The sequence below is a fragment of the Caloenas nicobarica genome, chromosome 5 (assembly GCF_036013445.1).
Source record: "Caloenas nicobarica isolate bCalNic1 chromosome 5, bCalNic1.hap1, whole genome shotgun sequence".
Taxonomy (NCBI): Eukaryota; Metazoa; Chordata; class Aves; order Columbiformes; family Columbidae; genus Caloenas; species Caloenas nicobarica.
The window spans coordinates 25,740,065-26,315,269 of NC_088249.1; the positions used below are offsets into that span (position 1 = coordinate 25,740,065).

General features: G+C 38.9%; 4 protein-coding genes across 9 annotated transcripts; 2 read left to right on the forward strand and 2 right to left on the reverse strand.

Annotated features, from left to right (window-relative positions):
• Nucleotides 1-20,450: 20,450 nt before the first annotated feature.
• On the reverse strand, nucleotides 20,451-216,400 carry MIPOL1 (mirror-image polydactyly 1). 6 transcript variants are annotated; one of them, XM_065635723.1, is made up of 16 exons: nucleotides 216,248-216,400; nucleotides 214,549-214,707; nucleotides 199,331-199,471; nucleotides 191,615-191,762; nucleotides 181,732-181,866; nucleotides 180,408-180,487; nucleotides 163,385-163,571; nucleotides 160,591-160,726; nucleotides 159,502-159,607; nucleotides 147,239-147,368; nucleotides 141,609-141,642; nucleotides 141,179-141,349; nucleotides 116,285-116,392; nucleotides 70,934-71,028; nucleotides 39,794-40,024; nucleotides 20,451-20,641 (listed from the first exon to the last, which is right to left on the reverse strand). In XM_065635723.1, exons 5-16 carry the CDS (start codon nucleotides 181,734-181,736, stop codon nucleotides 20,575-20,577), a joined length of 1,350 nt encoding a protein of 449 aa, XP_065491795.1. In that variant the 5' UTR covers nucleotides 181,737-181,866; nucleotides 191,615-191,762; nucleotides 199,331-199,471; nucleotides 214,549-214,707; nucleotides 216,248-216,400; the 3' UTR covers nucleotides 20,451-20,574. The 6 variants fall into 6 exon arrangements, with proteins under 6 accessions (XP_065491795.1, XP_065491796.1, XP_065491797.1 ...); XM_065635724.1 differs by lacking the exon at nucleotides 199,331-199,471; XM_065635725.1 differs by lacking the exon at nucleotides 191,615-191,762.
• SLC25A21 (solute carrier family 25 member 21) lies at nucleotides 216,176-475,112 on the forward strand. The gene is made up of 10 exons (XM_065635730.1): nucleotides 216,176-216,272; nucleotides 366,307-366,355; nucleotides 410,088-410,171; nucleotides 448,730-448,796; nucleotides 455,127-455,186; nucleotides 458,243-458,350; nucleotides 463,239-463,403; nucleotides 471,370-471,551; nucleotides 472,348-472,400; nucleotides 474,996-475,112. The coding sequence occupies exons 1-10, from the start codon at nucleotides 216,206-216,208 to the stop codon at nucleotides 475,073-475,075; spliced, it is 915 nt and encodes a 304-aa protein (XP_065491802.1). The 5' UTR covers nucleotides 216,176-216,205; the 3' UTR covers nucleotides 475,076-475,112.
• A 5,192-nt stretch (nucleotides 475,113-480,304) lies between these two features.
• On the reverse strand, nucleotides 480,305-499,262 carry PAX9 (paired box 9). Its single transcript, XM_065636868.1, has 5 exons — nucleotides 499,259-499,262; nucleotides 497,735-498,361; nucleotides 495,334-495,476; nucleotides 490,048-490,200; nucleotides 480,305-480,559 (listed from the first exon to the last, which is right to left on the reverse strand). The coding sequence occupies exons 1-5, from the start codon at nucleotides 499,260-499,262 to the stop codon at nucleotides 480,305-480,307; spliced, it is 1,182 nt and encodes a 393-aa protein (XP_065492940.1).
• A 49,716-nt stretch (nucleotides 499,263-548,978) lies between these two features.
• Nucleotides 548,979-550,776, forward strand: NKX2-8 (NK2 homeobox 8). The gene is made up of 2 exons (XM_065636860.1): nucleotides 548,979-549,144; nucleotides 550,235-550,776. Exons 1-2 carry the CDS (start codon nucleotides 548,979-548,981, stop codon nucleotides 550,774-550,776), a joined length of 708 nt encoding a protein of 235 aa, XP_065492932.1.
• Nucleotides 550,777-575,205: the final 24,429 nt, after the last annotated feature.

Here is a 575,205-nt window from a genome sequence, read left to right on the forward strand (position 1 = left end):
CGGTACAAAGGCTATTGGATTTGAAAGTATCGCTTTCATTTGGACTGATGGCTGATTTATTTTTTTTCCTTCAATCACCGGCATACCCCTAATTTGGGTAGAAACTGTAAAAAACAACCAGGTTTAGGACGGAGAGCCCCTTTCCCTTCCAGCAGTTGGGCACTGGTAGAGCACCACGATCACCCGACTCGTCCCGCACCTCCGCGGGGGGGCAGGTGGTCGGGGCACTTCTTGTTTCTGAGTTTCCGTGGTCTTTCAGCGGAGGGGACAACCTGCCCACACGCGGTGGCTGAAGCTACTCCGATCATTCCCACTTCTGGAAACAAACGAATCGACAAACGGACCCCGAGCTCGACCCAACCGCTTCAGCCTGTCCCGAAACCAGCTTGGCCTCGTCTGTGACTAGCGGCCTCGAGGCGGGGTTGGGGCGGGGGGAGTCCTGCGGGCTCCCACAGCTGCCTTCGGGGCAGGTTGCTCAGTGCGGGAGGCTGTGAGAAGCCTCAGCCCTGTTCCTTCACTTTCCCATGTCCCGGCTTTTCCCCTCGCCGTTCCCAGCTATCGGCACCCTTTGACAGCATTGAAGGTGAGAATGGCTCACTCAGACCATGGTCTCCCAAAAAATTAAACGTACAAGTTGATGCAATAGAACCACTTTTGCATAGTTGCATGAATACAAGCCACCAGGTCAAACCCACTTGAGAGCCAAGATGGATAGGAGTGACAGCCAAGAAAGAGATCCATGCCCTGCTGAATTAAAACCATCTCTGAACACTTCCTCTTGCCTTGGCACTGTCTTTTCTAGACTCTAAGAATGAAGCCAGCTGAGATCACCCTCCGAACACCACTAGGCAAGGCAAAGAGGTGTCTAAGGATGCCAAAGGATGTCTGGGAGGACTCTGGGCTGAGGACAGTTTCTACTCATCCATTATCAGCAGCGTAGATTAGCTGGCCAGTTTGCTTCTGCCGCATCTAGGAACTTGGGAGAGACCAGCTTACACACACACACACACACATCTGGACCAAAAGCACCCCAAGGGGGGAGCTGGACTGAGAGGTCAGCTGCTCAATGCAGGCCCACTGGGAGACAACTGTATGGGCTTTTGTCATGCTCGAGCCAAATGAGTGCTGGCACTGCCATCACGGCAGAAGCAGAAGGCCTTTGGAGTTACTTCTAGCCTTTGGTTATCAGCTCTTTAAAACAGAGACTATTGTTTCACTGTTACTGAGAATGTTACAATCCATGTGTTACTGGAATGCAATAAGTAAATAAGACCTAATTAAATAATAGCAATTCTAAGTGTCTCTAAGAGATGCAGAGCACTTCACAAGGTGGAAATGCAAAAACCACTAAATATTTTCTAGCAGTAGTTTGGATATTCAAAGCTTGGGAAAACTGTGTGCATTCCTAGTCTCTTCTTGATGCTATGAAAATTCATTTTGTTCACTATAAATAAAGAAGGGATATGGTGTTTTTCACACGTTGTCTCATAACAGGGATTCTTTGCACAGCAGTTCTGAACTTTTTGGCAAATACATATTCACATGAGAAACCAGGACATTTTGGTCTACTGTACCAGTGGATTTGACAGTACCTTTAAGTCTTGGGTAATGTGCAAGACTTTAATATGAATTAGTACGTTTTCCAAGGCATAAATGTGTTCCCATGAATTTGTATTTCTGTGTATTTGTACATACTGTCTCCATTCTAGAAATGCTGGAATAGAATAAAAACTACTGTGTATATTAATCAGAAAATATTTTTATGGAAAGAGGTCGTTCCTTTTCAAATCTGTAATTTCAGAAGGAAGGTCACTGTACTTAACCAGATGGATTGTTTGTGACAGGGCAATATAAGAACAAGCGATCGATGTATATATTTTGGATTGAATACTTCTAAACAGTCAGATACTCCAGACTGTGGTACATACACAGCACGTGTTGATGAGGTTGTGAAGTACAACAGTCCTGTTCCCATGCCAGTAACCTTAGTAAGGAAGAAAACAGAAAGGGGAAAACCACACAGAAGACATCAGCTGCCATTATACTTTAGGAAAAAGGAAAAAAAATTCTCAATTTTCCCTGGAAGTAATCAATAACGCCTTTCAATATTGAGCTGCAGACCACAGCTAAACCACTACGAAAATAGTCAACATACAGACACACGAAGACATAGAGCTCTTTACCGAGGGCACAGGCTGGAGCTCTCTTCATCTGCAAGGACCTGTGCTCCTAGGCTTTGCGGTTTGGCACACGCAGCACGCCTGAGCCAGCATGAGCGGAGCAGGATACTTAGAAAATTACAGACCTAGGTGAAAAAAAAAAAAAGTTTTCCAGAATAACACTAGTTTAATCACAAAATTATTGTTCGGGTTACTAAACACGGGGGCTTCTCAAAATGATCACAGGAGTAATTAAAGCTCGGGCCGCCGAAAGGTGTATGCAATTACAGCGGGTAACAGGCTGGTTCGTCCGGCGCCCTCCTTGTCTCGCCGGTTCCGGAGCCGTTAATGGGGCTTCGCCTCCGTTTAGGGGGCGGCGGGGCTCCCGGCCGGCTACTGCCGGCGTTGCCGCCGGCTCCGGCACCCCAGACGGTCACTAGCGCCGCTGCGGAGCGCCGGGCGGGGGGACCCGGAACGCAGCCCACGCCCTCAGCAACGAGCGGGGATTTCCCCCCTGTCCCGTTCCTCTGGCACACACCAGTCCCGGGTGTGTGGGCTGCCAGCGGCGGCAGAGGATTATCGGTCCCGCAGTGGTGGGGGCTGGGAGGGCGAGCTGGCCGGGGAGACGCCCCTTGCACAGCGTGGGACCCGGTCGTACCTCTCTCCTGACAGCCCGGCCGCTGCAGAGCACTGAGGAGCGAGGGAAGGGTCTGGCACTTTGTCAGCCTGTAACTGTGCTGAAATCCGCTCCCCCCCACCGCCTCGAGCTCCTTCAGGCAAGGGCGTAGTGCCCCCCGCCCCGCCAGACCCGGCTGCTGCGCCAGCCCTGGCCCATCGCTACGGGCAGCGGCCGGCCCGGTGAGTCCCTGCTGGGCGGGCAGCGGCCGGAGCGCTCCCCCACGCCGGGCGATTTCCTTCTCTTCCTCCTTCTCCTCCTCCTCCTCCTCTTCCTGCTGCCGGCCAAGCCCCGGAGCGACCCGGGGCAGGGGCGCCCGGCAGCAGTTCGTGGGGCAGAGAGACCCGCGCCCGTGCTCCCCGGGTTGCAGCTCCCCGGCGGGTGGGTATCTACTAAAACCTGCCTACCTGCCTATAAAGTAATTTATTTATTTTTTAAGCACGAGTAGCTGTTCTTCTGGTCAGTGGCTTTCTGAAAATGGAGGCCCCCTGCCCCAAGCTCCCTCATCTAAATTGGGCTTAAATATAGGCCAATGGTCTCTGTATTATAATAACCATGAAATCAAGCCACCTCCGTGCCAGCGGATTTGCAGTGTGTGTGTGAAAATGCCAGCCTCATCAAGGGTGGATGTGAAATCTGATCTTGCTTCGGGTTCGACCAAAATGATTCATGCTTGACCGTGTCTCCTTGATATTTCTTATTTTGATTTTTCCTGCTTCCTCCCTCCTGTCTCCTGGTGCAAACTCATTCCAAGGGATACTTCAAACACTGGAGGAGTATAAGAACAATGCTATAAGCAGTATTTTCTTGAAGGTTTTTATTACTAGGCTATCTAGAATGAAAAAAAAAAAAGGCATTTTTCAAAACATCTCTTAAAAAGAAAAGCAACCAGTGGTTAAAAAAGGTGTGGATACATGGTAAGCCACTTGTGCATTTAATAGCATTCTCTCTTTCCTTCTGAGCTGCACCATATTTAGTCTTTATTTGAAGCAGTTGTGAATGCCAGATTCCTACCTTCAGTTTTAAGAAGTTTGCTCCCCAGATGATGGACACCTTTTTTGCCATCAGTGGTGGCACCACCCTCTGCCAGGTGTCTGCCACATGTGCCTGCAGGTGAAGAGAGACATCAAAAAGGGCCACGGGCTTGGGGAAGCCAGGCTCATGCAAAACCAGGGAGAGGGCCTGTGATTGTGGAGCATAACAGAAGCAGGGATGGGAATTAAGAGCAATGATGGCTTGGTGATAAGATTGAGGATGTGGAAGGAAGGCGTATAAACCAGACAGTAAGTGAGGGAAGGTCGACCAAGTGGTCACAAGTCAGGAGAAACAGGGATGCTGGGAAAGGGAGATGGCTGCAGGGAGCAGATGGCTGATGTGGGATAGAGGACAGCAGGAAGGTGGACCACACCTGGAGCAGCTGTCTGTCTTTTCTAGGAAGTTAAAAGTAATAGGAAAGCAATCTACTGGCTATTCTCCCCCCACCCGGTGTAGATGATAGGAGACATACTGTGGAAGTCCGCCTCTGAACAGCAAACAAGGAAGCTTGCTTTTTTATGTGTGTGTTTAAGGCTGAATTTTGACCCTGAGCTGACATCATGCAAATCAAGCTTTGGCTGCTTCTCACTAAAGGCAAAACAAATCCAAGGAATCAGGTTAAAACAAAGAGTTACTAATGCTTAAATATCTCCTGGTTTGGGGTGTAGGGGGAGGTTTCCAAGCTGCTCTCATCTTTGCCAGTGGTCAGGAATAACCACGGCGGTTTATTTGCAGTACACACCAGGCCCTTTGTAAACCCATGGAAAGACAGTCCCTGCTGCTGTGCTGTGCAGTCTAAGGACTTGCAAGATAGGATCATTAGGTGTTTCTTGGTATTATAATGCCACAATGTCTCAAGATTGGTTTTAAAGCATGTAAGAGCATGTGGAGCATACTACTGCAAAAGTTACAAAGCTATAGGCAATAGAGACTCAGGTTAGATAAGGGGCTGGCTGGGTGGAGCCGGTGAACAATGCACGAAAGTGCTTTTCTTTCACTGATCTTGGTTCAAATTAAGGTTAAATTCCAAGGGGAGTGTATTTTTGTTTCTCTATCTTTCAACCTCTCTCTCTCCAGGAAGAGATTTTAAAGGGCATCATTTTAAGTTAAAAAAAAATCACAAAGAAAAATACATGTTAATACACATGTAGCATTCCACAGAGGGGAGCTAAGAGCTGCTGGTGTCGCACCCACAGCTTTTATCCAGCTAAAGCGCGTTCAACAGTTTCAGCACCTGGCAGGAGTAACACTGATCCTGCTGTCAAGAAACGGCTATAGCGAAAGCAAGACTACATACAAGCCACAGTCTATACAGAAAAAATGCTGATATACAGGAGTGGAAAAGGGGATTATGAAAATAATACAGAGTTCAAGGTTCAAGTGATTTTTACTTAAATGTCAGAGTTCTTATTTTGTATGGTTTGGAAATCCATACCCTTACCCTTGGAAAAAAAGAAAATTAAAATCTCATCTATGCAAGTATATAACAGAAGGAAATATAATATATAATAATATCTAATATATCGTTTTGCTATTAAATCTACAAAATTAAGTGCTGCATCTGAAAAAGTCAGCAAGGCTTCCAGCTAGCTACTTGACACCTGCTTTTTCTAGGGGAAAAAAAAAAAAAAAGAAAAAAAAGGAAAAAAAGTTGGATCAGCAAACTCCATAGAATTTGTTTTGCAATGTGTTCATCATTAGTTTTCTGCTTTAGAGCCAGTGTTCCAGGGCACTGTAGTAAAGTGCAACAGATTCTGTGTCCTTCCAAAATCTGAAAGCAGAAATGCAGACTCTCCTGTGATAAGAGCTCCCCAAAGTGCAGGGGCAAAGGTGGCACACGTTTAATGCTGGCTTTTCTTCGGTATGACAAGAGCTCTTGAAAATCAAAGGGGATATCTGTGGTTTTGATCCCATGAGATAGTACGAGTTTGCTATAGGGGAGTTCTTGGCTTCCAAAGGAGTCCACAGGACCTTCGCACACACCCTGCTCTCTAACTAGAGGGGTGTAGGCAGCTCTGCCATGCTCAGGGCCATTTTTCATCCCTGTGACTGCTTTTGTCTTTTAAGAAACATGAGACATCAAAATATGTTATATGCCAACACAAACTACCATTTCTTCCCCTCTAAGATTTATTTGCCACATACACAGTATATACTACAGAAATACAAAAACCAGCCTGTCTTTTCTGAGCTGTGCCTCTTTTTCCACGTCTAAACAAAATATTTTTCCCCATCAGTGAAATGAGTGTTCTTAATATTGACCTTCAGTAGCTCCTCATTACCATAAGAAGGCTGCAGCATGGATTCAAGAAGTGATTGCTTCATGTGTCTTACAGGGCTTTCCAGTCAAGGTAGCCATGCTAGGTGTACTTCAACATAAGTGTTAACATTCCTAGGAATACTTCGGTCAAAAACTATTGCCACTCCACACCAGTCCACCTAAACAGCATTTATTTCAAGTGCTGCAGAGCACACAGCTCTGACAGCATTGCTTAATCAAACAGGAGTCATTTAGGGTCCATCAGTGCCATAGCTGACGATTGAACGCACTCGAAAGCTGAGTTACCAGCTGGGTACTCCTTTATCTGTGAGAGGAAGGCACTGCTGTCAGGTAATGCAAAACTCAAGGGAATTCAAGGTACAGCCTCAGAGATTTTTGTGAACTGTTAGGGAGGGGGGATGCTCAGTGCTGGCATTCATCTCTGCAGTTCTGTGCTTGTGATATCCTTCCTCACATCTTTGAGTCCTGCTTTTGACCTCCTTCTCTTTAACTAGCATCAGTGCAGTGTTTTTCACCCCCTTTTCACGGTCAGTGCAGTATCAGTCTTCCTATTCAGCAGCTGTCATCCCTCACCGCCAGCCCTGCCCACCTCCTGGCATCGCTCCCTGTCATGCTCATGCCAAGACCAGCCTCGTCCCCTCCCTGGAGCAGAGCAATATTCCTGCCCATCAGATCTGCCCCCAGAATCACTTACTTCCATTTACATTCCACTAACCTGTACCCAGCCACTATTCTTACCATCCTTTGACTTAGCTCAAATTACAGTGTAATTAAAATCACCATGGAACACAACTAGACCAACAAGATTAACTACACAATCTTTTCCTTTTTTTTTCTTTTTTTTTTCTTTTTTTTTTTTTTTTTGTAGCAGCCTTACTAGACATTTACCTGGCTTCAGCAATTTCGACTTTCAGATGATTATGTTAGGATGTATTTCTTTCTGTACTGGGCAAGATTCATAGTCCAGCAATAAGAATAGAGGAGACAGGCATCAGCTTTAATGAAGCAGAGTTCACTGATGTGAGCTTCCTAACTCTATTTTACCATCTTTCTTTCAATTTACACTTCCATTATAATTTTCTGCCTCAGACCATTTTCTGTCTTGTCTCTTCCTTACCCAGAAAAGTTTAGGGAGGAGTGGACCACAAATACACATACTCTGACTCTAGAACTGACCCTGAGCACAAGGCCCTGGGGTCATGCTGTGCCTTAGAGAATGAGCATGATCCTTGGAATCAGGAAAGAACATAATAAAGGGAAAGAGAGAGATCGGCTCCATATAGACCATGTCTGAGAGCAGGGAAGTAGTGTTGTGTCCAATTCAAGCATCTGCATGCCCAAGAATTAGAAATGCCTCACTGTCTGAGCAATACCTGATAAATGATATCAGAAACTCAACCCTGTTCAGTTTATCCAAGAGGTGATTAATGGTAACCTGTTCACGGTCTCCAGTTATCAAAATGGGGAAGGATTTGGGATAGTTAATTGCTCTTTACATTCTCAGGAAAAAGCAGTGTAATGAAACCTTCTGGTCTGAAGTCGAAAGAAGACAAAGACAGACTAGAAAACAAGCTCAGTAACAGCGGTGGATTATCTGTGGAGTCCTTATCAGGGATCTGTAATTACCCACACATGTGTAGTTCCACCTGAAGGTCTGGGACCTGTTTTAGGTGTAACAGACCAAGGGGTGCTGGAGTTAATGCAGTTCTGGTTGGTATCCAGCTTTCCTAGGGTGAGTACACCAGAAAAGCAAGAGTAAATCAGGGACGAGGAGCCTGCCATGTAGTTTTATATGTTGAACTGCTCTGTAGGGGTTTTCCCCTTTACAATGCACAAAAGCTTTTCGAGCCAAAGAAATCTTTTTCTTTGGGTTGAACTATGTTATATGCACATATTATAACCACCATAAATCAACATGGTAGCGAACTAGATCCGTGTGTTGTATATGAATCACTTAGGTAAAAGAGTAACTGGATAGGAACTAAAGACATAATTTACAGGTTTTGCAAGCAGGGGGTGGGGTGGAAGGAAGGAATGGGCCATGCCTATGACAGGTGGTGGTATATCTCCTACACAACCTGGGTCAAGAGAGTACTACGTGGTTCAGCCTGCCAGACCTAGGCTCGCTTTACTGCTAGCGGAAAGCAATAGTCACAGCACCTAGTTAGACATCTGCAGCATGTAGTTTTTAGAAAAGCCCCCAGAAGATAAAATGTCAATAGCACTGAAAAAAAAAAAAAATACTTTTAATGAGATAGTAGGTAGCAGGTCATCCGATAACAAATGGTTGGCTCTACAGGAAATGAGGCTGTGAGAGAGTGAAGTTCTGGATGAAACACCTCATAACATGTAACGTTAGTCATTTGCAGACCAGATTTCAATGACTGGAAAATTACAAGGATAACACCATTACTGAAAATCAGGGTGGATAGTTACAACAGGCAGTTGTGGATTTGCTACATAAGACTGTCGAGAACAGTCCTGTGGGATTTCACAATAACACACACTGATGAAAGTGTATTTTCTTTAGGCACAGGCAGTTCAGATTTATAAGAGTTTTACTCTAGTGGCTGTTTGAGCTCTGGGGAAATAAAGTTATCATGACCAGACAAGCAAAATGTGGAGGAAGCAGGGCATTTAGCTGCCTGAAAATTGAAAAGAAATTGAGCTGACTTTCTCCATTATGTGATCAAAGAAGAGCGAAACTGTGAGGCTTTCTGGCCTTCATTCCAGTGCACGCTGTGGTGGTTGTTGCTGTATTCACGTTTGGTGCTGTAGTTGTGCAGATACGAGCAGTCCCTCTCGCTCTCCACAGACATCCCTGCACACCAGCAGCACAACCTTTTCTGTGCTTTGGTTCATGTCCCAGAGCTATCTCGATGCACTCAGGATCCCACAGAAATGACAAAAACGAGACATGTGCTTCTACCGCCCGCTACCAGCCAGCCCAGCCCAGGGACCAGCATGGAGGTAGCCCCAAATGCACCGAAGTTGTCATGAGGGGCTCCACGCCATCTTTTTGCTCTAGGGATTTGCTTCTCCTGCACTGCCTGACCTGGTAATCTAGACTTGGTCTCAGCTCTTCCAGCAGAGGTGCAGCCATCATTTAGGTACAGCCCTGGTTCATGCACGTGTGAGGCATTACTCTAGCAAGGCTGAGCAGAAACACGGAGTGTACTCAAACAACCGGATTCTGTAAATGGCTTAGGCTGAGATTTGGTTGCCTCAATAAAACAGAGGTGACTTCAGGCATGGACAGGCGCTAGTTGTTGTCAAGAGTAGGAATGGTATTAAAGACTTGCTTCTAGTCTTCTGTGGATACAGAGGCCAGTGGTTCTCTGTCCGCTGAGACCCCACAGCCAGGTAGTGTATCAAGACCCTACAAGGATCTGCAAAGCATGGTGTTATGGTTTAACCCCAGACAGCAGCTCAGCCTCACACAGCCACTCGCTCACTCCTCCCTGGTGGGATGGGGGGAAGAATTAGAAGAGTACAAGTGAGAAAACGTGGGTTGAGATAAAGACAGTTTAATAGTTAGAGCAAAAGCCATGCATGCAAGCAAAGCAAGACAAGGAATTCATCCACACCGTCGCATTGTCAGGCAGGTGTTCAGCCATCTCCAGGACAACAGGGCTCCGTCATGTGTAATGATTACTTAGGAAGACAAACACCATAACTCTGAATGCCCCCCTTCCTTCTTCTTCTCCCAGCTTTATATACTGAGCATGACGTCATACGGCGTGGAATATCCCTTTGGTCAGTTGGGGTCAGCTGTCCTGCCTGTGCCCCCTCCAAACTTCTTGTGCACCCCCAGTCCACTCACTGGTGGGATGGTGTGAGGAACAGAAGACTCTTGTATAAGCCTGCACAACAATAACAAAAACATCCCTGTATTATCAACACTGTTTCCAGCACAAATCCAAAACCTGGCCCTGTACTAGTTACTATGAATTAACTCTAGCCCAGCCAAAACCAGCACACATGATCACCCTCCACTGTTCCTCCCTCCTGTTCCGTCTTCTCCTTCCCCACTTGCCTCACCAGCATGTGCAGCACCACCCCTCTTGGCCACAGCTGGTCTGATCAATATTTATTTGACTGGCTTTTATGGGGACCTGTTGAATTAAGAAAGAACATACCTCAGTATTGGAGATGTTTGGGCCCAAGTGGTTGTATGATCTGAAGGGTCAAGCGAGCATCTCTACCTTGGCAGTGCACATGTGTGCACCAGGTAAGGAATCCTGTACCCCTAGGGAAGGGGGAAGATGGGTCATCTACTCAGCAGAAGGCATGACTGACTGCATTGTGCTGCTGCTGAATCTCAATTACTGCACACAACACAGCTGCCTCCACAGGATAATATCCCTTGGGTGAACAGTTGGTCCCCAAGATTGTACTAACCTTTCTGAGCCCCATTTCCAATGACAGATTCCCTAGAAATCCACTCACTTTCACAGTATCACCCCTATATCTTTGGATGCCCTGAAACTCCACAGCTTGCCTTTTGCCTTGGAGGGAGGCCCTCTCCCTTCTGCAAAGCTGAACATCACTGTTACTGGCAAGAAGAAAAAATAAAGTACATTAGGAAGGTAAAATTCAGTTTCGTTGACTGTTCTCGGAAGCTGTAACCAGATCCAGAGGTTTTTCCATGGCCCAGTAGCCAAACATTAGTCTATAAAGTAGTCCTACATGGGTATTATTTTTCTTAAAGACTAGAAACTTTGTTGCTCAAATGATTGTACAGCTTGACTTAAAGCAACTACTGAGCAAATAAAGGCACATTAAAATTTAAGCCACAAAATGACAACTTTGCTTTAGACATGGCCCTTCTATTCACACAGTGGCAACTCATCATCTTGGACTAATAATGGAGACAACCCAGAATGAATCCCTGAGAGCTGTAAATTAGTGAGGACAAGATTTTCTAGATGTTCCCACCAGTCTGGCCCACTGAAAAGGCTGCAGCTCCTCTTAGCCCCCTTTTGGTGAAGCCAAAATCAGCCAGGTTAACCAAGCCCTGCTCATCCTCTACTCACTTGGACAGAAGAAGCCATGACTTTCTAAGCCAGAGAGTGGGAACCATTAGAAATGCGATAAAGAGCTGTGGATGCCTAGAGGTGGCATTTCATGCGTACACCTGAGCCAGAATAGTGTTTTGACATCTGTGAACACTGTTGGCACCAACAGAGGTGGTAAGATCTGCCTGAAAAATCCTCAGTATAGTTTAGCCAATTCTAACCAGGTCCAGCATGAAGAAATATAACAAACAGTCAAATGCTCATTTAGGCATTTCTTTTACCAGTTTGGGGATAAAGTACTATTATTATTCATTTTTTCTTTTTAATGTGTGCTGAGATTCATTTATGAAAATTGTAGAAGGGATCAGTTTCTATTAAATATAATTCAATATTTACTATTTTGATATCATAACTCTTTGTGTCATGTTTATCCCAAGAAAGCCTTAGTGATAGGACAACTGCCATTTCTATTGCGAAACCTGTGAGAAGTAGAGGGGACACTGCCAGTTTTCATATTGATTATACAGTGACCAAAACAGCTACATGTTAATTAGAAATGTTGTTTTATTTTAAATTTAGAACCAAAGTAGATTGCCCTATCAAACAAGAGTTCAGTGAAAAAACTGAACAGAACCAAATGTCAAAAAATTTCCTAGCCTTTGCTCACAGATCAGCTTTAATCTTAGTGAGACGCTTCCTTTCAAACATTACAACAGTAGTATCTTGGACTTCCATGAAGTTTTCAAGACTTCTATGTGTAAGCAAAGCAAAGTATTTCTGTCACACATTGTAACAACTTTTCCTCTTTTTCTACATCTGAAGCAGGAAAAGCTTCCACACTCATGCATTTTTGGATTTTATCCAATTCCTGTCTGCTGTTTTGTTCAAAATTTAATTTCTATCTTGCACTTTTTCTGTTACACTGCTTTAGCAACAACAGGGCAATCTGGGTTTCCTGATTTGTGCCTTCCTTGTTTAATGGGAAGAATAGTCCCATTCAAACTTATGATTTATCTACATCTTTCTCAGTTTGCTGATTTGACCTCATAACCCTAGGCCCAAGGTGTTTGATATGGTGTTTTGGGGCCCCATAGCTCCACATCCATAATCTAAACCACAGATATGGAGGTCCACATTTTTGGACTGTGGGTGAGAGTTGTGTTCCCACTGGCGAAGATACGGTTGAGTGGTAGAGCTGGTCTGCCATACCACAGTCATAGCTCGAAGCATTTTCTGCACTGCCATTTTAAAACAAACTGATACAACAAATGCCATAGCTGATCACATTCATAATCTTTATTTGTGTGTCTCCCTGTCTTGCTTAACTCTACTGCTAATGTTTAGTAGCCATCATCTGTAATGTTGATGCTCTCCATGTATTGATAGAATGCTAGGGATAAGAGAGAAAATGTTCCCTATATAAAGTGGAAGAAATAGGGCTGCTAATTTTATATAGCATGTTAAGGCACCAAACAGGGTGATACTAGTGCTATGAGCATGTGTTGATGGAGATTTCCTACTGTTTGTTATTCTATTTCTAGTCTAGTGTACTTTCACAGAGGCTGCATCTGAGTTGAGTATGTTCTCTGAATAAACTAAATATCCAAGTGAAGAAATCAATCAACTTTTTGAAAAGCTGATTCTCACTTACAGACATTTGAAATCTTGCTTCTAAGTAAGATTTCAACTTCTAAATTGATATCTATATCAACTTAGACACCAGTAGCCTAATTTCTTATAGACTAGTTTTTGAAAACAGTTTACCTCTTTGATCATAAAGCTTGTGAAATAGTGGCACTACATCAGTGGAAGTCAAATACTAATCAACAAAGTCCTGAAGCTTCAGACAATGAATTAGAGTAGTACCAAAGTAGTTTTTAATTTTAATTTTTGCATCTTAATATTTTGATTTTTTTTCTTTTATAAGTTTGGTTCTGGAATTAGTTCTGCTAATACTTAGTTAATGAACAAATATACCATAGCTTCCATTCTTTGAATTCCCTGGGAAACCATTCCATTTTTCAATTTTACATGAAATACAGTGTGCACATTCATTATTTTCATCAATAATTGTAAACTCATGCAATGTATTCTGCAAGCTTTATCACAATCTTGCTTTAGCATGGACACTGGGAAGCAGTTGTGACCAGTTCTACCAGGCATATTCCTATTTTACCATATGGCAATGGATCTGCTTCTATCATGTTCAGAAGCCATTCAAATAACAATGAACTTCTGCGAATGTGACACTGTTTGGCCCTTTGGCCCAAGGTAACCATGGAGGGAACATGCCAAACTCGTCTTGGTGACAGCGTCTCGGAAAGAAGTGTGACCCTTTGCAGCTGATGGCTGGCTGGGCAACAGACTAACATACATGCACAATTGTAACGTTACACTCCAGGACTTCTTGAACTGGGGTTCTCGCAGGATTTAAACAAAATACAATGGCTTCGATTGATACATTCTCAACTTTTAAAGTTTCAGTACAAATTTCAGGTTAAAACTCATGAGAAAATAAAAGCTGATATATATATATTTTTAAATAAAAAATTAGACTAAACATTGCCCCTGCCCTCCACTTCTGCCAAAGAAAAGAACAGAAAAGCAACTCCAGGTCAAAGACAGCTTTTTTTCCCCTAAACTACTCTATTTTATCAGTTCAGTACACCTTTTCAACCTGTCTTATTTATTACCTGGCCCTGCACTCACCATCGGGGTTAGTATTTACTCATCACAGTGCATAGCATGACTAAGAGTAAAGCACTGCAGGATTTGGCCTCTATTCCTCTATTTGATTAATTTTACAACCATGACTGAGGCTACCAACATGAAGTCCTAAATTCTGAAAACACTTCTGGCTTTGCATTTCTGATGTTTAGTTGCATAGAGTTATCAGGTAAATGTAACCTTAAAATTGATTAAGTCAATGGCAATATTTTCCAATTAACAGTAAAAAAAACCAAACTCAAACCCCAACTCCTTTTGCAAAGACTACTTTAATAAAGGGATTATAGAATACAAAAGAGAGAGAGAGGTAACCCGAGATGCAATTTTGGAATGCAAACTTTTAGTTCAAACGTGCAAGCTCAAACTTAACAAATGTTTAAAATATTTGAGTTTTTAAAATGGTGCCAAAATAAACCATGTCTTTTCTAAAGACTACATCTTTAGCTAGGCACTGGCAATGTAAATCTTTCAACCATTTCAAGTATTTGTTTAAAAGCCTCCCAGAACACGTGTGCTCCCAGTAAAACTGAAGAATGAAATGTTTAGACCACTGAAGCTCAACAGCTGACTTATAATCAACCTAATATGAGAACATCAATCCATTCTTTTGGACTTGTGAATATATTTTATTTACCAATGCATGAGAAGAAAAAACAGAGAAAGTCTAGTTCTGCAGACCTGATGTGAAATGGTACAGCAGTGAGTCAGTACATCTTTGTTGGCAACATGGACAGTGGGGTTGAGTGCATCCTCAGCAAGCTCGCCAATGTCACCAAGCTGTGTGGTGCAGTTGACATGCTGGAGAGAAAGGATGCCATCCAAATGGATCTTGACAGGCTTGAGAGGTGGGCCCATGCAAGCCTCACGGAATTCAACAAGGCCAAGTGCAAGGTCCTGCACGTAGGTCAAGGGAATCCCAAGCACAAATACAGGGTGGGTGGAGAATGGATTGAGAGTAGCCCTGCGGAGAGGGACTTGGGGGTATTGGTTGATGAGAAGCTCAACATGAGCTGGAAATGTGCACTTGCAGCCCAGAAAGCCAATCGTGTCCTGGGCTGCATAAAAAAAGGGCATGACCAGCAGGTTGAGGGAGGTGATTCTCTTCCTCTGCTCCACTCTGGTGACACTACACCTGGAGTACTTTGTTCAGCTCTGGGGCTCCCCAAGATAAGAAGGCTCCAGGGACACCTTCCAGCAGCCTTCCAGTACCTAAAAGGGGCCTACAAGAAAGCTGGAGAAGGCTTTTTTACAAGGGCATGAAGTGATAGGACAAAGGTGTAATGGCTTTAAACTAAAAGGGTTTTATTAGGATTAGATTAGATACAAGGAAGACATTATTCACCACGAGGCTGGTGAGGCACTGGGACAGGCTGCCCAGAGAAGCTGTGGATGCCCCATCTCTGGAAGTGTTAAAGTGTTAAAGCTGGATGGGGCTTTGGGCAACCTCATCTAGTGGAAGGTATCCCCGACCATGACAGGGGGGATGGAACTAGATGATCTGTAAGGTCCCTTCCAACCCAAACCATTCTAAGATGGTATATAATGCTGCCATCATAGCAAGCACAGTATCAGAGAAACTGCTGGTCTGTGATTTCATGTGCCTAATAGTTTATTCTTGCACAGGAGGAAAATCCTCTGGGGTACAAATTCAAAAGAAAAAACCCAACAATCCTAACAGCCTTCATCTGGAATTATTCTAAATGAAGAAAACACAGGCACAGATAAATCTTGACATTTAGATAGCAAGTTCATTTGTGTAGATGGATTAAAGATGTTACAACTCTTGATCACCTGATAAGAATACTTCTAAAGCCATTTAATTTGAAAATTAAGGTATCTTGTAAAATGTCCTGTGATTTGGAATAAATAAATAAATGTGTCTGTAACAACATATTGACATTACTAAACTATTTCAATATGAAGGCTTATTTGTAAAAGCAGTTTTAATATTCTCCTACATTAATGATTAACTAATGAATCTTACTTTCTTACGAATATATTTAAAGAGGAATGAAACTGACTTCACCTACAGGATTCCACTAACAAGACTGAGCTGGCTTTGAACTTTTCAAATATCAGCAGTTTTTCCAACATTGGTACAGAAAACCACGCCACCAGTTTTGGGCTTTGGGCTGAATCAAAAACAATACTAAATGACTAAAGGTCCACACTTCTTTTCTGTTAAAGTTGATTTGTCACAATATTGTTAATTAGTGAGGGCTTAGGGAAGGCTTACTATGAATATAATTACAGTACTGAAAAGCACTAATAACACTCTTATCCCGAGCCAACATGATGCTATTTACATATTTTACCCTGGCATACATCAGAAATGGCTCCCAATGCATACCGTGCTGCAGGATCATCAAGAGAAACACACAAAATCTCACAGGGGAAGGACGTTTCTGAGTATCTCAGTGCTCTTCAAGACAGCAGGGACACTAATTTGACCAGTAATTACAACTGTCAGTATAAGCATTGCCTATGGTGAGCCACCTTTCATCATGAACTGCTGTTCCATCGGGAGGTAAATGAATTGCTACTCCTGATACATAATCTGATGCAATCTCATCCTTCTCTCATAAATTAGGACAGAAGTGACAATTGCATTTGTCTGCTGTATAGGGCAGGCTTCTTTTCATCTTCAGAGCTCTATGCAGACGTCAATCAGTTCTCAATGAATAAACTATATGATAAAAGCCAATTAACCCGTGTTATCATTATCACCTATTTCTACATGCCAGACCAGAATTCCTGCCCTCATTACGCTGAAATGCAGACCGGGTTCAACAGGGCCAGAAATTCACCTGAGGGCACAAAAGGCTGGGCTTGCATTATTGGACCTGTGTGACTTTTGCTTTTCACTTCAGCGGGTGAAGAAGCAAAAGTGTTTTGACGTTAGCCACACAGATGCTTTTGCAGACTCCCCCAAGGAGCCTATGCACCTCTTCAGGGGCTGCATACCTTTTATGGCTGTCACTAAGGACTTTACCAAAGACCACACACCAGGTTGTTAGCAAGGAAGAGTGAGAACCCAACTGTTTCCAAATCTTCGCCTTTCAGCACAGGTAATTTCCCAAGGTCCTTTTCAAGGAAGACAAACATTTCTAGGTGAATTTAAAAATCAACACCCAATTTAATTATGATTCAAAGTCAATTATCTACTGGATCAGAAAATCCCTAACTAAAAAGCTCAATGAATTTCAGTCAACTTGGTACAAGACATAAGAGTCAGGGAATATTTTTTTCACCTTAGGTACAATGTGTCAAAAAGAAAATTATGAAAAAAAATTATCACTTAATTTTACTGCATCAAGTATTACTCACAAACAGATGTATCTGACATTAAGCCTGCAAGATGGCTTTTGCCTGGCTGATCCTACTTTCCTAAACAAAGCCAGCAAACACAAGAGGCTGGAGGTCAAACAGTCTTGCTGTATGAAGACTGCACTCACAAGATTAGTCCCTCAAAGGTGGAAAGACCTGGGGGAAGGTGAGGAGCTCTTGACGCTCCTAGGAGAAGAAGTAACTTAGCACATTCATGCATGGAAAACAAGCCCTGATTTAGTAAACTTGCATTTCCAAAGCAGTAAACAAGCTTCCTCATCAAAGCTGCCAAGGAATAAGAGGCAAGATCTTTACATGGAAAAATAAGTAGTTCAAGTTAGATTAAAACCATGGGTAAGAATAAATGTATCATTTTCACAGAGAAGGAAACTTACCTTACTGTCCTACAGGGACCTTTGCACCAGACCCCATGCTGCTCAACTTAACGAAGAAATCACCTTGAAAAGGGGGTTAATTTGGACATTGTGGCATTTCATATCACCATATTCAGCATGGAGATGCTGATGATACTATGCTACTGTGAGCAGTAAAGATGAGCTCCAGCAAGAGATAAGAATAGGAGCTCATGGTCACCAGGGAACGCATGGTAAAAGCAACAGATGACATTCAGTACCCATAAATGTAAAGTTATGCATTCAGAAAATAGTTCTGACTTCCTATACCCTACGATGAACTCTGAGCTGAATATTGCAATGGAGGAATAAGATCTATAGTTGTTGTTATTATGACATCAGCTGTCATAAAGCAAATCCAATGCTAAAAATGATTACAAATAGCACAGAGAATAAAACAGACAACATAATTATGAAAACTGATAAAGTCACAGTTTGTCTCTATCTTTAATACTAGGCACATATCTGGTTGTATCTCAGTAAAAGCACTGCAGAACTGGAAAAGAAATAGATAGCATGACAAGGCCAATTAAACACATGAGACAGCTCTTTACAAAAGATCAGGGGTTCTCTCTGGAAAAGAGATGGTGAGAGAAGGATGCCAAATACATAAAATCACAAGGGACATGGGAAAAAAATATGAACAGGGAATGGTTGTTCACTGTTTCTCTAATACAAAAACTAGGTGATAGCAAATGAGTAGAGCTGGTTCATAACAAAGAAAAGGAAATATTTCTTCACTCAATGCATCACAAGCTGCAGAAGTTCTCATGACAGGAATAGGTATATACTAAAAGCTTAAATGGATTCAAATACAAGTAATGAAAAAAGTGCTGCTAAATACAAAGTGATCACCTCTGGCTCAGAAAGCCCCTAAATAAATTGCTAGGAGACCATTTAGGAGAAAGATCATTAGTGCTGTCCTGATTTTGTACCCTTTCCTAGTCACCTATTACTGGTCATTGCCCAAGGCAGTCTTTGAGCTAGTTGGACCTTTGGTCTAGCACAGTATGGTAGTCCTTACATTTTTATCTTCATCCTTTCCTCATAATTTCCTTAGAGCAGAATTGGTTCAACAGCACTGACAGCTCAGGAGACCTTCTCTTTCACTTAGTGCACTAATGCTCGAAGAAGACAGTAGGAAAAAGAGCAGTTGAGTTGCCCAAGCACATGGGAGATGGTGAAGGGGCTGGGAGCTGGGGGGGTGACAGTCCTCTGGTCTGGAAGCATTAAACTTTCTTCCCACTGAGAAAGTCCTGGGGACAGACTCCCAACTCACACTCTATCCTAGGATTCACCAAAGGTCCAAAAGGAGCACTTCAGACGCTTATAAAAGTGACTTAGGTAAATTTGGCTTGGAGGAATGCTGCTCATCTCCCTGCAAGAGGTTAGGTTGGGTCAACTGAAACTAGGAGGAGCTTAGGTCTACAGATGATGAAGGTTTAACATGGAAGTGCTTGAAAGGAAAAACAGGCACTGAAATGTCTCCCCCTACCCAAAATTAGAATTTAATTTTCTTCTGCTAGACTGCCCTATAATTACATTGTTACAAGCAAACATTAAGAGAGAAGACAGCATAACAACATTAAAGACAAAGCAGAGTCAGCAAGTGGAAGCCTTAGGAGCTACATCTACCCTGCGTAAGGTGGCTGGTCCTGGGGGTAGCTTAAAGCCCACTTTGCTCCTGAGATTCATTACCGAATTTGGGCTGCTTAGAGATTACAGCTACCTTCAAGAACAGGTTTCTATGAGCACTGAGCTGACCCTTCTGCTCCCCTTTGGCCATGTGACAAAGACATACCCAATATAGGGAAATGTTTAGGTCACAAATATAACTCTAGGACCAACTCTCCTGCATCTGTAAAGTCTGTAATGTCTGTATACCCCAACTTTTCTTCCTTATCCCTCAGTTCCTCCCCTCTCTGTAGAATTCTGTCCTTCAGCCTTTGAGTTCAGTCCCAAAGCACTTCAGGAGCACACAAAGCAGAGGGCTGGCAGTCTGGCCCAAACCCAGCCCGGATGGTACGCCTGCATTGCAGAGCAATCAGAGGTCTAGAAGAAGCAGGCAAAAAGTCTCGTAGAAAAGAGGTGAGGGACTCACACTGAAATGGCAGGTTTTGACTCTATAAGGTGGTTTCTGATTATCTGAGAGATTTCCCATCATAGGAAAGGACAGAGAAGTGACTAAAAACAACCCAGTAAACCTTCCCCACTGTCTGGGATACTGTATGTCACAAGGCTTTCACGCAGCAATTTATAAAGCTGTTCCTCCAGTGAAACCTAACAGTACATTTCTTTTTATTGTATGCTGAAAATGCCATGTACTAGCAGAAGCTATTCAACTGTTGTACAAAACTATACGTCTCCTTCTCTTAGATGTAGCCATAGTTACTAGCTGCAGTTCAATGGCCTATGAGTAAGGAGGAAAAAATCTCCAATATACTAGCCAGAGATATCTATTGAATGTGAATCTACTTTATCAATTAATATATCTAAGATACAAATACTGGGCTATTTGCAGTCTCACAAATAACATAAGGCATTTAAATTTGAAACTGCTTTGCAGGATTTTGCACCTGAAGCCTACAGTACTCGAAAACATGATCAAGTTGTGCCTTGCAGCAGACTATAGTCTAGTAACACCTGAGAGGACAGACTGTTAAAATAAGCATCTACATCATTTTTCACAGTACACAGTGCCACAATGCATCTGCTTAAAAACAAATATATGTTTGCAGTGAAACATTTAAACAAATCACATAACTCAGCAGCAAAGTAGTTAAACATTTATGATTTGATTTTATCTCGGCTTGGAATGTTGCTGGAGTGTCCCACTTCTAACAACTGTTTGCTAAGTTAAGGCTTTAGTGTTTACACAGTGCTGAATGAAGCAGCCTGGTCACCAGATGTGAATGCTTCCTTAGACTGGAGCTTTCAATCAGATCACGGTCCTAATGGTCCCTGCTCCAACCTTCTTCCTCAGGACGTCCACCAGCCTTTCCAACCTGAGAGGGGGCAGGGAAGAGGGAGAGGAGAGAAAAAAAAAAGGGAAGCTAACGTTAGGAATGTTCTGGCTGAAAGAGACAGTGTTTGCACTGAACCAAGCTGTCCTGGTGGTGGTCACGCTCAGAAACAAAGCACTACTGTAAGAGACAGACATTAAGGGAAAATGCAGACAACTTACGGAAAACTTTTTAACCTACAACCCAACCAATTTGCAGTCAGTGGTATATATCAACTCACTTTTCTTTTGTAGCATATGTAGTATCTGAGGTCATGGTAAGGCATTAACACAAAACCCTCTGCAGCAGTCCTGTGTCATATACAGGCTTTGGTGTAAGCAGGACATTCAATTCTTGCACTTTTTAAAATATGAGTGGTCCATGGCTCTTGTTAAATGTAACGCTTAGCTGTTTTTTCCCCTTAAAAAATACCCTGCCCATTATCCAACAGAACTTTTATTGTCCAGTTTATAAATTTATGCCTAAAACCCCATGTATTTTATGCCAAATTAAAAAAAAAAATACTCAATAAGCCAGGTTTCTGAGGATGAGGACGTTGCTATTTTGAAGGTAGCCTATATGATTATTATATGAACACAACTACAGAAAACTTAACAGTCTAAATAAGTAGGACAAAGAGCTGTCTAGTCCTCTCTTAGTTTTAAGGCACAGGCTATAAGCATGTCCAGCGTCTCACTGGCTTAATTTGTTTCTTCCTTTTGTTAAAGTATGTAGGCAAATGCAAAGGGCTAAATTCGTTTAGGGTTTTCCATTTACACACGTTTATCTTGAGCACTCCAGTAATAATGCATTCAAGTTATTTCTTCAATTTATCTGAATTTTACGGAATTCTTCAGTGAAAGCTCTCGCATAAATAAACTAACTATATAAAAGCAGAAGCTATGTGTAGAACACTTTCAGAGTCATGTCCAGCATATTATACATACAACTTCCATAACAGATAAAGACAGTTGCAGGTTCAAATAACTGTATTCACTGTTGCAAAGCTGACCTTTTCTCTTACCTGAAAAGACAGTATTTTTTTTCAATATATTACACAACATGAGGAATGCAGATAGGAAATAAAAATAAAACTGCTTTATCGAAACTGTAAAATTAATTTTATCTCATGGATGCATTAGTAACTTCAGTGCAGGAAAACTAGTTAACACATCTTGGCTTTATTGCCACAAGTCATGACTAACACGCATGGTACGTATTGAAACACTCTTGTTTTCCAGGAACCACCAAGCACCATGAAGCTACACCTTTCATTGTACTCACCAGGTGACTTAATTCCTGAAACAAGATTAAGAATTCACCACCCTAAGGTAGTTATCAGACACCAGGAAATGTATGTGGAAAGTTCAGCAGGTTCTAGCTGTTCCACAGGCACTCGAGGAGTGAAAGTACGGATGAAAAACTACTGCTTAGCCACTTCTCTCTCTTCAGCTTTCCATGCATTGCTTTTCCTTTTTAACGAAATGTTGCATTTTTCCAGTATTTGTAACATACATCTACTGTCTTTATGGAGGCAGCATCCAGACAGGCATAACTCAGTGCACTCAGTGCATGCAAGCATAAAGTCAGGGCTTTCACAAGTTATTTGATCCTGAAAGTTTTCTCACAGTGGATAAATCAATGTTTTTTGAGTTTCAATAGTTTTAACTCACTTACTGATAGGTCATAGCTTCCTCAGCCTTTCTTACTGTTCAACCAGTTGTTAGTCCATGTGCCACTTCAGAAAGCAATGGCAGATCAGTCCTCACTTTTAACAGCAGGTATGTTCAGAAGCATTTCAGCTTTCTCAGCCACTTTAACTATCACTGGAGGTCTCTCTCTCTCCCACACTAGCACCCTCTCTATTGTGCCTCAGAGACATAAAGCACAGGAGAAACATTTCAAACTGTCTGGACAAACAGAAGGTTTGGGCTACAAATTGTTTTCTGGGAGACAGCAGAAAAATCTGAGATCATGGCTTATTTAAATCACTGTTCACTTAAAAAGAAATACTGCATGGCTTATACAAGTGGGAGAAAAACGACTTCAATAGTTGAGGTTTCATTTGGGGAGGCTTAGATTGGAGGTCACTGCCTACCCACTCTCCTGCAATTGGGCTTAGATGTGCACCACTGTGTGACCAAGCAATGACACTGCACACCGCATCAGACAAGTTAGCGAAGAGCTGCTTCTGTTTGAAGATAAATACCACTGGGATGAAAGTAGCTGTCTTCTGTTTAACCTTGAAACTGTCAAGCTTCATTGAAAATAATGAGGCTTAACAATCATAGCTTCTGCTTTTCAAATGAATGATGACTGAAATCATCAAAATGAGGTATCCTGCACCAAATACAAACCATGCAGGGCCTTTTTGCCTTTTGTTTCAGTCATGTGTGGATTTTCAAATTTGTTTATTCTTTATTAGAAGAAAGAGGAAAAAAAAAGCCGCAGGGGATTAAGAAATCATACCTTTGAAAGAGATTTAAACAATAAAGTAAAAGAGAAATTGTAACAGCTATTTATAAGATAAAATAACAGAGGGCAAAATTCACCCCTACACAGACACAAGACCCAATATACCACTGAAATCCTACTTAAGCCTACAAAATAATGCTATGGGCTGAATCAGTGGTTAATAACTCTTGATACAGGCCTCAGGGGGCTTTTCGAAACGATAATCCTGGACTCTTTGTTCACCACAAGGGCCCAACTCTGCCATCCCGACTCACACTAAGCAACATTTATCTTTGTGAGTAATAAAAGGCAGCCAACAAGGCTGTTTGTGTCAGTGGGGTACTACCTGCAAGGGGTGAGGGTGGCAGAATTGCCCCTTATCGATAAGGCTCTGTATCCAGTCCGGTGGGATGCTCCAGGCAGCTCCTTGTGGAGGCTGAGCATTTTAATCTGCTGTGAACTGAAGGAATGGTCTTACACCACAAAGTCAAAGACAACTAAAATATCCAAACAAACAAATGGGAGGTGCTAGGAACTACCCTATAAGTCTCAGTGTTCGCAGAGTTTTATTCAAAATATGAAAGACACTGACCTGAAGAAAGCAACTTTTATTACTTTGTACCATCATGACGTATCTGCCAGTATAATCTCACCATATTTTACCTAATTGAAAGCAATACTGACTATATGTGAATGTATACTAAGACACAGATTTAACAAATGACATTTGTCTTTCTGCTTGTGAAGGAAACACTCTTCACAGTATAAATAAAATGCACAGTATGACACTATCTTGTCCTGAGATATGAGTATGTATTCTCACTGAATTTGCATCTCATGAAGCAAGCAAACGAGTAATTCAAGAAGAAAGTATTTCAGCTGGTGTTTTAGGTCAGACAGAAGAATGATATGGGGGGCAACTCTGCTGCAGCACTGAAGGTCCAAATGTGCAAGGAAAGACAGACAGACACCTTTAGGAATGTTCAATAAATACTCTTCAGGTCACGCTCCTCATTTTCACAGATTTCAATTTTTTGCTTAGAGATTTTGGAAGTCCAGTAGGTGACTGCTGCTATTTCTCGATACTTAAGTAACTGTAGAAAATCTGTCCCTAAACAAATAAACTCTCTCAGCAAATGCCACTTCAGCATTCTCTACACAATTACTCTAAGTGTGCATGCAAAATGAGTACAAAATGGCATATAAAAGACTGGAAAAATCTATGTGTTCAGATGGATAGGTACAACTTTTGTTTTACTTATATTGATTTGCACATAGCCGAAGTCAGAAGGTCCTGTGTTTTTTGACATAGATGGAATTTGCATCCATGAAGAGCACAAAGATAAGACCAAGTAATATTATTTATCTATATTACCTATTTCTGCAATGCTCATCTCAGTGATTCCGTGAAATGGAAAAATAAAAAACCTCGCGAATTAGGAAAGGGGCATCTGGTCCATCATTATTTGTAAGTTAGCAAAAGACACATCACTGTGAAGAGTCTTGAATTGCAGTGGCTTAATGCTTCCTCAATACAAGTTTGGAATTAATCAGGTGAATCTGTGTTTTATTACAAAAATAAAAAAAATATTTCCTTGAGAGACTTGCTGCTATGATATAACCAGTTCAAATATGTACTTTTAAAAGTGTTGCTAAGCTTTAAGCAGGTCATCATCTTCAGAGGAAGGCTACCTAAACAAGAGTGCTGCTACGTATGTCTTCCCGAAGACAAATTCTCAACCATTCTCAACTTCTCTTCCAGTTATTTCAAATTGTGTTCTCTTATCACCTTATGCATACATCTGACAAAATGCCTGTATGGAGTGTGTGTTTTTATATGGAGAGTCCTTACATAGCTCCTGAACTGTTTGACAATCTGCTTTGATTTTTAGCAAAGCCTTAGAGAGCTTTACTCCCTTGAGTATAAATCATTTTGGATTTAGAATCAGTCTCCACAAAGCAAACTCAAAATCTTTAGTGACAGAAGTATTTTTCCAGGTGTCCAGAAGATGGACATATAGTTACAAAAATGTTATATACTTGTCTCTACTGCTGACTTCTATGCACATTTTTGGCTTGCTCTCCTCTTTCACATGTTCTGCTGAAGAAATCTCTCTCTAACCTGTAGCTTGGGATTAGTAAAAACTCTGCAACTGTGTAAATCCACATAGATCAGTACATCCTCCCACACTGCTCCATCTCTGGCCAAAGGAACTCACCCCAAAGGAGAGCAGTGGCCTTTATTCACGAGTTCTGAATATGACAGTTGCACCATCACAGAGTGATCTTCCAGGGCACTGTGCCCCAGATATAGCCAAAATGGATACCCAACTGAAAGAAAAGGGCATCCTTCAAGTAGCCTATGTCCTAATCTGCAAAGCAATATATAGACTAGCTGAAAACAATAGCTCCTACCTGCAGATGGAGGAGTTAAGCGATAAAAACAAAACCCTCCTGGATTTTGAAATGCTATATAAAGGCTTATAAACCTAAACTATAACCCTTGGTTATCTTTCCAGTAGATAAGATTAGGCTCAGGCTATGAAGATGGCCTTATTTGTGTGATTTCTGGCTTCTTGTGGAATGTGTTTTGCTAACACTAATTCCCTTTAGAAACCAAGCATTTGAAAATATATTAGGTAAATAAAATGCATTGGACAAAAGCCTTACAAGCAGTTTAGCAGCAGAGCTCAGTGAATGACTGTTGGGTGAGTGGTCATACAAACAAATTCACTTTATTTCATTTCAGGATAAAAAAACCTCCTTTCCTGTCCTTTTTGTCTCCTTTCCTTCGGTCTTCCTCTTGGATATATTTCATCAAATCCTAAATGGAATACTAATTTTCAGGCTTTTTCTGTAAAAGTCAAGGAAACAAATGACACAGAGGAGGCCACTATGATACTAGTCTCACCCAGAAACTAGTCACTTGGATAGGATCATTTACTCAAGAGGCTGGAGGAAACTGGTTCAGCTCTATTATCTGCACGAGGGAACTGGACTCCAGCTGACTGCCTCTCACGGGAGCAGCACTGTCCTAACACCGAGTGCTGGGGTGGCTTGTTCCCAGTTTCAAATGTTGAGGCTGCTCTGACTGAATAAAATGCTTAAGTATTCACTGGATCGAAGCCTGGAATGTAAGGGTATGACCTTGCAGTGAGTGGCCCATCTACCATGCTACAGAGGCATCACCCTCTTACCTCTGAGTGCTTCAGTGAATCTTTTATTATTCTAATTCCTCAAGTCAGGTATTATTTTTGCCACCTCAAAGGCTTACCTTTTGAACAAAACCAATTTTTGATCGACTGACTGGAAAACATCACTGGTTGCATTTAATAGGAACACACCAGTCTGTAACTATTCCTTCATAAATCACCATGGTGGTAAAGACTACTTGTGGTTCAGATAAATCAGGCTGCCCCTCTCTAACACAGTTCCCTCTGCATCTTTTGGATTGGAGACCGGGCATCTTTCTAAATGACATGTTGGAGTTCAGCAGTGGTTTTGAACATGATGCAGGAATTGCTGAGTAAAATTCAGTGCCCTGTGTTAGACAGGTGGCTGGACTGACTGGTATTAATGGCCCTTTCTAGTCTTAAAACACAAGTCTTAGAGACTGATTTAGCAGCATCAGCGAGCTCTAAACCGTGGTATACCACAGTGTTGAATCTAATCACTGCAGGCACTGCCGCCAATTCCTGCCTGCCCAACACTGTTTGTAATGTCACCCCAAAAAGTATGTTCCATTAAACTCACAGGCCTTAAATTTGGCAGGGCAAACCATTCTGTCTCTGAAAAGCACTGTCACAAAACAAGCATTCCTATTAAATCCCTTTCAGCGTCTTCTCAACCCAAAAAAGTAATTCTGTATATGATTAAACTTAGAAGTAAATACAGCCAGTTGGGCTCCTGACAGCAGACATATTTCAAAATAAACCTGGCTTACACAGGCCTTGGCTAAAATATTAAGCCTTTATCTGTGGTCCACAATAACTAATCTTGTCAAATTGTTTGCTCTCTGCCTTCTGTTTGGAAGATTATGAGCTAGCTCACCACTGCTATTCACCTTGTGCCATCACTAGCAGAAGGAAAGGTGAGTGGTAAACATAGTTGGTCTATTTTGACAGTGTTTCACCCTACTTTGCATTGATGTAGATTGACACACAGTACAGGATAATACAGAAACAGGACTTTACACCTATGCTGGTTTTAATGCCGTCTTGTGAAAGTTATTGCTCCTTTGCTTTCAAATGCTTTCTCAGGACAGCATACACTGATAGCCTAAAAGACATCAGCTCATGAGAAAGAAAAAAAAAAACACCTGAGACAATTATCCTATAACCTCATTGTGTTTCAATAAGCTGAGATCTACAGCACACTTATCATTTAGACCAGGCAGGGACTCTTACTATTGGTGGGACCATCCACATCTGAGCATTTGGCTAACACTAAAGAGTTAAAAAAGTAACAATAATTGCAATAGCGGATATATGGGCATATTTAAGGACAAATGATACTCATCAGATTATTTAATGAGATCACAGAATTTCACCTAATTACTCCAGCTTGAGTCCAACAGTTTATGTGCCAACTTTATGGTCTCCTTTTTTAGGAGAAATCTTGACATCAAAGCCTACTCCTTACAGTGACAGCGTTTCCACAAAGTTTGTGCTGACATGAATAGGCAAAGGTGTCCTGCATTTTCTTGCCAAATACTTCCTGGAAGTCTCTGTCATCTGCTTAGGAAAAGCTAGCAGTTTTACCTTATGCTATTACAGCTTCGCTATAGAAAGCATTCTGTCACAGTATTTATTTCTTTGAAGAGGGAAAAAATATTACTTCCTATTTACTCCCAACGAATGCTAACCCTGCCCATTGCTAATGACGTTGGGTATCATTAGAGTGCCATAAATCACAGGCAGGCTTATTCTGTCTCTGAACTGTTTCCCACCTTCTCCGGGAGAGCAACACTACCTCTGAAAAGAAAATATTATTTGTTTTGAATGCTCATGACATGGAGGAATTGGCAGAACTTTTATGTAAAGTGTTCAAAAGGCAGACAGCAGCTCTACTTTGCATTATGTGTATTTTGCATGTGGCAAAACAGTGTGCAGAGAAGTGAAATGACTTACTGAAGCTCAATCAATCAAGAAAATTGAAAAGACCTACAAACTTTTTTTCATGTTTAATTTTATGAATAAGTGGTCTTGAGATGAACTGGGTTCTTCATGTGCATAAAGAAAAAATATATAGGCATAAATACCTGCAGAATCAGGGCCTAAAATTGTTGGATACAGAGCCCATCTCTTTCAGCTTCTCAATCCATGCTCTGGACCATGTCAACTGGTAACAACTAGCCAGTTCTCTTATTCTATATCCATCTGTGAGGTATTTCAGGAGATGGAAAAAGGACCTACTTTTTAGAGGATTTTGTTTTGTTCTAAATCCTTCTTCAGGAATATTTAAAAGCAATGTTAAAAAATTATTATCTAAACCAAATATTATTTCAAACCTACCCAAAACAAACAGACAGGATTCCCCCTGAAATGCAGCACCAGCAGATTGATACACATTTAAGGATCTGTAGAGAATGAGGTTACTAAGAGACTCTGAAAGTATCAGTCTGAAACCACCACACTGCACCTTTCTATATGTTTCGAACAAACCTTCCTGTAAGGCCAGGTCTGAACCTCTCAGCTGCCTATTTGGAGCCAGTCTCACCTCTTTTGGGCATGTTCTGGTCGAGTCCTGTTCACAGTGAGCCTGTAAAATCGCAAATGCTGAGGTACTACTCAGGCTGTTTCTCAAGTACATCCCATCAAAGCATAACTTTGGCAGACTCCTCTTGATACCATAAACAATAAAGACAACGTAAGTTTTTTTTCTTGATTCCACAAATACTATACAAAATCTGATGCAGACTTGCTGGCTCTGGGCAGCTCTCAATTACGTTCCTCCATACGTTTCCACGCTTATGAGCAAGAGTAATCTGAAGCTCGTAGAGAGAAAAGTCTTTCCTATAAACCATCATCAAATCCCTCCACTTTACATTAAAAATAATTGTTTCTGCATAGGTTTGATGTATTTCAATAGATTTGCCTTCCTGTAGTAACTGATGTGATATCACCCAAGCTGGAACAACTTTTATTATTTCACTGGAAGATTAAGTAACAGTAGAAGTGGGTTTGGATGTAAGAGGAAATAATTTAAGCTCCCTCTTGTGATTAGTCCTTCATAATGGGCTCAGACTGGTAGATGAACCCTCCACCCTTCCAGTGCAATCCAGTGATGCCCACAGGCTTCTCCTGGTTTCAGGGAGACTCACACTTAGTCATACTTCTGAAAAGTATTTCTAGGGAAAATAAGAGCAGTCTTCCCTCAGCAGTGGACTAACAAAAAAATCCGCGGATAAAGCCTCCTCTCTTCCTCTTAATGTCTGCAAGATATTATAGATGGATGTTATCAGCATGAAGCTTGTCTACTATGGTGATGTTGTGATGGGGTCCCCTATGCATGGATAAAAACAGAAATGATGCCTCACTGCTTATCTGCACACAAAAAGGGGTTTTAAAATACAAGTTGAGACATAGCATCACAGACCAAAGTGTCTTTTACACATATGTAGTGCTCCTTAAAATACTTCATAGGCTTTTTACAAAGTTATCAGCCATTTAAGGCCATTAAGGTAAAAACAAGCCTTCCCACTTCTAAGCTTCAGTAACCTTTCTCCAGCAGCCGGCAGACAGACTGTCTCCAACTGTCTTCTGCACCATTCTAGCAAGACAATTCACATGAGATTTTTTTTCACTGGCCGCCCGGGCCTATTTTACACCATGTTCCTGATGTCCAACTGGGAATGAGCTTCTCCTCCTGCTCCTGGGAGGTGAGTGAATTCCTGAGCAAGGCTGACTCAGGAGAGAAGTCAAGGACCCTCAGCCCATTTTGAGGACAGCTTTAATTCTTTTGAACTGGTGATCTTGCACACCCAGGTCTTGGTGGCAATTCTGCGTGGTGGTGACATGAATGGTACTGATTATAGGAGTAAAACTTTTTAATTTCTGCTGCTGAAATTAAAAAGTTTTACTCCTATAATCAGTTTGGATTTACATCAAGAGTCATGGAATTATTCAAAAGCATAGAGTAAAATATTTTCTTAATGTTTAAAATTGGACAACTGTGAAATGTCTTTTGTGTTGAGTTCACAACTTAAAATATCCTTTTTATGATATGTAGATGTGCATCTCTTAAATCCTCCAAATAATTTATATGATTATCTTATCAAATAAAAGATTGAGGTGATAGAAGTGGATATATGATGAGGCATAAAGTGCTAAAACCAGTAATTTTATTATACACATCTCCAAAGGATGAATTCTGATACTTTCTGTGGGCAAAAAATCCATAATGTGAAGCTGAAATGATAAAATTTCATCCTAAACATTTATATGCCTTTCAACAACTCAGTGTTTAGATCTGTATCTTTACACTCACATCACATATAGTAAAAACATAGAACAGGCAGGCTGAGGAACTTGCCAATAAAAAAGTGACAATGATGAGGTTAATGCTGTTCTTTGGTCTCACAAATACAATTGATGCTGCATTTCTACAAAATCTCCTTAAAAAATTAGAAACCCTATGGAAAACTCTAGCTATTAATTAATGACTATTAGATTAGAAACATGAACTGTAATTTTTTTCCTCAGAGAACTAGCCCCTGCTTCAGTAAAGGTACACTTAATTTTAAGCAGTGGAAAAATTTAAACAATTTTAAGTTTGCTTAAAATTAAATACTTTGCTGGCCTAGGCAGTTATTTCTATTTGTTGCTGTAAAGAACTGTTCCAGCAATTCTCTAAAAGATTATGCGTAATTCAGAAGCTTCAGAAAGTCTGGGGTTTCTTGTTGAGCTTCTGCACATACATTTACAGCATTCAATCTTTTGCATATGTTAAGAAACAGTATGAGTATTAACAGAAAGAACCGCAAATTTATTTTTATTCCTTCAGCCAAGCCACAAATAAATGACTCTTGCAAACAAACCAAATACTATTTAGTAACGGCAATGTAAATGCTATAGACTTATTTTATTTGGATATAAAATATTAAAGTAAATGATTATTTGCTGTGACACTCATTTTATCATCTTGGAAAAGAAAGCAAGGCAGAAAAAGTTTTCTTCCTTTTCTTCAAGGAGCACTCAATCTGCTTTTCAAAGTTATTTAATAATTTGTCAAAGAATAGCTAACTATAAGCTTACAAATACTGTGTCAGCATGCTTTTTCCTATTGGGCAAACAACTTCAAAATCTAGTTTGTTTGTGCTATTGGTCTTACTAAATATTAGTCTTTGCAAGTCTGGTTTACACCACTGATGTTAACTATGCCAACATCTGATTTTGTTCTGAAGTATTCCACAACAAGCTGATATTATACAATACAAGCCCAAGAGCTAGCTGATCCAGTTTACTGAGTATACTTAGTGTATTTTGCTACTGATAAATCAATAAAACCATGTTGTAATCTACAAACTTCCATCTCTGTGAAGCAGCTATAAGCAAACTGTAAATGAACACACAGGTCAAAAACTGGGATGCTATGATTATGTTGACTCTGAAAACATTTGACTTTCATAGAATACATTTTAGTGTTTGAGAGAATGAAGTTTCAGCACTGCTTATATTTTCGTGAAAGGCTGAGATGATAAATATTCAAATGATGATAAATATTTGTGTTTATATTGTAACTACCCATACTTTAAGAAAACAATATCTACACTGCAATCCACAATTTACAGAGGTTAAGTAAATGTAAACCACAGCTACACAAAGAAAATAAATACTTGACTTAGACTGTATGCTCAGTTTTGCGTTCTTCACCCATGTGAAACTCCCTGCAGTCAATGGGTATCTCAGGTGTGCAAGGAATGCAGGAAAAGCTTATCTGTCATCCCCTTTGGTTGGGAGTTTTTGTCTTCATTCTGTTAAGTACACCACTGAGAACAATCCTGGCATTGACCATAAACCATCAGACGCTAAAGGCCTCACTATATTTATGACACCCAAAATATCCATGAGAATGACATCCCATAATCTGCTCTGGCAACATCAGACGTTATAACTGTATGATACTTTTGGTACTCATACTACAAACTGCTCTATTAAGGGCTGTCTTCAAATGAAAACGAGATGTCAAGGTATATTATGAATCATTGGTACTACAGTGGGTCTCAGCTGCAGTAATTCTGAACATCACCAAACCTGTCTTTCAGGACTCTGGTACTGAGGATGGGATCTGCAGATCCATGTCTGTTCTGCACTGGTGCATTCCTCCTCCAGATTGCACAGAGAGTATGGCAGCATCTTGGGATGGGATTTGCAACAACTAGTTTAAGAAGAAGGGTGCTCCTAAAATAGGCCTTTTTTTTTTGTTTTTAAATCTCAGGCCCTCAGTTTAACTGTCTTGCTCCATTTAGAAAACTGGGGCAGTAGGACATGGATGCCAAGGAAGCTTTTGAAGGAAAATGTCTGAGGTCATGCTGTTTTGCGTGGGTCTCAGTGCAACCAGCGTGCATCACTCTGGTTCAGCACCTGCTTCTCCATTTGGATCTCCAAGGAATACAGGCAGAAAAGACAAAAAGTCAATTGTTTTGTATTTTTTCAGTCAGAAGTTTCCTGCTTATGCTAACTCAAGTCGTCCGTTCCTTGGGCTGGGAAGTTATCAGTTTACTGGTACTAATCAGGCGCTTCCTCCATCACGGCCTGAAAATTTTACTTGGGCTGTAACATGGAGTAAACGATTCAAAAATTGGCAAGTGAATTGTCATCCAACAGAGATCATATAATCCAATGCAGAAAATACCTTACATGACCGCGTTGCAGAAGTGATATATTCCCTTTTGTACAGCATGAATAATGTGTTAGCCTCACCAAGGCTAGTGGTGCCTACTGATACAGAAATGCAGTATACATATGACAGTCCAGAGAACATGCCACCAGTGACTGAATTTATTCACCTCACCTTGGCTTTGAATACTAGTTCAATATTTTATTTCCTCCAGACCCAGAAAACTGATTTCACTCTATATGTTGAATTTCTTGGAGGCTGCACATAACCTCACTGGCCTACTCAGTTCTTTTATTACAACAAACAGGTAACTTTACAAGACTTTTTAATTAATCATTTCACCATGCATATTAGTACATTCTGAGGGGAATTCTTCTGAGAGGAGTCACTGGCCTTAGCACAGAATTCCAAGTATTTAAATAAATTCTGACCCTACTATGTACTGCTTTCAGTTAGATCACACGTCTTTATTCACACATTTCAATTAGTGTTAATTCCTCACTAAATTCCTAAAGTGGGCTACTTCCAAGCCTATTGCCCCTAAATCAAAAAAATCCACACTGCCTGTTATTGCTACCCTAATTAATGGCAATATTTTCACATGATACGATGTGATTGTTACTACGTTTTGTGTTTTAGACTTTCTTATGTTCTTATTTGTGTCTTGCATGCCAAAGAAATTTTGCATCAGCTCTGCTGCACTCTGCAGAATTCTTTGGGGTATGTGGTAGTTTTGCGTGTCTGGGAATCTTCCATCTGGCTAGTTTGGGTTTCCTAAACACCATAAAACCCTGCCTGTGGAGATTGTGTATCTCTTATGGGCCCCATGGAGCTTATAATCTGCTTTTAATCATTGCATGAGGCAGCCAACACATCAGTCCTCATCAAGCAGTTTTTTCCATGTTGAATCTCCTTTAATAATTTTTATGCAGTTCTGAAAGTCCAGAACTATTGCTAATTTCCATTGTTATCTTAGACTGCTATAAGAGTTGTCTTTCTTGGTTCTCCATTTCTTTCTGTACAAACTCTCATAACCACTGACTTTTGTGGCTTGCTATAGTGAGTAAAAGATTCTTAGCACTTTGCCCTCACTTGCTCGTCCTTTTAACGTACCCACCAGCATCTGTTTCTTAGTAAACTACAGGTCACATCCTTAACTGGGACAAATTAATGCAACTCAGCGCGACATAGTGAAGCCAATTTGCTGTAACTAAGAAACTAGCTCTACATCTGCATTCTTCAACAAGTCACCAGAACTTACTTTACATTTCAAAATGCCAGCACCAATTAAATTACTCTCTATATGATATTAAAAGATTACCAACTATTCAATCCCAGCAGAACTTCACAGCAGCAGGCAGCACAGTGGTTCTCATTAAAGCAAAATCACTTTTGACATCTGCTAAATTATTAACTGACACAAATCATTGAAACTACTAGTATCTCTGAAGCTGTACTCTTGGCCTCCAGTAGCTAATGTGTTGATCTGACATTCACCAGAATACAGTTTTGTAAGTAAAAAAAAGCGCAGCCCAGTTTTAGCAGGGAAGTCTGAACATTTAAATGCAACACCTCAATAAAGTATGACATTAAGTTGTATTTATTGTTCTGAAATATGAAAACTAAAGAAACGTATCTCTAAAATTTTAAATAAAGCCAGGCGAGTTATCTGACATTTGGTGGTTCCTCCAAAACAAATAGCTTTAAGTCTCAGTGAATGCAAAACTTGTTTCTTTTGTGTAGTGCTTCTGCCTGCAAATTCTAATTAACTAGCTCCATTCTTATCTACAAGGAGTGACTGAAAGCATACAAGCTACAATGTATACTTCAACTAAATATATGTAGGTATGATTTTAAAAGGGAGATAAGTAGTTAACAACATTTGCATGTTGCAAAGAGGCTCAGTTTGTATAATAATTCAGAAATCTCGCTTTTAGCCTGTTCCCTGCATAGCTGTGCTGTACTGAATACAATCTGCACACTAAAGATATCATGTTTGCAGTTTAAAATCTCCAGGGACTTTAGACCCATACATAAAGATACTTATTTCACTCTTTTCTGAGACACTGACCTGTATCCTCATTTAAAAATGAACACCACATCTTTATGTTATTAAATCTTTGTTTTGATCTATTAGTATTCACCAAAGTGCCATTTTATACAGCCCCGCACTGAATAGGCAAGGCTGGAGGTAACCATCTGCAGCTTTAGAGTCTGCGTTTGAATTGATGAAAAGAGCTTTGTGTTTTCATTGCCAAGTTTGATTCTTCCAGTCATTAGACATTCCCCTCAGATCGCATCAATGAAGCGGACTCTCTTACACCCATGTGTTAAATTCTCCTCTCCTCATGGTTTCCTTTGCCAGTTATACTCCAGAAAGACTACTGGGTCTTAGCCACATTCTTCTCACAGCTGTGTTAAAAAAGAGCATCACAGCATCATCCCAAAATCCATATGTGTATCTGGTCAGTCCCCTGTCGGAGGGGTCACCTCACATTGTGGTGCGATTATTCAAATATTCATTCTTGTTCTTGAACTGCACTGCTCGGATGATTCCGGGAAAGATTAGGTCCTCCAGCCAGCGCTGGAGAACGTCTTGGACGTTGATGTGAAACACACACAGCCTCCGTACTCAGAAGGCAGATTAGTTTTACTTACAGAAAAGGGGGACTCTAACCACTTAATAAATGCTTGCTTCTTATTTTTTTCCATTCTTGTATTCTTTTCAACTGTGTCAAATGCTGGTAAGAACTGTTTGTTTTTTGTTGTGTCATCGACTGACTTATTTATCAGCGTCAGTTAAAGATCAAACCTAAGTGAGCAACTACGAAAGCGGAGAAAGCACATTCAGAAATGCTGGATGGAAATCCAGGACTACTCAAAAAAGGGTGTGTTCCAGTAACAATGAAAGTTAGGTGGCCGAAAAATCACACCTTAAGAGGTAAATCAAATGTTATTAAGGATAGTATTTCTTTTATGAGAGATGGTAATTTCCTTTGATAAAACTATGTGCTTATTAAGAAGATTGCTTAGTTTTCTTTTGTATTCAATCCACTGAAGTATTTTATGCAAATCTGTAACTCTCCTGACTTCCTTCTTAAAAGAAAAAGAAATCCAGTCAAAAGAAAAGGCGTCTTTAATACACAGTTCAGGACAAATGAAGTAAGAATTTCTGTTTTACATCACCTACATATTTGCTTTGTTCATAGTAAGAACTACCTCGATGCAGTGCACAAGCAGCACATTTCTCACCATTTATGCTTATTTCCATACCTGTATATTTTAGCATCTCACCATTACTTTGTGGATTTGTGTTTACTTTTAGAGGATTACACAGAAATTCTACACGTGCACCCTCCGCTGCCACCTTACACAGTTGCGTGAGTGTGCAAGTGTGACTGTGCTCCCACCCAGAAAACTACACTTTACTGAGCTAGAATCATTTGATTGTGAGAAAAAATAGAAGCCCTCAATAGACAAATTGCATTAAAATTCACTCCAGCTGCAAAGCTCTTGCAGAAAACCAGAACATTACCTGGAGAAAACACATCAAAAGTGGCCTCAGCCTTTACTGATAATTGGCTAATATTGATTTGGTATTACATTAGAACCTCCTCTGATCTCACTGACATCACTCAATCCCAGAGGTTCCAGCAGGAAGGACAGTTTTAAAATGTTTTGCTTCCTCTGCTGGCAGAGGCATTAATTAATTCACAGGCTTTTCCAGCCACCTTCTCCAGGTCAGCCCCATTTCCCTGCTGGGGCTGCACCAGCTGGCTCCTGGCTTCTCAGGCAGGACAAACTTGCAGGGGGCCTGTGGCGTTGAGCCAACGCTCCCAGGGAATTCTGCACTGCTGTCATAGTTCTTTGTTTGTAACCATGAATTAGAAACATTAATTAAATACTGAAAATTATAGTCATAGCCATTCTACATAGTATAGGTTAAAATATTAAATATCATGCAGATCTTCATAATTTCCTGTTGACTAAATATGTCCTGTGTTATGTGTGTGCATACATGTATTTATTTACATACACCACACAGTTAAAATGTGTATTCGCTTTATAAACTAGAATAGAGCTCTCTTAAAAGTCTAATGTGCATTTTGTTAATGTTTCAAAATCAAAATAGATTCAAACAAATGTTTTTAAATCTGTGTGGTTACTCCCTGAACGACATCATTTTCTGTTTCACACAGGATGGCGAATCATCTTCACAGTCACAATTTATACCTCACAGTGCAGTGAGCCCTTGTGAGATTTCACCCTACCTCCACATAAACAGAATTTTACTATATCCAAGTTCTCTATAAGCAGATTCCAATATATCCCCCTTCTGGTTCACAGCTGCTGTTTCATGTGGGAGAGAATCCAGAAATTTTTTAGATGCTTTGTGTCCTGACGGAAAACACAGGACCGCTATTCAGACTTGGATCTCTCATTTAGAAAGCAACAACTGCAGGTGGGTACACAAATGGCTGACATGATGGCAATGCTGCGGAGAAATTACAGCTATTTCAAGCTCTGTATATGATGCTGAATGCAAACCCTGAAGTTTTTAAGAATATTAAAAAATTCTTTAGTGTTGCCAGAGAACAGATTAGCAAAGGCATAGTGAACACCAGTAAATTATGTGGTATGAAGATACAAAATACATCCTTTTTCAACATTATTTGAATTATTATAATTATGTTCTTTCTTAATGAAGCTCATAATTATTTTCCTCTTCTGATTTTTAACTGTTGCTATATTATTCAGGTGTTTTACTAAATAATACTGAGGAAATACTTTATATAGCTGTTAAAAATACTTTGCTTGTATGTCAGAATTCAGTTTTACTTGAACATTTAAAACAAGTCGAGAAAACAGAAGTTTTAGAACCCTATTTAGGCTATGAATTGTAGTGTCACATTTTAAATCGCAATCAACATCCTCTTAAGACAGTGCTAATAATTAATACTATTGTAATTAATACCAAGAAGCTTTTCCATTGATAAGTTTGTAAATTGTCAGCTCCTTTTTTGAAACGTAGAACATCCTACATCTTTGAAATAAAAAGCTAAGCTAACAAATGAGTTCCTGCCTAATTGCCAAACACTGATTTGTATGAAGCGGTTGAGGTTACAAAGAAATTGGGAATTCTCAGCCTGGTTTCCCTGCTGATGAGTACGAACTGTCTGTGTAGCTCTCCCAGAGGTGTCAGAGGAATCTCTATAGTGTCACACAAGGGTTCTTAGCTCAAAGTAAACACACTTTCCACAAACTCAGCTGCTTAATCTGTTTGCAGGTTGAATTATAAGATGGGGGTGGATGACTCTGGGTGCTGGGAAGACGCACAGAGCATTTCCAGTTTCTTGGTAGAAAGGGCATGCTATTGTCATCAAAAGACTTCACCCAATTGTTTAATTTTGCTATAGGCTCAATGGTCTGATCTTAGCAATAATGAAAACTAACCTGACCAAAATTTTCCCAAGTAGCCTAGCACGTTAAATTGTGTAAATTCTTTTCACTAGAGTAGTGCATGACCAACACTTTAATTCAGGTTGTGGCTGCACTTCTACTCTAGCCACTCTGCTTACATGGGATTAAATAAGACTGTTTCACTAAAAAACCAAAAAACCAAAACCCCAAAACCCCAATATCTTCACTTAAATATCTGTGGTTAGGAGATGTTTATAGATTAAAGAAATGAAATAAAATAACAACTTTAAACAATGCACAAAAAGGTTTAGCCAATATTCTCTTTAATGTGCTGTAATTATTTTTCATAGGGTTTTTTTAATCAAATATGCACCTGCTGAAGTTTCATATACATCTAAGTGTTCAGAATAAAGATTTGAATGATTCTCAGACAACCACTGGAGGTTTTAAAGAGATGACTGGAAATATGTATTTTCATATATATATAGCTATCTTAAGTATATTTTATGTAGTTACAAATAAATTAAAAATAGAAAAATATAATTTATGTTTTAATAGGAGAACTCAGAATGCATTTTTTTTTTAAACAGGAAGAACTGTTGTTAGGTTCTTGCAATATATTATAAACCAATTCCTGGCTACTCCTGCAGACATTTAAGTTAAAGACGAATATGGACTTACAGGAAAATTCGCATTAGTTCAGCATTGACCACCTTGGAAGGGTCCGAGAGGAGTATTTGGCAGCTGACGAATGTAATGCAGAGATGAGAAGTGCCAGACTGTGAAGAGGCTCTGCCTACATGTTTGCCTATGTCCCAGCAACCAGACTTTCAAAGGCTTAGGTAATAGTAATAACAATCATGACAATAAAGACTTCAGGAGAGATGAACTTCAGGTTTTGGAGTTCAGTAATCTTTTAACAGGAATCTTATGATGGGAAAGAGAATACAATCCCCATTCACCAACTCAGAGTTTCCAGTTGGTTTCAGTGAGATTTTTGAAGCCACCCCTAAACAACCCCATCAGCATTTACCTTGGCATGAAACTTGCCAGCTGTGTAACAGACCAAAAATGAGAACCTTAATATTCTACTATGCAATTATAAAGGCAAATATTCTGTTGCCACAGGATTGCCACGGGGTAAAAAGACACTGGAAACCATTCACAGGAGATGGAAACTTTCTCTGTGCCTTGCACATGTAGAAAGAAGTTTCCATAACAGTAATGACAGGCACACTGAATTGCATAATACTTTAAAACTTAAAATTATCAGCTTCACACTGAGTAAATAATGAGCTGAATGGCCGACAAAGAAGGAATCATTTTAAAGAAACTTTCCTGAGTACTGCCACACTTTCAGTCATAGACAAAATACCAGAAGAAACAACATTAATTTGGTTTTCAACTGCAGTTTTTCTTAAGAGAAGGCAAGTGACTTACTTCTGAACTTTTTCATTGGCCTCCTGTGAAGCCTCCAGAGCTTTCTGGAGCTTCAGCTCTGTGTCCCTTTGCTCTGACCGAGCCTGCTGCAGCTGAGCTGCCAGATCTTCAATCTGGCCATAGGTAAGGGTCACAACGTCCTCCCTGCCTTGCAGTCCACCCTCAGAGGTACCAAACATACAGCTATGCTGGTTCTTCAGAGTCATTCCTTCAGACACAGATTTGTATAAGCTGGGAAAAAAAAAAAGTTATTAAGTTTCAGTCTAAGGCTGAGCTGTAAGAACACTACACTCAGTTCAATTAATATTTTTAATATGATCATATATGGATCCACATGCACTACTACCAAAACACGTTTTATTTCAAAAGCAACAGAGAACAAAACGATCATCCTGTTTCCACATGGGTCTTCTAGAAGTATATAACAGCTATCAGAACTTTAAAAAGTCAAAACCTATTCAACAAAAACGTAAAAGGTAGTATTTTTCAGTTGTAGCATCTTCCTGATCACCTTTGAGCTGCAGCAAAAAGTTGTCAGTGTGATTTACATGAAGCTGAATTAACCACTGTAAGTTACTGATGTGTTACTAACTCGTGTTACACAGGACCCTCTTTTAGCAAGCAGACTCACCAACTAGAGGGGGTTTATTTGCAAAATTGCAGTTTTTTTCAATATAATGAAAGGCATAAAAATGTTATAATGCAAAAATGAAAATCATTAAATCAGCAAGATTACTTAGAAATATGAATGTTTTACACATGCTAATCAATTCTAAAGGTCCTTGGTCAATATTTTTGTGAGAGAAAACTTAAAATATTTTTTGATGCTGGTATAAATAAGGTAGTAACACTCGTACTAGAATACACCATGTCTTCAATAGCCTCTCTGTAGTAGACAGAATTAGGTTACCTGCCAGCATCCTGGTTTTATCTCAGGACATTTCAATATCTAGAGTGTTGTCCACCATAATGTCTTGCAAAGTCCTTTCTGACCCAGTGTTTTGGCTTCACTCAGGCCGAAAGTAGACATGTTTATCATCTGTTTCACACTGAAGTGCCATGGATTGATATTCAACCCATTCAGTTTCATACATGATATTGAGAAATAGTCATAGAGATACTAAATCATAGAGCACAAAAATAATACTCTTTCATTGTACAAACCAGAATACAGTACTACATGCTTTGTACTGGTGTGCCAGAAAATTCTGGACAAATCAAAGGAAGACCAGAAATTAAAACCAAAATTGAATAGGGTCTTAAGGCAATAGATTCATGAAGCAAAAAGCAACAAATATGCCTGGATCAGCTAACAGTAGGTGTGGAAAATAAGCAAAACCAAAGATATTAGACAGACTACCTATAAATAATGAGAAGTTGAAAAAAAGCAGAATAAAGAAGAAGATGGTGCATCAGGTAAAAAATTCTCAATTAAGCCAGTTGACTGTGGAATTATTTCCCAAGGAAATCAGTAGGTAGCCAGTTGCTCAAGTTATTAAAGTGTGGTGGTACAAATCACGTTAATAGCTAATTACTAGGGGAGGAGCCTGCACCAGCAAGCTCTTTGTGGAATTAGCAATCATTGCTTCCCATCTCTTCGCAGCCATAATTCATTGGTGAATCTTACACAAGTGGAAAAGGACACTGGTAGTAGAGGAAATTCATGGAAGACATTAAGAACAAAAGTGATGGCAACAGGATATCATAATGAGCAGTCTTTTTAGAAAAACAGTTGAAGTAATTTCAAAACAACCTAATGAATATCAGAAGCTGTTGCTGTATTGATGAATATGACTGGAGACCATTCCTCTGCCTGATGACCATGCAAATATCAAACATTACTTCAGTGTGGATTTCCAGTAGCAATGCAGACTGATTGCAAGACTCAAGACACAGTCTGCATGACAGCTGCTAGTATGCAATAGTGTATTTTCTTCCTTTCCAGTTTACTAAGGTGTCTGTATGGAAAACACCCTTCATTCTGACAGCCCATAGAGGAAAATCATATACAAGCTAAAATATAATATACATAGACAAGCAAAATATGGATGAACTAATAGAAATCCGGAAGCTAAAAGGTCAGAGTGTTGATATATCATTACGCCTACTACCTGCAGTTGTCTGAAAACAATGTGAAGAACCTTTTCAATTAAATGAAGACATATTGAAAATATAAATATTTATAAAGGGACATTAAAATCCCTAGAACAGACTCATTAAAAATAAAATTACTTCAACAGTTGATAAAATTTACTGACTGAAGTTCCACTATGGTCAAGCATTGATCACCATGGAAAAATACAAAGGTATGCAAATAATGCTGAAAGCAGGTGACCGAAATACCACTGCTGCCCACTTCTTAAACACCTGGCACAAGATTAAAAGAAAAAGAAAGATAGATGAGAATCTAAACTGTTCAGTGAATATATGTATCCCTGATAAATAAAAGATACTTTTTTTTAGTCCCTTTTGATACTTATTTTTAAATTCCTTCACTAATGTCCTGAAGATTATTTCTTCAAAGAATATTGATGTTATAAGTCAAAAATAAATGGGAGTTCTAGGCCTGAAGAGTGGGTCACAGAAGCATTCAAACAATTCCTTGACTTAAGTAATTCATCTTCATAGTAAGCCTTCAGCTTTTCTGAGGCAGCATGGCCCCTTTCCTGCTTCAGCTTGGGTCTGAGAGCTTCAAGGACCCACCTTAACTGTGTCCAGACAAAAGAAAAAGTGACATGTGACAATGTCATGTATGCTGTTCCTGCAGATAGCAAGACGTTTCCTCAGCCCCCAAAGTCAGAGCAGCTTCAAGCCTGCTAAAAAATTTCACCAGTTGTAACTGCACCCAGAGGGACTTGACTTTGGCTGAAAATCAACTGCATGAAGTGCTGTTCTCATAACACTTTTCTCCTTGCCAGGCATACTTTTGCTGCAAGGTGGGAAATGATTTTCCACCTGAGGCAATTACTGAACAACACAGAGAAACCTTCCACCTAAAGGAAGAAAAAAAACCCAGCAAAAAACCAAACATTCCCTATCCGTTCCCTCCCTCCTCCCTCAACCCAGTGATAAACATATCCAATGTTCCCAAAGGCATGTAGGTCTGACCTTGGTTTGCACCACAAATGTTTCTGACACTCAAGTTCTGGAGACCTCTCAGACCTCAGCCTGCACTCAGGATGGCTTTGAAGAGGGTCCCTTCACACCGCTGAGTGCACTCAAGGGCCAGGCAGCATTGATACCCTGAAAACACTACCCCAAAGTTGCTCTTAGGAAACACTGCAATGAGCCGATATTAAAAAAAAGCCCATAAGACCTAGAAGGACTTTGACATTTTGCTGTAAAGCAGAGGATATAAAGTGGTCAAGTTTGCATTACATGTGAGTCAGGAGCCTGACAGCTGGTAGACTGGTAACTAGATGGCATTGCCCTACCATAGACAAATATTTTACTAGCTTTCCTTCCTCTGCAATTACACGAGTTAAGAGGACTGTGTTTTCTCTTCAGTACAACCACCCAAACACCTCTCACTAATTTAACTGAAAACAGCAGCTGTGTTAGACTCTGTGACACACAGGCCACGTTACAACAGTAGTGCATGTTGCACATAATGCAGAGTATGTTCTTTGCACTGTCACAGTCCTTCCCAGAGTGTCACTCTCTCTTGTGTGATGTACCCACGTGTTCTTAGTCTAGGATGAGCTCAGGCATCCTCCTTCTTTTATATTCTCTCACCAAACCCCATGATAAGCACTTACTGAGCAGAGCCCGCCACTGATATTCTTCTCTGTAGCAGTTGGTGGTATAATCTCAGGATCTTACAGGATAATATGTAGACAGATTAGTGCTGAACATGCATGTCCATACCGTCCAAACCCAATTACATGTGAACATGGATCCGCAGTGAGCAGTAGGTTGAGTTTCAGTCTTTTTTCCTGAAATGTTCTAGAGAAACCTGTGACCCATACAAGCGTCCAAACTGCCTGGACACGAGATGATTCAAGCACAGGTCCACTATTTATAGTGAAAGTTTGAAATGATTACCACCCATCTTAGAACTTGCATTTTTCAACAAATACAAATTAAAGACCACCAGCAAATACATTTTCCCTCCTTGGGCCTCAGTGTCTTCCTCTTCAAGAAAGAGCAATCACAATACTACCTTTGCAAGGTGTTCTCAGCTTCACTACAAAGAGACCCATCACTGTTGAAAGAGCTGAGTTATACGCAGCACAGTCTGAATTTAAGACAAAACTAAACCCAGATGTTCTTCTCATGACACCAAGCAGCAAACATGTTCTTTTGGGCCAATTTTCACTCTCCAGGACCACGGCAGTACCCACACCGTTCCCCTGTGACTAATTTGGGAGAGGTAGTAAGGACATGGGGCAAGTGATTTAATCATCTGAGCCTTTCTTGAAGCTGAAGTACTGCTGAGACATGGTCTCAACAAGAAATAATCAGAAACCATACCTCCATTACAAACCCTTCATTTACAGAGTGGCACATTAATCAAATGTCTCCAGACCAGTTTGCGCAGCAAATTGCTGAAATCGCACAGTCTCACATGACAGTGACACACGCATGACACCACCTGTCATTCCCCACATTGACTGTACCATCAAATGGTCCAGCCCCGCCCCCTCCCCAATAGTTTCTGGATTAATAACATCTGATTGAAGCAGAGCAAAACATGCATGATACTGATGAGTAGAAAGAAGCATTTTTGAGTTTTCGGCAGCTGTGGTACTATCCTCTTCAGCTGGATCCACAGACCTCTATTTAATAGCTTGTAGCTAAGAAATGCACCTGAACTTCCTGAGCACATGATGCACCTAGAGCTGGGGCCTCTGTTATCTCTAATTGATTAATTAGAGTCTGGAAGGTGATAACTTCATACTAGCTTTTTTCACACTTACATCAACTCTCAGATATAGTGCATCTGAGTTGACAGAAGAGACTATTGTAGATTTTACGCTTGAATTCTGAATAATACTTGATATATGTTAACATTAATTACCTATCTTTAGGGTTCAACGATGTACCTTGTGTTAATTGCAAGGCACAGACACAGAGGTTCTCAGATTTCTTCCACGAATTAGGGGACCGTGTTTTCAATACAACTGCAAGTATTGTGTATACTCTTCACAGTTTTACTAGACTACAATTTATTCCTAGAACCAAGCTTGCCGTAAAATGTTCCTGTCATGTTTTGACGGGGAATTGGCTGTATTAGCATAGCCTAGCCTAAGCATTCACAGACTTCAACTATCCAGCCCTGAAGAGTTGCTTCTAAGTAAAATTAATCTGCAATTTCAAAAATAATTTTATTTTGCATGGTGTTTACTTTATTATAGTAGAAGTTACAATAAGGAATTTTGCTATCTTGTTTCTTTTCTTTATTGCCAATTCATATGCTTTGGCCATTCTTAAATATTTGCCAATGGCTTTAGTTAACAAAATAACTTTAACTTACTATTTGTAATCCTGTAGTTATTCCCTACAGTAATAGATTGTTTAGGTAACACTGCAAATACAGAGGGAATCTTATCTATTAATCGAAGATAGAACTGGCATCAAGTCATTGAGAGTGACCTCAGTATTTGAATATAAAGGATGTTTAAGATGGTGCCAGCAACTCGACGTTTTACTGTGTATCACCCAGCCCCGTCTGCTTTCCCCAGGCAGTGTAAGCATCGTGGTTGGGGCAGAGCAGACCCAGCTCAGCCACAGGCTGGGAACGGGGTGCACAGCCGGCTCCAATACAAGAGGTATTTTCACCTTTTCAGTCCCTGGGGTTGAACTGGCAGCCCCTGTGCCTCTTTGCTGGCTGCCGGAGGCCACTCAGTTGACATGGATCACTGAAGGTGTGTGTACGTGGGTGGTGCAGAGCCAGCGACTCTGGCTTTGGGCCAGCGGGGAAATTGCCTATGTCAGGGATTTGCAGAAACACAAAGTTGGTGGAAAAGAGATGGAGGATCCTGTCCTAAAGGTCACAGCCACATATTTTTTTTATACTTTGAGTATGTTTTTGACAACATCAGTTTTAAGAACAGTGCACATTTTTCCTCAAAGCTAAAGTAAATTAGGAAAGCAATCACTCTGGTTGTGCACTAAAATAATAGAGCTGCTGGTATACCAACTAAAACAGGTAGAAAATAGATGCAGTATTTATGACTTCTTTTCTCTTTTTGATGATGGTCCTCGCCAAGAGCTTCATTCTGAACACCGTCCCTTACACAGAATTCAGGGTATTATGACATAGATGAACATCAGGTCTTCTGAGCAGGTGTTTCAGGATCAGCTACTACAGCTCCATACAGCCACCAACCAACCTGGCTCAGGTGGCAACCCCTTCAGCTCCAACGGACCTGACTGTGTGCAGCAAATTGCTGGCTTGAACCTTTACTCTCCAAAATGCCCACCATGGAAATCTTTCCTGAAGACAAAGAATGTGCATATTCACGGGTCAGGCATTTCTGCTAGGAGCCTTAAATGACATCTCCTGTCACCGTAGTTTGAATTTAGATTTGCCTGCATAACTAACAAAAACTAATACGGACTTCTGTGTTGGAAATTATGCACGAATTTAAGGCTAATTTGGTTTGTGCCTTTGCAGTTTCTCACTGGTGAGGATAATGGCTTCTGACTTCCATTTTACACAAGTGACCTACACACAGACCATTTTATTTGAAATGAACAAAATCCTTCTGCAAAAAGTAGTAATACTAGTGAATCACCTCTTGTATTAGATAAACTACAACAATTCAGATGAAACAAACAAGAATTCTGATCCTGAAAACTGAAACAGACAGTGAAGCATCCACTCAGTGCAGAGGGATACTTCATATATACATCCACATATATATCTATACAGACTAAATCTGATAGCACTGATATATATCATAATGCAGGCATCAGAATCACCTGAAAACAAGCTCAATATAATGACTATGTGCTGTTGACTTTTATTTTTGTCTCCAGGGAATAGTGTTTACTTTGCTTTGAAATTTATATGAGTGATTTTGTTATGTGCCTTTTTTAATTAGTCTGAAGGAAAGAGTCATTTGAGAAAGAGAGCGGAAATCAATTCTGATTCGATAGTGATTGCTACTGTGCGATGTAAACTGTGTGTTCTTTCTAATTAAATGTAAACATGTGCAGTTCTAAAGTCCAGCAGTGATGACAACAACTACTAGAAAGGATTGCTTAAGCCCTGGTCAACTGATTCTTGTGAACCTTTTGTTCGTACCGTAGGTGAGCTTGTGCAATCTGTCGCAGGGTGAACGCCAGTTGTAACTGACTTTATTTTAGGTCATCTTCAGAGAAAAGACTTGACAAGAATGTGGAGCACTCTGTAATACCTCCAGTTACCCATTAACTATGTCCTTCTGATAGCTAATCAATAGCATTGCATGGAGCCAAACACACTGCACTGAACTGCCCCTCTTCCAAAAGCCAAATCTTGGTAAATATTTAATGGCAGTAAAGGTGTTTTGACTCTTATCAATCTGATATGTTAAAGAACTCTTGAAAGAAACTTTATCTTGCTTCTCTCTGCATAAATAATTTGTTCAGTTACAATTTTAGTCCTATGCAAAAGCACTTAATTTAATGATCTAATGCATTTAAATCAAGGCTTTGGACAGAGAAAACGTAGTTTCAATCCACATGTCACACAATAAAGAAAAATCGAAGTTTATTTCCTTGACAAAATGCCAACTAGAAATATACATCAAGGAACCAAGCCCTTTATACTGTAGTAGTAAATACTGTGCCAGACTCGCTCAAAACCTGTTATACAAGTGCACATTTGAGATTTTCTTACAAGGCTTCAGTTTCTGTAAAATTCTTAACTCTCATTCACATCAAGATGGCGGGGGATTTTTAGCTTCTTTTCACTACAGAAAAAACATCTCTAAAATAGTTATACTAAAATCCAGAGACTTTTTGCTCCCGTACAGTGACCATTCTCATCTTCAAGCGGGTATATTCTCAGCTAATTAATTTTATTAAGTGTTTTTCCATTTTCTATTTTTCTGTGCAAAGCCGTTTGTCGAGATCACTAAGCAAATACTTTTATCCTGATCCTTTAACACCTAGTGCGTGTGCTCCCTGCTACAGCCAGGTAGGATCCAAATGTCTCCTTAGAGACTTAGATAGGCTTATTCCATGCCTCTGTGCTAATGTCTCAGAGGATGGAGGAGTCTCCTGACCTCCTCCCCCAGCACAGTATTCCAGCCTTCTCTGCATGATCCAACTCCAGTATGAGCCTAAGTGTTCTGAAGAAATGATTCAGCAGTGGATCCAAGTTTTTTCCTGGAAAATAATCTGGGAATAAAACATTGATAGTGTTTCAGTTTCCAAAATGTGAATCACCATAAATGTTTTCCCAGAAGTATAAGCATTATTTTTTTCCCCAGTGTTTAAAAGGCCTCTTTAGTGCTCTTGATGCCATTCAATAGATTTCAAAACTAAAGATCGGGGCAATAATTCCCAAACACTGGCATAGATAAACTGAACAGCCTGGAGTTTTCAAATCACTAGTAATTGGCTCCGATGAAAACAGTATTAATTAAAATCATAAAGGCATGTAAATCAATCAAGCAGTAAAGCGCATGGCACCATTCAGGCATGACTGGCTGAAGAAAGCCTGTTACTAACAACCTCAGAAAATATCTTGTACTTAATACAATGTTATCTTTATAAATCAGACATGATCATGAATTTTATGGCTGTCCTGATTTGCTATTGTGATCACTTGGCTTAACTCCCCCACTGAACCAGAAAAGCAGGAGATGAAGCTGTCTTGGACCCAGGGCTGGAAGCCAGCCCTGCCTTCCAGCATGGCCAGGAACATCCAGCTGAGTAGATGGAAGAGTCTCTCCAGGAGAAGGCAATTAAAAGAAATACAAAGAATGGAAACGTGTTTCAAAGACAGAATAACCAAATACATATGGAATTTGAGAGAGGGATGATCTCATGGATGAGCTGGTTAACACTAAAGCTAGAAACCCTCAGTGTGACTGACCTGGGAAGGGAATTCACATGAGGCTCGGCTCTCTTATCATTCATTTCTTGCTGAATGATTCAGCTGGTTAAAAATCTTCAAATGACTTTTAGAAAGAGTTCAAAATATACCATGTTTTTAAATTTGAGGATACTTCATTCTTGCCCTAGGAAAATAAAGCAGAGACTATTTGAAGAGTTTTGTCTGATTTTTCTCAAGGTGTTACTCAAAAAATATTAAGCAACTCTGACCAAAGACAAACAACGTGTCCTGTGCTCCAGTATATGCCCAGCTGTGGCCACCAATGTGCCAAGAAGCAAGGTGCACCCATGAACTCTAGGTGAATGCGCCTAATGCATGTTTTTTCCGCTTTCTTGGTACCGTGCACAGCAACACGTGCCACTCTGAAATGGCAGGTGAGTCACTAGGAGGACTAGGAGGACTGCATGTGCTGCAGCCTGAAAACCTCCCTCCAGACTGGTGCAGATGCCTGTAATGTCTACTTCAAAGCTATCATGGCTTCTGCCATACAAAAATGCAGTTGATTTGGGGATTACTATGCAGATATACGCTTTGCGAGTCACCTCCTGAAAGCCATGTAAGTAGACACAACGGCAACGTATTGCTACTCAGTAAGCCATGTCCTACCCAGCTGCTGCTGCCAAACCCTTATTCTTATAAATCATACAGCTCCTTGGACAGTTAAGCACTATGAAACAAGGCAGTTAAAATGATGGCTTAAATGATAAAGGGAATGCCTGGGAAATTTAATATAGGGGAAGTCTGCTTCCCTATTGTACCAACGCTTACTGAAGCAACTGGGCAGACTTGTCTGGGCCATTCTCCCTAATGTGAAACAAGGACGCATGCTGGGGGAATGATTTAGTAGATTTGGGATCAGAGCTCTGTCTTGAATTCCCTCTTCTATTTCACGTCGTCTGTGTGGTACTGAGCAAGTTGTAACATGCCAACCTTAGCCTGCCACGCTGAAACTCTGAGTAAAGCGCCTTTCCCTTGCTTTTAATCTTTCTTAAAGTCTAAGCTTTGTGGGCCCAGGATTGCTTCTTTGCTGCATCTGGAAACCTGAGGCCCTGATCTTGGTTCAGGTCTCAGTGCAAATTGTTATTCATGGGAAGATACAAAAAAGGTAATTAACAGTATGCATGTGTTGGCAATACACATCAGCCTGGTTAACCTCAGCAGGCAGATTAAGGTTCAGGACCTCTATGGAAAAAAACCAACTGTTTCTCACAAGGAGGCAGTTCCTGCCTCCCCATTGCAGGTTCAGCCACCATTGGCACCGTGGGGTGCAGGCAGTGACAGCAGCCTCCTGTGCTTTGTTGAGCTGCTGTGAGCCCAAGATCCTCGTTACCTGAGAAGATGCTCTTGGCTTCCTCCCAGGCAGAAAGGGCCATCAGCTGGATACAGCCCACCGACTGGAAGCCGAATCACACAACTGACATACCTCTTGAGAAGTGAGAGGTTAGACTGGCAGCTGCTGGAGGAAAATCAGTGAAGAGAGAGCTCCAAAGCACAGGGGTCGGAAAGTGGCTGAAAACGGATGCTGAATTGATTGCTGTATCCTAAAGCTTTAAAACCAGCTTCCCTCACCTCTCTCTTCTTTTACACTCAGAAGTTTTGACCACTGGGCTACTGAAATCAAATCTGTAAAAGAATAATACTGTTGTGCACTTTAATTTAGCCCGAGTGTAGATGAAAACAACAGTTTTAACTTCATGAAGCAGGAGTTCACATGAAAAACTGCAGCTTTTTCTTTTTACCAGCATATCATTTCTCCATAGCCAGCAGGTGAAAGTGAAATACTGTAGCAGGAAATGTATTGGTTGCACTGAACCAAAGAATTAATTATTTTCTCAGGACCTGACAAGGAAACTGAATGAGTATGAAAGCTGTTGTGAAATCCAGCCAGCACTGAATTCAACAGTGTTCAATTCCTTATTTATTTTTTGAACAGGACAAGATAATTATTAGTATGAATACTGTCTACTGTGCTTATACCCATTGAACTGATATTATAGTCTCCTCTGATAGGAGTGGTAACATTGCTTAAGAGGGAGAACTAAATTCCTGCATCATGATAGTCATCATTCTACTGTCACAACTGCAGAAGTATAAAAATGTATGATTTGTTTGGTAAAGACAATAGAGAAGAAGAGCTAAATGGAAGAATAAGTATTTCTGTATCTCCACCAAAGACCTTAGGATGGAAGTCTAGGTCTGCACTCTTCCCTTTTACAGAATATGATTGAAACAAACAGAATATGATGTTGTACAAGCCTGGATGACATTAAGATCCTGCATAGCTCAGAAGCAAGAGAAAAATAAATAATATAATATGAACCTTGTTCCTCATCCTTCTCCCCACTCCTTTGGGTAAAGGACAAATTCACAGCACTTCTCCTTCTTCTTTGGTGAGAGCTCCTCCCAGTTCAATCTTCTTTAATCACAGTGGAAGTCATTAGCACATTTCCTGCTGAAGATCAGGAGAAAGCCTAGTGAAAAACGCCTTGAATTTATTTGTATCAAGAAGCTAACAGCTGTGGCCATCAGGAGGTGCTTACACTGTTCTGGGTGCCTAGTACAACTACATACTTCCTGGAAATCTTACTGCTTCTGGAACACCAGAAGAGAAAGAATGCAAGAAAATATTGCTTCATACACCCAAAAAGAAGAAAAAGTTCCTTAAAGACTAAAAGGAAACAATAAATAATCTATATATTTGAAATTTTGACCTTAACCTTGCTTACTTCAATGACCATGGGATAGGTGTGACACAAATCCTTCAGGGTAAATTTTGAATGTGATGTACAGAGTTTTTATCTTAATGAGAAATGTAAGATCAGAACCTATGAATCAAGCCTATGATACGCCCCTAAGTTATTTTTTCATGGACAGCGGGTGAGAGGATGTCATTCCTCTGTTTAATCAGGAGTTAAAGCATGTACAGCAATTCCTTATTTTCACAATATTCCTTCTGACAAAGATAACAACCATAAGAATGGTTCCTAGCTGGCTAAACCTGACATACAGGTTTTGTTAATAAAAAAATGCATGACTTAATTAATGAAACGGATCTATTAAGGCTGTCCCCCCCAATCTACCACAGTGGCCCCACCTACAGCTGAACTTCACATGACCTATCTTATGCAAAAAGAATTGTAATAACTTGCACTGGAAGCTGTTATAGAGGAAAAGTTTCTATGAAGAAAAAACTGACTCAGAAATGCATACAATGCCCCTAGAGGAGAAAGCTTAGTATTTTCACTTTTATTCAATGTTTTCTTTTACAGTGAATAATTGAAACAATTTTGCTAAACTGTGTAAAATTATTTCATCAGGAGTAATTACGTTTGATCTATTAGCACCTGATACTATCTATTGTCTAAATTGCTTGCATTCAATCCATGAGTAATGTCAACAGTATTAACGTCCATTATGGAAGCATTAGTTGAGTAAAAATCATTTAAAAATGTTAAACATTCTTGTAATCTTCCTACAGCATAATGTTCAAAAGATATATCATTATACCGACATCTTCTAGGGTTTTTTAAAGGCATGTCTTTACTTAAGTCTGCAAATTCAGGGTTTTTAAACTCACAAACGATTTACCTGTTTTGTTCTGGCAAGCATAAATCTGTAGCAATCCATTTTACATTCTTCTCTGCTCCTGTCTTGCTGTCCCACACTAAATGGCTATCCAAATTCACCTCCATCAACTTTGGCAGGCTCAACACCTCCTTTGCTAAACCAGTTTTTTCCTCTCAATCATAAAGAGCTGCACTGTTACAAACAGAAAGAAGGAACCCTGTAACATTTCTACAACAAAGTTACATATATACATTAATTTATTTGACAAAACAGCTCTCCAAACCTGAAGTAATGCAACCACTGGACTCACCTACCTGGAAAGCAGATACTTTTTTCCTCCCTGCAGCCTCATCCTTATTTCAAAGCTTTCCAAATTCTTGCTGCTTTTTAGCAGAGGAAATATTATGAACTGTTTGAGATTACATCCTCACTCAAAGCGATGAATGCCACAGTCTTCTCCAGAATAAAAAGCTACTTTCTCTCCTTGGAATAGTAACTTTACAGTAATTTAGAGGAAGCGGGAGAAACAGTTGGTCATTAAACATTAAATGTATTAATGGGGCACTCACAGTGTATGGTTTGTCTGGAAAAGGCAGTTCTGTACTTGCATTTCAGAAAGACTGCTACAATACAATAGCTACTGTGATAAATTTAGGTTTACCCCACTTAACATTTAGCAGAATCTAATAACGAAAACTTAAATCTATGTATTTTCCAAAAAATGCATGAGTAGCACCATTCACATCTTACAGCTAGGGGAATCGAGAGGCAAAGAAAAAACATTCCAAAAGAGGCCTTTTATTTCCACTCCTCAAATGGAGACCTTTAGGAATCAGTGTTTACAATTTTCAGGGACTTGCAACTCCAGATGAAAATAATGACAAATCAGGATATTCCAAGCAGGAGCCCCCTCATCAGCATGTAAAAATCATCCACTTCTCCAGACTCATGTCACCCTTGAATTCCCGCTCAGTTCTCTGGAAACTTCAGACCTCAGTATATGGATGGAGCATTCAGCAGCACTTTCCTGTTACATGGCATTGTTGGCACTGGAGCTTCTGCAGAAGTCAGAAAAATTATCCCAAAAAGAAGTGACACAGGCTATGTAGGATGCTGGCTTGTTTATTAAAAGGGTTTATGTGATTCCCTGGAGCAGAGGCAAAAGTGAGTAATATGAAGTTTGGTACCTTACGAGTAATTAAAGAGAGACATAATTCCCAAAGAGAGAAATTTTGTCTGCTCCCAAGACACTGTGAAACTGTTTTAGTTTCCTTTCCTAGTGCTAGTTCTTCATGATCTATTGAGACTTAGAATCATGACACTTCGGTGAAGGCTTTATGGATCTCCTTACTCTGAAGTTCTGACTCATTTAGGTGACAGGTCAGCTTCCTAAATTTTAGGAGGCAGAACAGCAATAAAGTAACAGGACCACTTCAGAACACACCTAAATCAGTAGAACTCGTGAGTCCAAGGTAAATATACCTGTTCATAAGGAACTCCAGAAATGGATACATGTTCACTATGTCCTGAGCTTTCAGTGTAGACCTTTGTCTTGTGTGGCCTACTCTGGGGAAAATGAGGTCTTTGTTTTTTTCCGAGGAAATAAATTAGTTCCCAGGAATTTGAAAAACAGAGGTTAAAACCCTATGTCTGGAGCTATACACCTAGAACTAGGAAGAATGTGACCCAGTTCAGAATTCATTTTTGAGAGTAAAGTAGATGATAGGATTGTTTAGACGGTGGACAAAAAGGTTTGGGACACACAAAGCAGATATTTTACAACAAATGAAAGCAAAAATCAGCTTGCAAAAATAATCAGAACCTAGAATTTGATGTACGTTTATTGAAAGACAGTAACATCTTGCCTATCTTTATGACAAGTAAAATTCACTGGCTGTTTAAGCCAGGCAAACCTTCAGAGGGAGACTATCACAGAATGACAGAATCACAGAATGTTAGGGATTGGAAGGGACCTCAAAAGATCATCTAGTCCAATCCTCCCATTGGAGCAGGAACACCTAAATGAGGTTACACAGGAAGGTGTCCAGGCAGGTTTTGAATGTCTCCAGAGAAGGAGACTCCACAACCTCCCTGGGCAGCCTGTTCCAGTGTTCTATTATCCTCACTGTGAAGAGGTTTCTTCTTATATTTAAGTGAAACCTCCTATGTTCCAGTTTGTACCCATTGCCCCTTGTTCTATCATTGGTTGTCACCGAGAAGAGCCTGGCTCCATCCTCGTGACACTCACCCTTTACATATTTATAAACATTAATGAGGTCACCCCTCAGTCTCCTCTTCTCCAAGCTAAAGAGACCCAGCTCCCTCAGCCTTTCCTCATAAGGGAGATGCTCCACTCCCTTAATCATCTTTGTTGCTCTACGCTGGACTCTCTCAAGCAGTTCCCTGTCCTTCTTGAACTGAGGGGCCCAGAACTGGACACAATATTCCAAATGACGTCTCACCAGGGCAGAGTAGAAGGGCAGGAGAACCTCTCTCGACCTACTAACCACCCCCCTTCTAATACCCCCAGGATGCCATTGGCCTTCTTGGCCACAAGGGCACAGTGCTGGCTCGTGGTCATCCTGCTGTCCATCAGGACCCCCAGGGCCCTTTCCCCTACACTGCTCTCTAACAGGTGGTTCCCCAACTTATACTGGAACCTGGGGTTGTTCCTGCCCAGATGCAAGACTCTACACTTGCCCTTGTTATATTTCATTAAATTTTTCCCTGCCCAACTCTCCAGCCAGTCTAGGTCTTGCTGGATGGCAGCACAGCCATCCTCAGGCACCTTTCCCATTTCCCGCGACTTAGTAAAGATGATGGAGAGTGGCCCAGCAATGACTTCAGCCAGCTCCCTCAGCACCCGCGGGTGCATCCCATCTGGACCCATGGATTTATGGATGTCCAGATTGCTTAACTGGTCCCTAACCCAGTCCTCATCAACTAAGGCAAACTCCTCCATTGCCCTGCCTTCCTCTGGGGCCTCAGGGGTACGGGGCTCCTCAGGACAGCCTCCGGCAGAGTAGACAGAGGCAAAGAAGGCATTCAGCAACTCTGCCTTCTCTGTATCTTCTGTCACCAGGGCACCCACCTCATTCATCAGTGGGCCTACATTGCCTCTGGTGTTAGTTTTATCTGCCATGTATTTGAAGAAGCTCTTTCCGTTGTCCTTGACCCCTCTCGCCAGGTTTAATTCTAAGGAGGCCTTAGCTTTCCTAGTTGCCTCCCTACATCCTCTGACAACAGCCTTATATTCTTCCCAAGTGGCCAGCCCCTCCTTCCATGATCTGTAAACTCTCCTCTTCCACTTGAGCTTGCCCAGCAGTTCCTTGTTTAACCAAGCAGGCCTCCTGGCTCCCTTCCTTGACTTCCTACATGTTGGGATGCTCTGATTTTCAGCTTGGTAGAAGCAGTCCCTGAATGCTAACCAACTATCTTGGGCCCCTTTACCCTCAAGTATCCTTTCCCATGGGATTTCCCCTAGCAATTGCTTGAAAAGGCCAAAGTTGGCCCTACTGAAGTCCAGGGTTGTGATTCTGCTTGGTATTCTGTTCCTGCCACATGAGATCCTGAACTCCACCATCTCATGGTCGCTGCAGCCAAGGCAGCCTTCAACCTTTACCGGTTCAACCAGATCCTCCTTGTAAGTGAGGATGACATCCAGCACTGCTCCTCTTCTAGTTGGCTCATCCACCATTTGCATCAGGAAGTTATCACCAATGCACTGGAGGAACCTCCTGGACTGTGGATGGCTGGCTGAGTAGTCCTTCCAGCAAACACCAGAGAAGTTAACATCCCCCATGACAACCAGGGCCTGTAATTGCGAGGCTGCTCTCAGCTGCCTGTAGAAGGCCTCATCAACTTTCTCACCCTGATCTGGTGGCCTGCAATAGACACCCATGACAGTATCACCCATGCCAGCCTGCCCCTTAATTCTCACCCACAGATGCTCAACTCGCTCCTCATCTGCCCCTGGACAGTACTCAAAACTGTAGTTGCTCTCTCACATAAAGAGCAACTCCACCACCTTGCCTTGCTGGCCTGTCTTTCCTGAGAAGGACACAGCCATCCATGACCACATTCCAGTCATGTGAGCTGTCCCACCATGTCTCTGTAATTGCCACCAGATCATAAACTCCTGACCGAACACAGGTTTCTGACTCCTGTTTATTCCCCATGCTGCGTGCATTGGTGTACATGCATTTCAGGGAGCGAGCTGAGCACACCGATTTCACCCTAGGGGGATGGGAGTCCTCCTAGTCTTCATCAATTCTAGAGTGCTGTCCCAATGGTGCAAGCCCAGCTACAACCTCATCCACCTTCGAATCTAGTTTATAGCTCTCCAAATGAGCCCTGCTAATTCCTGCCCCGGCATCCTTTTGCCCCTGTGAGATAATCCTTTCCCATGTACCACTGTCTGGACTGGTGTCTTATAAAATCAGCCGTTATCAAAGAATCCAAAGCCCTGCCTGTAGCACCAGTCTTTTAGCCAAACGTTTATGGACTGAATTCTTCTATTCCATCCCATGTCATCACCCGAAAATGGAAGGAGGGAAGAGAAGACAACTTGCGCCCCAGACTCTTTCACCAACTGTTCCAAGGCTTTGAAATCTTTCTTCATTCCCCTCAGGCTACGGGATGCAGCTTCCTCTCCACCTGTCTGGAAGATCAGTAGTGAGTAGTAGTTCATTGAGTGCACCAGGTTGGGGAGTGCCCTGGTGATATCCCTGATCTGGGCTCCAGGTAGACTATATACTTCCCTCCTCATCTTTTTGGTCCCCTACCTCTGCCTGACAGCGACAGGGCAGGGGCTGTTCCAGGTCTCCCCCCTCTGCCCAACAGGGTGGGGGGTCCATCACCTTTTGGGGGTATCCCCCTGGGGCCTTTCTGACTGGCATGCCAGGGAGTTACGCCATCAGTCAATCTCCTTCTCACACTCCCTGATGGTCCTCAGTCTCTCAACCTCCTCAAGTTTCACCACCATGCTGAGCGGATCTTCCACCTGCTCACACCTCACTATAGGAAAGAGAAATGGAGTATGGCATTCTCTGGGTAACTATGGTGTGGGAGGTGGAAGAAATTCAGTTGCCAGCCCCACCAAGTCCTGACAAAAGGAATGTGAGAGCTGTTCCCAAGGTGAAGGAAGACAGGCTGAACAATTTGGCTAATGGGATCACATTGAGCTAATGGGATCACTATGACTTGAGTTGCTTCTGTTGGTGTATGTCAAAACTCTGATGTGCTTTAAAATACATTCTCTTTTAGACAGCAGTGGGCTAAATCTTGAGACATTTTTGAGAGAATTTACATATCTTCAGATTTTGAGACTTGTGTGGAAAGAGCCTACAGGGAAAGAACACCTCAAGTTCAGAAAGTTTACAAATTGTGAGATCAGTTTCTCTGTCAGAGAAAGAAAAAAAAAAGAAACAGAAGGCTTGGATTTGTTAATATCTTCTTAAACAGACATTTATTACTGCTGCACTCACATACACATGCAGAGGTTACAGACGCCACATTTGCATAAGCCCCCAGTTGCTACCTCTCACAAGCCGGGTGTAGACAAGAGAACAAACCCAACTGCACAGCAGCACTGAACAATACTATGGTGTGTTCACATTTGGCAAGCACTAACACTTGGGAATGCTGTAAGTAATATAACCGATTTCTAGAAGCTCTGGAAAACTTGCTTAACGATCTTGGTTATGGTACCCTGAAAATATTCTAGAGATGTTCCTGGGTCAACACGTAAGCATCTAAAAATAAAATAGAACCCGTCAAAATCATCAAACTTTGGTTGCTCCAGCGAGTGACTGGCTTTCCAAAGGGGCACTTGCAGATCCCTTCCCAGCTCCCTAAGTGCAAACTCAGGTTCCTAAACTTACATATCCAAGACTGAAAATTTAGGCCACACTGTTTAACAGGCAGATCTGCCAGGAGGCCTCTTGTAACCAGATTCTTTTTCTTAAAGCCTCATATTATTGGACAGATACTGGCCCAAGTCCAATCCACAACTGCAAATCCAAAGAAACAGCTCAGAGCAAACCAGCAGCCTTATTAGCTTTTAAAGATTTCATTTTCAAGAACTCAAGACCCTTTATTGACTAATGAAAGGTTGGGTCCCCAAGCCCACAGACTGATGTTGCTTGGAACATATTTTAATCATTTTGGAGTGCTAGCAGCCATCTGTCTAAAGAGCTTTGATCACATAAATGCACTCTGAACTGCAGCTTCTTCTGACTCCAAACCCTTTCCAAAAGTCAAAGGGAACCTACAGGCATGGCAACTTCGAGACAATTCAAGGCCTTGCGATGTGATAAGGCTGCTTTTATTATTTGGCACATCATTAGGTTTAATGATACCGCAGATAACAGATACACTAAAAAGATACCATTGTCATCTCCTATCTTGTAACCGTAATATCCAACTGTGACTTCACTTCACCCAACACTTCTAATTTACTATGTTATTTTAAAAGAATAGAGAAACGAAATACAAGGAATTTTTTTCCTGCTGGAAACACCAGAAATACTAACAAAATAAATAAATAACAAATAATACAAAAGATAAATAAGCACTCTTTTTTCCCACTACTTTTTGTTTGTTTGTTTGGTTTGTTTTGTTTTAATACAGTAGACAAGGAAACAAATCCCAAATAAACTATTGTATTTATAGTTCAGGCTACTGGCTTTTGGGCAGATACTATTTGCATGTTTGAGTCTAGTTTGGCCAGCACCGAATTAAAATTTACATTGAAAGGAGAGAGATCCCTTGCAATTACAGCTTTTATAATGTTAACATTTATGAACAAATTTTACAGAATTGCCATCATTATTTCCTACTCTAGCTCTTGAAACAATTTGGGCATCTCAAAACTTATTTTGTGGTGACCACTGTTTTCATTCTGGTGTCTACTGAATGGTGCATACACATGCTATTAACCCTGAAAGCTTGGAAGCAACAACAACGTTGAGCATGAAAAAAACCTATCTATATTATCAGAGCCATTTCTCTCAAAAATGGAAGCAGCAGCCTTATGAAAGTGGCAAAAACTGCATAAAAATAGCTTTCTTGATGACAGGAGACACACAATGGTGGATTCTGTGTGGCAGACCATGACTTAATTTGCTCCAATTGTCACTACCCTCAGTGGGTTCAACTCTGAGATTGCAGGACTTGCAGGTTTCTCTTGCTTCTGAGATGTGATTATTGACCCTTTTACTCATTTAGGACACTAGTCACCAGTTGCCTGAAGAAAATTTTACTATTGCACAGTGCAACATTGTATTTTTCAATTCAGTAGTTTTCATACCAAGTGTGGCGAGTTAGCAGCGTGAAGAAGGTGGAAGACAGAGCTAAACACAACACTTCTGTGTTGCTCATGAAAACATCTGTGGGTCTCCAGTCTGTATCACTGATGCAGCACAGATTAAGAGAAAAGACGACATAACCAAAACATGAAGTGGCTCAGGTAGGGGAAGAGCTTCTTTAAACTCGCTTTGCTGTCAAAGAAAATACACCAGTGATGATTCACTCAGTCTAACTCCCCCCCTCTCCTGTGGCTTTTCCTTCCAAAGTCACAGCCAGAAAAGCTTCTCTGCTGGTGAGACAGCAGGTCTGTACAGCTGCTTACATGCTTTCTTGGTGGAGGTAGGAAAAAACCCAAGTAATCTGTGCTAGTTCATTCTGTCATGACCGTATGAACTGCAGCTTATAAAAGCAAACTATTACTAATATGCTACATTTCACTCAAATATTTGAGAGGCTCAGAATTGTGCAAATCCCAGCAGGCCCTCTTCTTCACTGGAAAACTGTGGCTGAAGCTTCCAAGTCAGTCCCTACCCTCTCTGACAATGACAGCCTTCACACCTATGCTGGAAGAATTACCCATACCAGATGAGCAACACACCATTATGCAATGCTGGACACAAAGTTAAAAACCTTCAGCTTCCAAAACACAAGCTCTCTATCACATTAGCTAGAAAAGCAGTTTGTGGATGGAAAGCAAAAAAAGGAACATTTTCCAGTAAAAGGCATCAGCATGATATGCATGTAGCAATTTAATAAAAGCTCTAACTTAAAAAGCAACTGAATAAAGAAAAATACCTTACTCTCAGCTTCTCTCTTTGTAAACACAACAGGTGGGGACTCTTCTGGCTTGTGTTCGGTGACAGGCATTTCTCCTGCTACCTGAATTCCTAGATACTTCCTAACACAAGTTTTCTGTTGACTCCACTGCGAGCAGGGTTAAGCTCAAAGTAAGAAAAGTAATGTTATGTCTAGCACTGGCTGAAAATTGCTCATGTGGAAAGTCTTCTCACCAAACAAATTATTTTTTTTTGTTGGCAGATATAAATTCCAACATTAAAAATATGTTGGCTTCCTGTGGCAAGTTTCTAAGTGACAATTTTCCTTTCACCTTGACATTTCAACTTGAAATGCTATTTTATTTCAGTTCTTCAGTTGAAGAGAACTGAAACACATAAAAATGAACATTTTTTATTATTGAATTGACATTTTAACATAAAAACATGTCCTGTGAAAAATCAACAAAAAATAAATGGCATTTAAAGTCCTCCTGACAATGTTATTACTTTATTTCTAAATATCATATTCATAACAAAAGAAATTCCCTTTCATACAATATTTATAGGGCAAGCTGAATGATTTTTTTTGCAGCTTTAGATTTTCTTTCAAACTTCTCATGGGAAAATTTGTCTTTCAAATAGCTCTTATTACACACGGTTTTCCTGTATTTCTTTAACTTGCTCTAGAGAGGGCTGCCGCTTCTCCTGTATCTGTTTTCCTCCCCTCATTTTAAAGTAGAAGCACCTGCATTTCCACAGTCATAGATCTTGAAAGGTGTTAAGGAAAATGGTAAAAATTCTTATTCAGTTTATACAAATAAAGCAGCTGGAGCAGAGTGATTTATCTATATTCATCCAGCATTCCAATGGCAGAATCAGCATATGCAGGCTCTGGTCACATACCCCTTCTACCAGATAACAGATTTCATAATCCTGCATATGCTCTTTATAGATTTTTACTGTTTCTTTTGACTATCCTTGCATTATACAGAACAGACATTAACTTTACTATCTCAACATCTGAATTTTTACAAGTATTTCTACAGGAGTGGAATACTTTGTACTACTAATCTACTCCAACCTATCAGTAGTAGTCAGTCAGTTATTCACAGGTAGTTCTTCCAGAGACTTTAAACCTTTCTTCCAATAACTCAGTTTTATTAGGCTTTAACAAATTTGAAAAACAGTTCCTAGAAACCTTTAGCTATGTACTTATTCCAAAAAGCACAGAACGAAATTACACTTCCTAGACTTTTCAGCTCACTGAGAAACCAAGGAAGTCATAACAGAAAACCACAGACAGTGGAGGTAAAAGAGAAGGAGAAAGAATCAGCCAGGCAAAGGAGAGCTGCTCATAGAAAGCAGGGTCATGTATGCAGAGTCGTGAGACCATATCAGCATCTGATGGCAAGGAATTCCTTTCTGTCAAGCAAATCCCTGCTCCTAGAGAAGAGCAGAAACTCATCTGAAAAGGTCCATCCAGCAAAATCAACAAGGTTATAGTTGCTTTAGTTCACTTTACTCCACGACAGCAAGTAGGTATGGAAGAAATCTGCACAAGTGTGATGAAATAGAGTATAGGGAGCTGTGGAGTGCTTCTAGTTTTAATGTGCTTGTCACAACAAGTGACTGGTTGGTCCTCAAACAATCTAAAAAACTCGAGAACGTTTGGCCGTGTAACACACCCAATAAAAGAAGCAGTAGCAGAATGAGCACTGTACACAGTACAAATTAAAACTGCATCACAGAGCGCATTAGGCACTTCAGTCCATATTTATGTTGTCCGTGTTCCTCCTCAGACCTGCTGCTTAGTTTCCTATTGGCAAGGCAGCTCTGAAGGCCAAGAGCCAGCCCCTGGAAACATCAGGCACAAAGATTTCATAAAATGTAGGTCAGACCAATCCATGCCTGAGTCAACAGCAGCACACGGCATTTTCAGTGTACTACATCCATTCACCTCTGTGCTGGTTGCAGGGATGGCGTGGGATGGCTTGTTATTCCATCAGGCGGCTGGGATCTCTGACAGTTCAGTGCTTCCTCTCCCTCAAAGTTTTTATAAATCACTAAAGCTGAGTAGGAAATTGTTTTTCCATGCTACATTTTTTTTTTCCCAGTGAGATGGGAAAATTTTCAAAATCATGTCAGGACAAAAAGAGAAATATTCAAAAGTATTTTTTGTATGTGTCTCTAAATGAAAGAGAGACAGAGGAAGCTCAGAGAGCACTCTGATGGCTAAGATACTCCATTGGGAGGCAAAAACAAGACACCCCCCACCCTCTTCAACAGGTTCAGATACTTCTTTGCCTTTTCATTGCCTGCCACACAGGCACTGTAAACACCAAGGCTACAGTATATACTGGAGTCTCTCTCTACCATCCCTCTTCTGTCAAATATTAATTGGAGTACAGATGCGAGTCTGCTCTGCCGCACTCCCAAGAAAGTTCCCTCTCTGTCGACTTATAAAGTCAGTCTCTCTGACTTTATTATTGCTAGAAAGTAGAGCAAATGCAGAAGGAGAAACAATAATCAATTCCAGGCTAGAGAACAAGAAGTCTGGGAATGAGGCATGGGGAAGAGGATAATAAATCCAATAAAGTATGAAATATATAAGGATAAGAAGGTAGGGCTCTGCCTCCATTGCTCACCTGCACCAAGACACTGAAATACAGCTGTCTGTAGCACCAGTAAAACTTCATGCAACTGCCTTGCCAAAGCAGAGCAGCTTACTGATCTGTTTTCCCTACTTCAGCTGTCTGATCCCAGTTCATGAAACAGCCCCCAAACCCTGGGCTTTTATCTCCTGTAACACTAACAAGAGCTGTGATCACACAAGCAGTTAAGGAGACAAAGGGAAAGAAGACAGGGGCTTATCAGTGTGAAAATGCTTACGGGACTAGAGAGTGAGAAAGACCCAACAACCTAAAATCCCAATTCTTTCCAGGTTGCAGCACCCCACAAGAAAGTGACACAGTAACAGAGGAGAGGCTTGAACCTGCAGACTTTAAATCCTAGGTCCAAATTACAAGGGTGTTGGCTCCCCTCGCCCCCACAAATTGACTAAAATTCACTGAAACCTCCATGAGTTGCTCAGAGAAGAGATGGTTTTAACCAATCTGATTTAAAAGACTTTTTTTTTCTTTTTTTACTAATTTAAGCACTCAGTTCAATAAACGAACAGGAAGAAAGCCCGCCCATTAAAAAAAAAAAACCCACAACAAACCAACAACAACCACCAAATCACAAACGAGGGCTAAATCTCCATTCCTTGTATGTCCAAACCTCCCATAGAAATCAGTGGGACTTTATATGTAGAGAACAAACGAAGAAATACAGTTTGGATAGTACCTGAAGTTTTTTTATAATAATGAAAGGCAAACAAAAACCTTAGTGTTCCCTCACAGAGCCATTGTTTTCCATATGTTGGCCTGTATTGAATAGCAGCGGGTTATGTTCCTTGACAAGAAGACATACCACACTGTCTCCCACTGTATAACAGATGCAAGCACCTCATCTCTTTGATATAAAAGAGAATTTTTCCTCTGCTTGGAAGCGGGAAATTTAATTAGCTCAAGATTTACATTTGATGTTAAGTGTCTGAAACTCTTGGCTAAAATAGCAGGCACTGCTGCAAGGACAGAGAATACTTAAAACACAACTGCCACCTTCTCCCTGATCTCCCTAAAATCGTTCTGCAAAAAGAACACAAGGTTTACAGTGATACGGTTATCTGGTAATTCTTCTTAATGACTGCAATTATACCATGTTATGTCTAAAGCAACTAATACTGAAAGTATGACAGCAACTGCCAGAATAGGAGTGAGCAGACAGGGTGAAAAGAACAGGAAAATGAGTCAACGGCCATAACTGAAAAAGTGAGATAAAAAACCAGCCATGAAAAGACCATTTTTCTGAGGTAAACTACCGGGGCAGGTGCTCAAGGTATCCTGCTATGGCTTTGGAGGAAGGACTGAGATCACCACTCTGCACTAGTGGTTGCAGCCTCACTAATTCCACTGTAAATGGGTTCCAGTTCCTTTGGACTGGAAAGCTGGGTGTTACTGCAGCCCAATCTTCTGCTACACATCATGTCCCCCTGAGAGTAACCTGGACTGGAGAAATCTCTGAAAACAACTGAGAGATGGCAACAAGCAGGCTGAAATATCTGAACAGGGGGCAGTCAGGGAACAGGAGACTGAATATTCAGGCAGTTGTATTCTGACTTGCTACTACAGTGGCTGTGAACCACAGAGAATACAAGAAGAGGAGTAATACTGACATGTTAGGTGGAATAATTTATAGCTTGTAATAACCATTAAAACTGGAACAAGAGGAATAGTCTAATGGCAAGAATTACACCACTATATATTGATGCATAGAATCCATGGAGCATGGTTGAAATGGTACCATCTGAATGTTACACACCATAACATCAGCCATGAAACTATAGAAGTAAACTAGACACGCGTCACTGTATTCAGAGCTTGAATAGAAAACAGCCTTTTTTTTCCAGAACTGCAAATGCCTTGCAAAGCATCTTTTTTCATCTATTTCTCCTTTTATAGGGTGATTTAATTCTGTAATTAAAATGAAAATTGAGTTTGTCCCTGTGCTTATAAGTGTTTCATTTGAGGAAATAATAAAAAAACCTCTTGATTATCTTCTCTTTCACGTCTAGCAATTTCAATCTTTAAAAGGATGAACTTCCACATCATTTCACAAGAGACTTTGTGGGGAAAATGTATGGACATCCATAAAAACAATTGTTATTTAGACCATCTGCCTGTGTCACTCAAACATGAATTCCAATTTAGTTAAAGCATTAGAAGCATCAGAAGCTTTTAGATTAAAATTGTATTAAACTTCTTCAACAGTTTATAACTTTTTAGAAACTATACAACTGGTTAGGAAGCAACAAAACTGCAGTTCTGATGGAGAAGCTACCCATACTGACTGAATGTCTGATTCTAAAAATATTTCAGGTCACAGTACTTACTATTACAAGGGGTTTCACTGAAGATACTCTTTCATTTCATTATTGAAAACTGTCACATAACTAAAATAAGCTGGTTTTCTCTCACATGCTGGTCCTAATTTATAGATGCCAATTACTCTGCAATGTGCAGCTCTTGGGACTATGACGTGCACCTGCCATTAAAACAGCATCTCTCCATGTTAGTATGATTTTTTTTTTCAGGTCTTTGCTTCTCCTCAACTTCAGGAGAGTGAAAAATAATTCTAAATTGAATTTCATTTTGACACTGCAAGTTTTTTCAAATGTCTGTTCATTAGGAAATTTGCTGCAATAAATGTTAAGTTTCTTTGCATTGTGACTTCCAGCCTGCAGCTATTTCTCCATCTCACACATTTCAACAGCAGATTGGAAGAACCTTTGGAGAAAGATTTTTTGCAAAATGTTTTCACCGTCTCTCCTCCCCTGTGAACACCAGACTTGGCAAATATGTGGCTTTTAGAGCACTCCATTAAATCACAAAGGAGCCTCTTAAATTGTCACTGAAACAACTACTCAAACTTACTAAAAGCACCCCTAGATTTTACCTTGGAGTCTGGACATACCAATTCATATCCTCAGCAGCTTCATTCAAAGGTGTGTGAACTAACACAGATGTACGTATCTTATACAGCTGAAGAGTAAACGATAATTTTATTGAACTGAGCACCACTGCACCTGACCCCAACATGAAACCTATCAAAAATATACTTTTAAGTAAGGTTAGGCCTGTATTTTTATTTTGCTCTCTTATCTTTCTTTACAATGGGGTTGATGTTAGAGGTGTACCTTTTGCTGTACTAGTTAGAATTTGTTCAAATTATTTGTGTGTGAAAACTCCTGGTCCCACAGCTTTTCAGTGAAAAATTTTAGACTAAAAAAAAAAAAATTGGAAAAAAAATATGTATATAGTATATTTATTTTAGACAGTTGTTTTAGCTAATATGTGAAAAACAACCAGTATGCAACAGCATGTCTTTGTCAACATTTTAACATGTAAGAGAACTATACTTCTGAAGCATTGTTGAAATAGAAGGTTATAAGAATGGACAGACCATGTAACTGAAAAGTATGCAAATAAAATACTTGTGATGATGTTCAAACAACAGAGCTATGTGAGAAAGAGGTAATGGGATTAACACTCCTACATACTTCAAAACTGATGATTTGGATATAGCCTTCTTTAGTTACTGAGGATCTATGATTTACATTAATCCCTAGCTTAAAGTGTACTGTGTTGAAACAATCGTATTACTAAGCTAGAAACTCTATACTGTTCCTAACTGTAATGCAAATTTTCATCTCTGATATGTATTTTAGGGTTACTATCCAGAAAATGCAATTTTCCTTTTGAGACATGACACGGAAACAACACAAGAACAAAGAGAAGCAGAGAACCTGCCCAACTTTATTCAGAGCCCAGTTCCTCTCCCTTCTGTATCTGAACTAGATTCTTCCTCCTTTTCTTTTTCCTCCTTTTCACTTCTTTTTCATTTTAAAGAAGGCTTGAATTGTTCTGGGATGGGCTTTATTTTCAGAAAGTAAAAATTCATATGGAAATCAATTTTCCATCATTTATTCCCCAAAAGCTCGTTTTAATTTTGGTTTGGGTCTTTCAGGCTTTACATGAAACTCCAGTTTGAGCTAGGATTCACTTTCCACTTCATCTGCAAAGAAGTATGGTTTACAGCACAGACTTCTTTCACAGTTGGAGAAAAAAATCTAATGGCTTCAAACAGCAGCACCTACCAGATCACATAACTGTAGAATAATTCAAGTTGGAAGTGACTGCTTGAGGACTCTAGTCCAACCAATCTCTCTCTCAAAGTGATATCAACTATGAGATCAGACCAGGCTACTCGTGGCTTTATCAAGTCAGGCACTGGAAATCCCCCAAGGTAGAGGTGGCAAAACCTCTCTGGGCAACCTGTTCCAATGATGGACAGCCCTCATGGTGAAAAAGTTTTCACTTGTAGCCAGTCTGAAACTCTCTTGTTTCAATTCAGGTCAGTTGTCTCTCACCCTCTTGTCATGCAGCACTGTGAAGAGCTTCTCCTCCTTGATAACCTCCTCATAGACACTGTTAGGCTGCTGTTAGGTCTCCCTGAAGCCACCAAAGAAATATTTTTTTTTTCAGGCTGAAGAAGAGCAGTACCCTCAGTCTCTCTTCACAGTGCAAATGCTACAGCTGCCTGACCATACTGGTGGTCTTCTGTTGAACTTGCTCCAAGTTATATATGTCTTATTTTTACTGGGGACCCAAAACTGGATGCAGTATTCTGGAAACCAGGAATCTTTCTTATGGAGAAAAAAGGGGAAAACTTTTTTTCTGGAAGGTCTCCACTTGTTTCCCTCTTTTGAGCATGCCTGTGTACCTACAGTGGCATGTTCACACATGGATATTCTGGACATAAATATCTCTTCCCTGATTTTGTATAATTAAATATTTGGCTTTTTCTGGATTATATGTTAGTGAAAGACACACCAGTATAAAAATACACATTTTGATGCTACTGTTTACACATGTATGCATTAAAGAATTGTTAATATATGCACATGGCATGGCTTTAGTTAGCCCTTGTATATTTTAACGTTAGCCTCTTTTTTTTCCCTTAAATTTGTTTCTCCTAAGTTAAAGGATTATGTAGAAATCTCAGTTAAAACAAGAAAACAAGGGAAAAAAGTATGAGAAAATGCTTTTCCTAAAGCCAAGGAAGACCTAAGAGCAGAAGGAGGAGAAGGCACCAAACAGAGCCAAAATTCCCAGGCTGCTGTCATGCTGGCACCACAGAGATGACAGAAGGTGGGAGAAGCTGGCAAAGGGATGAGAGAACAGTAGGTGAAGGAAATGTGCACCCTGCATAATAGCATGTCTCTTTACAGCCCTACAGTTCAGATGGGGAGCGGAGCACGTGGGGAAGCCTGCATTTCACTCACTAGGGAGCTCTGAAGTCCAAAAGAGAAGTAACTCCAGGAAAACATAGTCTTAAACAGCAAATTGTCTTGCTAACTCACTTGGATCAAAGAATCAAACTCCTACCTCAGTCCAAAACAGGCTGTCTGAAAAACAGCCTCAGTTCTTACTCTAGATCACCACAGCATGGCAAACAGTGAAAGGAAATAAAATGACCCAGTAGACATCTACACAGGCATTCCTTTAACTAGCCTCCACATACAAAACAAAGAGTAAATTTTCACTCATTTGGGATGGCCTGGGAAATGCACTCTCTACTTTGTCATTCATGATTATTGTGGCCAGCCCACCCTTGGCCTGATACAGTCCCCAAAGCTTTATGCACACAGGCCATATACTCTTTTCTTCATCTACCTGGTTTGGCATGTGTTCAAAATGCTGCCACATGTTTCATGAGAGAGGCCACGGATGTTCATGTAATGTATGGGAAACAGTAAAAAAAATGCTATGATGCTCATAAGAATCCTCATAATGGTGTGATTAATTTCTAACCAAGGCAAAAGACAGGCCTGAGACCTCAAACATTGCTACTCAAGCACTTATAGGAGCCCTTCTTGAATCCAGTGAGGGATGTAGAAAGCAACAATTCCAGGTGGCCTTTGGCTTTTCTAGCCATGTCTCCGCATGCTTGGACAGTGTCTCCATATGGACAGGTTGTGGAGTCTCCATCCATGGAGATAATAAAACCCTACCTGGATATGATCCTGGGCAACTGCTCTAGATGGCCCTGCTTGAGCAATGGGGTTGGACAAGATGACCTCCAGAGGTTCCTGCCAACCTCAGTCAATCTGTGCCTCTCTATGTCCACTTCAGAACGCATTGCAAAAAACCATTCTCTGAGAACAATAAAGTAGGATATAAAATCTTTCATTTCTGATGTTCTGAACCACTATATAACTTGTATAATTTAGTAGTGATAAAATAGTTCTTGCCCCAGGGGATATTCAGATGAGTATTTCTTACCTTATGACTAAATCCTGCAAAACACCATCATTAAACTTACAATGAAATTCTGCCTGTTCAAATTAAGTGCCATAAGTTAATAATATGGTACAGTCTAATGGTGATTTCTGCAAGTCATTGTTGTTAACATTTCTGAGATTAAAAGCATTTCCATCAATAAACTAAGGCTGCTGTCTAGTGCAGTTGTTAAATACTGTATGTTAGTGAAAACCTGACACACTATCTCAAAAATATAACTCAAGTCAGTGAAAAATCTCCAACACAAGTAAACTCTTAATTTATTAAATATCAATACAAAAATTGGTTTTCCATCTTTAAATTATGATACAAATCCCATTTAAGTGAGTAATAGGGGCTCTATAATAAATTCTTTCTAGTTTGGTAAATCATACCATAATTTGTGCACACACTAAATGCTGACCAAATTCATTAAAAGCAATAATCACAAATTGCTTGGGGTTTCTATTCACTATTAACAGGTTTTAAATAAATGCCTATGAGATTTAGGAACAAAAGTTGTTTTGAAACTTCCTTCCAAGGTTTTAATAAACTTAATGAGAAGAGGAAACTCTAAAAACCTCTAGAAACCTGAGTATTTTTCACTTGTAAATGCTGGAACACTGAAAACATACACAGTTCTGCTACTGCAAATGCTTTTTAGCCATAACTAACTAGTCCTCTTTATTTCCAATGAACATAATATTCACACTACATTTATTATTTACCTCTGCAGCCCACATCCCTCATCACAGACATTCAGCCTTCAGATTCACAATTTTCCGCTGTGTTGATGCCAATTCTCCTGCCTTTAACCTGCTGGCAGCTCTGTATCCCCTCTCATACAGGAGGTCAGGATGAAATGAGAACTGTAACCCAACATCACTCCATAAAACAACCTAACTCCTTCACTGGACCACACAGAGCTTCTCCTTAGGGACTAAAACCCACTGATCCATGCAAATGTTCAGTGCAGTCCACCTAAATTAATGAGAGAATGGCTATTTCTCTCATTCTACGTAGTGCTACAGAATGTCAGGAATTAGAACATACGCATTATGTTGAGGTTGAAAAGAAAATTGTCTTTTAGAATTAAAGGTTTTATCATTTTAAAATCTATGGTGATTGAGTTAGGTATGTGCAAGCAACCATGGAAGAAACAAACACTTATGTCAACTGGTTCTTTTGTCCTCGTGTTTTTATGTGGACGCATCACTATAATACAGCTTTTTCATTTATAGGAGAATCAGCTGCCAGCAACCCTCCCCTTCCCTTAGAAGAAACTAATAGAAAATTTAAGCTATAAGAAAAGGACTTCTATTTCAAAGAGACGGTTGGTGAGCAGTAAAGCAGAAATGCAGGTCTTGATTCATTGATGTATTCACATTTCCAACAAATACCTATTTGATAAGGCCATTTCCTCGCTCACAGTCAGACACAGTACAGAAAATTTCCCCTGTGAGTCACTGATTTATATTGGTATTAATTATTTTACCTGTAATAAACACTCAATGTCTGGATTTCTTCTTCTAATTTTTTGCACTGCTGAAGAGCGGCCTCTTTTTCTTGTTGCAAGGCTATCAAGTCTGCCTGCAAAACAATGAACAAATTATAAACAATTTATTCAGAATACCCATATTGCTTTGAAAACATAATGATCATTTGTGCATTCATTTCAGTCATGCTTTATTATAATTACATATATAAAGTTATACTGTTTTGTAATACCACCTGTTCAATGCTTATGAAAAACTCCTCTCTTGTTCTAGCATTGCAATTTCTTCTAGCTTTTTTTCCCAGCAGGATGATGTTTTGAACAGCTTCCCTCGTGTATATGGTAAACTTCTTGAATGGCTAAGGCTAGGCCTCTTCAGTTTAGCCAAGTGTTTCTCAGCAAACATATTTCATATTGATACAATATTCCTATAGTGCAAAACTGTTGACCAACATATAGAGAACGAAGCAAGGCACTCAGCCACAAACCACCGAGGTGTGACTCCTGGTCTGGGAGCCACCGGCTGGTGTTACTGGCAGGAAAGCTGCCGGATAACCCGCACCCTCAGCCTGCTGAGATGGGCACTACCAGTTCACTCTGGGATTGGGGCACATTCTCACCCAGGATCTGGTTTACAGTGCAGTGAAGGAATCCCTGAGAAACCGCTGTCATCTCCCTCCTGTGAACCCTCCCGGATATTCCCCCTCCCTTTGTTTATTCACACCGCATTGCAAAGGGCTGGTGACTCACAGCCATTCTGGAAATTGCAGCATGTGGCTTATAAGGTCAGGAAGGTAGCCAGCCCCAACACCGCCTTAAGGTTAAAAAGGAGGTAGGAGAAATAAGTACTCATGTATATTTAATATGGCTCCATAGCTTAATCACCATAATTTTAAAATGTCCAGTTTAATTAGCACTGCAGGACTCCCTTGAGGACCCAGGTACCATATACATGATCTTAAAATCAGTGGATGATTAATTGTTGTAACAACAAATAAGACCAGGCTTGCACAGCAATTCTTTGACACATGAGTCTGAGCACTGGGCTGCTTTCCAATGTTTTTAATTCATGGTGTACTTTATTAATTGTACAAATCGTAGAGCCCCAAACCAAGAGGCACATGTGTGAGAAATGCTGACTGTGGATTCTGCCAACTTTTCAGGACAGTGTTGCGGAAAAGCTTCTTGGTAAATTAAAGATCTGTTACATGAGCTACGAACATATGAAGGGAAATGCACAGAGCTCGGCCTCTAGCTCTGCCAGACTTGCTGTATAATCGTGAACAACTCTGTCTGTGTGCCTCAAAATCTCTCTCCTGAAACAGGGCTCCCACTTGCTTCTGTTTCCTGTTTGTCTGTTAAGACTGTAAGTCTTCAAGGCAGGTGTTTTACTGTTTACTGTCAACTCCCAGTCATCTATGGGCAATTTATTCTGCTGGTTGATTAATCATGTCCTGGATACACGGCTGACTCCTGGCAAATTTTATTAAACACCGCATGGCACAAATGCAGCTACACGACCAGTCTCTGCACCGTGCTGCTCAGTGTGTCACGTTGCACCCAGGGTTTCGCATTGCCGGGGTACAGGACCCACCGCAGTAATTGCTCCTGGAACAGACATTCATAAAATTTTAACAGGAAGTTCCCTGGAGAATAAAACCAAACCTTCTTACTATATGGAGGGTTCCTTCAGCTTTAAAAGCAGAAAGCGTTAAAGTTTAACCTCTGACTGACAGTGGTTTAGAGCTTCTGATACTGAAAACAATGTACTGGATGCTGGCAAGACCTAACTCCTGTCAGCAAGAGGTTAAACCCTTTGCAGGTGAGCCTCTTGCCCAGCGCTGCTTGCTGCCTTACAAGCAGAACTCACAGAACACAAGGATGTTAGCCAAACCAAGCTATTTTCTGTAATTATACTGTTCTGTAGGTGAAACAACATTCTTAAAAACTGGAAAACACGCTTGAGTCAAAGTAGGTGGTTTGTTCTAGAGGCCAATAATTAACATCCTTGCCAATTTTCAGTGTACTGTGAAGTGTGATTGAAATGGTAGACTGGAAGGAAATGTTTGCAGCTGACACACCTACTCACGGAGAGATTAACAGCTAGTCTCTTTGGAGAACTATCATAAAAAATACACCTTATGTTCCACTTGCTTTTCAGGACAAAAGTCAGAAGGCACTAGAGTCTGAAGACTCTTATTTATGTCAGTTTTTCAGCAGAAAAACTGCACTGATTTGACTGGGTTTGCATTTGGGTTTGCACCAGTAAAAATAACAGCAGAATTGGGTGCTTTGGATTTAGGAAGAGAAAATAAAACAAAACAAACCCCAAAACAACCAATCAACTAACAAAAACCAAAAAAACAAACAAAAAACAACTACAAAAACTGAAGGGAAGAGAAATACACATTTGATAACCTGCTCACTAGCATGTAGTGTTGTTCATACTAGGCAGCTGCACAAGACCAACAAAAATTCAAGCAGAGGAGTTTTTGTGTACAGCATGCAGCCATGTGACAAAATGACCCATCATTCACAGGCCTGAAGAGTGGTAAACACAGATAAATGACTCAAATATCCTCCCAAAAGAGAGATGCCTTTCTTCACTAGAAGGAAAGCAAAGCAGTGTGCATTGCAAAGTTAAATTGCTAACTAAAATGAGGGTGCCTGCACTACTATAAAACATTTGGAAGACTCCTATAATGTACACTAAAATCCATTCATAGTGCACATGGCAAAAATCATACATGAGCTCATCTCTAGTAATAGCAATAGTTACTTGGGAACTTTTAAAAAAATATTATTCCTTTGGAAAATGTCAAGCTGTGGAAATCAGAACTTTTCACAGAAATGTATCAGTTTGTATTAATTTTTTTTTTTTTTGTGAGGCTGGGTAAAGAAGGAGCAACAAGAAGAAAAAAAAATATATTCAGGTTCTTCTGGTGGAGGTTTTCCCTGAAAAGGTGAATTTAGAGATGAGGTCAGTCACCACTTTGGTATAGGGGCCCCCCTCAGTGAAGTTCCTGTTTAACCCTGAAAGGGTATTCTGATCAGTGGGATATGGTCTCTTTCTGACAATTTTGTTTTGCCAAGTTCCTATGCTTTCATACTTGGTTTAACATGGGTAGGTCCTTCCCCCTTCCCTGTCTCCCACCCTACTTTCCTGCAAAAGATAATTCTTGTTTCTACACTTCTTTCACTTTGCATTTTAGCAGTTACGTGTTGAAAATTTAAATTTTACATTTGAATCTAAAAGCTAATTGCTACATATCAGACTTGAAATCATCAGATCTTGACAAAGAAAATCTCATTATTGATCCTTTTGCTGTTGCTTTTGTTTCAAAATATCTAAATGAACATGCTATTTTAAAATTTATTTATTTTTTAATGTGAAGGCTGGAAAGATACAAGACTTAAGCAAGGGAAAACAGAGGGTAAAACTAGTTTTTATCTTTTCCTGATTCCTCTAGGGCAATCATGTACACCCTCTAATCTATATCAAAAGAGGTAAGAACATAGAGCATCCTATGCCGTCAGGTTCTCTGTGGGTGAGAGCTTGTATAATGCTTTTCAACATCCAACAGAAGGAAAAACATTCAATGAACTTGAGTAATGAAGCTTCATAGCTTTATCTTTTTACTGATTTTTTTTCTCATGCATTTGTAGAGAGCATATATATTTTCACCTGTATATATTTATGAAGAGCATATATTTTTCCTTCCTTACATATGCTAAACAAATAACCTTTTCTGTTACCTCTTAGTAAGTAGGTTCTCCATTCTCCTGATCAATTCGAATCCATCTCATCAGTACGCTGCTAGCAGTACCTTCTAACTCCAGTGGAAATATCTTACCTGATACGTTCTTGCATCCTTTTTGCCCACAGTAACCCACTGATATCTGTCTGTTCTCCTGCCATTGGTATTACTCAGCTAATATTGGAAATTCTTATTCATCCTGAAATGCTGACACCTTTCATTTGGTACCACTGAATTCCACCCCATTGCTTTTATTTTTCCAGTACTTGACGTTATTCCAATCTTTCTGCAAGACAGCTTGAACTTAAGTTGTATTAACATTTCCACTTAGTATTAGTAAGATCTCTCAGCTCTGCATCATCAAGCAGTTTTGTTGGTATGCTGTTGCTCTTCCTGCCAAAGGTTCTCATTAACGGCATTAAAGAAAACTGGTTTAGCACCAATTGGTGAGAAACTGGAGAGAAATTCCACTAGTGAAATCCTTGGACCTTAACGTTTCTCCTTTCAAAGCTGTTTGCTGTTGCCTTCCTGCTAACTAGTTCCTCATTGCCTTTGACTAATCCCTCATCTCCTTCATGGGTACATGACATTTTGCAGACAGACATGAGCTCAACGTGCCCATCCTTCCAAACAGAGGATGCTAGGTGGACCAGGCTAACAGCAAGCAGTATTTCCCTGCTGCTTTTACAAGCAAGCTTGTGCCTGCTTGTAAAACAACAATATACACATTTTCCACTGTAATTAATAATTTTCCATACAGCACCACATATAACCTTATGTGTCAGCTTATATTTAACAAGTTTCCTTGTCTAAATAATCAGTTATCATAACAAAAAGAATTCTTGCATGATCTTACTTGGGTGGAAGTTGTACTTCAATCCACTGTTGATGGATCCATGTTTTAAAAACATTTTCCCTCCAAATTTACTCTGAAGCCTCACAATAAAGACTAACTGGTCTACAATTGTTAGAATTGCACATTTTGCCCTTCTATATATAGCTGCTGCCTCTATTAAGTCCCTGCCGTATTACACTGTACACAGCCCCACAGGATTTATTCAAGAACTTTCCTATCATTTCTGCAATTTCACATACCAGCTCTCTTAGAACTGGGGATAAAACCCATCCTTTATCTCAATCTGAGCACAATACTCTATTGAACACCTACGAAGCACTCATTTACATGCACTCACTTTTCCTAACCCCATCCTCATAGTTGACATCAGCATTGACCAACGGTGAGAGAAAAAAACCCCCACACAATTTCTGACCTAATCTGGATTATCCTTGATCTCCATGCCATTCTCAGAGATGTGGCACATTTCCTCTTTCCTTGTTCTCATTTCAGTTGTTACACTACTGTTTGTTTTAATTTCCTTTCCAAGGGATGATTTAGCTTAATCTCTGGCAACTTTCATTTGTCTCTATATCTCTTGTATTCTAAGACGCTTTCTTGCTTAATAAGTATTCTTCTTGTAGAAAAGTTATTCTTATTTTATTCTTATTGAGACTATAATGAACCCAATTAGAACTGACACCGTTCCCACGCAAAGCATTTTCCCCTGGCTTGACTGAGATACCTGTTAATGCACAGGTATTTCTTAACTCGGTAATAGCTGCTACCAACAGCTTGCTTTCTGCTGATCCAGGATCTTCCTGTGGATTAGAAGCAGGCTGGATGAGAAGTCTGGAGAGACTATAAGGTCATTTCTGCAATTTATGGACTCAGTCATTTACACTCGGTAGAGCTGTATAATGGGGAAAGATGGCAGCAAAACATCGTTCTGCTCCTTTGGTCCGATGTTATCTGGAGTCTGAAATGGAATCTAGCCACAAACGGGCAACTGAGAATTGCCTCCATTTCTTGTGGGGCAGAAGTTTGTTTCTGCTGATATTAGCAGCCTAGCTGGACAGTAAGAGTTCAGGTGTCTTCTCAGGGCAGCAGGACACTGGGAGGGGGAACAAAGGTTTCTTTCTTTCTGAATTAGAATGAATAAGCAAGAAAAAAAAATCTGGAAAAGCATTTTAAAACCACTGAAGAAATATTTTTATTTCGCATTGTTTTTAATGCCTTTACATTTTACACATCATGTCAATAAGAGAAGTACATACTGCATGATAGAGCAGGTCATGTTGTGACACATAATGACATCCAACTTCTAACCATTCTGTTATTTTTACATTAGCAGCTGCTACTTAGTGCAGATTACAACAGCTCATCTTATTTTCTGTATCGAAGTGTCAACATATCAAACTGTTCCACCAACAACAGAAGCAGTTGATGCTTTGATCTAGAAAAGAATATAAGCATTTGTCTTATTAATTAGGGGATCAGAGGTTTTCAGGGTCAAGAAAAAGGTTCCAGCTAACATGAGGGGACTGAAAATGCCTAGCGCTCTAATAACACACTAAGTGATCACCTGGTTTTTTAAATCACAGTGCTAACGTGTCAAACTGTTTCATTATAATACAATCAGGGGACATGGTGACCTAGAAAATTAGATAAAATGTTTCAACTTGCATTTAAGTATCAGCTGCCCTTGATGATTTCAAAAATGAAAAGTGAAAATTAGAACTGTACGACAGTAGATGTTATAAATTATTGGCACATCATGAAATACATAATTAACAATAATAAATCCAGATTTAAAAGGTAAAATTAAAACTTCACATTGAATTTTTGAAGTTTGAAATGTAGTTTCAAATGTTCATCAAATAACACTTCTGGGAGATAAACTTGAGTTGGAAAAATTTGGAGTATTGACTAAAACCATTAGAAATAAATGAAAAGGTGTTACTCAACACATCATTTTCTAATGGAAATAGTTTTTACTAAACCTGTCTTAACTTTGAGTAAATCAAGCAACTGTATTACTGATCCCTGGTGGATCTGTGCTGCTGTGGAGGGTCAGTACAGCTGGAAAACTGCCCTGAAGAACCAGCTGAGGGTTTGTGTGTGTGAATTTCAGGGCAACAGTGGCAGTGGTGGGAACTCTAGCAGCCTTTAAGCTACATCTTCCCCCAGCGCACCACCACAGCCACACCCAGCTTGACATTCCCTCTGGGCACAAAGGAATGGGATCTCAACAGCAAACATGACCTTTATGAGTTTGCATCAGGATCAAACAATTAACCATAATAAGATTTTACTCTACAATCTAATACTATTGTTGGTCAGAATAAATATCAGTTAATGAAACTTTTTTTTTTTTTTTTAAATAAAAAGCATTGTTTCACTGGAACAATAATGCCCTGTCAAGATGCACTGGTTTAGACAGAAACATTTCTGAGGAATAACAGGCAGAATTTCTGTCAGAGGAGAGAACTCCTCCCCAGCCATGCGATTAGGTTGTTCGTTTTGGATACAGAAACCTAATGTTGAGTCCCACTCTCAGAGTGTTAACTCACTCTGGACATGGCTGACTCCCACCAGTGAGAATACTTCCCTACTCTAAATTAATGTGAATTACTCATGTTTCTGGTGACTTCCATTGGTCTATGTCTTCTCTCTGTGACTGGCACAAATATTTTTAAATTAAATTGCTATGTATGTGAAAAGCAGATCCAGATAGAAGATGAATCATGCGAAAGGAGACAAACTCCACAGCCCAGCCATCAAAATGTTTGAGGGTGCCCAGCTTGGATCAGGGAGCTGAAATCAGCGCTTTCACATACGGGATGCGAGTCCATCAACACTGTCTTTTTAGCATGTATAGACACATCTTTTTCAGTTACTTTACAAAGAATGTTTTCTCTTATGGGAATTAAAAATGGTAACTCCCAAATCTCCCTTTCATTCCAAAACAGAATTGTCATTTTCAAGAAGTGTTGCGCTGCAAGTCTACCTAATGCCACCTTCCCCAACTCAGTCTTTATGCTATCCCTAATTTACTATTTTTAGGGAGCTTTTCAGAAGACTTGTAGAAGATGTCACTATCTGAGGTCCAGACTCTTGTCTTCATCACAACAACAAATTCCCCAGTAATAATACATGATCATGCCATACGAATGTTGCTTTTATGGTCATTCATTTCTGAGAGGTCCTGTTGTGACTGGGATGACAGCAACAGGCCACAACAAATATTATGCAGATTGTGCGATCAGGAAAAAAAAAAATCACCAAAAAGTTTTTTCCTGCTCTGTTGAAGAAAATTAAAAGATCCAACAGCGTTTCTGCCCAGACTAGGTACATATCGGGTTCATTGTATTACAATAAGAGGAAACTTAATATCTACTAATCATTTTAAAGCAATATGAGTTGAACCATTATGCCTGAGAGGTAAATGTCTCATTCTTGTACTGCATGGTCACATCACACTGGGAAGCACACTGTACCAGCGGTATTTGACATGCAGTTTGCTCTTCCACCTAGTCACGTGCCCAGATGAGCACATATTACAGGCAGATTTAGTCCATTAACACATTATGCAAGAAAGAGTCTATATGAAGTGCTCATGATATTTTTCAATGAGAATTAAGAATTTGCTCATCTAACCTCAGATACGATGTTGATACAGAGTTTCTTCATTATCTGTAGTATTATTTTGTAATATCCTATACTTCTTTTGACCAATAGAAGAGATATTGAAATTGCAGGAAAAATTAGATACTCAAAGGACAATGCAAGGCATGTGATGAGTGTGTGAGACTAATACATGGAACCATTTTATTGTAAAGAATGGTTCATAGGACTGAGGAAGATTAATTTGAAATTCTGCCTCTGTAAGGTTGACTCAAAATTGTAATTGACTTCCACAGGTCAAGATTTCATTTACGGTTTCCACTTGTTTGAGTGCATAGCTAAAAAACCCAGAGGTACCACTATACATACCTACTATGTGCATAAAGATAACTAACGAAGGATACCACAAAGCTTATTTCCAGTAAGATATAACCTTAGTGACAACAAAAAGACTCCTGAAAACTTTCAAGGATGATGGCATTCATAGCCAGATTGGGTTTTATACATAAATAATGTCATATGCAGAGATGCTGACCTTTTAATAGGAGGGATTTATTACGAACACAAGCTGAAGGAGCTTTAAAATAGCAAGTAGTTAGGCCTTTGTATACAGGGAGGTAGATACTTGTCTCACTGTTAACTATGATGCACACTTTGAAAAGAAAATCTAAAGAAAACAAGAAGGCTTTGTTTTAATAGAGAAGCAAAAAGCCATTCACAACAGTTATTTTTGCATGGTAGCTATGGCTTTAGAATCTATATGAAAATAACAAAAGTAAGTTAATTCCTTTACATCTCAGATTAAAGACTGCTTACAGCTGTGGGCATGTGGAAAGGGCACATTTCTCCATGTTCTGTAATTCAGGTTTGGTCTTGGTGACATCACACACTTTGTTTCAAATAAATAATGGAAAGGCACCAGCAATACAGAGAAACTTGTCTTATTTGATGTGAAAATAAAGCATGTATGGTTTTTCGGGCATGGTGTTTACTGTTTATCTGAGGAAGCCTTCTTATGTCCCCCTGCATAGGTAACTGTACTAGAAAACAGACTCATCCCTACAAAGGCAGACCAGGTTATCAAATATTTACCTTAAAGCAAAAAAGAAAAAACCTCTCTGATCTACTTTAATAACAGACATGTTTCCCTCAACTCTGAGAGACCCGACTTGCTTCACACGCAACATGAAGACTATTACACTTTATAACAAACTTTCCTGGCAACCTCCTTAGGGGAAATCAAGAAGGAAATGACTGCGTAGGCTGCAGTGAGCTGAAGAAGCCTTCCAGGTGGAGTCTGAGACCTACTGGCAGATCATTCTGGGAAAGCTTCAAATGTCAGCACCCATGATAAACCCGTTGTCCACGCAAATGACTTTGGCCACTTACGTTATCAAGTCAGTATCTGCCACAAAGAGCAAGTCGTCAGCACAGGATCCAAAAGGTAGTGTTGTAATGTTGTCTCAGAAGCTTTGTGGTAACAAAGACCCTATTCAATAAAAACAACGTTCCCCTCAGCCTCAGAAGTGTCCTATCCAGTTTGGGGCGGAGCTGAACTGGCAGAAGAACAGAAGAAAGTTCATGTTACAGCCAGACATGTTTTATCTGCACTGCAGCCAGAAACTGTGTGTGTTTTCAGGGCTCTCTGTCTGGTTCATTTTCAGGCTTCGCTAACAGACCCCAAACTGACCACAGCAGTGACCTCTCTGTGTCTAAAAAGAACTGACCAGAAATGATGCTCCAGCCTTGAGATCTACTGGTATCACATGTCTTGTGTTACCATGTCGAAAACTCTCTTCCTTCACCCCTAAAAGGAAGGGCAGCTAACACCAGATTGCCTGAGGGGTACAGGCCCTGGCACACAGTATCGTTCAAATGCATTCTCACCGAGGGTGGGTTAAAACCGTGCCAGGTAGCTTTCTAACAAAAAGCAAAGAAGATTGCATGGCACTGTGCAAGCCCACGCCCTGATCCTGTTTTAGTTACTAGAGTAGGTACAGATAATTAGTTTTGCCAACTAATAAGGGCTTAATAAACTTGACCAAGATTGATAAACCTGATTTATATACATGACTATGACTGACAATTTGTTTCTTGCACTTGTAGTAGGTGGGTGGGTGTTCAAGAGGTGTCACCCACAGCTCCACTCCAAGGATGCAGGAGTAATTCTTGCTTGGGTAAATCTTTCTAGCCTTACTTCACTACTAGCCTGTATTGCAGATTCCTCCTTATAGTAACGTCCTTGGCTTTGACCTTTGACCGGCCATTGACCATGCCCTTCCATTGCCATTTGGACTTGGTTACCCTTTGGCTTCTCTGCTATGAGACATTGACTTATTTCAGTTCCTTATCTGTGATTTCGGCCCAACTGAGACACTTAGTCCAAATGAGACACTCCACAACATTTCACAAGTCTCTTGTCTGTAAGAAAATATGTACATTGAAATCATTCATGCTTCATAAAAGGGGCAGAAAAAAGAATGCAAGGCAGGAACTTGAGCAATAAAGGAGTTAACAATTTACGCTCCAAAGCTTGTAACTGATGTCAAGTGATAATATACTCCAAATTATAACCTTTCATGCAAAGAGACAGAATGACTGTTACCTCTTGACAGACAGTACTTCTGCAGAAAGCAGCAGTGTCTAATCCCACTACCAGAATTAAACTACAAATCTTTCATAAAAGCCATCAGTGTGTACAGAATTATAAAAATGAATTGTCCCAATGACTTCAGTGGGACTGCTTTGGTCCATGACTCTTGCAGGACTTGGAAGGAAAGGCATGGAAGAGCTTGAATTAATATTGAGTACTTCACCTTGTGGTCTTCACTTTATGGAAAATGAATTACTAGCAGGTATACAAACTCAAATTTATCTGACATTTTCATACACACAGAAACTCAGAATCAAAGTGCTGAGCTCAACAGCAACTGTTACATTTAAGAATAAATCATTATTGAATAAAAGTATCCGTTAGCAGGAAAATTAGGAATAAGAGAGAATCCATGAGTATATACCCCACACTGACATGTCCATACCTTAACTCCAACCAACTTTGAATCTTGCAAGCCTGTTAGTACTCTTCCTTTGATTGTTGCTCATCAATGTAGCGAGACAATCTGGGCTCTTTCTCCAGCTGGGTTAATGCTGTGCCTGGCACTTTTGGGAAAAAGACAAAGCTGCATGCCTGCTCCTGAGGCTGCTGCAGGCTTCACTACCTTGAGCCACTTGTGCAACTGGGATGACCATGAATTTCTGACACACTGTGAACAAACTACCATCACGTCTCCTGTGATGAGAGGATCCTCAACAGATAATTTAAAACAGTTTCATTCTCAGTCTGTGCAATTCTAGATATGTAAAAGGGATCAGTCATACTGAGTCTGAATAGCTGGTGCTGATTTTGACCAGAACAACCCCCTGAATCTTACTCCACAATCTTACTGCAACATTTGCCACCCAAGTAGAACGCAGACTGTGGATTTTAAATTAAAGTAAGAAAGCAAATGGACGTGTCTGTGAGAATATACATTTAAGTCTTCATAGGAACCATCTGTCTGGTGGAAAATGTACAGGAGAGGATTCAATAGGCAGCACCTTTGAATCAGCAGAGGATGGATGCCTCCATGGATTGTTGTGGATGCTATACTGTTGGATGAGATCTGTTGATATAGGTGAGTCACTTTCACTCAGGACTCAAAAGTATGTTCTCATACTAAAGATTTCTGGTCCTTTCTGCTAAAAATCCATTTATTAAATTTTATATGAGGTAATAATATTTCCCCCTACTGCATATCTATTCCGTTAGATTCTATTACACATTTGCCTTGGGCAAAAGCATTCTTTTCACTTTCTACCTGAGTTTTGGTTCTCATTGGAGAACATGTCTAAGTTTCTGTTGCGACTCACCCAGACTCAACTACGTTTCAACCGGAAAAAAAAGGGTAGTTGCTGCATCTCTGATAATTCTTGTAATCTTCAGAGGAAGAAAGAGGAAAAGAAGGGAATAGGAAGAGTGATATATTATCCACAGCTATTTTCTTTAAAATCATAACTTGCAATATGAAGCAAAATAACCCACTGAAAAGATAAGCACTTTTGTCAATATCAAATGCTCCAGTAATTTTCCACAGTATAATCTAATGCAGAAGATGTATTTCTTTTTTCTTGTTTGTGCAAGACAAAAGAAACCATTTCAGTCACTACAGATTCTTGTGTACAAAAATCATGTCCTGATAAACCCAGACAGTAAACACTTCTCTATGCTACTGTCCCACAGGTAGAATTTTAGCCAATGCTTTTGTTTTTATTTGTTCAAAGCATATCTTATAGTTTTTCACTGCACCTATTATACATTTCTTCACTTGAACAACTGTTGAACCAAACTTGTCTTGCCAGACTATTTTAAATTATGCAATCTGTATTCTGTCAATGGCAAGCACTTGGGTAGAATTTCTCATATACCTTTCAACATACCCAGCAGACAATTAAGAACTCAGTGTACCAAAATATTTGCCAAATGAAATGTTAGTGAGACAAGTGTAATCAAGCCATCTTGACTAACTTTTAGCAAAGAATCACAATTTTTTCATCAACAGTTTACTACTTTAAAATATCACTTTAAACGCTATTTCTTAGAATTTTTTATTGACTCGGTCATTCACACAATCTGCAATACATGCCTGACTTTGGTAATGCTTCAGGCAATAGTTCCATTAATACATGAACACTTTATTTTCATGGATAGCATAATGAATGCCAAATTTGTCTCCAGCTTTTAAGAAAATTTGGTTTTGCGGGGAAAATCCTGACCCACTGAAGTCAACAATTCACTATTGACTTCAATGGGATTAACATTTCCCAGTATTTGTATACATGCGTTCTATTTAATGATGAGTATCCCAATTATTTACGTGCTGTACATAAGGATAACACACAGAATAAGTCTAATTAAGAGAAATGTCTTTTACTTTGTGTTTGCTGACTGATACTATAAATGCAGATATTTAGATATGAATTGTGCAAAACCTTTTCCAATTCTGTATTGATAAAATGGGGAGATATTTGTGCAGCGCAAGGTGCCAACTGGCATTTACTGTTAAACAGACCAAAGTATGCAAGTTTCATCGGAGGAAAGAAAAGCACAGCCTGTGCAACAAATTTTGCGAAGGATCTGAATAGCAGTAAAAACATTCTTCAAATAACCACCACTTTCAGAAGGATGACACCTTTTTGGAGGAGGGGTGCACGGCTATTAAACTCATACACAAACAGGGAAACCCATTACTTTCTTTTGGAGGCTGCTGGATTGGCGGCCCCATTGCGTAGGTGTACTGCTGTGGATTGTAGCTGTTCTCTGAAACTCCACAAAATGCTTTTGATCCATTTTATCTTGCAACTTAGCAAAGAAATGTTGCAATAAGAAACACCAACAAAGATCTGAAAAACTTAAGCTCTGGATTACCATATTGTGTTCTCCTGCCATTCAATGTGTCAGACAAAGGCAGCGGTGTTCAAAGTAGAAAAAGAAAAAAGAAACTGGTCACAGAAAGTGCAGAGCACAGAGTAAATAATATTCCTCCACATCCCTACTCTTTCATAGATGTGTTGTTAAAAGAGTTGCAGCAATTAGGCTTTTGTTAATTACCAGCTGTTGAAACAGATGTGTTGACTGTCCTTATTAGCCAACAGCTGGGACAGGAGAACAATTGATGCTCTCTAAAACCAACAGCCAGCTGCTTTGCAGTAATTATCTCCTATCGATAATACAGGTGATAAAGGCAGCAAAAAGGTTATGAGCTTCAATAACCAAGGTACTGTTATTGAATGTCACTGCATTTATGGTTAATTTTAGGAAATGAGTAGAACAGTAAGTTGCTATGTCTGCTTCCTTCTGCATTGTGTGAAGGTCAAGCAATATGCAAATAATAAGGGAAATACAAGTCCTCCAAAAAACTTTTTTTTTTTTTTAACTCTTTTACTATGTTTCAAATGTCTTGCTGATCTTTAAGGAATGCTTTCTCTTTTAGATGACTATGACTAGATGGCATTTAACATTAACTCAGTTTCCCCTTATGCCTTTCCTTGTGTTCATTTTTACCACAAATGACTTTTTGGAATATGCAGATGGTTATTCCTACCTGTTGGGCAATTTTGTTATACAATATGTAATAAGACATGATAAATAAATAATTAAGAGGGGAGCCATCCCTCTAGAGATTTAGGTCCTAGTCTCAGGCATGCCATGAATTCTTAAGGAATTTCACTTCACTTCTTGGAATTCAGTTTCCCTAGCACTAAAACGGGAGAACTATGTTCATCTTGATCGATCACTTTGTGACTGATGACTGTAGCATACTATTGAAATGCAAAGTAATGCTTGCACAATACATTACTGTAACAAGAAAAAAAAAGCATGCTTTTCTACTATTGATACATGTCAAAGGCTATAAAATGAACAGTTCTTTTAGAAGCATGGGGCCAGACTTCCATGAATGGGAGCTCCAAGCATAACTGCTAATCTAAATGAAATATAACGACATAGGTAGTTGGATGGTTTGTATTTAATTTTGCTCCTGCTTTGATTTATATTTTCCAATCTCCATACCGTATTAAAGTGCACTAAAAGAAAAGCAAAGCAGAGATTTTAAACTATTTCTATTAGCTGCTCAGTTCATCTCAAGCCAACAAAAGACAAGTCTACAAGAATCTACAACCACGTCTATCCACTAATTAGTCTGCACTTAAAGACACTGCCTTTCTGAAAACAAGGATTAAGGCTGGTTGAATACTCTCCCTTTCATAGACCTCCCTTATGTCTCTGTTGGGTCATCATAAGCAGCTTGTTCTCTGAGCTTTAAGTAGGGGAGCTTGACAATCAGTTCTGGGCCTATCAGTACGCACAGGGACAATTAGCAGGAGCTACCAACATTTTAAGGGACATATAAAGAAATCAACTAGCCAAAAAGTTTCAACAACAGGGGTGGGTAAAAATGTATCATACTCCCATGGCAGCTAAGTTTTAAGAAAGATACGCTGCAGGATAATTTTTTGTTTTTATTTTGAAATAAAGCAAAACAATGTACTTCTCTGTTCCTACTTCGGATTCAAAAGAAAAAAACCCATGTCATTATAGAAAGAAAATTGACATGGGTCCTTGTACACACATCCTCACATCTATTAACAGGGATCCACAGCACACTATAAAAGAAACAGAGAACTTAAGCCTAGTTGTCAGTTTTCTACTTTTGGAAGAATGCTAAAAAGGATGAGAAAAGGGAAGAAGAAGGAATGGTTTTATGCAACGGCTTTTCATTCTTTCCTTATTTCTCCAGATGCTTCTTTCTATCCTTGCAGTGTTTTCAGGCCGTTACACTGGGTTTTCCCCTGGAAGGCAAAACTTGGCTCTTTGCCTTCTGTTTGTCATCCATGAATGAGCTGGCAGGGGGTAGGGAGCGGGGGGGCTTGGGGAGAGGGGGAATGTGGTTTAGTTTTGGTCTCACTCTGCTTTGGTGGAAAGTTAAAATTTAGACTGTGCCAACAAGCAACTGATTTGGACAACGGACAGTACAGGGCTCCTCTGCCTTAGGAAGAGATTTGAAGAAAGGTTTGTATCCAACGTGGAAAGATACTAACTAAATTCAGGATAGAAATCAGGAAATTCTTCAGAGCTGGTGTTCTGCGTGGGTTTCCATGGCAGAAACTACCACAAAGCAAGCAGGAACTTGAAGCCTTGAAGAAGAAAACGACAGTGAACATTGTTTCACCTCGGCGAAGACATATTTTAAGAGAATTTCAACCTGTATGAATGCAGCAAGGGCCTCTGCTGCCTAAAGCCTGCAGTTGGGATGACTAGTTCAAGCCTGTGAACTGGACACGACTGGCACTGGACCTCTGCAGAATTAACCCCCAGCCGCTGCTCTAAGAGCAGAGAAGCAGCCCAGGGTGGGTGTGTGCTGCCTGGCCACTGGCACGCTGTCAGAGCCGCGAGCACCTGGACTTTGGTCTCGTGTCTTGCAACAGTCACAGTCTGGTGACACGCAGCTTCACTGGACTCACCAATTTCAGCAACACTTCCCAGCCGAAAAACAGACCTAAGAAGATCTGAATTAACACGGGAATTGGGTGTATTCTGTCTGCTGAGCACCAGGGCCACAGCAAATCTGCCCCAATGAATTTAATTCAATGTGATTCAATGTCTTGGTATCTACCTTGCTAACAAAACCTACCGCACATAACCTGGTATCAACACACAGTGCACTTCCCTTTGTATTTTGTTTTCAAATAAAACATCTAGAGACAGCACAGGCCAGTTCCCCGAGAACATAAGGTTGAAGACTGCTGCCTGAAACAAAACTTTCCTGATATCTCATATAATCTTCGTAAATGTGACAATCAAGAGCTCAAGAAAATTCACCTGGCAACAGCTGCACTGAAACAAAGTTACTGCAGCAACAAGTAACATCACAGTGTTAATAATTGACACAGAAAGAATGAAAAGGTGAGCATGGGATAAAGAGGACAAAGGAAAGATTTCAGTATAAACTTCTACTGGTAAGTAATCAATCAAAATTAAGATTGAAAGAGTCAGTATGAACGTTATATTGAAAGCTGAAGTTAGTTTGATATCTTAGACTGCTGAATGGGGCTTGTAAACCTCCATTTTCTGCATCTTGATTTGCAAAATTTGACAAACAAATACCCTGCTGATTTGAATCTACTTTCATTCAATTCCCCCAAGAAACTAAAGTGAATGCAGGAACAGTAGCTTCTCATGTTTGCTGTATGCAGGAAAAGCGACATGTGGTTCCTGGTTCTGCAGGTTAAGGCAGGAATTAGCAATGCACTGGTAATGAATGAGTCTCTGGATTTACATAATCTAATAAAAGACCACTCCCCTTGGAGGGAGGAACTGCATCCTAGAGACACTGTTTAGAAGAAGTTGTTTCGGATGACTAAATTATCAACAGCCTCAGGTGAAATGGACTGCTATCTTAATATCCACCACTACTACTGCTTGAGGTCAAAGCAGCAGGAAAAACCTTGAGAATACAAGTTAAATATTAAGAAATCAAGATTTGTTTCCTCAGCTAATGTTTTTTTTCTGTATTCTGTAATATGACTAACTTTTGATTTTTATATTAAAAACTATAAATTATCACTGTTTCATTTGCACCAATATTGCTTTGCCGTTTGCCAAGAATCTTGGCAGCTTGTAAAATTCAACAGTTTTCTACAAAACAACTCATACACTAAAACCAAATACTCCAAAAGAACGTACTCACTAAATTAAGGAGTTTGCAAATTCAGCCCCAAAAGATATTGTTTTTCAGTGAAGTTGGTAGCCAGTCTTGGATCATGATTTATGAAGATACACTGAAGTCCCACCATTGCTCAAAGATGGAAATCCAGCTACACTGCACCTCTTGAGGGGAAAGAAAGTACTAATTCATCCCAGCCTTTAGGGATATATTAACAGCAGCTGAATGGAGATGCCATCAATAGGCCATGTTTTTTCAAAATGTTAAGTAAAAACTTCTAGCAAAGAGTTAGCGATAACTTATGAAATATAAATAAAGATGGACTGTAACTGTCAAAATTACATCATAGGAATATTTACAGCTCACTGGACTTAATTACACAGGGCCTGACACTGCTCCCACTGAAGTCAATAAAAGTTGTCACAGTAAATTCAGTAGGGGCAAGGGGTTTCTTTCTGGTCTAGTCACTAACAAGTTGTCAGGGTTGGCAAGAATTAATAAATTTCTTATTTCCTACAAAGATTAATTAATTTTTCAGGCTTCAAGGAAATGATACTTCTACAGTAAAAGAAGCATTATTTAATACTCAGACTGTCTGCTGAGGCTTCACAGTGTGACGCAAATTAGAAATACAACATATTATAAAACTTAGATTTCTTTTTAATTTACTGCCCTGTGGTTCTGAAAAATTCTGAGAACCTTCCACAAAAAGTCTTACTTTTACATCAACCAGACTGTAGTTGAATTGCCAGTTTCTCTGAAAATAAGCTCTTTTATATAAAACAAAATTTCTGTCTCTCCTAGATAAGTTGCTAACTCAGAGTCTGTAATCAGCAATCGTTTTTCAACTCTAGGAAACCACTCCTTTGACTGAGTTACTAGCAGACCCCTTCGCTTGTCCTACTTGCTTCAAAAAATTTCTTCATTTTACAGATATATTATTTTTAAGGATTTTTTTGTAACCCTCGTATTATATTTTGGAGAACTGTGGTCAGAAACAATTGCTTCCTAGTAGCTACAATTGTCATCATCACCATTATTGTAATTTAGCATTTAGGTTGAAATATTTGTTGCTACAAACACTGCAACTAACTGCTGGTATCTACAATAAACTTCACAGCTCAATAAAAAACCACCATAAGTAAATATTGATTGGCAAATTCAGAGTATGTTTGATAATTTCATTATTACTGCACTGAACGAAATTATTATTATTGAAAAACATAACTTTTCAAAAGTTTGTAAAAAAAATAATTTAAACCATTCATAATATTTCCTACAGCATAATGGTAACATACACATTTTGTAGCTATCATTCCACAGAAAGAAAATAAGTAACACTACTAAGAAACAAGGATTAAATCTCGCATATTGACTAGAAAAATCTCACATGCCAACTCGCATTTTAGGAATTTAATTTTATGAAGAACATTTTGTTAAGAAAGTAATGGTTTACACTTAATGTTTTTACACAGAAGAGAGGGAAAGACAATGCTAGGGAGCCTGTCTCAAGGTTAGCCTAATCTCCTAAACATGTATCTTAAAAAAGAGTAGATATCATTAGCAACTGATTAAGGAAAAAAATAAACATACCCTGGGATTTCCAGGGAACACATCTTTACCCTGTTCCATTAGAAACAATGAAGGACAAAAGTCGCACAACCTCTCACTGTTCAACGTGTTACCAAGCTTTTGACAGAAGTCGTTAAACACAACAAGCCTTGAGTTCTCGGTGCATTCGAAGTGTAAGGAGCTACTCTTTGCCAACCAGAGGCACCTCCGTATCATTGCTATAGCACATTTTAACTGAAATTATCTAGGGGACAAGACTACTAGCTCTCATCAGTGATTAACAAAGCAAATTAAGACTCGGTCCAAATTCAGTAGCTCAGTTCAGAAATGCAACTTTAACAAACCTGAGGCTTGATTTAAGATGTATTTTGAAGCACTATAGGTAGAGGGAAAACACATTATTATGTACAGCTACATGTTAACACTGTATATATATGGACGTATAGGGCCACACACACCTAAATCCATCTGTGGGTGTACCTTTCCACACAGACCTGTGTGTAGAATTATACACATAAGTACTATACAGAGAGAAATGATGACATTTTTCTCCCCTGCCTTCAGTCACCTAAAGTTTAAGTGAACCAGGCACTTCCAAAGCACATTTCACCTATCTTCTGCATTTACCTTTAGGAAAGAACAACTGCCTTGTGGTGATATGTCCCCCTCTTTGTATTGATTGTAAATGGAGCCCCAACAAGTGGCAGTTAAAGCTAAAGTTTAGCTAAAGCTAAAACCCTTCCTTGGCAGGACATTAATAAGGTCATGAAGTCAAGTAGAGAGATGTTAGGAAATGCCAGAGGTAAGGTTACCAGCACACATGCCTTATGATTCTACTTTTAAATGCATGGTCATTTTTTTTTTCCAGGCTTCTTTCTGATTGCTGTTGGTGGACCTATACCTGGGCATGAATCATCCCTGCTCAGTGAAAGAGCCTGTTACCTGTTTATTCCTGTTTCTTTTGTTGCAGCCATTGGAATGGGACTGCAAGAAGAGAGCAAATATGCTTCATATTTAATGGAGCTGAATGCAGCTCAGCAGTCATGGAAACTATCCATCCTTTGGTCAAGGCACCTTAGCATGGATTAACTTAGAGTTTCCAGACAGATTCATAGTATGTTACCTATTTTCTGATTGTGCAAGATAAACCCCTCATGTCTAATCTGCAGGAGTACCGTGCACTCACGGCTGCAACTGAAGTCAATGGAAGACTGAACATAAACGCTATATAATGCCTCCACATCAGACCTCAGATGAAATTAGTGAAGGCTTCAACTGCACTGAAAAAATTTAAGAGAAAAATTAAAATGTAAGGGGCTATCCACAGTTACCACAAGCGAGAAAGTTTATTTCCAGCATTTTCTGCGTGTCATCCATGACTGAAAAGAAGCAGATTTCAATCCGTGAAACAGCACATCAGTGAAAGAAGGGACTGTATGAACAGGACAGCCTACACCACACAAGTAGGAGGCTAATCTTCTCAGTTGGAAACTAGCTGGAGCAGCCAGGATATTAAATCAGCAACACAAGGGGAGGTTATTTGGAAGGCAAATGAGGTACATGCTCAAATTCAGCACCTAACGAGCAAGTTGAACCAACATAGCAAAGAATATAATGAAAAGAATCTCTTCAATTGTTTGTGTATTGATCCTAGGAATCTGGGTAAGCAGTCAGAGGAAACTCTCATTGATGTGAATAAAATTTATATAACCAGCACTAGTAAAACCTGGTGGACAACTAGCTTGTTAAAATCTCTGATTAACAGGAAGGATAAGAGAGGCAGTAAGGGAACAGGATACCTTAAAAAAAACCCCATGCCATTGTTCCTTTTAGAGTGATCAGTAACACAGGACCACAGCTCCTGAATACACAGAGGCCAATTGATAAGAGTAGCTAAAGGCATCAAGGAAAAATGCAGTTGTCAGGACTACAGATAATAAGGATTTTTTCCTTATGAGAGGAACAGTGAATGTGTAAGCCCATTCCAAGTTTGGAATACCTATACTATAAATTGTAATACAAAAAAACTCCAGCAGTGTCCAGTATATAAGATGGCCTATCTTTGGAAAAAACAGGATGATATGGTTACAGTTCTTGCAGAATTAATAAGCACTTTTCAGTTTATTAGAAATCAAGGAGGGATAAAAGTTTTATGGATTCAGATAATTTTCACTTTAGGTGTCACAGGGTGTTATAGAAGATCCCCATTAATCAATCTTAAAATAGCAGTACATTACCAAAGACTAGAAAAGCACTAATAATGTGTGAATATTTAAAAAAAAAAAAGAAAAAAAAAGACTAGTGGGATTAAAACTGGGCCAAATAAGTGAAAACACTGCATTCAACTAATACAGATGAAAGAACATAATTACTCCCAGTCAACATATTTTTGGTGTAAAATAGGTCTTGCCAAACAAATTTGATTTCCTTCTTTGATAAGATTAGAAGTGAATGTTGTACAGAGATTTGTTAGGCTTTGACTTGTCAGACATAACAGACTGATAAAAAAAAAATCCTGTGCACCACCAAGAAAAAGCTTAAGTTATTCAGAATGGCCTGACAGTTAAAAAACCACCAAAACCTTCCAAGGTTCCAAGAGGCAATTGTCACTGAATAATACTAGAATACTAGTAAGACTGCACAGGTGTCAGTACTAGGCGTACTCTTACTCAATTTATCCTTCAGTTACTCAGAACCAGGTAGACATGGCTAGGAATGTTCATGAACAACAAAGAAAGTAAGTAAGTAATGACGATGAAACAATGTTCTGGGCCACTTGGTAGCAAGGTGTATTCAAATCAAGTGTATTTTAATAAAACCAAATGCAAAACTTTCAGTCTAAGAACAGCGAGCACATGCTACACTTACAGAAAGGGTAACCGTATTCTGAAAAGCACCGACTCTGAAAAAGATCTGGGATTACAATACAAGGTCACAGTATAATTCTGTGGAAAAACTGTAAAAATGCAATATTTTGGTGTATACACAGTAAAATAGTAAGTATCTCCAGGAAGCAATTAAGGTGGTTTTACTTTACGTATGACACTAATAAACAATGATATAAAAATGCATATGCATCTGTGTCCACATTCTGAAACAAAACAATGTTAAAAAAACCAGAGAAGATGTGGAAGAGACCCATAATGGTAATGCAAGCACTAGAGAAAAAGCCATGTATTGAAAAAATTTATTCCGTTCAGATGATAAAAAAACCCCCAAGAATATGCCTACTCAGTAAACATCTACAGAGACATGCTAATTCTGAACACGGTAAATCAAGTACCAGGAATGAAATAGTTTTGTGTGTTGCTACTGATTCTCACTGTACCTTCATGAATGGATGGAAAAGACTGGATGTAAAAGAATTTTTAATCTAGTTGAGTAAGGGTAACTGGAGTCACTGGAATAAACTATCAAAGGGAAATGAGGGTCTCTCCACCTCTTGGAATTTTTACATCAGACCTAGATACCTTTCTGGAAAGCAGGTTTAAACAAACGTAAATTTCTCGGCTCAATATAGGGACAACTGGTGAAATCAATGATCTGTGATATTCAGAAGACCAATACATAAAAATATCTTTGGGGCTTGGCCTTAAATGCTAGGAATTTAAGAATGATGAACATTCTAAAAGGTAAAGTCTTGTACATCACAAATAGGCATGCAACATTTGTGGGTGCTTTTGACCTTAATTTCTTCATGCCTTGGCTTCCCCATGAAGCATGAAGAAAACACTCTTGCAGGAATACATTAAATCATTGTTTATTAAACCTTTGGTTCTTATAACATTGACTACTACAGAAAATCCCCATTATGGTTACTCAAAATTCTGTTTTCAGGGAAAGGTTTGAACAGTATCCTGTAAACAAGAGATTGGCACACATAATGAACAAAGAAGATAAAAAAATATATTGATTGGCTGTTCTCTGGATACTGTGTGGAGCAAGAATGCTGTGAAATAAAGCACACGTGATCCTATAATGAAAAATGTTAAAATACTGTTTCAGGGGAAAGGGGAGTAAATGAAGATGCTCACTTCAGAAATGCCAGAACTGATGTTAACTCTTGATTAACTGGCTATTTCAGTGTAGCTTTTCTGCATGTATAGCAAGTAACACTGTACAATTGTGCACATACACAATACTCATAATTATTGTCTAAATAACCTGCCTCTCTGAAAGGACAAATGTTCTGATGAATAACTTTGCTGAAAGCAAGACCATTTGCTTGCCCTATCATGCACTCCTTAAATCCCCTGCAATTTGTCAACTTTGAATGCAATACTTCTCCAAGGGCTACCAATGAGCTTTTCACATCTTGCTCATGTCATCCATTTTCCGCTTGATTAGTGGGGACCTGAAGTAATCTTTCTGCTTCACAGAACAACTAAAGCCAACATACACGAAAATACCAGTATCTTAGGTACAGCTCTTAGCATGGGACAAAGGTCTTTGGGGATGTTCAGGCTCTTGTTGGCCCAATGAAGTGGCTGAGACAGATGAGAAAGAAACAAACATCCAGGCTTAAAAAAAGGAAGGATAAGTTAGGAAAACAATGAGGAAAGAAAAAAGAAAAGATTTTTTTGGAATGGGGAAAACAAGAAAGCTGCATGATGTTATGAAGTTATGGCGTAAGATGCAGGAAGAGAGAAGTAATAACTTGTAAGGAAACATGAAAGAAAAGAATGTAAAGCTCAATTTACTTTTCAGAAGTCAAAAGATAGAAGGAACTAAACATAATATGAGAATAAAAATAAAGATAAATATTTTTTCACATCCCATTTTCTTTTATGTGACAAGATTTCTGTGATTGTTTTTATATTTAGGGGTTTTTTTAACCTTTGTTTGAAGTATTTGTGTAAACGACATGCATCTAAAAAGGCTTTAATATTGAAGTAATTAAACAGATTATTCTTCTAAAGAAAAATAAGTGAAGTTATTCTAAGCATCTGAAAATAAGACCAACTTGTCTTTGAGTTTGTTAAAAATAAAAAAAAAAAATTTAAATATCTTTTTCCAAGTCAGAAATGTCACTGAACAAATCTTGGACCACAAAAATCAATGAGTTTAAAACGATGAGAGATTTTGGTGCCAGTACCTTTTCAACATCAACTTAATTCAAGTACCATGTCTTTTAATCCTCACTACTTCCCCCAAAACTGCCAGAGGTCAGTTGATGTTCATGCTATTAAAAACTAATGAAAGGTGTAGACTTTAATTTGATAAGTTGAAACCTTTTCAAGGTTTAATGTCATCCCTTTAAATGTAGCATAAAAAAGCAACAGAGAGAAATGATTAAAGCTCATCACCAGGGCTATACTACTCTTGATAGATTTAAAATTTGCAGTTCTGCTACTAGACACAGTATTTTGATATACTTAAAAAAAAAAAAAAAAAAAAAAAGTAGTTTATATAGACATTAAAATGTGTTGTTTTGCTTGGGCAAAAAGATCTCTTTAAAAAACAGTATAAAAATCAAGTAAGTTCTACTGTACCAAAAATATTAATGAAGCTCTGTCTGATACTGATCCTCACCCTCTCTCTTTACTTCCCTCCTGCCATCTTTTTTTCATAATAACCACCTCATACTCCTTACAATGTCCACGTAAGGTTAATGGATTCTACCTATATCCTTTATAGCTTTCTACTACAATACCTCCAGTTCACTCTACATACCATTTTTGATCCATCATTTGGAAAGCAGCAATACTCTGTTGCACAGCTGTCTGCTGCTAAACAGTAATGGCTGCTGATAAAGTTCTCCTTGACTTTTCTTTGAGTGGGATGTGAGGAGTTTCATGAAAATTGGCAACTGAGTAGAAGAGAGAAACTCTATTAGGGATCAACTGTTATTCTTCTGTCAGATTTGGTTGAAAGTAGCTAAAAATCAGAAGGTGAAAACAAAGACTGCATAATCATATATCCCTTATTTTCTTAGGGAAACGAGGCTAAAAGATGTGCTTGCTAGATACTTCGTACAAAATCCTTTCTCTCTTTTTTTTTTTCATATTAAAATTAAAGCACATTCTCATGCAGTGTTCCCTTGAGAAATTTTTTCTATCCAGGAGAGACTGTGATCCAAAGACCACAGAGGGCTTCCAGTCACATTGGTACACAGGAAAAGAACAGAACAATGAAAGGTCATCAAGAAGATGAAGATGAGGCTCAGATTTGCAAACCAGGACATTTTGAAACGGCTGTTTCCCATGGACTGTACGTACGATTGCTACAAACACAGGCACAAATGTGGAGCACACGTGAACTTCACCACCTTTCATCCTTGTCGAGAGTCTCTGACTGAAAAGTGAAGAAGGCAGACGGATTTTTGAGTTTTTACAGCGAGTGTAAGACCCACAGTTTCTACAAATTAAGTATTATATACCAGTAAAGATTTTGCAAGTGGCAACTTCCCTGAGAGGATCAGAAGTAGCAGCTGATGTATTAGGTTGTTAGGAATTCAACTTTCCCAGATCAAGCACTGAATGGAGAAACCAAATCCACTGCATGATGTTTACAAATAAGAATTGCTTCACAAATCTTGGATATTGACATATTTTAGGAACAAGCCAAATAAATTGTTTGGCTTTCCTCTGACTGCACCTTGAATCAGACCAGGTGAGACAACAGCATGTGGTTCATGAAGAACCAGATGCACTAATGCCTGACACTTGTGCATTCTTCTGAGTTTGTGATATCGTCTGGAAACACAGTAAGAGATGGTGCTTAGGCTGATCAACATGTATCCTGCCTTTAAGATGTTTCCTTAACCCTGGATCAGAAAGGTGTAAAGTGACCAAAAGCAAGATGGTACAGCAATCTTGCTAGCACACAGGCCTTGACCAAACTGAGGGGGAGGAATCCATGACATTTCAGTTGTAGCAAGATTTGCAAGATCTGTGATGTCAAATACACTGTTGAATAGGACCGAAAAAAAAAGCTGTAGAGACTGTAACTTCTGTATTTGTCCCTTTTTAGCTGTATTTTCTTAAGACAGAAGAGTTCTGTCAATATTGATATGATTCCAGTACAGGATCACGAAAAAACCAAAGTCCAGTACATTTAGGAGGGATCCCAAAAACCTGCTTTGCAGACTCACTACAAATGGCCACACAAGCTCTTCTAGAGAGTCTGTGTGAAAGAGTTCCCAGGTGAGATTCTGGGTATCATGTTGGATTCAGTGCCACCTAACAAAGCCTAGATCAGAGACAGCCAACCTATAGCTGGTCTGAGCAACCACGCAAACAACTGTAGCCATTTGTGTACACATCCCTAACAGGACAATTGGTCTACAGCTCACATAATTACACCTTTTCTTAGACAGCTGGCTGATTTTGTCTTATATCTGTAATGAATGTCTAAAGATTCAGTGGTATTTCACAGATATTTTATTGCTAAAACCCCACAAGTGAACAGCTAGAGTGACCTATGAGATGGTCACAAAGACAAACTGAATACATACATTTCATAGAGGCAATGCCATTTTTAAGGTCACTCAAGTTTTAACTACTAGGAAACCACTATCTTTAATTTTGCTCTTATTTAATCATCAGATTTTACAGGGAGCAGGGAGTAATTTTAACAGAGGTTGAAAAATGAACAGATGATCAGATTTCTAGAGGTGCTGCGGCAGCTCAAAACAGGTACTCAGCGGGATTCAAAAAATTGTAAGTGGGTTAGATATACAACAACCATTAAAAGTCTTGAGAGGTAGGCATTCAAACCACTTAGACATGTTTTGAATATTAGCTCCTTATTTACCTCTGTCTTATCAAGATCTCCGTGTTGCCTTCAGTAAAACAGTTGCTTTCACAAAGCGTTTTCTTCCCCTTTCATAGGTTGACATTATCCAGCTTGCTTTTAAAACACATCTACACCTGGTAATTTAATGAATGTGATGACTTCCCTATCTTTTAGATGTATCATTTAATTACGTTTATGGCCCCCTGGAATAAATTCTGTGAGCTCTTTAGGTCTCTTGTGCCCCCCATTTCCTAGCTAAGGTACTGGCTTACCTCCTTTACTGATATGAAACAGTACTACTACATGGATTTCAGTGATACTACTGTGCAGATATTCAGGTGAGGATCTAGCTCACAAGCTCCCAGTTCAGATGAATATCCTCCAAATTTTCTAGCTGAATCACTCAAAACGGGCAATGTTAAAAATCCTCTATTTTCTGAGCATCTTTCCTTGCAGGTGGTTTATAGCACGCTATGTGTTCTGCAGAGGGCAGCTTCACTGGAGCACATCCCTGCGCTGTTTTTCCTGCCCCTTGGAAAAGCCACGGAAAGGTGGCTGCTCTGCTGTGTATCACAAAGGAAGATCATTCTGGTACAATTTCTCCATTTATCAGAGGTGCCTAGCCTGGAGTGGACTGGCATGTTCCCACTTTGCTCTGCTGAGTCATCATGTCAGACCAACAGTATTAAAGGAATTGTGCTCCAATTAGGCTAGATATCTCGGTTAAGGGGTTTCATGTTGTTCATCTCCATATACTGACCTTGAATGTGTCTATTAAGGTCATAATTCCAAAGAGAAATCAGTCTAAGGGAGAAATCACCTGTGCTCCTGTATAAGTGCTGTATTTTCTTTTGCCTCTTCTTCCTGCTTCCAGAAAGCAAAAACTGACCTGCAAGTGATCCATAAAGAAAAACGAACACAATTATGAAGCAGACATATTTTGATAAACAGGAATGCCAGGCACATCATCTGGTGTAGAAGGTGGAAGAGATGTTAACATCAATTAAAAAATACTAGAGGAAGCAGCTGAGGTTTTCTTAAAAAGCCAAAAAAGTTCGTAAGATGTGAACAAATTTTATAGGTAAAAATAAATGAATTTGGAGCAGTAGTAAAAATATGCCTCTCATCAGAGGAATATCTTAAATACTGTCCCACAAATGGTTTTAAAATTTCTAAGCAAGCACTGAAAACATGTGATATCTCAGCTTGTCTTTTTTTAAAAAAACTTTCAATCTCCATTACCCAGTTTTCAAGAGATGTCTATTTCACACCTGTCTTAATTCTAGAACCCATTGCAGGAAAAGGTATCTACGTGATAAAATGCAAGCTACCACATTACAGAAAGTTAATACACATCAAATACTAGGATTTTATGAAGCAAAACTGTGCTCAGAAAAAGAGTTGTAAGACGAGTTTAATTTTTTTTTTTTCAGGGAGAGTGACAGAGGGAGGGTTGTGCCTGTTGTTTTTGTTTTTTTTTTTTAATGCAAGCATTGGTACATCTATTTCCAAATGTTGGAACGAAATATAACTTTGCAACAAAAATACCAATTTTTGTTGTTATTATTATTTACCACTAAAACCCCCCCAAAACAACGCTAAGCTGATTTTATTTTTGCTAGAAAATAAAACAGCAAAGATAAAAATTGAGCTTAACAGGTCTGGAAAAAAAACACAGGCACTATCTGATAGACTATAAAAATTTAGAAAAGTTCCAAATGTTTTCAGTTAGGCACAAAAATGCTGTTAATGATTAGCTGCATAACAAGAGATTTATCTCTGTCTTTTTGTGTGTGTGTGTATGTGTTGCAAAGGCAACACAGCCATACTGCAGGTCTGTCTGGGCCATTCTTAGGCCACTTTCAGGCTGATTGAGAAAAGCTGGAAAGTAAACACAGGTGTTTTAAAACTGGAGCCGCTGTCATGGACAACCACAAACACCCTTAACGCTGATGTGGCAACGCCTCTTTCCCGCCCTCTCTTTTTTTACAGCATTGCCCCAGAAGAACATGTCAAATGTTTCACCTTTCACCACCTCAAAATAACTTGGAGCTTACAGCATTGTTTGGGAAACCCCAAGCAAAGATATCATTTTTTAATTCCTTTTCAGATGTAGCCAACTCAAAATTAGTCACATAAAATAAAGAGCCATTCTATTTCTAATTATTCTATTTTCAGTGTCCACTGATCTACCTGCAAACACCATGTTTCAAACTGGACATTTCCTTCCTCAGATGTAATTCAGACTCCTTGTTTTCCTGATTCAGGTTGAACTAAAAAGACAGTGAGGGGATTTTGCAATAATTAAACAAAAGATTTAATCCAGTGGATAAGAGGACAAATAAAAGAAAAAATAACAAAAAAAAGAAAGCTACAAATCTCCCAAACCAAAAGAATAAAACTTTTTTTTTTTAATTATTGTGCAAGAATACATACAAACTGAAAAAGTACCTGCTTGCGAATTAGCTGTTCCAGGAAACGGCACATCCTGTCTAACAGCCATGAAGTACTGACTAGCTAGAGAAAAAGCATGGAAAGCAAAAGCGGAACACATCACCAGAAATTATGTACTTAGTCTTCACTTATTCAGTTGATGTGCGGTGGGGGGAGGGGGGACGATGCAAAAAAAAAAAAAAAAAGTATTATATTACCAAAAATGAAACAGCTATTGACAGCTACAATTTGATTCTGAAAAACTGGTAAACTAAATAGAGATGGTTACACTTGGACTGAAACTAACAGCCCCAGCAACACTCCTCACCCCCCACAAAACGCAGAACTAGGTCATAATCTAAATATAACAATCTAGATCCAGCAAAAAATCCTGAAATTTTATATTCAAAGTGGCACGACCCTCACATCTATACCAACAGCGAATGTATTGCAAACACACAACACTGCTGAAAAGATAACACATGTCAAACTCAGGTCTTCCTTATCGTAAGGGATGATTTTTCCTGTCAGTCTCAGCCTTCAGATTCCAGAACAATTTTCTTTTTGACATAGACACTTACACAACCTGGTTTCAAAAACCAGACACCGGACTTGCTGTGTGCCCTGTGCTCCAACATAAACAAATATGAATGACTTCATAAGATAGACAGCGCTCATGCATACATTTATTTATGTTAGAGACACAAGCAGGGTTTTTCTTTCTTCCAGATTTTGTCCGGTGTGGTAAAGAGACAGTATTATTTATCAAAGGATCTGTCTGAAAAGCCTTGAGCCTCCTCATCCCCTATGAACTTCACTAGGCATTCAAAATCATTCACAATCTCAGAAAACAGGTCTCAGAAGACAATTTGCAATACTGAACTTTACAGTAAAAATAGTTGTTATTTCTTTTGGGCCATTTAATCTTGTTTTTGACAAAAATTATGAACTATTTTCTATACTTAATTAAAAGTCTAACTAATAATACCTTTAAAGCTTTACCGAACATAGACAAGAGAACACAACTGTAACGAATGTAAAGCATCAAATTTCTCCCATCAGACTGTGTCATTCATGGTGCTGTGCATTACCTAACGAACACTTCAAAGAAATCACACACACAAGCACACTTATTAACCTACACATGTTAAGTTTGCAACAAAAGCAATAAAGAGCAAGCGTATTCACAATTGCACCTCATTTGTTGCTATTTCTGGCCTCTGCATTAAGCACACATGACTTGAAAATCATATACTGGTGAGACTATTGCACATAATGGACAAATTAGATGCAACAATATTGTGTATAAACTAGCTTGTTCATTGGTTTGCATTAGAAATACTTTTCTGTTAAAATATGACAGATTTATGCTTGGCTATAACACAAAAGCAATAGAGTTCGATCCATTAAAAAACAAGTGCACACTAATGGAGAAAACCATTAAACATTCTGATAGCAGCAATTCAGACGCAGCTAAAAAAGGGAGAGAAAAACTTGCTGAAATAACCCTTTTAAAGTGCAAAAATTTTACCCCATACAAAGATGCAGCAATAATAGTGTTATTTACCTGCAGATCTGTGAAGTCTCAGAAAGTATGTTTTAAGCTAACAAACTGAGTTAGGGGAGCTTTATCAAACCCTTAACTACCATTAAACAGCAATGATCGATTTACCTCACAGCACTACAGTGACCTCCTGGCCAAAAGCTAATTTCTCATTCTTCTAGCCTTTTGTATTCAAAGTTATTACTCAGTCACAAAAGGAGCTGATTTTTGAAGGAAGAAACTTGCGTCTACATTTTAAGACATAAGGGGCACTTTCAGCTGCACCTAACTTCAAGAGAAGTTGTGGACACTTAGGTTTGGGCGTATTTTATTTGATGAAGCTCTGGAGAGCAACTTCTTTTTTTTCTACATGTCTTAAAGAACTGGCAGGGATATGCAGTAAAACTGTAAAAAATACTAATAAGCTTTAACTGTCAAAAAATGAGTTTCACTTAATGAAACAATTTGGGAAGCTGATTTTATTTTTTAATAAATGGGGAAAAATCCCATAAGAAACACTAAAAACTGATCCTTAAAGTTTTACTCAGATGAATAATAGGTACTCACAGAAGTAGTTTCCTGTGTGAGACTTACTGGCTTAGGCCTCAATTTCTGAAAATGTTGTTTCTGGCCTGAGACCTGCTAGTCTAAGTTTCGGGCTGGAACGAAGTTTTCAGAGTGGAGCTCTTAAGTCCTAAAGATAGGGGTCAGAGTGGAAACAACGCAAGGGTGTGAAATATGCTGTTGCTGCTACAACGTCAACTCTGCTCGGTAATTTTTCTCAAATTACCAAAGAAAGGAAATATGAATTCTGATGTCACTTTCTTCAAACATAAACACATCTCAGCAAGAGTGTGAGTCTTTTTCTCCTAAAGAATAACTAAAAAAAACCCCAAAATATAAGAAGCAGACATTCCTTTGTGAGGAACAAGGTAATAAAACATTTTATTTGGGAAGCAGACATGATACAATTGGAGTTTGAAGGTGTACTTAGCTCTGTTCTAATGTTTTAAATTTGACAACACTTGTCAAAAGATGTTAAAAATTGTTTTGTAGTCCAACAAGTCACTCAGCAAGAATAATTTTTAAGCAGCTTTTCTTTTTGTTTCAGTTAAAATTAAAATCCATGCTGTGTAATCCTTGGAGTCAATCTGTAATTAAGGGGATTTGAAGAGAGACCACGCACTGCATTAACGATAAAATTTAATATCTGTTTTAATACTCTAACATAAGAAAAAAACCCAAAGCAACATACAAAAAAGCAATCATCTCCCTGTTTTCTGTGAATGCAGCATATACACACCAAGTCTAGCAGCAATGCCGCATTTGATGTCAGCTTTTTGTTTATAAACCAAATGCTTCAGGATTTAGCATCTACAGAGCTTAAAACTGCATCTGCTTGAAAGCTGGCACCCAGAGTTAGTAAGTTAGATAAACAGAATTTATTTTATCTAGTTTGGAAAATGAGTATTTTTGTTGTTACTGTTGTATAGCGATTCCAAATGGAACGAGCTATTGGCAGCATTTCCAAGGTTTCAGTCACTCCCAGTCACTCAGCTACTCTTTCCTACAGCATTTAAGACAATTACAGCTCAACTGTAAGAAATAGGAGCAGATAACCAATTAAACCCAATTCATTTTATGTGATATTCTTAAATTCTTAAAAGTCTTAATACAATACAAAAAAAGATATAATATTCAGTATACTAAGCCTCTCCTCTAGACTATATGCAAGGAAAAAGCTTGAAATCTATGTCTCTTCAAAATGCAGCTAGTTGACACCAAGTGGTGTATTCAAATCATTTACTGAGTTGTTTAACAGTGGAGCAAAGACAGTTCCATTTTACAACTAGAAACCTGTACTAAATATTTTCATCCTTTCAGAAGTTGGCATGAAGGATTAAAGTACCAGGGCAATGAAATATTTTATAATTCATTCATTTTTTCCCAAAGAACTCAGTAAGAAGCAGAGTTAAAGTAGAGGTGCTCTTAATGTGATTTTGGGTGGAGAGGTTTTGAAGGGATATGATGTTTTTCACAGCAAAAGGATAATAGATTCTTTTAATGTGGACATCAAAGATTTTTTTCCTATAAATGTCTTCTTGCCTGAGCTCTTCTGAAAGAACTAGCAAAGTATCAATGTATTCTTACCAGATCTCGTTGTATCATATAAGATACCTAGTTGATGAAAACAAACTTGATCAGAATTTCCTTCTATCTCTGAACATCGTTGTAACAGCCTAAATGTGTGTTTAACAGCCTAAGGCTTCATAGATTTGGGACCCATTCACATTAAAATTTAAGTGCATGTGGAACTCACAAGCTTCGAGATCAAAGCAAGAAAGTGTTCACTTCTCAAAATTTAGATCCTATAATAGTATTAATGTCAGCAGGACTTCTCTCCAGCAGTCATATGTGCACAGAATCGGGCCTAATCTACAAAATTAGTTTCAGTGTTTGAAAGGCTGGTCCAAATGATGCTTCTAATGTAAAAAATACTTTAAATGGTACTGATTTTTTAAAAATAAGTTCTCTCCATTTTTCATAATGCGTGGCCTAGATATTTATAAAGTCACACCGCCACCATCTTAATAACCCCTCCAGCATAGCAGGTATTCCTTAATAAATGAATGAGCATTGAAATAACAATCTTGACTGTGATCCACAAGGAAATGGCCAATTTATGAAACTGCATATAATCTGAATATATCTAGTAAAACTGAAAGATGACATTTGTTCTTCAGTGGACAATCACTTCTGGAGATGGAAAATCCAGTATCAACCAACACAGTTCAGAAAATGAAGTCTCAGAAGGTTTCTTTATATATTGAATGTAACTACAAAACAACATTTGCGTCTTTGAGTTTAATTTTAAACTGCAAATTCGGCTGCTTAGCAGCTTAACACAATCACCAATACACATTAATACCATGTTCAGGCCACGTGACACACCTTATTTACCATTACACAACAGCACTTGTTACTTCAGCTTCCTATTCAAAGTTTAAAGACAGCTCTTGTCTAATCTCACCTTTTAATTGCTTTTTCTTTGTAAGATATATTTACCTTACCACCAAGGAAGGCTGAATTTTGGAAGTAACAACACAGCTAACTTAATTTTGGAGGCATAAGAAATTGAAGTTTTAATTGCAAATGTATTTTACAGGAGAAATCAGACCTTATTTGAGTGCTTTCAGTGAATAATTCATTTTTTGAGTGAGTGTAATGAGCAATTTTGATTCAGCTACATGAGAGAGCTATGCATGCAGTGTTTCTAAATATGAAGATAAACCTAATATATGTTGAGTTGAATTCCTAATGCATTGATATACTTCTGCTGATGTGAATCTTACTTTATACCTTTCAAGTCTTCAAATAATAAAAAACAAGGCTCTGTGCTTGTGTTAATCAGTAAAGATAATATTAATGTACTTTCTGAATAGGTGGTACACCAGTGTGCCTGCACAGGTTTTTTTACGGTTAAGGTCTGGAAACTCAGAATTACTGAATTAGCAAATTTACTACTTGACTCCTAACATATAGCTTACTACTCTAAAGCTTACTCCTAGAGGAAAGCCATAGTCCAGCTGCCAGTCCATAATCTCATGAGAAAAGCTGTGGAGATCTACTGGAAGACAAGTGAGGAATATTTTACCTCATAAAATCCACTTTCATAGAAGAAAAAGAAAAAAAAATCCAAATAAATCCAAGTCTATTTGTTCCTTCTGCTCTTTAAGTATTCTCCTAATGACCTGTATACTGCTAGGGTAGAAATACACACCTACTGCACACAACGAGTACATCTCTTCTCCTTAGCAACCTGAATATGTGAACAGCACTTTTCTTTTACACCTCTGCATGGTCACACGCATGGAAGACAAATCAGGATTTTGCTCTTATTTGTGGGGAAAAGTAAGCGATTTTCAAAAGCCTCTTGGTGTTCTGGGAGTACAACTGTCCTAACATCAAAAATGCACCTCTGCACCAGACCAAGTAAGTTGATGGGAATAGAGAGGAATTAAAAAGGACAGGCAAAATGAGTCCTGACTCTGAGTAAATGATGGCTAAGCACCAAACTGCAATTTCTGGACATGGGCTCTTTTGACTTAATCTCATTCTAAAACCTAAAGTTCCTCATCTGGGAACAGAACAAGAGAGATGTTCAGATTACAGTAAAAAGATAAATAACAGCAAACATGTAGCACCTTGAGGCTTCTGAATCAAGACTAGTCTGCAGCCTTATGACCACACTAAGGCCCAATGTTTCGGTGTCTTTCTTTACCATCTGTCTCCCTTCTACTCTGAACCATACTTCATATGATCACTTGCATGCAAAATGTTAGGAAAGGGTTCTCCAATTCTGAACAGAAATTTTGATAAACTTAAACACACAAAGACCAAAGATTCCTTTCTAGTAAATACCTAAAATTCTGAAATATTTATATTGATCCTTTATCCTATCCCCAGTTTCCTCTACCCAAGATCTAAAGTAGATTCTATCAATTCTAAGAGGCGTTTCAGATAAGGAGGTCATGGATGGGTCAGAGCAAGACCTTTGCTATTTAATGACCCCGTAGCTTGCCTTTTGCACAAGAGCTTAGGTTACTACCTTTTATACATTTTATTGTAGGACAAATAACTGACATGTCATCATGCACTCAGGCTCAAGATTTTGTTTACAGTTGCTGCTCAAACAAAAGAGAATCATTTTTCTGTGCAGCATAAAAAATGAGGGGTGTACAGTAAGACACTGAGAAAAAAAATTGAAAATTAGGATTTACCACACTATTTTTTTCCTGCATGTATGAGTAACAATTTTCATATGGAGAAATAAACAAGATTTATGAAATAAAAAATAATACATAACGTCACTCCTCTTCATTCATTAGATTTGATATCTTGTCTCCTGTAATATTTAATACTTGGTACCTCTGAGAAAGGAAAAACTTAACTTGGCTAAATATTTTTTGTACTTTCTTTGTTTTATTATGGTATCTATTATGCTGATAGATACTTCGAAAACTGCACCAGTGAAGATTCAGGATGACATTATTAATAGAAACTAATGCTAAAGGCTTCTTTATACATTGCAGAAAACAGTTACTATTTTATGTACAAAAAGGCTTCAGATTTAGAATCTCTTAACTAAGTTTGGAAACATGTTTTATAGTATCAGAAAGTGGCAAGTGAAGAGAGTCCTAGTTTTCTTATAGTAAGTCTGATATGATACATGAGGCTCCACGATTATTATACAATTAGATTAACATATGCCCTTCATTCCTGATCCATGTAATCCTGAAATGAAGCTCCATGCTAGTGGGAAAGCAAAATAACTTTTTTATAGCTGTTTGAAGTGCAGCAATATGACACCTCCTCACACGTTACAAAGGTTCATAGTAGTATGACTATTGACATGTTATTGGGCAGAAGGAAGGAAAAATGAACCCATGACTGGGGTGATTATGGGTTGCCATTGGAGATGGCAACGAAGCTTATCATTTTAGTTAAATAGGGTTTTTGTTTTTATAAGAACTCATCCTTCCGTATAAGTAGCTTTTCTAACATGATTGTGGTTTCTACAGTATGTTTTGCCTACATATCAGATTTTGCGATTGTAGTTTACAAGACGCTAATTAATTTCAGTATATTTTAGAACACCAATTTTTCATCATTGGTTTAAGGCATAGGTGTCACCTCTATGAAGATAAGGAGTGAAAAAGCAGGTAGCAGACATCTTTCTATCTGGCCACAGGATGCCTGCACAGTTTGTTCCATCTTCTACAACTTTAGCACGTTTCTTTATTTCAGAATATGTATTTCTAGAATACCCAGAGGGCTGTCAAATGAATCAACCATACAAAGTGGAATCTATCCTGTTAGAAGGAAAAACAGGTGTGTAAAAGTGCAAAGTATTTGTAAAATGCTAAGTTAATACAATATGTGCAGATGCATGATTACAGAACGGTTGAATGAAATACATAAATGTGAGGGCCTTGTCAACAGAAAGTTCATGGTCACAGAAGCCTATTAGCATGAAAGAGATGATTCTTTGCATACCAAAAGTGAGGACGTGGAAGCAGCCCAGATGACTGTGAGAATGATAATCCAGATTTAGAATAACCTGAGACCAAAATATTGCATTCCAAGAACCTGTTGCATTTATCAGAAATAATACTTCTGCTAATCAGAAGTAGAAACATTGACTGACCTTGTGGGAAAACAATTTCCACCTGTGAACTGGAAACCAAATATAAAAGACTCAGCCAAAAGGTTTGAATGACCACATCATCCCCAATGACAATGGGATGTTTATAGTATATACAGTTTGTTGATGTTTAAGACTTTCAAGAGTAATCTGGTGCCAAAAGAGATTTGAAGGCTCTCAAGTAAAAAGCAACAGACCTCCAAGGAAATTTTAGTGGAGCAGATGAAAGCTGACATCAAACACAAAGTGTGACTGAGCAATGAATTCTTTCATGCTCAGAACTGAATCAAAGTTCAATAAATACATCTGCTTTGGTTAAGAGACATTCAGGAGAGAAGGAAGACTTACACTTCTTGGACAAACTCTTTTGGACAAGACACTGTTCAGTCTATCAAGACACATTCAGTGCTTTTCTTGTGCAGCTGTTTACAGGCAGTATGAAGCATGCTAAAATTCCTTAAGACATACAGTGCTTCAGACAAGCATAATTAATCAGACAGATACAACTCTTCTAAGGATCATTTTCAGGACAAATGTTGTTCTGCCAATAAATGCTCACTCTCATCCATATATTACTTGGTTATGAATCAACTCTGAAAGTCTTGAGGTCACAGTAAGTAGGAAACACCACTGCTTGGTCTTCTTTCATTTTAACAGAGTCCAAGAAATCCCGAGGAGCTGCTGTGCAGGGAACACCGTACACACAGAGCTGCCAAGCCCGACAGTGCTGTCAGTGAAACAACAGCCTTACTGACCCAGGAAGGTGGCACAGCCAGTGCAACCAAGGAAGCAAAGATGAGAAATTGGGTACGTCTATTTGTTTCCTTCAATTTGAAAACAAGCCAAGGCTTGAATGCGTTTGAAATTCTCACCCACATTGATGCCTTAGTGAACCAAGAACAGCACAAACGGCCCTGCCGCCTGTCCAGCCACTTAATGACATCACAAGCTGACCACTGAAAATCATGCAAGTACTATTGTTACCAAACATCATTTCTCTTCAGCTCCCAGGTAGATGTTTCATATAAATCCAATTTATCAGACTGTGGAAGCCTGTGTTTCTAAAGGGACTCTGGACAACTTCACTCTCACTGAAGGGCAAGTGTTTAATCTCATAATTTATTTCCCATGTTTTCCATTGGGGAAAACATTGCATTATTTTCTCATGGCACATTTCAGCAATTATTTTAACTTTCAACTCCCTATACAAATTAAGATATTTTTGGTCAATGAATACAAATGTCTACCAGTGCTAAAACATTAATTACCAGATGGGAGGAGACCATCACTAAGAATGTAGTTGTCACTCATGAACAACTATTCTGCCAAGATCTGCATAACTAAATAAAGCATACAGGTCTGGATGGCTACAAAAAGCAATCAACAAAACTGGCTACTGAAAGTGATACTAGTAGATCAAATTTCTGAACTTAGCTTTTTGACTCATGGTCAAATACATGTGCTAAATTAATCACTTCATGCCTGGAGGGGATACATATAAGCAAACTGTTACACTCCTAAATATTTGACAGCAGATGAAGGAGAAATCCCTGGCTGGGGATCTCCAGACCTGAACTGATTAGAAGGCTGGGTTATGACATCTGGCTCAAAGGAGCAATTTGGTTCAAGGAAACTTCAAATGACTGCTTTAAGGACCACTCAACCAGTGCTCACATTTCCACTGGGATTGAGGGGTAATACTGGTCACTGTAGGAGTTATTTTCTCCCTCTCAATACACACAGAAAACTGGGTGGGTTGTCAGAAGTCTGTAGCAATAGCTTTCGGAGACACTGCAACTTAAGCAGAAAGGAATGCAGAAAATTAATATTGGAGTGGAACATGGACAGAATTATTTCTGCAGGAGTTGAACACAGCCTCGTTTTAGTGTTCATTTATGGCAGGATGCACCAGATTACACTGATGTCATCTGAGGTGTACAGTACTATTTAGTAACACCGGACACAAAGTGACTAATTATGTTTCTAGCATGGATAAGAGCTGAAAAGACTTGGGTCTAACCTTACTGACACTATTTAAGACTTTGTGATTAAGTGTTTCTGGGCGCAGCACCAGCATAGGCTCTGTTCAATGCAATTAAGATTGCAACTGTATCTGCTCTGTCTGATAAATTGTCTAGGAAGCAGCAACTAAAGAAAAGTGTTTCTGCATTTTTATCCACATCCAGGTCAACAGTAGCTTGTTCCAAGTTTTACAAGGTCTTGTATTTACACCTCTGCTATGTACTTAAAAGCAATTCAAGCATTCAAACTTCAGCACACTTTCACTCTAAAAATTAACAGTCATCTCATGTGCTTTGTAACAAGTTTTACTGACAGGGTAGCAAATCTGTCTCTCACACTGGTCTTGCACAAAGTTAGAGATTGCAGCTTACTTTGATAAATCCTCTAGTATTTTATTCTTGTGTAAGTTATTGGAAGAATACCATGAAGAACCTTTCAGGACTAGTTGTAACAACATATTATTTTCTGGAGATAACCTCCAAGAAGCCTGTTAACTATTCCTATTTGTCCTGAAATGCTCCTGTAGTTTCAGAAAAATAAATATAGATCATAAGTAAATGCAAGGGCACGGTGTATCTCCTCACACTGAGCAGCAGGATCTGCCATCGGGTTCTTCCTTTCTACTTCCAGTATGAAACTGGCATCCCAGTCTTCAAACATACCTATAAATTAATTTGCAAATGTGACAGCAGTCCCTTTTATAGGTAGCAGCACATGGCATCCAAAATGAAAAGCCTGATTGCTTTAGGGTTAACTCCACAAAGCGAGATCTCAAGCTGAGCTTTCACACATTGATATTCTATTAGATACAGAGGGAACAGGGCTTACTGGCCAGAGGAATTCATAGCAAAATGTGAGAGAAATGGGTGGATTGCCCAACATTATGAACATTGCTGAGTTGCTTCATTGAAAAAACCAACCACTCTGAGGTAAGCACAATATTATAAATCATCTTTTGCCAAACAATAACACCTTACCAACCTGTGGATCAACGGCAAGTTTTAAACTCTTTGCAGAGTAATGTCTAGTTGCTTTGTAGCTAGAAACTGGAGAAAGGTGTAACACTCTCTCCACCAGCGGATAACATTGCTATTCATCTGTTGGCTCTAAAATATTGGTAATCAGCAGCTGGCTTCTCAGCAGTCGGTTTCTGTCACTCAAGCAGCACTGCAGTTAACGAGAGCGTGGGAGTTGAAATGGCCGAACTCCGCAGCAGGGTGTTCTGCATGGGGCTGGGCCTTGCCACATTCAAAAATTATGTTGGAAGTTTCTAATTAAATCAGCTTGATCTCTGTTGCCTCATGTAAAATTATTGTGAAAGTACCGAAAGGCTTTTCTCTAAGAGTTTTGTATTACGCAATTAATAACTGTACCAAAATGTAAAAATTGCATGCCGAACTGGAATTTGAATAGAATTGGAATCTCTGAGTTTCCCACCACTGGTTCAGGCAAGTTTCCCTGGATTACAGAGCATCTCAAAAGTGTGTGGCTCAGTCAGAAACAAATAAGAGGCTTTATAGCTATAAACCAGCTCTCAATTCATTAATATGAAGCTCTGAAACTCCAGCTCTGAAGCTCTAAACATAAAAACACTGTTAGAATTACTTAGTTTTTGCAGGTAAGGGCCACAGTAACTCTCTTCTGAAAGAAGCACTTTATTACATACTCAATATTATACACCTAAATAGCATGAATACTCCATGCTTTTTAATAGAAGCAAACATTTTAAACATCATGTTAAAGCTTTTCTTATTTTTTTAAGCTCTTATGACTTCAGATTCTCCTGGGACTGTGCTCTTCATGGATGATATGTTGACTAGTCAGCTGGATTTGTTTTTGCAGTTGACATTGTCAAGCAGATATGGAAAAATGGTTTCTACTCTAAGAATCTCGGAAATTCTGGGAATCAAAACAGAGCTTAATGCAATTGATGACAGGCATTAGGGAGTATTTAAATTAAGTCTTCTAGAGTGGCTTTTTCATGGGCATCATCACTGGAACAACTACCAAACTGTCAGTCATTGCGGATTTCCTGCCCTTGACACAACTCCTATGTGTCTGCAGAAAACAGATGACATCAGCTACAAATGCTTTATGACACAACTGTAGATGAATTTTTGATGGCTCTTTCAGGTCACTTTCTTGCCTCTGACCCTAAATTTATGATATTCTTAATAAAACCATGGAAGCATGTAGGAGGAATTCTACAGAAAATCATAACTAAAAAGATCGATTACTCAGAAAAAACATAACAAGTCAATCATAACCAAAGATTAAAATCTTAACAGCTCTGAAGGAGATTAATAACCTTTCCAAGTTCTAATAACATCATACTCGGCTGGAGTAAACTCATTTAGTCACTAAAGGGCACCCAATTTGTGTATCATCATCATGAAACAGCCACTTCTCCATTTTGAGAGTTAGGCTTGGAAGTAAAACTAGTATGTCTCTTTGGTCTTCAAAGCGGATTGATAACTGCTTCAAGAACATACCACCTAATTAAAAATTACAAAATAAATCAGGTCTGTGAAAAAGTCACCTCTCCCTATGCCTCATTCAAATCCAGTTACACAATTTCTGTGAATTTTCACATTAACTTATTTGTTTCGTAAGATTTATTTCCTATTATTCAACTGAGCGAGGAGGACATTCACACTGCAAAAATCTTTATTTTTCCTTTAGGAAAATGTATTACTTAAAGCTCTGCATTTCAAAACTACATGCTACAAAGCCAACAACAATAAAATGATCCACAACAATACTTGAATACTCATGAAAAAATAGCAATTCTTCAACTTTTCTATGTTTAATTGAATCAGCTATTTCAGTGTATTGTGGGAATACATTTATCAGAATCAGCAGAGACCAAATGTTAATTATGAAGGCCAAGCAAAAATGAATAATCTTACGTATAGACCCTGACACATTAGAACTGCAAAGCACTCTGCAGATCTTATTTTATGAAAATGTACTAAGAGCGCAAATGTATAGGCCCTTAGGAAGTAATTATCCCTAAAAGATTTAGCTATAATTCAATCCGAAATATTATAAGAGATTTTTAAAAATGGTTTCACAAAGAAGAGGATTATTTTACTTTAACTATGGAAACAGGGGCCCACATGCTTCTCTGAATGACCTCTGTGCAGTTGTGGGCATTGTCTGGAGGAAAGATTTGAAATCGTCCTTTTCATTCAATTGGTACAATCCTCTATGACCCATAAAAAACCTATAAATATAGGAGTACCGGTTGGCATTGTGGGACTGAATGGATCACATCACTATAACGAATGCAATAAATACATTAAATATGGAAATTTAAAATCACATAGTACTGATATACATGACAGAGATTAGTTAAGAAGAGCTATCTTACCAAAGACATGCAGATGTTATAATGCACGGGAAGATGAAATGGCACAGCATAGGTCTATACAGCGTGCCTTATATGTCCTATGTTTTATTTGTCACATGATCCTCAGGTGTGACATGGGATCTAGAAGTGTGTGAAAACAAAAGTATGCAAGAATGTTTACAACTTCTTTGCAATTCCTAGATCTGGCCAACGTACCGCCAGCACACCTCTCCCACAGGTGCAAGTTCTCTCTCTGCTACTGTACCTCCCTCAGGAGTCTTTTTTCCTTCTGAGAAACTCACTATGGTGAATTGATTTTAAAAAGAAAGAAAAAATAACCCATTGGGTTTTGTTGTTAAGCCTATTTCAGGACCCCACAGAGGCAATGACCTCATCTTTTATCCCAAACTTTCGTGCCATCCTTAATCTAGCTCATTACCGTATTTTTATCTAGTTAAGATTGCAAGTATCCTTGCACCACATCTGATATTTACACTTCCGTTACTCCTCAAAGAAAATCTAAAGCAGATCAAATTCCTCATCTACCACCTATCACCAAAATAAATCTTTTGCTAAACTGAATTAGACAACACTAATTAAGTTTAAGAAAGTAGGGAAAATTATATTTTTTAAAAAGAAAACCTTTCTTAACAGACTTTGTCCTGGATAGACACAGAAAGAATACCTGGACCTCTTCTGCAGGACAGGTGTTTATGTCCGAATTAATAGTACATAGCGCAGGTCCCAGTTTGCATGTGGAAGTGGTTAAAATAAACGTAGTTCTCTGGATCATGGTGATAATAAAAATAGTTGCGTTGCTATTTAACCCTGCGTCACAAAGACAAATGGCCTGTCCTATTTCTCTGAAAATGGTTGGATGACCAGGGGGTGATCTCCAGCAGATACGAGACAGGAGGGGATTCTTTGGTCTGTACCCCCACTCTGTGTGTAGCTCTGACGACAGGCACTGAGCACGTGCAAGCGGCAGGAGGCGGCAGCTAAGAAAGAACAAGAGGGTTTCACAGGGGAGGTGTGTGAAGCCCCCACTGCACGTTGTGACCTGTTGGGGGCTCTGGTTGGATGTTTCTCCTGCAGGCAGCTCTGACACCGATGGCAGCAGGACAAACCCATTCTAAAGGAGTTCCTGGCACGATTTCCACCCTACCAGCCAGTCCATATCTTCTGGGCTGTAGCTACACTAAAAAGGGGTGACAAGCTTTTTATTTACATGCGTGCTTAGGTCAGGATGAGTGTTCGTAAGCTGTATATCAAAGCTAACTATTGCCAGTATTTCATATGGGCACTTAAAGTTTTCAAGGTCAATGACTCAACTCATCAGGCCTTTAAAAGGTACTCTGATGGACCTGTCCCCACTGTAGGCAACAGTAATATGAACTGAGACAAACTTTACAGAAGTACAATATTAAAAAAAGCTCAACTTTATCAAGAATTGAAAAGCATTCTTTTTTTCCTTCCCAGACTCTCATCTTTTAAAGACTACGACCAATTAACCTGTAACTTTGAAAAACCAAAAAATGCCTGTGACAGCCAGAAATTAAATTCTTTAAAGATTAGGTGCTGAGAGCAATATCAGGCTTAGAATGAAATCCTAGTAACACTCTGAACTCTTAAGTCACTTCTTGCTCTGAAAATATAATTATTCTGTAAGCATTATGTCAGGCACTATTAAATGTAAAAAGTGTAGTTTCAATAAAACATTGCTGTTTTCTACCAGAAAGACCCTCTGCATAGTATTTTCAATGACACAAAAAAACCAAGTCAGCATGCAATTAATGAAAAACAATACTACGTTCAATAAGTAGCTTGCTTGGCAAGCACTAACTTTTAGTGATACCAGATTCAAAACAATACTATTACTGTGGTCAGAAACAGTCTTGAATGTTTGCATTCTCTATTTCTAATCATCTGAGAATGGGTTGCTTTTGGTATTGCACACCTGATTTTGTAATATTCACCACAGGTTTTCATGGCAATTATAAACTCATTGAACATACAGCATTTGTGTGGCACGCAGACTCTCTCCATTTATTCATTACATTTTTTTTGACTGAGAAATGTCAAACTGCACAAGGATTACTTTAATTCCTATACTTTGCATCGGTCAAGCTGTTGCATGAATAATGATGTTTCCTGTATATGAAAAAAAAAATGAAAAAGGAGGCAGAGGAAAATCTGCCCATAAATATGTTTGGATCTTACTGCCTAAATCAAACACATTTTTAAAATGACAACACAGTAACAACAGAGTAATTTCTGTATTTATATTGCCTCTCCACTACCCATAAAAGAGATTTTTAAGAATCTAGTAGTTGAATAGGTGTGCACAATGCTTGCACGTCTTACCTGGCATAATCTCTTATTCTGGCTAGCGGTGAGATTGCTGGTTATGTAGCTATCAATTCCACTGACATTACAATTTCCCTTTCTCAAAGCAGCAATAACCTGTCACTTTATGCTGTCCTTTCTCTGACCCTCTCCCTCCTTTCTGCTCATTTTTATTCTTATTGACAAGACTTATTATTCCTCCTCCCAATTCCAACTAGCTACCCTTTTGCAAATAGTAGTATCAACTATGTGGTCACTAGTAGTATAGGTCAACAATGTTATTAATATAGCACACACTGCTGGGAGCAGATCAAACAGCCATGCTTTAAAATATTAGTTTTGCAAAGGTACCGTGAGGCAAACAGTTGCAGTTTTCTTCACATTTTAAAACGTAATATTGCAAAGACACATCCCAAGAATTTAGCGTTAATTACCAGCCCAATAATTTGGAGGATACGTTATTTTTTTCTTGTTGTTTTCATACACAAAATGAAATAAAAGCATAACAGAAGGGTGCTGTATCTGTGTTTAAAGAAGGGGTTGTTGGCAAACACCATAGCTCACTTCTGCCGAAATGTACACAACTGATATATGCAGCCCAGAAAGCTGGCACCAGGGGCTTACAACCTTAATTTGCCTGCAAGAAGAAATGGAGATTTACCTTCAGAGCACGTTCTTGATTGTTTTCAGCAGTCAGATGTCTCGTGTTGTTTGCTGAAGTCTGGTTCTGCTCTTTCAGATGATGAAGCTCCTGCTCCAGCCGTTTGCACTGCAACGAGGAAAGAATCCCATTAAGTAGAGGAGTGTGGGCATATTTTTTTCAACAAGCCAAATGAATTAACGTAAATAACTCCATCACCACTTCTGCAGCAGAGAAGGCATCAGACAAAAGCAAGTTACAATCCCAGACCAATACTAGGGCTATGTTTTTAAAATGTACATCGTTATTCAGTTTCTTCCTGGTCCAATTGTATGCCAAAAAAAGCCAAGTTTACCATCAGATGAAGACATTTCACAGAACGTTTTTAAAAGTCTTAAAAGTTAAAATTAAAAAAATGTCGGGTTGAAATTCTGCTCCTATTTATGCCAATATAATGATGTATTTTGGCTTTTATATATTAAGTGGATATAAAGGAAGCAATACATGCTTCTAGAAAAAAAGCAAGCAAATTAAAGACCCTCCTCCCAGATCCAGCTCCCAGCCTTTTATTAGAAAATATACATGTAATTTTTATTCTTGTATTTTTCAAGCTAAGAGATTACTCTAAATCCCAAACACACACCGCATCTTGAAAGAAAAGAAGTTTTAAAATTGTTTTGTTTAAATATTTAACTTAATGACAAAGAATTAAAAATTTAACAATTGCCACTGTGTGCATATACACATATACTTACTGCTGTCAGCTGAACGTCTATTTTAAAGATTAAAGATCTGCAAATCATGAACTAAATTACATTTCAGTGTTTTTTACAGTAAGACATCTTGCCCAGCTACCTTGGTTTGCAAGAGTAGGTAGTTGTCAGCAGATGGTTAATTGTCTTAGAAAAAAACGCCTGTTTTACAGAAAAAAGCAAAATAGAACAGACAAAGTATCAGGAAGACACAGGGGAACAACTGCTAGACCTAGGGAAAAACACGGTATTAACAGGAACATTTTAAACCAGTATATTACAAGCAAGTAGTTTAGGTATCATCACCAAACCCCAAAACTGATAGACTCTGTTGGAACAATTCACTGATTAAAAGTATTTTATTAAATACTTTCTGAAAACACTGGTAAGATGGGAATAAGAATTGTGACATAATGCCTGTGTAAGCATTACTGTCTCAAATGAAAGACCTGGAAACATCAGCCTCTTGTGCTGTCTTAGTGACTGTGGAAGACACAGGACTGAGCTTCTCATCAAGTGCAAACAGCCTATTCCTGAGCAATTCAGTACGTGGGACAATGAAGTGTGGCTCATGTCAACTCTAAGAAAAACTGAAAGAGAGAGCTGTAGGACTGCAAAAATTGTAACTGAAGTCTAACTAAAATATGGAGGACTAAAGGATCTTGAGACAGAAATTTGAAAGACATACCACTACATACAATTCTTAAACACAAAATAAGTCCTTAACAATGAACTGCATATCAGGTATCCAGCATAGTATATAAAACAGAATGATTCGATCCTATATTTGAATACATTTTAAATAATGTATACATTTTAAATAATTGTAGGTGTCCAACAATACTATTAAAAAAATTAAATTCACATATCTGTTGCTGTATTTTATTCTGTAAGAAATTTAGGCTAATAAAACTATTGAAAAACCAAACCCAGATTATGCAGCTTTTTTTCATCTAGCAGCTTTTTTTTTTTAGCTCTAGCAGTCATGATCTAAGCACCATTTTAAAAAATAAAATCAATCTACTACTTCAGGCATTATCATGACACTTTACACATTACATCATGTAACACCAGCAGGCCTCTCACTTTTCTGCTTTGGCAACAGTCTTCTACAAAACAGTGCTTTGGAATTCCCAACAGCACAGGTTTCTTACAATGAATATTATTAAAAAGGCCAAAATCTCAATCTACCTTTAAAACATGAATTTATATTGACGCTATTCTCTTGACTCCAAAAGAAAAGTGAAAATACACTAAGAGCAAATCTAGTTACAGGACCACACAGAAATAAATCTTGATGCATAAGGTGGGTTGCACAACTAAGGGCATGGGTGCAATCTTGTTCTGCTCTCCACTCCTGTGCAGACAGGACAGTGGGACTCCAGTATCATGCAGCATATAGAGCAACTATGATAAAGAAGCAAATAACATGAAACAGATCATAGATGGATGGACCTCCCTATCAAGTCAACCTTGCCGTGATTATTACATTTACATCAATCTCGGTAGTATTTTGTAATTCATCTTTAATTTCATTTCCACTAAGAGTCTTGATATTTTTTAAAAAGCTGGATGTATAGAATCAGCATACTGCTGGAATCCGTTTTGAGGGTATCTTTGAAAGAAATGGTGATCTAATTTGACCTTTGCATGTAAATGTCTTAATAAGCTGGAAACAATGTATTAACAGAAGATGTTCTGAATTATCAATCGAAATGTATTTATTCCTGGCTGTCTAAGAAGTAAAATCTTTAATTATCCTGTTTGTGAAAGTATTATAATAATAGACTTACATGGCAACATTGTGTATGTTTTTCTAAAATTTTATACTCTACAACTCTGATACCTGAATGACTTTTAAAATATTAAAATAGCATCATGAAAGCAAGCACTTTTTCACAAGAACAAGAGCATATGAAATTTCTGTGTAATCTTGCAGTAAAGCAAAGTTTTAAAAATAGAACTAAAAACAATGCAGCCCTTCTATCATTTGAGCCAAGATTTTTTGAATTCTGTGTCATTGGTTGTTAGCAAGGTCCAGTAAAAATAGACATTCTTTAAAAGAACATGTGTTTTTATTGGTTCACTCCAGGGCTCTAAAATGCCAACAGCTGCAAGTAAGAAACTGGATTTCCTTCTAAAAACATATATAAAATATCTTTTGGAGCACAGTGAAGAGAAAGCATTGGCCAATTCAGTATTGGCAAAAAGGAAATGTTGGATGTATCCTTTTAAGAAAGCTGAAAGCTAAAGGAAGTGTTTAATTTTAACTATTATAAATAAGAATGTCTAAATACTGTTATTCCAAACATGTCAATATTCATACTTAGAAAAAATTCAAACAGAATTCTCTTAAAGTCAGAAAGAAAACATTCTGTGCAACACAAGTTGCCTAAATGTCTGATCTGAGGTGTAATTGTGCACTTAACTGGAAGTTCCAGTGAATTTAACACTTTATGAAAGACAGGCTGTTAATTGAGAAAACTGCTTCTTTACCTCAGATACTTTGAGTACATCAAGGAATATGAGAGCAGTGTAGGTGGACGTCAAAGAGGATATGCCTTGTTCAGAACACTAAAGACTTTGCTAAGTAAAGAATATTAAAACCTTGCAAATGGTAACATGCCATTTTATAAAGGTTTCACATAAAAAATTCACCAAGAATTAGCGTCGTTGTGTGGCCTAGTGTGTGCATTCAGAGTTCGGCAGCCAGACAGGCAATACTGAAGATATATTAAAAAAAACCCCAAGCAACCCCAAAACAGAAAAAGCTTTCCTCTCTTCCTTCAAACCCTCATGTTTGTTCTCCTGTCTGGATATATTTCCCTCAAAAAGTCTCCTACCTTGGCTAGCCTCATTCAGCTGATAATGTACTTGTCAGGCAGTGAACCTCTTCAAACCTATTCCACATGTTCCTTGAGCAACCATCAGTGCCCACCTGTACGGTTTTCACTACAACATCACCCAATCCCAGCAACAGGCACTTGATCTTCTCTTTAACCAGGATTCCACAGGGCACTCCTCTAAATGCACCATGATTCCCAGCTGCATTCTTCTAAACGCACCCGTTCTTTCCAAACAAATACCCCTGTATCCAGCACAGGCTATATCACGAGCAGCTAAGACACAAAATGAAAAGCACAGCAGGTAACATACCAAAAGGATAAGAAGAGATTCAGACAGTAAAGAAAGGATAGACAGCAAGTACACCTGTTCTTCCCTCCCATCTTCTAATTTAAAACATCAGGCTACTGGTGAGCCTTTTCTAACGAGCATCAGCTAATGTGATTCAGCAGAATAAGGATGTTTGTTTGTGAGAGGTACCAGTTCAACATGCAGTGGATGCTGACCCCTTTCATTGACTATGCATGCTGGAGGATTGAGAACACCGCAGGGAAAATCCAGACAAATTGCAAAAAGGGACACTTGCTAAAGGGGGCATGCTGATGGAAAGGTCAAGAAGTGGACCAGGACAATATCACTGAGTAAAGTCCTTGATGTTCGTCCAGAAAGAGACTGTTAAAAGACGGTCCTAGTTCCAGGTACACAAAAGGAATAAGGATGGTTTAGAATGAATTGAGTATTTCAGAAGATAGAAAAATCAATGCAGATAACCACTTAATAGTGTTTGGCCTTTACCAGAAAATGAGGTTGCATTAACATATCAAACATAACTTCAGCACTTGTATAAACAAATCATCTTTAACATGCTGTCAGCTTTTCAGCATTTTCTTCTTCAACTTGTATCTACAACATGTTAACATGGTGTTATGGTGTCTGCCATGTCTACACAGATTGATGAGTTATTTTTCGATCATTACTTCGCATGATTTTTCAGTGAGGTGTTCTGAAACTAAAAGGTACAGGCATTACACAAGAGCAAGGAAAAATCTCCAAGCCATTGGAGAAATAACATTAGTAGGGACAAAGACAGAATACAGCAAAGTGTTAAAATTGAGCAGAACAAACCCCTGCCCCCAACCATTTGGTGCCCTTCCAGTTTGTTTATCTGAAGACAACACCTATCCCCAGAGGCCTTATGCAAGACCGTATTTAACTCTGCATTACTCAGGGCAATCAGACTGTTCACATGCTTTCAAACAGACATAAATGTTTTGCTACAGCGGGGTCCCTGGCTCTCATCTCACTGAACTAGATAGTAATGTCAGGTGCATTACTCATTTTGTATTTCAGCGCAGACGTGACCCAGAGAAAGGGTTCTGTGACACTCCTTGGCTGAGGAAGCAACAGCCAAAGCAGCAGCTAAAGCTGAATATAACAGAAAAACATAACACTTCCTTACTACTAATGCAGTCTTGGTGGCTATTTAATCCCGTTACATCTATATTTGCTTTTAATATTACTATATAGCATGCAATGTTTTCCATCATCTTTCATTAAAATGAATCCAAACTAACCCCTTCTGGCTTTATGGCAATATGCTAAGGAAAAAAAAGAGTCAACACATTATACCATTTATATGCTAGGAAAAAAAGGCAATTGATTTGTGTCTGTTAATACAGATATGAGGGTCAAAGTCTAATGAAACAAATGTACTAGACTAAGGTGAGGCCAAATTCTGCACAAAGTTCTTTCCTGAATTCTGAATTACACTGGATTAGTACATCATATTAGTACATATAAAAGATAGTATTTTATGAAAATACAATTGTTCATCTGGAGTCCTTGTCAAAACCTGCAACGCTTGTAATATTAAGAATCAGCACTGGCATAAACACACAAGACTCCACTGCTGAAAAAAGGGATAATATGTGGATGGAGGCACCGCAACGTGCTTGCCCTGCTCTTGTACTCTTCCTGAAGCCTGGACTATCACTGAGCTGGGTCAGAGTGGTGAGTTTGGCAGATCTCTGGTCTGATCTGACCCCACCCAGTCAGTCTTATGTGGTCTCTGTAGTTTAATAATAGATCTTGTACATAACCACACCATCCCACAAATGGCTTCATTCTGTTGTTACATTTAAGGTAACGTATTTTTATTCAAGTCGGACAAAAATCAAAGGTGAATGCGTAGTCACTTACCATGGGTCAGCTGGTACACTTGATTGCATATCAGGGCCTTCACTTTAAACAGTGAGTAGTCTGTCACATTCTGTGGATTTTTATGCATGAAGACCTTGCTGACCTGGGATATCAATTACTGAAGTAGTGAGAAATAAAAATAACCTAGTTCCTACCGAATAACTTAGGAAAATGGTTTATGTCCTCCAATATGGGAAAGTAAGAGTCAATTGGAATAGCAGATGAACTGTTTTCCAGCATACGTTTCTTCCTTTACGCATTTTCAATGAAATGCTCATCAGCAAAGTAAATGACATACTGTATCTTGATGGAAAAATGCACAAATACCATTAAAAGGTGAGCTCATGGGATACCAAGATCCTACTACTGCACAGCATACTACTTTCAGAAGCGATGAATTACAAATACATTTTGAAATTAGTTAACATATATTCACTGAAACAAACAATTGAAGTACAAATAATTATTCTAGACACCAAACATGAAAAAGAAGAAGAAACATGGCTACTTTTTCACCTGTTATATTTTTTAAGTCATTATCTGTAGAAACATGAATACAATAAACAACCATGTGAAGCAAACAAAAACAATTTAACTGATTCTTCTTTTAATTATTTTCTTTGCCTTTTCTTACTTCATTTATAATGATCTACTCTTCTTAGAAGCTCTCAGCTCAAAGATGCTAAATGGAATGCAAGTGTTCTCATATCAACAGCCCTTCTGTCCCCCTCCTCTCAATATTTTTTTTAACAGTCTACCCCTTGTCCCAAATTCATCACCATTTCTGGAGAGGCAAACATCTTGCGCCACTTGGATGCTACACAACTCTTTCCTTTGCAGACAAAAATAATACCAAAGTCATCCAGTCAAAACACAAACCAACCTTTGGTGTCACTGTGAATTATGTACTTTGAACTGCAGATGTTTGGAAGCACTTACATTTATATAAATAGATTTTATCCTTTTTCTTCTAAAATAATAATTTCAAAAGAAATAAATGAGTTTCTACATAATGATACTAGAAAGATTTTTCCATTAAATTATGATTTTGAATTAAGGCTTTCTAACCTCTGAAAGAAAAGACTTTTCTTCAAAGTTCTGGCAAATCATCAACAAATGTGTTTAAATGATTATTTATACAATGCCCAGCAGCTTAGAACTACTGGGACTTCAAGAAAGAGAAGTGCTTTTGTGGAGCTTAGGCCTCAGAAATATATGCATCTTTAAAAACGTATATTCTATTAGTAAGAGAAACACTTAAATGTAAACACCTTTTTAAATTTTTTTTAAAAATTTTTCTTTTAATTTTTCTTTTTTTTTTTTTTTTATTCCCAGCAGTGCAATGGTGTCCTGCTCCAACAGAAGCCACAAAAAGAAATGCATCAAAATACAAATGAAACATTTTTGTCTTCCTTGTCACTATGAGTGAGCTGGAACCTGCAGCATTGAAGCAGATAATATGCTGTATACATGACCTGGTTTCCTCCTACCATTCCTTTCCTTTTTCCTTTCTCTTTCTGAACACTTCTCAATGCAGCAAAACAAGCTTTCATTTATTTTCATTTGAACAGTTAAAGGAACTGTAAGTGCACAGACAGACATTCAGAAAATTCAGACAATAAAGTTTAACTGCTTCTACTCTTTCTGTTATCAGTCCTTGCCACAAAACAAAGTCAAGTCAAGGGACCTGCACAGGAGATCCAGTTTTTAGGGATAAAATGCCAAGATGGACATAATCAGATCCCAATGGATGTGATCAATAAAATAACAGCTATGTCTCCACCAGCTAGCAAAAAGGACTGGTGTGGTTTAATCTGGTAGGCAGCTAAATACCACACAGCCATTCACTCACAGTGGGATGGGCGAGAGAATTGGGTAAAAAATGTAAAACTCATGGATTGAGATAAAGATAGTTTAATAGGGCAGAAAAGGAAGGGAAAATAATAATAATGATAACAATAACAACAACAATAATAATAGTAGTAGTAATAATAACAATATTATACACAAAACAAGTGATGCACAATGCAATTGCTCACCATGCCCATCTCCAAGCTGCGCTCTCCCCTGACAGCTTTCCCCCTAGTTTATATACCAAGCATGACATCATATGGTGTGGAATATCCCTTTGGTCAGTTGGGCACAGCTGTCCTGGCCATGTCCCTTCCCAACTTCTTGTGCACCCCCAGCCCACTCGCTGCTGGGGTGATGTGAGTAGAAAAGGCCTTGGCTCCATGTAAGCACTGCTCAGCAATAACTAAAACAGCATGTTACCAACATTATTCTCATCCTAAACCCAAAACACAGGCCTAGCCCTATGATACTTCGCCACCCAACTCCATTCTTTATATATTCTTACACGTTCTTTCAGTGATGACATTTCAAAGATCAAGACAAGCTTGACCTACTTCTTAAAGAGTTCAGCACACACAGATTTCCCTAATGAATGACACCCATTATAAAAAACGTGCAAGGAGAAGAAGAGAAAGGAAAATGTGATGTTCTTGAGCTGTGACTCACAGGTCACTCAAGCAGGGTCCCTGTGCTGTGGGTGCCACTGGACGACCCTGCAAACAGGGGGTGCAGACAGACTCTTGACCTGCAGGAGGAAACATAACAGCAAAAACTGCTGAAGCCACACAGCTGGGTCACCTTTAGAGTCTCCTGTATCCATTGCATGTAAGTTACTAATCCTACCTCACCTCTGATCCATTCTTTATAGTTTTTTCTAATGAGACCATAAAACCAGTAACTTGGAATCAAACATTTATTAATGAAGCTGTACTGTGTCTGAAATTAAGCAAAAATGCATTCAACTAACCTAAGAGGTTTTTTTTCTTTTTTCTTTTTTCTAATTGCCTGTCATATATAAATAAGTGACTTCTGTTTTACATGGAAGTCACATTATTAATTCAATTTCTTAATTTCATGCCTATAAGTCTAATAAATAATGTATAAACTAAGCAAGTAAGCTGAGGAGTAGTATGCAAGGTTAATATGCTTGCTCACACACACGCCTCACTGCAGCATTGTAGAAACACTACAAACTGGCACATTACAATGAACTTCATATAGTTTGCATGTCAGTGTGTTATATTAAAAAGCAAAGGAAATTACCAATACTTGCAAATAACTCAGGAAATGGAAAATACTAATTAAAATTTTATCATAAGAGGGAAAAATCATTCAAGAGTCAAGACTCTCTTTAAAAAGCAATGACAAAAAATTTTAAAAAGTAAATATTTTAGCTAAATTCTAAACCACTGAATAAAGGTCTGTAAGTACCATAATACTTAGACTTAGCTATTCTAGCATACAGATTCAAGAGACTATTTCAGAGTAGAAGCTTCTGCACAGAAAAGAATTCAAACTACCCTCAACATCTTTAAAAACTTAAAAAAAATAAAATAACACCAAAGACATCTTGGAATGAATCTGCCATTAAAGCAGGGCATATATTAGTACACTACTCACAACAGAACCAGGACTGAAAAACCGTGACTACCTGAAATAACTTCTACCCTGGTTGAGTAGTAAGTAGTGCTGCCAAAAAGGTCTCAAAGAAGCCAGCCAGAGCAGCTGAATATTAAAATACTATACTGATGTTTTACTTACAGCCTTAGTATCTGTTTTCCAAGTCAATGCATCTCCCACATGCTCATTTGCACACAATTTTGCAAGACAGCTTTTGTCATTCTAATCTTTACTGCTAACTACTGTGTGATTTGTTAGCACATTGAACTGTAATACTATGAAATGGGCTACTGCAGTCACAATACTTAGTAAATGCAGATAACCTAATACACCACTGATTTTCTGTCTTCAGTTAGATAGGGACAGTTTCCTCAGTAGCTAGCCACATTTTCATCACATGGGTTCAAAAAACCATCACATTTTATTCCTGCAGATGCGTGAATCCTACACATGCTCTTTCTAACATGGAAATACAATCACAGAAGGGTTGAGGCTGGAAAGTATATCTGGAGGTTACCCTTCCTAATCATCCTGCTCAAGCAGGGCCACCTAAAGCGAGCTTCCCAGGACCATGTCTAGATGGTTTTTGAATATCTCTAATGAGGGAGACTACAAAAAGACTATAAAAGACTACATATTCTGAATAAAAGGAACATAAATTTCAGAAAGCCATTAACTTTATTTTTTACTAGCTATTTTACTTCTTTATTTCCTCTCTGTTGTTGAAAGAAGGAAACACAAGTCTTCCCTCTCCAGTTTCTTTAGTCTCTCCCTCCTCAAATGCTGCATCTGTCCTCCTTTCTTTTGCATGGCAGAATATACACATACTCTAATTCTCAATTCTTATCTTGGGCCATGTGAGGTCCATTCCACTGCACTGTCTCATTTTTGTCTACATTTTTGCTTCACCTTATTCCCATAAATATTCTCTTTATTATGCAATTCTTCTCAATAACTCTTATTATGCAAGTGTTTGCTGATAACTCTTGATGAACATTGACTAATCACTTTTTCTAACATTAAAGGAAGTTAGTAAATAGGACTTTCATGCTTAATGGCATGAGAAATTAGCACAGAAAGTTTAAGAAGCTTACACCTGACAAGATCATGTCAAAACTGGGATTACTATATCCCAAATCTTTGCTTTACTGACTCGACCAAATGATATGGAGCCATTGCTTCCCATGGCCATGTGTTTTGCTGGCTCCTCAGAAGTGTAGTCAGTTCCATTACAACCAGATGGCCCATGGCCAAGAAGACAGCTTGCCAAACATCTGACACAACACACCATGACAGATAGCTGATAATTGCTTTTGTTTAAAGCCTTTCCCCCGCCCCTAGTTAATAATCTGCAGTGTTGGTACTCAAAAAATATATACAGTAGAATGGTGGTAGTTTTGGCTGATACACCTGAGTTTTCAGCCACATAAAGTAGTGAAGGTATATGACAAGAAGAAATTTTAGAAAGAAACATCCACAGCTTTCCAACTAGATCTAGAAATTAGGAATCTGATTCTCAGATATATGCAAGGCATTCATCTGCTGACAGAGGTATGTTTTTAGAAAGTGTAACCTTGTTTAATTGAACATAACCAATATTAATTGACAAGAAAACAAAATTTGGTAAACAATCTGCCATTCTAATGAGCTGGTTTTCAATTATCTTCAATGGATTTTCTTAAAATCCATATGCAAACAAGACTATTTCCTAAACGTTATGTTGATATTTACTGCACAAAAGGACAAGAATACTTCTGGTACATTTTTAAATATCAAATTATTCAAGAAAACAGTATCATGGATCACTGTATAGATGACACAGCTTTTTATTCTTTTTTTTCAGATATTGTAATCATGGGATTCCAGGTGATCCTCATGATACACACTGTTTGTCCTGACAAATACCGTACTCTCAATTGAGTCATCAGTTGCTTCAGTGGCAGTTCTTCAATTTTTTGTGGTGCAATGTGTTCTCCCAGAAATTCTATATGTGTAATAAAAGCTACTTTACGGTAGAGATTTAACAAACTAAACCAGCTAACTAGGTAGATGAAAGCACAAAGCTCTGCAGATATGTCAGGGACAAGAAGTACTTTTTGAATAAATGACCTGAATCAGTAGTATTTGCTCATGGAAGCATTTGCCCATGAAGCAACATGCCTTTTTAGGAAACTTTGATATTAAAGATCACAAATATCTGAAAGCAATATCTGTGTTTTAAAAGTCTGAGAATAAGTGTGAAAATGGAATAACTAATTACAAATCTTCAAATGTTATTATGAAATCAGGTTTTTTTCTCACCAGTTCAGAGATCTAGGTAACAGCAAATATAGAAAATGTGTATTTCAGACATATTTTCAAATTTCTCAAATGTACTGAAAAGTGGAATAAATAGATTTTAAAAAATCAAGAAATTAATCAGCTTTGCATAAACTTAAAATGAATCACACATAGAAAACAAAGGCACTCTACAAATAAATGTTTAAGAAAGTAAACAAAAGCTCTGTAAAACTAAACCAAAACCACACATTTAGAAATTATGTATTGCTCAGCTTCAGTAATAGTGAGAAACATCTGTATGATTTTTGTACATGAACAAGACTTTGTGGTGATTGAATCTGAAGAATTCGCCCCGTAACAAAATTTAATTTTAGCTTCACTGAAGCGTTTTACAGGTATTGATATGACCAGCTACCCAAATAGATGCACACTAGAGGACTGACAATGCAGCTTTGAATTAACAGCCACCTAAAAGCTTTCAGATATATTATTGAAAACCAGAAATGCTTAAATCTAAAATCAGCTGCTTTTGATATGTGCAATTACCAACATTGCTCTCATCCAACTTAGAGCTTCCTGGCAATTCCATCCCTCATGTGTGGAGGGTAGGACACCCTAAGCAGAAAAAAAATTTAGAAAAACAGAAAGATAGAAGAATGTTATGACAACTTCTGAAAGCAAAGTGATGGGCCTGCCTGCCAAAACAAACAAAATGGGTAAATGTATGACTACTGCTGAGAAGTGTCTGGATACCACAGAAGACAACACACACGACATAAAGAGAACTTGTGACGAGACACACAGCTGCTGGCTAGCCCTACAGTAGAAAGCAGGCTGATATGACTATTTAGCACAAGGGATTAACAAGGATTTTGCTCTTTCTGCTGGGAGGCTGGCACTGGATGCTTTCATTTTCACTGTGAGATTTTCGAAACTAGTTTTGCATACTGAGATTCAGGTAAAGTCCTAACATTTTGATTGTGAACGGGACCTCAAGCAACAATGCTAAAAAAGCGCTTGCAGATTGAGAAAGACTTTGTCTCAAAAATACAGAAGATGAAGGAGGTAAACTCACAGAGAGGGCTGGTGTTCACTCCTGTCCTGAACAAAACCCAGCAGAGCTCTTTCAGGCAAAAACCAGTGAAATCTACTGTTTCCTAACATTGCTGGGATCTGTAATACAATCTCTGTCCGAGGCATGAAATTCCTCATCATGATTATAACATGACTTGGAAGGAAATGTTGCCTGTTTGTGACAAGTCATCTCATGAGACAACTAGGAGCAAAGTGTTCATAGTAATTCTCCTGATACAGACCTTTACTCTTGGTTTTTGTGTTCTATCTAAACTTTGGTAATACTCTGCAGATAGCAGAGAAAGGTGTTACAGCTAATTAAGAAATAAGCAACTCAGCATAACTGAAAGATGAACAGTTACTGCAGCAGAACTTTGGTTAATACACGTAGATTCACATATGTATAGCTGCTAATTCACTAACAAGAGGTAATGTTAAAACTCTCTCCTCTCTCAAAAGACAGTATAAATTCTACATTATCGATGATAGAAAGTATACATTCAGAAGCATTGCTGCATTGGCAGTACATAACATCCTGCATCAGTACATTAAACCAATGAAATATCCTGTAGTTAGCCACTTGTATTCTGTATTTCTGAGAACAAATCCAGAATTGCAAAAAGTTGGCATACTTTTGTGATTCAATACTCTTGTTCATCCAGTTAAATTTTCTTTGTTATAGCTAAAAGTCTGATACTTTTTACATGATCACAGCTTCTTAAGGGCCTTTAAGTATTTCTACAAATTTGAATTCTGTCATTTAAAAAAGTATTTTCAATACAAAAGTAAACTATAAATCAAAATATGATATTTTGTGCTGACTTTGTGCATACCCACTGCAGACTGAACAATAAACACTTTAAAAACATTACTGAAAAGAATGACAACAAAACGCTAACATCAGCACTAACAAATTCTCTGACAACAGCACCTTCCAGTCACAAGCAGACCACACACAACAGGAAAGCCTGTCCTTCATCTGCAATAGAGGGTAATGGAAGCTAATTTTTTCTTGTTCTCAAGTAACTCAGCTTGAAAAATAATTAACAGTGAATAAACAGAACACGGAAAAGAGGGTAAAGCCTAGATACTCACCATCTGAAGCACGCAACAGTAAAGCCATACAACAAACAAATGTAGGCATACTTGGTGAACGAGACATAGATAAGTTAATGCTACTGTGAAATCTTCCTTTCATAAAGAAAATATTGATAGATTTTCTTGTTTTTTTTTTTTTTTTTTTTTGTTTTGTTTTGTTTTTTTGCCAGGGCCACTACTTACTTTAGATCAGAATATGTAAAATAACTTCCTCAAGCCTGAGGACTTTTAGAAATTGATTAATGCCTTCACAACCAAAAAAAAGTCACAATGTCCAGACCAAAGCAAGAGGAAGAACTGCTGTTGTGGTAATTGTTACCCGTCCATTTAAAACAACTAAAACTCTAGAGAAAAACTGAAGTAACAAAAATGTTTATTAAGTCCCGCATTTCAGTCACAATCACCTGCCATTCTGTTAAAAATGAGTAATCTAGCTTATCGTCATTAGGCTGATATTTCCTTACATCCTCTGTTAGCGCCAGATCTTAACTTCCTTACCACCTCTCTTTACAGCTTCACACACATGTTGAATCATAAGGCTGACTGTGGAGGGTATCGCACTGCTAGAAGATAGGTCAATATTTCACTTTAGGGATTCCAGGGAAAAAAATGAACTCAACAAAATGCAGCTCCATTCATTCTTCTTAGCTCCATGTGCCACACTATTCTTAGTCAACTACTGATGTCCTGGTAGTGGCATGACCAGCAATACAGTTTGGCTGCTATTCTTTGAAGACATCTCCACTGCCCAATTAAATCAGAACTTTTAATTTGTGTGTCATTTTATTTGTGATCTGTGCTACTAGTTTGAGACCTATTTTTCCTTGAAGTTCATTTATGTCTTGTGGACAGGTCCAAAATCTTCACCAGAAAAGCCTGCATATAAAGTAGTCTAATTATTTTAAAAGTAAAAAGGTGGAATACAAACATACTGGAATGTCTTCTCCAAGAACACTGATAGTGTTTACTTCTCTTCAGCTATTTTTTAATATTTTTAGAAATCTCATTCTCCTTCTTGAAGTAATCTCTTTCATTTTTATCCTTAATTTCATGTAATACATTTGCAGAGCTTTAATGTAACTAATTTTTAAACTATTTTATTGGATTAAATGGATTTTTTTCCCTTTCTATACTTACAAATAATGAAGCTTTGAGCTTCTATCTAAAGCTCTGAATGACTCAGAAATTTCCACTGAAGAAACACAATTTGCATGCTACTTTTCACTGGGGGTGCAATTTGCAATTTATCTCACTTGTCTCTATTTCTTCTGCTTTGTTTTGCATCATGGAGTGCTATCTGAGAGCATGAACTGGATTCCTTTTTTGATAAAGCAAACTCAAAGTTACACTCCAGGAATGCACCTAGTGCACTCTGACACAAATGTATATTCAGCTCATAGGACTTGGCTACAGCTATTTCAACGTAAACAAACAAGCGAAACAAAAAACCCCAACATACACACACCCTGAAACACGTTAATGTGGATGTCAGACGCTGAGAACTATTTCATACTCCAGATCCATTCCTATTTGTTCACAGTACTTGCTAATACAGACATAATACGAAGTTGCAACTGTTAACGTTCCAGACGCGGCAACTGGGTAAAAGCAAGGAGGGAGATGAACACAAAGGTCAGATACATTAACCTTTTCAGACTCCACATTAAATATAAATATGAAAAAAAATCTTGCTTGTCACTTAGCAAAATAATTTTTAGGCAAACTCATCCAGGTATCCAAAATAATAATGTATTTTTACAGAAAGATTTCTTAGAAAGTTGCCTAAGAAAACCAGCTTTTAATATGAAACACACATATGGATTTTTTTTTAAGAAAATTGGAGACATTTTATCCAACAGATAAGGAAACTGAAATCTGATTCAACGCTCAGTACCTAACTTGTAACTGTGACATGTTAAATACTGTGGAAAAATCACTTTAGGTACCTCTACAATAGTTCTCATACCTACAGAACTTACTGCACGCACGATGATTCAGTCTCCTCTTCAGAGGGAATACTATTTGAATTCTTCTTGTATCACATTGGAAGTTCCCTCTATGAGTTGTTGCCACTGAAGCAGGCGACCAAAAAGCATACAAAACATTTTTCCTCTCTTTCATCCTCGGGTTTTGACATTAAATATTTAAATTAATTCTAGAAATTGGTTTGGAAGTCTAAGCTGTGTGAACCTAGAGCTTAGCACCATGACAGATGAGTCAAATAGCAATTAATCAAACAAGCCTGCATTTAAATTTACTGTCCTTTTCTAAGGGGTGAGGAGTTCCTAGGTACTGAAGAAAGGATGAATGTTCAACTGAAAATTGATTAAAGTTTACAATTAAAGACACAAAGCTTGATCGTGCCCTCAAATACTACGCAGACATGTATTTTCTGAATTCTGCACAACACACTGTTTGCAGAGGAACAACAGGTGATTTAACAATGCAAACAATGATGTGTCTCAGGGCATCATTCAGCCAAAACCTTATGGTAGTAAAAAGGAGACATGTATTATCAATTAAAATTTTGCTTCAGAAGTACAAAAAGACAAATCATAATCCCTTTCTTCAAGGAAACATTGCATTAACATTTACATATTTACTCATACTTCACATTCATGGACTAAATACAAAAAGTTCAGTATGAGAGCTCCTTAGGGTAATTTCCTTTGGATCCTCTTCTCCCTCCCAATAATGACCCACCAGCCGACCTGCACTCCCAGCTGTGAGAGGCATTAACTCAAACACTACAAGACTTCTCGCAACCAAAGCCTCACTGAAGTCAAACTAAAGAATAAGCTGCCAAATACTCACTTTCGCTAGTGAAATTCTGACTCCAGTGAAATCAAAGGGAGTTTCATGCCCTACTAACAGATACCTGCCTACAGGGAACCCCGTTACATCAAGGCAAGAGACCAACTGACAGTACAGACAGAGATATGTAATGTCCCCAGATCTTCTCCTATCATCTTGTCTGAACATCTCGCCTCTCCTCAGCTTTCTTAATGCCCTGAGAACCAAGAGTTACATAGAGCGATCAAATTAAACAGAGCACCATGACAAAAGATAAAATAGGTGTTACTCTTTTGGGGAATATTCTACACAAATCAGAAAACCCAATGCAAGACATAAAAAGGATCCTGTTTAGCCAGTTTCCTTTCTATTTTAGTCTCCAGAGGACTAAAATTCCTACTTCAGAGGAAAAAAATACTTCATACATCTTCTGAATGTAGCCAAATATTTAGCAGAGTATTCCCCTGGAAAATATTCATGCTACAGCTAGCATAAATATATCTGAGGTAAAGAGTCAGAGCATACCTAATCATCTCAGAAAGTAAAGAATTATAACTTTCCAATCTGGGTTTGTTTATAGAAGAAGTAAACAGCCAAATAGGGAAGAACTTGCCTTCTTGTGAGATGCAAAGGATTCTTGATGCTCTTCAGCATAATTCCCAACAGTTTTACTCCATCCCTGACAACTACCGCAGTACCTGGCTCTGTTTGGTGCTTTGAAAATTCTGCAGTCAGTCAGTTCACTTGGTTTATTATGAGAAGCAGTGAAGAAAACAAGGATTTAACTGTGTTCAGTATAACATGGACTTCCTAAAACATGTATTTAGTCAAACTTTCAAAGGATTATCTTTATTTAGGTACACAGGAAATGAAATGTGACATTATAAAGCACCATTCCAGTGCAACACAATCAAATGGAAAACTAACATTGCTCATCACAACAATTGCTCGCATAATTTGACTTTTTGTGATCTTTCTTCAGGATCCCCTTCACTCAGTTTTACCTCCAAAGAAGAGACGTCTGTGAAGTTTACCTGAGGACATTGATGTGAATACCAATAAAACTAACAAACATTTCTTCGACTCTTGTTTCTTCTCTCCCTGCAGTCACAGTGCAACTTTTATTGTTAAAACTATTTTTTTAAAAGCTATTCTATATTTTATTCAATATCCTTATTGCTTTCTCTCAGGACTTGGAATAAATTTGCAGGGCAAAAGAGGCATCTGGCAGACAGCTCATCTCTCTCTGTTTAACCATCCTGCTGGCAAGTAATTTCCCCTCACCCATTCATCTGCTACCTCTCAGAGAAAAGCACTGCAAACAGGGCAACAGGAACTTGCTGTTGCCTGCCCAAAGAAACTAGCTGTAAGAGTGAACTAGCACGGTCCTTGGATCCTCAAATTACAATAAACATCCCCTCTACCTTCACTTCCCTCCTCAAATAAGCCCATGACCAAAATCATCAGTATCCCACAGCAGCTGCCTGGTTCATAAACAACTGTGATCACAGTGTCCTACCTTTTCTCTTCATGTTCCCAAATATCAGCAGGAAAAGGGAAAAGGTAGCAGGGGAAGCACCCTGGTAGAGCAGCTAGTGAGGACACTGTCAAATGTGCTTCTGCCAACCAATAACTCGATTGCTGTCCTTAACCAGGAAGTATCAAAGGGTACCAAAACACAGGGTTTAAAACTGATCTGCTAATTCAAATTACTAAAAATAACATCCCAAACTGTGGTTTGGGTTGCAAAGGGATCATGTTTATTCTAAGACAGAGTCTAAGAGCCTCTTCTAAGAGAGGCATTGTAACCCATCATCTGAGTACTCCCCATTTAAGGGCTCAAGATCTGTAAGTAATTTTTTTCATTTACACATGCTTTTGTTGTTTTTACATTTAATACAGCCCTGGGGTTTATAGCTTCAATAAGACCTGTTCACTCATGTGTGCTGAGAAAGCCTTAATGCTCCGTGAATCACAGATAGCACAGAGCTCTACACCTTATTTGGTGTAAAAGGAGGGAAATTGCTTGAGCAGAATGTAAGAAAAAGAGGTAGCAAGAAGTCACCTTGCTTTAAATACAGACATTTATCAGTTATTAGTCATGAGTCGAAACTGATAATGACAGGCAGTCAAGCATAGTGCTTCTCATCTTTGTTTTCAATGATGATAAAGTGCTGCCTGCTGCCAAAGAGTGCTGCAAAATGGAGAAAGGTACTTAAACTTGCTTCAGATGAGCAACTGGGTGTATGCCAGTTTTTTTACATGAACAGTCATAAGCATGTTCCTGCACAGCAGGATGTGATCAAACTATTCAAAGCTGTAAAACCAGGTTTGCTTGTCAGTTATGTTATTGCTTCAAGATTAGTGTATTACAGACGATACTTCGCCAGCCATGAAACCACTGTTTTTCCTTAACAACAAATTCTACACCTTTAATATTTAGAACTCTGTATAAAACTGACTGTTCCCAATTTAAAAAAGGCATTTACAAAATGGAAGTTAGGACTGAAAAGATAATAAATACACTATCTTCTGAACTATAAACCGTCTCTTATTTATCTTTTAAAAAATCACTTCCTTCAAGTTGTACCAATTAAAAGGTCCCCTTCTTCTCTAAACCAGAAGAAAAGTAATTGTAATGACTTACTCAAGTCCTCAGCTTCAACTGCCAACCCTGTAATCACATTAACATTCCTGTCCATAAGGTGTGATGCGGTTAATAGGTTGCTAGTTTGAGACATTGCATTGTATTGCCTCCTGCTGGAAACCACTTCTTTCAATATTTTATGAAGATCACACAATGTGACTATGCCATATGTAATCTTTATTAAATGTCTGTCACTAATTGGATTACTTAATCAAGAAAGATTTTTGAAGAAAGGCAGAACTGTACCAGACCCAACTGCACAAATAATTTTTTTCCTTGAATGGGTTAAGACAAAACCACACATTACAGACAAGAAACTGATGTTTTATTTCTCATGACAGTCAGCATCTTTCTCCATTTTCCTTTCAGAGGATTACTCATAAAACAGACTCGAGCTCCCCAGTATAAAACAATATCTGTTCACTAACAAACATATCTTAGCAAATACAACCAAACAGTTGAGTTTGTTTTATTAAGGGGGTTGGTACAGGAGAAGATGGATGTCAATGTTTAGCCACGCTTTAGTTGTTTGTTTTTTATTCACTTGAAAATACATACGAAAAGTAGTATCAAATATTTGAGTTTATATCATTTTATTTGTTTTCACACATACAAAAAGTAGTTTGCATATTTGCTTAGCAATCTAGTGAATGATCTAAGATTACATACACAGGCACAGCTCAATACAGTGATACAAGTGCCTCTATCTGCTTCCTAGTAAGATGTAACATTCACGTTTGAAATCTCAAAAAAATATGCAGAGGTTATTGGGTGATACGACTCAAAAAACTCATTTTCATGACCTTTCCAAGACATGGACAGTGTTCCTCATTTTTTGAAGAATAAAAAAAATTATTCAAGTAAAATTCAAATAGAAGAAGCACAACTAGCTAACCATTGCCAAGTATGCTGCAATAGCGGTCCAGTTAAATGTAACTTAACGGTATGACTACCAGAAAAAAGTGTTGCAATACTGCATTTTAAAGACTAGTTGAAAGTAATCTGTATTTACTTGTCCATAGGAAACACATAGTATATAGAATGTCCATTCTGTAGGAACATAACCTATTCTTTACTTAAAATCAAAGCAACGTGTTTGAGCTGTGAAGGCTTTTGTGTTATTGTTTCTTATCAAGAAAAATCAGAAATCCTACAAGTAAACCCCCAAAAGCTAGATCCTGCTTGTATTCACTGTGCTCAATTGTCAAATATCAGGCCATTGTGAAAGAAACCATAAAAAAGAATAACAGCTGCAGCTTCATTAAACACAGGCGATCCAAACCCTTATTATCATATAGGCAGTTCTCTGCCATATGGAACTGGTTATGGTGGTCACTCAAATGACATTGCTGCCTCCAGCACCATGCAACAGCAAGAAGGAACAGAGCAACATGGTGTTCACACAATGTGTCATGAAGCATTTACCTTTCATTGCCCAGTGACCTCTGAACTTTAAAATGCCTTTTCCGGAGGACAGCTGCAGCACACTAATGGTTCACTCTATTCCTGCTTCTTCTCTGCTTGTTTTCATCAATTCCCCCCTTATATTTGATGTCACCTCCACCAAAAATAAAAACATTTTAACTTGCAGATGTTATGAATGCCTGAGGCAACCTCAGATCTAACTTCCAATAACTTGCATTTGATATGCTAAGGATATACATCCCCTGAATTATATCTAGTCCCTTTGTGGTCTAACGTAGGAATCCCTCTCCTATTGTTCTTGCTGTTAGCAATGTAATAACTACTGCTATTGCAATGTTAACAAAAGACTACTAATAATTCAAGTACAGTACAAATTCCCAAGGAATCATCAAGTGAGAAATGCAGGTTGAAATGGCAGCTTTGATTCCAAAGACCTGTTTTCTAGATTGAAGAGTTACAGCCATAAAAGCACCGCATATGTGAAAACACAGCACGTGATCAATAGAGTTCTATTAATAATAACTAATTTAAAACAATGGTATTATAAGTTGCAAATGGTATCACAGTAGTACAGCCTTATACTGAATACTTACATTTTCATTTGGTGAGGATTTTTTTCTCCATTTATTTTTTCAGCTGCACTATCTGCTTAACATTACCAGTGCTTCTTGCCGACAGGTCTAAAGGTGTCTTTGCTAGTTGTGGCAGTTGAGCCGTTACCATATAAAATAATTACCTTTATTAATATTACTTGGAAAAGATTACTCCTTAAACAGGCAGTTCAAAAATCAATTCAATTAAAATGTATCTTAAAATGCCCTACAACAACATTCTTCCGACATTCATAAAAGTTTTATGGTCCGAGTATGCCTGAAAGTCCACATCAACAAAGCAGCAAAAACTGACAGAATCACAGAATCACAGAATGTTAGGGATTGGAAGGGACCTCGAAAGATCATCTAGTCCAATCCCCCTGCCAGAGCAGGAACACCTAGGTGAGGTTACACAGGAAGGCGTCCAGGAGGGTTTTGAATGTCTCCAGAGAAGGAGAATCCACAACCTCCCTGGGCAGCCTGTTCCAGTGTTCTGTCACCCTCACTGAGAAGAAGTTTCTTCTCAAATTTAAGAGGAACCTCTTGTGTTCCAGCTTGAACCCATTACCCCTTGTCTTACTGTTGGTTGTCACCGAGAAGAGCCTGGCTCCATCCTTGTGACACCCACCCTTCATATATTTATAAACATTAATGAGGTCAACCCTCAGTCTCCTCTTCTCCAAGCTAAAGAGACCCAGCTCCCTTAGCCTTTCCTCATAAGGGAGATGCTCCACTCCCTTAATCATCTTCGTTGCCCTGCGCTGGACTCTCTCCAGCAGTTCCCTGTCCTTCTTGAACTAGAGGGGCCCAGAATTGGACACAATATTCCAGATGAGGTCTCACCAGGGCAGAGTAGAGGGGAAGGAGAACCTCTCTCGACCTACTAACCACCCCCCTTCTAATACACCCCAGGATGCCATTGGCCTTCTTGGCCACAAGGGCACAGTGCTGGCTCATGGTCATCCTGCTGTCCACCAGGACCCCCAGGTCCCTTTCCCCTACACTGCTCTCTAATAGGTCATTCCCCAACCTATACTGGAACCTGGGGTTGTTCCTACCCAGATGCAAGACTCTACATTTTCCCTTGTTATATTTCATTAAATTTTTCCCCGCCCAGCTCTCTAGCCTATCCAGATCTCGCTGGATGGCAGCACAGCCCTCTGGCGTGTCAGCCACTCCTCCCAGCTTGGTGTCATCAGCAAACTCGCTGATAGTACACTCAATTCCCTCATCCAAGTCGTTGATGAATATATTGAATAGTATTGGTCCCAGAACTGACCCTTGAGGCACTCCACTAGATACAGGCCTCCAACCAGACTCCGCCCCATTGACCACGACTCTCTGGCTTCTCTCCTTCAGCCAGTTTGCAGTCCACCTCACTACCCGATCATCCAGTCCACACTTCCTCAGTTTAGCCGTGAGGATGCTGTGGGAGACGGTGTCAAATGCTTTACTGAAGTCAAGGTAGACCACATCCACTGCTCTGCCATCGTCAATCCACCTTGTTACGTCTTCATAAAAGGCTATGAGGTTGGTCAAACACGACTTCCCCTTGGTGAAGCCATGTTGACTCCCCCTGATGACCCTCTTATCCTTGATATGTCTTAAGATGGCACCAAGGATAAGGTGTTCCATCACTTTCCCAGGGATGGAGGTGAGGCTGACCGGTCTATAGTTGCCCGGGTCCTCCTTCTTGCCCTTTTTGAAGACCTGAGTGACATTTGCTTTCCTCCAGTCCTCAGGCACCTCTCTCGTTTCCCAAGACTTGGCAAAGATGATGGAGAGTGGTCCAGCAACGACTTCAGCCAGCTCCCTCAGCACCCGTGGGTGCATCCCATCTGGACCCATGGATTTATGGATGTCCAGATTGCTTAACTGGTCCCTAACCCAGTCCTCATCAACTAAGACAAACTCCTCCATTGCCCTGCCTTCCTCTGGGGCCTCAGGGGTACGGGGCTCCTCAGGACAGCCTCCGGCAGAGTAGACAGAGACAAAGAAGGCATTCAGTAATTCTGCCTTCTCTGCATCTTCTGTCACCAGGGCACCCACCCCATTCATCAGTGGGCCTACATTGCCTCTGGTGTTAGTTTTATTTGCCATGTATTTGAAGAAGCTCTTTCTGTTGTCCTTGACCCCTCTTGCCAGGTTTAACTCTAAGGAGGCCTTAGCTTTCCTAGTTGCCTCCCTACATCCTTTAACAACAGCCTTATATTCTTCCCAAGTGGCCAGCCCCTCCTTCCATGATTTGTAAACTCTCCTCTTCCACTTGAGTTTGCCCAGCAGTTCCCTGTTTAACCACGCAGGTCTCCTGGCTCCCTTCCTTGACTTCCTGCGCGTTGGGATGCACTGATCTTGAGCTTTGACAAAACGAAAATAAAAATATCAAAAGATCCTTCTCTTTTGCTGAAGGCTTTTATCTTACAAGCTGCTCACTTTTCAAATGCACCGTGCAAGAAGAAGAACCTAAACTTTTGGCAGGACTTTTGGATGTTTCCCAGTAGCTATGCTGCCCATCTTTATTACAAAAGCAAAAGAAAGTAGCCTGAAAAAGTTCCACCATTAACATCTTCCAACATTAACATTCTTTGCAATGCATACTGGATAGACACACAAAAACATTAAGCACCAGGCAGATGGTGCTTTCAAGGTTAAAGCAGAGAATGCAAAAACAATGATTGAAAAAAAGAGTGAAAAATACAGGGTGTGTAGAGGGGAGTCTTTTACCAGGAGACTTCTCAATACAACATAAATTCAATCAACATTATCAATACCACTCAAGATCACAAACATGACTTTAAATCTAATAAAAGTTAGTTAGATGTAGGATAACTTTGGTAACTCACATAAAAAATCTAAATTTTCAATATTGGAAGAGTCAGATGAAATTTCTTGCCTGGGATGAATACATAAGGAGTTTCATCCAGTCTAAAATCTTGTGTTTTCCCGGGAGACATATCCCCTACTTGGGCTGCATCTCCCTACAGCCTGTTCCTATTGGGCTAAATTGAGGTTAAAAGCCAGGAAAGAAAACTGGGGGGGGGGGGAAAAAAGAAGAAAATCTCTTCCATGAGATGGGAAAAGCAAAGAGAGTCTCTTCATTGTAAAGAGAATTAAGCCAATATTGTTCTGTAAAAAACAGGAAATTGTAGCAAATGAGTGATCTGAGCAGAAAAAAGACCTCAGGTTCTTTCAAGTCATATAGCAGAAGCATAAGACTTTGAAAGTCAAGGACTACATGCTGATTTTCATCTCCTGAATGTAAAGCAACAAATGGAAGAATTACTTGCATTGTTGCATGTAGTACCATTATCTTCCTTTAACAGATATTTCTGCCACTTATAACCCTTTATAAACCCTTGAGTCCCAGTTAACTGTCATCCAATGCATCACACGAATACAGCACATGGCAAAACTAAGTCCTTAATAGCTTTTTATATTGGTCAATACACTGAAAACTATATTGTTTTTAAAAAGGAGACAGCTAGTGATCAGGTAAAAAAAATACAAAAATAACTTTTCTCATGAAATGCACTGATGCCATTTCAATGGGCAATACCATGAAGAAACAGTTGATCATTAATCAGCCATTTACTACAAGGGGTCTTTTTGAGATTTTTAACAGAGAAAAGTAAATGAAATAATTTCCTCTCCGAAAAGTAAAGAAAAAAAAAAAGAAGAAAGAAAAAAGAAAAAAAGAAATTTGGTATTGAGTGATTATATACTTGTAGAGACTTACTTGAGACAAAGCAGCATCACGTTGTTCTATTACTGCATTCATTTCCTCAGCTATTATTTTCTTTTTACGTTCTTTGGTCCTGTGTATTCGATTCAGAATTATAGCTCCATTCTTCAGTATATCTATCCCTGTGTCTGCATTGTTTATTCTGTTCAGTAATTCCTGTAATGTCTACCAACAGCATTATATGTTAGTCAGACATGAAGTTTTAATATATTTTATTTAATATAGGGTTTTAATTAATAGGCACATGTGAATTGTAAATTGACTGAGTGAAGTTATTGAATTTTCATATTGCAGCAAAGATGTACATTATTAGTGTGTCAATTCTTCTTTTTCCCACATCTTAGTTCTTGAAACCCACTCAATTGAACTTAAGCCTCTAAGATATAAGACTGACATCAAGAAATCTCCTCAGAGAATGGCTTACCATGTCATTTTCTTCAGGGTTAATATTTTCTAGCCTAGAAAAAAGGGACACAGAAAGCCTGATCAGTAGCATTTCCTTAGTGCAGCAAAATGAGTTCGCTTTTTAAATCTTTAGAACCTCAAGTAATTTCATTCTACTAGTCTTTAGAGTCAACCATGACACTGAACATATTAAAGTGCCACCTGCTCGACTCCATCTTTCAATAATGCTCCATATCTTCAGCACTGACTTCAGACTGTTAAGTTATTAATGTTTACTGCTATATATGACTACAAGGATCAATTGTTCATATGTGCTTAGATGAAGAAAGTTCCCCAGCGATAGAAATGACTGATGCTCTTATTTTATTTATTTCTGGGCTTACAACTTCTACCTGACGTTGTATTTTTGTTGTTTTTACTACACCCCAAACGAAACAGGACAGGAATTTTCCAGATAATTTTTTTGGTTTTCATTTTAAAGTCATTCTTTTCCACCTCTCTCTTCCAAAATGAGGAAAAAAAACTAGTTAAGTTTCCTTAAAAATATTTTGATTTTGTATCTTGCACAAAATAGCAAGCTAAGCCAATTCTCTGCAAGGCCCTTATTTAATTCTGTAACAACACTCCATGCACTTTCCTCCCTTTCTATTTCAACAGAACATATATTGACCTGTCAAATACAAAGATGATACGAGGAATTTAGTCATACAGCATTGAACAGGGGCTGTGCAAAAGCAGTGAGTGATAGCACAAAAATCTACTAAATGGCACAGTATGCATTTTATTTTACCTAAGGTTAGTTATATGGACAGCATATTATTTAAAACACTTATGTGTATTTTAAAACGGAAGAGACCTCTTTTCCAGATAAATGAGCATATTAAAGTTACCTTACCACTCCATTACTCAATGGTGTCTTCTGCTAAAAGTAGGTCTGTCACTAGATATTTTAAAAGGCATAGTACCATTAAACATCTACTAAAAAGCGACACACGCTTTTTCAACAGTGCTGTGACAGGTGCTGCTCTGAAGTCAAGATTTTAGCTCGCAAACATCACAGAGCACTTGACAGCACACTAGCACCTTCTACATTAAAGCATTAGTTTTACCAGGTAACAGTACATAAGGTATAGTAAATTAACCAGTACGGAAATTCTTTAAATAAAAAAGAAATAATTCAGAATGTACTACCAGTGTACAACAGCTGGTATATCTGGAATTCACAAGCAGTAAATACTCCAACATATACAGTCAGCACCAGAACTAAACAAAACAAAGTAACAGCTAACCTTTGCTGGGTTTGACTTATATTCATAAAGCAACACAAATCATAAAATAACAAACATAGTATAGGTCCAAATTCTCAGAACTGGCTCCTTGACTCCTTGTAGAGTTCCTGTTTTAGATTTTTACATTGCTCTAAGTGTCACTTCATGTGGGACTTAAAAATGGATCTCCAGCTAGTTTGTATTCACAATGAAAGGAACAGTATTTGTCAAAGTAAATTAGCAGGACTGACCCGGCTTCTCCAGAGGACTTCTACCCTGCTAAAAGTGTGGGTCAACAAAATCACCCAGCCGACCAACAGGCTGGGTAAGCAAGACACCTTAGGGAGAAATGGGGCTGGGAAAAAGAACAGGAACTTCCACCAGAAAGTGCAGCCCTCCAGCATACTCCTGCCACAAGGGATCTGTCTGTAGGTGTACACACACCTCCTTAGGTGACAATATTTTTTAAAAAGCAGCATCCAAAGCTGTGTATTTGCCCTGCTGCCTTTCCCTGTGCTGTGCACAGGCAATGAGCGACCTTAGATCTCTCATGATTTTAAACAGCAGTAAACAAGGATTCCTTGTCCCCCCATTTCTACACACATTCTGTTAACGTAACACCTAGGGCCAACAGGACTGAAAGTATTTCGGTTGTTACAGTTAAATAACGGCAACAGAATTTCTCCAGCTGCCAATTTAAAGAAAGCATTAAAGCGTTTGAAAAAGGTTGGCAGGATGTTCAGTATTGCTCTCTTGTAAAGATCTCTGATTGGAATAAGTCCAAAGCAGATGGAAGGAGTGACCCGTGCTCTAAAACTTAATGACTGTGGCACAAGTAGCCAATATTCTTTAAAAAAACAAAATAAAACAAAAAATCTTTACATGCTCCACATCTGAGACAGAGAACTTGACCTTTCGAACAACCAGCATCAGGAAGAAAATATTAAGGGTGGTAATTGGAAAGTTCCAAGATTCCAGAAGAAACTCAAAAATTAAATAAAATAAACCAAGTCCCTCATGGCTCATCCCATCATCTCTGCTACTTTCAAAGAATTAGTGGAGTGGTAAGGTGAACTCCAAAAAAATTTTCATTCACCCACAGTAATAAAGTACTTATAATAAAGAGGTTGAGAAAAGTAATTTCCTCATGGGGTTGACTCTGCTTCTGAGAAAACAGCACCTCAATTTGACTCTTCTCAGTCACAGTCCTGGCTTGTTCTTCCCATTGCAAAATGCCAGGCATCCAGGCAGATATAGAAATGCATGTTGTCACCTCAGCTGAGATGTTATCACAGTTAGTAAAGATGCCCCATGTTCTGAAAATCCTGAGTGCTGGAGCCAGGCTGGTGTTCCAGGTGTTTGCAAGGTGTGCAGTTGCATGAATAAGCATCCTGTAAGCTCAGAATAAGTGGACCAGAAGAAAAGCAGCTGCGCCTGATGGAGGCAACCTGCCTTCTTGGTTCTGTAATGCCCGAAGGTTTAAAAAACAGTAAAGAACTTTCTTGAAAAAAAAAAAGAACAAACAACCCCTCCCCCCAGCCAATAATCACAACACGAAATGTTTCCCTGTACCATACCATTACTCTTTTTGGAAAAAAATGTCACATTACCTAGAAGGTGCTGTCACATAGATGACTGCTATGGATCAGGGAAGAGCTGTGGTCAGCTTGACTCTGGTCAGGTTGTGCTAATGGATGCAAATCATTGTGGGCTGATGTAATACTGAATATAAATTGATGGAGTGGAGCAAGATATCTTTGAAGTTTCTTACATTGTCTGATATGGCTTAAGAAATTCCTATCAAACTTGCAGTTCGGCTGAATGAGTAGCAAGGTGTTAGGTAACAGTTGCACTTCATAATCTTAAAGGTCTTTTTGAACATAAACAATTCTATGATTCTATTCTATGACTCTAAGGTAAGGAAAGAGGCAGATATTAAGACATTTGATGTAGTGAACATGATGATTACTTCGACATAAAGAATCCCCTTTCAGAGGATTACATATGGCAATTAATGCCCAGTAATTCATTACCATAAAGTACTTGCTGCATGGATGATTAACAAACTTTAACAAACTTTACAGTGGAAACAAATGATGCTTTTGGGCTCTCTACATTTGTGGCTTTGTCAGTTAGGATTTTTCTTTTACTGCCCTGATGACTGACATTAAAACTATCAATGAAAATAAAAGCATGTAACATTTTTCAGAAGCTCTCAGCAACATCTTTGTAACCTATGGGAGGCAGAAGCCTGCTTGGGATCTGCCTAAGGATTTTGTTCATGTCTAGGATGCCCTCAGTGACAGGTCCCACAGCACTAAGGATGTGAAAGACCTGGGTGTGACTCTTCCAAACGAGCTGCCATTATCACAGTCAGTCTCTGTAATGCAGAACAGGAGACTCTGGAAAATACTGGACCTATGATCTTACAGTACACATACAGCCTTGGCAAGGACAATTCTTCTGAATTAAATTGGTTTTGCTCTCAGTCTTGTGTCCTGGTGTTGGCTGTCACGACAGCAACTATCACACAAAAGCCTGACCTGCACCCTTGCAGCACATACAGGAAGAGATACCAGCTAGAGACAATTGATCACTGGTTTAGGCAAAGAGGAATGTATATCAGGTATTGAACCAAGAGTAGCTAGCTAGCCCATGGCAATTTTTACTTGTGTTGGGTTGGTTTTCCCCACAGGGAAATCTCCTATAGAAATTCTGAGACTGTGAATGGCATCAAGGTATCGTGCCTCTCTATAAAGCATCAGAATGAGCTCCCAAGCGGATGACAGCAACAACAATTGCTACTCTCTAAATGATAGCAATAAGTTATAATAGCTTGGCCCCAAGCTATCAGCCAAGGGAGTTACTGACCCTCTACTTGGAGCAAGTACCATTTTTGTCATTACCAGTGTATCCAGCGCTTTCTGCAACGACATTCTTTTGGGGAAGGTAGTACGCATATTCTCCCAGAAATGGAATTTCTTCTCTTTTCTCATCCTTCTGCTTAGAACAGGGCTGGTCTTCCAGTACATGAGTGAAGCAGACAAAAGGGGTTGAAGGGAAAACAAGCGATGGCATTCTGAGGGATTCATGTTTAGCAAGACCTGCTACATGTGTGTCTACGGATTCCACTGCTTAAAAAGCAGTATGTCTCTCACACACTTAATAACCTGTTATTTCTTCCAGAAACCCAAAAGTCATTGACTAGGTCTGCAAACCAGAATAATTAATTTGCTGCAGGACTTGAGCACTTTAACTCCAAAGATCTTCAGTTTATGCTAACAGCTTATACACAGTGTCATTTGATGTTTGGGGCCATACACAGCTTTCTTGCTTTCTTAACTCTTGCAACATACAAAATTAGAAGAATGACAGAAGTAATTGGAAAGACTGGAGTAAGGCTCACAGTTACAATGTGCAGATTATTAAAATTTATTTAGATAGCACCCTCTGGCCTTACCTACAAAAATATCCAAAAGAAGAAGACTGGTTTTCTGTCATAAAGAGGAAAGAGCGTTCTTAGCAGAATCAATTATTTAAAACATAATTGCCTGCCATTTAGTTAACTAACGACTGCACCTACTCAGTTTCCTACCATGAAGAACTTCTGTTTGCTTTGTATTTCTCTTGGCAGAACAGTAGGAGAAATTTCTTAGCCACTCTAGACTTTGACAGACTACTCTTTGGGGGCCTATCACAGACGGTAACCAAGATGATCACAACTTGGAGAGAGAAGGATAGGTAAACTGTAGCTTCAAAGCTGCCTATATCCTGAAGTGAGAAAAGAAACTGTTCTCGATCTTCCTCTCCCGCCTTAACAGTTTTGTTTAAAATGAGACTGCCTATTTCTGTTTTGTTAACATGGCATACATAAAACTCTATGAAGTATTAATTATATCCTTATTGCCTTACAGACTGCTCTTATGCTAAAGATAAGAAAAAACCATATATTTTGACTACATCACCCAAATCATTAGTAAAATTTTTGCTGAAGGAAATGTCTAGTGGGCTTAAAGGCTTGATTGATTTCCTATACATTGCAACTTCTGACTGACACTCTGGTACTCCGTGTCAAAAGATCTCTGTAAAATGTCACATTCATCTTATTCATTCCTGAAAAAATCAATACCAAAGCTTTTGATTATATTTTTAATTGTTGTGATCAAAATTATTCACCTTGTTGTGAGTCTCCAGAGAAAAATATGGTCTTATAAGATGGCTAACAAATTAATCAATAGCACAGTTAGACTAACACTAGGCTAGTATTTCATCATAGAGAAGTTTGCGCTAAGTTTTCCTACATAACCACTGTTGAGCAGTTTATGACAGCCATAGAATGACACAACAACCTTTTTGTACAGGGCAGGAAATGTATACTTACTCTTTGAGAGACTCTTCTAAACGCTGGACTCGTAGAAATGCTTCATCTCTCTCTTCATTGGCTAACCTAAGCCTTGCCATGACAGCCTCATCACGTTCCCGTTGAGCAGAATAAACTTCTTCCACCAGAGCTGCAAAAGTAACCAGTGCATTTAACAAACAAGTTTGACAGGGAAAGGCATTATTAGATGCACTTACATGGGCCTTTGCCAGTATTTCCTAAAATCAACATTTCTCTACTGGCCTTGTTTTACTCCGGGTAAGGTCTATATTACTCTTCAGACACAACAGTAAATTGCTGTTGATTGCTAAAATTAATGCTTTAAGGAATGAAATAAAGCTACATGTTTTCAAATTCACTCCAGGTATAATCAAACAGGGCAAGGAAGTGAATTTGCTTTGCATTTTGAATACTTGCTTAATGGAAAAGTAATTCTTAAAGCTCAGAATCATATGAGATGCTTGTATATTTCTTCTAGAACATAGAGTTAAAAGTAATGATCCACTAAAATGACTTCTACCATCACACTGCTTCCTATCAGGGCAGCACCCTGATATTAAATATCAAAAATTCTAATATTTTCATAGTCTGTCTCTGCTATCACACGAGTGGCACAGTTGGCATCTCTCCTTCTCTGCCAAGCCTTTACTTTATTGTGTAATATAGTGTTATATTATCTGTTACGGCATACACGGACCTTGGAGCATTAGGTGCCAATAAACTAAGATTTACTGTCTATCCTTGGGAGCAAACTAACACCTTCAAGCCATTCCTCATCCTGAGCTTACGTTTTCTTCCTGCCTCTCCCTTGTCAATATGTCTAACACCATCTCTGGCACACCGCCAAAATCCTTGCCTTGCCCCTGCCTCCACTAAAATCTTTATTCATACTTTCGTCATTTCCCTCTGCAATAGTGCAAGTCTCTCCTTACAGTAGTCATAAAACCTTGCAGTTGAAATGTCTAGGGACTTTCAGGATGCCACAGTAAGACCACTGTCTCTCCAAGACAGAGGACTATATCCTCTCTGATTGTCACAGGCACCTGCAAAACACTCAACTGAACTCTGTAGGTTCCAGAATTCTCCATGCTCCCCTTCTAGCCTGCCAACCCGGTGTTTAGTCAGTCTCCAAACACCATACTACAGTCTCTTTCAAATTTTGGCATTTATTTCTCAAGAACCTTCTGTATTCAGCCATTGCTGCTGGGCTTCCTTACCCCATTCTGAACTCTGTGCTCCTCTCTGAACCACTGCTTAAGTCATTAAGTTAAGATCTCAAAGAATGGCTTCCTCCCTGTTCACTTTAGCCTAGAGCTTTTATCCCTCCATTCTTACATCAATTGACATCAACTTCGTTGCCTTTATAGGTTAGTTTACACTTACTTCACCTTTGCACATTATTGAACAAAAACTTCATAGTGTGATATAACACAAAACACTTTATGGAACAATAGAAACACAGTAGAACATTTTGGTAGTGGCTATATTGCTGGCATAAAATACATTTTATCAGTACTGAAAAAATCTCAAAACTTCCCAACCAACTGAAATACAAAAAGTGTTACATTTCTGTACAGTTCAGAAGCAGCTCAGATAACCAGGGATGTAAGACAAGTGACAAGATGAACAGAAAAAGAGCCTGCAGAGATGAATTAGGAAGATGTTCAAGGTAGGAAAGCTATTCTCTTGTCCCCAAGCTGGGGAGAAGAGTGTTACTGAGGAGTAGGGAAGCATTTTTTGCAGGTCTAGAAAAAGGTTGCAGGATAACAGCAGACTGGATAAAAAACGAAGACAGGGAAAGACTAAATGTTACTTCTGGAAGTGCAGTCCCTTCTCTCACAAAAATCTGCAGAGGAGCTACAAGCCTAGTTATCAGGCTGGATTTAATTCTCTTCTATTTGAGTATATACTTGTTCCATAAGTAGACTGTCTTTTTGTCTTGAAGATCTATTTCCTCTGTTCGCAACAAGAAAGCTTTGCTTGACGTGGAATGGAAAAACTAAGGCATGAGTAAAGCAGCTGCAAAACTGCATGCACACAGATTGGTAGTCAGGAATAAGTTTGCAGCACTTGCAGAGGATGAGTCCAATATTTGCAAAGGCAGGTGGCTCAGCAAGAACAAGTTGTATGAGGCGGGCTATGTGTTTCAGCTCACCAGACTTCCCCCTGGTTTGCTGAGATCTGTGATGGCACGGAAAGTAGTGCTTCAGCAGTGACTGCCTGGGTAAACTACAGTGCAACTGCTTTGTCCTGGTTGGATCTGGAACACACAAGCAATTTAATTCTGTATGGTAATTATTATCTATCTGTACCTTAACATATTTGTTTACTATAGCTTTTCCAGTAAATTACGTCAGGTTATCTGGCATCATGCCAGGGACACTGCACAGAGAACCCTTTCCATAAAGCTGCAAGTGGGAACTTTATGCAGTTTTCATAATGAAAACAAATGCTGTAATGAACAGAAAGCTGTCTAAAATAACTGAAGATCTGGCACTTATTACTATTCTGGGGTTAATTAATTTCCAGATTAGTTAACTTCTTTCTGGTGTCTTTGAGTGCATCCTTTCTTCTGTCAGACAATATCCCCACCTCAGCACAGAAAACCACAATTTGCTGACCGCTACAATAGATCTTGAGCATCCAAATATCCTGAGAGGCACTGTGTTTTGGCATATCTAATTCTCTTTCTGCCTAACTATAAGCAGTGGTAACAATAACTATATAGGGGGTTTTTTAAAGCAGATTATTGTTTATTTGTCCTTAAAGAAAGTAATGTACATATAACAGTATGAAAATATTCAGAAAAAGAGATCTTTTAAAGCTACTTAAATATCCTGCTTATCTCAAATCTTACCATCCCTGATCGCAGTCCAGAGGCTAATTGCCTTGAACAGTGAACCCTCCCCCCACACAAAGGTCCATTACAAAATGCTGCCTTGTCACTATTGGCTGTGGAAAAGTGACTTAAATTGAGCATTTCTTTCTTGTTATTTTCTTATTCTTCTATTAAATTAAGCCATTGGAGTAAATATCCCAATGACCGGATTCAACAACTACAATAAAAAAAAATAGCAGTTCCATATCTATTACAAGTGTTTGGCTTTTGCTTCTATTTCTTAAAAGCAATATTGCAAGTTATTTTTTTAATATTAAAACTGATTAGAGTGTATAAAATAATGCAAATTGCCTGTGTGATAATCTATGTTGAAAAAAGAAAAAAAAATGGAAAAGAAAGATACTTAGCTACCCAGTGTTTTAATACCATGTAGCAATACTGACACTGCCCACAAGAAATTACTCATTTAAAAAATACTTAAAGTCCTCATTTAACTCATTTTAACGGTCTACAGAAGGATAACTCACCTGATCCCTTTACCAGCCAAAGCTTCTACTGAATTTAGGTTAGACATTTCTGTTATCCAATGCCTATACATTTCTGACTCTATTTAATCTTTCACCAATTCCTTTTTTTAATACTATACGGAATATTATAATAGTTAAACAATTGCAGGTAGTCGGAAGTATGATGTTGTTAACAATAACATTGGCCATTCAGATTGAGCTATAGATGGATGAGTCACAAGTAAAAGTTCAGGACCATAAGGATCACAAGATTCTTCAAATAAGCCACTGAAATACAGACACCTTTGGGCTGCAATGCAGCAGCAAACCAAAACATTTGGTGTCATATTTAGGAAAGGATGTGAAGTATAAGCTGTCCAAAGTCTACAAGAGAGAGTGACACAAAAATCCTCCTTATTAAAAAGAATAAAGAGTATGGAGATTATCATCCCTATGCTTCTTAAAAATGCCAGGCAAAAGTTAACTGAGAGTACCAAGTCAGGCTGCTAAGTCCCATTCAAGACATGGCATACCCAGCAAAACGCCAGCCCTGTGCTGGCACACTGACTTGGTGCCTGATGCAGTGAAAAAAGTGATCCAGCTACTTAGTCACCAACTGCTCTGGTCAATACCATGAGGTTTTTCTTGGAGACCTTCCAATGGCACAGCAACCAACCCTATCCTGTTTATCTTGAGGCCTGACCAACAAGAAATACAAATTCTCATAGAACTCATGTTTCAAGCAAGAAAATGACCCACAAAAGTGAAGTATGAATAGTCGAGTATTAAGGTAAAATGAATCGTGTTATTTACTAATGCATATACATGTAATGACATTCAAGAGTTAAACTATTTAAATCCCCTACTGCTAAATTAAGAAAAAAGGATTATTTTCCAGTGTTTGCAAACATTGTAATATATACAAATATGACATTACTATTTAGTTGCATAAATTTTATTTGCTTTAGAAAAATTTAATAACATCTTTCTCCTCGCAACTAAAACCCCTGCATACTCTAAAAGACCTATTTTAAAAGAATCATTATACTAAACTCATCAATTCTAAAACATTTTTAGTTTTTAGTAAAGAAAACAATTGTAAACAGAAGAGCTTTTGTAAGATAGCTAGCTATTACAAAGTTCACTTAGAAAATCAATATAGCATTTTAGCTGGAATTTGCTCATTAAACACCCACAGCTCTAATGCAAATTATGATGGAATGAATAAAGCAAATACATATGCTTCTTTCTTTTTATTAAATGTAAAATCTACTGTTAATTGCATCTGGTATGTCATATAAACTTTTCTCCTTAACTATTAAATGGAAGCTTTTACAAAAGTCATTAGAGATTCTCTTTCTTTGACTTGTATAAATTTCAATATTTGTTCAGTAAAGGTTCACAGCAGTTAAATTACATTAACAAATATTATTAGCTACTATGTAAGCCAACTAAGTAAAATACTTATATTGCAGGTAAAACAAATCAATGGGTGTTTACAATAATATTTGGATATGTCCATTTTAAACAAGCTTATCAAATATCATGTAATTCTTAGTCAAATGAGAGAGACTCAAAGTAGATTTTTTCTTCCCAAATACTCAAATTTGTTTAGTAAGCTAATTGTTTTCTAATATGGGCAAAAGTAAATATGAAGAAGATGAACCATACAGAGTATGAGTTTACAGAGTCAAAGCAGTGTACATATTTTCTTAGTTGAACCTGATTCTTTCGGCAAACCTATCTTCCACACTTTTTAAACTACCTTTAAAATACAGCAGTACTGAGAAGGTGTGTTGGAAATCAGTCTAGTTTAAACAGTGGTTCATGATTTTCCAAACAACACTACTGTGGGGGAAGGGAAAGAAGCACGGTTCCCAGGAAAAAAGTCTGTTTGCTGATTTCCTAGCAGTCTTCTGTGTAAATAAAAAAACCCTGAACAGCAGAGGCAAGAAAGAAGAAATTGTTAGGACTTGAAACACCTATGGCAGCAGAAATCACTTCACATTACTCATTAAAAAATGTAAAATCCAGAATATAGGACAGACCTTATAAGTAAAAGAGATCACCACCCACAGCTCTACCACAGAAGATACAGTAAATATTGTAACACTTATAACACTGTAACAATGGGCTTTCAGGATGTCAGTTTTGCAGAAATGATAACAATATTTTGGACTTTTCGAGGTGTTTGAAAGTAACAGAAGTAATGAAATACTGCTTTTGGCTTTGGACTATATGAAAAAAGTGATCAAAAAAATAATATGATTAAAATTTTGCTAATAGTTTTTGTAACAAGCACAGAAAAAGACATCGTGAGAAAGTTTTTTTGTTAATAACAATGTATTGTTGCAGAAGGTCAGGGTTTTGCAGTTTAAGATTTAGTATTCTAGATCAGTGGTTGCTGAACAGTAAGTGACTTGGGATTTTCTTTGGCATTGATTCTGGTGCATCCAAAGTAATTTTACTAGTTACTTGCACCATTAGAGCAACAAGAAATACAAATGTGATTATCTGTTTTTACAAAAAAAGCCTCTTAGCATCTTAAATATTCAAGAATTGACTAAAAGAATACTAATTAATGACCAAAAAAAACCTTTGATGCATGATTCGACTTCTGTTTCACACAGTTATAGAGCTCTAACGTATGACTGAATGTTTAACTCAGGAGGAAAATGAGGCACAGAGTATTTTCTGCCTTTTGGAGATGTATATTATTCCAAAGGAAAGCAGGAACATGAAAGAACTTGCTTGGCTGAGTCCCACTTAGAATTCAAGATTCCTGTAATGAACTTCTTGTTTATCCTACTCGGTTACTTCCACAAAAAAACCCAGGTGAAATTTATCCTACAGTGAAGCTTAATCAAAGCTTTTTGGGGATTTTTGTTGTGTTTTCACTTTGGATTTCTGAGTAGCAGCTACACGACTGTGAGGCATTAGGGAAGTATACTGGAAAAAGAGGTTCAATGACTACCTGCCTTTTCTTTTTCATCAGTTCTCCCATTCCTGTCCATCCTTGCTGGGTCTCTGTCTGTCTAATCTCAGGAGGACTTGGAAACTATCCTTGCCATTTCCAGATAGGCTGATTATCATAGTCAAATAAACAAACAAAAAACCCCCCTGGATTTACTGCACTTCTATGAAATGCCTTAAAATGTGTCATTAATTAGTCTCTGCACATACACGTTACAAAATGCGGATAATCCCTAGAAATGTTCAAAGCCTAAGGCCCTTACACAGTTCTCATTCAGGTTAATGGCAAACTACCATGAGCTCCAGGGCTCACTGTCAACTTAAAAATAGTTCTGAAATGTTCCGTTACGAAACACACAACTTAAGTTCCTAGCTCTTTTTCTGAAAGCTACCATTCATTTATTTTCAGTTATGACTTATAACTGAAAAATAAAAGTAAGATAGTGATAAGAAGATCACAGGAAAACTAGATAAGAGTTTTCACCAGTCTATACCAGCAATTATAGACTACAAGTAATTTACACCTAAATGTGACTTTATAGATACAGCAATCTGAACAAATACTGATAGAACACAGTGACTTCTTTATTGCTTTGTGTTTGTCGTATGTATTTAGTGCATAGCATTCATCTGCTCCTAAATTTCCAATGCTATAAACAGAGTGTTCTTAATAAAAGGCTAAAGTTGCTTCATGGCAGCTCTGCATAGGGTTTTCTTTGTGTACTCAGATCCCAATGCAATTAAAAAAAAAATTAAAGTGGGAAAGAATAGGAGAGAGCATTATACACAGACCGCAAGGCAGTTCTTGTGAAAGCCAATCCCTGTACAATACTTAAGCCTCTGCTTCTAACACACTAAACACAGCTGACTTCAAAATTCAAACCATAATGCTGTTAAACTTTTTTTTTTTCAGTGAATAATTGCTGATACCTAAATATTTACTTTAGGAAAAAAACCCATAAATGCTGCATTAAAGTTTGCAAGTTATAATTTGTTGGGTTAAAGAAAAGTTTTTGTAGTACCCCAAGAAGTAGTTTATTTGCAGACCTTTTTATTCCTGAAAAAAAAACCAAGTTCTTTATGTTCATCTAGCACCATAGTGGGGAAGAGAGAAGGGCCAGACTAATCACAAAAATATGCAGAAGATACTGGCTTTCTTTTTACATACAAGCTCCACCCATAAATAGCTTAGCAATTTACTTTTTAACCTAGGCCAGCACATTGTATATTGTACTTCACTGAGCTGCATGCAACTTTTTTGCAATCAACAATTCTGACAATCTGAAGGTAAAATTGCATTCTTTCAAATTAAGCTGTTAAAAATTAAGCCAAGATTTTCTCAGTCACAACACCCTCTGCCTTGTTGTTTTGGGTTTGTTTTGTTTTGTTTTTTTCGTCCTTTAGATGGCCTGTCTACCTTTCTATACAGAGGATTCAAATCCTATAATTATTTTCAAAATTCTGTTATCTACCAGCAAATATTTTGAAAATATATTCAGGAACTAGTTTTGCATAGTGAAGCATTAATAGGACAAAACTCGTAAGAACTATGTAGACTGTATATACAAATGAATTATGCACAGAAAACTGAGTTAGAGAAGTATATGCATTACCTACTTAAACAGTAAAATATCTTTCATATTTAGGTTTATAAACACAAGGGTTGGGAACTATTGAATTCTTTTGGCTAAAGCCCAATATTGGCCTTATTTCAGTTTAATTGGAAGAGGATCTTGAATTCATCTTCTCCATGAGATATCAGGAACCCGGATTTCTGTTTGTACCAAAGGTTAATAAGAAATGTGTCTGCAAAAGTCAAACAGCATTAAATACCAAAAACTGATTATTATTCTGCAGGAGTTGTTCTGTCATTCATAATCTCTCCATGCTCCAACCTTCCACAGCTAATCTTTAATGGATGACATGCAAGAAAGAAAAATAACATCTAAAAAGGCACTCTAAATTGAGCTTTGAAGAAATGGAAAATACTTCTCTTCTGTGCTGAAAGTTATTGCCACCCAAAGTTTATTACTGGCAAGATTACTTATTTCCTCTTACTTTATGGGATATTAAATCAAACTAACTCTAAGCTAACAGCCACTTGGATATTTGTTTTCATTTTTGCTATTAAAACTATTGCATATGCATTCAGTAATTATTTTTCAAGTTAATTTAGGAAACTTCAAATAACGTTCATGAACATTTCCACACCATATTCAATAATTCCAAAATACCACAAATGTTAATTCTCAACACTTTTGTAAAAACAGCCGTGAAAAAAAGAGACTTCATTGTAGGTATATTGCCAAAGCTTCCAAAAGACTGAAAGCTGTGTAACAGATACAACAGATAGAACTGCTTTCCCTTTTTTTCCACGCTATTTTGCCTGTCACTACCCTGGTCTTTCAGAGAGCATCTGCAGAATGCTAATACAGTTTTCAGGCATTAAAGGTGGTGTACACCACCTAAGAAACCTCGAAGGGCTTGACTCAATCCACTTCTTCCTGTTGAGTTGACTTTATTTTAAAAAGTATTAAATTTTGGTAACATTGTTATTAGATATTGGCAAAACTCCCCCCACAGAATAGCCCTTGCTACAGAATAGATTTAAAAAGAAATATTTTTTATTCCACTTTCCTTCAGAATTATTCATAGTCCCAATACATAGCACTGTGATGGGAACAAAAATATTCCAAGAGCTGATGCCAGCTATGGTATAACTTTTTGCAGTAATGGTGGGAGTTACTGTGAGAAGACCAGGGCTTTGATATTTTTTCCAGTCTAGAGAGGCTACCACTATGCTCTGCAATCCTCACTTAATACACAATCATCTCTTTCCTCTAAAAGTTCCTATATAGCCCCTATACTATTCTTCTGTTAGGCAAAAATGAAGTCAGTTATTATGTCCATCAAAGGCGAAATCTGCTATCTCTGCTAGTTCTTTTGAAGACTTAGTTCTTTTGAAGACTTAATCCTTTGCAATGCCTCCATCCTCATCTTCCAGTCTCTCCTCAGAAGATGTGTGCTCCTTTTCCCTTTCCCTTCCCACAGAATGCACCCTTCCCTTTTCTGTTCAACACATGAACATTCTGCAGTCCCACGTTTCAAGATTTGTCTATTTATGCCCAGTTCACAAGTGGCGTTCACTTTTTTCCTTACATTATCCTAGTCTCAATTCTTTTATGATGTGCTCTTCCCTTGATTTTCCCAGTGTTATGTCCACGTCTGTTGTTCTCTTCATGATGAGGGGGTGCAACTAATGGTACTTTCTGGCATTGGCTTATAATGAAAGGAAATCCAGCAGAAGAATAATGAAGAAACAGCAGGACCCTGTGGCAGCTATGACTGCCAGAAACAAGAGTGCCTAATGCTTTAAAGTCTGCAACCAAAACTATGACTTCCCTAACTTTCCTCACTCATAACTACCTGACACAGAGATAGGGACCCAAGGAAGTTCTAAAATATATTTCCCAGGCTAGTAAAATTTTAAAATAAACACCTTCTGAAAAGAAGTTATTTACTGCACACGGTATAAAACATTCTCTTCAACCATGTATATCTTCTGCCTTAACTCTATTTTTTCTTATTCTTTCATGAAGCTTTTAACAAATTTACACTTTTCCCCTTCACTTCTTCCTCAGAACAAAGTAAAACTCATAAAGCAACAAGCTTTGGGTTATTTGTTTCTGAAGACTGTTGGAGCTTCATTTTAAAATGGCTTTTGTCTTCAGCTTTTCTGCTCTTTCCACAGGTCCTATTTAGGTAAAAGCCATCAATTACAAGGTTGCATTTTAAAATATAATTGGAATATTCCTCAAAGTAGACAACATTTTTATGGTGTACTTTTTTGATGTCTTACAATATAATTTGTGGAGTCATTTTCTTATCATAAATTCAGTACCAAGTAATAATAAAAATGCAAACACCCATATTTACAAGCTTCACTCTACCATGTGTTATACACTGCAGTAATTAAACATTAACTAGCAACACGAAATCACAGAAAGCATGTGTTTGTTCTCCTTTCCTCAAAGGACTTAACACAGGGGAAAAAGGTTTTTCCATAAACACACTGAGTCTTCTTTTTTAGGGTCTGCTTGTCCATCAGAACTCCCTCCAAGTCTTTTATGTGAGAGAGACACATACACTTCCACGAATTCAGATTGGTTCACATCATTCCAGATTTCAAAACATTTATCCTAACTTAAGAGTCTTAGAATTGTAAGACAGGAAGCAAAAAACCTGTGAAATATTAATGATGCTTCCTTTTTGCAAACAGCTTAAATAGTAAGGATCTTCTTGTCCTCCTTTTCAGTATTTAAAGGATTTTATACTTCCTGAACTTGTAAAAGGAAAAAAAGGGTACTTTTTAAAGGTCATCAGTATTACACATTGTAGCGCTCATTACAATTTGGCTTAATCTTCCTTTTAAAATGGAATAACTACATTATTTATTACATCCATATGCATGACATACTATCTTGAAGATAATATTATGATTAGGACATAATTAGAAAGTTGAAATAGTAACGCAGGAAAAAACAATTCGATAACAAATATTTCAACTGTATCCATAAAAATGAAACTAAACATGTTTTTGACACACCTTTTGATACACATTTCTTTTCAGATTTTAAAGAGCAATGAACAGCTATATCAAAGAGAATATTTATCTATTATAGGCATAGAACTAAACCACTGTGCAAATATTCAGGAACAAACATAAAACTTGGGATTCAACCCAAACAATTTACATTAGCTTTCGGCCACTGGATATAACTGCGATATGCAGTGCCGATTGTTTTTCTTATGAAAATAATGCAAGCAGCTTATGAAAATGAAATGAGAATAAAATTATGCCTGTATTTCAGTTTGTTTCCTAATACGTAGATTATATTTGCCTTTCCCTTCCTCCACCACAGAAAATGTAGCAACTGTCTTCCGTCTATAATATATACAGGATACTGTATTCTCAGGAGTTTGACATTAAGTGGAAAGTCAGCCTTCTGGTTTTTCAGCTGGAGAGTTTATTTCTACTCCATTTTCCTGAAGACAGTTACTCCTCCCTTCAGTATCAATATTTTGGCGACAGGTATTAGTACTATTAATACTATATGAAGTGTATGTGATCTATGAGGACACAATTTTACCTGGCTTACACTTTATTTATGAACAAATGATACGACAAATTTATAAAAGCAATTTGGAGAAAAACCTGAGTATTTTTCATCCACTGGGTACCTTGTATACACCATCACTTTTCAATAATAAAAATACCCAGCTTCATTACTTTGGAAATTTCTGAAATCATAAACACGAACTGTCTCCATTCTTGTATGTCGCTCCAAAGAAGAATTAAGAACAAATATCAGAATGCATTCACTTTCAATAATAACTTAAAAACCTTTCATTTTGGGTATTTGTATAAACTTCATTCACTAGAGACATACCATCGTCAGACAAAAAGTCATTAAGTACCAAAAGAACAGATTTTTCAAGAAAAGTGCAGGTCTCTAGTTGAGGTGAACGTGCGGCTATCTCCATACACGGGGAGGGGGGAATATTGCTCTGAACGAGCTAAAACAATAAGTGGTATTTGAACTGCTGGTTGAAAGGTAGAGGCACTGGTAATCATTATTTCCCCTTGTTTGTTCAGGACCTTCCAACAAAACAAACAACCTTTTTGTGATTGGATTGACATGGTGTTAACAATGCATTTAATGCCCAAATCAGTATGAATACAGGTAAAGCTCCTGCTAATACCAGTACCAGGATGTTAAAGCCACCTATTTTCTAAGCAACTCTAAACAGCCACACATAAAAAAAAGAAGTCAAATCTTCCCTCCTTTAGTAAATAAAGCTAACATTCACTAGGCCACGTCATATAGCAACCATGGGTACTATATGAGCCATACAGCCATCTGTTAAACGCTTGCCTACTGTACCTGCAATCTTTTCTGCAATCTTAGCTTCTGCAGCTCTCTCTTGTAGTTCTAAGTCCAGTTTTATTGTCTTCAGCTCCTTGTCCTTTTCAGACAGTTCATCTTGAAGCTGAATTGAACAAATGGATAGTAAGATTCTTATCTAGCTGAAACATTCAATCAGCTTTTTTAACCACCACAAAATTTTAAATAATAGTTTCTTACCTGCAAAATACAAACACTAAGCAATACAATAGAAGTTCAGTTAATTATAGTTATCTATTTGAAAGGCAAATGTTAAAAATCTCTTTTTTATGATCTGCCATATTTTGCTCTGTGAGACAAGCAGCAATGTGTGTGTCACTGTTTTCACTTGGGATTCTCTTCTTCAGGTATCACCAGCTGTGGCCCTTCTTGCTAAGGAAATTCAGAATTATACGGAATTATATGCAGGTGGTGTCTGCATGAACAGCCTATTTCCTACCATGAGTACTGATATCATACATCACTAGTGTAAATGCATAATTTTTCATGTGCATTCATGTGCATTGCCAGATAGAAACTGAGATTCTTTCATATGTTGAGGCCTTTCTTTTAACTGGGAATTCACTAAATCTGTTCTTGGACAGATATCTGAGCTTGCCACTGAACATTCAATGACACTTCATGGAAGGACTACAGACTTTTCTGTTTAGGCACATGCAACCACTACTAATGCTAGAAGCGACACAGTGTGCAAGTAGGATGGAATTTTCTTCCCTTCAACAAAGAGGAGGTATCATGGCACATTCATTATCTGGATGACACGTACAGAAGCATGAGCTCTAGATTCTATTAATGAAATCCTGCCCTTGGTTTTGGTCCTCCTTGGTTTTCATCCATGATGCAAGAGTCTATGTCACTGATTAAGAAGGTCAAAGGGCAGGATGAAAGATTTTTTTAATTCCAGAGAAGCAGTTGTTAAGCAGATACTAAGAATCCAAAATGACACGAAAGCTATTGATTGGTGCACTAAAATAAATAACAAAACTAAATTAGGAACAGTTTAAAACGTATATTTTGTAAGACAACCATAAAAAGGCAAATACTGTGATCTGAATATCTCAATTGTACCTTTTTATTTTTGGCCCTGAGAGTGTCCAGTTCCTTTAAAAGGAATGCAGTTTCTGTTTTTCCACCAAAATCCGCAGCATCCTTCCAGGAGGATATAAATTCAGGGAGCATCCTGTTAGCCTTTTTTTCTACAGTGCTGTGTTTAGGAGGGAAAAAAAAAAAGGCAAATAATGCAAAACTAGTTTCTCTCTCACTCCCCCAAAACCAAAATACACAGAAGTTACCAAAAATTGTTAAGCATTGCAAATGTATTAAATAGCCAGTAAAAGGGATGTCCTTCTATCACTTCTTAGATCTATAATTCTGAAAAAAAATCTGTAAATCTGGAATAGTAAATAAATATACTACATTTCTAAGGCATAAAACAGATGAATATAAATTACCTATGAAGCTTAGAAACAGAAAATGCTTAAGGGAAGCAAATACTAAATACCTGTGCTTAACACAGAGCAACAAAGTCATGAAGCATTTGGTGATCCAACTGATGCTCAGGATAAAAGAATGCAAATTCTCCTGTAGGATAGACAATTCCATATGAAGCAAAATGAAAATATCCAGAAGACAAGATCTAGGAGTTCACCTTGCAGAAATCTGTAAAATGATGGTGTTATTCTAAACGTTGTAGGTGGCAACTGGAATTCCACACTGTATAGCACTCACAGAATTTTAAGGTAACTTATTTGGCCACAGACAGAGAAAAACAAGCCAAGATTCAATGGTCACAAAATTCTGTCTCAAGGTAAGACACTTAAAAAACTCCTTGGCTGCCCATCAATACTCAGAGATAACTCGGATCTCACTTGTAAGACGGCAGCAAATTCAGTAGATGAATGGATTAGAAGATGTATTAGTAAATATTTTTAACATTCATTTCCCTTAAGCATTTTCTGTTTATAGGCTTCATAGCCAATGAGTCATAAGAAGTAGCCACAGAAAAGCTACACCTTCTGAACTCCTATTTCTACTGTATGCATTACTTTCATTATGTGTAATCCACATCCTGGAAAGAAAAGGAAAGCTATCTGTTGCTCCAAAGAGTCATTCTCTAAGGCAAACAAGTGTTTGTACTCAGTTACCCTTCTCTTCACCCGCTTCCTTTGGATTTATTTTCTCAATGGTGTCTTAAGAAGGAGGTTAAAATCTGTACTCTGCAGGCAAACTACGGTGCAACCTAAGGCACATCACATCAAAACAGCAGTTACTTAGTCTCATATAGTGTATACATGGGTTGGAACAGTGCTTAAACTGCTTGTCTTCACTTTCAAGATCCTTCAAAGCCTATTTAATCTTTGCTCTATCTAGCAAACTTAATTTAGCATTGTTTTGGACTGCAAGTGATAGATACCTCTGGATACTATTGCCTAGACACTACAAACCTTAGGCTTTTTGTGTATTTTCCATGTTCAGGAGACACTTCCCATGAACAAGTTTGAATATACCTCGTCATCATCTTTCAGTCCCTCAAATGTTCTGTTCCTGATGTCTCAAAAAAAACTTGCAAGTCACATTGGCATTACACAAAGACCATCATCTACAACGCAAACCAACACTGACTCTACATTTCCTGGGTCATTCTATATCAAAATAGGGAAGGAGAGATTTTGTGCAGTTCCTATAGTATCTATGACAATGCGGTTTTGGCCTATAGCTTTAGGATCCTGCACGCAATATATTTGCAGATGAGATGGCTCAACATGCTGACTATTGTGGGAGGTTAATCTCATCGTTCAAGACCAGCCTGATTGCCAGTGTGAGTGGCACTGGTGAAGGGAGGAGTAATAACCTTTGGTTGACTCTGTGCTGTGCTGTACTTAAGCACTCAGGATTATATTTGGCTTTTTGTGCAGGATGCATTGCCCTAACAGCATATCTCAGGCCCTAACACACACAAAAAAGGCAACAAGCCACATGGAAAAGTACTATGGACTGGTTTTGGCCCAATGAATCACCACTAGATCATGCTAAAGATAACAAAACCAGGTGTAGAATCTGCCAGACGGGTGAAGAATTAAAAGTATATATTTCAAAAGTACATCATAGGGCTCTGCAGCCTCGATCCCATTTTCAAAAGGAACTCTGTCACTCTTAGTTAAGACTTGGGCTTCAGAATGCTTAAGTCACTCAAAACTGGTAGCAAGTTCCCTAGCCAGCTGGGTATACCTTTATATATTATGTCACATATAGCAGGAGTGCATACATGTCTTAAGATTGCAGTAGAAGGACATAGCTCAGTACGGAAATTAATAACAATAAATGACCAAAATTAATGACAGAACAAAATCTTCAGCTTGTCTTACACTTTTCAACCATATTTGCCCTTCTCTGGATTCCTTTCACAGACTGCCTGCAAGGTATTACAGCTCACCTTTACTCTTCCAGCTTCACCTGGACTTCATGCTGCTTTATTCCTGCTTCCTACTCACTCATTATACTTGGGCTACACTGTGCTTGCTGTGTAAAGTCACAGATACTACTAGACTTTTAGATCATCTTTTCTAATTCTGTTCGGTATGCATTTCTAAAATTCTCTGGAGAGATCACAATCATTGAAATACCTGCATGTGTCATATAAGCCATTACCATGATGGTATTTTCTATCAGTGCTAGAGAATACAGTGCTGAAATGCTGCATTCCACAAGGAAAGAAGGGCAGATATGGTCAGTCAAAGTAAAAAAGCTGACTTACTGATTCTCAGTTGGCAAGGAAATTTCCCTATCTTTATCCAAAAATCCGTATGTATACCATCTATAATGTGAATCTAGAAAAACTATATATAGGGATATTTGGGTTTACCTTGATTCTTCAGGACTGGAATTACAATCATTTTGGGTTCCTCTTCTTTGACTGGTTACTGGCCAATCTGAAAGATTTTGTACTTCAGCTTCTGCCTGGATGAAAAACTCTGGGTTTTTTTGAGAATTCTGATGGAACTGAAACTCAACACAAAAATCTTCTTTTTTCTGTTGCAGGACATGTGTTTCTAATTGGAAATAGAAGCAAACACATTTTTTCATCTGAAGAAAGAAACACAAACTTGAGATTTCATATTCAAAAATGGCATGCTATATTCTTGTTTGTAGCAGAAAGGAGAAAGTACTCTAGTTTCAGATTCACAGCTTCCTCATCCCGCTAAGGAACAAAAGCTGTGTTACCTAGAACATGAATGTAGGAGTTATGACCTATTTACTGGATTTTTCTCATGGAAACCTGAAAAATTCATCACCATTTCTTAAAACCTCTTTCCTTAAATGACTGCTTAAAATAATGTTGACCCTAGGAAATTATCTACCTATCTTTCATAAAAATCAGCTCTACTCTAGTGAGAGACAACGAATTTCTGCTGTAGACAGGTAAATTTGCAGGTTATGAACTAGACTCTTACTTATAATGAGGTCTTTTTCAAATCCATTTTGGCTACAAAAGAGGTATCAGCAAGTTGTAATTAGCAACAACAAATCTAAGGCCCCATTATTCAGTCCTGGAGTGTGTAAGGCACAGACTCATACAACTAAAGAACTTAAAGAATGCAAAGCAAAAATTGTGCCAAAGGGAAAAATTACCTGATTAAAATGTTGAGTGTGATAGCTCTCTTAAGCTTGGCTACTAGATATTTTTAGGACATATTTCTGATATCAAGGTATTTAAATGAAAGAAAGATCTACATACCATGAATGTTCTTTCATAAAGTAAGAACAAGTATGTTTTAATTATAGAACTCTATTAAAAAATGATGAGGAAGAAGCCTAAAAAAGCTGCAAATGGAAAATGTCATATATTCTTCATTCTTTCATTTAGATTAGTAGAGAACAAACACTGGAGCTTTTGCTCATTTCATAAAGTTAGCATTTCCAAACATTTTTGATAAATTATACGGTATACATTTTTTGATCCAACTTATTACTTCCTTCTCAAAAATAATAAGAAACTGTCTATACAGTTGCATTCATTTACAAATAACCTGAAAACATATATCAGTCAGTATCAAGGTGTCACACTGAATGTAAGAAGCAAAAGTACAGATTCCATGTAAAAAATGCTGAAGACTGTCTCTAAAATCTGTTGCAACAGATTTCTCTTTTCTTGAAGAAGGAAAGGCACAGCCAATGGCACAGAGAGATGACCTGCAGATTGTCTGGAGTCTGTTTAACAAGTTCCCATACAAAGCCATGTGTTACTACCTTGAGAAGAAAGTTATTGTACCCGCTGCTCACCTTTATTCTCCTCATTTACCTCAGCACATATCCCTTTGAATCCACTCTCACCATTCCTCTGAAGCATAAGCATTGATTTTTGTACTAGAGGAACAACAGTCAATAGCATATCAGAATCTTTGTTTCTGAGCAGTAATAAACATTTGCTAACATGTATAACCTAACAATACTTTCAGTAGTGATTGACATACGTTCCTCAGATCGTTTCACAGCTAATGCAGAAACTGAATGCAGCCCATGGCTCCCTGGATTCTTCGAGCAAATGTATGCTGTCTTTCATTGGCTCAGAATCCTGCAGAGATTCTGTTTAAGTGCTGCTACATTTCAAAACAGGATTCAACCTCTTGCTCCTCCTTACAGTATATGTAAAGAAACAGGCATTAAAACACTCACCATGCATACTCTAAGAACCTGCCCCAACTTGGGAGTGGCAACATATAAGGGCAAAATTCTGAATCCTCTCCAGTTAGTACTATCTGAAAACTAACCTAGTCTGAACTTGAATACTTGCAAAGCTTTCTATCACGAGGCATACACTTGACTGAGCTGTGTTTCCCATTTGATTTATATTATAAAGAACTGCTCATCAAACATCATCCTGTTCACTTCTGCCACTTCAGATGCAGTGATGTCTCTCTCTCTCTATATATATAGTTACAAATTATGCTCTCACACACTGAAGAGGAAGTGCAATGCTCCGCTTGCCGTAACAACTTTTCTTCCTCTTCTTTTCCAGGGCATCAACATTTTCTATAAGCCACATATATTTGAAGTGCCTCAGGTTAAGTGTGTTGCATTCTATGGAAGAATTCAAGCACAACATACCTGTTGCAATAACCAGTGACTGTATTGCCATGGAACTTTGTTCCTTGTTTAGCATTATCACACTCTACTTTGGCCCACACTACATGAAAGTTAGAGAAAAAAAAACCACAAAACCTTCTAACCCCAGAATGCTAAGTAGATGACATTAGCTACCACAGTTAGACTGGGACAAATCAAAAAAAAGGGATTCTACCCCTTTAGCACAAGAGTAATCAACTGAATAAGTTTTTCTTCTTTTCACAGTTCCTGTTTTTTATTTTTCTGCTTTTAGTGCCAGGACTTTAAAAAGAGTTCATAGAATCATTGCAGTTGGAAGAGACTGCTGGAGATCATCTTGTCCAGCCCCCAAGCTCAAGCAGGGTCACCTAGAGCAGGTTGCCTAGGCCTATGTCCAAATGGCTTTTGAACATCTCAACAACCTCTCTGGGCAGCCTGTGCCAGTGTTTGATCACCTTCATAGTAAAAAAAAAAAAAAGTTTCCTTGTATTCAGATGAAATTTAATGTATTTTAATTTGTGCTTATTGACTCTTGTCCTGTCATTGAGTACTACTGAAAAGAGCTTGGCTTCTTCTTCGTCATTCTCTTCCATTAGGTATTATTAATATTGGTAAGATCTACTCCTCCAATCCTTCCCTTCTCGAGGCTCAGTCTCAGCCCCTCCTCATACATAAGATGCTCCAGTCTCTTTGTGGCTCTTTGTTAGACTTGCTCCAGTAAGACCATCCCTTTCTTGTACTAGGGAGCTCAGAACTGGACTTGACACTCTGGATGTGACCTCACCAGTGCTGACCAGAGAGGATGGACCACCTCCCTCCATCTGCTGGCAGTGCTCTTCCTAACGCAGCTCAGGATGCTGCTGACCATCCTTGCCATGAGGGTGCATCACTGACTTATGCTCAACTTGCTGTTCACTAGGATCCTGATGCCTTTCTGCAGAACTGCTTTCTAAACAGTTGGCGCCCCTTACTGAACTTACGAGGTTCCTCTCTGCCCAATTCTTCAGCCTGTCGAGGTCCCTCTGAATGGTAGCACAACCATCAGTTACTCACAGTTTTGTATCATCAGCAAACTTGCTGAGAATATACTCTGCTCCATTATCCATTTTTCACACTGGGAGTGCACCACTAGTGACTTGCCTCCTACTGAGCTTCGTGCAACTGATCACCACCATCCAGGAGCAGACATTTAGCCAGTTTTCAGTCAACCTCACTGTTTCCTTATTTAAAGAAATAAAATTATATTTCCTTTTATTTGCTTCTCTGTCAGGATGTTATGGTACACAGACTCCAAAGCCCTACCCAAGTCAAGGAAAACAACATCCTTCTTGATCCATGCTTAATTTCCTGCTTATCAGGATACACCATTTTTGAGCTTCGATGAGGTGATCCTTGAATACCAATCAGGTCTCTTGGATCCCTTTTCTCTCCAGAACTGTATTCTAGGGGATTCTTCCAAGCAGATCTCTGAAGAGGCCAAAGTCTATTCTCCTGAAGTCCACAGTTGAGGTCCTGCTTTTTTTTCCTGCTACCTCCTCTCAGAATCCTGAACTTCACTACTGTGTGATAACTGCAGCCAAGGCTGCCCCCGACTTCAACATCCACAACCAGTTTGTCCTTGTTTGTAAGTATCAGGTCCAGCAGAGCACCTCTCCTTGTTGGCACCTCAAGCTCTTGTGTCAGGATGTTGTCATCAATAGACTCCAGAAATCTCCTAGGTTGCTTGTGTCCTGCTGTTGTCCTTACAGCAGATTATCAGTGTTGTTGTAGTCCCCCATGAGGACCAGGACCTGTGAACATGAGGCTTCCTTCCAGTTGTCATAAGAGGGCCTCATCTACTTCACCCAGTTCTCCTCCATGACCTTCTCTCTTACTGGCAGGATCAAGGATAACACTACTTGGGTCCCCACACTCTTAACCATCCCACCCAGAGCCGTATAGTCACATGTAATACCTGTCAGGTCACCCCAACAGTATCACTGGTGCCTATGTGGAACAGCAGCATGGGGCTAACAGAGGGTCAGGCGAGCCTCAGCAGCCTCTCTGTAACATCCTGAATATGAGCTCCCAACAAGCAGCAAAGCTCCCTAGAAGACAGGTCAAGTCAACAGATAGATTTTTTTTTTTTTTAAATACAACAGAATGATGTAAATGTATCTGCATGATGAGGTAAACATCTGCATTAGCAGCTGAACTTCAGGCTAAATCCTTAGCCCATGTCAAGATATGGATTTTTATGCCTTCAACTGTAAGTTACAGCAGCTGGGAAAAAAAAAGAATTTAGAATGGAACTAGACCTGTGCTGGCATTTATTAATGCTAATGCTGCTTCTTTAAGCAACTTACGTTTGCAGTACACCTTTTCATCCAGATTCAATTCCCTCAAGCACATGGGTAAGACTAAGCAGCATCACAGCAAGTCTGTAAGTGGCATTCCTGGAAACCTCAGGCAAAACACAGATGATCTGGTTTGTTTTGTTTTGGTTTTTTTCCCTACTGGCTTTGTAAGAGAGAAGACAATGGCAGCTGCCTCCACTCTGAATTGGAAACAGACTGCCCAAGGGCATTAAGGTGAGAGGTTTTTACTCATTTAATAAAGCTGTAATGTACTTTTTTGGTCAACATGCTAAATCTGCCAGTAGAACACTTTGGTGAAGATATTTTGAATACTATCAGATCAATGGGCATTACAATTTTTTTTATTTTTAAAACCACTTTATTCTCCATATAGCCCACGACCATCACCCCAAGTAATTTAGGCCTTGGTACACGGTAGCTTCTTGTCTTGCTGTTAAAACTAAATAGCAATATTAATCAATGCACTTCAGTGCTTTTCCTCATGCCTCCTGCAAATTGTGTTGTGCACTAATTACCAATGCTGCAGAGACACACTGGGGACTAAGTAGCATTTGCAGTAATCAGGCTGCACAAGGAAGATCAGAGAAAGGGTAAAACAGCTTTGGAAAAAATGCTGTAGTTTTCAGTAAGTGGTATCACCACCATTGCTTCTGGTTCTTGAGTATACTAAACAACTTATTTTCCATATAAAATAGAACAAGTTCAGTAGCCCAGATTAATATTTCACTACATGGAGAAGCTGAACAGCTGATCTTCTGTATGTATTTATCTTGAATGAATAGCTCGTTCACATTGAGGGAAAGAAAGGCAAATGTTAGGAAGAAGGAATATAAAGACACTAGAATTAAAGCTGGGAATTTATTGTAAGGGACACAAGAGGAAGATAATGCTGTTGTGGCTTGAAACAGTAAAGCCAGAACAGAATTAAATGTTGTTAAGCTAGGAGTGTTTAAAAAGTAAAGTAAAAACATTGAACCTATCACATTTTGCAGGCAGTCACTATTTCTCATAGCTGCTTCTCAGAGTGGGGGATTGGCACCAAGAAATCACAGCATGAGAATCCTGTACCGACACTGATAATATGGAAAGAAGTGTTGAAGATGTACGTGCACAGAAGGTGCAGATTCACCTGGAAAGCTAAGGAGGCAGTAGCTTTCCCTTGTGCATTGCTCTGCATATTCAGCAGTCCTGTAATCCAGCAGGAGCTGGGTGGGCGCCTCCTTCCCCCTGTTTGCAGTCTTTCAGCCCCATACATGCTAAACCATGCTGATAAGCTCAGAGGTTTGCAGGGGACCTCTGAGGAATAACAACAAGGGAAAACAATCCAAAAGCAATGGAACATGCGCATAGCACTGTAAAACACATGGTGGGCTACAGATCTGCCTGTAGATGATTATGCGGACATTGGAAGCCCTTGTTGGTGCTCCAAACCAGCTTCAAGTGTAATAGTACCTACCACTTGCTACCTATAGCTTCCTAAGATTTGTTTTAAGCTGGACTGTGGCACAGACAAAGCATGTCTTCATCTGCCTGCAAAAGACTGTGTGAATGAACCCCTCGAGGAATGGCAGTAAGAGGCAGAATAGGAAAAAGAGCAAAACCAGGAAGGAAGAGAATGAGCCAAACGCACTCTGGGAACACGAGCAAAGCTGACTGCAAACTCAGTCGCCTACGCTTCCTACATGACACTATCAGATTAAAAGCATTTGAAAAAAATGCAAAACAAAACATTGTGCTACATTTGAGGAACTAACTGCAACCTCAATTACTGAAAGGCCCCAAAAATTCAGTGATTGGCAAACTCTAATTTACTATTAATCATGTAGTTTTTTTCTCAGTTGGAACAACCATACAGCTTCATTTAAAAAAAAAAAATTTATTCGTACAATACCAAAAAAAAAGAATTTCCTAACACCAAGAGGAAATATTCCCTATCCAACAAAACTATCAAAGCAAAAAGCCACTCCACCCCTATACAAAAGTAACCTGCTCCCACTGCAATAAAAGGACACACTTACTATAGTTTAAAAACACTTGCTCTTGCCCCTGCCTGCAAATCACACATCTACCTCAACTTGCCACAATAACTGTCCAGTGTGTAAGAGCATTATTCAAGAACTTCACTCTCTTTTCGTTTTCACTAGACTAATTGCTACACTTTATTATTGACTTTCAAATTATCTTGATATTTTTTGGACATTAATAATATTAAAACATTTCTGAAAAGAAAACTTTTGGGCATGTGTGTATGAGAATGCACAAACAATTGCATGTGTTCTAACAAGCTGTTAAGACAAGACAGTTGCTGCATTAATAAAAAGCAATTTCTAATAGATTCATGTGAAAAATAGAATATGGAATTGTCTTAAATTCATAACATCTAATACCAACAGTTGCATAAAAATGGTTAATTTGGCAGAAACTAAGCCCCTTTGCATTCCAGCTTGTCCTCAAGGTATCAGAGGGACTGGGGGCGGCTGAGTTTAGGTTCTGAGTGATGGCCAATTAAGTCAAAATAACCTTATGTCGCCACGATGAGTCTGATTGTGCTCAACAGCCAGTCTGCCTTTATGTTGAAGTCACACGATTATGGATTCACCAATAGTGCAAGGTCAGGTCATGGTCATTGAACTTAAGCACTTACACAGATTCACAAATATATATACTATTAGTCTGAGCACATCCAGTGAGAAATTCTCATGACTAGATTCACATATGAGATTTATTAAAGCAACACCAACCGACTGGAATTCTTAGATATATCTAATAAATGAAATTAAATATTTAAGTCTAATGGAAAACTTGAACCTGATAGCCACTAACTTTTCAAGATATGCAAATGAAATTAGTACTATGGCCAAATATTCCCTCATGAGCTGAAAATGATGAGTCAGCCTTTTTGGCAAAGACAAACATTCATTCACTCAGCTGTATAACTACTGGAACTTCTAACAAACAGAATGACTGTGAAAGACTCAGACTGCTCAACGGTTCACCCCTTACTGAATGATTAAAAGGCATAAATCCTGAAGTGGGTGGGAAACCAAAATTAAAGGATTTTATAGGCATAAATATGCAAAGAAAGAAAATGAGGCTGGTGGAAGAAATCTGATCCTATTGCCTGGCATAAGTGGCAAGAAAAGAGTTATTTTAGGTTTTATGCATTTTCAGAATGCCTATTATTTCCTTTTTCATTTGTATTTGAGCTGACACAGATGCAACATACATGATTTACATGCATATCTCAAGGGCTGTTCATTATTTTTGACTTTTTCCTCACTATTCTATCTTTCCCACAATCTGCAAACAAGTTTTCAGAGTTAATCCCAAGAAAAGATGCTGTACTTAACTTTCAAGAAGTAATTCCTTTTTCTAGAAAACAATTACAAAAGCTCAGTACAAAAAGTGCAAGGTCAATATACATTTTCTCCAAAACAAACAAACAAGAAAAACTGCAGCTTTACTCATCTTTGGATTTACTACAGATTTATTTACATTAGCAACTATTCCCATCAATGCAGTGTAGTATAATGTGAAACAATAACCTGCAACGAACAGTGAATGGTTGTCCCTTCATGATATGCTTTTTCTGACGTTTAAAGAAAACTGGGCAAACTTTAAGATGATTATTCAGTAGGACTCTAAGATCTCACTAAATCACTTCTGTAGCGTGGCAGAATGGCAACCACAGGAACCTGATAACTAGTGAAGATTGAGCTGAGAGTTGTTTTGTAATACAAAGGTAATTCCTTTCCTTTCTCAGTGCTCTGCTCAGCCATAATATTGCATATAACTAGCCAAGGCCTTGGCAGTAACGAAGAGGAAATCACCATGTAGATGCACTGTACACTTAGTGCCCCTATGATATGTAACTGTGGGCCCTGCTGAGACCACCATGGGTCAACACAGAAGAATGCAGGCTATTAACTTACTTTTAAGTAACTCTTACTCAGAACAGCCCCATAGTTTACACCGGGATAGGTTAGCTGTTCTTATTTTAAGAAACAACTGACAGAGGTTCACAAAAATAAGCCTTGAAAATAATGCTTTCTGGAAACTCTCAGGTATTTTATAAAGGATGTATAAGCACTGTGTTAGTCATTTTAAAGCCATCAAGACTGAGGCACACAGCTGAGGTTGCCAGCTCAAGGTTATTGAACAAGCCACGGTAGAAGACAAACTGGGAAGCCCAGAACTGCAGAAGCTGTATCCATGCTGTATCTTGGAGCTTGCGCTAACTCACTGGTGGCCCTTCCTGCTCCTGTCTCCTCTTCAGAGCCCTCAGATTCTTCTATCTTCTGTCAGAGAGGCTTTAGCAACTCATTTCAATTGGACTTCAAGAAAAAAAAACCAACACAAATATTTTTACTTATGAATGATAAAAAACTAACAGAAATTTCAAATAACTACATTGGTATCTTTCCACACTCCTTTATGTTAATTTTCATTCACACGACAGACTACAGCATTTCTATATTAGAAGACAGATATGCAGTGTACAGTATATACCAACTTCCTCTCATTTCAATAGTAGGCAGAAGAAATTAAATAACTTTTTTTTTTTTTAATACATTGACTATCATTCTAAAATAGAAGACTTCCAAACAATTGAAACTGTTTTAGAAGTCAGGCTAATAGAACAATACAGTTCAAATGCTCAATCTCTGGCCACGGCTAAGCATTAAAATTGTCCAAAATCATGATCAAAGAGAACAACATATTCTTATTGGAACTTTATTGAGAAAGTTCTCTGCAAACGAATAAGAACAACCTAAGTTATACTTTGCATGAATGTCTTAGCTTGCTCTATATTCCATGACACTTAGACACACACACAAAAGACTTGAAAATATTTTATCTGCTAAAATACAGAAAAAATTAAGAAGTTTAGTGGTTCATTTTTAATCCTTTAAGGAATCTAAAGAGAACAGTGAATTAATTTTGTGCTAACAATTTAAGTGGGGGGACATCTGTGTTACTTTGAATGCTTCTTTATTCACCTGTACTTGTGTGGAAGTCTGGCAACACCCTTCATAAAGAAATAAATTGAGAAGGAGATTAAGAACAGTTGGAGTTATTCTGGCAAAGGCAATTTTTTACAATTCTCTAAGGATTTTGATTATTTTAGTAATGATGTTTCCCTCGCCTGTCTCTCTCACAAAGTCTTTTGCCCTCCTATTTTGCATCTAAACAGCAATTGTGTACAAACTGGTGAATATGTAAAATAGAAAAATGCTTCTAAATCTTTAAAATACACAGACAATCATTATTTTGGTATTCACTGTAGTTAACTGTGATGCATTTATTAATGTGTAAATATCAGACATTTCCTTTGGCATTCCCCTCTCCGTTTGCAATCATTAACATTGTTATTTTAAAATACTAGTCTCTGAGAAGGCACCAGATTTTTGTTGGATTGGTCTCACACTTGAAAAAGCATTTTTATATTCCGAATGCATCAAAACAACAGAATCTCTAGGCAGATACTAAATGGGATTCACTGAAACACAATGTTAGTTCTAATGGATGGATGATTGTGTTTGGTCTTTCGAAACTTTGAAGTATAGGTAAGTCTTGATCACACAAATTAATAAATCCTAAAGCTGGAGTTAACAATAACCATTACACCCAAATTCTGCAGCTTAGCCCAGCCAATTTTTCAAAAGGTCAGGTTGTGAACTGGAGAAGATCAGGGAGGTCCACCGCATAGCTTTGTTGCCAGGCATCTCTCGTCTGGATTGTTGCAGGCATTTATTAGTATTCGTCAGCAGACTCAACAAAGCAAACAAGAAACTCAAGCACGAATAATAAAATGAAATGCTGCTATATAACCCTTTGTCATTCAGCAAATATGGGACTTTTTAGCTACATTGTTCCTAAACCTGGGTTACTACTTTAATTTTTCTCCACAGTGCTGACTGAATGAGTATGCATGTGTGTTAAATGCAGAGCTCCCTTAACAACTGCAGGACTGCCATTTAATCTGTTGGTAGATGGACCATTTCCTGTGGGAACTCCAGCTATGATTTCCAGATCCACCAAATAAATCTCAGATTAAGATTCCAAATGAAACCTGCCTTTGGCAGATAAAAAATGTCAAGATGGATATAAACAGTAAAATTATAAATTATCTAGGTGTTGCACGATGACTTGATGCGCGTTTTTTGTTTACACTTTCCCCGATATCACAACTATACAAGGCATTCATCAAATGTCACACTTTCATAATATTGGAGGCATCATTAAAACTGTTTGGCTAAGGACCTTGAAGTGTTTAAGCAGTAGCTCAAAAGTATATTTGTGCAAAGTAGAAGAATAAATTTACATATCAGCAGCAGCTCATAAGGGATGGGTAAATATTCTGTTTATCTCTCATTGTAATTCAGGTTAGTTTAAATACAGGGTTTCAGGATATCATTACAGCCTATATGGAGTTATTACATAATTTCCAAACATAGTGTCTGCTAGACTTTTACTAAGCATGCTGTGTTTATGTTTTCTAAACCAGCTGAAAACAAAGTAAACCCTCTCATTCCATTTTTCTTTTGCTATTGTCATACCAGACAATTGCTTTTCACATATAACCCCTTCCATTATCTAAATCTTAATGATCCAGAACTCTCTTTTATCTAGGCAGGGTCATGTTTCCTCATGCTCATTAATTATAGTGAAAATTTTCTTATCCAAATGTACTCAACCTCCCCTACTGCAAACAAACAACTAAGGCTTTGCTGAATTAGAGTTCTAAGCAAAATCCCAGCAAACAACAGCTTTAGAAGTCAAGAAAAATACTGCAATTTTAAGTATCTAACTTAAAAGAAAGGTCACTCTGCATATAGTACCGGTATGACACCTTGGCAACGCACCGTTTTCTCCAAGTAAACGGTCTACTAAAGATGCAGGTGAACTCTCAGATAAGAGTCTCCAATGCACTCACTGGAGAACCTTTTTTAAATAATTTGTTTGTTATGTCTTTGCTCTGAACTTAAGTTTCATTCTAGTCGTTACTAAAATAGAAGCGATGAAGGTTTCTAAAGAAGAAAATAACCTAATTCCTCTTGCATTTGTGGTAGGCCTTCTAAAGCTCCTTCCGAAACACTACATAAAATTACTGTGGTAATGTGGTAAATGTGCTCTCCTTGAAGCACATTTCAAGACATTCTGAAGTTAGCTGCACTCATACTTTAAACACTTAAGTGATTTAAAGAGCAATAGTTTAAGGTTTGCATTCTCCCCATCTTTAGTGCTTGCAGTACTCAGTGCAGATAAGGCACTAGAGATTTTCAGTGTACTTTAAAGGGTCTAACAAAATCACATTCACAACACTCCAATGAATCAGGAGGATACTGGATACTTAATTGTGCTTCCGATGAAGAGGCTTTCTGCATGCAGCCTGGCCAGAAATGCACTGTATTTAACCATTCAAAATGTACAAGGAAAGAAACCGATGAAGAGGCTTTCTGCATGCAGCCTGGCCAGAAATGCACTGTATTTAACCATTCAAAATGTACAAGGAAAGAAACTTGATGGAAAAAGGAGACATGAGAATTTATATACATGAAAGTGCGATTATATTTACAGGAAAGACCAGAAAGTATTTGACAATTTTTCAGCTGTCTTTAAATCCTTTCTATCTACTAAGTCACGACACACTATTCCCTCTTTTTCCATGCAAGATGTTTTCTTCATCTTCCATACTTAGTGCTGCTCAGCAGTTACTAGCCACGCTTCCTACATTTGACTCATGCATAATCATCTGCCTCTTATGCTATGCAGAGAAACCTGCAACTGCCCGTGCCGCCTTGCCGCCAGCCCGTGCTATCTCTGCCAGCTCGCACACAGTGAGTTCGATGCTGAAAGCACAGCACACATGGACGCTAATCAGTTGAGCCACACATGTGAAGAGGACTCTGCCTCTCCACATATCACGTAGATTCTTCTGCACACACACCCAGGTGATATCCAGCTCTTCTTTCTTTCCCAGGTAAACAGCATTCCTTATTGCTAAAAGAAGGAAAGAGAGGAAGAGCAGGCTCACAGTATCTCCTGTTGAGGCATGTAAAAGAAGCAGCATACTTCAATATGACAAGTATGGTTTACTCTGTCTCTACTACAGCCTTGGAAGAAGGGCTTCAGATTGACTTCAGAGTGTTTACAGCCATCATAGGTGCACTCTGGAGAAAGGGGAAACAGCACCTTTACAGTGAGTTCCTTTTTGACCCAATTAGAGTGTCAGATGAAAAAAATCTTTACACCACCACTACTCTCAAAGCTTTCTTTACCCCTTCATCTTTGCGTGTGTGTGTATGTGTGTTAAAGTCACACAATAGTAATTCCAGACAAAAAGTCTTTGTAATTACTATTACAAAACCAAACCCACAAAAAAGTACACTAATATTATTATGCAACTGGAAAAACGTACTACTTCTAATAAGAATACAAATACATAGGGAAGAACAGGAATTTCATTTCTAGGAAGTTACCAAGAAAAGTTATTCATTTTACTTAACATTAATTAAAACATTAACGTTAGCATTCCCATAAATTAACTTAAAAACATTAACTTTAATGACTGTACATTGCCTCAGTTACAAGGAATGCAAATGTGATGGTTGACAATTAACGGAATTTATAAATGGGACTAAATAAATGCAAAAATATCTTTAGGGAGGTTTTATTTCCCAAATATTATTCACTACACAGCAAAAGAATTAAAAATATTTTTGTAAGCAATACACTGGCATATATGTCATTACCATGACAATACAAGGAAAGCTATGGCCAGATTCCTAACACTAAGCACCATGCATTCATACAAGACCAATGCATGCACAAACACACCCTGCAATTAAGACAACTGTCTATGCATTAGCTTATCACAGGCACATGTGTCTGAGCAGCTGTATATACATAACTTGTTCATTGGTTTTGCATATCTGTTTCCCTCTTCTATTTTTCCTGAACAGAGCAAGACTGGCAAACAACAGCTCACCACCAGATAAAACACTAACTTTTCAAATTTCCCTGCACAAGCAGATTCTGCAGTTCTGTTCCAATTTACATTATCAAGTCTTTAAAGCTAGAGACTCCTCTGAACTAGTTTCCAGACATGCAATTTTAAAGTATTTTTACAAGCCACACAAACATTCTTTTGAAGGATAACAAGCTACAGTGAAAGTGTCTATATGGATCACAACTAAGAGTTGACATCAAATTCTTAGAGGTGAAATTAGTTAATTGACTTACATTTCAATATGTGCTTTAAGTAGTGGTTTAGAAATATTTATTTATTTCTCTGCTTGAAAAATATAATAACCACCTTTTAAGGAAGCAAACCACGTTGCCATTAAAAAGAATCAATCTATTACCTTGGTTTTGGAAATTCCAAATAGTAATTATACAATGCTTTTCACTTTGGAGTCAGCAAAATTATAATTTTGTTGTCAAAACAGACCAAACAGTACTTAATATTCTAAGATTTCACCTAATTTCTGCTCTGCCCTTAAAAATCGTAGTTGCTCAGAAATATGACACAAGAGAAATCATTACAATAGTGAAACACTATATAATACAGAACAAGTATAGAGCTGCATCCACTCAAACACAGTACATGACATGAGTCGAATGAGACATAAATTTAACTCCAGTATTTGCACACTCACCACTTTCTTATCCTCTTAACTCTTTTGGAAAATTGACATATCAAGTCCTGAAAGTACATGTAAGTAAGACAAGCATCCAATTTCAGGTTCCATCTTGTGTTTTCACAGTATTAACGTTTGCGCAGTTTTTGTCATGCATGTAAACCCTGCTAAAGTAACAACTCCACCCAGGCGCATTGTGCTTCTCCCCCGCCCCATCCATGGAATGCAAAGTTATGCACCTATTTGCCAATATATGTTTATTTTTATGATGGACTATGGTCCTAGGCTTTCTAGCTTGGATCCTGAATATTTTTCATTTGGAAATTACACAGTTTTTAGTGGCCTGTTGCCAATGCTCCTGATACATTCTCTCAAGTATTCATAGAGAGAAACGAAAAAAGTCACAATCCTCCTTTTAAAACAGTACATTTAAATTAGATACAACCGCAAAATAATAAGCCTTAAACAGAGACTGTTCTTTAACTCTTCCTAATATACCAGAACAGACACAAATGTCTTCAATCCACATAGACATAATATATTCCAAATAACTTGTAAAGCTAAAATATCAAACAGTTCAGATACACTCTTCTTAAACACTACCTTTCTTTCAAGTATTTTATTTTATAACATCTATTAACAGGTTACATATTATCCCACATAACTGCCATAAACCTACCACTTCTCTGTACCTAACATATTTGCTTGTTTTATTTTAAATTCTCATTGCTCGACTGAATTTTCATCTAGTCAGCAGAATTTAATCTCAGATGTACTTTACTGTCCCCATTTTTTGACAAATAATTTCATCTCCAACATTTCAGCATTATTAAAATATATATATTTGAATAAATCATTATAGGGTTATTCTAAAACCTGCTTTTAAACTTCCAAGTTACAAGCAAGGAACAACTAGAGACAGCAAAGTACCAGCTGCAAAAAGGAAAGATACCACAGACAACAAATCAGGCAGAACACAAAATCGTACATACTTCAACACAGACATTTAAACAGAAAATTAAAAGTTGCTTTGATTTAGTAGTTCAATGAGAAAATGCACCAAAATGTCTACCAAGAGTACATATTGAACATTATGCTGCTGTAATTTATCTATTATCTTCATGATAAGCAAATGTAATTTAATTGCTAATACCCAAATAAAATTATAGGAAAAAAAAATTCCTCATCCAAACCAGTGTGATGACATGAGATTTATCCAAAATCTGTTTTTTTAACTTCCCTAGAAGTAACGGTTCAAAGAATTATGTGACTTATTAATGACTGATCTAAAAAAAGTGCATCAATTTTTCTTTTGTCTATAAAACAACTTCTACGGGATACACAAATACGTAAGTGTTAGCTTGGACACAGCTAACAGCACAAAATATTAACTTAATGCATCAGAAAAATAACACACATGAAACTCAGTAACTATCTAGTTTTTAAAGTGTCTGTGAGCAGAATAACACCATTTCTTGCAAATTGACAGAAAATATTTTCGAGAGAATCAGTTTATGATATTCACTTGCTTACTTTGGAAAAGTTAACCTTTTGAACCATTCTTAGGGTATGCTGACCCCTAAAGGTCTAAAAATACTAAATCTGATTAAGCCATTATACATTTAAAGTATAAGCTGTCAGAACACAATTCTCCACTAAGTTATTCCACCATGACTATTTTTGTTTTCAGAGTATATGATTCAAAAACATTTTTAACTTCTCTCAGTAATAGCTCAAAATTCCATGAATTAAAAGGGGTCTACAACTACTTTATTTTTATACAAGAATATAGATAGAAATTCCTTTATGTGTGTAAGAAATGCATCATCTCCAAGATGGAGTATTTCTTATTTATTTTTTTTCTAAACAACAGACTCTTCAGGAGAAACTTGACATTTATTTTCTTTTGAGAAAGAATACATAGTATGAAAATCCACAAGATACTATCAGGCTCTGACATAGGATGCATCTTCGATGTTGAAATACATATTCTTTTTTTTTTTTTCCACCCTTTTATGATGTACTGATGGTCTCCTTCCTGTGTCTTTCCCTTTCTTCAATCTGCACATTATTATCTAGTCACAAGCCACTTGCTAACAATTCTCTTCTGTAAAGCCAGTCAGTCCTCTAATGTGCTATCAAACTCAACACCGTTTTTTTGGTGGTTGTTTTTTTTGTTTGTTTTTTTTTAGGTTTCTGCCATCAAACATGGAAGAATGTATCTGAGAGCAACGTTTTGGTTATCCAAGTACAAAAAGATCGTTCCACCCTGGTGGAGATTAAAACTCCATGAATCATGGAAGTTCCAAGTTAACCAAGGCCACCTCTACCTCCAAGCTTACCTTACTGTCTATATTCAGTTGTGGTAATTTGTTAACGAGAAACTAATTAATATTAGTAGATGGCTTCATCATATTCTAGCCGGGAGTGAATGGCCAAGGAACTTACTTTAAGACAGACTTCAGATTTGTTGTTAATCCATTAAGAAAAAAAGGTTGGAAAGTAATACAATGGACAGACTAAGAATTTAAATAAGACTTCTCAGAGTTATACAAAAACATTTTCAACAACCCAGAAAATAAAAATAAAGCTGGTGATTTACGTTCCTGTAGCTGCTCTCCTACTGCTCCAAATACTTTTAAGAGGCAGTATGTGCTTCTGTTTTTTTTTTTCCTTTTCTTCCAAAGTCAGTCATATATCGGCAAGAACAAATACATTCCAGTCACTGCCTAGCACTAGTACAACACCTGAGGTTCCTTATTAATATCTTAAAAGTCCTTACCTTTTGACCAGTTCTCCATTTGTTCTTCTGAACTTGTTTGATCTGGCACAGAGTCCAGTTTTTGCTTGAAGCTTTCAGAACTAAAATAAAGCAAACTCTGGATAAATAAACTTGAAACAATATATTATAACACACCTATACTTCGCCTTCATTCAACAGAAAATTTACAAGAGAAATGATTTAAAAATATTTATAACAGACCAATAAAGTCTGTGTGCTTTAATAGCCAATGCTAAATTATATTTCTCAGTAAATTATTTTTTCCTTACGCATTAATTTTTACAATGGTGTGGTTCAGCTTTCTGTTGTGTGTAATGCCTTCGCTGAAAAATTCATTAGTTTGTCTCCTTGTTCTAGAGTCTGATCTTGGAAGTACATGCTACTGAGCACAGCCCAAATCACACTGAGTCGTCCCACTAGAGGCGATGAGATTGCTCACTTTGGTAATTATTACAGATGGTGGTATGTGCTTCACTTTACAACATTCTTTCTCCCACTTTAATTTCCTGGATAAAATACAGGTAAGGTGGCCCATGACCACTCCAACTCTGAATTTGCAGTTTTTTCTAAACAGCTAAATAACCCATCCTAATATTTACACACACATTGCTTCAGAATGTACAGTTGCAGTATTTCATATAATCAAAGGTCTTCAAGAAATAACCCGTAAGGCTCAAAAAGAAGACCTACAGTAAAATGTTATGCTTATCAGGCAACATTTTGAGTGTTAAAACATTTGTTCTCTTATCTGTTAAAAATTCAACTACATTCTATATCATAAGGAAATTTAAATCAGTAATCTTGCTAATATAGTACGCTTACCACAAATTTTGTTATTTACTGAAGCACCTTTGTATTATACAAATGAACAATTTTTCATCTTAAATTACATAGTTGTGCTTATTTTGTATGTTTTCTCTGCTATATTTTTTCTACATTTACTAAAAAACCCCAATATATACTTAGAAGAGGCAGTGGCTGGATCATGAAAACACCTAGAGAGTTGTCATTGTGCTGATAAATGCAAGAGCTCAAAAAATAATTAAGTACACATTTTCAAATTCAAGCATATTATTCCAAGACACATGTTCTAGCTAATAAAGCAGCAGAAGTATCAAAAAGTAGGTGTTTTCATTTTTATATTTTAGATTATAAAAAAGTAAAATAAATCTGCAATCACTTAAGATTCAACACTCACAGTTACATTAAGCGTTTAAGAAACAAATATTTGGCTTATATTTGTTGTTAACTATAACTGTGCGTGATTTTAAAAAAAGTGTATGATTTGATGTGCTTAGGTCTTAACAAAAAATAACAACTTCACCTCATATCGCAGAACACTGAGTTCCTTACACGAGTCCTTCAAATGAAGCTGTATGCTTCTCTTTCAATTCTGTGTAACTATGTTGATTTGGAGTTGGCAATCTTTTCCTAAGTTCCTCATTTACTTTTGGATTAGCTGAAAATATAGAAGGTTATTAATATCAAGAAATAGGTTTCTGTCAATGAAGCCATTTCCCTACATATTGCACAAAAAGGTTCATAATAATTGCAGTATTTTAATAAGATATTCATATAGCAAGACATGAAGAAAATACGGTATTTAATAACCTCTGGAGTATTTTAAAACATGTTTTAGGGCCTTAATGTGCCTAGTAATATACTATTTAAAACCATAATTTTATCCCTCCACAATATACAGTCATTCTTCCTCGCCATTTACCCAGCTAATGAATGCCAGCAATTAGTAAAATGTAATCCCATTGCACAATCATTTTAATGCTTTTAGCACTCAGAAAAGTAAACACCAAATTAATACTGCTCAAGCCATATCAGATCCTAGTTGGAAGCAAGCAATTATAGTTCAGCTCCTCAGGTGTAATTAAATGATTGGAATGATTTAGTTCCATAAATGCAAGTTAATTCATAAGCAAGCAACAAATATACTGGGAGTAATTACAAGAAACATTGACAGTCTAAGCAGGGCATGAGCCTTTATGTACCTGATGTAGGAAAATGCTGCCCTCTGCTGGAAATAATAGACTATAACAAGGAAATAACTGGAGACGAGGCTCATTTTACAGACTTTGTCTTCATAGGTAAAATATATTCTGCTAATTAATAGGAATTTTCTAGTTTGCACATACAGAAAATTAAAATATTGTTGATAGCAAATTAAGGCAACCTATCAATCAAGTCAAACAGAAAGACCTTTTGGGGCTCCCTAGGTTTGCAGTATACTTTCCTTATAATTGGAGATAGAAATGTTAGTAAATAGAACAACAAAATATTCCATACGTTATTTATGTAAATCGGTTGTCCTAAACACAAATGCTGCAATAGGTATCTAACTTCTGCACAACATTTACATATAATTCAAGATGTGCCTTTACAGTAGATACTTCAAGCAGAAGTATTCTTAGAGCCAAAACTTATTGAACCATCATTATTCAGACAGTGTTAAACTTTGCCACATCAACAACAATCAGAAGCTGGCCACAAAGATTTTCCCAGGACAAATAATCAGAAAAATTAAACACAATTAATTTAAAGCTTTACTTTTTGCTTGAAGACAATCTGTTAATAATCACTCTGTCTAACAATTGAAAGACATTAAAGCTAGAAATTAAAATAAAGTATAATGGTGGACCGATACAAAAGTGAAACTGCAAAATGAAACTGTAACTCAAAATCTGGAATAAATTTTGAATACTAATTTCCTTATTTGCTACCTATTTATTCAGCCCGAGTTAGTGCTAAGACTACTACTTGAACATTATGCATAGAAAGAAAAATAAAAAAATAAAATTGTCCTTACCATTGAATATGTAACAGTCACATAAAAGTCACTCTAAATATTTAAGCATACAACTATCTACATATATGAATATAAATTAACCAGTATCTTCCTACTAAGGAAAGAAATCCCAGATCTACCCATTTTGCATGATACAGAAATAACAAATCTTTCCAAGTGCTGCATATAGCAGCATGGGAGAAAAACCCTATGCTGTGGTCAGTATATGATTACTTTCTAGACATGGCAATTGACTGTAAGAAAGCTCAATTCAAAAGCACCTGATCACTGTAAAAGCCTGAAATTGTTCTTTACCAATAGCACTTTGGCATCAAAGTATTTTTTTGTTCCAGATCTCAGTGTATTTCAAAACAAACCGACTGTACACTAATACTTTCACTGTTACTTTACCTATTGTGAAAATGAAATAAATTATTTTAAGAAGTCGTATCATTAAAAGTTTAAAATGTACAGCACATTTGCTTTGCCCTTTGATGTCACAGTCCTATTTTTCTATTCAAATCTTGTACACTGTAAGTTAATTGCTTTTGGAAACTACTTATTATTCATGTAAAAATTAATGTGCCAATGTGTTTAAATCCTTTTAAATGACCATTCATGCATCTTTCTTCTTTAAGTACCAATGAAATCTGTCAAAGATATCAATAGAAGATGGTCTTAGAGAAAGTTCTAATAAAGATTTTTTTCTGCTAACATAAGATTTTCATTTTCGTCAACTTTACTTAAATTCCATTAATTTTTTAAGCTGCTTTTAATAAATTCACAAGTAAAAAATTTTAGGCTCCATAGCCTGTCATTTGTGTTCCAGCTGACTTTATGAATATTAATAACAGTGTTATCCTGATTAAATAGGCTTCATATAAAATCCCTGTGAATCCTATAGCTCAGACATCTCATTTTTCCAACTCTTTATGAATTTGGATTCAGACATTAAACTGGAAAAAACCTTAAAAAACAGATTCAATGGTACATTCATGTACCCTTAAGCAAAAAATTAGATGTTCTAATGATTCAAATAATTAAAATTGATAGGACCACATATTGAGATTTCAGGCTTTCTGTAAACACGCAACATATTTTAACTCTAATGAAAACATCAACACTTCACAGAACAAAGGATTAAGAATCTATTACAATAGAATAATAGTGTCTGTCCTTATCCTTACCTTAAACAACAGATGATATGATCTTAACTTTTCATATATGGAGTGTTGATTTGCAGGAGTATTTCCCAAAGGGAAAGAAATTAGTGGATGCTTAATTACATAACAGACATTAAATACATGAACATCCTAGTTTAGCATAGGTGCCTAGTGAAAAACAGCATTAACTTTTAATCCATTTATACTTCAGCAAAAAGAACCTTTTTCTAAAGAATGTCAAATTGAAGCACACAGGAAGTTTTAACATTACCCAATGAGACTCACACCGTCAGAGTTTCAAACTGCCAACTTCTTCCCATGTTTATGTTTGCATTATTTACACCTATGACAGATAAAAACTAAGCTCACTGCACAGCCTTCTTTTTTTTTTAATATATAGTGCTAACTAAAATGACTGCTTCTTCATTCATTCAGGGATATACTCTGCAAAGATGGCCATCAAAGTATTTTGCCTTCCAGTACCCTGAAATATGAATGGATCTTGGGAGAAAAAAAAAATCTAAACAAAATAATACTTATTCAAAAGGATGGCATTCCAGTCCTGGTTCCAATAGCTCATCAACACAAACACTTAATAGGAATCAAATAAAAACAAGATGTATACAAAAATAACATACATCTGCAGGGTAGGAAGAATACGGTGCTTCACTTGTGCAGTTCTGAACAGCTTTTATTACAGCTGTGGCAGTATTTCCATTTTCAGAGGAAAAAGCTTCTGGAGTCTCTGTAGAATATATATTACACAAGGGAGCACCCCACAATAACAGATTAATTAGATCAGTGACAGTCTGCTGTAGCTGCCAGTGTTTCCCCACCAGAGATCAGGAAGACCACCTTCTAAGCTGGAGTTCAGTTACTGACTCCCCCTTCCCAGGAACCGAAAGACTATCGAGACACTTCCACAGGGAGTCCCGATGACTGTAAACCTCTGTTCCCTGGTCTTGCCTTTACAGGTTTTGAAGACAGTTACTGAATCACAGCCTTAGTCGCTGCAACAGCAAACAAACATTTGCTGGGGTTGACTGAATTCACCTCTTCTTCACAAAAAGTCCTCAGCTTTTGGGGGAGTTTTTCCACAAGAAGGGCTATCCCACCTGCTTTGCCTCTGGTGGAACAAGACATCAGTTCCCACTACTCCTCGGAATGGCACCGAGCCAGTCTTTGTCCCCTTTATGATGCAGTTGACGGTTGCCACTGACAGTGCAGGGATGGAGCTATGTAAGGGAGGGAACACCATATGCTTTATGTATAGTGAAAAAGAGAACAAATTTTACTCTTATTTTCCTAAGATTAATTAGATTACCAAGATCTCCTAAAATATCCTGACATGTTTTGCCTCAGGCCAATCTAAACTAAAAAACTTAATTTAGGAAGATATACTACAGAAAAACCAGTTACCTTCTAGAAGCATTTCCCTGGGGAACGGACCCTTTTCTTAACCCAGGTAGATGCCAAGCTTTGATGCAATGATACACTCCTCCACAAAAACGTCACATTTCCTCACTACCTTAAGAAACGTTATGGCAAATCAGAAATCTAAGAGAACCCAAAATAAGTTAAAATTAGCTTTGGGCAGTTATAAAAATACTAGTCAAAGGGTAACTGAAATAGCCCCTTCTAATATTTGTCAAAGGTGGAATAACAGTCATCTGTTAGATACCTGAAAGCTGGGAAATGAAACATACTTTGATATTTGATTACAGAGTTACTTATTTTATTATAGTATATTACTTTTATATGCTTTTAAATACAAATAGTTCATGCAAAATAGTCTGTTTATTTTTAAAATAATAGAAAACATAGGCAAGTAGATTAACCCCATAAGTAGATGAATGTAGCATGTGTAGTACTTCAAACTTAAAACTCTAGCGCTGCTACAAAGACTTCAAGATTTTGGTTTATACAAGTAATTGCATTATCTGGAATCTTGGTAAAAACATTTTCCAAGAGGGCAGAGTCATGTAATAATCCCTGGCTTTTCTCCCCTACTGATTCTTGGCCCAAGAGGAGATGAGACATTTGCCATTGGTTCCAACTAACCTGCATAAAGCAGAAAATATGGACAACCAGGACTCGGGTATTTTTACTCTGTTCCTTCAGCAGCTGCTTCACATTCTCATTAAAGAATTTGCAATTGATGCAATTGATTTAATAGTGGCATACACTAGCGCTCATTCTCTATGTCATGCTTTTGACAAAGGCAAGCGAGAAGGCATAAAAATGCAGCTTCAACTGGTTTACAATAGGTTACACCTATTCCTGAATCAAATTTAATTGGATATAGGACATACACTTTCCTCTTTTTTTTTCCTCCCTAATTTCAACTACTAGTTCAGTGTCTTCAAGGCTCAATTTTCTCTCTACACACACCAGGAAGTGTTTTATGCGCATATTAGATCACTGACAGCCCCCTATCTCTTCTCTCCTCTGTTATACTCTCCCCCATTAACAAGCAAAATAACAAATCTTTGTTTGTATTTTATTTATTAAACAATCTTCAGTCTGCTCCTCTTTTCCAGTTTTTAGCTGTCCTTTGTCCTCTTTTTTCTTTTTCCATAGTTTCGTCTTCTCTTTGACAATACATGCCTTTTCCTTCTCTCCTTGGCCGCCATCTCTTTGAAATGTAAAGAAAACTGCACAGGATCTTGTCAAAGACCGTGACTCCTTTTTTCCCAGCTTTTCTCATCTTGTTGTGCATTCTATGAAGCAGCTTTCTTCTGTGACACCTCCATTAACATTATTTTCACTCTAATAATGAAACTATGATATGCTTTGGTCAAACATGGAATAGCCAATTCATTTAGCCATCCTTCAGCTTCATTGTAAACATGTAGCTGGTTTTATAACTCAATTATTACATATTGCATTAGCAGCCAGATCTCCACTTCTAAACAGTTTACAACTAGACTGTGATTTCCACAGCCTTTAGGCATAAGGATATTTACATATATTTCAACTAACTGTTGTCTTATCTGGAGCCAAAAGAATACTTAGAATATTTTAGTAGAAGCAACCCTATGTCCTCATGGTGGTGAGGGCTACATGCATGTTACGCTCTTTTGACAAGATCATAACCAGTAGACAAAGGGAAGTCATTAATCCCCTCTATTTGGCACTTGTGAGACCACATGTGAAGTGCTGCATCCAGTCTGACCCTCTCATGGATATCCTGAAGCAAGTCCAGCAGAGAGCCATCGAGATGATTAGGAGTCTGCAGCACATGACTTTTGAGGAATGAGTTGTGTTAGTTGGTTTTAAGGAGAGAAGGCTAAAGGGGGATTTTATTAGTTTTTAGATGCCATGTGATTAAACATGGAGAAGACAGAGACAGTCTTCTCTTGGAGATGGGTTGTAACACAGAAAACTCTGAGACTTATGGGTAACAGATTTTCAACAGTGAGGGAAGTCAAACAAGTTGCTCAGGGAGGTTGCAGAATCTCCATTGCCGGAGATGCACAAAACTCACCTGGACACAGCAACCTGACCTAACTTCGGGGAAGGTCCTGCTCTGAGCAGAAGTGTGAACTGGGTGATATTCACAGGTCACTTCCTGCCTACCTATTTTATTATTTGAATGATTGCAATAAAACAAACCCACCAGAACTAGTATTCTTACAATACACTAAATTCTGGGTTGCTTTTTGCTTTACAGGCTAGGATAGTACAGCAGGGAAAAAACTAAAACCAAACCAGCAGCGAGGCCCAGCCAAAGACAACCCAGATGGCAGACAGGCAGAATGCTGACAGGGAGGAAATGGTGCAACAGCAGCATCAGCACAGTGCTTTGAACACTACTTGTCTTGAGCATCCCATTTTTCCAGTTTGCTACATGACTGGATGATGTGGCATTAGGCCAAACATAGAGTGCTGGTTTGTACACCATCCTTCAGTAAACCAGAAATGGACCGCTGATAAAGATATTTCACCTGCCTTTCTGAAAGCACTTTCCTCAAGCTCCACAAAATCCCTCTGCCCACCCCCAAACTTAAGAAGAAGTTACTGTGACTAAAGAGCTCCAAAGCTAATTATGGAAATGATTCAAGAAACATTTCAGCCTACAGTGCTTATGTTTGCAAAATTCATTAGACAGCATATTCATCCCAAATCATAATTTATTTTACTAGAAATATAACCTAGACTTTACCAAAACAGTAAAAATAAAGTCACAGAACATTAAGTGCCCATAAAAATGAGAAGCAGCAACTTAGTGCTAGATTCACAAGTCACTAGTAAGCCACAACTTTAAGCAGGAATTAAATTTTTCCTGCCAAAAGCATTCGAATTGTTCATTTGCCTTCACAGAAAGAAGATGGTACAGGGACTTAGTGAAGAAAAGGAGGCAAGAAACCACACTGAAGCAGAGAAACTCAGTTTATCCAGCCAGCTCACGTTTCTCCAAGTATTTTCAATAGCACCATTTTTCCTGACAGCAAACGCACTAAAAATAAAAAGCACAAAGGCAACAAACAGTGTGGATGTTGGAGCCCGACCAGGAACTATCATGGGCACTGAACATGTAGAGGCCTGTCAGAAATGTGCCAAGCTTTCAAGACCCAGTCCTGTGCATGGGGACTGAGGGGGGCCTGTCGATCTCTCACAGGGAAATACAGCTGCACCACTTATGTATCTGTCAGACTGTTCTGAATAGCATGAAAACACAAGCAAACCTCCACTGCTGTCATAAACCAACATATCCAGTGCACTGGATCTACTCCAAATTAGTTATCCACTCAAATTCAACAATGTACACTTGAGCTGCTGAAGAGAATCATATCACCTGAAATTTCACAAGCTAAAATGAGCAGAGAAATAAAACACTGACTCCAGATCAGACAGTTTTGTTCTTTATAAGAGAATTAACTAAGCTGTCATTTTCTTAGGTGACTATCTTAAGAGAAAACTATCCTTTAAAAGCATAATTGTTCCCTAAACAGTGCTGGCACAGCAGTAAGAGCATTGGAACATATAGTTTTGCTCAGGTGTGAACACGGACATACTTTTTCATTCAATAAACAGACATTTTGATTCAATAAACTCCTCAACTTGTGATTTGTTTTTAAATCTAGCAACTAGATCTAGTACATAGTACCTTCATTGACTACCAGTAGTAACTTCATACTTCTGAGAAGTGAAGGGAGTTACACAGGAAGAATGGCACGCTTCAGGACATGTGTCCAAAGAAAGGCAAGAAAGCTGGTTAAGGGTCTGGAGCACAAGTCTTATGAGGACAGACTGAGGGAACTACAGTTGTTTAGCCTGGATAAAGGAGGTTGAGGGGAGGCCTTATCACTCACTACAACTACCTGAAAGGAGGTTGTAGCATGGAGGGTGTTGGTCTCTTCTCCCAAGTAGCAAACAAGAGGATGAGAGAAAATGGCCTCAAATTGAACCAGGGCAGGTTTAGATTGGATATTAGGAAAAATTTATTCACTGAAAAGGTTGTCAGGCATTGGAACAGGCTGCCCAGGGAAGTGGTTGAGTCACCATCCCTGAAAGTATTTAAAAGACCCGTAGATGTGGCACTTGGGAACATGGTTTAGCGGTGGACTTGACAGCGTTAGGTTAATGGTTGGACTCTACGGTCTTAAAGGTCTTTTCCAACCTAAATGATTCTATGGGGTTTTTTACACTCTAACAACAACATTTCAGAGCATTTTCAGCACCTATGCATTGGCTATGTGCTTTATAATGTGCTTAATATGAATGATACATAACATGCCCTACCATGAGCTGTTGCTTATTTCAGTATGACTAGCAGGCTAGTGTTTTTAGCAACTTAATTCACATGCTTCCCTCAAATGTATTGCAATATCAAAGAAACGTGAAGGCAAGTACAACTTAAAATAGCAAGTCACATATCCAGAAATGCTCTTGGGCCATCAGAGAGGAATTAGATATTCTGAGGTGGGCCAAAAGTCAGTGAAAACCAGACATGAGTCAGTGAAATTAAGTTCGTTGAGAATATCCAGAATTTAAATGGAAGGTAAAAATTGAAGAGGCTAAACCTGCAAACATTGAGCACTATGTAATTGTTGCACTGCTTCCTTTTATTGCACTAGCAAAGGAAGGTACACGATTAAAGAGGAGTTGCCATTGACTCTGAATCAGTGCCAGGCAGCTGGGAAGAGAAAAAACTACAACCAACGAACCAAAAGAAGCATTAGCTAAAGTTAAAGAGGTTTAGATCATCAGTCACATCATCACAGATATTTCCGAAAGTGGCTTGATTGATCTCCCTGCCAAATTTTAAGAAAGAAATGCAAAACATACCAGCTTCCCAATCAAACTGCTGCAGTATTTTTGTTTATATCAGGGAAACAATATATTTGTCCTTTAACCCTAGTTTGGAAATTATCCAATATCTCTCAGCTGAAACTTACGAAAAAAGATAACCTTCCCCCAGTAGGAAGGAAATGCCTACTGTGGGAAAAAAAAAATTTCCATCTAAAATGTTAAAGTCACAAACAATGGAAACTCAAATAAAAAAGCTCTTCCAAAGAAAGGTGTGAGACAACTTTGAGCACAGGCAGAACTGTCAGATCACTCATAATGAAAGCTGGTTCAGCTTTTCTTTGAAATACATGTTTGAATAAATAGATCATTCTCATTCCTTAATCTTGTCATCATTTATAATGATATACAACAGAAGGAATAAAGAAACTCAACAGATTTACTTTTAAAAAAACATTTCTTTACTGGGTTTTGAAGAAAGGTCATTTTAAACTCTTAATAAGTACATTATTCAGCCAAAACCACAAAAGTAATTTACAGCAAAGAAGTGTTAAAGAATTCCTCTGAGAACATAAACTACAAAGTGGTTGATATAAGTTGAAGGTTACACAACTGATAGAAGAAGTTCTTATTAGAGGTTCTGAGCCTTAAAAATCAGATTATTTCCACATAGACAAATGGAAAAAAAATCCTGGAAAAATTCAAGACCTAGGATTACCTAGCCAGTTTCAACAAGATTATTCTCTTCAGTTTTTTGCAAAACTAAACAGATGGATGTTCTCTTCTTTCTTGCAACATCATCATAAATTCAGGTATCCTGCATTCATTATTCCTTGATTCATCAAGCTACATTAATGTTTTTATTGCCGAAACACTTGATGTCAGAGGTGAAAAGAAGAAATTATGTGAGGTTGCAGAGAGCTGAGACAGCAGCTGAATCTTGGCCCCACACTAGTTATTCTTGGGTAGAGCAAAGGAGCTCTAAATCCACTTACTATATGAAGGAGGCACAATCCTTCTTTAGCACTTCTGAAACCCAAGTTTATTTTGATGACTGCTTTCTCTTGCACATAATAGAGCTGAACAGTTTGAGGCTTGCTTGTCAGATGTTCTGGGCATTACAAGTTGCACTGCTTGGCATCACTAAAAAATAAAAATTAAAAAGTCAAGACTTTACAGCTACAGAATTATACATAAAACACAAGATTAAAAAAGAGAAAAATCAGGCAAACAGTTCAAATACTCAGAACAACTCCGAAGACATTCTTGGACATTGTGAAGCTGCGAGACTTGTAGACTCCAGAGTTTTACCTCCCCTTTCATGTTGAAGGAGTATCTGACAAAGTTAGGTAGGCGCTAGGATGGCTTCTGTGCCTAATTATAGCACTAGAAAAACTCCTAAATAGCTTCCTATTTCACAGTCAAACTGGGAGGAAAGAAGGGAGAAAGTCTTCTGGAATACTTCTTAAAACACGTTATGAATGAAGGCAATGTTGTTTTAATGTTGTGCTTTCATGACTCCTTGCTGTCAAAGGCAAATCTTAACATGTTCAGATTTTAATGTAACAAAAGGCGTAATTTTTCTGATAAAGTTATACCACTTTGACTTTCAAAGTGGTCTTCAACATTCTTTTAATTTTTTCAAGACTCTTGTGTTTTCCTGTTATCTAACAGAAATATTTCACTGTACTCAGTTTTTATCTGGATTGTGCAGCTGCTGAGCAGACTGGCTTGGGAAAAGAGGTATGATGGAAAGGTTGCAGGTTTTGCCATAACTTAGCTTACTACAATATGTTGTTCCTGCCTGAAAAGAGTTAAGTGAGTTCCATTTAGTCATCACACTGAACTTTGCTGAGGTTAAGATTATTTTTGTTTTTATCCAAGATACTCACTGAAAAAGCTACACCTAAGAAGAAGGTAGTTTAGTACTTAAAAGAGTTTCAACAGCACTTTCAGGACAAGTCAAAAAAAGCACACCTACTCTCAGAAATCCATTAATAGACATCTCCCTAAAAACCTGTTTCTTGAGACATTTGAGAAGTCCTGAGACCCTAAAACTAGCAAACTCATGCTTCGATCACATTTTTTTTTTAATCAGATGAGACATAGTTTTGTTTCAAAACATCTTGGATAACAGAGAATTTTTACGAACTTCTTTATAACTGGGGTTTAACATCAGTCTGAATGACTTTATACAGCAACTGGAACAAAATGTCGGTTTTATTTACAGTATCACATTCCTGTATTAGTAAACAGTGAGACTTTTACATAGAATTGTATTACAGAGGATTACATTTAAAAAAAAAAAGTCCATCACTGAGTTGTTTATATTACATTTGAGATTTTTAAGACCTGCAGATGGACAGACAATTCTTAATTTCCCTGATCTCTTTAATGGACTGAATGGCTGTATTACTGGAAAAAAAGCATAATATGTAATGCTAAATGGGTTCTCAATAAAGTTTTTTGGTTTTGTTTTTGAGGGTTTTTTGTAAGTTTTAAGATAAATGTGGAAGTGTATATTATATCAAGTAGAAAACAAGCTACTGGGCAGACACAACCGGAGGGGAACCTCAGTATGACAGCAACATATGGCTATTTTCAGTAAGTTTTCTCTCATAAGTGCAAGACAGTGAATGTTTGCCAAAAGAATTTTACATCCAGGAGGGTTTTCAAAATATGAAAGATACTTTTAAACTATGAAGAGAATTATAATTTTTGCCTAATATTTAGTAACCTTCAGGTACTGTAATTCCACTTCAGATCCTGGAAAAACATTCTGGAGACAAATATTAGTCTACCACTGGATAGTGAAGAGGAGGAACAAAATTACATTTCAAGGGGAAACTGTTTTAATTAGAGTTACCTTGTACACCTGCACAGCAGTCACCTTCAGTATAATGTGAGAAAAAGTGTTACACCCCACAACTGTGTCCATGCTTTCTACCATCAAATTCTGAGTCCATAAAGTAAGAAGCTGAAGTTTGTTCCCGCGCATATTTATATCATCCTGTATTTATGCAACTGCAGTGCAGAAAACTAACTGGTTGACTATACATCCCAGGGTAACATAGTGTCTTGATACATCCATTGCACTCTAATCCATAACATTTATGACAAAGAAATCCTTCGTGGATGCTCCATGCTTTTATACTGTCAAGATGCCATTAATGGACTAGAGGACTGGGTCCACTGGTGCCCTTTCACAGTTGTATCACATCAGAAATGACCTCAGTATGACCCTGAAAGAAATCTCATTGTATCAAAAAAGGAAAGGTGAGTCTATTCTCACAAGGGGCTGCATTTCCATTTCTGTCCTCCTGCTGTCTCATCGATCTTCGCTACTTGGAAGGAAAGCCCAATCACATGAGCAGCAGACATCAGTGATCCAATCACCACCCCAGCAAACGAAACCTGCTGAGCTACTGCCTATGCAGAAGCTTAACTAGTGCTATACTAGAACTTCACATTTGTTAAACCATTTGGATGCAAAACGGATTACCTTGAAGCCTACTTGAGAAAACAAAGGTCAGATGCTGGCCCTGCTGCAGTGGCCCTTCCTTTGCTGAAGCAGAATGAGTTACAAGCTTACAAACAAACTACAACTTCTGAAGAAAATAAAAGAACATTTGTAATCCCCAAGCTTACCTAGAAGAGCTGTTCAGTGGCACCAGATGAGCACCCTAGGGCTGCTGGGTCACTACTCACGGCCACTACTCTCTGACATGATCTAACTCAGGTCTGACCTCAGTGACACAGGTACAGTTACAGGAGCCCAGAAAACCTGGTGTCTGTAACAAGCAACAGATGTAGAAATCACTGTTTCTGTGTAATAAGGGCAGCTGATCAAGACATGTTTTGGAAGCCAACACTTCTAAAAAATATCCAGCTTGACAAAATACCTGTCAGGTCTTGTAACATTCTGTGCGAAGTGGATGCCATGTCAAGAAGTGTATTTCTTATTGCCCTAAGACTCAAAAGCTCCAGTACCCTGCATATTGAAAAACCTGACAGTGAACATTACAGCTTATTTATTAAATATTTGTGGTAAAATGAGTGGCAGTCATTTCGTGTTTCAAATTTTGGCTTGCAATTTGGTTACTCAGAGGTTGTCTCATTCTTTAGTTCAGACTGAGACAGAGGGTCAGCCGAGGTAGCTGAGCCACCTCCTTACAGCATAAAATAATCAACAGTGTATGGTATCTGTGAGGACCTAGAATCCATTTTACTATCCTGCCAAATCTGAAAAATACTTACATTTCCTTCTCTTAGAGACATACCAGAGATCCAATCCTGGATAAAATAAGCCTTCCAGATAGAAGGTGCTCCTGACAGGAAGCAATTTATTAGCGAAATGGATTCTTAAATCATGGGCTCCATCATGTACACAGCATTTGGATCCCATCAACTACATCTCCAGCACATGCACAACCATCTGAACAGGGCCAATCTAATTTCTCAGTGTTATTGTAGCACCAGTTCCATTTCCACCTACAGACCTCAAGCAAGCTTTGCATTAATCTCTTCTTAACAGAGACATGTTAATTTGGCTACAGGTAATATATGGGAGGACACTGAGAACGTTAATACCTATTCACTACTTTGAAAACCAAAAATACTCAAAGCGCTAAAATTATAATGCAAGTAAAGAATGAATAGTAGGAAAGATGGTGCTTATCAGTTTCATTTTATTCACTTAATATTTTCTGCAGTAGTTATGTGTTTTGCAAGTGAAGGGATTTCCATTTACTGACCTTGGCATTCATCAGGACCATACTGTGATTTATATTGAGAATTCCAAGCCTTTATCTGATCTTACAAATAAATGTAAAATACATAAAACAATTATCCTAGTGTAAAATTGAATTTTATCTCTCTGTAACCAGCTTTTGTCTATGCTACATATTTCTATGTTTGAATACAATTCAAAATTAATAATAGGTATAATTTATTTTCTGACTTTTCATTATCTTGACATTTTAACAATCTTTTTTTTATATACTCAGGCTTTAATTTTATCTAGGGCTTCAACCCCACAGTTGCTTTTTAGACATGTACAATGTGTCTTTCAGAATATTCGTTCAAGGAATAAGACTGCTAAAGGGACATATTGGACGTTTAGCAGGCAAAAAAATAGTATAAAAACCGCAGGATTTTCTAACAAAGAAAACCACCAGATTAGAAGAGAAAATGTAGCACTGCATGTAAATGGAAAAAAAAAAAAAGTAATCACTGTGAAGAATTAGAAGCAGAAAGCAGAGTTCTGAAGTTAGTGGTTCTAGAAAATTACTAACACACAGCTTAGATTTTTTAAAAATTATTTTTAATAGCTGAAAAAGATAACAAAGGAAGTCTCTTTCCTGTTAACGGGCAGTCACAATTTTATATTGAATGCCATAGCATTAGCAGTTTAAAACAGAGATTAGTCTAAGCTGGACATGAGCCTTTCGGTGGTTCTCGAAATATCACTTTACCATGCAATTTTTTGGGCTTAAATATAAATTATACGAATGCACCAACCAAATATTTTATTTTATTTTCTTAGCACAATTAATTAACATCACTTCAACTAACCATCCCCAATGTTTTATTACCTCAGTCATATATACATCGACTTCAAAGAAAGGCCTATATCTAGTGGAGTGCCTCAAGGGTCAGTACTGGGGTCAGTATTGTTCAATACATTCATCAATGACTTGGATGAGGGAATTGAGTGTACTATCAGTGAGTTTGCTGATGACACCAAGCTGGGAGGAGTGGCTGACATGCCAGAAGGCTGTGCTGCCATCCAACGAGACCTGGACAGGCTGGAGAGTTGGGCAGGGAAAAACTTAATGAAATATAACAAGGGCAAGTGTAGAGTCTTGCATCTGGGTAAGAACAACCCCAGGTTCCAGTATAGGTTGGGGAACGATCTGTTAGAGAGCAGTGTAGGGGAAAGGGACCTGGGGGCCCTGGTAGACAGCAGGATGACCATGAGCCAGCACTGTGCCCTCGTGGCCAAGAAGGCCAATGGCGTCCTGGGGTGTATTAGAAGGGGGATGGTTAGTAGGTCGAGAGAGGTTCTCCTGCCCCTCTACTCTGCCCTGGTGAGACCACATCTGGAATATTGTGTCCAATTCTGGACTCCTCAGTTCCAGAAGGACAGGGAACTGCTGGAGAGAGTCCAGCGCGTGGCCACAAAGATGATTAAGGGAGCGGAGCATCTCCCTTATGAGGAAAGGCTGAGGGAGCTGGGTCTCTTTAGCTTGGAGAAGAGGAAACTGAGGGTTGACCTCATTAATGTTTATAAATATATAAAGGGTGAGTGTCAGGAGGATGGAGCCAGGCTCTTCTTGGTGACAACCAATGGTAGGACAAGGGGTAATGGGTTCAAACTGGAACACAGAGGTTCTACTTAAATTTGAGAAGAAACTTCTCAGTGAGGGTGACAGAACACTGGAACAGGCTGCCCAGGGAGGTTGTGGAGTCTCCTTCCCTGGAGACATTCAAAACCTGCCTGGACACATTTCTGTGTAACCTCATCCAGGTGTTCCTGCTCTGGCAGGGGGGATTGAACTAGACGATATTTTGAAGTGCCTTCCAATCCCTAACATTCTGTGATTCTGTGAAAGTCAACTATGTCTCAAACCAAGTACTTGCTACTGTGCAGGCTCAAGTATACTTTGTATGTAAGTGCTAAGGTTTACAGAGAAACTTTTTTTAAGGGAAGCAAAAGCCTCGGAATTAGAGACGGTCAGGGAGAAAGAAAAAAATTTAAAAACAAAACAAAAAACAAGAAAAATTAATCTTCTTCAATGCGGCAGATGTGCAACGAAGGCAAGGAACTCAGTTCAGCCATGCTGCTTGTACACAAACATACACAGTAAAGCATGGAAAAAATCTCAAAGAGATTTTGATGAATAAATATGAAGAACGACACAGCTATAAGGGCTGATGGCAAAACTGCCACTTCCCATATAGGGCAAGCACAAGTCCACAACTGTGGCCGCTGTGCACAAAGCCAGACTGGCCACACCAGTGCTGCATGGACACTGGCACTGAGATTCCTTCACGTCTGCAGCAAACCAAGCTGCTTCCTGGGCCTTTGTGATTAGAGGAGGAATGTCATAACCATGGTGGTCTAGGCTGCTACAAGCAAAAACAACACATCCCAAATTGAGTGGCCCTTGATCTGAAGTGACTGTGGTCAGGATGAGGCATGTTTCAGGAGTCCCTTGAATACCTTGTGATAAACGCATGTGGAGAAAATAACACGAAAGAACACTGTAGTTAACTGAATAAAAGGTTAAAGAAAATAAACAATATTTTTGCAGCTTAGCATTTATTTGTGAACTGCTGGTGCAACTCTATGCTTGAAAGAAAAGCTATGAGGCTTTTGGTAGCTTGACAAGACAATCTACAAGCTTGAATGAAATGTTCAGCTTAAGGAATTAGAATAAATCTGATGACTGATGTGCTACTGAACGTGACAGACTGTCATCTGTTTTAAACAGGATCTCTGTAGGATGTACTGAAAGCATTTTTTTTCCATTACCTTAAACATACTAAGACTTTTTCCAATGAATTCTGGCTAATCTATTAAGACAAAAGATCTTCTCAAACTCTTGCCATTTCAATAAAATAATGAAATAGCCACTCAGGTTACTTGCATAATTAATCCATGCTGATGCTGTACTTCTGTGATTAATTTTCATCCAGTCCACAAAAGCATACAACAAAAACAATTACTTTTCCCAAATTAACTATAAAATTATAAGCTACAAGCAATAAGTGATTAAAGTAGGTACAGGCATTCCTCAGTAGCTTTTAAAATCAAGAAAAAACAATCGACAGAAGTTCTACAGTGAAAAGATACTGCAGCAGCTAGGGATAGATTAAAAAAACCACAAACTCTAGTTTTAATCTGGCCAAATCCTAGAAAACATTTTAAAATCCTAACACATTATTTTAACTACATACATTGACAAACTTATATAAACAATGTAAAATAAGATAAAAATCTCTGGAAGGCAATTTATGGTATTTTAAAAACATTGGCAAGATGTAGGCTCAAATGGAAATATCCTTCCTCTCTCAGACTATAAATAGTTTCTGTAGGAATTACTGAGGTGCTTTACCATTTCCTTATCTTAGAGGTGATGACTCAAATCTGTCCTACAAACAAAAAAAATAAGGAAAAAGTGATTTTGTGACATCCACCTGGAATCTGTGCCTTAGATGCAGGGAAAAGGCAAAACTGCTCATTGGTAAAAAAGAGCAGTTTGAAACACACTGCATTTACAAAGCTGAACTGGGATGCCAGCATAATTCCCCAGCTCACACAATCCACTTCCAAAGGGGAATAAGAATCAAACCACCACCAAAGACCTCCAGCTTTCAGAAAAGGTTACATGTCACAGATACACACCATTTAAGATATTTTAGCTATGGGTGAATTTCCCCCTTAGTTGGTTGGTTTACGTTCAACTAAAAATTCATACCACACATTTCTAAGAACAGAACAGTCCATATTGTTTAGCTCATAAATATCAGTATTAGACCAATTTACCTTACTAGTTTCCCTTACTGGCATACAAGAGTACCAAAATTAGATGAAAATTTAAGCCATAAAAAGTTCAAGGACCTCAGTCAAAAATCGTTTTGCATTTAAGACTGCAGTTACCTAGTGTCCCATCTCGCCCCCATTTGCACTCAGAAGACCAACACACCTTTTTCATTCAGTTGCTGTGTTATAGCTGATCAATACAGAAGATCACAAGCCTCTGCACATCCTGATGATTTGTCCTGTGTTTTGCAGGAGTTCTTTACATGGCTCAGTTCCCATAATCTCCTTCCCCACTCAATGTAACCTGTTAACAAAAACAACTATAGCAGTGATGAAATCATGCTGTAGGCAGTTATCAATAGGTCTTTGAGGTACCCTATACTGTAAGGAGAAAAATCTATTACTTCTGCTTATATGAGAATTAGAAATTAATCTGTTACCACCCGAGATGTTCTGGATCAAAAGAAATGGAACCAGAGCCTAGAAGCTCCGAAACTTCCCAAAGCTTTTCACAGTTGCTAGCTCTACACTTCTATCATCTCCCCTGGTGAAAACATCATACTTCATTACAACCTCTGCTATTCAACATGTGTTGTATTTCCCTGCTAAATGCTTCAGGCACTATGTAAAATCTTTCAAAAGAATCAGGTGCTGATACATAAAGAATGCTGAACACACACACAGAGGTGGTCTCCACTTTCTTGAAGGCAACTGCCAAATTCAACTGATGCATCAAGCACAGAAAAACCTTTGTTATCATTCATCTTGTCATAAAGTTCTCTGTGCGCTGGCAGGTGTAAGTCTTGGTGTTTCTGTGCTCTGTTTTTTTAAAAACATTTTAAGGCAAAGTTTAATGAAGGCTTGTCTTTTTTTCCCCCACCTTTAAATGACCACTAAACCCACCATATTGATTCTACCACTCATTTAATGTTTCATACAAGATTATTCTGCTCTCCTTTTGCTTCTGAGGGCACTGGAATGTCATTTTCTGGACATCTTGTCTTTTCAGCTCTACCCTGCATTCCATTTAAGGCTTTACTGCCAAAGTTTTCCTGAAAAATCCCCATCCCTCTCCAAAGAAAATGCTCCTTTAACAAGAACATGACCTAAAACTTCGTAACCACTCCCTTGAGGAGGAAATGGCTTATTTTTATAAACATTCAAGTCAAATATTTATATTCATCTACAGCTTCCTTTTTGTGCTAATATCACTGCCTCTGATCATAACTAAATAAAAATTCAAATAAAACAAAAACATGGCCACTCTATCATGCTCTAACAATCCAAAGGTGCTTTAAGATACATTGTTAATGCCAAATCTACATGCTGAAATTTCAAAATATCACTGCAGTGACCAATTGCTGCATAGAGTCAATTCTTCTCAAAAAAAGTATTAAAAAATTTAAAAATTGACATTAACAGAAGTAGATGCTATTTATACAAATGTATGTGTTCCTCCCTCAAAAATTTAAGATGTACATCCAACTAAGCTTCTAACATTAATATATGCTTCTAATAAATTACAAAATGCTTTTCATAATAGATTCTAAAATAAAATAGACTGCTTTTACTATTAAAAAATAAGTTATTACTTGTCCTGGGTCTGGTTTGTATGGAATTAACTGTCTCCCACTGTGTTTTGGATTTGTGGCTAAACCAGTCCAGATAATACACCAAAGTTTTGCCTATTGCCAGCAGTGCTTGCACAGCATCCAGGCCTTCTCTTCTCCCCTCCCACTCTGCCCTCCAGAGAGCAGCCTGGTTGGTGGGCAAGAAGTTGGGAAGGGACACAGCTGACTCAAACTGGCCAAACAGATATTCCATACCATATAACATCATGCTCAGCAATAAAAACTGGGGTAAAGCAAGAAAGGGGTAAAGGGGGTGCACAGTTTTTCTTCCAAGGAAGCTGTTGCTCAGAGACTGGCTGGGCATTGAATATGCTTGGGGGTGGGAGGCAGTGAGTGACTCTATTTGCATCACTTTTTTTTCCTGCTGTTCTTCTTTTTCCTTTGCTTATTAAACTGTCTTTATCTTGACCCATTAGCTTTCCCACTTCTGCTCTCCCCATTCTCTCCCCCATCCCGCCAGGGGTAGTGATGAGTGAGCATCCGTGGGTGTGCTCAGCTGCTGGCTGGGATCAACCCACCACACCACTGTTTTTCTAGTCTCCCTCCAAAGCACAAGGATGCTTATAGCTGTGGTTTGTGGTTTTTGTTTGTTTGGGTTTTTTGTTTGCTTGTTTGGTTGGTTTTTTTTTTGTTTGAGTGGGGTTTTTTTGGTTTTGTTTGTTTGTTTGTTTTTAATGCACTAAACCAGTAACAAGTTGGAATACCGACTAGAGCTCCCACTCCAAAGTGCAACAGCTACTTGGGTGTTAAGGACTGGAGTGCTGTACTACAGTTTGCTAATGTGCCATGTTAAAGAAAACCTATAATTCCATTTTTGCAAACCATAAGCACTAACCAAACTAACCACTAACCATCAATACAAATCAAATGGCACCATTTCAGCAGAATTCTAACTCTATTTTTGACAAATGCTTTCACAATCTCACTTTTAACCCCATTCCTCAACATCCGAATGCTGGTTTCACGTGCATGATGAACACCAGGAAGAAACACATTTCCAAAGATTGCAACTTAGCTCAGTATTCATATCATCATCAGACAAATCTGCAGGCTTCAAGAATGACTTCATTCTTCTTTTGGGATCTAAGGTACTGTACAGGATTTTACTGCACAGAAATATTAGTCAGCACAAGAATACCATGGGCCCACATCCTTTCCATTGTTTTGAAATGTAAACATAAAGTCATCTAGAATTTCAAGTAAGAAATGCAGGGTATACATTATAGAAATTGTGTACCTGTTACAATCACAGAGTAACCCTTATCTAGCAGATTTTTCAAGTAAATATATACTTACTGGCACAAACAAAACAACAAAACCCCTTATAACAGAATAAAAACTTACTACCTCTTATTTACCTCTAAAAGTTACTACCTCTTTATTACCTCTAGAACATTATCCTCCTTTCTCTCTTTAAAATTCAGAACTGCATCTCATGTTTACAAATGAAATTAGCACCTTGCTGTTCAGCAACTGTTCTCACACTAGAGAAAGTAATCTACATACAAAACCACATGAACTAATTTCTAAAGGAAGTTGTTTGCAACTCGCATGTTCTTCATAGTTTTGCAAGTAGCCCATAAAGATGCCAGCAAACCAAGACCACTACATCAGTTAGTTGAACTGCAGATCACAGCGCTGGGCCGAGGGTGTAGGTGGGGAATGTGCAAGATTGGCTACTGCTGATTTTGAATTTATGAACTGCACTGTTCAACGAATTTCAATAGTCAAAAATATAGTTTCAAAAGGATTAGTAGTTAGCATTAGTCAGAAACAAAAATACAAAACCAAATCCTAAAACTTCAATTTTAAAAGCAAATTCTTCTGCTTTGTAATTTTAAGAGCTTCCCACAGACCCTGTTTGTGATGATCTCAATCAAGATTTGCCTAACAACAAGTAGTTAACTCAGAATTAATTGCAAAGCGAAAACGTGACGTACCAGACAACTTTTCATACTCCCAGTGCTTTAGAACAGATCGGAGTATTTCACCGGATTGCCTGCCTCCGAAAACACGGCAAAACTGTCTCTAAGATTCTCGGCACACGGTCACTCCTTTGGCTTGCACCGCTAATACTAGACATTTAGTTTTAAAATCATGTTCATTTATCACATATGAATAAAATATATTACAGACAGATGCTCAAGAAGCCTCTCCCGCCTGGCTCTCTGGGTAGAGAGGCTGCAGGTACCCTCACCAGCCCATGTGACATGGCTGCTGCCACAGGGCTCCATCTACTGGTCTGTGATCCTGCACATAAGCAGGAAAGGCTGGTGAGAAAACAAAACAGAACAAACAAACAAAAACCCAAACCAACAAACAACAACAACAAAACCCCAAACTAAAATATCAACAGCTATTTCACGTCTCTGCTTGCTAATAAGAGCAGGATATTCAGAACACACTACTGTTTCAGAAGAAAACAGTCAACCAAATACATGCAGCCACACATGCTAGGTGGAAACAGTTGTACATATATGAAATCTTTTATTATGCTTTAATATTTGTAAAATGCATCTCAAAAACTGTTTTAAAGAACCACCATTCTTCTAGAAAATGCAACATACAACTACACATTCCCAATCCAGATGTAAAGTTTTAATTGTTCTTTCTTAAAGCAAACAAATAAGCAAACACAAGATAACTCAGAAAAATTACTGGAAATTAATTGCATAATATCTACACAATTTAAGGCATTAGAAGTGGTTTTCTTTTTCCTTAAAAAGGGAATTCCTCAAATGTAAATAAGCAAAAAAGTTTCAGCAGGAGACTGCCATCAGCTTTCAGTAAGGGTATTTCTGCACTGTAGCAACTGCAACTCACACAGCTAAAGAATGTCTAACTTTAAAGACTAATTTGGCTACCGCTGTCATAGGCAGCATTTCTCAAATTGAGCCATTTAATCCTCACTTTACTAACCCCACTCTGCTTTCAATTCATGTTTGGCAGGGAAAAAGCGCAGTATCTTTTCCTTCCCAGGACCCTCAGTGCCCATGAGCCAGCCCCGCTGAGCTCAGGCTGCAGCAGAGGAGCTGGCACAGAAAGCAGCAGCGGTGCCACCACTTCTGTGCAGCAGCTCAGGTAGCACCTGAGCTCCTTTTGAACAATCTCACTCTGGTGACTGTGGAGCAACGGCTGAGAAATTCAATGGCACCTGTGCAACCAGCCATCACAGCTAGGCAGCAAGAGCTAACAAATGGCTCTCTCCGATTCTGTCCTCCAAGGCATGTCTACCAAGATCAGCAGCTAACTCAAGATCTGGTACAAGAAAAGAAACAGTGCAGGAAAAGGACGGGGAGCTTCATAACTCCTCCCTACCTCTTTTCTTAAACACCCTGCCCCACACTCAACACCAAGTTGAAGATGGCTAAGCCGAGCTCCATACTGTCAGTGGCAAAAGAGCAATGAGGTCAGGGTAAGAAAATCACAGAAATACACACATCCCTCACACTGTACCTTTAAGTAGGAAAAGATGAGAATAATTTAGCCAGGAACACCTGGAAACAACCAACAGATGGTCACTGCAAGAAGGCAGGAATGGAGGCAAGGAGTAATAAAACGTGGGCACTATGGAATATTCCATAAGGCAGGAAATTCATGCAGTTCCTCCTGGAGCCCAGTTTTACCAATTTAGCTTGTCCCCCTAAAATGACATTTGAAGAGACTAATAGACAAAATCTCCTACAATGAACTTGCATAACAATACAGAATGAGAACAGAATGCTGTTTGTTGTTTTTTTTTTTGACTTGAAGAAAAAGCAAAATTTAAGCCTTGAAGGTGGCTTTTCACTTGCTAAATTTAAATAAAATGCATTTTAAAATACAACTGAGCAGAACTATGGAGTTGCTGATGTCTGTTTAAGGAATGATGACATCAATGCATGCTACACTCGAGAAGGACATGGGTGTGGAACTACATCCTTTTTCATCATACATGGTCAGGTACAAAAAGAAAAGTTTAACGTCAAGATTCCTGTGGTCTAATGAAAATAAATACCATTACAAACAGATCCAAGAATACAGACTTATTAAATACTGTTTGTTTTTATTCAGATATAGATAATGGGAACTGAGATATTTAACTACTACAAGATTAATTTTTATTCTATCTTAAACTGTTCACACTGTCAGCAAGCTCACGGCATCCTGACAACAAGCAGATAGGAAAAAAACCAAACCAAAACAAAAACAAACCCACAACAAACCAAACCAAAAAAAACCCACCTTGAAAAATGTCAACAAACATCTGTGAAAACAGATTTAAATTGGTATCTGAGTATTTAATTGTTCTACTCTGACTACATCGAGCAATTGATACTACCTGTATCACTCACATTCATAATAAAGAAATTCAAAATCAGAACACATTCTTCTAGCTTTACAAAACATTCAAAAATCTTAAAGTCATGGTGGATGTTTCATAGTGCCATTTTCCTCATTACAAGGAAGGTACCAAGGAACAAATTGGTCATACAGTGCTTACGTCAGACTCCAAACAAGGAAAACCACATCCTAATACTCTGCTACAACATAAAATAGAAAAACTGCCTCTATCTGTGCACACATAAAATCACTCTATAGAAAAACATTGTAAAAAAAATACTGCTTTGTTTCTCATGCTTGTATCTAAAAATGTACATAACCAAGTTAACACATTCTCACCTACCAAGTACTTAATGTTGCAAAATCCTACAGAACCTGAAATTTTATTTACCTGAATGTGAATCCCAAGGACAACATATTGAAAAACAGAATCTTAAAGCAAGTCTATCTGTAAATCTAAGAAATTTGAAATGAACTGTACTTGAGAAAATGGAATTGTGCCTTTCTGAAAGCAATGCTAGTAACTTTATCGAACTATTATACTGATACCAATAACTTTATTATATCAATACTAACAACTTTATTATACAGTGTGTATAATTCATGCAGCTACAACAAGCATAAATGACAATATCCATACGGGTCACTGTATTAGATATATATTTTCACCCTTCACCCTCTAACCTCTCTCAAAGAGGACTACCTGCTTAAAAAAAACCCAAACAAACAAAACAACAACACCACCCACACAAAACCCAAAAACAAACAAGCAAAAAAACCCCATGAACCACCACCACTCAAGCCACTATGTATCATACAATTACTGAGAAATGAATGTTTAAAAAAGAACACACATTTTTGCATAACTTCTTTCAACAGTATTGAAATGGCCACTGGAACGTCTTAGAATAATTTTCTAATTATGCTCAGTTATATTCTCAGTTCTCTAACTACACTCAGCTATGAGTTACCACTTTTCTTGGTAATTAGGCTTATCTTTTTGGCAGTCAATTAAGCTCATAAATTGAAGTTAAATCTATAACATTTCAGAAAAAAAACCAACAAAAACATAGTACAAATTTATATTTTATTTCCTATCAGATGTAAGATGTAGGCAGAAAGAATGGTTCAATTTCCTCACCTGTTGATACATTAGAATTAACAAAGAGAGTGAGGGCAAATATATGCATTTGGAAATAGCATAATGAAAGAAAGCTAAAGCAGCGCTGATTACTCCCAAAAGAAAGAAGACAAGGACATCTAAAATAAGAATTAATGTTCAAAATACAAAGATTTATACACGTATTTAGCTTTGTGCATTAAAAATGGAAATAATGCACAACAATATTTTTAATTGTGTAAACACTCTGCAAAAAATAAATATTTTAATACTTGTCATTTCCATACGTATCAACTGTCATGCCTCGGAAAGCCCTATTCCCTTTTCATGAGCCAATCTAAGCTTACTACCAATCATTTGTTAAATTGGTAACTAATGACAATTTCTAGTTCTGGTCCCACTGAGTGTAATTCAGACACGCACACAACCATGAAGCAATTCTTCAGCACTAAATACTCTCTTTACAAGTGGACATTTTTATTTTTAAGTTGGAGTACAACTCAACATAAGTAAGTAGATCTATATGTTTTAAGAAGACCATTAAAAATTCAGTCTGGTTGCTTCAAGTACAGCAGTCTCCGATCCCATATTAAATTCTCTCACAGCAGAGCATCGCACAGCATTTTCAGAACACTTTTGACTCAGACACAACCCTGTTCTCATTCCATGAATCCTGACAGGAAACGTCACCCCCTCCCTCCAAAGAGCTCATCAATAACCAAGCATTTTAATATTTCTTTGTCCTAATAATACATTGCTGAAGCAGATTAGATTTTTCTAATTTATTTCACATTTAACATTTAAATTAGTGCATAGCTACCTGGAATATCACTATTTAACTGAACGTATAACTTAAAGATCAAATTCCATCTTGAAGAGATTTACATGAAAGGACAGAAAGGACAACATTTGCCTATCAGCATGTTATGTAGATCTCCTTAACTCAATTTACTACAGATTTCACGGTGCAAAAATTAACGCCCTCCAGGAGCTGAACTCAGTTTACTTACTGAGTTACCAATTACTTCTTCCAAACTCACAATGTAATCCCACACCACTGTGACCAATGGAGGTTTTGCCGTTCACTTAAAGGCAAGGTGGATCTATTTCTTGGTTTGCTACTCTGCCAAGTGATACTGAGCAAATTGGTACCATAGATGCTGCCTTGACAACTTTCTAATAAGGAAAAGGTAAGTATTTTATTCCCTGCTAAAATTGAGAGCAACATATTGATAATAATTTTAACTACACAAAGTTGCCAACAGAATTATATGCCTTTTCTAACATGAATTTCTAGAATACATTTCAGCAACAATAATGGCAAACAGCCTGTAGAGTCACTCATGGACCCTGCTCAGTCCTTCTTTCCCTTCCCTACTCCAGAACCCACAGACGCAAGACATTTCATGCATGTGTATCACACCCAACTTCACAGCCTCCCACTAGATACCTGACCCAATAAACTCCTTTTTACATGCCTGTAACAGTCAAGCACTACAGAACAACAACAGAGAGGAGACAAAAATAAAATAATTTTAAAAAAGAAGAAAGAAAAGAAGCTGTATGTGTATTCTGGTGCCCAAAATAAATTTGATCACAGGTGCCACAATTCTAGCTCTGAAAATAAAAAACACTTTCAAAATAATTAACTGAACCACTGAGTTCTAATTCCTCTAATAAGCGAGAACTACATCTGATATCTTTGACAACACTTAGCTAAGTGTAATGGGGCACAGTAAATAAAACAAGTTGTTTTCACATGTAGTTCATGTTCAGTAACATAGAAAGGAAACCCAGAAACAACACATGCTGCATTATGATAGCTATCCATTGGCATTCAATTTCAGTGATCAGGTCTCTGTTACTTCTACTTAGGACAGAAAGACAGTGCCTGTTCCACACTTCAGGAGGAACACTCAAGAAATTATATTTATTTAAGAGATTTGTAACTAACACATGAAAAAATATTATTTGATTCATTGATACTCTGAAAACCAAAGTCAATCCCAGCAACATTTCATATAAATATTTTCAAAATTCTAATACATAATATTCTTTAATATATCAAAGGCCTACACTCTGCAGAAACTGTCAGTTTCCATTTTAACTTGTTTTTGACCTGTCCTTAACAGAAAAAAGTCCTCATCAGGAACCACCACAGAAAACAGAAGCCTGCTGTTATGGTTTCTGTACCATGGCTCATGAAGCTAGCAGCAAGCATACAAACTGTCCTATCACTTAGAAAATTGCTGGATCAAAGCAGCAGAGATCATCTTATCAAATGAGCATACACACTGGTTCTTTCCATAGCTCTATCTGCTCTGCAAAGAAGGGTTCAATACTCTTTCTATTATGCCTTTAAAACCATTTTTTCTTTAAAAGGAAAATGCAAAAGCCAGAAATCATACTTTCAGGAATATTTGTCAGTTGCAACATCACCCTGTAGTGAAATCTGCTAAGAGACTGCAGCTGGGAGGGGTTGTTTGGTTGTGTTTCCAGTAAATTTCAAAACACCTATCGCCCATATAGGACAATATAGGTAAAAGTGAAAAGAAGCTTCTGCATAGATTTGGAAGATCTGTCCTAAAGTGAACACCAAGTTGGATCAGCAATTCAGACTTCAAAAACATTTCACTACCTGCATGCTGCTGTTAACATGCAGCACCTACTCTGCCATACGTATGATAGCCTAAAAATTTGAAAAAGAAGCAGCAAAAATATTCATTAGGATATATCTCAAGTGCATGTGACTGTGCATAAAACTGGTCAACATGCAGGCCTGTGCATAAAACGGTGATCAACACGCAGGCCCCTCCCCCCCTTCACCCTCAGCTCACGTTATCTTCTTGCTTTCAGTTCTAGTGATGAGTTAATAATTTAATGATTCTTTCCCCAAAGGATCATCAAAGCCATATTTTTCCTCCTCTTCTAAGTCCTTCCAGCAAGCTCTGAAAACTTCCTTACATTTTTATTAACACAGGCAGCCTCAAAAAGTAAACCCCCCCCCAAACTGCAAAAAGCTAGATCTGGACCATGGGGCATCAGCTCTGTACTCCCATTGCTGCCAGAAATACGTGTTGGGTTTGCCTCACTGTGAGAGAAGTAGGAAGCCTAACACAACCATTTTGTTTCTTGGTAATCAAGAAAAGAAGGTAGCATCATAATAGTGCGTTCCTAACTTATCATCTAGAATGACTTCTCACAAGCAGGCACATAGAATAACAGAATGCAAAGAATAAAAGTAACATTTCCTTCTCCAAAATGGGCAAACTAATAATTAAAAGGGAAATTAGGTGAATCCAGAAACAAAACAAGAGCCAAGAAGTCTAAACAGTTACCACATGAAAAGAGGATAATTTGCTACCCACTACTATTGGACAGAGTAGTCCCCATTACCAACTGTAATGAGAATCAGGCTCCAAAGGAATTGTAACATCACTATATGAAAACCTGTAATAACTACAAAAAGGGTATATACTAATGCCTACAATAAGGAATCATTTATTAAATCTAAGAAAATATATAATCTTCCTGACTACAAGGTTTACTAGTTTGGGTTTAGCCTTATCAGTCTAGGTATTCAGAAGTAAACTAGAAAAAAATATCCAATACTAGTGAAGAAATGGCCAGGAGGGAAAACAGACATTCTGATACCTTATGTCTTCTCCACAGGCAAATTTACCAAGTCATAGGAGGGCTATAACCTCCCTGATAATGCTGTCACTCCCAGTGTTCGGATGCAGCAGTGACTGGATACCTTCCCAATGTCACCTCCTTCCCCTAAAACTTGCAGCAGCAGCTGTCTCTGCATTCTCAGATCCTGTACATTATGTTACTTCCCAGACCCTCTCTTTGTTTTCCCTATTGCAACTAAAACTGCAGTAGCTTCTCCTTAGCTGGACAAGCAAGACAAGTTTATGACTTTCAAGAGCCCGATATCAGTGCTGATCCCTGGACTGGGTCAGAAAAGCTCACAGCCAACATGCCGGTGGTACCTTACTGGTGTACACAGCTCAGTCTCTCACATCTCACACAGCTGAAGGACTTCATTATGAATAACAACATTTTGCATACTTAAACAAAAGCAAAATAATAACAGAACTACCACACAACAGAGCATGTTTACTTTAACTGTTACGACTTAGTTTTAACTCTCTCTAAACATCACAAAAATATTTTAGTGCCACAGTATATTTAAATAAGCAAACAGGTGGTTTCAGATTGAATGGAAGTTGTATATTCCCAGAGCAAAACAGTGGCCAAGAACAGATGCTCAAGGACAGGTACAAGAAGGCGGCAAGCACACCACCATGTGTCCCAAATACCCACAGGTCCCACAACCTCCAGAATTCGCAGCCCTGAGACCTGCTGAGGCAGGAGCACATCTCTGTGGTTAACTGTTTTTTCTTCCATGAGTAAAGCACAGCATCTTACAACTGTTCCAACAGTAGTCACAACTTGCTTAAGTATTTAAAAAACAAACAAACAAAAAAAAACCACTCCAGCGCTGCAGGACACTGAATTACTAAACTCAGGGTCAGCAAACTCCTACAGCACCCAGTTCGAACCACCTCAATCCCCTGAAATTGTACCTAGACCCAGTTGTTTCAGGGGTAAACACGTGCTGCCTCAGATACAACACAACAGGCCTCTGTGTCCACATACTGAATGCTTTTCCTCCAGACTCCTCACACTGAGAAGCCATGGCCTTTTTCCTCAAATGAAACAGACCTTCACAACATCATCGGGAATGAGATTATTATGGAACTTAATTACGTTAAGAGCTGAGGTATACAACTGATTGGGACTTCACAAGGAACTTTTTTTAAAGTCATAAATGTTCAAAAATAGCAGATTGCAAACGTGATTTTGGCAGGTTTTTTGGTGTGATCCGTTTTGTCATGGGGTTTGTTTGTTTGTTTTTTAACGTATTACTACTATTCTGGGTACCCTCCACAGCTTGTTCTCACCTGACACCAAAGAACCAGCACCGACCGCCTAAATTTGCTGGGGACACGTTTCACGTCCGGTTCTCCAAGCCGCCGCTCCCGGCGCTGCCCTCCCTCCCGGGAGGCGGCAGCCCGTCCGTCCCTGCCCTCCCCGCGGGGCTGACAGCCCCTGAAACTCCAAACCGCCCATTCCCGCCCGGGCAACTCTCTCCCCCGCTCTCCAGCTGCAGAGCGGGCGGCAGCTCGGGCGAGCCCGCGGGGCAGAGGGAGGTAGGGTGACCCAGCCAAGAGCCTGCGCCGCGGGCAGCCCCGGCCCACGCAGCCGGTACGTGGAGGAAGAGCCCGGCGGCGGCAGCGCATGCCGGGAGGCGGCCCGGCCCCGGAGGCGGGGGAGGTGAGGAGGCCGGGCAGGGCCGCTTGCCCGCGGGGAGGCGCCGCGGGCAGAGCGGCCCCTACCAACGCCGCCTCGCCGGGACGCGCCGCCGCCGCCGCCTGGCCCCGCCGCAGAAGACGGGGCAAGCTCAAACCCGAGCAGCCGCGGGGCAGCCGCAGCCCGAGGGAAGCGCCCCGCCAGTCCGTTACCTGCGCGCTCCTCCCCCGCTGCCGGCGTGCGGGCGGCGCCGCCGCCTCCACAACAAAGCCCGCGAGCGGGCGGGCGCTGCGGTCCGGACGGGAGGAGAGGCGGGCGCGTGCGGCGGCCCGGGGGCGGGGCCAGGCGGGGGGGTTCGGGGGGGCGCCGCCCTGCGGGCGGGAGCAGGCGGTGCAGGGCCAAGCGCGGCTGGGGGGGACGCGGCAAGCGGGGCCGGGCCGGGGGCTGTGGGAACCTGAGGGGCTGCGGGAGCTCGAGGGGCTGGTTTGCAGGCGTCTCCCCTGCCCGCCTCTCCCCACGCTGGGAAAAGCTATGCCCTTTCTGGAGGTTAGCAGTGGCGCGCTGCCCAGGCTGGCCGGGAATGGTGTTGCCTACTAGGGGATGTGGTGATCACAGATGCAGAGAGAAACCCTGCCAGAGCAATTAAGGAGGATGATGTAGTGGTGCACATGTACTGGTTTGGGAAGAGGCCATGTGAAAATGGGATGAAGCCCAGAAGTGCTTCAGGAAACCTGCACAGTGGGAAGGTCACCCTTTGCGGGACAGTAGGGAGGGGTGGATGGAGAATAAGGAGAGATGTGCAATATACGGAAAAGACTTCCAGCAGGAGAATTTAATTGTGTTGAGGTGAATAGATCTGGGGTTTGAATACTGTGAGACAAACTTAATTGTTTCCTAACAATAGCAGAGTTCATTTTTTTAAGAAGGTGTTACGCTATTCTGTAAACATCTCTCTATGTAAATTATACACACTCTGAGAATTTTTTTTCTTTTTTTTTCATGTAAATCTTCTTTTGTTGCAGTGACACCTTCTGCAGAAAACAAATCTAACCAACCATTTTCTTCACCCTCCAATGAACTCCAAATTCACTTTACTGTTGAACTACTGCAGCAAGTCAACCTTTATACTAGATTGGCTATTTGTATCAAAGGGAACATTGTGCAGGGAGACCTGCATTTCTGGAACAAAAAAGTAGTGATGTTTCAGCATCTGCTTTTTGATGATACAGGACACAGGGGACCTGATGATCCTGCTATATTTATTGAGCAGCAGTCTCAAAGAGCGAAACCAAGGGATCTAATGCAAATGTTAATGAAACATTGAAGTTGAGATTTTAATTACTTAAAGGTCAGCACATTCAGTGTTTATTAATTTAAGGGAGTTACTCTGTATTCCCACAGCAATCTCCTCTCTGCTCCTACATAGATCAAAGAATTCAAGTTACTGTTTATTTGCTGATGCATGTAAATTATATAACTGAATTTTATAGCTGAATATTATTCTTTTTTTGCGATTATGGTCTCAGTCTTAACACTTTCTTAACACTTCTCCACGTGTTTTCTCTGTTCACATACTTTTCAGTAGCAATAAAAACATTGTTTTTCTCTAATCTTTGTTCTAAATTACCAAAGGCTACATTTCTTTTCAAGTTTGGAACCTTATTCAGTTAGCAACATTGTTGCTAAATTATCCCCAAACACTCGCAGGCACTCTGTAAAGTAACATATCAGAACAGTATTATGACTTCATGAAAATACTTTTCCAAAGACACACTCATGAAGTTTTGGCTTCCAAATACTAAGGCGCCTGCAATCCATTCTCAAAACAGGAAACCGTGTTTGACAAATGATTCCCAGAAAAGCCTGTGAGGGGAATGAAAACACTGTAATTTCAGAACCTTATGCACAAGACCCACTTGTAGGCTGCTGAAGGATCCTTCCTTCTCAGAATACTCCGCATGTAAAAATCATTAGGTTTTGTTGGTAGAAAAAAAAGGTTCTTTCCCAGTGAATGAGGGGGATAGTTAAATTAGAGTAATCTTGTTGTTAATAGGTTTTCATTATTTTCCTTAGTACATTTCCAAGTTCTCTCCCTCAGTCTAACAGTAACCTTCATCCAATCTGGGGAGCTGTGATCTGAGAACTCTCTTTCACAACACTATTTGAAACATATTATCTCTGACTGCACTGTTTTCTGCCTGTATGAAATAAATAATGGCATTTTAATCAAAATCTAAAATATAGTTTGTCTTTTATTTAAATATTTTTTCACTTACTATTAGATTTAGTCTCTTTGATTTTGTGAATTCTGTTCATCAGAATGCTGGAATGCTATTTTTTCCTGTCTATCAACTTTAGGTATTTCCACCTGCACTTTCATAGCAGTCGAGTATGCCTTTGTTCACAATGGAGTTTCTCTTCAACTCTTTCAATTTCCCTTGAGGAAAAGATGTGGTGGTATTATAACAAACCCAGATTTCTCTTGTACCCCAAAGGTACCTTTCCAGGACTGGAGGGTGGGAAAACCAGCTTGAATCCTCTTCAACTCTGCTATGCTACATCCTAGAGTCAGGGACTCCTGATTTTAGCACAACGCCTCTGGTGTGCCTAGAATTCACTGTGCCTAGTATTTTAGCTTAAAGTCACTACCTCGGAGGCTTTAAATGAACATCTGGAAGACTCTCTCTTACCAAATGAAAATGTATATAGATAGCAGACTGCCATTAAATATTTATCAGACATGGAAAACAGTGCACAAACATACTGTTCAGACATAAGAAACAGATCTAACTTGATATTTCTTAAGAAACAGAAAGAACTAGGTACCAACAATTGCCTTTGGTAGCTGTGCTACAGGAATAGATAAATGCACCTAGTTACAAATTGTCTGTGCTTTGAGTTTAGCAGAAGCTGATGTCCTTGTAAGGCACCAGCAGTCTCTCTTTTTTTCAAGGGAAAGAAGTTAAGAAATAAGGATGTAAAAACTACCTTTATTTTCCTTCTCTTGAAGAGGTGCCAGCAAATCTAGCCTCCTAGTTCTATTTCAAGATGCTCGAGATCACACAAGGTATTCAGAATTGCTTTGAAGATAATGTGAAGGATTTCTGATTCAAAATGAATATCCTCCTCTGTTGTAACACTGCAGGGCTGTTAACAAGAAAGAAAAAAGAAATAATCTTAAATTATCCATGTGACTGGTTAAACAGTCTAGCATCTTATACAAGAGTCATTTCTTTATATCTATCATCTTAAGTCTAATAAACGTGCCCTTGACATCAACAGTAGCTCTGTTTTCTCCCTCAACTCAATGTAACTGAGCTTGTACATACCCCTGTTTGTTAGAAAAGAAGCAAAGATCAAGCTCAGAGTGGACAAGCTTTCCTTTGGGGTAAGAAAAATCAGCAATACTAGAGGCTGTGGGAGGAGGAAGGAGGAAATAGAAAAGAATATGAGAAACTACAGTACTATTTGGAGTTAGGGGGAGGAGAAGTAATGGAGACAAGGTAAAAGTCTTTGCAGCTCTCTTGGTAACCCAGGGGTTTGACTAGTAGAGCAGGGTCTGGATTACAGGAGGGAATAAATTGCCTGCAATACTGCATTTGCTCCCAACTTTTGCAGGCTCTATATCCATAGAAATGTTCAGGTATTCAGTTGTTGATTAAGTGCTTAAGCTGTAGTTTATTAACCTGAGTGACATTTTGAATCTGGCTCTAAGTCAAAAAGATTATGTGTACTAGTAAACAGAAAGGATCTATGGCCATTCTCTGGCCCTGAGAATAAATGTCTGCCTGTGTTCTGCATCCATATGGCTGAACTGCCTTCAATGGTACTGCCTCTGGGGATAAGCCCATGCTGTCCCCCATGTTGTCTCCTGATGTCTTCTGCAAAAGTATGGTTTGGCCTTGGCAAAAACAATGTTGGGGACTGTCAGCAATGGCACTGACTGTGTCCCAGCCCTTGAGCCCATGCCCTGGCACTATTTCATTTGTTAAGATGGGCCAATAGGTCTGTGCAAAACATGCAATAGCCACTCTCCAGATGACAAAATACCCGTGTGTCCTTTGAACACCAAAGAGCTGGAACCAAAGTCTAAAAGTTTTAAAAGAACAACATGCTTGAGAATGACAGCCAGTGAGCCAAACGGCACCACTGACCCTTCCTAGAAGTGGAGCTCCAGGGGATCTGCGGGTGGTAGCAGGGTCCCAGCAGCGGTGGGGAGCAGGACTGCAAGTGTGTGCTGTACGGCACCAGCCCGAACCGAGGAGTGAACGGCACAAGCCTGCGGAGGTGACAGGCCGCCAAAGCCTTGCCCGCCCGCCCTAGCAAGGGTGATCCCAGCACCCCAGCTCTGCCCGAAAGAGAGAGAGGCTGCCGTTTTCCCCGCTGCGATCGCCACCAGCTGCGAGCCGGGCCCCGCCCGGGGCCACCCTCTGTCTGCGGGCTACTAAAGGCCGCTGCGCGACCGCGCGTTTTCTTTTAACGCGGGGTCCCAGTCTGCCCCGCCCGGCCTTGCCGCGGCCCCCGCCCCACAGATAAGCGCGGCTCCCGCCTCCCCCCCCCCAGTTCTTCCCCACCCGCCCTGCGCGGAATCGGTCTCGTCTCGCCAGCCGCTCTCCAGGCGCCGGCTTCCTCCCGCCGCCCGAGGATGGCTCGGCAGCCCGGCAGCTTTCTGCAGGAGGCCTCTCACCAAGTCGTCGCCGGAGGCTCGGCAGGTAAGCGGGCGCGTTTCTCCGGGGCGGGGAGGGTCTGCCCATCCCCGCCGCCGTTCCGCCGCCCCCTCGCCGCTCTCCTCAATCGCAGGAGCGGCGGCAGGGAACGGCCTGGCTCGGCGGCGGCTCCTCCCCCGCCGGGCGGCGCAAGCGGGCCCCAGAGGCGATTCGGGGGTCCCGGGGGTGGGAGCGGTGGGGCTGGGGCGGTAACTTGTGTAACGGTGCTCGGCCCCCCCGGAAGGGTGAGGGGGCCCATCCGTGGGTCTGCGGTGTATCTCCCTGAAACACATCCTGCAGCCCCTCCGATGATAAGGCTGGCAGGCGGGCCCCCTTCAACGGTAACAGCCACCGGTGTCCCCTCGGAAGCTTCTCTGGTGGGTGGCTGCTGGTGTTTTCTTGCTTGAGGTGGAGCCAGTCAGTAACTTGACAAGCGTACTGTTTACGAGTCTGTGCAATCCGCTAGTGGCGCGACAGAAAGTGTTCCCCTTCGCAAAGGCGTTCCCTGTGCTGCTCTTCCTTGCTGCCTTACAGAGAAACCCACGCAGGGCTACAGTGGAAATGTGTGTCCGTGTTTGTCAATACTTTTAGGAATGACGAGGCTGCTAGTTCATCCCATTATTTGTACTGTAAACGTCAAACCTATCCACATCTGCCTTGCAATGAAAGCACTGCTAGTTGATTTCTTCAGTTTGTTTTCCCTAAATTGGAAACAATCTGAAATGTTTGTCAGCCTGCAAAATATTTACACAATATCCTGCTTTTTTAGTGTATATACGTGAATCCTGTTAGCATTTCAACTATGTCGTGTGTTTTTAAGTGTTCTTTAGCATCTCTTTTGGGGTCAAAATTCTGTTTGCCAAGTTACATTTTAATTCAAGGAGGAAAGCTGCATGGTAATACTGCTGTGTCTTACATAATGCTTTGGCACAAGCAAAATTCTCCTGTGGGTGAGTATTGTGTGGCTGTGACACTGCATGTAAGCTGGGGATCTGTTCCCTCTAATTCCCCTGCTGCTCCTAAATCCACTTTTATGCATTCCTGCCACCAACACGCATTTGAGTGCTTCCTTTTTATGCTCATGACTCTGCCTGTCCACTGTTTTCAGCTTTCTGTTTTGACACAGAGAGATGTCACAGCAGAAGTGGAGAGGTCTGCTGTCCTGGCCCTTCAGTGTATTGTGTGACTGTGTTTATGTAGCTCTCCCGCAACCTTGGAAATCCTAAAGCTTTTTTAGATTCTGCTTGGTGCCACCCCCATGGCCCTTAGGAGAGAAAGAAAAGGTTCAATCTTACTAGCCTGTTGAAGGCCCTTCGTACCTGAAGGGATACTGAGGTGTTTTGCAAGATAACAGATTTATCTGTTCATAGCAGTGGGCCTGTGCCTTAGTGATTCAGATTGGTCTAACTCAGTATCTTCCCCTCTTTTGGCAGTAGCCTGTTTTCTTTACAGGTTCTCTTTGTTTATTGAAGTACAGGCAGTTTTGCTAACAGACCAGAGGGAAAGTTGTCATTTAGACAGAGTTTTACAGAAGGACTAGAATTGGAAAATGAGTGTGTTCGAGGCTGGCATAGGGAAAAGACAATGCGAAAACTATTTGTTGATCTGGTAGGTGTAAGCGTTAAGGTGAAAGTATTCTCTGTTCAGGGAGACAACTGATCTGTACCTAACACTTTTTTAACATATATAACATAGGAAACCTGTTGAATCTAGTCTAGAGATATACTGTTAACAGATGCTTGTATCCTTTTGCTTAGTCTCCTGGCAAGCAGGTTCCTTAGCTCTATCACTAGCCTTAAACCTGTACAGAAATTTCTACTCATTGGTTTTGAAATAAACCAGTAGCAACTGCTGTCTAGGTCTGAAAAACAGTAAAATTGTACCAGAGGGATTGGTAAGCTTATGGCTCAAAGTGAGAGTTCTAAGGTATGAGAGAGAAATGGATCAAACTTGAAAACTTGATTGATAGATGCTTAAAACTCAATGGTGTTTTTCTTGGTGATTTCTAGAGAAGACACAAGAGGAAGGCTGTACCTTTGAGGTCTTCAGTTAGGTTAAATTTCTCAGGCAAGTGTGGATCCAAGATGGAAAAGGTAGAAGTAGGAAGGAAAGGATGGAGGTCATTTGTTGTTGAGAGTGTACTTAGTATTTCAACCTAGTGAGGGATTTGGTTGCCTGAACTTGGTTTTCCAGCATCATTTTAGACACTATATTGCTTTTGGCTGCCTCTTCAGAAGAATGTAGGGGTCTTCCAGGTAATTTGTCATGTTTACTGGCCTCATGAAAGTTACAGATATTCTAGCCTGCCTTTGCTACCTGTACCACAGCCTGGTATTTAGAAGAAAACTGAAAAAAAATCATTGAGGTGAGCTAATGCTTAGGTTTTTAAGAAGTTCTGATCACCTTAACTCACACAGTTAAGCACGAGGAATGTATGATGCTGTTCATAAGAAAGGTGCTGTAAGTTGGAGTCTTTGTCAAAACAATGACAGGAAAGTAGTGAGGTTGTTGGAGAATGAACTGCAGAGCAGAATAGGTGTAATTGAAGGGTCAGAAATATTGTCTGCATAAGTAAAATGAGAGGTTATTTAGCATCTGAATGTCTGATGCTAAAGGATCTGATAAGAAGTGGTTCTGCTGGGTCGAGTGGAAAGTGATTAGAGATAAACCTAAGCTGTCAGAACAGGAAGAAAAGGATTTTTGAAGCTTTAAGGAAGATGACAGGACTTTTTCATGGATTTGATAAAGACAGAGGAAGCACAAAGAAAGAAAACAAGCATTTCCCCTAGTCTACAGGGCCGATAAAATGGAAGATACTGGCATGCTGAAGGATGGAGAAATGAAAGTATTCAATGCTGTAAAATAAAAAAATAAAAATAAAAATATTTCAACATACCATTGCCTGTCTGAGGCATTTCCAAGTTAAACTTGAATGGTTCTCTGGTGTCAATGAACTGTCTGTTTTGTGTCTGTGGCAAGGGGTGCATCTCCTTCCATGCGGCTTGTAATTTGAGAGTGAACTCAATCGTAAATATGAACAAATCGTTACTCAGTCTTGGCTTATGTTTTTTTCTGCTGGCATTCAATTTGCTCCCATCTTTCAGATTCCTGAATGGAGGTTAATAGCATAATTGAAAATACTTGGTTTGGTTTGCTTGCCTGGGTATATGACAATAGGGACAGGACTCTGATTGAAATGTAATTGGGACACTTCATTAGTAAGTTTGGTCCCTTCCAGCACAGTGAGCTGCAGGCATATTCCTTTTCTCTAGTGGTTAATTAGTAAACTAAAGCATGCGTGGAATTTATAGAAAAAATAAACAGAAAACAAACTCTCTAGACTCTGAGAACCACTGTGAAAAGAACAACTTGAGAATTTCTAATTGATTTCTTTAGATTTATAGCAATTCTTCAAAAGTCTATTTGAGAAGTCCATTCAATGCAGAGTTCAACTCACAGGAAGAATTATTTCTCTAAATCACAAGGATCAGAAAATCCTTGTTTTGTCTGCCTGTATGGAAAAGACAGAAATTAAAATAATAGTGTTGCATACAAAGTGAATGGAGAGTTCTTTCCTCATAGAGAGGAATTGAATGCTGCAAAGTTTGTGTGATACTCAGGTTGATTTGCTGAGATATCCTTGTAATGAGTCTTGAGTCACTTTGAATGATGAAGTGCAAATGTCATCATAAACAGTTGCCCAGATGGCTTTTGGCTGAGTGAAGGGAAGCGACTGAATATAGTTATCCTGAAGGTTTTAGGTTGCTGCTGCTTGGTATAGGTGTGTTCTTGTTTTTTTAATAACAAAAGGCTGCAGATGGAGACAACTACCTCACAGGTAAGATAGATATAATTTCATTTGTATTTAATTTGTATGTTCACCTCTCTTGCTTCCATACGTTTGCAAATAAATAACATATAATCATTTTTAATTTTGAGGTTAAAAATTTGAAGAATTTATTTAACATATACAGTAGGTGATAAATACAAAATGACTTTTTTTTTCCAAATCTGTACTATTGAACTGATCTGTAAGTACTTTCCTGCTGTAATTCAGCATGTTTCATTTCCTAATTCATTTTAATAAATGAACCTGAACCATCAGCTCTCTCTTATTGAAAAATGAATATGGGGAAGTCAGAATAAAATGAAGTTGTGGTGGTTTTTTTTTTTTAATTCTTTTTAAGAATAACCAGAGCTAGTCTTTTTTCCCCATTCTTCATATTTTTGTGAAACAGCAGTATTTCTGCCTGTTTGGACTTCTTGACTTCATTTTTTTTTAATGACTTAGGTTTCCAGCTGCCTTGAAATCTAATAGGATTTGGGAGTCTAATTCTCTTAAGCTCTTTTGAAAGTCCAAACCTTTTCTTTTGAGAGGTGTTTTATTTCTGGAGTAGACAAAGTTGATTATCCTAGATAGCAATAACTCCTTTGAAACAGATCTATAAGCAGGAAGGCAAATAGGTGGAATAAGACTGTAGGATGCATATACAGTAATAAACAAGTGTTTGGTCTTCCTATCACTATAGACATTAGGCAGACAAAAGTCATTACAAGGGATGCTTGCCAGCATGTTCTGTGAAGCACCTTAGGTTATTTGGTCCCTATGAATGGGAGAGGGGAGTGTGACAGATGTATAGGAAGCACTTTAAACAGCAGGGAAATTGGCTAATTCTCCTGTTTTCTTTTTTTCCACCCTAGGTGTTTAATTTGTTTTATTTTGCTGACATTTTTCTGGGAATTAAAGTTTTCTTAGCTGCTTTTTTCTTTTAGGCTGTGCAATTGGCATTCACATGTTACTAAAATAATCACTTAATGATTAGAGGTAATTTCAACAAGCTAAGTACTTAGCTAAACCTTGTAACTATCTTGACTTGAAACAATAATATTTTCAAGTGCTTAAACCTTCTTCTTTTGGAAGTCTCTTAAGGCTGAAATATTATCTAAGATGGCAGTACATGCTCATTGTCTCTCACTGCCTGTATGTGGCATTTCAGATGTTAACAAAGAGTGTTCATGTTAAAAAACTAAGCGTGCAAAGCAGTCAAATAGTATTAGTTTCAAGGAAACATCCTACAAGTTAAAGTACTCTGGAAGGATGCACTTGCTTCTACCAGTGAAGCCAATTTTCTCTGCTAGGCTAGAGAAATTGATAGTGTGCTACCTGGTGTTGAACTTAAAGCTTTAGAGGGAAGTTACTTGGTTGGTGATATGTTGAGGAGAACTTTCAATAAAGGGAAGACCAAAAGAAGGTTTTAATATTTGTAAGCTGAGATGTCAGATATCCTGAACCTCCTCAAGTATGCTCCTAAGAATCCAGAGGACATAGGAACAGTCAGGAAGTTAAGACTTGGAAAGATTTCTGCTCAGAAAACCATCCACCCACACTGTGTTTTATTAAACATGCTGAAAAGAAGATGTGAAAAACTTTTGCAAAGTCTATGCAACCACTACTGCTTTCATCATTATACAGCTCAGAGAGGGAATACAGTATTCAGGACAGTTTGTGACTTAGTGGGTCCCTGAGAATGAGGAACAGCCACTGGGGAAGGTCACAGAAACTGCTGCTAGTTTTGAAATCAGTACTTTGGTCTCCTTGGTACTTAAAACCCAAGTAAAGTGATAGTTTTCATCCCATGAGAAGGTACCTCCATGCTGCAGACCGGTGCAGTGACCAGCTAGCCGAGCGTATGTAGAAAGCCATGTTGTGAACCAGTTGCTGTTACCTTGTGAACTTTCCCCACTGGAAATTTTTGAGAGTATCTTCCCACCTACTAGAGCAAACTTTACTTCTGTAAGTAACATTTTTAAGTATCTGAGCCTCCCCTTTTCTACTGTCTAATACTAAAAATTCACCCCTGCATCTGGAAGATTGAACTGTTTGCTTCATATACATCTTCCTTAATTAAAAGTGTTGTGGGGTTGCCTCAGAAAATCTTGTTTAAGATGGAAACTAATGAAAACCTCATGGGCTTTCATATACTGTGATGAATGTGCAAAGCTGGCAGCTAGCAAAGTTCCTACAAATTTTCAGACAGTTAAGTGATTTGAAGAAACTATCTTTGCAAAATAGTTTAAATGGAACAAAGGAAAATCTCTGTATGTAGTGTTTAGGGTGAACTGATGTTGTTCCAACAGGTCATTGCAGTGTACTAACAAGTTACAAACAACCATTTGGAACTCTTAAATGCATTGAAGCGGTATGTTTTTTTAAAATGTAATAACTTTTATACGCGAGTTGAGATATGAAGAAGTAATCCTTACATGTGTATAACAGTGACAAAACCAAACTATCAAACTAAGACTTTTCATAATGTTTAACATGTCGTGACACCTGTTGTATGCTTAGTACTTTCTGTAGAAACTGGGACCTCAAAAAGAAGAATTTTTTTTGGTCTGTGGACTTGGAAACTGCCAGTAACAAACTGCTCATTGAACCTGGGGGTTGAATTTCAAACTGTAAGCTAGTGTTGGCTTACTCTGATACTCACTGATGGTTTGAACATCCCACAGCAATTTCATCAGTCCCATTCTTTGTTCCAGGAGAAACAATGGGGAAAGCAGGCAGCTGGCTGAAGTTTTAGTCTGACATGTTAGCCAATGGGGACAAAACTTCCTATGCACAGAATTCTCTATGGGTTTATGATAAGACACTTATCCATAAGATTTTGTACATATAGTAAGCCTGAGGGTTTTGAGAAAGGTTCTGTACTTTCTATTGTTTTTATTGTAATAAGTCGTAAAAAAAAATTCCTGACAAAATGACCAACCCCAAGCCTCAGAAACGAAGTAGTGAAGTTATTGATATTCCTTTGCTCTGTTTCCCACAAGATGGCAGTGTAATCCTACAATAAGATGTGAAATATGGTATTTCCTATGGGTGGAAGATGAATAAAAATGTATGTTGAAGCTGTTGTAGGTAAGAAGATTAGCATGTGTCATTTTGGATGACAATATGTGAAAGCAAGGCTTAAAGATATAAAACAAATAATGATAAATAAATGCTGATTTCATATATGTACTGCAAAACCAATGACACTGAATTTCACTTCACCTGAATCGAACACAAAAATTGTAAACCGTGATATATCCTTGGTAAAGGTCAAAAGATATTGCGAAGGCTAAGACACTACACATAAATCAGAAAACTTGGGATAAACTTCTGGCCCAGTGGAATCAATGTGCAACTTCCACAGACTGAGGGATTTTATGTAGTATTGCAGAAATCTCTTCAAACTCTCAATGCTCATCTGTAAACAAAGTGAAGACGGGCTGTATTACAGGCTGCTGTAAGCTCGTGTTCACTTCTTTCAAGTATTGGCAGGAATGACACCTGCAGCAAAGCATAAAAGCTTAAAGATATGTACTACTTCAGAACAAACGCTAAATATTATGTTGTCAGGTTTCCAAGTTAAAGAATATTATGGGGTAGTGTGTATTATACATGTAAAAGTAAATAGGTAGTCAAAATAATTAATACTGGAGCATGTCTGTTGTAAAGTTTATAGGCAAAAAATGCTTTGTCTGCAGAGGCAGTTCTGAGGAGTTGATACACTTTTGTGAGCAAAGATTTTATTGGAGTAAAGAACAATTTTTCTTTACAGTGTTTGTTTTGTCAGTTGTGCTTAGTGATGGATGTTCATGTTCAATTATATACTAAATTTTCATAACAAGTGCTAGTTATGTAATAAAAATAAAATTCTAATGTATAGAAACAAAGCATGCCTTATAATTGCAATGTATGTGTTTCTGTGGCAGTGTTCTAGAAAGGAAAAAGAAAACTGATACTGGTTATTTCTGTGCAGAAAATCTGGGTGTTTTGCCTGTTAAGTGATATTACAAATTTTTCCTTAATTGTAGCTCAGTGTCTGACATTACTGTGGATCTTCTTCTTCTTGTAAACAGTATGCTTGTTACTTTTCTATTTCGATGTAGAACAGTGTGAGACACTCAAAATCATACCACTGAGACTGGAAGAACTTGTCTGTTACTATAGGATTAACTCTGTCAAAATTCTCTCTGAAAAATGGGTGCCCTTGTCAGACTGCCCTAAGTATTATGATTAGGGTTGATGTGAATTAAAAGTACTAAAAGAACTAAAGACAAGTAGGAAAAGCTCCACCTTTTCAGATATTGTTGTGACTCCTAGAACTTGGAAGTGTTTAAAATTAGTATTGCAATTAATTGAGAGAACTGACACTAGTTCCATTATTGGTGTGCTTCGAAGTATTTTCAAGTATCATCTGTGCCTTGATCAGAGGAAGCCTTAAATCTGCTCTGCATCAGCTGCAGTTGAAAATGTGTAATTTTTTCTCCTCCTCTTAGGGGATGGTTTGGCATTTGCTGCCTATGGAAACAATCACTGGTCCTGTTGATGCATAAAATAAATCAATAGTGGTTTTTTATAATTGGAAACTCTCACTCTGCCTAATTATCATTTGTGCAAGAAAGTGTTATACATCAGTCATAAAATAGTAGTTTCTGTACTGAAAGTCTGTAGTACAGGTCAACTGCTTTGGTTGTGTTGAAAGCTGACAGCTAAACAGTTGCAGGACAAGTATCTGCCATTTTTCCTGCAGCATGTCTTGTCTTAGGAGCCCATTACAACTAGGTATAATTTCACCAACATCTGAAGCATCTAAGAATTCAATCACCTATAGTAGTGAATTTCTGATGAGAAAATATGGTTATATGTGAGAAAGTTGGAAAATTCCCATCCATGCAGCAGGAAAGGAAACACAGGAGTAATTTGCCTTTAGGTCTGCTTTTCAGTCACTGAACTACACTGCTAACAGCTGCTTTTGTGTTGGTGTGGTGTGTGTTGTTTGCGTGTTTGTGTTTTTTTTTTTTTATTTCCTCTCTCTTGCCTCTGGATCCTTTTCACTCTGCCAATTTTTGGCAGGAAACATAGTTTCTGGGTCATCTTTCAGCCTTTAGTCAATGGATCATTTCCCAGTTCAGGGTGTTACCCTTGTTTCTTGGGCTTTTTGCTGTTTTTATTACACTGAAGTGTGTTGATGTGTGGCTGTTGTCCCCAAGGAGCAACACTCTCAAAAGCAAAATGAGTCCTTAGTAGTATTTTCAGTTTGATAAAATTGTTTATGCTGTTTATTGCACTTCCTGTTAGAGCTAATTCTTGCAGCAGAGTTAAGTTTTACTTATTTTTCCATTGTCATCACTTATTTCTTAATATCTAAAGGCTTAATTTTCAAAATGAGTATGTATTTTGAATGTATAGTAAATATTGCTCAACTTTGTTTTTTGAGCTGATTCCAGATAGCATACTGAACTTGGTAAAACATGAGGGCATGGTAAAAAAAAAAAAGGTTCTGCCATAAACATAGACAGAGAACACAAATTTAACTCTTTATTATGGGTTGTGTGACATCTGATGTGTCTTCCAGCTTGTGGAGCCACGTGATCTAGTTTCAAAACTTGAAAGTTTGATTAAAACTTGAGTTTAAAAAAATATTATTGTTGATGTTGTGGCATTAAAGCTTGAAATGAATTATAAAGGCTTGAAGAACCTAAAAACTGAATAAACAGCTCTCATGATTTTTAGATGAATTTTGAGATCTGAGCCGTGAGGGTTGTGAATGCTCAGGGTTGGTGGCGGTACACTAGCCTTTTTTAGGCTGGTTATATATATGCTCTGTACAGGTTGGTTTGCAATGCTGCCTGCCATGGGATGGTATATACACATGTGCTTAATTTAACCTCATGGCTGTGAGTAGAAAACAAAGCATTGGGCTGCTTATAGATTGTTAGAAGAATTCCTTTTTCAAAATAGTCTTATTACAGATGCTGACAAGTGTCAGCGTGATCTTCACTCATTTCCAAGTCTGTGGTTACAGAGCCAAAGCAGTGGGACTTTTAAGAAAATACTGAGTTGTATGGATGCAAGCTTCATTTGCTTCTCCCAAATGGGATTAAGATTCTCAGTGGGATTGGGGCTGCCGAATTAAGCAGAAAAGACATGAGTGTTGTTTATTTGTTATACTTGTTAGTAAAAATTTTACATAGCAAAACTGTGGGTAACAAGGCAGTCCTTGCTTAAAACAGCCTCTACTGTGTTTTTTCTAAGCAGTGAAGAAAATAAGTATTAAGATGGAATATGCTTTGTATGGCATATTCTTCCTTAGTGTGAAGTATGATGATGGCTATCCTAGATGAGAAAAAGGAAAAAATTAACCTTTTCTGCTGATTCGTCATCACAGTTTTCTACTTTCTGTGAGGTTATACTTTGTAATATGATAAAAAAATATAGCTGTATTGATTAGACATTTCTAAAAAGGAGGAAAAAAGCATATGGGCTTTCAGTGAATATAAAACAATGAATATTGTTAGAGACTAGAATAAATGGAAAGAAATGTCTTAGACTATGAAACTCTTCTAAGTTAATGTCCATAAAGTTTAAATTAGTTCAGACTTTTCTTATTAGAATAAATGTTTCCTTTTAAAAAAGCAACATAATCATAATCAAGACTAAATTTGTTCTGTTATTTATTTTCAAAATGATTGTACATGTTTAGCAGACTTTTGATTTAAACCCCTAGGGATATATTGGAGACAGATGTTTAGATGACCTCATGTTTAAAGTAAAGTTATATTTGGACACTAGATTAAATTTTCCTTAAAATCTTTCCTTATATGTTAGATTGTGGAGGGGTGCAGAAAGTATTGAAAGATTTATGTTGAAAAGGTACTGCTTTATTTTTAAAATAAGTTCTTAGAGTTCAGTAGATTTTATTTCAGGGGACCTTCAAAAGCACAAAATGTCTGATTATGAAATGATACGTTTACAAATGAAAATATTGTTTCTTACTGGAGAGCTAAATGGGAAACAGATTTCTTTAAAAGTTCCTTGAATTTAAAAGCAAATTTACCATGTCATTTATACCTTCCCCCAAAACTTGTTAAATATTGTGGTAGAACTTAAAATGTAGTATCAGTACAAGACTGCATAATAGGACATAACAGTAGCTAGTATTTTTGCTACATTCTGGTTTTGAACAAGTAATAGTTTCTCTGAAGCTGCAGTTAATGTCATAGCGTGCATGGCTGTGATGGTTTCATATGTGACAATGAACAACATTATGGAAAGTCTTCAATATTTCATCAAGTCATAATTATCCAAATTGACCTGTTGAAAATGTATTGATTGATTAAAAAATAAGTCTCTTCAGTCTTTTTAAGTTCATGTAGGCAACACTGGCTTTTAATGTGTTTAGTTAGACAAACAAGTTACTGAGTTGTTAGAATTCTGCCTTTTGTAATTGTAACTGAAGTGTTGCACTAATAGATGTATAGCTGTCCTTGTTACTGCTAAGTATCTTTTTTCCTAATTACTAATTTACTGGCAGAATAGTAATTTATTTGTAGGTTGATGCAAAGTTTGCACTAAAATATTAGTTGGATGCTTGGCACTTGGACTGCAAATACGCTTTGCCCAGATCTCATGTGTGAACACTTCCGTGGGACAGCATTTTTTTTATTTCTGTCATTTGTGATATGAAGGTTGATGTAGCCAGCAGAGCTGGAAATATGTTTTGTGCTGAGTGGACCTTGTTGAGGTAGCAGATGTAGCATTTTTCAGTAATCTCATTGAGGTCTGCTGGGTTAGAACTGGAGTAGCCCTCTCCTGGAAAAAAATCTTCAACTGCTTTGCAGTATTTGGAGCCTTTTCTTTCATGTAAGAGTGGATATTGGGTCAACACTGGCATAAAAGTCATATCTCTACTTCACAAAGGAAGTGAATGGAAAAGATTTCATCTTCTTCCTGAAAAAGGAGCTTTCATTCTGTCTTGCTCTTCTAGGGCTTGTTGCTATTAGGTGAATGTTGATAGACAGGTGTATACTAGGCAGGGACAATAACTATTTTGCACAGCACGGGTCTTATAAAAACCTAGTGAGTGAATGTGTGTTACCTATGTGATCCCATTTACTGCAAGCAGAAATTATTTGAAGTTTTTATTCCTGAATCAAATAAATGGAAAATATTCTTCTGAAAATGAATGGAAATTAACACTGTTTTGTGTAAAAACAGGATGGCACCTGCTAATCATACATGAACTAAAAGAAGTGTACCTCCTTGTCGAAGTGGTATATAAAGGCACTCCTTTTTATATTTATATGCATATGAATTCAATCTATGTTTATAGACCTGGAAAATCTGTAAAATGTATAATCTACCTTACATTGAACTTTGATATATTTTTTCTGTAATATTGTACTTATCTGAAATTCAAATATTTTTGGCAGCTAAGTAATAAACAGAAAAAATGTATAAACCCCAAGCAAAAGTAGTTTTTGAAAACAATTAGGGAAAAATTATTTTAAACTAAAGTTTATACAAACACAAGTATCTTCTGAAGACTTCTGAGATGCAAAAAGCAGTCACAGAATTGGAGCAGATAGCCCTTAAACATCCACTAAAAGTGTCACTTGTAAAAATTCTTGGTATGAAGAGAAGGGGCAGTGTAGAATGAACTTCTAAAAATTTGTTGATAAAGCAGGTTTGTAGTGTTGTGATTAGATAGTCTACACACAAATATTTTCTACAATCAGAAATGTTCTTTAAAGGTGTTGCAAGAATATTGATCAGTTGATACATAACTTGTAATCGAACTATTCATTTGCTTAGTTTTGCAACCCTGGAGTGAATGCTTGGAATTGAGCTGAAGTAACTTTTGCAATAACTCTTACGCTTGTGTAGTATGATCTTACCTTTCATTATATGATAGCCTTTTCCTTTTTCTCCATATTAATGTATACTTCAGTGTAGTCCTCGCTGGTGCCTAAGGATAGGAACCTGCAAGTAAGGTAGACATGTTTACTGGGATGTTATGAATGTTTTATGCAACTTGTAGAGAAGCAGGGACATAATCATGGGAGGGAAGAGGAAGAGATGGTTTTAACTGACCTAATAATGATTTATTAAAAAAAAAATTCTCCCTGCCTACAGTCTTTTGTATCATTATCTATATATCTTCCAACTATTTTTAAGTAGTGGAGGAGAACCTATAGACTAAATATTACTCTGTTACTCAGAGCTGTATGCATTCTGTGCACTGAATGGGGGTAGCATGCTACAGGGAAAACCACTACGGTCAGGTAGAGATAGTATCAAAAATATTACCTCCTCAGTATTAAACTTTGTTTGGTCTTAGTCTTTGTTTCCTACATTTAAATCAATCTTTAATTTCACCTAGAACCTTAACTGAAAAACCTGCAAAGAATTGAAAAGCTTTGATAGAAGAGTCAGTATTCTATAACCCCCCCTTTCAGGGACATCCATAGGGCTGGAACCTTATGTAGTGCAATTTGAATTAGGGATAGCTTTGTCTTTGTTGTGACTGCAAACTCTATGGTTAGGAAATTAAATTCAGACCGAGGAATAAGTCATTGTGCTACATTTTGTATGATAGTTGAACTGTTTGTAGAACTTGAACATATAAAACATGCTTGTTAATTGTTTTGTAAACCTTTCAGTATTCAAGTTTGTAGTATAAACAGTTTTGACTATGGATGAGATATAGACTGCCTGCATCCTGCATAAGCAAAAACTGGGTGCCCCTGGCTTATTGAACAATTCATAACAGATCTAGGCTATTCATGAGACCAGTGAAAGAACTGGGACTCTCCTTGGCTTAGCTTGTAGCTCAGGAAACCAAGGAACCAAGAAAATTCTCTTTTCTAAGTCTTTTTTTCCACCAGGCTGCCAAAGTGTGTTCATTCTTGCTCTCTTTCTTGCAATCATTTTTTGCACGGTGGTACACATATAACAGGAGAGACAGTAGCTGTATATGCAGTGGCCATCATGGTCAGTCAAGTCTCCTGAAAAGTGAAGTAATGGGTTTAATTTTTTTAAGCTGAGGACACCCTCAGGCATAACTGTTCTGCTTTCTCTTGCCCTTATGCATTAACTTTTCAAGTGTACTTCCAGGGGAACTGTCATTCCTCAGTTTTAGGGGAACTGGAGATGCCTGAATTGTGAGACTAACCAGTATCTATTCCACTGAAATAAATGGAAATTACTCTTTCCCTGAATCTCTTCTGAATTGTACTAGATCTGCATCAGGTATCCTGTGTTGTCCGATGTAACATGCTCACTCCTTCTATGTACATACACAGAACTGACCTGTTGTTGACTTATTTGACTGGCTGTGGACTTGGGTGTTCTGAAGTCTCCAGCTGAAGTCAGGCAGTAACTTTCTAGGCATTGCAGTGCCTAGGCTGAGGCCCCTAACGTATGTAGGCAAATAACTTGAAAATTATTTTTTCTATTTTGAGTGTCTAAAACTGGGCACCTCAAAGCGTATATCAAGTATTTCAATAAAACAGACCTTATTTTTAATGACTTCTCACTGAAGTCTGCAGGAGTAGACTGGGGACTAGTCAAGTAAGCTATTTGGTAAGATAGACTGGTAAAGGGTTCCTGTCTGAGTGACTTTGGAAGCTTTGCTTGATGAAAATACACCAATTCATTAAAAACCATACTGAAGAAAAAAGACATAATCATACTGGTGGAAATTGTTTTGCCTTAACTTTAAGCAAAAACTTTAAATATCATTGTCATGTGCTGCTCATAGGAAAATTTTTTAAACAGGAAGAATATTCACTTTATACAAAGGCAGTTAAAAATGTTACTTTGCTAACTATTTTAAAATAACCTTGAAAAATACTAAATACCAAAATATAAACTTTATCACAAAAAATTATTTTTGTTGTAACTATCGTGGAATAGAGACTAATTACAGCAATTAAGGATGAAGAGTATATAATTCATACGTAAGTTGAAAGCTTCAGTCTTCTGCGCAATATTATTGTTGAAGTTTGATTGCGGGGTGACAATAAAACTGTGGCAGGTGTTTTGTTAACCCTCTCTTGCCCCCGTCAGCCCTCCCTCTCCCCACTTCCCACTAAAGACAGGTGATTGGGAGGGAAAGAAGGATTGAGAGAAGAGAGTTGGAAAATTTAAAAATGTTTTACTAATGCTAATAATAAAAATAGAGAAAATAATACAAAAGATACAAAACCAATCTTGAAAGTCCCAGTAACTGCTCTGGCAGATGTAGGGCTGGCACCCGAAGTCCTGGACTGGACTCTGCAGCCGACCAGAACTGGATTCAGTCTGTCACCAGGTCTCAACTCGCAGGGACAACTCGCAAGGTCCTCTCCCAATGTCAGCCATAAGGAAAAAGGGACGAGATCCTCATGATCCCCCACTTTTATATGAAGTATGACGTGAATGGGATGGAATACTTTAGTTGGTCAGTTTTTTGGTCACCTGTTTCAGTTCACTGCTCTCGCGAGATGTGCATCCATCCTTATCAATGACCTCGCATTCCATTGCTATGTCTACCAAAACATGAATTTAGCTTTCAGGAAAACTGCAGATATTTAGAAGGCTTTAGCTGACAGGGAAATTCACTAAAAGAGAAACTTGTTTTTTAACAAAACCAGGACAGTTATAAAATACAGAAAGAGTAACTAATGGACTAGACAGAACCTTGACTAGTCCATATGAGTTTCAAAGTTGGTCCATCTTTGAGAACAGATTGGACCAGATGGCCACCAAAGATCCTATATCACCTAAGTTACTGATTTGAACTATATTAGAAATGATATTTAAAAAAAAAATTACTTGCAAATCTGAGACAATCTATTAAGACTTTGTGAGATCCTGCATGAGATGTGAATTTTTATCCCCATCTGCATTTGGACATCAGGCTAAAATATTGGAAAATTTGCTATCATTTAAAAAAAAAAATCTTGTAAGAAATGGCTTTTGTGATAGCTAATTATATTTATTTTATAGTTTACATTCTTGGTTTATATATGTGGTGGAAAAAAAGATTTCTATAATAGGCTGTAGATCTCATAGCTGAAAAATCTAGCCAGCTCTGAATTTGTATAATACTTCTAAAATATGCAACCTGTTGTCTGGTCCTCCTGGATCAGATGTATTGTGCTTAGTGTTAATAGCTATATGGTGCACAGAAGAGCACCATCAACCTGTTTTGGAAAACTGATAACCCTAGAGGCTTGTATAAAACTGTTTTCCATCCAACAAATTCAAACCTTTGCAGGGAAGGAGGAGATGAATTGTTTTACAACTTTTATTCTCAAACTTAAATGAAAGTATTTTACTTCCCTTACCCCAAGTTATATTGTAGAGTCCCATTGACACTGTTTGTATTTCAGACCTGGCTTCATTGGCCTTTTACCAAAGGGTTTGGGGTGCATATCTGGAAACAATTTCTTATTTGAAACAAGTCTGCGAATGGTAGTCTTGCTGAGTAAGGAACAAGGTTTTTACAGACTTCTCCTGAGTTTGTTGTGCTAAGTGAGCTACAACCTAAGCAGTCTTCTGTCTGAGCCTATTTATGTTCATCTAACAGCATTGCTGTTTCATGCTGACTTCCTAGTTTAGACTTTGAAACTGTGATATAAGAGGACTGCCAGTATTTGCCTTAAAAGCTTCTGTGGACACCTCAGTTATTCTTTCAGTCATAGCTGGAACTTGTTCAATTTCTCATATTTTCTATTGAGATTTGAATCCCATGTGTATTGGTTGTCTTTGGTTGGTTTTGAGTTGGAGGCTGAACTCTGTCTTCAGCGTCTGAATTGAGCACAAGTTCCCTTGCATTGTTCAGTGCCCAGCACACATTTGTGTTTCTCCCTCATTTGTTGAAGGAGGTAAGTTGGCAGTGGTCTGACAGTGTTAGCATATTTTCCAGATCTATTTCCATTCAATGGAAGCTCCATTTGTTTTGTTTTGCTTCTGCTCAGCAGCTCTAGCTTTTTCTAAAACTCTGGTTGTGCTTTCTATGTAGAACATCAGGTGAGTGAGGTATTTTTCTAAAACACGTTCTATCCCAAGCAGGGCCTAAATGGCAGGATGCGCTGATTGTCTACAATTGTATGCTTTGTTTTCCTGTGTTTGTGCCGGAACTCTGATAGTACGAAAACTGCGGATGGGGAAAATATTTCATGTCAGTGATATCCTCTAAAAATTCTTCTCTTGTTTGTAGATCTACAAGCTAGGTAAATAAATGAAGGCCCTGAGCTTTTTTCCCCACCTGTTGTAGCCGGTAAATATTTCCGTTTAGTTCCTTCTGTTCATTATGATGCCTAAAGCAATAAATTCCCAAGCTGTATAGGCTCTCCCTTGAAGAAAGTTCCCAGTTTACTAAACATAAACTTTCTGTATGCTGTACTTATTTCCTGGAAGTTTTCAGTCCAAAGTGCTCTTTGATTGGGTTAGTCCTGTGTGCTATCTTATTTTACACCAACACTTCGTAAAACTAAAACCTGCAAAGGGTGCTTCTCATTCTGATATTTCAATTTTTTTCTATTTGTTATTTGCTTTTATTATTGGTAGGGATAAAGCTGCTTGTGCAAGCCCCTTTTCTTTCTTTAGCCAAAGGTTACCTACAAGAATGCTTTTCTCATTTCACTTGTTGCTTTCAGCTCAGTGGATTTTGTCATTATCTGGGTTGAAAGCCAAACAAATTCTGGGTGTGTTCTTCTGTTGCAATATTCCTCATTGACCTATGAAGAAGAGAGGCAGTTTTATTTATCTATGCCTGTTATCATTGTTTTAGCAAACTCTGAAATGATGCTCACCTTTTAGGGAAGTGATCCAAGGAGCTTAAGTGACAGAAACCTAATAGCTTTTGGTAAGGTTAGATTTCTGTCAGTTTATGTGCCTGAACTGAGGGAGCTGGCAGGAATTCCCAGTCAGTGGAGAGAAAGTAGGTAATGCTTCTGGTAGCAGCTGGCTTGTTGAATTCCTTGCCTGTTTTATCAGGCTGCAGTGAGTGCCAAGAACACTTCCATTTCTGAAATTCTCTCAAAGCTTAACAGCCATCAGCAGTTTAATTTGCTTGCTCTATTGCAGTAGCTAATGAAGCTGTTTGTCACCTTCCATGTTTTCCCTTGTAGGACCTGCTTCTCAAGTAACCTGAAGCTTTAACAAACACCATTAAAGGAAGATACATATTCAAATAATTCACAGCAGGAAAAAGTACTTTGCTCAGTTTTGTGTGAGGATTAAGAAGGAAGGTTCCACTCTGGTTTTAAGGAAGACATTAATAAACTCTTTGTACTGCTGGTATGCCGATGAAGATATACTAATACTAAATTGAATTTAGGGTTTGGGGATATTTTGAGTTTCATATTGCACTTCGGTCAGAGTATAGCCCACTTGACTGAATGTGTGGAAAAAAACAGCAAGCTGTAGCTATGGCAGTTGAGTCGCTGGTTGTCTGCTTCCCAGCACATAAACCATCACTAAAACAACTATCACAGTTTGTATTAATCTGGAACACTGTCAAGTAAACCAAGGCACAGGAACACTTTAAAGTATGTCGTCTTCATTTCTGATGCTGGTCACTTGAGGGCAAGGGCTGAGGCTGGAAATGTGAGGGGAATTTGAATTTTCAGCTCACTTGCTCTATCGCCTCCAGGCTTTGAGGCTCTTGATTTTGATGTTTTTCTGGTACACTACTCTGGCTGGTTAAACTTAATTTTTCTGCTTGTTGTTATTTCTCGTCATTTGTAAAAGTTTCAGAAGCCTTTACATGTTGTTGTTTGCTGTGTTTCGTAATATTTTTGTGTGTGATACTTGTACTTCAGCATTCAAGGTGGAGATGGCAGTGTTGTGCTTCTCCACTGTCTTGTTTGGAGACAAAGCAAACTGCTGACTAGGACACTCCGGCTGCTGCGTTGTTACTGAGTTCATGTGCCAACAGAAGCCTAACCGTGCAGGGGGATTTGCTATGTGCAGTCTTTTCTATAGGAAGATGAGTATGTCTTAAAAATATTGAAATTAAGAAACTACTGGAAGTAGCTAAAGATCAGGCTTGAAGGTGTTGCAGGAAATTATGGCATTAGTTGAAAAGTTCTGTTACAAAACCCCTGACTGAAAAATATTTAAGTTAAGAATAACTTTTCTACATAGAATATTGCCTGTGTTAGGTCTAGATTAAAATGGAGAAAAATTGGCTTTTGAACTATTCATAGTCTGAAAGTTACAAGCTTTCATAGGAATTGTGAAAATTTTATAAATGCTCATAGAAACTATAATGTTACTTTCAAGCATTGTCACTAATGTTATAGGAAGACCCACGGTGTAAATGTGTTCCTGGTGGAGCTGGAGCAGTGCCTCCAAACATCTGGAACTTTTGTCTTGTGTTTGGAAAGCAGCTGGATGCTGACCTCGGTGGTCCTGCATCTGTGGATATTGTGCCCACTCGGATACTGTCTACTTGCATAGTGAAGATCTGAGCTCCACTGACTATTTGTGTCTTGGCTTTCTTGTTTTCATATTATGTTAACTACGTAAGCAAATATTTCTTGACTCTTGCTAACACAGTCCTGCAGATGACAAATATCTTTTATTCTGAGGTGCTTTTACTTTTAACCCTCTAGTTCTCCTTCCCTCTCCAATAACACTTTTATAGTTGCATGGTTTCATTGTACACTTTTATTCTAACTCTGAACAAGAATGTGCATCTGTTAATAAGCTATGTCCTAGTGACACGCAGCTGTTAGAATTCAGTGGCAACTGTGTAACTTTGAGCACCTGTTGAATCATGAGTAGATATAAATATTTTGGGAAATATGAAGGCATATACAGTACGAAAGAATAATATACTGTATATGAGTGGTGTATGCATTTTTAGTTCTTCAATCCTCTTGAAACTCACATCAACCGTGTTAGTTTTAGGAGCATAACCCATAGTAAATATGTGGTAGAGCTTGTATTATTGCCAGAACTTACCTATTTTATGCTATAAGTAAAGACTTTGATACTTAAGGTGTTTGAATAGCTATCACAAAACAGGATGGAAGAGAAGCCAAGTATAATGCATTTGTGTTCTGTGAATGCTGTCTGCTTGTTTCTTTAATGGCTGTGACTGCATTTGAAACTGCAGATCTGTCTGAATTTTGTTCCTTAAATTGATATTTAAAATATTACATCATATTTTCTAGTCCTGATTCTGTGTTGTCTGTTGAAGTCCTATTTTACTACTTTACTTTCTCCTCTTCTGAAGCAGGGATTTCCTGAAGACTGGCTCCAGACCATGGAGATGCAAGATGTATCACTATTAAAACATAAATATTATAGAACATAGTGTGATGGCGGTGCTTGTGTGTGTTTGAAATGTGTCTGTTCACTGTATCAATGGTGCTTTTTAGAGTTATCAAGCAGATTGTTTATCTTCAGTGTTTTATCATTTAAGCTTTTCTAATGAATGATGAAGCTCTTTCATGGGGTAATTACCACCATTTTGTTCCTAAAATTCAACTATTCTAGTACTAGGAAAACATCACCTCTGTTTTTGTTCTGGGATTTTAAATCATTGTATATTAGCTGCAAATATTGTACCTTATTTGAAAATTCTGATACACTGATTTTTTTTTTACCTTGGCTCTCTAAAGTAGCAATTGATATGCACTGATTACACTCGGGGTTTTTTAAAGTATTAATTAACAGAGCCCTTTAAAACATTTCTATAGCTTACATAATTAATTTCACACCAAAGGAAATTATTTGAACCATGCCTTCTGTAGAAGAGATCAAAAATCAGCCAGGAAATCTCCAATTCTCTATCACCCTTCCCTATAGCCAAGTTTCTGCTGCACGTAAAATCCTCAAGACTAAAAGCAACCATAACCACTATAGCGATGTCTGCGTTTTCAGATTAGAAAGGGCGGCATGAAGTGTTTGTTTGACTGTGTGCTAATGTGCTAATGATGATGCTTGTAAGTGCTAACAATTTTGCTGCTCACCGAAGCACAGAAAAATAAAAAAGTATCATATTATGAAGACATGTCCCAGTGTTTTCTGCAGCTTGTATTTGTCTGTGATGGCCTGGTAAGACTGTGGCAGATCAAAAGTCAGTATCTAAAGATGTCTGTTTTTAACAGTTCATACTTGTACTTTGGAATGACTTGATCTTGTTTTCGAGGAGGGGGTGTCAGTGTCCAGAAATGCGGAGTACTGCCTTTCAAACATGACTGCAAACAATGCAGGTCATGCTAATCCCTAATTTAAGACTTATTGGAATTCAAGTGTTAAATGTTTAAAACCACTTTATTTAAAATATTTCATTTTTTATGTCCTTGCTAAGCCTGCTCCCATACTGATACCTCGACCACTATGGTCAAGACATTACTAACAATGAGGAAGATGTGACTTGCATGTCCTGTCAGTGTACTTGGTCTGTTTTGATTTACAAGTGAAATTTTAGTGGTTACGTTGATATGGTATGGTCTGGCTGTTCTGTGTTGGGAGCAGTATGTTCTTTTTTTGAACAGAAGAGTCAAAGTTTTTAATGTTGGAAGCAGAATAATTGCTATCCTGCTGCTGATGTGTTTTTTCTCATGAGAATATATCACTCTTTCCATAGGCAAATGTGTTCACATAGCCTGAGCTCTTGTGAATTTCTGTAAGCACAGATGCAATGTTTCTATGTAATATAAGTACTGGATATTAGCAGATCAAGGGAAGGTGAGGATTAGAGGATCCATACACAATGTGGATTTGTGTAACCTTGATTGTTTAAAGTTCTTTTCTTTTAAAATACAGTGCCTGTTTAGATCACTAATGTATTTTAATTGTTTCCATCTTTCCAAATATGTCTAGCAAGTTCAGTTTCTAGTTGTTGTTACACAAATAAACTCGTATTAGATGCATTTCTTTCTTCCTTTCAAACATACTTTCAAATTAGTGCTTAATGTGGTTTGAAGATTCTGCCAACATATTCTTCAAGATCCTTCTCTTGTATGAGGGTGGTTGATTACATCTATCTTTTTTTTTCGTTTATAAATGCCAATATATTCTGAAGAATGCAAACCCTGGGACCATTTGTCATCACACTTTGATTGTAATTCACTTCATTATTGTATGTAGGAGGAAAAGCAAACAATTAGATGCCTGAAAGGGGGAAGGGGGAAATTGGAGTGTCAGGGCATGCTAAACATTCTTACTGCATTGCATGCTTTAACCTCCTATTGTTTTCCACTTGCTTTTAACACTTACCTGCCTGGATGTGACAGATGTACATACATTTAAAACCAAACCAGAACAGTTTGGATAAAATACTAGACGTAAACATTCTTGAAACAAATGGGGTCTAAGGGCTACAGACCTTTATTATTGAAATTCAAGTTGGTTTTGTAGATGAGGTGCCTGACTTTTGGATTTTGAAAAGTTCTTTCAGTTTTCATTTGAATGAGAGCTCAGTTTTCAATAATTGGATTTGCTAAATATAAATGTTTGATTTGCAGACTTACTCATGTCCAAGCTGTAGAAAGTTTTACAGTGTAGGTAGGTGTCCATCTTCTCTGCAGGCCTCCATTCAGCAGATGTGTTTAGAGCAGCTTCATAAGATCAGATTTTGTGTAAACCCTTGTAGGAAGAAAGATAGTTCCTTACAGTATTGTCCTGCATCTGCTTTATCTAGCTTTCCGGAGTTAGATCACTGGACTGTGACTCGAGAGATGTGGCTTCAGCTCCTTCTCCACTTGTGAAAACTCAAGCTTGCATTATTCACTCCATTGGAGTAGTATGGTGCCCACTTGAAGTCGTGGTGGGGAATGCTCTCAACCTCTTGTATTAAACATCTTTGCATGAAAGATTAAAGGGCTGAGAAAGGTGGTGTGCTTGTTAGACTAAGTAAGACCATGGAGCCCACTAGAAGGAAGGAGGTTTTGGTAAGTGTTAATGTTTCCTCAGGTCTGATACTTTAATCTGGATTTCCTAGCATGACTGCTAATTCCACTGGGCCATAGTGTGCAGCCTTTGATCTAGTGGATCTTTAATTATGCAAAATGGACTTGTTTGAACAGAAGGGAATGAATAAACTTAACTTCTACAGTTCTTCTATTGTAGCTTAGCATTTAGGGCAGTCTTCTGGAGGTGACAAAGGCAGGTTTAAATCCCTTTTGGTAGAGGGAGGCAAGGAACCGCTTCCCTTGCCTTGATGTTATAATTCAGTTATCTGACTTGTTTACCTGTCAGCTTACAGGTGCAATCACCATCATTACTCTTTCTAAAGAGGGACAAATGTTAATGCATTTAACTCAGAATGAGGCTGCAGGTTGAAAATACCAGGTAGAAAGATATGTCTTACAGCTACTGAGAATCTGGGTGTCTGATACTGAAGCGGGAGTTTCTCCCTTAGCATGCCCCAGTACTACTCTTCAGTTGAGTGCTCTGGGTTTTGGCTCTTTTGAGGAACCTCAATGGTATTTACCTTGTCTGTGAATCGAACATTCAGGAATCCTACTTAACCCACTGTATATTGGACAAATGAGGCGGATAATCTAGTGTAGGTGCAATAGCATGCAGCAATTGTTAGCATATTCTTCATGGGTTTAGCCTCAAAGCAGCAGTTCCAGACCTTTAAAGTGTCATAAGTGTATGGTGAGTGGATATTGAGACCAGGATAAATGCCCTGTTGTGATTTAACCCCAGGTAGCAACTAAGCACCACACAGCCAGCCCCTCAGTCTCCCCAGGTGGGATGGGGAGAGAATAAAAGTGAGAAAACTTGTGGGTTGAGATAAAGACTGTTTAATAAGTAAAGCAAAAGATGTGCACACAAGCAAAGCAAAACAAGGAATTAATTCACTCCTTCCCATGGGCAGGCAGGTGTTCAGCCAGCTCCAGTCCAGCAGGGCTCCGTCATGTGCAACAGTTACTTGGCAAGACAAATGCCATCACTCAGAATATCCCCTTCTTCCTTCTTTCCCCAGCTTATATATTGAGCATGACATCCTATGATATGGAATACCCCGGCTATGACCCCTCCCAAATTTTTGTGCACCTGGTACAGTATGAGAAGCTGAAAAATCCTTGACTAAATAGCAATAATTAAAACACCAGTGTATTATTAACATTATTCTCATTCTAGATCTAAAGCATGGCACTATACCAGTTACTAAGAAGAAAATTAACTCTATCCCAGCTGAAAGCAGGACATGTCTCTTCCTCTGATAAATTGAGAAAAGCTCAAACAAAACAGTAGGCTCAATGAATCAAGTATAGCATCCATTTCAGTGGCACTTCTTGTTCTTCAGTTATGTGTCTTAAAACCAAGCTGCTTACTGTGGAGTCACTGCAACAGGTAGTAAAGCACCATAAGGTAAGTTGTATTGCAACTTTCCTTCTGATGGCCATTTTCAAAATGACACTTTGACAAAAGTTCAAACAACAAGAGCTGTGAATTGGTCCTGTGCCCACTAAATTGCCCAAGGTGGCAATTCCAGAAGAAATGTTAAGTCATGGCTGATGGGGTATACACACTGCACAGAAGGGTAGAACTGAAGACTCAGATGTTCTTGGACTTTGAGTATTTGTGAGATACTTCTACAGGCTAATAATGATTAGTTCAATTTCAGGTTTAAGGCTTGGAGAATGCTGTCCTCTGCTTAATCTGCCTCCATTCTGCTGTCCTCTGCTTAATCTGCCTCTGTTCTTCATAGTATTAGAACCTTAAGTAGTGATGGTAGCTTACTGGAAGCCCTGCACTTGTCCCTTCTTTCAAGACTTTTTTTTTTTTTCCTGGAGGTGGTCTGTGATTTTGCATTCCAGTGACTTTGGGAACTATTTTCTTAATTGGTCTGTGTGGAAATAGGGGCTATCATGTCTGTTTAGTAGCTCATTTTGGAGCTTAAATACAGTCCCTCGCTTGTATGGCAGGATTTAAATGATAGGGAGATATCTGAGACAAAAGATGATACATCGGCTTAAAATCCCTCACCTGCTTTATAGATCAGTCAACCCAAACTGAAAACACAAATTTCAGGATCTTCCTCTGGCTGATGCTTAATGCCAAAAACACCTAAGTTAACTGCGTGGTTTTTAATCAATGTTATTTGATTAACCATTTTTTAACCAGCATTCACTACCTGAACTGCTTCAACTGCCCCTTAAATGAACATCCATATGCACACAAAGATCTGTTAACAGCCAGATTACAGGCTTAGAAGCAAAAACTGTACATTTACTGAGGCTGAAAACCTGAATTTTCCTATGGATACACCCAGCTGGACAAGTCAATTTATACTAATATAGCAACTGAAAATTTAGGAATAACTGTCACTGAATCATCTGACCCTTTGTTTTGATGCAGCACTTAGGTGAACTTGGTAGGAAGACCTCCCATTCACCTCCCTGTTGGTTGGATAGTGCAAGAGCAGGCATTTCCCTTGTTCAAAGAACATCTGTCAGCTAGGCTGAAATTGTAAACAGGCTTTGGCCTGAGCCCATCTTTTCTGCTCCCATTGAGTGACAGGTTTTGCTTTTTAAAATGCACATAAGTGATTTTTTAGTCCAAAAGTGGCCTTCCTCCCCACCCATGGCTTAAAAAAACCCCAACCAAACAAACAAAAAACCAAAACAAAACAAACCTGAAAAAACAAAACAAATAAATTATTTTTTGAGTTATTTAGGCCCAACTATGGAGCTCAGCTGCACTGAGAATCAGGACTCTCATACTCTGGAAAGCATTTGTACAAGTTTTCAGTTCTCTGTTCCTGACCCCTGGTTTTGGCAGCTCTGCTGTTCCTGACCAAAGAGCAGGAATGCTTTGGCAGCTTTTTGGATTTTCCTGATGCTTCTGTTAACTACAGTGCTTCCATCTGTTGTCTTCAGAGGCTCATGCAACCTGGAAGGCATAGATTTTTCAGCTCTGGATTGCCTCATTAGGCTTAAGAGTGACAGAAAAATTTTGATTGTTTTTCCTTAATTTTTATTCCTAATAATGTATTAAGGACTGTACTAAGCCAGACATAAGAGATGATGGGAAAATAACTTATATTGTCTATTTTATGATCCCTTTGATTACTCTGCTTGAGAAAGATGTGTATTAAGACAGCATAGCAAACTTCTGCACAATTGAATGAAGCAAGCAGTCTCTCTTACTGGGCCTTTAGACATATAGTCCGGTAGGCTGGCATTTGTTTGCCTTCCAGTATTTACACATCTTTGAAGCTTTGTTATTAACTCTGTAGCAGTTGTCTTCTCAATTTTCCTAACTAAGGCTGTTATAAGAGTGCTTTTCTCTTTTCATTTTTTGAAGCTGTTACAATGCAGTTACATTTTTAGGCGTGTTTTGGAGATGCAATTCTTGCTTTTATGGACTCTTTTTTTCATATGGTTAGGTGTAGCTCAGATCAACATAGTTGCAGCTTTTTCACTCCGTTTCTCACTTAAGAGTTTCACTATGTAACTTCCTTGAATTCACTTATGAGTAAGAACTGAGATCAAAATCATACCCAAAACAGTATGGTGTAACAATAGTTGGCTGCAACTCTTGTGGTTTGTGAGTGAAAGGTTTACTACTTTTTATTTTGCTCAAATTTTTAAAGTAGAGTGAGATACATTAGAATACCTTTTAATATCTGTTGCTGTGATAATCTTCATCATGGCTGTTTTGCCCATTATTTAGTACTGAATCATAATGGGTTGTGGAGTAAAAATAACACTTATGTGTAGGAAGAGGAGTTAAAAATGAAATGCCATACTTGAAAGGATGACTATGGCTATTGCTTTCAAGCAATGAAATCTACAAACTGTGAAAGAAGGAAGTGGTGAAAGTCTTATCAACTGGGTCCTTTAACAGCTCATTAGGAAACAAACTAGATTGGAATAGAAAGAATGATCCTGCTTGGCCAGGAAAATGGCCTGTTAGGTCACTTCTAGTTCAATTTCTGTGACTAAGCAACCCCACAGAGTGAATTCCTGCTCTTAATCATGCACGCATGGACATGCACAAATACAGCAAAGCACCAGCTAAGCAAGACTAGTAGATCATAAATATATTTATTTCAAGGTACTTAAATATTGAAAAGACATAGCATATGAGCATGAGAAGATGGTAAATTGTTATTAGATTTTTAACTGTAGTGTGATTTCTCACTTCAGTGCTGTTGTGAGATAAAGTGAACTTCTCAGTGGGGACCATACAGCTTTTGCAAAGCAGAAAACTTATGCTTTGTCTGGGAGAACCCCTGTCTTATATGCCTCCTCCATGTTTTGGAAACACCAGTTAAAAAAGCTTTAAAAATCAGTATATGACAGCAATGTTAGGCTAGTTGAAAAAGTTAGGGGCATCTAGACCTTTTGTGAATAGATGTTCTTTTCATGTGAAATATTAAGTTGTAGATTTTTAGGAATAACAAGATAAGCTCTGTGTGATTTTATAAATCTGGGCAATGTCTTTAATACACAGAATGCTCAGCTTTTGTCCATGTAATGTGAAAATAAAATGCATAGTATGATTCATAGAAAACAGACTTGCTGCTAGCAGACTTTCAGAGCACACAACATGTTCTACTGGAACACAGCTTGGAGTTCTGGTTTGTTAGAGCATAGCTAACTTTGGTATTTTTGGTTGGCCTGGCCTTTCTACCTTTGCAATATCAAATCTTTATAAATGGACAGTGAGATCATAAGTGAAATGAAAGTAACTTGAAAACTTAATATATTATGCTGTGTAGTTTAACTTTTTTGTTCATGTTTCAAAATTTGTCTTTATTGGTAGAAAAATCAAAGTATACTGTAGTCTGTCCTCATGTCTAATGCTGGGTAGTCCAATGTTGTCCTCTAAATCTAATCTAATCTAAACCATTTCTATAGGTTTAAAATTATTGTAATAAAATTATTCAGAATTTTGTTTAAAATTGAAGAGAAACACAGAAAATCTTAGTGTTCTATAATGTCTGTGTATTTTTCAAAGAATAAAAGCTATGCAATACTGAATGACTACAACCTATCCATACCTCTAGTGAATAATGCAGTGATGGTACATAGTGGGAAGGTCTAATGCAAGAGAAATGTTAAAAGACTTTTTAAAACAAGTTCTCAAGTTAAAACAAATTCTGCTCTGAGGATAAGTGAGAGAAAAGTAGCAGGGTAGTGAGGTGGACTGCAAACTGGCTGAAGGAAAGAAGCCAGAGTTGTGGACAATGGGGTGGAGTCTAGTTGGACACCTGTATCTAGCAGAGTGCCTCAAGGATCAGGACTGGGACCAGTATTGTTCAACATATTCATCAATGACCTGAATGAGGGAATTGAATGTACTATCAGCGAGTTTGCTGATGACACCAAACTGGGAGGAGTGGCTGACATGCCAGAAGGCTGTGCTGCCATCCAACAAGACCTGGACAGGCTGGAGAGTTGGGTGGAGAAAAATTTAATGAAATATAACAAGGGCAAGTGTAGAGTCTTGCATCTGGGTAGGAACAACCCCAGGTTCCAGTATAGGTTGGGGAATGACCTATTAGAGAGCAGTGTAGGGGAAAGGGACCTGGGGGTCCTGGTGGACAGCAGGATGACCATGAGCAAGCACTGTGCCCTTGTGGCCAAGAAGGCCAATGGCATCCTGGGGTGTATTAGAAGGGGGGTGGTTAGTAGGTCGAGAGAGGTTCTCCTTCCCCTCTACTCTGCCCTGGTGAGACCTCATCTGGAATATTGTGTCCAGTTCTGGGCCCCTCAGTTCAAGAAGGACAGGGAACTGCTGGAGAGAGTCCAGCGCAGGGCAACAAAGATGATGGAGTGGAGCATCTCCCTTATGAGGAAAGGCTGAGGGAGGTGGGTCTCTTTAGCATGGAGAAGAGGAGACTGAGGGGTGACCTCATTAATGTTTATAAATATGTAAAGGGTGAGTGTCACGAGGATGGAGCCAGGCTCTTCTCGGTGACAACCAAAAACGGGAACACAGGAGGTTCCCCTTAAATTTGAGAAGAAACTTCTTCACAGTGAGGGTGACGGAACACTGGAACAGGCTGCCCAGGAATGTTGTGGAGTCTCCTTCTCTGGAGACATTCAAAACCCACCCGGACACATTCCTGTGTAACCTCATCTAGGTTTTCCTGCTCCAGCAGGGGGATTGGACTAGATGATCTTTTGAGGTCCCTTCCAATCCCTAACATTCTGTGATTCTGTGAAAAGGGTGAATCCTGCTTTTTACACAGCAGCAGTCTACTGCAGTTGTCTGGACTACTTGCATTTTAACAGTCATCTGGATTTGTCCCAGAGTATTACAGATGATGCTCTAAGGAACATGGAACATGCTTTGTTTGCATAAGCAAGAGACTGCAGGACCTGGGTACTTTATTGACTGAGATTAATTCTGAGGCATATAAATGGGAATCAGTTGCTACAGTCCTTTAAGTATCTAATAATTTGCTTCATTCATAGTACTCTTTATTTTATAGTTTTTTCATGTTCCACAGTGTTTATAATAAAGCTAGTTTGTTTTTCCCATGAAACTCTTCACTGTTCAGAGAAAATTTCTTTGAAAACATATGCTGTTACCTAAGAGCGTGTTTGTGGGAACTTGTGCAGACTTGCTTAATCATCCTCTGGAGAGCAACAACACTTATTTCCTGTCTGCTCTATTATTTGATGCTGTGCTTTAAAAAGCACTGCAACCAGGAAGAAAACATCTCCGAACCAACTGAAAACACTCAAACATGTAAGGAAAAAATTAAATAATAGCCACATGGGAGCAACTCGGTGTAAATAAACTAATCTTCAAATGTTGCACACTTGATCTATAGAACATAATGGTAGAAATACAGTATGCAAGTTTCTCTGGCCTTCAGCATAGCTCAATGAAAGCCTGATGCCAGTTTGTAAGTAATTTCCAGATATGTGATATAATATTTATTTTATTTGGCTCTAAGGCAGTCATGTTCACATGTATATAGCTGCTTAAAAATAAGAAGAGTTTTGTAGCTATTGAGACAGTAATTGAAACTGAAGATGAAATCTGTGTGTTCTTGTATTTTAGATGCTCTTTAGATGCAGATATGGAAAATGTCTTTTTAATGGCTGAACCAAGAAAAAAAAAGTGAACTGGAATATGCAATTTGGTATTTAGGTAGCATACCTATATCCCTTGTGTTCTTTTCAGCAATTTAGCAAAAACTGCTGGTTGATGACCTGCTTTGAGACTGTCCTGTATAAAACAACCCCTGCCTTACAAAATCCTTTTTCATAGCAAAGGGAAACTACTGGCTCTTTAAGTGACATTCTCCTTGCTGTGTCTGTGGTGCACCTCCAGTTCCTGCTTTAATACCCCCAAAGTATTCAGTGCTACTCTGTCCCTCTGAATCTAATTTCATGCCCTTGTTTCTAGAGCAGAGTTATTCAGGTTTTCATTTTCTTTAAGTGGATGTCAGAAGCAAAATCATGAAGCTATAGGAGCTGGGTACAATCCTAAGATTTTGGTTTCACACTATACTTCGGTGTTACAACAGAGGTCAGTTTTCATTAATATACTCTTTCTTTGCGTGGATATATTTGAGATTTAGGTACTTCTGTTGTTGGGTAGCTGAAGAACAGTTCAGAATTATTCACTTTAAGCAAACTGCTATCTTGTTAAAACACTTATTCCTCTAGTCCAAAGGTTTTTAATATCCTGTTCCTAGTGAAGCTGCTGAGGCAGTATTCCATGTCTTTTTTTGACTTTTCAAAACTTACCTTTTTCTTGAATGCTTATTTCTAAATGGTTTCTGTGGGGTCACCTTTCAGATTTTTCTCCTAGGTATTTTTTATCTTCTAGTGTTAACAAAGGCATATATTTTAAATTTCTTCTTTTACTTTCAGCCATCTGAGATTCTCAGATCCTGTTTCGTCTTACATCTGCACCTAGCTTTTGAGCAGTCTTGTCTACAAATATGAGTTTAAGTATTGTTTCTGTACTGTGGCTTACATATCTTTACTTCAGACCTCAAGTGTTTCTGTCTGGTTTGAAATCTTGATTTGGTATTATGAAGTATCAGTTTGTTCAGGATGTTTAAAACAGGTTTTTAGTCCTCTTGCTGTGTGAACCCCCTTCTTCATTTTCCCTTGATAAACATGAACTACATCACCAAATGTCTGGGTCAATCAAGCCCATAGCTGTGGTATAATTTCAGACAAGACAAGCAAGAGCCTTTGTCTAGGTGCCCTCTTTCAGATCTCACCAATCTATTTGCATAACTCTTCAAGAATCAGACTTTCTGGTCAGTACTGATGTGTGAAACACTTTTCAACAGTGGCTGTCATGTCATAGTGGAGGATCCTTTCTTGGGAAGGAAGATATAGTATCTTGCCCTGTGATTCAGAAAGTGTATCACCATGGAGGCCTCTGGGGACCTCTGTTCTAATTGTTCTGCTTTGCATCTGTATTATGTGTCTGCAGGCCTCAGAGGTTCTGTATCCAAGGGGAAAAAGCAATTGTGTGTACAGCCAGCAGTGAGGGCCAAGCCAGGAGATCCTACTTCCTTCTGTCACCCAAAGATGAAACAATATTAAATTCAGGCTACACCTTTTTATGTGATCAGGCCACAAAGGTGTTACTCCTTGATTTCATTACTTTCCTCAGACAAAAGAAAAAAAAAACCAGCCTGACATACCACAAATGATTCTGGTAAGACAAAATTAGAGCCAGGAAGAAGTAGCAAAGCAGAGAAATGAAAGAAAATCGAAGGAGAAATGATGGGAAGGTCTTCCTCTTTTAACCCACAAAGTTCCAATTACATATTCTGCTATTCAAAGCGGGCAACCAAAGCATTAAGTAGGAATTTTCTTATATAGATTGAAAAGAATAACCCAATTCAGGAAATAGCTCCTCACCACTGATTATCTCCAATATCTCTGTAGTTTCCAAACTAAATTTGCCAGTGTGCATGCTCCTAAAAAACAGTGGTAGATAATCCTTGATTTTGCAGCTCTTACTGGAAAAGGCTTATTCTTATGTCTGCACAAAATCCCAAATACCTGTGAGACAGAAAGCCCTAGGCTCCAGTGTTTATTTCTTCCTTTCACCAGATAGTGAACTATTTTACCGAACTGATGAAAAATGTATTAGCTTTAACACAAAAATCTTAGTCAGGTATGGAGTGGGGCATAAACCTAGTTCTTTCTGCATCTTGAAGAAAGTATTTCATTATTGTGGCTTTGGAAAGAGCCCAGGGATTGCAGCGTTAAGGAAGAATTGATCTCTGTGAACCTCACTGTTTTCCTTTAGCTTAGAGCTGTCCTTTTATTTGTGGCACCTATAGAGAAGTTTGAGCCAGAAGCCAGCAGTGACGGCAGCACTCCCCTCCATGGCCTCTCCAGAGCATTGCCTCTGTGGCTTGGCTTTCCTTGCTGAACTGTTCTTGTAGCTGACACTGGCATAGCTGCTGCTTCTGCATGCTTGCAGGAACATACAGAACGTGTAATTCCAAATGAAATCTGAGATTTGAGTTGTACCTAAGCAATAATTTTAATAGTTCCAGTTCTAGGTGTAAGATGCTAATTGGATGGTATTGATATTGTATTAAACAAACATGCATTGTTGAAGCCTATTGTTGCGTTGCTTTGTTTAAATATGTAGTGCATTGCCAGCAGCAGCATGTGCTGATGGAAAACTGTCACAATAGCCATTGCTACAAGCTGGGAGTTAAGTTTGACTGAAACATATGTCTTCAATTTTAATAGCTCAGCTTCCCAGATGGCCTAGAGGAGAATATTGCCTGAGAAGGAGCTTTTCATGTAAGAATAATTTGTGTTAAGTAGCTCAGTGATCTGTTTGTTAGGTTAGAGCTGACAGTTTGTTTATATATCTGAAGGGGTATGATGAATGGGGGAGAAGTTGATGCTAATTAGCCTAAATTGTTCCTAAGAATGCAGAACACTTTGCCAGTTTCATTGTTTCTGTTTCTTTGCACATTTTCAATAATTGAATGGAGCTCAGACCATTCATCATAATTTTAGGTAAGATGGGAATAAATGGACATAGCACGGGCCAGCCTGTGCGATGGAAGGTATCACTTTAGAGGTCAATTAGGTAAGACATCAAACCAGGACTATCGTAGCATTTTCTAATCCATTTCTATAAATATAGCAAATATGAGTGTTTTCATCTAAGAAATTAATTATCTCTGTCATACTAGTATGAAGTATTTCTTGCAAAGCTGCTTGGTCTTATTGGCATGATGGTTTTATTTTGGACCTGAACTGTTACTTCAAGGTATGGACCTCTGACACTCATGTGACAAACTGTGCTACTTTTCAGTATACTGTATATTGGATACAATAAATCTAAAAAGTCTACCCTTGGGAGAACAAAAACATTGGTCAAGTGTGATATGCAGAAAGTGTTAGCAAAAGGGGCTGAAATGAATTAGAAGTATGGTGAATGTAACAGCAGAGAAACTTTAAATATTATTTATATGACTTCAGCATGTTGTACTACCCTATATATATTTTTTTTTTAGGTTCAGGGAACATAGCTCTGCTAAAATTCAAAACATCCTATCCATACAGAAAAGGATAATTTTATAAGGTATATTTTGTATCAAACATTTTCCTTGATAAATTGAAGTTAGATTTGGGGGGTGGGGACTTGGAATGTTCTGTTTTCAGTCCTCATACAAGACCATTCTTTTTTAATTTATGCACATATAATACCACAGGAAGAGATGGTATAAATTTGTGGACTGTGGAGAATGAGTGAACATTTTTGAATCAGGATCTTTAAAAGGGGTGAAATTTGAGTATGATTAAGTTAGGAAAAAGGCTCGCTTACGGCGGAAGTCGGAGACTCTGTATACATTATAGGCATGTCATGGCTTTTAAAAAGTTATGTTAGACTTCTATACAAATTGTGAAGGAATTTGTATAACCCCAAACAAAATTCTGTGTGCCTCTGAACTCTTGCACAAGTACAAAATAAAATAGAAAGGAGTGAAATAATAATAGTAGTTAGTATTCCGGTCAGGAGTGAGTGTTGCTGTAGGGCAGGCTGGTAGTTTACACTGCATGGGTGTTTTGTTGGTCACTAATTTTCTTGGAAGGAAATGATCCCATGGCTTATGCTATCCGCGTTTGTGCATATTTACCCTATAATTGGCATTTATTAAGGGGACTTTTGGTTTGATGGATGACTGTCAGAGTATTGCCTGCTAGCTTTGATGCAGATTGCTTTTTCACGAGGATTTTTTGCATTAACTCATTAGAAACTCTGCTCTGCTTCAACGTGCTCTTTATTTACCTTCTGAAAATGTGAGACTTTTCAGGCCATGTTTCAAGGGACCTGATATGGTTTTGTGTACCAGTGTTTTAATTTGAACAGATGAAAAAGGTACATAGCAGAAAAATACTAAACTTTCAACCTGTGAATCTTAAAACTTATAAGAGGTTCATTTAATCTGCTTAATTAGTTATCTTTGAAGTGCTAAGCCACTAGTGAAGTATCTTTGGCTTATAGCATTAACTTCTGTGTTCCTCAGGTTTTTTTTCAGGAAAAAAAATGCAAGCAATATCCAGTCCCATAAAAGCAGCAGGTATAGTAATATTTTCACAGCAGGTCAATATTCAATGAATGTTCAACAAATCTAGGGTTGGTGTCTGAGACATATTAGTGGTTTCTTCAAGGCTGGATTGATTTGGTCTTTTCCTGTAATGTATCTGGGACACAAGACTGTTAATTAGATTAATTAGCTATAACGTGATTTATAAGGCAGTTATAATAAAACTATGGTTACCCGTGTATTTAATCACATTGCCATGTTTTGATTTGACATTTAGAAAAGCATACAAAAGGAATAGAAGTTGTATGTGCTGACACTGTTACTTGGAATGTTCTTTTAATAAAACATTTCTCTCCAAATAACTGTGCAAAGGAGAACATAGCTTGCTGCACTTCGGCAAAGCTTCTTTTAATATGAAGGAATAAGTGGAATATTCAGCAGGTTAAACTCTTCCTTTGAGTTTACGTTGCAAGAAGAAAATTTGATAGAGAACGTTCTTTTTTAGTTTTCCATTGTTTACTGCCTTAATGTTTTAATAAGGCACTGCATATCTTGTGCTTGCCACCCTTTAAAATAAACAAACAAAAAGGCAAACTTTTTTGTGAGCTCTCAAATTGTTTTCTTGTTTCCAGTGGATGCGTGGACATACTGTGTAACATTTCTTACAAGGCATAGTAAATGTAGACTAAAAAATAACATTGAACTTTGTAATTCAGTATTGCTTGGATCTGAAGATTTGATGTGGACAATTGACAAAGTAACATGACATGGGTCCATCTATTCTGCAATGCAGCTAGCTAGTTTGTGAAGGATCTGAAATTTATTTGGATTGGTCCCAAAATGAAACGATCGATTTGTTCCCAGTCCTATAAATTACTTGTGCATGTTTTTGACTTGCTTGAATGGATTATCTGGACCAACTGACATGCTGGAGTCTAGTCATTTGTTCAAGGGTTTGCAAGTTCACAGCTTTCTTGCTTGTACATTCTAGTTACTGTAATTAGCTCTTGCTGTCTGAAGCCTGTTTGAATGTGATTTTTCTGTTAATTACAAGTAATTTGACTCTGTCACAAGGAACTAATTTCTACTTCTAGTAGTAAGACTTCAATAAGTGTATAAAGAACATTAACCAAATATCCTATTCTTACAAATTTGTAAATTAAAAGGCCTATTAACCTCAACGAACTGGAAAAAAGTTCACTGACAGTTCAGCTCCTTGTTATTTATTTTTCATGGCTTTATATAGCACCCACAAGATATCAACGCCAGAAGAAACTGAGACTAAGTGACGAACTATTTCGTTTATTTAATTTTAAAAATTAACTCTGTCTTTTGCCCTTGCCTAGGGGTGGCAGGGAATGGGGAGCAACAGTTTTGGCAGAAAAATGTTTATCCATTACTTAAACTTTTGAGTTCCATCCTAAGAGAGGCTTCAAATACAAACTTGAGTTTGAATTATTAATGTTGTTGTCATTGTGATGTCAGTATAAGAGAAGCAAGGTTTATAGAAATCAAATTCCAGCATGGAAAACAAACTATTAGCTGCTTATTCTATGCTTGTTTTGAGTAAACTTCTGAGATTTGATTTTTACCAATAAATAAGTTGAGTAACACAAAATAAAGTTCTTGATATCCAGAGTTTTATTTTCCTCACCAGTGGTTCATTATTGAACTTGACGAGCCCCAAGTAGCTGGTGACAGTAGTGATTGGGCATCTCCTTCCTTACATATAATGAACAAACAAATGATGAAGAGGACAGTTTGGTCAAATTCTTCTACATGACTTATTTGACTAAGGAGGCTTGTCTGATAATAAATGCAGAGGACTGCAAGTTGAACTTTCTGGCTTCTCCTGCTAGTTCAGCTGCTGTTCTACTCTGTGGCTGTTTGAGCACTTGTACAGCTAGTTAGAATGGGACGTTGGAATTTCTAGGAGGACCAGCGGGAAAACTGGTCTGTTTCTACCCTAAAACATTTCTCAAGGTCCATAACAAAGATCATAGGGCTTTTAAAAGGTATCTCACAAGCTGTCTAGTAGAGAAGTTTCTCATGACTGATCATTTCATCCTTTACTGAACTAATGGTTTTTCAAAGCTGATATAAACATGAGGACAACAAATCCTCTTTGGCACCACAGGGCTGAACTGAATTGGGGTCTTCAAGTACAGCCTGGTATATACTGAGGTAGTGAGAAGAGGACTTCTGTCACCTATTTCCTTGTGAGAGACAGGCATTGACAAACTCACCAAGACTGTGACGGCTCACTCAAGATATTTTTTTTCTGACCCCCAGCTGGCTCGAACAGGTACCTTATACATAGCTGAAGTCAAGGGATTGATTCCGCAGCTAGTTTTCTTCAAATAGACACTCATTATTTGCTATGTAAGTGACTGACAAAAAAGCGCCCATATCTGCAAAGCAAACCAATGCTATGCTATGGGAACAGAATCCATATCTTTGAAATAAGTACTTTATTCCCAATAAACAGAACAGAGGACACATCTAAGTGAAAATGTGGAGGATGATATTTACTTCTTGCTCCTACTGAGGAACTAGGAGCTTCCAGCAGCTGGACTTTGGCCATAGAGGATGAATACAGAAGAGTATGGCTTTTTAGTCTCATAACTGAGGCACACTGATATGTTGTCAAGAGTCATGAGTTGCCCTTCCTGTTTCACTGGGAATTACTGTTACAACATGTATTTAAAAAATGCTGAAACTACTGAATATAGACATGAATTCCACAACTCCCTGCTTTTGGAGAAGTGCCTCAAGTATTAAGATTAGTCTTAGGTATCCACCCTCTCTTTGCTTTAACAGTCTTTGCCTAAAAGATTTCAAGCTGATGAGTTGTGGGTGGAGAACTGGAGTCCACAGATAGGTGTGCAACAGGCAATCTTAAAGCATCACATATAGAGGATGCAGCAGAAAAACAGACTTCATCTGCCTACGTAGCTTGTAACATCTCAAAATATAGATTCTAGTGTGTGTTGTCATATGTCTTGGGTGGAAAGTATGAAGCATTTCTGATAATCTAAATATTTAATTTTCTTGCCCATGTCTTCCCTAACTGGGGCTGGAGGCTCCCCTGCCAGTCACTGAAGGTAAGAGTATGTGAGCACCTAAAAGGGAGAAGCCCTCTAAAATGCTTTTTGGGGATCTGAGTCTAGATTCCTGGGTGGGTCTAACTCTCAAATCATTGTGCCAGTGATCCTATGTCAAGGATTTTTCCCTTGAATATTTTTGGTGTTCAGGTAACTTGCTACCATGGTAACCTGGTAAACTGTGCACCAAAAATATTAAGCCTACCCACTGGTATATATGTGTGAAAAATCTACTTAGAACTTTGCACAGATATTGCTAAATCTACACTTGCATGGTAGTAGTTAAGCAAAGACTTGTAAGGTAAAACTTTCAAACATGTTTTGCCAAAACTGGGTTTAAAAATGGTCCAAATGTTTTGTAGATTTGGTTGAGATGAAGGAAACCCAGTGTGTGAGTGAAGCTTTGAAAACTGTTTGAAAAGGAAAATTTGGGATGCAGATTTGAATCTGATATAAAATCACCCAATATACATGAATTCAGCCTGAGATGACCAGATCTAAAGGACTAGTTCCATCTCCATTCCCTTGTAAAGAAATACGTTACCAAGTCTACATCTCTGCATGTGCTGTGCTGCCAATGGCAAACTCCATGTTTCACTGGCTATTCCAGACACTGCTACAAAAAATAATGCCTTTAAGGGGAAAGTTGCAATTAAAACTTAGCACTTAATATTTTGGAATTAGAAAAAGAAGCATCACTGCTATGCAGTAAACATGCTTTTCTCTTTCCAAGGACTATGCAGGAAATGTTTGTCTCCACTGCCTTTGCTATGTTTAAGCTAGTAGGCCTGGAAGCATTTCCAGGCTTTGGGGTCTGGGCATGTCCAACTCTGACCTCATCTCATGTTGCAGCAAAACTCGAGTACAAACCAAATTTTCTTCGTCACCCTGCAGCCACATACCCCGAGTGGTCTGAGACCCAGCTTTCCACCAGTTCCCTTGTCCTTCCTGCTGTCCCCCCAGGTGCTATTGGTTGATGGGAGAGAAACCTGAGTATGAGCCCAGATGGGAGCCAGCCCATGCAATAGCTGATCAGCCTGATTGGGGTGATCAGGAGACCAAGGTACATGGTAACATAAAATGTTCTGCCATAGGCAACCAGCTTGTTAGCCTAGGCACAGCCAGAAAGTAACTCATGAGTGGGAGCAGCTTGTGTACCTCTAAGCAGGTAGAAGAAGTTACTTTTGATGTTGCTGTGTGTTTATCAAATAATATGTGATCGTATACTTGAAGCCTTTGGATATGACATTTCACTAAATTGCCAACAGCTTTAATTTTACATAGTGGAGGAGAATCAGTAAAGCTATGTATAATAGCGCATCTTCAAACAGTTCATGGTAAACCTTTAAGAGTGCTATAGATGCATTTGTTACATGTTGATGTCTAGGATTACAGGTTGAATCCTTTTTATAGATGGAAAAAAATGCTAAAGGAGAAACCCTTTGGTTGTAGAAGGTTGTAGTCACTTCTACAAACCAAGCCAGTGAAAAGAATTGTGTTTATTGAAAGGAATGTTTTCTGCAGGTTATAACCAACTGGGAGACAGTAGTATAAGCAGCATGATATCTGGTTAAAAATAATTACATATGTACATCAGTAAAAGACAAAGATGTAGGAATTTTAGTCTTCTGAGGAAGAATAATTCCTAGCAGCTTTCTAATATGCTTATTTTAAATGTAAGTTATGTTAAACAGTATTTACCACTGTTAGAAGGCTGCAGAGATTTTCGTATGGCTGTATTAATATGTGAAAAATAGAAAATTGTGTGTGGTAAAATAAATAAGGTGAACACTTACAAATTTGGGACCAGACAAAAGAAAAAAGTTACCCATTTGAAATTTGGAGAACTTTACAATGCTGCAAGTAAGTAAAAGCAGATGTTGTAAAGTTTAGAAAATCAAGACATTATTTTCCTGTTTCCACTGAATATTTCTAAACAAATTATAAATAAGCTTTGAAGTAGTATAAAATACTGTGTTTGTTTTGCTGATAGCATCTTTTATAAAAAAAAAAAACTTTATCAATGGTTGTTTGTTATAGACTAAATGATATCTGTGTGGTTAAATAACTGGCTGTATCTCTTGCAAATACAATGCTAAACTAGCAGTGTCTGAGCCCTTCAAAAGCCTATCTGATTTCTGAGTTTAATTTTAAACAGATTAAATATTGTCTGTTTACAGAATATGGAAATTAAACTCTAATCTATTACAAGTTCCTCAAAAAGAATGATTTTCTGTGGCTGTGAAAAGTAGTTTTAAATCAATAAATTGTTCTAAACCATTCTTTTAAGTCAGTAAAACAGTCATTTTGGGCACCTGGCTCATTGTTTCTAGGCATATACTTTACTTTCAATAAATGCTCAGAGGCTTTAATAAACAAATAAATAAATTTTGATCTATATTTGTAATTCTAAAGATACCTACTACAGATCACACACATTAAATAGTTTATGTGGTTCTTTTAAATAGCAACCACTGAACAACAGACTAGCTGAATCACAAGGTATGTCTGTCAGATGAAGCAAAGTGTTTCCAAGTAGCAGTCACATCTTTGTAGGTACGGGTATCAAAATAGCATGGGGATTAACAGGAGACTGAGATTGCAAATTAAGTTACATACAAGTAGTAGCTAGCTTTAGTTTGAAAAACAGTCCCAAATGACAATATTGTCATTCCTGTTCAGAATGACAAAGCACTTAAGCAGTCTTTATATTTGTCACACTGTAGTAATATTCACCACACTACATGGATATTGCTTCACACTCAGTGAATTCTCTTTTTATAGTGCTAAGGTTCTGAGCCTTAGAGGGGAAGGGGAGGAAATACTTTCTCATTTCATTATTTCCAGTGCAAGTTTCCTGGTGAGCAGACAGATACACAAACTGCACCAAGCCCTGGTTTTGAGTGGCTGATCATGTGAGAAATACATTGACTTCACCTTCTTTACTTACCTGCTAGATTTGACTACAGTGTCAGAAATTGTAGTCTTAAGTCTTTTACAAGATTTTCATGTCTGACATTTCAATATGCGATTGAAATGGAACAATTTTGGTTGACCTCTGCAAAATTTTGATGCGTGTAGATTCATTTGCATCCCTAAATGACAGAAAAGCAAGCATCCGTGTTCATTGCTGGTGTATTCCAAGAGCATATATACAAGTGCAAATAGCCTATGTAACACACGAGCAAATTCCTCTCAGGTTATTTTAGATGGCTATATTTGTGTTAGTCATGCTGGGCTCTTTAGGATACTTGTCATCTGGCCTGTTTTAGCAGTCTTTCTTAGGGTGAGTCAAACCATGCAAAACAGTGTGTGTTTCTCTGACTGCAAAGTAAGTCTGAATTAGATCACAAGTAGACATCTGTGTCGGTTTAGAGGAACTTCCTTACATGAACCCACACTTTGAATAAGTAGTTTTCTCTATTGCCTACCTTTCCAAATTCCTCTAGTTTTTAAGTAGGACAATACTACCTTGTTTTAAATTAATCTGTCTGTGAGTTGCATGAATGTAAATTGCTATAGCAGGTTTCTTGTGTATGAGCATATGCAGATGTGTGATGTTAGGCTCAGGATTTGAGACAGGTCACTTCCCAGGAAAAAATACACCTATGTGAACCCTTATTTACTGCCAGAACCAATAATGTTTTGATATAGAATCAGCCCTTAATTATCCAAGGTAACTTGACATAGGAAAGAGGAAAGATTGGAACAACTCCAGTAAGCAAAGCCATGGGAAACAGGTGAATTAAGCCTTAAGAATGTACACTGAGGGTTTAATGGAACAATGAAAGTAAATTTTGATGACCACAAAGGTGAATGTAAAGGCACTTGGCCTAAAGATGAGACAACAGTCTGCACTGGTGCAGCTCTTCTGGGTTAAGGCTCTATCTGGACCCAAGCTGGCTCAGACCTAAATTAGTTTGGAGTCTGTGCAGCCCTGGTTCTATTAAACAGCTCACAGATGAATGGCTATTGACTGCTATCAGTATTGCTTCATGCACAGTGCTGTGTACATTGCACCAGAGAGAATGCAGTGCATGGAACACCAAAGAAGGGAAAAATTGTATTTTCTTTCCATTCATGTAATTATCACATCAATATTCTTATAACTCGCAGTAAATCTGAAATCTGCATCTTGGGGCAATTGTGGTGTGTCTGCAGACTGCATTTTATGTCCTTTAATTTTTGTTAATCCAATTGTGTACTTTTCTGAAGCCAGATATTCACCAACCTGCAAGCAGCAGGACCTTTCAATCAAAGCATCACCTGTACTTCATTGCTGACCTAGTCATATTTCCATAGCTTCTATTTCCATTCACTCCTTTACCTCAGGGATGAGACAGACTTACTGACATTTCAGGTAGGTCAAACTGCGGCAAGTGGTTTTCACTTACCAGAATTGTAAACTCCTTTGGCCCTTCTTTCCCTTATGTCTGTAGACTATTTAGCACTAAGATCCCTGAGTCTGGGGTTTTTTTACTCTAGCCTGTAGATGCTAGCATAATGAAAATAGTACAAGTATCCAAGCTGACTGAGAACTTGAATGAAGCACAGCTTGTATAGCATATGCCAGCTTTCAGCCATCAAAAGGTAATTTAATTTGGCCTTTGGAGAAACTAAATTTTGGTTTTAGAGCCATAATAAAATAAGTTTGGGAGGAAGTGTGTTCAAAATATCTATGAAAACCACGTACTACTAGGAAAATCTCCATCACTGCATTTTAAATTATTTTTTGAAACTAGAAAAGTTGTATAAGCAATTTTGTTGTAATTTTTTAATGAATAAATTCTATTAGCATTCTTTGTCTCGCATGAATTAGTTCATTGCGTGGTTTACTCTTGTTTTCAGAAATTCAGGATTCACTTAGATGAGAAAAATATGTAGTTCACATATATTAATAGTCCTTTTCTCACCTTTAATCTTTGCAAACTAATGAGAGTCCACAGTTATTGATGGGTTTACAGGATGTTTCAGTTATAGATATATAGTTGTTGCAAATAGTGCATTTAAAAAAACCTCTGAAAATATTTGAGAGTTAAGAGGATTGCTGTTACATTCAAGAGGTAGACTTATTAAACTGCAGTGGTAAGAGTACTTGGGCTAAATTCTGCAGAAGTAGAGCACAGTAGAATATTTTCCTTTTTCTAGTACATTATAGTAGATATCCTCAGCTTCATCTATTTTTCATATACACTGATGTTTACATAGGAGCTGAAATAAGCACTGATGGCACATGTAATTCATACTGGTCTTCAGAAGGATGGAATTTCTTTTCGGCCCAGTGTAAGTTGCTTCACAATGGGCCACATCGCTCTGTAGCCCACGGTATAAAACAATGCAATACATTAATTTTTTCTGCAACAAGACCTGCTTTTCAACACTTTCCCTGAAAGTGTGTGCCTGTCATTCTGGTCTGTTCTGACATTACCCTTCTATTTATTGTATTACTTTCAGCTCTTGCCTTGAAGGACATCTCTAAAAAGCTTCCCATATGGAAGATTCTGCTATGACTTTTGAAATGCAGAGGACTCTCTGCTAGAAGTAAAAACCATGTCTAGACATTGTGATGTCTTTCATTACCAAAAATCTGTGCCTCAGTAAATGATACAGTACATTCATTAAGAATATACGGTAACTATCTATGTTCTCTTTCACTGACTCTTTGTGAAAAGATGAATTAGAGCTCATAGCTTAGAACACAGCTGCTTAATACTTCATTGTATATATTTTTTCATGTCATGTTTTCCTTCCTTACTTGGGATGTATTTTTTGTTTTTCAAGCTTTCAGTTTAAAAGCTGATTTTTGGTGTCATAGGGTTTTTGCTTGTTGTAGTGACAATGTGCTGTTCTGGCACATGCTGTTCAGGCTGCTAGAAGAGGATTATTTTATGAAGATGGAAAGTGGAAAGTTTTATGGCATACAAGTTTTAATGGATAACAGGACAAGCAAATAGATGGATGTGTGAGTAAGAAGATATGTCAAATAAGAAGTGAGATTGTTTTGAAGCCTAGGGTTTACTTTTCTTCTCAAAAGGGCAGAGAATTAAATTTGAGTACATCTCACTGATCAACAAAGTAGATGGACATAATTCAGAGTTGGAATGTTAAGAAATTTGTTTATTGAGGAGGACTGTGAAGCCATCTCCAGTTGCTAGGTAGGCATATGTGAAAACTAATCAATACCACTTTATAATTTATTTGCTATTTTAAAGTTTTCCATTTTGTAAATTATACAAGCTGAGACATAGTCTAGTATCTCTGTTTGTATACTTTTAAGAGGAGGATTCTGTTGTGAAGTCATGTTTGGAGCACTGTAAGAATAGCTTACAGAGCAAGCATACAGTATGAATGCTGCTGCTGCTTTGCTTAATTGAGATATGCTTAGTTATCCATTCCTGTCCGAAGTCCTAAGAAGTCCCGTCTGGGAGACCTAGTTATGAAATCCTTTGACCTGTTTCTCATCAACACATAACAGTGGTGCTTTCACACTTTTTTATTTTGGTTCCATTGTTTTCCCTAGAGGTAGAGCAAGATAATCTAACATTCATTTTACATGTTTATTTCTTGCTTGTCATGTGTGAGAATGATCTTATAAGTGATAAAGTAACTCCATAATCTTGAGCCATGATTGAAAAATTATGGAGAACCCAAGAGTGCACACTAACTTCTAGGTAGATATCTTCTCAATTAAAAATAACAACAAAAACCCCACCACTAAAAACCAAACAAACTGCAAACAAAAAAAACCCCAACCAAACAAAACCAAAATAAAACAAAAAACCCCCAACCAACCAACACATATGATAGAAGCATCCATATGATCAGAAGTTTTTGGAGACAATAACAGTTCTAACACTTCCAAGTATATATGCATCTTGTTTTCCACCTATGTCTTGGTAGTTTTGCATACTCAGCTACACACTTTATTTTCCTCACAGTAGTTAAATTTATCATCGTTATTGAAATCAGGTTTTCCAAATTGCTATATATACAGTTCCATCCTAAAATTAAGCCAGGACCACCAAAGTTCCTGCCAATGATGGAATCTACCTTAAGTCATGGCCCTAGTTGTGATAGTTGCCACCACTTCTGGTGGAGTGAAAAAACTCTTGCCTCTAATATGTTTGTGCACTAATTTACTTATTTTTCTTTTCTATCTACTTGTTTATTAAACCTATTGGACAATATATGCAGTCTACCAAAACTGTTATGAACATGCTGCAATTAACATAATGAGTCTGTAGTGCTACTGAGGAAAACCTATTTCTACTAAGGTAGAAAACTTTGAATTCCAACTTTGCTCTATTAAAATTTCTAATGGTAAAAATTAGCTTCTACGAGGAGATGAAGTCAGCCATCAAGTGTGAAACACTTCAGATGAGTGGAGGTAACAGATTCCAAAACTAAAGAAACCCTGTTTGAGAACACCTTTCTGCTAACACCCAGCCATTTATATCAGCTGGACTTCAACTAGAGTCTTCTGCTGAATGGGGCTGGAGAAAGGGGGAGGGAGTTTCTCCAGACCCCCTTACCCACCAGGATGGATGGTGTGTATGTGGGCAATGCTTGGTCCTGACAGATCCTTCATTCGTAGATGGCAAACTTCCAGTCCCTACTATATTTTATCACAACTTAAACCGGCATCATATGGTTTTATTTGTATGGATGTATAAAATGGGGTTAGAACTGTAACATTAAATGAGACTAATGAGGATCTTTGAGGAAGAGACAGACATCAGTATTTCTTAGGCAGTTCTGATTAATTTATTCACTTCCTAGGAAAACAGTTGCTTATATGGTGGCCCATATTTCTGGCCATCGGACGTGTGAGCTGATATTGTAATCTTTATCTATAGATGTATAAATATTTCATATGTTTTGCTAAGTATTTATAGTAAATAAAAAAAGATCAAAGCACTATACCTGACATATGGCATAGAAGATAGTAATGTCATGTATGTTCCACTGGATTTTGTTTCAAACTTTTGTTACTGCAGCAAAGATGACACTGCACAAATGAGCTCAGTATTCTCAGGTAACTAATGACAGAACGGCAGTCCTCTGATTCTGTTCAAGTTTTCAACTTTTTGCTGGAAATACTTGGCATATTGAAGACAAAGTCGATTTGTGGTAGTCTGTAAGGCCAAAAAAAGATAACAGAGAGGAAACTGAGAGAATCCTGGGTGTGTGTTTGCTGAGAAGAATACAATATTTTATACTAAGGATATGAGCCATGACTTCATGGATATGCTGCTTTGTTGTAGTATTGGGGATGACAAAGGAGAGTACAACTGAGGTAATCACCAATCATCCAGCAGATTAGGACGTGTTTTCAATCAGAAGTGGTAGAAAACTTTGCCTACAGATATTGTGATGTGAGAATTGAGCACCTGGGGTGAGTCTAGGAACATATTTGAACTATTTGACCTGACAAACTGCTTGTGTTATGACTCATGCTTAGTCTGAGAACTGATATTTCCCTAGCTTAGCTTGCCTGTTGTGGAAGAACTTTTTTTTTGTTTTTTTTGAGGATGGGGGTGGGGGGCGATGTGGTGAGGATATGTGTGTTTTGGTTTCGGGGGTGGTTTGTGGTTTTAGGTTTTTTGTTTGGTTTGGGTTTGGTTTTTTTGTTTATTTTTAGCAGAACCCATGCCTGTATCCTTTCTTAGCACAAGGATGCACACTGTAGATTTTTTTTTTTTGTAAACTAAGGAGTAATTTTTTCTAGGATTTTTCTTGATTCCTTTATTGGTAGCACATCCTTGGATTGCTGTACAATTCCTCTCTAACTACACTGCCTAGAGGAATGATGTTCATTCTCAGTTGCCAAAACTTTTATATATGCCACATGTGCAATGGTGATACCAATGTGACAAATTGCAGTTGTCTGATAAATTGTATTTACATCCACCTTTGACCACCTCACCTGCTTTCTGCCACTAATCTATCTCCACTGGGATTTATTCAACATTCCAAACCTTGGAGCAGCTTCAAACATCTGCTAATTTTAAGAAAAAAAAAAAACCAACTCAATCCATGAGAGAGAAATTTCTTCCTTTCTCCTAGCCAATGAAGTACTCTCTTCCTCCAAAAAATACAATGGGCTATGTATTTAAAAAAAACAAAAACCAAAACAAAACCAAAAAACCACCAACAACAAAAAACCAAACTATTGGAAGGCAGTTGATTTTTGGTTCAGATGTGCAAAGTTAGCCTTTGTGCCCCCTGATATCAGCAGGGAGAGTGTTGGGCTGCTGAGAACATGAAAAAAATCTTCAGTTATGGTACAGATAATTTTTCTGGAAGCTCTGGCCTGTGATTACTTCGTGTTGAAATTACATTGGTATCCATTATTAATATTGCCTAAAGGCTTAATGACCATTTGTTTGGAAGATTATAATTTAATTCTAGCAGAACACTGTATTGGCAGTGTTAGCATTTAAGCTCTGGCTCCGTGTGATTAACCATAGACCTATATTTAAACTTGATATGAGGCATTTGCTTCAAAAGTACCCTCTGAAACGAGATGTGAGTTGGCTTTTGAACAACTTTCTCAACTGAAGTCACAGACAATTTAGTCCCTGTTAATGGCAGATGGCTGATCTTAAGGGGAACATGAAACAAGTGGCTTCACAAAGCAGTTATATATTTGCAGCTGCATTTAAAAACAGACTTTGAGCTGCTCGCTTAGTGCTGCTGAGGAGAACAGCTAAATACAGAACTTACAATATGAAAAAATGAGAGCACCAGTAAATATGTGGAATGGTTTGGGATAGCAGCCTGACATCTGTGGTATGAAGAGTTGGCCAGGAAATATGTGGCAACAGGCTGTGCTTTACAGTCTACATACAGTATTCTTGTCTCCAGTATCTTACGCAATAAAAACTGGTGTGCAATACAATGTTTGATAGTCACCATTACTGTGAAAATATGATCACATGTGGAAGTATTTCATAACTATTTGCTTCTAAAAATCTACTTACACACTGGTTTAAAGTATTTCTTATTGTCAAATAGGGAATGTACTTCTAAATCTTTTCTCCAAAGTGTTCCCCCTGCCTCTTCAAACAAACGCTTTGAAGTGATCACCATTTATGTGACTCACCCAAAATGTGTGAAATACCTTGTGCTGTATCAAGCTGTTAAACAGGCATCTTGCCAGCTGAGCACATTCTTCTTAAAATTGCTGAAAATACGGGAACATAAAAAGACGTAAACAAAAATGGGCCACTTTAATGGCAGAACTACTCAATGCACATTTGCCAAATAGTCACTAGAGGGAAAACACATTTTTTCCACAATGAAATGTAGTTATTGTCAAAAATGCCAGACCAATAAAATGAGAAACTTATGTTTTCTAAGTGATTTGTGAGAGTACAGTGAGAAATTGTATTTAGCAGCAATAACGAGTAATTTCTACATTAAAGATTATAACTGAGACTGCCAATAAATACCAGCAGTGTTTTTTTAAGAGATATTTAAATTATGTGTTTAGAATTAGTTTCTGTATATGAAAATATAAATACCGTTGTGGCAAGAACAGGACTAATCAATAAGGATTTAATAAATCTTATTTAAGTATTGGCCTCTGAAATTCCTGTTTGTGACATACTTGCACGAAGCCTTCTGTATTATTTAAAACTTGTTTTAATGTAATGAATTTTGCTTAAGATGGATAGGGTCTTGCACAGGTGAATGCGGCAAACACTGAGATTAAAAAAATAATTTCATTTATCTTCCTTTAAAAAGCAGGGATGGGGAGTATGGAGGAAAGGGAGAATGACATAATATGAACTGATACGCAGATGAAACACAAAATGAGTACTTTATTTTTTTTCTTTCACTTCTGTTGGTTTAAGGTCCCCTGAGAATTAAATATCTTTTAAATCTATTTTTGTCAGAGATAAAATTTCCCTAATAATAACATGAGGGAGTAATCAGCATATGTGAGGAATCAGTTCTGTGAGGAAGAAAACATTTATTTATCTTTTAGTATTTGTTAATGTGCTGTTTCTCTGAAACTGTTCTCTATTCCTTGCTCTGCTTTTTTCATTAAGTAAAAAAATCTGGAAAGGCAGAAAGGAAAAAGGTATTCTGAATTATTTTAAATTGCTAACTATTTTGAATATAGTATTTTACTTTGGGATGCTATCATATATAGAAAAAGATATATATACACACTAATATCCCAAAGTTAAACATTATAAATATAGTGCACTACATTATATAGAGATGTGGTGGATAGTGGTTGCAAAATTAAATTTTTGTATATTTTGTTTCCTTATTTAGCATACATTTTGGAAATGGAACAGGCACTACTGAAGCAAATTTATAATGCCTAGACTTTTTTTCTCTTAGGTTTAATGCTCCTTAAAATTGGAGGAAATGCTTAGCTATTTATCTAATTGTGCTTTTAACCTGCCACGTGGTAGCAGAAGCAAGGGAAATTCACATTCTGCACTCTGCTGTCAGCTTTAAAAACACATCAACAAGTATAGGGCGTCAAATTCATGTCTGTTTTTCCATAACAATTAAGGCATATGCAGAGTGTAAAGTTGAAGGAAAATCAAGGTGATCAAAACTGTTGAAAAGAATCTGGTTTTAGTAGTGAATTCTCTGCACCTACATTTCTTGATTGCCTCTTTCTTCATTGCCATGTGTTGAAGTAATTTCAGTTATTTGATAGAAGAATCTCTAAAATTTTCTGAGCTATCTCCCAGCTAAATGAATGGAGTAATTCTATAGCTTATTGACCAGTTCATCTTAATTCACTGTAATGTAGTTGAGAATGTTACTCAGTGCATCATCATCATAAGTATTGCAGGTCTAGGATGTGCATGTGTTTATGGCTGTGTCTTTTTTTTGCTGCTGTTTTGGATCATTTGCATCTCAGCAGCCTCCCCAACTGGGATAACACTTGCCTCACTGTGAATAGGTTGGCACAGTTGTAGGATAACCTCTGAGTGTGTGCGCTCTTGGCAATCTTCCTAGGAAGCTAGCTAGATTTAAAACTACTGCAGCTCTGTTCAGCTGCCGCTTGATGTTAAATGATACTTTAAAAAAAAAAGTTAGATAGGGGAAAACTCTAATATAGGGTTAAGTGTAGATTTGAGTGGATTTCTGTTTAGTATTTTCTATTTCTTCTGTGAAAAATGGCTTTCTTCATTGGGAGCTCCTGCTCTCCTCTACTTCTCAAATGTGCCCCTTCCAAAAAGTGAAAAAGAAAGAACAAAAGTGCAACAAGGCTAGCAAGAAATAAAAACGGAATGAGAATGGAACAGGAAAAAACATAAAACCTGTTTTCTTTGAAGTATTCATTTTGATTCCAAATTGATCCAGTCTCTTTGGAAATTAATGTAAGTCCATTAGAATTACTGAAACTGGATTCAGTTGTCACTTGCTAAATTGCACTTATTTTCAAATGCTTTCTCTGTCTTTTGGAAGGGGAAGTTGTGAAAAATTTTGTTGATAAATGTTGATTTAAAGTGGGATACAGTCAAATTTAGAACAGTATTGTCAACAGATATCAAACATTTTGTTTAAATTATTGGGACATCTTTTAAAAATATGCTTTTTGCTGTTACAGGGTTATTTTTCTCAAGCAGCAAATGTTGAAGGATCTAACTTGTTAAATGCCATAGTACTATGCTTAGAAATACTGTGCAAGAGTCTTTACACATGTTCCATGTTTCATTACATGAAAAGAAAACATTGTTTGTAGATTTTGGAAAAGCTTGCTTTTTTGTACATATAAATTTAGGTACACAACTGGAGAGTCCTCGTTTAAGTCTGTTAATAAATATGTACATATTTTTCACTCAACAGTATGATGGTTATTTTGCCTTGAGTTTCTATTGGTCCTCAGGTAAAAAAAGCACACAGAAATTATTTATTTAATAAAACAAATTGTGGGTTTGGAAGAAGAGAATGGGGATGCTTTGACAATAAAATATGTGGCATTTCCTGTTTGTTGAAATTTCGGTTTGCTTACTAAGTTAATATTTAATGTTATCATTGGCAAGGTAAACTTCTGTAGGAAAATATCAGTGTGAATTTTACTAGTAAGATGGGAGTACAGGCCATAAAAATTCTCAGTTTCCTTTTAAAAAAGTTAATCCATTTGTCCAACAGGAATGGATACAGAAGGAATACAGGTTTTGAACTTCCCTCACATCTGGGTATAGCAGTGTATTTTGACTCCAAGCACAATAAAACAATCGTACTTGCTGGTGGTATATGACATAATGACCCAAATATGTTTTTAAAAAATCATTTATTGCTGTACATAAACAGCTAAGTTAGCACAAGGGATGATAAAATAACATTGGTAATTCTTCCTTTAGCTGGGAACCATTGGTGGCCCATTAGGATTCCAGATGTAGCCATGTGTGCTTTTCCATTTGTTTTCTAATGTCTAGTTCTTGGGCCCTTGGTACCTTGGCTGTGGTTGTCAAGCGTGTTGGCTTTTCAGCTTGAGGTCTTCCTGGAGAAACACACTGGCCTGGCTAATGGCTATAAAGCAGCTTATTGTCTTGGGCCTAGTTTGTTGGGACTAGCCAGAGAGAGGGCAGCTGCCTGTCAAAGGTCAAACACCAGCTTGACCGAGTTTTCCATGGTAAACACTTGCAACTGGACCTCAAGATCTAGATGTTAAAATATAAATGAAAACATGTTTTAAAACATTATTTAATAGACAGCAATCTGTGACAATTCATAGCTACTAAGAGTATATTGGATTACATTCAAGTATTATGTGGAAAACATTTTCTAATTTCTTTTGCAGGCAATAACTTTACTAAAATGGAATAATGAAAGAGGAAAAAAAATTACTAGAGAAAGTAACAATGAGCTCTCTTTGCATGAAAGCTAAAATAAAACCTTCGCTTTGTTTCGTATGAGTCAGGATTCACAGCTGTCTTTAGCTACTGACAGTCTTGTGATGTTGACTTAAGACAAAACACTTAACACATCAAGCTTACAGTTAAGTATGGTAACAACAGAGCTGCTGTTAAATGAAGGTCAGTATATTGGTACTTGTTTATAAATATCCAGACTGTCAAAATTGTTGACTTGCTTAGTCCAGCTGAGTTCCTGGACTATTTATGTGAGTAGCTTTCATCTAGAAGTAAATGTTTATCATTCTGGCTTTACCTGATTTCACTGAGAATATTTGAATAAACACTATTCAGTGTCATTACAGCCTACAGTGATGTGAATGCCTCGATTGAAACAGAAATTCAGTGCCTGTGTCAAAAGTATATTGCGGAAAATGTTGATTTTTTTTTTTTTTTAAATCCTTTATTGTACATGTGTGTTTGAATAGAACTGAGCCCAAAACAAGGCAGTCTGGACATTCCTAAACTGTTTGTGAATATGTACGCGTGCATATCCTTGTTTTCATATGTGTATGTATTTTATATAACAGCTTACCAGTATAACACAAATTTATCTGAATTTACTTTCTTTTGAGGTCCAAGAACATTGTAGAACTCTAAGGTGCTCTGCATTATCTATACTAACTACGTTTACCTGACGTCAGGAACATTCTGGTTTTCTTAGCGTTAAACCCATGGACTTTAAATGCCAATGGGAGCATTTCTGAAATGTGAACAGTTTTAAATATAAGCTAGTCTCAAGCTTTCCTTTACAATTAAATTAAACATCCTAGACTCGATAACAAATATAGGTGTCTAGCCCCAGTAGGAAATACAGAACAAACAAACAGGATTAATTATTAGAGATGCAAAGCACAAAATCATTATCAGAGACCAGCTGTATCCATGTGTCTGAGGAAGTGCTGATGGCAGCCTATTTAGCTCCTTATTGTGACAATCCAGATTTATTATATTTCTGAAGCCAACTGGTGGAACTTTTTTCCAACTGGTGTGAGTAGCCCATATGAAGGTGCGAGGACCGGTTGTGTGCCTACTGATTTCTGGAAGATCAGTTTGAGAGGGTTCAGACCCAAATTATCTGCAGCCTATCCTCTAACCACAAGACTGTGGGCCAGATGGGATGAGAACCCTCCTGCCCTGCCTGGTAGAGCTCCTTTGCAGCAAAGACTGCAGAGTTCCTGAGGTCACAGCAAGAAGGTGGTCGCTAGTGAGTGGTTAGGTCCATCATATGCAATTGGAAATGTCTTTTTTGTTTTTCCTCTCTCGCTACCAAAATGATTTTCAGAAAGAAGTCTTGCTGAAGTTTACCAAAATACCTGAATGAGCATTTCAGAAACGAAACTGAAAGCAGATGGCTGGAGAGGGATGGGTAGAGGGAGAATGTAGACTGAGGGCAACAAAGTGAGAGGCCCAAGCAGATGAGACCAGCCTAATCTCATGGAACAGTCGTGGAAGTAATAAAGAGCAGTACCTGAATGCTGAATTCTTTTGAACAGAACTGTTTGGAGTTCCTGCTTTTATAGCTAATCAGTGCACCTAACTTCTTCCCTGAGGTCTATGTATTTTTATTATGCATCAAGTTGTTTTCTTTTGTACCTATTTACTGTGTTTATATTCCAAATACCGTATCAAAAGAGGGTTAGATTTCAAATGGCAAAACTATCAGAAGTTTATGAAGTCTCTTATGCTAGCACATGATCAAAATAGAGTATAGTGAGAAACACCTACCTTAACAGTTTCTTATAATGATAAAAAGTTCTCTGGTCATGTCTGGCTTTAATTTTTTTAGTATGTTTGACTACTTTTTGTCTGCACCGTTATATTTATGTAGTAAAGTATCTGGTGTGTTGTTATGGAGTGCTATGTTTTTACTTTTCTCTGTTTGGAGAATACTAATTGTAAAATTGTAATCAACATAGAAATTTTCTTAAATTCTTCACTTTTATGTAATACTGTGAATTGTAGTGTAGCTAATTCACTTGACTAGCTCATTCCACAGTTGAATCAATTGGATAGTTCCTTTCTGCTCCTGCATTACATTGCTGTACAACGTCAGAACAGTAATTACTTTTGCACATGAAAGATTGAAAATTGGCAAAATCCCAGCACTTTGGCTTTGCCTTTGCAAATTAGGAGTCATGTACCTATCCGTAGAATGTTATTTGAGAAGCCATTGAGACTGCAATGTCAGCAAAGGTTTTTGTGGATAATTCTGTGTCCTTGTCAATGTAGGCTACTGAAATCTGCCTGGTTAACAGCCTTTGCTTTCTCTGATTCACGCACAATGGCATTCAGTGACCAGCCTGAAGATACAACTGTCACGTTTACAACTGCTTCTCATAGACAGAGACTGCTTCTCAGAGACAGATATTAAATCATTTAAGAAATCCAAGGTGAAGGAAAGTGTTTTTCTTTTTTTTGTGTGGTGGTTTTTTTTTTTTTTTTGCATTTGCATTCTTTAGCCATCAAAGATAAACATAACAAGCCAGCAGTACTTTGAGGATTCATATCACCCTCGAGCTTTCCTGGGCTTAGTTGGAGCCAGCTGCTGTACAGCTGGGCATTGACTTGCAGTATGTGTAAGGACACTTGCATCCTGTCACTGCTGATAGCCACATACTCAGATACTGACAGTAGTGTAACATTTTTAGTAAAGCAGCTCAAGATTTATACCCACATTTCAATCATCTTCTGTTGATGTCAAAGGGAAATTCAGAACAAGTCTTTCTAACTCTGGCGGGTGAAGAGTTTTAAATAACTCACCTCTACTCTGGATCCTATTACAAAAATAAGCTTTGGAAAAATTGTAGTGCTAGACACTGTTCCAGCTGTGTCATGAAGTGGGGGTGAGAACTCTATAGTGTGGATAGCAAAATGGAAGAGGAATCAAATATTTGTTCCGGTTCATTGTAATAGATGGTCCTCTATTTTTAGTATGGCTGCCTCTAGTGTAGGTACAGGAAAGAAGCTGGATTACAGTGCATACAGATATTAACCAATAGAGGTCATATATTGCTGGATCTTTTAATCACTGTTTAAGAATTTTTCATTTGAATTTTCACAGTACTTACTGTAAGACTAATTGCATTCTGATGGCAAAGACTTTTTGGTGGTGGATGAGCTCATCTTTAAGTTTGTCAGTATGTGAAAGCAAAATTTAATTAAGAGGAAAGTTTAATTGATCTTGAAATGAAAAATATGATGCAAGCACCACCACAAAATAAAATGTCAACTGAATGTTGTCAGGGTTTAAAATGATTGTTCCTGCATGTCTGATTTATTTTCTCTGTTCAGCATTTGAATATTCTAAAGACAGAAGAGACAGAAGCATTCTAGGGAACTAATTCATGACTGCATGAAACAGGAAATAGTTTCCTCAAGGAAAAAATATGATACATGTTTTAAAGAACTAACAATCTACTTTATTGCTGTTAATATCAACAGAAGTTGGAACTTGTGTCAGACATTTTTGTGGAGCAACAATATGCATTTAATGGGTATCCAAACCAAAGCTTTGGTTTTGTTTTTTACTATTTTTTAACAAAACCACAGTTGAGCTATGTACAATAGAAAAAACGATGTCCCTGTTACATACACCATGTATGCCAGAGTTAAAAGAGGAAGGATCTAGCCGTTTTCTGTAAATGAACAGCCTGCACTGGATCCTCTGCCCTATGATAGCCACTGTTGAGGAACAGTCAATTTTATCATGTTTCGGAAGACATGATTACTTTGATACAACAGCAGTCCTCATAGCTGCCTTGTAGAACTGTCGCAATGAATATTCAAGACTATGTATTGCCCTGCAAGATACAGAATTATACAGTGGAACTTTATCAAACAATCTAGAATGGCCATGCTAAAGATCTTTTCTGTATTCCTGTGTAGAGACCAGATCCAAAGGTGGCTAGGTCACTTCTCAGGAAGTGAAATGTCCTGGATTGATTCCTTCCCTGCTAGAACATAATCCTCTGTACTTTTAGATGAGTGTGGAATTTTAAGCAATAAAGGCATACTTTGTCTCATACAGTCTATTTCTGATGCTGTGCATTTTGTTCTTTCTGCATAATGACATTCTCCAGTGCTAGTACTGAAAGGCAACCTCATACTGAAGCTAACCTGTACCTGCTTCTGTTGGGTAGAAGATGTTGAACCCTTCTGGGCTGAGGAAAGATTTGAATCTTAAGATTTGAACCCTAAGATTTGAACCAGATCTCTAAGGTTTCCAATAAAATAGTGACTGAGGCTGAGCACTACCAATACCTTCTTTGTTAGTGTTGTTTTAAATGCCCAGAGACGTGTTTTCACAAGGTCCTGGTCTGTGTATGCATGTCAAGTATGTTGTGGGTTTGCATATTGGTTTGGGCCCCTCATGTGGCTTGTGTGTTGCTCTACTTCAATTTTGAAACCTGAACAGACTTAAGCAGGAACTAACTTAGCTGTGAAAGACAGATCTTAATGGGCACAGAAGCATCACCAGGAGCTTATGGAACGTTAAGCTTAGAGAGTTGCCTTCAGGGTTAGGCAGCTCCTGAATAGAGTTATTCAGAAATGTGTGTGTAAAGTTGTCCCAAGTCTTATTTTAGATGCTTACATCCTTTGCTAGTTATTTTATATTTTTCATGGAAATCAACAGTCAATATATTAAGTCAAGTTTATTGAATTTAAATGCCAGTGAAAGACTTGTCACTTCTATTGAGAATAAGCGTGACTCAGTCCGCTTAATGACAAGGAGTCCTTTTTTCACCCTCTTCCATGTGTATCCTCTCCTTTAAATGGAATATTTGTTTACAGACTTCTATGAACTGAAGTGTAAGAAGAAAACAGTCTAATACATAGATGATAATTGTCTTCAACTATAGTAGCACTTGGTGTCATTCATGGATCCAGAATGTGTTTGTGCAAAAGAAGACATGTTAAGCAGCAGGTGATGTGACAGTTTGCATCAGATGCTGGAGCCAATGAATGACTTGCAGGTGCCCAAAGGTTTCTTTGAGCCTACCCTGTGTTTTCTAATAAAGCCAAACTCCTGAAATCGGGTGGGTTTGGACTCCATTCAGACTGAGAAGGAGCTAGAAAAATGCTTCTAAGGGGTGCCTGAAAGTGTTTAGGAGAAATCTCTGAAGCCAAATAAGCCAGTAGAGCTTATTTTTAGGTCACCTGCTTCGCATCCTTCTGTAAGGGGCAATACCGGATCTCACTGTACTCTGGCTGGTAGTTAGCTGGTGAAGTTATCTCTGTTGCCTTAAGTACAAAGCATTCTGAGATCAGCAGGTTAGATTTATTGTGCTCTCCTATTTCTCTCTCTTTTAATTTAGCTTGTTTTGTTATGGGGCCCTTCATTCAAAACAGTGGGAACTTGACTTCCAATTGCTTTCTCCTGCAATGCTGCTGAGGATCTGGCTGGCTGTGCGTCTTGATGCTTCTCATTGCCGAAGCACCTTTTTTGGCTTCTATTGTACAAGTATTTAAACAATGTCAATATGGAAATTGCTCCCTGGCAAAGAATATGCAGAAGGGATTTCAGACTGATGTCTGCCTGTTTTGTGTTACATATTCAGAAAGACTTGTGTAGAGCCTACTCTATTTTTAAAAAGAGTAGATGGCCAGTTTACTACTATTCCTGCTTGAGTCTTTCCAATCTTTGTTGACATAAACAAATTATTAGCACTATGGTATTTTTAAAGTGCTATTTCTGTGGCATATACTCAGTAATTATCACATTTTTAGAATGTACACAAATTTTGTTTTGGCAAATATTTAATTTGCATATATCTCAACTGAGAAAGTGGGAAACAAAAAAAGAGAATGGCGTGTTGGTTAAAGTAAGGATACTCTTGAAACGCCTGTTTGCAATTGATCTGTGATAACTTGCTCTCCAGGTAAAATTATTCCTTCAGTAATTTACTGAGCTGAATTCAGTGTTTACTTGTAGCTGACCTTAAATCACCTGAAACACTTGATTTGAGACTTCCAGGTAATCTCAAAAGAAAGACTAAGAAAGAATAAGCACTTCAATTTGTAATAATTTACGAGGATTGTATTATTGTTTAATAAAATATTTTTGTTTCGCTTGTGTTTTTAGAATCAAAGATTTGGTCTAGCAGTGTACAGTAATTGGTATTGACTCAAAAATTGCAGCCTGTGTGTGAGAGCCAAGTTTTTTGTTAAATTTCCAGAACAGAAATCCTAGTATGCTGTTCACAGAACACACATGGTGTCTTCACTTTTTAGACATAAAAAATGATACTTTATCCAATTAAGCATTTTCATGAACTTGTACACTGTTTGATGTCCAACAGCCAGACCAACAATACTGTAGTGATTACATTATCTTAGATTATTGATTCATGGTTTTTAGGTAATAAAGGCACCTAATAACCTGAATAAAACCAACTAATAAAACCACAATATACTTTGGAGGATCAAGCATTAGTTGAGTTACTTCAGTTTAAATTAATCAAGTGTCTCCCATGACTTTAAGAAGTTTTTTGACTTCGGAAAATTAAATTTAGTAGCTTTGTATCTTGTGCTGCTATTGGTATGAGAAGACCTTAAAAGAAAGTTTCCTGTATAGGAATGGTTTATTATAAGAATATGAGCAATTGTTCTGCATGCTAATCTAGAGCATAGTATTCCAGAGAATGTGCTATTAAGCCGAGATGCTGTATCACTGACTCCAAGTTTGTAGAGTTGTTTTTCAGTGTATTTATGTGAAAACATAGTCGGAACAACTACAGGTGACATCTAATTTTGTTTGGTAGTAAATATTCTAGTCTACTGTAATTAAATTTTGTGTAACTGTGTATCAGAAAGATAAATAAATGGGCATTTAAAAGCTCCATAGGTAAGTTTTTAGAAGGTTACGTTTCTGGCATGTTTTTATATAATGGAATTTTTGATGCAACAGTAAATTAAGAAGTTGGATGATTTTCATATGATATCCTATTTCACTAATACAGAATAACCTTGAGCCACAGTAGGGCAATAATTACCAAACTTAGAGCAAAGACTTCAGCCAAACAGCTGTTTTCAGTTTGTTAGGAGATCCATTTGATTTACTCTCTTGGTCAACTTTCATTACTTTATAAGACAAAATTTCACTGGAGATTTTAACCCTCAATTCCCAGCCTTGTTTGCTGCCTGCTGTAAAATTGCATGCTTGAACTGTCATGACCACTCAACATATGGGGGAGCTACTGTTGTGTTTCACATTGATCCCGGTTTTCTTAAGTGGTTTCAGATACTAAAGGATGCAGGTAGAATTCAGCCCTAGACTTATTTCTAGATAACCTTTCCTATGGGAAAGGAGGGGAAAATGCCTTACGTAAGGTATTGTCTTGCACTTTGGTGGTTTGTCAGCTAAAGTGGTGGATAACATCATTGTGAATATTTGGCATACAAATTGTCACTGTTTTTGTTGTTAGTATTTTTCAAGATCAGCACATCTCTTCTATCTTGCCCTGAAGTTTCATATATGTCCCAAGTTTTGTTGCTGTGAAGTTTGCATCTTAATGCTAGCCCCTATCTAGCACTTAACTGAATTGGACTCAACTCTGTCTATATCCAAGCACTCTGTCTTCGTGTTTTACAGGGGTACGCCAATGTGATGTATCGATAGTATGGTGATTGTCAAACTACCTCAATGGCATTATGCTTTACAGACAATTTTTTTTCCACCATTTTGCACAGGTTTTCCCATTGTTATGTTAGTATCGCTAATTCTCTGGCTTTTCTGTTTGGTACACTATATAAACATTTTAGTACATTTTGAAAAAAAGACAATTTGTGCTGCAAACTGAAACAGCTGGCAAAATCAAGAAGTTTCTGATAAGTTTATTTACAGCATCAGTTCTGTTATTGCAGTCTGTTTTCCTTCATGGTCGTCTAAAAAGCAGGCATGGGAAAAGGAAATGGTTAAATGTATCTCACATCTTTGGAACTAGCTTAAAACTTGCTTTTATATGAAATTGTTGATATTTTTTTACAGCTTCACTAATAGCATTTCCTGCTCTTTCTGGTTATGTTTTTCCATTTAGAAAAGATAGTGCTATGCCTCATTACTCATGCTGCTCATTGAGCACACTCAGCAATTCTGTACTCTCTCCCTTACTGTCCTGCTTCGGAAAAGTCAACACCTCTGAAAAATGGGGGCTGCAAATGTTGCACTTCTTGTGGTGGCTGCTTGTCTGTGCAATTGTGACACAGAAAAATAGTACTCTGGGGAGTTTTTTGCATGGCCTTTTCTGTATTCAGAAGAGTTTGCAATAATTAATTAGATGTTAGCCTGCTCTTAGGAAGTAGAGTTGTAGTCTCAGCTCATACACATATCACATGCAAGTATTAGTTTGGGAGATCAGAGTTATCAAGATAGCTGCATCATAGCTTTAATCAATGGAGTTTAGTTGTATAGGAAATATGAACCTGTTCTGATTGAACACCAGCCAATTTGCCCTGTCTCCAGCGGCACAGAGTATTGCTGGGTTTTAACTTGATAAAGCACTGGTCCGTTATTCCAATGAGGGGAGAAAACAGCTTGGAGCAAAATTGAAAGTCCAGAATGGGGAAAGGCAAGCAGGTAGCTGATTTTGGTGAAGTGAGATTTACAATATAACTGTCTTGGAGCCAGAGTTTCACCAAGAAGATGTTCACTTCCATCACATCAGCTGGTTGTCAGGCTCTGGGTAGTTCTGCTTTGTTTTCTCAAAGCTGTTATGCCAGGCTTATCCTGTGTAGTTAATGAAAGGCTTGAAAGTAAAAGGCTGAAAGGCCTGTTCTAAAAGTATCACAAATAAATGTGGTAGGAGATCTCTTTTGCTTTTGAGGAAAGTTAATGTCCTCCAAAGCCAGGAAATTATTCATTCTGAAGGACTGTTTCTGGGAAAGAATCTTTATAGTGTGCTTATCCTTTTCATTAGGCTTTTGTGAAAAGTCTTCATCCTGTGTTAATACTGTTGTATGTTATTGATGATATTGCTCATATATTATACATAAATATTTAAAAGAGAAAATAACTGTGTAGTTAAAAATTTGCAGCATTCAGTACCACTGTTGTGATAAATCCTCGTTCAATATCAAATGGCATAAACCAACGTATGTAAACTGAAGTTGTGCAACATATTTATGAACATCCTGACAATGCTGTCCAAGACATTTTCCTGTTAGTTTGTTGTTATGAAGACCAGTTCTTTCAGACATTCACGCAAATTTTATGTGTTGATGTGTAAGCAAAAGAGAAAGATAAGCTACTGAAAATGGATATCTTTTATCTTCATGCATTCAACCTAGATAAAAATGTCCTTTTTCACTACAATGAAAGGGAATGGACTGTTGATCCATCATCTCTGAAAATCCATCATCCCTCTGAGTGTAAAATAGCTTTTAATAGGAATAGCTTTGAGCTGGTTAGTGAAGAGAGCAGCTGTCCTCCTCTGACTCTGGAACTTTTCGTGCACTCACACAAACAAGATGGTGTGATATAGGGACTCCAACTTCTTTTTTTCTACTGCTTTTGTGCAGTTGTTCTGTATCAGGCAAGGCTGGGAGGTTTCTTGAGTGCTTTTATTTTTCCAGTTACATGAACTGCAGAAAATAGCCATGGTTTTGATCCAAGCCCCTAACTTTAAATTCCTTATCTCTTTTTAAGTACGTTGGGTGGAAAGACAGTGTGATCTTCCCCTAGAGCTTATTCTTAGGCTACTCTGAAGCCTGAGACTGTTCCACATGCCCCCCAGCTAACTTCTGCATGTCAAGAGGAAGCCTAAACTCATGGCTTTTTTTGGTTTGGTGTTGTGTGTGGTTTTTGTTGGTTGGTTTGGGGTTTTTTTGGTTGTTTTTTTTTGTTTGTTTTTGGTTGGTTGTTTTTTTTGTGTGTGGTGGTGTTTTGTTTTTTTGTTTTTTCTCTTGTGCTGTGAAGTCCCTTTCCACTCTTCCTGCCTGCAATTCATCACTCTGCAGTTGCCTCAGCCAGGATCTGAGGGCTCTTTTTTTTTTTTTTTTTGCTTTGTTTCCCATATAAGACCTTTCATAGTGCAAACAACCCCCAAAACAAACAAAGAATTCTTGTCCTGTTTTTACTTAGCCAAGATACCTGTGTTTGAGTTTCTATCTTTGCCTAGAGCCAGGAAGGAAAAAAGCCAGTACACTTTAGCCCAGAGGGTGCTAAAGAGGAAATTTTCAAGAAAATAGACTTTGGTTTTGGTGGTTGTGTGTGGTGCGGTGTGGGTTGTGGTGTGGTTTGTTTTGTGTTGTGTGGTGGGTTTTTTTTTTCTGTGTGTGTGGGGGGTTTGGTGTTTTTGTTAGGAATGGTCATAAAGTATTTGATCTGATACTAGAAAACTCACAGAAACCTCCTTTTCAGAGATATGTGGACACACTCCACTAAGGTTATAGAATAAAGAATTACTCAGTTTCACTTACATTATCTATAGTAAGAAAACGTTACACATCATTTATGTACTTTCTCACTTGTAGAGAAGTTATATTCTTGTAACCTTTCATCCCTGGCAAAACCCTTTGCATCTTTAGTCAACATACTGTAGAAACTCACTTTATGAGTGAGGCAGGTGCAGACTTTACCAGTTGCTTAAGTTTACTTAAGGTGATAGATCAAACAAATGCTGTCTGGAGTTTAAAAAAATAAAACCACAAAATATTCAAAGTAGAAAAGTTGGAGGGTGAGCTTCTTTGTGGGAGTATTCACAGTGGTGACTGAGCATTCTCTTGGCTCTCAGACCTAGAGTAGAAAAGGAGAAGACAAACATTTCTGTTGTCACAGCTGAGCCCACTGATAGCAAGTTATTTGGTTAGTGCAGATGTAATTTGTCTTTGTTTCTTAGTGACAACTCCATGCCAGAGCTACTTTATGATCCTCAGGAGCCATGTAATGTTCTGTTCAAGTGATGTATTTGCTAAGTTAAGCATGGTTAAGTTTGTCTCTGTAGCAATGATACTTGTATTTTGTGAAAATTACAGGCGAAGGTAATGCCATACTCAAAACTAAACAGGAGGTATTTGAGGGTGGTTGAAGAGGAAGAATAGAAAACAGCAGTGTATCCTTACTATAACTGCTTGATGATGTCTATCTAAAGATGGAAATTCCTGGTGACATTGTTAAATAGTTAGTGAACATACAAGAAATATACAAATTGAGTTCGTGTTCTAGGTTCTGTGTAGTACAAAAAAAACCCTGAACCATGACTTGGAGTGGGTCCATTTTGGTGAAGGAGCTCTGTTCTTCTGAACAGTAAAGGCTGAGAAATGCTCACTGAACTCCTACTTGACTGGTAGGAGATGTCAGTCACTGACATTGCAGAAATTTGGAGTTTTGGCTTTTATGAATACATGCATATTTCTTGTGAGGCTGTAGATGTATAGAGGTTGATGGCACTATTTAAAATTCCTTCATGATTATCATAAGAAAAGAACTGCAGAAATATTTTCCAAAATAATTTGATGCTGCACTGCAGTCTTTGATGCAACAATAAGGGAATTGGTGAAAGTTTCCACATAATGCATTTGATGGCAAATGATGGAATGCACCACAGAATGTTAGTTTGCGAATTCTGCAAAAGGCAACAAGTTTCATAGCACATGTTTTGCAACTTTGGAGGAACAGATTTTGACATGCTCTGCAGAGTAATGCATTCTTAGTACTTTTGATACAACTCAGTCACCTACTGGACAAGTCTGATGTGGGATCTTGTAGCTGCTGTTGTTCGATGTCTACGTATATGTATACTTTTGGTACTTAAAATTTTGCCGTTCGTTCAGTTTTGCTGTTTAGGGTTTTCCCATTGATGCTGTCCATTCCACCTTTCCTGTCTGACATAAATTTAATTGTATAATTTTATTGTTACTATTGCATAATATAAAACTGGTGAAACCAACAATAATCAAGTAGGTGCTCTCCTGCTTGTTGCTTAATGCTGCATACATAAACATGCACTTCACCAAAGAAACTGTGAACTAACCAATTCTCTGTATATTTGACAGGAATGCCCTTACTCAATTAGTTTTATGATTGTGGAGCCTCTTGCATGCAAAAAATCAGGGAGGGAAAAAGGCTACAACAGGAGAATAAATACAGATGGCTGATGGGGAGGGAGAAATAAACTTCATATGAATGATGTCCTAATGATGATTGCTGATCCCTCTACTTCAGTGTGCCTCATGCCTTATGAAGCAAATGATCGTATTCAGAGAAGTCTTGGGCTTAAGAGTCAATTATATCAAATCCTAAGTAATAGCACTTGGAATGAACAAAAGATACTCAAAAGGCAGTACAAGAAATATTTAGATTCCACTGGCTAAAAACCATGATAAAGTTTTTAGGAGATTCCCATCTGGAAAAAGTTTGCAATGAAAAAGCAAAATCACTGAACAAAATGTGACAAGTTAACAATATCACGGTTTGAATAGCACAAATGAAAAAAAAAAGTTCTTTTCTAAGCAGTAAATGAGAGTTGCACTAAAAAATGTATAGCTGTATTTCAGAAAACCCTGATACCTACTTACAGAATTACAAGTTGAGGGGCAAAAAGTCCATGTAATTTAAGTGTTGGTGGAACTTCCAGCCACTTTATGAGAAGTATAAGATTGCCCTTACTTAGCAGCAATATCCAAAAAACCACATAACTGCTATGAAGGCTTTACAAATATCAGAATGATGCTAAAGTGAAATTATCAATGTGTTTGTTTCTTCTACTTTAAATAGTTCCGTCTACTCAAGAATGTAAAATTTGCTATTTTTTCTCCACTTGGGTATTGTAAAAGTATGTTCAGGTTGAATGTTGGAAGAGTAAACTGCCTAATGACACTTGGAGGATAGCTGAGTGTGAAGCTTTTCTTATATGCGAAAATTTTGCATGTTAACCAAAACAATAGCTTTTTCTAAATTTAACATACTATTTTTAGAAGCTATAACAGAAGAACCAGATAAGATTTATGGTTGGTAGAAGAATTCCAGTTAATAGAGCATGGTCCTTCTAAATAAGGTAAAGATTTCTAGGAAGCGGTTAGCTGTGTCGCAGAGCTGTCTCAAAGAATGGGAAATTTCCATAGCTTAGTTTTGTATGTTTGTCACTACTAAACTTGGAATGCTTATATGCATGGCTGTAATATTATCGTTTTAATGAGAACTTTTGTGGGGGGAAATTCTGCCTAGATGACTACATGTCATAGAACACAATCAAAATGTGATACGTTATAATTTTTACTCCCATGTGAGTGAATGTTGAGGAAATCTGAGGTCATAGTATTTTTTTCCATCTTCATGTTAAAAGCAGTACAGATATAATTGTCTTTAAGATAAAAGAAGGTAGTTTTCAAGAAGTATTTCTTCCTGAAATATACATAATTCATTGTGCAACCATTTCAGTAAGATCTGGTAGGCAAGAATTGTTAGTTCTTCTTGATAAGTCAAAGATCTTTTCTTCTATAACTCCTACTGCTTTAAGAATAACTTTTTCTCTATAGTATTCAACTAAATTTTCTTTTTTGTATGCCAGCAGATTTCTCAGATTTCTTCACAAGTAGTCAGCAAATGTAATAGATTATGGATTTTAATTGAATAAAATGGCAATGACAGTATATTAATAGTTGATTGCAAGTTGAAATGATACATTTATATACATGTATTAAAGTCTGTGTACATATGTACTACACAATGTAGATAGAATAGCCAATAAAGAAATAGAAGATCTCAAGAAATGACTGATTTAACAAATGTATATCTTTAAATTGGAAATCTAATTATTTGCCTTAGATTTTCACTGCTTGAGAACTTCATGCAAGACTATGTTAAACTCATTATTTCCGTTTTTCATTTAACCTGTGGGTTATGGTATGACCAATCTGTTTTATATCCTCAGTCAACAGATGATTGTATTTGGTAATAATTTATCAAGAATAAAAATCTGGTTTTGAAACTAATCACCTCATGTTAGGTCTGCCCTTTTTCAAAACCACCATCTGATATTCATTTTGTCTGCAAGACAAACATACTGATGAAAATGCTTCTACCACAGGATATAGTGAGTGGAATGAAGCAGTTCTACTCTTTGTATATATTTAGAATATTTTGTTTTCTCAACAGATGGACCAAATTTTAGTATTAAAGAAAAAAATCAGTTTTACATAGCACATAAACAAATTTGAATGAGTACATTTTGCATTTCTGATTAGTTTGTAGCAAAACATCCCATGGAATTCGAGGGTCAACTTGGGCCATATTGGAGAGAAAAGATTTAAAGGTTACTTTAGAGGCTTTCTGTGTTTGACATGAGAAAGCTGTGTCTGGGCACCACATTTCTGAGCATCTCTTTGAATTTGGCCCACTGAGTTTAAATGCTGGGGTTTTCTTTTGGATGTTCTCTATGTTCTCTCAGAAGTGGCCATTCTTTGAAAAGATACTGAAAGCACAGACGCATTCAGGCACTAAATGACTTCTGTACCATGTAGCCCCTCTCTGCTGAGACTTCTGACCATTGCCTAATCTGATGTGTTCTTCCTTTAAGGTTGTCAGCTGAGTCTTGCAATTATTTCTTGGATCTTTCCTGATCAAAGCTTCCCATAATACCAAAATATAGGCTTGATCAAGCCAGCATGCAAGCCATATGTGTGGAGCACATGGAATATGGAGCACTTACACTATCAACTCTGTATACAGTAGTCTTGTGACATTAACTTCTGTCCCAGGAGGTCTGAACTGAGAACACCAAGCTCATTTTAATTTGCAGTGCCAGCTAGATTTAGGCTTTTTTTACCCTACTGAAATTCTACCCAGATTTTTTATAGTGCAACAAACTTATTAAATTTTAAAGTAAATCTCAAAAGAGGCAATAAACCATTACAGTCATGAAATTATTTTATTTTAAATTTTTAAGAACTGAATGTAGTGCAGCTGGACTTCTTCCAGTGTTCATTCTTCTCCAGCTGCTTTATTAAAATAAATCCAAACAGTTTCCCAAGGAATCTATAATTGTTGTCAAAATTAGGAAGTAGGAATTCTATGGTGTCAAGTTTATATGATAGAGTGTTTTTTATATGATCTTTTAGCAGAGTTATTCAGTGTTGTGATTTGAGAATTTGAAATTACTACAATAACCAATATTTACAGTTCCAAGTAATGTATTCTGGAGTTGATATTTTACCTACAAAATAAACCTCAACTAGGGGCTTTCTGTTCTTCTAACTCCCCCCCTTCTTCAACCCTAATTTCACTGGTGTTGGCCACCATGACAACAGGGATTTTATCTGACAAAAAGTTAAAGTTTTGGAAAACAAAGAGGCTAAAAAATGAAATACAGCTGTTTTGCACACAAATATAAACCAGAAGGCCTCAAATCCTTTCTACTGATTGGCTGGATTACTGGAAATGTGGCTCATTGTTTCATAATAATCAGCAGTTATTTTTCCCTATTAAAATGTACACTGGCAAAGTATTGGAAACAGCTTTCCCAATCTGTTTCTATAAGGAACTGGGAATACAAAACATCGCAATAATTTTTACTGCTTGTATGTTAAAGGACTCATCAAAACAAAACTTCGTAGGTTCAAAATCCATTTTATATATGCATGCATATTTAAAATGTATTTATATACTATTTTTCAATACCGAGGAATAGAAAGCTCTTTTACAAAGTAGCATTTTTGGTTTCTGGTGGTGCAGTGAGTAGGCAGCTATGGCAGCCACTGTAAGTTTGGTTGTAGCTCTCACACATCTATAGATGTATTTAGATCCTATTTTATTGCAAAAGGAAATGTTGGCCAGGATTTTGGAGTTATACTCAAGCTTTAAAGAAAAATGACATGAGATCAATTTCCAGCTGGACACCTACCAAAGATAGGCAGAGATTTACAGCTCCTTCATATATCACATCTCAGCAGGCTGAAGTCTGGCATTGAAGTCCTCATGCCCAGTGTGGTTTTAATTTTAACTGTGTAACAGTACTTCACCTATACTTAATCATAATGAAATAAAACACTTAAGGTGCTGTTTTATGTTAATATTACAGTATTATCAGAGTATCCAGAGGAATGGAGTAAGGCTACTGTATATATATATATAAAAAAAAAAATTTAGAACAGTAACAAGCAAAGGGAAGGTGGATAAATTCTTACCTGCCCTGCAGCCAGTGAGATTTGAATCTACATCCACCTGCTCCCTAGCCAAGAAGGAAGATATGTAGTTTGTAGTAAATATTTGACCTTGCACACACCTGAATTATAGAAATCGTTTAGAGAAGGCAGCTCATTTTGTGTTCTGTGCTGAGGTCCCTTGGGTATGACTGTAAGCAAGGAAGCATTGAGCTCCTCCTCTTCTCTTTTCTTGGATGTCATCCAGACTGGAAAGCAGAGGAAGATGGGCAGCTTGAGCCCTAGTGCCTTTTTCAGTATGTGAATTGCTTTTGTCTCTCTGTTATAGATCTAGGTTTTTTCCCATAGTTTTTTTTGAGAATGCCCTTTGAGTTGAAAAGTTAGTTCATGCTAACTTTTCCAGATGCCAATATTCTTCTATTTTTTCCTTTTTTTTTTCTAAAGCAGTCCACAAGTATTTCATTTCTGCAAATGTGTTCCTACTCAGTTGAGAATAAAGGACTGAGGTGACAATTCTGAGAAGTAATTACTTAGATTTCTTTCAAAATTTAAATACTTGCCAGTGTGGAGAAGTAAATTTTTCAGGTTGTCAAGGCCATGATAAGAGCTGAGTTGCTGAACCAGATCATTGTTTGACACTAGCTTATTTAGAGCATGAGAGTCACTTACTACTTAAGGACTTGAAAAATTATCTTCCTTGTCATGTAGTGCATTGGTCTACCTAATTCTGGAAGAACTAACAATTAAAACAGTAGTAACACCTCTTCAATGATACTTCTGTTGTACCTTGATGCTGTGGGTTTTTATAGTGAACAACAGATTAGTAGGTTAAAGCAAGCGCTTTAAAGATGGGTAATATGCCTTGTATTTGAGTATATTTTATCTCCTAAATGTTCTCAAAGCATCATGAGCAAATATTTTATTTCTTTATGTGCCTTTCTATACATACAGAAGAGTAATAAATTGAGAGATGCATATGTTTGATGGAGAAAGTAGCATCTGCTATGCTGTCACTGGAATTTGCTAGGGGGTCTTTTAATAGAGGAGAGAAAAAAGAGCCAGGGAACAAACAGACCTTTAGAAACCTGCCCTCACCCCATGACCTTTTTGGTGTCAGTGTACTATTTTGTGTCTGGGTCCCTGTTTCTCTCTTGCTTCTTTCCTTGGTTTCCTTGAGACCTGTAAAAAAAAAAAAAAAAAAAAAAGAGGAACATTAAGAGAAGCTGAGAAGAAAAAATAACCTTCATTACTCTCAAAGTTTTTCTACTGACTCAGAAAAAATTCTGGGAAAATGTTCTCCATAAAGGTCATAGTTTTATTGCTGTTGCATATCGTTTTTTCTATATGCTTCTATTCCTAAGTAGTTGCTCAAATGAATGTTTACTTCAAAACGATCAGATTAAAATAGAATTCTCATTTTCTGGATTTCTATTTTGGAGGTCACTTTTTTAATTAATCCTTAGTATTGTGCTGTGATAATGGCATTAAAATTGATGCAAGTGTATTTGTGCATGCCTACATTAAGGAGCATTATTCCACATAATTGTGATGTGTATCTATAAATACTAGTGTGGATGTCATATTCATTTTCCAAACCATTTTTTGAGAAACATGATTTTGGTTTGCATTTGTGTTACATCACTGAATGTTTAATTACATGCTACTTCTAAGTCCCTCAGATGAATCTTTAATTGCCTGTCAAGAATGTTTATGCTTTTCCTTTTATATATCCCTCTACCTATCCTTTTTTGTTTAGTGATGACTGTAGAGTAAAAAGAATGTGATGTCTCTTAGTATTAGGCCAAACTGCATGTTATGTTTTGGTTTGTTCAAGAATAATATATGCAAGTTTATAGATATATAGGTATAGTCATAGATACAATACCCACTTTTTAGATGCCTTTTTAGATTGCAGACAGTATGTTTCTTATTCTTAAAGAAATAACAATTCTATTTTGATGAACAAGAAAAAATTAGGTGGAGAAATAGCCATTGTTTCTCCTTGCCTTCCAAGTTTCTTACAGTGAGAGCAGAGTTCTGAGATGTTACATCTAAAATGATTTTGCATTAGCATATTTCTTTGGGAATGAATGTTCCTAGAGCAGCAGACTTGTATTCATTTCTAGTTATCACAAGAAGTAAAATTATGTATTTAAAAGACACGCATGCATTACCTTTGTATAATATATATGTTTCTTGGTAAAGAAGTATTGACTTCACACACAATCTGTTTTAAAAAATAGAAAATAAAACCCAAATATCAAGAATGAATGGATTTGGAGGTTTTGTTTGCTTTAGCTCCACTGATTTTTATCTGTCTCTCTTGATGAGATTGATATAACCTTACATTCAGTGGCTAATTTCACATTTGGAAGTTTTCACACATGGTTTGAGTTTCTGGAGGTCTCCTTAATTTTAGCCATGTATAAATTCAGTGTCTAGTCTAAGCTAGTTATCTAAGCTTCCTGTATTAATAAAGTGCACAGTGAAAGACATCTTGTCCAAAACTGTCCTAAGATAGGTATCTGAAGTGGGGACAAATGTTCTCCCATGGGGCTTTTATCTGTTCCAGTAGACCAGGAATTGCTTCCTTACACTAGATGTCTGACATTTTGCCTAACATGGTAGATGAAATAAATTCTACTCTATGTGATAAACACAGTGGTTTTAAGTCTTCCTCAGTGCAAGGAAAATAAGCTAGTAATTTTGGAGAGTCTTATGCATTCAAGTAGCCCCACTAGCCCTGGTATGCCTACTCATTATTTTAAAGCTAAACACCTGAATAAATCCATGCAAGATGGACCGAAAAAAAATAAATCAAAACAGTAAGTTGACTTCTGTTTATTACAGAGTAACTTTGGAGCACGTTACTGTGTACTCATTCAGCTCTTGAAACATTATATCAGGGTGTTGAGAGAATCAAATGTGAGTGTGGTGTATTCTTTAGTATTGCTCCATGTGCATTTTAAAGCCAATATGCAGAATGAGGAGCTAGTGATCCTCAATTTTAATTCTAGCTCTGACTTTGAAAGCTCAATGTTAAACACATTTTATTACTGCTTTACAGTTTAGCCTTCTGTCAATAGTTTGGCTTGTGAATCAAACAAGCATGTATTCGTAGGACTAAGAGGGGGTACAAAGGCAGTTACTATGGTTCAGCTGGTGCGTGTTAACTAGTTGAATTGAGATAACTGGACTGTATATCTGGGCCTTTTTTTATTTCTCTAGGAAAGTCATATAACATCTCTGGTTCTGCCTTGCTTAGAGCCAAAAGAAATAGAGGTAGAGACTGAGGCAGACTAGAAATTATAATCTTGGCAGTGCACGGAAAGTCATCTATTTAAGTACAAGCATACTATGTAACAGTTGCTCCCAACATAATTTGAGGCAGATGCCCTCAGTCTGTCCCTCTCAAAACTCAGTTTATAGTTCCTCTCACTATTTTCAGCTGTAGCAGAGGGACGAAACAGTCTGAAGACTTCAGTATTCCCCTTTTCCATAGAAATGTAGGTGAAAATCTCATTTATCTCTGAGAAACAGTCTATTTAACCTATTTTCACTATGTTTTAACTGCAACTTTTGTGGAGCTATATGTCGTTACTTTACTTTTAATTTGTAGTGTTCTGAATCCAAATATGCCTGTCTCTTTCATCCTGCTGGGAGGGCGGGAAACTGATTGCATCTCAGATAAATTGGCTCAGTAGGAAATATTCCTCCTTTATTCTCCAAGAACATGCAACTATCTAGTACCAGCACATTCTCAAAACTTAGGTCACGGTCCACAGTATCATGCAGAGAGAGGGGGCATCTGAAATGATGTGAAGCTTGAATGGCATGGGAAAACATTGGAGTGTTTTGGTGTGAGCATGTAGGAGCCTGGCAGCTATTTTTTTCCTTGGTCACTGCAGTAGAAGAAAACAGATGTAAAATAGGTAGAAAATGATTGGACCTGTCAAGAGAAGAGGGAGAGTGGACATTTTTAACAATGAATTGAAAATAGAGTGAACCTGCCTACTTCCATTGGTGCTGTGTATGTCTTTTTGCATAATTTTACTAGGATTCAGAAATTCCAGTGGGACTGCGAGGTCACTAGTTAACTAGCAACTGGAGTGGACATTCAGAATACCTTTAGCTCTCATTAAAATTAATTGGAATCAAGCGTTCTCAGCATCTGGAGTCACTGGGCCCATCCTTAGCACCTTTGTGAAAGGCCATTATGAATAACATTTTTTAGTAGATGTGTTACATATGAAGTTATGAGGGTCTATAACATTGAGGGTACGTTGTATTTAGTGCCTGAAAAGGGAATTAATTTATGCCATCGGTTACTTCATATGTATGTTTACCTTTTCAGCTATCCATTTTTAATGTGCTTTGGCAATTATTGTATTAGCAGACAAATATTCATGCTGAGACTAAATCTAAAGAAAATACGACTTTATAATGAACCCCAGTAATGATTCCCCATGTGAAAGGAGAAGGTGTTATAAGACTGACTTGTAAGTTGGAAAGTGTGACATGTTGGCTGTGTGTCTCTTAACTAAATGAATAAGCTGGCAGTTGAGGAAGGGATGTGCTTTTAGCTGAGAAACAATTGGACAGAAAAGACAACTGCTGTGCCAAGCTGAATGAAAAGCCACTAGAGAAAAAGTTCTGTGGCAGCTCCTTTTGAAGTGAGTTTCTAGATCTTTGGAAGGAGCTTGTCAGGGCTAGACTGAAAGTTCTCTTAATTATTTGACTGCCAGAAGTTCAACTATAGCACATGTTTACCTCAGGAACAGACTTGAGATTCAGGAATAGACTCAGAATAAAGTAGCCATGTGCTGTTTATGGTTATTTTGTATGGCACTGTTACAAAATACTGTTTCCTTTTCTCTTCCTTTGAGGTATAACTTCTAGCAAATCCTGCCATCAAACTCAGTGTTCTCATGCACTACAGCTGGAACCGGGCATCAGCAGCTCTGTGTGGCTGCAACATGAGTTCAGGGGCTGACAAAACCCCACCATCTCAGCCTTAGCCTAACAGGATGTCCAGAACACCTATCTGATGCCTTCAACTTAAAAATGACAATACTTAAAAATTTAGGTGCCCATGTATCACAAGAGCATGAAGTTGTGAGAGTTAAGCAACTGGGCCAGTCAATGGGAGAATTAGGTGTATCTGAAGGGAGAGTCAGTACAAAACAGCACAATTTGGGGGGGGATTCTTGATCCTCTTTTCAGCTGAGATGTGTGTATTAGAGTTGTACAGCGAGTACTTCATCTGGCTGGAATCCAAACTGAGAATGTCTCTCCTGAGAGCGGGCTATAGCTGTGCTCTTTGTTGTATAATTGCTATTGACAAGTACACAAAAAGTAAGAGATGTGGTTTGAATTCTCTCCAGCCTGAAGAGACTCATCCCCAGTCTTCCCATGTGCTAGACGAGTCCCCTATTGCCATGTTCCAGAGAACAGAGAATAACTGTACTAGTAGAGGGTCCTCCTTCACCCTCACTGCTCTGAGTTGGAATGTTGTCTTGCCAGGAATGCAAGAGGGCAAACACACATGAGCCAGCCCTAATTGTTAAACTAATGGCAGAGGAGGAGCCAACTCATTTCTCTCTTTATCTAGTGAGCATTTATTGCAAAATTCCAGATTGGGCTAAATTACAAAAGAAAAAACAAACAAAAAACCCAACAAACCCAATAATAATTGGAAATAAATTTCCAGATCCTGCATTCTCAAAAGTGATACAATAGTGGGCCAGTATATCCTCTATGAAATGCCAAAAGGAAAACTACACTGGGTAAATATTTATTAGTGAGAACATGGGAAATAGTTCCACGTGAATAAGGTAGCTAGACTTCAACCATTTCCTGCCTCATCTCACTGTTGAGGCCATGGTGCTTGCTGCAAAATGGATTAGAGCTGTTTCTAAAAACAAGATTCTTGTGGAAAATCAGCTACTGGCAGCAGAGTCTAGCTCTATGGTAGAGTCCAAAGGCGATTGTCCCGATGGCTTCGAACTTCCTCTGGGATGTGTAACGTGATTATATTACTGTGGGGCTGGCTAGACTGCTCTTCCTCTGGGAGCAGTTTAACTTTTAATTTGGAGGAATTTGTGCTGTTACATATCTGTGTACAAAGGTAATACATTCTGGTTTGTGCTTTGGATGTGCGTTGTCTATTTCCACATACACTTTAAATTGAGTCTGTGTTATGTGAAATCAACATGTTGCCTTCAAAGACCACCTACCATCAGGATCCTGACATCATGTTTTCCTTGAGAATCAGTGAGGTAAATTGTACAGATTATGCTTTCCAGCCTTCACTAGTCTTATAACAAGCGGTTTGCTAATCAGGCAGAGCAATAATAGTTGAAACACTGTTCTTTTTAATATAAAAATGTTCACGTTTACATATGTTTTATCCATTCTTTTATTTTAGGTATACAGTTGGGACTTTTGTAATGTTCTCAATCCCCTCTGGCCTTATTGACTTTGCAATGATTTAAAGATTTAAGGATTTTAATTCTCCTAGTCCTTTCTCCTTCCACTTAACATTTCTCCTTTAGATTTTATTTGCCTCAGGAAAAATTAAGAGGCAGTAGCTTTTTTTTTTAATGTCTTTGTTTTATTTCCATTGCATCTATCCTCCGCAGTGTGAAGAACTTTTTTAGGATAAACACTTTGTTTTATACTTGTTCTCATACAACTATTTGTATTAACTGTCAAAATTCTCTAAGTACTAACATGTGTCATGAAAAGAGAGCTATTAATCAACTATTTTACTAATTACTTAACAATTGTGTCATCGTAATCGTAATAGAATACAGAGCTGTAATGTGCTTTTACTTGCATTTTCTTTCTGGCTTTGTATTGATTATATCCACCAAAACTTTTTAAAAAATCTACTCTCTACAATTTTGAGAACTTTTATATTTTTCAAAGCTTTATCTTTGGAAAAGGAGTAAGATTTATTTCATATATCCAAGTAATCTTTACATTTGAATTCAACTTTTAAAGTTTCATTAATAATTTATCTTCATTCAAATGTATCGTTTAAATTGTTTAATGAGAGCGAATGAATTTCCAATTATAATATCTGTTTCATGGCCATGGTAGATCCGTTTTTGTAAGACAAAGGAAATCTAAGCAGAGGAATAAATGAAATTTTGAGATGTTTTACTTATCATAGGAAATTTCGATATGTTTTACCTTGTTCGGTGGACATATTCCTATGGAGCTTTTTATCTTGTAGACTCAGTTTGTTGTTAATATTACTGCTACTAAAATTATTACTAGAAAAATACAGCCATGTAAGTGTTAATGGACCTCTGTACATCATCTGGTCAGCTTAAAGTGGGTCAAAGTTTGATCAGACTGCTCAGGCCATGTATAGTTGCATTGTCACATCTCTGGGAGCGGAGATTTCACAGCCCATCTGGGCAACCTATTCCAGTGTTTGACAACCCTATCTGTGAAAGGAAAATATTCTTAGCATTGTGGCAGCTGTATTGGGCTCAAATCAAGAGTCAAGACTGTTTCGGGTTAGTACTGCACTTCAAAAAGGTAGAATGTTTTTTAAATTGTCCAGATAACTTATTGACAGAGGAATAAACAACTAAGAAAATAATCTTTGGTGCTGGAGTGCTGGGCTGATCTCTCCTGAAGCATCTACCTACTTACCCGTTAAACACTTGAATTCAGCAGCACTTTTCATGTTGCATATATGTTGCACATATGAGATGTTTGCAGGACTTCAATATTACTTGATATTACTGGGTAGATGCGAGATAGTAAGCACCACTATAAAATTACTTAGTGATAACATATAATGTATGGACCAGAGCTGATTAAAGCTGAAGTGCACCTGACTCCACAGACAGACTTACTTAAGTGGGGGACTACAATGATGCCAGAGAGTATTTTGTGAGTCAAAGCATTTATATGCATATCATCTAGGATATTTTCTGGAGTCCCAGAGAGGATGGATCTGATCCTGGTCTGTGCCATCTGGATTATTATTGGTGGTAATGAAAAGTTTGCTATGGTTGTGAAGATCTAATAAAGCTAGAGATTAAGAATATCTTTCTCTTGCAATATAAAGGACTAAGTGGATTGTATATTTAGTATAATTTTCAGCAGTTTTCCTCCACACTTTTTTACATAATAATCTCATAGTTGTTGTATGTTTTTTGTTTGTTTGTGGTTTTTTGTTTTGTGTTGCTGGGGTTTTTTTTCTGAGTTTGAATTAAAATTTCAGTGCAGCTAGACTGTTTCTTTGTACTTGTTCTTAAGGATGTAGTGAACATTGCATTGGGATATTGGGAATTCTGAATCTTTCAATGCTTTTTAAAATTTGGAAATGCTTATCATAGCTGTTATAGTTATTAGAATACATCTTTCAGTCAATTACACCCTGATATTAAACTTCATTGAGGAAAGGGAAGGATTTTGGAGTTGTACCATTTATACAGGTAGAAGTTCAAAATTCAGTTCAAAGTTGGATTTGTTTGTCTTGTAGTTGAAATGGGAGTGCTTTGTGGTTTATGTTAGGGGAATATTTTTTGGAGAGGTAAGTGAAGAGGAAAAGAAGCATTTCACTCTCATATTTGGAGGTTTGGGGCTATTTTCCTTTTCTTCCTTTTTTCTTTTTTTTTTTTTCTTTCTCTCAGTGGCAGCTGTTTGAAGCTGCTCAGGAGTTTGGAATGTTAGAGTAACTCCCAGGGAGCTGGATTAGTGAGCAGGTGATGCAGTCATGGGTATCACATACCTCTCCAATTTTTCACATGGATATTGCCTCCATGTATATGGCGGTGCTAGTGTGTGCTATATACATATATCTTCCAGAAACTCCAGGCAGCTGTATTTTTGTTGATAATGTATATGAAAAAACATTACAGTCAGGTGGTGGGAAAAATAGTGCGTTTCATTAGTGTATGAAATACTGTATTAGTATCCGTTTACATTCTAACTATGACAACATAAGTCTGAAATTACTAATTTTTTCCTGTAAAATTACCCTTTCTACTAACAATTCACATTTTCACTTCAAAAAGTAGAAAACAGAATATGTTCATGACATTAGGACAGAAAAGTATTATAGTCTGCAAGTTAATAAAGAGCAGCCATGTGATGAATGTCATTTAGTTCTGCTTTTGTCCCAGATGTCCCTGAGTCTAGAACTTAAAGATAGGTTTCTTATGCACTAGTGCAGGCTGCTAAGCGTTTCCAGACTGCCTGCATGAGTGTGCGCTTTAATCCCATGTACATGCAGCGTGTCTTATGCACAGGGGATAATACAATTTTAATTCTAACATTAATTCTTACAATAGCTGATACAAATACAAAGCTGATAACTTTCAATAGAGGGATTTCGTCTTATTTTGTTTTCATGAAATGTTAATTTTTGGTACTTTTTACTACTTTTTCAAATGATTGAATACTCCCATAACTTTTAAGCAGTCTTTACTGATAAAATAATTTGAAGCTTGAAAGAAGTACTGAGTTTGTGTCTTCGGGCACAGTCTGCGTGTGGCCTGGGCAGCAGGAGAGTGTGAATGTGCTTGAGCTGGCTGATGCTCTGCAGACCAAGACAAAATCCCTGTGGGAAGCCTGAGGATGACCTGCCACAGAGATCACTCCTGCTCCCTGATGCATGAGCGGTGCCTCCCCAAGCAGGGATGGGTGTGAAGGTGAGAGAGTGAGGTGGGTCTCCTGCTGTCCTGCCTACCGTTTGGGGGAGCCAGCAAGTGTTTATCTGGCATGTCCAGTCCTTAGAACCATAGAATCACTTCAGTGGGAAGAGACCCTCACCTTTTATTCTTATACACTGTTAAGTGTTATAACAAGACTTCCCCTTCCATTCATGGACCACATGAAGTCAGAAGAAATCTTTCCATTGTCTCTGTCATGCATTACAGGAGGCCTTATGTAAGGCATCAAAGCTGTGGTATTTCTATAGCATAGGACAGAAGCTTTCTGTGCCTGTGTTTCTGCAATTATCTATCACACAGAAAAGAGGCTACTCTATGAAAACAAGCATGATGTGAGCAACACCAGCATGAGGCTACTGAAGGAATACCATGTTTTTATAGCCATGTACATGTTGGAAAGACTATTCTAAGAAGGCTCAGTTAGAAAACAAGATTACTTTGGACCTGGGAAGAACTCTCTAGACTTCAAATGGAGCTTTAAGTGTTCATGATCCAAACTATGCAGTTCAAGTGCCCACAAAAAGGGGACATAAACTCATTGCTGCAGATGTTCTTATATTTTGAGTTCTTAAACTGGGATAGGGAAAGAGGTCTAGGCTTCAATGGATGGTTGCTCAGCACCATTCTGAAAATGCTGAAAATGTAGCTGTTATCATATGGTGTATCAGGGTACAATCCTAGGAGCTGTGGTGTCCAAAGTCATAAGTGAGTTTGGAAAAGATAATTTATATCAGTAAAATTAATTCCAACCAGAAAGAATTGCATGGTATGCAGATTGTGTAAAGATATTTTAATACATTTGTTTCTGCCTTTAAGAGAAACGAAGCATTCTGAAAAAAGTATCATGTACTAAAAAGCTTAATTTTTAAAAAAATAATTTATCAACAAGAAATATTTTTATTCAGAGAAATAACAAAATGGTAGCTGTTGGTAGCCAACCAACACTGGTATGGTTTACATGTATGTAGTGTGATTTCTTTTGTACTTTATTAAAAAAAAAAATTGATCTCATAATTCTTTAAATGAGGCACACAATTTACTGCCATAAAGGATATAGATCACTTGCAGCATTGATACTCTTGGTTTCAGGGGTCTTTCTAAAGACATCTAGACATACAGAAGATAGGTTTTTATGGAGGTCTTGTAAAATCCGTCTTCACTTGAGGTCTTATTATTTTTTTAAAAAAGGCGAAATGTTTCATCATAAATGCGGTGTATTTAAAAGGCCTAAAAGTTCCCTTGGATCGTTTCAGCCTTACAAACTTTGTCATGTGCGGCCCATTCATATGAAATGGGCTTGTTAGTAACCTTTTCTCTTTGTCATATTATATGTACGAGTAACTTGATTCGGAAATTGCCATCTACCTACTGCAGAACTGGTAGGAGGCACAGAAGTGGTTTTATGACCTGTGTAGTAGAAAATAGTAGCAAGCTGACTTATGGGCAGTACAAAAGTACTGTAAAAATGTTTGATTGCTGCTTAAACCTGAACAGGGACATATAAAACCAATAATAAATATGTATGCAGCCCTCTAATATGCTTGGTTGTACAATTTTTGACTGGAAAAGCATAAGTGAGTAATTAGATAATTGCTGCCTTGATTGAGCTTAATAGGAAACATTTCAATTAGGCTAAAACTACACAGAGAGGAAGTAGGCTTTTACAAAGGGAAACATTCCTTGTCATGCAACTGTCAGCAGCTGCCCACACTAAGAGATGTGATTAAGTGGATCTATGCAAAGGAAATAAAAAGAAAAAGTTTTAAAAGACTGAATTAATTAGACTTGTATAATACTTGAACAGTGTCTTCTAATACAATTTCTTGATGGTTCCAGTTTTGATAGCATAGCTCTTAGCTGCAACAAATTATAATGTTAAACCCATGGAAGAGGTTAAGTTTCTGCCTTTAAAAAAAAAAAGACAGAGGGAGAGAACTTTTCTGATTTGCATAATTTAACACTTTTCCAGATTATCCTCACCTGCCAACAGTGTAAAAAGTGAAGTGTAAGGTGAATATTTTTTCCCTGTGGAAAGTGCCTATGCATTATCCAGAATATAGGAATTTCTCTGCAGGACTCCTTGTGTGTCAGGAGCTGATTCCGTCTCGGTGTAATACTGAAGCTGGCACTGTGAGACAGCTGGGGCTGGTTTTCTCACGGGTGCTGCCTCAGACTCCAGCCATAGCCATTGCTGTGTGTGGCAGTGTAGCTCATGGGCATTTTGTCCATATTAATGCCATCCTTGCATTCATACCAACAATTAGGAAAGATGGTTCTTCCATGGCAGACTGCTATGTTAAAATAAAACCAAACAGATGCTCTGTTGTTGTCTAACATTGCCTACCCCCTGAGGCTGTGCAGCCGCTGCTGATGAAGTCATACGCAGCAATTACATAGCTTATAAGTCCATTACAGCTTCTATGGGCCCCAAAATGCAGTGAGGGACGCAGATGCATGAGTTGAGCAGTATGCAGGAAGATAAGTGTGTTTATAGCACACAAACACTGCTTTTCTCTTGCGGCAAAGGCTTTTTCCCTGGTTTTGCCTGTCTGAACTAAGCAGCTGCTCAACAGCTATTTACCACCTAAGAAAGAACAACTATTTTAATCCAGCTAGAGATTGTTAGGTTACCAATGCCTTCTGTTTATTTATAAACCCATTGTAAGCCACCAAGTCTCTATATGACATTACCGTTAGTTTCAATAGTTCATATTTAGCTGTAATGGAAGTTTTCTAAGCTAAGCAGGATGGTACTGCTTTTAGTGCCCTGATCGGTGATTTTGAGAAGGACACGTCTATGTTGCAAACAAAACAGGTCTTGGGGATGAACAATCAGTCAGGATTAGGTGGCTTTTGGTGTGGAAGTTGTGGATGCCACTGGGAGAGGTTAAATATTCTGTCAAATATTTAGATTAGTGTCCTAATGTAGCGTTAAGAGATACTGAGCTACTTGATGATTTGCCTTTAGGAAGGAATGCCTAATAGTAACTGTCAAGGTTTAAGGCAAAGTGGCAAGTAGAGCCCCCTAGAAGAACTTAGCTGAAAGGAAAAATCACTAAAAGAAAACTGGTCTTGTTTTTAACAAAACCAGGACATTAACACAAAACGTTTGTATTGAAGATACCACAGGAGTCTATGGCTGTGCTTTTGACATGCAGGAGTGATCACATTTCTGAAAGATTGTCGCAACATTGGTTATTTAATACTGTAGTGAAGTCAAAGACACTTGCCTGTCCAGGGATGTGTTTTTATCACAGATCCAGCATACTAAGTACTGAGTGTTGGCTGGATTGCTAACAGCTGAAAGTAAGAATTAATTTATGCTTCAGGCACTAAAGTAAGAGTCTAGAAAGAAAATCTTGCCCATATTTTGTTGAATATTAGTCATAGATGCTAGGCCTAGAACATAACCAGCAAGTGATTAAAAAGATAAATACTGTTCAATTATAGTCTCAGTAGTTATGTTTTCTGGTTATTTTTAAATCTACCTTAGGAGTAAAGACACATGTCGTGATTTTTAAAACACAGTTCAATTAAACATAAATGGATTAATTTTAATCTTCAAGAAGCTTTAGGTAATTGTTTGGAAAAGATGAAATAAACATGTAAAATGCCTAGAGGTTTGCAATCACTGCAGTCCTCTTCTCTGGGAAGCAAGAATCAACATTCATATCCATGTTGGACAGAACAGACTAATAAAGGAAACCCATCTGAAAGGTTCATTCGTTCTCCAAACTATGTCTGCATAGCAACGAAGCTTTTTATCCAGAAGGTGTCATGGTCCATTTAATAGGTGGATACCTGCTTATTTTCTAATCGCGATGTCTTTACTACTTTTTACTGCACACGGTTCTGCAGAACCATCATAGACACCTACAGGGACACCCAACAGCAACTCCTGTTAGTGATGCAGGAGCTGCAGCATTGTCTGACAGGTTACACAGACACAATCCACGAGGCAGGGAGCAGAAAACTTGACTTGTCCGTTCAGACAAAACACATTTCAGCCTTTAAAAAAACTGCGTTGTTGAGTTTGAGATTTGATGACATCCTAAAGAGTCAGCAAACACGGGAGCTAACGCTGCAGTTTGGATACTCACATTTCAGAGTGGGACTGCCAGTTTGGTTATCCATTGTTACCCCATTGTGGTATTTTATCATGGAGGTTGGAGCATTTCAATAACAGAGGAGGAATTCAGGAAGGACTAGATTTCATCAGTGTTTTGCAACTTAGTTTTTAACTTTGGGTCCGAAAATCTGAAGTGTTGATACACATTACTAGTAAAGATGCTACTAAGTACTCCTTTAGTAGGAAGAGATGTATGTAGGCAGTTTTTTAAAAAGTCAACTTTTGCACATTTCTAAAGGGAAAAAAAAAAGGATGATTTCTAGAAAGCTTACACCTGCAATGTTGTATTTGGACACTAGGACAGGAGCAAGGGAATGCTGAGTTCCATTAGGAATGGACGGCTCATTTCAGAAGGAGGCTTACTTTACATGCCAAAAATGAGAATGAAGCTAGTTTGTGAGCTCATCAATGAAGATAAGATGGTGGTAGTTTCCATTTATGTGCACCAAAGCTTAATATGTAGTATGTTTCAGAAAGATTCATGTAAACAGACACTAACTTTGTTTAATATATTGCACTTTTTTGCAGGCAAAGGTTTAGTAAAAATAAGGTTCCTTTTTCGTACACTAAAAATTAGAATTTGCATGTTTTCACATGGTACAGCCAATAACTCCCTTGAGAATCCTCGTGGAATTGTTACAATTGCTGCCGAAGCCTGATGTCAAGTTTATTTAGCCTAGAAATAGTTGGCCTGAGGTAAAGAACCATTGGAGGTTTTCACATTTGCAGTTATAATTTAGTAATTTATGTTTGCATGATGTATGACAAATTGACTAATGACTGCCCTAAAGAGAAATGCCAGCCTGGCATTTCATATGCAGAAATCTTACGGCAATATCAGGTGGACTGTCTACCCTACAGGGCAGAAATAACTCTGCTGCTCCATACTTTAAGTTTGTATTTTAGTTAGGCACAGTTCCTTGTGTAGTCTTTTTTTCCAGGAGCTGCTTTTAAATGGAGTTCTGCATTATGACAGAAGCTTGATATTCTGCCAGAAAAGTTGGAAATGAAGGCAACTTAAAATAAATACTTCGTGATATTTCTCTTTCTCTCTCTTTCTCCTTCTCTTTTTCTCTCTCCATTTTTTTTAGGGAAAAGCATATGTTCTTATCCTAACTTGTCCCAGTAGAGGGTCAATTACAGCCAGTTGGCTGCAAGTCCAATCCAAGAAAAATACTGAGTACAGAAACTTCAGCAACAGGTACCAAGGGCCTCTGGTACAGTCAGTCATTCTCAGTACATATGAAATGTGAACATAAAGCCTATGGGTGAGATATTTTTAGGCCTTAAGTTTCCCATGATGGTCCAAAATGAATCAATAAAGCGGACATTTTTGTGTAGTTAGGTATTTTCCTGGATAAGTCTTTAAATGTCCACAATAGTATGAGATCTTTTATGTGAATCATGAGAATAGAACAATGACTTATTTAGAAAAATGTGCCTTGCCAAATGTTCACGTATAGGCATATATTCTGCAACTTGCTCTTGTAAAGTCAAGTAAACATTACACTATAGAGCTAAATAAAAAAACCAAACATATATATGATAACAAACATGCATAGGAAAAAAATACACATGTGGTCTGTTTTGCTGATGTCAGTCTTCACATCCTCACACATGCTGTGTCTTAGGATGATCGTGTAGCAGTGGAATTCACCTCTAGTGAAATAAGTGTCTCCGAAATCAACTTAGGTAAGCATCAGTGTACTGAATGTCAGAGCTCTGCCAGATTGGTGCAGGAGCTTTGGGAGCTGCACAGATGTGATGGTGTTGAGAACAACACTGACATTGTATTTAGCAGTATCTTTGGGCGAGTATATTTAAAGACCAGGCGAAGTTTAACCTTGAAGATACATATTTTATTCCACAGGCAAGCTGCGGAATGAGGGGTAAATGTTAATGTGTTTTTTTAATGCAAGCATTTAATTAAGCAGGCCTGTCTTCTGTACCTTAGTATTTACAGAAAAAAGAGGGCTGTGCCTACTAGTATTACTACTTATGCTGCATATTGATCAGATTTAGACAGAGGAAGCAGCAACACAGCTTTGAAATGGCCATGTTCCACCTTAATCTTTATTCAGGAGACCTTTTGTCTCAGCTGTTGCATGGATTTCCTTTCTGTGGTTTGTCACCTGTGCACTTTCAGTATGTAACTCATGATCGTTCTTAGCCCCTGAAGTTCTACATGTACGTGATGGACCAACACCCTGACCATTCTGTTCGTATTCAAGGAGTACAACCAAAACTCTGAAACTCTAAGCAGAAAATGAAGAGTCAAGTCTTCCCAGCCACAGAGGCTTCAAACACTCTGTAGGCTCTGTAGCACATTCCAGCAGATTACATTAACTCATCTGTTTCCAAACAGGCTAAAACTCTATAAAAGATAAAAATGCAGTTTCAGTGCAATAAAATGCTGTAGGAAGAACAGAAATAAGTCCAACAATTTTCTGAATTAATTTCAAATATGTATGGTTTTTATATAAAATATTTTGATTTTTTTTGTCCAGACTTGTTAATTACAATCTATGTGTTTGATATTTATATGCAACATTTATATATTTATTTTGCTTGTAGCATTATATTTGATATCATAATATGTTTGAAGTTTTTAAAAATAATAAAACTGGCATGCCAAGGAATTACATTATTTTTATCTTGGAAAACTGAATATCTCAATACTTCCAGAAGGAAAATTTGACAGTATAGAAAGCAAAATTAGTTTGGTAGTCCTGATATTTTTTCCCTTGAATATTTATTCTGTGGAAATTGTTAAAATGTTCCTCTTCTTATTTTTACTTTTCCCCTCTCAGAAGTATCAAGTTTGCAACATAATAAAGATTCTAGTTAGATTGTCCCTACTGACAAACATTGCAGGAGCTTTGCCCAGTCTTAAAACTTGCTGTCAAGTTGTTTCTGGTGACTATTTCCATTGGAGTCTGTAGCTTTAACGGAGCGGCTCTCCTTTTTTATATGGTAATTAGGCTGGTTCTTTTAAGGAGCACACCTGTATGATTTACTGGCAGGTTTGTCCAATTAGGATGTTTAGCAGTTGCTGATTTGTCATCTGAGGCAAGCAGAGGTTCTCAGATAATGCTGTTTCTTTGTATTCCTTTTCTGTTCTCTCTGTACCTTGTTCTTTTCATGATACTTCTGAGCACACAGGTGGAAAAAAAAGTATTTAATGTGTGTTGGGCTACCTGCCACTTCTCAAACAAGTTGTAGAAAAGTGGTTTTGTTTATTTTTTGCTTTTCCTCTAAATGACAGGTGTCCCAGCAAGGCTGATAGGTAATTAGGGATGCATGAGGAGGCAAAGGATGTTAGAGGATTTCAGTCAGGAGAGGCAAATACGTAACAATATGTTTATCTTGTTAAGGAAAGTTGTATCGTAAGAGGTTTTGGAATGTGCACTGTGTACAAATGTGGTATTTGAAAATATCATTTTCTTATTTGATCCTTAAAAGAAGTTTCACAGTTGCTTAACATATGTAGTCAGGAGGATGTTTTGAGAGAAGACAGATTATTTTCTGCCACTATGTCACCCTAAGGAAAAGAGGCCAAAGGGACAATCAAGTTGGCATGAACTGGAAGAACAAAGGTCATGAGCTACAGAATAGAAACTATCCTTCAGTGAGACTTGTGATCCTCTTATTAGTAAAGGTACATGCATGTGCTGAATATGGAGGAGCCAAGGGCAGAGCATGAGGAATTTGAGGATCTGTGCTGAAGAATTGCCTCTCAGTTACCACTGTTAACCAGGGAAGCCATCTGAAATATGGGGATCATACCTCACACTGAGGAGTTGGATCAAGTATTTTTCAATGGCATTTTCTCACATATGCTAAAAGATGTTAGAGTATGGGAAATGTTCCCTACATATCATAAAAATGAGGACTCTGGCTATGAAATTATTTTCTCTCTGTTAGTTCAACATTATGCTCTATCTTAACTGCTTAATGATCCATTCCCATGTGCCTCTATGAAAAACGGAGTTCCAAACCCAAGATTTCTTCTAAAAATAAGTTTATCCTATTTTTGTTGGGGCTCATTCGGCAGAAGAAAGTAGATGGCAATTTTTGCTTTGATATATTTGTTCCTGAAATATAGGGTCTTAGTTATAGATTCTTTTCAAACTAGATGCTGTAGATCAGACTCATATGGTGAAGCAGAATAGTTCACATTATTAAAATATTAGTCTTAATGTATATTACCCAAGAAGAAAATGAAGTGTAAAAGAATTTGTTGGTCATCCAGCAATCCTTCCTGTTGAATCATTAAATCATCATGGGCTTTGATTTGGATTGATTTGGCTTAACATAACTGCTGAGCATTTAGAAACCAAGATACCACAGAAGACAACCACTGAGGGCCACCACAGAAGCTTTCGAAGGGAGTTGTTTCATCTGAGAAAAACAGGTATTTGACAAATGGCACAGTAACCAGGGCTTAAAGAAAGGACAACATGTAACCAATAATATTAAATACTGAAGGGGAGATGCTACATAATTCCCAGTAGAAGAAAAACAGCTTTGAAGAACTTGAATTTTATCCTATGTGCTGTTGACCAGATAAGTCGCCTGAAAGCTGGTTAGTTTCCATCTGTGCAATATCCAGCTACACAAATTGAACCATAGTCCAGCCTGTTGAGGAACAAGTGGGTCTGTGCTCCTATATTGCTAATGGAAGTGAGGTAGGAGAGCTTGGATGCTTACATTTGTGTTAGTAAGTCTGTGAGAGAAGAAAATGTGTTAGAGTTCTTGATGTATTTTGGCTAGAAATAGTTACTGTTAGCGCATTTGAGACAATCTATAATTTGCAAAGGGAAAAGCAGTTTACATGTTTACAACTTTATGTTAGCATGTAAAAATGGGCAGTTTGCATGCTATTATCATGCAGATAGGTATTGTGTACTTGTAAAAAAAAAAAAAACAAACAAACAAAAAACAAAACCAAAAACCAACCAAACAAAAAACCTAGATGCATCAACAAGTACTGAAGATTACAGTCAGTCATGCTGACACTTCATAGTCAGTATACATGCAATAAGATTTGTGGTTAGAGCCCTAAGACAGAGATTCAGGAAATCTGTCTTCAGTTCAAAGCCCTCCTATCTAACCTTGGGCAAAACTCAATTTTCCATAAGTAAAAGGAATAATTTTTCATTGTCTCAAGATCTTCTCTGGTAATCCATTCTTTTATTTTTTATGAGGCATTCTGATGCAGCTGTTCCACTTGTTGAAAAGCTGTATGTGAGGATATCATTTGTTGCTTAAATGGCTTCTTCAAGAAGATAAAGGGAGTGATAAAGTTTTGGAGTTTCTTTTAATAAAATGCAGGCCAACCTAAAAAACGAATGGGTCTTATCTTGGGAAAGTTACTAAAATGCAAAATGCAGACAATGAAAATTATGGTGATATTAGTAGTAATTTAAAAAAAAATCATACAAAACCCGATAAACTTAAAACCAAATAAACTTAATTCATAGAGACTTATTTATTTGTTGCTTCAGTAGACTTTATTAAGGAAGTGGGCAGTCTGTCCTCATCTATCTGTTCTTTTCTTTCACTATAGAGTAGTATGCATTGCATCCTGTCAGTCCTAAGAATTTCTGTCTTTACCTGTCTCGTCTCAGCCTTCAGCACGTTTTGTCCAGTTGTGATCATTCCTCTGTAAGGGAGCTGAGACTGGCTGGTATGGTGTACCTGGTTGTGCTGCCTAAAGCTTTCTTTGGCTCACTCTTGTGAGTCTAATACTTGCCTAAGGTTCTACATGCTATTTCTTGAGTTCTGTTTCCTTGCCTCTGCCCAGCAGACATCATCTTTTTTTCTTGTAAAGTGCATGAAACACGAGAGGTTGCATATGTTTCAGTGTCCTGTAGAACCTAAGCTACTGTGCCATCCCCACTGTTCCAGTTTTAAACTAGGCAAGAGCAAGAAAAGTGAGGGATCATAAAGAAAGGACAATAGTGGATAAATAGTATGATTTGTGCACCAGTGTTGGGTTAAGGATCAAAGTTTTAGAATAATTATCTTCTACTTATGTAGCAGGAGAATGCCAGACATATCTAGCAAAATGTTAACAGTGATTAAAAGAATTGTATTAAAATGAAATTATGATGAGACAAAGTAAAATATATGAAGATATCCCAGTAAACAGAATGTTGTTTTCTTTGAGGATTCTTTTCGTTTAGGCATTGTTTGCAAAGTGCTTAGTGAAAAGGAGAAGCCTCTGGTGTATAGATCAAAAAGATAAGTGGTATATATGATGACAAAAGGACAATGTTGCAATTAGTTTGATTTAATACACTTTAGTGTTTGTCAAAGCTTCTTTGTGAAACAATTTTGAATATAAAATTGATTGAAAGAAATAAAAATAACTTGTGAATGATTTGCACACCATGACTAATTATCCATAACATTTACACTTCAATAAGCTCTCTACAGTGAACCTGAGACTCAGTGTGCCTTGCCTTATATGTCTGAACTGTATAATTCTGTGCAAAAACACGTAAATCTGCAAACAGGACAGCTATAGAAGCGTACCCTTGTGTTTGATTTTGGCTGTGAACAACTGGCATTCATCAAGGGAGTCACATTGTTAATCAACCCACTTTTGCAGAACAGCAAGCTTCTGATTTCCAAAATGCAAAAGACAGTGGAAGTCGACAACCATCAGTTTTTGCAAAAAGACTATCCTGGGGATACTACAGATCAGTATTCCAAAGAAGATTGAAATTGGAGTGGGAGTCTAGCCTTGGATGACCAAAGTTGCGACATGGTAGATGTGAATTTGGTAGGTTCAACCCACCTCCCTCTTGGCTATGTCAGTTTTGTAAGCATTACTGTTCTGCAAAATGCAGCAAGATCAGTGCAAGACTCTTAATACACAGTAATTTGGTGATTGCTCATAGACCAGACAAATGAGATGGAGAAAAATGCCAGGCTAGACAAGTTGCAAGGGCATGCAGGATGCGTTATGACAGTTAACACCCATCTAGTACTCCCTGTGAATACATGGGACAAACAGTTGGGGGATCCTCAGTAGCTTTTGATTAGACTGCACTGATCCAGTATATCTCAAAAATTACCTAGAAATCTAATGTAATTTAACTGCTCGAATTATCAAAGATTCATCACAGTTTGTAAACCTCGTTTCAGAGTTCTTCCTCAACACTGGCTTTTAAGCACTGCTGCAGAACTAATACAGTGCCAGTGGAGAAAATCTTCTCTGCAAACATTCACAAAGGAAGACAAAATCATTATGCAGACTAGACTTATTCACAGCAATCTTGAGTTTGATGACTCTGGCTGCAGACTCATACTCTGAATGGCTTCAACAGCCACATTATTGCTCACGTGGAAAGACTCTCCAAACAAATTTCCTACATTAAATTGACTTTGAAAGTGTACTTCTATAACAGTTTTTTGAAAGTGAAATTTCCAGCATTGTGGATGTAGAGAAGATCATCCCTAGTTATAGTTATGACTATTAGAAAAGACTGGAACTGAAACCTAAACTCTGATAGCATTCCAAACATTCTGTTGATAGCATTTTGGGTGCATAGAAATAAAGCTAACACTGACATTTTTGGAAAAGTTTGTAAATTTTGTCTGCTCTGAGAAAACTAGTAGTTACTTTGTTTCAGCAGGGATTTTCTTTTTAGATGTTATTACTCCAAACTTTGGTGTACGAATTGCACATTACGTATAAGTTATTGTCACCTTTCCTGAAAGCTGGAAAGCAAATGCCATATTTTATGAAAATGCATTCCACTTCAAAAACTCTTATTTTTTTGTCTGTTGTCTTTGACTGAAAATTTAAGGTAAGACCAAACCTGAAACTGCATTACCTAATAAAACAGGTACGAAGAGAAAAAAGAAAAGAATACAGAAGATAATTCAGCCATTGTTCTAGGGTGAGATTACCTTTCCTTTTATGAGGTTATTATAACATTAAGTTTTGTTGTTGACAACCTTCAGTGTCTTCTGATGCTGCTTTACTTATCATGGTATTATAATAATTCTATAATAAAAGTATACCTGTGGGTGAGTTGCTCATTTAAAAAAAACCAAAAGCCTTTTTGTGGAAACAAAGGAGGCCCTCTTACATCTTAATTCTCTCAGTCTTTTAAATAAAATAAATCATTACATAATTATCTTGTGAAGTTATGAAATAATGCTTCTGTGAATTTGTAGTTGATAGACTTGCAGATAATCATTTGGAGATAATTGGTTTTGCTACATACAAGCTGTTTTCTTTTTGGGTTCTTAACTTTTATTTAAATATTCCCCAGTGGCATCTGATTCCTTCTTTCAAATCTTCATTTCTATCTTTGTTTTGCTAAGCTTATTGCAACTGCGAAACATCTTTGGAAGCAGGACAGTGAGAAGAAAAAGTGGAAGAGCTAACAACATCTTAGTTATTTCCAGGAAAGTCTTTTTCTTGGAAAAGGGTCAAGACAAGGTAATCTTACATACCAAACTTCAGCATGCTTACTTATCATTAAATCTCTGAATCAGCTCCTAAGCCAGCAACTTTTGTATGAAGCATATTTTTCAAAAGTTTTGTACATCAAACCATTATTTCTTTTGCAATCAAAATTCTTAAGAATATATGCTACTCAGTTACCAAACTTGGAGAGCCGAGGAGTTCTAATACCAGATGTGACTCTTTACAAAGCTAGACACATTTATCATCTGCTCTCAGTGCGTTGGCTTCTTATTCTGCTTCCTTGTCTCTCATTTGCTTGTAGGCTTGAGGAGCATGCTGTTTCACAAACACAAATTCTCATGAATTTAAGATTCTGGGTATGGTCCAGTACTCTCTACCTCTTTGGCAGCCTCCAAGGGTAGGAAACAAAGTAGACAATATGTGGCCAATTCGAACTGAATTTATGATATTGCATTTCAGTGCCCAATGTACGATGAATTTCCTGGTAAAATATTGCATAGCAACATGCAGTTTGGATCTGAGATCATAAGAACAGTTAACAACCTCTCATATCTTCTTTTTGTAGATACAAGTTGGACTAGTATAAAGATATAAACCAGTGTTTTAAAACCACTGCTTTTCTTTTGTTTGAATTTTAAGTTACTGAAGATAAATATAATGCAGAAGAGTAAGAATTCTCCTTAAAAACAATTTGAGAAGAATTTTTCATTTGTGATTGCAGTTTTTCTATATTTTCAAAGAAGTTTAAAAAAAAATCAGTTTTCTGTATGAGATAGTGGAATATTACTAGAAATAAAAAGTCAGCATTAATATTTTGCTTATTTCTACAGCTTGGGATATTTTCATTTGAAAAAGCCTTTAAACCGAAAATACAGACTACTTACAAATAAAAAAAGTTGTGGCTGGATCTGATAGCTGTTTAAATCATTTTAGGAGGCTCTAAATGTGCATTTTCAACGTTATGATAGAACTGGTGAGTGGTGTTGCACAATGACAGGAATGAGCAAGCAGCAGCACTAGTGTTCATTCTGGCTGCTCGCGTTTTCTTCTGAAGCATTGGCAGCTGCTTCACGGTTTGAGATTCCCAGCCGACATTCATGACTCCGGGGGAGAACTGAGCCTATATAACAGTATTTCTTATAGACAATAGGGATGAGCAAACAGAAAATTTTACAAATACTGCACATATCAACAAAATTTGTCTGAATCTGATTCAACTTATGTTCTGTTTCCAGTGATGCTTCCAGATTCTAAAATATGTAAATTACCATTGTGCCTCAGTAGATCTCCAGGTGACTGGAAGGAAAAGATGGACTGATAGTATGTACATACAAGATTTACAGAAACAGCATTCTGAAATGTGTACATGGAAACTGATTATAAATGGCATATTTAGAGTGATATTAAATGAGATAATTGGATGGGGGCCAGAAAATGCTTTGAAAGTGAAGTCAGCAACAATAAATTTTACAGAACTCATCAGCAATATCTTAGTAGATATTTTTCTGTTCCTATTGAATATGTTCAATTGTGAACAAGAAATGCTACATTTGTAACAGGAACAGAAATAACTACTTTAGAAGGAACAGAAAAAGAAACTGGTCATTCCTTGACCTACTTGAAATATTGAATCAAAAGTGGAGAGTATAAAATTGAAGAGATAAAAGCATTAGATCTTTGCCAAATTATATTTTGCAATATGTCTCACTTCAGAGATCAATAACATTGACATTTGCACCGTAATGTTAATTTATTACTTTCTCTGTATTTGGAGCAGCAACATTTTTGCTTATATTTAGGGACTGTCACATGGATAACAGACATTTGGAAATTAGTTATTCTGCTCCTCCTGATATCACATACATGTCTACTTCTAGAATCCCTTTGAGATATTTTTCATCCCTCCAGGATAAAGGCAATTGCTGATAGGATAATGGCAATAATTGCCTGCAGCTGTAATTCCTTGAAACAAAGTTTTGTCCTTGTGACTTATTCTGTCAAAAATAATATCTTCTGGAACAAAGCACCGATTTTTTTTTTTTTTTTTTTTTTTTTTAATTTCTTATACCCTTCTGAAGCAAGCCTAGTACATACTACAAGCACAACTTCAAGCTTGCAAGTGGTATATAGATCTAGAAGACTCATGATATGTTTAATTTATAGTAAAAGATATAGTTATACAAACGTGTCGGAACAACCTGTTGTAATCTAGATAAAATTACAGGGAAAAAAAATTCTGTGCATTTGTTAAGTTCTGTCTTACCCATAGTTTCCTAATGAAATACTACATATAAGCATTATATTTGCAGCAAATTTAAAGATCTGGTTTTGCCCATGCTTGACTTCTAATTTTAGAAAAGAATAGATTGGCAAAATCGGGCAGAATAATTTTTAGTCACTGAAAAGCATTTAGCATTAAAGCATTTTTTAGAGCATTAGTGTCTCAAACAATATTACTACAAGTTGTTGAGTTTTTATACCTGGTTTTGGATACTGATTACTGAACATGTTGTGGAATTTGTAAAAAAAATTGCCCTAAAATATTTCTAAGCAAACTTGTTTCTTGCCACCTTTAATCGATGCATTTGTTTCTGACCTATGCGTGAGGATTCAAACTTAATCTATGATTTAAGAGGGAGCTTGTATTTTGAGTTGTCAGAGGGCCATGCTCTGGGTATGTAAATAATGAATTCTCACTTTCTCACAATGTTTTTCATGGCCTACTGTAATTGATTCATTTTTCTTCGTACCACTAGAAGAAGGGAGAAATAGAGAATAGAAAGAACTGAGAGAGCGAGCAAGCAGGAGGAAAAAGAAACCAAAAGGGATTGGCAGAAAGAAATGTTCATGTGATAAATAAGGTTTTTTTAAATTTATCATATTGGCTAGATACACGTGTGTACACACTGCTCTGCCTTCTGTTTTAATTTGAAGGACTGGCTCACATACCTGTGTCTGGTCTTTTGAGAAACAGCTGGCAGCCATCTGAAACATACCTAAGCCAAATTAATTTCCAGACTTCTCAAAGTCACTTTTGTGTTTTCTGTACATTAAAATGAGTATATTTTCTTCTGCAAAGTTCAAATCCAGACTCAAGTGTCTCTAAGATCTAAACTACATGTGATGTTTTCATACTGAACTACATAGCTGACAATGGTAATGTACCTGTACCACTTCTCAGTTTTTATAAGACAAATATAAGCATTAGGGTACAAACTGCAAATTGCTAAATTGGAAAAAATATATTTTAAAAACTGCAAAAAGCTTATGCTTTTCTTAACTCAAAGGGATTGTGATGTTCTAAAGATAGTTCACTCTCATAGAAATATTGTGGGACGTCATTAAGGCAAGAATTCTCAGATAATTCTTGCCATCAACAGTTTTTTAAATAAAGTGGTCAAACAAGAGGTAATGTTAACATATTAAATTTTACTATTTAGTCTTATTTCAGGTCAATCATTACTCAATCACTTAAAGATAAAAAACAAAAACCCAAAGAACAGTATGTGTAAGGATTACAGTCCACTTGAGTGACCCTATAAAAACTCTGACTAGATGGGTTAAAGGGTCTAAGAAGTTAAGAATATCTGTAAAAGACATGTGTTAAATCATTCTGAGAATGGAGTACTGGTTTTGGCTGGGTAGAGTTAATTTTCTTCATAGTACTTTGTACATGGCGGTGTTTTGGATTTGTGCTGCAAGTAGTGTTGATAACATAGGGATGTTTTAGCTATAGCTGAGCAGTGCTTACAGAGTGCCAAGGCCCGTGCTGCTCCTCACACCACCACACTAGTGAGTGGGCTGGGAGTGCACAAGAAGTTGGCAGGAGACAAGGCTGGGACAGCTGATGCCAACTGACCACAGGGATATTCCACTCCAGATGATGTCATGCTCAGTGTATAAACTAGGGAGAAGGTTGGCTGGGGGGCTGCTGCTCGTGAACTGGCTGGGCTTCAGTTGGTTGTTGGTGATGGGCAATTGTTTTCAATTGTATTGCTTGTCTGTCTTGGATTTTATTTCTCGTTGTTGTTTTCCTTTTCATTACAATTTGTTGTTATTGCTACTATTATCATTATTTCTATTATTTTATTTCAATTATTAAACTGTTCTTATCTTCCTGCATCCTGTTGTGGGGGGTGGTGAGCATGTGGCCATGTAATGCTTATTTGCTGGGGTTAGACCATGACTAATGGTTAATCTAGACTGATAGAAGAACACAGAACAAAACTAAGGCATATTTTAACTGGACCATTTGCATAAGAAAGCTAATGGTATCCTGGGCTGCATTAGGAGGAGTGTTGCCTGCAGGTCAAGGGAGGTGATTCTTGCCCTGTACTCAGCACTGCTGAGGCCACATCTGGAGTGCTGGGTCCAGCTCTGGGCTCCCCAGCGCAAGAGAGACATGGATGTAATGCAGGGAGTCCAGCAAACGGCCACCAAGGTGACAAAGGGACTGGAGCATCTCTCTTCTGAGGAAAGGCTGAGAGACCTGCAACTTCATTTAGCCTGAAGAATAGAATGCTCAGGAGGATCTCATCAATGTGTACAAATAACTGAAGGGAGGGAGGCAGGGTGCGAAGAGGACAGTGCCAGGCTCTTTTCAGTGGTGACCAGAGGCAATGAGCACAAACTGAAACACAAGAGGTTCCCCCTGAATGTCAGGAAACACTTTTTCACTGTGAGGGTGATCAAGCACTGGCACAGGTTGCCAGAGAGGTTGTGAAGTCTTTCTCCTTGGAGATATTTAAAAGCCATCTGGACATGGTTCTGTGCAACTGGCTGTAGGTATGTCCCTGCTTGAGCAAGGAGTTAGACCAGATGATCACCAGAGTTCCCTTCCAACATCAGCCATTCTGTGATTCAGTCATCATAAAGCATTGAAATGTTATGTAGCAGCATTCCATCCTTTCTATATGTTCTTGTTGTATAAGGCCTGACTTATTTTCCCCCTGAAGTCTTGCATACTAGAGTACTTTGAACATCACTTTGAAAAGACTGCTCTATATTAATTGTCCTATGGAGTATAGAAAAAAAATCAGTTTCCTAAATCCAGTCCTTTTATTGGTGCTAAATCACCCAGGTTTCATCTCATAAGCTTTAGCCCATTACATCCCTCCTTCCATTTGTCTTATCTAGCTCAGCCAGTCTCAATCTTTGCAAATTTGTGGGGTTTCATGCCCTCTTTTGTAGCTAATTTAATTTAGGCTAGCTGTAGTTAAGTAGAAGCATTTTCCATAGGACTCTTTTTTCCTTTTTTCAGTTTACTGTATTTGGAATGGAAGCATTCAGCATGTGGGTTCTTCAGTATCTTTAGGATTTTTCTCTTTCTTGGGATAATGTGTTACCTTTTGTACTTGGCATTTTGTCCAATATGATGAGGAAAAGGGAGAGTTTTGCCTAACTTACACTGGAAGGATCCCAGGCCATGACAGAAATAGAAGTTCAATCTGGGGGGGGAAAAAAAACCAGCTTAAAACCCAATACTCTTTGTGGCATTTCCTTACATCTAGTGTTTGACTAAAATAATAGCAAGCAGATAGTAGGTCAGAAAATGTTAATGTCCACCCTGGTCCTCCACAGTTCCAGGAAAGAAACAGGTCTATTCATATATACATTGGCAAGCACAGTATGAGATGGGACCAAGGCAGTTTGAAGAACATGGCAGGTCTAAAAAACCTTTTTTCCTTTCCAGTCTGCTGTCTGAAAAGCAGTTAGGTGGCACAAATTCAAGGGCAACTTGAAATGTTGAGTTATATGCTTGTGCATAGACTGTGTAGCGTAGTGCTATTTGGGTTAACTTTTTAAACAAGCTTCTAAAATGTGAGATCATGAGGTCAAGAGAAATGAACAACTCACTGTGGTGTCTCCACCAAAACAAAAAGTTCACTTCTTTATGTAATTTGCAATTATGCTTATCATCCACTCTCTTACTTCTTTCAGAACTTTGTTATAGTGTATAATTTCTTCACTAAAATCACATGCTGTCCAAATCCATCAGTCCTTTTAAAGTGTTCTACCATGAACTTTTTTTCAAACTTCAGGCAAACTAATTCTCTAATTTCACAACTGTGTCAAATGTCTTTTGTTATATATATATTTTAGATTAATCTCTTTGGTAATATATTTTGCAATACTCTCTAAAAGTGCTGTAGGGCTGGTAAATGTGCAGTCTTTAAGACTCCCAAGATACACATAAGACACCTTGTATATACCTTCTGTCTGTCTCCTATAATATTTAGATGCTACCATAACATCTTGGTGCTTGTGATTGTAGTGTACTTGTATTATTGAAAGATTTTTCAGAGTACACAGAAGCTTCCATATAAATTGTCAAAGATTGCACAGTTTTGAAATAGAAGCAGTTTTAGAAAAGTGAAAAAGTAATTTCTTTATCCATAATGATAATTACACTGCCTTGTCTTTTTGTGCTAAGTGGGATATAGCCTATAGATAGGGAGAGGAAAGCGTAAGTCATTCTTGTGCCTTGCCGTACGGGTTTTTTAGCACATTCTTTGTGGTGTTTGGCTTAACTACACACGCAGAGTCTCTTGCCTGACATAGGTCCAATGGGTGAGAAATCTGCCTTCCTCCTGCTGAGTAATGAAAAGAAAAGACAACCAGTGAGTGGTTATACATATGTATACATATGGAGGTTATGCCACGCAACAGGGCGCCTGCCTCTGACCTAGTCTTAGACGTGCTTGAATTGCTCCAGCCCTTTCTCTCCTCCTCTCTTGGCTTTCCTGTGCTGCACTAGTGGTGGTCTGCTGTATACCACGCAGATGTTTTCCCCATGTTATTTCATGGTTATTTTTCAAGTGGTTTCCTAGTAGAAGGGATGGAGAGGTCCACACATGGGAACATCTGCTCTAACAATTTTTCAAAGCAAACAGCAGATGGCATTGCTGCTTCCTTTTGATCTTGCAAGAAAAATCCCATACCAGTGCTGTTGGTTTAAGTTCTGGGCTGCTTGGTAATGGTGTACATGAGCATTTGCTTCTCCCTTTTCTCTCAACAGTAGCACTACTTGCAGATGTTTTCTCTGCAACATTGTATTTTAGCTTTTTTTTTTGTTTTTGTGACCCTAACTCCTACTAGGTGTCATGATCTTTGTTTTTTTAACTCTGTCCCCCTCATGGGCCTTTTTAAATAGGGCCATATCATTGTTACCAATTCCCTTTCTCTATTCATATACAAACTGTAGGGAAATAGGCTCATGTTCTTCTTCAGCTTTGATTTTTTTTCTGTGGTTCGGCCTCTGTATATAGTAAGTTGGGAACTTTATATACATCTTTGCTACAATACTTTTTTTTTAAAGAAAGCTTTATTTCTCAAGGCAATTTCTTGGTTTCTACTAAGGGTTCTTCCTCTTTACTCAAATTTTGGCATTCAGATAGTTCATGCACTTGAGTGTGTATGAAATTTGAAATGTTCAAGTAAATTTGTAGGGTCTTTTTGTGTCATTTTAGTTAGCATTCATTGAGTTTTTAACTGAACCCCCTTTGCAACACACACGTTCATTTTTTATAATCCTGATATATTTGTATGACTTCCTTAGGCACTTTCTGATCAAATCTTGCTGTACAGAGTGATCAGGCTGCTCTGGTTAGTGGGTAACACTGTCAGAAATTAAATTTGCATTCAGAAAGTGAAAGTATGACATAAAAATAAGCTCGGTTTGTAGATAAGGGAGGCTGCAGTAAAATTTGTCTGATATGGATGGGAGAGTAACAGGAGTGGGAGCATAGTGACAGAAATCGGAGCAGTCTCTGGGGGCATCTCAGTAGAGTTCGTTGTCAGCCTGATGAGGGAGTTGGGAATGTCACTCATTCCCCTTAACAGCCCTGGAAACTTAAGGTGGAGCCTTTGAGCACTCTGTCCCTTCAGAGTTGTGAGGCTGTTAATGGAAAATTGTAGGTGATTTTATCTTGTTACTAAATGATGCTAAGTTATATTTGGTTATTTTAGGTAGAGGCCAGCAGGAGTCCTGTGTTGAAAACTCTGGTGCATTTGCACAGGATCCTATATTCAGCTCTTCTGAACTCACTAAGTCTAATTATATGTCATCCTTCAGCCTCTGCTTATCTATGCTATACTGCCATAATTTTTATTACTATTATTTCAGTTTAAACCTGAATTTTCCTAAAGCAGTGCACAAAAATAATTTTCTTATAAAGATTTTGTGTCGGATTTTTTATCTTTAATATTTAGTTTTTATAAAATTTTATGATTGATTTCTGTTCCAAATATTCAGTTGGTTACTGACTGCTGTGGATTCTTTAGAATTTCAAGATAAATTTGACAGGGTTTTCTTTGGTTTTTGTTTGTTTTAAAAAATTAATTTTAAACCTCCTCTAAAAGAAACAGTCTATTTATGTAAGTGTAAAAATGCACAAAACATTGGCCTTGAATGTTCTAGATTTTGCTGGAACTTGATGTTTTATATTAAGCATCTCACGTAACTTGACATGACAATTGAAACCAAGAAATAAGAAAAGGAAAACATGTTTTCCACACACATTTGAAAATGGCTTTGATATCTGTCTATTTTCCAGAAACCAGCAACTTTATTTTTTTATAAGAAGCTGATTTCCCTGTTGACACAAATTTACAGATGCACATGAAGTAGAGTTTATTTGTGCATAATTTGATTGAATAATAAACACATTTTAAAAATAAACCTGGGGATCAAAAAAAGATCCCTTTGTAACCAATTCCTACAATTGTTCAGAAATCAGCAAATATCGAGAAAGGAAACTTGCATTATCCAGGTAAAAATTACTCAAGAACTCTCCAGAAACATGCTGATTTAGCTAAATGTGGTTTTATTTGGTGCTATGAAAACTGGGTCCATACTAGCAAAATTAATTGGTTCAATCAGTTAAAAATCTAATTTGAAATCTGTTTGCAGCCTTCACTACATAATGCTTGTATCTCAGGACCTTTCATTTTTGTTGAAGATGTCTTGCAACTTGTTCTGCAGTTCTTAGCTGCTCTCTGGCAGTAGTAAAATGGCTTTTGCAGAGAGCAATTCTATGGCTTTTTCCAATTGGTACCATAGGAGGAAAGATTTGGTTACTGTGCCAGCTGAGGGACATGACCTAAACATAAATGTGAGAGGAGGAATTGTCTGTGCACTTAAGTTGTTCTTTGTTTGCTCTAAACCAATGATCTAGCATCTCCTGCTGAAGAAATGGGTTTGCTCACAGCTGTGCATTCCTTCCCTTGTTGCCACCTTAATTCCTGGAACAAGGAGGATTTGTGTGGATTCACTCCAGACTTGCATCAGAGGATGCAAACAACTACCTAGGCTAAAAAGACAGAAGGACTGAAGTAGTGCATGGAGCTAAGGATATCACAGTGGCTGGAAGATTTATAATAACATAGTTTATTATTTATATTATGGTAGTTTTCAGAGCTAATGTGAAAAAATTCTGTTAACCAAAAATTGTAAGCCCTTACATTATACTTTGATCCTCACCGAAAGGGACTTTACTTATATCAACCAGCTGCAAGCAAGATCTGATTCTTGTACCAATTCTCAAAATGATATTTACAGCTTGATGAGAAGCAAATTGTAATTCCTGAGGTTCCAATACTGTACTAAATTTCAGTAATACTGGGTTTTTTGGATTTGTTTTCTCCATAGAATCTCCATATGTCAGATTTGCCTCATTTCACTCTGGACACTCGACATGTTTAAAAAGTTAAAGAAAAAAAATAATAGGAAGGATTTCAACAAGAGAAGGGATTATATTTTCAACTTTAAAATTGGAATGAAAGTTGCAAAACAGAGAAGAATATAAAATGCGTTTTTACTTGCCAGTGTTTTGCTAGTTTCTGCTTATAATTTCTCTGAAGTGTCTTAACTGAAGGAGCCAAATATTTGATTGAGTGGTGTTTGGTGGTCTTAGTATTGTCATTCAAAACTAAGCTTGGTTTTTTATTCAAACCACACTTGCTGAGAACTGCATGAGCTACTCAAAAGCACTTCACTCCTTGAATGCAATTTCAAAATTGATTTCTAAAGTTAATCTTTCCAAATCAGGATTGTTTTATTCTGGGAAGCCATCTAATCTGAGCTCATATATTCTCTCCTCTCCCAGATGGAGACCATTCTTCTTCTTCAATTATTTTCCTTAAGAATTCCCTTTCTGCTTCTTTTATTAGAAAGGAAATTTAAGGAGCCATAGCTCTTCTCAGACTTTGACTGTGATGATGACACACATTATCTTCCCCATGGCTCTATGAAGTTTTGTATCTTCTTCCTCACCCTTGTATTGTAAATGAAGCTTTTAATGCTTGGTGTCAGTGACCATTGAAAACAAATCAAGTATTCAAGGATTATTTGATCCAAGTAATGAGATAGTACAATAACTTGGAAATAATTTTCCTTTGGAAGCATTCCTTCGGATCAGAATTCTCTTCATAAATCCCACCTGATCTGTATATTCCCAGTACAGACAACAAAGTAAGCACTGCAAAGTACTTTTTTTTTCAGATTAACTTCTGCCACCCTACCTACTACAAATGGACATCTTTTGATAGTTTTAGAGTTGCATGCCATCACACAATCTTTTTGATTGGTGCTGTGTTATGCCAATGTACAAACATTCTGTTGTGTAATTTGGTGGCAAAGAAAAATAAGTCTGCACCAAACTCGTAGTTGTTTGTACAGAAATACAAATATTCTTAAGACAGTCAAACCAAAAATTTATTAAATACTTTACCGCATTACCTGCAGCAGGGTAAGTCCTACCATGAGTTCATCACCCAAGTTTATACCTTATCTCTTAGATGAGCTTTTGTAATTTGTCCTGAGTTCTATACTGTCACAGTTGAAAATAACAAAAGAAAAAGTACAGAACCACAGACATTATTGGTGTTTCTTTGGGCAACCCAATGCAATCCCAAGACTTTGCTTATTTACAGTTTTTGTGGTTTTGTGTGTGTGGTGTTCCCCGCCCCCCCCCCCCCCCCCGCCCCCAATTGTGGTTTACATAGAATATTTTAAAAAAAAATCAAAAAACCCTAAAACCCCATGAAATTAGGGTGAGGTTTTTTCCCTCTTAGAAACCTTGTGAAATCTTGTTTTTGAAGCACAACAGGTAAGCTAGTGTTGTCTGGCTTTCAGGCTACTTTACAACACATGTGGTATTCACTTCCTGGAATTTCAAGAAGCATAAGTCTATCTTTAAAAATCATTCTACCAGGTTTCTTCTAGTTTAATCATTGTCTTGTATGCATTCATAATTCTTCTAAAAGAGAAAACAGATTGACATTTTCTCATGAAGCAATTCTTTATTTCTTAACTCAGGAATCTTTACATAGAGCAGTGCAAAAGAGACAACATTGACTTGCATGTTCTCACAAATAGATGAAGTAACAAATTTTGATTCCATGTCACATTTTTTTTCTTTTTTGGTCAGGCTTGTTTCTACTCTATACTAGTAGTGATTTAATCACATTTTATATTACTTTTCTAACCACCCAGGCAAATTTCCAAGAAAGGCAAATATTTTTCTGCTACCTCACCCACTTGTTATTTGGGGACAGATGATCTTGGAATGGATATTTTTTCTGCCACTATGTGACTGTCTCCCATGTTTTATTCATATGAGGAACTAAAAGGACATTTACAATCTGTTTATTATGTGCAAGTGTAAAGGACAAGTGGTGGTTTTGCCATAGTATTTTAGTGTGCTAATGTTCTATTTTTGGTGTTTAACAGAGTTAAATCTAGCTGTGTTCAGTACAGAAGACCTAACCTTGAATGTTAACAGAGTAGCTGGAGCTCCAATACTAACATAAGTGTGCCAAGCCTTTATATCAGGCTAGATTACCCACCACTGTTGAAGCTAAATGAAACTTTTATGCTCTAGGTAGTCCATTTGAAAAACTAATAAGAAATTAGAGGTACAGAAATACAGGAAAAGTTACTTAAATCTTGGAATTCAAAATTTACAGTAAATAAGTGGATCCTCTTAAATCCTCAGCCTTTTCATTTTTTTTGTGATTTATTCATTCTAGAAGGAAGGACTGTGGCACCGTGAAAGGTATATGCTTATATAGTAGTGTTCTGGCATGCACGGAACCCACAACAGGCTGCTATTGGGAGAGAAAGACAAAAAATGAAGGTATGAGCAGCATTGAGAAGAGGAGGGTAATCCAAAAGAAATGGATAAGAAGTGAAAAGAAGAAAGGTGACACCTGGTGTCAGCAAGGACAGGAGGACACGGTGATAGAATTTGTTTGAAGGAGAGTGGTATGTCTTCTGTTTAACAAACTCTGGTGAGAAGGAATGGTTTAAGGAGGAAGTTAAGCTGAACAAGTAATTTGCTGTCCACAGATGTTAGAAAAAAAAATGCAGGCATGCATTTGATTAGCAGGGCATGAATAAATAAGTATTGTAAGGTGTAATTAATTGATCTCTATAGGATACTGTTAGGGAGTTATACTCTGCTATTCTTCATAATTGCATGTCACTGTTTAATTTTACCACTTTGGTACAAACAACAGATTTAAACGATTACATGTTTAAGATTTAATTAATAATATTTAGCACTTGATATCACAACAGAGCACTGATTCCTGTGCCAGGAATCTAACATTTTGTTTATCTTACATTCTGTAATGGTGCACATGTGCATAGTGTAATGCCATCCTAAAACACAGTCCCCGTCACACAGGGAGAAAAGTTTCTCTGTTGGTAAATGTAATGGCATCAGGTCTCTCTGCTGGTGCTGTATGGAAAAGACAACATCCCTGAAAGCTTTGCATTCTCACATTGTTGGAGCTTCTAAGTTTTGTCAGGTGCTGGTGACTTGGACCTAACACTGAGTTGTAACTCAGGAGACAAAACAGTTGGAAAACTTGGAGAAAGGCTCTAAGGGTCAGTGAAATTTACTGTGGGCAGCTGCTGCTTCAAAGCAACTCGCTATGCAGAAGCCTATTAAGAAGTAGTAGGTTACTTTCCTGCCGTTTCCCCAGCATGATGGATGACGTTCTGAAAAGTGAAAGGACTTCCTGTGCCACAGAGGTTTTCCTCAGGACTTCTTACTCAGACCCGGTTGCTTTCAACACACTGATTACACTTCTATCTAAATACTGTTACGGATCTCTACAAATAAAGTGTATTCCATACACTATGCTCTAAAGGAATTTTTTTTCATCTATGATAGGTGCTTGAATGCCATTATTTACAGATTTATATTCTATTTATATTCCAAATCTCCATTTACAATTCAAAACAGCGATAAATTCTTACTAGAAGTAGGCTCAAGCTGCAGAGTTGAGAATTTGAAATTCATTTTTCTAAAGTTTGTGTGCTCAGATTTTGAAACTTAACTTCTTTCTAGAATATCATCCAAAAGCAGAGATTAGAACAGTTTTGATTTTCATACTATTCGTATATAAAAGTCTGTGTTTGCATATGTCCTAATATCTAACCTATTAAATCTGGGTACATTTAATTTAGGGTAGGGTAAATTCCTTGCTTTTTAATAACAATGTCGTTTAGCAAGACAAACACTTTTCAAAAATATGTGAAGCTGTAGCAATAAGCTACATGAGATCAGCTAAGATAATACATCTTATGAGCCAAACTACTTAATGACCCTCATTAAGATACTTATCTCCTTTTCCATACTTAAAATAGGGAAATGTAAATAAAGATGTATCAGTGAAGACGTAATTGTATTGCTAAAAGAGAAAAGTGCTTTCCATGGGATTTTTATCATTAAATGCAAATATGTTCAAAGACAGCAAAAAATACCCTTTTAAATGCCAAATGTTTCAAGATAAAAACCTGGCCAAATCTTCATCAGAAGTTTTTGCTGGAATTGTTTAGGAATGCGAACAAAGGAGGCTCATGTAATCCTGCTGTGTACATCTCTCTTGCAGCCTTTTGTTCCCTCCCCTTCATAACTTTTTCACTCTCTTGCCAATCGTAACCAGATCTAGCAGAAGGATGGAAGCCTCAGAACTGTTCAGCTGCAATAAACTCTGTGAGAACAGGATGAGATAGGAATGCATGAACTGGCTCAGGGCAAATGTCTGGTGAGCTCCCTCTGACAGCAGCCATCAGTAAATGGTTAGGAAAATCATACCAGAACAGAGCAAGGTTGGTACTTCTTCCAGTATGTTTGCCAAACTTCTGGCTATCATGTTATGGGCTTCATACACCCCACCTCCATCAATCCGTTTGATCTCATTTACTTGCTGACTGATAACAGGCATTATTTGAGGTAGCCTTGTGAGATAAAACTTCCCTCTGTGACAACCATGTTGACTCCTCCTTTTATAGAATTAGTAGCACATGGACAAACATGATATTCTTTACTTTTTAAGTCCAGGGTTGTAGCTGGTACAGAATTTAGATGTTTGGGTTTTTGTTGGGTTTTTTTGGTTTATTTCCTCTCCAGTTCTGCATATCCTCCCTGCAATCCACATGTAGTATCTTATTTGCTGTTTCTCAGTATCATTCAGTAGGACGCTCAGAAGAGACCTTATCACTTTCTACAACTACCTGACAGGAGGTTGTAGCATTGGAGGGTGTTGGTCTCTTTTCCCAGGTAGCAAGTGATAGGGCAGAAGGAAATGGCCTCAAGTTGCACCAGGGGAGGTTTAAATTGGATGTTAGGAAAAAATTATTCATGGAAAGGGTTGTCAGGCATTGGAACAGGCTGCCCAGGGAAGTGGTTGAGTCACCATCCCTGGAGGTGTTTAAAAGACACATAGATGAGATTCTCAGGGATATGGCTTAGTGCTAGTGTTAGGTTAATGGTTGGATCAATGATCTTGAGAGTCTCTTCCAACCAAAATGATTCTATGATTCCTTCAGCTTCTCCATGTATTTTTCCAATATGTAATTGGCAGGAAGAAAAATTGCCTTTTGTGTCCCCCTTTCCTCATTTGTCTTAGTACAGCTCTTTGTACAGCTGCACCAGTGAGAGCAGAAACTGTTAATTCTTAAACCCCAGGATCACAAAACACCCTTTTGTGTTCAGCACAACTTTGTTGCTTTCTTCATGAGATTTTCTGGTGGTTTGTTGTTTTGTTTTGGTTTATTTCTTTTATTGGTGGGCAAACACACACAACCAAACATCTCCACCCACGTTTTTGATATGTGCTTGTGTCTGGGATGAAGACTCTTTCATTTGCCTGTCTAGTTACTTAAAAAACTGAATGACTCCCTTTACATTTATGATGAATAAATAGTGACTGTTACAAAAGCTCACTTGAATAACATCTATCCCAACCTATAAAGTAGTTTTGCAAGTAGAACTTAAGTTTAGACTAAAATGTATTTTGCTTTCAGTTATGCAGCTTTTTTGCTGTTTGCTTTAGGTTCTCTGTTGTACAGGCTTGCTACCTGACAGCTCACCTGTACATTCCCCTGTGCTCCTTGCTGAAAATCAGCCAAATTATTTAAATAATTTATACAGTATTGTACCTCAGCTGACCAACAGCTAGCTGTCATGGGAAGGGATGGTCTTGTTCTTTTTCCTTTCTTGGTTATGTTGCTCATTCTTTAGCTTTAGAGCTCACCTGACTGATGGTGAGGGGACCTGCAGGGTTCTATGGTGAGCCAGTTCAGGGAGCACAATCAGAATAACGCTATTCTGTTGGTAAGATGAAATTTTCCTGACACTTTAAAAAAATTCTTTCAGGAAATATCCAGGGAACTACAGAGGAAGGAATCTGGCATCAGTGCTATGCAGATTAGCAGGAACCCAGAATCAAGTCTAGAATTAGTAAGCATATGGGCAAAGAGGCCATAGCAAAGGGAGGTCACAATTATGGGAGCTGAGAGGGAGTCAAAAGAAATGCATACAAAGAAGGTAGTTTAGTTGGATTTTCAACAGACTTTTGATCAGGGCCCTCACCAAAGGTTAAGAAATTGCCAGAGAATAAGAAAAGAATTACTGGCATTGGATAAATAACTGAATAAAAGGAAACAAAAACTAAATGATCAATTTTGACAGCAAATGGAGGTCACTAGTGAGTTTTCTCAAAAAAAAGAGAAAAAGTGAGGTGATGATCTGTGAATGATATTGTTACAGAAGGAAACTAAAACAAGGGCCAACTATAGAGAACTGCAAATGGAGTTTACAAAGTCCATTGAATGGTTTTGCAATAGAATATCAGATCATATTAGTGAAGGTTAGTGTAAATTAATAGGTGAGGGAGGAGGAGAAATCCTCACTTACATATGAAAACACAGACCATGAGATGTCTGTTATCACTCACTGATTACATCTTGGGCTTATAATAGATCTATTTCTGAACAGAAGTAGAAATATTTGTATTATATTCCTTTAGCAAAAGAGATTAATAGAAATAACAGTCCTGGAAAAATATTAGTTCAGTATCAATCAAAACAAATCCAATGTTAGTAGTTATTTGGAAGGGAACAGAGAACAAAACAAAGAACAAAATTTGTTTCTTGGTATAGCTGTTGTGTTACCATATTCTGAAGACTATATGCAATTACAGTCACTCTCTGTCTCTATAAAGGTCTGTCAGAGCTTGGCCAGGTTCTGCAAATTGTGGCAAGGCTAACCATGAAGCATTATTCATACAGGGAACATTTAAACAAGTCAAGACTCTTTAGATTTGTAAAGAAATCCCAAGGAATATGAAATACAGAAGGAACCACCTCTGGTGTAGGGAATCCCTCAGCTGTAAACTACTGAAGTCTGTTGCAGGGGGGAAGGGAATCACTCTGCTCACTCTGTTCTTAAACCCCTCAAACATCTACTGTTGGGTACCGGGCTAGATGGAGCTTTGATCTGAGTACAGCCAGTCTTATGATCATACATTTTAACAACCCGAATTAGCCCACAGCGTGGTCAGGTTATGCAAATGGAGGAGGAGCAACAAACACTGTTGTCAGCCTTATTTCATGCACTGACCATCAGCAAGCTTACTGCCCTTATTCTGGTATTTGCCATTGCAGACTAAGCCTGTGTATAACTGAAGTTTAAAAACAGTGGTTCAAAGTTTTTGCAGTCATTCCTTAAAATGTGCATTGAAACTAAAGAAGTTCAAATGATACTTAAATTAGAAGGAAATCCAAATAGTTTACAACATGGAATGCCCAACTAAGGGGTCCAAACAATGCTGCTTTTTCTGGTGATGTGATAATATAACCATCCACATGTCATTACTGCAAAATCATAGATGCATTTCACATGCAAAACTGGTTTTAAGAGGCCAATTCTCTTTTTTTTCACCCACCACCTTTTTTTTTTTTTTTTCTTTTCTTGCTATCATATGAGAGCAGAAATAGAAACTCTGCATGCTTTTTTTCATCTCTAATGCTCGGGAGGCAACGGAAGCAGAATTCTGGCCAGATGTATAGATTCGCAACACCAGTATATGTAATTGATAGAATATAATCTTTTTAAAGAATACTGGTTGTAGTGGTCACATGTGCTGGATCATTTTTAGATCTAACAGCTAAACTCCATTCTAATTCTGTCTGCATGCAATACGCGTGGAAGCATACACAGGGCGTCTTCTGCATTCCCAGATGTGCTCTGTGTGCTTTCCTACCCATAGAGGCTTGCTGCCTTACAAATTCACAAAGAATCTGCAACACATATGCTTCCAGAAACTGTCAAAATATGATGATTTAATACAACATTCCTTCCTGATTAGGAAAACTACTTCCAATGAACTATCTGCTTAAAAGATTTTTATCAGACATCCGAACTACTGACTCTGCTTTTAAATGCTGCTTTTCTTGGCTGTATGTTACCTTATTCAGAGATCTCATACAAGGAGATTAATTTTCAGCTTGTAGAACACTGATTTAAAAGCATTCCCTCCTTTTATATTAAGGCAGAGATAACAGTTCATAAATTAACACTTTGTACTATTATTACTGTTCTCAGTGCCTTGAAGGCTTTGACCTGCCTTGATACAAATTAACTCCATTAAATGTCAGGCACATAGACATAAAGGATATGTGATGATTGGTATTTCATACAGTGGGAGGACACAAAAGCTATTACAGTTCCAACACATAAACAAAAGTGTGAAATAACTAAGAATAGAAACATAACAAGATGATTAATTCAAAGAACTTTATTTCGACAGAGCAGATGATGATTCTTTTCAGTGGTGATCCCAGGCTTCTGGGCCTTCGGCAGTAAAGTTTTGCTGCTCATTCTCTTTCCATCTGAAGTTCTCCATCCCCCTTCTTTGGCCTTTCCAGGGAAACTGATCTCCAACACTATAAGACCACAAAACCTAGACCTTGCTCTCCCCTGACTCATAGCAAATGCAAGGTGTAAAATCAGTTCTGCAGGCAAAGGTCTTGATTTGTTTTTATGACTATGTTCTACAAAAAGTCCAGCGTAGAAGTAGTTTTCAAAAGCAGGATCACATTGATCACATTATAATAATTTAGTTTGAAGATTAACTGGTTGAATGAGCTACTGAAATGGAAAGCTTTTACCACAGAAAATAAAATTAGTTTTAAAAGTTTAAAATCAGTCCCATGCCTTGAATTAAAACCTTTTGTAGAGCTGGAAAACCTACTGTTTGGGAACCCCTTATTTCTTCTTTTCTATTGAAGAATAGGGAGGAGGATGTTTCCACAGACATTTTGGTCTTCCAGTAGTTACATTCTTCTTCCACTTTCCTGTTCATTGCTGTTCACAACTTTCTTCCCCAACCTCATCAAGATTTTCACATGCATTGTCTCAGAAATCTTCACATTCACCATGTTTCTGCAATATTACCCACAATCACACACAAAGGTATGGGTATTTCCTTCACAACAGGGAGGGGACATAAGATGATTCCCCCTTGGATTAACACCAGACCTTTCAATGCAAGGTGATGAGTTTCAGTCACTAACTTTAATTTCTCAGCCATTTTTGTAGAAATACTAGAAGCCAGCACAGCATGTGAGTAATATAATATAGAACTCTGCTAGTATAAATTATAGCTTAGCTGCAGAGCTGGTGAACAAATGATTTGCTAGTGTAACCTAATACCTCCTGTCTAATTTGATGCTGTTAGAGGCTAGAGGCTAGAAAGAGGCACAAAGGCAAGGTGTAAATTTCTGTTTAATTCAGTGTTTGATAGCCACGGGTGGCTATGCTTGTAGACAAAGTCAAGTAAAAAGAAATAATAACTTTATGGACTGGAGAGATCTTGCAAGGGTTTTACTGCCTAAAGAAAGAAAATTCAGGATACAGGCCAGAGCAAAGAGGTGAAGTGGGAAGAAGGGAAGAGATGCACGGATTTTTTTATTTCAAATATGAAATTCAACTTAGTTCAAATCTCATGCGTTAAAGAATCTTAGTCTGTGCTTATGAAGGTTGTGACCATCTGCACTGTGAATATCCTGCCATCATCTTTTTTAGCTGACAATTTCCATTCATCCTGCAATACTGCAAGGATTTTTTTTTTTTTTTTAAAGAGTAACTTAGTAGGTCTTCTCTATTCCTCAGCTTCTCTGAATCTGCAGGACTTCAGTTTAGCTGTTAATTATTAGCTTCTTCAGAACATAATTGAGAGTCACAGTCCTTGAGTGGAGTTATCAGTTGGTGATTTCCCTGTTACCAGGTTTTTTGGATGGCTTGATTTAGGGTCTGTTTAGCATTTGCCACCTTGCTTTCCAGATCCATAAGTTCTCTGGGTTTTTTGACTTCTCTGAAGTAAAATGAGAGCAGGAAAACTCTCCTATTCCACCTGCTCCTAGTCAGATCCTCAGGGAACTCAAAGCCTGTGGAGCTCTGTGAATCACGTACTTGTATGCATACACTAGGAGTCCTTGGGCTGCTTAGTGTTCGTTCATTAGTGATTATGGGGATTAATCTTTTAACGTAAAGGAGTTAAGAATTCAAGACATGACGAAATGCTTGAATCTGTATGTGAACAAAGAAATATTGGTTCCTTTCCAAAACTTCTGAATCAAACTGCAGGGGTTCATTTTGTGAACTGAACCTTGCGGGATTCACACAGCTGTAGAGAGAAATCTAACACCTAGTCCAAGTGAAACAATTCCAGGATCCAGGAAAGAATTCCTAAACCACACAAGCCATACAGCTTGCTCTCTGAAAGTCTTGTTTTCTGTTTTTAATGTTTATGTAAAATATCCATTTATTGTATGTGTCCTTACTAACAGTAAGTGACTATTTTTTACTTCAGGAGAAATCATAAAGCCTATAGTGAGGTTTTCTTCAGGGAAACTGTCCTTGAAGTCTATAGAAGCTGGAATTTTGCTTAAGTAAAATCTGAATGAGGGGTTCGTGTTATGAACTTTAATGACTTTTTCTGACTTATTTAAATATCTGTAAATGTTTTATTAATAAAATTACTATAACTGTGACCTGTGTCACCATTCATTTGTTCAGGATTCTGCTTTCTTCGTAATGAGAGCCTTTTAGGTTACCAAGTGAGGACTGAAGAGATTGTAGATGTTAAAGTGTGCCAGAGTAGATGATTGAATTAGTGATGTAAGAGAAAACATCAATTTAAAAATCTAGGTAGATTAGGGGAAATCAGACACACTTGATGCACTTGGAGAAGGCATTTTTTACATTGTGCATGTGAAGAGGAAATGGAGAAGTACAGGTTTTGTTTTAGGAAGTCAGATGAATATATGAAAATGTATAATTTCTCAGGAATACTGTAAAATCTTCAGAGATTAAGTCCTGTGCTTCCCTTTATTTATTTAGTGGACAAACTGATGTTAAGAGGACAGCTCTCAAACTCATGCATTTGCTTATATACACTGTTTGAAGTTGAATTACAAATGGAAAATAACCTCTTTTCTTCAAAACACCACTGCCTGTCCCTCCCTGAAACTTTTATCCTTACTGCCTGATAACTAAATACGTGATATTATGTTCCTATTGTAGTATGTTATAGTTCTCTCTTGAACATGAAGTTTGTAAGCAGTAAACTGAATATTAAACAAATTATTGCAAATTAGGAAAGCGCTATTTTGTGGTAGGGTTCTCTGACGTAACAAGCACTGCATGTCTTCCTTTATTTAGCTCTATTTTTTTTTAAAGCATATAACCTAGAGATAGGGAATCTGTAAGCACTTAAGAAATTATTCTAAAGGTTATCTAATATTCCTGTTAAGTGTTTTATTTCTAGTTTTAATTTGTCTAGCTTTCATTTCCAGTTTTTTGATCTTATTACACCTTTATTCACTTTGAAGAAGAGTCCTTTATTATCAAACACACCATCCTATATTTACATGTGAAACCCAACAAAATTCTAACCTCACATTTGAAACAATGTGTAGTGCAACATACCTTACTTTGCCACACTGTTAGCAAAAATCTTTTCGTTTGCTTTAATTTGGAGCATCTGATGTGTGGACATTGTTGCTAACAATTTTTCAACAACCTTTGTGCAAATTTCTGTATTTGTCACCATGTTATAACAAAATAAATGAGACACATACTGTGCAGTTCTGCCAGACCTGGAGCAGACATGGAAAAGATATAAATGTGTCAGTATTACAGGAGGGAAAATACATAAATGCACATGGTGACTCTCTTAAGTCTTGGGCTCAGTGTGATACTAATTCATTTTGGTGACATTTGGAAAACTTCTCCCAACATTAATAATAAGTTTATAGTGGGGGGTAATTCTGACAGACACAGTGTTGAAATAAAAACTTGGAAGAATGTCCATCAGATTTTACAGGTGCATAGAACATGCATTTGCAGTTGATTGATGATCTTTTTGTTAAAGGTTGACATAATGTTGAATGGAATGTTTTGTTTATATATGGTGGTCTAGTTTATTGACCAGTACCAAAATGTATGACCAATCTGGGACTTCGTACAGTGTTGTTTCTTCTTTTATTTTCCTGGAAAAAAAATCTGTATTTATCTTCTCTTCTGATCATCGGTACGTGGATGCTCTCTGATTATTTTACTAATATGATTTTCTTGAACTAATTTTTCCTTTAAAAATATTCACTTGAACAGAAAGTTTCAGATGAACATACCAGAATTTTAAGCAATATTTAGAAAAAAGGATTCTGGCTTTACCTTCTGGGTAAATGTTGTAGAATTTAGTTTTCCTGTAGTTTTTTATTGAAAATTAAAATAACAGTTGGCATGTAAATTGAACAGATCTGTCTTCTATTTGGAAGACTATTTCTGTTAAATTTCACTTAAAGAATATTATCCTTCCCACTACAGCAGCTAGTTAGCTAAATACTGAATTGGTTTTAAAATTATGAAGATGTGTGCACTCAAAACTGTTCTTGAAATCCATGTACAACCTAAGCTTCCATCTTAACAACAACGTACATGTTGCTCTTAGTTGTAATAAGACTGAAATGAGAACGTTTTCAGTTCTTCAGTCAATTTTTTTAGCTAAACTTGGAATCTGTAGATATCTTTCAGTCAAAACTAACATTGACTCCAAAAGGTTTTTTTCAAAAGTTGAAACCAAACTAGCTACAAGATCCTAACACCAGCTTGGTCCTAAAAGGTCAAGCTATGATCTTGTCTTCCTTGAGACTGCATATTTGAATTTTTGTCCTCAGGAATTCATTCTCCAAACAAGACAATCTTATAAACAGTGTTTATTCAGGAAGCTTTTATATATGTGTGTATATATATATACACACACACACACATATATATATAAAAAAACAAGTATGTTGGAGATATTAAGTAGTTTGTTGGTGTGCTTTCTTCTTTGTCTCAAAATGTAGTGATCTATATATGTGTCATTTTAGGGTACTTGTCCTGACAGAGAATTTAATAGGACAAAACGGGAGATACTTCTAAAAACATCTTCCTCTTCCTTAATTGTGCCAGTAAAAACTAAACTCCAAAACTGTTCTGCCTGTCCTGGATTGTTGAAGTATATGAGATGAGATATAATCAAGGAAATTATCTGGTTGTAATGTAGCCAGTTCTGCAGATAATCTAACACATAATGTTAAAAAAAACCCAAAAAACCAAACCTAGAAGCGCTGCATGTGTCTAGGTTTCAGAGGGGATAGTGAATCCAAAAACGTAGGCTCAATTTCTCCTCTTATTCTTCATATAGTCAGAATATTTCATCTATTATTTTTCACCAGATGTTAAGAAAAACAAAGTTAGGAAAGTTAATCGCACCCAAATGGATCAGGTAGTCTTGGCTCAGAAGTCTCTTTAGAGATACAGGGAAAATGTGGTCTTCATCTCAGTCTTTTCACCCTCAGACTGAGTTTGACTTGTGAAAAGTCTTGGAAAATACCAAGACTTTCCAACTGTCTCATTTCATTACATCTTATCGCTATGGGAAGAGAATTTCCTTTATCTGTTAGTTTGAGTAATAATTTCTGTCTGATGTTCACTGTATAGACTCCTATATTTAAAATGTCTAATATTATAATTCTTACATTTGGTACAGATACAGTATGAAAGTGACAGTTCTGTATGTGTCCCATTCAGGCTTTAGGCCACCAAGAATTCAGAATCTTTTACAGTCAAGTTCTGATGATTTTCACATGCCTACAATAAAGGTGAAGCCCTTTTAACCAGGCAATATTCCCCCCTTTTGTCTTCTGAATCCCAATCTATAAAGGTGTGATCCTGATGCACTGTATAGTCTCTCCATACCATTTAGGCTACTGTAATTTTTGTTTTCTCTCTTACCACTGTAGTGAGTGACTGTAGAAGTCAGATAGTGATATTGGGAGAGTGACAACATGCTCTCTTTCCACTAAGACAAAAGTAGCTTCCTTATAAGAAGGAAGTTAAAGAATTGGAAGAGTCATAGATACATGAACTGAGTGTATAAAGGGAGGAGTAAGTAAAGGAAACTAAGCTTTGTAAAGCAGAGTGGAGGGTGCTTTCTGCGTCCAACAAAATTTTGAAATGACAATTCCGTGAGTTGTGGCAAATAAACTGTAGGAAATGTTGAGTGCAGATCTTTCTTGAAAGAATTATCAAAGTAAAGCTCAGATAGTGATTAGTGATTTAACTTATTTTAGGAAACAGCTTATCTTGACATTTATGAATGCACAGCGTAAGCTTCCTTTGCATATTGGACGTTATAGATAATGCTTACAATGTTCCTAGGATGTCTTAGTAATCAATATTTTGCTTAATTCTGCATAGAACATACCAGCATTGATTTATTAGGAACAGGCATTTTGTTGTTTTTTCTTTTGTCTTTTTAATGCGTTCAGGTTTGTTGTGTGCAAAACTCAGGCTAATCAGGCTAATCAACTAAAACAGTGCTATTTTAAAAGTTAGATAATTCTACATATTTAATCTGAATTTCAAACGAAGCACAGTTAGTGAAGAAGCACGTCTCTTTCTATTATTGTGGGTTTATATCTTTTAACATAATTGCATAGCATTTTGATCCTTTCCCTTGTCAATGTTGGTTTACCTTTTTCTAATTGCTAATTCTAAATATTTGATTAATGATAATATTTTAATATTGGTTTTAGTTGGGCTTTTTTTGTCTGTGTGCTAGCGCTTATAACTACTCAAACTGCAAAAGAAAGTGTGGGCTTCCAATGTGGTGGTAAAATTAGTTTTCATCTGTAAAAATACATAAACTACAAAGAACAGTGTGATTATCAGACTGATAATTTCTAAGTGTTGCCAGTGAAATTTCTTGGATTTGTGGTACTTCTCCAGTGTATACGTTGATCTTAATTAGGACTTTGTGACTTTGAAAAATTTCGTTTGGCATATAACTCCCAAGTTCAGGAATAATTGTAGTTTCTGCTACTTATTGCAAGGCAGTGCAGATAAACGCTTCAGTAGTTGCACTGAGTATAAAAAACATTATTGCTGTCTTTTACTTTTCTGTTATTCCACAATTGTAAATTGAGTCTTGTATAAACTTTTTATAGCATGGAACTTGAAAATAGGGAAACTGATCTTTTAGGACCAAAACTAACTCCCATGCTATACTGAAGTCAGAATGCTGGCACAGAAATAAGTCTTTATCTGACATGAAATTACTGATGAAAAAATATTTCTGTATTGTAATGTTGTTTAAAATAATATGCCACCTAAGAATGTATTTTGTACAGAATAACTTTAAGAAAATGTACATGCAGGTAGATTCAGGCCATTCTGTGCTAGGAAATTAAAACATACATCAGGTGTATATGTGTCAGAGCTTGTTGGAAAACTCTATGTCATGCAATTCAGAGCAGACCTGGTAAATCTATTCATCATGAGCTGCAGACCACCACTGTGTTTGCAGTGCAAAAAGCTGGCCTTTCTTTTCTGGATAATAAATGATCGCAGAACTGGAAATGAGTCAGACCTTTCAGACCAGCCAAAGACAAACTATCTTTGATTCCAGTCCTCTCGATTCACCTGTACATATTCCATGTATTACTCAGGTGCTAAGCAGAAGTGCTTTTTGTCTTTGAGGCTGAATGGCCCTTTAGTTTAAATTAGGGACCTTCACTGGTCTTCCCTGAGAAAGTAAAATAAATTTGCTAGTGGTTACTAGTTGTAAAAAGCTGTTAAAATACACAAGTTCTGCCTCATTTCCAGTGAAATGCTGTGACTTAAGAACACTCGTTTATTGTTACACAGTATGCTGCCAGACAGTCCAGGTAGATGAAACCTGATTCTCTCTCTTATTGCTTTAAGCATTTCATTATCACTTGTGGGTTGTTTCAAAAGACAAGGAAAATATAAAACTCCTTGGAGTGAAGTAGTAACTTGCAGCTGAGATTTTTTTGATGGGTTGTTGGGTTTTTTTGCCATAAATTGACTGTGTTTGACCTTTGGCTCAGGAGGACCTTATGGTTTTCTATTACTGAAGAAATAAGTTTGCATAATGACAGTGCTATCAGAGATGAGATGCGTAAAAGAAGCCCTTATGTAATGAAACCTGAAGAGGCACACATGAAATATTAAAAGCTTGGCTGGGCAAGTCAGCCTATGTCAACAGTAATGCTAAGAACATCTATCACAGCAGAAGCTGTGCCTGGTCTGTGATACCCTGACTGCAAGCTAGGTATGTAGTCAGAGTGCTGAAGTGGAGCCCTTTTTCACTGACCTGTTACAATGATATGAAGTGTTAAATGTATTTGTAGATAAACTGTCTGTTTGCTATATCCAGACAGCAAACTCTGATTGATTCCTACCTTTGCTTTCCCAAAGTATTTTTAGCCATTTCTTATGAACACTTGCGTTAACTATATGCCTTCAAATTTTAGCCCTTGTATTTTTTTTTCTTCTAATGATGATAAAATTTAGGCATTAACAATGCTGGGAAATTGCAGAATTTGCAACTGTTTCTTCATATTCAAGTACAGTTAAATACCTTTTGTCACGGTCTTCTAATTCATAGGAAGTTATGTCCATATTGAAAGAGATCATGGAAAAGTTTGCTTCATTCTTAGTTATATTTGCTTGGTATTCATGCCTGTCATCTTCTAAAGTGATGACGCTTCCATTGCTCTGGATGCAACTGCTTTTATGAAAGAGTAGAAAGCCTTGCAGATGTTTGCCATTTACTAGATTGCTGATTCTGATTTAAAGCTCCTAACACCAGTCTTTTATCACACTGTATGTTATAAAAAGAACTTGCAAAAGGCAAGTGCATTTGAATAAGTGTCACAGTTCATTGTTAAAATTAGTATAGGTCAATTCTGGAATTAACTTAATTGAAAAAGGTAATTTTGCATATACAACTTCCTTGGTCTCTGTGTTAGTGGTTTACATGATTATCAGTTTGTTAACAAGATGGGTTTTTTCATGTGTGGTGTTTGTTTTGTTTGTTTGGCAGTTTTTGTTGGTTTGGGGGTTTTTAATTGTTAATATGAGCTGGGAGAATTTAAAAATTGCTTGGATCATAAATTCTTCCATTTTCAACATCTTGTTTTCTATTTTAAAATGTATTAAATTCTGCAACACTTATTCACACAATTTCTCATTTGGAATCTACTTAAACTTCTTCATTATACTAACAAAAACCAAATAACTGTTAATTTTATCCTCATAGGATCCCTCTGAGTTGGAGAAATACTAGCTTAATTATACAGGCAAGGAAATATAACATCAGCTCTGTTGAGTGGCATGCATAGGTCACACAGGAAGCCTGTGATTGGGTTGAGGATTGAAACAATGTCGCTTGAGTCTCAGACTAGTTGCATCTTTTGTTTACAGCTACACATGAAATCATTTGTTAGTTATGTTCTCATGCAGTGCTTATGATAGTCTGGGATTCTTTTAAAGCAAATAAAACTTTCTGTAAAGCTTTAGAGAAATCCCTAATCTTCACTGAAAATGAAACCCAGAACTCAGGAATAGCAGGAAATCTCAAAGGAAATTCTTGCCTCACAATATTTTCAACCATGAACCTTTTTAATAAGGTATAAGAGAGAAGAGATGCACAAGAGGCAAGATTAGGATCTCATGAAGTTGGGGGGTGGGGTGGGAGCGTCCATTTTTAGCTCAAAGAAACTTGATAGGGTTTGCATGTCAATAATGTGTCCAGCCCCGCCACAGCCATCCTACCTTAATGAGGAGGTGAGGGAAGTAGGTGACCAGCAGTGCAAAAGCCCACTAAGCAAATTTTTCTGCCCTCCACAGACAATTTTTATGTAACCTTCTCCATTGTTTCAGCCACTTTACAAAGTAGTTCTATAGCTTTTGCACTGTCCTCAGCCTTAACATGGATGATTAGGGCATACATATTTTGAGCTTGGAAGAAATGCCATCGCATGCTCAGGCAAAAGAAAAAAGCTTCCTCAAATCAACATGTCCTCACAGCGTGCATCTCAGAGAGATTTTAAGGTCTGCGCAAGGAAATGAAGGTTGCAGATAATTCCACTTTCATATGTTATATAAAATCTGGGAAAACATTGTGCAAAAGGCACAGTTTTCATTAGTTTTGTTAACATTCACTCTATACCTAAGTCTGTCTCATGCTTTGACACCAAACAGATCTAATTCTGCTGTCAGAGGGAAATATTTTTTTTCTTTCATCTGCTTTTTTCCAAGTATTTTACTTTTTTCAGTCTTTAAAAAGTCCCACATCATCTGTATCTTCTAAAGTATTTCGCAAAATACAGTAAGGGTAAAGAATAAGGCTGTGCTGAACTCTTCATTCTCCACCTTTAGGAAACAATTAGAGTAATTTCTGGAATGTCCTGTTCTTATTTAATATCAAATGTCTTGTAAAGAAGATGCAGAGGATGAAAATGGATTCCTTGCTCTCATTGTTCCAAAACTATTAACTCTGTTGTTTCTGTAGATGAAACAAATTATTAGATCCAAAATAACTCTTGAATTTAAGTTATTTATTATTTATCTCTCATTGGAGACATTATTGCATGTTAGAAGCTTGGTAAAGTCCATTTGAAGTATCAGTCAATATTACAAATATTGTGATATTGTTTAAAGTGTGTATTGTATAAAATCTAGGTTAAAAGGTGTTGCATTCTAGGAAGAAAGTTGTAAATGTTTTTTCTAAACCTTTTTTATATATATATATATATATATATATATATATATATATATATATATTACTCTGGTTGATCATGCCCTCTGATGTTTGTTTTCTAGCTTTGAATACTCTAACACGCATGTTCACTTGTAAGAACATTGACTGAAAGCACAAGCTGTAAGCACCTACTGCTGACTGCTTACAGAATGTGAATTATGAATATATGTTGGAGCAGTTCTACTAAACACTGAGTTTAGTATGAAAGGAAAGAGACTGAGGAAAAAGTATTGTATTGTATAATTTGCCAGTCATGCAGATACTCATGTTGAATTCACTGTTCACCTCTACCTGTGCTCAGTGCTTAAGCTCAGTAAGAATTTTTTCAGTGCAGAGAGTTTACTCAGTTCTATTTTAAGCTGCATATTAGCAATTTGTAACTAGGAAGCCAATCATATAAGGGATGTGGTAGAAAAAAGAATATACTTTTCACTAGGAAAAAATGCATAATATAGCTCATGTGACTCTGACACCTACAGATGTTTAATAATGTCCTCTAGAAATATGATAAACACTGTTTTAATAAACACATTACAATGCATATGGAAATAAACCTTCTTAAAATACTCATTGTCAAAACAGAGACCAAAAAATGAATGAATTGCTATAAATATGGTTAAACTGAAATCCTGAACAAAATTTTGGTTTTAGAATAATTTCTGATTTCCACAGCATTTCAGTTTGCAGGGTTTTGTTGGCTGGCCATTTATTTGTTTAAAACATTTCAGGATAGATTATCTGTCCATTACCTAGAAAGAGAGAGAATGTTGTTATTGGTATTTTTCAGTTCTTGTGTTTCTAGAAAGCTGTAGATTTCATCTTTCAATTCTTCTGAAAAGTGTAGTGTAAGGTAGGATATTATCTGCCTTCCCCACGCCACCCCCGGCAATGTGAACCTTAGTTGAATGAATCATTATTCAGACTGGAGCATTAAGAACAAGTAAATCTATTTGCTTCAGTGAAGGCAAACAAGGGTGACATGATTTAATGTCAGGTAACACAACACCATGAAGGCATGTCGTAGAAGTTCGTGTGCATATGCCTTGTTTCTTATGATAATAATGGTTTGTGGTAACGTGCTCTAATGCATGTTCCCACAGAATTTTATAGTTGTTGCAAAACTAATTTGGGTTACTCTGTACTGGGGGAAAAAAAAAAAAAAAAGAAAAAAAAAGAGAGAAATAAAAAAAGAAAAATACTTCAGAAAAATGGCCATCCAAGGGAAATCTATACTTAATACATTTTTCTGTAATTCCTTAATCCATGAACAAGGTGGTTATAAAGAGCTTCAGCAAGTGTTTCAAATGCTGAAATAGAATAGAAAATTTTCTTGAGTATGACTATTGAATGAATGCAAGAAGAAGATAATACATTTAATTGTTTCCATATGAGGTATTACCTTTTTTTCTTTAAAAATCTGTTCCAGTAGTCAGTAAACAAATGACCATTCCCAAAATCTTTTTCCTTTCTTGCCATATTAGACTACATGGAGGGAAGTCCCATCACATGTCTGCAATTGGTACAACTCTTCACCATGTTTTTTCTGCACAAGAAGGTTGGGTAGAGTGGCAGCATTGGCTTGGTTTGAGTTTTGACACCAGCATCCTGAAGCAAAGCTTTTCCTTTGGTCCAAAACAACAGGTTCTAATATAAGGAAATGTTTATGCAAATTTTCAATTAAATAGTTGCCTGCTTCTATGTTAGGAAGCTGTCTGAAAAAAATATATTTATATTTGGAAACTGTATAAGTGAGGAGTCTAAGCCATGCACATATTTAGATTGAATTCCTGAATGAACTCTATGGCTTGAACTTTTTATGTGTAGATGCTTTCTAGTGTCTCAGAAACATTGCACATGTAGTCTTTCTTTGTCAGACGTTTCTTGGAGACATCCTGGAGTACAAAACCAGGACGTGTTCAGGGCAGAAGGCAAAAGAAAGGTGGGTCGGACAGCATTTTTTGGCTTTATTTGTGTTGTCTACGCTACCAGTCACCCTCTCAGTCTGAGGCTTTTCTCCTACAACCCAAGCTCTTAAAAATGCATTGTTTACATTCAAATTTAGAATGTAATATCCATTAAATATCCAGTTAAAACTGTAAATAATTTTAAAAATAATCCGAGGTGTACTCTTCTACTGCCTTTATCCACTAGATGACAGTACAGCTCTTTTACCTTTTTTATTGTTATCCATAGATGTTTTTTTAAAAAAGTCCTTCTGTACAAACTTCTAAGAACATGTTTTTTCCAACTGAAAAGTGTGTGCCGTGTGCAATTTTTTGAAAATAAGGAAAAATTTTATATGGTAAGGAAATATTTCTCAGTATAGTTGCTTTAGTTAATGCAAATAAAATTCCTTATCATTGAACAAAGTTGTTTGGCTTAACTCTGAAAGATAATACTGAGTGGCTTAATTGTAGTTTGATAAATAGCTATGGAAAAGCAAATCTTGGAAGTAACTGGGAAAAAAAATGCAGTTTTCAACCCTAAGGTAAGATATGTAGAACAATTATACTTTTAATTACAATATTGGTCTTTAAGAAAAGAGCTTGAATTAAGAAAGCTCTCTTTTACGTAAATAATAGATTGTGCAGTGTGGTTAACTCTCATTTATATGACTTGTTACAGTGATTTAATTAGAGATACATTAATCACTTTCAGTACTGTATTTTATAATGCAGTTGGCTTCAGCCCTTTTTTACTGTTGACTTTCTGCAAATGTTGAGAAGCTCAAGCACTGGAGAGAAAGCAAAAAAAAAAAGTTTATAGAATTGTCTTTCCATGCAAAATTGCATGCATTTTGAAAACTTATCGTGGCTAACGTTCATTTCACTGCTGCTCTGTACTTGGGTAAAGTTATGTCTCCAAGTGTCTGTAGATGAATTCCGTCAGCTACTGTCCCTATATGAGAATAAACTTACTATAAAAAGTAATTTAACTACATATTTATGTATCATATAACCATATAATTAATTAAAATGATAATTTGTCAGGTATAGAGACCTTTAATATTTCTGAAAGCCAAGTGAAAGTATTAAAAAGCCCAAGAGCACCACATTTAGTGTTTTATAATAAACATTTCATTAATACATTTGATAATGATATGTGGGTTCCATGAGATTATTTTGTGTTACACTATCATTTTGCATATTGTTTATAGCTTGTATAATTCCATGTTCATACTAAATTTCCCTGATTCTTAATAAAGAAAAGGACATAGTAGAACTATTTGCTTTTATCATTCTACTGCTCCGTTCCGAGAATGTCTTTAAAATTAATACCTAAATGTATACAGTAGGCAAATTAAATAAGCAAAATTAATATTGCATATTAATAATAAACCATGTTAGTCAATAAGAAAAATAAAATAACTTTACAGATTTGGTAGGTTGTCTTACCAAACACCTGCAACATAAACCTTATAGATAGGTTGATTTTGAAAATTTAGGGAAAAAACTTGTAATAACTTGCTCATAAAATGTCATTCCTGTAAAAAAAAATTCAGTGTGATTTACAGTACTGATTGTCAGCTGAAATTTTGACAAGATTTATGCTCTGGTTACTAACCTTCTTCCCCAACACGGTGCAAGTCTGAATAGAATTTGGCCCATTTATGTTTAATGGCTGAGGACCATGTAAGGCTTACACATTTAAAATTTATGATAGAGCATTACAAAGGATTGCTTTGTACATTGACTTAGAATTTCTAACAACATTAAAGGCCAGTTTATTTCAGTGCTTCTAGTAAAATGTCATGGTTCACCTTTGAGACATCATTTTGTACACATTTTGTATATAATTGGTATTTTTCTTGTTACAACATGGAATATGAATGCATATTTTACTTTAAAGAAGGAGTTCCTCCTTAAGTTCCATCACTTTCCTGTTTCTTCTCAGATGGTAAAGATGAAATACATTTTACTACACAGTCAACTGCATGCCCATTGTAATAAATTTTCATATTTCTTTTAGGCATACATTGAAATACATCCTCTGGCTGTACTACATAAAAAGCACTTCTGTACCTTTCAGTTCAACTGTAAAACAGTTTAATAAGAAAGCCTGCACACGTGATTTTAAGCAATTGCGTAGGTAATAGACACTGATGTTAATAAAGTTATTGAGGTTTTAACTGAGATAAGAGATTGCAAACAAAATGTACTTACAAAAATGCTGCATTTTTCTACAGTTAATTTAGTAATCAGAGTGGCAACTCCATAACTTTATAGTTAAAATGTGTAACTTCCACAATAAACTTGTATTTTGGTGTGTTTATGGCTGAACTCAGCCATTTATAATAATAAACTAGAGAAGCTGCAAGTTTTGGGGTTTTTTAATATACGTATTTGAAAAAAATAGCTCTGCTTTCTTGAGGTCTACTTAAATGGAATTTAATGGTTTTTGGACACATTATGGTAAACTTGTAAACCAAAGAATGTTTGTGTGTGTGTGTTTTTACAAGATGCAATCTTAGAAACCTGTAGTTCTTAAAAGTATTAGTGTTAACAAAACAGAATCTTAATTTTTGAAAATAGTTAGCTGCCCTGTTCGAATGCTTTTCCCAAAGCAAACTTTCCTGCACCATATCATGCCATTAGTTTCTAAGCAGAACAGAAGTAACTAAAAAATTCTTTTTAAGGGAGTCTGGTGCAATATGGCCTCATGTACCAACACCCTTGGCCGGTTTCTTACCTTCCTCATATTACACTAATGACTTCACTTAAGTTGTTTGTGATTTATAGTAGTGCGAGAGAAATGTCAGATCAGTCATGCTTTTAGCAGGTCTTTCCACAAAATAGGATGTGAAACAATACCTTTGCTACAGAAGTCTGGTCATCCCTATTCTGTGTTTCACAGGCAAAATTGATGGCTTGATTCTGAACTTGCTGAAATCTATAAAAGCAAGGCTTTTTTGTCAGCCTCAGCAGGTGTTGAGTCAAGCCCTTTGTTCTTATCCTGCAAGGATTTATGTGCATACTCCTGTATATCCATTAAGTTCACATGAGCAAAGTCATTGCTGGTTTGAGGCCCCCAATTTTTAGCATTATTTGTATTTTTACTGACTGTGGTTATTGTTCCATTATAATTTGTACTTGTGTCATTCACAATCAAGATTCAAAGCTGGTTTTCATTATTTGCAATTTTTAGTGTTTATTTCTTCTTTGCAAAAATATGTGTGGATTAATTTGGAAATGCACAAAATGAAATTTTCTTAGCATAAGAAAAGATATGGATAGATGGAGGCTGAGGGGTAAAAGTATCATTATTCATAGTGTATAAAAATGAAATATTAACACACAATGTAGTAGCTGGAAGGACAGCAGATGACTTTACAGTTTTTTCAGCTGCAACACTTATCCCTCCTGTTGTTAGAATGGCTGAGAACCTCACAGTATTGAATGCATTTATCCTCCTGGCATTACTGGGAGGTTAGGAAATATCATGGACCCCAGTTTGCAGCGGAGTGCTGGGGCAGAGGATCTACATGCAAAGTTATCTGCATTCCTTCAGAAACTTCCAATATGTATGAGCTTCTTCTCTAGATCTGAGTCATCACACCATCTGTCATGCCTTAGCTGAATAGCTTCTTGCAACTAACAGGCAATGTTATGATACTGCAATCTTTTTTGAAGGACAGGCAAGACGACCAGACCTTTTCTACTATTTAAAGTATCAAAAATTAACATAAAAGTGGTATTTATTTTTCTTAGTCTAATTCAAAGTAATTTATAAAAGTACATTAATTAGCTGAACAACAGATTCTTCAATCCTTTCTTATTCATGCCTTGAGATGCTCTGTCTGTGCTTCGTGAGTTCCTTCCTAATACCATCCCGTAATCTTACTGGCTTTTACCCATGTGCTCTTACAGTTGGGCAAAGGCAGCATGGGCTGTGGCTGGTTTATTGCAGTGACTATATAAATAGACTAGTAAATAACACCTGCAAGTAGATATGTAGCTGTTGTCAAATGCGATTTCTAATCATGTTTCCCTTTTAATAAAATCTGGGAAGACTGTTAAACTAAGGTCTAGCTTGACTTCCCAGCAGCTGAGAATAGCTGAGACTGGAAAGGGTCTCTGGCGGTTGTCTAGTCCAACCTCCTGCTTAAAGCAGGGTTAGCTAGAATAGATTGCTTAGGGCCATGCCCAATTAAGTTTTGAATATCTCAAAGGATGGTGACTCCACAGCCTCTCTGGACAACCTGTTTGGTCACACCTGTACAGAATACTGTTGAAACAGAAGTTCCTGTATTTCAGTTTTTCCCTCTTGCTGCTTGTCCTGTCACCGGGGCACCACCGAAAAAGAACACCTCCTTCCCCGTGATGTATTTATACACATTGACAAGATCCCCCTTGAGCTTTCTCTTCTCCAAGCTAAACAGGGCCAGGTCTCTCAGCCTCTTCTTGTATATATGTCAGAACCTCCATTCTTTTAATAACCTTCAGGGCTTTTTGTTGTACTCACTCCAGTTTGTCCATCTCTCTCGTGTACAAGACTGTGCATGTTTTCTGTAACTGTTCTTACAGTTCTGCACTGAACGTATGTAAGCTTTGCTTAGTAAGCAGTAGGGGTAATTACTGGTTCTGTATATCAATCCAAAAATGATCAGGCAGTGTGACTTAGAAATATATTTGTTTTGATTTTTATGTGTTCACAAAATAGTCAAGTGTGCAGAAGCTAGAGGATTCCTAGCCAACACTGTGAGCAGAATACTTTGCTGGTTATACAAAGGGACAGAATCGTTTCTGTCACTGACAGCACTATTCATTGTTCAGGATATACAAATTTGCATAAAGGAATTTACTATGTTGGAGAAAAAAAATGTGGCAACCCAGTCTTCTGACTGTACCTGAATTTTTAATGAGGTTTCTGCAGACTCCTGACTTCCTTTTCACAGAGAAGTGCCACAACGTGTTTCAAACTTTCTGAATGTATGACTTTTCTGTGTTTGTGAGTGCAAAAATAGAACAATACAAGTAATACGTATGATTATATCTCTAAAATTATAGTATATACTTATATATATAACTGATCTGTAGAAATGTTTAAATCCTCCGCTTTTGATTCCATTGTGCTCCATAACATAACTTGTTTTCAAAGATGTGATTTTATTCCTTAGTTGTGTACTGTTCCATTCAAGAAATTGTTCTATAACATGGGCAAAGCATTCTTTTTACTGATTTGAGTATTTTAGGTTTGAAGGACAAATGAAATGCCTATGAATTGTGCCCATTTTTAGTTTATGTTGTAGAAAAGGTTTCAGTAAGAGTTATATACACTTGCACCTTATAAAATTTGATTTTTCGAATTGGTATTTTTATTTTGTGTTTGAGTTACTTGTTACTTTGTTAAAGAAACATGGTGTATTCAAATACAGAGTGACAGCTAAGAGAAAAGCATAGAGAACAGGCATAGCAAAGTGAGACAGGAAAAAATTCTAACCTACCAAGAAAATTGCCTGTGAGGATTTTTCCAGTTGTGTCTAATTCCATAAATATTTTAATTTTCAAATTTTACAGTGGTCACCAGCGTTGTGAAACAGCTTCTGAATTTATAGCTGCTGTCTGGCTGTCATTTATTTCAATAAATGATACAGCTTGTTTAAGGAATAGCGTTTTTGCCAAGTACAGTAATAAAAACGAACTGTGCATTAAATGGCACTTTTTTCTTATACATTCCTCTCAGAAATAGAGAAGTCCTGTTTGTCAGGATTCTTGCTGATTATAATAAAATTTGATATGCAAATAGTGATGGAAGAATTCTCTTCAGTCAGAAACGTTTTTAGAGAGCCTGTAATTAGTGACTTAAACATATATTCTGAACTTTAATACTTAGTGAAATACTTAAAAGAAAAATCAGATACTAATTCTGTAGTTATTGTTTCTCTAATTAAAAAGGCAAAATAGGAAAGAAATTCTTTTTAAAAGATCTGTATATGTGTGTACTGATTTGTATGTCTTTTTTTAATTATTTTTATAGTGTATCAAATTACTTCCTGACCCAGATACACTACAGCATTTTCCTGAAAACTTTTTTTTCGTTTGTTTTCTGGGTATGCACATGAACTTAGAGGAGCAGGTATTTGAGAAAACTGAGCTCCCAGAGTTCAGTTACATTTTCAGGAGATCAGTGCCTGAGAGTATGCACAGATGTCACTCACCAAATGGAGGTTGCTTTCTTCTAATCTCCTTTGTCCCTCACTTCTTGAGTAATATAAGCAATGAACACGTAACAAATGGATTTGCAAACTTTACTGTAGGCGATAATGCTGAGTATCCGTAATGGTTTAAAGAGAGCACCTGCCATTAAAGGACTCAGAAACACTAAGAAAGGAAATATCACAGCTAGACAAACTTAGAGGAATTGTCAATGGGGAATTGATAGAAAAGTTTTCAGTGGCAAAGCATTTTACACCATTTATAATAGTAAACTTACAAATCCCAGTGAGATAATTATTAAGTCAAAGCTTGAGATTCCCTCTCTCCCTTTTCAGGAGGATCATGAGTGGTAGCAAAAAAAATTATTTGAATAAGGATCATGGTGGATGGAGGATGTCTGTAGTTCAGTTTGATAAAGCAGATGGAGATCAGCTTGTTGCATTCAGGATCTGCTATTATTGATTCTCATTGATTTGGCTGATTTTTTCAATCGTGACTCGTGGATTGTGAAGCGAGAAGCAGCGGAATGCTAATTGATACTGGTGAAGCTCATGTAGATGAAAACTCAGTCACAAAAAGCTCTTGGGATTTTCACAAGCTAAAATTCCAGGTGACTGTGATTAGTTAACTAGATCAAAACTTTCACATAGTAATGTTAAAGTGCTTTAGTTAGTTACTTGAATCAAAGTAATTCTCATGCTTAGCTTTCAGACACAGTCTAAGAATTCAGTTGGGCAATATATATCAAAGTGAATAATTCTTACATAAATGTGTGAAAACTAAGTAAACAATACATGTTTTGCTAGTTTTGTAGGTACATGATCCCGTTCCTGGTTCTGTGTTTCCTTAGTTTGCATCCAAGTCAATTTTGATGTATTCATATGCTGGGAAAAAAAAATTTTTTAAAAAGTGGTTCTGCCTGCACAAAGGGCCTCTCTTGTTGTGTTACTTCTCAGTTTCTTAAGTTGAGAGAGGTGGTGCTACCCCAGCATTTGTCAGAGCTAAGATTTTTGTGCAGCGATATGTGCAGGGCTCAATTTAAAAAGCTTGCTTTTCGTGCATTTATTTTTTACACTTCTAGATAAGTTTAATGGATCTGTTCCATTAAAAATATGGCTACAGAAAGGCTACACACTAGCAATATTCCATATGGTTCTTGTTGCACCTGAAAAAATAGTTTCATTTTTGGCCCTAAATAGAGAGAGAGAACAACATCAATGTTCATGGTTTTACATTTTAACGTACCAGGTGAGAGAGCTACCTTTCAGAATAGTTGTCATGCTGGTTTCAAAAAATACAAAACCTGGGCTTTCTAGAGTGGAGCAGTCCGTGCTGGCTGCGTGCCAGTGTAAGTAAAATGTGTAGAAATGTAACGGCCCAGAGCAAGCTAATAAATGACAGTGTCACATGAGCTTAGAAACGAGATCTTCAGGGAACAAGAAGAATATACATGTCTTAAATATTTATTTGTGCTTTTTGAGAATATGAAATATATTTTCTAATGCACTTGAGAAAAAAACCCCACACACGCACACAAAAAGTACCTTCAACTGGAAACAGATATGATTTAAGATAAAAGAAAACTGTAAGGCATAAAATGTAAAACTGGAAAATACTGTTTATTCAGGAGCACCAGGATTACTAAATCAAGGCTTCTGTGAGTTATTACGGTTCCTTCTGCTAGGCGGTGCATATGCAGAAACAGTCTGAATTATTGTTCACAAAAATGGCAAGATACAATAGATGGATTGGAGTGATAAATAAAGATGTAAAGAAAGGGAAAAAAATAAGCAGATACAATGCAGCGATGGTGCCATTTGTGCAAAGTTGGAGTATAGCTGTAGCCATCCGAATTCTGCAGTCATCATAGGTTAAAATATCGTAACTTAAGTTTTACCCTTTTTGTTGCTGTTTTATAATGTATGCATTGCCAGATTCCTTGGCTGGTGTGACTCCATCTGATGCTCACTCAGGAATATTGTTTTGATCAATGTTCATGTTCTCTGCATGTCCATCATATAGCACAGATTCAGCATTGATCTGCAGAAACACAAACCTTATCAGCTGGACTGTGATTCTGAAACATGATGATGACCATGGAAAATCAGTATTCAAAAATTATTTAATGAGAAAATGTCCTGATGATTTAGTTTGCAAGAGAGGAGGAAAAAGTAATCTAGGTAGGTGTGATAGCACTTGAGGATGTTGAACACTGGAAAACACACTGTATTTAAGTTAGAAGAAAGGCTGCTGTTCCTAATTCTTTAAACTTCTTCTTAAAAATTCATATTATTTTTAAAGTGAAAGCAGAGGCTTGTTTTTCTAAAAAGGAATACTTGAATACCAAATTAAGTGGATAAATGCTATTGTTTAAAATTTATTGTTATGGTTCAGAAACTTGTGTCACTTCGCTCTGAACAATTTTCTATTTCACAAAAAAACCCTATTATTTTCCTTGCATTTTTAGTCAGAAACAGGGTACTTTCCAGTACAACGATTATAAATAGGCAGGTGCACAGGCACCTGCTATTATTTTTGAGGAAAACAGTGAGGTTTTCTTCATTGGTTCTCATGGTAGGAAACCAAATAAAAGTTGCAATCTAACCATTTATAAATTAATGACCCTAAAACATATACACAGTGTTTATTCATGTACCTATGCACATACTGTAAAAATGGTGGTAATTAGCTACACAGATGATATACTCTGCAGTCCAAGTATCAAGTTTCAATGCTCTCCTGCAACTCAGTAGAGCAGGGCTGCTTTCTCACAGACTTTCCTACTGGAATGGCTCCAGAGTGCAGGACTCCTGGTGGTGATCTTCTGAAGGACTTTGATGTTTTCTGCAAGAATGAATTCTCAGAATTGTCTCTGAATGAACATAGAATAGTTTGGGTTGGAAGGGACCTTCAAAGCTTATCTAGTCCAACCTCTCTGCAATGAGCAGGGACATCTTCAACTAGATCAGGTTGCTCAGAGCCCTGTCCAGCCTGGCCTTGAATGTTTTCAGGGATGGGGCATCTATCACCTTTCTGGGCAACCTGTTCCAGTATTTTACCACCTTCATTGTAAAAAATGCCTTCCTTATATCTAGTCTGAATCTCCACTCTTTTAGTTTAAAACCATTACCCTTTGTACTGTCATAACACACCCTTCTAAAAAGTCTGTCCCCATCCTTCTTATAGGCATCTTTTAAGTATTGAAAGGCTGCAATAAGGTCTCCCCAAAGCCTTCTCTTCTCCAGGCTGAACGGCCCCAACTCTCTCAGCCTTTCCTCACAGCAGAGCTGTTCCATCCTTCTGATCATTTTTGTGGCCTCCTCTGGACCCTCTCCAACAGATCCATGTCTTTCCTGTACTGAGGGCTCCAGAGCTGAATGCAGTACTCCAGGTGGGGCCTCCCCACTTTGGAGTAGAGAGGCAGAATCACCTCCCTCAGCCTGCTGGCCATACTCCTTTTGATGCAGCCCAAGAGACAACTGGCCTTCTGGGCTGCAAGTGCACATTGCCAGCTCATGTGAAATCTCTCATCCACCAGTACCCCCAAGTCCTTCTCTACAGGGCTGCTCTCAATCTCTTCATCCCTGAGCCTGTATTGATACCAGGGGTTGCCCTGACCCAGGTGCAGAACCTTGCATTTTTCCTTGTTGAATCTCATAAGGTTCGCATGGGCCCACTTCTCAAGTTTGTTCAGGTCCCTTTGCGATGGCATTCTGTCCCTCAGACATGTCAACTGCACCACTCAGCTTGGTGTCATCTACAGACTCGCAGAGGATGCACTTGATTCCACTCTCTATGTCATTGATGAAGATATTAAAAAGTACTGGTTCCAGTATGGACCAATGAGGGACATCTCTTGTCACCAGTTTCCATACAGCTTAATTTTATACTGATAGGCTGTCGAAGAGGGGAACGTATAATCTATAAATTAAATATGTTGTTACTTTAAGCGTCTGCAATGTTAAGTTCCAAGCGTGGAATATAAGGAATATCAAAACAGTTAGATATTAGAAACTGAGTCTTGTCTTTGGCTGCTAATGCCAAGGTTTCCCGCTTGTGTTTCTGGGTTTTTCAAGTCTCATGGGATTTTGATGCATTTTGTAAGTCGATGTTTCTTTTGGCTCTGTCATGCCAGAGACAGACAAAAATGGAGGCTGGAGAATGCTGAAGGTAGATTACATACACTGAAAAGAGGAGTTTGGGAACTAAAATCAAAAGGGACTCATATCTTTAAATTATGTGTTTGCCCTAATTAAAATGTAAGATTTGTTCTGTTGCAGTGAGGCCATTAAAAGAGTTTTTTTTAAGTGAGTTATGACACTAAAGTTGATAAAAGTAAAAGACTGTGTATCCCAAAAGTACATTAACTACATTTCACTAAATGACACTTGGGTTCATTTTAAAGAGTACTTTAAATAATACCTAACTTCTAGAAGCAATGTCATATATGAAATAAGAATAGTAAGAAACACATATTAAAGGCCTGATTTTATTTAAGCAAGGAAGAATAAGACTCTTCCCACTAGTAACCAGATTGTGGCTGTTCTCAAAGTAATTTACATAACCCTTGTCTAAGTCTTCGGTTTCACAATTTTTACATTAATTAATCATACATTGATCATCCTTTAATGAGATTCCTTGTGCTGTAGACAAGGGGAGGGCAGTGAATGTTGTATGCCTCGACTTTCATAAGGCATTTAGCAAAGTCTCCTGTAGGCTTGTTGTCACCATATTGGTGAGATATGAGCTGGATAAGCAGCCAGTAAGACAGGTGGAAAATTGGCTGGACCACTGGGCTTGAGGAGTTGTGATCAGTGATGCAAATTCCATCTGGCAGCCTGTAACTAGTGGTGTTGCTTGGAGATCAATACTGGGAGCAGTAGTGTTCAAACGGGATGATGGGATGGAGGTCATTCTTAGCAAGTTTGTGGATAGAGCCAAACTGAGTGGAGTGGCCCAGGCTCTTATAATGTTGGACTAGATGACCTCTGGAGTTCTCTTCCAAAGTGAATTATGCTATCATTTCATGCATAACAAAAATAACTGGTGCAGTGGTGTAAAAAAGCACGTTTTCAAGAATAGAGCATAACAGCTTCAAACTTATATTGCTAATAGCTGTCATCAGTAGTTGCAGTAAGAATGCTCTGAATTGCAGACTAAATTTTCGGTGTTGCAGGTTCACATCTGTGCTGAAGGGCAGGCAATGAACAAATGTGTCTTTGTCAGTAGAGAGCTCCCAGTTTCCGTATAGCTGAATATGAAGTGGTCACTGGGAGACTCTTCAGCATAGGTGGTTGATGCTTTCCCCAGTTTGCTATATTCGGCTTTGTATGTGGCTTTTGACCAGATCTGCACCATTGGTTTCTGCGTAAGACCTTCTGTGTTATTTCATAATCACTGCCTGAAGTTACTGAATTCCATTTTCGCTCTTCTAGTCCCATGGTTTTCCCATGCCTCCCTCCTATTACAACCTGTTACTGAGGTAAATTGGCTTTTCCTTCCCCAGTTCCATGTAAAGTATGTCCAGTCTTTTGACTTCTGTTTCTATATACTGCCAATGCGTTTTGTGGTTGAGTGCCAGTAGGTGCACCAAGAAAACAAGGAACTCTGAGAAAATTTAAGAAATAGAAGATAACAGTGGCTTCCTGACATAGCCAAACTCCACTACATTATGGAACAAGGCTCTAATCAGCCATTAGTATTATGCAGCAGCTCATCCTGGATGCATGGTGCTGTCCCACTGCCAGTGGTGTGATGTAACACCAGTAGCTGAGCTGCATAGAGGTCAAAAGCCAGACTGCCTCTTCTTTTTCTTTGTTACATCAAAACTGATCAGAGATTTAGCTCTGAAGCAGAGCAGGATATGTTCACTGACAGTTTGGGAAAATAAATCTGTTTTTCTTTTTTTCACAAAAAGCCCTTTTCCCTGTTTTCACTGAACAAAAGCTGGCTGCTCTGCTGTCAGTTTGCCAGACAAGGAAAAGGTTTCCCTAACAAGGAAAAGCGGTCCAAACTGAACCAGAGGATAAGACAAAATGTGGTTCTAAAGTAAGCATGTATGTAACGTAGGTGTTTGGGGGCCTCAGCACTAATTGCTTAATCTTGTCCCTCGTTTCTGTTATGCTTAATTAATTGCAAATATAAACATAACAAAGCAGTAAAAAGGAATGAAATGAATTGGTTGTGGTTTTCAGTTACAGTCCCCTAATAAAAATGTAAAATGCGAATGCTGTGTCTTTATGAACTTTGCAGAAAATTTTTGATTCTTTGATGTCTTAGTGTAAAAGTAGTATATGTCATAATTTGCCTCCTGCAAACACTCAAGTTGGTTCTGATCCTCATGGGGTGGATTTTGCAAGTGTACCTGTTCCTAACTTTCACAGCTTGAGGAGAGGACAGTACTTGAACTTCCCAGTGTACAGGAACTCTGATTTTCTTAGGGTTTTTAAATGATTATGTGAAGAGGATGGATTGTATTGTCTAGCTCTAGATGATACGGAGAGAAAAGAGATTTGGACAATGAAGGATGACTTTGCAGTGCAGGTTTCAGGATGTCCACTGTTCAGATGCCAGAAACTTGGATCTGTAGAATACTTTTCAGATGCTGTTTGCATTACATGACCTGGCCCTGATACTAATATTTTTGCAGGGGAAGGATGGGCATGACAAAGGGATATAGAGCTTCCCTATTTGCATGAACAGTAGTGTGGCTGAGTACGCCATGGCAGAGGTGTTGTCTGCAGGTGATGTAGTCCCCCCACAAATACCATAGATACATTGAGACTTACAGTTATCTTTCTTTTCTTTACATGGAACTGACCTCCTGCCAGTGGTTACAGCTTGTATTAAAGAAATAAACAAGGGGATTAAAGAATCCTCACTTGTTTTGTGGTTTCATTTTGTTCATAAACAAACAAACAAACACAAAAAAAACAACAAAAAAACCCCACCTCATTTTATAAAACTTAGTGGAGGAAATGTGTCTGCTGTGTGAAAGGATCCTTAGGAATTCATAATTGCTTTTAGCATACCAGAACAAGGACATTGCTACCTGACCAATAAAAATCAGGTATTTTCTCAAAGGAAGAAGCTGACAATATCTATCAATACAGTCAGTGGTGGGTGGTAAGTCGTCATGCTCCCAGTAGAAAATTATTCCTTCTTAGCTGGTGGTTATTTATATTTTTAAGATGTTTGTCTCTTGGCAAGTTCAGCGTTACTAGTCTCTGTGCCTCTGTTGGAGGATTATCTTGCTATCTTTTCATTAAGTACAGATACACCTTTTCCCCTTCTTTTTCTTCTTTGTTGTTTTTGTTTTGTTTTTTTAAATGCTGGCAAGCTGCTGATGTAATTAAGTTTTGGAAAGAAGAGAGGGTGTGGGTGCCTGGAAATGCTAAAGACAGGTTAATTCTAGACATGGCTTTGCATGTTGACATTTGCCAGTTAACACACAGCTTCATAGTAGATTTCTCTTGAAACTTTGCCATGATATACTGCCAGCAAATGGGAGTGGTGAAAAATACTGGGAAGACCAGTGACTGCTAAAATAACACAAAATAGTGGTGCTGTCACCACCTGTTGCCACAACATAGAATTCAACAAAAAATGCATGCAGTAGAAGACCCTAGAATATTTGACAGCATTGTGTATACAGATCTCACATTCACAAAAATATTTTATCTTTTTCTATTCTATCCACAGATACTTGATAATTACTGTGTTTCAGTAGCCTTGGCACCAAGGGTCTAGTTCCTTACTGGTATATGTTAGTAGACTCTCTGGAATGCTAAGAAACTGCTTCCATTTTAATAAATAGGGATTGAGTCCTGAATATCTTTTTATGCAAAGCACTTGTTTTAGCCTCATCTTGTAATCGGTATTCATAGAATGATTTCAGTTGGAAGAGACTCTCAGGATCATCAAGTCTAACCATAACCTAACCTAACTCTAGCACTAAACCATGTCCCTAAGAACCTCATCTAAACACCTTCAGGGATGGTGACTCCACCACCTCCCTGGGCAGCCTGTTCCAAAGCCTAACAACCCTTTCTGTGAATAATTTTTTTCCTAATATCAACTCTAAACCTCCCCTTGTGCAACTTGAAGTGATTTCCTCTTGTCCTATCACTTGCTACTTAGGAGAAGAGACCAACACCCTCCATGCTACAACCTCCTTTCAGGTAGTTGCAGACAGCGATAAGGTCTCCCCTCAGCCTCCTTTTCTCCAGGCTAAACAGCCCCAGTTCTCTCAGCCGCTCCTCATCAGACTTGTGCTCCAGGCCTCTCACCAGCTTCGTCACCCTCCTCTGCACTCTCTCTAGTATTTCAATGCCCTTCTTATGATGGGGGGCCCAAAACTGAACTCAGTATTCAAGTTGGGGCCTCACCAGTGCCGAGTACAGTGGCACAATCACTTCTCTAGTCCTGCTGGCCATACTATTTCTGATACAAGCCAGGATGCTGTTGGCCTTTTTGGCCACCTGAGCACACTGCTGGCTCATATTCAGCTGGTTGTCAATCAACAGTCCCAGATCCTTTTCCACCGGCAGCTTTCCAGCCACTCTTCCCCTAGCCTGTAGTGCTGCCTGGGGTGGTTGTGACCCAAGTGGAGGACCCGGCACTTGGCCTTGTTGAACCTCATACAACTGGCCTGAGCCCAACAATCCAGCCGGTCCAGATCCCTAATATTGGAATTGTCATCCTGTAGTAAATGTCTTTAATATTCGTGGGACATTGGAAAAGAAAAAGATACATATAGTTTTAGATCTCTTTGTAGAACTATGCCTACTGCGATGCTACTTTGCTTGGAGACACATACGTTGAATGTATTCTTCTTGAGACATCATTTGGAATTTGATTCTGGTGTCACTGTAGGAAAAAAAAAGTCTGCAAGCTTCACTGAAAATTTTGGACAGCGGCAAATCAAAGATGAGATTTTTCTTTTTGTACTGGAAAATTATCCAGTTGCTGGTTACCTGTGTAAAGTACTATGAAATCAAAGAGGACTGCCTGCAAATAAGTACAAAACTTTTAATGAAAATCAAAATCTTAAAATGGTACGATATCAACCTAATTTTAACAGTAACATATTCTTTTGTCAGCATATAAAGTTATAACTACTGATATACAAGCATGAAAATGAAGCCATCAAAATTTAGTGAGGAAAATGAGGGAGAGGCTCATCCGAGGACAGCTGGTCACATTGTGGCTGGATGGTTCAGCACAGAATAAGAGACTTCACAATACAATTTTTGCACTTCTATTTTTTCATAGCATTGTTGAGTTCAGCAGCTGCTCCAAAGCAGGCTGCTCTAAGGATCTCAAACACTAGTTGTTCCATGTCTTGCCTGCATATTTTTGACAGAATTTTTCTTTGTTTCTATTTAACTATTTAGTCTATTTTTACCCAGAAGAAAGATTTATGTTTGTTGATTCCAAAGAAAAATAAGGTTTTACTCTACATCATATAAATGCTTTGTAATGGTAATCTTTTAGGAATATTTCCATTCCTGCTGTTAGGTTTGTATTTGGCCAACCTTTTCTTTGACCTTTTTAATACTTTTTGTACAGTTTGAAATTTTTGGGCCCCAGGACTGTCCCAGTCAAAGATGATGTATTTTCAGTGAAACATGGATTAACGCATAGAAAATTACCATTATCTATATTACACATTCAGCATTACTATACCTAGTTCTATTATATTTGCTTTCTTCACCTGAACTGGTAGTGTAATTTCATTATTCATACATCTAGATAATTCAATATATGTTTATACTGATGGTACAAAAGATGGAAAATTCCATGTCTCGTTAATAACTATTCAATTATTTTTAACTTTAGGAAGTGTGTGACAAAAGTAAACATGTTTAATTGTTTTTTAAATCCGCTTAAACAATAATCCCTCAAGGTTCATCGTTTGGGAGAGAGTTACTTCTGTATACTGCTCGTGGAATGGACTTTTCTTGAAGAATAAAGTTTGAATTCTAGCCACATCTGCTTGCTAGCTATTGTACATATCTTGAGGCAGGTTACTCAACTGTTCATGTGCTTCACCACTACTGTCCTTGAAGGCATCCTATCTTGTTTAGAGATGTGATTAGTTAAAACTTTTTTAGGGAAGACTAAAAGGTTGACATTTTGGAAAATAATATGGAGGTTAAAAATTGCTATTATATACACAGAAAGAGATCTAGGGATAGTTTAGACTACAGAATCATTTTTTGAACCCTTTGTACTTTGTGTATCTATCTTTTACATGGTTGGGGGTTTTTTTTTCTGTTGTCAGCTAATCTTTTGTGAAAGGACCTAGCCCAAAATCCAGAGAATTTGAAGAGGTTCTCTCCATCCACCTCAGTGGCTTTATATAATGCCCTGTGTTATCAAGTACCAATAACCTGAGACATTTAGCATACACTGTAGCTGCTGTATTAAACAGCTTTTTTATTCCATAAGGGCCTTAGTCTGGTGATACAAGCATTTAGTGCAGCCCTGACTACTGGGCTATAATGTACAAGAACTGCTTATTGATCCTGCAGCAATGACCGAAATTTCTTCTTAGTCAAAATCCTACTGGAAACTGGTGTGCATTCTGTGCTAAGCAGAAAGGTCTCTGAGTAATGGGATCTATGTAAAAAAAAATGATGCTGGGGAAGGCAGCTATATGACATTTTTATAAAAAGTGCCACAGCTCCTGGAAATGCAGCTTACTGTGCTGGCCAGAGGGGTGCTTGCCTTTCACTTTTGTTTTTAGGGTTCCTTGTTGTGTGATATTTACTTGTTGCAACATTGAGTAGTACACAAACAACCATTTGACTGTCTGAATACAGAGCAATTTGTAGCTTTTGCAGATAAATCAAAAATAATTTTGCCTCAGACAGTATTTCCATAGTGAAACTTAAGATTTTTCAAAGTCTTGTATTTAATATTTTAAATTTGCATTTTGTTGAGACTCTTGTAATAGTACGGTCCTTAAGGACAGGTCAGAAGGCTTGTTGTAGACTATTGAATGTGTGACAAAGAGGCCATAAAGAATCTGGTCAGATGTAGCTAATTAAAGGTAAATGAAGGACAGCTGCTTTTTATGTTTCCAGCACATCTTTGATCTGCTCTACCCTTCAGACCTCTGTGGACAAGGTAGTTAAATACAAACTAGGAGGCCTATTTTAAAGACATAAAAGCCCTCCGGGGCAATCGAGTGACAGTCCAAGCAGCCATAAGCTGTTTGCTTTATTCATTAGAGAACTTTAAATGTGTCAAGAAATAGAATAATGTCCATGCTCTTAGATCAGCATTAGCAATGAAGATTACAACAGCTCTGGGACATATGAATGGGCAAACTTCTTATGAAAACAAGTTTATTGAGAATCATTTTACTATAGTGGCAAAGAAAATATAGGTTACACATTTTCATTGCAGGAATATTGATTCAATATGCATTGAAATATCTAAAGCTGTAGTGACACAAACATCATGTTAACCCAGTGTTGACCTCAGTGGTCCCTTCAATCATGTTTTAAAAAACTTCCTTTTCAGACACACGCGATGGAAAGAATTTGTCATATATATGAGTGACATAATAGCACGTAATACTTGCTGAAGAATTTATGGAGAATTTACACAATATATAGCCTTTCCTTGTGTCTAGAGACTCAGATACTTAAGTTTGTAAACTGCAAGTGTTTATTTTATTAGTCAAAGTTTTAATGTCAATACAACATCAGTAAAGGATGTAGAAAGACTAAATAAAGAAAAAAAATCAGCCATATAAACAACCCTTTATTCCTAGTCAGTTTGAAAGAAGTGACTTTGCCCAGAAATATTTGCGAGTCTAACTCAGTATATTTTTTTGAGAATCATTTGATATCTTAATTTTGTAAATAGGAATTGAAATGTATATTAAAGTGAAGCAAATTCTGGTAACACCCTAAATGGCAAATTCTGGAGATACATGCCATATTGTTTCGATAATATTTAAGAACTTAGAGAATATTTTTTTTTTTTAATGTGGCTGCTATGTTCTGTTCGATTAACTTTTCTGTCAGTACCTAAATGTTGCATTGTTTGACTCTATAATCAAACTCTCTATGGTATTTAACCTCATGAGGATAGCTTTGGAATTTTAAAATCAAGTAAACACATAAATAGTCTGGAATTTTAAAATGGTCATGTCGACTGCCTTTTTGACTATGCCATAAATTGAAATTTTGTACATCTTGCCATACAAAGAACATTTCTACACAGCATTTTACCTCAAAAAGGCTCTATGTGAGTAGTGCAGTTGGAATTGTTTGCCTATGAAAGTGCTGTACGCTACTGCAGTCTGGAAGAGCCTTTCTTCCAAAGAGATGTAGATGTAGTAGAAGATCCTTTGTGACCAGCCACTGATTTTTCCTGGATAATTTGACGTTTCCCTGTAGTCTTACTACAGATGTATTTAATTATACATAATTTAAAACTATTTTGATCCTCCAAATTTTCATAGATTTGTCTAATGGCAGATGTATAAGTAGGGAATTGAGTGTACTATCAGTAAGTTTGCTGATGACACCAAGCTGGGAGGAGTGGCTGACATGCCAGAAGGCTGTGCTGCCATCCAGCGAGATCTGGACAGGCTAGAGAGTTGGGCGGGGAAAAATTTAATGAAATATAACAAGGGGAAATGTAGAGTCTTGCATCTGGGCAGGAACAACCCCAGGTTCCAGTACAGGTTGGGGAATGACCTATTAGAGAGCAGTGTAGGGGAAAGGGACCTGGGGGTCCTGGTGGACAGCAGGATGACCATGAGCCAGCACTGTGCCCTTGTCGCCAAGAAGGCCAATGGCATCCTGGGGTGTATTAGAAGGGGGGTGGTTAGTAGGTCCAGAGAGGTTCTCCTTCCCCTCTACTCCGCCCTGGTGAGACCTCATCTGGAATATTGTGTCCAGTTCTGGGCCCCTCAGTTCAAGAAGGACAGGGAACTGCTGGAGAGAGTCCAGCGCAGGGCCACAAAGATGATGAAGGGAGTGGAGCATCTCCCTTATGAGGAAAGGCTGAGGGAGCTGGGTCTCTTTAGCTTGGAGAAGAGGAGACTGAGGGGTGACCTCATTAATGTTTATAAATATATAAAGGGTGGGTGTCACGAGGATGGAGCCAGGCTCTTCTCGGTGACAACCAACAGTAAGACAAGGGGTAATGGGTTCAAACTGGAACACAAGAGGTTCCACTTAAATGTGAGAAGAAACTTCTTCTCAGTGAGGGTGACAGAACACTGGAACAGGCTGCCCAGGGGGGTTGTGGAGTCTCCTTCTCTGGAGACATTCAAAACCCGCCTGGACGCCTTCCTGTGTAACCTCACCTAGGGGTTCCTGCTCTGGCAGGGGGATTGGACTAGATGATCTTTCGAGGTCCCTTCCAATCCCTAACATTCTGTGATTCTGTGATTTCTGCAGTCAAGTCATAGACATGAGGTTAATCAAGTTGGTAGGTCTGTGAACAAACTTAATTTTCGTTTTAAAATAAGCAGCAAATAAATTCAAATTAAATTGAAAGACAGAATCTGTTTTTAAGCAGGAAACAATACTCAGAGAACCTAAATGAGCATTGAGTAGTTTAATTGAAGCACATTAAAAGATTCACTGAGTTGTGTTCTAGGCAACAATAAGTATAAAGATGTGGTTATTGCTGGCAGCATGAGCATAATATACTGATTTGGCTGATTGTGCCAAAACCACTGTGAAAAGCAAACAACGAATACCTTCATGCTAAATTCGGAACAGTTTGTATACATAGTTTAAACATTAAAGTTAAATATTTTTTATCCAGAGCCAAGAAAGACATTGGTAAATTATTACAGAATTCTGCTAAATGCAAGAAAGGTATATATTGTGAATTGCGGACCCATGGGTTTGGCTAGCATACTTACACTTGTTCCGCTCATATTCAATCTATGTGTATCAGCTTGGCTGTGTGTTAGACTGAAAAAAATACTCCATACTATAGTAGAACTACTGTGAAAGGGAAATACAATAGTTTAATAAGACCATTTATCTTCTATTTAGAGATATCATAAAAATAAATCAAAAAAGAAACTAAAATATAAAAATAATCTTAGTTTTTTTAACCACCTTTATTGTTTCTTGTAACAAAGTACCTGGAGCATCAAGACAAACTTTAAGACCTTCACAATATGTTCCTTATTGACAAATGCTACATTGCAAATGTTGGTTTATCACAACAATAACCTCTCAGTACTTGTATATGCATGTATTATCACAAGGTGAAATTTGCCCTTTAAAGGCTATAAATGCCTGTAAAGGTTTATGCATTTGTACCCAGGTATAAGCACGACTTAGGTTTGAGTATCTTGTATTCATGGCATGACTATTTAAGAAGATCCATGCCATTTTCTGTCTTTATTCACTTAACTGCTGTAACTCTATTTTCAAGCTCAACAAAAATAATATAATATAATTGCTTTTCTCTTATATTTGCAAAAGAACTGAATGGTTTATCATGTGGTAATAATGCTTCCTTTAGCTGGGTAAGGAGTAGTGAAACCATGCAGATACTCAGTAAGCGTTGTCAGCACCAAAGATGAGCAGTTTGAACTGTCTGATGTGACTATTGGGCGTGAGCATATTTCTAGGTCTGTGGATTGGGACTTGGGAAGCTGAAAGGGATTTACAGCTGAGCAACAGCCATTCTAGATGACTTGCTGCCCCAAACACTCATTTCCAGCTCCTGTCTTCCAAACATCTAGGATGTGACTCTCCAGCACTTGGGTAACCTTTACTAGAAACCTTGAAGACTAAAATTTTAGTTCACTATACAATCAAGGAGCCATTATGAATTCAACTCAGGCTGAATTGCTTTCATGGAGAAAGCTCCAAGAACACTGACCACTTTCAGCACAAATGCTACAGGCCAAACATAAGAAATTTCCATCTGCTGCTGAATTCCTGGGATTTTTTTGAAAGCCAGATAATCACAGTTCCCAAACTTGCTACTGCTCAGTTTCCAGGTAGCAATACTACTGATAGGTTGCAGCTATTAAGCATCACTTTTACCTAGCAAGATGTTGAGCATGACCCAGCTCCTCCTGTAAACATGCAGAAGCATTTTTCTAAAATGCATTAGGTAACGATGGTAAACCAAGAGCTCCTCCAGGGATTAATTATGATTAGCTAATACATTTTTAACACAGACATCTTTGTCCACACCAAGGGAAAAATCATATTCAACATCTTGTTTAGGTAACGTGTTTTCTAGTATATTTTCTAAGTGTAGACGAAGTCTCTAAGGAAGAATGACTCATGAATGGAGCATTACCATTATGGAGTATTTTTTTGGAGTAACTTTCCAGTTCTCCGCATTTTGTAAGGAAAGCATTGGTTTGGCTTATTACCTAAAAAGTTAATTAATGTTTGTAAGGAGGTCCAGGGTACCATTAGTTAATCCTATACCACATTGCTAAATAGAATTCTGGGTAAGAGTTAAAATGTGTCACTTAAGCAAAGGCTAATATGTAGATCTTTTCCAGCATAGTCCATTCGAACTGCTGTATAGTTTTTCTTGAAGCCTCCTTGACACATACTGCAATTGAGACAGGTACAATATGTGACTACCTCCTGAGGAAAGGAGTGGGCCTTGGCTGCCACACATATCACAGTGAACTTAACATTTTGTGGACTTTTCTGAGGGATATGTACCCTTACAGAACAGGTGAAAGCTTTACATGTCTGTGAAGATGAAGTGGGACAGCAGGCAAATAGAAATAAGCCTGTGTAGAATTGATTGCAGGGATACATTTTTCCAGGCATTGATTATTCTTCAAATAATGCCTTTACAATCAGGAAGAGGTTCCATGCTTCATCTTGTCCAATAAAGTGCTTTAGCCAACAGACAAGCGTATTTAAGAGGAATTTGTTATTGTTTTTATTAGGAGACAAAGATCAACACAAGATCCTTTCTGTCAGACATATATTCTCAGAACAAATGTGTAGTAAGCATAAAATATTTATGATCATTTCTTACATTGTAACTACTACATAAAAGCCAAAATAAATACCAACTATTCCAACTATACAATATGCAGTGCCTGATGTGTTTATTGCCACATTTTCTATGACCAGTCTCCTTTCTGTTGTGTTTCTCCAGAGACTGTGTTATTCCAGGGAAATGAGTAATACAAGGGGAAGAGGGTACATAATGACTTCTGTGCTGTAGGGGGTTGTCTGAACTAACACATGGATCATGCTCTGCATCTCTTGAATCTGTGTTGGAATCTGTGATTGGGGTGTGTTATGCAGAAAACATGTAGAGGGGGAGCTAGTCAGGTTTCTTTGAAAGACAAATCAATGTGTACCACAAGCACTTCATGCTTTTCAGTTCATAGCTTTGAGGGTCAAAGAAGAGCTGAAGGCAAGAATTTGTCTCCTAAGGAGGACCAAAGCCATAATGATTCTGGTTTTATCTGTGCTATTTAGCAAGTACTGTTAGCTAGATTTCATTCTTTTCCCCCTTGTTCAATGAATAGATGAAGTATGGAAACACTTGGGGAGATAAGGAGAGCTATAATCCTGTGCTGCCGAAATCTCAGACTTTGATCTTTTTGCCAGATGGGTAATTAGAGTACATTTTAAACAGAGTCATAGTATTCTCAGGCCATGTTGTATGGTTATTGATATGAGATTTTGGGTGTGTGGTGGAACAGAAGAACAAAGAGCAAAGGAGTTCAAAATACCCACCAGTCACCAAAATGGTTGCATTGAAGAGATGGCTATGTCCTTTTCAGGAAAGACAGGCCAGCCAGGCATGGTGGTGGAGTTGCTCTTTATGTAAGGGAGTAACTACAATGTATTGAGTACTGTCCAGGAGCGGATGAGGAGCGAGTTGAGGGTCTGTGGGTGAGAATTAAGGGGCAGGCTGGCAGGAGTGATGCTGTTGTGGATGTCTATTACAGGCCACCAGATCAGGGTGAGGAAGTTGATCAGGCTTTCTACAGGCAGCTGAAAGGGGCCTCACAGTCACAGACCCTGGTTGTCATGGGGGATTTTAACTTCCCTGATGTTTGCTGGAAGGACTACTCAGCCAGCCATCCACAGTCCAGGAGGTTCCTCCAGTGCATTGCCAATAACTTCCTGATGCAAATGGTGGAGGAGCCAACTAGGAGAGGTGCGCTGCTGGATCTCATCCTCACTAACAAGGAGGGTCTTGTTGAAGCAGTAAAGGTTGAGGGCTGCCTTGGCTGCAGCGACAATGAGATGGTGAAGTTCAGGATCTCATGTGGCAGGAACAGAATACCAAGCAGAATTGCAACCCTGGACTTCAGCAGGGCCAACTTTGGCCTTTTCTAACAATTGCTAGGGGAAATCCCACGGGCCAGGCTGCTTGAAGGTAAAGGGGCCCAAGATAGTTGGTTAGCATTCAGGGACTACTTCTTCCAAGCTCAAGATCAGAGCATCCCAACATGTAGGAAGTCAAGGAAGGGAGCCAGGAGGCCTGCTTGGTTAAACAAGGAACTGCAGGGCAAACTCAAGTGAGAGAGGAGAGTTTACAGATCATGGAAGGAGGGGCTGGCCACTTGGGAAGAATATAAGGTGGTTGTCAGAGGATGTAGGGGGGCAACTAGGAAAGCTAAGGCTTCCTTAGAATTAAACCTGGCGAGAGGGGTCAAGGACAACAGAAAGAGCTTCTTCAAATACATGGCAGATAAAACTAACACCAAAGGCAATGTAGGCCCACTGATGAATGGGATGGGTGCCCTGGTGACAGAAGATACAGAGAAGGCAGAGTTGCTGAATGCCTTCTTTGTCTCTGTCTACACTGCCGGAGGCTGTCCTGAGGAGCCCTGTACCCCTGAGGCCCCAGAGGAAGTCAGGGCAATGGAGGAGTCTGCCTTGGTTGATGAGGACTGGGTTAGGGAGCAATTAAGCAATCTGGACATCCATAAATCCATGGGTCCAGATGGGATGCACCCACGGGTGCTGAGGGAGCTGGCTGAAGTCATTGCTGGGCCACTCTCCATCATCTTTGCTAAATTGTGGGAAATGGGAGAGGTGCCTGAGGACTGGAGGAAAGCAAATGTCACTCCAGTCTTCAAAAAGGGCAAGGAGGACTCGAGTAACTATAGACAGGTCAGACTCACCTCCATCCCTGGAAGGGTGATGGAACAACATATCCTTGGTGCCATCTCAAGGCATATCAAGGATAAGTGGGTCATTAGGGGCAGTCAACATGGCTTCACCAAGGGGAAGTCATGCTTGCCCAGTCTCATAGCCTTTTATGAGGACATAACCAGGTGGATAGATGATGGCAGAGCAGTGCATGTGGTCTACCTTGACTTCAGTAAAGCATTTGACACCGTCTCCCACAGCATCCTCACAGCTAAACTGAGGAAGTGTGGACTGGATGATTGGGTAGTGAGGTGGGCTGTAAACTGGCTGAAGGAAAGAAGCCAGAGAGTTGTGGTCAATGAGGCGGAGTCTAGTTGGAGGCCTGTATCTAGTGGAGTGCCTCAAGGGTCAGTACTGAGACCAGTATTATTCAATATATTCATCAATGACTGAGGGAACAGAGTGTACTCTCAGCAAGTTTGCTGATGACACCAAGCTGGGAGGAGTGGCTGACACACCAGAAGGCTGTGCTGCCATCCAGCAAGACCTAGACAGGCTGGAGAGTTGGGCAGGGAAAAAATTAATGAAATATAACAAGGGCAAGTGCAGAGTCTTGGATCTGGGTAGGAACAACCCCAAGTTCCAGTATAGGTTGGGGAACGACCTGTTAGAGAGCAGTGCAGGGGAAAGGGACCTGGGGGTCCTGGTGGACAGCAGGATGACCATGAGACAGCACTGTGCGCTTGTGGCCAAGAAGGCCAATGGCATCCCGGGGTGTATTAGAAGGGGGGTGGTTAGTAGGTCGAGAGAGGTTCTCTTCCCCCTCTACTCTGCCCTGATGAGACCTCATCTGGAATATTGTGTCCAGTTCTGGGCCCCTCAGTTCAAGAAGGACAGGGAACTGCTGGAGAGAGTCCAGTGTAGAGCAACGAAGATGATTAAGGAAGTGGAGCATCTCCTTTAGGCTAAGGGAGCTGGGTCTCTTTAGCTTGGAGAAGAGGAGACTGAGGGGAGACCTCATTAATGTTTATAAATACATAAACGGTGAGTGTCACGAGGATGGAGCCAGGCTCTTCTCGGTGACAACCAATGGTAAGACAAAGGGTAATGGGTGCAAACTGGAACACAAGAGGTTCTACTTAAATTTGAGAAGAAACTTCTTCTCAGTGAGGGTGCCAGAGCACTGGAACAGGCTGCCCAGGGAGGTTGTGGAGTCGTCTTCTCTGGAGACATTCAAAACCCGCCTGGACACATTCCTGTGTAACCTCATCTAGGTGTTCCTGCTCTGGTGGGGGGGTTGGACTAGATGATCTTTTGAGGTCCCTTCCAATCCCTAACATTCTGTTATTCTGTGATTCTGTGATTGCCAGTTTGAAATTTTATGTGTGAATCTTGTAGAGAGATATGTAATATAACCCATAATGGGAAACAATTTAAAATGGGAAGATATTAGTTGGAAAAAGGAAAATGCCTCACAGAGGAGGGTCAGTTTGGGGTTCAGTAGTTTCTGTCATTTTATTCCCTTCATGGGCTCAGTTAATGAGCAGAATGTTTTACACAATAGAATTCTGGAGTCCCTTCTCAGTTGTTGATATTCCACTTGTGTACACTCAGAGGATGTCACTGATGACAGCTGGTTATTTCTTCAATGCACAGATTTTGATTATGTCTTGTTTTATGGTTAGTATCCAGTTTTCATAAGGAATGTTTTCCCACCCAGAAGACAACAAATGGTGGTCTGACTTAGTAATTGTTCTTTCTTATATTTCCTCTGGGCTTTTGTTCAGCTAGTTGGATCTGAGTTGTTTTAAACATAATTAGGCCATCATAAATCACTCTGAGTTCACATGTGACATCACCAAGGAGACCCAATGGGATGATTAGAATATGTTTCTGGACAATTTATCTGTAGCTATGTTAACTACTTTATCATTAAAATAAAATTTGTAAACAGTAGTCTTTAAAGTGTTACAAGTTAAAATATATTGTACCCTGATATAGCTGTTTGTGAATTAGATTTTCATAGTGCTAATTGAATTTGTCACAAAACTGGTGAACATTAGCTTAAGAATGAACAATATATTTTATTTTATTGAGTACATCTCAAAATGCTTGTAATTTAGCAGGGCCACCATACTTTCTGGGCAAGCTATCAAGTAGGTTGTTGTAATGATTTGCACGACTACTATAGTAGATGGAAAAATGTAGCTTGTGTTTGTAGCTGTTCCATTAGTGTCTTGCACAGTGTGTGCCCCTTTAGAGCACTTCAGAGAGCTGTGTCATAATCCCAACATCTTTTGAAGAGTTCTGTCTGGTGAAATCAAGCAACTACACACCATTTAAAAACTAGTGAGTAATTAAAGGATGAGAAAAAGGAAAGACTGAGAAAGGCAGATAACCAATAGAATCCTGGAGTTATCAAAACAGACCTCTTGCCAAGGACCTTGGAATTCATCTGATTCAGTTGCTGGAAAAATGCCTGAATTAAAAATTATCCTATGAGGACCAAGAAAATAGAGCCAAATTCTGGCACTGTACTGTTTTCTCCCAAAATGGACATTAATGCTGCAAAAACAGAACAGGGTGAACAACCCCTGGCCCCATGCTTGGCCCCCTATGGTAGGCTCTATCTGCCAAAAAATGATGGAATAGAAGATCAAAAATGGAGGTGGAAAGGGGGGGGAATGGGGAGGAGAAGTTGGAAAAGGAGGGTGGTTTGAAAGGAAAAAACTCACAGGCTGTGCCCCCTGCCAGCACTGGAACACTCAAGTGTGGCTCCGCTTGCAAAGCACCTGTTGGCAGCTGTTGCAGTAGTTTATAGGTTTTGGGACACAATCAGGATAGAAAACTTATAGTCTATACTCCTTGATGTGACGTGTGATTTGGCCTTATTTTACTAAAATAGAAGTAATTCTTGGGCAATAATTACAGCAACAAATGTATCTGTTCAGAACTAATTACAACCTTTTCTTTCTAGATAAAATTCAACAAATATCAAATTGAATGTTTTTTAATAACTCTCCTTACTACTAATATTAATATTCTTTGGCTGTTATCACCTATGTTGTCTTCCCTTTATCCAGAACTGAAAAACAAAACAATGTTGCATGGAGTGGGATGAAAATAAGACAAAACAATGGTCATAAATATTAACCTGATACTGTCGCTGTAACATAGTGTCAAGAAGCTGGGTGTAAGGGGTTGTCTGGCCAGTTTTATGTTTTGGAAGCTTTGTATGTTAGAGTGGAATGATAGGAAAGTAGGAAAATTGTATATGTTAAATTAGAACTCTCAGCAAGTATTTTATGTCAAGAATTCAGTCTAAACATTCTAATGATTTTGCAAACTTTATTGTAAACTGGTGTTCAGGTACATTTAGTTGAGAACGTTAGCATTAGTTTATACCCTCCTGTTACTAACTTCAAAAATTATTTGTATTTGTGTACAAAAACTTCTGCAGTCCTTTGTTATAAAAATAGATTATTCTTCATTAAGCGAAAAATCTCAAGTATAACAAGCAGAAAATAAATGGCTATTTTTAAATACAGGTATTTATTATAGGCTGAGCTAAAAACGCTATTGCTTTTATTGGCCAACTCTCCTTTGACTATAATGAGAATTTTCCCTCTGCTAATGCTTAGGTTCAGTGTAAAAGGCTTAGTTCGGTAAGTATTAATACCTGTATTACTCAGAAAGTTTGGATAAAATTGAAATAGAAAGTAGATAATGTTTTGGAATTTAATCCTTTCTTATATAAACTTTAAAAACCCCACAGTTTTCCTGTTCTACTTGAAACACTAAACTTCATAGTTCTAAAATAAATGAAATTTGAAACTTCAGGCCTTCCTTAGATTTAGATTTGGTAATGAAAAAAAGAACTCAGGTTTCTGGCACTGCAGTGTACTCTACCCAGGCAGAACCTGGTTCCTGCAGGAAGCCCCCCAAGAGTCTTTCTCCATCAAGTTGTCTGCCAAGGAATAGGGCAAAAATGCAAATTCTGTTAGTTCAATAGTTGATGTGTGGAACATTTCAAAATGAGATTTTCACTGTATGTTAGAGTAATTTCTTTGCCTTGCTTATAAAGAGAAAGTAGTTGAGTAGCCAGGCATATAATATATTGTCTTAGGTATTAGAACCTGTTAGCTTTAGTGATATGTGAGTTTCACCATATTCTGTGCCATTAAAATAAAAGGACCCAATCTGGACCTGAAGACAATGGCATCTGAAGAAGGAGATCATCTAGTGGAACAGAAGCATGTGCTTAATTTCAGTGGTTACTGTATGGTATACATGAAGAGGGGGATTTGCAGATATCTTAATTTGAATAGGAATGCTTTCCTGAATCAAGAGTTTTAGAAGTTTGCCCATAAATCACCAAAAGACTGATTCCGTATTCCAAAAGGTTTATAATTATTTTTACAGTAATGATAAACAGGTGAAATAAATGCATTCAAACACTATAGTAAGTATAGTCTTCAAAAACTGGTTTTGCATTTTGTAGTATTACATGTATTATTTTGAATAAAAACAGACTGTGGATGCTTAAGAGTCTTAATAAACCAGGGCACAGAAAGTTCAAAAACATGATAATCTAGTATCTTGGACATAAGGATACATATTTTCTCAGTATTTCAACATTCGTCAAGATTTGTCTAGTTGTTTTTATTATTTCTGTACATTAACATCTCAAAACTACACTTTTCCTGTGATCCTTATAAATACATCTTTTTATTGTATGTTTCCTGTTTGGAGTGAGGATGTTATGCAAAATGGACAGAGAAGTAGGCAAGCCTAGAAAATTTAAACAAATATAGAGAAGCTCTGAAAGTTCTTGCCAGGTGACATATGCCAGGGAGCACCAGCAAAATGTGGCTGGTAAACTTCTGGACTTTTCATGAGGTGTCAGGTGGGTGGAAAAAAGTAACAGAACCCATTTTGGAGCTGGTGGTGGCAGATGCGTTCAGGATCTTCCAGATCTCTTCTTTCTCTACATTCCTCCCTTGGACTCACGCCTTCCATTCTTGGACATGTGAAGTGCCCAGAGGTAAATTTAAGTGCTCATGGTGAGCAGTGGAGCAGGAAGGGGAAAAGCCAGAACTGCACACTGGCCTCAGCACAGAGCAGGACAGGATGAAAAGAACTCGGAAGGCTGCAGCTCAGATAGCCAGCTCAAGAATCAGCTGTCATTTTAGCATTAAATTCGTCTGAGCACCCAGCACTGTTGTACATCATAGCAGTGTCTTTAGGTGCTAGTTTATAGGACAAAGAAGCCAGTGGCAACGTGAACTCTCTTCACTACTTTCAGCAAGACTTAACGTATTGATTTATGATGCCAATCAAATGTTCCCACTGTTCTTAAGTCAGAAAACTGAGTAAAAACCATTATTAAATTGATCACATAGCTTAAGTCCTCACTTTCCCCACTGTAATGAAAAACTAGCACTGTTTCCTGTTTAAAATCCAGGATGGTTCCAATGTACTATGGGGAGTATGTTTAATGTACAAGGTACTGTATCATCAATTACACAATTTAGTTTTTTACTTTACTTTTCAAACTTCAGAAACTATTGGAGTCAATGAAAGTTGAACTACTATTTCTATAAATGTTTATTAGGCCTTTTTTTGTTATTATTTTATAGGTCTTGTAGAAATCTGCCTGATGCATCCCCTTGATGTAGTAAAAACAAGGTAAGATTCTGCTTGAACAGGTTTTGTTGACACTGGAAGACATCCAAATTAGGAGCTGTCAAAAAATCAAATCCTAAAACTTCTCTGAGTAAGATAACTTGTGCTTTTAATGGCATTTGTGTTTACTTACCTGTATCTACAGTATTTGACAGATGGATTTTGAACGGCATGACACATTTCTGATTAGAGGTCATCTAAAGGTGTTAAATCTGGTTTATGATGTGTACTTTTAATGTTGTAATAAAATCATACAACATGAAGAGGACTATAGTTAAATTCACTTACAATATGTATCACCTGCAGTAATGCTTTTATATGTAATTGGGAAATACCATATTGCCTCCAAATTAATTTTCCCAGATTTTTGAGACCTGATACAGATAATAAAATAAAGTGTTCCATATTTCTCTGCAAGCTAAGTAACTTCATGCTTGAACATTTTAAAATATTTTTACCTGTCCCTACTTTCTTTTCTGAATCTTTGTGCTTATGTGACTATAAATGATTAAGAGACCTGGAAAATTTGATGAAATGAAGATTTTTTTTTTCTAGTGTTGATTATTGAGATGGAAAAAGGAATAGTTGTGTTTCTAGATTTTTTTAGTGTTTTTGCTGTTCTATGGTTTTTGGTTTTCGTATCAATACATAAGTGAGTGTTGCCATATGTGAAAAGCAAACCAGAATGCAGAAGTATACAATAAGGATGAGACAACTTCTCATGCCATGAGTGTTACACACAATGCCAATAATTGTCATATCCTGCTCCTGGAGCTCTATCCAGGTCTCAGTCATGTAGGCAACAAAGCTTCACTGGAAGATGAATCAGCACCAAAAAAATGATGAGGACAGCTGTGGTCTCTGGAATATGCCTGAAGCAGTCAACTATGACTTGAGATTCCAGTTCCAGTTAGCCAACATGTGAACTCGTTATAGATGTATTTTTGGCTTCTGTTTAAATCGTGTTCTGGGATTCACCCAAGACCCTGAGATATACTTTTCTGCAGCTCGCATTTTGCACAAGAAAGCCATCTGTCTGTGGTGACTGCCCAACACCAGAAGACTGTAATGCAGCCTCCATCCATGTTCACTGCTGCTGAGGTGCTGTAGGTACTTGGGGCTTGGAGTTTGCTCAGACAGTTCCTCTGTATGCCTTCATAATATGGAATATGTTGCTCCATATAGAGACAATACACCTGGTAGTTTCAAGAATCCTCTCTCCCCCTCCAAAAACCACTGAGACCTTGCTATTAAAACAATATTTGCATTAAAAGATTGAAATTAAAGACTCAAAAACAGCAAAGTACAAGCAAAACAAATACAAGACCAAATTTAAAAGATAAAGATCTGTCTTGTTCTGCAGTCATGTGGTCCTTGTGGGTTGTGTTTTAGTGACTTCATTTTGGCAGGTTGTGCTATAACCACCTATGGCTCTCAAGCTTTTGTATTTACCTCTTCCTGTTTTCCTCTTTGTACTAAACCAGGAGTCATGTTCTTCTGTAGTATAAATGCAGCATCAGTGATTTACTTTGCATGTCTTTGGTGCCTTTGAGGTTGTCATCCTATATATCCTTGTGCCTCCAGTCTTGGGTGAAAGAACTTAATACATATCCTTAGAATCATTCATGATTTAGGACATGCCATATATCATATATGACAAAAAGCATTAATTGCACATCTGTTCTGGTAAACTGGCAATCAACAGATGTACTTTCAGCTATCTGATAAAAGCCATGCATACAGTGGACTTTTAGAATACAAGGACAGATTTCCCCATTTCTATTCCAGATTTTACGGGTTTTGTCATACTTTTTGTAACGAAAAAGCTAATCAGATCTGAGATCCAGAAATGGGGAACATTGAAGAATGTACAGGAATGTTTGTGAAGCTGTGTTAATATTAAAAACAAACAAACAAAACCAGAAAACCATAATAAAAGTTAGGAACCCTTGAACTGTGAAATCTGAGTCCATAAACAGTGGAATTAGAGAAGAAAGTAGGAAAAAATGAAAAAACAGTAGGTGTGCAGGAGAAATCAGTTTATGGATCATGGTGAAACAAAGAGGCTGAATCAAATAAAGAAGCCATTATGCAAACTTATTAATTTGAGGAAACTTCAAGTAAAGTTAACTCGGCTCTTCCACTGAGTTAACTGCAACTCTTTGCAGAAGTGGGCAGCGGAAAAGTGATAGTTTTTCTGTGTTTTCTTGATGCAGATATATTTAGAGATATTACACAGATTTTGCAGGAACTTTTCTGCTGATCTTAGCAGATGTTAGTACTTGAAAATACTTGCATTCTGAAAGCCAATGATAAAACCAAGAATAGAATAGCCTTTGATCTCATCCATCATTCCATTCTATGTTCCCAACATCATGCCACTTCCTTTCATTCTGTAGTGGTCCAAATTTCCTATAGCAGATTAATTCTTCAATGGCCTTGGAGAAGTTCAAATGAAACATTGCTTTTAATTCAGAACTTTGGATTTAGAATGTTTTCTAGTATAATAATTTACTTTATTCCTTTGTTGCAGTGCCTTTAAGTACTGTAGTGCACTTACTCTTTTCCAACATGGTATTGATAATCTGTTATTTCCATTTCCACTTCCAGCTATTACAGTTTTGGTCACTTGTTTGGGGTTTTTTTCCCTTATGGTTATGTGAAAGGATGTATAAAAGCACCATTCGTTGTTTAATTTTTATGGTGTTTCGAGTTTCCTGCCTTTTTTCTATAAAGTGTTTGTTTGGTGGAAAGAGTCTCATGACCTTTTCAAATTAGGGGAATATTGTTTGATCTAAATTAGCATTCTGAAGAACTTTAGGGAAGATACCAAAGGTTCACATCTAGTGGACTGGCGTCTTAGCATCTTTGCTTCATTGATTTTGGTGTATGTTTTTAATAAAAAACTGGAGAAAAGAAAGTTCCTGTCAGAGATTATTTTGAAACCGTGGAAAATGGTCTGGGTCTTTTGTGACAACATTTTGCAATGTCTTTTCTGTGTTTAGTAATTTTCTATTATTCTACAGTAACAATGTGCTAGACTTGTTTATCTCCTTACGTTAAGGGAGGAACAATATAGATACAAATACATGTTTTTATACTATAGACAAAAATGCTTAATGGAGTGTTTTTTCCTAAATGTACTTCTGAAAATAATTTTATTTTGTTATCTATTAGAACAGCAAAGATCATTACTTTAAGAAATTCGTGTGAGAGAGATAGCTAGATGGAAACAATGATGATCTATTGTTTTAGCTCTATGAATGCAACTTATTCTTCAAAATAAAGCTCTTTTCTCAATTACAAGACATATTGGTATAGTTTCTGATGCTATTTAAAAAAATGTACTAAACTTTTAATGTCTCAGTACAACAGAGACTCCTTTAGCTGTTTTATTCATCAGTTACCCTTACAATGAATTTAGCCACCTATAGATTAAATAAAGTGCCAAATCTCTGTTCTTGTGCTCCTAAATACAAGTTTTACAGAATCCAGTAAGGGTTTGTGTGTACCTGTGTACGAGCAGGGAGAGCAGTAGCTAGTTTTCTGGTACAAATACAGTCAAAGCATAGAAGGTCTACTTTTTAATTTAGAAGCCTAGATGATCCTTCTTTGCTGGAAAGTGAGGAGGAAAGTGTCTTACTCTAGATAAAGAACTAGTTTTGCTTATTTCTGACCTTTTTTTGGATCTCAAATGTAAGGCACACTGTAATGTCATTTTCATCCATCAGACTTACCAATGGATGACAAAAGGGTACACTAGATCATGACACATAGGACAAGACGCTGTCATATATGTTACTTTAAAATTAAAAATAGTAAAGTACTTTTCCAGCTACAGTTCTTCCTTTGTGTCCTAGTGGCAGGTGTTTTGGCTTAAGCAAATATACAAAATTCAGAACTTAATAGTGTTTTATTGTTAGAAAATTAAAACTTGTGCAACAGCTCACAGGTGTAGTTGGTAAGTGAAAGAGAATTACAGGGAGTTGTCTGAAGTCAAGGGAAAGCTAATGTTTGAGGGATCAGTCAAGCAACCTGGATTGGTAACTGAAGGATGTTGCTGTGGTCTGTCTGATGGCTCCAGGCTACGTTCTGATGTGATCCTGTAGCCTGAACAGCTTGAATTTTTAGAAAAAAAGCCTGTTCGTTTTTTTTTTTTTTTTAAATTTTATTTTAATTTCCCTACTACTGGATTGCTCACATAAAAATGACATTTTTGGGAGCCTGATAACTTCCAAACTATATGCACTAATATACAATTTTCCTTTCTATTTCATTTTAAACCTCAAAAAATGTGGGCAACCAAAAGCGATATTGCAAAATTAGAACTATGACTAGAAATAAAATTCTAGCTAATATTTCCTCAGGTTTATGAGTTGATTACCTTTACATGTGCTTTCTCTTTTTCATTGATTATCACTAATATTTATACAGATGAATTTTAATGACTCCACTATTCTTGAAAAACAAAATTCAAAATTGCCTGTGCAAATATTCATACAAACTGTGAAACATATATTGAAATAGAAATAGTCATTTTGGTGACTTGGTATTGTATAGGTAAGAAATGGAAACCATACTTTGTAACTTTTTTAACAGTTGTCTACATAACATTGTCTACATTTAATATAAAACACAAATGAAGAAATGCATGATAAAGTGCTTTCAAATAATAGAGAAAAAATAACACAACCTCACAAAAAATTTCTAATACGTAGTCTGAAAGTCCTGTGAACAGGGAAAATGCTATGTAGACTAGATGAATAATTTAGTTATCTCTTTCATTTTGGCAGTAATTTGACATGACTATACATTTTGAGACAAATATTTGAAAGAAAGATGGTTTCTCTCATGTCAGACTAATACAAAGTTGTGCTCCAGATCTGTATTGACTTTAGTGGAGACAGATTAGTTCTTATCACTTGAAGATCAAGGCTTTTTTTTACTTGCAGACAATGTATTTGAAGAATAGTAAATGTCATCATAAGCCAACTACCATGTAAAGGACTTGGAGAAAGTCTTGTTTATTATTTTATCAGGAGAGTCATCAAGGTAACTTCAGTCCTAACAGATTCAACATATATTCAACAGATATTGTTTTAATACTTTTCTGGTTAATTCAAATAATGACAGTTTCAGATGACTTTAATTTTTTTTGTTCTTTATTTAAACATTCTTCTGTTTTCAGATATATGTCTTCATAACACAGCCTTGCACTGGGATGGGCGTGCAATTTGGAAAACAATGCCTAAGAGAGAACCAGGAGGCATTCTTTCAAAAGCATTTACTTCAATTTATCAGGAGAATAAGTTAATAAGCATAGCTTGTTTTCCTGATGAACCTATTCAACCTCCTTGTTTTTTCTTAAAGCTGTTTCTGACCTTTGGCAGAATCTGGGAAAGATGCAGTCCATGTTGCTTCTACTTTAAAGCCTTTTTACACAGGTCAGCGTTAGATCAGATTCTTCATGTGAACCGACTTTCCATCTTATGTGTGGTCCAGAATATCAGCATTAAAAAAATGAGGTGAATAATTCACCTTAGAAACTTTGGAGAAAGTTTTCACCTAGTCAGGATAAAGATTTTATAGTTTGCTACCCTTTCTGCAAAAGACTAGACCAACATCATGGATCTAAAGCCCCAAATTTAGAAAATAACTTGGGATCTCAGTCCAGGTTTGGACTCCGCATTACAGACCTATTTCTAGTTAGCAACTGTTCTGCTGATTTGTGTGCATGTTTATCCATTTCGTTCCTTTGTTCCAATTCTGTCATTTTGGTCCTATTAAAAAAGTTCAACTTAGTACATGTGTTTCCGATCTCATTCCATCTGTTGTTTTGCAAGAGCTACTTCCTTTATATCATTAATTCCTCTTTGATTTCTGGTGTTTTTTGTTTGAGTGAGCAATAGTGGAGCCTGTTTCTGAAAAACATTGGTTTAAGGAAGAATTCATTGTCCTTATACAATATTGTTATTTCCAAATGACCATAGCTCACTTGGTTTGCATCAGGCCTTATTAAATTCATTTTACTTGATGCAAACTGCTTTAGTTAGATTTGTAACAGTTTTAAATAGTCTTCCTGTCCTGGGAAAATTATCAGGATATCAAACAACTCTGTATTGCAATACACAGTTGAACTCTCAGAAGACTGTTAGAAAAACAATGAGTTTTGGCCAATGAAACTCTTCATTTAGTTAATTTTGAATTTTGGAAGTTTTCACTTCCATTTCTCTTTTTTTCTTTTCTTTTCATCTACTTTTAAGTAATTTTCAACTAGGAAAAAAGAATATTTGGTTTGAAAATGTAGAGAACAACATGCATTGCCATCTGAAAGAAGTGTATAAAAATGTATTGAAAGTTATCATTTCCTGAGAAATGGGTTGTTTTCATTTTGAGGGAAAAAAAATCTAGTAAAAATAATCCCTAGCCAACTTGTCGTTACTTCAACCAAATGTCAAGACTTTTCTCTGGGATTAGTTTTACTTGATTTATCACTGTCTTTGGCACAATTGTTCATAGGATTTGTGTACATATTGTAGCTTATCTGGATTTAGCATTTGAATTTCAGCACTGAAATACTTTCACTATTTCCTTACAGATCCAATTTTTGTATAACAAGAACTTATATCAAATGTCCGATAATTTGTATGTGAATGCAATCCAGGGCTCTGTAATTTGCCCTCTACAATGTTTGCCCTCTACAATGTTGTTTTCCTTCTACATACAGTCTTTTAGGAATCAATAAGGGCACATGGGCTAATAATTCCTGCTAGATGTACTATTACAATTTAAATCCTTCCTTGAATTAAAGAACAACATTGATGTGCACTGTTAAAGAGATGGTCTGATTTGCAATGCTGGTAAAAGTGATTTCTGTTCCTATGTGCTTTTTTTTTAATTTATAGGCATAGCATATATATATTTTACAAAGAGTGTCAAGATCCTTTAGGATAAAAGGATCATGGGATAAATGCAGCTTCATCCTCCCCTCATATGATAATGTGTTACTTGTAATCAAGTAGCAGAACTGCTTAATAGTATCCTTATTTCAAATCAGTTTTGATTTTTGTAAAAACTGTAACGTATTTTGTTTCTTGATTTCAGAATAATCCTATCTCTTCTTTGATAGAAACTGAATTTGTGCATCATCAAATCAGACTGCCAGAAATCTCTTTTCTCAAGCTTTTCCTCAATTTTGATTTAGCGTTCTGCCATTTGCTCCATTGGTGGGTTTTTGTTGTTTTGGTTTTGGCTTTGTTTTTTAATGAACAGTAGGTGTTTTTTTAAACAAGTGAAATACCATAAAATAATCATTTCCATTTGGCAGCATGGCATCATGATACCATGCTTTGGTTTACATGTTATGTGTGCCATTTCACTGGCTATACTAAAACTACCCTCAGTTTCCTGAGTCACTTGTGAGCTATAACAAGCTGGAATTCCTAACACCCATCAAATAAGCCATGTCCACCTTCAGCATGCTCAAGGTAGACCAATAATCTCTACTTCCCTTTTAAAGAATCCTTTCCTTGTTTCTGAGGTTAGGTGAATAAAATGAAATGAATGAAAGCTCCAGACAGCTAATTACCTATGTACATACTACAGGAGTGCCGCTGGCCAGTCTCTTACACTAGAAGGAAGAGAAATGGCTTTTATGTGCAGGAAGCAAGTGTTGAGACCATCGTAGGAGAACTGAGGAGTCAGTAGCAGATGAGGAATGAGCTTTTTTGGAGAGGAAGCCAGTGGATATTCTCCTGCAGAGAGCAAAGAGAAAGACTGCCTGAGCAAAAGCCAGGAGTGACGAGAGGGAATGTGTGATCGTTTTCTTGCATATTTTCTTCTCAGTCCACTAGATGCAGAAGGTGTGTTTTGGGCCTCTGGAAGAAAGCTGACTTGGAGTGGTCTTAGTCCTCTTCAAAATGTAGTATGTAATTTTGTTTGACATTGTTGTTTTGGTGCATCTTTCCATATGTCCTTTCACACACTCCAAGCACAGCTCTGTCTAGTAGAACCCTTACAGATGGTTCCTTGTGCAGTTGATCTGAGGAATAAATGGGAATCTTGTTAAAAGACATATTGAATATTATGCATCCTACTCGTAACAATCCTTTTGGCAACAGACATTTGCAAAATTTAAATACGCATTTGTTCTTTTAACAGTTTTATGCTTGCTATTTCTCTTTTCCTCCAGTTTGGACAATGAGCTAGAATAGTCAATTTCAGTTTCCTTTAATTTACATTTTGCTTTTATTCTATATGCCATAGAATAATATTCTTCTGTGTTTGGATTTCCAGTACTTAACAAAGTTCATGTAAACATTGCCTGGCAACTACATGGGCAGAACTTGTATAATGACAAGAGCCTGAGGGCTTCCCTTCTATAATCTGCATCTATATATTTGCATTTTTTAAAAATAAATGTACACAGACATATTTGATTGCACTGGTGCAGCATCTTACTTGGCAGATAAAGTGAAGTTTCTTCACGTTTAAATTCTCTAGCACTGGAAAAACCTGCAGTTGATTAGCTGTGTCCTCACGATGCAGTTGCAAGAGGGTGGTGTGGACTGCATTTTGTGATTTCATGGGCTGCACATTGTGCACTCGCCATTTAAATCCAAGAAAGCTCTGAGTATTTTTCCTTCCTTTTGTTTTTATCTTAATTTTATGTAAATATTTCCTTTCATAATACGAGGCTACAAATAATCCTCTTCTAGACAGAACTGGCAAACATGACAAAACAGCTCCAAAACTGTAGCTATGGGGAAGAACCACACCATGGGTTACAAATATGACAGAATAATTCTTTTTTTCATTGCATGGGCTGATGGGAAAAGAAAGAAAAGAGGGAGAAGCTAGGACTAGATGCCCTCTAAAATAACCTCATTGTACTGGTGGCTACTTCCGTAGTTAGAACCTACCAAAGAAACAAGAGCCAGTGTAGAAACACTTAGATTCTCTTTGTAGTATCTTGAGATTTCTACAGATAATCAGGACGTTTACATGAGTTAGAAACCATGACCAAATCTTCATGACAAAAATGAAATTTAGTTTTAAACATTTTGGATATGTGTGTCAGCTGACAGTTCTGGAGCAATATAACCATATTTGTACAGAAAATACCCTGTAGTATTATAGTGTGTGTTATGGTTTGTATTAAAACAATAGATGTGTTTAATTATTTTATTTTAGATTCCCACAGCCCCAGGATATGCCATTGTATTGCTGTAAAAAAATAAGGGGGGGGATTACTATAATTTAGGGTAAAGTACCTTTATTGAGTTATGTAAATTGTCTCAATACCCCTTCCACTGTAATAGTGAGAAAGAAATAATGTTAAGAGTCTTAGCACTCAATGTAATGTGGACTATCATGTGCAGCATTTGTGAATCTGATTCATTTTGGGTATAGGAGTTCTCTTTGCATATTCATCTGCTAGTTCGTGGCAATGAGGAATAGTACCAGAACTGCTAGCATTTTATCCAGGGCTGTACTGGAGGCAATTTAGACTACTTCAGTAGCACCAGCACTTAAAATCACAGCCAGTTCCCAAATGAGGTGTTACAGCAGCCTGTGTCTGTCATGTGCTGCCACCTGCCACTGCTGTACCAGCACTCAGAAATCCTCATCCTGGTGTGGAGTTGAGCAGCCTCTCCTCCTCTCCTCCTCTCCTCCTCTCCTCCTCTCCTCCTCTCCTCCTCTCCTCCTCTCCTCCTCTCCTCCTCTCCTCCTCTCCTCCTCTCCTCCTCTCCTCCTCTCCTCCTCTCCTCCTCTCCTCCTCTCCTCCTCTCCTCGCCGCTGTTAGCTTCTTGGCCCCAAACTACAGCTTTTGTCCAGTCTATATTAAAGAGTGCCAGGTGGTGACAAGCTCCCTCTAATTCCCTTGGGAGGCTCCTCCACAGCCTACTGCTTCTTACAGCCAGGAAGTAAAAGGGGTTCCCCTTTCTCTTTGTTTATTCCCTTTAGACCCAGTAGATGCATGCTATACCCTCATTTTCTTTTTCTCAAACCTAAATTACTGTGAGATAATCCAAGCGGCTCTTTAAGTACTCTTTTCTCTGTATCAATCTTGTATTTAAAATATAGAGTCAAGTGAAACCATGAGGGATAACGTGGAATGAAAGCAAGAGTGGAAAGCAGAAAGTGGAGGGCTAGGAGGTGAGAAAGTACATGGGATTCTATTTACAAGAAAAATATGTGCTGAAAATAAGTATTTAAGATGGGAATTGGGGAGTGGAAATGAACAGATGTTAACACAGTTACAAAAGTAGTCTGGAGACAAAGAAATAGGATAGTTTTTAAAATGTATCCATTTTAAAGTAATATTTTAAATAAGGATAAAGCAGCTGGGAAAGGTTATGTAGGCTACAAGTTGGAGACATCTATGGTGTATGTAAGATTTTTTTAAAACAATCTAACAAAGCAGCTGGGTGAGTTATTAACAGAAGTTAATGATTTGTCAGTGGTATAAAACATTAAGATCACATTCAGGAGTAGACCATGGTCATGCCTGATTTCTTCATGGACAAAAATTTTGCATTAGACCACTGTTATGCCTTATTTCTAACCATGGATGGAACATACCTAAAATAAAACAAGCAAGGAACCACTTTGTGTGGGTTTTGGGGGTTTTTTTGGGGGGTGGTGTTTGTTTGCTGGTGTTTTTTTTGCAGGGGGGGCGTGGTTTGGGGGGTTTTTCTAAAGTTTACATTTATTAGTATTTGGTCGTGTAGTAAAATGAGTGGGAGTTAGTTTAAGTATGAAAAAACGCTGTTTAATGTCTTCATCAGTGAAAATAAATTTTCTACCTCTTTACATTTTTTTTTTTTCTTGAGTTAGCTTTTAGAAGCTATGGATACCGGAGAATAAAGCTGTATATGTTGGAAGCACAATGTAACTGTAGCAATGCCAATAATTCTCTCAGAGAAGTTGGCCATTAATACTGTATTTAAGTATGTCCCTAAAATAACTGCATTACACTAGTTAAGTGCCAAGTAAATCTATAAATAAAAAGAGAGATAATATCTTTATGAACTATGCTTTTTGTATGTTTTTATGAGCAGATGCGTCAGTGTGTATTCTAGGTCTAGAGGGGGTTTTCAGAAAAAAGAGTCTTCACATTGAGTAGGATGCAAGTAAAATACCATCTCCAAAATAATCTTGGCACAATAGAGCTGTCTTTTGAATTTCTTTCTCAAGAGAATGAAAAGAAAAACCAAAAACATAAGGAAATATTTGCAAGTTTTTAGCTGCTGCAATATTGTAGTAAGCTGATGACTCCCCGGTGAGAAGGCAGTGGGTTAGATTGTGCTTTTACAAGGCGAGTTGAGCCAGGGGCAGAGCCCAGCGGCACCAGCTGAGGAGCAGCACACAGAAGCGATTGTGCCTCAGAGCTGCTGTGACCTTCCTGGTTTTCCCTTATCCCAGTAATGGATTGTTTTAATCCAAAGCAGCATTAAATTCTCATAAGTACAAAAGTACTGCCATTCTTTTACCTTTTTATCCATTTCCCCAAATCCAGAGCAGGGGCAAAATAGTACCTGAGAATCCCCTACAGACTGGCTGCCCCATATGTGTCTGCAGTGGAGTGATTAGAAAGTGCTGCAAGTGCCCATATGTATCTTATGTGCTTCAGGATCTGTAACAGAGAGAAGGCAGATATACTTTTGAGTGCTACATGTGGTACTACCCATCTAACATCTGCCCAGATGTAGCAACTTCAATCAAGGTTGTTTCCCCAAGGAAGTATGTTGGGTGCTTCTTTCTTTAACACATTAGTGAACTGAATCAACTCAACGCAAGAATCTGACAAGTGTCAGAGACAATACAAGGGGGGAAGGAGGACAAGACAAGTGGGAATTGAGTTGGGAAAAGTGCCTGTAGACAGCAGCAGGTGTTTAGATTATCCTGCTGTCTCATGATACTTTTCTCTGAGTGAATCAGCTACAAACTAGAAGTATCAAATTAAATAGTTTTGAGATTGCTAAACTGGAATACACATTAGGAAAGGAAAAGCAAAAAGGAAAAAACTTCTTTTGACTTTTTTGTGTCTTAGAAAGAAGCAAGTGAAGGCATATTTGTTTTGAAAATGTGGTTCCACAACATTTTAAGTTCAATTCTTTTGGAATTACATTTGTTCCTTGACACACTGCCATGCAGTGACAGTTCAGAGAGCTGAAACAGTGGAAAACTGATCAATTAATCATTTTCTGGTTGAGTTTCTTTTTGACCAGCTTGGTTTCCTGAATTGGTTCCTCATGCAATTGTGTAACAGGCAATACCGGACAGAGAAGGGGGCAACTCAGGCAGGTCATCATTGGCAACCTCCAAACTGTATGCTAAATGTATGGATGAAAGGCATGTGAGTATACATTGGCATGAGACTGGAGTATGACTTTATATTTAGTCTGATTAAAGAGTGGTCTGACACTGAAAGAGTTAGTCCTGCTCCTGGTTCCTTGCCACCCAGCTCCCTTCTCTAGTGTATGCATTATGGTCCCACCATTGCCCTTGTGTCAGATCTAGCAATTACAAAACTGCAGGGAAAATTAATTCAGCTTGATGATAGATCAGAAATTAAGTTATTAAAAAGTATTGGTTTTCTAGTGGCTGCATGCTGTATGATCAGCTCTGTTGTAATGCAAAACTACATCCTATTCGAAGATGTACACATTTATTTACTATGTCTCTAAGTTAAATAAGAACTTTTATTTGCCTGATTGCCATTTTTTCTTTCATCTGATAGAACATATTTCATAGCGTTGTCTTCCACCACAGAGGGAATAAAAACAATGCAATAATGTTAGGTAGGTAAAAGACTTTCCTAATTTAGCTGTTGAAAGGTGAATTTTCAAATGAATAGTAGTGCATCCTTCTCCTTTTCATATCTCTTCTTTTTGTTGCCAAATTGTTTTATTATCTGAACAACTTGACACAGCTAAGAAATGAAACAGCTTACAATTCCACTGTTATACAGATAATGCATTGTAACATCATATGGCATATGTCTCAGGAAATTTAGGAATATACTGAAATTTACTCATCAATTTCATTAGGTAGAAAATTCCAATTTTGCAGTTCATTTTTGCTAAAAGGACAAGATGCTTATCTCCCTTATGTTGGCAACACTCCTCCTTACATAAGCTGTAGACCTTGCTGTAGTTTCTCATGGGCCTACACAACATATCACCCTAGGAGAAGATTACAGTTTCTGAGATGAATTTGTAAGTTGAATCAGCGTAGAAGGGTTCAGTGAGCATCAGAACTATCACAGAGAAAGGAGCAGGACCACACATTGAAAGCGAGTAGAAACAGGGGAGAAGGAACTGAGGGTGAAACCTCCCTGTTTTGTCTTAGGTGAACTCTTACATCAGTTCAACTGATTGTGGAACAGCTTAAGTCAGAGGCATCGAACCATTTAAATCATCGATGAATTAATTCCTGTTCTTCAGACTACTCATTTATTGGCTCTACAATACTTAATTCATGTGTCTAAATACTTTGCCAAATTTGAATGAATAAAGGATTCCTGGAGTTGCCTGCTGATAAAATTGCATAATATTGCAAAAGTTGCTTGTTATTACTACCATGACACATGATTGCAAATTACAAAAAGCTGTTGACTTTTCTGTGAAACATGTAATTAGGGTTGAAATTTTGTATTACAGTTTCAGCAGATATAATAATTTATGGTTACTAAAAGGAGCCTCACACTCCCTCATGTCAGCCCTACATTCAGCAGATTCAGCTGTCTAACTTGGCCAAAACCTAATTCAACAAAACAAGAAGAAAATTAAAAACAAACAAAAAATCACAACCAACCAAACAAAATGTCCAGCAAGTGTAGTTGGAGATGGAAGAATACAGAAGGAATTAAACTGAGACCTCTCTCTCCAGACAGTGGTGTGCATTTTTTCCATCAGTTCTGCAGAGCAGCATGAGAAAAATGGAACATAAAGTGTTCTGCTCTAGCTAGGAAGTAAACCTGGATATACAAATAAGTGTGGGGCCATGTATAAAACTTATTCCCATAGTTAGATGCTCTCACATAGGAGAGAGCAAGGATGTACTTAACAAGAAGCTTGAGCTACAGAATCATGAACTTTGAATCGGAGGGTGTATACTTGTCATCTTGCCATACACTGTCCTAATGATCACTAATTGACCACTGGAAGGACTAGATATTAGGATGGAAGGCCTTCTGATGTTTTGGCTTCTTGTGCATAATATTAGGACAAAAATAGTTGTGTCTAAATCCTCCTGTATGTATTTAGGAACAGGAATTAGATTTTAGGTATCTCAACAAGGATGTGGAGCACTCTTCTAGAAAGACCTGTGGAGGCAAAAAGCCTTCTATCTTTATGGTAGAGCTCAGTCACTTTCTTGGGTAAAATGACTAATAAGGGCATATGACAGTTGCCTGTGATAACGGGCTGAATTCACTGACTCATCCAGCCCCTTTCAGTCCACTATTTGATTTGCATGACAAATCATCAGAACAGTAATAAAAGAATGATGATGAGAGTGTCATGCTCCCATGCATTCTGAGTAACATGAAAAGAATGTCATCCATTAGAAACAACATAATCCTAGAGATAATCACACCTATGGAATGAGGCTAATAGTACCAGATATCTTCAGCTGGCTCTGCTACACATGAAACCTTTCCCTGATTAGCCAAACAATATTTTGAGATCAATTAGGTGCATTAATGATGCCATTTCTACTTGTTCACTTTGCAGGCATTCTATAAATGTACGCAGCAAAAGGATTTAGAGCTGTTGAAGAGGAAGGGCCAAGTCTTATTCTTGTCTTTTTATGCTATTCTGACAGCTCAAGGGACCTTGAGGGTCCTTGGAGATGGAAAATTTTCTTAATGGAACAGAAATCCTTAGGTGGTATAGAGGTGGATTAATGACTCTGCTTCACCTGTTCCTCACAAACTCTTATATGGGAATAGGTAATTCTGGAAAGAAGTCAGTGGTCAGAATGTCTTTTATACTCTGGCTTTTTGTGGCTGCCAGGACAGACCCTTGTGACTAATAGGAATTCAGCATCAATTAGAACAACTCCCAGAGTTATGTTATGTGTGCTGGGGCTACAACAGTTCCACTATTCTTGGCTAGCCTGAGTGCAGGGGAGCTACACGAAACAGCTTTGAAATGCTTGGCCCACAGTCCTTCCTCCCACTTAGTCACATTGCTTAAGGATAATGTAAACGCCAATCTTGGGTGACAAATCATAAAACTGGTACAGCACAAGGCAAATTCACAGGTGCTCTTGGAAGACGTAATTTGTGCAGTTGCACCAACTTTCAATTGATGTGAATAAATAGCCAGAAGCCTTTGGAAAGAGGTTATTTTACTATCTGCAGATAAGTTAACTTGTAACCAGACAGCTTCCTTCAAGTACTGGTGTTTGAAAGCTTCCACATTTGAAAAATAATTTTTATCCAGAGCATAATGAAATTCAGAATAAACAGAAATTTGGTCAGCTAAAATTGTGATGAGTCATAGCTTGAGATCATTACATGGAATATTTAAGCCAGGTTTTGTTATAAATTCAGTTTTGGTAAATGTAAACTTTTGTATTTGTTGTAATTTTCCTTGAAATCGATCAATGTTTTCAAAGTGGAATTTACCCATAGCAATCCCCTTTATCAAGCTGGAATTTTTCTTTAACTTTGCTGTAAATGCACCATCACTGTTTCAGTGATGTCTATAAAAGGATCTGTAGAAACTGTTTCAAAGGTGTATTATCTTGTTCTCTTTTTCAGGTGTGGTTCATAATGTGGCTTAGTTCCCACTGAGGAACTTCTGATATGAGTTAGGCACATATGTCTGTGCAGGAGGAGTCAAATTCAAAGAATGTTTCATTGATGTACAAGTTGCACAGTGTCTGAGCACATAATCAAGGGCAGAGTTTTGAATAAATAATTTAACTGTGGTTATATTTCTTTTATCTGCAATACTCACTTTACAATATTGGCCTATGCTTCTAAAATGGCTGGACTGTCTATAGAAGAAATATATTATATTCTTGATAAGTACATAAAATTGGGGGGTTATATGTTTAATACTGATTTTTTTTGTGTGTCTCTTGTAATTCTGTGTTTTGTGGTACTATAATCTTTCTTTTCAATAATTTTCCCTTCTACACCAGTATATTTTAGTACTTTTCTTGTATGCTAAGCGAGTACAAGAACTTAGGAGCAGAGAATTTAATTGCACTTTCTGTTGTTATAAATACTTCTGTAATACAAAATAATTGCATTGACATTTTAATATGCTGTCACTTTAAGATACTACATGAAGTGTGAACAGAGTACAGGCACTTTTAACAGGTGTCTCTAATTGTTAGCTTGTTTCTCAGAAATAGCCATAATGTAAAATTTGGTGAAACATGTAGATCCAAGGTGTTTGGATCCTGCAACATGCTAACCAGGTTTTCCTTTCACTGCTGGTAAAAACAATTTGGGGTGTGTAATTGATTTTTTGTAAGCAAAGCTTTTATGTTTGCTTTGAGTTCAAACTCCATCTTTTTCTTGTTATTTTTTTGTCCCTTAGGAGGGATTGCAACATGGGCTTTTAGAAAAAAAAGACTTCAGTGTATTCATTTATTTTAACAAATAGGATGTTTCTATTACTTTCAGATTTTACCAGTCTGCAACTGCAGAAATAATTGTGAAAAGGGTGAAAGCCAGATCAATTACTTTTTTAAAACATGTATTTTCATTACATTTTCCAAGTGCCTGCTATGTTCAAAGAAAGTTCAAGATTATCTTGTTCACAGAATATTTGAAAAGCCCCTTGAAAGAAACAGGTCCATCCAGAAAAATGTCTGGATTGTTGGATGAAGTGTACTTACTTTAAAAAATGGCAAAAGAAGAGCACCAGTAGGCATACAGTCTGTTCAGATTTTCAGTGGGATTACTACTAGTTTCAGAAGTTGATACAAAAATATCTTTAAATAAACGACCAGAATACAAACCTGGGAAAAAAAAAAGTTTTGTTACATAGCAAATTAATTATGAGCATGCATCTTCTACAAAGTTTACTTAATAAGATTTTGTTATAAACAGTTATTCTTTTCTAATTTGGCAGAAAGATAAACTATGTAAGTTATTCAAAGTTATATACTTAAGTTTAATGAACATTTCAAGATCAAATGTTTCACTAATTTTGCAAATACATTTAGATTGATTGCAGAAAATTATGGAAGTCTATTTATTAGTTAAGCTGTAGTTAAAGTAAAGGAATTCTGATCAATTTGCTAAGAATTGCCTCCAGCTGTGCTGGTTTCCGTCATGTAGTTAAACAGAAGCTCACCATAGTTTGATCTATTTGTCCTTATTTTCATGGTCACTGAAGTAAAGTATGATGGGCTCAGCAGCAGTCATGGGTTCCTTAAGTATGCAGGTGCTAATCCAGAGAGTCAATGAAAAACTTCAAAACTATTGAGAAAATATATATTTTATACATATATTTCTGAAATTAATATGAATTAATATGTGTATAATTGATACATTGTAATATCTGTGAAGAAGCCATGTAATACATTCTTAATTTCAAGATACAATTGACAAAGTAAACTGTAATCTGGAATAGACAATAACCTCATCATCACAGCACACAGCTAAGAGGTGGGAGAACAAGTTCAAATTCCTCCTTTCCTGAATCGGAAGTCGAACTTGACCTTCCCAAAACTTACGCAGGTACCTTGACCTTCGAATCTTTATGGTGTAATTCTTTATTTAAACCTCAGTAACTGCTCTGGGCAAGAGTAAAAATATGAACTCTGATTAAGACATTCATCCAGCATGTTCACTTGCACACATGGTGCAGCTACAGACTGTGTTGAAATGAAGCAAGAACTTCAATGTGTCTCTGCCAGCTCCTGTTGCCAGTACTGTAGCCACTAACATCCTGCATCTCATTTCTCCAACACCTACAAGTCCCCTTAAAATAACAAGATGGAAGGTCACATTTTTGCTCCTGGCAGGAATTTAGAAAAGAAAAAAAAAAAAAAAAGAAAAAAAATCTGTATCAAATGGTCAAATGGATCCCTTCTTCAAATGACTGCCATATGTACATCTATACTGCGGGTGTAGAATCATGCACACTCAAGATACAGAATATTTTTATGTCTTAGCACTGTCCATGATATATTCCTGCACCTCTCCCCTGTGTGGCAAGTGTATAATATGCCCAAGTGCCAAATGTTGAGCTGGCACTTCAGCTATTGCCCTCGACAGTGTCATTCCAAACTAGTATTATTCTTGAGGTTTTTCACTGGATCTCATTTTAGTTGTGAACTGTAAGAAAAAAATTGTGAATCAGTCTTACTCTTTCAAGAGATACCAGCTCCTTGGGGTGCTGAATCTGACCTAGTGACCACAGACGTTGACTACAGTATATGTTTGTTTCAGCATTACCTCTACTCCCTTCAAACTGGAAATGTGCTCTTCTTCACACCATTTCATATCCCTGTTCATTTCTTGGCAACTGTCAAAAGAACAATCTCCTTCTGTACTTATTCTATTCAAATCTTCACTGTCCCGTCTGAGGGTCAAGAACTTTGAATGGATCTGTGAAATATGTGGCTACTGCACCAGAGGTCATTTCACATCTTGGGGTAGATTCTCAACACTGACATGCTTTCATAGTGCTCAGCTCGCAGCTCCATGTGGGTTTTAACTTGGGGTACCTAATGGTCATCAGTGATGATTAGTGTTTATCCTAATGACAGCATTTTTCCTTTTCTTAGATCATGGTGAAAAACATAATGATTAAGAGAAGCAAGGAGGCCATCTGCCTTACCAGACAACATATTAGACTTGAACACAGAGTATTCAACTCCTGTGCTAACAGAGGTTCTTCCCTGGTGGTTTGAGGTTATTTCCAGAACCATAAGAATGGACAAGTGTCTCTCAGTACTGAAAGTTTTCTAAATGTATGTTCTTATCATCCATGTGTAGGGCTTGGTATTCTGTATTTTCCTTCACACTACAAAGCATGGGCTTTTAGCAGAGATGCAGAAAATATTTTGCTCAGCTAATGTGTGCAATATATTTTAGAAAAGGAATATAAAATCAAAGTAATGGCAAGAACAAAATGATTGCAACAACAGACATTTTTGAAATGTGTTAATTGTAGACTCTTGGGAAAATCTGAATATGGATAATTCATTTTATTTCTTTCTCCTGTAGACTTTCTGCAAGTGCATCTGTCTGTGCTATTCACAATACCTTTAGACAGGTTAAAGTTTTAATAAGCAATCAATGGTCATAAATTCTAATTGCTCAATATATTTCTTCTTATATGTTTTAAACTAGAGTCTGCTATTTCTGATCTTTAACCCTGACATTGTTGCTAGACTTATCTTTAGTATGCTTTCAATTGTTGTTAATAAGTTGTGATAAATTACTAGACAACTGCACTACAAGAGGATCATTCTTTTCTTCCTTCCCTAAGTTTCGAGAAACATTGCTGGTTAACTTTATGGAGGAAACATTAAAAGACTTAAAACTTTCAAGGATTAAAGTCCACTTAAGGAGCTAAGATCAGCTCTACTAAAAAGGCATGTGCATGGCAGTTTCAGGTAAATGCCCTTTCTGGGATGAATTTTTATTTTTGTGATTAAGATAAAAAACCCTATTTTCTGAATCATTCTTCCTTGTACAGCTAGCTAAACTTAACTAAAACCAGAAGAGTAAGCATCTAGAAACCAAATCAAATTATGGGCAATACTCCTACAGGGTCCTTGACCCGATTCTAGGAGCTTTTCTTTTGAAATTAGTCCATCCTTAGTATTTTATCAGAATCATCTAGTAGGTAATGTAGCAAGAAATATTGCCAAAGAAGAAATCGTGCCTCCCAAATTAGAGAGGTGAAACTGAAACAGAGATGGTAGAGCTGTGCAGTGTTCATGAAACATCATATGATGTAGAGTGCATGCTGCTTTTATCATTATTGCAGGAGCTTATGCACAGTAAATCCTCTCCTGACTAATCTAGAAAAGATTCAGTTTTCTTAGACCTACTGACTTCTGATGTTTCTTTTATCTGAATGCAAACTCAGTTTTTCTAGGGTCCGTGACAACAGAGTTTATATTTTAAAACAGTAGCTGGAAGTCTGAGCATAGTTGTGCTTACATAATTCAAGCCAAGATTTGAAACGGACCCAATTTGCTTCTAACAGTGAATCTAGTACATTCATCTGCTCAAAGGTACTGGCACTGACTCTCTACTTCACAGATATAATAGTAATTGAAGTTGGAAACAGAGATAAGACGTTGTCTGGGTAAAACCTAATGTTCAATAATGTAAACTTATTCTTTGGAACTCTTTTTAATTCCTATATTAAATCTGAGAACTTTCTGAAATCAAAATTACTTTAAGATATTATTGATATATATCATTGCAAAATCTAGAAATTTAAACACTGACTCCTGTTTCGTAGTCTTTTTTTTACCATCCTCTAGTGTGATCTGCCAGCAAATATTGTCTTTCCATTCATGTGCAATCTAGCACCATATTTGTTTTTCTCCCCTGCAAGTGGCCTTTGTTTTTCAGCTGATGAATCCCGTTGTCTTAATCTAAGATTAAAGAGCTAGTAGAGTTAAAAAAAAAAAAAAAAAAGTTTTAATTGTATTTTCAATTTTTCTTCAATCCAAAACTATTGCAAAATTACAGTCTCTTTGGATCAAGCACAAAGTAAGCAGCTATTGCACACTAAGTATTAGGCTGCACTTGCTTATGCAGTTACTTGGAAATAATTTTTTCCCTGCATTTAAACAAGTCTTCAAGCATTGCATATGTAAGCCACAGTATAGTGCAACAACACCCAAGGATTTTAATCTGTATTTTAAATACAGCATTATTGATGCGTATTGTATTCTGTTGCACTTGGAAGCTTTTTTTAAAGGAATGGTAGAGAAGGGACAAGTGTCATGGCATCACAGAAATGGGTGATAAGTGAACCCATTTCAGTCTTTCACTGTTTTGGTAAAGGAGTTGTACCACATATTACTATAAAATGTTTTGGTCGAGGGCTTCAACATGTTTTTCAAGTCATGTGTAAAATCCTTCTTTCTCCTCTCCCCACTTCTCACTCACAGGCCCTTTCATCCCACTAAGCTCCCGAATTTGCAAAGGCTGAAATTTAGCCCAGAGTGGTTTCGGTCCATGGCGGAGGCCAGAGCACAATGTGGTGCTGAGTGTGCAGAGTTCCTGTTCTTTGCCTGGGCACAGATCTTCCATAGTACAGCTCTTTCTTCTCTACCATCCCAGGACTCCTGCCTCTTCTGCTGCTGCTTGGATTCTCCCATTTGCAGAACCTGTAGACCTTCCTGAGCGTATACAAGGCAGGACTGCCCTACCCTGGCATTTTTTGGGAGGGAGGAGAGGCACCAGGAGTGTGGAGCAGTTAGACTACGCACATGAAGCCAGCTCAGCTCTGAATAGGGGAATGGTGGGAAAAGAGGGGACAGGATGGTCAGAAGGAAAACACAAAGGGACCAAGCCATCTGAAGAGTGGACCCACAAAACTGAGAAAAAATATTTTCTCCTGGTGGCATCTGGGTGCTTCTGACATTAGATTTTATCACATCAGTATTTTTGTTTTCAGTTTTTAGTGAACTAAATTTTAGTAATTTTATGTTTCATGGGTACTCTTCTGGGATTAAGCAAAATACAGATTGAAGTCTAATTCTGTTGCATTTTTCAGCAAGTATTTTGTTATTTTATCTCTCTTTTCCACAATCTTTTAGATTGTGGACAAGTGCAGTCATTATGTATCAAACCTATGCTTTTATTGTAACTGCCTGTTCATGTATATGTTTGTGGGTGCTCAAGCCACTGAGATACTGAGTCTTTTCACCTTTGAACTTCCTCCTATGCCTTGCCCCTATCCTAGGCCTTCTGCCTCTCTCCTTGTCATCCTGCAGAGTCTGGATTACATCACATATCCAAAGAGCACAACCTACCCCAGGCATTGCAGTCTTGTGGAGAAAGAGAACAGACCAAAGCGGAATACCTATCCAAATTTCACTATTGCTGCTCCTGTGATGACCTCCACAAAATACTGGCACACCTGCAGTGATGCTGTGCCCTGAAGATATGATTATGGGAGTCTAGGGACACTTGGTAATAGTTTACTGGAAAGTTTAAGTGTCCTGCTCTCTACTATGAAGAGTTGGTTGTATTTTCATGTAAAATATCTCTGTTATTGATCAAAACTCAAGCAGCCACCTAAGCAAACAGAAAGTTAACAAATGTGTGCCCCTTCTTAAAGAGCACTTGCTAGAACCTTGGTAGTGTATCAAAGGTAGACAGCTCCATCTATAGTCAAGGGAAAGAGAGGAACAATTATGCAGGACAAATAATTCCATCTGTCCTCGATACTCATTTTCAGATGGGATGAATTGGACTTTGGAGATGCATGTGTCTGCGATGATTCTCCAGGGAACCTAGACAACTGACTTAAAATCGACACTTAAATCAAAGATGACTGAAGGTAAATAAGATGAGTCATACTTAGGTACTTAAAATGTATGCAAGGGTTCCGCTTTAGCGTATATCTAATTCCAACAGACTGTTCATAATTACGAGAGTTTTGTCCAGATTCTGACTCAGTTTAAAGGCAGAGGCCTTCAGTGACACTGAGGTGTGTCTGTGCTAGACGTCTGTGCTAGCACGTCTGTGCTAGACTTACCAGGCATGACTGCCTGCATGTTTGGGGTGCATATCTGCATGGATGTTGCTGTGACACACAACCAGAATTGCATGCTGTGTGAAGTAGCATCAATTGAGGACTACAGCCCTCTTATGTTCTTGATAAAACCATAGTTAGTTGATCCTTTCTGTAAGCTTACCCTTAACCAGTGGTTAGAAGTTGTGCCAAAACCAAAGCAGTAAATAACTTCACTGGCTTTGGTGAGCACCATGAAAAACCTTATTTGATTTCTGCTGCATGTGTGACAGAGCTGCTTTGTTGCTCTCATATTGCCAGTGGGAAGGGTGAACAGGAGTGGGTTAAGTACCTTTCTAGCAGATGCAATGACAAGGCTTTGTGAGCTGGATGGCTCAGGAGCACACTCATCCCTCCCTTGAGCAGGTAACTGAGATCATGGACTTCTGGAAACACCCATTTTCTGTTGTGATTGCCACCCTCTCCCCTTTCTAAACTGAAGAGAACACAGGAATTGAATTTCTTCCCTGCCAGTTAGAATGAACATCCATGTTTTTTTCACCCAAGGGATGCATAACACATGATTTACAGAAATGCTTGCTGCTGTAGTTACAATTGAAAAAATACTGCCTTCATAGCTTGAACACTGAGTGCAAACAACCTGATAGTTTAACCAATCCATTTTAAAATGTATTAACTAAACCAGCAGTTTACTGTTCTTGTCAAACTCTAAACAACTGTAAATCTTATTTTCAAAAATCAACCAGAAAATATGTAACACATTAAAAATGAATTAGACGTGGCACACCACCCATAAGCTGTATAATAAACAGATCACAGCCCTATAGTAACAGTTGTGATTTCTGGCACATCACTGGAGAAGAACTCATGGGTTTTCAGAATGACCTGTGTCATAAATCATCGCATTCCCATTTCCACTGAGCACATGTATCTAATTTTTCAAGAGTGGCTTCTGAAATCCTGATGAATGGCTTCAGAATTGATTACTGGAATGTATGAAAAGTGGTGTCACAAATGCCTAATCGAGGAAAAGAAAAAGGAACTATAAATACAGTCCAGTGAAACTTGAACACAAATTTGTACTATATACTAATTAACAGATGAATAGTCACCCAGGAGATAAACCTAAAACATGACAAATGTGAAATCTGTCACACTTTTCTTTAAGACAGAGAGATTAAGTTAATATAAATTTTCAGTAGAGTTAAAACCCTGTAAATGCACAAGCCGAGCATAAATCATATATGTATTTTTTTTATTATGCAGGCATTGATTTCTTTCTGTCCAGTTGAATGTGTTCTCTGTGTGTTATTATGTATATTATCATAATATGGAACGCTTCGCGTTAGAAAGAATTCAGAGATCCCAAACCAGGAAATGTAGTCAAACTTATTAATGAAACTCTAGATATGCACTGAGGTATTTCTGTGTATATCTTATCCACTTCATTTATCTACGTGATCTTTTGTGAGCACATTTCAGCCTACTTTCCTTCACACTCAAAATTTTACAAAAAGCTGCACACTAAGGCCAAATTAACACACCCTGTCTCTCCATACCTCTCTGTAGATGCTATAGATGTACTATCCAATACAGTCTCATCTTTCAAGTGACAGGTAGAAGTGTAGCTGCTAAATCCTATTTTTATTTCCTTTGTGTAAAAGACTGAAAATGTTGCTACATGCTGAAAGATAATGTAGGTTATTTTCATGTTTTGCTCACTTCTGAAGATTTACCTGTGTCAGCAGTTGGAGCATATGGACTGAAATTGAATGTGTTACATGATTGTAGCATGTAGATTCTGATTTGGTGTTGAAAGAAACTCCTTGGCAGATAAGTAATGAAATGAAACAGCAAACATGCCATCACCTAATAAAAACATCAGTTCATAAGAACCATTAACTACCTTTTCCCAATATATCCTTTTTTAATTTATATATTCACATTTGTCATAAGAAAACAAATTAATGTTATTTTAATAATATGTGCTGAACAGTAGGTATAGAATAAGGAATTTTTTTTAAGGAAACTGTTACCCTTTGTCCAGTCTCTATTTGTAAGATTCAAAATGGCCAGCATTCGTTAAATTTTATTACTGAGGTTCATGAAAGTTTCTTTGGATTAGAAAAGCGTAACCTTCTGTCCCGATTTAGAACAGTGTTGCAGCTTTTCATTAACCTGGAAACCTCCTATTTACATGGTTCACAGCCTGGTCTCAGCTCACTTGGAGGTAACAAAGGGTGTCGGGACAAGAGTGCAGCAGGGGGCTCATCCTTGAGGGCTGCCATCTGAATTTGATCAGGTCAACTGTTTTAACTCCTGCCTCATTAGGCAAAATAAAATGGAGATTATGGTGTGTGGAAGGATCACATTACAGACAGCAAGCTCTGCCTCCCGACACTTTCTGTTGATTTTGCATTTTGACAAGACCTTGCTCTCTGTGTTTTCCATTCTGCACTACATAAGGCTTTAAATTATTTTGAAGACAAGATCATTTGTATCCCTCGGCATTTCAGAGCTTAACCAAAGAGGAGTGAAGTAATAAGTGAAGACACATTAGTCTCAGAGGCAGTTTACCTACTGGAGAGATGTCACTGTGTAGCATGGGCTTAATGCTGATAGACACATTAATTCATCTTGTCAAGCAATGCCTAGCTCTTCTCTATTCAAAGCTTAGCTCTAAATTTGAAAAAATCTGACACAAAAAAGTTCACTAGTTAAATTATTATTACCACCTGGCACAGAAGATTAAATAATTCATTTTGATTACTTATAGTTAACATGTTAAGTCTATTCAGTTTCTCTTTAGTTACTGGTTTTAGTGTTTATATAAAATTGTAAAAATTGTTTAGAGTTAAATGTGTTTGCTGCATGATAGTGCCTGTTCGAGTGGAGATGAGTATCACCAAAATACCTATCTCATAGTGAGAATTTTTGCCACCTGGTTGTCCACTAAAAAGCATTTCCCCACTGACCTCATCTATATTTGCCATATATTAATAGAAAGTTCTTGGTCTATAAAAGGCAAAAAAAGGTTCAGGATATCAGTTTGGCCAGCTGACAACTACTTGGCAGATCTCTTATAAGGAAGATAGTTCTTATCCGTCACACCCAATTATGATTTTCTTTAGGGAAAAGCAGTGGTAATAAAAACACGTGACATTTACCAATTAGGTATATCTCTTCTTTCTGTTATTCCATTTGTTGGTAGGATTTTCTTTTAATTCTTCCTCTATAATCTAAGAGTAACAATCCATAGTCAATGAAGAGGAAGTAGAAATATCAGAACTTGAAATAAATTTACCTTATTTTTGTATTTTTTCCTTTATAAATCAAAAGTTAACCAGAAATACAGACAACGAAATGCTGTCAAAACAAGAATCTCCCCTCAGGGAAGGGAAGAAAGAGGCCATGAGTAATATGTGACAGATGTGAATATAAATTGTTTAATGTAAAGTCAAATGTGCTCTATTCTATGGTTGGAAGTGTAGCATAAAATTCTTTTAAGCTAAGTTAAGATTTTTTTTTTTAATTCAAGTAATGACCAACTGAGAAATATACACTATTGTTAGATCCTGAGTGAACTTAGTATGTCTGAATTTAAAGCTATTAGCTTTCAAGAAACTATAAGTTAGACAAACCATAATAATGTCTCTCCAGCAACACGGGCCACATGACCACATTTAACAACTGCTGCATATTAATAGACCAGCTTCAACATCCTTATTTCTGATGCAGTGTGATTCACTTTTAGACTAGGTATCCCATGGACTTAAGGTGGAAGAGGTCTCAGAAAATACACCTCTTGTTGCACATTTTTATTTCCATATGTCTGCCTTAAGAATTGTATCTTGTGGAAATGTTTAAAGTTCAAAGTTTTCTCTAAGATGTTTCACAGAACAAATCTGCCACTCTCAAAAACAGACCACAGAGAGGCACAGAACATGATTTTCGTGAAACACGCTCACTGAAAATGCTGAAATGTTTTTGGTAAATAATGTATAATAAAGCATGTTCACAAATCACTGCAGATCCTTATGGCCCAGATAATTTCATTTATGTCTGTTTCTAGCCTCTAATTTCGCCTTACTCTTCACTTTCTAGTTCCTAAAATCTCTTTTTTTCTGCCCACCTTACAATGGTGGCTGCCCTTTTCTACCAAATCTGTTTCCTCTGTGTCTCTTCTTTGTCCTTTTTAACAACCTGTCCCAGGTTGGTCCTGTCTGATTCATTTGCATATCACGTGACAGCAGTCCTTTATTTGTTCTGTTTCCTTTTAACCCCTTCAGATGGACGCATCAATTTTTGCTGTACGCTTAATACTTGCCAAGACAGGGAGACAGACACATACCATGTGATGATAAGTCTCCTGGATACTATGCTGAATATAATATCTGTGAGATACTATGGTATAAAACAGAACAGGCTGCTTCAGGAAAATGAAAATAATTATTTAAAGAAAAGCTGTATTAATTTTGGTGTGAATTGTATCCATCACTCAAGAGCAGCTTTGAATTTGTCATGAAAAATAAAGCAATTTGGGTTAATAGCAGAAATTCAGGTGAGGGGTGGTTGGTTTTCTGCCTCATAAATATTTACATCCACAAAAGAGACAGTCTGGCAACAAGCAGTGATCTTCTTAAGTGAGCTTTGCCATCAGAGGAACCATTCACCAAATTACATTCCAGTAGAAAATGTAAGATGTTAGTGACATTTGATTGTCTTCCCAGTTCTGAGACCACCCAAATCCTAGTAGTCTAGTGTGCAGCACCTCCAGTCCTGGAAAAGTATGGAGGGTCTGGTCATAGGAGTCATTATACTGTCCAAGTATTCCTTTAGTATACAGGAATGCTCAGTTGTCATTTTAATAGGTTTTGTCCTTCATTAAAGACAATTTTGACCAAAGGTCTGGTCCCACTGTTGGGTGCAAAGCAGGCTCAGCTGTATGAGTAGGTTAAGAGAGCAGCTGCCTAGGCTTATGTGATGCAAGGAGTCAGAACGGCAAACTCTCTAAAGTGAGACATTTGTTACTCTACATTATCTGTCTCCTAATACAATTGTATTCTTTCCTGTCCAGTTAGAAAAGTAAGAGGCAAGTGCAGCAAATAATACTCTTGCTTACTGCAGGCAGTAAAGAAAATGATACTGATGTATTGCAAGAGCACAATGGTAAAATTTCTCTTTCTCTGTTTTGGTGATATGAGAACAATACCAGCCATGCAGTAGGTCCAAGTCGTCTGGCATAGCTCAGTGTGACTCATGGTGGCTGGAAGAGCAGCAGTCTGTAACTACAGCGAGGCAGAGCAGAACTCACTGGCTTGCAGAAGTAGGAGTAAAGAGACAAAAATGGCCAATTTTCTGACATCATGAGCTCACAACTTTGGGGTCCCAGGACAACTTGTCAGGTCATGTTCCCTCAGAGTGTTTAAGGGAACATTAGCAATGGGTCATGCCCAGGCTGTTTGGCAGAAAGAGGAAAAAAGAAAAAATTGTCCATGCTTTTTACAATCCAGCACAAAGAATAATTCTCTGGGTATTTTAACATGGATGATTAGCGTGTGGAGATTAGAACGGATGTGGTCCCACACTCTGGAGATGTTTTGTCTCAAAATAGGCTTTGGCTTCAAAGGAGGTGGGAAAGCCATAAGGTACAGAAAATTGCTTTCCGTGATTGTGCTCCATTGCTCTGAAAGATGTAGAAGGGTGAGCTATGTTACTAGAACCATACCATTTTTAGGAGTCGCTATCCCTACAGGAAACATTAGCAGTAATACTACCATCTCTGAAATTCAGGGAATGTTGTCCTAAGTTGATCTGGGTCAGCAAAAGAAGGTTCAGAGTTTGGACTTCTTTCTTGCCTTTCTGTTTCTATGGTAGTGTTTAAATAAAGGATGCAGTTCATGATGTCAGATTTCTACTTTAACATTGCAATATTATGCAATATCTTTGCCAATGTATGCCAGCACAGTTTGGCATGGATTGCCTAGAAACTGAGCTGTTTTCTACAGGCGAAAAAAAACAATGTGAAGGTTTTCAAGAACAGGAGAGAGGAAAGGAGAAAACATCTATATTTGCATCATAAATATTAGAGTCATAGAATGTCCTGAGTTGGAAGGGACCCACGAGGATCAAGTCAACTCCTGTCCCTGAATATGACAACCCCAAAATTCACACCATGTGTCTGTGGGCATCATCCAGTCACTTCTTGAATACTGCCAGGCTTGGGGCCGTGACACCTTTCTGGGGAGCCTGTTCCAGTGCTTCACCACCCTCTGGGTGAAGAACCTTTTCTTAATGTCCAACCTAAACCTCCCATGGCACATTTTCCTGCCACTACCTCGGGTTCTGTCATTGGTCACCAGAGTGATTAGCACCTTCCCCTCCTCCTCCCCTTGTGAGGAAGCTGTAGACCATGATGAGGTCTCCTCTTAGTCTCCTCTTCTCCAGGCTGAACAAACTAAGTGACTTTAGCCGCTCCTCATACGGCTTCCCCTCCAAACTCTTCACCAACTTCATGGCCCTCTTCTGGACACTCTCCAGTAGTTTTATATCCTTTTTATCCTGTGGCGCCCAGAACTGCACACAGTGCTCCAGGTGAGGCCGCACCAGTGCAGAGCAGAGCGGGACAATCGCCTCCCTGCCCGGCTGGCAATGCTGTGCTGGATGCACCCCAGGACGTGGTTGGCCCTCTTCGCTTCCAGGGCACACTGTTGGCTCATGTTCAACTTGCCATCAACAAGAAACCCCAGATCTCTATCCACGGCACTGCTCTCCAGCCTCTTATTCCCCAATCTGTATGTACAGCCAGGGTTGCTGTATTCTAACTCACCTTCAGCATAAAATCATTATTGGAAATTCTAGTCTAATAAGCATTCAATAAATTATGTGTTTGAGCTCTTCAGCGTATCCGTTGTTAACAGTTAAGCCAAGCAATTAACATCTTTGCTTGGGTTGATTTCTACTATTTGTGGTAGATTAATTTTCCCTAAAATTTCCTCTGTTTCTGTGTTACATTTAATTACTTTGTGCACATTTCTCTATAAGCCATTTTAGACTGTGTCAGCTGATATTCTTAAGACAGATTTTACATACAAATGTGTCTCTGGGTCTTGGAGAGATTTGACATAAAATGTCTTATGTTCTCACTTCAGGAGGTCTGGATCTTTCAACCAAATTTAATAGCTATTTATGTCTTGAGAAGATCTTATCTAATGTACTATTGGTTCAGGGTCATTCACAGCCTTGTATTATATTGAAACATGGACAGAGTGTAATTTGTTAATGTCATGAAGAATGAAGTTGGTTAGAAAGGGAAGTGTACACGATTTATAATAACACAAGTGTTTCCTTGCTAATCCCTTGGCAGGTTCATTATCTGTAGAGCCCCAGGCAATAGTTGGCCTATCGTGAGAGTGAAATTTAACCCACAGCATGAAAGTAATCCTCAAAGACTTTTGTCTACTCTTTCTAGAAATAATAAATTCAAAGTGATTTTCTAATTCTCTTCTCTAACTTCATGCAAAGGTGTTAAATTGGTATCTAAACTCTATGGCATATGTCAATTTATTGATTTATGTTTAGTTAAGTAACATACAAGTGTATATCAAGCATAATAAGAAATCTGGAGGCATGAATTAGTGGTGTGTTCATTCTTTCTTCCTGAAAACCTTTTTTATTTGATAATACAGAACATTTTATTCATTGTGATTACAGGAAAGATGAGGAACGTGTATATGCATGCACGTATAAAAACATTCAAATGGTCATGTCTAGATTTCCTACACCTTCTGGGTTTATATATGAAATAACCTGGTGGGGTTTTTCACACCCTGACTTCTTTTGTAAAACTTTTCAGAAGTCTAATGAGGGCTTGTTGCTGATAAAGAAATGATTTTTGGTAGGATTTTGGAAAGTACTTCTTGAATCAGCTGTGTAAATACTCGGTAAATCAGCTGGGGTTTTTGTCTTTTGTTTTGGTTTGTGTTGTTGGGGTGTTTGGTTTGGTTTGGTTTTCCAGAAAGAGGTTTCTTTGTCTTACGTATGCAAAATTCTCTCTACTAATGAGAAAGTCATTTATTACTGATTGATTCTGAATTTCCTTTGCGTTTTTTGGAATGTGGCTCCTCACTCATAGCACAACTTAGTAGATGAGCAATTCTAGATCCTATTATGTCTGTCTAGATACTGTCTAGATACTGTCTAGATGCAGGGTAAGGATTTTTCTTACTTTTAGCTGGTATTTACCCAGTATATATCCACTAGCTATACACTTTGTATATTTTAGTGCTCATCTTCTAGAGAATTTTTCTACTTTTGAGGGCAGCAAGTCATATTTAATAGAGGTTTGTAACTGGCCATATTATCTATGTTGAAGAGCTTCTTCAAGATATTAATTGAAACTCCACGCAATCATAGCTGTTGGGATGGAAGCTGAATAACAAGAAATGAAGCAGGTCAAGTGCTTCTTAGTACAGAGCCCTGACCCTGGGCAGGAAGTTTGTAGGCTACTTAGAGGCCATTATATGAGCAGATCTGGAAATGCATTACTCTTCTGGTCATCTCTTGTTCTTTAAACATAATTTATAACAGTCGTGTAGACTTTGAACCATTCTCACTTCACATATTCCTTAAAAGAAAATTAGTTTCTTAAGTCATACCATATTTCCTCTGTGTATTTTAAGAAAGTTATTTTTGTGCACACATATACTTTAGTGGTGAGAAGGAAAACAGCAGTTGCTCAACTGTGTTAAATAGAACAGTGAGCAGTGTCTTTGATACTAAAAAAATACTTTAAGACATGGTAAAGATGCTACTTGATATTAAATAAAGATGAGAGGTGGTGTAGGTCTAGGAAACCTCTGAAAACTGCGTACCTTTTTGTAATATCTACTGCTGAGGACAGAAAGTTCTACAGAAGTACCTCATATAAAGTTAAAACATAGGTTTCTAATCTATTTTTAAGCTTTTATTGTTAATGGAAGCTGAAGCATTTAAGCATTATAATTTGATACAGTACAGTACAGTAAATCAATACCATATAGCAATTCAGATGTCATTTACATCTACATTATTACTATCCCTTCAGTGCAGTAGTAGAGACAGAGAGAAAATTGCAGAATTGCAGTATTTGGTTATAGGTGTTAAAGAGGACGAAGAAGGAGCAGAGGCAATGAGACGTTGATCCTATTTTAGCCAATAACTGCCTCACGGTTTTCCATCTATGCAACATATAATTTTTCTTCAGGACCACAGTCTTCTGTCTTGCACATATTTTCATAGTTTTGCTTACTCCCTACATGTCCATCAGTCATTCTTCTGTGATTCACTTTTCCTATTTGCTCTTTACCCAGACCACAGGCTCATAGGGAAAACCTCTTGCAACAAAAGCAGCAGTGTTTGTTGATTGTGAGACTGCGGTTACTGCTGCCAGTTCCAATGACAAGTTGGCATCTTGTGACCTGTAATAAATGACCTCTTATAAATTGGCAGGTGATAAGTCTCTCAACTGGTAGGCGGGATGGCTGTTGCATTTTCAAGAGAATCTTGACATAGAAAAAGGCGAAAAACTCTCTCCGGCATGTAATGAAACTGGAGATACTTTTCTGCAGACCTTTAAGGTCAGATTTATTCTTGGGAGGGGTTCAGGCCACAAGTCAGGCAACCTGTAGATTTTTAACACGATGTACTCTGCAATGTTTAGGTACAGTAAGTCCTTGTCATACGTTAGTCTGGGCACCTTTCAGGCTCCATAGCAGGGGGAGCTGTATCCTGGGTATCCTTGGATTCCTCTTTATGTGCACAGACTATATTACACAAAGATTAGACACACAATGGAGCAGCTAAACCTACTGCCAGCACTATGTCACATAGCAAACCATTTTATTTATCAGTAGGCATTTAATAATTCGTTTAGTTTTATCTCTGAGTCCATGTAGCACTATGAACACTTGACTAGGTAGGCGTATGGAAGGGGTACTGAATGTGGTAAGGAGCCAAAGCAGTTGTCCCTGAGAAATACTGCATGGCAACATCAAAACTGCCTTTTCTCATGCCTGTTTTTCAGCCCTCAGGCTCAGCAGCTGAGTCAGACTGGCCATGTTAGCATAGTCTGCTTGCCTGCCTGGAGAAGAATGTGAGCAAAATGTCTTTAAAAGACTTCTGCGACCGTACAAAATGAAAGGAGGAGTTTTTCTAGCTTCCAACTGGTGGTTAGTGAAGCGGTTTGGTTTTTTTTCAGATAGACATCACCATAGCAGAACCTGAAGATACTTTCTTGATTTGAAGGTTTTCCTGAAGTCAAAAGGAATCATTTACCTTTTCTTTTTGGAAAAGCAGTCTTTAAAAGGAAGAAGGCTGCAAACAAGCAGTAAAATTAGCTGAGAAGTGTATCCTCCAGACTACTGTATGCCTGCTGCCCACAAATGCTTTGCTGAAATCCTCTCTTTTTCAAAAGTTGCCTCACTTTGTACCTTTAAAATTATCAGCACTTGGAAAAGTCTTGTTAAATCTGAAAGAAGTCCTGTTTTTCCTTAGACTTAACAATGTTTCAGACACTGATTAAAAAGGGAACTCTCTCTTTATTCCTGGAGTCGGTAAGAAATATTATGGAAAATTGCATTAACTCTTGCAAATCCCTCTACAACTATAAAAGTACAAATGAGATCGTCCCTGCTGTTTCAGTCAGGCCTATGAACCTCAGAGCAATAGGATATTTATAAGAAAATTCCAGACATAGCAGTGGTGCCGTGATCCATATGACCCAAAGTTTCCAGTCTTTGTCTATCCTCCTGTCTTTAAGGAAAAACAGAGGGGCATAAAATGAAAACTTGGAAGATCACAAATCATTGTTATGACTCATTATAATGAATGATTTGTGCATTACTTTATGGAGTAGTTAGGTTGAGTTTGGGGGGAAAAAAACTCCACCTTTTTAATTTTCACTATATGCCAATTTTCAAGCAACTGTCTTTCCTAAAATAATAGTGTTCTTTTTTCCACACTATCCTGGATAACCGGTGAGTTTTTTCAGCTGGATGAGTGTGTTGCGATATAAAGGTGCAGCCTTGCATGGCTGTTGGCAAGAATCTGTTAGTGTTTCCACTACAGTGTTAAGTCTTATTTTCTGGTGTTTAGAACGGGGCTGTAAAATACTTGAAGCTGAACTTTGATAGTTTTCAAGATGTATTTACAAATAAGAAAAATAATCTCATTGGGTGGGGCTTTTTGGTTCTGCGAAAAAAATGTATCCTGACAGCTTTGTAGAAACTGTGATTCACAGAGTTTTGGACAGTCAAAATCAGTCTTCTGACCTCAGCATACAACCTGGATTCTAGATTCTCCTGAGTTTTGTTTAGCATTATTTTTTGTTGTTAACTATTAATAGTATAAAAGTTATTAGAAAAATAAAAATAAATGTACTGAAGTCTAAAAATAGCTGCTGCTGCTCTTTTTCCAGAGTAATTCACTACATTGCATTTGTGAGCATTCATCTTCTTTATTTTTGCAATATGTTCTTATGGTGAATTAGTAGGGTATATTCCCAGTTGTCAACACTTTCTCTTCACTTCCTAGGATAAATTTTAATGTTACACAAAAATTTGCTGGAAGTGGCAAGGTACAATGGCAAGGTACAATTTCAACACACAGCAAACTTTCCTTAAAGTTATAGGATTACATTTTTGTTTTGCTTTTTACAGAGAGAAGTGCACTATTTCCAATAAATTGTACTTCCAAAAGCAAGAGCATACCAATATTTTACTAGTTTTACTTTAAGTCACCACAGCAGAGAAAGTCATAGCACTTCAGAGGAAATTTCATCCTTAACTTGCCTTGTTATGCCCTACTGTATGTTAAGCATTGCTGAGGTCGCTCAGCACTGGCTGATAATGAATTCCATATAAGCTGTAATATTGGGGCACAGCTGGGTGGGTAAGAGTTGAGTTTCAGTCTTTAACTCAGAATTTCCTCGTTTTACTAGTTTCATTTCAAAAGGTAACGCTGCTTTAAGGGTGTATGTTTTCTGTCACTTAGCCGTGCAATCTAATAGAAAAAAGTTATTTTTACATGTAATCGGGATATGCATGGTAGGTAATGTCCATGTTATGTATACTTGCTATTAGTCATTTTAAATGGTTTGTCTGTTAATAAGAAAGGGCATGTGAGTTAATGCTTTCAAATGCCGGGTGTTTAGCTGTACTTTTCAGTAAAGTAAGTCTGCTTGTATCCCTTCCAGTATTTTAAAAATCTCAGCCACAACATCTTAATGAATTTTTTTCTCTTTTAAATATTTTCCAGCACAAACATAGGAGGTTGGGTGAACACTCAAAACTAACACTTCTTTCAGCAACTCACAATTTGATTTTGGCTGTTGTCCACTGAAAATGAATCTGGATTTCTGTATTTGACCATTTCTTTCCTTTGGGAGAAAAGATATTTTTGGTTATCTCTCCTGCTTTGACCATAGGGAGCAAGTGTAATGTATATTTCATTGCAGTTTGCAAATTTTTGGTGCTAAATCATTTTAATACTAAAAAAAAAAAATCCAAATACCCTAAGCTATGATGGGATTGATCTCATCAAAGCACTTAAATGCTAATGAATACTGGAAAGGATTGAACAACCCTCCAAAAATATCCTCCCCCAAAATCTTCTTGCCAGAAAGCCGCAATGATTTTCCTGCCTTCTCGGAAGGAAAAGTGCTGTGTGATCACCATAGGGGACATTGAAATCAAAGCTTTGTTGAGAAAACTATGTAGAAGTACTTGGCTCTTTCTGTAGGAATTTTTGAAGAAAAAAGTGACTTTTTCCTGTGGGATATAGATCTTAATTACATTTTCCTAAACTGGAAGAGTTTTAGAACAATACTTACTGTTTGTATTTCAGGTATTGTCCAGTAATAACCAGTAGAAATTATTCATTTGAAGCCTTCCTGTGGCTTATCAGATACATGTTTTTTTTTACAAAGCTGCATTAAGATTTGCGTTTGTATCTTTTTGACGTAATAGAAAATACCTTTACTTTTTAAAGGCACCAAAATTATCCTCTAGTCTGGTATCATTGATATCATAACAATTTTAAGTGATAGATGAAATTTTCATACTTAGGTTTAAATTTTTCAAACGCTTCAATTTGCAGAGACGCAGTAGTGGATTCATAGATCGCAGTGATATCACAGGACACAAGAATGGCTCTACAGAGTTAGAATGAAGGTCCATCTATTCCCGCAGAGAGAGGTCAAGAGAGGATATACATTTTCGTAACAGAAGTTAAACTGAGATAAGAAACTGGACAGTTCTTAAGCAGGCACATGTCGTGCACTGAAATCAGCCAAACCACATTCTCATTTTTCCCTGAATTAAGACTGGATACTGGGGCCTTTATGTAATCTAATCTAATCTGATCTCTTTTGAAATCTCTTCTAGTCATTAGTTTATATTCCTCATCACTTTGTCTGATGTTTCTCTATAAGCTGTTTTGAAGGAAAACGTACAAGACTTTATCCAAAACTAATGAAAACCATACTTCTGTTGATGTATTAGGCCACGAGTGACTACTTATATTTAAAATCGTAAAAATAACTCCATCATCTCTGACAATATAAAATTATTCCTTATGGTGCTATTTTCAATGATTTGTCCAGTTTAGATAAGGGGCAAAAAAATCCATAGATTTTGGGGAGTTGTTTTTACTTAAGAAACAGAGATTACAGGAGTTTTCAGAAATAGACTGTCACTGTAAAAAACAAAATGCTTGTTTTACCGTTACTGGTTTCTGCAGATTCTTTCACCAGTGTGATTAAATGCTTTATACACAAGAAGATGTAGACAAAAAAAACCACAAGCAGTGTTTAAATTTGCATATTACTTTCACAGTGGTCACTTCCTAGCTGATCTTACCTCCATAAGATTGTTAAGATTACACGCTGTGTGATCTTTCACAGAAAATATTGTGTAACCTTTCAAATATAGCTCTCCCTTTATGATCATTGCTATCATTTTAAGTCACGCTCAGGAAGGTTTATCCAGGCAATCAAAGCAAAGTTTTAACAACAAAATTGTACCTTTGAGGTATCCATGACACTGGCAGAGAGGCTGGCAGAGCTGTTCCTGCTTTGGCAGGACATCAGGGTAAGGCTTTTCAGACAGAAGAACATTGGAGCAATTTCTGAAGGGTAATAAAAATGTGTGCTGTTTGTAGGTCTGTAACTGAGAGAAAAGGCTGGTACTTTGCAAGGAGCTCGTAGGAGCCCACAGCTGTCGGTTGTATCTGGGACCCCAGAGACACGAGCATGTAGCAGGACTCGAAGGGTGGAGGCTGAAGAGAGGAAACACTTGCTGAGCTTGTGCAAGAGGTGACGAGGACACCAGCTCGGAGCCTCACTCTATAGTTTCACCTTGCAATGAAATAAGGAAGTGTCCTCAGTATTTTCATGCTTGAAATAAAAGGGAACTTGCAGAACATCATATTATAGCTAGGAGTATCCATGATGTTTTTCTGAACAACTTTTAGTGTGGAATAAAAAAATAGTAGTTTTCACTAATCTTTTTTCTGTTATTGTTTTGAACTCCCCCTACACACACACACACACTCGTTGATGGAATTAGATTATTTGATCTAATTCTGATCAATTTTATCTTCACTAAATATTCTCTTCCAAAACTGCATGTAAAGGAAAATTTATTTCTGACTTTATAGCTACTGTATGTTTGTCCCATGCACATAATGGAAAAATTACTGCACAAGAAAAAAGTAGATTAGTTCTTCATTAGTAGCTGAGAAAATACAGCTTTCATTTCTAAAACACTTTATTACACTCTTGGTGTATATAGTACTGCTTTCTTTTTCCCACTGATATTTTTGATGGAATGATGTGCTGCTTAGCTTGAATATAAAAGCAAGAAATAGAAGAAAGTAATCTGTAAAAGGAAGCGCTGGAAAGATGAATTTCTTTTTATGAGTAGTGTACTTTAGTCTGGTCTAAGAAGAAGAGTCACATTCAGAGAACTGACCGAGTACCAGTGAACCAACTAAGCCATTTTGCCATGTTTAGGACTTTACTGTTTCTCTATTCAATGATGCAGTTCATTCAGGCAAAACATTTTCAAAAATTGTAAGCTCAGCGTAAACCGCCCACGGGAAGTTCTCATCATTGAGGCTGAAAGAGTTTAGACCAATTATTTTATGAGGGTTTAGATAGATTGCTTTTAGCTAACCTAAAGGGAGGTGGCAGCTGATGATGATCTTATTGTATTCAAATTTTGATCAGAATAGTCAATCTCTTCCATCTAAATTCTGCTGTAAATTGCTAAACCTATTGCTGATCAAGCTCTAACTTTTACTGTGAATGCACTCTTTATTCAGCTGTAGGTAAGTGTTTTCTTCTTTCTCATCCACTGACAACGTTTCCTCTTTTTGCCCTGTGGATTAGCAGTCAGATAGGTAAAGGACAGAGGAACAGATCAGGATTGCAATAAGGCAGAGGTCAGGTGTGGAATGGACAAATTTATGAGTTGCAATGTTTGATAAATATTTGGATAAATGTAAGTATTCATCAGTTTGTGTTAGTTAATTTTTTATTTGACTGTCATACCTGGTAGTTCATGTTCTAATTCATATAAAATTCATCTCTGTGGAGAATTTTGAGTTTTCAGAGTATCTTTACTGTTATTTCCATTATTACTATTCCTTTCTTCTTTAAAAAAGACCATGTTACTCCAGAACTCATAGAGGTAAATAAACTAAAAAGCATTATGAATTCCAACAAAGTGGAATTAAGAATTTAGATGAATTTTGAAATACTTTTTGTTAGCACTTCTCAACCCATGATTCTGGTTTTTAACTTGTGAAGTAAATATGGACTGTATGAAAAATTCTGTGATTATATGGAGGCAAATCTATGTCTACTATGGAGAATGATTGGAATAAGTTCTGTTCTTTGCCTGTTCTCTGTGCTACTACTTTGTAGTATACTTATATGGTTTTTGCAGTTAAATCATCATCATAGCAATACTATAATACTTAAAATATGACCCCTGCACTAGCAAAGTTTATATCTGTGGCTTAAAATAATTAGGTTTTTTGTTTGGAAATCTAATATTCAGTTCTTCAACAGCTCGTATGATTTACTATTAAAATAAGTGACAGAATTATACTCTCAATTTAGTTATTATCCTGTAAGTAACATAAGCAATTCAAAGACCTTGAGCCAAAAAGTGAAATAAATCATATTATCAAGGTCCATTTTGCAGTGCAAAGTTTTGCATGAAATCACAGAATCGAGAGATAGCACTAACTAGTAGTAGCACCTGAATAAATGTTTAAGTTAGCAAATCAAAATCTTTTTAAATTATAATGCAGTTATTTTTTATTAAAAGCATGTGAACTGTTAAATAATGTGTATTTATATAAAGCTTCAGACTATACCTTTTTTCTCAACTTGTGCTGGTAGAGGTAACTACAGCTAGGAGTGTCTGGGATCACGGGAGCTACTGAAAGTGCAAAAAACCTATAAATGTTGTTTTCAGTTTTCCAAAGGCTATACATTTATTTAAAAGTTGTTTTAAATTTCACATTGCACAGATAATTTAATTTGTTTTGTTGTTAAGCCACATAACTCTTCTGATGAAACACTTCAGTACCTGAGATTATCTGCTTTGGTACTATATAAGTCCCAGTCATGGAGGGAAATGTTACGAGTTTTATTCAAAACAGAGCAGAACATATGATAAAATCCTAGTGAGACATGTGAAGAGAAGGAAAATACAGCTAAGACTGCCGCTCGTTGGCAAGCACTGCAACATGGTATAAAGCCCGGTTCTCTGAGTCAGTGTTTTTCTTTCCCTCTGAAATTTGTGGTTGAGAAAATAGTCAGCAGCACTGTATAAAAACAGCAAGAAATTCTGGAATTTACGCACGAAGGTATAGACTTTGCAAACCCAGTGGCAAGAATTTGGTGAGCCTAGTCTGCTCCACATCACGTTGTGGTTGTCCTACATAGCTGGGATTTAACTGCTCATTATCTACTTGAATCTAGATATGAAAGTACTGGTTTTTTCCTCTTAGGTTTTAGGATGACTCAAACAATTTCAGCATGAATTGGAAATCTTTCTCCAGCCTTAGATCAGTAAATAAAGGGGAGAGGATTGCTAGGTTAACGTTGTGGCGAACAGACTTGAAACACTAAATACCTGGATGTGGTAGTGGCAAACATCCACCAGACCACTTCGATGAAAAGTTCAGCAAGCATGAACAAAAAAAAATAGCTATGGAGAGAGGGAGAGAGTTGTGTGGGGTTTTTTTTTCCCCAGAAAGCACACACATCTACTTGTTCTCCTATAGATATTGATTGTGTTAGAAAAGACTACTTAGAGGACTTTTGTGATAGGAACAGGGAGCAGGAGAGCATCCTGTGGACTGAAGTTTTTACAAAACTTGGAATGAACTGCTAGCTATTATAAAACCAACAAGAACTTTAAGTTAGGCATTGGAAACAGATACGTGGGTTTATGTAGGGTCATTACTTCACCATATGATGTATCTCTTGTTAAACAGTAAGTGGTTCAGAGAACTGATGAAAGGACTCAAACATCTTCTGCCTTGTGGGATTTCAGGCTGAGCCCATCTTGTTATTGGTCAAGGACTATTATAACCATTAAAAATGCTCTCTCTCATGCTATCAAAATAAGAATAATATAGGTTTATTCATTTTGCAAGTAGTAGTTGTAATGCTGATTAGCGTGGATAGGTCAAAATATTTTCATGGTTTTAGATCATACAGAGTTTTCAATGCCTTTTGAACAGACCTCAAAACCTCAAATGGTTTTACATTATTTCCACTTTTTGAGATCTCAATTATTTCTTCTGGGGTGAACAGGGAAGGACAGTGACGTTCTTTCCTTAAAAAATATCAGAACAGTTTGGTGTCAAACAAAGCTACTGCAAAGATACTGTCCAGTCAAAGGGGGCACGAAAGACAAAGCTCTGTGTGCTGCTGCTACGAGCCAGAAAGGGAGATTGTGAGGTTCCCCATGGCGTGGGAAGTGGAGGTGTGAGCTGCAAGAGGAGCCAAGAGGACACGCAGTAGTTGCTGGAGAAGGTGCTGGGTAGGAAGAGGTAACCTGGGGGCTAAAGTGCCTCCCACAGCTCTGTGACCATTGCCAGGGCAGGAGTGCTCAGTACCACAGCATTTTGGCCAGAAAGTCAAGAAGGAAAGTCAGCCTGATGATCATTTTTAGAGTCATAAAGCTCTTAGTAAACACATAACACGTTGGAGTGTCCAGTGACTTCTGGCACTAGTTGTGTGCTGGTAGTGACTAGCAGGTCATTCATCCCAGTCCTGGAAAAACCTCTGCCCATATGTCCCTTCAGCATGTCTCTGAACACTGCTGGCACATTCTTCTTTTCAGACTTCAAAATAAGAAATTAGATCAGAAGTTCATGCTCTGATTATAGGAGAATTTATATGGTTTGTTCTAGCAAAGCTAATGACATACGAGGCAGGCATCCAACTTTCAAAAATGCATGAAATTCAGTGGTTTTATAATGCTTTCAGAAAGGAATGGATTCAAAGCAGAGAAAGCCATTATGTGTCCCCCAGTTGTGTTCATTCCTCTAAACAATCACTAAAAACAGGCCAAGTTGTTTTTTGAAGTGAATGCTTTCACTTTTCTGTATTATTAAGATTACTAATACAGGCGGCTGCTGCTGCTGCTGTCTCCAGAAAAAAAAACAAAACAAACAAACAAAAAATTATTCAGCTCTTCCCTGAACTTCTTCTAACAAGTGCTGGTGATCAATTAGCTAGTTCATTAAAAAGTTACACATGATTTTATTGAGGCAAGCAATTCTGAATCAAAGAACCCAATTCGCAGATCTGGGTTGAAGCACATAATTGGCATGTACTTTAGGATCGCTGTTAAAGCTATAAAAAAGATTTACTAGGGAAGGAATGGATCCAAAAACCCTAAAGGAGGGGATATGTTATTTGCGTGACTCACTGTTACAAATGGACTCATTTAACACTAAGATTTTATCTACATTAAAACAAAAAACTGAAATAAATGTAAACCTCCTTTGATTTAACTTCTTTAAGAAGTTGTCCTTCATCTGATACATGTAAATTACATGGAGTATTATTGCATTTCTTCTGCTACAATTTTAATTATTGCTATCAAAGATGTATTTTTATTAAATCATTTAAATTTAGTTGAGAAGTCAACACTGCGTTAACTGTAAAACAAAATTATATAAGTATGTTCGCCACATTGTTGAGATCCGCAGTGAGTCTGGGATTAAAGCCCCGGTTCTACAAACAGTTGTGTGTGCACGACTTAGTGGGGAACTTTACACATGTGCTAGTAGGACATGCTTCAGCATTTGCAGGGTGAAAGAGAGGGAAGGCGCATTATTCAGAGGATGTTTTAGAAACAGTGATGCTTTGTTCTGAGTTTACAAGTGGGCCAAATCTTGAAACTTGAGGAAAAGAGTTTGGGTCAAGAAGCTTTATTTTTTAAATACTTGGGAAAAGGTTTTTACTGGTGAGTTTTTGCAAGACTTCTTTAAGCAAAAGAAAGCTATTTTTGGTTTTGAACTGAAAGATGTAAATAATCAAGTCTTAAATATATTAAAATGTGCATAGAATCTACTTTCTGCTAGAATATTAATTGCTTGATTGCCACAATGTAAAAGCTTCTGTAGCTGATATTATTGCTGGACTTTGTGTGATGGCATTGAGGCATTTTCAACTATTAGCCTTCCCAAGGGCTCTTTTCAGACAAAATGTTATGCATCAGCTCTCATTTTAGTATAAGCCTATTGAATAGCATTCTCCTCTCTGCCAACTTGGCAGCAATTTCTCATGCTAATAAAAGAGGTTACCCCAGATAGAGATCCCAGATGTGCTTGAACTACTTTTATTAGGACTATGGAGGGGCTCAGTGTTTCCTTCTAACTGTTTTCAAAAAAGGTGTGTGCTTGCCTTCATAATTGCCAAAAAAATTGTATTACATCACTGGAAATATTTTTCCTCAAAGTGAAAAATGTTAGATGTATTAGCACAGAACACAGCTTAGGAAAAACTGATGTTCAAAACAATGAATGTGTTTTGCCACAATACAAACCTTGATTTGACCCTACTGAATTCTATTGAGAGGAGAACTTTGCTGTTTAACACTGAGTTAAATATACCTTTGTTTGTCACATTTTAATGAAATTCAGTATCATGATGGGAATAAGTAACAATAGATGTTTCTCAGAATAGCAACATACCTGTGGCATATGACATACTTGACTATAATGTCAGTTATTCCCTGAAACTGTTGAACACTAAAGATACTAATGAAAATAATATAGTTTGTTAAACTCACTGTTGCTATCCATAAATTGTAAATAATATGTTTACAATCTTAAATCATAATCTTGATTTTGCTTTCAAGGCCACAAGTTTCCTGTCGAAATGTTTATTGTTGTCAAAATGCAAATAGAGAAAACAAGGTTTTAATTAAAATAATTCATTGCTTGCATTTATTGTTAATTTAATTATTGAATCATGAAAAATGAATGGCACTCTCATTTCTAGGCACGTCTCTGGTTGATTTTTATTGTAATTGTGTCAGATATAAAAAGAAAGAAACTGCACAGTCACTTCATTTCATAGTGAAACACATGATAGTATCCATTTCAGATTTTCAAACCCAGGGTTTGACTCAAAGACTCCCATTAGTTTCAATGGGCTTTAGATCAGGCACAGGGTTAACAGCTTATTTTTCAAACTAGAAAGAGGTGTAAAAGTCAAAGGTGATAGCTATACTGTGAGTTCCATAAACTACAAAAAAGTTGCTACTAAAGCTCTATTTTTCCTTAGTTTAACAGCTTCTATGAAAAGAGTGTTAATATCAGGAACAGTATATAGTAATGAATCAGATACATTAAAAACCCTTTAAAACTCCTTTTATATAATAATTGGAAAGTTAAAAGTGACTTAAAATCCCTGACTTCTCATGCTGTGATGTAAATTGTATTTTTTTTAGGTTCCAAATTCAAAGAGGGAAAACTGATCCGACTGGTTACAAGAGCCTTGGGGACTGTTTTAGGACTATTTTCCGACGTGAAGGGTAAGAGTATACGTTTTTAAAATTGTCAATTTTATGTGACCTTTTTTAATCACCCATTTTCCAGACATTAGATCCTCTTTATATTCTACCCTTTTTTTGCAATGGCCAGAATTTGGCAAACAGAGTCGTACATAATGAGCACGATTTGAAAAGTCTTAGTATTACTTGCACTCACAATACCAAATTTTGCTATTAGGATATGTTTAAAGATCAGAATGCACAACTGTGTAGAGACACTGGGCAAACACTGCATCAGTACTGGGACCAGGATGGCCACATCAGTGTGGTGCAGTATCTGGGCTTTCATATCTTCTTGTCCTGGTTTTCTGAACTAGCTCTGCACGACCCTTTACCATGATGTACTTGTTTCCAAGCTCTGATAAACTGGCATTCCCAGTTAGCTGTGGCAGACAATGCTTCCAGGAGCTGTGTGAGCAAAATTCCACAACTCTTCAGTTTCGCAGAATATGGGAAAGCATTTGTGGTCCTTAGTCACCGGAATCATACTGGGTTCAGAAGGTGCCACTGCTCCAAGCCTGAGCTCCTCTAAGGGACTTGGGCTCTGATCCACAAAGGTATTTAATACACATTTTATTTTACGAGCAGTCCAGTTACAGCCAGTGAATGTAATGAGACTGATCATATGCTTGAAGTTGAACCTGTTATCCACAGGAGCTCTTTGGGAGCTAGCCTTTAATCGAGGTAACTAATTAGTAAATCCTAGTTTTGAGTAGCTAGCAGACTTTCCATAAGGACTTTGTAAATACAATAGCAACCCATTTTTTTCTGTATATTCACCTGAATGGAACTGTTCTTATATATAGATGCATAGATACCACATATGGAGGCAGCATAGGTGCAGTGAAACGCAGATTTCTTGTGTGCACAAACGGCACTGGAAAAACACAGGTGAGAAGAACACGCGAAAATGAAGAACTAGACCAGTTTTCTTTCTTGCAGTAATGTTTAGCTAAGCTACATTACATACATACATACGTAGATATAGAACTGAATGGTTTGAATTGCTAAAGTAGGGAGATGTAGAGATGTTTTGTTAAGGTGTTGAAAGAGGAAGTTGTCACGTTTGCCCTTATCAGTGGTAAACTTATTTTTGATGAAAGACTAATGCTGTGCGTTATCACTACAAGGCATTAAAAAGCTTAAAAGCTAAAAAGATTTCACAAAAATGATAATTTGTGGCTTCTGGGGTTTTCTGAGTATGTCTTAAATTTTCTTGCTTCTCAAAAGAAAATGGTGGTTTTGCAATAAAAAAGTATTAATATTTACAATAATCTCAATCTGGTTTTCAATACAGAACTATTTTCAATATTTAAGTCACTGAGCATGAAAACTCTACTCACTGGTGTTTTTATTTTGTTGAACTAGTCACAAAATGTAAAATTAAGAGTGGGTCGATATATCTGCAGAATGAGTCTAAATCAAGAGACAGCTTCCAAGCTTTTTTAGGGTCCTATCTGGTTATATTGTATAACTGGATATTTGTACAACTCGCATGTATAAAATAATAGCAGGACACTGCAAACTTCAGTTTACCATAAAAGAAATATAGTTCTCTTACTATTTGAGGGAGGGGGTTAAGGAAGAAAATACCCTGCATTTCAATTTCTTTATTTGTTGTTCTTTTCAAATGCTTCTCAGAGACATAACTATAACTTATGCTATGGATTTGACTCCATCATTATTTTCCCAGTGTTCAGACAGTGTGCTGCCTAACACACATAAACTGATTCACTGTGGAGAAATGATGAAGAGGCTGAGCACAGTAGTCATCTGCAAATGAACTTCAGAAAGGCGAGATGAAGATTGTTGGCTGGTTGGTTGTTTTTCCTGTAGAATGCTTCTGCCCCAATACTGGAACCACACTGGAGTATTTTTTTTCTATTTATATCAAGGTATGACTCTGTAAGCAGGAAAAGAAGATGATTACATGAAATTATTATAGATTTAAATCACAATGTAGCAGTGGATTGCATTAAGTTTCCCTCAGGCTAGAGCTAATACAGAGTTTTATCAATACTTGCCAGTTGCAAAAACAGTCGATACTGATCTAAACAAAAAGTAAATTCTCTGAATACCTATTTTTTCCAGGAAATTAGACAGAAGCAGAAGGTGACATTTAAACAGCAGTAGTAAGCACTAGGAAAAAGAAACGAAGAATCTCAGATACAATATAATCTTAAATTTTGGCTAAAAATCATTTTTTAAAAAGTAATCAACTGATCCTGAAGTACCTGTTTGACTCCAGGACTCTTGCATTCCCATCTCCACAAGTTGTCCACTTTCTGGAGCTTGGTGGTTGTGACACCTGTGCAGGAAGTGAGAGAGGTGACTCTGAAGTATTTCAGCTAGTGTAAAACTTGAATCCTCATAACCTCTTTCTTGGGTGACCACAAAAATATGCAGAAGGGAGCACCAAGAAAGGGCTTCACATTTAGATAGTAAGCAAACAAAAACAATTTATGAGTTGTTCAGGTTCAGGTGTGTAAATCTGGGAGAAGGTATAAGAAATTCATTCATGCCCCATGTTTGTTTCATATTGGCAATATGAAATACCCCTGTCGATGTGTGGCATTTTTGGACTGATTTTCTGAAATATCCAATTCAGTGTCCACTGACTATAAGGAGTCTAGGTGTCTCTCTCCAGCACTCAGAATTCCCTACTGGCACATGTGATTTTATGTTGACTACAAAACAAACTAATTAAATAAAGGAACATAGTGGGAAAAGAAATGTTACTAATGGCCTGCTTCTAAAAGTGTTTACATTTGGGAATAGTGCTTATGCTCATTTGCGCTAATGTTTTCAGTAGGAGCAACTACGGTGAGCTAGAATGTCAGAGCTCAGTTCAGACAAGACACTTCCTAATACCTTTATTTTTTTGTCTTTGTTATGTTGAGGTTAAGTATGCAGAATCGGCCTAACAACTACTTATTTTTATGAATACACATGCAAATGTTTCGTTTGCTGCAATGCCTCTCACTGAAAATTAACCAGTACAAAAGCTCCCTTCCCCCAAACTTTGAGCAGCTCTTTAGATAGAAATAAATTTTCTCCACAGGGAATTAAATTCTTCAAAGAAGAGTCCATCCCTTGAACTCCTTTCTTGTCTTACAAGAAAATGGGAGCCACAATACATAAAATTTAACTGAGACTCACTGAAGGAAGACTCAGTTGAGCAGAGCATTAAAGGTCACACAGCTTTCTCTTAAAGGAAGGTAGGAGTATTAACTTCAGGGCTCCTGCGAACTTGTGTTGGGACCGTCCAGTCGCTGCTGATTGCACGGCACGAATCCTCTCAGGTGGTGAGCAACCTCTGCTCAGCTGGATTTTCTGGGAGCCGGGCATCCGAGCTGCTCTGGTTTCGCTTATGAGATGATGCATGAATTGACAGATCTTTGACAGCAGAGGTAAACCCACTAGGAGCATATCTGTTTATTGAGGAGTGACAGCTTTATAGCCAACATAAAAATAATCCGATGTTTATTGGGGAAAATGCTTGGATACAGGATTAACTGAAACCATTAGTAGAGAAAACTTTTCATTCTTTTTATAACCTACAAATAAGAGTTTAGGTTATAATAAATGACCAATTTTTGTATCGTCATCATCTTTACTACATTTGTGTTCACTCACTTTTTCTTTGATAATGACTTAGGTTTGAATATGAAATGTAAGAATAAACCAACGGTCTGGCTGCATGTATACATTGCATTTATATTAAAGACACATGGTTTTGTGTCTCGTATTAAGAATGGAAAATTATGCCCATCTGCACTGTCTTAATTTGGAGTTACAGCATTAAAATGATGGATGCTGTTATTTCGAGTCTGTAAACAACTTTGTTCTTATAAACTTGAGTTTTCATGGGCTCATAATTTTAACAGTATGTGTTTTGGGTTACACTTGGCTTTTTTGGGTAGGCACTCTGTCAAGAAACCTGTTGCTTTCTCATTTGTTGGTTAACTTACCTGAAATAGAAAGGGTAGTAGTGTCCCAGTTTCTAGTTTTATAACTCTACACTTGAATAAGTTACAGTTTAAAGTGCTGTTAGCATTTCTTCGAACTAGATGGTCCTGGGAAACTGCAAAACACAATTGTCATTTACAATTTGAGACTTCATTACTTGTACTGAGTTACTTGATTATTTATGTTGAATTTGGTTTGGGAAGGAGCAGTTATCTCCATGTTTACACAGCCCAAAAGCTTTATAACTATTCTTGTCTTGTTCTCAGCACCACCTTACTGCTCTCTTGTACCTATAATTCTCTGTATGACCACACAGCTTTTTTGTAATAGGCAACACCCTGACTCATACATTAGTGGGATTAGGTTATAAAGGTGCACAAAACTTGTCAGCTATGGGTGGAGTAGGTGGGAGAACAGCCAAGACTGAGCAGAAGCTGGATGAGTGCAGAGTTGTCATCAAACATGCAGAAGCTGGAGGGTTCCTGGTTTACGTGACACCAGCGATCATTCCTCAATTAAGGAATTTGCTAGCACTCTCCTTTGTCCTGCCTCCATCCATCGGCTCTCTGCCATGGTAACAAGTGCTCGAGAGACTACAGCAGTGCTACTGAGGCCTGGCTCTCCCAGCTGGCTGCAGATGATACTCTGCTGCTTCTAAATGCCAGCAGGTCAGGGAAGGAGACTTGCAGGATTGCCAGCCCCGCAGACAAGCACCGGGCTCTGGCACTCACCAGCAATCATCACTGCCCGTTCCTGAGGCTCAGCTGGATGTGTGCTCTTCCAGCTGGGCTGAGGAGACCTAGCAAAAGGCTGCCAAATAAGTGTTATGCAAGATACAGATACTTGGCTACCCTGCGCATGAATCCTTCAATGAAATTGCTGACCAGGGAAGTCCGACATGGTCAGTCATGCCAAAAATCCCTTTTCCCAGCAAGCAGTTATGAAGCAGAGATTCATTTCCACATATTTGAGGCATAAATTTCTGTGGTATCAAAAGACCAGACTTTAGGATCTGCTTTAAGTGCTCTGAGGCAAGCAGAAGTGGTAGATTAAGATGTTATTTCCCACAACAGCTATCTACCCTGCTCTTTGGTTTGTTGTCAGCACTTCCTACCAGGAGCAGCAGAAGTGAACTTGGACTCGTGCTTGCTTGTTACCTTCAAGAATCTTGTTGCTTAGTAGAGATCCACCTGCACTGCCAGTTTCAGAGATTGTGATCTTGCAAACTAAAGTACAGGCATCTTTTCTGCCCCCACTACAGGAACACGAACTTTCACCTGAACACTGAGGAAGGTCTGCTGGCACTTGTACTTCAGAAATAGCTACATACAGATCCATCTCTTTTCTAGTTCTACCAGCCTGCCTCACACTTATGCCTTCATAATACTTGTACAAGCCTTACTAAACTGAGACCGAAGGTACAAAAAAGGGCACTATGGTACCAAAATGTCTGTCTGTATCTATCCTGATGCATCCCCATAGTATACTGCTATTTTTTTCTCTTTATCCCACGCATTGTAGAATTATTCTGTGTCACATTATGCTGCATTGGCATCTTCCTGCCATACCATTGTTTCTATTGCAGACTTCACTAAAAGCCTGTGATTTAGAGCATCAGAAATAATTATCACATTCCTGTGTGAAATAATATCATCTGAAACGTAAAGCGTCAAATAAGCTCTCTAACACCTTGCTGAATTGAGAACTGTAACTGAAATTGTGAAGGACAGTGTATTGGCATAAACTGTGAACCTGTGTGAAATCTATTGGGTTATTGAATCTATTGGATAAAAATTGAAGTCTTAGAGCTGAATTTTTGAACTGTTGTGCTTGCTCTGCATATCTTTAAAGAAGAAATGCTCGGTGTTAGAAAAGCTAGTATTTGTATGTTTTCAGGGAGCATGAGGTTACAAAACTTAGGTAGGGATGTGGCAAGTTCTCATAGTACATAATTAAAATTATCGAATGTTTAATCTGTCCATTTACTTTTGGAAGTGAGTGATTCCATTTGCTTTGCCATTTTTTATGATGGTTGAGACTTGGCTCTTACAGCTCTTGTGCAAGCAAACCGCAACAATCCTCTGCAAGTGCCCTCATGCCTGCGTAGTTTGGAAGACAGGATTCACGTGGCCCTGTGGGGAAGGGGCCTCACAGATCTGCAGTGAAAGGAAAAAATATGCCTTAACATAGACTTTAGCCTCTAGGTGCCCCACAGTAAAAGAATTTTAGAATTTCTTCCAGGTAATTAGCAAGAGTTCCTTTTTCATAATCTGTGACATACATATACAGACTAATCCCTGTAACTGTTCTTGGTGCCACTTACTCTCACTTTACCCCATATCTTACTCTACATAGACCTACATGCAATACCTAGGCATACTGTTTTCAGTTTCATTTGGTTGTCTATAGTTTGTTTGGACTTCTTTCTTAAAACCAGCATTTGTGTTCTTACTTTGAATGGTGTTGAGTCCTAAAATTTAAATTATGGAACAGCCATGAGTAAAATCGTCATTGATACTGCTTTCAAGATTAACGAAGAGGAAGGCAGAAATTTTAACTGACAGAATTTTCCTGATAATTTTACTTTAACATTGTGGTTTATATTATGCTCACAGAGTTTTAGATCAATATGTCCAGAAAAGAGACGTATTTTCTGTAACTATATGAAGGCAATGTGTGTTCTGCTTTCTTTTGTAAATTAACATTCACATTTGGTTATTCAATTTTATCTCCTTTCCCAGTAAACACAGCAAAAATCTCAGGAATTTTTGTTGCCTCTTTATGTTTTAAAGTGTGTGTAAATATGTGTATGCATGCAAAATATTAATGCATTTTCAGTCTCTAAGTAGATAAAAATTAACCAATTCATAATCTAGTGAAGTTTGGACAACAATCCCAACTGGATGCTTTTAGAACACTGCTCAGTCATGAAACAAAGATGATACTTGTTCTTCTAACATCTAGGTCTCAAAACACTTCGTGGAAGAAGGAAGTATCATTGTCCCAACTGTACAGATAGGGATACTGAGCTGTAACAGGTCAGGGAATCAATCAGATCTGGACATGTACAGAGATGATTCTCATGGAACAGCCTGATACCATGTCATTTGTTTGCCCCATGGTAGCATGTTAATACCACAGCTCTGAGGAACATGTGCATTGGACATAAAATTGCATTCATTAATATAGGCTCCTAATTCAGAAGAAGTCTGAGGACTTATTTGGCAATCCATTTTGTGAGGTGGTTTGTCTGAGAGCATATGTGGAGGCAATGGCAGTTTTAAGCCTGAAGCTGGGTATCCTGACTGCAAGGCTGGTGCCCCGTTCAGTGGACTGCGCTGTCTCCAGATAGTCAGCAGTAATTACAGTGATGTTACTCTCACAAAGTTCTCATCACCCCTTCAGCAAGAATTCTCTGTTCCTGACTGGACGTTCCCTACCCCCATCTTCATATGTTAACACTTGAAAACATAAGAAATGGCTCTGGAATGTGAAAAGCTTCTATTTCCAGTTTTATGTGTGTAGCTCTCTGAAATACAATGAGGTTGCACCACTGTAACTAAGGGCAGCATTTGGACGTCTGTTCTGTAATTTTTAAAGGTCCAAGTTATATATTTTAAGTTTAAAATATTTTCAGAATCAAATTATTTTAATCCTAAAATTGGGATTCCTTGAGTGTCTCTATTTTCTACTAATATGACAAATACCTCCTACAGGCCTCAGTTTGGAATCAGATAACTGCATTGTAAGATGCTTATGCTTACAGTACTAAGAAGATACCTACAGGAATTGTTTAAAATCCATTTTTATCTATCTGCTCTAGTTAGCAAAGGTCAGCAGAACTTTTAGTTCTTACAATTTTAAAATTCAAGAATATTTATCATTTTACCACATTAAGTTCCTGTTCATTTCAAACATTTTATTTAAACAGATCGATGTAACAATTATGCTTCTAAAAAAACCTTCTTTTAGTCTATGGAAAATATCATACTATGCTATACCATCGGATTCTCTGAATGCGTTTGTGTTCTGTGAATATGTTTGTGTTCTCTGAATGTGAAGAACCCATCTTTCTAATTTGGTAGCCCAGGGTAGTGGCCACGAATTTCTCCCTCTTCTGTAACTGGTTCAGTGCGAGGGGCTGCAGGGTTTCTCAGCAGTGACAGCGACATTCCTTGGTGCTCCAAGCAGTGGTTTGCGCCTGGGGCCTTGGTGGGGACATTACATTTCTGCCTGGCACCATTTGCTCCGCTTCGGGCAGTGACACGGTGCCGCAACGGAGCCCTGAATCCTCCCGTGCCTTCAGGGGCAGCGCCCCGCGGTGTGGAGCGGTGGGGAGCTCCCGGGCAGCCGAGCTGCTGAGCCGAGAGCCATCTAGAGTTAAAAAGCCGGGAAGAGCTCACAAACGGTGTGCCGTACGTGTTGTCCTTCTCCAGGGTTCCCTTGTCTCCACCAGGGCTGTACGAAAATTTTCAGCTAGCGAGAAGCTTTCGGGTCAGGAACCAAGACTCCTCCAGATTAGTCACAGCCAGGGCTGCATATCCCCTGAGCAAGGGTTTCATTAATTACTGATTTAGTGTTAAGTGGGTAAATAAGGCTTAAGTCACACTTTTGGGTCATGCCGCTTTTTGGGGATCTGTCCCTACACAACTTGCTTGTTCTGAAGTGGTATATATATATGTACATATATATAGTGCCATTGTAGTTTCCAGAATTGAAGCCTGTATTTAAAAAGGAGAAAAATTATTCTAGCCCTGACAGGGGTGGGGGATCGCTCAAATTGGAGCCGATGCAAGGCTGTCATGCCCAGCTGCAGGCAGGTAAAAGAATCTGAAACCTGTCTGAAACCTCTTATCAAAGGTAATAGCTCTGAAATCTGATCATGGCATTGTCAATAGTCAGCTGTCAGAATTAACAATTTATGTGCTATGTAAATCTAGCCATTACCGTTTACCATTTCACAAATACAATAGTGGATGCATCATGAGATGCAAAATTAATTGCAACTATGTGTTGTAGTTCTTTAAAAGGCAAATTCTCCATAATTTGGGCTTCTAGTAGCCATTAATTGTTAACCTTTTCTTTAAAAGAAAAATTCCACTGTATCAAAGGAAAAAAATCTGTGACCAGAGAACAGATAAATCACTTTTATGTCCTTAGAACAGCTGACTTTACACTTTTATTACATTGTTTGAAAAAGCATCTTTTCATCTGGAAGGAATCAGTTTAAAATGTGATTGTCAACACAACGAAACCAGCTTTCTGTTTAAAATGGCTGCTTGTGAAGCTTAGAACTACGGTTTTGCCAGGATTTTCTTTACAGACATTAGTTACTAGAACCAAGAGATTTTAGATGGGATGTTCACAGGAAATACCTGGCAGACAGTGTAAAATGCAAAGTAAAGCATTTTTATTTAAGTTGTAGGAAGCATGCACGTGAAAATGACCGACAGTGGTTTAGGTCAAAAGTCTTCTTTTTAAAATAGAAGGTTATAAAATGTAATTTGAAGGAGGCTAGAGAACAAAAATCCTTATTAATTTTTTCATTTATTGTCCTACCTAATGAGTCAACATACATTTAGCATGTTTCTTAATTTCATATTTATTTATTATGACACTATTATACCTCTCTCTAATCTGTCTTTACCTCATCTAATTTCATTTTTTTCAGTGGCTGCATCTAAAAATACATCTTTGTCTCTTGTATGCCACTCTTTTTAATTACTATAGTCCTCAGTTGTTTATATATAGTTCGGCTTTATTTCAATCCCTAAAATATTTAAATCTCTAAAAGATGCAGATAAAATCTTATGCAAAACGAATTATTGCATTCAGAGATAAAAATTTTGAATAATTCAGCTTCACATTATATTATTTGCTCATTATTTTTACTTTAAATTATAAGCTGTAATAAAATTACATCTACCTATTATAATGGGTAGAATTTTTTCAGTACTCCTAATTTTCATGTTTTCAGGATAGATTATTTATACATTACCTATAACACATTTATTAACAACTTTGTATTATGCCAAACTCTGAAAATATAGATATTCTCTTTTTTTTTTTCTAATAAATTACTTTGATTTCCTTTTTAATGTTGGAAGATTAACAGCATTATAGGAGAAATTTCTAAAATGCATCTTTGTTAGAAAGAATCTTTCCCTGACAGGGTTCTTTTTGTAGATGCGTAGAACCGCCGTTGCAGCAGTAACTACTGTGTATGCTGATCCTCATCTCTAACACCACTACCAACTGCTGTTCTGTTCGCAGCATTCTTTACCCAAGTTGAAGTCTTCCTGTATATCATGCTTCACATTCTGAAAGAAATTTAGTTAACTAGATGTTGAGAATATCTATGCTTGACCAGGGAGGAGAAACTATTCATCTAAAGCAATGCACCCACTCGAAATAAAAAGGCGATATAAATAGCTATGACTGTTTGACAATTCTGTAGATTTTCCATGGAATGTGCATCTTAAATAAAACAGGTAAAATGAGGAATTAGCATTGACTATTGAAATATTTTAGAAGAGTGTATTTCTGTGTAATGCTAACACATATTTCAGGGCACACTGCATCCCATATGACTTTGAGAATCAAATTGTGTAAAATAAATAGTTTATTTTGCCTGTTATGCTATTTACCTCTTCAAAGTAAATAAACTTAAATACACATGAGGTTGGTTTTTTAGTTTTCACATTCTTTGTTTATGCAACTGTACTTACAGTCTGCTGTGCTTCTTTACCACATAAATTACAATACTAATTTTAATGCAATAATTTTATTTAATTATAAAAATTTCTGCATCAATGTAGCACATGTATAACATGCTGCATCTTCTTACAGGAATGCATGTATATAAGCACAGATAAACTGTACCACTGCATTCTGTCTATCTAGCGTAGAAAGCTTCTCTCACGGTGAGCCGGCAGGCACTTCATAGTAGATTTCTGAAGCTTTTGTGTAGCATATGGGGCAGTAACTCTAACTGCAGTATTGGCTCCAATTGTGAATACTCGATCAATTCCCATGCTTTTTTTTTTTTTTTTTCAGCTTGCCTTCAGTGTTTGTGTATTTTTGAGTATTTTGGCTTTGCCTGAACTTGCATATATGCTGTTTTGTAGCTGACTACCATGCACTGGGTGTCTCAAGTACAACATGATTTTTTAATGGTTTATTTTAATCCAATAAATGGAATTTTTCATAATAAGTGAACGCCTCTGCATCATAGGAATTTGATAGCCAAATGCAACACATCTATTCGTTGTGCTATGTAGCACCTGAACTCCATGGCAGGGACAAATATTTCTACACTCCTGGTGCCTCCCAACCTAGGTAGGGGTTCAGATTACTTACTCTTAAAACATTTCTTAATAAAACTCAGTTTTCAATTACTTGAATCTCACATAAGATAATTTCATATCCTGACTTCACAAAAGTCAAGTTTTGATCAATGTTACCTTCTTTTATTTGTAAAACTCCATTTTGTAACAAAGATTCCACTTATTTCTTCAAATAAAAATATAAATTAAAGTAGTTTTCTGTATAAAATATTTCATAATATCAAAAAATGTCTTAGATATTTTAAGAGCTCATTTTTCACACTGCTTTTATTTGGAAATATCATCTATCTCTAATATGAATTACCATTTAGAATATAGGTAATATTCTTTTGATTGCCACGGTGATGTAGAAGAATCCATTTTGCGGATAAAGGTAAAGCACTAACTAATGAGTAGTTGAGCCTTTATTTTAATCTATTCTCACATAATATGTCTCTACCTTTGAAAACACAAAATAGTATACCTGCATATTATTCAGATTTTCCTATGTTTATTTGGTCACAACATATTAAAGTATTTAATCTCAATTTTTTCATCTTAATAAATGGGTAATTTAATTTAAAAATCTATCCAAAATTATTTAGGTTTTCTTTAGGAAGTATGTAAAAGATAAACCAAAACTTTCACTTACATTTTAAAAAATCCTGTGTAAATGAAATATCGTCACAATTAGAAGAAAGATAAAATGTCTCCATCAGTATTTCAATAGCTTACGTTAATAATTGCAAATAATTAATGATTTTTCAAAGCTGTAACGTTACAAGAAAAACAACAGTATGGTTTTGTACAAATAGCAATTTTCATAGGCTTTCTCCAAAATGTTATAACAGTAATTTTATCCAGTGTTACATAAAGGGGAAAAGGCAAAGGTATTTAATATATTCCTGAGAACAATTGTAGTAGTCTAAAAGGTGAAAAATTGACTAATGAGTAGTTTAATATAGAGTTAACTGTCATTGCAAAATACTAGGAATCAGTGGCAAGAAAGCTTTCCTCAGCATCCTGTCTGTGAAAATGCAGTTTTAGAAGTAGGTCTTTCAAAGTTACCGTGAGGGAATGCTTGGAATTTTGTCTTTCTACCAAAAAGGATTGCCTTTCCCTTGATTGTCATCAGTTTGCTAGGTTGTCCTGCTATTTAAGCTGTTAAAGACTGGTGTGCTGCTTGGTCTCAGGTGATCCATAAAAAGGAATGAAGCCTTGGGAAGGTAAGCCGTCACCAGACTGGCTCGGTGTATCAGCCTTCCATGACGGAAGCTCTTTGTTGAGAATCACGAGCAACTGCAGCAGTTTCCAAGCGAAGATAAGAGCCAGCGTTCTTGGATAATGCCCTCGATCACACACCTGATGACAGACTCCTGCATGCAAGTTTTTTCAGGTGCTATGTTTGCTCAGTAATCCTTCAGTGCCAATCTTTTCTAAATGGTGAGCAGGTCCCGTCAGTAATGGACATCAGCCATTAAGCTTGTAATATTTGTCATATATCAGGTTACGGCTTTGTTACTGCAGTGTGATGAATGGATGCTGTTATGCTTAGAGAAAATAAAGAAGTGCTATAAATTTAGCAGTCAGTACTAAATGAGTTGCTACTTTAAGGGCCTGATTCACATCCTTCTGAAGTCAATGGAAAGTACTCTGATGGCTAAAGCCTTTGTATCAGGCCTATACAATTTCAAATGACATAATAGATATCCTGCTTCTGGAAGACAGACTATCATTTTACCATAATATAGATGGTAATATGTGCTGCTTAAATGTTAATGCTTATTTTTTAATGATAATGAATCCCCCCCAAGTTCAACCTGTAATTGCTATACAACCCTAATTTTCATACTCAAGCTAGTGGTAATATTATATAAAGATTTACCTCTCCCCATGTTAGTGCTCTCCTTTGTGCTACAAGTGAGATGGCCTAATCAGATATGAAAAGGAAAATGAGTATACATGTTGGGGAAAAAAATTTTTAAAAAATTTAAAAAAAAAAAAAAAGTCAGTCAGGAGAAATACACTGAAACTTGTAAGTTTGGTGTGTTAATGCTGGGAGACCTCCTATAGGAAATGCATTCTTGGCAGATATTTGACACAGAAAGGGTCTGGGGAACTGTGATAGTTAGAGAAGCAAAAAGAGGAGGAAAGAGTTCCTTACCAGAAGATAACACATAGACAGGATGGGAAGAATAAAAAAAAATTCAAAACATAGGTGTGAAAGACTACAACATAAGACACTCTGAAAACTGGAATGTATTCTTTTTGGTTTATGTAAGCAATAGTATTTGTTTTTCATTAGAGGAAAAGAGCAAATTTAAATGCAAACTACTCAAAGTGTGCAGATCCTCGTTCTTATTGCTTAGATTATACAAATGCTTTAAAACCCTAATTTTCCAAAAAAGAAAACCAGGATCTTTGACTAGTATAAACTGCTGCTGCTTATCTACTCCTTAGTACCTTCCTTGATTCCTCCTGTGCCAGGTAAGTCATTTCATTCAAAATTAAGCTTATTTGCCTTCCAGAGCATAGCAAGTAAATTTGCTTCTGTCCTGTGTGGTTATTATAGTCTGCACTGCCGTAGGCTCTACATAAACAGTACACTCTACATTCATTAGTAACCTGCAAAATTGCATATTATTTACCAAATTCTTCTGCCCTACCTTTCTAAAAGTCTTTTCTGACATCTTACATAAACTTGTGTTTAAGACAGCCTATTAAATTACACACTTCTTAATTTTACAGTTCCCTAGGTTTTAAGATATTCAGCATGGAAAGCAGAATTTAAACACCTATAATTCTGTTGCGTAAATAATATGCATGTATTGTGCCAACAGGTGTCTAACAGGCATTTCTACAAATCATGGGAATTGTATAAAATTTGAATTCAGATAAAATTGTGTAAACAGTACCTGAAATATATGGGCTAGTCATCACCTATTATACTATTTTTCTTAAACATTTCTTTTTTAAAAAAATTGAAATTATTTTCACTTGTGAAGGACCTTGTTCCTAATCTTAGAAAGAGTTTTCATTGTCACAGAAAATATTGCAGATAGCAATGGTGAAATGTGGGGACGCCTGATAATATTCTAGCTAGCCTTGGATGTCTACATTTCCTGTCTTTACTGATGCATGACCAAAACTTCTGCTTCTGTGACTCTTCTGAGACCACTTTATAAACACTTGTGAATAGAAAATCTCTCAGAAGAAGTAGTTAATTACTGAAGACTTATATATGTGTAACTATAACTGAAATATATCAATAACTCTGCTTGCCCATCACTGAAAAACAACTGAACTAAGAATTCTGTTAGCACTCAGGGTTTGCTGCTGACTTCATATGTGTGCCTGATGGTCGCTTTGTCAGAAAAATTAAGCGCCTATTTGTGTAGCGGAACTTTGAAATCATCCTTAAACATGTGGGACAAAATCTGCTTTCTCATTGGAGCCGACTACTACGCTTGCTTAGAAGCCGACAAAAGATCATCCTGCAGGGTGGATACTTAGATGATAAAGCTGGCCAAACTGGTGCAGGGAGGAAGATGTGGCCAGAGCACCACTGTCCATACCCACATGTCTGTAGAAATTCCTACCAGGACAGACCCTGGGACAAAGGGCAACGTGCTGCAGCCCAGAGTGCAGAAAAGGCCTCAAGATCAGGAAACTGCAACAAGCACAGCTACAGTACAAACTGCTTATGAATAAAGCTGCTTATAAAACTAATCCTGCACAGACGTATTTTTCTTAAACCAGAAAATTGGGACCAATAGTTACAGTGTCATGAAAACTGATGCATTGTTCCATGAACAAGCTACTCTTTTTCCAAATTGTGATTATTTTTCTTTTAACTTCAAAAATTAGAATTAACCCAAGTTAAACTACTCTTTCTGGACCATATCCGAAAGTCTGGATTTTATACTTTTAAAAGCCATACCCAGAAAAAGACATTATCACCTAAATCTAAAACTTTTATTGCAAGAAAGCTCACGTAGTTGCCAGGTGGAGACACCTGGTAGGCTCAATCCGCTTCTAGGCATTTCCAGACCATGCCTAAAACACACACATATGGTTTGGCTCCTCATAATATATGGTTGTGTCTGCTACCTTGTTTTTGATAAATAATAGCCTCCGAAATATATTTTCCTTTATACAAAGGCTTAAAGGGCTTGCCCAGGAACTGGAGATTCCTACTCCATCTGTACATTCTACAGGAATCCAGACCCTTGGCTCCCACTTGCTGGTGTGTGGTCTAACCATCATTTTACAGCTTCTTTTAGTAGTAACAGAGGAGGGAGAGTAGAGATGGGAATACTCATTTATGTTTCTGTTTCGACTGTGTACTTCAGGTTGTACTAATTCATAGAGCGTGGCCTGTGACTCTGTGATAGCATCTGGATGAATCACGGCTTCTAATTCTTTTCCCTAAACTCTTTATGACAATGAACTTATCTAAAAAAAAAAAATCTCTTGCACTCTTGCAGATGTGAAAGAGGGCAAATGAACCTTTCTGGTTAAGAGAGGTAACCAATTCCTCCTACCATTTCCCCTGCAAAATAACAGGTGTATATCTTCTTGACTATAAGAGAAGTAGGTGTCCGTTTCTGAGGGGTAACTGTAAACAATGAATCACAAATGGAGGAAAATGCTCCCCACTAGGCCACTTAGGCAGCAACAAGAGTTGGGATATTAAAGCTTCTGTAGTTGAAGTCAAGTGGCTGCTCTGCAGAGTGAATCTCAATCTTGCAGTACCCCATGCTGGGAAGTTTATTCTTTGCAGAACCATCTCGGTTCATGAAACCTAGTTCTTCTCTGCTTATGTGAAATAGCTGTCAGTTAGCTTGAGTCTGGGCAGTTTCATCAGCCTGTTTCTCACTCAGTAATAGCAGCGCATCATGTGCCTGGGGTTACGCCACCTTCAACAGTTACAGCATCTTGAACTAGACATTCAGCCCTCACTTCTCTCTCTAACGTCACCAACCTTCCATGGGAGGTTGGTTACTATAAAATCTCAAGTGTGTAACTAAGCATGTCTACCCAAAGCTGTACAGAGCAGGTGTTGTGATCAGAAAGCGTGCAGGATGTCTTGCCATAGACCTTGTGCTATGAGAGGCTACAGCGTATTAAGATATACTCTCCTGTTAGAAGTTCCAGCTTTGGACTCAGATTCCCTGTAACTGAATAATGAAGCATGTGAAGTCTGTAGCACAGCACAGTGTATCAAGTCTGTAAGTGCTGACATTTGGGGTGCCAAATGGGGTGCCCCAGAGTAGCAAGAGTTGAGAGAGGGGAGCCCCGGGAAACGACATTGTGGGACTGCAGAAACTGGCAGTGGGGACCGCAGCATTATGGGGAGCATTTACAGCCCCTGAAGAGGAATTTCTGGGTTTGCTGGGAAAGAAAACATGCTGTAAAAGCAGATCTGTGGTGCAGGGAGAGCAATGACTGCAGAAGACCAGTGTCTCTTGCCAAGTTTTTATAGATGTTGCTAAGGCAGAGCAGCAGCATCTCTACTTATTTTGCACATTTACACAGCCTGGCATGGTTTTAGAATGATACTTATGGGGCTTTAGTTCTCCCATTAGCATCTCTTTGGGCCACGCTGGCTCTTGTGCAGCACAACAGGCATGTTCCACTGCTGCACAACTTGACCTGATTTCATCAGGACTGCATCTGTTGCTACACCTTTGCTGAGATACATAATCCGTGTCTGTAAAACTAATAACCTAATGATTTATTATTCTGAAACAGAAAAACAGACAGTACCTCAGACTTCACTGAAGTCAGGCTTAGAGGCATCTGTTTTGGAGTCTTGTAGGCCCCAAGTAGTAGACTAAGATAAAAGAAAGTTGTTCTACTTAATTTCTGTTTCCTGTTTTTTTCATATTTGACCTGACTTCTGGAGAACAATTAAATTTAAAACAGACATTTGTGATGGATCTGATCTAGTTGTAACTACTTTTTGGAACAGTTTGGTCTTTCTTTTGCTCTAACTTGCTTATATTTATACTTGTGTTTAATTATTGGAGAAACGACTTCAGACATGCCTGATAAGAGCATGGTCATCAATGTCTTGAGCACTCACAGGAAAAGCATTTAATTAATGGGGGAAAAAAGAGTATAAGAAACATTGAACATTTCTTTAATTGATTATTTATGCATTTTTCACTGGAAGCTAACCACAAACTTTTTTCAAAATTATTTTGTTCTGAGTTTTATTTATTTAGCTGTAGGACTTCCTTAGGCATCTAGATTTTGAGCCAGATATTTAACATAGACCATGTATTGCCAGAGGTGACTGTATCAGTTACTGAGGGATAACCGAAATTTTAAGTGAAGACTACCAAAAAAGTAAGAGAGACACAGAGAATGCGTGCTTGTGGCAGCGAGCAAGCTCATTGCTGATTCCTGTGGAAATGAGAGTTGTAAAGAAAAGATAAATCCTCAGAGTTGATAACAAATAAGAGCTGAGTTTTCACCAGCTTCCTGGCTCATAGTAGAAGTATTTTATTTAGAAGCCAATCCAATATTTCTAAAAATTTCATTCCATTACTAACTACACTATACTACTGGTTTTTTCATATTTTAATACGTATCTTTCTTTTAAAAATGCAGCTAATATTGTTCTTCATGATCTTGTATGGTAATGTCATGACATTCCCACAGTGACATTCCTTCAACTGGAGGAATGTATATTTTACTGTAAAGAGATCAACTGTTATTGCTTATGTAATTATGAACTGCACATTCTTCTGATTAGTCACTCTTAAAACAGAGTGCTCTCAACAGCCTCCAAAAGCATATCCAATAGATATAGCTTCTCACTTACAACTCAAACATTCTTTCTGAAATCCCAGAAAAGAAAGATTCCTTTAAATATTCATAGTAGTCTAGGAGTAAAACACTGTAAATCTCACAGACTTCAACAATCGGAATTGAAAGAGTCCTGAGGTCACACCTGAAACAGAGTTTTGGGGAGTAACAAATTGCATTACTAAATGAGTCACTAGGCCAGCTGTGTTTATATATGTTGTGCAATTAAAACTTGGTGATCTTTCTCCTGATAACAATGAGGTACTCTGAATTCACGAGTCACATGGAGAAAAATCCATTGTTTGGCCATTATCCAAAAATGACAATAACAAGTACATGAGCAAGTGGTGATTTGTCCTGCTCAGTCTCTGGAAGCCTTTCTTTTTTCTTTTTCTTTTTCTTTCTTTTTTTTTTGAGTTCTGTTATTTACAAAGTAATAGAAATATTGGGCAATAATCAAGCGTAGAGAGCTGACGATATTAATATAGCATTGACGGACTGGAAACCAGATGGTCTGTCAGATAATGAAGTATTATCTGGCAAGAGATTGTTCCTGAAAGCCAACATCCTCACCTATTTAGCACTCTGGAATGTCGACATATCAGTTACCACATTCATGAGGTGGTATGCGTTGTACTTTAGAAACCATCCCTAGAATAGGCTTCTTAATTCGAAATTACTGCCTGATGAGAGGGTAAAAGTGCCATTATTATAGCACAGCTGGATGAGTATAAGATACAGCAAGATGTGAACCATACCTCAAAAATCAAGTTAAAGAGGAAAGCATAATAGGCTACATCCTGATTTCTGTCTAACCAAATCCATAGTTTCATGGAAGGTTTAAACCAGCAGTGCCACCAGCAGAAGCAATGGTGTGTCCAGAATTGTTGTGTTCCTGCTTTTGTGCCACACTCTCCCGTGCGCCAGGACATGCGTTTCTGCACCTGGCCAGGACTCATGGATGTTGGAAAACCAATCAGGTTAATATTAACATGTCCACTAAAAAAGCAATGTGGTGATAATCCAGAAGGGTTCCTCCTGGCTGGCTCAACACGTAGGCACACGGACCTTTTGCCAGCAGAAAGGAAGGGATATTGTGGAGCCAGGGCAGAATGGCTGAGAAAGGAAGATGAGGGAGAAGGGATTATTTGCTTTTTGACAGCAGCATTAGTTTATGCCGAACGTGGGTGAAAGCAGAATTCAAGAATAGCCAGAGCTATTGGAAGCAAATATGGTAAATCCTAGTTGCTGCAGCTGCCACCTGGGAAGATAGAGCAGAGAAGGCAAGAGGTAAGGGCAGCTGGAAGGCTGGTGGGGGCAATGTCCAGGGTTTGGAGATACTCCCTGGACACCAAAATGTCTCACTGTGCCTGTGATTATAGCCTAAAGTGGAATGAAAAATTAAGAAAAAAAAAACCAAACCCCACATTATGTAGTTGGAGTGGCTTATTAAAAAGATGACAGAGAATGGATAAAGCTATTATGAGTAAGACTGTAGTTTGCCACTTTAGCTTTAATTCAACAGGCCATTTTCACTGCCTTTGTGATTACTCCACTGAAAACTAGCTGACCACATGACATTAGCTCTTTAACTCCAGTCGATTCTATACTGTTAATATTTTCATAAAGCATTTTCTGTAATCATGACTAGGAAGTCCTTTGCTCACGTGAAGGAGGAAAAATGGTACATGTGACTATTGGATGGAAAGAAAACAGTTGTGATACAATTTGTCAAGATATGTAATATATACTCTGAAGATGTGTGATAACTGCTGTTTAAGAATAGAAATGTTTTGCGATCATTGTTGGCATTGTTAATTTACAACACCTAGAAAATAACATAAATTGGATAGAAAAGCTTCCCTTTCACACTTTTGGTGCTGTAACATTCAATACTAATTTTTTTTTTTTTTTTTTTTTTTTTTTTAATTTTAAAGTCCGTCCCACTCAGCAAAACAGTATACAGAATGGAGCTTCAAATGGGCTAAAGTGGATTTGTGATGTCACCAGGCCCAGTTATCTTGGCAGGGTGAATTTTTTGTCTGCCAGACAGATGATAGAATTCAGAATTTCTCTGATGTGAAACTGATACTCTCACACGCTTTAAATATGTATGCTGAAATATTATCAGTTAAAGTCTTTCTTTCTCAAGCTTGGTTTGGGAATGCTTCAAAGCCATCATAATCTCTAGAATCAAATTTATAATTCAGCCCAGCCTTTAATATTTTTGAATCAAGTAGGGTACAATAATTAAGAGTGGGAAGAGTTTCAGTTAAATAAAAACAAAGAAGCCACATACAGAAAGTAGACATTAAAATAAACATTTTAAAATAGCATTATGTTTTCTTCCTGGTGAACATCTAATGAAGTTGGTAAATGCTTCAGTTAACACAAAAAAATGGTGGGGTAGTAAATGAGAACATATTATTGTTTTAGAATTCAACCCAATTTCATGGTCACTGTGCAAGTAAAGGCCTTTTTATTTGGCCAAATACAAAGTAATTCCAGGGGGAATAAAAATTCAGATTATACTTACTATATAAACAATGCAGAGGACATTGTCGTGGGAAGCAGTAACACCAAAATAATTAGTTGTTAAAGACAATTGCATCAACATGAGCTTATAGGACTATACCACAGCAAAAAGGATCATGCAATCCTAAAGTGTCCAAAGAGTAGTACCATGTGGAACTTAGGAATAGTAAGGAAGGACAGAATTTTGCCTCTGTATATAACTTTGGTAACACAACTGATAAAATACTGAATTAAGTCAACACTTCAGAGAAAAAATAGAAATATTGAAGAAATTTGAGAATGCCACAGAACTATCTTGGGAGGAAAATAAGCCCTGTGTCATAAAATTCAAGGGGTTAGGTTTTTCTGGTTGTGAAAGAGAACACTGAATAGTGACGTGATTGCTATGTATAGATATATTTTTCACCCAGTGTAAAGGTTTTCTGGCACCTGTGTGTTCAAGGGTTTTCAGCCTTGCTCACCACAACCAGTACCTGGATTTTGATGTTAAGCAAATGCAGCCTTCAAACACAGCTTTCTCTGAATTTAGAAAAACACTGAAGCAGTCATTTGGAGGGCTTTTGCTGAAGTGCCATTACATAAGACTTTCCAAATATTATTTAATGTAGTTTCTAGATGAAAGCTTGTATCAGTAAAGTGATGTATCCTAACAGGTCCCTTCTGACTTTGCAGTCTAGTCTCATAACTCATCCCCTGTCTTGTATTAAGCTTTGAGAACAGGAAATCTTGCACTGCCCTGAACCTATCGTAACACTTGAAAGTTTGCATTATAGTAATGACCATACTTACATCATGCTTCAGAGATTCAGCAAGTCACTGTCAGGGATCAAGAAGGATTATTTTTTCTTAATGCGCAATTGACTAAATGCATGATAGAGAGAAGGTTTTTTCCTTCCTTTTAAGCAAGATCGGATACAGATGAAGATGTGATAGCATGGATTAGTCCTTCAAGGTAAAAAGGAAATCCATTGAGGGGAGGAATGGTTTATTTTTGAAGGCTCAGAGTCTTACCTATTTACAGTTTGGGAGTAAGGAAACAATTTTTGCCTCAAACGGGTAGGGAATATCACAAATTTCCTGTTCCACATACATTTCTTTCTTTTGGAAGATTTCAATTGCAGAAAGATTTTCACTGTTCTCAGAACTTCCTTTTTTGAATTTCTTTCTCCGCTCTTCAGTGATCTGGAGTGCTATGCAGTTTTGCTGATAATTATATGAGCACAAATGATTGTGGAAGACTGTGGTATGAAGATGGTATGAGCATCTGGGGAAAGCTTTGTTAGGAAGGTGTAGGCATTTCTTAAATCAGGTACATCACTCAAGAATGCTTGCCCTGTAACAAGCAGTTACTAAATGCAGCTATTTGTGCACTTACTAAATGTTTTTTAAATCTCTCTGACATAGTTGCTATCATGGATCCTCTCTCCTGTGGTAGGCATCCTTATGCTCTCCCCTCCAAGCTGAACTATCCGTATAGACAGGTTGCCCAGTTCTCCACCCCTTTTGATTATTATGATCCTCTTGGCATACTGCATTTTCTTCTGTAAAATTACTTACGAATCCTCTTCTGAATCTGAAAAAACTCTATAGGTTAACTCACTGTAACCCCAGCATAAGCCTCCTTCAGTATCTTTAATTCTTAAGAATTTAGTATTTAATTCAGAGTAGAATTTAGGTGGAGATACAGCTGAAGTTTTACTCTGCCCAATGATTCACTTTGCCAGTCCAAGCACATACAATAAGAACTGCTCAGTGACTCAGCAAATAACAGAACAAATTTAGTTTACTCCTCTGGTGGCTCAGTCAGTGATGTGTTACAGTACTGAAAAGAAACCTGGTGCTAGGATTTTTTTTTTGTTTTGTTTTGGGGTTTTTTTTGGTTTTTTGTTTTGTTTTGCAAAGCAAAGTTTTGGATCAAGTTCAGGCAATTGTAATACATTGATATAGTCCTAACCAGTCGGCACAAATACTTCAGGATCTGGGGAATAAGAGACTGTTTATTCCAGGCCATTCATTCTCACAAGCCTTTATTTGTGAAAAGTTATAGTTTAATGCTATCATTTGAAAACAAATAACTGAAAATTACATTATATTATAATGGCATTAAAATAATTTTAACACAGATGTTAATAACACACAAATGGCAGATGTGGTGCTCCACTTCTTTAACCTTTATTTTTGCCATAGAAGATAAGAATTAGTGATTACAGCCGCTTAGTCCTTTGTTGTGAGACTCTGTTGCTAAATGTCTTTCTTATTCTCTTTGACTCTTGTAGCCTAGGCTTTGTTTGCAGTTCTCAAACTTTTCAGTGACAGTAGGCCAGTTTCATGTGGCATCAGTCCACCCACTTCCAGAAAAATGTTTCCAAATGCTATGTGTACTTCTAAAAACATGAAGGCTGAGGCACCAGTGTTTCCTTTAATAACTGATGAAAATAAAATGCTAGCAATTAGAATCTGTGTGGTTTTACTCGATTTGGGCATATCCCACAGAAGGTTAAAAAAAATATATATATATATTACCAAAAGATCATCTATTAGAGTGGGTAATTTCCTGGACACTGAAATGCAAAAGATCCAAGAACACTCTGCAGCTCCTCTGAATTCTGTATGTGTGGAACTATGCACAGCTACAGATGTTTCCACTGCCGCAGAATTCACAAAAAACTGCCAGGGAATTTGGCCCAGATGTGCTATAGAATTACAGTGACCCTGGTAATAGTGAAACTTTAAGCAGCAAACACCAGATGTCCAGTAAAATGGTTAAAACTGAGATCCAAAGCATTTTTTTTACCACATCATCACAAACAAGTATGGAGTGAATAAGCTGAAAATCTCAAGTAATACTTCATTATTCATCATCTCTAAGCTGATTCTATGTGCTTGACTTGCTGTGATGTAGTGCCTTTTGAGTATAATGTCTCATAGGAAGGCTGCATTCCCAGAGGCTTAAATAAGCTTGAAAAATGAATTAATTAGACGGGTATATACATTAAACTTAATACAAGGTTGTGTTTTTCTCCTTACCTCCTTTCTCTGCTCATTTTGCTTGAAAAGTGATTCTGGCTGTGTGTGTGCGCTGTGCTGCTGCCGTGTGATGGCTTGCCCACAGACGGGATAAATGAACTGCTGTCAGTGCCAGCTAATGTAGTTCTGCTTTAGCTCAAATGGTAGCAGACTCGAGCTGCCGTACCAGGGCTCCGTGCACTGCTACATTCTGCATCTGTACGCATAGCAGATGTACTTTTCCTACAAAGTACAGGTATTCATTACATTATGAGGCATTGCTTTATACTTTGTGGTTTCCGAGAGGTCTGTGTGTAGGGCAGACCCCAGAGACGATGGAAAGCATTACATTTTTCTTTCCACTCTATATTGATTATTTATGATTTTTTTCTATCCTCAAGTGTAAGTTTTGTACATTCATGATCAGAATGTACATTTAGCCATTTTTTAAGTTTCTCTAAACAACAACAAAAAATCATTCCTGTTATAAATCCTGAATCAAAATGTACAATTTTATTCATGGAAGCCCAGTTGTGTTTCTTAGCAGTATAGATCTGTATAGGGCAATAGACATATATCGGTATTCATAATTAAGATTCACTGGCTTTGCTTAAAGTTTTTGCTTAAAGTTTGAATGTAGCTGTAGTCTGTTCTGGTTTGTCTCTGAATAACTAATGGTACCAAGCTTTTTTACTTGGAACTGGGATTATAGGCTTCATAGAAAAAAACTGAAGAAAAAACAGGAAGAACAAACCAGAGGTACAAAAAGCTGCAGGAGTCTTGAATGCTTAGAGAAAAAACTAAGGAACATGTAATCTTTGAAAGAAAAGGGGTAGTTATGTTCTTGAAACTCTCTTAAAATTTCTTTGCAAAAAATGTGGTAGGAACTCTACTAAAATAAAGAGGGCTACTTTGACTTCAGTAGGAGTTTAATCAGTGAAGAGTCCATAGGTCTGTTACTGTTACTCACTTTTACACAGGAAAGTGTAAAAATTTGTTTACTAAAAAGTATGTTCTTCCCTGGAAGAAAAACTCATCATAAACCAACCAGCACATCATGGCAGAAAGAAAGTTAAGTTAAACTACTGTTTTCAGAAATACTACTGCTCAACAATTTATGATTTCTCTCATTTTTTACTTATGCAGCTGTTTAGATAATTTTCAGCTGCCCTCAGGTGATAGCCTTGTGTGAATTTTTGTAACCCAAAAGCAGAACAGAAAGCTTTTGACAACACTGCTGAGTTTCTTTTTTTGTTGTTTGTTTTTTTAACTGCATTTCCAGTTTTACATAGTTTCAGTACAAAATCATAAATTGTGTGGTTCTTTCTTGAACTGCAGACACATTTTGCTAAAAGCTCACTCACACCTGTGGGCTTTTCAGCCTTTTTAAGTTACAGCAAAACACAACTCGTAGAAGAACCTACTGTGTTGCGTATCGATGCTGATAGCGTTGGATGCCTTTTCTTGGAGCCTTGCCTTGGGATGCCCAGTGCTCTAAACGACTTTACCACTTGTTCCTTCAAAACCAGCTACAGTTCCAGTAGAAACCATTGCACTTGGAGCTCTCTGCTCACCCTTGCCTTGCAAATCTGCTTGTAGCACAGACTTCCTTGTCTTCAACAGCACTTTGCCAGGCACAGGTTTGCAATGAAACTGCAGTTCTGACTGCTTGTTACTCCAGTTAAAACAATGTAAATGTGTTCTTATGTCCTTGCTGGCTGTACTGTCCGTAGAGAAGGTGGCTCTAAATCAACTCTGCAACATACTAGGTAATCATGTAGTCATGCCTAGTGAAATGTTGTTTATATTGACTTTGTAATGCTCTCTGATGATGGTGAACAAGGAAGTAGTGTGGCTGCAAATTGCAGTTACACTTACAGAGTGTGAGATCATGGCAAATCATACTGCTGCAGAGGTGCAATGACAATCTCCAGCTAATCTGGCTGGAGTGCTCAGAGCTGGTTACTGAGCAAGCTTCATGGCATGTTTGTGAGCTATACAAGAAAAATGATTTCTCTTTTGCAAATTCAGAGAAAATTTGAGATCTAGGTGAAAAATAAGTTTGACCCAAATTTGCTTTCTTTTTGATGTATTGATGGTTATAAAGATATTATTTTAAGTCATATAAGGCAGAAAGGTTTAATGCAAAAAAATTCTATCTGCTGTAAAATAGTTTGTGTTGCATTTACTTGAATTTTCACTTGAAACACTGTGTTCATTTGTAAAGTAAAATACTCTGTATGCTTTTTAAAGTAACTTGGGAGAGAGGGTTCATTTCTTTTGTTTATTCAATGCTGAAGTGGCAAAATTTCTTTTCTGCAGAAGAATTCAAGATGAGAAAGGTGCTGGATCAGAAGAGTATATTGAGAAAAAGAAAACATTTCAAAAGAGATGTTCAAGTTAAACCTGCTGAGGCAGGTTTGCAGCTCAAAGAGCACATTGCAAGTTTTTTTAAAAAAATAAATAATCCAGTAGAAACTGCCATATCACTGAGACACAGACTCCATTACTTTAAAAAAAAAAATCTGTCAGGTTTCTTTATAAATGCCTATGCAGATGAGAAGACCACTGGCAGGTGGGGGATGGCTACATAAAACAAGAGTAGATCACTGAATAATAAGTAGCAATAATAATAATTAAGGCAACTACTATGTGATTCTTCCCTTCACACATTTGTCTTGCCTGTTGATCTGGTCTCGAAAGGTATTTACATGTCTCTGTATCACAATCTTGTAGCAGGTTTTTCATCAGTAACTGTACTGAATTATATCAGTGGTGTAAAGCCTTGCAAAATCTTTTTCTAATCGTTTAACAGTCAGCTTTGGTTGTAATCCTTCGGTACATCTTTGGTAAGGTTTCTTCATTTTCAGTCATTTAAACCTACCTTGCTTGTTTTTTTCGCCTTCGAGAAACTCAGAGTGAAGGTTAGTCACCCCTCTAGACAAAGCAATGACATGACATCATAGTGCTTTAACTTATAAATTGTGTGAGAAGAATGAGGGGAAAGTTGTCATACTGCGGGAGTTTCATAGTATTGAAGGTGGAATCAGTTTGTAACCATTGCTGCATATTGCCTGAAAAGGGAGCTTTTATGTGTAAAATGTATTGTGATTTCAAAAAAAAAAATTTAAAAAAAAAAGGATTTTGTATTAACTGTCAACTCTATTTGTTCTTAGGCTGGAATAACACTGAGGAAAATGTGTTAATCCATATGGTATTTTTAGGGTGTTTGTGTGTGGTGCATGAAGAATAGGACGTACTCTTTTGGGCATCACTCCAGCATCCATGACAGTCAGCCTATGATGTGGATCTTCATCTGACAGAGTTTTCTTAAGCGGTAAAACCTGGGCTGGGATGAGCTGGCTGGAACAAAGGGCTGGAGTTTGGTTTCACACCCGTGCCCTTGCTGCGTCACACTGGCACTGTGTGATGCCACTCCAGAGGGGGAGGAAAGGATCTGCGACACTGTGTCCCTGCACCTAGGGACAGTAGCTGCTACTGTAAGAAGCTTCTGCTTTCTTGAGGAAGTGTTTCCTCGCTCTCAAGTGGATAAAACTCTGTACAATAACTTTTTTGGTGAAAAATTCTGTTAATGATTTCCCTTATAACGATTAGCACTTTCTGAGTGAACAGAGATTGAGGACAGAATCCATTTTCAGTGACACACAGAGGTATTTTTTCTGTCTTTAGGCAGCTAGTTGCCATCTGTGTGAGCTTCCTCACACATCTGTATAACAATACCTTTCAGTCCCATGGTACATCTGGGTACCACAACTGTCTGCCAGATGGAAATTCAAGTGCCAGTGTGTGTATTCATGGTGCCATTCACTACCTAAGTAGTGATACGAATTCCGCACACTTTGACCTTTGTGTGTATAAAACTGTAGCTCTCTACTGGTGCAACTATCAACAGTGTTACTTTTACAAAATCATGAGTCTATGATTTCCTGCTAGAAGTTTTGTAAAGGGAGTAAGAAAAATACCCCAAAGGTCAAGATGCTAAAAGATGGAATCAAATTAATTATTATGTGCATGTTTGTATATTTTAATGACACCCTATTCTTTCTAATGCTGAAAAGTGCTGTCTTGAGTTTTTTTGAGAAACAGGAAAAAAGTGTGAGATTTTTAGTTTGTTAAAAACTGTACAGAACCACTATTGGCCTAGTTTTACTTTAAACTTCAGAAGATCAATGCATTTATGAACCCAAATCCTTGTAGACACAATTTTGCACCTGCAGTTATGGTTGCCTGCAGTTCAGTTCAGTTCAAGTATCTACATCACTGATTGCATCTGTAAATTAAAAACATCTAAGTAACCTAAATTACAAGCGCAAATAATTGCAGGTGCAAAACTCATACAAACACAAAATGATCTCTGAAAGTTGGTCTTCCAAATCTCATTGTAAGTTATTCGCTATATCATGAACTAGAGTCCTCTTGGGAGAGTCACTAATCTATATAATGACACTGAAAGCCTCTTGAATCTCATATTTAGCTAGCAGATGGGAAAGAATACACGTAGTCATGTAACTCCCCAGGGATTATGCATGTGGATATCGAAGAGTGTAACTTATTCCAATGAAGGCTAACATTAACTTGCAATCAAAAATTTCCTTCCTGAGCCACATTTTTTCTGATGAAATTAAAACAGCTTAAAGTTGTATTTTTATGAAGTCACAACTAATCTGAGTAGGACGCACTCCCAGGGCAAGCACAGAAATTTTACTAATCTCATGATTTTTCATTTAATGAACCACAGCATCAGTTTAACACAGAGAAATGCTGCCAGTCTTTTCCAGAAAACACATTTAGTTATCCTCTCCATGATTTTTTTTTTTTAGTGTCAGAAATAGATTTCCAAGCAGGTAGCTACAAAAATCTGTTTTTCCTCTGGTAACAAAATTAAAAATGAATAATTTTCTTGCATGCTTTAGCTTCTGTAGATGTAGGTGTGGATCTATTTAAAACAGTGACTACTTCCTGTCATACCAGTTACGGCAGTACTGTTAGCAAAAGGGGGGGGGGGGGGGGGGGGGAAACAAAAAAACCCAAAAAAACTTAAATTCTCTTCTAGTGTTTGAACAACTAAAACTCCTACTGAACAAATGAAGCCTTCTGCCAGTTCTGACAATCCAAAATGCAACGAAGAATTTTTCTGTTTCAGAAGCTCTAGGCAAAGCTGTTTTGGCATGTCTGTAACTTATTTCTACTGCAAACAAAGGGGCAGCTAGAGTGAAAGTCTTCGGGGGAAGAAAATGCTGTCAGTTGTAAGAAATGAGACATGTAGACCATACAGCCCAGCTAGTGGTTACATGCAGGCAATTTTGTAAGAGCATAGACCAGCTGCCAGTGATAATAATGCTGCCATTTGCACTGATTTCAACAGGAATTACATCAAACAGACCAGCTTAAGGCTTCTCAGAAGCGTGGGCAAAACTGATATCCCATTCGCTGGCCATGGGGCCCAGACTACAAGTGTTAAGAAGGAGCAGGGGGAGGTGGCAGGGAGCCCTGCCGAGTGAGCAGGACTGCTGCTGCAGCTGGGGGTCCTGCCCCACCACCCCCAGTGTCACCGTCCCCCGGGCAGCCCCATTCCCCTTCGGCAGCAGCCGTCAGCCCGGCTTCATAGGCCACTGGCGCTGGCAGGGCAAGTGGCAGACGTGTCAGCATCTCTACTTTTTTAAAAATCCAATTTAATCTAATACACATGAACCTATTACTCGAGCGGTACATGAAACAATGTACCACTTAACTAATTAATTTATAGTCATCCTGGGGGGAAAAAAAGCCAGAACAAGATGTTCTTTTTTACACACAGAGAACTGTTGAGGCTATGTTGTGCATTACAATGCAAGGCTCTAACTTCACCTTCCTGTAACTTATTTTTAGTATAGCAAAACACAGAAAGCATATGAGAAATATGTAGTATAAGAGAGGGCTAGGTCATCATTTTAACAGAGACAAATTTTAACAAGGATTCTTTTTTTTACTCTTTTTTTTTGCTGCACAAATGACACAAAAAAGGAAGGAGAAGGTTTCATCTTTCCCTCTCTTGGGAGATTTTATTTAGGTGTGTCCTGTAACTTGTATAAATTCAGAGTGCAGACTAAAAAGCCAAAAATTAGCAAGGATTTTGACCAAGAGATTGAGAAGTGATTAAAAGGCATGGAAGAAAGACTCATTTCTCAGTACGAATACCAAAGTCACATGTGTGATGGATCATAATAACTTCATAATCTGACCCACATGCAGTAAATATGGTGATGACTGTCATTTTGAATAAGTGAGGTAGATTGATGTTGATTATTAATCCATTTCTTGGCCAGTCTGATTGTTTCTGAGCCAGATCCTCCACTGTTTAGTGTTTTTCTGAAATATCTTAAGAGTGCCTTTCACTTACAGTCCCTTGCCTTTTAACCAGTCACTTTTCACACTCTGTGTTGCCTTAACTGATTTGATGGATTTCTTTCATGAGTTGGTCTGCTTCTAGTATTCTCACAGCTGGACTCTTGATCTTCTTTTAGCATATAGTGTAACATCAGTGTTACTACAGACACATGTTAACATAATTCTGTATTACATTTACTTGCTGTGAAAAAAATTCTAGTTTTCCCTAATTCTCATGTGTTTCAAATGGTGGTAATTTACATGAATGCACACTTGGTGAAAAAAGTTAAATATGCTATGAAAATAAGTACTTAGTATTTAGTACAGGTGTCTAAAATAGCAGGTATCTGTATAGTAGACACAGGATAGATAAAGAAATATATTTGCGTCATAGAAATTCAGAAGCTAACTTGACTAAGTGTGTCATTGATAGCTTCATATGAGGTTCCTGTAGGGACATGTGTTTAACATTTGCAGTAGGATAATATATATAACAACATACTTCACAAGAAGAAAAGGCTTTTGGCAAGCAACAGGATATCCAAGCCTGGTTTTCTATGATTGTGTCCAACATCTAATATATTTTTAACTTTGTTCCTGTTGCCCCTGAATGACACTCAGCTTTCCCTATAGCATACCTCTTCAACTGGGCAAAAGGTTGTAGACACTGTGATTGAGGGTGAACTACATGTGTGAACTGACTAGTGGCTTGCTGGTCTCAAAATAAATGGCTAGATTGTAAGTCACTTTTTCTCAGCAATAGGTACTAATTTATGCTTGCCTTCACTACGCACTCACTAGTTTTCCTGAAACTTCTGGGAATTTAAAATCATTTAAATCTCCAGGTAGGTCAAGATAAAGATTACTTCACACTAATAGCTATAATCAAGTAATATTGCCCTGTTTTCAATTGTTTTACTTTCTGTTAGTAATAAATTCACAACATGCTACATACCATGAAATAAAGATACCTTTTTCCTGGTATAAGTGAAACTCTAAGCAAATCGTATTACATTTAGATATACTTTCTTCCTCTTTTTGAACATCCACTCTACTACCAAGCATGCCTTCAAAATTCCTTCCCTTTGTTGAAATACAAAATTTTGTCAAATCAGAAAGTTGCACATTCATTTAATGTAACCAACATGGTCGTGAAACCCAGGTCTTTTATTTCTACTTCAGATAATGCAGAAGTAATGAAAGCATGAAAGTTTTTGTTTCAATTATAAAACAATGTGGGTAAGAGACTTGGATTTGACAGCAATAGAAGAAAGGGAATATTGTGTTCATGCCTTCAATCAGTTTTATTAGATCCTTAAAGGGAAAATTATGTGAAAGACAGAGGAAGAAAACATCAAACTAAGCAAGATCCCAATTTCAGAATAATTTGGAGAAAATAACTGATTTAGGTTGGTCATCTTGCCAGGGTGAATGACTCAAGGCTTCCAAACAAGAAATAGAAACCAGAAGGATAGTGAAAAACTGAAAGAACAAATTGAGAAGATATGATTGACTGTAATGTTTCAAAATCAACTGCTGCAAAGATGAGTTTGGGCTGTTGCCCAGAATACAATTGAATGGTGGTGTTCATTTAGACCCTTAATGTTGAAACCAAATAAGATGTAGCTGTGTTTCTGTTAGAGATTTACTTGTTCTTTCCAGTGTTTCTAGCTGGGGATATGATGTCACATCCTCTCTCTTCTGTCACACACTGCAGTGATTGCTGCTGCTGTTCCATAATTTTTCTGAATGCCAGTTTTCTGAAGGAAGGCCTGAATCCAGGTGTTAATATCTTTCAAATGTGAAATGTCATTACCATTCATTAGTTGATTTGAAAAAATATACTGTGTGTGTGCAAGTAGGCTAACACAGTGTTATTGACTGTTATTGACTGACTGAAGAGAAGTACAAGATTGCTGTGTATGTACTTTCTGACTGACAAAGCCATTCAAGCTTTTGTTACCATCATGCTAGTTTTTAAAAATTAAGTAAATAGCTCATTCTGCAAAGATTTCAAATAATTGTTGTATCTTCAATGGTCATGATTTGTACAGCATTATTTGGAAAATTTGGAGGCAGCTGCCTATCCTCCACCTCAGGCACAGAAGGTTCTAAAAGAGACTATGCTTTATGCAAAAGATTAGTCAGTTGACAATAGGCAGTGGTGAAATGGGATTGTCTTCTGCTTCCTCCTTTCGTTTAGTCCTTTCATCTCACTGGCTATGCTTACTAACCTTTTTTCTGTTTCTATTTCAAATGAAGAAGAAAAAAAACCCTAAACCACAGCTCATAATTAAATACTGAGCTAGTTTCTTACCATGTTTACTGAATTACATATAACATATATGGATATATATCCTCAAAGTTTTCATGTGTTTTTAGATTTCTAGACTTAATGCATTCCATAGGAATAGACCTTAACTCCTTCTTGTCTGTCTTTCATGGTGAAGTTTGCCTCCACAGAGGAAATGAGGAGTAAAGCAGCGAAACCCAGTTGCAGATCCCTTAAAATTTTAGGGATTTGTGGAACCATTAATATAGTTCCTGAGCTCTGCAGATTCTCCTGGTTCACAGTAGAGATTGCCCCAGCAGAAAAGCTTCAGTGTTGACCTTACAGCTGCAATAAGCACATCAGCTTGATGTGTCATGTACATTGATATCTTTGCATAAGTTTCTTTGCCGCAGGGTTGCTGACCTGGTAAAAAGGGCTTTAAACCAGGAACCACAAGGATGGAGAGTTACCACAGCTCTGAGGGAGTGATGGATAGGGCTGACAAGCAAGGCACCTGAGATGGTGTGAACAACGAGGAACACAAAATGAACAAAACAGGGCTTCAGTGGCTTCACCTCAAGCATTTGCATGTAAGCAAGAAAGCCTCTCTGAAGTGCCTGCACATTAAGACACACAGTGTGAGATGTAAACACAAGGAATTACAGATCTGTGTGCAGCTGCAGGGGTAAGATCTTGTTGGATTCCCAGAGATGTGGTGGATGGCTTGCATGACTAGAATGCTGCAATGGAGGGATACAGACCCTTTAGGAAGGACAGAGCAGGAAGACACGGAGAGAGCAGCTGGAGTGCATGGAGCTCTGCCTGAGGGTGAATTATGAGTTACAGATAAGGATTAAAGAGCAGACCAATACTGGTGACTTTGTAGTGGATGTCTACTATGGCCTGCCTGACCAGGAGGAACAAGAAGCCCTCTGCAGATAGCTAGAAGCAGCCTCGCGTTTGCAGACTCTGATTCTTCATGGGGACTTCAACCACCTTCATACATCCTGGATGGACAACATAGCAGGCCATAAGCAACCCAGCAGATACTGGGGAGCATTAATGATAACTTCCTGACACAAGTGAAAGAGGAATCAGTGAGGAGAGGTGCTCTGCTGGACTTCATACTCACAAATGAGGAAGGCTTCATTGAGGATGTGAAGGTCAAAGGGAGCCTTGGTTGTTGTGACCATGACATGGTGGAGTGCAGGATCCTGAGAGGAGGGAGCAGGACAAAAAGCAAGATCGCAGCCCTGGACTTCAGGAGGACAGACTGTGACCTCTTCAGGGATCTGCTTAGAAGAGTCCCATGGCATAAGGCTCTGGAGGGAAGAGGGGTCCAGGAAAGCTGGATAGTATTTAAGAATCACCTCCACTTGAGAGAAGTCCATCCCAACATGCAGGAAGTCAGGCAAAAATGCCAAGACACTTGTGTGCTTGAGCAAGGAGCTCCTGGCAAAACTCTAACATAGAAAGAAAGTATACAGAAGGTGGAAGCAGGGACAGGTAACATGGGAGGAGCATAGAGACAGTCTGAGCATGCAGAGGCATGGTTAAGAAAGTCAAAGCCCATATGGAGGTGAATTTGGTGAGAGATGTCAAGGGCAACAAGAAGAGTTTCTTTAAGTATCTAAGTGGTGAAAGCAAGGCTAGGAAAAATGTGGAATTGCTGCTGAATGGGGCAAAGGCGCTGGTGACAGAGTACATGGAAAAGGCTGAAATACTGAATGCCTTATTCGTCTCAGTTTTTAGTGGCAAGGTCAGCCTTGAGAAATGCAAAGCTCTGGAGAGAGGGACAAGGTCTGGTATAAGGAAGACTTACCCTTGGTGGAAGCAGATCTGATTAGAGAATACTTAAGCAAACTTGACATACACAAGTGCTGAAAGAGTTAGTTGGTGTCATCGCAAGGTCACTCTCAATTATCTTTAAATGATCATGGCATCTGGGAGAGGTGCTTGGGGACTGGAGGAAAGCAAATATCACTCCTATCTTCAAAAAGGGCAAGGAGGAGGATCCAGAGAACTACAGGTGAGTGAGCCTCACCTTGATCCGTGGGAAGGTGATGAAGCAACTAAACCTGGAAATCATTTCCAGGCACATGAAGGACAAGGCAACAACTGGGAGCAGTCAGCATGGATTCACAAAGGGTAAGTCATGCTTGACCAACCTGATAGCCTTCCATGATGAAATGGCTGGCTTGGTATATGAGAGGAGAGCAGTGGACATTTCCTACCTAGACTTCAGTAAGGCCTTCAACACTGTCTCCTGTAAGATTCTCATAGACATGAGTAGGCAGTGACGTGAAGTGAAAACTGGCTGAATGGCCAAGCCCAAAGGGTGGTGATCAGTGGTATGAAGTCCAGCTGGAGGCCAATAACTAGCGGCGTACCCCAGCGTTCAAGACTGGATCCAGCTCTGTTCAACATCTTCATTAATGATCTGAATAATGGGACAGAATGTACCCTCAGCAAGTTTGCTGATGCTACAAAACTGTGAGAAGCAGCTGATATACCAGAGGCTTGTACTGCCATTCAGATGGACTTTGACACAATGGAGAAATGATCTAATGAGATCCGCATGAAGTTAAACAAGAAGTGTGAAGTCCTGCACCTGGGAGGAACAACCTCATGCACCAGTGTTATACTAGAGGCCAACCAGCTGGTGAGCAGATTTGCAGAAAAGGACCTGGGGGTCCTTGTGGACACCAAGTTGAACATGAGCCAGTAATGTGCCCTGCAACCAAAAGGGCTACTGGTATCCTGGGCTATGTTAAAAGGATTGTTGCCAGCAGGTTGAGAAGAGGGATTCTTCCCCTCTACTCAGCACTGGTGAGGCCACGTCTGGAGGGCTGGGCCCAGTTCTGGGCTCTCTGCTACAAGAGAGACATGGACGCACTGCCAAGAGTCCAGCAAAGGGCCACTAAGATGATTAAGGAACTGGAGCATCTTTCATTTGAGGAAAGGCTGAAAGAGCTGGGACTGTTATGCCTGGAGGAGAGAAGGCTCAGGGGACATCTCATCAGTGTGCAGGAATACCTAAAGAAAGGGTTCAAAAAGGATGCAGCCAGACTCTTTTCAGTGGTACTCAGTGATGGGACCGGAGGCAATGGACACAAGCTGAAACACAACGAGGTCCATCTGAAGAGCAGGAAACTTTTTTTCACTGTGACCAAACACTGGCACAGGTTTTCCAGAGAGGTTGTGGGGTCTCTCTCCCTGAAGATATTGAAAAGCTGTCTGGACATGGTCCTGGGCAACCAACACTAGGTTGTCCTACTTGAGCAGGTGTTTGGACCAGATGATCTCTAGTGGTCCCTTCCATTCCCAACCTTTCTGTGATTCAGGAGCAATATATACTTGCTTTTCATATTTTCAGTTCCCGTTTCTCTAGAATTTTCAATCAATCTGCTGCCTGGTCTGCTAATGATCTGAATCACTGGTATTTCAACACCAAGCTGTGATAGAATGGTGGATTACTCTCTAGAAATGATTAACAAAGATGACTAGGGGTCTGGAGCATCTTTCTTATGAGAGACTGAGAGAGCTGGGTCTGTTCATCCTGGAGAAGAGAAGGCTGAGAGGGGATTGTATCAGTGTTTATAAATATATCAAGGATGGATGTCGAGAGGATGGGACTAGGCTCTTTTCAGTGGTGCCCAATGATAGGATGAGGGGCAGTGGACACAGACTGGAGCACAGGAGGTTCCATCTGAATATGAGGAGAAACTACTTTGAGGCTGAGCACTGGAACAGGCTGCCCAGAGAGGTCATGGAGTCTCTTTCTCTGGAGACATTCAAAACAGGCCTGGGCACATTCCTGTGTGGTCTGCTCTAGGTGAACCTGCTTTAGCAGGTGGGTTGGACTAGATGATCTCCAGAGGTCCCTTCCAACTGAAACATTTCTGTGATTCTGTGATTCTGTGAACTGCCTCACAAGATTGCTGAGATTGCAGATCTGTTGCTCAAATTCCTGGTATAGCCTTCCACATTGTCTCTGAAAAGTTTTCCCTGAAATCCTCAGAGACCATGGGAGTGTTACAAGGCTGATATATTAAATAGCTGCATACAAGTATACAAGAAGGCAACCTGGAAAAGCAACCTACTGCTGTGTAAAGCTAGGTAATGCTGCTGTACATTTTTAGAACTGAATTGTTGCTTTACACTGCATATTTCTCTGCTTATGCACTTCCTACTAATGAGAAAATCTGGACTGAGTTTGGGTCTCACTTTTTTGCAGTCAAAGCTACACCTGTGAGTATAGCAGTGGAGCACTTTTCATTTTCCAACTCCAGTCATGCTGGAGTACTAGAAATTCCAAATGAGATGCCTATTGTAGATATGCTTACAGTGTTTTAGATTGAGCTGAAAGAAAGAAAGTGTTTATAGGGTTCTGTGTTCTTGTAGCTGATCCTACTTGGACCTCAGTTTCAGTTTGAACTCACATTAAACTGTATGAATCACATGCTTAAAGTTATTCAACATTTTAATAGTTTGTTGAATCAGCAAGAATATACTTGTGTGTATATATGTAGGTATGTATATAAATATGTATATATATGTATGAACTATTAGAGACTAAGGCTGGATCTAGTATATCTATATTTTATATCCATATCTGTGGATAGAAATAGATATATGTGTGTATGTATACATATCTATGTTTGGAAAGTGAGACTTCGGGGAAATTCAAACATCTGATGACTCAACTGAATTCCTGAACTCTCCTACCTGAAGACTTTCAGTGTTTTGTCGTGAAACCATCATTGCCTAAAATGCTCAAATTTTCCTTTTATCATGGACTGGAACTCATAACTTGCTTACTTCAGAGGATGGATGAGTGGTATTCCGACTCTGGAGAATCTTACAAAGCCTACATTATTTTATTTATATTGGAGCAGGCTAAGAGAACTCCAGAGAAGCATTAGAAGAAGGATTAACCAAATGGTATACATTTGTGGTATTTTACATTCATGTGGGGAATATTAATTGTTTTCCTTTAACATGCACAGGTTAACTGTAGGAGAATCTGTTGATGTGATGACTCTTCCACACCCTGAAAGAATATTCCAATAGGCTGTTTTAGCAAGGTGAATCACCACCTTTTAACAGCACCACCTTTCAACATTTTAAAAAGACACAAATGCTTTACTTTAAGAAGTGATTTCCTCTGTAGACAGAATCCTTACAGTCCTGAAAGAAGCATATAAACTCTGAAGATGGATAAGCAGTAAGACATACCCTTGTTGGCTGGCAAGATAGCTTTTGGATAATTGCATTAGGTGCCTCTCTGAACTCTCCATGTGCACTAACTATGTGGAGACCTACCAGACAAGAACTATGTCTCCTTTTACCTCACCTGGGGATTTTGAGAACTACTTGTCATTTAAAGCATTCCCAAGACCCAGCATTATGCATCTACATTGGCCTTGTAAGCAGAGCTTAGGCTGCCTGCAAATGTCGTGTGTGCTTGTAGCAGGCTATATATGTGTAGAGATATATATATAATTTAGATGTTTCAAAGTGAAGCATTGCAACAAGTGGATCTTTGGCTTTGGGCCAGCTCCAAAAGTCAGCAACTATTGTAAACTCTTTCAGTGTTTATGAAGCCAGGCAACAGAAGGGCAAAGACCTGAATGAGTACGGTAGCAAGATATTACCCAAATATTTTTTCCAAGGTGAAATACATACATGCTGTTATGGCTCTGTGAATAGCTAACTTGTGCTAAAACTAAGTTGACAAAAAAATAATCTATTTTGAGGCATATTTAAAACTAAACTTTAAAAGATTTCTTAACCTAGCGTCTGAAGATGAGCATGCAGAGTTTTTTATGCAACTTGCAGAAGTCACATTTTTTCCAAATCTGTGTTTTGTAACTCCAGTTTTTAATATTATAGTTTGTATGTCAAGAAAATTAAAGCAATTAAATAATACTTCTCCTTCATTGTCAAAACTTATCCTCTTCCTTTAAATACAATTTCTTGTCTACTCAGAAAAAAAAATTGAATTTTTACTTATTCATTGCTGGTTTTTAATATCATCTCACCAGCACATAATAGAATTGGTAGCACATTAGTTACTTAGCAAGTAAGCAAAGAGTGTCATTATTTGTCTGTATGCTTAGAAATGCTGAAATGTTAGTAGCTTTACTCCAAAGTGAAAACAGATTTGGCAGTGTGGCAATGATATGTTGTTTATCCATACAAAAATATTTTCTTTTTTTTTTCAATAGATTGCTTGGCTTCTACAAAGGAATATTTCCTCCCATCTTGGCTGAAACACCCAAAAGGGCGGTGAAGGTAAAAACTCTATACTTCCTCCTTTAAAAATATGAGTAGCGACAATGGCAGCTGTAAAACATTTATTTCTCCCCCACTGATTGACATTAGAATCTTAAACTTCTTTGGCACATTAATCCTCTGATTTTTACTAGGAGGAAACTTTCCTGTTGATAGCACAATAAAAACTGCTCGATTAAAAGTGTAGGATAAGGTTCTTAAATGCCAGGCTACTTTTCGCCTGTATATACAATGTTACTGAAAAAAAATTACAATTAGTTTATACAATCAAAATTAATAAAATAATTTAAGTGATACTTTAGCCTCATAATTACCTCTAGTTTAGTAATTTTGTTTGACTGAAAATGCCTAGCAACTTGCAAAACAACCAATAGCTTAATAAATTAACACAAGAAGCCAATAAAGAAGCCACTCCTAATAAATTCTTACTCAGTAACTTGAAGTAGCATATGCTGCTCAGAGTTTTCTTGTACTCCAAAGAGCACACTACTCCATATTCTTACCTTTTTACAGATTGAACATATTAATGGGTACAACTATTCATCATGCAAAGAGCATTTCACTCCAGCTCTCTTACAGTTGAAATAGATACTAGCCTGTCAAAGTGTATTTGCTGTCAAATGTTGATTTGATTTTCTTTTATTATCCTTTATGTTGATTTTTAGAGTATTATTTTAGTAACATTCCTAAACAAAATACATCAATACATCAATTTTTTTAGTTAAGTCATGCAACCTTTTTAATTAAAACCTCATAATTAAGCATCCCCTCTTAAAGTTCTAAAACTATCAAAGCATCCATTGTGTTTCAAGCAAATGTTTCTTTGTCTTTTACTTCAGAACTCTGAAGTTTCATGTAGTTGCACCAAATGTGTCTAAAAGCAGTTATACAGAAAGTCTTGATTTTCCTTTCTTTTTTTGTCTCTTTCTAAAAAGGCTGCATATGATTCTGGTCCTTAGTCTGCAATTAATCATTCACATTCCAATTCCTTTACAGAGGAATAATATTTGTATAAAGTGACAGGATGTGACCTTGTAACAGAATCCTAAAGGAGTTCTGGTAATGTCATCTTCTTGTTTGCATTGGCATTTTAGAAACAAACGACATTTGTCACCTATCTCAAAATTATTTAATACAGCTAAGAAAACTAAAGTTCTATTTAGTAGCAAAGTGGAAGTAAAAAATATATGGATGATATTTAGAAGATTCCTAATAACTCATTTTCTTTGGACTGCGACGTTTTCCCTATCTTTCCATTTCATTTCATTTGAAACAAGTCACAGTCAATCTGATCATGCTTTCTAGATTCCAGCATATATTTAGTTAAAATACAAACCCAGGTTTGATTTCTCTCCTACCAACCTGATTAATTCAAAAATCTTGAGTCACTTTTTCTTACTCAAATTGACTAAACTGGTTTAAACTCCACAATATTCAAAATAATTATAGAATAATAGAAATATTTAAGCTGAGAGGGATCTCTAGAGGTCATCTAGTGAGACTTCTGCTCAAAGCAGGGCTGACTTCATGGCTAGGTCAGATTGCTTGGATACCTTTTCTAGTCGAGTTCTGAAAATCTTCAAGGATGAAGATTGCAGCCTCTCTGCAGTTAGAAGCCAGTCACGAGTGGTGTTCCCCAGGGCTCAGTATTGGGGCCAGTTCTGTTTAATATCTTTATAAATGATCTGGATGAGGGGATCAAGTGCACCCTCAGCAAGCTTGCAGATCACACCAAGTTGGGTGGGAGTGTTGATCTGCTGGAGGATAGGAAGGCTCTACAGAGGGATCTAGACTTGCTGGATCAATGGGCTGAGGCCAATGGTATGAGGTTCAACAAGGCCAAGTGCCGGGTCCTACACTTGGGTCACAACTCCATGCAATATACAGGTTTGGGGAAGAGCGGCTGGAAAGCTGTCCAAGGGAAAAGGACCTGGGGGTGTGACAGCTGGCTGAACATGAGCCAGCAGTGTGCCCAGGTGGCCAAGAAGGCCAACAGATTCCTGTCTTGTATCAGAAATAGTGTGGCCAGCACCAGTGGACTACTGTGTTCAGTTTTGGGCCCTTCTACTACAGGAAAGACACTGAGGTGCTGGAGAGGGTTAAGAGAAGGGCAACAAAGCTGGTGAGCAGTCTGGAATACAAGTCTTATGAGGAGCAGCTGAGGGAACTGGGGTTGTTTAGCCTGGAGAAAAGGAGGCTGAGGGGATGCCTTATCACACTCTACAACTATTTGAAAGGAAGTTGTAGCACTGTCGGTGTTGGTCTCTTCTCTCAAGTAATAGGATGAGAAAAAATGACCTCAAGTTGCTCCAGGGCAGGTTTGGATTGGATATTACTAAAAATTTCTTCATGGAAAGGCTTGTCAGGCATTGGAACAGGTTGCCCACAGAAGCGACTGAGTCACCATCCATGGAAGTGTTTAAAAGATGTGTAGATGTGGCACTTAGGGACATGGTTTAGTGATGGGCTTGGCAGTGCTGGGTTAATGGTTGGACTTGGTGATCTTTCCAACTTAAATTATTCTATTATTCTATTATTCTAATTTCTAACATCCAAAGTGGCATTTGAATCATGCTTTGACGTGAAGAGAATATAGCTTGGCTCATATTTCCACTAACCTTATTTGGATATGGCCCAAACAGAAAATTCACTGCTGCTTTTGGCTCACTCTCCACTTGTTATTCTTCTAATACTTTTCCTCATTTTAATAGGCCCTCAGGTGTCCCTTGTCCACTGACAAACTGACTAGTGAGATTTAGAGGAAGACTATGTCCATGCCTATGGTTTTGAGACTTTCGAAAGCACAAAAGTTAGAGACGCAACTTCTAGGTTCCAGCAGCCTTAGTTTGTGTTTGTAATGAACTTCTTTTGAAAACTTCTAGTTATAGTGTCTTTTACATCTCATAAAAGTGAATAGAGAAGGGACGAGGGAGATTTTGTACTAAGAAGAAATGTACTTGTGCTACTGGAATATTGTATTTATCTGGCATGGATATTTGCAGATAAAAATAAATCTACTAAAATAAAATTATTTAGCCCTGGCTATTCAGCCAAGTGTTGAAGATACAGCTTAACTTTTAGTCAACTATGTTCTCATGCCTGTCTTGCTATTTCTTTTTTTCTCTCTCTTTATTTCCCTTCTAAAAAGAAAGCTGGTATTTCTGGAAGATGAAAAGTCAAAGTTTATAACTTTATGTTAGATTGAACTTGGAGGAAAGAAGTGATGATGCCAATACAATTGTTAACAGATGAACTTTTGGGGCAAATTTATATTGTTCATGTGTTCCCAGACATCTTGTTTCAAGCATATATTTTTACCTTAGAGTTATTGAGACATCTGGTAAGTACTTTGGCTATTTTCTGTGTAACTTGAATTAAAGTGTATCTTTGCCAGATGGACAATATTGTACACAACAGCATGTTTTAAATGCATTTATTCTGAGTTTTATTTTGTGCAAACCTATTAACTTAATAGAACTGTAGAGAAAAAGACAAATTATAGTGTGTTTTTAAAAACATTTTGGGTGGACATACATGATATAAATCCATATGACATAGCCAGGTACTTTTTGGCAAAATTGTATGTATACTAGCCACACTAGTACACCCAGCAAAATTTATACTGAGTTTTATTGCTATCGATTTGGGTTTTTTTAAAAAAATAATGTAAAGCATAGTTACTATTAAGTAGTTATTTTATTTATGACTCTAGGAAGCTATTGATTTTAAGGTAACATTTTTAAGATCAAAAAATTGCTAGGTAATGGATTTCTGCCTTTATTCCAACCATTTTACAGATCTGTAACACCATGGAAAACATTAAGGAATACCAGAAATTCCATTAAAGGTTAGGAGGGTAACAATGAGTAGAAAAATGCTAGAGAGGGAATAAAGCAAGCTTTAACACAATAAGAAATTAATTTAGTTCAGGGAAGTAACTCACCCACCTACAATTGACACTTTCTCAGAGACTTCCTTTTACCTTTAAAATATCTTCAGTTATCTAAAAAGGTAGACCTACAGTCTAAGTAACACTTCTGTCTTTTCTGATTATTGGCAACACCAGTACAACAATTTTAAACATATTTGTAGGATGTTTGCAAGATTAGTGTTCAATCTGTACTACTATTCAGAGGGCAGTTAAAAACTGGGCCCCAGTTCTGGGACCTCTTCTGCAAAATGAGATAATAATCCCTGCTGAGGATAAAAAAAAAAAATAGTATCTATTCACTGGCCAGAGTATCGGTCCTTCCGTTTTCAGAATTTAATATCCTAATTTTGTACTATGTATGGATATTCCCTCCTGCTTTTTAATTGTGGTGGCATTATTGACACATTAACACCCAGTTGTCTGATAATTTCAGTGTGATTCTAGTCACTTTTTCATTTGAAGCAGGTCTTGAATTGAAAAATGTTGTTGATTTTGCCATAGGACAGGGTTCTAAACAAGTTAAAGAGAGAATGTGGTGCTTATTACTTGAGTTCCTGTACAAGTGGTTTATGGAAAAGCTGTTTTGTTCTGATAGGTCTGGGGTGACTGAAACCTGAGGGGCTGAGCTTGTCTTCCTTGGCTGAGGCCCGGCACAGGTCACCCAGTCTTTCTGTTTTGTCTGAAAAACTCTATTCGCTTATGTTTCTTACGATTCCCACATCTTCACAGACCTCATTTCCCACTGCCTTCCCCTTGTGGTGAAGCATTTTGCTTGTCACATGCATAGACAGGTGCTATGCGAGGGATCACAGCCTTATGTGCGGGACCAAAATGCACAGACTTTCAGAGGATCCCACCTTCATTTGAATCAGCTTGCTCTAAACTAATCAACTGTTACAGGTCAACTTTGGAAAGTAGCCAGGACAGTCAAAAGTTCTAGTTGTATACTTTTGCTATACAGAGATATGACAGCTCTTGCTCTGGTAGGTGTCCTCATGCACTGATGCAGTCTTGGTGAAGCTGTGACAAGTTTTTTTGTTAGGTCCCATAATACTGAACGTGCCATGTAAAAGCCACTTTCCTTTTGCATGCAAAGTCATGAATACTTCTTGGACAGATTACACGACTCACAAATAGTGAGCTGTAGTTACAGACCTTGTGCTGTTCCATGAGTGAAAATTGCATGGAACAACACCTCCAATATCTTTGGTTTTGCCTGGAATTCAGATATCTAGTCTTTATAACCTGCAAGATTTTCTGCTATCCTTGTTCTTCATTCTAGAAGATGGTTTTCACTGCCCTCAGAATTGTCTTATGTGGCATCAACCTGAAGTGCTTTTTCAGTGGCTTCAGCAACATATTTACAGAATACGAATTTCAAGAATTTGTAAAATATCACAAATACCCTTTCTTTAGAGTATATATGGACTGATGCATCTTAGCCTCTGTGTCCAGAGACAAGGACATAGGTGGTGAAAGTCTGTCTATGTATTTCAATGGACAGCTTCTTAGTGACTTCAGTGTGATCAGGCTTATTCTCAACACTGTTCTTGGAAGAACAAAGCTGTTAATTTATTCCACTTTGATTTTTAGAAGATTTCACAAAAAGTACTCTGCAAATTAATGGATTTGGGTGCCAAGAAGTGTTAGGTTGCAAAGTGAGCCATTTACACATGGTTGCCTTTTTCCATGTTGATGCAGGTGAAAGTGGGCTTCTAGTTTCTTTCTTGCAGTTCAAACACAAAAGAGTACAGCTTTCAAAACTCATCCTCTAAGGAATCATGGATGCTCAGACCTTCTGAGCACCTCTGGCTGAAGGCAGACAATTGGGTGGAAGATTTATTTGTAAGAAGGGAAAAGTAAAAGAAATGTGTCTGTTGACAGTAAGCGATTATAAAAATCTACAAACTTTCCACCTTCAAAATCTGCAACTACATCTCTCTGACGCAAAGTAAACTAATATCTGAGAAATGTGAAAGTGATTGCAGTATATTATATTAAAGAGGTGAAGGTGATTTCTTGGGAGTTATGATAGTATCTGCTGCTACATTTATACCAGTATATGGAAATTAAATGCTAGAGAAAAATGTATAAGTTAAAAACATTAACTGTGTATTGTAAGTGAACTCCTAGGTAAAACATTACTTTGATTGCATTTGCGCTGCTATTATGTATGATACACCAATAAAATCAGTTCTGAAGCCTAATTCTCTACTATTACACATCTAACACTGCTACAGAGAGTGTGAAACAGAAGTGGTTTATGTTTATTTTGCAGAACTGTGCACAGCTACCCAGGATATGAGGTAGTGAAGCTCCACTGTAGTTTGGTTTTGCTCATTTGCATAAGTAACTCATTTTCTTTTTCAATGCAATTTCAGTCTAACTTTTATTTACAGTTTTTCACCTTCGAACAATACAAGAAGCTACTAGGATATGCATCATTACCACCAGGACTGGTATGTATGGAAAGAAAACTTCATGTTCTGATTTAATATGTGTGTACTGAACAGTCCCATCCTTTTCCTCCCGTAGAAGGAGCCCAGAATAAAAGGGGCCAGTTCAGCCAACAGTTTTTCAGAACAGATTTGTCCCTTGAAAACAATGAGAACACAATTTATCAAAATTATAGTTACATTAATTTTTATATCAAATGCCTTCAAAATAATTCCCTAGAATGTCATAACATTTGTTAACATGGCTAGTGACAGTCACCGTGGAGGTCTGTGTGCAGCTTGACATTCTTTATACTTGCAAAATAATTTTTAAAAATTTGAACATTATCAATTTTGATTTATCCATGTGATAGTGACTAGATACCTCAACCAGGTTTCAAAGCAGTATTCTGCAAGGCACAATGCAACTATAACAAAATTATAGACCTCAGTCTTATTCTAAAGACTTTATAACAGAAACAAACTATTGATAGGAAACTGCTACCTCCTTCAAAGTCAATGGCAAAACTCTCTTACACATCAGTGGAGTCAGGAATTTGTCTCAAGAACATAACTTTTAAAAACAAAATACAGAGCATACATACACACAAAAATGTTTTAATGCTGAGTTGTAGCTTATATATGTTGTCTGCATTCTCATAGATAAGGCTTAATCCTGCTATCATACTGCTTGGAATAAAAAAATTTTTAAAAGAATTACTGCTTTCTGTGGTGTAAGAATGTAAGTAATAGTGAATATATGTTTTCACAATAATGATATCACAACTGTAGGACACAGCTGATATCTCTGTAGTTGCACCATAAATGTTTTGGTAATCAATGCTTTCCAATACTGGTCGTGATAATATTTTCAGAATAATCTTGGAAAAAGGTACACATACCTTCTATGGGAAATGCTGGTCAGTTTTCCCCGAAATCATAAGATTTTGTTTGAAGGTCATTTTTAACTAGCAAGTTGTTTCTTTCTTGAAGATTTTCAGTAAGTTCTTGTTCAGTATTTCTACTTTAATCTGTTGCTTCCTTCCAGTTTACTTATTTTGGCATTTGTTAAATAATTTTTTTCTCTGTAGATGCTCCTGCATTTTTCTTATAATTATAAATGTATCAAAATATTAAGCAAGTCTAAAAAGGTGAATTATCTAGAAGAGGATATATACCCTCTTTGTTTGCTAAATAACAAACAGTAAAATCTTGAATAGTATTGTAACTTTCTTGGTCAAAAGAGTTTAAAATTGGAATTTGTTTTATAGTTTTGGCTCTCAAGAGGGAAGTTTGTGATGACTGAAGGAAATACATAAAATCTTATCTTGTAGGGACAAATAACTATCCACACCATGTGAACCAAAATGACATTAAAAAAAAAAAAAACCGACATTTGCTTTATCATTGTTTCAGGTTCTTTCAAACAGTGTTCCTGCCATTTACCTTCCATTGCAGCAACTGAATGGTCATGGAAGCATATTAACAAGTTTAAAGCAAACTTCATCTTCCTTTTAATTATTCCACTGACCATATAGTTGTTTACAGTATCTCCTATTTTATCTTGGGTTTTTTTTTTCAGCAGGCTCTTTTCTTCCTTAGATATAAATAGAGAAACTGATATTTGCTCTCTAGTGAGTGGAAAGAACAGAGTTTAAGGTTCCGTGTACACCATCACTTTTTTTTGGAGGAAAATATGCTGGAAATTTGTAAACAAGCTGATGAAAAACTGCTCTGATTCATAGGGCAGATGCAGCAACCGTGAGACACCTCTGACATTTTTAGTGCAATTCTGTTACCATAGAGGCATTTTTTCCCCTAAGATAGCCATGGTAATAAGGAAAAAACAAGACTGAGAGGGTCTAAGCTAGGCAGAATGCTTCTAGGTGCCTCAACAGACCTCATATCAAGATAACATTTACTGTTAAAAGAGAAATGCATACATTAGCAACATCTTCCTGCTGACTTCAGTCTCATGGTTGATGGTGAAAGGGATAGGTTATGTTGCCATCTCATATTGGAAAAGTAGATTTGTTGGTAACACAGTGTTCTCCGAAGGCAGTAAGGCTGGAGCTTGCCACTACCCTCCTAACTTACCATTCTTCTCTTTCTTGAGCTCTCAAGAGTCTCTGCTCAAATCCCTCTGTATTTAATAAGTTATTCTTCTCACTATTGTTTTTTTTCTTACCATTGGTTTCCTTGAATTTCAGCAAATGTACTCAATATATTGTATTTTGGTCCTGGAACTCTTTTCGGCCCCTAGAAAGTTTGAAGATGTTAAAAGAAGGCAATAAATGTGTAAAATTATCACAAAAATTAACCCCTGTGTATTTCCTCAATTGACCTAAATATTTCAATGTTATTTTTCTGCTACAAATGAATTAAGTTATTTTTAAACGGTGTATTGTGATTGAAAGAAAAGCAGTGAATATCTCCATTTCTATGGTTGTAATGTACCGTTAGCTTCTAAGTAAATGGAGTTAATTCGTTCTTGCAGAGGATACTGACATTTCCGTGTGCCACTCATTCCCCTATAAAACTTTTCAGGATTGGTATTTTCTTAGGAGGACTTTCCTTCTACTTGTGCAATTTGCCTAAGTACTGCAATATTTGAATTTCTTAATTTCTTTTTTTTTTTTAAGTTGATATGTTAGTGTTACATGCTTAATGCTCAGTATGGAGTTTTTATTTATTTCCAGTACTGAATAACTGTGTTTATGTTGGTGTTTTTATTCAGACTCTACCCAAAGATAAAATGAAGGAATTGTTTTTCCATGTTTTCTTTAAAAATCATCCTACAATTTTTCTTCCAGCTGAAAAGAGACTTCATTGACAGGGCTATGACATTTTATTTTGTATCTTTTGGAACACGGTTTATGGCTATTGTCATATTGTCTCAGGACATGTCAGCATCTAATCGAAGGCTAGCATTGTTTCTAATCAAAGGCTAACATTGTTTAATAGTAAAATACTGCTGCATTCCTGTAATCTCACAGTTTGCATTGTATCATTCAGTTTCATAATCAGATGTATGAGAAATTTTATTCTGTATTTTTTAACTTTCATTTTAACTTTCCTAGGCATTTGCCGTTGCTGGCTTGGGATCTGGGTTGACAGAGGCAGTTGTGGTTAACCCTTTTGAAGTAGTAAAGGTTACCTTACAGACAAATCGGAATGCCTTCACACAGGTATAAGAATTGTTCCATTCTTCTTTTTCTGCTTTAGTAGACATAATGCACTTCAAAGTTCATATGTAGAGCAGAATGTCAATGTGTATAATATATTGAGTTGATGCAAATGACTTTCCCACAAGCTTGACAGAAATGGAAAAAGAGAGAAGAGACTCGATAGACGATGCCTTCAGAGATACATACAGTATTGTCAGCGGCGTCAACATCCCCATTGTAAATATTCTGTGCCTGAAGTGCACCTTCGTCCCTCCAGAGCAGCCAGCAGCCCCGCACTGTGAGGACCTGTAATCCAGAAGCACCAGCCTGAGCTTCTTGTACACGGTGCTTTTGCCCCAGCAGGCTTCAGACTTCAAGTGAGCACCGAATGTTAGCATGAAACACCACGGCCCCATGCCCTAGCCAGGGTCCAGCTGGTGTATATTGTGGTAAAAATGTAGCTGGTAGGTTTCAGAGTCTTGGATGAAATTATTTATATTATAGGTCTTCACATTTATAATCACAAACTGGGAAGTAATTATATAATAAAGAACTCTGATAATTTAAATTCCTTCAGGGTTTTATTATTCAAATATTGTTTCATTCAAATAAGTCAGTGTGCAAAGGTGACTTTGTCCGTGGTTCTGGGTACTGCTGAAAGGCAAAAAAGATTAAACTGGAAAACAGTGACTCACCAAAATCAAGTGTTCCCAGGAATGCACCAGCTTCAATCAATCTTAATGTAGAAAATATTTCAGGCTAAACTGAAGGAAGGCAGTCACACAGTTCCCTCTTTCTTTTCTCAGTGAATAAGACTAACAATTGTCAAACCAGCTTTTTCAAAATCTTTTGAGAAATCAGCTGTACCATGGTGGAAGTGCCAAATCACACAAGCATGGCATGAAAAGGTTGGCTGAATCCCTAGTGAGGCATGATATTTGCATATTCTGCTATGAAGTTTTGACTGAGTTAATACTTGCATGCCTTGTAGCACTCATCTTCACAAATTGAACACTTTTCAGGGATGCACAGTAAAGAGGTTTATCACCTGACCATATACATAAGCTGCTTGGACCAAGCTCCTCAGATACATTCTGAAAAATAGTGCCACTGATTTCCCAATGACATAGACTAGATGCTACCTACTCCATAACTCATCCAGAAAAGCATTCTCTTCAGAATACATTTAAAAACATTTGGTAAATTTCTGTTCAATTCTCAATGCATGAGAAAGAGAAGATTGCTTGCTTCAAGTCTCCAGCCTAGACATTTTTCAACCATGGGCAGCAAAGCCGCTGAAACAGAGAACTAATACAGCACCAGGGTAAAAAGGTTAGGATCCTGGAAGGAGAGAAACTGGAAGTGGAAGAAAGCAATGAGTGAGAGGATCTCTCTCAGGAAGGTGATATGAAAAAGTTATGACTAAGATATTCTGGATCTTTCTGCCTCACAGAGGTGAACATACAATTAACCTATCTTAGTAAAACCTCTGGGTTTGAATGTAAATACAGCAGCATTATATTTTGAGCAAACTAGTTCATATAAAGTTGCAAGAGACCAATATGTCCTTTTGCTTCATATGTTTTATTTTTTTTCTCTATTGCAAACTTTATTAAAAAGTCTAGGGTATTTTAGTTATTAAATTTTATGCAATTACTTTAATTACAGCAACGCTTCCTTGGTGACTTCAGAATACTCCGATAATCACAGCGTAGCTGTTCAAAAGCATTCTGAATTGCTTTGTTTTAGATGAATAGTCTTTGAATTAAATTTGACCAAAACATTTGACAAAATCCAAATAATAGTATATTATAAATTAAATTATGAAAGAATGCTATTGGCACTCCACTAGGAACCTAGTTTACACCTAAGATATAAATGAAAGTGTTTATTTGCCCTAATTAAAAAATCCAAGGGACTGAAGTTGTTAAATCACAAAGATAGTTAAATCACAGACATATCAATTTTTAATATATCTTTTTAAAAGTGTTATAATTTCACATTTTGCTGTAAATGAGGAAAACTCCAGTGACTTAACTGCTGTGATCTCAAGTTCTCATAATAATATGTTCAAGAATATTGCACGCTAACACGTGTAAACTCAAGTTTATTGGGAAAAGCATGTGCATTTTACTTTATACAGCGTAAGGCAATGGTACACTCATTTCATTACCATGCACTGTTTTTCTAAAAGGTTTAAGTAAAGCATGTACTTATCCCATTGTGTAGCTTTCATACTATATGATGAAACCTAATGCGGCTCACATAATTCTTTGACTATTGTATTGAAATAATAAGTATATCTTGTTTAAAAGGAACAAGGAAGAGCATGAACACATACACCCACACCCAGACTCCTGCACACCCCCAGAGCAAATATTCACACACTATGGTGACAGCTGAATTATTCTGTGGCACCAGATCATCTTTCTAGGGCTGACAGTTTTAAAGAAGAAGACCACTATAAATCACATATTGGCACTTTTGTGATGTGTATTGCTACAGTTAAAAATAACGGTGATGTTTTGTTAAGGTAAACTGCTAGAAGGCCTAACATTTTGTTGTTTGGTTTTCTTTTTTTTTTCCTTTTCCCTTTAGCTGTGGATAACTCACTTGCTATAGAATCTGATGTGGTCATAAAAATCTCACCTGATTTAAGAGCTGTGATTAATTAAACAAATCCAAGTTTCTGCTTTATGATGAGAAGAATCTGACTGCAGATTCCACTGACTAGGTCTCTGTTAAGTCAACAGTTGTGTGAATTAAACTCCAGATGTTTATACAACAAAATCCTCCATCTGAATTAGTCATCCTAAGGTCCTTCCATCATCAGTGATGACCTTCTAAGGCTTGATCAACTGACATTTTAGATACCTGCCTTGGATGAAGTCAAGGGCTGTCTAGGAGAGCCCTATTTATTGCCAAAGGACTGAAAAAGGGAGTCTTTGAATAGCTCAGATGTAGATGTGGACATTGCAGGTATCTACATTTGGACTGATGAATCCCATCTCAGGTGTTCAGCAGATGTTAGGCTTCCCCTCTGAGTCATTTGTAAATCCATATTCAAGATGAGACCAAGGGATACCTTGCTATTGAAAGTTGCTGTGTTCAGCTTAAATCACTTTATTCAGGACCACTGGTTATTTACTGGTTATTTTTTAAAGATCTAATCCTCATTTTTTGTGCATTAGAAAGGATGTTATTACTAGTATCAGGACCGTATTCCATGTTGCATATTGACATTTTAGAACAGATTCTGATTTGAATCTCTGGGGGTAGTTAAAAAGTAAACTATAGTAAAATGTATGCAGAGCATTAACAGGATAATATTAATTACCAAATATGAAAATGAGACTGAAACTTTGTATTAAAGACTAAGCTTGTCAATCACCTAAATAAACAGTCATATGCTGTGTCAGATATAATAGGCATCATTTGGCTTATGCCGTTGATCTACCACTGTGATATTTTAAAATGGAAAGCTATTAAACAAATAACAGTATTGAAATTAGCAGTGTTCACAGTGTTGTAGTCAAAATTCTTCTATATTTTCATGTCTGAGCCTCCTAGCGGAAGTAATGTTTTGCCTTTCTAATTAAATATTTGGTTACTCAGAGCCAGCTTTATGCTTTGGAGAAAGACAAACTCAAGTCAACAACTTTTTGAAATAAACTTTTCTATAAATCTGCTAAAAAGAAATCTAAAATGTTCAGAAAGGGAACACTTGATTCTGAGTATCAGAGTATATTGGAAAATAGATCAAATGTGTATGTAGTCAGGCAGATCCTGTTTGAGGATCTGGTCATTATGTAAGTGGATTCTGAGGAAGTTTCTTCCTGTCTGCCTTTCATTAAATGGAAGTTGGCCAACTAAAATTATTTCTACGCCTTTTGTGCATTATTTTCAAAACAGGATTTCTAAAGTAAATTTCCTAAATCTGTACCTTGGAATTTAAATAGGTGTTCTGATTTTCAAAATCTAACTACACTTTTTAAGTCAGCTCATTAGCAGGGCAAAACAAGATTTCCAGTTGGATACTTAAGGGAAAAAAAAAAAAATCTTTTAAAGATTTTCAGTACGAGAAGAAAGTTTAACATGTGATCTGGTTTTAAAAAGTGCCGTATATTAAATAAGTCCTTCGAAAGTTGGTGTATTAAAGCAGTGCTTTACATTCTTAACAGCGTAAGAGCCTCAGAGGATCCAGAAGGATTTCCAGACAATACATATGTCTTTTGTCACCTTTCAGCCCTATTCCTAGCATTGAATCTGGACACTGCCAAACTGATCTTCAACACAAATGTTTATAGCCTCCCTTGCTCCTTGGCTCCCAAGGACTTGCTTCCCTAGCCATAATGGCTCAAAAAAAAATTTCCTGTTCCAGTTCAGTCCTTTTTATCACTTTCTCACAATGCATGTTCCTGTGCCATTGGTTTTACTAGAGAAGCTGTTTTTATCTTCTTATTTTCCAGAATAATTGTTAAATGCTCTAGTTGTGTAAGAGTTTCATCTGTCATAATCGTAACAGCACAGCATCAATAATAAAAAAAACCCCTACTGCCAAATTCGTACATTCAAAGCCACATGTTGCTCCATAAAATCTATTTATCATTATTATTATTATTATTTTAAGACCTTTTCCTTTACTTTAGGGATCCTTCATTTTTTAGAGGACCCAAGTCATGCTTTCATCTTTTTTCTGCAATCAGAAAATTGAGGCATTTTTTTTTTAAATGGAAGTTGTGATTTTTACACAATCGCAGGAAAGGGAAAATAACAAATATGGTAAGACTTAAGATAAAATTACAAGAAGTGGCAACACTTTATTTGTCAACAGGATTGAAATGATGCTATGGTTATTGTTCTCTTTTTATAAAGATGAGCTCTTCCTTCTTTTGCTTAACTTTTGTAGCAACCCTCTAGCTTTGTTCAAGCTCAGCAGATCATTAAAACCGATGGTCTGGGTTTCCAAGGACTCAACAAAGGTCTTACTGCAACACTGGGCCGTCACGGAGTTTTTAACATGGTTTACTTTGGATTCTACTTCAATGTGAAGAACATTCTTCCAGTCAACAAAGTAAGTTCTTCATATAATACAATAGATAAACACATATAGGCTTGGCAATTTAATTAACACTGTATTTTTCTGTGCAAAGCTGTGGTAGTTAGCAACAAATAATGGCTAACATAGGTCCCTGTTTTGCAGTTAATCTGAAACATATTAGACGGTTGTAACTTCAAGATTTCTCACATACGTGATTTCATTACAAAACCTAATTTGTTCACTTGGTATATTTTGCCAGAAAAGAAAATATTAAAGTCAGTCTTGTGGTATTGACAAACATATAAAAACTGTGAAATAAGAATACTACACTTCTGAAATAATTTTGACTCTTGGCTATGTATTTGCTGTTCACCATCTGTAACTTAAGTGGAAAAATGTATGGAAATGTCCATATGAGCCTTATAGGTGTCAACAGTGCTAAACTGTGCGTTAAATTTGCATCCCAATTAAGGATGTTTGCAGCTTATTTTGCCAAAAACAATAAACCTTTTATGTTGAGTGATCAAATTATACAAATGACATGTGTGGGCTGTAAATGTTCGTAATGAATAATTTTTCATATGTTCAGTCTATTCTGCTAAAAAGACCATTCATAGTCAACTTCATGCTCTCTTTACTGAAAATGGAATAAACCAGGCTCATTTCAGTTGCAACTAATGCGTCAACCATAGAGCATTAACAGCTATGCATCTGCACTAGCAATCAAATTCGTCTGCAAATTTATATCATCTCAGTTTTATGGCACCTACTTTTATAGCACATTTCGTGGACTTCCAGCAGCTTTCACTTTTCAATTTTTTATCATAGTTAGGTTTGATTGTAAATCTTAGTTTCATTAAAACCTTTGCTCACTACCACCTCCAAGTGGCTGACATTTCTTAATGATGTGAAATTTCCTCACTGTCTGTTAAAAACCCAGTTTGAAAAGTGGCCAAATGCAAAACTCATTTCAAGTCAGGCACTGCCTGCCCCAGCTGCCACAGATGTGCCTGTTGGTAAAAGGGCTGCTGCATCAGGCAGTGGTGTGTTGTTTTGTCAGAGAAAGGGCCCTAAACATTTATAGGCAAAGAGGAAAAGATGGGAAACCAAAATGGGCTGTTCAGCTTGGCAAATAAGTAAGATAGTAGACAACAATTTTATTTTTAGTCTTTTCAGATCTCTGCCAACATAGAAGTGATATGTAGGAATAGACAGTAAAAAGGACATGTGGTACAACACAGCTGAAAAATAAACCAAGATAGTTTAGGAGAAGGTTGGATCAGAGCAGAAAATAGAATAACCTCAGAGTTATCATCCAAGTTCAGGTTTCAGGTTGACTTGTGAGCTCAAAAAAAAAAAATGACAGTGCTGTATCCAGTATGATGTTACAAGCCACCCCATTGATCAGTGCTCTCCAATCTGAGGTGTACTGTGGCTGTGGACACTACAGCCTGTGCTATTTAAAGACCTCAGCCAAGGCCATCATCACCAGAAGACGTCATATCAAGGGAGGAGAGTCTTGCTACCTCACCCGCTCCTGTACTACAGAATTCCTGTAGGCAAGACAGATATGAATTTTCAGGAGAGGAATGTTTGGTCAAAATAAAAATATGAAGAAGGAAAAACAAATTTATTCTTTTTTCCTATGGAAATTAGAATAATGCTGAAACTGATAACCAGATTCGACCACAGCTGACACAAAGGCAGACTTAAAATAACTGAGTTCTTACAAGTCATACAAAAAATCATTTAAAAAGAGGAGAGATCCTACAATGCATCTTATGAGTGGGCCAGGTGAGGGAAATTTTCAGTTGGAACTTATGCCTTATTAAACACTGGATTCCATGGGAAAAAGCCCATGTAAGCCTTAGTCTGAGCTTGCACCTTTCCAGACATCAGTATCAATCAATCAAAAGAACCCATAGGACATCAGACTTCTTTAGTTCTGGTATTCATGGGGCTAGTCTTTTTTTTTCTGTTTCATAAATTACTGTATAACCAAGACTGAAGATGTATAGTGCAGACAAATGTACTGGATGAAGGGGTAAGCAATAAGATATCCATTTCTGGGTACCCTTTTCTGCATATTTTGTGTCTAAAGGATGCCATGAAAAGGTGACCTGCTTGTACACCCAATATTTTATGAACAGTCTGATCATCTGTGTCGACCAACTCTATGTGGGAGAGCTGAGTCTCTAGAATTCTGTAGATTTTATATTCAGTGACCAAATTTTTTGTTATCTCCTGTGGTTTTTATTTACATCAAATGTTCTTTTGTGCAGATGTTTGTTTTAGGACTAAATGAAGTCCTATCCTTGCCCTATGGGTCCAAAAGGTTATAGCAATTGAGTAAATAATAGATAATAATGCTACTTCTAAATGTGGAGTAAGATTAATAATTTTATAAGGAAATTGTATTGTGAGAAAAACAAATCACTGAGAGGATTTCAGACTCTTTGAAAACGTATAACCTGTATAGCAGACAGCCATGTCACTCTGGAGACTAGCCATTTATCCTAGTGGCTGTCATTCCTCTTCTTATGCTGTCAGACATCTGACAGGTGGATTTTAAAAACTTAAATAAATGTCTAGCACAATGAGATTGCACTCGAGGAATCTGAGAGAATACCAGTGTGAAAAAGCGCAATCATTTCAAACACAGCACAGCTATGACTATGCATTTTGGAATGCTTTTCCTGGTCATCAATATGTTTATTGTAGTTATAATCTCAGTGTTTCCTGCATGTCTTGACAAAGATCAGGCCATCATTGTACTAATGCGACAGCAAGCTATAGTTTACAATAAGGAGTTTATTTTGTAAATGCATGAGATGGACAGAGGTTCAGGGTCAATAAAACTATGAATCTGTTCCTTAAACTATGGTCAAATCTTGATTAAATGACAAACAAAAATTGTGAATATTCTATAAGAAAATCAAAGCATGATGTTACCACAACAGTGATGAGACTCACTTCAGTCTTTTCATTTTCACCCTTTCTGGAGCCTTGCAGTGAGTCTACATCATTTTCTCCTCCTTACTGCTGATTTCCTCCTCCTTACTGCTGATTTCCTCCAAACGGTCTGATCACATCTGTACCAGACTCTCCCTCTCTAACACTGGAATTTGACAACCTTTCTTCTCAGCTCAGTAGGAAGACCCAGACCCTGTCTCTCCTCTGGATTCTGACTCAGTGTCTGTGTTTATTGCAACTTATTCGAGTTTTTCATCTGTTCCTTATTATTTTCCAAGAGCTATCTCCCACCTTGCTTCTCTCTAAATATACCTTTTCTCCTCTGTCTTGGAAGCTCCCTTCCTCAGACCCACATGTTCCTTTCTCCCACTGTCTGTTGCCAGAGGAAGCTCCTTTTTGCGGTTCAAACCAATCATCCACTCATCGGGCTGGCTAAAGCAGTTCCTTACAGCCTGTTTTGCTGCTAAGCACTCGATCATAGTCAATGTAGCCTAGGTCAGGTCTTGTGGCACCTCTTAACTTGCCATAGGAGTTGGCCAAAAGGGCCAAGAAGCAACTTTACCCCTTATTTCTGGCCTATCTCCCTCCTCAGTCCCATAATCGCTAGGTACACTGGGGAGAACAAGAGTTGGCCAAACCCAAGCCTTGTCTTTTAAAGTCTCCCTTGTCACACAGGGAGGTGGAATGTGCAGCATGCAGCGCAAAGCCTCTCAGCTCCATTCCTGGATTCTCTGCTGACCTGTTATGTGACTTTGAGCAAACATATTTAAATTTAGTGGTCATTTCAAGTCACTTTTGGCGTTTTTGTGCCAAATATAACTCATCTATGGAACTAATACTATGGCTAACATTTTCAAATGAGTTTAAGAAACTTAATGCAAGTATTCCACTCTAAGTAGTAGTATCAGGCTAACCTTAGTAGATTGCTTTGCAATTACCAACTTCAAATATTATTCCATTATTATTATTTATTCTTCATGCAAATTGTCAAGAATTGGCATTCTTCTTATGCAGTAAGCATTATTCTTTTATAGAGAACTTATCTACAAGGTGCTGAGAAGCACTAAAACTTATTTATAAAAGTATTATTTTTCATAAGATATGTACCTCCAACAACTGAAAAAAAAAATCTCAAGACAAACACCCAAATATTGAAGCAAACAAACTCGTAAAAGTAGTTTCAGTTAGGCAAATTAATATATATTGATCATCTGATTTTTTTGCTTGAAAATAGGGTTGAATTATAAGTTTCTTTGCAACACATTCTGCCACTTAGACTGAACAGGGCCTCACAAAGGAAAAAAAAAAGTAGTGTTCCTGAATATCTCTATGGTCAGGTTTCTAAAGTCTATTATGCATGTTGGTGGACTGTCCAATTTATCTATTTCTGCTTACCTCAATCAGCCTACCTCAGTGACTTTAAGCTGTTCCTTTGAAGGTACCTACTTCTCTCCACTGCATATCCAAGTGTGGTGTCCTTCTTGAACCTTTGATTGTATCTAAGATGGGTATCTAAATCAGTACAACTATATCTGCTATGGTGAGCCATTATTCTAAAATGGTTTTTCAGCTACTCTGAAAAAAATAAATTAACTGAGTTCCAGGCATACATGCCTTTACCAAAGGGGTTTTTTCATTGCTGGATTAATATCTATGCTGCTTATTGAATTAAGTGACCTTCCTTCAGTACCGATGAAGAGAGTCTGGAAGCTTTTGACTGAGATCAAAGATTTAAACAGGGATTTTGACAAAGTGCCCAGCAAATAAACAGGAGAATGAAGTAGTAGGGAAAGGAAAGCCCAGGGCATTGGAGACTGAAACTGATAAATCAAAAGTGCCTCCAGTGGGTGACACTCTTGCATGTGGGTGTGTATGTGCTGAATTAAGGGCTAGAATTTTCTATTGCTAGAAATAATGGAATATAAAAGAAGGAAATAAGCAGCATCTGATTCAGGAGGAAGCTAGGGAGTCTCTACTTATTTAAAAATCATAGGATAGGAGTAATGAAGTATAAAAAGCAGAGCGATAACATCCCAAATTTTTTTCTCCCAAAGAAAGCAGAGAAATCCATCAAGACATGCATAGATATGGCATTTATTAGTTATGCCTACTTCTCTATTTATTTTTAATGGCTGCTGGTGCTCGCAGGGCAGCGACTCGGGTGTACAGGAAATGTGCTTGTGAAGGGCGTGGTAAAAAGGTGAGATGATCACAGATTATGTTATCCAAATACGGCAAGGTTATTCCATTGTGAATAACCAAACTGGTATTTTGCTTCCTTGTGGTATACTGCACTGTGGTGTGGCACCATTTAAAATCAAGTTTCTATTCTACATGTTCTGCTCATAATGCAGAAAAATCACCTTTACCTAAGAACAGAATTCATATCTGGTTTTTCTTCAGTTCTGCCATTTATGAAACAAGAAGAGCTTGTCAGAATCTTTTTTTCTAAAGTACCCAATATGAAACATTCAGCCAGTGAACTCATGGTGCAGAAGTGAGTGACAATAACTTGATGATAACTGCTTCTGCTAGCCCGTTGCAGTGTTAGCACAACAGATATGTGTTATCCTCGTGTCTCCTTTCACAGGGTCCAACACTGTCAGGAATATTTTGCTGTTGTCCATGGGATAGGAAAAGGACAGATTTCAGTATAAAAAGAAAGACACTACTTCCTGATAGCACCAACTTGCACCTACGTGACAGACAGCCAATGTTCCTTATTCCTTGTAAGTGTTGTAGACAGAGGCATAAATTATGTTTGGGAATCTGTTTTTTCACTTGGAAGTAGTAGCACAGTAAAAAGCCACTACTCCGTGGTTTTAGAAAAAATTATAACTTTTTAATTGTTTTTAACTGCTAAATTTATTTTGAATCTGTTATACAAATGAAATTATCCAGATATTATAGCGATGAATGCCACAAAACTCTTCCCATGAGATATGTAATAAAAAATCAAGTTACACAGCAAAGCTAGTGGATACCATAGCACAGTTGGTTAGGATCCAGTTTTGTGAATGAGCAAAATGCTGACTTTCAACATTTTTTTATGTCACAAATACTGGAATAGAAATAAGCAATCTGTGGTCATTTCCCTTTAGTGGTGTTGGTGCCGTATCTGGTTTCAATAGATGCTCACTTGATCATACACCCACTATATCCTATACTCTGTGGCACTCTGAAACACAAAGCAGGCAACACTGGCATTGGGAATTCACCAAAATATTAAAATGTTCGTCATTCAAACATAAGAGATTTGTCAGGAACAGTAAAGCTTGAAATCCAATGCCTGAAAAGTAAATATTTTTGCCTGGCATGTATTGGCAAGCCTGGAGGGCAGCCCACTGCACTTGACACTATGGAAGAAAGCATTCTTGCACCAAATTGTGTGACAAAGATATTTCAGACCATTCTGGACTATGAAAAGTCAACAGAGCAGTGGTAGCCTCCTCGCTGCACCCTGGTTTGAGAAGGTTAGTACAACCTTGAACAGTGTTTAGTTCTCAGGTGTGGATATAATCCTACACCTGCTGCCTGGAGCTGGGTATGCACCACGCTGGAACAGGGCTGTCATACTGCTGCCTCTCCGACCTCAAAAGGGGTCATTTTTAATGCTCTAGATACCAAAACAGTAGCTTTATTTTATTTGCATTTAAACCATTGTCAGTATGTACAGAATAAACAGAAATTTACTGCTAAGCTTTTTGATAATAAAGTGGTACAATTCTTTATGTACCACAAGCCATTCTAATTTTTAAAAGGTATTACCAATATGTTTCATGTTTTGCGAAATGAAGGTGCTGAGTTTTTCTGCAAGTAATAAAAAACCTGGTTGATTTTGACATTGCTCTCTAAACACTTGTGTGGACTTTCTCCCGTGCATATTATGGAAGTTTTAATTTATGTTTCTTGTTGCAAAACTTCTTCAGTCACAAAGGATAGGTTTATGAAACAAATAATATTGTGCTAATGTTATAACATGGCAAGATCATTTATTATTTTACTGATGATTTCCCATAATTAAAGTACCTTCATGAAAAAAAAAAAAAAGAATGGAACTGCATATATAGAGTCTGCTATAGCAAAAAAGTGTTCTTGCTGTTGAAGGCCAATAGCGAAAAAACTATGTGCATAGGAAATGCACTGGAACACACTTCCCTGTGACTTCCACTACTTAAAGAAATAGGATTAGACTTTCTTCAAGAGCCTTTGACTCCCAGATAAATTCTGAGTTCTTTGATGTCATAGAAAATGCCAAGGTAGGAGGTCTTTCTAAAAGATCAAATAAACTGTGAGTGAGCAAAAAGGTTTTAAATGCACTTCTAACCTGCTTCTAGCTTTTACTGTGAATATATAGTAGGATTCAGAAACAATCTGTTGTAAATTCTTCAGGCAATTAGCTGAGTGAGTTACCACCATTTATAATGCGCAGAACGCGGAGGCTCTTTTGCAGTTGCGCCGAGTTGGATTGTTAATAACAGGAAGCTAGCACTTCTCAGTACAGTGGATCAGCTACATGTGAAAATAAATGTAAAAAACCTGGAGGGGAATGGCAGCAGACTGAGATTAGCCTTTATTTAATTTAGCATTTGGGGGTCCAACACACAAATGAGCGTTTTAGTAGGCTTCATGGTGGAAGTTGCTGTCATTTGTAAAATATTCTGGCCAATTAGCTAATAGTGTGCTTGGATTTCTCCTGTTTTGATACAGTAATACTAAGTACATTGTGAAGCCCAATTATACAAATCATCCCCATATGCCATACCAGTCTTTCTTTATGAACTGTGTTTATAAATCCTGTGTGAGGAAATGTGTACTTCAGCAATTTAGACCATGTGTAAAAACACAGCCAATAGGATTGTCAAGAAAACAAGTTCCAGTGTAGGAAATCCTAATGTGTTTCGCTAAAATAACACAAGTGTGTTGTGTTGTGTGAGTTTTCTGATTAAATACATGTTACTTTATAGTGCTTAACCTACATAGGTCCTTCCATTTCCCTTTTTATTCTTTCTTTCTTTTTTTGTAGGATCCAAATTTGGAGTTTTTGAGGAAATTTGGAATTGGGCTAGTCTCGGGAACAATAGCCTCAATTATTAACATTCCTTTTGATGTTGCAAAAAGTAGGATTCAAGGACCACAGCCAGTTCCTGGAGAGATCAAGTACAGAACCTGTTTTAAAACTATGGCAACAGTCTATAAAGAGGAAGGGTAAAACATTCTTATTTTAATAAATGTCCAGACCTCTGTTTTAGTTCATATGGTTCCATAAAATCATGTTGTTGTATTTCAGATTTGACAAGGGCCATTAAGCCACCCTGAACTCACATAACAAAAGAGCACAATGTAATATTTTTTAAACGTATTTTAGAATTACAGGGAGATCTCCTCCTACTCCATGTGAACTATTACAAAAGAGCTGCAAGATGATTATTGGTTTGTCAAAATTTATGTTCCACAAATAAATGCTTCATATTTCTTACATGTACTTTTTTCAACTCTTCACTTTGTAAAAGGAAAATATCAACAGAAAACAGAATATTTCACAATTTCATCTAATTGTAATTATACAGATCTCTGTACCTTTAAAATGACAGCTGAAATAATTAAATTGGGGACAGATCCTTGTGGAAGTGAAGTTTCTCAAGTGGTGATGGAGCTGTAGCTTTGGTATTCAATTATAGCAGTAATTTTGTCCACGTATGCAGCTGTTGTTAACAGACATCTTGAAAGTAAAACCATCTCACTGATTAAAGTCATATTTCTGATTGGTGAGGCTCACAACGTAGCTTTTGTGACTGAACATTGATTAACTTTTTCTCTTCATCTGATCTGCCTCTGTAAAATGTTAAAATCCAGATACTGCCTGCTATTGAACATGTGTAATTTTGAATAATTGCTTCTAAATGCTCTGCCAGCATTTTAACAAACACATGCTAAAATTCCATTCTTCTTTTAGAGCAAGATTATTGTTTGATGTGTTTTGTTTGTTTTTCTTCTGCTACAGATTTCTGGCTCTGTACAAAGGCTTGGTTCCCAAGATCATGAGGCTTGGTCCAGGTAATTTTCCCTGTGTCATTTCTATATTGCTTTTGTTCTTGCTTTCTCTCCCTATTTTTTAGTTTCTTGAAAAAATGTAGTAAGCCTCAGTCAAATAAATGAAACAGTGTACCACAAATCATCAAAATCTCTTTCATCTTTGAATGATTTATTTTGATAATAGCATCATCCGATAGTATCATAGATGGATTTGGCTAAATATCTGTCTAAAAAAATAATTTACATATATATATCAAATGATTGCAGATCCAAGTAACTGCTGGTTTGTATGATTGCTTTATTTGTGAACAAGCCCAATGCATCCATGCAAATGCCAGAACTGTAATACCTTTGGAAGTGTTTCTTAAGGCTCGTCCCATTCCTTCTAATGTAATTTTTTTGTTTCACTAGGACTATTCTGTACCCATGTAAATTCATGTTAAAATGCTGGTTAAAGTCTCTCCAGTATAAATGCTCTCAACGAGTTGAAGCATAGCCCAAGCGTATCAAATTCCAGTTAGTTTCTTCTTCCTGTGCTCTGCAAGGGTTGTAAAGAGCAGACACTAAACGTCTGATAGCACGAGCTGGGAAGAGACTTGCATGGCCCTGGTAGGCTAAGAGGACATGGATAACTTAAAACTACCTTTGTTGATTGACCCCTTCTCACTACTATTTGGAGCTGTTACTCCAAATGTGGGAGCACAGTGGTTCAGAGATAGATCGTCTACTTTTGGACTATTTTTCCCTGACTGGTTTTGATTAATCGTGAAAGCAAAGCACTGAGCCCTTAGACTTTGCCAGCCCACAGAGGCCGTCTGTGTCAAAAAGAGCAGAAGCCCCGATTTGAACAGTCTCCCATTCCCATGATATTGTATTTCCAGTTGGGCAAGGTGGTTTAATAGGCAAGAATACACATGGTTAAAAGCAAGTAGGCACAGAGTCTGTTCTGCAGTATAAAGGAGGCATTACGTTTGTCTGTAAATGTTTGTATACCCAGTCTGTCTGGCTAAGTGCTGGACCATGCCTGGTTATTGTGCAGTGTAAAGGAAGAAAGTGGGGAGGGGAAACAAGGCAGCTGGGCATAACTCTGGAGCTAAAAGCCTTTTCCCTCACACTCCAAAGATACTAGATTACATACAGGAGAAAGAGAAGGCAGAGGTTCGCTTCCCCTCAGTACCTGTTAGCACAGCAGATTTTGGAACAAAATTTTACATCTCACAAATTACTGTTTTCTGGCCCAGATCTAGCCAGTCAGTTAAGCTTGCACTTCGTTTTAAACACTTTCGTAGTCCCATGGACTAATATATAGATTTGGCTTTCCAATGAAATAATAATGCAATTTTTATTGTGACTGGAAAAATAATTCCTTCTTTCAACACGTGAATGCTTTCAGGAAAAGAGATACACAAACAGATCACGCAGTATGAGAACTGGAATCAGCCTTTATTTGAGTTCGAATCATATCTTAGACATTGTGTCTGTGATTTGTTTGTTGGTCAAAGAATTTTGCAAACTTTTGCTCTGTCTAGCTGCCGGTGAGTTGCTGTTCATAGAGGATTTCAAGTCTGATGATGACTCATTTCGATAAATACCATGGGAAAACTCATGTGATAGTTCTGTGTGCCTGGTTGTCTGAGCTTCTACCAAGAAAGGTCAGCCCAGTCCAGCAGAAGACTTCTTTGTTAGAGGTGCCGCTCTAACCTGCTAACTGAGCCAACAAAGGCAAAGGAAAGAAAATATTTGTATCCAACAAAGGCAAAGGAAAGAAAATATTTGTGCCCCCTTGCTGGCACCCACACTTAGAACATTGTAAAACACTTTTACTCCTGCAGCCTGGAATCTAATTCTTTTGCACCGTCTTCTCTAACTAGAAGCTTCTGTGTATGCTTATATAGATACATGTATATCTATATATTTACCTTCTGAAATGTTCCCTTCTTTAGTTCAAGCAGTAATTACAGCCCCATTACAGGAGGGCTTTAGTCTGGCTTCACGAACAGTCGAGATATTTTATGGCATTCAAGCTGGGATTTTATACTGTTATCAGTTCTAACGGGTAATGCCATTTCATCAGGTCAAAACTGTCTGTGCATTCACAGCCAGGTACAGGCACAGGAAGATTATATTCATTTCAATATTGTGATCTGCTTTAGACATGGTAAACAAACAGCAGCAAACCTTTCTTGAATCTCTACCTGGAAGCATTTTCATCACCCTGGTGATGAATTTTTATCATTCCACCAGTCAAGTTGCTCTTTCATGGCCAAATCTAACTCTAAACAAACATACAAATAGATACATATTCAGATTAAAAGCTTCACTTGTGAAAGAACAAAGAAAAATATTAATCTTGAAACAATGTTAGGAAAAATCACACTGAGGGTGATTTTGATTTACTATACAAACTTTTCACATCAACTTTATGGTCTAATATTAAGTAAAATTGGTATGGTTTAAGAACTGGTGAGTTTTTAATTAATTAGGGAAATAGAAGAATTATCTATTTTGCAAATAAGGCTTTGCCATATCCTGGTTTAGATTGCACACTACAAATGTTCTTCAAAATCTTGAAAATACTGAATTTTGCATGTAGTAAAATAGTATCTTTTCTTCCAGGTGGTGCAGTGATGCTTTTGGTTTACGAATACGTTTATGCATGGCTGCAGGACACAGCTGATCTCAAGCAGCACTTCTGAAAAATGCACTCTTTAAAATTAAATACGCTTTAATTAACTAAGAGTGATTCTCATCCTTTGTGGTGTTGAATACCCTCAGATTACACTGGTGTTAATAGACTTCAAAACACATTTGGTTTTGGGGTCCTGATCCAAGAAGATATTTAAGCACATGCTTCTCTATAAGTGCATAAGTAAATAGCATGGTTGAAATTTGTTTTACTGCATCAAGCAAAAATATCAAGGAGATAAAGGAATAAGTTAGTTTATCAAGGACAAACTGAAAACTCTGGACACTGAATTATACTATGTAGTCAATACAATTAAAAACAAACAAACAAGCAACAACTACAAAAAAACCAGCTGAAATGACGAGCTAATAACTTTCAGGGGATTTTGAAGAAAAAAATGGAGTAAACCTGTGGGGCCAGATACTAAGATAGTGTAAACTGACATCTCCATCGACTCCAAGCTAAGAACATGACCCATACTCTGCAAATTCTTGCGTGAATCTTGGGTCCAGTTTCAATTCAGTCCAGTAAAATTCCAACATTGATAGAAGAGCTTCTGAAGTTGTTGGGAGTTAGGCCAGAAAAAGGACAGCATGACTAGGCACAGCCTTAAAAAATGTCCTACTTCTTCTTAGCCATACATATCTTAAAAATCTCACTCAGATCCCAGAAGATACTGAAAATAATTAGTCTGAATCAAGTTACATAAAAGTACGAAACAACTGTGGGAATCATAGGAGAAATGAGTAAATAAATTAACATAAATAAATACTTTTGGGCATATGAGATTTTACTGTGATTTTTTATCCACCTTCATATACTATTCCTTAAAGAGCCGTCCTGTGATATAAGTGTTCAACGCACTTGAGTGCCCCTTTAGCCTTCCATTACCACCATGAGATGGAGAAACAACATTCTAGACTGATAACACATATTTGCTCATAATTAGCTAGCCATACAACTTTCTATAGATAAAAAAATGTTGCTCTAAAGCTAAAAGTGTTGCTTTTCCCAGTCACTGTAAATATAAATAATATTCCAGTGAGGTACTGCTGTCTTTACTAGCCGTTCTAACTCACTATATGACATACGATAATTTCTGCTATGCTAATTGAAGACATAGCTTCAGTTCATGCAGTGGTGCCACTCTACAATTTCTTTTCAGCAACTCTTTGAATAACTTAAAACTACACATTATTGTGTAAAAAATATTTCCATTATCTAAACTTGGTTTGTTGTCAAACGAATGCATGTCTTCCAATTGCTGAAAGTTTCTGTGTCACCCCATACTACATTCAAAATGTTAACTTTAAATGTTCCTCCTCTTAAGGAGGTACAGACCTTTTTCCTAGCAATCCTAAAGAAATATCATTCCAGATTGTTACCTGAAAATGACAGTTCACATGTGAAGGCTTATCTCATGAGTGTTTTTGAAAAGCAACAAAAAGCTAAAAATAGAAATGAATTCTCAGTGCTTTTGAGGATGCTTGTACTGACGTAGTCAATAAACCTTTCTTTTGTCTAAATTTGACAACAGTGACTTCTCATACCTATGCTATTTCATAGCTAAAATCAACAAAATTAACTCTGACACAGTTTAAAATTTTAGGGCAAATGTCCCTCATTGCATTTCATTATCGGTACTTAGCCAAAGAGAAGACACTACTAAGATAATTTTTAAAATTAAAAGCAGAATGCTTTATAATTAGTCTTTTATTAATTTAGAGCATTCAAAATATAAAAATAAAAGGCTTTAAACATACTGTATATACATATATAGCCTTTGGTTTTACATCCTTACCAACATGTGGGGTTGTGGGGTTTTTTTGGTTCATAGCTCAGCCTGATCTTTGATAAAAAGAAAACTATTAGAAAGCAGAAAACACAGCATCACTTTAGAAAACAAATCCATGAATGTGCCAGCCCAATGCCCCATCACTCCTGGTGTAATATGGGATCTGATTCGGTTTTACACTGGAGGTCTTCTGTACCAGGACTATGAAAACACAATGGTGCTGTCCCAGAAGGGAATATTAGGCTTCACTGATTTCTTTGAAAACATTTGACACTCTGGGAACAGAGTGTAGGCTTTTCAGAACAAAACTGTAAATTCTGCATTCACATATACTGCATATTTCCCAAATTAATCCATTCATCTCAATGGCTTCACTCCAGATTTATATCTCTGTACCTGACAGCAGCAGTTGATCCTTATTTACTATTAAAATAAAATTTTAAAAAACAAAATTAAAAAAAAAAAAGACAATTCCCTTTTTCTCCTTAGTTTATTATAAAGTGGCTTAAAGTTGTGTGGCTAATAAGCTAACATGTGGTGTTTTTTAGTTTACCCATGAGTATAAGCAGAGAAAAAAAGTCCTTGAGCAAAGGAGTATTCTAGTATTCTGCATCGTAGGTTTACATTTTTAAAACAATTATGAAAATTCCCTCCAAAACAATCTATGCCAGGCAGTTCACCAAGAGCCAAGGCCAGGTGCCTTTGCTCACTCTGAGCAATACGCTCTGCAGACAGCCCCATGGCTCTCCACTCGGAGTAAGGTATTACACACAGCAGAGAGATACACAAAGAGCTGTACCTAAACACACAAAACAATGGCTCATGATGATGTATTCCCACATGAGGAATAATTAACATCATGTCTTGTCCTTGCTTTATAAATTACCCTGATTTAGCTGAAGACAAGATAATGCAGACAACTGGTACAAGCTAAGGATCTGTCTCTCTAAGTATCTCCCAAAACATAGTAATGCCTCATGAGAATGTCAGAAAGGATTACTTTTATTCCAGAAATGACCTCTGGTTGCTCAGGAAAATTTTGAAAACTTTTAACGCAGGCACACTCTATTACAGGGTTGTGAATTCTTGAGGCTCAAAAAGCTGTGCTGTAGAAGATTCCTTTTCTTTTTTTTCTTTTTATTTTTTTTCCTTTGATTTACTTTGTGCTGTATAGGTAACTTAATAATTCTATAATCCAGTAAAACAACTAGACTGAAAGCTAAAATCCTCTTGCCAGCTTAATCATTTATTGACATGATCTTTTTCTCTTTTTTTTTTCTCCATCTTATTTTTAGCGAAGAGCTTGTCTAGAATTAAAAATATTTATTTTTCATAGTGTTCAGGGTCATCTTATTTCAGCTACAACTGCATAAAGGTAGAATAATGTCCATCATGTCACTAACAGTGTGACAGAATGGAAATGCACTTGTGTGCACGTTACCTTTAGTGGTTTCAAAGAAAAATTCTTTTAAAAGTATTCTGAATAACAAGGGTTTCAGCATCTCTTTAAAGCTAAACAGCTGTCAAATGCCTTTGAGGCTGAAGAATACAGGATCACATCCAGGATCAGATCTTTCCTTAGGGCCATAATACTATACCTGTGTTCTTTGTAACAATACAGTTCCATTAACTATTTTTAATGCAAAAAGCAAAAGTGGCAGCAGTCAGTTGAGTCCATCTATATTTCAGTGAATATACTGTACATAACATATGTACTGGTTACTTGGATTATTATGGAAATTTACCCACAGCTGTCTCAGTGATGAAAGCTGGAAATCCACAAAGAGACAACTGTATTTTAATAAGGGACTGTATTTTACCTTCCCACTGAATGAATGTTTCTATGGCGTGCAGATAGGTAAATATTTGAAGAATTAATTTTTCTCCTCTGCTTTAACTATCTCTAGTGTAATTTAACTTATTGCACAACATTTCTAAAAATACACAATATATTAATATTCTATGACGGATATGAAATGTCACGCCAGGCTTAATTTTTTTTTCCACATTCATATTCTGGACATACCTACAGCGTGTAGAAAGCATTCTGGAATAACAGTCAGAACTTTATTATTGCCCAAGGAAAGAAGGTAAATTTTCAAAAATCAGAACGTTAGCTCTCTTGGGATTAAAGTTTAGAGCAAAATAACTGGCACAGAGTACTTGCCACTGGATACAGAAATGTAGAAAGGGAACTTGTTAATATTAAATAATATCCGTGTTTGTAGCACCACCACCGGTATACCTATAAGGGAAAAAACAGCTTCAGAACAACAATGTAAACTTTACCAAAAGCCATATTTTCATAATTGTTAAAGCAGAAACTAAAGATAACTTCTCTAAAAAATTACAACATAGTCTTGGGGTTGAAAATGCTGGACACAAATGAGCCAACAATGATGGTACAATTCTGTTTCTCAGTGGGTTATTCTGTTTCTCAGTGGGTTTGTTGACTGACATGGCTTTGTAAGCATCTCTGCACAGATTGCACACTAATCGCAGTTTCCTCCATAGTTTTCAGTTTTGCTCAGATACTTTGCATTTCTGTTTGTACACTTGACATGAATATGGTTTTTCATGAATCTGGGAGACTGGATATAGCTAGGGAGATTTATTTGGCTGGATTTCTGCCTTTGAATCTTCTGCTGAATTCATAACTGTATTGCATGAGATGTCGAAGCCCCTGCTGTAGGCACAAAAACATGAAAAATATGTACCTAAACCTCATCACCTGAGGCTATCAACTCACCACACAAAGTCACAGAAAATAGCTAGAAAGTCAGCTTTTTAACCTAAAAAAAAAAAAAAGCAGAAATAAATGTGCTGGAAAGTGAGAACAAATGCTGCCAAAAGCCTATATTTACAAATGGATAAAAACACAAAGGTATTACTACTGCCTGATGATGGCAACATGCCAGAGAATCTGAGAGCCACCTATTACCTTGGTTCTATATATGATGAACAAAACCCAACAAAACAACCAAAAGTGATATCTTAATAGCTGTATATTGTATAATCTCATCGATGAAAGGGTTATTCTCTAGGCAATGGGCAAACTCGTCCTATTTAGCCGCCTTTGCTGATGTGAGGCATAGCGGAATTTTCTGTGGTGATTTTTCTTTATTGATTTTTACACAAATCTTAATAACAATTGCACATTTAGAAAGTCTGTCATGATTAAGAATAAATACATGTGGTTTGACCAGGAGAGCGTGGGACAAGGCTCCACAAGCCCTTTGAGGGATGCGAGGTCTTTACTTAAAGAGTGCAACACCACACTTCTCAGTTTCTGATGTTGTCTTCAGCTCTTTCAATCCCAAAAGCCTTACAGGAGAGAAGTCACGAGGAGAAATGCCAGGTGTCACTGGCACAAAGAGGTCCATGAGCCAGGCTCAGGGGATGACCAGCCAGCTTGCTCGTGTTGGTCCTGGACCGGCTCCTGCATCAGAGAGTGGAGGCTGTGACTGAGTGGCTGCCCTCCCTGGCCGTCTGCATGCCCTTGAACGCCAGCGAGGCGGGGATGTCGCAGCTGTGAGGGGACAGCGGGGTGCCTCCAGCGTGTTGCCAGCCATGGCTGGCCATGTAGCCAGATGGTGCAGCGCTGTACGTCATGTAAGGTGACACTTGGGCTGGTGTGGCATAGGGAGGCATGGCTGGTGCTGACACAAAACTGCCGACAGCAGGGAGGCCATTGGGTGCCTGAAAGGAAAGGGAAAAAGGTTTCTAAGAAGGTAAGACACAGCAGATCTGCCATAAAAGAAGCTGCCCTCAGATGCTGCTGGGGCTTTGTACAAGAACCGGGGCCAGTGGGGACACGCAGAAAGCCACCCATAACCATTCCCTTGGATTTCAGGGGTGCAGTGGCCCCTTGTGCTTTGCTTTTAAGACCAGCTACCCCACGACAGCCCCACACATCTCACCCAGAAGCCTGTCCCAGACAGGGACCAGCAGCAGATGTTTACAGAACACACACTGAGAGCAGAGCAGGAATCACCAAGCCCCCTCCGTATGACTGCCCTCCTTCCAGCAAGCTGTTTTTCAGGGACTCATTAAGCACTTGGTTGCATCTAATCATTACACTTGAGAGCTACTGCTGGAGGTGTCTGTGATGAGTTTGTCCCATCTCTTTCTCAGTGAGAACCTTCATCCTCTTGGCAATAAGTCCTATGGGCTGGAGCAGGTGGGCTGCAATATTTACCCATCTTTCCCAAATTTTGCATAGGATGTTGGCCATTGTGGCTGGGCCCTGCCAGGTAGTGCTGTGGCAGTTTAAGCTGGATGTGTAGTGACCGCCACCATACCAGTGGCAGGACAGATGGACCCATCCCAGCACCTCACCTATCCCAGCCTCGAAAGAGGGTGGGCTCAGCCCTGAGATGCTCTGGGCAGGCATGGGCATGGATCACAAAGAAATGCTCCCTGGAGCAGAGAGGTAACAAGCAGCTGGGAGGTGGGAACCTCTTAAACTCTTTGGTAACTGTTTGCTCAGAGCATGAGTCAGAACTATAGTATTATAATTACTGACGATGTCTTTTAAAAATCTGTTTTCTAGGTACTTGGGATATAAACTTGCAAATGTTCTTTGCTCACAGCTTCTCCTGGTTTCAATAGAGCTTCTGTGCACAAAACAATTGCAGGGCTGGGTCCTTTCCTGCGAGCTATTTTCTTAGGTCCTTCCGTAGGCTAGGGAGAAGCGTTTCTATTTAAATAGAGAAGGGAGAGTCCTTCAGTCTGCCAGGGTAGGATTTCACAATGAATGACTCCTTATTTAAATAAAAAGTGTTTGGTAGTTTATTTCACACCCTGTAAATGCTTCTTCAGTAGAACAGGTACAAACCAAGATCATTTGTCTTGCTTAAGTTTTGATGTGTGTAGTGTTTATGTTTTAGAATATGGGATGGTATTTTTTCACAGAAATATTTCTTATCTGAATATGAAAGAACAGGTATCAGTTCAGCAAATCAAGTAGAATCTGGCATTTTTAATCAGCTGGTAGAACTGGACATAACCTGGATAGTGCGGAGTTAAGAAACGAAACAGACTTTCATTTCTCCTAAAACTTCACATGATGTTAACATTTCACTTGTTCAGTTCCTGCAACTGCCTAACTTTCCAGTATCTACCTCAATAATCAGCACTGGTCTGGTCTCAGACTCATGAGTGTAACTCACAGTTCTGCTGGCCGGGCCATCCTCTCATTGCCACTAGAGAAACCAAGTAGTAATCCTGCTGGAGTCAATATAAACATGTACAGCAATCTAAAACAGCAGGAGGCAGTGACAGAATCCTAGCCACAAACCTCCGATAGGTATATTAATTAGTACAAAACATACGGCTGCAGCAGCAACCTAATTGTCATTCCAAATCCATAAACACTTTGTTGAAGCTGAATTTGCCTTATTCTTTTGAAAATCCAAATATATGACCTAACCTTCAACTCCAATTACATGTCCCCTACTGTGTCACGGAATTACACTTTAGCCTCAGCTAAAGATCAGTGTTTGCAACAATACTGATTAATACAAACCTTCCAATAATGCACTGTAAATTAGTACACTTCTTGAATCACATGGAAAATTATTTCACTGAATTTAATGGAAAGTAAAAAGAGTGAGAGGTCCTAAGAAGCTGCTGTTCTCTAAGCTCCCAGCCTCTTCCAGTGCGCAAAATGCTTTTCAGAAGAATGTGAAACAAGAAAAGAGCACCTCTTTTTTTTTTCCTAACAACAGCAAAAAACTTTTCACAGAGGCAGTAGATCCATTAGAGCCAGGTTGTAACACTGAGACGTCAAGAGCCACAACCCAAAGGGATCCTGCACAGAGAATTGCAGAAAACCTGAAAGGGTGCTGGGAGGGGAAAAGATGTGGAGCAAGTCCCTGAAGAGTCTCATAGCTGTTGTGGCAGCACAGCGCAGCCAAACCTCCAGCCTCTGAGGCTCAGAAGAGGGGTTTTGGGCTCTGTGAGGCCACCCTGGTCCTCCAGGCTGGCTCACTCCCAAGCAGGCTGGTTCCAAGCAGAATCAAGGATGTGCCTTGAAGACCCATTTTAAGTAGGTTTCCTCATGTCCCGTGAAGCCTTGACTGTGGTTTTGAAAGGATTCCTCCTAGGCTGCAGAGGAGGCATATGTCCCTCCAGCCTCCTGTGTTGTCACTTGCTCCTCTCTACCATGTGTGGCTCTGGGAAAAGAGAGTCCTCGTTCACCACAAAGAAGAAGAGAAAATGCTTCCCATATGCTGTACAGACTGCCATGCTGTAGGATGCTCTCCAGCCACTGGCACTTCCTTTTAAAGCTCTTTTTGAAAAGGCAGATGCTATAACAACATCTCAGCTGAGGAAGAATAAAACTGTAAATGCATCTTTCAAAGCTGTGCATAGTGCTGCATTGTGCCAAGGCAAAATACTGCTTGAGGCAATCACTTTGCCAAGCAACTCTCTCCACCCCACCATCACAGGTGAAGAGTATATGAATAGAGAAAGGCAAATTCAGTCCTCAAGAAATGTCTTACTGCTATGTATGTCCAATGCTGTGTCCAAGCAAACAAAGTCCCTGGAGCTGATGACTGTGTCTGTACATGTAAATAAAATAGACCACAGCCAGTTCTTTGGCCCTAAGGATGAGCAGTGTCATGCGATACTCAGCCCTATGGCTCACCTCTCTTCTGCAAGAAACAGGGTGGCCTCATCCACACAGCCTTTTGGGCAGGGTGCCTGGGCTGTGCCCTGCCTGACCGCACCCTGGGGCAGTGGCTGGCACTGTGCTAGTGGGCACAGGCTAGATCTGTGCCAGGCAAAGTGCCAACAAGCCACCTCTTTGTTGGTCCACTAATTCTTGAACCCATGTCTTGACCTCCTGCAGCTCCTACAGACAAAGCTGCCAAGGATTTCTCAGGGACCAGAGACTGATCACTTTGCATGATTCAGGGCAAACCTGAGCTCCTGAGCAGCTCACATTAACTCAGACGTTATTGATGAATATTTAATCCAATCACATATATGTTCCCCTACTTCTATTTATCATTGTGTGGCCTTCCTTGGTATGGTCTTATGGCACAAAGTAAAATGCAAGTCTCTGAACTATAATTATTGGAGAAGCCCTAGTTTGTTACTGAATTACAATGAAGTTGCTACTTGGGTTGTTATTCATAAAACAGATGGGACTTAACTAAAATTTTGACAGTTTTTGTGAAAGCTGAATTTGAAAGAATGCCTATCCTGATTTGTAACAGACAGAACAACCCTTTCATCCCCCCGTCCCCAAGCTTCAGGTAAATTGCAACTGAAATAACTGATGTTTTTATAGTGTCTACTGGTTTTAATGTGAGTAAGACCTTACCCTAACTACTGAGGGCAGGATGTGGAGACAGTTGTGTAGGGACCACCAGTTTGGACCTGTCAGAGGCCAGCAATGCTAGAAAGCTATTGTCACTGAATAAATGAATCATCCCTATTTTAGTTCCAGTGCTACAAAGCTTTACTGCTCAAAACCATGACGATGTGGATGCCAGTAGATGCCTTCAGCCAAGAAGGCAGCACTGGGATGGGTAAGGACTGTCCCAGCACAGCGCATGACTCTGCTTCAGGGAAGGTTTGAGCCATACTCACAAAGCAGCCGGAGGTCTAATCTGGCCTGATTTTAAAGCTGAGGCTGTAGAGAAAACCTCACCTTATGTGATTTAAAACTATGCTACTAAACAAACAAACAAAAAAACCCACTTCTTTTCATCTGTGACTTTCATCAGTGATGGACTTGACCAATAATTTTAACCACAAGAGTTCCTACTTCTAAACAGCTTTAGGTACAATATGTAGGTTATCAGAAGGGTTGAATCTTGTCTGTCAATCTGGCACTTTTACAAACATGACATTCACTTAAAATAAATGAAGGAGATTAAGTTCCATGACCCTGTATATACTGGATGAATAATTCATCCTGCAATATTTCAATCAGAGGAAATGAACACCAAAATCTAAACATTCATAATTAGAAGAGCAAGAACCCCATGGTGTTTATGGATTTTTAAAACCCTTAGAACTTGTTTTAAGTGCAGATCTTCTTGAACCTGGTTTTTAAGTTTTGTAAATATTTTTTTTCTTAATTTAAACCATTGCTTTTCAAGGGAAATCTAATTTTTTAAAACAAACAAACAAACATGTAGTTCTAACTGAACAAGAACCTCTGGTCTGCAAATTATAAGGGTTCCTGTTTGAAAATGCCTACTGTACAACTTCTGCAAAAAGAGAAATATTTACTCTGAATTACTGCTTTTATCAATGCTTTGAGACAACTGATGGAAAAGTATTTCCAAATTTTAAAGCTTTGTTCTAAACCTAGAACACAACCTCCCACCGATTTGCAAATTCAGCCAAACATTTTCTTGCAAAGATACCTGCAAAACAACAGTCGCTGGGTCAGGATCCCAAGTTGGGTCTGGTGCCTCTCTGCTGAGTTACTGCTGATAGGCATCAGTGCCAGTGAAAGGAATATCCAGGACAGAATTCAAAGCCAAAGTTGGCATAAAATCTTGCTTGAGGTCGCAATAAATGATGCTGCTGAAACAAATGAACTGCATGTATTTTCACTACCGAAGGACAGGGGTTCAGTAGTTTTAACTGAGGGAATTTTCAGTTTTAGACATTTTAGGTACAATACTAACTAGAGATGACTTTTGTTGCCATTGTTTTCAGATTGCTTGGGATTTGTGACACACAGGGCATGGGCTGATGAGAAACAACCCTAGAACCAAGCTTAAGTGGGATCGTCTTTGAAACAAGTAATTTCCATTAGCTGTTTGAGCTCCTAAAAGTCAGAACAGCTCCTCTCCAAACCAGAGATAACACACACACCCCTTGATTTCTGTGATGAAGATTATACTGGTATAATGCGTCATACAGATTCAGCCTCCTTTCTCCTGCATTGTAAGGAGGGACAGGACACAAGCTTTCTGGACAAGTTTTCCAATCAATCCACATCAGATGAACTACCTGCATTTTTTTTTCTGCCTTGGTCATGTTAATACCAGAGAAGCACACAAGATACATTCCACTTTCAGACATCATGGTATAAATCCAAATTCTATATTGTAATTAATTGATTTATTTTGTTTTATTTCATCACCTTCTCTACTTTTTCTTCTCTGTTTTTTGCTTGCTTGACATGTGTTCTCTCAGTATCCACCTCCTGTGATCCATTACCATGGGCCTTCTTAATGTTTTAGAAAATGACGCAGAGTCATAGCATTCAAAATCACAGACCTGTGTTTATGTTAGTTATCACTAATAGCAAGAGTGTAAATTATCTCATTTCAGATTTACATGAATACAAACAAGACAGATTTGATGCCACAGGTGGATGTCACCTCAGTTTTACAGTCTAACTCTAAAGTAAGTTTCCAAAAGAATGTAAATGATTCTTCTTGTTTTAAAGCTATTATTTCCAATTATTTGAATCACTTGCCCATTGTAATGTAATTGTTACAATGTTTTATACATAGATAATTTATTGCATAGACTAAGAGTGTATACTTTGCAGAAGTATTCTAGATATCTATGAAAAAAAAATAAAGTGTTTCTGGAGAAACAACATGGGCTTCAAGCTCAAGTTACCTAATTCAGCAGCCCTAATGAGCCTGAACACTGACTCAGCCCAAACTCCCCTGCTGGATTCAGCAATTCAGCCTGTGTCAAGACTCAGGGAACACACCTCTGCTGAATAAGGTTGCTCTTTCGTTTGTATTTCTCAATTCTAATACTGACTTGGATGGAATGAAGCCTTCCTGTCCTTGGATGAGCAAGCTCAGCACATTGCCTTGATCCTCCAGCATGGAGCCTTCCCCTGAGAGCAAACAAAACAAATCCGCAGAGGCGTCACAACCATCTGATGGAGAGCAGCAGCTCCCCAGCCAAGTGGGGTGCTGGCAGTAGCTTTAGCTGCAGGGACGCTACTGTAGCTCTGCAGACAGACACTCTCTCACTGCTCATTTTTCAAAATGAAAAAATTAAACAATTTCTAGAAGCACTGAATCTTTTCTGAATGTCCTGAAAACATAGTCACAAAGTAGCTACTGGAGAAGTCATTTTTTCCATAGAAAGGGAAAACCACAGCAGGAAGCAGAGCTGAATATCTAGTCCTTCAATCAGAAGAACAAATTACCTTAAAAACCCAGAGGATATCTCACGTTCTTAGTGACATGCACATAATGAGTCAAAAAGGTTATGGCAACAAGACTAGGAGCAATCAAACACAAACTCCAAACATAAAGGAAGCAAACATGCTAAATCTCCCATTTTAATTGGAGGTTAAATAAGATTTATGAATCAAACCAACATATGGGATCCCAAGGGAAGAGTAAACAAATTTTCCAAGTAAAACAGCAGCAGCAGGCCTGTAATGGAAATCTCATTTAGGAAAATGGTATTACCTAAAGTTGTAAGTAATACACCTATGTTTCTTTTAAGGTTTTAAAATGTATAACCTTAAATAATATTTTGGTAGAAATTGTAGTTAACTAAATTAGAGCTAAATTCTGAAGCTGCTTTTCAGTGCTACAGCATCAATGGGAAAAATTACATGATCCTACAAACTCTCTTTCAGATCAGCGTCTCACTAAAATTAACGTGCCTACATAGGTAAGTCAGGGTTACCTACATTTAAGTATTACAATTTCTCCAGTTTATGATAACACTTTTAAAAAATCTTTTTAAGAAAAATGTAATAAAATTTCTAAGACGGCAAGGCAAATGTGAATAAGCTAGTCAGAGATAACCCTGCAAACCAGTGTTTGCTGTCTTTTTATAATGTTGGAAAAATGTATTGTAAAAATCTTTTCACAGCTCATGTTAGACCATATATCCATATTCTTAGTTGAATAAACTTATCTTGCTGAACATAGTCCCACTTACATTTTCTATTTATTTCACTGCAAGTAGAAGAGAACTGGGCAGATTTTGAAAAGTGAGGACACGGTCATTAAATAAATTTGACGTCCAAAAAACATGAACAGAAGGGGCAACATTTTCTAGGTAGGATATTACTTTGAAACATATGCCTTTATTTTCAAGAAAGACTGGAGAGCAGTAATACATTGGAATTGAGGCACTTTTAAAGTAACACATGGGCAAGGGCTTTACAGTCTGTCTGTTGCACAGCTGAGCTGGGTAGATTCCCAGAAGACTGAGCTTTGAAAAATGGAGAGAGACCTTTCAAGAATGGGGAATCACAGTATGTCTCTTTCACTGTAAGCTGTACAAAACAATGCTGGTGTTTTAGTCGAAGTCACAATTAAAACAGAATTATTTGCATGCTTCAGTGCTTCAAGATTCCAAATGTAATTAGTTACCCAATTCTATACGGTGTCTCTTACAAAGATGACATTTTCTTTACAGCTATTCCTCCTGTTACTAAATTCAATGCATTACAACGTAATGCATGAGAAAATCACACCACTTCCTTCTAAAATAATGTTCATTCCCTTAATAATGAGCAGATCTCATTCCCTGCATTTAATGTGCTTTTTTATTAACTTAGAGTTGTTTCCTTTACTTACAGGCATCCCCAGCTGCACTGAATAACACAGAATTCAGATAATATCAATTGAGTGTTTTAACTACAGTTGCGACATGCATCAAGATCACTCTTAATTATATTTTCTTATCAAATTTTAAATCTCGGCCTCTTCAGGGAAATAAAAACCCAGTCTTGGAAATAGTAGTAGTAGTTTGAATTTAAACACCATCACCGATGCTTTCCTAAGGGGACCGGGGGCATTTTATATATTTTCCAAAACAAACTGTAGCAGAAACAAAAGTAAAAAAAAAACCTCTTTCCCAGAGACTGAGGAATCCACTACAAAAACAACAGAGGAAAAGAGGTAGGAGAAAAAAACATGATGGAGTCAAGGCGAACAGAGGTAGTTGTAAAACCTAAGTGCACTCCAAGGGAAAAGGAGAGAGCAAGGGTTTCTAATGCTGCTTCAGAAGAGGGATGGGTTTAGATGGTTTTCACAGTGACGTGAGATCTACCGCATACGGTACACACTAATATGTCCACCTAAGATGTCTCCCAAACATAGATTATTGTGCATGGTCTGTACATTCACTGAATGGTTGCTTTCCATTCATACTCCAGTTTAGGAAGGATGATATAAATGGGAGTCACTGCCTTTCCAGTGGAGGTGCTGGACCTTGGGTTATATTCTATTATTTAACAAGCCTCATAGCTGAACTATCTCAAAGTGGAGTGAAAACAAATTCCGTTTGCTTTGAGCACAAAGCTTAATTTTGATGACAAAGACACAGTTTGACCCGCCCTTAGATATACCGTGCTTACAAGAAGAAAACGAAAGTTCAGAAAAAAACCCATGCCATATAAGCAAACTCCCTTGAGTAGGAGCTAACAACAGATTCCCACAATTTTAGAACAGATTTGCACAACAATTCCATCTTGGTATTTTGGCAAAATCTGAAGTCAGGCAGGGCACCCATGGACATTAAACAAGCAAATACACCGAAAGGAATAAACATTTGTTCTTTCTATGCTGATGGTTAAAACTATAATGTATTGGCAAAAAGTTCTAAGAAAAATGCCTTCTGTATATAATATATTTAACAATAGATTGTAATTTCAATATGGTGTTATTTAAATGAAACTGAGGTTAGAAGAAGTAGACGTTAAGGACACAGCAACATGAAAGGGATTCTGATGGCTAGAAGCTGGACAAAGGTGGGGTCAAACTGGTAGAGTCCCCACTTTGTCCTCTTCAGGGAGAGCCTAAACACTGGTGCCCTTTGTCTAACAAACCTCTGACGATGCAGAGGCAATTACTAGGAAGCTGGTAAGTTAATGAGGATGAAATCGCAGCCTCTCGATTATTGAATGACCATCATTATGACTAGGTATGTAGGCAATTCCTAAGAGCTGATAAATTGCCACAACAGACAAATTCGAACACACCACACAATCTTTATCTGCTTCCCGTTCTACTTCAAGCAGCAGAACACTGAACAGATCAAGTCCTATCTAATCCCCCTGCCCCTGGCACTCTGCTCCTTGGCTGTGAATGGTATCTCCCACCACTCTTGCTTTCCAGTCCATGGTCCTGTTGGTCACAGCAGAGCTCCTGGTGGGTTGGGACCCTTTGAGCAGAGGGTGCTCTAAGTGCAGTTTGAGTGTCATTAGACCATTCACTCACCTCTCTGACTTTCTTTATTAGTTTCATCCGGGTGGAATGCCCTGAAGCCATGTGGGTTGGTGGGCAGGGCACTGTGTTTTGGCCGTGGAAGCAGGTGGCCAGTAAGAGGCAGGTCTCACAAATGGGGTTCGAATGGGGTGCCATCCAGATCACCTGGGAAGGAATCGGGTGCATGTAGTGGGATCAGCTCATGCCCCTCACCCACAACATGCAATGACATGGATGCCTAGACCTCAAGCAAGCCATCTTAGTGATAGTATTTTAATAACAGGCACTGATCTGGAGATCCTAATGAGAGTGACACAGAACCAGACAGTCTCCAAGTCAAGGTCCGAATCTCTGCACCAGACAGGAACTCTGCTAACAATTCTGCTGGGTACTATGGCAAGCACCTCTCCTCAATCCCTGAACCCCCTCCCCAGGTGTGAGTGAGGAGCAGGAAGTTTGGACCTTAATCATTGATTAATTTTGCACAGGCCCATAGCATGAATCCAACTGCCTGAATCCTGATTTGGAATATAAAGTGACAAACAAGTAATATGCTAATTAATTTTTTCAATAAAGAACCTGTGTAAGAGGGTGATGTAATTGGCCGTAACATTTAAGGTTACATTTTCATCTTATTCTCAAACAAGTTACTGTATGTTGTGGGTTCTAAGGACTGCAGACAAAAACAATTACAGATGCTTTAGCCAGCACATATACAGTTCATTGTTCATCTACAATCAAAGATCAGGAACTAAATGTTTACATTGCCTATATTCTCTGTGCAAATAATTGTCCAGAATTGCACCCACAATTACTTGTAATCACTTGCCCTAAAATAGAGCCTTCCCTTTATGTGTTGTAAGCACATGGAGCTCATGACCCCTAATCAGAATCAACCGAAGGACAGGGAGTGCTATCACAGCAAAGCCAAAAAGTCAAGCCACTAAGAGCTGATGAAGTTCTGCTGAGATACAGGTGAAGCACTTGACACTTTGGGGTCTGCCTAATACATCAGAGCAAGATTACACTCAAACCACGTTTGCAAGCCCCTCTGAATCAGGAGGAGTGTTCCCAGCAGCTCTGGTAGATTTGGGATCAGGCCTCTGAATACCGTACCCTTTCCAGGAGCGAGCTTGCAGTAACTGCTTGCTCTTAGACCCCCCCCAGTTACAAGCTTTTTCCCGTTAATGAGTATCGGCTCCCTTTGGCAATGTGTACATCTGCTTCCTGCAATGCATGCAGCAAATAATTCTGAAAGAAAAAAAAACTATTTACAAGACTGTTTGCCTCCCAACAAATAGTGCAGACATATGTCAGATCTTCTGCATTCTCATACATGTGTAAACACAGAGCACAATTTTTTTCAGTTTGCACATCCATGGTGTTAGTCCAGAAAGTCACAAGCATAACATGTCTGAAAACTGCATTTTAAATACAATACAAATTTATTAAATGTTTTCATTTCAAATGGGGGGTACAAATGGGTTTGTATTTCAGTGATTTCAGCTATTTTTTTTTCTAATGCAGCTGTCAGTATAAACTGCATAATGGATAAAATACTCAGAATATTCATCCTTTGTATTAATAACATAATTATCTGTAGAAGCCATGCCCCCAACACCACATTAAATGTGCCTTTTGGTATAAATACTGACATGCAGCTGAACTCTGTGTGAAATTTGTATGACACAAAACTGTCAAGCTCTCAGAAAAATCTATTTTCCTTTTCAGTTTCTCTGATTCACAGTTGCTCTGTTTGCAAAGCTGTATGACATATGTGTGAGTATGATGTACTGGGAAAATGGAATGCCTTTGTGTATAAACAACAACTTGAGACATCAGGTAATTAAAAATGAATAGAAACTTGACAAGGCATCTCTGTGATTTCCCGGGGAACATTCGGTACAGAATCACAGTCTGCCAGGCAGAGCTTTCAACTCCTCAAATCCAAATACCGAACAGCATTGCAAATAAAGGCCCCAGAGACACTAAGAAATTCATAATAGTTAAAATAAAAAATGTTCTGCGTGCAAAGGTTCAGTTTCACGTTAAATTAACGTGACTATGTATTGCTGAGGCAAAAATCTGCAGTCTTCCTGCCTCTTTTATGAAGTCCTTTCCCAGTCCAAATTCCCACTGATTTGTGGGACCAGGGGTGAAATGAAGCCATTCAAAGCCACTGAAGAGATCAGCCTTGGCTGCCGGCTGACTAGGCTGGAAGGCCAATAAGAGTTTCATCTGAAAAAGAGCCTGCAGGATCCCATGCGTTAAAACAATGGTATATCATTTAAATGGAGGGATCAAATAAATATAATTTGAAAGTACAGAACTCTGTTCTTCAGGCTCAATTTTTCTAGTCGTTTTCATACAGAGGGAGTTTCCAGGGGATTTCTTGAGAAGTAAAATATTACCTTCCATGAATAAAGCTGGGGGAACAAGTCCTTCACTCGCCTATTGGCTCTGGAGCTATTTGCAAGCTGTGGACAGGTGAACCCATGTCTTAAATGTTGCCGATGCTCTAAATGCATAACTGACATTTGTTGGAAACAGCAGAATTCTCTAGTGCTCACACAAAATCCTTTGTTAATGTGCTTCAGAGCACATTCCTTCTGCTCGTGTTGTGTAATTGAAAATCCTAAGTGAAACACGCACACTTGGTTCCCTGCTGCTCTACTACTCTTGTGGGTACCGCTGACTTTGCTAATACAGACATAAAATTGGAATATTACAGAACACTGACTTCTCAGGGGGAAATCAGCTGTCTACCTTCTTAAGACCCAGCTTTTGTAATGAGCTTTGCCCAAAGGAGATGAGGAAAGCAGCATTTACCCTGAAGTCCAAAGACAGAGCCTATTTCACCGTGTTCCTTCTGGCACATAAATTATGACTGTGGCTTCTCCATTTTCCACCATTCCAGATTCTTTTGCTAGACCTTTACAAAAGAACCAATATTCTCTCCTGTCCCCTGCTCATCTATTTACACCCAAAGCCATACACGTTGCAAGACACTATGTAACGATCTAAGAGCATCAGAGCCTTTCGGTTAGACTTTACTGTCACAAACCACCATCCCAGACTCACTGTGCTTCAGAGAACAGACATCTAGTAAGTCAGTGCTACATGTAGCAAGAATTCAGTTCAAAAAATCATTTTGCACCTGGTTGGAACAAATCTTTTGGCAAAAAAAAAGTTGCAAAAACTGCAAAAAATTGCATTTTCACATCCTTATTTGACACGAGTTTTCTCTGAACATATTCTATATTAGCAAGGTAGTAAGATTGTGATAGTTTAAGCAAATTAATGTACACATGAACGAACACTCTGGTAAGCAAGTCTGAATACTACATGAATAGACTGGTCTATACGTTAGAACTTTCCAAAGCCAAATTCTATTTACCCATATTATTATGGGGAAGGAGGGGGAATCTCCTCTGTGTCTTCCCTTAGTGAACAGAGTTCTGAAAATTACCTTTTGGACAGATACTTTTTAGCTTTTCTGCCCTTTTAAACTCTCTGGACAATATAGTTTGATAAATGAATTCCATTTTATTAAAAGCAATTTTCTCCATTTTTAAATAGCGAATATGTTTAAATTACATTTATCAGGTGATCTTTCAGGTTGAACAAAACTTTAAAGTAAGACTGGTATTGACATTAGAACATTGATATCTTATGAAGATGAAAGCATTAATACTGAAAGAGTGAAAAAAGATAAAAAGTAGTTTCCAACACCATCATTGAGAATAACCCAATTTACATAACATTGTTCCTCAACACATCTTTTGAGGTAAATAAGAATCCATCAAAGGCAATTGTTTATAGCCTATGGGCCAGGTCCTGTGAATATTTCAGCAGAATAGTCTGCAGAAGGCCCAGCCTGGAACCTAAGGCAATGCAGCTATGGTATGGCTGCTCTTAACAGAATAATGATAAGCTATTTCCATAATTTTTAGTAAGACTGCTAACACTTCATTTGGTTTGTTTTTAAAGAAAATTGTGGAAGGATGAATATTAACTCTAAATTTAAATCTACTTCTATCTTTAACAGTACAGTCATGGCAATACTATGGTGCATATCATTTGTAATGTGAAAAGAACAGAATAATAATGGCTAATAGAAAAACATAACACAAACCAAATAGGACGGTATTAAGGGTGATATATTTTTTGTAAGACAATATATGAAATGAAGTGGTTGTTCACCTTTGGGGCCTATGAGATTTCCCACTCTGCCTCATTCACCTTTTTGCAAGCATTCCCACAGTTTGCACCCCATATCTTGAATTTGAAACGGTCTGGCTCAGCACCAAACACAAGCTACAAAATTCTCCTCGACATGGAATCCAAAACTAGACACAGAACTCTAAAACTATGTCCAAAACCTCTGTCTTTGGGAACACGCTGAACAGAGATCACGTTTTTCTCCTCAGCTTTGTTATAAATATAACAAATGAAGGGCAGGAAAGTCAATATGTCTGAAAAACTTGTGATACATTTTGAGACGTTTCCAACGCACAGAAAAAAAGTTTTCAAAACCTGTGATTTCCCAACTAGTAAGAGTTGAGCCTTTTATAAAGCTTTTCTCCTGGCATGGAATTTGACTATCAAGTACAAAGATTTAGACAGAGATTTATTAAGTAATAGCTATATTGTGTTGTAATTAAAACGTAGGAAATTCGCAGTCTACTTAAGCGTTTAAAAATGCTTAATGTAGGAAGCAATTACACCTCATTTTCAAATTATTCCCCTGCCTACAGACCACGCTGCGGGCAGGATAAAACGCGGCTTTAAGTGCGGCAGCGGGACGTGCCCGCTCGCACGGTCCGGGGCCGGGCAGAGCCCCTGTGTGCGGCGCGGCGGGGTCCGGTCGCAGGGCGGCTCGGCGGGCGGGCGGGCGGGCAGCCGGCGGGGGCCGGTGCGCGGCGATTCTCGGGTGTCTGCTGGGCGGGCTGTGCCGCGGCGGCGGGGCAGCGCCGGGAGCCCGAGGCGGGCGGGACACGGACCCCGCCGGCCCTCCACCCGCCTGGAGCCCCTCGGCCAGGAGAAAGGCGGGCTGGGGGCTGCCGGGGGCTGCGGCGACTGTGTGGAGGAAGGGATTGGAGAGAGGAGAGGAGCGGAGGAGAGAGCCAGGGTCTTTCCCGATGTCGCCCTTCTTGGCGGGCTCGTTCGTAAGCCAAAACCGGGGGCAGGCCGGCACCAGCTCGAAACCAAGAGCGACGGCACTAGGCAAGGGCCAGAAACCCGAGGCCGAGCTCAGGGTCCCTGTGCATCACCGCCCTCCCCTCACTCCCTCTTTACCTGACTGTACTTGGCCTCTTGCTCCAGGGAGCTCTTCTCCAGCCCGTTCACGGCGTGCTGGGCGGGGGAGGGGAAGCTGTTTCTGCCCAGGCTGCTCCACTCCTCCACCTTGGGGTTGGGGTAAGGCGAGGTTTCGCTCACTGCTGGGAAACATGGGGGAAGAGTGGGTTAGAGGCAAGGACTGAGATCCAGATCAATTTGTTCGGGACTGGAGACGGCTGCCTCTCTCCATGGGACGCGAACTGTGGGGCAGAGCTAAGGAGAAACCTGTCCCTCGCCCGCAACATCTCGCTGAGACTCCCAGGAGCCCCTGGAGAGGGTGGTCCGGGGGGGCAGAAGGGAATCGGCTTCCTCTGTAAAGCTAATGGCAGCGATCGCCAGCCGAGGCCGGAGCTGGCTGAGTCCCTGGTCCCCGCGTCCCTGCGTTGCCAGGACGAAGTTGCCCCTCCCGGCAGGACAGAACTGCCCCCCTTGACACTTTTCCCCTGGTTCTCCTAAAGGGGATTTACAGGAATCGCCTCGCCTGTGTGTGAGGGTCTGAGGACAAACGATATTCTCTGTTAGAAATAACGTCGACAAGGCTGCAAATTAATCAGGCTCCACACGAGTTTGGGACCAAAAAAAAATAAAATAAATAAAATCAGGAGGAAGAAGAAAGAGCAGAAAAGGAAAGAAGTCCTATCCTTTACACGTGCATCATCCACGGCACGGGAATACCGGGCTGTTTGTTTTTCAGGCGAGCGAATTCCCCGGGCCCCGCTGGGGATCCCGGGGGAGAACGGCTCCTCGGAGCCCGACCGCATCGGAGCCTGCGGGGCTGCGGGTTCCGCCGGAGCCGCTGTGAGAGCGGGGTTCCCCACGACACCACTTCGCTCGGCCCCTCGCCGAGGCTGGGGAACGGCACAAATCCGAACTTGTCTTAAGAAATTGAGCTCTCTCGGCGAGCGCCCTTTTCTGCTGATCTCACACTTTCCCATGAATAGGGGCTTCCTTTCCGTGTCAGTAAGGTCAGTTTATCCTATAAATCAAGGGCGAGCAGCCCCCATCTGCGGCATCGGCCGCTCAGCAGCCCTGGCTCTCTGCTGGGAAGGGGAGGGGAGAGATTTTACATCGCCGAAAGATGTGTGCAGTTCCGAGGTCCGAGGGAGACCAGGCAGATACCGAGGCACTCAGCAGTACCATCAGAGGCCGGCCTGCGTGGCAATGTGGTGTTAACAAAATAACTCAATTTAAAAAAAAAAAAAAAAAAACTCAGATTCTCATGTGATTGTAATGTTCTCCTTCTTTTGAGTGTTCCCTGCCAACACTACCACTCCCCAGCACAGAGCAGAGATTGCCAGGCATGTATTTGTTAAAGTCGATTCAGAAACACGTTTATTCGTGCCAGTGTGGTCTGAGGATAGTTTGAAGTAGAGAGCGAAGGACAAAAACTTAGACATTTTTGTATATATTAATATAAATAAAACATACTTATTTGTGCTTGCGTATTGCTTTAAAAAATCATATTTTAAGAAAAGAAAAAGACCTAAAAGACCTATTTGCCTAAAAGACCAATTTGCATTTGAAGTGCTGATGGAACCGGATTGTTGTTGTTAAAACCCAATGAAAACAAGAAATCACAGCCCGCCTTTCCCCCCCACCTCCGCTAATTGAGAGAGGATAGTGGGACACAGAGATCGCTGTAGGCGAAGGTTATTTTAGACTGTTGTTTTAACCACATTCACTGTTAGCTCACTGGCAGAGACCGAAATGGAAAATATGTCCCTTTCTTTGCGGCAAAGCGTAGCGAGTGACTGGGAGACGCGACGCAGTTTCCAGGAGGAGAAAAAGAAAGGTGGAAGAGAGAAAAAACAGCAAATCTTGGAGGTTTGATTTTCCTGGACCACCGCTTCGGAGGAAAATACAGCATCAGAATGAAAGCAATTAGGTGACATTTGAACTTCCTGCCGGAGCAAATTTGGCCTGATTGCGAAAACTAGAGAAAAAGGACTTCTCGCTAACGCCAAGGTGGCGCCTTTGACTGGAGGGCCGCAGCGAGCGCCGGCCGGGACCGGCACGGCCGCGGGGCCGGGGCTGAGCGCGCCCTGGGGCCACTGCGCCCCGGGCCGTTCCCTCCTGCCGAGGTCGCCACGTCTCGGGTCACAAGAGCAGCCGTGACGGCCGATATTGTACGGTTTGTTCGTTAGCCTGCAGCCCATCCCGGGACCTCTGATCTGCCCGCGTCCCGGCATCCTCCGGTAAGCTCAGTGCCCGGCTCGGGCTAGGGAAACGCGAAAGGTTTCCCGAGGCAAACCATGAAACCGCCTTCCGACTCTCGGCGAGGAAGGAGCCCAGGAGCAAGGGACCGAAATGCCCCGGCTCTGCCTGGCTGCCGCTGCGGCCCCGGCTCCCTCCTCCTCACCTTGGTCTGTGATGGACCGGATCCCCAGGATGTCCGTCACCGAGTGGGAGGACGGCCACGTCCTAGGCATGGCCATGGTGCTGGGGATCGCTGGCACCCCGGGAGGGGTTGGCACCTTGGCTCCTGCAGCAGCGATGGGGTTGGGGTAGGAGTAGATGTGGTTGTAGGGCAGAGCAGGCTGTGGAGGCGGCTGGTGCTGCTTGTAGGACTCATAGTGGCTCTGCTGGGACAAGTTCCCGATTTTGTTCCGGAGGATGCGGCTGATGGAGCTGACCGACGGCACGTTGTACTTGTCACACACGCCATCGGCCAGCAGGCGATCCCGGATCTCCCAGGCGAAGATGCCCGGATCCCTTTGTTTGTAGGTCCGGATATGTTTTACCACCGTGGGGGTGGTGACCCGAGGCTTACTACCTCCGATAGCCCCCGGTAGGATGGAGCCAGTCTCGTTGTAGCGAGCCAGGATTTTGCTGACACAGCCGTGGGAAACGCGGAGCTGCCGGCTGATGTCACACGGCCTGATACCCAGTTGCGCCAGTTCCACAATCCGCAGCCTGATGGCATTGGGCAGGGGTCTCCCGTTGACAAACACCCCCCCGAGCTGGTTCACCTCCCCAAAGGCAGGTTCTGCAAGTTAAACACACAAACACACCCGTCGGGCACTGTGAATGGCTCAGAAGGGGGCGTCTGAACTGCTCCTCATCACAAGGCAAATGTCACAGTTCGGGGACCCTCCGGCCACTCCACACACGCTTCTTCATAGTAATAGAATATCCCCGAAATTGAAAACACAATAAAAAATAGAAATATGTATATTTTAAAAAAAAAAAGAAAGAAAAAGAAGAAATAAAGAAAACAAAAGAAAGAAATTTTTAGAAACTAAAAAGAAAAACAGACGTGGCAACAAATGCCGGAGCTCTCCAGACTTGCATCAAGCATATTCCAAAAAAGCACATTCCAGAAATGAAAAACGAGATCGCCCAACAGACAAGTCAGTTTTATTGCCACAGGAAGAAGGAACACGAAGAAAAGAAAAAGAAAAGAAAAACATTTTTGGGGACGTGGGGGAGGGAGAGGAAGGAAAAGTAGTTGAGGAAATTCTTTTACATCTTGGGAGAGGCAAGGGCAACGCGGTACTTCTGAGTCGCGACTAACTTTTTAAAGACCGTTTCTGGTGCTGTTAGCGCCTCTCGCTTAACAGCACAATTACACCAGGCTGTAAAACAAACGTGCTAAAATGTTAACTGCTAAGATCTGTGTCAGGAATAATATACAACGTGCCATAGGCTCCAGCTATCCACTCGGCTGGGATCCTGCCTCGCACTAGCCTAATAACATTAATAATAAACCGAGTAGTCATTAGCTTCTCTCTCTTCCCTGCTCCTGACCCTTAACGTGTTCTTACAACTTGTAGGAACACGAGCAAAGTCAATAAGGGAGCTGCGGCAGCGGCACATGACAGCACACGGGTGCTCCCCCTCTCTTGACAGCACTTGAACCCTCCTGCAGCTCCCAGCCACTTACCCATTCCTCTGAGCAGGACACCTCTGGGGCCGCCCTAAATCCCAAACGGGGACCTATGCCCGGAGACGGGCTCCCAGCCTCCTGCGCTCCCGGCTGCACTAGCCCCCGCGACTCTCTGGTCTCCACCGCGTAGGTAGCAAGGACCTGAGAGAAAAAGGGCTACAAGAAAATCTACTTCCCGACGAAAGAGCCTTGACTTCTGCATTTCAACCTCAGGGCAACGTGGGCAGGGCTGGGCTGGGCAGGGCGCCGCAGCCCACGGCTGCCCCGAGCCCGCCCCCCGGGGGCGGCCCCGCCGCCCAGCCGCCCTCCTAATGGCCAGCGGAGATGACGGACAGCGCCGTACCGGCGGCTCTTCCGCTCTGCCTCTCAGGCGGGCTCGGCACCTGGGTCCCGCCGCGACAGAAATGGCTGTTTCCTACCTGCCCGGCGGTAAGTCCAGTTAGTGGTGGAGCGCCGCTGAGCGGGACTGGCACTGCGGTGGGGCATCACTCGGACCGGGTCCAGGGGGGCGAGCAGGCAGCCGCCGCGGGGACGGACACACTGTCGGGGGCAGCGCCGGGCAGGGCAGAGCGCCCGCCGGGCTGCTGCACCGCCCTTCCTGGCTCTTCTCCTAGAGGAAGGGGCCGTGGAGGGGGCGTCGGGGCTTGCAGAGGGGTTCCCCCTTCTCTGACAGGAGCAGAGCGATGTCTTGCCACTCGTGCGGTGTCCCCGCGTTGACTTTGCAAATGCGGGAGAGAAGTTCTTCCTCGTTTACGGTCGTCTTACTGTAATAAAGCACTTTTTCACTGACGAATATTCACCGGTGGTGTACGAGAAGGCTGTGAGTGATGAGATTTGAGCTAATTTTTATGGAAATCACAAACCGGTCGGGAAATCAGCTGTAGCTTCTCTTGCCGCGGGAAAAGACGGGACGGGGCTTGCGGCGCCCGGGCATCAGGATCCTCATGTTCCCCGGGCATCAAAGATCGGCTCCGCTTGTGGTTTAATCCCCACACTAAATATCGCACCGGGCTTAACTGTAAAATGTCAACGCCTCGCAGCTAATTTCAACTTTATCAAAGACACTGCTACATATTAACAGTTAAAAGAAAAACAGACAAAGCTGGTAGGAATTAAAGTATGTGTGGTGGGTCGCGGCGTGTTTGTGTATGTGGAAGAAGTGTTTGGTTTGGCATTAGGCGTACGGATCCTGATCTGTGAGCTTATGTGTGTGTCTCTTACATACATCCCACGCACATCGTATTGCACACAGACATCATCGGTTTCCAGCTCTAAAAAAGTATTTATAAATTTTTAATTTTTTTTTCTTTGGGGCGGATTATTTTTTCTTGTTTTATTTTGTATGTTTGTTTGGTTTTAATTAAAGTCTCAAAGGTGCAAACTCTATAAATTAAATAAACCGTGCTAATAAATACTGTGATCGGAGTGCGCGAAATATCAGCGAGTAAAATATGATGTCGCTGGTGTTTATGAACACAGTATAAATACTATTCTAATTGAAATGTTTTTCAGTTGGTTTGTTTGGGGTTTTTTTTAGAAAAAAAGATCAAATTAATTGAGCTAGGTTTCAGAGCCTGCACATGTGGCAATGAAAGGACGTAGTTAGGAATAAGTACGATGTTGCAGGGGATCGCCCACAAATTAATGGCATGTTGCAGACGTTGTGTGGTGGAATGAGGGTGATCGTGGTTCTTTCGCAGCTACCTCTTTACTTGATCGGAATATCGGCGAGTACTTCTGTTCTCTCCACAGGGATTAAATAAATAAACAAAATGGAAAACAACCCAACAACAGCTTTTCTGTGGCAGTTTTGTGCTTATTTCAGAAATGTGAGTTGCTAATTCAGGATATCACACTTGTAAATTGTGGTACTTCTTCAGCCTAGATAAAATTACCGCTAGTATAGGGGATTCCTCCCCCTCACTACCACCACTCCACCCCCGCGCAAATGCCATCGTCCGAAAGTGATAGCAGGCTGCGCAGGCGATACTTGCAGGCAATACCCGAAGACATTTGCTGAAGCCAGATTCCTTTTCGGTGTTGTGAGCTGACCTGCGCTGGATATTTTTAAGGCAGGAGGCATTGAACTAATGGGACCCGGATCCAGCCTTTAATTAGGTTAATTATGTAATTAAACAAGGGGGTGTGCGTCCATAAAACTTCCGATCCGCATTAACAGCGTACTTCTTCCAGAAGCAGCGTCGCTAGAGGGATTCCCGACAGGGCTGCCCACCCGACAGAGCCTGGACTTCCCGCCGGCCGGGCCCTGCCTGCGGGTCCCTGCCTGCGGGTCCCTGCCTGCGGGTCCCTGCCTGCGGGTCCCTGCCTGCCTCTCCGTCCGCCTCGCACACGCGTCCCTTCCCCTCCCGTTGCTCCAGCCCGGTCCAGCGGCGCGTGTCCGGGGGCCGTGCCCGGGCGCACGGCTGATTGTAAACCCTACCGCGCCACTCATGGACCCGGCTCGGCGCCCCTGAAGCCCCCCCGGGGTTGCTGGGATGCTCGGGCGTGACCCTGCGCTGCTCTCCCACGCTGCCCGCGCAGTTTATCTCCCCATCTGTGCCTGTCGTGCTCACAATTGTGTCCTTTTCTTCCTCCCCCGCCGTGTCCTCCAACCTGTCTGCTCCCCCTCCTTCGCTCTCCCACTCCTCCACCCCCGAGCCCGCCTCTGATCTCCTGGATATTTGATTTCTTTCCCTTTCTCAATGTGTGTTCCTGATGTGGTCCTGTCGGAAAAGCTCGTTTACTCTGCTCGGGTCTCCAGTGGTTTAAGGATAATGTTTATCAGAAGTGAACGTGCTCAACTTGTTTCCATTCAACTGCTGAGTGTGGGCTGAAATACCAAAGGTCACATCTACAGTGAGTCGGTAGAGGGCAGGGGGAGCCGAGAGGAATATGAAAACATTATAATATACAACAGCCTGTTGATTGCTTCTGACCTGCCTGGCAAAGAGATTAATTTTTTTTTCAGGTAGGAAATAATTGAATCGGAGGGGAAAGGCAGCAAGGAGAGGCGGGCGGGGGTGCAAGGTCGGGGTTCTCCAGCCGGGAAAGGCCACGCGCGGCCCCACCGCAGGGTCCCCTCGGCTGGGCAAAGCAAAGCGGGGCGGGCTGAAAGAGACTCGGGCAAGGGCCAGGCAAGAGCCGGGTTTCCCTTCTCGCTCCTTCCCCTTCGTGTTGAAGCGAGAGAGTGAGCTGTGCCGTTCTGCACGATGCTGCCGGAGTCCCGGCCGCCGGTGTCCATCCCGAATCACTGCCTCTGCCTGCCTCCTCCTGACACCGGGACATAGCAAAGGGGAGCTAGAGGCTGCTGCATCGTCCATCCCTTGCCTCAAACTCGATTCTCTCGCCCTCTCTCCTTCACGAAACGGACTTGGCGTGAGTTGCCTGCACCGAATCCCCTATACAGCAGCAGCACCGGTGCGCAGCCGGTACCTTCTCCGGGGCCGGGGGCAGTCCAGCGAGTGCCCAGGTCCCGGGATCCCTCGATCCATTCCCGTAGCTGGGAGCGGGGTCCCGGCGCGGCAGCGTCGCGCCCCTCCGGCGGCCGAAGCCCTCAGCGTCGCCGTGCTCACCTCGGCGTGCCCGGCTCCTGCCTCTTTGAGCCTCTTTCAGAGAGAGCCCGTCCTCCATGGAGGCCTTTCTGTAGAGGCTCGGCGGAATGTAGTGCCGCGCTGATTCTCCGCTTCCTCCGCTCTCCCACTGTAGGAAGAAATCAGCCAAATAAAACCCGGCACACACTCTCAGCCCGTCTTTGAAGCTGCAGATTTTAAATAATCATTTTTCGGAAGGAAACTAAACAACTCTCCTTGCTCAAGGGGAGGAGGCTACTGATGAGCTAGTATGGCAATATATTTTGCAAGTAGAAGCCCTCCCTGTAATACTCCCCGAACGGCGAAGTCCCCCTGTGCGTGTAGTCGGGTGGTCGGGTTTCTCGAGGTGGTGTGGGGAAGGTGTGGATCTGGGGTGGCAGTGTTGCGGCTGTCACAGGGACTGTCGCAGACTGTCAGAGCTGCCCTGCCTTCCCCCAGGCCCTGCCGTGCGGCGCCGAGCCGCAAAATTCCCCCGTGTGGGAGCACAGTTTGGACTGCAAAGAGCATCTTGGAGCCGGAGCGGAGGAGGAGGGAGGTTGGGTGGTCAGCTTCATGGAGGTGTCGGAGACGCCTTTGGACACCTCTGAAAGAAAGACAGGAAAAAGCGGGCAGAGGCAGGTTGAAGGGCAACGAGAACCTCGGGCTGTGGCTGGAGGTCGCCCATCCCGGAGCGGCGGTGCTGTGTGACGTGAAGAGAGATGAGACCTATGGAGCTGTGAAACGGGGCTTTGTTTTGCGCGGAGCTATTCCTACATGCGGGCGTATAAAATCCCGGGTGATCTCCCGGGATCGCTCCCATTTTGTGCGGGACATGTAAGGAAGCTAATGCAGGACGAAGGGGCCTTCGCGTATCACTGGCTGCCCTGTGCATTTCCTCTAAGCGGTAAAATAGCTGAGCCCAGCAGATTAGCGAGGGCACCGTGCCTTAGCAGGACGCGGGAGGGGCTGCGGGGCCGGTCCCGGCTGACCCCGGGCTTCCCCGGGGAGTGGGAGCTGCTCCCGCCGTCCCCGGTCCCTCTCCAAACCTGCGGTCTCGAAAATATCCGGCCTGACTCCCAGGTCTCAGGTGTGCTGACCCTCCCGTGTAGCCTCGGACAACTGCACTTCAAACAAGCCTTCCACAGACGCTTTCTTGGAAGCGTGCACGGTAATATTCACAACAACTCTGAAGCTCCCACAAAAGATATTTTATTTTGTCCCGTCCTCGAACAAGCTGGGGAGTGGAGGTGGGGAGGAGTGACATGTGAGTGTGTGATTTCAATTTTAAGAAATTGATTTGATGTCAGGAACAAGATGGAGAACGGAAACGTAATAGGACGAAGTTTTGTTTGACAAAGTTTCATCGGATACGAGCAAGCCATCTTTGAAAACTTCCTGCGTACTTATGAAGTAACGACGGGCAAAATACAGTCAGGTCTTTGGGTCACTTCAGTGGTGAGAGTCCCCAAAATATGAAGGGAAACAGAACATAGCAAAAAATCAAGGCACAAAGCTTGTGAGTCTCATGCTTTTGGGGTAAGGAGGCAACCTCCTGCCAGCCTTCTTCCTGGCGTACGGGAGCAGGGAATCTCCGTTTCAGAGCTTAGCAAATGTCCACGCAGAATAGGGTTGTCCCGGCGGCCTGGCTTGAGCGCAAGCATCTCGCCTGTGCTCGGGCGGCCGCTCCCCGCGGCTCGGCGTCGGCTGGCGCCCCCCACCCGGCCCCGGCCCTCAGCCCCCCGGTCCGGTGAGAGAAATAGCTGGCAAGGTCTATAATAGCTCAGGCGACCCGTGGCCAGTGTTTCCGGGCATTTGGCCCCTTCCTAGGAGAGAGGAGGGGACAGACAGACCTGACTGCTATGTCCGGGTTGACCCCTCCGTCTCAAGTCCGTAGTCGATCTCTCCAGTGAATGCAAGAGCAGGCGCCTGCGCTTTACTGATATGCATTGAAGAGAGATGAACAGGTGAAATAAATGTAGACTAGTCCGAAAACGGGCGAAGGGCCAGGGTTAACGACACCACCGCGGACCGAGCTTCCCCGACAAACCCGGCCGTGCCCCACTCCGCTGCCGAGATCCAGCTCCCCCGGGCGGGGGTACCCCCCGGCCCACGGCGGCGGTGCCACCGTCCTGCTCTTTCCACCCTCGCTTGAATATTCAGATCGAGGTTGGGAGGGTTGGAGGGGAGGGAGTCTTAACGATGTGTTAGTTGCTTGGACAGATTTAATAACTTTGCCGCCACTTGTTCTTAGCAACTCCTCTGGAAACCAGACAGTGTCTCATTAGGGCTTTCCTGGTGCAAACATTTGCCTTGAATGAGCGGTGCTGAGTTAATTTCTCTTTGCACTAGGATTTGTTTAATGACATATAGGGAAATAGACAACTCTCATGGACGAGGCCATAAAGCTACAGAGGGCTAGATTTAAAAGCATATTTTGTTCTAATAAAGCAATCGGGTTTTCATTTGTCACATGTTACATGAATTTAGAGTAAATGAAAAAAATACCTCTATTGTTCTGCATTAAATTATAGGAACCAATCGGGAATTCCTGGGCAGTTTTCTCCATATCTGCTTTCGCTTCTGCAACACCTAGTACCAGTGCCACCTACAGGAACACTTGCTTTTTCGAGCTGCTTTCGAGTAACCACAAGCGTTTGAGAGAGTCCTAGTAGCTCTGTCTTCTTGGACTCACAGCAGAAAGTCTGACTTCGAAAGTCGTTGTTTTTCTTCGTGGCTTTCGTTCGAGATCACACATACATATACCCCCGGACCAGTGTGCACATGTGTGCAAACGCACGCAGGCTACTCTGTGCCACGGCGGATGGGAGGGAGCTTTTCCCGCGGGGCAGGGGAAGCGCTGCAAGAAAAGGTGAGGGGCAACACCGTTTGCTTACACCAAGCAGTGATTCGGGGGTCGCTCGGTCCCGGCAGGGGTGGCCAGCCTGCCGCTCCCACTTGCCTCGGCGAAGCCCAGCACACATAAAGGCACAGGGAATTTAGGAGCTCGCCTGCACAGCGACCCAAATCAATGCCTGTTTGTCTGCTGGCTGTATTTTTACGAGGGGTATCTACAAGCCAAATGCGGCTCTGCCTCGCTCTTCTGCACACCTCGGGGCTTAACGTTCGCCAGGTGATTTATAACCTATGTCTCCGGAATTCCAGAGGAAAAGTAATTATCCCATCCTTCGCCTCTTTGGTGGCGAGGCCTTGTTTGCCAGTGGGGTTCCTCCTTAGCTGCGGCCGTGTAGTCCCGCGGAGCGAGCCCGAAGCGGGTTGAGGAGCTGGGGAGGGGGTCGCCGGGGACTGCAGGCAGTAATCCGGGCTGCGCTCCCGCAGGTGGCTTCGCCCCCGCAGGTGGCTTCGCCAGCGAGGAAGTTTCCTCACTCGACTTTGTGTCCGCTAATCCTTTCCCACGGTTAAACCGACCCCCTAAATATTTGTCTTCGGCACTTAAAGGCGGTAACGATTATTCCTGAGCAGGTTTGAGAGTATGCCTTTTTTTTACCTCGATTCTTTCTCTTTAATGGTTTTCAGTTCCGATAGCTCTACGTATATGCGTATACGGATACTTTCATACTGTGCATTATATTCGTTGATGCCCTGTTGCTCTGGAAAGGAGATACCTCCGAGATGACCTGAGGTTTGTCTGCAAGTAGGGACACCTATGTCTGCGGCAGATGAAGGACCGCGGCAGTCAAGCTAGGTGGAAACACGAGGGAAGGTGGGACATGCAGGGCCCGGGCGCGGCAGGATGGAGTTTGGGCTGGAGGTATTTGCAAAGGAAGAGGGCTGTTAGTGTTTTCCTCCGAAACCTCTTCTTCCCTTGAATAACACAGTCACAAAACCCAGAGGGTTTTTTTTCCCCTGATAGGGTAGGAAATGCGATCAAGTTTACGAAAGTATGGGAGCTTTTGGCCTATGCTAAGTGATTTGCAACTATATTAGTGTTTTACAGCCTGGAGAAAACTCAGTCGTTCCGGCTCTGAGGGTTTTCTTTCTTTGTGAGAATAGAACGGGGGGGACAGGGAGAAGAGACGCGGAGGGAGAGATGAGCTGTCCTTTCTCCCCGCCCTGTCAGCAAGGCATTGCGCGGGTCTGCAGCTGCGCTCGGCGGTCGTTCCCCGGGGGTGACATTAGTGATGCACTTGGAAAGAAATTATTTGCGACGTGAAATAGCAAAGACGTAATGGGGCACGGAGTTCACTATCCGTTGCTGTATTTTGTAAAGTAAACGAAAAATTCTACCTCCCCGGCTTAAAGTTTCTGCGGGGAAACTCAGTGGTTTTTTACACGACGTATGCGGACTTGAGCTCTCCCCGCTTACACTTCGCGTGGAAATTAGAGTGTCATTTCACCCACGCTGCATACGAGCCAAGTACGAGATTGCAGTAATCCCCAGCAGCTTGCGCGGCCGCTTGTCCGGCAAAAACCCCACGCCTGGCCAGCCCGGGGGACGAGAGGGCTCCGGCCGTCGCGGGGGCTGCAGCCCGGCGGCACAGGGCCAGGGCAGCCCCCGCACCGGGGCAGGGCAGACGGCTCCTGCCGAGTAGCCGCTGGCCTCAGGCGTGCAGAGCTCTGGGGGCTCCCCTGATGTCGCACTGAGCCGTCTCGATTTCGTTTGCAAAATATTTCTCTCCTGCAATTGTAGTATAATAACTGAGAGGATAAAACCCACCCAGCGCATTTACAACGTTGAGACGCCGCAACGTTTAACGTTTAATGCAGAACAGTGCTGTAAATATACTTCTTTTTTTTTCCTTCGGAGAAGAACGGCTGTGGGCAGCTCCACACCGGCAGGCAGCGGGGGCTGCTCGCTGCCTGGCCCCGGCTCAGGCTTCCTCGGGACGTTCCAGTGCCACCGACTCGGCCCCGACGGCAGGGCCCCGTGTCACAGCGGGCTACTGCTCACTGCCTGCCCTGCCACTGCCCCGGCACTGATGCATGCTGCATCCACCCGGACTTAACAGTGTTTTTCTTGACAGTTTTTCTCCTCCCTAAGGATGAGATCGGACACATCCCCGTTTGGGACATTTTTCCTCGGAGTATTTCAGGTCATCTCAGGATGCCTAATAGGCAGAAGGTGCTCGGCGATGGTGCAGGGGAACAGAATGTCCTTGGGAGGTGTGGGCTTTTCCTGCTGCTTGTGAGAGACTAGAACCTATATGATAGGAAGAAAGGTGATGCCAAGGCCTCCAGAGAAAGTTTGCTGGTAAGATCTCCAAGTATAGCAGCTGCGAATGTCTCCACGCAGCCCTGCTGGAGATGCCGCTATCAGCGGATCCCTCGCACTCCTGTACCAGGGTTTCTCTGCATAACAAAGTGGGTGCTTATCCCAAATCAGGCAAACCACCGGTGCTCTCGGCGGGAGGCCGAATCAGAAGCTCCATGCAGCGCAGCGCGAGGTTTACTGCATCTCTGCTATTTCCAGGATCGAGACCTTTTAGCTGCAAAGACCTGCTGCCGGTCGCTGGGCAGACGCAGTGTGAAGTGGCCGAGGTGGGCCACTCGGAAACAAGTTAATAGATCGGTGCCCATATCTATGAACTCAGCAACTGCTCAACAATTTAGAAAACTCGGTCCAGCTGCTTCCATTCGTTGTCAAAACCTGCAGATATTTGTCCAATGTCTCTTATGTGTCATCCAGAGTACTGTGAACAGCCTCTTAGTCTCTGGATATCAGGGTATAAGCCACATAGTATCTCTCTTCACTTGTGTACAAACGCTCTCCACTTATAATAGGAGTAATAGAAGAAATGTCACTTAGGAAAAAAAAAGCAAACAACACCCCATTGTTCATCACATTTGAAGGGTTTGTTTATTCTTTGTATGTACACAATTTAGGATCAAGGTGGAGGCTTCCATGGGATTTGAATGAAGTGCCCTTTTTACCTTATAGTTTTTAACCTATATCCTCCGTTAGTAAACTGTGACTACCAAAAGAAAAAATAATTTATCTATTATAAATCCTGCTCCTGTAAAATATGCTTGCAAGACAAAGTAATCGCAAGGTTCTGAATGGGAAATTTATTTTGAAGAATGAAACCGTCATAGATGAATTATTAATATATTACTATTGTAAATTAATAACCATTTTATATTTGGACAGCTGCAGCACGGTAGAAGATACGGAAGACTATCAAGACCAGCTTCCTACATTAATATGTGTACTACTTTCTTAAAAATTGTGCATGGCTTCTTTAGGAACAAAAACGCTTTTACATCTTCTGAACCGATTGCCTTCAGTATTTCTGTGTTTATACACACAAAATACAGTTTCTAATTTACAAACGAATCTAAGCACACTGTTCTGAGAAACAGTGCAAAAAGATAAGGTTACATTGGGAACGTAATCGGATTTAGATAACAAAGACGAACTTTAGCTTGGCTATCAGAAATTGTTTTTGTTGTTGTTATGAGTGGGTTTTTTGCTGTTTGTTTGTTTGTGGGTTTGTTTCGGTTTTGTTTTTCTCTGGGTGTACTATGAATGTTCTATATAAAAAGTAAAGCAAAGCTGTGGACTTCTTCATGCTTGTGCCCTTTGGGATCATAGAATCATTTAGGTTGGAAAATAAGATCCTCGAGTCCAACCTAATACTGCCAAGTCATTTTATTAAAAGTCAGCTTAAATTTTTGTGCTCGTATTTCCCCGTCATTATTTCCTTTGAATGTGCAATTGAGCATTAAAATTGGTCTCCTTTAGATATATGTATATGTCTATACGCATAAGAGTGCTCGCTCGATCGACTAAGGGATAGGGTTGAGGCAGTTGGGACGTCCAAAATGAGTGGCAGCGGAAAAAAGACTTTACCGACTCGGACCCCTCTGTTAGCGAATTGACGTGGAAAGGCCACAGGTGATGACTCTTGTCCCAGGCGCCCGGGTGTGCGGGGGAGCCCGACCCTCACTGTTACACCGAAGGACCCCACTGGCCCAAGAGAATCGCCTTCCCAGCTGCCCCCCCCGAGCGACACCCGCCCGATGACGGCTGAAGGGGACCGCATGAAAACTGCAGAAAGCAACCGGGTGAGCCGGTCCCCTGCCGCGGCACACGCCTGCAGCTCTGCACAGCCTCTTCTGCCCCGCTTTCGACAGCTGGTCTTTCCCGTCTGCCAGCCCTGGAGGGGCTATCCGGTCCCCGGAGCAGCAGTCTTCGCTTTCGGTGGCGTCATTGTGGCCGTCACCCGGAGGCAGAGGACATCGTATGGCGACATTAACAGTGAATGGGGTAAAATTCGTCAGAGCTCGGGGTTTTGTCACTTTCGAGACGCCAGATTTTTGAACGGGAAGCTGTACACCGGGCAGGCTCAGGTTGCCCACCCCATCTCTCCCCTTCATTTGGACACCCCCTGGGAAAGAGGGAAGCAGGGAGAGAGGCTCTGGTCTGGCAGTACATGTCTGGGCGCAGGTATCGCGGACGCCTGGGGATACTGCGCGCAGTGATTCACCCGGCCGGGGGAGCAGAGAGACCCCTCGGGTCCGAGAAATACCCTCGCTTTGTCTCCCGGTGGGAAGGACAGCTGTAAGCGCCAGTCCTTTCCCATGGCGTGATCCCTATATGTTTGTATATATATGTATGTATATAAAAATATTTGTTTTCAGTGTAGTTGTGCCTTACGCGAACCGGGATGTTTTCTGGGGTTCCTTCCCCAGGGGCTTTGCCGGAATAACCAGAGCAACGTTTGCCCGCGACTCCTGCTCTGGTGCTCACCGACTGCGTGCTTAAAGCAAATGCATTTGTTGCTGCTAGTTTATTTTTCTCTTGGTGTGCTTTGGGACTCTCTAAATGAGCTGCCGGTAATATTTCTAAATCCCTTCTGGCGTCAGAAGCTACCACAGCAAATACAGGCTGTTCTGCCTCTCCTTTTTCCACCTCTCCTTGAATCTTTGAGCCGGGATGGGAAGGGGCCGGTGGGGAAGGAAAGAAACACCACAACGGTGTGGCCAGAGGGAGAGAGAGAAACATATTTTCTTGAGTCTGGAGAGTGCCTTTTCTCCCGGCGTGAGCCCGAAATCCGTGCAGGAGGGTGCGGTGGGTGCCGGCCCGGCTGCGGCGAGCCCTCCCTCTGTGCCAGGAGCAGCCCCGCTCCACCACTTTGCCAAGGTGTTGTTTGCCTGGAGAGGCTAGTGTGTTATTTCTACAGTATTTCTACACATTGCACGGCAGGAAAAAGGGGACCACGTTCCATCAGCACCGTGAAATACCCGGCTAGAGAAACAGCCCTGCCCGCCACCCGTGGTGTCCAGGTTTGCCTGAATTTGCCGGGACGGGAGGCAGGAGGTGCACCTGGGTTTAGGGAAACCGGGTTTAGGGAAACCTTGTTTTATTCTCTTGCCAGGTTGATACTAAAAGTGATTGACGATTTTGAGCAATACTTTCCTTGTCCTGCTTACCAGAGATGGCTGTGGGAGCAGCTGCCCGCCCCCCCGAAACGGCCTGTGTGTTGGCCTGACGCTGGGGAGCCTGGAGGGGGCTCAGGGTCAGATCTTGGTGCCAGGGGAGACCCGGCCATCCTGCAGGGAGATGTGTCCACCACCTGCCGTGAGGTTTCTTCTCAGACCTTGGGAAAGCACCTCTAGGACAGAGGGAAACTGATGTTGGATTACAGTCAGTGTACCTGCCCCATCAAAACTGTCATGCCTCAGCCTTTACCACACCAACCAGGCTTTGGGGCCAGGCCCAGAGCTGGGATGGAGGGTGACCCTATCACCTGGTGGTGATTACACTGTGGCCTGATCTGTACCGTTCCTGCAGCTGCAGCCATCGGGCTTTCCCTTCTGCCTGCTAGCCATTCTCTTACAGTGCTGCTTCTCTTTTAAAATAGAGAAGCAGCTCAGCAGCCTCCCTCAAGTAGATGTGATGTGTGGTTAGAATAACTCTTGCTTGCTGAGCAGTTAGGGTGGAGGAAAGTCTCTGAGTTTAACTGTGCCGGGAATTTTCCACTTTAATTTCAGTCACAGAAACTGGTTGTTTCCAATGTGGAACATGCTCCAGGCCTCTGTGTGATTAAATTCATCTGCAGCGTTTGGGATGAGACATTGCAGTGACAGAGAGTGAGACTGGGACTTTCTGCTGGGTCATGGCAAGGCTGCAGGCATAATTCAGGGAGTATTCATATACCAAAGGGTTATCTCTCCCTCTCACTCCTTCCCCATCTTCCCTCTGAGTCTGAAGGTAATCCTGGGCTAAGTGCAGTGTTTATATCTAACAACCCTGTACATTTGAGTCAGTCAGTCACACAATTTTGAGAATAACTAGTAAGCTATGAAAGACAGATTCAAATGTTATCATTCATCCAGTTTATGGTGGCATCTGCTTGAAAGAAGGTGGATCCCATGTTGGTAGTGGTGATGATGATTGCCTGATTTGCTGTAATGCAATACCACAGGAAACACGATCAACACATTCTAAAGTAACAGGGTAGCTCTCACTGACAGCTGGTTTATCTTTTTTCATCCTTCCCTCTGCCAGTACCAGGATTACAGTTTTAACTTCATGCTTTCCCTTCTTCTCTGGTATCAATATTGCACTTGAATGAGATTGTTCACAACCAAACAAGGGCTTCTTTGCTGATCCTCTCTGTCCTTGAAACCCTTTTTTACCTTATCAGCCTTTCAATACTGTGGAAGTTCTGTAGTCCTTCCTGAGATCTAGTTAACTGTCTGACCTCTCTTGAAGCATTTAAGAAACCTTCTCTGATTTCTTCTCCTCTTCCTTCAGGTCATCATGTTTGTCTGCCTACGAGGATGCAAATCTGAAAACCTTTCCACTAATTTATGGAGCAACAGTCCCTTCCAGCTGATCATAGTGCACGGAAAGAATAAGTCCTCTCAGACAAACTAGTGTCTTAAAGCCATCAAGGCGGTCTGCTGTGCCCAGCTGTGGGCAGAGCTCAGCCTTCCCTCAGCTGCCAGTGGGTGTGGAAGCTGCCTGGCACTGGAATGCCTGAAATTTCATGTGTAGTGGCCAACACTTGCACAGCCAAGCCCAGGTTTCCAGGTATTTTCTTTCTGGGCTTAATTCCACTATCATGCACCAAAGCAAGTAATATGTTATTTGGCAGTAAATTTCACTCAATCTTAGTCACTAAGATGGAATTGGTCCTACAACAACAACAATAATAACTCTTTACCTGTGTCCTTTCCAACACTCCCTACATGGCATTCCCATCACAAAAGCGAACAGAAGCTCCCAGAAAGCAGCAGCAAGTTCAGAAAGATCTGGCTTCTCATCAGTTTGAATTTTGCCAGGTTGTACTTGCTTCAAGAGCTTGAGATATAGCATATCTTTTCTGGTATTGAACTCCCGGGAAGACACAAACTCTTTTGTGCAATGGAGAGCTAAATATTTTTAGAATAAAGTTATCTAGTGGCTAACAGTACTGACTCTTGTGTATGCTACTTCTAACATGAATCTACCTAGCCTTAGCTTTCGGAGACCAAAAATGAAAAATACTTCATCTTCTAGACAAAAAGTCTCCATATTTGATAACAGAAGTGACTTACAACTCTTGGCTCAGTCTCCCACCCTCCTCCCTTCTACCCTTCCTTCTGTTCCTGTACTGAAGTCTGTGAGAGCTTTATGTGGACACTGGGGAAGAAGACTTGTTTCTGTCAGCAGCTACAGTTCCTTGAGTATCTCAGCCTGGTACAGGGTGAACCAAGTCAGGCCACAATTAAGAGCTGAATAACTGTTACTGCAGCTTGCTCTGTGCACAATTATTCATCCCAGGTACTTCTGAAATACTTTTCTGATTTTTTGTTGTCTTCCATTTTGGTTAGATCCAGCTCCATATTACAAGGTGCTGAGTAACAGCTTATGAACCCTATCAAGTAATGGCTCCAGGGTTTGTTTACCAACATCCACTAGACTCCAGCTTTTCCGTAGAAACAGAAACTGAGCCCAGGCTTATCCAGGTATCAAGCTGTCACATTCTTTGGGGCCTGCAGAGCAAACTGGCCTTTGTGAAGAATGTTTACCATGACTGTAAGGCAGCTGTGTTTAGAGAGTCATTTCAGGAAAGTCTAGAAATAACCAGCTGGATTTCCATAACAGATTTGTACCTAATTGTAAAGGAAGAACAACCGTTCGTCAATTGGAGCTTTGCATCCATCACAGGTGATATAATGAAACGGCAGCAACAAGACTCAAAGTCAAACAAGGATGCAGGGAAGTCTTCAGGGTCTAAATGACACTCAGCTCTAACTTGGGTTTTAATTTATCAGTTATTTCAGGATCTGCTCCTGAAACATTAATAGAGGAGCCAGTTGGGTGTAATCCTGATCTCTGTGCTAGTGGTAAGTATTCCCACTCAGTGGGGCAGTCATTAGCTTTAGATTCTGGCTATGTGAGCATTGTGCCTACAGCCCATTTTTTGCAGCTTCCAACTTAGTGGCTGTAGAAAGATACACTATCAGATTTAGGATACAGGAGATAAGTGGTCACAGAGGCTTATCCTGGCTTCAGGACAAGAGTAAATTTTTACTATAAACAATATCCAATGTGTAAGGAATTCTGTCAATTTCTTCTAAACTGAAGCACCCCTCCGTCCCAAAGGTCTCCTTTTCCATGCCACCCTCAGTGCCAGAGGCAGCCAAGCATGGCACGTGGAAGAGAACTGAGCAAACCATGAGGGAGCTTATTAAGGATGTGCAATTTACTTTATACCTCTATGGAGCACCGACTCTGGAGTATAATGCCTTTAACTCACTCAAATGCTATTTAGCCCAGGCAGGACAGGTCCTTTAATTGGACAGACAAATAGATTAGTTGTATTTTTGTTTTGCTTGAAGGATTTTCTTTTCTACAAATAAATTCTGTTTGTTGATGTCTCCTACAGACTTTTGGGTCAATATTTCAGAGCTCATTTCAATCACCTAATTTCAAAGGTGAAACTCTTCTCAGATCCTGTAATGAACCCAAACTTTCAAAAATTTTCCAGACCAGAAAGTTGCAGAAATATCTAAAGTATGAATTTTTCATAATTCTATCAAATTCTTTGCTTGTTCACTTCCATTTTTAACATCACTGACAATGAAGATTCTTGTCTCCCTGTGACCTTATTTTCTACTTTTGCTGCTGGCATTTATTTATGACTAAAACATGAAGTTAACATTACAGCAAAACTGGTTAAACAAGCTGCAAACGTGATATTTACTAACTGAATGAAATATCCAGTTATGGTGACAAACAGATGAAGTAACTCAGATAAAGGATTCATTTTATCTATGTGACTGCAAAGTGCAGTATTTTAGAAGCAATAGGGCCAAGTTCTGCCTTATGATTCACCTGCTCTGCTTTCCAGAGAGGGTAGGAGCTACCAGAAGGTGGGAAAGAGGCTTTATACTCTATAGCACATGATCATTGTCTTGTTAGCTCAAGCTCCAGCAGCTTATGCTTTCACTCTGGAGTTCCTTGAGACAGTTCTTTGATTTATGATGGCACAAATGGTAATTGGTAAATATACATGTAAAGGAGCCATAGAAGCCAGCAGCAGCTAAACACAGACATCTGAAGGCAGAAGTTTGTTTTTGAAGTAAAAATGCAAATAATCTTTCCCCTCCTCCCCTTAAGTAACTGCAGTTCAAGAGGTGGTGGAAATACTGGAAGAAAATTAGCCCTCAACTGTTTCTGCAGGGTTGCGCTAGGAGGAGCCATACCATATGTAATGAATGTGCAGAGCTGTTTGCAATTAGTATATATCAGAACTGCTCCTAGGGCAGCATTTTTGCTATTGCCATTTATCCTTTTAATAAAGACTTTTCACATAGATCAGAAGGCAAAATTGACTAAAATTACCGTGGTCCTTTGATTGCTCAGTATGTTATTTTTATAGACTTCATTCTGCCACCAAGAGGACAGTAGATATAACTACCGCATAATGTACACACTCTATGTAGGACGATCGTATTTTGTAACAAAATTCTAGGTCTTCCTGTACATTTTGTACAACAATGAGCACTACTGAATATGATCCTGCCTGGCGCTTCACCTGTAGGAGAAACAATAATCAATGATAACATTAAAGGCACTCAAAAATGAGAATGTGACTTAAGTATTACTTGAGTTCTGCAGTTTTTCAACCCTAGGAAAAGCACATCTGCATCTTTAAGGTGCTGAGAATGGCACAGAGCAACCCTATTCCAGGTTGGAAAATATGGGAAAAGAAAGATGAGTAATGAGGCAGACTGCCTTTGAGAGGGAGTTCTCTGAGGTTACTGGCACTGCCATGTTCCTTTGGGAAGCCCAAAGTCCCTGTGGGTTTGTCCTTGGAGAATCATAGAATCATAGAATGTCCTGAGTTGGGAGGAACCCACAGGGATCATCAAGTCCAACTCCTGTCCTTGGATATGACAACCCTACAGTTCACACCATGTGTCTGAGGGTGTTGTCCAGTCTCTTGAACACTGTCAGGCTTGGGGCCATGACTGCCTCCCTGGGGAGCCTGTTCCAGTGCTCCAAAGAAGCTGGAAGTAGCTGAGAAGATGCCTACAGCTCAGCCTCCTGTTTTACCTCTCAGACTGCTGTGTGCCCTCTCGGATTGCTGTGTGCCCTCTCAGGTTGCTGTGTGTCTGCTTCTAGGGGCAAGAGCAAAGGTCCATTACTCCCTCCCACTTCCCTTCAGAAATTTTTTTCCTCAGGAAAGAGTAATCACTTTTCCCAGCCTGCAGGATCACAGCAGATGAGTTGTAATACCGTCTGGTGAAAGTACAGCTGCCACTATCTCTAACCTTGCAAGGCACATACCAACATCTTCCCATGGCTGAGTTATACTCTTCAGTGAGTGGAGGGAAAAGCCCTCTGTTAAAGTGATTCACAGTGATGGCAAAGAGTCATTTACTAGTATGAACCAGGAGTTGAACCTGTGTGGGAAGCTGACCTTGCAGAGGAGCAATAGATATGAGCCTCAGGAGCCCCTGCTGGGTCACCTCCACCCACCATAAGGGACTTGGAATATCCAGTGGAATCTTCACCAGCATTTCTTTGTCATAGGAACTATGGCTGAACTGTTCAAAATCACCGAAGTGTTTACTTTTCAACTCTGTACTGTATTTGGGGTCCAAGCTAGGCTAGTAAACATGTAAGAGAACAAAAAATGAATATTTTATTTGAACATTTCTGATGTGCATAAAGGCATGAAATTTCTTGCACGAGTAGAAAATGTCACATATTTATCTCTTTCTGTAAGGAAAAAAAATGCAACTTTCTTCAAAAACAGCACTTCAAAATTTTCCTTACAGTGTGCTCCTTGCAAATGCATGCAAGGGTTTTAGATGTCACCCTGCTTAAGTCTACTGTGTTAATTCTGTTTGCAGACTGACTCCATTTAGATCTCTGTGAAATGACGGTGACCTGACTTACCAGCATCAAAGGAGCTGTTGCAAGAATACTAGCAAGGCACTGGAATACAGAAGGGACTGGAAACATTCCTGGGAAGGTTTTAGCCCAGTAATGAAGAATGCATTTGTGTTACTATTCTAGCACAAGTGTCTTCTATAATGCTACGGTTTGCTATCAAATACAATATAAATTGCACATCTGGTTGGAAGAAATAAATATAATAATGCTTCAAAGACTATCTGTCAGGCTTAAAAAGCAAAGAGATGAGGATTTATTGGTGTTTTTATTGTTAACAGAAAAGCCTTGGGATCCCAAAATAGATCAGGGTTATAAGTAAATGTGGGTTCTCTTTTTTTCTTTATTCACCTTAGCAGGCAATTAACATCAAGCTCAAATAGGACCATCTGAATGCTAAATGTTGTCTGTGTACAGTTAGATAATGTTAGCTTAATCAATATACAGATGAAAACGACTATTGAAAAAAATATGCATCATAAGTATATTCCACATTTTTAAAATTTCAGACAGTGTACCATTTTGGAGATATTATTTGATTAAGAAACCCCAGTCTTACCCGTTTCCAGTCTTGCAAGACCTTTGGGAAGCAACAGTGGGCTATTTCTGTGCAAAGGCTTAGAATGGATGTCTATTTGCAATAGAATGAATGACAAAAGAAATAAGAACTTCTAAAATAGATGTCCTATAAAATTGCAATTTGAGGAAATTAGGTTAAAAATAGCATTTCTGAATTAGCAGTTGAAGGTGGCTTGAAGACATACACATATGATGTCCTGCCTGAGTTGCTGGTAACTTCAGCCTCCTTTCCAGAAGAACATTGTTCCATACAATGCTGGTTAAAGCCTTGCGAGAGTCACTGTGAGGCATTGGAGGGAACCGTACAAATCCAGGCCCACTCATTCTCCTAAAAGTGTCTGCAAGAGCTTAACTTCTGCTCAGTCAGGGCTGGGTTGAATCTTCCATGGAATTTAAATTAAATTCTTATGGTAACCTCTTTATTGAATTTATAAAAATAATCTGACCATGCTATGTTAAAGTGAGGACATCCTTTGTTTTGTTCGGTTATTGCTTAATTACTAAATAAGGAAAAATTAATTACAAATTTCATGACTCATACCATATTTCAAAATGCCATGTACTGTAAAGTCCCATTTACACCTACCACACTGGCGCTTAACTCACTTTCCATTATTCCTGAGGCAATTAATGTCAGTAATTACAGGAGGTAACAAGTCTAATATTGATTGTATTGTAGAATAAAGTGATGTTGGGCTGCTAGAGTGTGTTTTATATTAAGTACAAAAAGCTTCTGATACAGTTAATGTAACTATAAATCTTAACTCAAATGCTTATATGTCTCTTTTATGACCTGAATAAACTCTGAGGTAGAAGCAGGGCAGCTGAATAGCTGCTTGCTGCCAAACCGCATATTCAGCTGAATGTGCAATTACAATATCCTTTTCATATTGAATAATAACAGAAATACAGAAAAGGGGCTGAATATTTTCTCTAAATGAAGTATTTTTTTTCCAGAACACTGAGTTTAACGGTGAAATATTTCCTTGAATAAACATGAACTGTAGAATCGTAAATATATAGATAAAACATAAACCAATCCAAACAGTGTAGGATTTTTTTTTCCAGTGAAAATCTAGTCTGTGCTTATGATAAGAAGTGCTCAAGAGGTTTTGATGTGTTAAATATCGAACACCTGGGGGGCACCCTGTGAGTTGGGGAATGTGCATTGCTCTGCCTCCTTTGGGGAGGCTGCTGGGCTGGCTCAGGTGTGGAGGCAGCCAGAAATCACAGTCACCTCTGGAAGTGGTGTTCGCTGTCTGAGTGAGCTGCTGGAGGAAGGCTGGGCTATGATGGTGAAGAACACTTTGGGAGGCTTGTCAGAGACAGATGATGACATGATTTGACCTGGTTTTGTGCTTGCTTGTGCTTGCTGATGCAAGACCTCCGAGCACAAAGCCCACGCAGGAAAAACATGCACTGAGGACATGGCAAGGACCAGCTAAGATGCTGCCAAGGCTCAACCTCACCCACTGGGTGCTGTAGCACCCATGTGTTCCCAAGACATCAGTGCATATTTGCTGAGGTTTCAGCCCAGGTGCCTGCAGTGTGAGAGTGGCTGTGGCATGGGAGCCTGTGGGGTAAAACAGGCAGCAAACCAATTTGACCCACAAAAAAAAAAAAGACTTAGGGGCAAGCTGCACTGAAAATCACAGAACTAAGCCCAGAGAGAGATCAACTCCCAGAAAGCACAAGCCCTACTTCAATCAGTTCCCACTGAAATCAACTCCTTTCAATGGGAAGTTCTCTTTAAAGACCTTCAGTACAATACGACCCTTTAATATTAAGCATGTCAACATTTAAATTGATGATGCTAATTTTTTTAGAACAATTTACAAGGGGAGTATTTCCCTCTGAATTTGTAATAAATCATGTAAGACATCTTTTCATTCCATTCGCCTTTAAAAAGAAATATTTGGTAGTTTAAAATGTTTAATGTAGTGGAAAATCTAAAGGGGAAAATAAAGCATCAATAGGCTATTTCAGCAGCAGAAACCATTTGGGACCTGTTTAACCTCCTAAGCTCTTCTCCAAATTTATTTGGAAAGGGGCATATAAAGAGCTCATCACTTTCCATTTCCATTTTCATGTGTATAGCATATGAAATAGTTTCGCTTCGTACTCAGACTCCAAGCTGATATTGACGGTGGGCTTAAGTAACTTGAGATCACTATTTCTTCCTCCTTATGACAGTTCTGGAACATTTGGATGACTAATTACCTTGTTACTAGTCAGCATTTTTTTTAATATATATTTGACTTTATTTATTAATGTACATTTCTATAAGGGTATGAGCCACACACATAGGATACCATTTTAAACCAGAGGATTATTGCAAAACCATGTCCCGGGGCATTCTCAGGGCTTGTGACAGGAAAAGTACACAGGTAAGAGAAAATTTAACTCATGTCCAGTGTTTCACCCTGTCCATTGCTCAGTACAGACCAAACTGAAGGACTGTCATGAAGATGTAATCAAGGTCTTCCTCAGTTTGGTGCAAACCTTCCCCTTACTTCAAGGGTTAATGGACTAAATGAAAGTATGAACAGAGGTTATGGTGCATCAGGCAATGTGGGATATCCTCTCCTCCTCAGTTTAAGTCACATTTCTAATTAACAAACCTGTAAGAAACAGTTCTTCATAACCCTTCTAAACATAACAGCCAAATTCTGCTTATGCTGAGGGACTTGCCATAGCATTCCTTTTGCAGACAACACTCCCATTACTGTCAATAACAACCAAGCAAGCAAAAATGGCAGATTTAAAATATAAATTAATTATAAGGATGCATGTGTGTTAGTGACAGGCTGTGTTTGCATCTGTGTCAGTGTCTCTGCATACGTATATTTATTTACTTACCTCTTGTGTTGAAGATAAAAGCTTTTAACTCTACCCAAACTTTGAAACGTTATTTCTAAATGTTGAACCCCATAAACAGCAGAGTATAACTGCCCTCTCCCTGCTTTCTTTCTATTGCCTTTTTTTTTTTTTTTTTTCCCCAGCAGTGCCTGGCTTGGCTGACCCTTGCAGGAGTGTCCGTTCTGCATTCTTAGAGGCAGCTCAAAAAGAAATCCAGGCAGCAACTGCACCTCTCTGCCCTGTCCTGCAAACCCCTGCTGAAAGCCTGGTGGAAAGCTACACAACACTGAAACACAGCAGTGGCATTAACAGTGCATACATAAGCATTTATCCAGCCAGAGAAAACTATGTTCCCTAAAAAACTGACTGCTAGTTTCTACAGGGTTGAGCCACATTAGCATGACAGGCTGCTTCCAGAAAGAATATCATAGTTGTAAGGGTAAGAAATGTCTTTTTTATTTATGGTAAAAATGTAAGTGGACCCTCCTGAAGGGATGTTATTTTTTAAAAAAAGTGGCTGGAGTAGGGAGGGGAGACGTGCTGGATGATGACAGGTGGTTTTATCCCAGTAGAAGGATTTTTACTTCAGCACTTCTTTGGAGGCACTATGGCTGCAGGAGGACAAAAGAGGAAGAGGATGATGAGACAGAAATACAGACGAGGTATCAAATGTGACCAGAGAGCAGCTGGGTGAGGAAACAGGGATAAGACTTTGAAAGGAATCACGTGGGCAAAAACCTGGAGCTAAGAGGCTGTGTTCAGGAGGTGGACATCTGGGTCTGGGGACCTATGGAGATTGGGACTTGAAACCCAGATGGGAGAGACCAGTGGCACTTTCAGGTAAGAGGCTAACAGAGAGAAAGTATGAGCAACTGGGACTGGGTGGGAATTGGGAACAGCATCTGGCTGTGAGAGAAAGCAGTGGCTGGAAACAAGAAGCCAGGGCTGAAGAAGGAATGGGGCTGGGACAGAGATGGTTAGAGGGGAGTAAGAAAGAGCTAGAGCAGAAAAACACTTGTTAGACACTACAGGCTGCCCTTCACTGGTCATTCCAGGGCAGGGAATGGAGCATGAGGCCCCTGCTCATGGCACTGCTCTGGTCTCAGCCCCTAGCAAAATTGTCCTCTGGTCTACAGAGAAGCTGACAACTTAGTATTGCTACAAATTACCCTATTAACTCAGAGGGCAGAAGTCCACATGGCAAAGCTAAGAGCTAACCCCAATAGCGTGAGGCATAGAGGTGTTAATATGATGCCACATAATAGAATTTTTGTTTTTCCACTTTGCTTCATTAAGAACCTAGGAAATTACCTACAAACACTCTCTTAAAAGAGCTCTGTGAGCTGCCAAAGCAAACACGAGGAAGTTGGAAAGCGCCAGAGCTAAAGTTATCTGTGGAGTTTTTTTCTTCTTCTGCATGTGTGCATTGGGAATAGAGGAACCCATACTCTTTTCCCACAGAAGATGTGTCAGCTTGTGCTCAGCCTTGGGTCCTGCTCAAGATGAGTCAGGATTGTGTAATGAGAGATGCTTAGCACCCTGTTCATCTGTTGCAGGTTCAATGGTGTGTTTTGAATACAGTTGAGGGGTTGGGAAAAACAATGACAGCTATCTTGCTTAAAGATATTGAATGTCAATTTGAAGACCTGGATGCATCTCTCCTTGCCTCTACCACATATATCTTCTAGGACATCAGTAAGTTCTTACACCAAATTTTGCACACATGGTCACTAATTGCATGTTCCTATTTGTAAGGGTACCTTACTTGAAACCCCTGAGTCTGACTTGGAGAAGTCCTGAGCACTCACAGCTGCAGCAGGACACAAGTGGAGCTCTGCTCTGAATATCTGAAGAATTATATAATGGCAAGTACCTGGACAAATTAGGTCCTGGACTCTTAAACTGGACACCTGAAATCACTGCACCTCTCTGTTCTTCTGTTTTCCACCTGTAGGTGGTGATGATAATCATAGGGGCAATCCGAAAATAAATACAAGTTTGTGAACAGCTTAGAGACTACAGCCATTAAGATCATGGGAAACTTCCCAAATGAAATTAAAAACTCTTTCTTCAGATCAAGGTCAACTGGTCCATGGTAAGTAGGGGTCTAGACCACATGTTAAACACAGGGAGAAAGCAAAATTTTGAATGGCTTTTCAATAAATGAATGCCACCCATCCAGTGAATGAGGCAAGGATCCTGTGGGAGAGGCATGAAGTGGTCATATATTTAAAGATGGCATCTCAAGCATGCATATAGAGGGAGTATGTTTAGACTGCATACTCCCAAAGCTGGCTATTCAAACTGCTGCACACTTAATGTCAAAACAAAAATTACCAATATGATTTCTGTGTGTGGAGGGTTAAGGATAATAGTTGCTTTAGAATTGTATTTTCTTTTGAAGGAGAAATTTTCAGATGGAAATCAAGCTAAACATTGCTTGTACATGCTATTAGACAACCCTAACCCAGCTCAAAAAAAAAAAAAGAGGTATGTGTATATACTATTACAAAACCTAATAGGAACTGGGTGACTGCCATATATTACCTGGCACACTGAAACTGTGAAGTCTGCTTTCACCATCAGTTTGTGACTTATCATCTGGAAGTGATACAGTTGTGTAATTACCTTTGGACTGCAGTTCTTTTTGGTTCTTTACTAGCAAGCAAATAATGATGGAGAATAAAACTTTAGCACCATCAAGTAAACAAATAATTGGGCTGGAGATTTCAAAACCAGAGGTGAGAAGTGATTTTGAAGCTAGTCAAAATTCTGCAGGTTTTATCCTCCATGGTTGTTGTTAAAAGTAGTTATAAAATCCAGATCTTTGCCTTCCCTCACTCCCCAGCACCTTCTTTCCTTTACTATGTGGTATGCAGGGAACGCTGCTTGAAATATACTTCTGCTCAGCTCTGCACAGTCCATGTCCATAAACTGAGTTTGTTTTTTGAAGTAATTTGCACAGTATAGATCTATATTCTCCTCTAAGTGCACGGACCTGTAATTTCCATCAGAATCACTAGGAGCTACTTGTGGTTAATGAAGAGAAAATGTGTGCTGCACTGGGCACTTCACACAAGAATCTCCAAATAGGTTCCTGTTACCTCCCTCTGACTCAAAAAGCCATGAAAAGCACATCTGATAAATTTCCTGACTGGTTCACATGGCAGGTGGCTTTCCATTAGAAACAGGATAGTTATATCTGACGTCCCAAATATTTCTGAACTGAGGACAGAAATTTCAAGAACATATCAGCCCAAAGGTATCATTCTGTGTGGGGTCACAGCTCTCATCTACTCATCTCAGCTACTGCATCCCAAATGCTTTTGCAGATTTAACAGGCACTGTTTGTTTAGCAATAAATACATGCAGAGGAAAAGAGAAATTACAAAGTGATGACAAGCGAGAAGATATTTGCTTATAGTCAAGGGTGAATTAGGTCGAAGTGGAGGAATACTGAAAGGCAGTTTCAGATTCAGAAGCTCCAGGGGTTCTTACACAGTACCAGCTGAGGCAAGACTGTGGGACAGACCAAAGGGGATGCCTCAGCTATGTTAGCAGGAAGAAGGGGGTAAAGACGAGAGAGTTTGATAAAGACAGGCAAGTGAGGCTAGGGAATTCAACTGATTATTTTAAATGTGACATATCACATATATTATTCTTTAGTGCATTCATAAACCCCCATTCTCATGTATTCACTAGAAACTGTGTAGGAGGAGCAATTTAGAATACCCCAGGGGAAAAACCAAAACAGCAAAACTTGAAAGATTTTACAGACACACAGTGCTGAGATCACATTTTCTGAAAGTATTTTCAAGTATTTGGTAGAAGGAAAAATAAATCTTTTGTTCAGGTCATATTTTAAGAGAAATTTCTTCCCTAGGAGGGTAGCACAGTACTGGAAGTCATTACTCAGAGGGGCTGCAGGTTCTCCATCCAAGGAAGTTTTCAAGGCTGAGCTAGAGGCAGCCACGGGTGACCTGGTCTGCTGCTGGGAATGGTGGGGAACACTGACAAGCAGGGTCAAAACCCTTGTGGTCCCTTGTTTCCCATAATCGGCAATGGTGAGGGGAGCGAGGACCCTGCATTTTGCTCTGTGGAGGCCCCTCTCTGTCTCTGACACCAGCAATCAACCAAAAACGTTATTTTGAAATACACTCTGTGAGAAAGCATTGCAGGTCACACAAGAGTCTGACAAATTTTAGCTAATGTTTCACATTTGCTTTCAAAGCTGTGGCTAACGAGGGACACGGAGAATAGCTTCAAAACCATCAAAGTGGTTCAGTTTTGAAAAATATTTAAAATAGGTCCAATGTTAATAAGGAGCCCTTGAGACTGGCAGCGCTAGGAACATAACACTGCCTCAGGCCATCCCCATGCCCAAAAGAGGTCAGGGATGCCAGGCAAGATAGGCAAAAGGATGTTTTGTCAGTGAACCTGCTGGGGCTTACAGGGGAAACGCTTCCTTACAGAAAAGATTTCAGCTGCTCCTCATGTCCCAGCAAGAGAAGTGTGGGCATGTAGGGGATTTAGGCAGCAAGTACAAGAAGTACCTTCAGGGTCAGGTACCAGCTGTGAGGGCGTGGAAGGGGATGTTGTGAATGCCAGCGTTAGAGGCTGCTGGAGACAGGAGCTTAAATGAACAGAAATGTAATTACAGGCTTAAGTAAGTCCTGCCCCATATAGCTAATATTTAATACAAATCTGTTCTGGCACTATTTTTCATAAATTACTCCTATTCTTATATGTGCAAATGCCTCAGACATCTTGGGGTACACTCTTTTTTAACTAGCTGCGTCACTTCCTGAAGGAGGAATGGGTGTGGAGTGGAGCAGCACGTTGTGGTCAGCAATTATACTGTTGATATCCGTTTCTTAACTAACAATCAGACAATAACTGAGATTATGTCCAGAGTAACCATCCCAGCAGCAGATGCATGTGTGATGCAGCATCCTGATAAATTTCCCGTAGTTAGCAGAAGAGTGAATGCCAACAATAATGCATTCAGAGAAGTCTCACAAAAGGGCCAAGAAAATCAATGGACTGGATTTCTGTTGCCTCTCCCTGGAGCCATTCAGAAGGCTTACACTCCTTTTTTTCTGAACAACTGTTCCCAGTCCACTGACCACTGGGCACAGCACTGTGACACAGCCCTGCAGCACTTCCACCACCTGATCTCTCCTGTCCAGCACAATTCAGAGCCAGGGAAGCACTATGGCACGATGAGCCCAGCATCAGCAGGGCTGTGGTGAGCTGGTATGAGCAGAGTCCAATGAATCTCACATCCAGAGCGTGAGCCTTACCCCGTGCATCTGTCTCTGTCAGGACAAATAGGCTTTTTTTTTTTTTTTTTTTTTTCCCTCCAGTCTCTCAAAAGCAGATTTAGGTTATGCAGAAGAGACAGTAAGCCAGGTTTATGACCAGGTTTGGATTCGTAGTTGTGCAGTCTAAAATACTGAGTAACAAGTGACATCCCATCAGCTGAGCTGCCGGAGCTGAGTAGATGAATGCTCTTAGCACACTCCAGCCGCCAGGGACGATGTATTAGGTGTTAAGACACCCTTGTGGATATGTGCAGGCCTTCAGCAGCAACCAAAGAGCTGGAAATTCTTCCAGCCTTCTTCTCAGCATTAGACAGGGGAGACTGGCAGGTTACAAGGAGACAGCTCATTTATGATTAATTAAATTATGGTGGGATTCGCTTTATCTCACAAATCCGTAGAAGTGATTTAACATGTCTTCCCCGCCCCTCACCCACATGTACAATTATTTCAAGTTTCTTTTAGTTACAGAGCCAGAACTGGATCTTTTATTAAGTGGTTTAACAGAACTACAGAGCTGGCAATGTTGGGTTAGTTATTTCTTAGAAAAAAAAATCCAAACTTGGCACAATGTAGATACTTCTAACTCTGTTATATTTTAGTGATTCCAAAACCTGTGTAAGATATTGCAGCCAACATACCAAGAGAAACTTTTTCGTGAAGACAATATATCTATACATACAAAAAATGACCAATGAGGGCTGATGCCACAGATTCCATCTGTCACGTTAGTATTTTATGGCAAAGCCTGATTCTTACATTTTCCCTAACTTGCCTAAAGCACTATAACTACATGTAGCAGTGTGTAAGGTTATGTCTAAACCACTTCTTCCCCCCTTCCCTGCTGCAAGCAGGCACTGGGTGATATCGTAGGAACACTTGTGTGTTGCCAGCTTCTGCACGTTTAGTGACCAGTGAAACTTCCAGACGTGTCCTTTCTACACTTTTTTATTGGTTAAGTTCACAGAAAACACACTTAATTATTGCATAATGCCTTCATGAATCAAGCTTTTACTGTGCAATTCAAGTTGCAGTAAAATGAGGGTGCTTCATATGTTAACAATTACGGGCTAGATTTATAAAAGCATCACACACTGTTTGCATTGGCTTTTCTAACTACCTTATTCATAAAACAGTGTTAACGCACTTAAAATAAATTCACCTCCCTTCTGAAACTCATTAAACTCTTGTGTCTCTGCACAGATAACTCTTTAGTCACCACATACCCTAGGAATGCATCACATAAAGATGGTATGCTCCTGCTCACACTTTTTTACTGTTCAACCAGGCAGGTGTGCGAGTTAGCCATGGCTGGAGCCAGGTCTATGCTGCATCTCATGGGGTTTCAGGTTACAGACATGAGGGACCATCCATGGTGGACTCTGTCCTAAAGAGCAAAAGGATGAATTACAGCAAGGATCTAGACCACTATAAAAGGACACCAAGAAGAATTTTGCTTTGAAATTCTGATCTATGCTTCAAGTTCAAGTTTGCTCTGTTTCCGCTGGCTTCAATGAATGTCAGCTGTACTCACACAGCTGTAAAATGTTATTTATACCTGTAAGTCTACTGGGGTCAGGGTAACACAGAACTGGTGTAAGAGAAGTCAGTCCGTTACCTTGCTGTAAGTGAAGGCAGGATTGTCTGCAATAGTAGGCAGGCCCCTAGCAACTGAATTTTGTTTTTACAAATCATGTTTCATCTGGATGGAAACTCATATTAGATTTATTTTGTAGGAAACATTTATTTTCTTACTTAATGCAATTTGACCTTTTGAAAGTAATTTTTTGTTTTACACTAAGAAGACAAAATAATTTGCTTTCTGTTGTTCCTTTTTTACAAAGGGGTTTTGGTTTGTTTTTCTTTTTAATAAAGACACACATATAAATTTATTTAAAATTTTGTAGAACACGATTTGTAAAAGAGGCACTGAGGAAGAAGCCGTTGATGGAGAGGACTCTTTACATAAGCAGGACATCACTGCTTTTTGACTCAGTCTTCCTTTGAAGATCCATAGAAACCATAGTGTTTCTTACCAAATGAATTTCCTGGTTGGAACATGTGATCAGCTTGGAAAAAGTGTGGTTTTGTGCAGTCTGTTTCCTGCCCAAGTACACCTTCGCCTTTGGCGCTAAACTAGCACCACAAGTCATAATCAATTAAAGTGCTTGTTTTTCCTTCTGGAACTAAGCACTCAAGCTTTTTGCGTGAAAGTCTTAATGGTGGGTGTATGTATAAGCGTGAATGTTTTTCTATGTCATTCATACTAATGAAGGCCTGCAGGTGTATTTGGAACACATTTTCTGAAGGAATTTGCAGAAATCTTTTTTTCTTTTTCTTTCTGGAGACACTTGCCTGCCAGCCCCCAGCATCTGCATATAAAATCAAATTTTGCAGCCAGTCTGGAATTCCATACCCCAAATCAGATCATGAACTTGTACCCAGTTTAAAGTCTTCTCTGAAAAAATGCTCTAGGAAAAGACATAAAACATTACAGAAGAAATACACTACTAAATGGGGCATAGAAACACTACTTCAGATTGACCTAATCAAAATTAATTTGTTTCATCTTCCTACAGTTGAGTAATAAATATTGATAAAGCCACTGAATTATTTAGCTCCAAGCCTAGCTGAAACTTCTCTTAATGGTGAATATGAGATAAATGTAATAAAGGTAGCTCAGCCTTGAGCAACAAACCGAGAGTTCCCTGTTAACAGATGATAGAGCAGTCACTCTTGTTACCCGAGTTTCTGAGGTTTTCTGAAATGAAAGCACAGAAATCTGATAGGAAGGCACATAGTATTTGCCAGAATGAGTAATCCCAGAGAACTCACCAAGCCTGTTGAAGTCAATTGAGAGATTTTTCATCTAGGATTTGTGTGAGCGTTCTTATTTTCCCAAAAGCAGTGTGATTCAAAGACTAGGAACATCTCTTCCTGGACTATTAGGAAATCTTAGATCAGGAATCTGGAGGGAGTAACCCAAAGGTGCTCTCCTAGTGAGGTTCTCCTGTGAAGTATTGATAAAACAAGACTCACTGTGTTTAAAACCCAGAGATTAACATTGAATTGAATTCCAGTCACAAGTAAAACAGCAAAATGAACCTCTCGCAGGAAAGCTGAGATTTAATGGTGATTTAGCAGCATTTACAGACTGTAACCATGACCTCAGTGAGCCAGGCACTCTGCAAACACAGCTTTCTTAAAGCCATTGCAGAAACACTTACATTAGCCTGCCCAGGCTGGAGCACCGGGCCTGTATAGACTTTTCTTCCTTCAGAGTTGGGTTTGTCAGGACACTTGATGGGCTCCTGCATCCACTCTGGGTTCCAGTTGTGTTTTAATGGACTTCAGGGTTCCCTGGTCTCACAGTTCACTGAGTCGGTGGAGCTACATTTACTGGAGCTTTTAAAAGCGCAGGAAGAACAACGTTGCATTAGACCAAAGGCTCAAACACCCCAAACTATCATGTCTTCAGCAGTGGTCCAAAATAGCTGTGTGTGGAGGAACACAGGAAGAGAGAGCTCATGTGAAAACAGGTACCCAGAATACTCTCCAGATCTTGAGGAATCTTTGGGTTAGGAGGTATCTTGCCAGATGTGACATCTTGTATTTAATAATGACCCTGATTTACCACATAAGAAGGATTTACAGAGTTAGCTGTGAGCATTTACAGACAACTTATGGAAAAAATAACACCATGAAGGACTCTTATTTCTCTTATTCCTGCATGGTCAGAGCAATATGTAACTGAAAACTGGCACCAGAAGCTGTTCAAAAGAAACATATGCTTGTACATTTGTGATTACATACTTGCACTTTGTCAATCAGATTTACAGATGAAACACATACTTTCAAGGCCTTTCTGTCCTTTCAATCATGACATCCCTGTCTGTGTTCTCCAAATTAATGTAATGCCTTAACATTGTAACAGTGGTTATTTGTTTCCTCCCCCCATCCTATTCTGAACAGAAATCAAAAGCAAAACTCACTTTGACTTAAGGGGACTCCAGGGCTGCAGCAGCAGAACCTTCTGAAAAAAAAAAAATCTCAAAATCTGAAACTCAACGCTATGTCGTCTTTTTGACAAATCAATTTTAATGCAATAATTCAATTTTTGTATTTCATTATTTCACACGTGGTTTTGGGGAGGTGTATTACGGGGTGAGGCATCTTACAGTTTCTCATACTGTTAATATTTTCCAACCCACTATCTTTAGATGGGTTTGCAACAGGCATGCAAAGTATTTTCACATCTGTACTGGTAAACCTGACATGTCTATACATAATACTTGTTTTCTGTGTCACTGCAGGGTCCCTGTGAGATGCTGATTCTATTTGGGCAGCTTAACTAAAAGGAGGGCAACATATATTTCTATGTATGTGCTATTTTTCTAAAGGGCTTGCCAAAACTTTGCAGTCTTGTGATTAATATGATAAAACCAAAAATACAGTCATTCCCTTCAGATATGGGCAAAGGCTATATGATTTAGACTGAAACAAAAAAGGCAAAATATTAAGAAATATTTAAAACACCCACTATTCATGGTGGATTTTTTTTCCTGTGTAGAGAACACTGAGTCAGAAACCTGATCTCTCAACTGCCATTTACCTTTTGCAGTTCCTTACACCTGAGCAGAGGTCTGTATTTGACAGCCCCAGTGAGTCGCTGGTGGGTTTGTACCCACTTTAGGCAGGCACGGAGGGTTTCTGCAGGTGGGAAATCCTGAGGATATGAGTATTCAACAGCACGAAATACAACCCCAAGCCATGAGCTGTGCAAGTGCTGAGGCAGGCAGGAGAACCTGGACCACTGCAGTTGCAGCAGGTCAGCCAAGCGCTTTTGCTCACAGATGCTTCAGCGTTTTACCTCTAGAGGGGGGTAGATACCTGTGTACTGCCTTCAGCCGGTGGCAGGAACAGCCCAGCCAGGGCTTCACTACCACAGTATTTTCTGTCAAATTCCCTGTAAGTGTTACTGAATCACCTGGCAAACACACAATGGTTTTGCCGGAGCTGGAGTCGCTGACCTGTGAGGAAGCCTTGTAGCAATCCTTGTTCTGATAACAACTGGGGACCCTTTGGCATCACTTGATTCTCTGTTTAGAGCATGACTGCAGGCTTTGAAACTGGGCAGAGCTGAATAGGGGGACAATGAGTTGCCCCCATAACCTGCTCACTTATAATTGCTCCTGTGCTGTCCCCAGAGCCCACCTTCGTGGTGACACTTATGAAGACCTGAGGGCGTCACACAATCTCATGTTGTGCCCTGAAGGACAAGGCAAAAAAAACGAGGTGAAAACACATTTTCTGCATTCCCACTTGCCTACACGGGTGCTCTGGGACTGAGGTGTTGAGATAAAAATCGGAGTTATCATAAGCAGAGGAAGTAGAGCAGAGGAGAAGTTGCTCCTGGGGGAATATCTGTCTCGTGGCTCTGCAGAAATCCTGAGCATCAGTAACGGTAAAACATTCTGTTTATGTGGAATATAAACAAAAGTAATGAATATAAATAATTCCTCTTGCCTTCCTCATCCCTGCCTGTCATTCAAGAGATGAAGGAACAGCATGACAACTAGCATGGATATGGTATATAAATGATCTCCAGATGGAAAAGAAACTTAGCCACTTATTGAAAGTTTCCAGATGTTTGGAAGCCCTGGACAACTCACGTGTGTACATTAACAGCACAGACCGTGCATAGGGTATCTGGAGACCAAGTGCATCTCTGCTGCACTGTTGGCTTACGCACATATAATGAGTTCAATGTATTCGTTTTGTGCTGAACGTACTGCGCACAGGCTGGTCACCTGTGCACCAGCTGCTTGGTGGACCTGCTCGACCCTGGAAATGCTGGACCCAGGAGCATCTGATGCACACCATATGCATCCACTTTTTGGACTTGGATTCCCCCAGCAGAAGAAGAGGTCCTCCATTTGCAGGCAGGGGAAGCAGCAGATTTGGGGGAGGCTTGTCTTGGCCATAGGGAACATTTCCAGCACATATTTGCTTGAGATCTCAAGTTGAACTGCAGGTTATTGGTGGTACCAGCTAATATCCAAAACTAGAGATTTTCAGAAGTTGAAGATCCTGACAATTTTTTTTCATCGTTTTGTAATGGAAAAAAACCCCTAGAAATATTGAGAGAAAAATATTTCTTTTAATTAAAATCACTTTTTTTTTTCTTCTTGAAGCACAGAAAGTAGATTGTGTATAACTTATTTAGCATTTAGAAACTCCTGCATGATAAGGTTGTCAAATAAATAAATATTGTACAATGTAAAACAACTTGGGACCATGGAAAGAGTTCCATTGCATATGAAAGTACATCAACAAATTCTTTTTCTATTGACACACCTCTACATTAAGAAAAATCTTACATTGGAAAATAGAAAATTTAGCCTCAGTCTCTGTGTCTTGTGAGCTTACAAATACCATATTACAAAATATGTGTAATATAATTAAGTCCATTTTGGAGGACAGGAATACAGCAAGAGTAGCATAAATATAACCCCAAACTTTAAAAAATCAATGCCTGTGGAAAAAAAATCACATAAAATGTCATTTACTTTATTTTATTTTATTGTATTGTATATAGTATATTTTATTTTATCTATTTTATTTTATTTTTTTATTTTTTTAATTTTATTTTTATTTATTTCCACATTCATTGTACAGCTTCTGGGCAGAAGGAAAAAAAAAAAAGACACTATTAAGGTTTCGTCTCTAATATTTTATCTTTTTTTTTTTCCTTTGAAACATGTTGAACCAGCTCACACACGTGCAGGTTGATTTCCCTCCCTGATGCCCAGAGTTCAATACGTCCTGCTTCTTTCCAGCAACCTCCATTTCCTTTGTAGGTTCAGAGGACAGTCCTCTCACTGGCTTTCTGCCCATATAAGGAATTGAAGCTTATAAAACACACATGCCAGTTAGAGCTGATATTTCAAAAAGTCCTTCTTCAGGATATCTTTGTGCCTTTTTTCACCCTTTACACCCTTTGGTTCCCCCCACCAAGGGTTTGATCTTCTGGCATCAACAACGAAAGAAGTTTTATGGCTTTAAAATGATTTAATTAAGACATAAGCAGAACCAAAGATGTCTCCCTTAATTTTGTACTGAGACTTTCACATTTAGTAGTTCTCTCACCTGTGCAGTACATTTGGCTGGTTTTGGACATAGTAAGATTTCGAAGCAATGATCCAAATCCGCAACACAAAGATTCTCCTCCTTATCTCTGTGCTTAACACTTCAACTGATTCCTCTTCCAAAGGTCATGAATTACCTTATAGAAATCAAGGCTACGTTGACTTCCTTGATCCCAATCTGCTAGGCTGAAAATCTCAGTTACAGAAAATGGAATATCTGCCGAGTTGCAGAAATTCACAATATTCCTTCGACGTGTACTTTTGTAACCTTGAAAGGCCAAGAAGACTCAGCAATCAATAAGAGCAAGAATTCCTAAGCTTGCTAAAATTCTTCTTAGGAAGTAAAATAGTCACGGCATTTTTAAGTATTCCCAGATTTACTTCAGAATCACTTGTGTTCTGATCATATACCATTTTGATCATATGCTTTTTTTGATGTGAAAAGTGACTTGAGGTAAACAGAAATCAAAGAAGGGTAAACACAGTCTAATTCATTTTAAAGCAGTGCTGATTCCATAGAAGGTATGACTGCAGTTAAAGTTTTAAAGCATTTTATTTTATATAGTGTTTGTTGTATTGTGTCGCTATGAAATTAGAAGAGAGTGAACCAGCTGAGGAAAAACATACATATTTTTTCATTCGCCTATGAAAGGACTTTTCACCCCCTCTGAAACCTAATGAATTGCAGTCAACCACTCGGCTTCAGATAGTATGTGTTCTTCAATTTCTGGTTGTTTATTAGAGTCTTTTTTTTTTTTTTTTTTTTTTGTCCACAGAGAAGAGTCTAGAAAATGCTGGAGGAGTAAGTTCAGCCTTTTCTGGGCAGTGAGACAAGTCTGGTGGCCTGCATGACTCGCCTACATAGCTTTACTCTTTTGAAGACCAACAAAAACCCAACAACAAACAACAGACTAAATCTCTGTCCTGGTTTTGAAATACATTATGAACTACTGGGGTGACATGAGTTGCCTTGCCATTTAGCTAGAAGATAATTTCACGTGACTTGACTGTAACCTCTGGACTCTTCTGGGATAGAAGTTACATCACTGAATGAGGCTGGTTTTGACTCCTGTGCATGATTTTGAGCTCTGTATTCTACCTACTAATTACAGAGAACTTTCAGGTGCTAGGCACAGATTTCTCAAACTTACTTATGCCAGTTGGCCTACCCTAGAGAAGGTGACTTAATACCTATGCACAGAATACGTACGATGAAAACCTACATGCATTTCCACAAGCCCTCATTCTCTGAGCTCCTTACTGATTTCTGGTAAAGGGGAATAGTCAGCGGCAGACATGCTACTGGCTTCAGCATTCACTGGGTCATTAAGCCTCCACTCACTGGGAAAAGAACTGTTTCCATCACCTCATTTTACTGAAGATCTCAAAAATGTACTGTTTAGTTTTGCATCACTGTCAGACTAAATTGACCCCCTTCATCGCACCTGCCACAGACTATCAGAGAACTGGCAGTGAGCTTCATTCCCTGAAAGATTTAATATTGCTGCTGGAGGTTCAAGCCAGCATACTTAGCAAGGCTTGATCTTTTTCTCAACATGTGGCTTTAGAGACCTTAAAATCACCTGTCAGCTCAGTTTGTCTTTCTGTCTTTCTGAACAGGATCAAACAGCCAAGTTGCAGGAAAACCTCAGCCAACTTTTTCCTTCGCAAAACTGTAGATTCCCATTAAAAATCACTGTCTCTCATAGCATTTAGGGCTCAGCCAATATTTATGATTCTCCATTACCTTTTAATTTGAACCCTCTGAACAATATTTATTCTTCAAGGCTGGAATGTGATACTGTATTACTTTAAAAGATAGTAGTGCAGATTATTATTTAAACTAAGGGTCCCACTTTGTCAATAAACATCCAAGTATGTTAAAGTGGACACAAACACAATGCAGATGCCCTGGAAAGGCATTTTATATTATCACAGTAAAGGGATAAGGCCTTTGTAGGGTTGGTGAGTCTCATAGATTTATAGTAATTTGATTTTTTTCCATTAAGGCCCCAAGTCCTGACATCATATGAACACAAAAGAAACTCAGCTTTCCAAAAACATTCATTTATAGCTTTTGTGTTTGCAGGATGTAATTTCCAAAAAGGACCTTAGAATTCAGGTCATCTGTTACAATATGATTATAATTAGCTCATGATTAGGGGCAACATTGTAGAATTTTTGTTTTGTTTTTTTTTGTATCTGAAAAAAAAATGTTGAAAATACTTGAAAATATTTTCTTGCATAGTGAATTTAGACAAAGATTACCGTGGGATTAATGCATTATTTCTGATGTAAATATTTCATTTCTAACTGTATAGCTCCTCTAAAGTATTGATGCTAAATGCTAATTATAGTGATTCTTTTTAATAGGCGAAAATACATTTCAGATTATGTCCCAGGCAGAATGCTGGAGAGGAAGAGAAGTTCAAAGCTACAGACACAGAAACCGCGCTGCTTGCTTCCTGTTTACTGCTTTCTAGGAGAAAACAGATGGCAAGTAATTCTAAAAGGCCAAGAAGTTTATAAGAAAAAAGCAGGAGCCCTGGCACTGTCCTTTCCACTGTTTGAGGGGATATAACCTACCACCAATATACTCTGGAGGTTAACTCCTACAGGCTGTGGCCAGACTGCAGCCTTCAGTATGTTGTTATTCCCCATTGGATGCCCAAAATGCCAATATGAACTCTGCTTTTGCCAGGTTATACATTTTCAATATGTGTATCTTTAAAGAGCTCTGTAGGAATGGACAAACGAGGCAGATTTTTCAATAAAAGTTTATGGACCTGTATTGTTACAGACTGCAGGAGCTGTAACCTGGCGCTGTGTCACAACTGTCATGCCGTGGAATAATTGCACATGACACTGAAGGGAAGAAGAAAAAAAGAAAAATAAAAAAAAGCGGGGGCAAGAGAAGTGTTTGAACTGAGGGTGGAACTCTGTTTTGTACAGTCCTTCCTCTAAGATGCTGTAGACTCTAGATGTTATGATTCCAGATTATCTTCATTGTTATTCCCATTTATATGATGCATTTTCCTGGCCAGAGGAGCCTGAGTTAGGCATCCAGCTGGGCCGGGAGTGGATAGTCTGTGCTGGAGGGCTGCTGGACACAGGAGCAAGTGCTCGCTCTCACCTTTCCTGCTGTTTCTTGGCATGCAGCCCGTTCCCGTGACATTATCTGAAACTGGTCATGGAGGTTTATGGTTTATTTTTATAGCAATATTTTCAAGCAATTATCTTCCAACTTGTAGCTATAGACCTTTATGCTCTCAATCTAACAAGGGCTTGTTTCTGTAAATCCACTTGTTTAAGATTTCCCTCATGTGTGCACACTAAACACATTGTTAACCTTGACAAGCAGTTAAACACTTAACCAGCACTGCAAAATTTCAGCTCATTTTCAAGTGTTGTAAGCCTTCATTTCTCCTGTCTGTTCTGTAAGCCTGGCATGACAAGGCAATAAAGGAAGGAATAAAATACCTAGAGCCAGCAACTCAACTGGTTGAAATCAGTACAGGTCCTCCACAAAGTCAGTGGGACTATAAACACTCACTGGCTTTCATAGGTCTATATGTATTTTATTTCTCTCTCATTGTTTCTGCAGGGGTGTGGGTGTGTGGTTGTTTTGTTTCAAAGACACTATCTTTACTTAAAAGAGTATTAACAGCCTATTAGTCAATATTAATTTTGGTGTGTTCGAACTGGCATAGATACCTTGCATAATTGCAATTATCTCATGCTAATAAAATCTATCAGAGATCATGCTGGCCAGTGTGTTTTACATCTTCACAATGGACTAAAAATCCAGGCTGTGATTCTGTATCACACTACTGTTTATAACTGCTGTAACTCAAATGATTTGGCTGGAGATGCAGAAGAACTTCTGCAAATGAAGTGAGCCAGGCCCCCCTTCATTAGGCATGGTGCCCCAAAATATGACATGCAATTCATATGGTAGCCTTAGGCAAATTCTGGAGCCTGACTTTCTGGATCTGGAAGAGGAAATGGGAAAATGTTGATGTAGTGGTTACTGCACAAGTGAAACACCAAACAGATTATTTGAGATCAAAAACAAGGCAGGAAGAACACAAACTTAAACTCTCTGCATACAAAGATTAATTACGTAAAATAAAAGCTGGAAGAAATAAAAAAGCCAAACAAGGCAGTACAGGAAAATTCGTAAATATTGCTTTTGGCACTAAAGGAAGACAGAGAAGATTCTGCCTGCAGCTGTAATACAGTTGTTGCATCCAAACAAATTAAAACCCTCTGAGGACCAAAAACCATAATAAACTGTAACATTGTTTAAGTGAAGCTGTATCTTTTCTCTGCATCCCAAGCCAAATACTGATTTAGAGTGTGAAAAAGTAACTTAGGAACATGCAGTGGCACAGAATACCTTTCTAAGTCCAGGGAAGCTTAAGATCTGGTTTTGTGTGTGTTAAAATGCATCTTCTTACTGTCTTGCTGCCACTGAACAAATGAGACTTCTGCCCTGTTTTTCCACCTCTGTTTCAAGACTCCTGATGGGAGATTCTGAGACTCCTGATTTTGTTGACCTAAGCAATCAGAAGGTGCACATATACACTTTCAGACTGAGTGATGCACTATTTTGTAACAGTCTGACTTATTTACTGCATGGTGTTTCAGATAGTACTGTAAAAAAAGAGCAGCTGGGACTCTGACTGCTGCTAGAGGTTTGTTCATAGGAGCCCCCCTCTCCCTGCCTCCCAGTCCTATCTCAGTTGCACTTGGTTACCGAGAAAGTTTTGCATTTGTTATAAGGTGCTTATGCTGATTTACAAAGCCTTTGAAAAGCAGAGCCCAAGTTACCTTTTTGAGTTAGTGACGCTTTACTCCGCTGGTCACAGGCTGAGGTCAACTGATACAGGTCTCTGTGCATCTTCAATGCTGAAATGCGTCACTTTGGGTGGTCGCTCTTTCAGCCATTGTGCACGTGGCCCCACTGCCTCCTGACAGTACCGGCCCTGCCACCTTCCCTGTGGTTACAGTTCAAACCCAAGACACAGTTGTGCTCATCAGCCATTTGCTGGATGCAAATCATCAGGATCTCTGAAGAATCATTCCTAACACCCCCTTTTCAATTGTTTCTCTTTGGTATTTTGACATGTGTCTGCAAGATAAGGCACTACAAATAGTGTTTGCTTTTTCCCGTCTGTCATTCCATTTTTATTTTCTATTTGCGAATGTAACTCCCCCACAGTACAGCAGGAGAGCATGCATAATGTAACTATGTGAGCACAGGCAACCTTTTTCCTACTCTAAAGTAAACATTTGTTATGGACCAAAGAGCAGAATAGCTTTACAAAACACTTCTTTGATTAAAAGAATAAAACCAGCTGCTGCTGTAAAGAAATTTAAAATGTTTATCAAGTTAAATATGGATTGTACGGTCTTATGTTGACTCTTTAACCTTAAATGCCTACTAAATCAATGCAACAGATCAGAATTCACAGAAGAAGTCAGCCTTCTAAAACTGGTACTATTAATCATTACTTTAAGTTTCATAAATCTGATCGATGTCAGGCATAATACAGAAAATCATGTGAGCTGGAATTTTAACTGTAGTATTAATCAATAGATGTTTTTGCTGACTGAATGAGAAACAGAGAAAGCAAGCATATTAACAAAAAGGAAAAAAAATGAAATATGTCTGCTCCAGAAATAGTAAAATAGTTTTATTTCACTGATGTAACAAATTCCATCATATGAAAACTATTATACAAAGATTATTCATTATTAAAGGTATACCACAAAATGTCATAGTAATAGAGTGTTGTCATGGGATAAATATATCTCACTTTGAAATACTCACCATAAATGCCTCAGTCACCACAACTTCCATTTAGCTGCAGAGGGCTGGCAGGATTGTTTTGTTTTAAAATTAATCATCCACTGTTCTTCCTTCCTGTCAGTAGGCTTAAGCACTGCAACATGAGGGAGAAAATCTTGGAACTGTTTTTCATATTCATCCAATGCCCAAGACCAGAGGCAGGAAGGGATATTCTCAAACCTGATTTTGGAAATATCGTAACTTTGAAAATTTCAGCAAGAGCTCTCAATTAGCTGCAGTACCCCAAAGGTAAGCCACACTCACTCTAAGAGAAGAATTGACCAATAGAGTGGTTAGTATTTGTCCTGCTAAAAGCTGAGATTATCACAGATAAAATGGCCAGCAATATTAATTGCAAGTATTTTAATTTAGGAAGGATGTCAGCAGACAACTAATCACCAAAGAAGTTTTAAGATGATTCAGTTGAGTTTAAAACTGTATGTGTGGAGCTGACTAAAGACTCATAAAGAAAACAGCTGATGTACAACCTTACTCTGAAATCAGCTTGAAAAGGAGGGCAGAGATGGGGAGGGTCAGCAGTCATTTATTCACTAGTAGTTACTGTGTGTTCTTCCAGCCCCTTGGCTTTCTGTTCTCCCTTTTTCACGAAGCCTGTGTGTTCAGTATTTGCCTGATGCCTAAGCCAGCTCCCTCTCTGACAAGCTCACTTGGGGATTTGCTGGCTGTTTTTTTAGGACGAGAGCCACACACGGGCTCTGCCCTGCTTCTGCATCCGCAGGGATTCAAACTGCTCTCCAGTGCAAGCCGCTCCTGCCCCGTGACCTCAGGGCAAGTACGTGGCTCTAAATTATCACAAAAGTCCACCCAAAGTGGAAAAAGAAAAAGTATGTCGGTGAGTATTCATAAACATTAACTTCTCATAAGGCAGCGATCATGTGCTCAGCAGCTGAGCACCGGTGTGGAGCTGCGCTGGGAGAGGAGCATGATGAGTGGGACTGAAGTGGTGTGAAAGGAAACTGGATTTTCCTACACTGTTAATTTCTTCCCGGCAGTAAAAATCCCTCTTTCCTTTTTTAGCAGTGTTACTGCCTGGCTGAAAACTTTATGAGAAATCGCTCCTGGATCTTTTACAGGAGCTTCAGCAGTCACATTTTGGAAGCCTTTACTTAATATGATGTCACTGGGTCTGCAAAGGAGTAAAACTCCCAGATAACTTTTCTTTTGAAATGTTCCTGTGACATTTGTTTCCACACAACTCATAACTTCTCTGCCTTAAGAACTGTGGCCATTTAAATAGCTTCAGCAAATAAAACATGGCACACACACCAGTCCAGAACTAAGCACAGATACTTTCAATAGTGTGGATTGTGCAGTGAGTCCATTATGAAATACCTGTCCCTGCAATCTCATGTGAATGCTTATTTAGAATTTTTGACAGTATTTTATATGACTAATTTACTATATGGATACTCAGTAGTCATAACATGTACAACCACAGCAGTTGTATGAGATAACTGATTTAAAGTAATCTGACCCCATTTTATAGGCAAGGAAACAGATCAAGGATGTGAAGCCATGTGGGATGAGAGTGGCAGAACCAAAGTTAGATTTCAGCTTTTCCTTCATTCTCATCTAACACATGCTCCCTCAGACCATGTTGCCATCCTGTTAAAGTCGGACTTTGATAATTACTGTGCAAAAGAACCTTCAAGAAAACAACTTGGGAGACATTTATATCCTCACTTTATGTGAAAGTAACTGCATAGAATGATTTTCATCTAATTCAAATACATAACTAAATTTCTATACCTGACACCAAAGTATATTTGCCTTATTGGAATCCTTGTTGCCCTTTGTAGCTAAGAATAATAACAATAATAATAAAAAAAACCAACAACAACAAACAGCGGAGTCAGACCCAGTGACTTCACTAGGCTCTCTGATCACAAGCTTAAAATAAGTCATATCTGAAAACATGCTTTCAGATATTGTCTCATAATCAAATATTCCAGTCTGGGATTGTTTGGGGATCTTTTAAAGGTTTGCTGTTCAGTTGTAATTTTTGACGGCATTTAAGAAACTGCAGCAGGACTGAGAGATTCCCACATATTCTCATGGCTTCTAAATGCAACTTCTGATAGGAAAGTATGCCAGGCACTTGATGCTGCTGTCAGAAAATGACTGCAGGTAAGTTTTTAAATGGAAACTGTGGAGAGATAAAAATGAAGGGAAAAAAGAGCTAAAACACGGATTGAGAGAAGGGAAGACAGAACAGCACTGTGGAGAGAGACACTGAGGAAGAAAAGAAGATGAATCATCTACTGTGAGGCTTAAAGACCATTATTATGTTAAATAATGAGCATCAAAAGTGTGTGTATGCACTTTCATGTATAAAATACATAGAGCTGGATGCTTTTAATTTGCTGATTCTTAGTTAGCAAGTTTGCTTTATGTGGAGATAAACTATAGCCTCTTTCTGTAAAAAAACCTGAAACAATACTCTTTACAAGATGCAGTTCTAGGGGCAAAAAAAGCAGCTCAGCATCAAGTCATGGCAAAGCTGAAAAATTCAGATGCAGAATTTGAATCACATTTGGAAAAGGAGACATTTGGATCTGAGTTTTGGCTCATGTGTAGTCAAATATAAAAACCAATTTTTATCGCTAGAGACGGGAAGTGCCCTGTAAACTCCCTCATGGTAACTTCTTGTACAGCCAAAGCCTCTCTGTTATTTATTGTGTGGCATGCCTGAGCCAGCACTGCTTCACCCAGCTGAATTCTCTTGAAGTCAGCAGAGTTACTTTACTCAACATCTTAAAAGCAGCTGTAGTCAACAGTGTGTAAATGAAAGGAAAATTCAGCCCAAAACGGCAAGACGCAGTGGACTGCATTTGTGAAACTGGCTTTCTGTGCTTGTATCTTTTTATCTGCAGTATCAGGGACAAATATTTCAGTTCTGGCAACAGCCATAAGATGCATTTCCCTTAACATTTTCATTTGGGAGCTACAAGTGCCTTTTTAGCCTGATTTCTAAAAATGTTAGGCTGACACAGTGTTATTTTCTTCCTGCCATCTGCAAGGAAAAAAAAAAAAAAAAGCCTCAATCAAATTTGACAGATGATCAGTAGTCTCAAAACCAACTATGATCACAGGAGGTTTGTGAAACCTAATGGCTTGAGAAAAAGCCCAAATTATTGGCTCATGAACAGGAAACAAATATTTGGCTTGGCAGCAGCCTGCTCACCAGTCAGTGCATGTGACAGCCTGTCAGTCAGAGTGTACCTAACCAAAGAACTGCTACCTCTTGGTGACTTGGCATGTCACAGAGAAAAAAGCCAATGCCTTATGAAAATAATAAAAGGATCTTTGTGAAGTTTAGAATTTTGGCTGCCGATTTTATTCTAGTAAAGGTTATGCATCAGTTTAACAAAATTACACCAATAGAGGATATTTATCAGAATTAAATTACTACTTTAAAATGTAATTGATGTATTACAGTGCAGGACAAAGAATTACACACCGAAATTCAATATATAACTTTGTAAGCTGACCAAAGCACAAAATGCTTTTTGTCTTTGTGAAGGTCTTTTGAAGGCAATGGTGCTGGTGACAGCACCCTCGGAGACAGTCCTGTCCTCTATTGCAGTTTCTCAACAACTGCTTAAAGAGTTTACTTTTGTTTTACCATTCACCACATTTTCCTAGTACCACCCACTTCAGTTTCGGGGCCAGACTCTCAAGGGGCTTTAGGCACCTAATTGCCGCTGAAATAAAAGGAGAGTAGGTGCCTAAACACTCACAGTATCTGGGTCAAGATCACTGCCTGTGTTCTAGAGCAGTCCCTTTCAAGGTCACCAGTGTTACTGGCTGTTCTCCTGGCTCCAGACGCACCACCTGCAGCCTTGAGCCTGCGCACCCTGCACAGATGTCCCCATATTCCAGCAAAAGCAGCTGAGTCCAGGCTGGTGAGCATGTCCTGTCCTGGGTGCGCTTTGCCCTTTGGCTGGAATCTGTTCCTGCCCACCCTGTACATCCCCAGGCTGAGAGTGCGGGACGAAAAGAGGGCAAGGAGGGGAATGGCATTGCAGTGGTGGTAGGTACAGAGCCCGTGTTCCAGTCAGCTGATAACAGAGTGACTGCTGCGGTTTCATGACCCAGGTAACCCCAGTGGCCGTTCCCCATTTGCGCAAGAGGAGTATGCTGGCAGAGAAGAGAAAGCCCCATCCCCTCAGCCTCTCCTGAGAGCTGAGCTTCAAGGAGCCCAAGGGAAGGAAAGCCCAGGCAGCTGAGCAGCCCCATTCATGTCCACACCAGTTCGGCTCTGCACAAGCTCGTCCCAAACCAACTTTGAGAGCAGGGAGGGCTTGTTCCTTGATGCTTTGCTTGCAGTCAATTTGCAAAATAATTCCTCCAGGATGATCACACAGAGCAAATGAAAAGCTCAATCCTGAATCCTCCACTGGTGGGGGTAATCCCTGTTCCAAGGAGTAAAGTCTCTTGTTTAAATGCAGAATAGAAAATTGAGGGTTTCAGAGAAAGTGTAATCCTTGGATAGCACGCTTTGCACGTATCGGATTTAATAACTATTATTTGATTAATGAGCTCTGTAAAGCCAAAAGAAGACTGATAGCAGAGAGACTCATGATTCCAGTGGGATGGAAGATAGCACACCAGAGAACAAGAATCTTCGAAATTAGTCATGAAAGAAATTTAGTTTAATTTTTGGAGAGGTTCTTAATAGATTAAAGTCGATGTATGTATGTACTTAGATTGGGGAACAGTCATGAAAAGAGGAAATAAAGGAGTCGCAGGGGGGAAAAAAAAAGAAAAAAAAAAAGTAGATTATTACAAAATATTAGGAAGTGGAAAAAAGCTACAGCCAAAAGCAAATAACATTATTCTACCGGGAAAGACAGACAAATACAACATACAGAAATATATAGAAACCAATCCTTCCTATAGGGAATATTACAGTCCTTCCACAATAATGCCCTAATCAGAAAATGTACCATAATGAACATCAGTTGCAAAGCAAAAGGAAGAGCTTATAGTAAAATTCGAAGTCCAAAGCTGGTTAGTTGTTGAGAGGAAAAGATATTTTCAGGAGATGATGAAGGAAAAGGGTGTAAATTTATGAAAATATTCGTTACTGGAAAAACGAAGTAGAGGCTTCTTTGTTTTATAGAAAGGTGAAATCTTGCCTGGTTTAAAATAAATTCTAAAATTCACATTGAATTCTGAGAGGTAAGGTTTTCTTTTCAGTGAAGTCAAAGTATTGAGTTAAACTCACTCGCAGATATGTTGTATACAGATTAAATTATTAAAATCTAGTATTCTAGAGAAAGGAAGTTCTTGTTCAGGGCTTCATTTGCCAGTTCTGGCTTTTTTTGTGATGTTTGCCAAGCCACTCATTTTCCGCGCCCCAGTTCACAGCTATCAACCGACCCGTGGGTGTCAGCCTGGCGAGGTGTGTCGTTTCGGTAGCTTTTATCCCAGGCGTTTAACTTAACACTGCAAACGTATCCAGTCCGCAACACAGCCTGGAAACTGCCCAGCAAGAGGCTTCTCCCGGGTGTTAGCGCTGCCCCACGCTCGTCTGACTCAGAGCTGGTTCCTCCTTAAAGGCGGGACTACATCAAACCGAGCCAGATGGCCGCTTCTTTTGATGTACAGATACTTTTTATTTTTTTTCCTCTTCTCTCTCGAGGTGTAGACACAATCAACTATTTCAGGAAAATGCTAGATTTCTGCATCCCACATACGTCGATTTGGTCAATCTGTTTTGCAGCCCTCCACTGAGCACAATAAATTAACACGTTAAAGAAAAAAAAAAAAAAAAGTAGGAGAAAAAGCCGCTGTTTTCTCAGGTGCTCGGAAGTGTTTTTAAAAGCGAGGACCGGTGGAGAGGGGAGCCGGGCAAGAATGCGACCGGAGCCCCGACGGGACGGTCTGACCCAGCCCTGGGATATCCCAAAAGGGCCAGACCGCAGCACCTGCCGGAAAACCCGCGGTCTCCCTCAAACCCACCGTGTGCCAGGGTGCCAGCAGCACCAGGTGGCCGCGGATGGCGACATGGCCGCAGCCCCGCACTCGCATGTAGGGCCACGGCCATAGTGCCCCGACCCCGCTCGCCTCCGGCTGCTGCGGGGGGCACGGCGGGTTTCCCCCGCTGCTCTTGTTCTTGCCTTGTTTCACAGGAGCTCGTCGGCGAGCGGGGTGAAAAGCGCGCTGCTAATAACGTGGAAGCGAACTTTTTTTTTAATTTTAAGATTTTTTTTTTCTTTATCCACAGAAAGCATGAAAATCCATTTAAACGCGCGGGAACCCTCGAAGTGCCCCTGGAGACTTAGTTGGAGGGATAGGGCGGCCTGGCAGGCGCAGCCAGTCCCTTCGGGCCCCCAGAGACAGACACAGTCTCACCCCGGGGATCCACGGAGACGGGCTCGCCGTGCTAAAGAAACGCCCTGCGGTCCCCTCCGCCTCTGCGGGTGGGACACAAGCGTGGGCGCTGAAGCGTACGTGTAGCATCCTCGGAGAACTGCCTGCTCCGTCTCATTCCCGTGGGTACCGCCAGGGAAGCGGCGACTCTCGGTGATGCCCTGGGGCTACCAGCGGGCGGACGAGCGGCAAAACCACCCCTCGGTCAAAAGATGCCGTCCCCAGGCGGACCTTGGGTCCGAGGTTCCGTGGGCGAGAGTGGTCTCCTGACCCAAATGCTAAAGAGCCGCGGGGGAGGATGAAATCTGAACCGGTAAACCCCGAAATGAGGCCGGGCAGGCAGAGCTGAAAAGTATCCAAGTCAGTCCCAAGCATAACAAGAGATGAAACATTTCAGGTTATTACGTTCTCCCTTTGAAGAGAACTTTTTCCCGCAGATAACAATGCGTAGGTATATTTAGACAGCTCGGCTCGTCCAAGGAGAATGTGTCTTGCGCTATTTGAGAAAAAATTCTAAGAGTAAGTGCAAATATTTGATGCTGAAGAGCTCTTAAGGCTTGAAGAGTACCATTTACTTATTTCTACACATCAGTGTGGGCTTAGGATGTTAAATAGATTAAAAGGCTAAGAGAGGTCACTGAAGTAGACTCTCTCTCATCTTGACTTTTTTCCTTGCAAAGTTTTTGCACTTTCTTTTAGAGTGTCCTTGGCAAACTCCTCTTAAGAGCCACCTCCGATACTGTATAACTTTGTGGCCCTCTGAACGCCGGCCCACTCCCCTCCCCTGGGCTTCCCCCTACTCTCCCCCCGCAAAACTCCGCTCCAGCCTAGGCATTCAGCGAATGTTTGCCTGTGGGGTCAAGATATTAATAAGCACTTCTCGGTCTCCTTTTAGACTCGGGGCGTCCGGGAGCGCGGGGCAGCAGCGGCGCTGCGGGCCGGGCCGGGGGCCGTCGGGCGGGCAGGTGAGCACGGCCGTACCTGGCGGGGCGGGGACCCCGGGCTGACGCCCACGTCCCGCCGGCTGCGGCCTGCCCCGGCGGTGACACGGGCAGCCGGGGGCGGGGCGGGGGGGCAGGGCGACCGCGGGAGGAACCGCTCCGCCGAGGACGGCCACGTCGTTTCAATTTAATCTCATTTAAAAAGACATAACTAATAAATTTGTATGGACGGGGCTGCCGGAGACGTAAAGCAGAGTCGATAGTGGTTCAATCCCATTGAACCCTATTGAAAACCATGACAACAAGGAACAAGCTCCGATTTATCCCGGAGAGTTAAAGCACATTGTGGGAAGGCGTCAATCACCTATTATTCCAGATCTGAACAAATGCAAAATCTTGACTGGAACAAATGCTTCCAACAGGTCCGGGACATAGGGCTACATTTCCCTTTTGTTCACGGCCTAGCAGTTGGCATGTATTTGTGCTCCCCTCGCTCCGACCACCCAGGACGGCTGGGAGGCTGTGCTTGGAGCGGGGAAGATAACTACTGTCACCAGGCACGCTTGATAGGTGGCTGCAGTAATCACGGCCTGGGAATCGTTTATATGGAGCCTATCCAGTCCTGAAGAAATATGCGGGAAGTTGGCCAAATGGAGCCCTGTGCCTCCTTCATCTCGCCCACAAATCTCGCCGATATAAATTTCGCCTCTCCCTTGTCATTATTGCTCTATTGGCTTTTTTCCCGTGAAGTGTAACTGCTTCCACCAGCGACACACAGAGCAGGGCGGGGAGGGGCGGCGGCGGCCGGGGCAGACGGAGATCGGCGCTGGGGAGCGAGAGTGGGGGTTGATAAATATAACCTATACACAATAGCTTATAGATGCCTGTTTGGACAAGGAAATTTGAACTAACAAAACGGCCAGCTAAAAGAGTACTGTGTATCCGAGCTTCTATTTCCAGGCGCGCAGTGCATCATGACGGTGTTGCAAGCAGCTTGCCCGGCGGGGCTGTGCTGTGAGCGCTCTGGCCGGCATTCAGGGGAAAACGGATCTGCTAGGGGAGGCTGGGTGTCTCCTTCCCTCCAGGCCTTTCCTACATCCAGCCGGACTCGTCTCCCACTAGTTTTCCAGACGGGTGCCGCGTCCCTCCCGCGAAGCCAGCGGGAAGCAAAGGGGACGGGCGCTGCCGGCCGCGGGTGGGAAGCATATCCCGCCCCCGCCCTCCCTGAGACCTCACGGCTCGACCCACGCTGCGCGACCCGCGTGAAACAGGCTAATCACGCCCGTCGGTCACTTTTGCCCCTGCTCTGTGGCTAAGGACCAAGCCAGGCCGCTGCGGTTTTGCATGTGAACGGCTCATCAGGCTTACTGTTTCTATGTCATTTTTTTATAAGTCCTCAGCGGACATCGAGGCTGGGCAAAGCCCGATCGAAGCTTCGGGGGGGGGGTGGGGCTGCCCGGTGAGAGGCTGCGAGAAGGCTCTTGCCCGGCGGAGCGGACGGCGGAGCGGACCGCGGAGCTGCCGCCGGGCCCGCCCGGGCCGTGCCCAGCCGATGCCCGTACCCCTCTTCCCGGGGGTTTGTTCCTTGCTGCTTTCTGTAGATGAAGCGGTGCTAGGCGGGGACGGGAGACATGCGGATAAATAAACGCGACGTGTTTGATCTTTTCTCTCTCCCAGCCGGTATCGTTTCAGTCACTCACACATAGAGCTCCAGGGGATATTCCTTGGGTTAGTACAACGCAAAATGGTGCTTAAAAACCTCTCCCCTTCCCTTCCTCCCGACTCTTGCTTATGGACCGAGTGTACCGGGCTCCCCGCGTCTCTCCGTCAAGAGCACGCCGTCGCCCTTCTCGAGAAGAAGGTGCACCTTCTATCCACCGCGCCCAGGAGATGCAAAAAAAACCTCCAAAAGCGGAGAGCCCATCCCCTCATCGCATACACTTGCCAGCCTTCCCCGTCGAGAGCATAGCCGAGGTGTGAAAAATCCTCCGTTGAGTGTAGGAAACCTGCCAATGACAGGAGGGAGAATTGGAGGTAGCACCACAAACAGCCCGGGGAAATAAAACAAATAACGACTTAAATTCCTTCCAGGTTTAAAGAGAGAGGGGAGAGGGGGGGAATAAAGAGGGAGAAGCGGGGAGGGGGCTCTCGGCAGGCTATGCGGATGTCCTGGGAGGATTCACTTTGTCTGCGGATAGAAGGGACGCTGGTGGCTTTGGTGGCGGATGGAGGGGGGCGGTTGTTGGTCATCCACATGCCACCCAAGATGTTATTCACTGCTAACAATTACCATTATCTGTCCCCACTTTTGGCTAATCAGACAGAATATGTAATGATGAAGCCTGTTTCCTGCTGTCTTTGGGAGGTAACGGGTTATTCTCTCATGGGGGTGACGGGAGGGGGGGTTACACCTACTCCCATTAGGGCTTTAGCACTTGACTAATTCAGGTACTTAGCATCCTATAGACAGGGACGGTTTGAAAGCAGGCAGTGCTTGCAGTGGGGTGGACTGTTTATATAAACAGGACACCTCTGTAAACGACACTAATATTTGGGCTTAGGTGGCGATGGAAGGGAAGGTTCTCTTGAGCCAGGAGATTCCCCAATAACTGGGCGCAGTCCTCTCCTCGCAGCTTTTAAGGGAGGGGGTTCAGGGCTTTGGGACGATTTTTTTTGGGGTGTGCACAACCTACCATGGCCACATCTGGCAGGATCAGTTTTACAGTGAGAAGCATTTTGGATTTACCAGAACAGGATGCTAATAATATAAAGCAAGCCTCTGATCATCACTACTCAGCGAAGAATTACACCGGCTCGCCGTACCGAGGGTGGATAGAAACACACAGAAATCACTATCCCTGTGAGTATGAAACGGATAGGAATTCGCCATCTCCGCACAGCTATCTTTTGTTACCCCTTATTCCTTGGGGAAAGATGCGAAGAAGCGAATCGCCACAGTATGTAGCCTACAGGACCTGGGCGATCCGGGCTGGGAATTTTATAGAATATGACTGAATTGCAACAATGAAACAGCAGAAACATCCCGGCCACGAGCTTAAGAGAGAAAGGAGGTTGTTTTTCCCCTAGGTCTGTGCATGTTCCCAGCTATGACAGAAAGCAAACCTTCAGGCTGTGTCCGCCCGTCGCTCTGCGCTTATCGTTTAAGCTCGCTTCGCGGATTTTCTTTTTTTTTCTTTCTTTTTTTCTTTTTTTTTTTTTCCCCCTACTCTTTCTTTCCCATTTCACTGTTGCGAGAAATCCTGCCGGGTTTGTTCCGGCCAGGTTTCATGTCACCCCACGCACAGCAGCGGACAGCGAAGCACACACCCAGTGCCTCGCCCTCCCGCGCTGCCGCGGAGCGCCCCGGGCGCCACCGCCTACATCCACGCATCTGCCACCGCGGAGAGCAGGCTACGGCTCATAAACCCAGCTACGTAGCACATTGGTCTTACCTCACACACATAAATTGTGCCGCAGATATGAGACGTTTAATGCACACCTGTGTGTGAGGAGAAGGAGACCGATGGATCCGTAAACCCCACCGGGATAAGTTAAATATTAAGGTAATCGAGCGGCTGGAGAAAAGTAGTAGTGAAAGGACTGGGCAGCCCGATATTACATTTTAGCACCGAGCGGGCACAAATGTTACCAGCCGGCAAGTCCCTAGGCTGTGCGCGGCGAAGCGGCCGTGACCCTGTGGAGACTGACAACGGGGCAGAGCCGCTCCCCCGCGGAGGAAAAGCCAGCTCCGTCCCGTGGGTTAGGTTTAATGTATTCGGGGGGTTAGCTCACATCTCTTGTTGACTCTTGGGATTAATCCGGCCCGGTAAACAGCCGGGTCTCTTCCTGCGGGAGGCGATTCGGCTCTCGACGGCCCTCCGCCTCCACGGTGTCTGCCCCGCGTCCCGTCCCCGGCCGCCCTCTCTCTCTAACTCCCTCGCTGTCCCCAGCTTCCGACGAGAGCGGCGCGGAGCTGAGCGTGCCCGACTCCACCCAAAGGTCGCTCCCCACCCGCGGCTCGGAGGCCGAGAAGAAGAAGAAGCGGCGGGTGCTCTTCTCCAAGGCGCAGACGCTGGAGCTGGAGCGGCGGTTCCGGCAGCAGCGGTACCTTTCGGCGCCAGAACGGGAGCAGCTGGCCCGGCTGCTCAGCCTCACTCCTACCCAGGTGAAGATCTGGTTCCAAAACCACCGCTACAAGATGAAGCGGGCGCGGAGCGAGGGCCCCGCCAGCCCCACGCCGCGCCCGCCCGCCCTGCTGCGCCGGGTGGTGGTGCCGGTGCTGGTGCGGGACGGGGAGCCCTGCCGCGGCTGCCCCGCCAGCCCCCCGCCACCTGCCGCCCGCCCCAAGCTGGGCTGCGCCATGGCGGGCTGCAGCGCCCAGGCCGCCCTCGCCCTGCAGGGCTACCGAGCCTGCCCGCCCTCCTCCGCCCTCGGCGTCTTCCCCTCTTACCAGCACTTACCGCACCCCGCCGTTGTCTCCTGGGGATGGTGACAGCGGCGCTTCGCCCTCCGGGGCCGGACTGATCCCACGAACGCGGGGTGGCCCGCCCGAGCCCCGGGCTCCTGGCGCGGGGAAAGGGCCCGGGCGCGCCGGGCTCCCGCGGCTGCCGGGCTCGGGCGGGCCGGGCGGCGGAGCGCGGCTCCGGGGCGGCGGGGGACAGGCGGGCAGAGAGGCCGGCTCGGAGGAAGATCGCCCGGGCCGCCCTTCGCTCCGTCGGGCTCACCCGAGGTCGCGGATATCGAGTGTGGCTCAATTTTTGTAAAACCTCCGCTTCTCCCGCTCCTTTTCGAGAGATTTCTTGTTAAAAAAGAATAATAATCCTAGCCAACTAGTTTATTTTAAAATAGCTGATTCTTCCAGTAACTAATAAAGAGATTTTTGACAAATAAATTTTTCCTGGCGGAGAGGTGTATTTTTTACGATTGGGGCTTTTTTGTAGGATTATCTCCCGTGCCATATAAGCTTAAACACTTCTCTTGATAGCTCCAGAGGAATATCACTTTCAAGTTTGTTTATTTTACCCACGTGCGCCAGTAAACTGCGAATAAAGTTTTCTGCAAGCATCTCACTGTAAACCTGGCGATATTTCCTACGGGAAGTGTGAGCCCGGAACCTTCGGTCTCTAGAGGCTCCTCTACTATTCGTTTCGAGCGGCGATGCCCGGCGCCGGCCGAGGCCCCGGAGACTGCGGTGCGGGATTTCCTCTGCCCAGCCCGGCCGGTGGGCACAGCGCGGTGCCGAGGGTTCCGGCTGGGCCATGGTTCATTCCTGGTTTTTCTAGAGCCGCTAAGGCTGACCCAGGATTAAGCCAATATTCCTGTTAATCTGTATATGTCCCAAAGATCGACTGCGGAAACTCAGCCCAGAGAAAATAGTGCGTTTTGAAACGCTTTGGTGAACTACTGACTTTATTCGTTTGGAGCGGGGGAATAAAATAATTATCCTGGCACTCGCCAATGGGGAAAAACTCTCAAAATCCCCCAGACTCACGCCTCATTGAAATATAGACTAGACCGGCTGTCTTTTTCCTTCCGACGGAAGACGTGGATCAGGAACGCAGAGGGAATGCCTGGGGATGAAGACCCCACGGGGACTGATGCAATCTACCTGCCAAGGAAAGGCTCTCGACGGAAAGGGACCCGCAAAAGCTGGTTAGGTTGGGGTATTTTTATTCCCCGGAAAAGGCTTACTTCTGACCAGGTGTGCCCCTGCGATGTGTCGTGCTGCCTATATGTGCCGGGGAGTTCCCGAGAGCGGGGCTGCGAGGCGCCACCGTCGCGGCTGAGGAGACGGCCGATGGCACCCACAGATAAGCACTCCATAGGTGCCTTCGGCCGGCTCCCCAGCCGCGACAGAATCGCCCTGCTCCTTCCCAGCCCTGCCTTCCTGGGAGCTGCCTCCCTTCCACCGGGGCGGCTCCGTGTCACCTCTGGCCGCCATACGGGAGGATGCGACCCAGCTGAAGGCAGGTCAGGTCGGGAAGGGTGGAGCGAGGCCGGTCCTCCCACCTGCATCCCCTTACCTGCTTGGGCAGGGGGCCATGTGCCAAGGAGGAGATGCAGAGCGGACCAGGCTTCTGGGATGTGCGGGAAGGACCCGAGGGGAATACAGCCTCTGTGTCACCTGGGGTTTTTTGTCATTGTCTTGCGTGTCGTCGTCCCGTCCCCCCGACCCCCTACCCGCTTTATTTTTCTTCCTGCCATCCGATTTTTTTTCCCCCGTCTCAGCTGCTGGCCACCTTGTCTCCCATATGGATGGGGTTATCTTAGAAGAATCTCCCAGAGAATCGCTCCTTAAACCTCCTTTTGTCTTGAAGGTTGAAAAGAGCATTGTTGTGCATGAAAAGGACCTAGACAAAATCCGCACTGTTTCAATTCAGGACTGTTTAATCAGTCCCTAGTGACAATTTTATGGGTTTTAGGCGGTACAATAGTACCTTTTAAAACCTTGTGGCCTTCATGAAAACAAAGAGCTTGAATTTTATGGGCTTACAACTCCAATTAGAACAGTGCCAATGTGTATGGGAGATTATCAAATTTGTATCATAAAACCCCTTTATAATAAATGATTGCAGAACGCTGGGAAGGGGCGGGAGAAGAAGGGACCTGGACTTCAAGCAATGGACTTTGTCGCATGGAGTTTTAAAAGTGCACATGTTGCTCTCCATTTTAACTCTTTGCGACCTAGCTATGAAGCAGGAACAGCCGTGGAAATAGTGTGACATCGTCATTAGAAACGGAAACAAAGACTACAGGAGAAGCCCCCTCCTTCTCAGCCCAAATCTGACGCGGCGTCAGCTTGCCTAAGATTTGGCAGCCTCTCTCCCGGAAGGCTCCCTCTAGGGTGTCCCTTCCCGGCCCCAGGCTGCAGTGATTTCCTCTCGTCACCGGCTGCAATGTCCCCTGATGAGGGTTTCTTGACACAAAACGTGTGGTTTGTGAGCGTTGCTTTTTACCAAGCCGAGGGAATAGGAAAGTTGCGATTCCTGGGCGCCGGAAAAGGCTAAAGTCGTGTCCTCGCAGGCTGAGGGGAAGTCACTGCAACAGGGACACAGGGAGGACGAGTCAGGTTCAAGTATTGAGAAAAGCGGCCCTCTTAATTTGATACATCCAAGTAGAAAGAAGTATGTACTAAATAATGAACCAATTCAATAAGCTATGGAGATTTACAGCGAAAAGAAAAAGCCTTGTGAAAAAGATGGGGTGGGACTGAAAATACTGTTTTTCCTGATAGAAACAAATTAATCCATCTAAACTTTAAGTGTATTTGATTTGTCAAATTTACTCGTAGTTAAGCCATATCTAGGAAATACATGTTAACAAAAGTCGTCGATAACGGCTTTGAGGCAAAAGAAACTTACTGACTTTCAGTGCATTTTCTGTTACTTTGGCTTGGCTTTTAATAAAGGACGAAATAATCTCAGTTGTTGGTTTTGGTGGGTTTTTTTTTTCCCTTCTTTTTCGTCCTCCTCAAAGGGTGAGTGCACATACAATCTCTGTCTTTCCTCCTTTTCTTTTGGCCCCCCAGGTCTCACTGTTACTTTCACTCTGCAAACAGGCCTGTGATTTCACTGAAACTAATGAATAAACATGCCATGATCAAGACCTAAATACCATCTTCCGCTAATGAAAAGCATTGCTAACATCTTCAAACATCTTCCCGGGTGCTTTATTCTTAGTCAGTAAATAAACTATTGACTTTGAAAAGGCCCAGCCCTGTTTCAGTGGGAGCGCCTGGGCACATGTTTGTTAACTCAGAACTAAGGCATTAAAACAAATCACTAGACTGCCTCCAAATAATGGACAACGGTTCTGAAAGACTGTATGATCGAGCTTCTTTGCAATAATTTATGAACGAATTGAGTGTGCCCCTGCCAATGCATACCCATCGTTAGTCTTTGGCTGTACACATAATACATCTTAAAAATTGCAACAGATGAAAACCATCATCTCCCAAGCAGAACTCTGTCATGCACCAAAACAAATTCTCTTATCACCAACTTGGAAAAGGCTCCTGGCAGTCCTGTAGTATGTATGTCTGGCTTAATAACCGTCTGGACTATGCTGTTAACTGAGTGCAAGTCAGGTCTGTGGAAACTCTTTGGAATTTTCAGCCCCTCACACATCGTAGGAGTGTGCCTGCCAGCCCTAGTTAGAGCTCAGCTGATGCTGGAGGGAGACAGTGAGCTCACTTTGCTTTCAGAAACAGGTGGTCCGGGCCCAGCACTATCTGTGGAGGAGTACATGCCTGGCTCTCCCTGCACTCAATACCCCTCACAAACCACAGTTCATTGATTAAGATAGTGTCTTACTGGACTCAAACGCCTGATTGCTGTTTCTTGAGAAGACGGGAACAACTAGGATACAAGCAATAGCATTTTCCAAGCATTACTAATGGCACTCAGGCCTTTCATCAAAAGCCCAGATAGTGCATTTTCCTTTTCCTCAGCTCGTGCTTCCAACCCTTGAGCACTGCTCTAGTCCCATACATATTGGCCATCGGGTAGTGCTCTCTTTCCAGACTTCCTGCCATGACTAAAGAGTTGCAAAGCAGAGACTCCACTCTAACTACTTGACATTAAAAAAATCAGATGAAGAGCCAAGTGCCACCAGCATCAGCAATGACAGAAGGACTCCAGGCACCTCACATAACTTCCAGGAGGGTTCTAACTCATCTTAGTTAAAAGGGAACTTCCTGTGGGAAAGCAGGCAGTGGATACAGAGTGCTCATGTCAGGGAAGTTGCTTTATGCTCCTCAAGCATAAAGCTCATAAAACTCTGCTCAAATGTCACACAGGAGTAGGGTAACGGATCAGCACTAACTAACACTTAATATGATTAAAAAATCACTTACATATCTACAAGATTTAAGAAGTTTAAGAGATCTCTGCCTGCTACTAAGCACAGATTACTGAGTCATGACATCAGGATTACTTTTCATCATATTCAGGCTTACAATTGCATACTAAACAGTGAAGGCAATCAGCTTTCTAGACTGTTGGCAGTTGTGCCAGTTTTCTTCCTGTTTTCTCCAGTTGTCTTCTATTTAAAAGAGGTCATGAAGTGTGTTGGAAATGTACCCTCCAAAGATGGATCATCCAAGCAAAAATTGTGACACTTCTCTCCAGAGTGAAGCTGTATCTTTCTTTATATCCAAGACCAATATGGAGAATTACTTCATTTTAGACATCCACATGTCTCAGACTGCCTTTCCGAACAAAAGGACACTGAATCATTTAGAGCCAATATCATGTCAGGTATTTTTCATAAACCTTTGCTCCCTCTACTGCTTAAGCCTAGGAGTTAGATATTCTCTTTAGAATCTGACAGAATTTGACTCTGGATGAGGAATACTTTCAAAGAGAAAAATAACAGACAGAAACAGGAAAAAGATGTAGACAAGCCAGTAGAAACAATGAAAAGAATAAATCTCCTCACCAGTTCTGGAGTGTAGATGGTTCGTTTCCATGGGACTGTCCATGCTGCTTTCAAGCAGTCGGTCAAATTCCTCAGGGGCATCTGACATGTAGGACAGTCCTGCTCACTGGTTCATAGTGTCCCCCAGGGAAAAAAATGATTTATTGACATTCCCAACAGCCACAGTATTTTGCTTTGCAATATTCATTGGCAGGAAGCATTAGAGTTTGTATGCTGGGAGTGCAGTTTTTCTCTTACATCCTTTTTTTCCTGTTGTGGATGGATGAGAGATTTGATACTAAGTTAATGACTTTATGATATTCAACACTAATAGTGATTTTACCAAATCATAAATATAGCCACCTAAACTATACAGAAAATATCAATCTGGAGAGAAAAAAACTTATTTTTATAAAATAAATTGATTTATGTAATTACATATGAATTATATAGTTGAATTTCAGTATATTTGTGCTATGTTGGGGTGTTTGCATGCCTTAACCCATACACATTATATGTATTTAACTAAATCATGTCTTTCTTTAGCTGTGATAAAATGGCAATTGAGAAGAAAATATACTACTGAAACTTCTCCATATCTGAATGCTGTGGAAAATGACTGAAGATCACTGCCATCTGTTACATTTTTGCTCAGACTTCTATTTGTGTTAACTGCTGTTTTCACAAAAACTGTATAAAGCCTTTTACTTTTGTTTGTTTGTTTCTTCTCTGCTACTGTTGACTTTCTTTAACCATTCTTCAAGGTTTCTATTCTGTCTTGGGTATTTTCTACACCCATGCCATAAGCTCATGACTTTCCAGTACTGCCAGACTTCCCTGAAAAGGCTGCAGCCCAGTATGGAAAGGTGCCCAGTAGCTGGTGCAGTGCTTTTCTGGAAGCTATTGATTTGCATATTTCTGTTGTTTGCATGCATTCACATAGAACCCCTAATTGGACACATCTGCTCTGTGCAAAATGCAGTATCATCCGTGACGACTGGTTTGCCATAACACTTCAGAAATGCATCTGCTGCTGCTGGCTGGGCACCGGTTGGGGGCTTCTCCTGATCTCTTCCATTTCGCAGTTGCTTTCAGAGAGCACCATGTTATCAACTATCCTTCTGTGCTGTTTGCACATACAGTTAAAAGGTGGACATGGCTGCTTTTACTCAGCTCTTCCTTTTCTTTCCCTTACAGTGACCTCAGGACGCCACACCAATGTTATTGGTTTTGTCTTCAATGTCGAAGTTCTGCCTTCATCACTACAAGTATTTCCTCTGTGCCTGGTTTGTCTGCCTTCTACTAAGGCTAAAATTGTGTTAATATTCTTCTCTTCCCCATATTTTCTTTTTAAACCAGTAATTTAGCACTCCATTTTCTTCACTCCTGTATAATATAACAATCTTGAGGAACTAATTTTACCACTGAGTAACCTTCACGCCCAATTATCCAACCCGTTTTCACAGTACCACTGTGTGTGTTTGTGATTACTTTAATGTTTGTTTGTTTTGGCTACTGAAAATTCCCTGTGCTTCAGAGTAACCAGGAGTTTATTATTGGTTTTGGCTTTGAGTACTTTAGTTTTAAATGTTCCTTTGGCAACAGAGAGCTGAATTTTGGGCGCACTGAAATTTCAAGCTGCTACAGGAATATTGTTCTGGTGTCTACGTTTTAAGAATGATGATAAAGTACTCAAGAGCCATCATGCAAGAGCCAGAGCAAAGGTGAAGGCTTGGCAGTCATCCTGTGGAGTGAAGGTTGGGGTAGGTGTCCTGTCTATTCTAGCTTACCAAAGAGACTGAAGAAACAACCTAAGTTAAAGCACTCACACAGTAAACATACAATTGGTCATAAAAGGCTCTTCAGTTTAGCTGGCAAAGTTGAATGAGGTTCAGCAGTTAGATAAAGCCTAGTTTGAAATCTGGCCTGGCTCCTAATCCATAAGAATAATTAGCCATTTTTACCACAACTTGGTGGCAAATTCCCTGAAAATTTTCAACGGAATATTTGAACAAAAGTGTTCTAGTTTAATCATAGATGTTGGTCTTGTGTTAAGAATTAATTCCAGAGATCCCAATGGCTCATATTGTATTAGAGACGACAGTGCTTGGTCAGAACAATCCCTTTTGACCTTAAAATCTGGACATCTAGATTTGCTACCCTGATGGACTTCAGATGCCAGAACAGCCTCTGTCGTCAACCTGTGTAAATTGTCACCACCCTTGGACTACTTTAATTTCAGCTGATCCCGAAAGAGCCAAATAAATCAGTATCACAAAGGTGGTTTTGAACTGCACCAGGTATAGCTGGAAAGCTCTTCAATGTTATGATTGCAAATGCCAGCTCACAGGTAAATGGCTTGTCTAGAAAAGTTGCTGAATTTGGGGTAGATGCAGCTGTGGGGGTGGTGGTAGGGCTGAAAACCAGTATGAGCTCTTTGTTGCATGGCATAGGCCCACAGCCCACACTGCTAATGGCAGGTACCAGTTCTCCTGAGCTGCTCCATTAATCTGTGCACAGCCACACATGACACTCTCTATGTCTCTATTTCTAGCAGCACCCACCTACCATTTTGCAGATATTCTAGGGCAGTGAAGCTACTGAGGAAGTGTTGTCTGGGTGATCAGGTAGTGAGGTGGACTGAGAACTGGCTGGAGGAAAGAAGCCAGAGAGTTGTGCCCAATTGGACAGAGTCTAGTTGGAGGTCTGTATCTAGTGGAGTGCCTCAAGGGTCAGTACTGAGACCAGTACAATTCAATATATTCATCAATGACTTGGATGAGGGAACAGAGTGCACTGTCAGCAAGTTTGCTGATGACACCAAACTGGGAGGAGTGGCTGACACACCAGAAGGCTGTGCTGCCATCCAGTGAGACCTGGACAGGCTGGAGAGTTGGGCGGGGAAAAATTTAATGAAATATAACAAGGGAAAATGTAGAGTCTTGCATCTGGGCAGGAACAACCCCAGGTTCTAGTATAAGTTGGGGAGCGACCTGTTGGAGAGCAGTGTAGGGGAAAGGGACCTGGGAGTCCTGGTGGACAGCAGGATGACCATGAGCCAGCACTGTGCCCTTGTGGCCAAGAAGGCCAATGGCACCCTGGGGTGTATTAGAAGGGGGGTGGTTAGTAGGTCAAGAGAGGTTCTCCTGCCCCTCTACTCTGCTCTGGTGAGACCACATCTGGAATATTGTGTCCAGTTCTGGGCCCCTCAGTTCAAGAAGGACAGGGAACTGCTGAAGAGAGTCCAGTGCAGGGCAACAAAGATGATGAAGGGAGTGGAGCATCTCCCTTATGAGGAAAGGCTGAGGGAGCTGGGGCTCTTTAGCCTGGGGAATAGGAGACTGAGGTGTACTCGGTGACAATCAGTGATAAGACAAGGAGCAATGGGTGCAAACTGGAACACAGGAGGTTCCACTTGAATACAAGAAGAAACTTCTTCTCAGTGAGGGTGACAGAACACTGGAACAGGCTGCCCAGGGAGGTTATGGAGTCTCCTTCTCTGGAGACATTCAAAACCCGCCTGGATGCCTTCCTGTGTAACCTCACCTAGGTGTTCCTGCTCCAGCAGAGGGATTGAACTAGATGATGTTTCGAGGTCCCTTCCAATCCCTAACATTCTGTGATTCTGTGATCTCTACCTCTCTCCCCAGCACCTTTTCCCCTCTGCTATGGCAGCATGAAGATCACCCAGGCTGTCTTATGTCTCCTTTTGGTCACTGTCCTTTTTCCCTCTGACACTGACTTCACAGAAAATGGGACCTGCTAAGGACATCTTCAGACTAGGTTCTCAAGGGCACCTTGCAACAGCTGGGAAAAGGGGCTGAAAAATCAGGACTCTGAGGAAACATATGTGTGACTTTCTGTGTTGCTTTTTCTTTCCTCTTCTCTTGTTCTCTCTCTCCGCCGTTAGGCTATGCCTACTATAGAATCAGACCAGTAGCTGCTCCTAACAGCCTCACTTTGCATTTTTTGCTATTGTCACTGTACCAGACAATCATGTAAAAAATGATATATTGACTTGGCAGGTGCTTCTGTTTTGAACATGATTAAATAACTTTTTATTGTCATCTTCAAAGCATTTTTATGGTCATTTACTGAGTGAAAGGCGCTCTGATTTTGTGAGCATCTGCCAGAATATGTTTGATCCTGTCATCATTTCTTCAGAAAATCACGCGCCTGTAGCTAGAGTGCAAGATACGGTAAGTGCATGAATTGTCCATTGCACTCTGCACTTACAACACTGCCTTCATTGTCAATGATAACAACAGCAGGGGAGAGATCTTTGGAGTTAAGCTACCTGCTGTTTTCTCCTTGATGTTTGAGCTCTTGGATGCTGTATGAATCTCAGAGATGCAAAGAGTACCTTCTTTGTTGATGCCCTGTTTTGTTGGTTATTTAAACACGGTGTGCTGTTTGTAATTAGAGCTGGCTAAAAAGTAGCATTTCCATTTCACAGAGATGCTGGGTGTTTTGTTGTGTATCACCATGGCAGTATTACAGCACTAACGGAGACCTGGGCTGTGCTTTGCTCTGCTCATGGAGTTGCTCTGTAGACCTCCACTGAGTACCCAATTTTAAGTTCCCATCGTGTTCCCACGTATTGAGCAGAATTCACATGTACACCTCAAACATCCCAGTTCCACTGAATCAACACTTCCCTGCAGAAAACCAGTTAGAGCACTCCCTGTCAGTTTCATCTATCTATGCAACAGTCTTCATTGACCTTCATCTGGGCTTTCAGTCCCTGTGCACATCAAAATAGAAGTACTTCTTGCTAGCTGAGTTAGGCTAGTAATATTATGTGGATGAAGCAAAGAGATTTACAAGTAGCATATCTTTGTTTAAATTTAGCAGTAACCAGCTGGCCACATTCTGTAGGAAGCAGGAAGGGAGGATTCACAGGGAGGGAGGGATCTGATGGAAAATCAAGCAGAGGCTATAAAAACATCTCTCTAAAATGGCAGCATAATGAAAAAGGGAGGCCAAGCTAAGAGCTTACTGATGATCTGTGTATCACTCTCATAACATACTCCAGCTTGCTCAGCCCTCGGTTTGGAGGGGGCATACAGATGTTAGGAAGGATCTCTTCCCACACATGGTATTTTTTACAGAATTCTTTTCCACAGACAAAACTTATTTGTACTTCACTACCACCCTCTGAGACAGTTTGTTAAAGTGCAAGGTGAAAAAGGCAAAAAGTTGAAGAGGATGAGAGTGTCAGTATTCCTGAGAACAATAGAAATGAGACTGACAGCAGAGGCTTAACTCTCAGAGGAAACCTATGGACTAACTGGTTGCCTCTTGCCCTCATTTTCATACCCCTCTGTCCCTCAGTACTGCTGCTCCTCAAGCATTGCTCTGCCATCTGTGTTTCTTTCGATGGTGGCTGCGCCACAACTGCTTTCCTCACCTTTGACAGCCATTACTTTTCCTCTCACAAAATTACCAATAAAGAAATGAAATTCATTTAAAATCAGTTCTAATGGAACAATTTGAAAGACAAAAGTGGCATTTCAGAATAACGGCCTTTGATATTGCAACAAAACAGCTCCTCACATCAGAAAGGCAAAAACATTTGCTTTCAAGACTTCTTTCTTTTGGTTGAGAATGTCAAAGGGAGGAGACTGTAGGAGTCCCATGAACATCTCTAATGAAGGAATATTTCTGGATATATTAATGTATTTATGTTTATGAGTCTATGCCACATTTTCAAGACCATGCCACACAAGTGTTAAAAATCAGTGAGTCAGATCTTTAAAATCATGAGGCCAGTGTAAAGAATAACAAGATTTAAAAAGAAAGGGATAGCTTTTTTTTGCATCCCAGTTACTTTTTGAAGAACAATTTTCTTACATTTAAAAAATATTTTGATCTATTTTCTCTTTTCAAAAGAGCTTGTTAAGCTCAATGAAAAGGAAAATGGTACATGCTTGTACATGCTGTCACTTCATCATTTGGCTTCAGGAACTGGGCCACTGAAACAGTTACAGTGGCAGTCCTGTGAAAATCATGGGAGTTGATGAATTCTGCATTTTCAAAGGCAGGCCCACCCTGATGTAAAATAGTTTGTCCCTCATGTGCTTAGCTGTAGTGGAAAGGTTCCTCCAGTCTTAGCCATACCTTTAAAAACATCATGAACCAACTCTTCTGATGATGTTTGCCACCATAACTCTAGAAACATCTCTAGGTTCATCTGAGAGTCTGACCTGATTAATTTAATCACCTGATGTTGATAAGTACATATCATATGTTCTCTCACCTTCATATTTATACAGCTCTAGTCCATTGTCTCTGACTAACCCATTATGTTTATTTCTCATAACAACCCCTTGACAGTGTATGCATACCAAATTAGGAACAGAGCTTTTGAAACAGTCACTACCCATCCACGTATTTTCCTCTAAAGCCCAATTTAAGGATATTGACCCTCTGGGTCATTTGGAACAGCTTCCATAAAGCTGCAGGCAACCATGCCATAAATGTGGAGAGATCCACAGGACTTCCACTGTGCACCTTTCACAGGCTAAAAACTGTATGGTATTCCCCAGATCCCATAACACCTGGCATACTAGGACACTTGTACATTATAACAACTGTTAGACTTCTACATTAACAGCTAATGCCCTACTGTAAAAAAGAAGGAAATCGAGAGAAGAGTGGAAACAAATTAAAGATAAAAAAAGAGAACATGCACATGGAAAGGGACAAAGCAAGAGTGCATTGTCACGAGGCAGCTATGTAACAGCTCTTGGGAGATCTGAATTCTCAGATGTGACCACTGCAGAGACAGGTGATGTGCAAGTGAACTGGCTGAAGTAGCACAAGAAATGCAGCCACTGACTGCATGATTTTTGTGCTCTGTAACTGTGAGGCAGTGCCATGGTATTAGCAACCTTCGAACTCGTTCCCTCGACCCAGTCCTCTGCAGTGTTGCAGAGAAGGGCAGTCTGGACAGAACATCCACAGCCCACCCATTGAGGCCGGTGGAGAAACCAGACTTCTCCTCATGAAAGCTGAAGGTGATGGAGAGATTCACCCTGGCCTCCCAGGGTATGGTGCCTCCCATGCTTGCTAGCTCACAGACTATCACAAACAGGTTTCCTCTTACTTTCCCACTCACCCTTCTGGGTGCCTTCGGCTATTCGATCTGACTTTGTGAAGCCAGAGCAACATATACAGAGCAGGTCTTGTGCAAGAAGAGTCTGACTCAGAATATTTGCAGAGACTTCTTTCTTAAGTGCTAAATATTGTACAGAGTAAAAGCGTTGGGGTTTTTCCACCTTGCTAATCAGGAAAGAGGTAGATCTTAGCAATGAGACAATTATGAAAATCAGGAAGCAATTTAATTGTCTGAAAACATCTTAATTAGAAAGAATATAATTTTCTTAAATGATAGTAATCATTTTCCTGGGGATTAAAGAATAGCAGATCTTAACTTCAAGGAAAATACCTTTTGCTATCAGAAACCAAATGATCGAAAGAATAAGGGAAATAAATAAGTCTATCTTCCCCCGGGTTCTCTTAAACATTATTCATAAGGGAACCTTTTCCTTTTTTTGTTTACTATGTAGATATACCATCAGTATTTGTCTATAGCACAATAGCATCTAAGTGCCTCAACAAGAGCAGGGCTTCACATTGCGGTAGGAATTGTCTAAATATATGGCAATATACCATCTGAGCTTCCCTCACTGGACCAAAAAAGGGACAAAATAGTATAGTAAGCAACTCAAATGCAGTATAGTAGTTGGACAAAAAAGGGACAAAATAGTATAGTAAGCAAGTTAAATGCATTATAGCCATCCTTGACTGCTTAAAATACCTAAACCTATTGATTTTATTTGAATAATAAACATCAGTTTTCAGGGACGGAGCAATGGAAGTGTATAGAATATATCTTCATAGAGGTATTGTAGGTAGATTAGCCGAGGATGAAGTGTTGCTGGACACTTCACACTTTATAAAACTAGCCCTTGACACCATATAGGGTATCCCTGGAGGCCAAAACACAGAGTCTAAAAATTCCTACATTTACCTGTCATTTTAGAGTGATAGTTAAGGCCTGTTTCATTCAGGGAAATGCTTAAACACCTGCTTAACTTTAATGGTCTACCGCATGCTTATCCAGTGACTGTTTCCCAGGGGAGATAAACAATAAGTATTACATAATGGAATATATTTAAATGCCTTTTTATTTGCAAAGTCAAACCTTCAAAAACCAAGACATTCCAGAAATGAGGTAATCCCTTGGGTTTATTTACTCTGATGTAGTCTCTAATCAGCTGATCACACTAAATTTCTCCTATGAGATCTCTGCCTCACTCAGCGCACAGCATGGCTGGAGTTCCTTTAAAAGGCACTTGCTTGATGTTTTGTATTCTTCCTGCTTTTCACATTATTTTTCTCAAGTTAAAACTTGCACAGATGACAGAAAAAGTTTTCTATGTCCTGTCAACAACATGATGGCAAGATGGCTGAACTGATGTATCAGCTTGTTGCTGCTGGAAGTGTTGTCCTGTTTCCTTCTCTCTTCCCGTGCCTGGCACCCCAAGTGTAGGGCAGAATGTAAATGGAAGAGGCAACCATAAAAGGCAGTCCATGTTCTTTTGAAAGATGAGCCTTTAAAGGTGCATTTGAGTACTGCCACAGGGAAGTGGTACATCGTGGACTGAAAAATGCCGGTCCTACAGAAGGAATAGGGAAAAGATAGCTGGAAGTCCTGAATCTGAAAAACATCTAGTGAACCAGGAGTTCAATGGAAGTTACTGCTAGTACAACTATGGAGTGAAAAAGGCTAATGTAATCCTTGGATTCTGAAGAATTAGTTGGAAAAACAGAGAAAGAAAGTGATTTCTCTCCACCTCTAGTTCTGATGAGATCAGTGCTAGGTCACTATGTCTACTGGCTGTATCCATATTTTCAAATCACATTGCAGGAGAGCATGCAAACAAGAGCCACAAACTAATTCAAGAAAGGTGAAAATAAAAGGATAAAATACTTTAAAAAATATTTCTACTGGGCTTAGCAGAAACAAGACTGAAAGGTCATTTCATTATAGCAGGAAGATCTCCTCCTGGAGACACGTGGGATTATTATGCTGATTATTATGTGAAGAGACATATGGGATTTTATTGCTGAACCCTTTGCCGTAAGAGGGCTAATCCACAGGATCAGCTGTGCTTTAGTCTTCCTAGAGGCAAAAACCTCTTCAATCTAGGGCAGAAAGGCATAACAAAAATGGAGGCTGAAAGCCAGACAAATCCAAACTAGAATCATGGTACACTATTGGAGGGTAGTGTGAGCGTAATTAGCCAAGGTAAAGACTCTTCTAATGAAGAGTGAAGGCCTCTCTTCAGGGCATGTTTAAATCACAATCAAATCACTCTAGGCTCAAGACGGGTCCTAACAGTGACATGAAATGACTGTTAATATACAGGTGGCTGGACAAGATGATTCCTGCTTTCTGATTTGATTCTTGTCTGAGTAAAACAGTGCAGAAGCAAAGCTAGTGATAGGTCTGCAGGGCACAGCATGGCTCTGAGTCCTGTTTTGCAAACTGGATCCTTGAAGTAGGCAAGCAGGAAGGCTTTGAGCAGAACTGCAGAAAAGAGGATCTAACCCTGCTTTCCAAGGCAAATTCTAACTCAAGCGTTGCATCTTAAATCTTGACCTTCCCACTCAACCATTGTGATTGGAGAAGCTGTTGTTTTGGCTTGTATTTCTTGCTGTAAACCATGTTCTTTTTTTTCAGGCTGAGTAGCACCTTTCACCAGCAGTGCTCAGGCTGAAACTAGACATCCTACTTGTTGACTAAGTCACTACTTAGTGCAAAAATGACTGTGGCAGAATCTGGCTGCAGCACTGCTCTTGTGTTGAGGAGCACTTTAGTCACCATCAGCCCTTGTTTGTTTTCATCAGAGAATCACTTATGAAGTCAAGAAGTTCTTCATGCAGGCATGCAAGATCTAGGAAAATACGTTATGTAAAATGTGCCTTAAATTACATTGAAAGGAGTCTTTTTAGTCACTCAGGTTCTCAACTGCTTATGCTGAAGTTTAGTGTTGATCCTTCATGCCTTTTTCCTGCCTGGGAGCAGCACACCAAGCTCAGTGTCACCGAGTATGAAAAGCTCCCCCAACACCTACTCAGCTTCACTGAATTCTTTTTAAGATGCCAGTGCAAAAACATTCCTTTGGTTTTTCAAACTGCAGTCATGGAATTCCCACCTTTTTTTATCAGGGTATTTCTAATTGTTTAACTCCTTTTCTGAAGCAGAGTGGTCTTTTTGTGGGTATTTTGGGTTTCTTTACAGAACATGGATTCCCAAGTGCAACTGCTCCTGTGTGGAAATCGAGGGAGAAGCACAGATGTAGAAGGGAAGAGAAGCCTAGTCTAAGTCTGGTTGCCCATGCCTCGAATGCTAGCTGAGAATGTGCCACCTCCAAAAGCAAGTATCTCACTAGGGAGCCAGTGCAGCTGCATTCTTACCTTGCACACAGGCTGAGAACCATGGTGGGAACAGCTCTGCTAGAGGGACCCACAGGTGAAAAAGCATGATTAGTTGACAAACAAAACAGACGACCTGAAGGCATCTCTGGTGGTGTTAGACTTCTACAAATAACTTTGCAGAAGCAAGCCCTCACCCTTTACACTCTGCTGGAACTGTCACAGCCAAAGATGGAGGACACAGAGACTTCCTGTAAGAACACTTGTGCCAGCACCTCCAGATCTGGAACACCACAACCTGGGAAAAAGAGCTGACAATCATTTTTGCAGGGGTTGAACTATGCCCACTGAATCACAGAGTTTTGCAGCCTGTAATCCCAACAAGAACAGCAAACTGCTGTTAATCTGCAGGGAGGTGAGTGGGAACTCATGATTCCCAGACAGTTCATATCACATGAGCATGGAAACTGTACACTGAGATAAGCATGGGTGGTGAAAGCAAGGGCTATAGCTACAGAGCAACACCAGAAATCTCTTCCTGTGGGTATGAGTAACCTGTGAGGACAATTCTGTTTGCCTTGGTGGAGGCGGGTTAGCACAGAAAGAGCTGTCCTACCCCTGCTGGAACATGCTCCTGGGTAAGAGGAGCATCTACACATACCCAGAACAAACCAGAGACTTAACAGAGCACTGAAGGGAATTTCCAGCCTAGTACAGGAGGCATTGCTCAAACTGCCCAAGACAAATATTTCTCCAGTTTGCGATCCTAAGATAAGGTTCTGGTGCATCAGCAGGTAGACAAGCTGTTGCAACACCTCAGGACAAGTACCATTCAATGTTAGTATCAGTGGTTACTAGTATTTGTAAGAGCAGGGTCTACCGAGGAAGTGTGAGCTAAGGTATAAAGATATCATTATTCCTAAACAGAAAATTGAATATGAGGCTACACACACTTCAGAGATTTTGATATGAGGAGTTGACTATCAGCAGAGACTCAGAAAAGCCAGTTATTATGGAGCCGTTGAGCATAGCATGACACAGCCGGGCCACTAGAAGTGGAATCAGGAACTGTTGTCATGCCATGAACTACAACACAGGTTGTACAAGCCTGAATAAAGCAAATCATATGATAGGGCTGTTCTGATCAAACTAAAAAATGCTATAGAGATGAACCCCCACTGCTGTGGCCAGACAAGGAAGCATATAAGAGAGATTTTGCCTAAAGCGGCTCAATGGTTTATCCTTACAGGGACAAGAACAAACTTTGTAAAGTGGACAGAGACTTTAAACGAGGAGACAGAAGCATGGTTGAGTGAAGCTAGAGCATGGGTAGGTGAATATCTCATGAACCATTAGCATGCAAAAGTATCAAGTATGCTAAGAGTGAAATGAGAAGCCTGATCATGTGAAGCTGACAGCTTTAATATCTCATAAAAGCCCAGTGCGATGCTGGGAAGAGGTCAGAACAGACTGATTTGTTTGTAATTACCGGTGGTCACAGGAGATAGCTACTCCACTGCAGGGAGCATGTAAAACAAGAAACCAGAGGCACATTGCAGCAGCCAGACCACTCAATCCACAGTAAAATTAAAATTAATCAGGGCCAAATGAGAACTTCCCACAATATCTGCCTTGAAATACTTACAAGCAGGATGAGGGCAACATTGGCCAAGTCTCTCACAGCCAAGTGGAAACCTAAATGAAGGACTTATCCCGAAAGCATCCCAGATCAGGGATTTGTGAGCTGCTGGACCAAGATCCTCTTTCCAAAAAAAGGAAACTCTGCTGCTACATGACCCATCTACTTCAAGGAAAAAAAGGCAAGTGGCAAAGCAGATTTGGGTCCAAGCACAAAATGCAGTGATGACCTGGTGAGGCACCCTCAGTTCCCAGCCTTGTTTCTAATCCAATTTGGCCATCCAAGATTATGATACAATTTTAGAATTAAAATGGGATGAAGTCAGTGGCAAGATCATCACATCAGTAAGGGACACTGAAGGGGCCAAGACTTTTATTTTTGGACATAATTAGACAACTAGATATCCAGCCTTTTAGCCCTTTACAGAAGGCTACTCTCTTTCCTTAGTAAGTGTTGACACCCCTGAAAAAGCCTGAGTATTTCTAAGCCCACCTAAAGGCCAATCTTCTTAATAATTTTCTTTCTCTTTTCCAAACCTTCAAACTTTCATTTTCTTTTCTTTTTTTTTTTTTTTTTTTTTTTTTTTTTTTTTTTTTTTTTTTACTTTTATATTCCATTAAAAAGCACTTACAACTGTTGATATGGTGAGTTTGCTGCTGTTCGTTCCATTTTAAACAGGTGTTGTTTGGGGTATTTTTTGTTTTGTTTTTCAAAAACATTCAATGACGAATTATGTTTTCTGTACAAATATGTATGTTCTCTATGTAGGGTATTTAAGTATGTAAGTTTTATCATAATTCTGATGTAGTACCACCTGAAATTAGGGATGCTGTGCAAACTACATAATGTAAAAGAATGTGCATAGGAATTCAGCCCTGCAATCAGAAAGAAGAGACCCAATGTTAATTAAAAAAATACTTCCCAAGAAAAAGAATGCAAACCACACTTAAAATGCTAAATTACGAGCTCTATACATGGATTATTATTTTCTACTGTAGTACAAAGGAAAACACGTCTTTTCCTGTGAATTAAAAAATATTCCGATCATGCAAAACTCCCTCGCTACCTGCCTAGTCCCCTAGAGGGCAGTGTGACCTAAAAATAAATTAAACCAAGCCAGGCAATTAGTATTTTTCGAAGGCTGCTTATATTAAATAAGATTATGTTTCCTCTTTCCTCTGACAAATTAGCACAAAGGTGCAAGAAATAGGGAGATACTTACAGTTTCCAAATTATATGAGAAAATTAATGTAATAAAATCAGCAGTGTCACCCTATATTATTTTCTTTATCTCACATAACATATATATTTAATTTTGCAAACTGCCAAAGGCAACTACACTGTATTTAAGTATCCTCTCTGGTGGTTTCCTAAGAGGGGTTCTGTTTTAGATGGTCTGAGTTTCCTGTGCTAGCCTTAAGATTTTGCCTGTCTCTACCACTGCATGGGCTTGATCCAGAGGAATTAAATTAAGTCAGGTACCCAAGTGCAAGGAAGGTAGGGAGCACTGGCTCATTAATCAGGCATTTTGGTGCTCTAAAGTAGCCCAAATGCTTACCAAACTGCTACAATGGCCCTGCCCTCCAGACACTTTTGGACTCTGAATGAGGAAGGGATGTGTGTTTCCATCGAAATGAGGAAGCCCCCATCCCAGCTGCTATATAACTTTGTATTATATAAGAGGGTCACAAAACACCTTTATTTAACAAGCATGAGCCTTTTGGTTTATGTTAATGGGAGTAATGAGGGGCAGGTTTAAACCACCTAGTGGCTCTTCGTCCAGTGTAAATACAGCTCCCATTTGTGCCCAGGTCCCCATTCCCGTCCCATCCAAAGCTCCACTTTCTGGTTTTGGCAAACTGAGGTCTGACTTCCTTAATTACCTGAGCAGGGAGAATGCACACACTCACGCACATGCAGACAGAGAATGTTTGACACACACGGTTCAACTATTATTTCATTTAACAACAGGGAGAAAAAACTCCAAATGGACACAAGCGTGTGAGCAGCCCCCAGCAAACACCAACATCCTTCCAGGAGCTACAGCCTCTCTGTCCACACCATGCTGGTTTTTGTCAGCGTTTTGGCAGAAAACAGGTTTTCAAGGGCTGAAGGCTACCTCCTGGAGATGATAACCTCTGGCTGCTTCAAGAAATTGCAGAAACTGAAGCCAGAGGACCAGTAACAGTCACTACTTTCTTGAGCAGCGGATCCCGTTCAGGTAACAGACTCCATAGGAGCCTGTCAGCCATCGGGAAGCCTTTGATTGAAGGCTTTTCCAGCTGAATGAACATAAGCTGAAGAAGGAAGGAAAATGGTCCAGGATTACTTGATTTGAAATAAAATTGATGCCAAGAGGGACAAAGAAGCCTTTTAACTGAAAAGTGCCATGTAGGTGTGCACATTTTTGTGCTGGTGTCATTGCAGAAGGTGGTTTTTGATTTGTACCGGTCCCAGACCTGCTTAAAGACATATTCTTTGAATGGGAAAGAACAAAATGTGTATATCTGTGGATAACTGAATGAAAACAACAACAACAAAAACAAACAAACAAAACAAAACCAAATGAACAACCCAAAACAAAATTAAACAACAACCAAACAAACACACCTCTCCCACCCCCCAAAAAAATGCACCACCACCACCACAAAAAAACCCAACCAACCAACCAACCAAAAACAAAAAACCCAAACAAACAAAAAAACCACCACAACCACCACAGGGTTTTGTTGTAATCACCAAGGATAGAATGGATTAACTTGGTATATTTGGAACTACTTCACTCATTCCCCTAAATCCAACAGCAAAATATGTTTTGAGACCAGTTATACCCATACAGAAACACTCTGATATAATTTCTATTGGGTTCCTGAAATACTGTCTTCATGAGAAAAAACCATTTCCGAAGAGGTAGCTGGCCAGGACATAAAAAATTATTTACATTGCTAAGTGTGACTGTTGAAGCTGATGACACGTTTTAGGTTAACTAGTTTACATTTCTTTTGAAGTGAATTTCCCAGCGACAATGTTTGCACTATTCACCTGCCTCATCAAGGCCTGTTTAGAATACAGTGCTTAATACAGTTTTTAACCCATTATAAAGCCATGCACAGATAATTTAAAATGATCATAACAACTAACAAACACGTAATCAAGGAGCTCTTAAAATGTATTAAAATTCAGGTCTCTCGCTATTAGCAAAACCGCTTCATTAACATATTAAGACAATGTTCATTTGATAATTAGCTTCTGTTTTCTTTGCATCCTGGCAGTTAAATCATCCCTATGAAGCTAGATGGGAAAAGTTTATCCTTCCATAAGATGTCTTTGTTGAAGCCTAGGTTGCCTCCTCATGATTTTTAATCAACTTCCATATTTTCTTCTTCTCGCACTCTATTTCTGAACTGTTGCAGGTTAAAGCCCACTTCCATGCTGAATGTGGGAGTTTACAGCTCTCAGGGCCCAAAGCAAGGAAAATGATGGGTCCCTTTTCTCCCTTGGACTCCTGCTGCTCTGGTAACACAGGGCTCAAGGGAAAGAACTTGGGAATTCCTTGCATACACCCTCCGTGGCACACTTGTGCCCGAAGTTGAGCTCAGAGCCTGGCAGAGGAGAAAAACTAACAGGTCAGAGTCCACAGACTGAGATCATTGTTCTCCATCCTTTCCCTAATCACCATTTATTCTTTCCAAACAGTATATTTAAAAAAATAATAAAATCCTGGACTGTTATTTATAATAGATTTAAAAATATTTCAATCCCAAGAACAAGGTATTTGACTCCAGATTTTTTCTGAAATCAGATTTTGGTTACAACTGCTGAGACACCTCTGAGCTGCACATGCCATGTCCCATATGTGCAGTCTGTTCCCACTGCAGCAATAGACAATGGAAGTAGTTTATTTAAAGTGCAGGAAGAAGACAACATGGATTATTTGTGTGAGACTGCTCCAGCTCGTGCCCCAGATGCATCCCCCACCCACCATCACATCACCAGCCATTTCCAGGGAGAGCTTCTCATCCTTTCTCACAAATTTGCAATAAATAGGAAGCCTGGCATTACTGAATATACAAACTAGATCAAGTGGTTATAACTTTCTCCGACATATATTTAATTTTATTACGTTCTTAAATCTACATAGTAATTAACTACATGTTCTACTCCTTGAAATAGCAGATACTGAATGTTTCAAGTAGAATTTGTAGGGTAACAGAACTATCCAGAAGGATCTTGCAAAATGGAGTGGCTGGGTACTAAACAGCAGACGAAATTTAGTGAAGATGAACATTAAGTGATGCATATTAAAGAAATCCTGTGATAATTTCCCATATAATATTATGTGTTCAGAGATGACTACTCAGGAATGAAAGTTTATAATGATAGTCCTATAAAAATGCCTTCTTAATGCTTAGTAATGGAAACAATGTTAAAAATGCTGAGGAAAGGGAAAGAGAATAAAAGAGAAAACATAATACCATTGTATAATTTTAGTGTACATCTGTATCCTGAACACTATGTACAGTTCCAGCTGCCCTTCTCAAAAAGGACATAATAGAATTGGAAAAGGCTCAGGGAAGGTTGGCGCAGGTATGAAATTGTTTCCCTACAAGGGGAGGCACCTTCAGCCTGAAAAGGAATAACAGAGGGAAGATATGCTGGAGGTGTATAAAGTTCTGGGTGCCAAGGAGAGGACAAATAGAAAGTAACGGTTGTCCTTGCCCCAGTACAAGGGTGAGAGGGCATCCCATGACATTGGCCAGTGGTAGATTGCAAGCAAACAAAAAGGGGAAGGTTGTTAATGTTGTTAAGCAAAAGAATTCTTTGTCAAAAGGCATTGTGAGTACTAAAACTATGCACGAATTCAGGGAAAGACTGGAAAAGTTCAAGTAAAAGAAACTCATCAAAGATTAAATACCTTGACTGGTTCAGGAGATCTCTGAGACACAAATTGCTGGAGATTGGAAGTTTATTTTGGAGAAGCATCACTATATGTTTTTCTCTACCATCTTGCTCTCCTCCAGACATCTACTGTTGGCTGTTACGGGGTATTGGCTAGGTGGACCTTTGATCTGACTTAGCACTGAAGTTCTTATATTCTCACAATTTTATATCAATGTGATTCTGCTCTGGGAAAGCCCTTACAGCAGGAATTTTGTCAGAGAAACCCTCAAACAAATAACTAGATCTGTCCAACTTAACAAAAATGGAGTGAAGCCACCATAGAGAAGAAAATGCACCGTATAACAAACCACCATTCACTGATTTTCATCTTTCTTTGTTCAGACCACTTTTTATTACTGTTTCAGATGTCTCTTTTAATAATGAAGAGATAGGATAGTGTCACTGACATCTTCTCACTAGTGGTAGTTTTAAAATTGTATTTGTGTTTCATTTTTTTACTGTTAAATTATATGCACTGAATTGCACAAACCCCACAAAATTACTTTCATCCTACCACAGACACTGACTGAAATGAATAAGGAAGAGGTTGTACATTTTTGTATATATGGATGCAGAAGGTAGAGGTCAAGCAGAGGTGTATCTTTTACCTTAGAAATTAATCATCTCTGCTTTGATGTCAAGGGCAGCTGGAGAAGAATGTCCTTTTCACCCATCCATTTGTTTCTGAGATGTGTGGTAACAGCACTCACAAAAGACAACAACCAAGAAAACAGAATAAAAGTACACAAAAATGGGGGTAAAAAAATTAATCTGATGACATGTTCCCTTCCTCTCTCCTAGCATCACTAGGAGTCCTAAGAGGTAATTTTCTTCCCTCTTGCACAAGGTTTTCTCAAAGCCTTGCTCTGGGACTGTCAGACTTCTCAGGGCACAGAAACAGGCTTCCCTGCTCTGCTGGAAGCTCCCCTTGTAAAGCCCTGCAGGGATCAGCCTGGCCACCACCTCCTGCCCAGCCCAGGCTGCTCAGGAAGGTCTCAAATCAGCATGGAACAGACACCCTCTTACCACTACGCTCATGAGAGCCAACTTCTTTCTTTTTCCATGTCTTGAGTAGCTATTGCACAGTTGTCTCTGTTTCTGAAGGAACTTGCACCTTGGATGGGAGAGTTGAATCAGGTGGTTCCTGGGGTGAGTGAAGCTGAGTCTCTAGAGAGAGGACAGCACCTCGGGGAAGCAGCACAAACTCCAGCAAGTCTTTGCCTCCCACAGTGTGCTGTCTGGTGGCGACAGTTGTGGAATCTACTGGCTCTCACCTATTTATGAAACCTACCACAGAATCATAGAGTCATTTCAGTTGGAAGAGAACCTGAGGATCATTGAGTCCAGTCATAACCTAACTTAACTCTAGCACTAAACCATTTCCCTAAGAACCTTGTCTAAACACCTTTTAAACACTTCCAGGGATGGTGACTCCACCACCTCTCTGGGCAGCCTGTTCCAATGCCCGACAACCGTTTCCGTGAATAATTTTTTCTTAATACCCAATCTAAACTTCCCCTGGTGCAACTTGAGGCCATTTCCTCTCACCCTGTTGTTTGCTACGGGGGAGACCAACACCCTCCATGCTACAACCTTCTTTCAGGTAGTTATAGGCAGTGAAAAGATCTCCCCTCAACCTCTTTTTCTCCAGGCTGAACAGCCCCAGTTCCCTCAGCCGCTCCTCATCAGACTTGTGCTCCAGGCCCCTCACCAGCTTCGTCGCCCTCCTCTGCACTCTCTCTAGTATTTCAATGTCCTTCCTATGATGAGGGATCCACAACTGAACACAGTATTCAAGGTGGGGCCTCACCAGTGCCGAGTACAGTGGCACAATCACTCCTCTGGTCCTATTGGCCACACTATTCCAGATACAAGCCAGGATGCTGTTGGCCTTTTTGGCCACCTGGGCACACTGCTGGCTCATATTCAGCTGGCTGTCAATCAACACCCCCAGATCCTTTTCCTCTGGACACCTTTCCAGCCACTCTTCCCTGAGCCTGTAGTGCTGCCTGGGGTTGTTATGACCCAAGTGCAGAACAGCACTTGGCCTTGTCAAACCTCATACAATTGGCCTCAGCCCAACAATCCAGCCAGTTCAGATCCCTCTGTATGGCCATCCTACCCTCCAGCAGATCAACACTCCTACCCAACTTGGTGTCATCTGCAAATTTACTAAGGATGCACTCAATCCCCTCACCCAGATCATTGATAAAGAGATTAACCAGCTCCTGGTTGCCTTCATGACCACAGGAGGTTTGGATGCCCTGTCTTTGGCTTTGGCAGACCAATTCAAATTCATCAGGTAGCACCCATTAGCAGCGAGGTACTTACAGTGTGTTACTGACATGGCGAATTTCAGGTAACATTTGGTAATTTCAGATGGCATTCAGAATGCAGTAGGAGAACAAAGATTTTCCCCCATCTAAAAATGTAAAATATTTGACCTTGGCTCTAACAGGGCTTTGCCAGATGCCATGA

Coding starts and splice junctions, on each gene's coding strand:
- MIPOL1 (XM_065635724.1), bottom strand. Junction 163,572..180,407: donor AATGGAGAACTGGTCAAAAG/GTAAGGACTTTT, acceptor ATTTCCAATTAG/AAACACATGTCCTGCAACAG. Junction 141,350..141,608: donor ACCCTGAAGAAAATGACATG/GTAAGCCATTCT, acceptor TGCTGTTGGTAG/ACATTACAGGAATTACTGAA.
- SLC25A21 (XM_065635730.1), top strand. CDS start 216,206: ATGGCTCGGCAGCCCGGCAGCTTTCTGCAGGAGGCCTCTCACCAAGTC. Junction 366,356..410,087: donor CTTGATGTAGTAAAAACAAG/GTAAGATTCTGC, acceptor TATTTTTTTTAG/GTTCCAAATTCAAAGAGGGA. Junction 463,404..471,369: donor ACATTCTTCCAGTCAACAAA/GTAAGTTCTTCA, acceptor CTTTTTTTGTAG/GATCCAAATTTGGAGTTTTT.
- PAX9 (XM_065636868.1), bottom strand. Junction 495,477..497,734: donor CCGGTCCATCACAGACCAAG/GTGAGGAGGAGG, acceptor CATGTTTCCCAG/CAGTGAGCGAAACCTCGCCT. Junction 490,201..495,333: donor AAGAGGCCAAGTACAGTCAG/GTAAAGAGGGAG, acceptor ATTCCTTCCCAG/GTGATCTGGATGGCACCCCA.
- NKX2-8 (XM_065636860.1), top strand. CDS start 548,979: ATGGCCACATCTGGCAGGATCAGTTTTACAGTGAGAAGCATTTTGGAT. Junction 549,145..550,234: donor ACACAGAAATCACTATCCCT/GTGAGTATGAAA, acceptor CGCTGTCCCCAG/CTTCCGACGAGAGCGGCGCG.